The sequence below is a fragment of the Mesoplodon bidens genome (genome assembly GCF_964165515.1).
Source record: "Mesoplodon bidens genome assembly, chromosome: 20".
NCBI classification, from domain to species: domain Eukaryota; kingdom Metazoa; phylum Chordata; class Mammalia; order Artiodactyla; family Ziphiidae; genus Mesoplodon; species Mesoplodon bidens.
Genome location: NC_138181.1, coordinates 15767893 through 16344608, shown reverse-complemented (window position 1 = coordinate 16344608; position 576716 = coordinate 15767893). Strand labels below are relative to the sequence as shown.

General features: G+C 41.2%; 5 protein-coding genes and 2 pseudogenes across 25 annotated transcripts; 3 read left to right on the top strand and 4 right to left on the bottom strand.

Moving 5' to 3' along the window:
• The first annotated feature begins 165806 nt into the window (after positions 1–165806).
• On the top strand, positions 165807–167824 carry LOC308608117 (calpain small subunit 1-like; annotated as a pseudogene). Its single transcript has one exon. The product of its transcript is annotated as a calpain small subunit 1-like (transcript).
• A 2550-nt stretch (positions 167825–170374) lies between these two features.
• FUT10 (fucosyltransferase 10) lies at positions 170375–435389 on the bottom strand. Of its 14 annotated transcripts, none has more exons than XM_081221152.1 (11): positions 427460–427640; positions 423836–424130; positions 378327–379162; positions 367446–367603; positions 336485–336630; positions 259349–259464; positions 200045–200170; positions 189390–189475; positions 184175–185438; positions 171843–171994; positions 170375–170894 (listed from the first exon to the last, which is right to left on the bottom strand). In XM_081221152.1, exons 1-5 carry the CDS (start codon positions 427538–427540, stop codon positions 336627–336629), a joined length of 1374 nt encoding a protein of 457 aa, XP_081077278.1. In that variant the 5' UTR covers positions 427541–427640; the 3' UTR covers positions 170375–170894; positions 171843–171994; positions 184175–185438; positions 189390–189475; positions 200045–200170; positions 259349–259464; positions 336485–336626. The 14 variants fall into 14 exon arrangements, with proteins under 14 accessions (XP_081077278.1, XP_081077279.1, XP_081077275.1 ...); XM_081221153.1 differs by having other exon boundaries at positions 184202–185438; XM_081221149.1 differs by lacking the exons at positions 170375–170894; positions 171843–171994 and having other exon boundaries at positions 183641–184373; positions 185323–185438.
• Positions 418878–421385, top strand: LOC308608101 (nuclear receptor coactivator 6-like; annotated as a pseudogene). The gene has a single exon. The product of its transcript is annotated as a nuclear receptor coactivator 6-like (transcript).
• Positions 435390–450853: 15464 nt separating the features above from the next.
• MAK16 (MAK16 homolog) lies at positions 450854–461980 on the top strand (the record flags this gene model as incomplete). 2 transcript variants are annotated; one of them, XM_081221158.1, is made up of 10 exons in its annotated part: positions 450854–450936; positions 453302–453351; positions 453444–453553; positions 453655–453719; positions 453906–454057; positions 454803–454857; positions 458356–458430; positions 459159–459272; positions 460023–460088; positions 460250–461980. In XM_081221158.1, 10 exons carry the CDS (start codon positions 450922–450924, stop codon positions 460442–460444), a joined length of 897 nt encoding a protein of 298 aa, XP_081077284.1. In that variant the 3' UTR covers positions 460445–461980. The 2 variants fall into 2 exon arrangements, with proteins under 2 accessions (XP_081077284.1, XP_081077283.1); XM_081221157.1 differs by lacking the exon at positions 450854–450936 and having other exon boundaries at positions 453278–453351.
• On the bottom strand, positions 460882–475021 carry TTI2 (TELO2 interacting protein 2). The gene is made up of 7 exons (XM_081221156.1): positions 473985–475021; positions 472503–472689; positions 471896–471988; positions 464091–464278; positions 463855–463998; positions 462013–462175; positions 460882–461095 (listed from the first exon to the last, which is right to left on the bottom strand). Exons 1-7 carry the CDS (start codon positions 474629–474631, stop codon positions 460991–460993), a joined length of 1527 nt encoding a protein of 508 aa, XP_081077282.1. The 5' UTR covers positions 474632–475021; the 3' UTR covers positions 460882–460990.
• Positions 475022–490215: 15194 nt separating this feature from the next.
• On the bottom strand, positions 490216–506306 carry RNF122 (ring finger protein 122). 2 transcript variants are annotated; one of them, XM_081220732.1, is made up of 6 exons: positions 505830–506306; positions 498908–499064; positions 493699–493744; positions 493339–493380; positions 491602–491681; positions 490216–491331 (listed from the first exon to the last, which is right to left on the bottom strand). In XM_081220732.1, the coding sequence occupies exons 1-6, from the start codon at positions 505852–505854 to the stop codon at positions 491217–491219; spliced, it is 465 nt and encodes a 154-aa protein (XP_081076858.1). In that variant the 5' UTR covers positions 505855–506306; the 3' UTR covers positions 490216–491216. The 2 variants fall into 2 exon arrangements, with proteins under 2 accessions (XP_081076858.1, XP_081076857.1); XM_081220731.1 differs by having other exon boundaries at positions 491602–491684; positions 505830–506301.
• A 17869-nt stretch (positions 506307–524175) lies between these two features.
• DUSP26 (dual specificity phosphatase 26) lies at positions 524176–530678 on the bottom strand. 4 transcript variants are annotated; one of them, XM_081220878.1, is made up of 4 exons: positions 530444–530678; positions 527691–527970; positions 525972–526186; positions 524176–525103 (listed from the first exon to the last, which is right to left on the bottom strand). In XM_081220878.1, the coding sequence occupies exons 2-4, from the start codon at positions 527909–527911 to the stop codon at positions 524904–524906; spliced, it is 636 nt and encodes a 211-aa protein (XP_081077004.1). In that variant the 5' UTR covers positions 527912–527970; positions 530444–530678; the 3' UTR covers positions 524176–524903. The 4 variants fall into 4 exon arrangements, with proteins under 4 accessions (XP_081077004.1, XP_081077006.1, XP_081077003.1 ...); XM_081220880.1 differs by having other exon boundaries at positions 527691–527973; positions 530444–530613; XM_081220877.1 differs by lacking the exon at positions 530444–530678 and having other exon boundaries at positions 525972–527126; positions 527691–527781.
• Between the last annotated feature and the right edge of the window lie 46038 nt (positions 530679–576716).

Here is a 576716-nt window from a genome sequence, read left to right as displayed (position 1 = left end):
TGGAATTCTAAGATGGGTCCCAAGATTTCCCCGATTTACATATGTTGTATAATCCCTTTCCCTTGAGGGTGGCAAGACCTCTGAGTATGGTGGGATTTCTCTCCTATGATTAGGTTATACTACACAACAAAGGTGAAGAGATTTTGCAGATGTAATTAAGATCCCAAATCAGATGATTTCAGGTTAATCAAAAGGAAGATTATCTTACATGGACCTGACAACCAGCAGAAGATCTTGGAAAAGGGACTGGGGGCTTCCCTGCTGGCGCAGTGGTTGGGAGTCCGCCTGCCGATGCAGGGGACGTGGGTTCGTGCCCCGATCCGGAAGGACCCCACGTGCCACGGAGCGGCTGGGCCCGTGAGCCATGGCCGCTGAGCCTGCGCGCCCGGAGCCTGTGCTCTGCAACGGGAGAGGCCACGACAGTGAAAAAAACAAACAAACAAAAAAAACCCCAAAACAATTATGAAAATAATAACAAAATAGCTTTCACCCAATAGGACTGCATTTATAAGAACATCTTAGTTCTTTTATTAATGGGGTTAAAACATTCTTCATTCTGTTCTGTATTATCTGGCTTTTCAGATATAGCAAAAACTGCAGAAGAATTCTGAGTCTTAAAGGAAAGGATAAGAACTTACTAGTAGAGTGCCGGTCATGGTTACAGAAGGTATGCCTCTGCTGGGTTTATCCGGAGTCTCTCCCATGTAGCTGATTTCTGTATGAAAATAAAAGTAATCAGCCTCAGCGCGTGAAACTATTAGCCACTGTTTCAAAGTGCTGCATTTCAAAAAGGTCACAGAGGCCTGGCCCAGTAGCAACAGGAATTTTGCAAGTGATGTGTGTCACATTTGAATATGATAATTAGTTTCTCTATAAATACAATTTGTTCTGGAGATTAACATTTTGTGTTAATTTCCATATTAAACCCACAAAGCTGCCAGAGTTGGCTCTGCTTGCATTGCATGAGAGCATTAATACCTCTGTTTATACTGATGCCAATTAGTAGTGCTAAATCTTAGCAGAATAAAAGAGATCACTAGTGCTATTAATATAAATAGTAATAATAATGCAGAGAAGCTTTCGCAAACCTTGTTAACTTCAAAGATCATTAGCAGTAAAGTACCGCTGGGTTGTAATTGGCTGTGTTCTTGGGCACAAAGTATCAACACGTCTAGAACACTTTGCTCTTTATATGGAGGCTGCTCCTGGCTTACTGCAAAGAAGAGCCTGCAATTTAAAAAATTGTTTTCTTTCGCTAAATGCATTTAGCCTAACAAGGATATCGGATGTGCTCCAGCCAGAGAAATATCAATTTGCTGAACTTGTCCAACTCAGGGCAACACAGTTTACACTGTGAAAGATTTCGTATGAAATCTTGGTATGAAAGATCCCTGAGGCTAACTTCTTGAAGGCAGTGAGGTGAGGCATTTTATGGTCCCATGATAGGTTTTTATAAAGCAGCATGCCCCAGCATATGCATGAGAAGATTTAGATTTCATTGGAACAGAGTGAGAAGTTCTCTGTCCAGGGGAGCGTCGAGGGGTGTAGAAGATGCTGACCGACACATGAGATGTGGGACCGTGTTCATTACCTCCCTTGTTTTATTGCCTTGGTAACAAGTGGAGGCTGCTTCAGAGAAATAGCACGTTGAAAATTGCTAGCTTTGAGGCTGAAAGGGCTACACTGATGTGAAGACTTACCTCTAGTTCAGTGACAGGGAATGGATATCCTGTACTGTCCATTGATAAGAACAGTTCCTGCAGAAGTCAACTAACTTCACTTCCCTGCATGAGTTTTTGCTTGATATGCTGTATATACTTAGATTCAGCAATTTTTAAAAAATGCATTGGTTAAGGCAAACATATCTACCTGAAATGTAAATACTATTGAAGTCTGAGCTGTGATTCAAGGAAATGGTACTAAAATGCAGAATTTTATCTCATTAGAGAAGTCAGGCTTAAAAGTTAGGTAAAAGTAGCCTTGTTTCACACCTCTGCCATGACTAGCTGTGCAATTTGGGATAAGATAGCTTCTCTGTCTTAATTTTCTCATCTATAAAATGGGAATAAGAATTGTACCTACCAGACAAGATTATTGTGAGGATTAATGAGTTACCCCAGTGTTAATGCAGTGCCTGCCTCATGAGACAGACTCCATAGATAGAAGCTGTTGTTATCATTATGACTTATAATCATGGTTCCTGGTGCTGGGGGAATAACAGCAATAAAACAGCATCTCTCTTAGCAGATTTACGAGAACTCCAGTGCCCCTCAAGTTCTACCCAGATGTGCCAGATGCAGACTCCTCTCCTCTCAGCTGTCACCCCCAGCCACCATTTCCCCTTCCTACTCTAGCTGTTCCCGAACCATCTCCTGCCACCATGATGCCGCTTCCTCCACCACTTCTCCATCCTCGGTCCTGTATTGCTGTAGAGTTAATGCTGTCTTTTCTCCTCCAATGTGATATGATATTCTCCCCCACTTCTCCACTTAGGTGGTATATAACATCGCCCAAGTTTAAACACTGTGTGTTTCAACCTTGTGTTTTCAAGGTTGACCAAAGATTTTGGGCCTTTGATGCCCAATATTCCCTCTCCCCAAGTTTGGCACTCGTTCTGTTACCCAAAAAACTGGGTTCGCCTCCTGGTGGGCATCAAGCCAAAAGACACACGGGAGAAGGAAGGATTTATTACTTGCAGCAAGTGAGGAGAACACCGGGGATCTTTCTGAAAGCAGCATCTCCCCAACGGCAAAACTGGGGAGGTTTTAAGCTAAGGGTATATGCATATTCATGAAGGGGCTTGGCCAGTGTATGCATATTCATGAAGGGGCTTGAGCAGAGGAGAGTTCAGCCTAGAATTGAGACAAAGGTTGACAGAGTCCAGGCTCTAGTCGACTGAAGTCACCAGGGTCAGAAAATGTCAACATCATCATTCCATCCTCCACCTGGGTGGGGGGCCTTTGTTCCTGCAGAACTCAGAGACGTGTATCAGATTGTTACGTACATCCCTTGAGAGGAACCAGGACTCTAATTTATCACTGAACTATTATTTCTTGACTGCTTTTCCTTTGTTCCTGCATTCCCTCACTTCCCTTAAGATCATTAATTACTGAGACCCGTTCAAGGCAAGCGTTGTGGCCAGGCTTAGATCACAAAATGGCTTGGGCCAAAAATGGCTTCTCTTTTGTCAAGAAAGCCTTGCCTGGTTCTTTCTCTTCGGGGACCCCCTCCCCAGCTGCTTACTGTTGCTGGAGGAAAGAAAGCTGATCCACAGAATGAAGGGAGCCTATGCCCCTAACGTTCCTCCTCCCTCTTGCTGACTGGTGGCTCTGGAAGGATGACTTATTTTTGGTTATGTAGTTACTAATCGGTTTCCTTATGAAACTCTTTACTCCTTCCCGTCAACAGACACCCAGCTGGGCCATTCCTGCTGTTCACATGTGAGTCCTCAAGGTGAAGACATGCCAGACTCCCAAGCTGGCCTGTCTGCTGTATGTTTCTAAGTGTAGAAAGGGAGAAGGGACATTTCACATACAGAAGAGAAAGTTTGGGGGGGACGTGTTACGTGTCTCAAAATACCTGAAGGACTGCCCAGTGGAAAGAAAGATGAATTTGCTTCTGACAACCAAGACAATGGGTGGAGGCTAGAGAAAAAAAAAGAGATATTAGCCAAATTCAGGCAAGAGCATTCTAACAGAGCTTCCCATGGAAGGTGCTCTGGGAGAAGTGAGCTCTCTGTTTCTAGAGGTATTCAAGCAGAGTCTGACGGATAACTGGCAGGGTGGCCAATAACGGGGATCCCTGCATCAGTCAGACAAAATGGCCTTGGACAGTGGTGGCTCTCCATTTCTCTGTAAGACGATCTTTAGGCAAAAATCCAGTTTGAAAGGTGTATTGGAGAGTGAGTGAAGCTTTCATAATTGTCTGGAAGCCATGTTTCGCATCCTGCTTTCCATAAAATTAAGAAGTATCAATGATCCTTATCCAAGTGTTCCTGACCAGGGTTCTTGGACATTTTAATCAATAGAAGTTGATAAGAGACCAGACAAGAAATTCAGGCAAGGCTTTACTGGGGTTCCTGCTGCAGCGGGGGGGAGTGAAAACAAGTAACAGGTGCCCTTGTCTCTCCCTGAGGGGGAGATGAGCTGGTCCCTTAAATGGGGTGAAGGTAGAGGTGGGTCCAGGGGTGGGACGACAGATGGCTTAGGTGGATTGCTTACCCCTTGGTGGTGCTTTGTGCAGGGGGCATGTGCAGTACCCTGCTTCTTCTCCCTGCTCCCTAGAAGTAGCAGTTGGGTTTTTGGTCTTTTTGGATCTTGTTCACAATTTGTCCCAACTGCGCATGCGTGCGGTTATTTTTAGTCCCTTATAGTTTCTTTGTATTCTGTTCCTCAAGGAGGAGGTGACGTTTGTCCAGGTGCAAGCACTGCAGTAAAGGGTCCCAGGTCCCAGCTTGTCTCAGAAATATGAATTGATAGCTGAAGGTGATTATTTATTCATTCTACAAACACTTGTTAAGCACTTATTATGGGGCACGCTCCTTTCTAGGTTTGGGGGTAGGCTGGTGAGCAAGCCAAAATTCCTAGAGCTTGCATTCTAGTTGGAGGCAGGGAAGGACCTGTAGAGATAAGAAAAGGCAGATAAAGTGGATGTGTGTTCAGTCTCTCCATCACCTTCTTTCTGCGACTTCCTCTAGCGTCTTTTCCCCCCCATGAGTTTCCCTGAGACACTATTCTCTGGCACCACGATAACCAGATTAAAGGGGGAACAGTTGATAGATGATAAATCTCTGATCCTAAGAGATGTGACAAGTGGCTTCCTTCCCCTAGCTGTTTTTCTCCCTTCACTCAGTATGGGAAGCATAACAACTCTCTCATTCGTATAGTAGATGCTCAATAAAGACCCAATAAAAGAGCACGGACTAAGTCACCAAGGATCATCCTATAAATCCTCTGCATTACTGAAGAGAAAAGGGATACAAAATCGTCTTTCTGGGTCAGATGTGGCAGAGAAGGCGGGGCTAGTTCCTTTCAATCCCTGTGCCTATGAATGTCTGTCACTTTCCAAGGACCAAGCTTTGAATTTCCCTTGGACTCTCTCAGGGCACTGGATCTTCTGGACCCCCACTGTTTCCATCACAGAATGGATACTTGGAAGTGAAACAGGCCTGTTAAAAAACACTTCTTTATGCAATGAAGGATGTAAGGAAACTGGAGGAAGTTCAAAGAAGAATAACAGGAATGATTAAGGGGCTGAGAGCATGATTTATGCTGAACGGTTAAAAGGATTAAACATGCAGAACTTGGCCAGTGCTACATACTTAGCTATATTAAACAACAAAATTAAGTGCCAAAGCGCTCAGCTCCCATGCAAAATACAAATTTGCATATAATTTGACACCTACTTCTACACGAAGTTCAGCAGAGCCTCACTGAGGCCGCCTCCACACACTGCCAAAACCACCAGTCTTTTGGGTCAGTTAAAAGCACAGCCTGGTCACGTCGGGAAAAACTTGCTATTTGACCTAATCAAATAGACAGTTGAATCACAGGATGCCCACCCAGGGCCACACCCACATGTGCTGCAACCAAAAAGTGTATAAAATCACATAGCTCGTAATCATTTAACCAAGAGTCACAGAATAAAATCCCTACATGGGGCAAACAGGTAGCCAAATGAGAGGAGTGAGCCGAGCTTGGAGAGAGCATGGCCCATTGGAAGGGAGCAGCCCTGATGCGTTCCAGTTCATTGTTGCCAGAGGGAACTGTGGCTAGTTGTGGCTTGCCAGATCTTCTTGTCTCTAAGATGAAGCCAGTCGTTCAGGATGCTTTCACCAGCAAATAATGAAAAAAAATGCTCAAAGAGGAGGAACTGGTGAGGCTAGAACCCCAGAGTTGGGTACCTTCAGCGTAGAAAGAAGGAGTATGGCGCTAGAAGATGGAAGGGGCGTAGGGATGCATGTGAGGAGGAGACCAGGGGGCATCTGTGAGAGTTTAAAAATCCGGATTGGGCTTCCCTGGTGGCACAGTGGTTGAGAGTCCGCCTGCCTATGCAGGGGACACGGGTTCGTGCCCTGGTCCGGGGAGATCCCACGTGCCGCGGAGTGGCTGGGCCCGTGAGCCATGGCTGCTGAGCCTGCGCATCCGGAGCCTGTGCTCCGCAATGGGAGAGGCCACAACAGTGAGAGGCCCGCGTACCGCAAAAAAAAAAAAAAAAAAAAAAAAAAAAATCCGACTTGTTATATTAAAAAATCTACTGACTTAAAAACAAAGGTAAACACCGCTAGAAAAGTCATTCTGTGGAAACTCGTTTGCCACCTCTTACCAGACTAATTTCTCTGTTTCAGACTTAAAGAAACCGAGTTCCAGAGAAAGGGAAAGACACTCTCAGAGGCATAGGAAGTGGACCATCAGAACAAGTCAGACAGAGAAAGACAAATATCATATGACATCGTTTATATGCAGAATCTAAAAAAATGGTACAAATGAACCTATTTACCAAACAGAAATAGAGTCACAGAGGTAAAAAGAAACTTATGGTTACCAAGGGGGAGAGTGCGGGGGAGGGATAAATTGGGAGATTGGGATTGACATACACACACTACTATATATAAAATAGATAACTAATAACAACCTACGGTATAGCACAGAGAACTCTACTCAATACTCTGTAATGACCTAAATGGAAAAAGAATCTAAAATGGATATATGTATATGTATAACTGATTCACCTTGCTGTACGGCAGAGACTAACAAAACATTGTAAATCAACTATACGCCAATACAAATTAATTTAAAAAAAAAGAACAAGAACTGAGTAGGTGCCATGGCCTACGCGAGGATATTTAGGTTCTTTTCTGATTTTGTCGTCAGGGTCAGTTACTTCTGGACTCATAATGTCTAACTTTTCTAGCTCTATCTGTTAAATAAGGAGGCTGGATCACAGGGGTTTATGATAATCTCACAGCTCTCAGCCCTGTATTGTATTAGGCCCCTCATGAGGAAAATGGACCTGAGCATTTTGTAATTATCATCCCAACATATAAAGGCACAGCTGTACATCAACATACATTCATACACAAGCTAAACTTTAATGGGGCATTAATGGATATGAAGGAAGGGTATTTTTTATAGGACTGTGTACATTTGTTGAGGTTGTGCACTGCACAGTTCTAGGGATGCCAGTGTGAACTGCACACTCCACGTGTAGGCACTAAAGGAGATCTCAGCCTGGCACTGTATGCCCTGAAACATCCAGAGGAGCTCTAGTGTTGGAATTCTGAGACATCGCAGCTCAAACAGGCTAAAACTCCTTTTGCCAAATCGCCAAGATTTCTTGTATGTGCTCCCTGCCCCACCTGCAGTCACGATGGCTTCTAGAGAGAGAGATTCAGAGAATTCTGGTGAAAAAAAAAGGAAAATGGTTACAGTTTCAAAAGTGTGACGTGCTCATTCTAACAGGTAGACACAACTTTGAGTGAGCAGTTGTCATTTTCAAAAAAGGAGCATTTGGACTAAACACCCGGAAAAATTATGACAGTAAGAATTATGAGATTGGGAAATATGTAATAAAGGAAGTGGTGGAAACTCCATCCCTGGAGCTGTTGATAGTCAACAAGATAAAGAAAATCTATTCTAGGAAAGAATCCTCCACTGATTCCCCTGGGCCTGAGGGATGATATAATGGGGTTCCTCCATCTCTAATTGCTATGGTTCTTAGACATTATGTATTTTCCAGGATTTTATAATGTTGCTGTAAGACCAACACTTCACCCCCTCCAAAAAAGGGAAAAAACAAACTCCGAACAAACCCTAAACTGGTTGCTCCAAGGAGCATAAAGATTTTCCCAAATGGAAATCGTGCATCATAAAATTCTCCAGTGTGAATTTCATTATTTGCTGAAGATAGTCTACCAACAGGAGAGACCTCATCATCATTTTAATTCACTTATCTGGTTTTCTCTTTCTGGTTTACTTTAATTTCAGGAGAGAAAAAGTAATGGGACTGCAAGTCTCACAGCTCTGTCTGAAAAAGGTCTACATCTTTTTCTCCTTCTGTCTATGGATATTTCGCCAAGAAGCTGGGGGGTCTCTTAGTAATGAGTCAGTAAAAGGGGGACAAGGGCACAGCCACGGGGAAATGGAGACCTCCTCACCTGCCATCTGAACGCAGGGGATGTGGATTTCTCCGAGGTTTAAGAACTGAAGAAATTGTTGGGTTCACTCAGTAAAGCGGGTTTAAGGAGTATGTGGGAATGAGTATTGGGTGTGGTGTGTGGAAGCTTTGGTGATTGTGTTTTTCATCTTTTTTCATAGTTACTATTGTGTTATCTATATTCAGGTATGGACTGAGAGATGGCAGAAGTCTGAGTCTATAACTTAAAGACCCAGGGAATTTAGAGGTTCTTCTTTACGACACACAAAGTCTAAGGAATGCTACAGTGGTCAGATACCCAGTTTCAACAGTCCAGAGTTCTCTCTCCATGGCAGCATCTCCAAGGGTGGCATAATCCAGAATCATGTCTAGAATATGATGAGAGAAACAGACATATTCGTGAAATCTGGATGCAACACTAACTGTAACCTGCCTTCTGGTAAAAAAAAAAAGGAGTTGGCGGTGGGGGTGGTGGAGGGACCTGGTCTAATATTCATCTCAGTTGTCTGTATTGTAGAAAAGGGTCCACAGCCCAGATACCCTTCAATGGTTACCAGCCATGGTAAATGTTGGCCATGTATTAAAAAGCTATAATTAGAAGCCAATACTTTATAAACTTTTACATGTGCTCTATGTGCATGGTAATTTATAAATTCCTGAGTTTTTATTTCTAGGAAATATTCCTTTAGAGACTTCCAGCTTTGTTCCGTTTGATTTGAAGGGGCAACTTGATTCTTGTTGATGATGGCCACAGAGCGCCCCTAGTGGTCAGAAATTCCACAATGAAAGAGGTACTTTTCCCAACTCCGGCGCCAGTGAATCTAGCACTAAAGGGGGTCGGGGTGGCTGTGGAGGGGCGTGGAGAGTGAACTGAGGAGGGACCAAACTTAATTTTTTGTTCGTTGATATTTTACTGCAAATACCTCTCCTTTACTGATTCATTTAGAATCTGAGCTGGTAAAAGATCAGAAACTTTCATGTGTATCTTGCAATTTAAAATGGGAAAAAAGCAAGCACTGCCATGAAGGACTGGTATTTTCAAAACTGGATGATTTTAAACTCAATGTTGCCTAACCCTCAACCCTCTTTGCCCTCCCCACCTTCACTTCCCCTTTGGAAGTGTCTGGATCTTGTTTTTCCTCGGGATAATTTCTCCAGGCAACTTTGGAGGCTTTCCTTTCCAATTTCCAGTTCTGACTCCACTGCCTCCATCAATAAACATGTTTCTTTGCTTCTAGTCTAGGGCCAAAGTCTGTATGTTAAAGTGATGGTGTCACAAAACGCCTGGTGATGTCATGAAGCCCTGGGAGATCCTGGCAAAAGCAGCCGTTCTCATTTTTATGTCCCTGGGAAATTATTGGTACCCAAAGGGCCATCACATCTTCTGTATATGCACCGGCTGTTGTAGAAATCGTGAGGTCCTACTTCACTTTGGGCATTTACATGTTTGGCAAATTTCTATAAAATGCTGTATAGAGAATATAGATATAAAGGGCTGAAGTTATTAAAATGGGGTGGGGTGAGCGAAAAACATGCCAATAAAAACAGACAGCGTGGGTTTTTAATCCTTTCCACAGGAATTCAGGCAAAAGGGAAATAAAATAATTCTATAGGGTCACTTGTAATTCAGCTTAAACTAAGCTCAGGAAACTGAATACTGTTTCTCAGAAGGCTGATTTATGCACTTAAAGTAACTCAGTCCCAGGTGCCATAGGAAGTAATACAACTTGTAGCAATGGCCTAGCCTGCATGCTCAAACGAACTGCCTAAATCAATTTCTAACTTTTGTTTAAAACATTTCAGAGTCACTTCTACTGGGGCTCGAAGCCCTGGCTGGATTCTCTCTTTGCAGGGGCTGCTGCAGGAAGGAGAATCCAGGTTCCCAGGTAGACTCCACATTATAAACAAATCGTGGGCCAAAGTTTGTCTGCGAATCATTCCTTTGGAAACCTAAACACATTTTCTGTAAAGAAACAGAGGTAGACACAGTTCGGCTGCTCCCTGGCTCTCATAACCCTCCGAACTCTATTTAAACCACACGCGGGTCAAACCCCCTCTACTACATAAAAACTAGAGAACAGTCACATAATCACAGAAAACTGGGGTTGAGGGTGTGGTGGGAGGGAATCAGATTTAATAAACTTCTTTTTTTTTTCTTTTACCCCTTTTATCCCCCTCCAGTTACCCCTTAATTTGAAGATGATAAGAGATGGATGGAAATCGGGGGGACCTCCTGATTGAGGTATGTCAACATCTTCAAGGGTTTTAGAGGCTAATGGCTCACTTTATTTATTATAACTAATTTTGCTTCACTATGCATAGTTTATCTTTGCTGACAGAGAAAATAGCAAGAAAATGGCGCAGCAGAGAAAGGAAAAGGAAATCTCCAGCAATTTCTATGGGTCGGAGGCCCTTTTATGGTAGCTTAAATTATTGTTGCTAAGTCAAGATATCTTGGAACTAAGTGTTTTAAGGTCAGATTTACTTGGAATCATCGGGATTCATTTTGGTTTTTGGTTCCAAAGACATCATTCACCCAGCTCTTTATTAGGCATGCTAATAAAAAGTAAAATAAAAACATTTCTGGCAACCTACAATACTTTTCTCTCAAAGTGCCCCGAAGTGGTGGTACAGAGTGGAACTAATACATCCCAAATGTAGGGGGTCAGAGGGAGACAGAAGACAAACAAAGGGCCTGGTTACTTCACACAGTGGATAAGAAGCCCTTGATAACCAACTTGACTGTATTTGGAATTTTCCTGTTTCCTTCTGGAAGCAGGCAGGGAGCTGAATGAAGAGCTTATCTAAGAAGTGTCAGAACTGTTTAACAATGTTATTACAAGGATGTTGGTAAAGCGGATTGAAGATTTTGGCAGGTACAGATGGGATTATGTTTGCTGAATGTATTTTCTTGCTACATGTTAATCTGTACTTTTCTAGTATCAAGCTATTAAGGAGTTTAGATAAAGACCTATCAGAAACTCCATTCACACTTTCTTTCGCATACATTGTAAGGAATTCCACATCCCAACTGGGACATGGATGGAGTGAAATGATTTCAGTTGAACGTTTGGGAGAAATCACTCTAAAGCAGGAATCATAGCAGGAGAAGTCTAGCTAAGAAAGAAGTCTCTGGAATATTCCATGTGGGGCTGCAGGATGGGGTGATGGATTGTTTCTAACGGGTTACACCCAATTTCACATGAGAAATCATTTGAAAGAGTCCCAGCTGGGCTTCACAGGCCCCTAATGAGAGAGAATGATGAGGTCAGAAATACATCCACATGAAAAAGTTTCATTCGGAGGGAGTGGGCTCTAAGAGGGTCTAGATAAAGCAGTTTGGACTTTCAGAAGAAAATATACCATTTCTAGGAGGTCTTAAATCTTGGCACTGACAAAAATGTTAAAATCTCCTCTTTCTTCATTTAAGCCAGAGCAATTTTCTAGTATATAAATAATTTAAACTCCAAAGATAAAAAGAAAACCCTTACATAAGAGTTACTAAAATGGTAATAGAAGGGAAGCAAATTTCTGCTCCGTAAAAATAAAGTGGGTGTAGCATCACAGCACTTGGAAAGCATGTCACACTGTACTTAGCACCAGGGAGGTTGCAGATGAAGTCGGATTTTTAAAGTAGGCAGGTCAAGGGCAGAGCAAAGAGCATGTGGTCAAGAACAACATAAAGGAATGACATGAAATTTGGTAAGAAGAGAATCGAGAGGATGGCTCAGAGGGAGAGAAAAGTTACTGGAAAATGTGACAGCTGGGAATCAGTGATGAACAGATGATAGACAGCAAGGGAAGGGTAGGTATGGTGCACTGAGAATGGATGGCGGAGAGGAGGCTGGGCTGTTCTAATCCCATGGAGTTCGCACTTCTCTAATAAAGACAACTGTCTTCAAACTAGAAAGAATAAAACAAACCTGGTGAAGAAGAAAGTGAAGCCCCAAAGAGGTGAGCTACTTCAAAAGGCTTCTCGTTTTTAAACTACATCTATGCAACTAGAGATGAGCATACTAAGTGAAATAAGTCAGAAAGAGAAAGACAAATTACCATAGGATTATCACTTATATGTGGAATCTAAAATATGACACAAACGAACCTATCTATGAAACAGAAACAGAATCAGGGACATAGAGAACAGACTGGTGGTCGCCAAGGGGGAGGGGTTGGGGGAGGGATGGCGTGGGAGGTTGGGGTTAGCAGATGTAAGCTTTTATATAGAGAATGGATAAACAACAAGGTCCTACTGTATAGCACAGAGAACTATATTCAATATCCTATGATAAACCATAATGGAAAATAATATTTCAAAAGAGAATGTATATGTGTGTATAACTGAATCACTTTGCTGTACAGCAATAATTAACACAACATTGTAAATCAACTATACTTCAATTAAAAAAAATAAAAACTACATCTAAAAGCATTAGGTCCAGATATTTTATATCCCAAGAACTTTGCCGATGGGACTTCTTTAAAAATATTTTTATTTTGAAATAATTATAGATTCATAGGAAGGCACAAAGAAATGCACAGAGAGGTCCTGGGCACAGTTTAGCCAGCCTCCCCTAATGTTTACAGATGGGAATTTAAAACCACGGACCACATTTTTGAGAATTCATGGAGAATGAGAATGGTACCAGAAGACTGACAGGTGGACAAATAATTTTAGAATTGACAAATAATTTCAGAATTGTCAGTGGGAAAGTAATTTCTGACATCTATTATTTGGGGAGCTTGTAATGGATGTCTTGTGAAATTCTAGGAATGATTGATTAATGTTTTGAGTAAATGTGAAGTGGTGATTATAGGAATAATGCTAAGAAAAGGATTGGCTATTTTTTTTTTTTTTTGGAGAGAATTTCTTGACTGACAAACCAAGAGACTTTTTGCCTTCAGTGTATCTGTTTTTCCCCCAGCTATTGAAAAATTCTCTCATTGTATGTCTGTTGACGAATTGGTTTTAACAGTTGTATAGACAGAGGAGCTAATTGCTAGAACTGAGAGGTCAATGAATCGGCATCAGAATGGAAGGTGCTTCTAGCAGCGGCATGTCACAGGGCTTCGGCACAAGCTCCGAGGACAATAAAAACTGAAAATTGACTTTGGCTGTTGGATGATTAGGTGGAAACCACCAAGATGAAGTTTTATATTTTAAGAAGAATCACAGTATAAAAATACAGGATGTGAGGAGCACGTTTCAATAGCAACACTTGTGAAAAGACTTTGGAGCTCTAGTTGGCATCCCAATAGGAATGACAAGCAGGGAAAACCAGAGAAACTTTAAGACATTACATGTCTCACACAAGAGGTGATAGAGCCACACTATGCCTTCCACTGTCAAAAACTACCTGGAATGCTGTGATCAGCTATAGGTCCCACTTTTTTTTTTTTTTTTTTTTTTTTTTTGCGGTACGCGGGCCTCTCACTGTTGTGGCCTCTCCTATTGTGGAGCACAGGCTCCGGACGCGCAGGCTCAGTGGCCATGGCTCACGGGCCCAGCCGCTCCATGGTATGTGGGATCTTCCCGGACCGGGGCATGAACCCGTGTCCCCTGCATCGGCAGGCGGACTCTCAACCACTGAGCCATCAGGGAAGCCCTGTAGGTCCCACTTTTAAGAGGGATATTGACAAGTCATTACTCATTCAGAGAAAGATGAGGGTTCTGAGGGACGCTCATTTTAAGAAGAGAGACTGAAGCAGCTGGATTTGTCATAGCTGTCGTCATATATGGGAAGGGATATTAGTGGAGGAAGGATTAAGTTAATTCCCTGCAGCCTAAGGTATAGAAACAATGCCAAGATATGGAAGATGCAGTAAATAATCTTAATATAAGAAAAATCTTTTACTAATCAAAAACAGGGGTCAAATGCCATATTTTAGTAGGTCAATCCATTTGAGTGTTTGAAGCATAATAGAAAGATCTTAAAGGAAGATATAAGTTTGGGAATCAGCAACCTGTGGTTTGAATGAGATAACTAGGAAGTAGGTCAGAGCAGGCATTCATTTCCTGAGATTCATTTCATCATAGAGCGTTTTCTTTCTGATTTCACGGAAGCCAAATTTTGTTGGTACGTGTAATTCTCAGGAGAGCTGGTCTATAATAGTTCACAGATTACCAAAGATCCCACAACCTTAAAATTCAAGCTTTCTTTGTATACAATCAGAAAATAATTTTGACTAGAAAGAGGACCCTTAAGATGCATGATCTTTTAGGGTGTAGGTAGAGGGATGAAAAGAAACAGACAGAGAGCTATAAGGACAACTGGGAAGCACCCAGTGACAGAATTCAATGGAAGGAAATTTGAAATGGTGGGAGTCAGCAGCAGTTCAAATGCTTTGGAAAGGTTTCATAAAACAGAAATTATAACATGCCTGGAGGAAGTGCAACGTACATATCGAGCAAGGTAAATGATGTGCAGAGCAACAATAGAAGAGCTGTCAGAAAGCCAAGGGGCAGACCAATCTAAAATAAACGGTGCAGAAAAGGGCTGTGAGGTCAAATGAAGGAAAATGCAAGTGGAGAAAGCTAGAGGTTTAAGGAAACCCTTGTGGAGATGACAGGACATAAGCTAGATCTGAGGGTCAAGACACCCTTTCTTTTATTCCAACCAAAGGCATTCTTATGGTTGTTTAAACATTCTTTTTATTATGTTTTCTGAGCAAAAACACATCCTTCACATAAGAAGTACCTAAGTGTTTGAGGATGACTATTTGGTCACCCCTGGACTTTCTTGCCTCCAGCTTCAAGAGTTCCCAATCCTTAGGGAGGAGGCTATTTCTAGTGAAGAGCCTCAGAGAACTTGATTAGGTGTCAGGATTTGACACGAAAGGAAGAAAGAGCCTCTGCCAGGTCCTGAATAAGCCTGTATCATGACCAAAACCAAAAATCTGAAGAAGAACATTTTGAGTCACAACACTGTGTGTGAAAAGATGGGGAAAAGGCCAAGTACAAGTCTCTTATGACCAGTCTTGGGGCAGAGCAGTGGAAATGAGAGGGAGAGGCTGGGTCAGAGAAACACGGGAGAGGAAGAATTACAGAGCTTGGGAATGTGCTTGGTGATGAATGAGTATCAGAGATTGAACTCTCCTTGACTTCATAATGTACTTAGCAGCCCCAGTCCTCAGACAGGTGCAACTTGGAGAAAAAAAAAGAAAAACAAAACAACAGCATTCAATTGTCACATCTTTTTATCACATGAGAAGCACAGATGTGTGATAGCCATGGAAAGGAATATGAAAACCGAGGGTGCACTCCTGATGGAGTACAGAGCAAGGAAGACCAAAAGTATACCTTGAGTAGATTTTGTGTTCTGGTTACTGAAATGATAGAGGAAATGCCCAAACAGACTGGAGTAACTATTACAGAGTTCGATTCTGGAAGTTCTCTAAGGATTAGCCTGTACTTTGAGCAGAGGAAGCCCAAAGTATAGTATGGAATTCCTCTGTCCATGCTCTGTATGGGGAGGGGAGTATAGAGAAGAGGGCACAAGAGAACACTCCTTCTTGGGAAGGAACTAGTTACCAGGGGAGGGTAACTTACATGAAATTGACATTAGTTGAGCTTCTACTGGGTGTCAGGAACTTTAGACACATTTTCTTGTTTAAACCTTACAACAACCCAACAAGGAAGAGTGAGACATGAGGTAAGTACCATGAGGATCAAGTGAGCAGCCTGCTGACTGTCTTAATTGCTAATAGTTCTTGGAAAGTCTCCTTCCCAGAGAGAAGTAAGCACCCTCTCTATGAAGGAAGTGTGTGCCTTCTATGAAACAAGGAGAGCGCTCAGGATAAAGAATAGTGAACTTTTAGGGAAAGTGCTAGTCTCAGAATATAATCTATGCAAAAAGGGTGTTAAGATAACACGTTATGATCAAAGAATATTTGATCACAGAGAGGATAGGTCCAAGAGCTCCTGTAGTCTCCTCCCTCTATGAAGATGACGTATTATTGTCATTAGACCCCCTGATACAAGGCCCCCAGGGCCAGGGAGAAGGAGAACTGGAACTGAGGTGGTGACTTGCTCTAGATTCCTTGATCCTATGGGTCTTCACTAGAGTTTGTGAACCGTGAGGACCAATGGGCATGGTTCTCACTCTGACTTCTACGTCTTGGAGGAATGTTGGATCGATTTCCACTGTAAATGCACAAATCATCAACTTGCATGCACCGATTTATCTGGCGCCTGTTTATTTGACCTTCCCCATCCCAGGTGAGGAGATAGGACATCTACAACCCACACTCCCTCAGGGCCCAGGTGGAGGATTCAGATAACGGCAGGGATCAGGTAAGTGCTCTCAGGGATGTAGCACTTGAAAGGAAAGAGGTTGCTTGCTTCCAGAGCTTGCTAGAAAATAAATGTGGCTCAATCCTTTCATGCTGGGGGGATTTAGCTGCACTCCCCAGGGGACTAATATTTCTTCTCAGGATTCTTTTCTTGAAATCCTTGTAAATGTTCGAGGAGAAGTCCCTATAGAGAAAACTACCTCAGTCACAGGCACAACGGCTTCTGAATTATATCGCAATTTCTAGTGTGAACGCTATGTTAATGCAGTATCATGGGTGACAATGAAAACGCAACCCAGTCAGGACATTCAAATTTATGACTTCAGCTACAGTCTTAACTTCTCCCACACTGGTAAGCTTGGGGTTTTATGTTATTGTACTTCCAGGGAAACTTATGCCTCGATGTGCATCGTGGGTGAGTTATGGTTACTCTGGGAACCTTCATTTTTGCATTTCCTGACTTCTGTGTGTTCAAAGGGACAAACTTTCAAAAATGGCCCACAGAAAAGCACACCAGACTGGCTGATGTTGTGTAATTCCCTGTGCCTGGGAATGGGAGTGAGGAATCTCCAAGGCTGGGGCATCTTTAAGTCTGTTCCTGGGTCCACAGATCACAGAGGCAGAGGGAGATGGTCAAGGTGGAGTGGGGATGATGTGGCCTCAGGTGGATACCCAATCCAGGTGACAAGTGTGAGGTAATGACAAAGAAAGGGAACATGCATTAATTGTTGCTGTTACGATAGTCATCACTGACTGAGCACTTATTCTGTGCCAAGAGTTGTTCTAAGTATTTTCCTTACGTTTTTCACGTTAGCTTGATCTCAAGTCTTTGCAATAGGTTTTATCATCCCAACTGTGCCTACCAGGATGCTGAGTGAAGGAGAAAATGCATACGTTGCCCAAGGTCACCTGAGCAGCAGAGCCAGAACGCAGATCTAGTTCTGTCGACCCCAGTTTCCATGTCCTACCCTGGGTTGCGTCTCCAGCCAGTAAGTCCTGAGAGGTAATTCCAGCTCAGTCCCTGCTAGCTGTGTAATCTCATGAGAACTTTAACCTTGGTTTCCTCTTTGGTGAAATACATAACTAACAGACTACTGTTGACTTGAGGGGGATCAAGGTTATGTACGATTTTGCTGTTATTATTGGTATTCTCTGTCAAAGACTTCCAGATCATGGTGTTGGTCCAGCCAGAAGGAAATGGGCCAAGTCAGAAAGGTCTATCTATATTTATCATTGGTTATAAGCTACATGAGGCCAGAATTTTTGCCCGTTTTGCTCATTACATGTATCCAGTGTCGGATGGAGTGCTTGGCACATAGACACTCAGTCATATTTGTTGACTGAATGAATGATTTGCATTTTGCCATCTCCCGCTCCCTCCTCTCTCCTGTCTCCTGCCACCTTCCACACAGCTGTGTGCATACTTTGGACGCTTTCTGTCTTCTTTCAGAAATTGCCTGTCCTGCCCAATGGCTGCAGCAACTTAACTTTCTGTTTGGAAACTGACATACTACTCTGCAAACAATTTAGTGTGTTTCTACTCTTTGGAATTTGCAAAGCAACAGGGGTTTTCTGCATCCTGTATTTTAAACCCACAGTGATTCCAGTGGTGGACTTCTTAATGCTGTGACAGGATTGCAGGGTGGGGGGGGGGGCTAGATTTTGGAGATCAACATTTGAAACTCCTAAAATTACACTAGGCTGAAATCCACCTACGTCCCTGTCCAAGATCAATTGCGCCAAACCTACCAAATCAGATATAGCCGTCCACAGGAGAGCCAGCTACCTCCACAAGCTGTGGTTTTTAAGAAGCTCTGAAGGCCGTCTATCTTAGCACCACTGTAATTGTTTTAGTTATTTCTTCTGCCTCACAAAGGATTTTTCTTATGTGCCTTACCCTTCTAAAGGAGTTTTTCAGGTTTTTGACACGAGCCTTGTGATTCTAAGCCCTACAGCCAAGAAACAGCCTCAATGCCCTAATAAGGTTTGAATTACCATTCACTAAGTTTGGGGTTCAGTGCTGCTCTGTGTGTCATCTCTCTTTTGCCCTCCTGGAGCACATGATTCTAATATCCGTATCCTTATGGCCACGTATAAAATTCACTCTTTCTAAAATGACTCCTTGGCATTTCCAGAAATGACCCATTACCTCTGGCTCTTGAGGTCTTACTGTCTGCTCTCTTTCCTATTAAGGTGATCTTCCTCCAAGACAGTGTTCTTGCTTCTGATTACTTCTCGACTCCCTCACCTCTCCCCTTCCCAGTTCCCTCCCTCAATTCTCCTCTGAGATTAAAAAAGGCAAGTTTATGAAACTGGCAAAGACATGACTTGCAATGGTGAAACCAAGACCTTAGAGTTTGAGTTACAACCTCGCCAGTTTCACATCTGTGCAACCAAGAGCAAGTTGTCTTAACTCTCTTAGACCCACTTTCTCATCCGCTGAAGGAGATAACAGAACCTTCTTTATAGGAATTGACCTATCACTGGTAAGCACCCGTTAAAAGTTTACTATCCCTAAGGAAGAAGTCATACCGTAGATTTCCTGGAAGAAGTGTTCTATTGATAATAAAAGTTTAAAAGCTATCAGCCAGTTTTTTTTTTTTTTTTTTTTTTTTGAGAGGATAGAGGAGGAAGAGAAGGCAGAAAGAACTACTGTCATAACTGTGGGAATTATTGTGTTTAGTAATTTGATCTTCTTTACAATCAGTGAAGTAAAAGATTATTTTGGTTTTGTACCTTTGGCGTGTGTGTTTCACATGAGCCTAAAATTCCTTTTTCGTGTCAGAACCAGTGAATTCATTCATCCCTTTCAATACAAATTTAGAGAGCACCTATTCTATGCCTGCTGCTCTGTAAAGTGCTGGCTGGTACAGAGTCCCATGCAGGCGAAACAGAAAATCATACAAATGATTATAATACGTTGTGACAAATACCACCATGGTGCCTCATCCAAGAGTTCATTTTTGTGGCCTCCTGTTCCTGTTTCAGGAAATGGAAGCATTTATGGGAGATGTTCTGAAGGGAATTTCCCCTGGCGCTTTTCCATGTCAGAGGGGACATTTCTTTTGAAGTGTCTCTTATTATCGGAAGACAAAGCTCTCCAGAAAGCAGCCTGTGGGAGCCTCGGGCAGTTGCAGGGGAGGGAGGTCAGTCAGGATTATTGTTCTATCATAATTAATTAAAGGATCTTCGTAAGCTTCCCGAAAGCCCGAGAGGTGTGCCATGAATATGAGGCAAGTTTTTTGGGTTCTGGTTTTTGTTTTCTCGGCACATCTGTAGAGATGCAACAGGGGTGATGAAATGTATGATGTCAAATAGTGTATGACAGCAAATGAAAGACCTGTGTCACAGCCGTGTTCTGGTCTGTCCAGCAGTACTCAACAAGTGTTGTTTATTTGTTGGTTGGTTGATTTGGCAGCTGGCAGGTCCCTTTGGAACCTGCCTACACTTCCATGTGTACACACACGGTTTTACAAGGTGTCCCTGTTCCTCAGCTGAAGGCAGTCAAACATTCAGCAGGTGACTTGAAAACAAGACAGTGTGGTATATCAGTACACTTGGGGGACAGTCCCAATTCTAAATATTCTGCTTCATTGTCAGATGTTGTTTCAAACCATGTGTCCTGATTCAGGGCTTACAGATACATGATCTCCACGTGGATAGTAGATTTCAGTATTCTTCTCCTAGCACATGAAACCTTTTCTCAGTGGTGATTCTTTGCCATCCAAGAGCCCTGGTTTTCTTTTCATCCTTGGTGGCCCCCATGTCCCCTTCAGCTTTCCTGTTCAGTCTACCCTTAGGGGTTTCTCTCTCCAGGCTTGGTATTTCTCAACCCACGTCACCACTGGACCCTGGAGATGAGAGTGGTGGTAGGGGATGTGAGGGCAGGGGTGTGACAAGACAGTGCTCTGAGGTCATCTCAGTCATGCAGCCTATCTTCAAGCTCCCACTGCCCCCACCATGAGTGGAAACTGAGTGAACAGTCAAGAAGGCAGAGGCTAGACATTCCTAGCATCCTGTTGCCCACTCCAGCTGTGAATCTTGCTGTGTGCCCTTGAGTATGTCACTTACCTCCTCTGGGACTCAAGTTTCCTCATCTGAAAAGTGGGGATAAAAGCTGTACCAACCTCATGGTGTGGCTGTGAGGATTAGCTACATTAATATATGTGATTAAAATGGTGACTGGAAAATAGTCGACATGATATAAGTATTTGCTGTTAATATTACCGGTGACTATTACTACTACAATCCATTAGTATTAGTATAAGTGCTCAGAAGTTTTTGGTGTAACACACAGAGTAGCACAGGCCACTGGGACAGTTCCTACCAGCAGAGGGAAAGAAAGAGTAAGAAGCAAACTGTGACAAAGACCAGAGCCCTCCTTTTCCCCCCTACCATGTCGTGCGGGTTTCAGGACCCAGCTGGATGGCGTGGGGCTGTTCCAGCTGCTCACATCTGCTCTAGAGTCTGGCCCTCTTTTTCCTTCTGGTTTGCCTCGGCTTTCATGACAGCCCCGCCCGCCCCCACCCCCACCCCATCAAGTTGCTAGCTGTCACTCTCCACTCTGACTCAGCCAGCTGGCATCTTAAAAATCAACACAGGCAAATCCACAGCCAAGCATCACAACTTTATCTATTGTCTTTTCTCCTCACTCTCTGTGACATAAGGCTGCTTCCAGTGAAGCTGTGGGTCTTTATGAGCACGCCCCTCTTATTCCCCTATCAACTCCATGACAAATCATGACATGTGCAGCGCCATTTGGCTTGGAATTTGAGCTCTGACTTTCACCCAAGAAATTATGTATTTCTAAATATTGGCCGTTAGTTCTGCTATCTGAGTCTAGATGATGTGTTCATATATTTCCTGTCTATTCAGATGTAACTTGGAGGACTACTAGTTTATCTGGTTGTTTTATTTTACATAAACTCTAACCTCCTTCTCTAACCCTTGAATTATTTTTTTCAAGGGATCAGCCAATCTGTGTTTGGTTGTCTAGGGAAAAAAAAAAAGGTGTCTTATGGTGATTAGATAGAGGCCAACTTGCTTTCAGAGAATGTAATTTTCTTAAGATATGAGAGCTTGCTGACTTCCTTTCTTTGACACAAATATTACGCCTTATCTGGACCTACTAATGAGATTAACCTAGAAAATGGACCTGCAAAATGGAGGCTTTGTTTTAAACTTTGACATTTACCCCATTTAAAAAAAATTCTGTGAAATCATTAATTAAAAAAAAAAACAGGTGGTGAAGAAACACAACTGAATAATATTCATTAAATTTAGAATTTCAGGCCAAAAATACAGAAAAGGAAAAAAGAGAGAGAAATGCCAGCCAAGGGAAAATCAAGGCAGTTTGCAGTCAACGGTGGCTGCCAAGTGGCAAGCAAAGGTCCCCATTGGCCTTTGATGGCACGTTCTTCTAGAACAGGAAAACAACAGACAACTGTCTGATCACTCTGACTTTTGCCAAGATTTCTGGCCACAGCAGTTCATAAGAAGTATGTATGATGAAAGTGTGCCCGTCAGTATAGAACAGAGGCCACAAGCTAAATGGAAGGTGGACAGAAAGGAAAGCTTTGCTCTTATTCTGTTCCAAGGTGTGTAATTTTTGCTTAATCCTCTGTTCTCCATTTATCGTAGAACCTTCTTCAGTTTTAATACCATCACACGTAGGCCTGCGTTACCTCTTTTTTTTTGTTTTGTTTTTTTGTTTTTTCGGTACGCGGGCCTCTCACTGTTGTGGCCTCTCCCGTTGCAGAGCACAGGCTCCAGACTCACAGGCCCAGCGGCCACGGCTCACGGGCCCAGCCGCTCCGTGGCATGTGGGATCCTCCCGGACCAGGGCACGAACCCACGTCCCCTGCATCGGCAGGCGGACCCTCAACCACTGCGCCACCAGGGAAGCCCTGCGTTACCTCTTAATACACTATATATTATGTCTTGTTTAGCTCATTGATTTTCTGTCCCCCTCCACTAGAATCTAAGCTCAGTGAGGGTAGTCATGTTTTGTCTATTTTATTACTATATTCCCAGTCCCTAAGACAGCAACTAGTAGGTGCTCCATAAATGGAGCATAAATCACCCACTGAGCATAAATCATGTGCTCCATAAATCAAGTGCTGAATAAGCCCGTGATTCCCTCACAGTTCCCCAAAGAAAACACCACTTCCCCTAATCTCCAACAGAATATCTAGATGCCCAGTCCTAGTTACTTTTTCTAGAATCATGGTCTTTGAGGCTACAGAGATTAGGAGGTTACCTAGTCCAACGCTTTAATTTTACTGATGGAGAGGCAGAGGTCCACAGTGTCAGCAAATTGCCCAGACGCAGAGCAGAGTAATAAAATAGCCCGGAGTAGAAATCAGGATTCAGAGCCCACTGCACTTGCCTCGAAATACCCTTTCTCGCTGATTTCACTGTATACTCTTTCCCACCACTGGAATAGCAGTGACCTTTTCCATGGCAACAGCATAATCCTGAGGGTTTCTCCTGGGTTAAGGGCTAAGTGACACTGAGCCAACCCTGGGATCCCTTGGGTGACCTGTCTGTTGGTCACAGTCCAGGAGAATGACTTCCACACTGTTGAAGCCTTTTATGTAGCCTGTGGGTCTTCAAACACAGGAGGTCCCACCCATTTTATGTAGTTTTCCCCTTTGAATCCGGCCCATATGACGTCACATTTCTCTACTTCGCGGAGATAACCTCCAATGCCTATAAAGGCCAATGCAGTAACATAAATGAGGGAAACGGCCCAGAATTTCTAGATCTTCCTATTTTTAAAGATGCTCAAGTTTCAGCTGAAGTTTCCAGAGTTAAGTTTTCCATTGTCACTGGTCCCTTTAACTTTTCACTCCTGCCTTTCAGGACTCAACAGGAAGAGTGATCTCCTGGCAGAGACTGAGTATTTTCGGTGTTAGAGACCATCTCTCCACCTTTGGATGCCTTCCCCGCTACAGCTCATCATACAGACTGTCCATAGATAGGGATCCCATCAGAGTGCTTGTAGGTGAGAGCACAAGCAGTCTCACTTTGAGGTGGGTAGACAGAGGCTTCTCTTACCTTGTTTCTGCCTTTGGTGTATCCTTCCTACAAGAAGTTAGAAATATTACTGAGAGTGGAGGTAAATGCATGTCCTGAAGAGGCCTCGAACCTTCCAGATTTCTCTCTTTGCTTTGTCCATGTCATTGCCTCTGTTTGAATGTCTACACCAATATTTTATGTATCCAAACTCAACCTGTGACTCAGGGTTCAGCTCAGTGTCTAATGTCTGTATGAAATCTTTCTTTCCACATTTTAAAGTTTTCTCTCTGACCGTTGACAACTGTAGCAGTTTATCTATCAGTGTTGAGATGGAACTTAACATTATATAGTTATTTGCATACATTTATAATATTCTTGCACATCGTGATATACTATTTTCCTGAAGGAAGGATTCAAGTTCAGCATTACATCCCCTTGCAAGCACATTGTTGACTCAAATATTAACAGAGTGAATATTTTACTTCTTCTAGCTCCGTGATGCAGTCGTTTAACACTATAATTTTCATTGCAGATAAGTACATTGCTTACTAATGCTCATTTACATCTAGTATTTTTTCTTCAGTTTATTTTTTAATATTAGCAGACATTTAGACATGTTTAGCATGGTAAGGTTATAATCTGACATGGATCTCAATGTGCGCTTGTGTATTTCAAGAGGCTGGAAATGAAAACAATCAAAAGATCTAGAAGCCTATAGGCTCTTAATCATGTATCTTGGCAGTGAAAGTTGCAATATGTTGCCACCTTTTAATTAAATCTGTACTCTGGTGAATTATTAGTCAAGAGAGAGAACATTAAAAAAAAATGAACCAAGAAGGATGAAGAGGATAATAAGCCTAAGAAACCACTTGGGTAATCAGAGGTTTTGGTGTAGCAACACCGGAGCCACTCCATTTTCCCAGCGGCTGTGGAAACACTGTGGAGAGACATGGAGGCCAAGAAAGAATCTTTCCATTTTGGCTGGAAAATCACCGCTAAAATATTACATTGCCTTATAACATATTAATGAATGCTACTGAAGCAAAAGGAAGAGTCGATTATGAGCTTGATTAGACTGGGAGTGTTAGATAACAGATGAAATTTTAGAGGCCATCTAGATTCTAGAATATTACTAGCCATTACTGCAACACAGATCTCTTTGAAAGACTGTTAACAGCTATGGACCTTATCTTAAAATGCACATGTATACAAAATTAGCCTTAGGTTGAGACCTGTTGATTCAGAACACATTTGCTTCCTCATAGGCAAGGAAAATGCACCTTGGGAAGAGGGGGCAATTTGCTCAAGATCGGATAGGAAATTAGTGACAGAGAAGCAGAGTCAGTAGAGAATGCCTCCAGGACTCACACTTCAATCTTGGGTCTTATCCAACACACGTTCTCTCGTGTGTAGTGTCCAACAAATTAAGTAATTAATTTCATTTGAAAAAAACTCACTTATCATTTTGCTCTCTAGGAGGGAAACTGAAAGAAAAGTCTAAGATCTTTTGTGTCCAGCACAGTATGTACCAGGTCCTTTCACATATACTATTCTACGACAACTGTAGATAATAATATTCTTACCCTACATTGAGGAAATGAAGATGAAGGGAGATTAAGTGACTTTCCCAAACTTACACAAATGTAAAATAGGGCTTGGATATGAATCCACAGCTTTTCATAGCCATTTAGAAATAACCTAGGGCAGCAAATATCATCTGCTTCAATAACCTGAACTAGTTCAGGCTTTAACATATTGCAGCTTAGGAATCCCCCCACCCCCCCATCATAGCTATTCCTCCCTTTATGGGCTGCGGATACCGCGTGATGAGTAGTCTCAGAATTGCCAAATCAGCAAACACACTGCCACTTAAGCAGTCTCCTTGGTCAACATGGTGTTCTCTTCCATCACTGCACTTTCATCAGGCTGTTAGCGGCACCTGCCTGGGAGGATGGGAAGTAGGTTTTCCCTTCTCTCCAGTTATTTATCATAAAGCAATTTAGTCTCTGTTTATGTCCCATGTTTAAGGGCCTGCCTCTGAAATCTAGCAAACTGGTCTTGATCAAGTGATTAAGCTATTGTAATTTCTCACAATAGTTCCAGACAAAGGCTTCACTCAAGGTCATTAGCCTCATCTAGACGGGGTTCCAAATTGAGTGACAATACAGCTGAGCGGGCAAGAACACAGAATCTGGAATAGATCGCCTGGGTCCAGAATGGGCTCCACAAATGTAATCATGTTTACTGAGATAATCTTTCTTAGACCCCTTTTCTAAGCTGTAAAATTGAGGGAAAAAAATAGCTTTCTTTCCTCCCTCCCTCCCTTCCTTCCTTCCTTCCTTCATTCTATTTGTTAGTTTCCAAATACCTTTATATTGCTGGGATTGGAAGTGAGAAGATGAATATACAGCTCTTAGCTGAGTGTCTGGCTTGTGGCAGTTTCTTAATACATGCTGTCTACTGTCATGCTCTCCAGTGTGTCTGAGGCCCTGGAGTGCCCTGCCCTCTCATTGCTTTCACTGTTCAAACACATTTTCCTTTTCCACTGAGTAATCCCACACCAGGTCCACGGGGCCACCATTCTGCTCTCCAGAGCAGCTCCTGGCTTTAGCAGCTGTGAGGACGGCACAGACAAAACACCCCATCCTCATGGTTCTTCAGCCTCCGAGTTATCCATGTTTCCGTGATACCTATGCCCAGAGCCACACTCCAGCTTTCATTACCTCTTAAATTGTTCACTGATACTCACTCCCTAATACACGTGTGTCCTTCCTCCTACCTTTCTTAGGCACTTTCACTTCAACAGTACTTGGACCTTGTCAAATCCTCTCCAATCCATGGTCTATATCATTTCCCATCACTGAGCTCCTTCTTTTCTTCTCCTGTCTCTGTATTCAGCCTACGTTTCATGAGCCCTCATTATGGTCCTGCCCTTGTCCGCCTCTTGTTCCATTGCACCTACTTCTAAAATTGCCAGCTGTTGAATAAATCCACCCTCTAGTTCTCGGTGCTCAGAAAACCTTTACAGAAATAAAGAAAGCTGAGATAACTAGAATGAACAAGAGAAAACGAAAATCTCTGCTTACGAGGAGCAGGATTACAGATGATATTGCTACAGGCTTTTCAGGGATATACATGTATCCCTTCAACAATCCAAGTCCTTATTTTTTGCGGAAACCTAAGCAGAAGGGTTGATTTATGCTTGATTGTCTATTTGTTTATTTATGCTCTGATTTATTTTTTTTAATGTGGTCATTAAAAGTAAGCTGCGCAGAAATGTCTTCATTTAGAAAGTTGTGTATATTTTTCTTTTTTTTTTTTTATTTGTTTACAGTTTTTAATGTGAAATTTATATATAGTAAAGGAATAAAAACAATTACATGAAATGAACTACACAGATCTTCATTATGGATTCAGTGAGTTCTGACAAAGGCAAGCACTTGTGTTCAAAAACCCGATCAAGATACAGAACACTACTTTCACCCTAGAAAGTTCCTTCATGATTCTTCCTAGTCAATCTTTGCCCTCCCCACCCCAGAGGCAGTTGCTGTTCTGATTTCTTTCCACCATAGGTTAATTAAACCTGTTCTACAACTTCATATAAATAGAATATACATACTCATATATATATATATATATATATATATACTCTTCTGTATAAGGCTCCTTTCACTTAGAGTATTTCTGAGATTCATCTATGCTGTTATTTGTACTTGCAGTTTGTTACTTTTTATTGCTGGGTACTGTGTATATTTTTCTTGTTTAGAATTATTGTTTTTCATGTTTTGCTTATTATTGTAGGGAATTGGTGCCCTAATATTAGAGCAATATTGAGTATATATATTCTAGTAATCTAACATGACAGCCTTAAGGTTGCTGACTCATAGCACTGCTTGGAAAATGAACTTGAATCTTGGAAAACTGCAGAGTTCAGTTTGTAATTTTCTAAACCTCTTGGGCTAAAATTCAAAATGTCAATTTTGTAAGATTAGACTTCAAAAGACATTACTGCAATAGAGTACTTACCAATTATTGGGGGGGATACTTTATCATGGTTTCCATAATTACATCGTAAGCCCTTATTCCGAGAGCCACTTGAAAATGTGTGTGGTGTAGTATTAGGGAAGAAGTCAGAATACTTATTGTGGGGAAAAAAGAAACAAGAACATAAATACATTCAGAGCAACAGATAATATTGACCGCCCATTGTGTGCCAGGTTCAGGTTTCTCATTGATTTTACAAAGAACTAGATACAGCTTTTTTTTTTTTTTAATAAAGGAGATAAAGCTTTTCACAAAACAGAATTTCATCTGGGCTGGTGCTGTCACTGCCAGTAAAGAGAACAAGAGTGGTGGAGATGAAGGGAGAGAGAAACAGGAGAAGAAATGAGGGTGCGAGAGGGAACAGTTAGCAGGATCTAGCATCTGCCGTGTGCCTAGCATTGTATTCAGAACCTTAAGGGCTGTGGAATAAGTAAAGTAGGACCCTGCCCTGCCTGATAGATGGCATGGTCATCTTCACGCACAGGTAAGCAATGAGGCCGTGCCTCTAATGAGTCATGTGTTTTTTTTTTGCGGTACGTGGGTCTCTCACTGTCGTGGCCTGCCCGTTGCGGAGCACAGGCTCCGGACGCGCAGGCCCAGCGGCCATGGCTCACGGGCCCAGCCGCTCCACGGCATGTGGGATCCTCCCGGACCGGGGCACAAACCCATGTCCCCTGCATTGGCAAGCGGACTCTCAACCACTGCGCCACCAGGGAAGCCCTGTGTGCTAAGTTTTTAAGTGAGCACATGTTCTTTTCCCACTTCAGTACAAATCCCTTGAAATAATCTGAAATTGTGCTTATCACTGAATCCCTCAAAGACCCTCTTAACTTTCTGGAATGAACTACCCACAGCCCTGATTTGTGCACTTATTCAATCTGTCAACAGGTATTTAATGAGGCCCTACTATGTGTGTGGAAGAGTCTGGTTGGGTGTCAATCCAACCGTTTTGCTTTTCCTCCTGTGCACACAGCCAGCCCTCATCTCTCAGTCTGTATCACAGTTACATGCAATCATGCGACTGAGTTCAAGCCAATAATATGTGTGTAGAGTGATGATTAACGTGTTCTCTCTTGGAACATAAAAGTCTCCTGCTGGGACGATCAATTTCCTTCTTTCTTTACTGATTTCTAGGACATACTCAGAAGCAACATGCTTACAATGGCAGAGCCTCGTCCATCAACCTCAGCTCCTAAATGACTGTGTGGAACAGAACCACCATCCCCTCCCACCAATCCACAATTTGGACTTCTGAGAGGATAAAACTTTTCTTATGGTAAGCCATTGAGAGGTAGGGTTTTATCTGTGGTAGCTGCTAACATTATCTTAACAAAGAGATCTGAGAGTAAAGGATTGTCATTTTTAATCAAGGTCGGGGAGTTCTTACTGAGAAGGTAACATTTGAGCAGACTAGGTAAAGGCAGAGGGAGGTAGCCATGTGACTACATGGGTGGAGAAACAAACGTATGGGCACCAAAGGGGACAGGTGGGGGGAGGGATAAACTGGGAGTTTGGGATTGACACGCACACACTGCTATATTTAAAATCGGTAATAGAGAAGTGGAAATAAAAATAAACAAATGGGACAATGAAACTTAACAGCTTTTGCACAGCGAAGGAAACTATAAACAAGACCAAAAGACAACCCTCAGAATGGGAGAAAATATTTGCAAATGAAGCAACTGACAGAGGATTAATCTCCAAAATATACAGGCAGCTCATGCAGCTCAATATCAAAAAGACAAACAACCCAATCCAAAAATGGGCAGAAGCCCTAAATACACATTTCTCCAAAGAAGATACACATTTTGCCAACAAACACATGAAAGGATGCTCAACATCACTAATCATTAGAGAAATGCAAATCAAAACTACAATGAGGTATCACCTCACACCAGTCAGAATGGCCATCATCAAAAAATCTACAAACAATAAATGCTGGAGAGGGTGTGGAGAAAAGGGAACCCTCTTGCACTGTTGGTGGGAATGTAAATTGATACAGCCACTACGGAGAACAGTATGGAGGTTCCTTAAAAAACTAAAAATAGAACTACCATATGACCCAGCAATCCCACTACTGGGCATATACCCTGAGAAAACCATAATTCAAAGAGTCATGTACCACAGTGTTCATTGGCAGCTCTATTTACAATAGCCAGGACATGGAAGCAACCTCAGTGTCCATCGACAGATGAATGGATAAAAAAGATGTGGCACATATATACAATGGAATATTACTCAGCCATAAAAAGAAATGAAATTGAGTTATTTGTAGTGAGGTGGATGGACCTAGAGTCTGTCATACAGAGTGAAGTAAGTCAGAAAGAGAAAAACAATTACTGTATGCTAACACATATATATGGAATCTAAAAAAAAAAAGTTCTGAAGGACATAGGGTCAGGACAGGAATAAAGATGCAGACATAGAGAACGGACTTGAGGACACAGGGAGGGGGAAGGGTAAGCTGGGATGAAGTGAGAGAGTGGCATGGACATATATACACTACCAAATGTAAAATAGATAGCTAGTGGGAAGCAGCCGCATAGCACAGGGAGATCAGCTCAGTGCTTTGTGACCACCTAGAGGGGTGGTATAGGAAGTGTGGGAGGGAGATGCAAGATGGAGGAGATATGGGGATATATGTATATATATAGCTGTTTCACTTTGTTATAAAGCAGAAATTAACACACCATTGTAAATCAATTATACTCCAATAAAGATGTTAAAAAAATAAATTAAATAAATAAAATAAGTAACCAACAAGGACCTACTGTATTAACACACAAGGAACTCTGCTCAATATTCTGTAATAACCTAAATAGGAAAAGAATTTGAAAAGGGATAGTTAAATGTATACGTATAACTGAACCACTTTGCTGGACACCTGAAACTAGCACAACATTGTTAACCAACTATACTCCAATATAAAATTTAAAAAATTTTAAAAATACATACCTGAAATTGGAAAAATAAAATAAAATGCAAAAAAAAAAAAAAAAAGAAGGGTCCAAGCAGAGCGAATAGCATGTGTAAAAGCCCTAAGGCAGAAGCATGCCTGGCATGGTCCCTGGACAGCAGTTAGCTTAGTGTAATAAGAACAAAGAACTGTGGATGAGTTAAGTGAGAGGAGAAGGTATTGCCAGATTTTTCAGGGTTTGAGAGCCTTATAATACTATTTAGGCACTGGACCTCTTCTTGTACCTCCTATGCCCATTTTCTTCTTTTTTCAAGCCCATGCTAAATTGCATAATTGCCTTTGAGTATCTTATACCAAAGTAACTATAATATAAATGAAATGCCCTGGTTATGATCCTCTGTACTGCACTTTTTAAACTGCAAACTCCATCTTAACCTTCTTTGGCAGGTATAGCAAAATTCATGTGCCCCATGTACGTTTGGAGGAAGGAGGTTATACAGCTTGCCAATCCTTATAAATGAGGCCATCAGCACAACTAAATCATGACTTTTCTGCAAGAGGGGAGAAGAACTTCAATTCACCCCATACTGCATACAAACTCAGAGGATGTTAGTGATTGCTGTCAGCTACCAGTGCAGAGTGAGGTCAATCGGAGATGTTGCAGTATTTTATTCTACTCTGGAGTCTGTTCTAACAAGTGTCTTTTCAGGTGAGCTTCGGGTCAAAAAGATAGCTGAATGGCTGTTCATTCATTTCCTAAATATAGTTAAGCCATGAGATTTACTAGATGTGGCTATTAGCATGTTTGTTTTCTGTCATCTTAACATCTGAATAGTGTAAGTTTAAATATTTTCTTTTACGGTAGTTAGAAAATAATCAGTAGTAGAAAAATGAATGAGAAAATGCCACAAAGAAAGCTTTTATATATAGAATGAATAAACAACGAGGTCCCACCATATAGCGCAAAGAACTATATTCAATATCCTATGATAAACCATAATGGAAAAGAATTTTAAAAAGTATATATATGTATAACTGAATCACTTTGCTGTACAGCAATAATTAACACAACATTTAAATCAACTATACTTCAATTAAAAATATATATATTAAGAAAATGCCACAAAGAGAAAATATATGAAAGGAGAAAGTAAAATACCCAGTAAGTATATGGAAAATATTTAATTGGCACAGAAATAAAAATTGCATGGTTATACCATTGTTTTAAAAAAGTACCAAATTGGTAACGTTAAAATAAATCATAGTAATTTTTTTGACAAAGATATGGGAAAATTTGCTCTATCATACATTAATGGCATAATGTAAACTAGACAAAAAATTAGAGGGCAATTTGGCAAAATATTGGAATCTTTAAAAGTATCTATTTCCTAGCTCTTCCCACTCAGAAGGCCTAGGATTAGTAATACCCTAATGGCAAAAAACACACCTGGCACCCAGATCCTGGTTACTAAATACAATTTTCCAGTTAAAGGAATCAAGGCTCCATGGAGAAATGATTGATTACAGGGCTGGGAAAATTAGAATTCTTGTATGGGAAAATATAAGATAGGAAATTTGGAGCATCTTGTGGTGTCAGAAAGTAAGAAAGAATAAAGAAAAGACATAGGAATCAGACAGAAAAAAGACAAATACTGCATGGTATCACATATGTGGAATCTAGGGGAAAAAAGTTGAACACATAGAAACAGAGAGTGGATTGGTGGTTGTCATGAGGATGCAAGAAGATGGAAATGGGGAGTTGGTAAAAGGGTACAAACTTTTAGTTATAAGATGGATAAGTTCTGAGGATTTAATGTACAGCATGGTGACTATAGTTGATTACACTGTATTATATAATTGAAATTTGCTGAGAGTTGCTCTTAAGCATTCTCACTGAAAAAAAAAACAGGTAACTATGTGAGGTGATGGGTCTATTAATTAACTTGATGGTGGGAGTCCTTTCATAATGTATATGCATATCATGAGATGTCATCTTATCACGCTGTACACTTAAAATATATTAAAATTTTATTTGTCCATTATACCTCAGTAAAGCTGGAAAAAATAACTAGGAACCAACCTGAAAGGGTTGGCCAAAGCTAGAACAAAATGAGGAACAAATAAATAAAGATTGTACTGGATTATAACCCAAAGAACAAAATAAATAACCATGAATCCATACTGATAGAAATCAACTGATCTGTCAATCAATGGGGGAGAGGACATCTTTTTTTTTTTTTTTTTTGCGGTAGGCGGGCCTCTCACTGTTGTGGCCTCTCCCCTTGCAGAGCACAGGCTCCGGACGCGCAGGCTCAGCAGCCATGGCTCACGGGCCTAGCCGCTCTGCGGCATGTGGGATCTTCCCAGACCGGGGCACGAACCCGTGTCCCCTGCATCGGCAGGCGGACTCTCAACCACTGCGCCACCAGGGAAGCCCCAAGAGAGGACATCTTTTTAGAGAACAATTCCAAACAATATATGCAGGTACTACCCCCTTTTAGGAGGTGGAGCTTAATGTTCCTCCCCTTGAGTGTTGACTGGACTTTGTGACTTGCTTTCAGAGAAAAGGAAAGACAGTAACTTTGCAGTGGAGAAATCTGACAGATGCTGCTTTAACCAAGTGCTCAAGGTTAACATCACCAGGAATAAATCATGATGATATCATGCACCCTTGGATATGATGCAACGAGAAGAGTACCTTACCTCTCTGATATTCTTCCCCCAAACTCTTAACCCCAATCTAATCATGAGAAAACATGAGACAAACCCTAAATGAGGGACATTCAACAAATACCTCACAAATACCCTTCAAAAATACTGAGGTCTTGGGACTTCCCTGATGGTGCAGTGGTTAAGAATCCGCTTCCCAGTGCAGGGGACGTGGGTTCGATCCCTGGTCAGGGAACTAGATCCCACATGCATGCCACAACTAAGAGTTTGCATGCTGCAACTAAGGAGCCCTCAAGCCGCAACTAAGGAGCACACGTGCCGCATGCAACTAAGAGCCGGCACAACCAAAATAAATAAATAAAATTTAAAAAGTAAAAAATAAAAAATCCAACAGAGCCCATAAAATAAAATTTATAGATGAGATTGTTTAGGAACTAATGGAAAAATTATTGAGAGAAATTAAAGACTGAAAATAGAGTGACATCCTGTGTTCATGGATTAGAAGACCTGACATTGTAAAAATGACAGTTCTTTCTAAAATTATCTGTAGATTTCATGCAATCCCAATAAAAATTTCAACACTTTTAACAAAAATAAAATAAAATAAAATACTGAGGTCTTGTAAAATAGCAAAGCCTAAGAAATTGCCACAGACCTGAGGTGACAAAAGAGATGTGATGACTGAATGTAATATAAGATCATGGACTGGATCCCGGAAGAGAAAGGGATATTAGTGGAAAAACTGGTGCAATCTAAATAAAATCTATGGTTTAGTTAAAAAAAAAAAAAAAAAACTAAAAATACTTCACTGACCAAACAATATTTCTCCTAGGTACTTATCCTGTAAGTATACAATTATGACATGTATGAGTGGTTCTCAAACTTTAGCATACAACTGAATCACCTGGAGTCACTGTGATAACCAGATTGCTAGGCTCCATTCCCAGAATTGAATTCAGTATGTCTGGGGCATCAGGGGAAGAGGGAGAGTTTGCCTTTATAACTAGTTGCTACCGCTGCCCTGATCTGGAAACCACACACTGAGAACACTGACATATGCAGACATTTACTTCAAGGATGCTTATTGTTGAAATTATCTCTTGGATGATATAATTTTTGTTTTATTATCTTTTTCTTATGAATGTTTTCAAATCTTTAAAAATGTTTTCAAATGTTTCTGTAATAGGTGTGTGTTGCTTTTGTAATAAGAGAAGAATATAATTTTAAATTAGAGAGGCAGCTCTTTTTCACATGATATTCTTAACACCGATAGGAGATTTTTGTGTTCTTGAAGGCAGATTGATGCACAAAAAATACTATCGGTGGCTGCTTTTTAAAAATCAATATTCAACTTATTAAAGTGAAAAATTGAAAAACGTAGTTTTCCATTAAGCTTTTAAGTTCAACCTAAAAAAAGTTATTATAGTTATAAGTCTAGTCTAGTCTATTATAGTTATAAGTCTAGTTAAAAATGTTATTTAGTTATAAGTCTAATTATAGTTATAATTCAACAATCACTTCCAAGGGAGCTTTGATTAATACTTTTACATCCTCCTAAATATTCTGTCCCATTTACAAACTTGGCTACACTCTCTTAAAATGTTTTAAACTTCATTTATAAATGTAACATAATAGATTCTATTTTTACATATTTTAAAATAAACATTCAACAAGCAAAACTTTCCCAGAAACTTTGACATTGCATATAAATCTAGTAAATTACACTTTAAAATACAGGGAATCTCAAGTTCTTTAAAACATTCTAATATTATTTACAAACTTAGCCAAAGACTCATACTTTTCAACTTAAAATTCCAAATCTAAAATCAATGACTCAGTTACATGGTTTACATTTTACTCGTAAGGCTAATCTTTCAGAATTTCAAAATGCCAAATTCTTTAAAATATGGTAATCATTTGAAATACCACAAAAATGAAGATTATCCCTAAATTGAACATAAATGATTAGTTCTATGGGCCTAATTGACTTCTTCAGATATGTACTGTTATGGCTTGAATTGTATCACCCCCATATTCATATGTTGATCTCCTAACCCCGTGCCTCAGAATGTGACCTTATTTGGAGATATGGTCTTTATAGAGGTGATGAGTTAAAACAGGTGGGCGGGGGGAGTGATACCATAAGAAGGCAGAGAAAATGCACTTTGAAGACCTTGTTGACTGTTGCACAAGTTGGGGAGAGCTGATGAGCTGAGAGCTGATAATGGAAAGGAAAGCAGAATGCGGAGATGAACATAACTCCCGACCAGGAGGAGTAAATGTGTTAATGAGGAAACACCTTAAGAAGTTAATGGATTCATCCTTTCCCACCATGAAAAACACATTTTGGGGGGGATTGTGACAGTGTCTAGCAGAGTCTACTGCTAGCATATTCATAATCCCCAAGTAACTGGGTGAGACACTGAGCTTCTCTGGTCCTCAGTTGCCATATTTCTGAAATGAGGGTAATAATTGTAGCAAACTCTGTGCATCTTTGTCCACAGCCCTTTTCCTTTTGGAACTCACCATTCCCCAGGACTTCAGACGTCAAGCATCTTCGACCCTTTGCCTGAGGGCCTTCTGTGACCATTCGAGCTAGGGAGTTAAGGCTCCCCAAAACAACCTTCAGCTAATAACTAAAGGGAGTGAGTGGGCAGATACCCCAGCTAGCTCACTCCAACTCTGAGAAGTGCCCTCTGCAGTCTCCCAGAAACCCCCATGGATGGAGCCCCACTTACTTCCCGTAGTAATCCGCTCATCAGTGTGCCCTTTATTGGCTTCCTTGCCTTCTGTTTCACTTCCCCACTTTCCTAAGGGTCCTGCCTGGAAGTACCTCCCAAAGAAATGACATGCACGCAAGTCCTTCATTCAAGGTCTGCGTCTGGGAGAACCCGGTTTAAGACAGTAATATACAACCTACTCATGAAACTGACCGATGGCACTTCTTATATCCAGGGTCTAAAATTAGCCAAGTATCAGCTCGAGGCAGCGTCTCCTACTCTCTGGCTAGTGTTTAGCCATTCCAGGGGTCAACCAGATGCTTGTGCAGCAGTCTCTACATGATGCATGCTCTTGACACTTTCCAGAGTTAGACTAGGTGTTGGGCATGAGAAGATGTGGGTTTTCCTTGTAATTTTCCTGAGGTCTGCCATCTCAATGTACATGCCCTGCTTGTTTTGTTTCCACAAACTCATACCAATCGGAATTTGAAGACAAACCCTGGCTCACTACCTCATCAGAGGTGAAAACTCTAAAGACAAATACATAAGAGTCCACTGAGCAGAATCTCTGCAGTCGAAATGTGTGGGCACAGGCAATTCAGACACCTTTCGGTCCTGCTAGGATGCAAACCACTTAGTAGTCACAAATGACTTAACTGTGATGCAGTCAGCATTCCCAGAGCAACACATTACCATTCCTATCAAGAAAGGTAGTACAAAGGATAACTTAGCCTCTACAAAGGAGAGAATAGAAATAGCTTCTTAAACACTTTCTTAAAAGCCCTTAACCTTGACTGCCTTCATCACAGGCAGCTGTGTTATTCGCCAACTTTGATCCTGATGGTTTTCATACACACAGTAAAGACTCAGAATTACTTTGCAAATATTTCCCTTAAAAGGTACTCTGTTGCTGTGAAATAAATACCTGGTTAATTGTATTTTGTTCATTTTTCTAGGCAGGATCGTGAGCCATTGAGTTAGATTTACCTAGAAAATACAGTTGACCCTTGAACAACATGGGTTTGAACTTATACTAGAATTCACTTATAGTAGGATTTTTTTTCAGTGGTAAATACTTCAGTACTACTCGATCTGCAGTTGGCTGAATCCACATATGCGGAACCATGGATAGGGAGGAATAGTGTATATACCGGGGATCAACTACAAGTTATACTGGAATTTTCCACTGTGCACAGAGGATCAACATCCCTAACCCCCGTGTCATTCGAGGGTCAACTGTACAGCCATTTAATAATATCCAAGGGTGCAAATATGACTGCAAAGTAATGCAGTTCATTTTCTTAACAAACATTCAAGAAATTCAATATTACAAAATCTAAAATACAAATTAAATGTCCTTACTCAAATGCGGCTGCCACTTTCAGAACTGAGATTTGGACAGCCTCAGTGGTGGAAGTGCCGCTTCATCCTTTGGCGTTTTAGAAATAGCCCAAGGACATCCAGAGCCAAGTCCAGTGAATACAGCGGACAGCACCTCTGCCCAACAGAGGTAAGGGTAAAAAAATAAAGCAGTGATCTTTTCAATAAATGCTTTCTAATTTGGCTTTCTGAAAATATCCACATTTCCAAAATTTCTAAAAAATATAGCAGCAGCATTGAGAAAAAGAGTATAGCCTTTCAAGCGATGCATATGTTGTCAGTATTTGAATATGCAGGTTTGGGTATATTTTCTCATAATAAATAGCCTCTTGACTTTTCACTTCTGCCTCACCCTGCCACCACCAATGATTTTCTCCCAATTCTTCCTGCACCCGTGAAAGGATTACTGGCTTTGTATATCCATTTCAGTGCCCCATGCTCTGAAAGATAGTGTACCTTCTGTCTTGCTTAACTACTTATTTCTTACATCAATACTTCTGCATGGCAATCTATTGGGACTCCAGCTAAAGGATGGGCTGCTCAAGCAGATATTTGGGATGCCAGTATCTGCTCGGGAGCAACAAAACTTATGGGGTGATTGAACATTTCTAGAAATGAAAGGAGATTGAGAAAATAGCAATTACCCAAATTCTCTTCCAAATAATAACAAATGCCCTAATAAGAGCAAACACCCATATGCAGTTCAACCTGTTCCAAGCACTGTTCTAAATGCATTAACTATATTAATGTCTTTAAATCTCATAGCAACCCGATGATGTAGGTACTATTATTATTCCCATTTTACAGATGAGGAAACTGAGGCACAGAGAGGTTAAATAACTGTCCAAAGTCACACAGCTAGGAGTCTTCATCTCATATGGAGGAACTGTAGGTGTTAGAATAAGTACTTCAAAAGCTTCTTAGAAAGGTGCTTGAGACCTTAGAATAAGTACTTCAAAAGCTTCTTAGAAAGGTGCTTGAGACCCTCCTGACCCCCAAGGTTATGCTCCAGAAACATAAGATATTCATTTAACTCCTTGCTAAGAAGAGTCGGCCCAGAAATAGTCAGGGTTTTGTGCTTGGCTGAGAATGTGTACAAGTTTAGGGTCAGAACTGACTGAGCAGGACAAGGCAGAGAGTCTGAGCACGGCTGCCTGCTGCCAGGGTCCTGCTCTGACCTTCCCCCAGGAAGCTCTCAACCTCGCCTCCAAATAACGTGAACAAATGATCCAAGGATACTAGTTTGAAGGGGCGAGTGTATTAGCAGGCTCAGCGTGTTAAATTATTAGCCTGCACCAGGATCCTATACATCTTTGTCAGCGGCTGCTCAGATTGAGTGCATTTTAATAGCACTGGGTTCCCAGTGTAATTCAAAAAGAGAAAGAAAAGAAAGATGAACAGGAGGCTCAGAGCAAAAGTGATGCAGTCTGGTGTTCTGATGATATGATGGGACCCATCTCCCAGGGCTGCTGTTGTATTGTCTTACGACACCAGGGTTGTTGCTGGTACCATAGAATCTTTTTCCTCTTCAGTAAAATATAAGTTCTTCCCGTCAAGATTCTCACAGAAGTTTGGATACTTGTAGCTAAGCCATCATTAGGCAAGAGAACACAGACATGGAATTTTCTATTAGGAAGAAAGCTTGCCTTGCCTGTACCAAGGGACTTGACTCATGGAGAGTCTATCAACAGAATTTTATAGATGCACCAATAGAAATGTGCTATATTAGGTTGTCTGCCATCAACAACTGCTTTTTCCAATCTATCCTGCTTTTTGCATAAAGAACTGTTTCTTAAAGTTCTGTTTCCATTTCAGAAATGATCATGAATACCAGTTGACTCCTTACTATATTCTATGGTACATATTTCCAAGCTTCCATCAAATGCACTACCCTTTTCCCTTCATTCCCAACAAGCTTAACTTTGAACCCTAACCAGACAAATGTTTCTTGATCCTATCGGGGCCAACTTATTCATAGATGAGGTTATCAATTAGGTAGCATGATTACAAGTAGGTCAGGTGAGGGGTATAGTCCCCAGATATTTCTCTCATCCACTTGTATGCAGCCTGCTACTTCATTATTAGCATTTCTTCCTTCCTTCAGTTTCACATTTGGTGATTGTTAAAGGGTTGCCCCCTTCCTAAGAGATGTGTATTTCGAACGGTTACCAATTTACAATCCAGTGTTTCAGTGTGAAGGATTTTTCCAAGAGCAGGTGTTATAGATCAAGATCTAGAGAACATGAGGGGCTTGAAGTCAATGAAGAAGCCACCACAACATGCGGGGTGGTGTGTGTGTGTGTGTGTGTGTGTGTGTGTGTATTCATATATATTAAAAAAAAACCAACAAAAAACCCAACCTATTTTCCAATTTACACAAAAATTCAAGGGTAATTTCAGTAACACATTCAGGTAAACTAAGGATCCAGGGGGACAGTCTATAAACCAGACAGCTCTCTTATTTATGTTTATTTGGCCAAGAACTGTGATCTTTTATCTGCATGGGTCTAGTAATCAGACAGCCTGGATTTCCAAGGATTACACTGAATTTCAAATTTTCTGCCACATCTTAGTGCATCAATAGTTGCACTCCTATCTATAGAACTACATGTGTAGATCATTGGTCTAGACTGCCTGGAAAATGCCAACCCTATATTTAGGACAATGTTTTTGGTAAGGTTATCTACTCAGGAAGGCACCCCATCTACCGAGGTTTGTTTGGTGATCCTGGAGTCATATACGGACCAGGATATGGTCCAACTGAGCCCTCCATCATTTGTTTCTTCTATTCTTTCTCTCCTAGAGAAGAGTACCATGAACCTTGTATCATGCTGTTTCTTAAAATAAAATTCTTTTGTCCTGGACCTTTATCTGGGATCATGATTCAGAAAGCTCTGAGAGTCACTCTTATGTTATGATTAACCTTATTTTGATCAAAAACAGTCTCTCTTTCCTGATAGTTTCTCTCTACCTGTAATTTGCAGTGGCTATAACATTTCACATTCACATATGCAAGGTGTCATTTTTTTTTCTTTCTTTCTTTTTTTTTTTTGCGGTACGCGGGCCTCTCACTGTTGTGGCCTCTCCCATCGCGGAGCACAGGCTCCGGACGCGCAGGCTCAGCGGCCATGGCTCACGGGCCCAGCCGCTCCGCGGCATGTGGGATCTTCCCGGACCAGGGCACGAACCCGTGTCCCCTGCATTGGCAGGTGGAGTCTCAACCACTGCGCCACCAGGGAAGCCCAAGATGTGATTTAAAAAAAAAAAAAAAAATGAACTTAATGTAGCTTGTACCCCGTTTCCACCAGGTAGGCAGCAAAAAGTTAATCATGTCAATTCAATCATTAATTTTCTTCTGGATAAAAACTGTATCTTTCTGTGCCTACTGAATCAATCCAGAAGCTTCTCTATTTCACTGCCTTTCTTCCTGGAGGTTATATACATTCCAAGGCAGCTGACTTACTGTGAATTACGGTTCTGGGATGGATGAGGGCTGTCTGGCCCACCTGCTACACTGTGTTCTCTTTGACTCTCACTTATCTCACCTGGTCTTGGGTGTCCATTTCTGGCCCTGCTGCATCTACTGTGGTTGTCAAGACCCCTGCCTGGACCCCAGACTACATTCTGCTCAACAGGAAAGCAGTCCTCCTTGGGGGCTGGGGAATTCTCACCTGCATTTTCCACACCACACTGGGGCACTCACATCCATGCCGTGCCTCTCGGATACCTGCCTCAGCTTCCGTTGACTTGGCACTCTTCTGTGATGCCTGGACTTCCCCAGGCTACATCCTGGTAGTCCAGGAAATGTGCTTTCTCTTCTAGGACCCAGAGTTTCTATCAATGCTTTTGTAATCCATCCTCAACTATGGATTCATTCTAAGGTATCAACCTGGGGATTGACTCAATCAGAGGATTATTACTGATCCCCTGATTCCTCTTACTTTGGATGAACCTTTGTGTCTTAGGGCAGGAAACTGCTCTTGGATCATTACTTATAATTCCCTACTCTGTGTTTCACAACATAAAGGCTCTGCTATGAGTCTTCCATGGCTATCAGCCCTTTGGAGCTTAGTAAATACTTCCTCAATGAAAAATTCCAGCTCATACTGTGGAAAAACCTGCATTAAAGGCTATTATTTCAGATATTTAAAAAATGTCTAATTAGGTGTTGGAACTTCAGTAATAATTTCTTTGTTTCTGGCTCTTTTAGACCTTCCCTAGGAGTGGTCCATATGGAAGATAATTTTGGCTTTCTTGGGGGCTACCAGTGGGCTAAACTTCCTCACCTCACCTTCATATCTTTTTCTGAGGCTCATTTCTATAGTCATCACAAAATATACCATTTTGTCATCTTATTTTTACATGCATTTCTTGCTACATTTATTAATTTGTCGAGGTCACTTAATTTAAGGTTTGTAACCCTGGATGATTAAGGAGATGATTTTATTCAGATTATTGCAAAAGGGGGACCATTCATTAATAAAGGTTCTCAAAGAAGAGGGAGAAAACCTGGGATTTACAGAGGCAGGTAAACAAGAGCCATGAGGAAGGATGGACAGTGAGTTTTTATGGGATTGGAGACGAGGGTGGAGGCCTTTCTTTTTTTGGAATATAAGTGGGCAGGGTGGTCCTTTGTGCTTAGCCATTCCTTAGAACATAAAGGGGTGTAGGATTAAAGTTCAATATTATCAGCCCCTTTTTTGTGTTCAAGAAGAATATCATTCTTCTTCATTCTATCAGATTACCCAGAATGGTAAAGAAATATTTTACAATCTCTTGATAAAACAAATGTAAACACAAGCTCTTTTTAATATAAATAAATATAATTTTTATATTTATAATATAAAATTTATTTTATAATATATAAATATATTTATATAATGATACATATAATATATAATTTTTATATAATTTTATATATAATATATATATAATATATAAAAATTATTTTTATAATATAAAAATATAATTTTTAATATAAATATTACCCATGGTAAATAAAATTCCTTTTCTATGAACTTTCTACAGCCATTCAGATTCTGTCCTGCAAGATTTCCCCTATCAGTCATTTTACTTTAGGAAAAAACCACTCTCTTCTTCTTTAACAGAAACACATCCTGCACACCTTAAACACAAAGTGGTACCTCCTACCACTATTGCTCCTGGTAGAGTCTCACACACACATATTATTTAACTAAAGTGACTTCTGTTTCACAGAGAAAACTAGGAGGCAAATAACCATGAACTGTTTGTCACACACCAATACTTTTCAGCAGACAAGCTGAACTCATGGATACACATCTATAGTCTTACATATACCCATAGCACAACTTCTCAAAGTGGTAAAAACGAACATATTCACTGACAGACTCAAATATATAGTTTCTCTATAACATATAAAATAAGAGGAGAAAAGTATATAAACTTAAAATTATGCTTACATATTAATGTTTCAGTATTCCATCTTACTTTGAAATGATCTAGGTATTCAATTAATATGTATCAACTCAATTGAGTATAAATCTAAAGTTTTAAGTTTCCTAAAGATCTTGGAAATTATCTTCCTGTCCACATATTACAAAACATAATTACTGTTGAAATACAGCTTGTCATTATAATGACTTTATTTGGTTAAACACAAATTTATGTTTTTCATAATTATAAACATTCACAATCTTAAGCATTAGTAATACTAGTTTAATCAATCAGTAAACCTGTATAAGTTTGCACAGAACATTCCCAAGTAGAATAAAAATCTATGTATATATTATGATTAACCCTAATAAATCAGAGAAGATGGAGCTGTTTTTACTAAACCTAAAATATTAAATTAGTCTTGTTTGCCAAAACTGTATCCAAATTATGTAAACTTGAACTCCTAAAACATATCCAAGTTAGTTTCTGTAAAGATATTTTTAAGTCAAGTACATTGAAAGTATTTAAGATTCAATTTCCTTAACTTCTGGGAATTTTAGGAATATTCAGTTTATATAATGCTGATTTATCACTAAGCCATCAGAATAGAGCTCCTTTAAGAAATCTTATAACCTAATTTAGTAGTACCATCTTGAGGTAGAGAAATATTACACACTCACACAATGAGAGGTAAAAGACTTTCTGAACTACATATGCATAATCGTGCAGGCATAGAGATACCTAATAACTTCAATTCTCAAATTTCAGCCATGAGACTTCCCTGTGGCACAGTGGTTAAGAATCCGCCTGCGAATCCAAGGGACATGGGTTCGAGCCCTGGTCCAGGAAGACCGCACATGCTGCAGAGCAACTAAGCCTATGAGCCACAACTACTGAGCCTGAGCTCTAGAGCCCACGAGCCACAACTACGGGGCCCATGTGCCACAACTACTGAAGCCCGCGTGCCTAGAGCCTGTGCTCCGCAACAAGAGAAGCCCCCCACTCGCCGCAACTAGAGTAAGCCCGTGCACAGCAGCGAAGACCCAATGCAGCCATAAATAAATAAATAAATAAATTTATAAAACAAATAATAATAAAATAAAAAAATAAAAAATAAAATTTCACCCATGAGTCAAGCATAAACACATAATTTCAGAACTCACTGATCCATATCAAAGAGCTGTTCTCTTCACAGTGGGTATGAATTTTTAATTAATTTGAGCTCAATATGGACAGGTGCACAAACAGAAAAGACTAACAAACTGGATTATCTGTTGTCTCTTACCCAAGAGAAAGGTCTCTATAAATCATTCATTCATATACAGAGATCACCAAATGGTCAGACCATGAAACCTAAAGAAGCCAGAACCGGAAATCAAGTGACTACTCAGAAGGAAGCAAAGTCAACTTCTTGCCATGCTACCAATGGACAAGCGTGCAGGGCACGGCATGAGGAGACAGACCCTGCTGGGGACACCAGTCAGGAATGGAGCCCAAAGGTTTCCAAGAAGCCTCTTGGCGTGGGTGGAATAAATGGGCAACTGAAAGCAGGGTGCAAGCCTGTTCAAGTTAGGGCACCAAAACTGTGAAAGACAAATGTACTATGAAATGAAGGAGATGATTTTACTCAAGTTGTTGTAATAGGGTGAATTTTTATGAAAGAGAAACAGTTCAAAGAAGATGGAGGAAACCTGAAGTTTTATAGAGACAAGTAAAGGAGGGAGTCGTGAGAAAGGATGGACAGTAAGTCCCATGGGATTCACAGGGAGGACACTCTTATCTTGTCTATGTGAGGGCACTGTTGTCCTTCATGGTTAGCCATTCCCCAAAATATAAAGGACTGGGCAGACTTCTTGACTGTCAAGCCCCAGGGCTCAGATAAAGTTCAGCAATGTCATCCCCTACCTTCTAGCAGATCTCACCTGGTGTGAGGGCTTAGGGTTGGGGGTAGGTATGAAAAAGCAGAGCTGTTTAATTTGGAAAAGTTATTCAAGTGATTCTGATTGTACCACCTCTCAAATGAAAATCTCTTATTCTGTAAGTTCCTTAAAGTCGGCAATAATGTAGTAATATCCCTTTTTGATATATGACATTTGGTATTTAATTTCTCTCAGCATCTCTCTCCTAGCCAGCAAAAGTAAGAGGCTGTAGACAGGTACAATGGCGTTCATTGCATTTCTGTCCATAAAAGGCAAAAGATTGGAAACAACCTAAATGCACATCAGTGGGGGAATGAATATATCAAATTCTTTATATTCACACAATAAGATACAATATGGCAGTTTAAATATATCAATCTGACTTATACACATGATCACAAATAGATCTTAAAGTAAAGTAGAAAATAATACCAACAGTGTATCACCACTTATGTAAATTTAACTCACAATACAGAAACAGTACTGTATGTAGTAAATGCATATATATGTGTGTGTGTGTATATATATATATATATATATATATATATATATATATATATATATATATGTGAAGCCACTTTGAAAATGGATGAGAGCTGGGCTAGTCAATTCCTATCCATTAGCCACATGTGGCTATTGAGCAGATAATTCTAAGTAGGATGTGCTGTAAGTGTAAACTACACACTGGTTTTGAAGACTTAGTATAAAAAAATGAAGAAAAATAGTTCATTAATCCTTTTTTAATGTTGATTACCTGCTGAATGATAGCTTGAGTATATACTACTCAAAATATATTACTAAAATTAATTTTACTGTTTCTTTTTACTTTTTAAAATGTGGCTACTAAACATTTAAAATTACATATATGGCTCCTATTATACTCCTCATGGACAGTGCTAGGCTAGAGGTTTACCTCTTAAACCCAGCTCACTGGTTTACCCTTAGGGAAAGGGGGAGGAAGTAGCACTTGGAATGGTATTTAACAAATTCTTTATTTTAGTAAGGTTTAATTGTATTAAAGAAAATAGACTAGAAGCAAATACAAAGAAATATGTTGACAGTTGCCAATTCTGAAGTATGAGAATAGCGATGATTGTTATATTATGTCATATCTCTTTAATTTCTCAAAAGAGCAAAAATAAGTTTTTGGAGTAAACCATCTCAAAAACGTATATAGCTCCCACTCCCATATTTGAGTAGATAAAATGGACAGTGCCCTGGAGTTTGTTAAAAACTAGCTACACAGCCTTAGAAAAGTTGCCTAATTTTTCTGGACCTCATTTTTTTCTATAAAATGAGTGGCTGAGGAGAATCTTCAAGATCTCTCCAGCTCTCAAAGAAACCTGATTTGTTTCCTTTTGTATCATTTCAGGGGTCTAGTATGGCATATGTGTAATAAATTATTGTGAAAAGCTTGTATTTATTAAAACAATTGTTTCTAGCCATGGCCATGAAATTGATGTACCAAACTGCATGTAAGTAGACTGATGTGTTTGTTTTAGAAATTTCCTATAACTTTCACCATGCAAATACTGAGTTCTTTTAAATTTATTTTTCTTTTTCTATAAAGAAATCTGCCTTTAACTTGCATCAGGAAAATTCAGTAAGACAACAGATTGTTATGTGAATTTGATGATCTACATTGTTGCTCTATATAATGTTGGTGGTAGTACTTGGGAGTAATTATGTGTGCTGTCCCCCCAGAACACTGCCAAGGGCCTTCTCTTGGCTCTTCATAGAGTATTACTGCATAGATAAATGTTTGAAATAAACGTTCCACTCACTTGCATACTGACTAGGAAATAAACAACTAAATAGTATTATTGTCTACTATTGTTTTAAAATTCTCTTTCAAAATGCAAGTAGGCTGTCTTCATATGTAATAATTATTTTTCTTTACTATATGTCTTTCCTGAAGCTACCAGTTATAGCTTCATACCTAAATGGGACAGAGAAGAAATGACTCCTCCTATTTCTGTTGCTTTTTTGGCCTTATATCTCCTAATGCATCATTTTCTCTTGTTTTTATTTCTTCCTTTTTATTTAATGAGTGTTTGGATTAGTGGTACTGGGTCACTATTCAAAGACAGGCAAATATAAAAGCTTAACAAGAGTAGAAAACTTATATAAAGCTCATCTTCTAATAATGTTTTTATCACAATATGTTCAAAGGAGATTATACAATAAGTTATGGAATCTATGCTGTCTGGTCAGATCACACAGAAACTAAAGAATAACCTCTTGTTAAGAGCTCTAAAACTAATTTATCATTGTAACAGGCAGAAAATCAGGTTCTAGTTTTTCATAAACATAACATTTGGCAGCAAAGAATACACAGAAAATTTTTCTTATGGATAAACCCATTAAAACTGAGCCAGCTTTGATAAAAATTTTAGCACATTTTATTGCTTCTTTTCAGACTCAAGCACAATATTATAAACTAAGGGAAATAAAGGTCTCTTTCCTTTCTGCAAACCTTCTACACCTTTCTGTATCCATGCAGGGTTTGTCTTTCACTATCCTCCTCAGGTTTTGCATTCTAGAACAACCAGACATTTTAAGACGTAACTCTTTTAATATTGGTAAACAAAAACACATCCATTACTTTGCTTATATATTCATCCCTCTCTGCCACCACTGTTTTCAGTATAGCCTCAAAACTCATAGCAATGATGACTTCATCAAAGTAACTAACTTCTATTTCACAGAGAAAACGGGGAGGCAGATAATTGAGAACTATCTGCTCTATACAAGCATTTTAGCAGACTAGCAAAGCTCATGAAAACACACAACATAAATTTCTACAGTCACATTCTTACAATGGAAAAACTAGCCACAATTGTTAATGTGACATGAAGATACAGATATTCCACAGCATCGTAAGTATAGACGTAAAGGTATACGCATTTGAAATTATGCTTAATCATCTATGTTTTAAAATGTAGTTATACTTAAAAATTATATGGGTGTCCAATGATTATTCATTATTAACTCAATTTCATATAAGTCTAAAGTTTTAAGTTACCTAAGGGTCTTGGAAATTATGTTCAAGCTGATACACTATAAAATATGATTACTGATGATATTAAAAGTTTTCCAGAATGAAGACTCAAAGTAATTAAACACAAATTAACATTTTCATAGGGAACTATATTCAATATCCGGTAATAAACTATATTGGAAAAGAATCTGAATCATTTTGTCGTACACCAGAAACTAACACAACATTGTAAATCAACTATACTTCAATAAAAACAAAACAAAAAACAAATTAGCATTTTCACAGCCTTAAGTATTATGCAGGAGTAACATTTTTTGATAAATAATCCAATGTAAAATATTTAGAAAGTTCAGATTAATTAGTTTCTTCATGAGAAAATAAACTAATTTTATAATAACCGTGTACTCTTGTATTCCATGTTGATAAAACTTGGGAAAAGAAACACAGCTGATTTCTTTTTCTTTCTTAAACCCAAATTATTAAACCAAGGATTCATCTTAATTGTGTGAACTTGTATTCTTACATAAAAATATTGTTGAGCTGGTGGTGTCCGTAAGAATTTTTTTTCTTAAAGGTCCAGCACATTCAAAATTTTACAAGTTCAATTTCCTCATTTTCTGTGTATTCTGGAAATACTATCTCTACGAATCAATACAAATGGAACTCCTTTAACTTAAGATACATTATAATCATTTATTAAACCCTTTGGAGGTAGGAAAACGTTTCATAATCAACAATAAGCATTAAGGATCTTCCTGAATTACAGACATACACACATACAGAGAGCTTATCATTTTAGCCATAGGTCAAAGTAAACACAGAAACACAAAAATCACTGTCCAGATCTCAGAGTTGTTCTCTTCCTCAGTGGACCTAAAATTCTTCATTGATTTGAGTTCACAGATAGATAAACAAAAAAAACAACTAACAGATCGAGCTTTCTGCTGTTTCTCATCTAACAGCGACAAAATCTATGTCATCCTTCCAACAGACATCACCAAATGGCCAGACCATAAAACCAAATTCTCAGTCATTGCTGCCACCAAATAGTGAATAACTTATGAGTTGTGTGATAGAGAAAAAAAAAACCCAAATTAATAGAAAGTCAACAACTTAAAAAATCTATTGCCACCTGGAAGGAGAATTAAAAAAAAAAATCCAGTTCCTGCACTTAAACAGCCCACTTCTCAAGCAATGCATTTTATTGGGCTCTGTGCAGTGGTTATAACAAAATCCGTGTGCTAAATTTCTTTGTCAATAGACTTTTTAAAAAAGCTTTTTATTGTGGAACTTTTCGAACACATATAATTTAGAAAAGATAGTGTCATGAAATCCATGCACCTATCACTGAGCTTTAAGAATTGTTGCTCATGCCAATTTTCTTTCATCTAAATCCACATCCACTTCCTTTTTCCCCTGATTATTTTGAAGCAAATTTGTATATAATATTTCATTTTTCTTAATATGTCATACCTCAGTGTGTATCTGTGAAAAGTAAGAATTCTCTCCCAGAAAGCTATAATAATGTCACTGAATCCCGCCTCTGCCCCTGTAATTTACCAGAATCCCTTCATGTCATCAAGTATCCAGGCAGGCTTTAAATATCACTAACTGGCCCATAACTATATTCTAGCGATAGTTTTTTTTGCATCAGAATTTATGCTGGATCCACACATTGCATTTGGTTGATACATCTCGGAAGTCTCATTGAATCTATGAATTCATCTTCTATTTCTTATTCTTTTCACTCGCCTGTTATTTGTTGAAGAAACTGGGTCCTCGTCTGCTTAAATTTCTCCATATTCTGGATTTTACTGATTGCACCACCAGGGTTTAGTTTAACATAGTTCTCTGTCCCTATATTTTCTGTAAACTAGTAGTTATATCTAGATATTTGATTAGATTCAGTTTTGATTTATTGGCAAGAATTCTTCATAAATGAAATTGTATCCTTCTGTCAGTATGTACTGTTTGTCTCTCTTCTTACTGATGTTAAAGTTGGCCAGTGGGTTCCAATGTTGTCAGCCTGAAACTTTCATTATTAAGCTCCCTTTCAGCTCTCCATCTAATGATTTTAGGTTGATGATCAATGCCTTAGAGACATTACTTCATTAACGATGGCAAAGTGGTAATACTCTACTATACCTTCATGATTCATTAGCCAGAATGCTTCTTTTAAGAAAAGTGGTTTTTGAACAAGAAGGTGACATAATCAAAGTTATACTTTAGGAGACTAAATCTGATAGGGATATGAAAAATGGGTAGGAAGGTGCGATACTGGGGACAAAGGCAGAATTCAGGATTCCTAGGAGCTCAGCTGTCTCTGTGAGAGGGAATGGGCGACCTGAAAAAAGGTAATGATGGAAAGGAGGAAACTGAACAAAAAATGCAGTGTGCAAACTGGAGCTGGCAGCTGGCTGACCTGAGGGAAGGACATGAAAGCACCTGGTGTCTGGTGAAATGCTGGTGGCACTAACAGTAACAGAGAAGACCAGGGGTTTTGAGGAGGGGAGAGGTGATAGATATTATTGTGTCTGTTTCATCTCTGTGCTAATACAGTCATTCTCTCCCTGATGGATTTTCTATTGCTTTGGGGAGCCCAATTTTTAAGAGCTTCACAGTGCTGCCTGTCAACTTCCTCAGGGACCACCTTCATGATCTAATATTTCTTGCCATGTGGAAGTGGAAAGGTTTTCCCGACGTCTAACCAGAATTTTTCTTCTCTGCATTTTTTCCTCTCTGAGCAGCAAACACAATCATTTCAAGGGTTTATGGTTAGGTGTTTTGATCTTTTTAAGTTTGAGGGAGCACTGTGATGACTCAGCTAACTTGGAATTCAGAAGGTTGTCTCTGAGGGTCTTTTAAATACATAAACAAGGGCATTTTAGTCCATTCCATTGCCCCTACTTAACCTTTTTTTCTACCCCCTTCAAAGATTCTTCTCCCTCCTGCATTCTTCAATTACTGACCTGTCACTTCCACACCTGGCCTCCTGCTTGAGTAACCTATACGGACAGTATTTAGTTCTGTGGGTCTTTGCCCATAAGTCACTCTCCCACTTTCTAATCATATATGTTCCTGCTTTTTTAACTCCCTTGAGTTAATCTATATTGTTCCGGCATCAGTATACCCAGACTTGTTCTAGGATTCCAGAGTAGACTTATCAATGACACTTAAAAAGAGATTTGTCTCTTTTTGCTTCATTTGGTCATCATTCCATTGGCCTCTGTTGCATTGCCTGCTAATCCATTAATTTCTTAATGTTTATCAATGTTCTTCCCTGATAGTGGGAAAATCACACTTAACCTAAGAGCACAGAATTCAGAAGTGAGGAAATACTTTACTTCGGCTTTATTCTGGTTGTACTATTGCTTGATTGAGCCACTGAGTTCAAAGAAATGTCATTCTGGTTAGATCACGGCATAAATAATAGACGTTCTTAAACATTTTATAGAACTTGAATTTTTAAAGTGGAATTTAAAAAAATTAAACCAAAGTTGCTGGATACATAAAATAATCTTTATTAGAGACTTTCTTGAAAAGTAAAGAAACCCTTTTTAACAATCATTTAACAACTCCCAAACTAACCCATTGAACTTTTGCATATTGAATTTTCTTTAAATGGAAGTCTAGGGGACTAGCCTTTCCTTTAAACAAAGAAACCCCATTTCTAATACTCATTGTTCTATTTTGAAAAACCTCAACAGTTGACTAACAGAGCAGCTGTAGCAGCCTCTGGGTTTCTGGTTACATGTTTGCTGACCCCCAAGAGTGTGGATTAAACTAACACTATGCATTTATATACAAATATTTTAGAATAAAGAACAGTTATCAAAATACCCCGTGCCTTAAGAAAACTGAAAGACACCCATATACTGAGAAACTTGGGAAAGAGTGCTTTCTAAGGACAGAAAATCTGAAGAACTATTTGCTAACGGCTTTTTCAGAACATTATAACCATATCAAGCTTCAACAGAAAGGAAGTGAAGATGCTTTTTCCCTGGAAAATTATAAGATTAAGGTAAATCCACACCATTCTAGCAAGAAGTCAAACTACTGGAGAAACCTGGGGGAATAGGGCTTGAATTCTAGTCCTTTCCCTACCTCTTGGCAAGCTCTTTAACTTGCTGAGGTCACTTTATGTTTTTTGAATTTTTGTCTCTTTTGTCGTAGAGTGGTTGAAGACTCTTCTAGCTTTAAAAGGGTCTAAAGTCTGGATTATAATTCTAAGTATTTGAATTTTTCACTTGACGTTTGAAGGAGATAATTAGCTTTTCTTGGGTTTTGCCAGTGTTAAGTAGAAACCTGGCTGACCTCCACACTCCTAGCTCTTCAACTGCTGTCTTTGACTCCATTGGAAATGGTAGATGATTTCTCTGAAGCAGAGCATATAGCAACACACAGTGGTGTTTTGGCGACGCCATGGTCCGCATCTTCAAGGCGTCTAAGTCCTTTTGACTCCAGGGATAGTGAGACTATTTTGGCCACTGAAAGAGCTCCATACAAACGCATTCTGAGTGTGTGTTGACTTCATGTTCAAAGACAATGCCCTAAATAGTCATTCTCTAGGAATGCAGATCTTACAGCTTTGGCATTAAATTTCTCTAGATGGAATTTGCTGTACAGATAAAGCACAAAACCCAGCAAGCTTGGACTCTGAGGACATTTCCTTTGATAAAACACACAGAAAAAGTCTATGGGAATAATAATATTTAGCCCCTTGTTTATGTGAGAACAATGATTTTTACAATTCAAGGTGAAGAAAGCCAGACCAGTTCTCCAGAATGTTTCAGTTGATTTCTCAAACTGATGGGCTGCCTTATTCTGACATCTAAATCAAGTGAGGCTGTACACTTCAGGGCACAAATTAGAAGACTGGCACCAGACTACAGCAGTTAGACTCCTGGAGAATCGATACAGGCCACTTAAGCATCAGGACTGACTATGTTTCATTTTTGACACTCTAGTTTACGCTTCTTGAGTGGGGGAGCTTTAACTCCATAGCAGTCATCAACTCATTAGGAAGTGTCAGCTGGAATTATAGTGCGCGTTAAATAAATATCACCAGCGCTGAGACACAGTCATCATTAACTCTTTAAGCACAGCATCTGGATGTGAAAGCAATCTAAGCAGTTTTAAGTGTTGGGGGACCTTGAGAGCAATTTCTCTCTCCCATAGACTCGTCACAGTGCTTGGATAACAATAGTAGGAAAGAATGTCTGAGTCTAGAAGGCTTTTCTTTTCTCTGGAAACTTCTAATAAAATGATGTGCCAACGACCACCTTTAAGAGGATTTTCTCAATGTGCTCTGAAAGTTAAGACTTGGAATGAAATTTGAATGAAGCATCTGGGAAACCTGCACTGGACAGACAGACATGCCAGGATGTTGTTTTAAAGAAGTGTGATCTCAAAACAATCTAAATTGCCCATCGACAGATGAATGGATAAAGATGTAGTACATATATACAATGGAACAGTACTCAGCCATAAAAAGAACAAAATAATGCCATTTGGAGCAACATGGATGGAACTAGAGATTCTCATACTAAGTGAGGTAAGTCAGACAGAGAAAGACAAATGTCATATGATATCACTTGTATGTGGAATCTGAAATATGACACAAATGAACTTATCTATGAAACAGAAACAGACTCACAGACATAGAGAACAGGCTTGTAGTTGCCAAGGGGGGAGAGGGGTGGGGGAGGGATGGATTGAGAGTCTGGGGCTAGCGGATGCTAACTATTACACTTAGAATGGATTAACAACAAGGTCCTACTGTATAGCCCGATGAACTATGTTCAATATCCTGAGATGAACCATAATGGAAAAGAATATAAAAAATGTATACATATATATAACTGAATCATTTTGTTGTACAGCAGAAATTAACACAACATTGTAAATCAGCATACTTCAATTGAAAAAAAAAGTAGTATGCTCTCCCTGAGAGCACATTCTGCAAAAGCGATGCTTTATAGCAAATTTTAAAGGCAACAGGTAGATAGAAGCCCTGGTAGAGCACTGGGGAATGGAGTCAGAGGAAGTGAAGTGCTAGAGAGCAGGACCTGGAGAAGTGCCTTTATTAACCGTACTCGTGCTCCTCTGATCAGCGGCTCAGATCTGCCCCCCATCCCGAGGGCCCAGTCCCAGTTCTCACTTTCCCTGGTTACATCTTTTTGATCCATAAGTGGAATGGGATCACTGCAGAGGAAAGCAGTTGGTGCCAGAGACGAGCCTTGCCTGATACATTACCTGCTCTAATGTTGCTTATTTTCCCATTCGTTATGTTCCGACAGAGTCAACCCAGAATCCAAGAAAGCTTTGATTTCAACTCCTCTTTCTGGGTCAAAATAAGTAAAACTCCCCCTTCTGAGTTGAAAAGCTTTTAAAATGTTATTGGTTAACTTTTTACCAATTATTTTCTCAAATTTATTGATGTAAAGTTGATTTACAATATTATAGCAGTCTCAAGTATACAACATAGTGATTCAATATTTTTCAATATTTAAAATATTTGACCTTACTTCATTTAAGGTTATTATAACCTAATGGCTATATTTCCCTGTGCTGTACAATATATCCTTGTTATTTATTTTATAAATAGTAGTTTGTATCTCTTAATCCAGTGTCTAAAATGTGACCTAGATTATCTTTCGTGCTGTCTTTACTGACTGGGACTCTGCATCTGCCCTTCCAGCCAGTTATCCTCTCCTGTCTGCTTTCCCAGACTGTTGTTAACTCTATCAAAATATATCTTTCAACAGAAAACCAAAAATTTTAGAGTTGATCTTGTAGACTTTTTTTTTTTTCTTCTTCGGTACGCGGGCCTCTCACTGTTGTGGCCTCTCCCGTTGCGGAGCACAGGCTCCAGACGCGCAGGCTCAGCGGCCATGGCTCACAGGCCCAGCCGCTCCGCGGCATATGGGATCTTCCCGTTCCGGGGCACGAACTCGTGTCCCCTGCATCGGCAGGCGGACTCTCAACCACTGCGCCACCAGGGAAGCCCTAGACTTCTTCATTTAGCTTATGTAATGGGTCTTGGAATTCTGGCAGGATCTACAACTGGGGGTCACTGTATCTGTTTCCTAAGACAAATTAGGAAGCTGGGTCATTAGGATGAACACAAGTTGTTTCATCACCCACACGGTTACCCCTATACAACCAGCTGATTATCCAGAATCCACTAGGTGTACCCAGCTGGTCTGGAGAATGTGTATGCTGGGCTTTGGGCACTAGAAGCACTCTTCTGGTGATGGCGCATCTGAAACCTTTGAAATATTTAACTGTCTCCAGTAATTAATTGACCTGGAACATATCCTTGTTCAATAAAAAAGTACTGGATTTTAATGAAAAAGAATGAAGCCATTTACTGAAATGTTAATACATGTAAAGCACTTGGAAGGGAGCCTGGCCCACAGTAAGTGCTTGTGCAGATCATTCTTCATTTGACCCCCGGCAACCCTCTCTCCTCCCACTATTCATTCTCCCATCTTTTCTCTCCTGCCCACTCCCCAGGAAAGGGGACCTCTGCGGAGGACTACATTACCCAGGTTCCCTTGCCAGCCAGCTTAAGTTTGGGGTCAGCCAATGGGAGGAAGCGGAACCAGAAGGCAGGAGGAAGAGGGGATAGGGAATTTCCTTCCTGCCCCCTCCACTTTCTTCTCTGGCAGCAATCCAGTCCCTGCACTACTAAACTCCACCGGGTGGCCCTTGCTCTGCTGCTGCAGTGTCACTGCTTGTTCCCTTTGTTCCCACAGCCCAGGCAGGTTAATGCCTTCCCTCTGCTGCTGGTCCCTGAGTGCTTCAACCTCCCATTTTTGTTTCCTTAACTCTTCCCGAATCTCTGTAAGTAGTCCCTTCCTTCAAAAATCTATTCACTTAAGTAAGTGACTCTCAACTCTTCCTGCACATCATCATCACCAGGGGAGCTTTTGAAAACCACCAGTGCCTGGGCCTCCATCCCCAGAGATTGATGTAACAGGCCTGGGGTGGGGTCTAGGCACTCGTCTTGTTTACGAGCTTGGAAGGTAATGAAGCCAGAGTTGAGAGCCACTTATTGAAAACATCTGAGTGGATTCTGTCTCCTGCCAAGATGCTGACTAATGCAGTACTCGGTGAATGTTACCTATTGTTAATGCAACTACTATACCACCAGGACGTTTATTTCTACTATGTTAATATTAGTTTAATCTGGATTAATATAATAGTTCTCCCCAATTTTCAGATGAGAAAACTTTTGCACGGAGGTTAAGTAATGTCCTGAAAAGCATGTGATTTCTAAATGGTGGAGCTGGAATTCAATTTATTTGGCTCAAAAGCTCATGTTCCTTATGCTCTTTCCACTAGGATGTGTTGCCCAGATCAGAGTTTCTCAAACTTTAATGTGCATGTGAAGCCCTTGGGGATTCCGTTAAAATGCAGTTTGGGGTGAAAATGTAGTTCTGAGGCCTGAGATTCTGCATTTCTGACAACCTCCCAGCCAATGCTGCTGGTCTGAGGATCTCTCTTTGAGTTTCAAGGACATAAACAACTATTTCCTACCCTCTCCTTTCTTCACACTTGGAAAAATTCCTCCTCTATCCTCATCATTTTCACTCGATGACCTTGCTTCTTACTTCATTGAGAAAACAGAAGCATTCAAAAGACTCACATTGTCACATCTACCCACTTCCCCACATCTGCCTCCACGTACTCAGTCTTCCCACCTATAACCATAGATGGAGTGTCGATGCTCCCATTCAAAACCAGTCCACCCAACCACCACATCCCACCTGCTCTTGTTCACCCAAGGGTGTTGCTTCAGGAATACTCTTTTCTGCATCATTATTTTTTCCCCCTCTGTCCTGTCCTGACAGGTCCTAGCATGTCACACAAACATCATTATTTTCCTTATCTTAAAAAGCAAAAAAAAAAAAACCCTTATTTTGATTCCACTTACCCCACCAGCTTCCACTCCAATTTTTATACTTATTTGCAAAGAAATTACACAAGTTTTCCACATCTGTGGTCACCGTTTTCTTCTCATTCGTAGTTTTTATCGAGGTCAGCAATGAGAATTACGTTGTGAAATCCAGTGGTCAATTCCAGTCCCTACCTTACTTTTCATTGGTTTTCTGTACATTTATTAACTCCTTCCTCCTTGTTGCACGCTAGAACACCACACACTGTTTTTTCTTCTTTGCTGCTTCCTCTTACTGTATCTGGTCTCTTAACTTCGGCATGCTCCAGGGCTCAATCTTTAGCTCTCTATCTACATTTACTCCTTTGGTTATGTCTCCCAGAAGTATGACTTTAAATACCACAGATATTCAAAATTTATACTTCCACTTGATCTTTCATCTGAAATCCACACATCGAGATGCCTAGGTAACATCTCCATTAGGATACCTAATAATTTCAAACATAACATGTTCAAGACTGAAGTTATGATATTCTTCCCCAATCTTATTTCATCCACAGTTTTTCCCATCTCAGTTAATGCATTTCCATCCTTCCAGCTGCTGAGACCAAAAATCTCAAGGTCATCCTTTACTCTTGACATAACGTGAAATCCTATGGACTCTTCAAAATATATTCAGTCCCTCACTTCTCACCGCCTCTACTGCTGCCATCCTTGTCTGAACTTCTTGCTTGGACTATTGCAGAAGACTCCTGAAACAACTCCTTGATTCTACACTTGCTACCCAACAACCACAGTCTCTTTTAACACAGCAGATAGAGTGATCCTTTTAAAATGCGAGTCAGATCACAGGCTTCGTTGCTGGAAAAGGCTTCATTTCACTCCGAGTACGAGCCAAAGATCTCAGTAGAGTCAAAAGAGTTCTGCATAATCCATCCTCCTTCCGGTCCTTCCAACCTTACTTCTCTGACATTATCCTGCTAGAATTCCCTGCTTGATCACTCCTCTCCGGGCATATTGGCTTCCTCGATGCTGCTTGAATTTCCCAGGTGTATTCTTGCTTTCTAGCCCTTGCATGGGCTTTTCCTTCTTTCTAGAATGTTCTTCCTTGAGTATCTGTATGAAGAGTTCTCTCATCTCCATCAAACCTTTGCTCAAATGTTACCTTCTCAATAAGCCTCAATCCTGCTCACTCTTTTTAAAATTACAACTGGTGTCTACTCACTACCTCTCTCTGGGTTCCATCACTTTGTTCATTTTCCCCCAACCCCACAATATGGAATCTCCTTATTTACTATGCTTATTATTTATTGCCTGGAATATAAGTTCCCAGGAGGAGAAGGGTTATTATCTTTTGTTTCCTAGTCTTTTTGTGCCTAAAAGAGTGTCTGGCATATAGCGATACCCAAAATGCTTTGCTGAATAAGTGAGTGAATGAAAGAATCGGGTTTTTTTTTATAGTTTTAAAATGGTATATAATAGACTAAACTTTGTTAATCAAGAACCAAGAGTCTGAGTGTTCTAAGTATGAATAATAAGACTCAGACGTCACACACACACACACACACACACACACACACACTCAAGACAAAAGCCCTATCTCTTTCTAGACCTATTTGCTTATCTAAGTCCAAAGAAATTACTTCTGGCTATTTAGAAGTGGAACTCATTGATACGTGAGAAAGATTATCTTCCCAATATCCTGAGGTCCTCCAATATCTCAATCAAAGTGAACAGCCATTACCTACTTTCTGTGCTCCACAGATTTGCCAACATTTTCTAGTATAAAAAAATGTCTCAGAGCATGGAATTTGGACTAATGACAGACTGTGTAAGGGAATCTAGAGGGTTCGGGGTAATGTTCAATGTTTCACTGCACAGAACCCTTGGGGTAATGTTCTCAAGAAGAATCAATAATTGGAAGCCAACTAAATAGCCTTGTTCCCCTCAAATATGAACCTGGTTACTTTATCAAGAAAACAGATGTTTATTGCTTTCAGGCAGAAGATAAGTCGGGCAGGTTTACAAGCTCCTTTTCCACCTTGAAAGCATTTCTTGTCAGCTTCTTCATCCTCAGAGAAAATTACCCAATCAAGCCCTGAAAGGTAGATGATTAGTGGGAGTCACACTTGCCAGCTTACTTCTTCTTCCCGGTCAGGGATATGGAGATGCTATTGACCTCCCACTTAGGGAAAAACATATTTTGACAGCTAAGTTGTCACAGGGCTTTTGGCCTGGGGCAAATAAACCATGTAACTATATGCTAATGTAGAAAACCAAGGGACCCTGGTATGAAGCTCTCAGAACAGCTCTAATCATGGTTTAGAAACAATGATTCAACAGCTGGCATTTATTATAAGGGAGAGAAGACTCTCATGTCTTCCTCTAACAGGTAATTTAGAACAGGCTGAAGGAGTTACACAGAAAACCGGCTCATTCATTTCAATAATCTAAATGGTAAAGGACCTATTCCTACATCTTCCAGGAAAACTCAGTAAAGAACAATGATGGTTATAAGAAATGGTCAGTGTGTCCAAACGTCTAAACCCCAAGTTCAGAGAGCACTCAATACAGTTCTCCAAACACAGGGGGGTGGGTTCCTTTGAATGCTCTAACTTTCAAGCATTTTAATAATGATTTTAAAAATACATGAGATGACTGCATAAGAAAGAGAAGGTTGCAGGTTTTGTTCATCTTTTGAGGTGGAGGACAGCCAGGACCAAAGGAGCCTGAAGAATCATTATTCGCACTGGGGTAGCTATGTTGGCAACGGGTGGAATGGAAATCCAAGCAATGCTTGCAGATTGAATCCATACGTGTTTGACAGTATGTAACAGTATTTTTCATATGGGTGTATCATTATATAAGGTTCATAAGAACCCTTCAGGCTAATCTCAGAGCTGCTTCAGAGTCAGTTACTAAGAGTCAGACATACCAGAGGACCCACCAGCTTCACTTGACAGTGGAGTAAGGATACTCACCCAGTGTTCCCTTCATGTGCTCTGCTTAATTCTCTGTTATTTCATATGGGTGGGTGATACCTCCCCAAACATTGGTAACTGCTGAAGGCAGGGAAAGCTTGGGATTTGGAGCTAGGCCACCAGGGTGTGGGTCCCACCTCTGTGCTTAGCAGTGATAAAGCAAAGGACCAGTCCCTTAGGATCGCTGAGTCTTAGTGTGTTTACTGCACTTGAAAAATAATCAAAATAATACTTCCAGCATAGGAAGAATGCAAGGATCCAGTGTTCAAGGTGATCTGTAAATTAAATACTATACAAATATTAGGTTTCCAAGGGACATGTAACTCTGTGTGGCTCACAATGAATTACAGTTGTCAATGAATTACAGTTGTTCACCTGACGTTCTTGGTCTTTGCTGAACCATCTCAGTCATTTTGTCTTAAGAAATGGGGTTAGCCAGTGGGGAAGAGGGAGGATATGAGAAAATTAGATTTGCACCTCTGTCACACAGCCATGATTGTGCTTCTGTTGCCTCTGCTTATCTAAATATTTTACATTCATCAGATGGTCCTCCTTGTCATATACACTCTCCAAAATAAACTTATAAAATTCATGGTTTATTTTTAAGGCAATGTCCCCATTTGGGGGTATCTGATATGCAGATTAATTTACAAAATTCTCCAGGGCAACCAGCAGTTCCCCTTCTACACTCTCTCTGGGAAAATTGATGCCTACAGATGGTGTGGAGACCAGACATTTCATTTGGTTATTTCCCTCTAGAGAAATACACTTCTATGGATGTTTTAATGAGCGGCAGAATGATAAGGTGGGCTTAACACCTCAGGCTTCCATTAAATACATCGTTGTTTTTTTATTCTCTTGGTTCTCCGTTCATGCTCTTTATAACCAAAACACTATTTGCCACCCACAGAAGTGATTGTATCAGCAAGAGGAAGTTAGGGACATTTGTGGAATAGCTAAAATGATGGCTTTCAGGAAATTTAAACTCTTTTTATCAGCAGGACATTGCCCCTGGTCACAAAGCAATAGACGAAATGCAAAACAATAGGGAAATGATGTTAAAAATAGATAGGAAAGAAATCAAATAACTTTTCCAACTGTCATTACCATAATATCAACCACAAATTGCCCATGTCTTCGGTGGGGTATTAGATAGAAGGGTAGATGGAGAGAGAGGTTCATGAACAGAAGATAAGTAGTTGGGCTACAGGCCAACATCTTTCTCTCTTTTGAACAAGCTTTTTGTCAAGGTAACACGTTTTAAACATCTGTTCCTCTTTTCACACTAAGTGCTGATTCTTTTAAGGAGGGTAGTCATAGTTCCAAAGTTATAATTATTTGCTGGAGTTTTCTTTAAAAATTGGTCTAGAAGACCATATTGCGGGTTACAACTCTTATCAGTAATAATGAATATATTAACTAATCTTACAAGGCCTTTTTTATCTTGGATAGTCCTGTGGTCAGCCAGAACTTGCCATCAATCAATAACTCATATATTGGTCATCTGCCTCAACACAAAATAAAGGGCATAATTTAAAAATGGAAATTTCCTACAGAATGAGTCAGAATTGACCATATTAAATTTATAAAATAATGCTACTAGTTTATGTAGAATTGTATTTCAGAGAACTATAGAATATTTTACCTAATCCTCAGACCAAAAGGTGGATATAGTTGATATAAATCATTTTTAAAATAATTTTTAAAAATTTATTTATTTTTGGCTGCCTTGGGTCTTCGTTGCTGCACGCGAGCTTTCTCTAGTTGCGGCGAGCGGGGGCTACTCTTCCTTGCAGTACGTGGGCTTCTCATTGCGGTGGCTTCTCTTGTTGCGGAGCAGAGGCTCTAGGCACACGGGTTTCAGTAGTTGTGGCACACAGACTCAGTAGTGGTGGCATGCAGGCTCAGTAGTTGTGGCACATGGGCTTAGCTGCTCCGCAGCATGTGGGATCCTTCCAGACCAAGCCTGGGAAGTGTGTCCCCTGCATTGGCAGGTGGATTCTTAACCACTGCTCCACCAGAAAAGCCCTAAATCTTTTTTTTTTTTTTTTTGTGGTATGCAGGCCTCTCACTGTTGTGGCCTCTCCCGTTGTGGAACACAGGCTCCAGACGCGCAGGCTCAGCAGCCATGGCTCACGGGCCCAGCCGCTCCACGGCACAATGTCACAGAGAATTGAAAACATCGTGGTTCAAATAGGAAAACGAGTTGTCAATAGATCTGTTTTATCCATTGTGCTCTGTATTTTTTTTTTTTTTTTTTTTTTTTTTCTTTTTTTGCGGTATGCGGGCCTCTCACTGTTGTGGCCTCTCCCGTTGCGGAGCACAGGCTCCGGACGCACAGGCCCAGAGGCCATGGCTCACGGGCCCAGCCGCTCCGCGGCATATGGGATCCTCCCAGACCGGGGCACGAACCCGTATCCCCTGCATCGGCAGGCGGACTCTCAACCACTGCGCCACCAGGGAGGCCCTGTGCTCTGTATTTTTTATATTAATCCAGAAGTCTACAAAAGGAAATGTAGGTATCTTTTGTCTCAGTAGTCAACAAAACTTGGTGCTCAACAATCTCTAGCAGAGTATAATTATTCACATTCTTTACATGGAAATTGCTCACTTTGGAAAGCTTTTCCTTATGGCTTCATGTCAGTAGTTAGAGGGCTTGGTGTCCATTCCATAGTGACCACTGGCGACATCGTGGCAGGGGTTTTCCTTCACATCCCTTGCTCTCACAGTGAATGATGACTAGCTCCCAGCTCACTTAGGGATAATTAAACCATAGATGTGCTCAGCACATTTAATAAACAGGTGAACATGCTGTTTGACTCTCTAAGATGGGAACAGGGCATGGCAGACTCTAAAGTTTAACTTATCATAGAATCTTTTCTTCAAGGAGAGCTCCTGTTCTATAAAGTACACTTTGAGGGACCCTAGAAATATTCCGGTTAAAGTTAAGAACAATAGAAGCATGTCAGGTATCTCTATTTTTAACATTATTTCTGAAGTGCCTATACAATACAACAAAATAAGGAGCTTAATGATTCAGAGGTCAAAAAGGAGGAGGTGAGATTTCATTTGGATATTATGCGATTTCCTCCTACAAAATGCAAAAGAAAAGGAATGTGATAGAACACTACCATAACATAGACCCTCTCCTACAAAATGCTACAAAGTAAAATTGAACATTAAAAACAGCTCCTTTTCTGATCCTCAGATTAGTCATATTTTTAAAAGTAAAAATGCAAAAATAAATTAATAAAATCTTGATTTCATAAGGACTGTGGCTAAAATAACTTCATGAAGTGATTTTTCTGGTTTTCATATACTCGTTTGGTGGACTTGATTGTATCATGGATTTAAATCTGCCAAGTTCAATGTTTCACTCTTTATTAAAAATCTCTTTTCTGGCTAAGAATAGGCACTTCTTAGACTTTTTCAGTTTCATCACCATCACTAGCAATGGTTTATTTCTCCCAGAAGAGCAATTTTACACAAATATACTAAGGTTTTATCACTTAAGAACAGCTACTACATCTGAGAGAGGAGAAAAGCAGGGCAAGGTGAACCAGATAGGAAATCCAGCTCACTTTCCTTTCTGCTACTGTGACCGGCCCCATATTTCAGGCTTAGTGAGTACAATTCAAATTCGTGCCACCAAAAAAACTGCAGATTGCTCTGTGATATGAACCTCTGAAGTTGGTTACGAAGAATACAAAGTGTGATATTAAATCCCTGAATGCCAAGGGTCTACCAAACTATAAATAAATACAGTAATATTTATCATCCACCATGAAGGTTAGGTTCATTGTTTTTATAGATCCTTACAGCATCTCACTCTGGGTCACCTAGGATGAACTCTTTTAGCTAAAAATAGCCCACGGCATGTGTCTTACCGCCACCTATTAAAAAGTGTGTGTAATAATCTGATATTTGTGAGAGACTGCATACTCTAATAATGTAAGATAAGTGCATTCAGCAATGAATAATGGATGGAGATCTTCAAAATAATATTGTGTGGCAGATTATAGATCATCTAACGTTAAATAATTCATCTCCTTGGTGCCCTTACATCATCAGGGTTATGAGTCCCATTTAACACATAAGGAAACACAGACACTAAGAGGTTAACTGGCCTTTACAGAGCCTCTTGGGAAATTGCTGGTAGACAGAGAACAAAGGATCAAAAATCCTTAGTGTTAAGCCATTTTCTCTGCTCCTTGGATTTTGTTTTTCTATTATTAAAACAATTTCTTATTTTCTAAGACTCTTGACCTACTCTGAAATACCAAAATGTATCTGTAAGCTTAAGCATATAGCATAAGGAACATACAGACATACATCCAAGAAATAAATGTAGAAAATCATTAGAGCCAGTCTAAGCAACTTGAAGTTATGTGTAATTTTTACATATGAAAAGAGAATCCACCTTAGCCTCGGAAATCTTAACTGAGACCCAAAATACGAAAGTGGTTCTCAAGTTCCAGGGTGTTTAAAACCCATCTGCCCAGGAATCTTTGTTTATTAACAGCTATCACCACATAATCCTAAGGCAATTATTCCGTAGGCCATATTTTATGAGACTTTGCAGGATAGCATAGTGCTTATGAGTTCATGCTTTGGTTTCAGGTAGACCTGAGTTAAAAATCTCATTTTAAATTGGGTTCCCGTAGAAGCAGACCATGAATTGGTTTAGTGCTAGTTTACTTGGGAGGCCATTCCAAAGTGAAAGGCATGAAGGCAATAGAAAGTAAGAATGAGCCAAGCACTCAGAGCAGTTTGTTCTCAGGCCCACTGATGACCTCCGGATGGCAACCATGCCTCAAAGCTGCCGCACACAAAAGCAAGAAAGCTGAGGTATAGGGCTTCCCTGGTGGTGCAGTGGTTGAGAGTCCGCCTGCCGATGCAGGGGAGACGGGTTCGTGCCCTGGTCTAGGAAGATCCCACATGCTGCGGAGCGGCTGGGCCCGTGAGCCATGGCCGCTGGGCCTGCGTGTCCGGAGCCTGTGCTCCGCAATGGGAGAGGCCACAGCACTGAGAGGCCGGCGTACCGCAAAAAAAAAAAAAAAAAAGCTGAGGTATATATCAACGAATTCCTGTTGTCACTTGTTGAAGCTGTTCACAGAGCTTCAACCCCCTGGTCCTGCCAGCCTGTCCTACTTAGGAGTACCATGTTCCGATGGCCAGAAATAGCTCTCAGTCAGAGTGACTTGCGAATAAGAAGCAGAGCTTGATGTACAAACCTACAGGTGTGTATGGGAACAGTGAGCACTGAAACAATATGAATCGGGCAGCAAAGGTATCAGCTCCAATTCACCCTTTGTACTTCTCGGATCCACTCATGTCCATGTTGAATTCACTTTGTCCTGTTAGGAATGCTTCCAAGTTGTGGCCAGACAAAATTTATTTGGGAAAAAAGACACAACAAAATGTAGTGGGACCAGCTACAGTCCCTACTTACTGCCTTAGCTGGTCCGCAGATCATTATTAATATTTTATCATTTTCCTCTGTCATGCTTTCTAGATTCCTCTCAGCTCTAGATTGCCAGCGATATGACCCAGAATCTCATCTCTGAGATTTCTAATCCCCCCATTTTATTTTATTTTTGCTCTACGCGGGCCTCTCACTGCTGTGGCCTCCCCTGCTGCGGAGCACAGGCTCCGGACGCGCAGGACCAGCGGCCATGGCTCACGGGCCCAGCAGCTCCGCGGCATGTGGGATCCTCCTGGACCGGGGCACGAACCTGTGTCCCCTGCATCAGCAGGCGGACTCTCAACTACTGCGCCACCGGGGAAGCCCTAATCCCCCCATTTTAGACTGTTGTCAGGCTCAGTTATTGAAACTACATGGTTATCACTGGGCATTGATTACCAACAGGCATCCCCAGTGAATCCCTGGAGTTTCAGACAAATTTTCCTCATTATATAGCAGCAACAGTATCTCCTCATGGTAGTCAAATACTTCAGTTATTATAGTAATTCCTTTCTTCACCTTATGGTCTACTAGCTTGAGTAGACTCAGATGACTAGATGGTAAGAGTAACTTTAGGTTTAGTGAAACCCTCACTCTGTCCCGTGGTGTAAGCCTTCCATTCCAGGAATAGAACATATAATCCAACAGAACCTGGTGTCGAGACAGAAAGCATATGGTTTTCCAAGTGGGTCACTAAAGTATTGTAAGAATAGTCACTCCTACCTCAATCCTTTTGTTCCCAATCCCATGGTTTCTATCTATAATGAATATAGACCATATAATGGCTTTTCATAAGTGGTCTTTATTATATTAAGGTCATTTCCTTATTCCTAGTTTGCTTTTTTTTTTTTTTGCGGTACGCGGGCCTCTCACTGTTGTGGCCTCTCCCGTTGCAGAGCACAGGCTCTAGACGCGCAGGCTCAGCGGCCATGGCTCACGGGCCCAGCCGCTCCGCGGCATGTGGGATCTTCCCGGACCGGGGCACGAACCCATGTCCCCTGCATCGGCAGGCGGGCTCTCAACCACTGCGCCACCAGGGAAGCCCTAGTTTGCTATTTTTATCATGAAAGAGTGCTGAATTTTGTCATAGTTTTTATGCATCGAATGAAATGATCGTGTGATTTTTCCCCCCTTCATTCTGTTAATGTGGTGTACTACAATGCTTGATTTTTCCATATTGAACCATCCTTGCATCCCAGGATTAAATCCTACTTGGTCATGATGTATATCCTTTTAGCATGCTGTTGAATTCTGTTTGCTAGTATTTTGTTGTGGATTTCTGTATCAATATTCAGTAAGTATATTGGTCTGCAGGGTTTTTTTCTTGTAGAGTTTTTCTTGTAGTGTCTAATTTTGGTAGTAGAAAAGTGCTGGCCTCATAAAATGAGTTTGGAAGTGTTTTCTCCTCTTCAATTTTTTGGAATTGTTTGAGAAGGATTGGTGTTAATTTTTGTTTAAATTTTTGGTAGAATTTGCCAATGAAGCCATCTGGTCCTCAGCTTTTCTTTGTTGCGAAGTTTTTGAACACTGATTTGATCTTCTTACTATTTATAGCTCTGTTTGTATTTCTTATTTCTGCATGATTCAGTCTTGGTTGTTCAAGAGTGTGTTAATTTCCAAATATATGTGAATTTCCCAGTTTTGCTTTTGCTACTGATTTCTAGTTACATTTCATTTTGGTCAGAAAAGATATTTTGAACGATTTCAATTTTCCTGAATTTGTTAAGACTTTTTTGTATCCTAATATGTGATCTATCCTAGACAATGTTCTATGTGCACTTGAGAAGATTATGTAATCTGCTGCTGGTGAATGTGGTTTTCTGTTTATATCTGTTACATCCAATTGGTCTATAATGTTATTAAAATCCTGTTTCCTTATTGATCTTGTGTCTGGTCATTCTGTCTGTTATTGAAAGTGGGGTATTGAAATCCCTCACTATTATTGTTTCTATTTCTTTCTTCAATGCTGTCAATGTTTGCTTCATATATTTGCATACTCTGCTGTTAGGTGTAAATAAATTTATAATTGTTATGTATTCCTGTTGAATTGACCCTTTTATCATTTTATAATGTCCTTCTTTGGCTCTTATGACAGTTTTGGACTTCAAGTCTATTTTTTTCTGATATAAACATGGCCACCTCTGCTCCTTTTGGGTTATCATTTACATGCAATATCTTTCCCCTTCTTTCACTTTCATCCTATGCGTGTCCTTAGATCTCATGTGGGTCTTTTGTAGATAGTATATAGTTGTCTCTAGTTTTTAAAAATCTATTCAGCCATTCTATATCTTTTAAAAATAATTTTTATTGGGGAATAGTTGATTTACAATGTTGTGTTAGTTTCAGGTGTAGAGCAAAATGAATCTGCTATACATATATATATATATCCACTCTCTTTTATGTTCTTTTCCCGTATAGGCCATTACAGAATATCGAGTAGAGTTCCCTGTGCTATATAGTAGGTCCTTATTAGTTATCTATTATATACAGTGTGTATGTGTAAATCCCTATCTTGCAATTTATCCCTCCCCCCCATTCACACCCCAGTAACCATAAGTTTATTTTCTACATCTGTAACTCTATTTCTCTTTTGTAAATAAGTTCATTTGTAGCCTTTTTTTAAAGATTCCACTTATAAGTGATATCATATGATATTTGTCTTTCTCTGTCTGACTTACCTCACTTAGTATGACAGTCTCTAGGTCCATCCATGTTGCTGCAAATGGCATGATTTCATCCTTTTTTATGGCAGAGTAATATTCCATTGTATATATGTACCACATCTTCTCTATCCATTCCTCTGTTGATGGACATTTAGATTGCTTCCATGTCCTGGTTATTGTAAATAGTGCGGCAATGAACATTGGGGTGCATGTATCTTTTCAAATTATGGTTTTCTTCAGATACATGCCCAGGAGTGGGATTGTTGGATCATATGGTAGCTCTATTTTAGTTTTTTGAGGAATCTCCATACTGTTCTCCATAGCAGCCACTCTATATCTTTTGACTGAGGAGTTAATCCATTTACATTTAAAGTAATTCCTGATAGGGAAGACTTACTATTCTGTTACCATTTGTTAATTGTTTTCTGTATGTCTTAGTTATTTTTCCCTCTTTCCTCTCCTACAGCCTTTGTGTTTTGTTGATTTTTTTTCCAGTTACATGCTTTGATTCCTTTCTCATTTTCTTTGGTGTATCTTCTACAGGTATTTTCTTTGTGGTTATCATGGGCATTGTATAACACTTCTTATATTAATAATAATCTATTTTAAAATAACAACATAATTTAAATCATATACAAAAACTTTGTTTTATGTTAAAACCATAAAACCATACTTAATGTTATTGACGTCACAAATTACATCTTTTTTTTTTTTTTTTTTTTTTGCAGTACGTGGGCCTCTCACTGTTGTGGCCTCTCCCGTTGCAGAGCACAGGCTCCGGATGCGCAGGCTCAGCGGCCATGGCTCACAGGCCCAGCCGCTCCGTGGCATGTGGGATCTTCCTGGACCGGGGCACGAACCTGTGTCCCCTGCATTGGCAGGCGGACTCTCAACCACTGCGCCACCAGGGAAGCCCACAAATTACATCTTTTATATTTTGTATCTATTAACATAATTTATAGTTATAGTTATTTTATGGTTTTATCTTTTAAAGTTTGTTCCAGAATTAACAGTGATTTATGTATCACTATTATAGCATCACAGGATACTGTATTTGTCTATATATTTATGTTTACCAGAGAGCTTTTGTTTTATAGGCTTTTATATTCTTAGCATCCATTCATTTCAACCTGAAGGACTCCCTTTAGCATCTGGCAAGGCAGGTCTACTGATGATGAACTCCCTCAGCTTTTTTTTGCCTGGGAAGTTCTTTATTTCTCCTTTATTTTTGAAGGACAATTTTGTTGTATATAGAATTCTTGCTTGGTAGTTTTTTTCTTTCAGTGCTTTGAATATATCATCCCCTTCCTTTCTTGCCTGTAAAGTTTCTCCTAAGATATCCATTGATAATGTTATAGGAGCTCTCTGTGATGAATCACTTGTCTCTTACTGCTTTCTAGATTCTCTTTGACTTTTGACAGGTTGATTATAACATGCCTTGTATAGCCATTGTGTGTAGCATTTTGCTAGCACATAGAAAATGTTCAACAACTCTGTTGAATGAATGAAATGAATGAATGAGTGAATACATAAATGAGTTAACAGATAGATGGAGTTAATTATGAATAGGAAAACATCTAAATAAGAACTCTAAAACATACATGACAAAAGTTCTTCCTTTCATGTTTGATAGGATATTGTTAATACACATAGTTGAAATATGTAATACTAATTTGCATGTGTTAGCTGATATATGATTGCGATACCTTTTACTTCAAACACAGAATTCTCCTCATACTCCTCATCCTTTCACTTGAAAATTGTCATAGGGCTTTTCTGCACATAGTGAAAACTATTAGATAAGCTAAAAAAGCACGCAGGTTCCATCCCACTGATGGTCTGTGTTTCATGTAAATGCATTTCTCATACCTGTCCTGGTGGTCTCTGTAACTCTGCAGTGTGAGATTGGTGGGCAATCAAGCTTTCATTTCATGTTGAGTTTGACTACATTCCAGGCATCCACTGAGTACACATCAAAAGTCCCTTGAAACAACCCACTCTGAAAATACCCTGAACTGTGGTTTTAGCATTTCTTAAAAGCCAAGTAGAATCTGCTTTCTAATTAGCAAAAGTTTCCACAGAAATTCGAAGATGGAAAATGTTCAAAGCTAAACGTGGTTTCTATGCCAAGGAACGGCTTGAATCGGAGTTTCTCTGGGAAGAAAAGAAACTGAGAAATTCAAACACATTTGCAACTTTGGTCTCTAGTTTCTTAATATGTGAGAGGTTTGTGGGAAGACCTTACTCTTCCCAGCTCCATGGATAATTACTGAGTTCTGCTTAAAAGAGCATTAATTCAATTTGTTATTGAAGTGAATTTATTCTAAAAATTTAACTTATTCAATTGTAGATCCCTAAATCGTGATGTAGTCTAATTTCATTTTTATTAGTTTTTCCTTTAGATGTTTTTGGAGATGAGGAAAACAAATATCCAGACATGTTTGAAAATTGTCTACAGTGTTTTTCAAAACCAAAAAAGAGTTAGAAATCTGTTTCAGGCAAATGGAGTCCTAAAGATTATTTGACCTGCTAAAAGAATAAATGCAGGTTTTGATGGCCTAAAATTTTCTTTCAAAAATTTTAAGAGAAGCTACATAACCATTTTGGCCCCTCCATGAACCATTGATCTTCTACATAATTTTTATCTTTCTTTAGCTCTTATTATACTCCACGTGCCATAATTATTTGTTTCCTACCTTTCTACTCATATACCCTAGGGTACAGGACAGTGATAGTCACATTCATTATTTATTCAAAAATAGGTGGGGGTACTTTTCTTTGTTCAAAACAAACTTTCGGACCTTCAAGGCTATTTTTTAATCATATGATCTCTACCCTCCAGAAATTTATAATGTAGGTTACAGCCTAATTGGAAAAGCATAACGGTTAAATGATAAATTAAAATAATCCAGAGAAATCAAAAGCTGAATGTGGGTAGGTGTCGAGCAGTGGCATTGAAAAATAAAACAGGCATATGCTCTTTATGAATTTAAAGGAAACACCAATTTTGAGGACCAAATGAGTAAAGAAAAACATCAGAGAGGAGGCAAGAGGAGGGGAGATTGCTAGCTGGACCTTGGATTATGGGTAGACTTGGTTAGAAAGGGAAGAGAGAATATTTCCTGGAGGTGGAACAGACAGATGAGGCAACACCATGGAAGGGGATGCACTGGGAGGGTAGCCTACCTGCACGGAACATGTCAGACTAGAGAAGACGGGGGAAAACACATTTTCCTTATTTCTGAATGACCTGCTTTGGTCTCCTGTAAATATTTAACTTTATACCTTCCATTTCACGTTTCTGTTTTTTAAGTCTTGGAAAGCACTGTTCGTGGTCATCAAGGCAAGAGGACAAGATTACCCTGAAGAATGTCATTCCTGCCACCATGCTAACCAGCAGGATTGGATATCCTGACTCCTCGAGAGTTTACAAACTGACTTGAAAGCACTGTGATCTGAACGGGTGCACTTAGCAACTGAAGTCTTTTCTAAATGACCAAATTTAGTGAAAACGTGGAGTGAACTTCCCTTTTCCCTCCCTACAGGGAGAGATTTTAAATACTTGTGTCCAAGATTAATTTACTGAAGGCTTTAGAAAATGTTCTGGGATCTCAATTTTAAGGCTTGGTAGACACACTTTCTGAGGGTTTTGTGTACCTGTGGTACTTACAGATGCAACTCTCCTAGTCTGATTTCAAAAAATAGTTTCTAAAGCACACATAAAGATTTCCACCTCCAAGGTTGGGAAGCAGAATTTTTGGTAATATGCAATACAGTGTTATGATTCCATCTACGTGAAAAGGAGTAAGTTAAAGGTGAGTTAGCGTTCTCCTCAACTCTACAACATCACTTGGAAATACAGCAACACAAAGAGGCAGGAAGTATATGAATCACGTGGCTGTGACATCATTGTTAGGCCTGATTCAGTACCCATGGATGAGCATCCCCCCTAAGCCAGGCACAGCGCTGGGAGCTAAAGACACAAAAGTGACTGAGGCAGTTGCGGTCTCTGTCCTCACTTGCTGGATAACGTGAGAGATACACAAGTGAAACTTTACTAAACAGTGCCTCCTGTTTAGGGACAGACAAAAATCATTTTTGGCTTATCCCCCAAACCCTGGGAAATGGCCAAATCAGAGGTAAATCTCTAATACTCAACAGCAAAGCAGGTTCTCGTTTTAAAGCACCGACGATGACCCACAGGTTGAAGATAACAAAAGCATTTTGTTGGTAATTTCATTGACTAGTTTTTATGGTTCTGGTTGACATTTGTAAAATTTCAATTATATATCAGAAAGTTTTACTTAGTTTTTTTTAATGAACTCAAGATGTCAACCCTTCCTTGAGAGAGTTGTAACAAATCAGCAGAGGCACTAAAAGGAGGAAGAAGGGTAAAAGCTGAGTAGAAGAAAGACACGAGTGATGGCTTGGTTGGCCTCTGATGTCACTGCACAGTTTCCAGATTTTAATCAGTCACAATCGCCAGCGAGAAAGACAGGAAGTAAAACTAGATGAGAACAGGCCAGGAAAAGGAGTCCTGAGCTGACACAGATGAAGAAAGTAAACATCTAGAGCTTCAAAAATAAGAATGAAGCAGAGTTTCGGAGGAAAAGACCCTGGCAAGAAACCAGCCCAAAGCGGGAGGATTAGAAGGTTTAAAATGATGAGTGATTTCAGGGCGACGATAAAAGATCACTAGATAGGGGCTTCCCTGGTGGCGGAGTGGTTGAGAGTCCGCCTGCCGATGCAGGGGACGTGGGTTCGTGCCCCGGTCCGGGAAGATCCCACATGCCGTGGAGCGGCTGGGCCCGTGAGCCATGGCCGCTGAGCCTGCGCGTCCGGAGCCTGTGCTCCGCCGCAACGGGAGAGGCCACAACAGTGAGAGGCCCGCATACCGCAAAAAAAAAAATCACTAGATAGAATATAACTTATGAACCTAACTTCATAAGACTTCTACAATGGCAACAAAGATTTCTTTTCTTTTGGAAAAGGTAAATACTGACAATTTCTTTCAGTGCAAAGCCTTACTATCACTATTCACCCAGTTCTCCTGGGCTGTGAGGACCCTGTCTTAGAGGCATATGATGGCTAGAGCATCTGGTTATCAGACATCTTTTTGCCTCATCTTTGCTGTTACATTAACCTCAACAGACTATGGATGCAAAGATGGCAAAGGGGGACAGTGCCATCAGTGGAACAGTTACCCAGAGCAAGACTGTGAGACTCATGAAGGCGCCCTGCTCTCTGCTTTGGAGCCAGTTGAGCCAAGGCAGGTCATGGAGCCTAGGAGCTCTCTGGGTGTTCATCCTCTCCACTTACAGTGGGTTTATACCCTTCCTCCACTCTTTTCCTTTTCTGGGGGAGGGGGACTCGGGGATGGCATTATATACTTAATCATTACCGTTTACTTCTATTTCTTTTTTGCTGTTCATATCACAACCAGAGATAACTGCGTAATTTGCAGGGTCCAGTGCAAAATGAAAAATGTGAGTCCTCTTGTTCAAAAAGCAGGAAAAATTTGCTGTTAAAGGCACTACGTTGTTTTCTCTTTCTTCTGTGTTCTCTCTCTTGGTGTGTCACAGAGCTTTTAATTTGCTTTTCGTGTTCTAAGTAAAACATAATTAATACTTTAAGTTATGAACATGGATGTTACCATTCATCTTTACATTGCACAAATACCAGTTCTGAATGCAATCATAAGAGAATTTAACTCGTACGGGAAATCACCAAATTTACACAATTTGTATCTTGTAGCTTGTACACACATATGTACTTTGTTGTTACCAGAACAGTGAAAATGCTTCAAAGAATTAACTCACAATTTTAAATTTCACTTTTTTTTTTTTTGCAGGATCTTTGTTCCCTGACCAGAGGCTGAACCCGGGACCTCGGCAGTGAAAGCACAGAGTCCTAACCACTGGACCGCCAGCCAAGTCCCTAAATTTCACTTCTTGATTCACACACTCTCTACATTTGGTTTACTAAGAGTAAGAAAAGGTGAAGGAACTCTACCGTTCCTTCTAGGTCATCATTTTCAAAGTCGTTGGCTAACGCAAAGTAGTAACACAAATAAGAAGGGATATAAGAGGGTTCTTTGGTTGTCAGTGTTTCTTAGATGGAATTGCCTTCTGAGTTCAAAGCAAATTCTGGTTCTAATGGAAAGTGTTGCTTCTTGGGGCTGTTAGCACCCTAGCTTACACAGTCACAGACTTAAGAAGATTACTTTGCACTCACTTTGAGTTATCATTGACTTCCCATGCATTGTGGGTCCCCTAGAATTGTGTGCTTATGGTGAACAATGTATACAGATAGGGAGAAAACAATGGTGTTGCGTGTATCTTCTTCTCATGCTCATGCTTCGTTGTCTTATCAAACTTCACTTACAAACCCCAAGCTCAAAGATAAAATTATTAAGAATTTCAAGAAGGCTACAATAGAGCATTGCACCCAGCACAGGGCCCTTCTGAACATGGGGCCCTGTGAGACTGCAGAGATTGCCTGCCCGCGATGCTGTTCCTGACCACAGCCTTACACAGTGTAGTTGTCAAGGGTGGTTACAGAACCAAGTTTAACGGGAGGTCATACAAAACTTTCCCTAAAACCTAACCCACCATGTTCCTAAAAAACCATCGCGTTGCTAAAGAACATCTTTTAGTAAATTAGAAAATTCTTTAGATACTTTCATGTGACTTTTTAAAAGTAATTGCTCTGATTTCAATTCAAATGGCATGAAAGTAATATATTAGTTCATTTTGTTTGTTTATAGATATTTTGTTTCCAGGAGTTTTACCAAACTTCTGGGCTGTAGCCAGATAAAAGCTATACTTGGGCTCACTCCCAGTTCTGAAGACTGTGGACCCAAGCCCAAATTTCAAGGTCAAGGACTAGAGACTGTTCGGCTGCTTGGAACATTAGAATTGAAAAGAGGGCCCCAGTGACCTCAACATTGAAGAGAGAAATTTTTAATTCCATTGATTTGTAGCACCTCATTTCCTACCATTTTGAGCTTTCACAAGAGGAATCCATTAGATTTTTAGGATGAGAAAAAAAAACATCCATTGCATGTAGAAGTTGATCTTTTTAAATCTCTGATTAAATATGAAGGCAATAAAGCCAGGAAGTCAAGGGTAAAGGGAAGATGAAATGATCTAGATCTACTAAGGAAATCTGGCCATAGAACTAAATAGTAGATCATCATGAACTTGTATGTTTTGTAAATGACTATAGAGTTAATGCCAGTTCCATGACTCTGAGAATCATACTGTCTTGTATTTCATGAGTGTTTGTCACAGCAGTAATACCTCTTGAGTTATTGAGTCATCTTCTCTCATTTGGCCTAAGACTTTAGAAAAATGACCATACTATTCCCAGTGTCTCTGAAAGCCAAGAGAAAAATAGCACTCATCTATATGAAAGGTGAGACTAAAAATTCAAATGGATAAGAATGATTACACAGAAGGCACAGATGTGGGCAATGATAAAGCCAAAAGTAAATCCTGAGTTTCCTGCCCACCAAACCTATGCTCTCCATTCAAATACATTTTGGTCTGTACTTAGGTGGTTTTCTCTGCGGTCTTAAATGGATTTTTACAAGGTCTGCGGAGTTCCTACATGCTGTTACATATGTTTTAGTAATGCTGATGTTAAGTTTTGCATGTGTTTTATTTTATTCCCCTAGTAGTCTTAAAAGTAGGACAAGAATTATTTAAAGGGGAAAAGAGATTATTATTTCAGTTTAAGAGTCCCAGTAGAACGGGGAAAACTTGGAAAGTGCAAAGAGTTCTAGATTCCTATTAAGTGTGACTCAAAAGCCACCCTTGGTTTTACACTATCTCTATCTACGATTTTACTTCTTCTTAGCATTTTTTTCAGACTTGCACAGCAGCTAATCCTCATAAAGGAAAAGCCACACATGAAACTTAAACTCCAACACTTTGGCTACAATTCTTATAGGAAAACACCTTCCCCCTCTCCATGACTCTACTAAACTGACTACATGGAACAAAGTTCTCCCATGAATATTCACCTTTGGATAGAATCCAAGCATTAACTAAGAAATATATAGAAAATCAGGTGTGATCAGAAATAGATTATCTAGAATATGCTTTTGTGGTCCTTAGAAGCAACACTTCATGGAAGGAAACATATTATGGGGGGAGGAGGAATCCTAACAACAACACATCTAAATTTAGTTACTTACCTAATTGTAGTAAATATCAAGGTATGCACAACGTGTACATCTATTCTATGAACAGGACTAGATTTTACGTTTCATTTTATGCAAAAAGGGGTCAGATAGTCGAAGGGCTCCTCAAATTTTTCTCCCAAATAGAAATAAAAAATCAGAACTGTATGTATTTTATTTTCTTCCCAAATAAAGATAAAAAACAAGACTCTTATCTTCTACCTGAATAAGAAATAAAGTCAACATTTTCTCCCTAAATTCTAACTAAGAAGAGAAAGACAAAAACTTACAGACAAAAGGCCTACAGAACCCCTTTTGTGGTCTAAGTCATCAAACCCTAAAATGTTCAAGTCTGAAAAAGTCAAGATCAGTGGATTTCACATATATATATATATATATTTTTTTACTTAGAGCCCTAGCATATCTCCAAGGCCATATTGTAGAACAAAGGAAAGACTGTGGTATGCAGCTGCCAGCCCACTGCTCCCATTTCAACTGCGTAAGTTTTCCTTTTTATCAGTGTTTTCTGGGAATCTAAAAAATTATGATAGAAGAAAGAATTTTGCCCCTAAGAAAACTGAAAACCGTTGATACAATAAATTCCCTCCTTTTTTTAGGTGAATACATTGAGACCAAGAGAGGCAAAAATGACTTTTCATTATCGTTTTGCTAGTCAACATGGTACTACAGGTAAGTCTAGAAGCCTCAATGACCCATCAGCGATAGTATTTATACACATAAACTCGTGATGTCTGAAAAGCTACTGTCCAATTTCATGCACTACTTCCTTCCTAATGTTCCATTTGCTTATTTCTCCTTCCGTTTGCTAAAGCAGACTGTTGTCTACCCGGTGTCAAGTATTCCCTCTTCTTTTTTTTTTTTTCCTTGCCGTACGCAGGCCTCTCACTGTTGTGGCCTCTCTCGTCGCAGAGCACAGGCTCCGGACGCGCAGACTCAGCGGCCATGGCTCACGGGCCCAGCCGCTCCGTGGCATGTGGGATCTTCCCGGACCGGGGCACGAACCCGTGTCCCCTGCATCGGCAGGCGGACTCTCAACCACTGTGCCACCAGGGAAGCCCTTCCCTCTTCTTTAATAACAGAACCCTAATATTATTCCAGAACATAATATGCCCAGTTCAGACACTACATTTCACAGCCTCCTTTGCTGTTAGCGGTGACTATGCTACTGAGTTCTGGCCAGGGAGATGAAAGCAGAATGATCGTGTGGACCAGCTGAGAAGTCTCTTTAAAGAGAGTCAGCTCAGCTTAGAGCTGGGTCTTTTTACTCTTCCTCCTCTCTTCCTTTGGGAGGTTTGGGGTACAGAGTCGATAGCTGAAGCCTGTAGTGGCAGGACAGGCACAAAAGGTGCTTTAATTTCAGATGATTTCTCAAGGCCTCTCACCAGCACTCTCTTATTTAGGAAAGTAAACCTTTGCGTGTTGAAGCCACTTTTGATTTCCACACATACCATATGCCTTATCTCTGCTTGTGTTTTCCAGAAAACAACTGGTCTTTTTCTTTGCACTCATTATAAATACAAATGACTTCTCTATTTCATTCCTTCAGAGTCTCAGGCCTTGCAAGATAACCGAGTAATATTTTCAACGACTGACAATTAACATTTCCCCTTCCATCTAGTATTTATCAAGGTCACTCAGCATTTTGATGTAGAACCAGTCTCTTTAGTAGGGTTCAGAATTTTGAACAGAATGTAACTAACTGGCCAGACATTTTTACGGTGGTGGGGGGCATGTTTCCTTTCCCCTTGGACTTCACCTTGCAGATAGCCTTCTGCTGAAAGGTTCTCTGTTTGAAAGCACAGGCTCTGGGAAAACCCAATTGCTTCCCTTTGAAATTGTTAGAAACTTTGAAATTCTACCAAGTGTTCAAGGCGGTTAGTGAAAATGATTTCCTTTCGTGTTTTTAGCACCTACCTAAATTTAGAGAATAACCTGTGCTTTCAAAACTTGAAATATACACACAGAAACTCTTAAAGTCATTGGATCTATCAATAAATATACTATGTACCAAAGACACCTCTGATTTCAGGATCCTTGAGACGCGGAGTGTTAGAGCTGACCATCCTTTGGGGAGCGGGGGGCACCTCTTCATCTCTCTTGTGTGTCAGTGGGCAGAACAAAAGTGGGACCTCAGTGTTCTGCTGACTTCACGCTTCTTTCTCTCTCAGCACAGAGCACCTGCTTTCAAGGGTAAGAAAGACATAATGGGTATGTGCCAATAGAAGATAAAGGAAAAGGAAAAACTAGGGCAAAGTCTACATCCCACACTGGCTTTTGACCTTGGCGAACCTTCTAATTGCAATGACCTTTATTGCTTCACGCCATTCTGGAGGCATATTCATTCCATATAAGAAGGAAGAGAAGGAATGTTCTCAGCTACCAGCAGTTAGTCCTTTCTGAGTCTAATTTCTCAGTGCGTCCATCATCTTATGAAAGAAATAGCTGACCCTTATAAAGGGAAGAATGACTTCCAGTTGCTATTTTGAAGGTCACATTTTCTGGTCATTGGTTGGTGTCTACGTAGCCTAGACATGGTAAGTTTTTCCACAGCAGTGCTTGCAGAACACAAGAGGAGGAGCCTTTCTGTTCATTTCTCCCATCAGCTCTACCACCTTGAGGCATCTGGTTTTTCTCTTCATCCTCTCTCTCTCATTCTTAGTCTTGGATAAATAAACGCCTGTGAGTACATAGGCAAAAAAAAAAAAAAAAAAAGGTAAAGGTAGATACAGATATTAAAGTATCTGCATCATTTATAATAATGTACAATACATATATACAACCATATATAATTTTGTGTAAATGTAGAGGTATTATAATATTTAATATTTGTTTTCCCTTTGTTATTCTAAGCCCCTTCAGGACAGAGAACTGATGAAATTTTTCTTTGTATCTGTTATACGGCACAGTGTCTGACACCTACTTAGAGCAAGTTTCCATCACGAACATTGAGATTTTTTTAATCCCTTAGTAGGTTTTGACACTCACTTTATCAGTTTTGTACTAGAGCTGAGTTCTTGCTGATTTATGCTGCATGTTAAATTTATGTCAGGAAACCAAGAAACACAATCCATTCATCCAAAAGCCAACGATACCTACCGTGTCCCAGGTATGAAAGATTAAGACTTCACCCTTCAATATTCTTACAGGCTGGTAAAATCTGTGCAGCATTTTCCTCACGCATAAAATTCTGGAGGTTCTAAGGACAGCCTCCACAGTCACTAGGCTGTCTCATGAGAAGAAGAGCAAGAGGACCACCTGTAACAGAGGACTCATGTTGGAGCCAGAGCGAGAAATAAGATGGAATCAACAAAGGGGCTTCATTGATGAAAGCCCGTAACTATCTTCATGAGAACTTTGAACCTGTTCTGCTCAGCAACAGGGAAGCATGGAAGATTTTTAAACATGGAAGTGACAGAATGCACATGGTACTTCAGGAACGTGAAACTAGCAATGGGGTACAGGATCAATACACAACAGAAAGTCACTGTGGGCAGAGACCAGTTTGTTGATGATTTCTGGTGTCAGGACCTGTGGTGAATTTGGAGTTGAAAGAAATGCAAATTCATTTCTTCAGACAATATTTATTAAGCACCTTATTGAGGTCAGACTTGGCATTAAGAATTGAGAATACATCTATGCTTCTGCCTTCCAGAGCATACATAGCAGTGGAAAGTACAGCAGGGTGTGAGTGTGGGTGTGAGACAGAGAAAGAGCGAGAGACAGAGACAGAGACAGAGAGACATACATAGAGAGAGGGCAATAGTTAGTGTAAGAAATGGAGAAGGAAATTGGGAAAGCAAATTTAGTATAAAAGATACAAACCTTACCAATAAGATGCTCAATCTCACTAGAAATCAGAGAAATGAGTATTAAAACCATAATAAGATACCATTAGATTGGCCAACATGTTAATGGGTTGACAATAGCAGATATTAGCAAGGATGTGAAAAATAGAAACTCTAATACATTGCCCATCTGAGTATGTATTAGTGTAACCACTTTCAAGAACAACTTGACAATTTCTAACAAATTTAAAAGTATACATTCTTTAACCAAAATGAAAACCATGTATCTATCAACAGGAGAATGAAAACACAAATAAAATTCTAAGCAGAAATGTAAATGAATGGACTGGAACTATATTTATCAAGGTGGATGAATCTTTCAAACATAATGTGGAATAGAAAATGCAAATTACAGAAAAAGATATGCAGAATATGCTTTATATAAAGTTTATAAACATTCGAGTTGATACTGTGCATTAATTTTACAAAGAAATGCTTGAGAATAAGAACATGTGATTTAGGATAGAGACTTCTTTCAGGGGCGTGGGGAGATGATATTGTGGGTAGTATAGACAGGCTTCAAATTTATGAATCATTTTTTATTTCTTATGCTGCATAATGGATCGTGAGAGTTCACTGTGTTACTTTTATATCTTTCTGTGTACCTTAATTTTAAATAAATTTTAACAACTTTACCCATAATATGACATGCACATCACAGACCTCCTGCAACAGTCTAATAGTGAGGAATTGGCTCAGAAAATTCCTGCCCTGCATGACAAATCTCCTTATTATTCAAGAAAAATGGCTTTTTACTGGATATTCTGAAATTTCCAGGGAATTACTAGAACTTCCAAGAACTGCCACTCAGAGAATAGAATGAGGCTTTTTGATGTAAGAATATATTTGGGAAGTGTCTAAGAAATGGTCTACTTCTTGACCACATCTATAATCAGGAGTACCTAGGCAAGATATTGACTTTGATGATGCATGCTGGTGTTCTGTCTATAAACTGGCAAAGATATCATTAAACCTATTTAGGAACTTAACATAGGTGCAAGTATTTTATTTCCTGACAAAATAATGATGACGGATGGATCTGAGGCTCCCCTAGAGTGACTCAGAGTCTCTAGAGATGGGACTTTCACCATCAAAGAATGCTCTTCGTTGCCCCACTCCAAGATCAATACAAAATCCAGCCTTGGATTTCACATTAGGTGGCCCCTTTCAGGCTCCCAGGCTCCCCTTTATGTACAAAATGGCTGTGTGGTCTTCTGGGTGGTATCTCCCTCCAAGGACAGAGTCGGGTTTCATATTAATTTATAAAATAGTCAAACTGTATTCTCAGCTGAAATTCCCAACCCTGGGTGAGTCACACAGAAGATCCTGTTGAAGCCAGTCTGAGCTGCTTTCTCATGTTTACGGCCACAGAAAAATTAAGGGCTTAACATTTGGAATCTGACCCGCACTTTAGATGCATCCAATGGACCTATGGGTCCCTGATCAGCTGAGGGTTTATTGCAGTGCTCTCTTGTTTTAATTAGAAACTATCTGAAATCCACCCAAGAATTACAATTGAAAACAAGTCTGGAGTTAAAATAAAATCAGAATTTCTGTGTTTTTCAGTGCGGGAGGCAAGTCAGGGACATTAGAGCCACTCAGTAAGCACTAAATAAATCATGTTCCCTCCTCTGGTGCAGAGGGACCCAGCACTTCCTCTACTCGGCCCAGCTGATGGGCCTCTATAAAAATCTTCACAGGCACTTAGGTCCCCGCAGGAACTGTGCTAGGATGAAATCATGGAGGGGCTGAGGACAGCAACCCCTCGTCCCATTCCCATGGCAACTGTCAATCTCAAAGGAACAGAAGAGATGTCTAGGGTTTGAGATTTCTCTTAGAATGCCTCCTGGGATGGAAATGCCTTATTAAATTTCAAAGATTCAAGTACTGAGACTCAGGGAGAAGGTCTGCTCTTCGATTGTAGGGAAGTGTGTCATTTCCCCCTTATTGGGCAACAAACCTTGGCCAACTGGTGGAATTTATTGGTTGGCATAGTTTGCTCAAAATAATACAGAATTCTTCACATGAGTAGTGTTTCTCAGTAATGAAGTGGCCTATCGGAAATTCAAGCATTCTCTGACATTGTAATAATTTAAGCAGAGGACAGATGTCTAATAAGCAATGATGATACAGGCAAACAAAACAAAACAAACAAAAACTCCAAACCGACTGAAGTGAGTGAGGTCCCTGACAACCCTGAGATTATATCTAGATTCCCCATAAATTTTGAGTTGAATCTACTAGTATTCACAACCGATGTTAGTATCCATTCAGGCAGACCAATCCTAGAAGAAATAAACTGAATTCATGGAAAGTTCGGAGAACTCAAGAAGTGACACAGGGTATGTAGAAAAGCAGGGGATATGGAACAGGGGTTGTGTGGAATCTGATTTTGTCTTTGTTAGTAGGTGTCTGAGCCACTTTGAACTAGTTATTTGAACTCAAGCCTTGGTTGCTTCATGTTGTGTAAGATGAGGAGACTGGACCAGATGTTTTCAAATACCCCTCCTTACTCTTGGTATCTAGGACTCACATCCTTGACAAGATTGAAAGGAGAGAGCTACAGAGCCATGTTATGAAGAGAAGTTCAGCATTTCTAGTTTCTGAAGATTAGCCTCAACTAAAGAAGGTTTGGGGTAGAGGTAAATGATAACTGAAGTGACGAAATTTTCCTCAAAAAAGAAGAATATGGTGACAACTTCAAAACTTTAACTTTTTGGATTTGGACTTTTCCAAACAAAAAGAAATGGTTCAATGTCAGTCAGTTCTGTCTTCTTGTGTTCTCTCTTTGTGTTCTTGATAGCAACTTAGGATTTTCCGGAGAGGGATGAGGTATAGACACATAAGTGAATAACTGTCAGTTAGTAAAAGTCTTCCCATATTTATTTTAGCCCATATAACATAGAATAGATCAGAATATTCTCAGGAGCATAAACTGCCCATGTCCTCATGCCTTCATAATCCATCATCCAACACGATGGTAAAGAATTGCTGACAGCAGTTAAGTAGGGTCAGGAGACCTGGTGTTGTAGGTAGGTGATCAAACCTTTCTTCTGAGGGTAAGTACCTTTCATATTTTCTCCAAAGACCAAACGACTGTTTCTGAGTCCATAGTTCTAGCAGGGGCACACTCATCGAGTTTAATTACCTCTATAGAAAGAAGCTGTATTAAAAGAATAAAATGTTTCTGCCAATGTTACAATGTCACAAAATCCCAGAAGTCGTTAAAGTTCAGGAAGGGTCACATTCTGGTCACACAGGATAAATATGAAATTGGCTTCATTTCGTATCATTAACACCTACGATAAGAAACTGAAAGATGAAATGTATGAAGCATATTTGACAAATGAAAGTTTTATATTTCCAGTACCTTCAATATATTTTGTCATTATTGAACTTAACACCATATGTCATACCTGAAATGGGAAATTGAGCCAATTCGGTACTGTCATTTTTATTTTGTAATTAGGAATGGCGTATAATATATGGGTGTTTGTGCCTTTTTTTTTAAGATCCTGTAATTTTGAGCCAAACATAACCCCCAATTAGTACAGATTTGAGTTAACTCAGCAGCTTGTGAGTTAAGGAGGAAAAACTCAATGTCAAATGCCATTTCTTAATTTAACAAACATGAAATGTTTCTCCCCTCCCGTGGTGATCTCTGGGATTTCCTGGTACTTACATTTCACCTCAAAGAATTCCCACACCCCACACAAAAATCAGCATTACCTTTAATATGTCCAATATGATAAACCTTCTCTCTGGGAAATCTAGTTAGCTTTAGAAATCTAAATGCCTTCCAATATATTCATCTTTGAAGTAATGGGGAAAGACTTGTAAATCACTAAGCAAACACTATTTTTCATTTGCAATAAGTTTATGAGAGCAAATATTGTAGACAAACTCTTTAAAATAACTCTTAAAAGAATAAGTTTGCTACCATACATTTTTTAAGTTTAGAAAAGACAATACTGTTCAAAATCCTTTTATTTTCCTTTATGTAGCTACATAGCCTCACTGTATGTATTCATCTTTAAGATGCCTTTTGTTCTTTTTCTTCCCTTCCTTCTTAAACGCTTATCCTGGGTAGCAGTGGAGATGTTTCTACTTCCACCTACTCCTCCCACTGAGACTCTTACTCTTCTCGTCATAAGGAAATAAGAGAAATTTCATTCACTGGAGATTGATCTCCAGCAAGAAGGGAGATTAAATTGTGGGTTATTATTCAATAATGGAAGATTCCTTTTATAGGTCATCAGAAGACAAACTAAAACAATGCTGAGTGAGCCAATCTAAGCTCCACAAACTTAGACAGTTTTTGTTTTGTTTTGTTTTAAAAAGCCCCAGCCTCTCCAATCTGCTCACCCTCCAAGCATCCCATTCTCTCACTCTGAAAGCACCTACTGCCCTATGCTCTTTCTTAAGCCTTGATAAAAACCTAAAGTTGTATTTTGGATCCATCTTGGGGTGTACATGATAACAACACAAAGCGTTTATTGTCTGAAAGGCCATTGGTACGTAATGGGTGGCGGGGGAGCTTTATGTTACAGAATATATGAGAATATCTAGTACGGCCACAGGTGGGGTGATTTGCCAGAGAACTGAGCCTTTTCATGCCTCTCTCCTCCAACCATAAGAGCTACCTATGCGTGAGGTCGGCCCAGAATTGGATTTCTTTTCACCATAGAGACAAGGTTCAAGGTCTGACTACTTATTTACTATAATGTATTGGTTTCATCTGAGTAGGAGGGAGGGGGAAGTTGAGAAAAATGAGAGATTTGAGCAGACAGGGAGAAGATCCCTTGGTATGGCGGCATTCAAAGACCCTTCCAGCCAGTACAATAAAGACACCTAGTTTAGGTTGTGGACTACCATTCAGTAGAGCATCTTCTGAACTCCTGGTGTGTGATCGTGTCACTGTCGGTAAAAGCTATCCCAAAGTTAATTTTGGGAGAAAGAGAACAACCTCTCAATCATCTGCTTCTCACATTCTTGTTTCACTTCGAGCTGGAAGCCCGTGAGTGATGGATCAGTCTGGAATATCCTCATATGAATATCCTCATTCATATTAACAATTTCATGGGGTTAGTTAGCGACTGTTACTTTCTGTCCTCTTTGCCATGGACAATCTCCTAATGGCTTTAGTGATGGAGGAACTTAATATGCATGGCCAACAAGTGACAAAGAATGGAAACTTGTTGTGTTTTCTAGAAAGGTAGAGCAGGAAAATCCTTTGATTCTTTGATGGTTCCTGAAGGAAATTCTTTTCCGTACCTCAACCAGTTGTCAAGTTCCAAGCAAATGTAAAGATAAGATCCTTTAGCCCTGTCCTGGTCTCAGCTAATTGGATGTGTAACTGGTCTGAGGTTTAGAGGTAGAGTTGTCCCTGAAACCCTGATCACAGAAGCAGATGACCAATATGCTGACCTTTGTGTCTTCATGTCAGGAGGAGACCTGTACTCCAGAAGTCAGGCCAAGGATGGCTGGTCACTTGGAGTAAATAAGTGGAAAGAAGGAAGGCTTATCATTTTATCCCTCATGGAGAGGAAGCCAAGGACACATGCTTTCTATAACTAAGAGAATTAGGTCCAGAAAAAGACCAGGTTGCTTCGGAGTTGTTAATCTCAGGGAGCAAGAAAATTCTGTAACAGTCCAAGAAAAGAAGATGAACGTGGTGCACTGGAGCTTCCTAACAGGACTGAGGTTTCTTTCAATTTCAGCGGCAGTCCTAAAATCCCCCGGCACTACTTCTTAATTTGACCTTTCATGATTTGAGGCCTTAAAGCCACAAAGCTAAACTAAGATCCCTATAATACTTTGGCACAAGAGGATTTTTATCCTTAAGTCCATAGTTTTCTGGTTTTTGTTGGCTTAGCCTTATGCATAAAATATCTGGAACATATTTTTGATCATTCATAATTTACTCTAAAGGTCCAGGGCTAAAGCAACAGCAATTGCTCTTTGGGGGATCATTTTATGCATTGGAGCTGGAAAATTAAGAATCTCTTTAAACTGAAGTTAGTCAAACAAAGTGTCCAAAAGCAGTGGCTTTTAGGATCTTCTGTGGTCTTATCATTTACAGGCTGATATAAAATCCAAATTACTATTACATATATAAAGTGCAAGCATGAATTTATGAATAAATTTTATCCCAAATTTTCAAAGAATTATCAGAAGTCCATTTATGTTTTCTTCAAGCTGCAGCTTGGCCATCTAGTCCAGAAAAGTTTATAATTCTTGTCCTCACTGCTTGTTTTCCTCTGTGTACTCCTGCATCACTCACTGGTGTATGAATATTTGGGGCTGGAAATGGGAATCATGCCAGCTATTTTAAGTATTGTAGAAAGGGGGTTAATACAGAGTTTGGGGGTGCTCACGGAACTGCTGTAAGAGTTCGCAGAATGGGCTTTAGGCTGAGGATCTAGGAGTCCCTAAAACAAGAATTCCTAACTGGTCCATCAGAGGGAAAATCTACCACCACAACATTCACTGCACAGGACACCAGGGCAATTGCTGGGCTCAATACCTATCTGTAGAGCTGGCATTCAGATCATTGGAAAGCATTACTAGCACCCCTTCAATGCCCTGTCCATACCCACAAAGTTGGTGAGCAGACACTGCCACATGGCTGTAGAAAAACCCATTTTCACAACCTGGCTTGAAGCAAAAATAAGTGTAGCAGCAATAGGAAGGCTCCTATCCCACTTCTGCTTTCCAAATCTCATGGAATGCCTCAATCTGGAAAAATCTAACTTGCATCCAGAACTCTTGTTTTCGAAGAGGCTGGGAGAAGGTGTTTTCCACCTTCTCCACGTTACAGCACAGAAAAGCACACTAGCAGTAATTTAGAAGAGATGATGAGTGTCCACTCACCACAGCAACCATAAACACATATGTTACTATTAACTGCTGTTTTGTTTCCTACTCTCACATTTGTTTTTCTTTTTTCTTTTTTTTTCAGATAAGAGCATGTATCAAACTTCTAAATGCCTTGTAATACATAGAGAAATTCATGCTCAATAAATATGTGTGAACTGACAGCTTCACCAAATAATCTTTTTTCTTTTCTTAAAAACGTGTCTTTGAATGTGTTTGTTAAGAAACTGGAATAACTTTCCTCCCTAAATAAGTAGTATATTTTTAGCATAGTTTATTTAATTGACTTTTTTTCTTGGTGCCTGAAGATTTGCAGTAACTTGAAGGCATCATTCGGAACATTTATAATCATTGTGCAGAAAGAATGACAGAGGAAGCAGTTGAAGGAAGACTACAACCAGGCTAATGCACTGACTTCAAGCCGTGGCTATTTCAAGAAAACGGCATTGATCCAAATCGTCTTGCCATATTTTATCTTCCTACTAAAAGCTGAATGCTGAACAAATCTGGGTGTTTTATATAAATGAGTATAATTCCGGCTAATTTAAACTTAAGTTTAACACCCTAGTACCAACATATTAAACTTCTATTCCAGTATCAATTGTCTGTCTAGCAAAAATTTTCCCCAAATCTTGTCTCACATAAGTGAGTAGGTTGTCTACGGTGGTCACTGGAAGAAGTCCATGAACCAAAAAGTCTGAGTGCTATAAAAAAAGAATCACACTATCAAAGGTTTTTATACTGGAAAGGATTCTTGGAGATTATTCTAACATGAATCCCAGAAAGATACTGTGACTTGCCCTGGGTCACACACCTGGTAAGTGAAAAAACCAGATCATAAACCCATGATTTCCAATTAGCTCAATGCTCTTTCTACCACACAATGGATTATGTATCTGTTCTTTTTTAATAGAATTGAGTTTTCACTCCTGGAAAAAGAAAATGGTTAAAGTCTACATTCATATACTAATCTTTGGAGGATTCAAGAATTGTCAAATCCATTAACATATATTTTTTCTTGGGATATTCCACAAAACACACACACACACACACACACACACACACACATATTCACACTATCATCTGGTTGAAGTGGTGATTTCAATACAGACATTAACGAACGTGATAAAGTTGACAGGAGGAAAACTCTCAAACTCCCTCCAGCTATGAGTTTCTATGAATTATAGTCTATTCATGTAATGATACACACAATAAACTAGTTCTCATATTCCCATACTGTAGTGGATTTCTAACACTCACTTTGACTTAAAAATTGGGATCGTTTTGGTGAATTCAGTTCAGTGTACAGTGATATGAGCCCTTTGGAAAGGTTATCAGCACTGTCCACTCTGATGAGGGAATTGGGGAAATGAGCGTCTTAAACATCATGCATTGGTAGTAAACATTATGCTGGCATGGCAAATTGCTTCTAGGAATTGAAATATCATAGACATAGTTCTTCTGGGAAGAAAGACCACACAGTAGCCTTGGGGAGGGGGATGGATGAAGAAGCCGAAAAGTCAGTTCACGGGAAAATTCCCACGACCAGCAAAATGAGATCTTCTAGTATCATCTTTCTAGTATTTGGTGGGGTTTTTAATCTTATTTTCATTGAATTTTGTAATTGTTCATATCTGCAAAGTTAGAGTCCATACTGATCAATGAAACAGAAAACAATAATCAGATGATCCAATGACCTATAGAAAAGCAATCCCTCCCAAATGCCTTCTTTGCTCTCTCTCAGCATAATGTCTAAAATAATGAATGTTAGCAGCAAAATAAGGTCCTTCCTTCTCTCTCAGGAGAAAATCTGATAGCTAATATGTATCCTAAGGCATTGTGCTTACTTAACAGCATAAGGAAAAGTCACTAAGAAAATGCCAATAACACCATACACAAAAATAAACTCAAAATGGATTTAAGACCTAAATGTAAGGCCAGACACTATAAATCTCTTAGAGGAAAAAATAGGCAGAACAGTCTATGACATAAATCACAGCAAGATCCTTTTTGACCCACCTCCTAGAGAAATGGAAATAAAGACAAAAATAAACAAATGGGACCTAATGAAACTTCAAAGCTTTTGCACAGCAAAGGAAACCATAAACAAGATGAAAAGACAATCCTCTGAATGGGAGAAAATATTTGCAAATGAAGCAACTGACAAAGGATTAATCTCCAAAATTTACAAGCAGCTCATTCAGCTCAATATAAAAAAAAAAAACAATCCAATCCATAAATGGGCAGAAGACCTAAATAGACATTTCTCCAAAGAAGATATACAGATTGCCAACAAACACATGAAAGGATGCACAACATCACTAATCATTAGAGAAATGCAAATCAAAACTACAATGAGGTATCACCTCACACCAGTCCGAATGGCCATTATCAAAAAACTTTTTCATTAGGGTAGCGCTTCCAAAGAATGCTGCACAGAATGTGGATTCCCACTGATGACCTATGGAAAAAGGTTCCTTAGATAAATGTGTCTAAGAAATACTGCAGGGCTTCCCTGGTGGCGCAGTGGTTCCCTGGTGGCGCAGTGGTTGAGAGTCCGCCTGCCGATGCGGCGGACACGGGTTTGTGCCCTGGTCCGGGAAGATCCCACATGCCGCGGAGCGGCTAGGCCCGGGAGCCATGGCCGCTGAGCCTGTGCATCCGGAGCCTGTGCTCCGCAAAGGGAGAGGCCACAACAGTGAGAGGCCCGCGTACCGCGAAAAAAAAAAAAAAAAAAGAAATACTACATAGTGAATCCCCTTTCTTGATATTTTCAATGAACACTTGTATATTAAGGGATCTAAAGAGTTATGCAATAACCCTTTGTACTTTGTTTAATTTGGCATTTCCACACTCTATTACAAAATCTCTCTTTTTCAAGTAACATCTATTAATATTCCTTGAATCTGGTGTTCTATGGAATACGCTCTGGAAAATGTTTTTCTAAGACAGTAATGAAGTTAATAAAGATTATGTCTACAAATTATTTAACTTAATTAAGGGACAGGCAGTTCTGTTGTTTTACATATAATACAGACTAGAAATCTCTATGACTTTTGCAGAGTTGAGATAAGGTCCACAGAATTTGGACTTTTCTTCTGTAAATATTGTAGTGTTTCTGAATGCTATGAAACTCGTTAACAAGGCATAATTACCAGGCTTTATCAGAATAAGAAGTAAAACAAATATTTAATGTTATAGACTCCGAGCATTTTTTAAATAGATTTCAAATGGCAAAGTGGTCCTTTTAAGAAGCATATCAGTCTGCATGTCTTCCCTTACATCTGAAATCATCTGTAGTTATTAATTCTGTATTTCCTGAGATTTTCTGATCCTCTTGGCAAGATCTTTATGTCTGACAATATAATCTTAAATAGAAGCTGGGGCTTTAATTTCTGTGAAATTAGGCGGACAAGTCTTACTAGCCAGAGTTTATTTCTAGCTATTATAAATGTCAAACTTTATCCAGTCAAGAGAATTACTGGACTGTTTCATTGTGGATTCCATGTACAATGATGATCCAACTGTGAAGTCATCCAGGAAATTTCCAGTTTTTAGAAACACAGTACAACAATTCTCTCACCTGATGGTTGATTCTGTTGGTGAAACTTGAACCTCTGAGCACTACTGGGTGGTGCAGACGTTTCTTCTGCCTGGAACTTTTCCCTTGAATATTCCACTTGGTTAAACCCTACTCATCCTTGAGGTTTCCATTTAAATGCTTCTTTCTCAGAAAGAACTTATATGACCTCCCTCCCTTAAGTGATTCAGATCAGAGACTACATCTGCTCTCTCTCACAGCAACCTATTCTTTTATAATTCTATATTTATTTGGGGTTTAAATATCTAATGTCCTTCTTTCCAACTAGACTCTATAAGGGCAGAGATTTTGTCTGCTTTTGTTATCGTTTTTTTACCACAGTATAAACAACGCTAAGAACAGTTCTGACACATAATAGTTACTCAGTAAGTATTTGTTGGTTGAAAGAATGAAGTGTGCATTCAAGCATCCTTCAGTTTCATCATATATTTTAATCCCCACAGAAACACATTTGAACGGCCAGACCTATTCAAGAATATAGCACAGTTCTGTTCAGAGTCATCCTTTGCTTCAAGATAAAATGCAAGCTATTGGATTGACGGTTTGTGATTCCCAACAAGCAAGTTTATTGTCATAAAAAATTTCCACAAAGTAGTAGTTTTAAATACAAAGATTGACCTTAATGTTAAGGTGGTCACATTCAACTGCATACCCCAAAGATTTAAGAAATTCTGGATTTCTCTTGTGCAAGTTTCTTTTAACCAGATCCTTCCTGTGTCATTGAAAAGTATGTTGGTTAACAAGAAAAAGGTCATGGTGAGAGAGACACAATTTGTATTACCTCTGTGCCCTTAATTAGATTGATTGTCACAGGGTGGTCTTTATATATTTAGATAAAACCGTGAGAGCCTTTCCCCATAGGAAAGGATTATGCAGATTTTCAATCAAGGTCATCTTTCCATTTGCCTTATAAGAGTCTGTAAATGATAGACTGAATGCTCGTGGCTGTTCAGTGCAGCATGGCTACAGTGATACCAGATGCTAAAACTTGCCTGGAGTGCTGTAAAAAATAGCATTACTAATCAGAAGAAATGGTAACACAGTTAATTTGTTCCAGCAAGGTAATGGAAAAACATAGAAAGGGAATGACTGCTGAAGAAACGTTTTCCCTAATGTTTTTCCTCCTATTTCTTTCAGATGTCCAAGGTGGGAAGTCGTTTTTTTCATTGATGCTGAAGACTGGGGAGGTATGCAGGACACAGCCAGTATGCCACTGAAGAAATGCTGAAAATAGTGCTGGAATGTTGGAAAAGAGATTCTCTATTTAATCTTCCTTCCTCCTCCCCTTAATAGAACATACTAGATGGAAATACTCAGGACTGGGAAAAATTCAGCCCAAAGATAAGAGAAGGGGTCTGTTCGTGTCTACAAAAAGGGCTATCATGAAAGGAGAAAAAGTTTTACGTCTGTCACTGCCAGCAGAAGGAAGATGGTGCTAAGTAATGGTGAAAGAAGATTCTGAGCCTTCTCTCTTCTGTTTTCTTCTTCTTCTTCTTTTTTTTTTTTTTTGCGGTACGTGGGCCTCTCACTGTTGTGGCCTCTCCCATTGTGGAGCACAGGCTCTGGACGCACAGGCTCAGTGGCCATGGCTTACAGGCCCAGCCGCTCCACGGCATGTGGAATCTTCCCGGACCGGGGCACAAACCCATGTCCCCCGCATTGGCAGGCGGACGTTCAACCACTGCGCCACCAGGGAAGCCCTGTTTTCTTCTTCTTCCCTCTCTCCACACTTCATAACCACAGTTCATATCGGGGAAGCTATCGACTATTCTATAAATTTGAAAATTATCTTCAGGATAAGCTATCCTTATTAAATTATTATTATTATTATTATTATTATTTTGTAGTGCAGCAGGTGTAAAGACAAGATAAAATGCAAAACAAATTTTTTTCTTCATGGCTTAGGTCCACCAGGCTTGAACTGACATAAACTGATTCGTGTGAGATAAATTTAAAGGGCAGACCTCTATAATGAATAATTAGCTGATCAGAATTTTTACAGCTGCAAGTTATCTAATCAAATGTCTTCATTTTACAGATGAGGATCAAGTCCTTGGCTCTTCTCAAAGAACAGCAATAAAAGTTCTTGGCTGCTTTAAGAGACAACTCAAATGGCCTCTCATTACCTCTTGCATTAAATGCAAGCCAATGTTAGTACTGGATAGAGATTTAATAGAAGCCAGAAGTGTTTCTAAAGTGACTTCTTGGACGCTGGCGTGCTTATCTCAGGGGCCGCAGTTCTTACTTCCTGAGTTGGCATTTTCTAAGGATTATTTTATCTGATATTTGCATTTGAGATCAAAGGTGGATAGTGATAAAACGCATTTAGAGCATCCTTATAAATAACACCTTACTCTGTAGCCCCTTTGAGTCCTCAGATAATCCTCATTAATTTTTCTTCATTTTGAATATTTTACTAGGAAGGTTCTTTTTGAAAAGCAGAGGGTAATAGAGAGAAAAAGGAATGCTGAATTGTAAAAAAGGAAATCCATCAACATTTATTTAACACAAATATTCTCTAAAACACTTTAGTGTACACTTTTGTATGTACTAAGTTAACTCATTTGGTTCTTTCAACAACTCCATGATGTAGGTGATATTCCATTTATAGATGAATTAAACTAAGACTAAGTGATGAAATAAGTGATGAAATAATAAGCAGTGACCAAGTGGTTGATAAATTCAGATCTTTTTTCAATTCTCCTTTTATTACATCATCTTTGAAGCCTGGACTATACTGAGTAAAAAAAAGATGTGAAAATAGGAGATGTTACAGATAGAGACAAAAAGAAGCATCCTGAGTAACTGCCTGTGGAAGGGTAAAGATGGAACTTAGAGCAAAATAATAGGACCATGTTGCCTGAATGATGTGCATGCTCCTTTGTTTATATGCTTAGAAAATTCTCCATCCAGTTGGAGAAACAACTGTTTTTTTTTGTTTGTTTTTTTGCGGTACACGGGCCTCTCACTGTTGTGGTCTCTCCCGCTGCGGAGCACAGGCTCCAGACGCGCCGGCTCAGCGGCCATGGCTCACGGGCCCAGCCGCTCCGCGGCATGTGGGATCTTCCCAGACCGGGGCACGAACCTGTGTCCCATGCATCAGCAGGCAGACTCTCAACCACTGCGCCACCAGGGAAGCCCACAACGGTTTTTTACTGTGTGTGTGGCTAGAGTTTGAGAGTTAACATCCACATTTAAGTAGGAGCTCACTAATTAAACCTATTAACTACTGAAGAGCCCAAGTACAGCTCTGGGAAAGGAGCTGATCCTTTGTTAATTAGTCCTCAAATAAAATCTGTTTCCTCAGTGGCTGAGTATTATATAACCTTATAACATCACAAGAAATGCACAATGGACTATTTTCCTCCACCCAGGAAAAATATATCCATCAAATATATTAATTCTTGAATGGTTATTTAGAACAATAGGCATCCAACTAAAATTTAGCAGGCATGTTTAGTTAGGATTATGTTAGTTAAGTATATTATTAGAATTAAGTATAATGTTAGAATTATGTCAAGAGCAGCCATACAAGAGAGAAATGTATTTCTCTCATTTAAAAAGAACTACATAAAGTAACAGGGACCAGATTTACCTTCCCATCTGAAACAACTGAACAACTAGACATGTATTTGAAACAATAGTTTTCAGACACTGACATCGGGCAACACAGGACAGTAAGCCCTAAGGGAGGGGAAACAAACAAGATGTCTCAGTTTACTGACTGGATAGAGTTTCCAGGCTGCAGTGCAGGAGGGAAATCCAGGTGGAAGCCAGAAGTCTGGCCAAATGAAGAAGACAGAGTTAGGCTAAACCAGTGAGAATTCATAGAGCCAAATGTCAGAGAGGAGAGAGGTACACAGAGGAAGAGCTCTGAAGATCTGCAGAGGATCCCCCTCAGATCTTCTGCTGAACACTGCTCACTGCATGTGTGTGAGGGGGAAGAAAGAACCACCTAAGAGAAGAGGGAACAACCTCTGGAACTTACACAGGGCCAGGAATAGTTTGTGTTCCTTCCAGGAAAAAAGGAAAAGTTGCAAATTCATGGGACATTGAGTAAAGTACTCAGAAGGGCCGTATCTCGGCTAGACTATAGGCTGCTCTGGTCCCACTTCACAAATATTAAAAGCAAGCCTCGTGACTTCCCTGGCAGTCCAGCGGTTAAGACTCCGCGTTTCCACTGTAGGGGGCAAGCGTTTGATCCCTGGTTGGGGAACTAAGATGCTGCATGCCATGGAGCATGGCCAAAAAAATAGTAATAATAATATAAATAAATAAATAAATGTCTCAAAAGGATCAAACTATTTCCAAGTAACTTATCTACACTTACGGGAGAAAAGCTCAAAAATATTTGTAAGAATACAAAAGTATCCAGCACAATGTAAAATTCACAATGTCTGGTATCAAATAAAAAATTACAAGGCATACAAAAAGCAGAACAATACAACCCGTAATAAGGGGAAACAGCAATAGAAACAGATTTATAATTACATAGGTGATAAATTAGCAGATGAGAACATAAAAATGGATATTATAACTATATTCTATGTGTCAAGAAAGTAGTGTAATGCTTGAACATATTAAGTAGAGACATGGAAAATATAAAAAAGACCTAAATAAAACTTCTAGAGGTGAAACATACAATATCTAAAATAAAAAAAATACTCTGCATGGAATTAACAGTGGATTTTACACTGAAAAAGTAAAGATTAATGGGCAAAAAGACATGCAATAAAAACCATTAAAAATGATAGAAAAAAGACTGAAAAAATAGACAGCTCTTCAATGACCTGTGTTACAATTTCAAATAGCCTAATATATATGTTATTCTGACTGAGTTTTCTCTGAATTAATTAAATTTTCCACTGCTGGGAAGAATGTGAAAGCTAGACATAAATTAAATTATAGAAAAATAAATAATATGATATCCCTGGGGAGAAAAATTGTAGGCAGTCATCAGGGCTGATATGCTATTCCTTAGTGACAGGAATTCAGCCTCTTTTTATCTTGTATTTCGGCCATGCATGACTTCCGGTCCCCAAGGTCACCTCAAAGTCCAAGATGCCTACTGGAACTCTAACAATTACTTCCACATTCCAGAAATTGGGAAAGAGGATACTTCCTGGAACTTGCACAAACTTCTGTTTATAACCAATTGGTAAGAACCAAGCCAAACATCAGAATGTAGCTACAAGGGATGCTGGGAAATGCAACGTTTATTTTCGTTGGTCACATACACAGTAAAAATCAAGGGTTCTGTTACTATGGTTCAAATGGACAATGGACTTTGGAGGAACAATAAACACTGTCTCCCATACAGTGAAATGGAAAGAAAACTATCAAGCAAAAACTAGCAGGATTGAGATGGAGAGGAATGGATAAGAAATATAAGAGGGAGAGTTTAGTAGAGAAATATATGGGAATAACATATACAGCTCATACAGCATAACAACTCATGGATTAGATTCTTCACAAAAGCAAGCAATATTATTTTTACTGTAAATATCAGGAATACTTTATTAGTGTCTAAACTGATTCTAAAAAAGACTGCTATGTGCTGAGGAAAAGTGAAACTATAAATAATTCCTTCCCATATAGAATTTTTAATTTGGTTTTCTTGTAATAGTCAAGGTAATGCTATTCTCTCCCAGTTATTTAGTCAATCATTCATGTCAGCATGGACTCATGGATATTTATTTTGTACTTTGGATTATAATCCAATTTATCTTGTTCAAATTGTTCCAGCTTTGGCCATTGGGAGCTCTTTCAATTAGTTCCCATGTCCTTTAGACATATTCCCATCATTGTGGCTTGTTTCTTCTTAAACACTTTATTAATTTTCCACACTACAGTCAACTACTTTTTAATACCAGATATAGGTTTTTGCACTTAATGCCTGTTAAATTCTGTTCTCTTGGCATTAGTCTACAATTCTCATATGCTGAAATAATTTGGCTTTTTCTTCTTTCAATTTTCATTTTAATTATCTCTCCACATGTTGGTTCATCAGCAAATTTGATGTCTTTTCTGTGTTCATTTAAACACTCAAGACAAGACTAAGGACAGACCCTGTGGCCTCCTACTAAAGACTACTCTCTCTCTCTCTCTCTCTCTCTCTCTCTCTCTCTCTACACACACACACACACACACACACACACACATATATTTTTTTCCCTCCAGCCTTCCCCTGAAGCCTTAATTAGAACTCTTTTGGTGCCTTATTCATTCAGATAAAAATGAACTTTATAATATTATCTTCCAGCTCAATTTCATCCTCTTATTTACAAGAACAAATAAAAGAACAGGAAGTCTAAGGGGAGAGTTTCATGTGAAGAATAATAATTATGAGATGGTTCACAGGTCAGAAGGAAAAGGAGAGATTCAGTAGGAGGAGAGACTCTGGAATTTTATCTTTCCTAGGAAGGAAATAGTTATCAAGTTTGGAGGACAAAAAGCAAGGAATGAAAGAGAAATTGGAGTCACCTCCACTTCTTCACAGAGACGGTGTGACACTGAACCAGAAGAGAAATGGTACAAAAATGTTTCAAGGTCACATTCGTTTCTATGATGGTAAGGAGTAGAGAAGAAAGGGGTCATGCTAGGAATCAGCAGATAACAAGAAAAGCAACCACAGTAGAGATAAGCATGTATGTGTAGTTTAAAAATAAATGAATATTGCAAGGCTTTAGCATCCAAAAACCTCCAGTTACTTCAGTTTCAGCTTCCACTACTATGTTGCCTGCTTTCTGATGCTTCTGAACTACTTACTGCCTGAAGAGAAAACAGCACTTCTTAAAAGGAAAGCTGTACTCCTGGATTATAGAATCCAGTGAGAACACTATCAAGAAAAAAAAAAGGCAGAGGAGAGGAAGATGGGGGGAAGAGAGAAGTAGGTGGGGGAGATTAAGAGGTACAAAATCTCCACTTACAAAATAAATGAGTCACAGGGATGGATGAAATGTGCATTGCAGGGAATATAGTCAATAATTATGTAATATCTTTGTATGGTGACAAATGGTAACTAGTCTTATGGTGGTGATCATTTTGAAATGTATAGAAATACCAAATCACTGTGCTGTGTATCAGGCACTAACAAACACAGCGTTGAAGGTCAATCATACTTCAGAAACAAACAGACTCATAGAAAAAGAGATCAGATTTGTGGTTACCAGAGCCTGGGGGTGGGGAGAGGGGGAACTGGACAAAGGCAATCAAAAGGTACAAACTTCCAGTTATAAGATAAATAAGTACTAGGGATATAATGCACAATTGATAAATATAATTAACACTGTTGTGTGTTTTATATGAAAGTTAAGTAAATCCAGAGTTCTCATCACAAGGGAAAAATATATTTTTTTATTTCTTTAATTTGTACCTTTATGACATGACGGATGTTCACAAAACTTACTGTGGTCATCATCTCATGATGTACGTAAGTCAGATCACTATGCTGTACACCTTAAACTCATCCAGTGCTGTGTGTCAATTATATTTCAATAAAACTAGAAAAAACTGGGATTGCAAGGACTTCTGAGGTCTTAGAAATGCTTCTCAAAGTGAAGCCAGCAAATCCAATGTAGGACCTGAGACATTCCCCAGAATAAATGTTGAAGTGTAATCACTGTTCAAGTGTGTTCATTCAATGTGCTTAGGGGGTGATAGCCACCATCCACGGAACGCCTCCTACTACACGCAAACTCTTATGTTTTCCCTAAGTCTCATAACAGCCCTCCAGGAGAGGTATATTCTTTCCACTGACAGGTTTGGAACTGAGTGTCAGAATGTTTAAGGAGCTGTGCATGATGGTAAGTGATAGCAGCAAGAACAACACCCAGGTCAATCTGGAAGCAGAGCCCTGTTTGAATCCCCTACATTGTACAGTTTTAATCCCAACCCAGCAACTCTCCAGGGACCTCAAAGATACTGAACAACTGTTAACACAGGATAGGAAACTTTGTGTCCGAAATTGAGGTGTTTAACCCTCTGAATGCCATGGGATATAAAAATGAGATTCTGGGGCTTCCCTGGTGGCGCAGTGGTTGAGAGTCCGCTTGCCGATGCGGGGGACACGGGTTCGTGCCCCGGTCCGGGAAGATCCCACGTGCCGCAGAGCGGCTGGGCCCGTGAGCCATGGCCGCTGAGCCTGCGCATCCGGAGCCTGTGCTCCGCAGCGGGAGAGGCCACAACAGTGAGAGGCCCACGTACCGCAAAAAAAAAAAAAAAAAAAAAATGAGATTCTGAGCCTTGTATCTCAGTGTCCAAATTCAGATACAGTAGGTTTTGACAACGTGGCTTTTTGCTCTTACATGTGAGCTTGACTTCGTCATATGTGTTTATGCAGCTCAGAACTTTTGGATTCATAGCTGGATAAATATGTATTGAGAATCATAATCTCTTATCTGACCTCTCAAAAAAAAGTTTAGGTCAAAAGAAGTGACTTAAGAGAAGACTGATGCAAAGTCATAGAAGCTGAGACTTAAAATTAACTTTTTTGCCAACGGCAAGGAACATTTATTTAATTTTGCAGCAGGCCAGAAAACCCCAAGTTCATTCTCAGGGCGGCATTTTTTTTTTCCTTTTTGCCCATGGCTCCTCTGCAAGCTATACTTGTATCTTCAAAGGTCTAGGTGATATTTCAGTCTTTCATTGATCCCAAGCTAATTTATCGCTATTAAAAAAATTAAGAGCCAGCATATAACATTAGATCTCACTCCTTCTAAATTTGCTCAAGGGGGATTTTGTGTGTTTCTCTTCCTTGCACCTGCTAGAGAATATTTACCTTACCGGTAAGACTTTGAAATCCTGGCTGATTAACATTCTGGAGGAAACTTGACAAAACTGTTGTTCCTGAAAATTTTCACTAGCACATTCTTCTTAGAAGATAGCATTCTTCAGTCTGCAGTCTGAGTTTTCTCCAGTCTCAGCAGTCTCCTGGCTTGGGGCCACTGTAAACTGGGAGGTCTTTTGTTTTCTCAACCTCAGTTAAAGTTGATGGGTTTAATTGTTATTGCTTCACTCAGAGCACAAGTGTCTTTATTGCCATTTGATGCAAGCTGTGTATCTTGCCACTCAGGGTTCCAAGACAGTGATCTCAGGAAATTTCTTTGACTCTGTGCTGGACTGTTCGCTTCATGCTCTTGAATTCTAAGTGATGACAGCTCAACTCACCTTGCAAAGCAAGAGTAGGAAGGTATGCAAAGGAGACACTAGGGGACCTTGGAAATCCCTTGGTTCAAATTAGATTCTTAAAGTATGGGAACAGGTCTCCAGAGCCATTTCAGTTACACGTATGTCCCAGAATCTGAACTCCACTTAGAAATATATAGAGAGAGAAGAGATGCAATCATTGAAGCATCAGAGAATCTGAACTCCACTTAGAAATATATATAGAGAGAAGAGATGCAATCATTGAAGCATCAGACGGAGCCATGCCTGATCTGTAAAGCTGACCACTTGGAAATTCCTTTCCTTGTCCCTGGGCAGATGAAATCTCTTCTCCCTCACAGGCGGTTCCCTTATGACTCACTCACCTCCATCTTCAGAGGACCAACTGGAGGCAGTGATAGCACCACTGGTGATCACCAGATCCTTTCTGGATCAGTGAGCCCAGTGTTGTTTGGTGCCTGTCCCTTGTCATCATCATATTGCAACGTGGCAGCTCAGCTGTTGGTGTTTCCGTGCCGTGCCCTGGCAATCAGATTCAGCGATATGCTGTTCAAACTCAAAGAATTCAAAACCAACTTCTAGAATCTGGCAATATCAATCCTGGTTTATTTTCTTCTGTGATTCATAATAGTCCCCCTTTTAAAATTTGCTCCATTGTCCACAGCCCTAGGAGACTGATACCTTCTCTTTGTTAAGGTCTTTACCAAAACTATCTTCTGCTCATCACTGCTCAAAATTGCACTCTGTGATATCTAACTATTGGGAAGAAATCTAGGATTTTTTCAGCCATTTGGAAAAGAATTGGGATTCCTGTCCCATGGTGAGGGGCATGGCTGGATGGGGACCAGTGTGGGGCTTCTGATGGGAGGGGCCCAGGGCAGGGCTCTTCTTGCCCAGATTGCAGGAAGGAAGATTGTATCTTATCCGGAGGTTAGAGAAAACACTAGCCCTCTGCTGTATCCTCATTAACTATGATATATTTAACTGAGATTTATATAAAACTACTTTGGTATCTCTTCCGTAATCCCTGGACCTGTGTTCCGAGCTGAGTAATTACCATGAACATAAATATTTCTGTCTGCTTTGGTGAGCTCTTACAAGTAGAAAGGAAGGATTGAGTTCTATTAACCTGTAAGTCTGCAGTTGCCCTGGCTAAGAAATATGTTTGAATAGATGCCATGGGGAAGTCTGACCCCCAGTGGCTGTTATCAGCTGCTGCATATCTTCAGAAAGTCAATGTGACAAGAGTTCAAAGCCAACAACTTCAAGAATAGTATCTTGAAGCTGTACAGCAATATATGTTGTTGCTTGGTCTTTTGGAACATGTTTCATTAGGAAAAATTGACATGTAACCATTCGAAGAAAGTGTCAATAGACACAGTGAATCAGGTTTTTGAGCTTCCAGAAACACAAAAATAGATTGTTCATACAAAAGAATCAGTTTACGTTTGGGAATAATTTCTATTTTTATAGCCACCGTCTACCCACATGTTGTCACTCTGGCTTTCTTATCTCCACAAAATAAAGTTGGTCAGCTTTTTCAGACAATGTTTCAAGGGTGGCCCCGTTTTCACGTTATCCTCCATTTTTTCAACTTTTTATTTTAAAAAGGATTAGAGGTTCACAGAAAGTCACAAAAATATTAGAGAGGTCTCATGTACTTTCCACCCAATTTCTCCCTATGGTAACATCTTCCATGAACTACAGTACAATATCAAAACTAGGAAATTGATATTGTTACAATTCACATACCTTTTTCAGATCTCACCAGTTTTACCTGTGTGTGTGTGTGTGTGTGTGTGTGTGTAGTTCTATGCAATTTTACCACAGTCAAGACAGAGAACTGTCCCATCACTACAAAAGATCTCCCTCGTGTTACCCTTTTAAAATCACATTCACTCTCCTCCACCACACCCCATCCCTAACCCCTGGCAATCACTGATGTGTTCTCAATCTCTATAATTTTGTCATTTTGAGAATATTATACAAATGGAATCATACATTATGTGACCTTTTGAGATTGTGATTTTTTTCACTTAGCACAATTCCCTTGCGAGCTGTGGTATATGTTAATCGTTTGTTCCTTTTTATTGCTGAGTAGTATTCCAAGGTATGGATGTGCCATAGTTTGTTCAAACCACTCACCCATTGAAGGACATCTGGACTGTACCCGTTTTTTGCCTATTACCAATAAAGCTGCTATGAACATCTGTATGTAGGTCTTTGCGTAGATGTAAGTTTTCATTTCTCTGAGATAAATACCCAGGAGTGTGATTGCTAAATCATTGGGTTCATGTATGTTTAATTTTTTAAGAAACTGCTAAGCTACTTTCCCCGGTGGCTTTACAATTTTACACTCCCACCAGGAATATACAGGATCTATTTCCTTTACATCCTTGCCAGCATTTGGTATTGTCACTATGTTTCATTTCATTTTAGCGGCTCTAATAGATGTGTAGTTATCCCCATTTTAAAACAAAATAAGGTATCATTTGGTTCTTGCCATCAGAACAGCTGCCCCAAGAGAACAGCACAGGTAAATCTATGAACAATACACATTCAGTTGTCTGGATCATGTCATTACTTCCTTGTGATTCAACAACTTCGCTAAATCCTATGACGATAAAAGTTCGAGGATGAGATGGACTTTCAAAACACAACAACTTTTGAGTAGACTGGTTGGGTTCCTTTTTAAAACCATTTTTCTCTGGCAAAGTCAGAAAACGTGACAATTACTCAATTAATTGTGTTGAGTTAGGAGGTGACTATACTGAAAAATGTTTCTGGCAGTGATCTAGAAATTAAACATGCTATCCTCTTACTTTTGTGTTTGCTTCTTGGGTGTATTAATGTTTCATGAGTCCAACCTATCTTTTTTTCAGTATGTTTGACCACTAAGTATAGAAGGGAGAGTTCTGTCGACTTTCCCCACGGGGACTTAGTTATGCAGACTTCCTATTGGTGTGTATTACCTCATTACTACTCAATGAGTAATTATTACTCAAGTAATAATTACTCATTATTACTTCACTTCCTGGGTCCAGGGCTCAGTGAAGTTTATAAGCCTGGATCCCAACCTCTGTCTTCCCCCAGAATGGAGCTCAGTGGGTCAGCTCCCCTGGTTGTCTAGTGTTGGAGGTGAGAAGCATTATTGCGCTGGGATCTGTTTTTCTGAGAATATGATTTCACATTCTGAGAATATGATTAGCTTTGCATTCTGTGCTCAAAAATTCCCTTCAAATATATGGGGTCCAATGGAAATCCTTTTTGAGCCACATTTTAGCTTTTATGTATTTCAATTATGAGGAAGAGTGATCTGGGTAACATGAATGCAACCCAATCCAGCCAGTTGGAATAGAGTAGCACCATAAATTTACTAAGACACAGAGAAACAGCCTGCTGGGAAGAAAAAAAGGCATACAGATCTCAATCAATTTAAACTATCACCATTAGAAAGGTATTCAAATCAAAGAGAACCCTAAATCATAAGTGCCTACATTTATAGACTCTCATTTGCAAGAAGGAAGAAAAAAAGGCATAGAGTGGAAAAAACAGTTGAAAACAAAACTCCTCCATAATCTCCCTAATTTGTCACATGTCTACTTTCAGGCTATTGAAAAGGCACTATCTTTTGAGGAGGAACATACAGAAACGTGCTTTTTTCCAGAAACTGTTTTGGTGGAAATGTGTTGATGGACACCAATCCTAGGAGATGTTTCCTTCTGCCTTGCCAGCCTGATGGGGATGGTAAACAGGATTTAAAAAAAAAAAATCCTTTGAATCTAAAAAGCTTGCAGTTTATTGATGCCTCTTAGTAGATATTGATGACTAACCATGGAAATATTTTGCCTCCTGGTCAGTTTGAACACTTGTCTTCCCTTTTTTGGCACGGGGAGGGAAGTTTTCCCCAGGACTATCACGAGTCTCAAATCTCAGGTCCACAGTTGTCTGTGGCATGTGTTTTTTGCCCAACTTTTATCAAAGAACAAAGTTCAAAGGACATCGGAATCTACAATTCAAACAGTCTCAGAGGAAGACAAAACAGGGCCAGTTTTAATGAGAGAGAACAATGGGGAAAAATTCCAATGAGTAGTGCTCTTTTTTCTAAGACTCCTTGTGAAATAATGTGAGCATTCTCAGAACGCGTTTTTCTTTCTCTTCTCTCGAGTTATGATCGAGACTTCATTCTGTGTTGCTGTAGGACGTGAAGGTCTCTGCTGTTTTCCCCCATCTTATTGTCACTTCATTTGTTAAGAAAGGTTCACAGTTTTTTTCCTAGGCTCTTACAGAAATCTAGAGTAAACGAGTTTTGTCTTGATGCCTTGTTTATCCTTCGTCTCATTCTGGGGCTTCTATTATTTAAAATCTTATATTATATGCAGATGACTTAAGATCATTCCAATAACTTAATGATAATATAGCCAGGATCCCTAAATTCAATTAACCACATCCTTTCTTTAGAGAAAAGCATTATTCATATCTCTACTTCCAGAGGAAGGATTATCTTAAAATCATACTACTACTACTAATACCCACTGAAATTGAAGATCCCAATTACTTTCTTAGGTGCTAAAAGTTCTTAATTACAAGAAATCTCAGAGTGATACATGAGGAGTAAGAAAAGCCATAAAAATTTTTTTAATTGAGAATTTTCCCCCACTATCTATGCCTTCTGCTCCTCCATACTTTAAGCACTGCTGTAATTACCAATTCTCTATAAACTCTATTTTCTATTTCTTTTATAGTTTTGGTCTAAAATGTTTTAAAAATTATTTTCAGGGGCATGCTACTGAAGGAATGGATTTAGATCAACAGAAAGTTGAAAGGGAATGCTACTTTCTTCATTGCTTCCGGATCAATCAATTGCCCTCTTCCTCTTTCTGCATGTGTTCACCACTCCTTGGCTACTCTATTTTCTCTCAGTCTTTTTAATCACCTCATGCTCTTCATTTTCTCATTGCAGCCTAGACTCTGTAGGCCAGCCCTTCAACCTTTTTCCATTATCCTTCCTCTGAACCTGCCCAGCAAAACTCCAACTCTAGTCAATTCAACCATCTGCCTTCGCTACTTCTACCCAGTTGGTGCAAAAACCCAAAAACAAAGGGATCAGAGCAGAACTTTCTGAACTCTGGCTGTACATTAGAATCACCTAGGAAGCTTTTGAAAAATACTCTGCCCAAAACAATTAAATCAGCATCTCTTGGGTTGGAAACTGGGAATAAGTACTTTTTAAAGTTCTCCAGGTAATTCTATTAGAAGACAGTTGAGAATCTGAAATTACACATCTAGGCAGTTGCCAGTCTTGGCTGGACCTTCTTTTTTTTTTTTTTTTAAATACATTTAAAAAAATAAATTTTATTTATTTATTTATTTATTTATTTATTTATTTTGGCTGCTTTGGTCCTCATTGCTGCACTCGGACTTTTCTCTGGTTGCAGCGAGTGGGGGCTACTCTTTGTTGCAGTGCGCGGGCTTCTCATTGCGGTGGCTTCTCTTGTCGCAGAGCACGGGCTCTAGGTGTGTGGGCTTCAGTAGTTGTGGCACATGGGCTCAGTAGTTGTGGTGCATGGGCTTAGTTGCTCCGCAGCATGTGGGATCCTCCCGGACCAGGGCTCGAACCCATGTCCCCTGCATTGGCAGGCGGATTCTTAACCACTGCACCTCCAGGGAAGACCCTTGGCTGGATCTTCATCTTCATTTTCCTTCTCTTCTGCCCTAGTCCCTTTTATCTTTTGATCTCAACTTTCTCCCTTCACTTCCTTAAAATAACTTATATTAGAAATAGATGCCTTTGATTTTTTTATGGAACTAGAACAAATCATCTTAAAATTTGTATGGAGACACAAAAGACCCCGAATAGCCAAACAGTCGAGGGGAAAATATGGAGCTGGAGGAATCAGACTCCCTGACTTTAGACTATACTACAAAGCTACAGTAATCAAGACAATATGATACTGGCACAAAAACAGAAACATAGATCAATGGAACAAGACAGAAAGCCCAGAGATAAACCCACACACCTATGGTCAACTAATCTATGACAAAGGAGGCAAAGATATACAATGGAGAAAAGACAGTCTCTTCAATAAGTGGTGCTGGGAAAACTGGACAGCTACATGTAAAAGAATGAAATTAGAACACTCCCTAACACCATACACAAAAATAAACTCAAAATGGATTCGAGACCTAAATGTAAGACTGGACACTATAAAACTCTTAGAGGAAAACATAGGAAGAACACCCCTTGACATAAATCACAACAAGATCTTTTTTGATACACCTCCTAGAGTAATGGAAATAAAAATAAAATAAACAAATGGGACCTAATGAAACTTCAAAGCTTTTGCACAGCAAAGGAAACCATAAACAAGACCAAAAGACAACCCTCAGAAGAGGAGAAAATATTTGCAAATGAATCAACGGACAAAGGATTAATCTCCAAAATATATAAACAGCTCATGCAGCTCAATATTAAAGAAACAAACAACCCAATCCAAAAATGGGCAGAAGACCTAAACAGACATTTCTCCAAAGAAGACACACAGATGGCCAAGAAGCACATGAAAGAATGCTCAACATCACTAATCATTAGAGAAATGCAAATCAAAACTACAATGTGTATCACCTCACACCAGTTAGAATGGGCATCATCAGAAAATCTACAAACAACAAATGCTGGAGAGGGTGTGGAGAAAAGGGAACTCTCTTGCACTGTTGGTGGGAATGTAAATTGATACAGCCACTATGGAGAACAGTATGGAGGTTCCTTAAAAAACTAAAAACAGAATTACCATATGATCCAGCAATCCCACTACTGGGCATATACCCAGAGAAAACCATAATTCAAAAGGACACATGCACCCCAATGTTCACTGCAGCACTATTTACAATAGCCAGTTCATGGAATCAACCTAAATGCCCATCGACAGACAAATGGCTGGTACATATATACCACGGAATATTACTCAGCCATAAAAAGGAATGAAATTGAGTCAGTTGTTGAGACGTGGCTGGATCTAGAGACTGTCATACAGAGTGAAGTAAGTCAGAAAGAGAAAAACAAATATCGTATATTAACGCATGTATGTGGAACCTAGAAAAATGGTACAGATGAACCGGTCTGCAGGGCAGAAGTTGAGACACAGATGTAGAGAACAAACGTATGGACACCAAGGGGTGAAAACCACGGGTGGGGTGGGGATGGTGGTGAGCTGAATTGGGCGATTGGGATTGACATGTATACTCTGATGTGTATAAAACTGATGACTAATAAGAACCTGCAGTATAAAAAAAAACCAAACAAAAAAAACAACTAATACTAAACTTTCTTTGGGTTATTTGTATGGAAATATGTTAATATAAATGTTTCAGACATTACATGAAATTTCTAAAAATCTTATAGGTTCTGGTACAATATTGTAAGTCATAATTTTAGTTATTACTTTAAAATGTATATCTCAGAAATGACTCAATTTCCTTGTCAATTGCATTATTATGAACTTTCATCAAATCTTTAGCTGTGGTCATTTTTAAGTCTTTTGTTATTTACAGACAGTTCTGGGTGTACTCTGATGCTTTTGCAAAAATGTTCCTATAAAAGGGCTTCATCTTCAAGGAATTCATGGAAAAGACTGACAAGCACAGGTTTCTGGTAACTGACTATACTGCTGAACTGAATGAATAAGCATTTTCAGAACTCTGATGGAAAACTGATGAATTCATAAAAGTGCTAACAAAAGATCAAGATAAAAAAAATTAATTACATGGGACTGAGTGAACTGATGAGGATGATTATAATTTTTGTGACTTTCTGTTTGAATAATAAAAAAAAAATCCCACAAGGACTCGGAGGCAAAAAATATACAAATCAATTTTCACGGCAAGGTAAAGGAGCTGTTACAGTGGACGATTGCTGGACTGAATGTCAATATTATGACATAGTATGAGTGTGTTTCGTGTTTGGTAATTGCAATCATTGTTGCTTCTGTTGTGGTCATCCATTTACAATGCTTGGTGTCAGTTTATTTATCTCTTGTAAAAATAAAATACAGTGTGTGTCTGTGTGTGTGTAAAAATAAATAAATAAATAAATAAATAAATAAAAAGATATAGGAAGGGCGACACTCCTTCCAAAGCTCTACAAGAAAATCCTTCTTTGCCTCTTCCAACTTTTGGTAGCGCTTGGAGTTCCCTGGCATGTTGCAGCATAAAAACAATCTCTGCCTCCACCTTCACAATACCTTCTTTTTAATGTGTCTCTTTGTCTTCTTTTATGTCTCTTAAAGGATACTTGTTATTGGAGTTAGGGCCTGATCTAAATCCAGGATCATGTCATCTTGAGATCTTTCACTTAATTACATTGGCAAAGACCCTATTTCCAAACAAGTTCACATTCACAGGTACTGGGGGTTAGGACTTGGACCTATCTTTTTGGGGCCACTATTCAACACACTACAGATGAATATACAAAATCCTTTGCTATCTTTTTACTTTTCTTTTGAGTTTCTTAACTCTATTGTTTCCTGACATAAAGGGGGACTGTTTAAAAGCTTGATGACAATTTCATTGTCTTTTCTTTGTGAGTTGATCTTTTTGCCTAGACGCCTAAATGATTCGTTTTCCTTTAAAATATAAATATTTTAGTAAAATATATCTTAGTGTTGAATGTTTTGTATCAGTTTCCCCATATATGTAGAATGCCCTTTCAATATGTAACTTCAAAACTTTAATTAAAGCAGTTTTTCTTGAATTAAATATTGTATTAATTTAAAAAAAAAGAAATAGATGCCTTTGGAAGGAAATTCCAGCTATTCCCTGCTCCCAATCCAGACCCCACCAGCCTACTTGCCTACATCTGTTTTCATCCCTAATCCTTACCTTTCAAATCAAAGCAACAGGGAATATTTTTTTTAATTGAAGTATAGTTGATTAACAGTGTGTGCCTATCTCTGCTGTACAGCAAAGTGACTCAGTTGTACACCTAAATACATTCTTTAATATTCTTTCCCATTATGGTTTATCACAGGATATTGAATATAGTTCCCTGTGCTATATATTAGGACCTTGTTGTTTATCCATTCTAAATGTAATAGTTTGCATCTACCAACCCCAAACTCCCAGTCCATCCTTTTCCCTCCCCACTCTCCCTTGGCAACACAAATCTGTTCTCTATGTCTGTGAGTCTGTTTCTGCTTTGTAGATAGGCTCATTTGTGCCATATTTTAGATTCCACATATAAGTGATATCATATAGTATTTGTCTTTCTCTTTCTAACTTACTTCAGTTAGTATGATAATCTCTAGCTGTATCCATGTTGCTGCAAATGGCATTATTTCATTCTTTTTATGGCCGAGTAGTATTCCACTGTATATATGTACCACATCTTCTTTGTCCATTCATCTGTCAATGGACATTTAGGTTGTTTCCATGTTTTTTTCTATTGTGAATAGTGCTGCTATGACCATAGGGGTGCATGTATCTTTTTGAATTATAGTTTTGTCTGGGTATATGCACAATAGTGGGATTGCTGGATCATATGGTAGTTCTATTTTTAGTTTTCTGAGGACCCTCCATACTGTCTTCCATAGTGGCTGCACCAACTTACATTCCCACCAACAATGTAGAAGGGTTCAACAGGAAGATCTTTTTCAGTCTCAAATAATCTCACTGCCTGTGCTCTGGCTCCCATCCCCACCTACCTCTCAACATCCTTACTCCATCTATTTCTTCCATATTATTCTAAATGTTCCATCTCTCCTTATCTTTGAGTTTTTTCCCATCAACATCTAAACATACTCAAATTATCACCACCTGTAAAATACTGCCTCATCCACGCACTGTCCTCTTCCTGTCCTCTTTTCCTTTTCAGCTGAGCTTACTGAATGACAGTTTCTAAGTTTTCTCCATTTTATCATGCTCTATTCACTTCTCAAGCTATTGCAAACTTAGTTTCCAGCCTTAAATATGATTACATATCCTCTCTGAGGCAATAATTAACTCTTCATTGTTAAATCCGAAAGACATTTTCTATCCTTATCTTTCTTGACCTCTCAGCATTGTTTCAGCTCATTACTTAATTTTTTGATGCTTTCTTTGCCCTTGGCTTCTGCACATTTCCTTAATGGAGTCCTGTTTTGGCCTTTGGTTTCTCCTTTTCTCTCTCAACACATTTTCCTTTTGTAGGTTAATTAAACCCCCTGGCTGCAGTTACTGTTTACATGCCGATGACTCCCAAGTCACCTATGCATCCCACAACTCTCTCCTGAACTCCGGAAAAGCTCTATTCGGAGACCTCAAAAGGACTTCCAATTCTTAGCCAAAGTAGATTCTCTCCTCTTTACCAAAGTCTACTCTTTCACTGTTACCAATCTTAGTGAACAGATGGCCACTATCCAGCTGCAAAAGCCAGAAACAGAGTCTTACAATTCCACTTCCTAGAATCTAATCTTAGTGCTTTATGTCCCTTTGCCATCGTGTAGCCTCTTCTCATTTCTTAGATTACAGGAAGACCATAATGGTGGGCTTCCTACTTCTGGGCTGGCTTCTATCTAATTGTTTTTCCATACTCCTTATTTCCTGTTCCTCTTCTTCTGGACTTGAAGATGTTCATTTGGGTTTTACTGGGAAGAAAAAAAAAGGGGTGAAAAACTAAAGGACACATAAAGAGAGAGTTTGAAGTGATGATCCACAGGCTTTATCTAAATTGCAAAAGAAACAGAAACAAAAGGTCATAGACAGATTAGAAGCACAGGAAGGTCATTGTACTAGAGATTCTGAAGTTGAAGAACTAGTGAAAGAGTGAATGAGCTGGTCAGAAGAGGAATTAAATGAAGTGCTTTCTTTTCACTTTTTAGATAAACTTAATTCCTACTTTCACTAAAGCATCCCTAGGTGGAGTCTAAAACATTTCAACACAAACCTGCAAAGGAAATAGACAATGAAGTCTGTGAAGAATGGTCTTGATAGTAATTGGGTCAATGCTTATGGTATGAGAACCAGGACCAATGGGAGGAAACTGGATCCTTTCTTACTACTCTATGTCAAGCACAGATTAAACACAAAAAGAACACCACATTGTTTTTCCAAAATATAGTCCTCATGTGAATACATTTATAGAGAGACAATCCTTAAACTTCTGGAGAGCATTTGCCTTTCAAAAAATCTTAGGTAGATTAAAAAAAAAGTGATTGGAGTCTTTAATCTTTGTAACTGTGAGTGAAGTGGTAAAAACTCATGACCACTTGAGAAAAAGTTGAAAATCCAAGCATATCTGCAAAATTTCTCCAATTTGAGGTTGGCCTACCTTTGCAGCTTCAACTCTCACCCCAGCTCCCTTTACTGCTGACAGCCCAGTGAGACTGAATTACTTTTAATTCCCCAAACACTATATTGTTTTCTCACTCATTTCAGTGCCTGTGACTTTGCTTTAACTTCCTTCCACCTCAACCTCTGTTGAGCTTGCTGTGCCAGGAAAATGTAAGGAACATAGGAAATTCTGATTGGATGCTTTGGAAATAAAAGACAAGGATTTGGGTAGAAAAACTGCATGTAGAAAGGCACCACTTGTAATCAGTGTTGTGATCTTTTTTGTTTTATCAGAGAACAGATTGAGTTTTAACTAAAATGAAAGAGTGAGACTACCCAGAGGCATTTCCATAGCCTCGGATTTACAGGTGTTAATCTGTTTCTGGGAGAGTCCAGAGCTATGACTGTGTGGACCCTGGGGTGAGTGGGATGCTGTGCTTCTGTGGTGGTTAGGGCCAGCCTGCCAGGCCACACGGTGCTGGCGTGGGGCTGCAGTTCTCCCTTCATACTACCCTTGGTTCACCCTCCTTGATCCCCAGCTCTGTTCAGGATCCCAGGTTCCATCACAGGTTAATGCCCATCAGTCCCACCATCTAAATAGAGATTTGACTGCTTCTTATATTCGGACCTTGCTATTGAATTTCCCACCTTCTCTGAAAATTGCAGATACACATGGAAAATCCCAGATGTACTGTCCTAGGTAAAGAGATGTGGAATTGCCAGGTCGTTGGTTTTATAGATAAGTCTGAACAGTTTTTTTTAAGTTGTATCAACTTACATTGCTACCTGCAGCTTCTGGGTTTCAACTACATCTTCAACACCTGTTATACCTGCCTGAAAAATAACCTTTGGTATTTCCATGAGTGCTCATCTGCTAGTAATGAATTACCTTGTTTTTGTTTAACTAAAAAATACTTTTATTTTCCTTTAAAAGTTCTTTATGAAGGTAAACTTACATACAGATTTTAAAATACATAGGTCTTTAGTGAACAGTTTGATAAGTTTTCACAAGCATGTACACCCATGTAACCAACACCCCAATTAAGATCTACAGCATTGACATCACACTACAAAGTGTCTTCAAGCCTCTTTCCAGTCTACCTTCCCCATCTCCATAATCCAAATGAACTACCATTTGGATTTCAATAACCACAGATACCACTGAAAAAAACAGAATAACAGTACATACTCTTCTGTGTCTGGCTTCTCTTGTTCAGCATGCTATTTTTGAGATTTGTCTATAATGTCACATGTATCCGTAATCTGTTCCTTTTTATCACTGAATACCAGTCCACTGTGTGAATATACCACAATTGATTTATTCATTCTCCTCTTGATGGACATTTGGCTTACTCCCAATTTTTGCTGTTATGCATAAAAATGCAATACATATCTTTGTGCCAGTCTCTGGATGGACACGTGCTTTCATTGCTTTGGGGTAAGTCACTAGAAGTGAAACTGCTGCCATAAGATAAATGTATGTTTAATTCTATAAAAGCAAATGCTAATAACTTTCTCAAGTTGTACTATTTTATATTCCCACCATACTGTATGAGAGCACCAGTTGCTTTGCGTTCTTTTCAACAATTGAAATTTGTAGTCAATTTAAATTCAGAAATTCTAATCAGTATGTACTGGTAATCACTGTAGTTTTAATTTGCATTTCCATAATGACTAAAGATGTTGAGTATGTTCTACGTGTTCACTGACCATTTGTATGTCCTTCTTTTTTTTGAAGGATCTATTTTCATATTTTTCTTACTTTTAATGAGTTGCTTGCTTTTTGTTATTTATTTGTAAAAGTTTTGATTTGTACAATCTCGATATGAGTTCCTTCTGTCATATGTCTATTTTGAATATTTTCTCCCCATCTGTGCCTTGCCTTTTCATTTTCTTAACAATATCTTTTGATGAACAAATGTTTATTAATTTTGATGAAATCCGATCTCTCAAGTGTTTCATTTACTGTTAGTGATGTCTATATTCTAAGTAATCTGTCTGCTTCAATGTAGCAAAGATAATCTCCAGGTAGCAAAGAGCTTTATATTTTAAGCTTTTATATTTAGGTCTATAATCCATCTTCAGTTGAGATTCCTGTATACTGTGAAATACAGGTCAAGGTTCACTTTTTTTCTATAAAGATATCCACTTAAACAATAAGATTGATGATAAGATTTTTCTTTCCACACTAGATAACAATAGCAACTTTGTCAAAAAGTCTATGTGTGGATCTATTACTTGACTTTCCATTAGGTTCCTTTGGTCTACTTATCTATCCTTAAACCAGTACCATACTACCTTGATTATAGTACCTTTATATTAAATCACAAAATAATGTAATGTGAGTATTCAAACATTGTTTCTGTTTTTCAAGATGCTTTGACTATTCTAGGACCTTTAAATTTCCATATAAATGGTATTATCAAGAAGTCATATACTGCAGTTAATTGCATTTACAGTTTCTAAATTTCACATTTAGGTCTATGGTTGCTTTTGAATTAACTTTATGTATGGATCAAAGTTTCTTTTTTCTTTTTTCCTTTTGGGTGATTAATTGTTGCTGCACCTTATGTTGAAAAGACTACACTTTCTCCATTAAATTGCCTTCACATCTTGGTCAAAAATTAATTAATCAAGTGACATTAGCCACGTGATGGACTAGTAAACTACAGGCCCTCCTTCCCCCACAGAGACAAAAAGTTAACAACAATATATGAATCACAATACCTCTCTGAGAACTCTAGAGACCCGTTGAGAAGCTACAGCATCCAGGACACTGTAAACCAAGAATGGATTCCAACACAAGGAGTAGGAAACCTTGTGGCATTTGGCATGGCCATTCGTTCCCCTCTCCCTTATGCAAAATTGCACAAGCAAGTGGGTGGAAACCTTCTGTACCAGGGCTCCTCCTTCAGGATGAGAATAGACGAGTGGATCATCAGTCTAACATTCTGGCTTCACTGGGGGCTTCCCAAGCGACTAGTTTCTGTCTTGTCCAACTCATAGTGCTGAAGGGACCACTGCTAGAGTTTGGGAGCTGCTGAAAACAGATAGGAGCAAGACACTGAAGTTGAGGGAGATGCCAGGGTGAGTAAGAGAGCAGATAAAGTTTGAGAGGTCCTAGAACCTCCAACTGGGGTGATGGTGAAGATCTTTCCCTGTATGAAACCAGTGAGCAAAGACTTGGAGAGGTGGTTGTTTTTTCAAATGCCCCAAACCCAGCAAAAAACTTAAGAGGCATACAAACAGGGAAACATTGGGTCAGTCAAGGAACATAATAAAATTCCAAAAACTGACTCTGAAGAGACACAGATCTGTGAGCTGCCTGACAAAGGTTTAAAATAACTGTAAAGAGGGAAGATGTCACATGCCACAGAGCAACTAAGTCCATGTGCCACAACTACTGGGCCTGCGCTCTAGAGCCCATGAGCCACGACTACGGAGCCCACGTGCCACAACTACTGAAGCCCGCACACCTTGAGCCTGTGCTCCGCAACAAGAGAAGCCACTGCAATGAGAAGCTCATGCACTGCAAGGAAGAGTAGCCTCCACTCACTGCAACTAGAGAAATCCTGTGTGCAGCAACAAAGACCCAGTGCAGCCAAAAATAAATAAATAAATAAATAAATTTATAAAAAGAAATAACTGTAAAGAACATAAAGATGCTCAATGAAAACTATAAAACATTCCTGAAAGAAATTTAAAAACACAAATAAATGGAAAGACATTCCATGTTTATGGACTGGAAGACTTAATATTGTTAAAAATGTCCCTACTATCCAAAGCAATCTATAGAGTCAATTCAATTCCTATCAAAATCCCAATGGCATTTTTTTACAGAAATAAATTTATGCAAAAACTAATATTGAATCTCAAAGGACTCCAAATAGCCGAAACAATTTTGAAAAAGAAGAACAATGTTGGAGGACTCACACTTGCTGATTTCAAAACATATGACAAAGCTACAGTAATCAAAACAGTCTGATACTGGCATAAAGATAGACAAATAGACCTGTGAAACAGAATAAAGAGTTCAGAAATATACCCTCATGTATACGGACAAATGATCTTTAATAAGGGTGCCAAGACCACTCAGTGGGGAAAAGACAGTCTCTTCAACAAATGGTGGTGGAAAAATGAGATATCCACATGCAAAAGTATGAAGATGGACTCTTACATTATACCACATAGAAAAATTATATGAAGGTGGACTCTTACATTATACCACATAGAAAAATTAACTCAAATACATTAAAGAACTGAACATAAGATGTAAAACTATAAATAAAACCCATCAAATAAAACATAAGGGAAAAGCATGGCATTGGACTTGGCAATGATTTCTTAGATATGACACCAAAAGCACAGGTAAAACAATCAAAAATAGACAAATGAGACTAAATCAAACTTTAAAACTTTTATGAAAAGGTTCAGAGTTTGATTTTTGTTGTTGTTGTTTTGTGTGTGGTGTTTGACTATAGTAGAGTGGTTTTTTTCCTAAAGGTTTTCTCTCTTGTTGGGCTGCCCCTTTTCTGGGCCTTTGGTTTTTGTTGTCATTGGTTTCTGTGCTTCCCACTTCCCCCGTGACTGTGGCATTTATTGGTTGCCAGTTTCTTCATCTTCAAGTATGGGGTATATGAGGCAAAAAGAAAAGCAATAAAACTCACTACCATTAATTCTTCATGTTCCAAAATCCTTAGCCAGTGTCTTCTCTCCACCTTTGAGTCATTATATTTTTGTTTCATATATAATGTGCAATTTTAAGCTGTACTTAGAGGAATAGGAAAAAGTATGTCTACCCTGTCTTCACAGAAGTGGAAATACTTATGTTTTGGTCTTACAAAATTTTTTAGTTATTCTTGATCCTTTGAATTTTCATGAAAACTATAGAATCACCTTGTCAACTTCTAGGAAAAAAAAATTCTGGGCTTTCATTGGCTTTACTCTGAATCTATAGATGAATTTGGGGACAACTGCCCTCTTAACAATATTAAGATTTGTTACCCATGATCACCAATAGAGCTCTCTTCATATTTGTGTCATTAGTTTTTCTCATCAATGTTTTGCAGCTTTCAGCATACAAATCTTACAATATTTTGTTAGATTTACACCTAAGTATTCCCTGTTTTATTGACACTGTAAATAGTGCAGTGTTTTTTAATTCCGATTTTTGACTTTGTATATGTCCATTGTATCTTTCAAGTTACTAAATTCATTTACTAGTTTTCACATCTTTTATGCTGATTCCTTAGGTGTTCTACACAGATGATCCTGTTGTCTGTGAATCAAGACAGTTTTATTTTTTCTTTTCCAATCAGGATGTCTTTTACTTTTTTCTTGCCTAACTGCACTGTTTAAAACCTGCAGTACAATGTTGAGTAGAAGACGTAAGAGTGAATATCTATGCCTGGCACCCAACAGTATAGATCAGGCATTCAGTTTTTTACCTTTATGTATGTTATGTAAGATTTTTTGTATGTGCTTATCTGTTTGAGGATACTCTCTTCTGTTCTTCCCTTGTTGAGGATTTTTATCAACACGTTACACTACAATAGATGCTAAATGAAATTCTTCAGGCTTATGAAGAATTATATTAGTTAGAAATTTGGATCCATAAAAAGAATCAACGGGTTTAGGAAATGGTAAATATTTAGGCAACTATATAATACATTGAGGTTTTTTTCCTCTTTCTAAATTATTTGAAACAAAAATTGATTTTTAAAGAAAAATAATATTGTGGCATGTATAAATATGTAGTAGGAAAGTATATGACAACAATAGCACAAAGGATTGGAGGGATGAAATAGGAAGAATGCTATCATACATTTCCTACATTAAAATGAGCTGATACAGTATCAATCTATATAACATCAACATATGGCGAACTGTAATAAATTAATAATAAATTAATACACTCTGCTTAATTAATATTAACTCATACACAGCCTTAACTAATAAATAATTTTTTTCCTTTAACTAATTCATTTCCATAGGCTCAACTTTTTGTCTTTCAAACACACAAACAGCCTTAGTATTTTCTGCCTAGAACATCATTCCTTTCAATCTTGGAGCGTCAGGCTCCTTCTTGTCATTTAGGTCTCAGCAATAAGTTACTCCTCAGTGATGACTTTTTTCACAATTAAGCTACAAGGCTCTCCTTATGTATATTTTATATGTAAGATTATTTTTTTAATGTTTATTTTCTCCCTGGCACCACATTTGTTTAATACCTCCTCACTACTATTCATTGCTCTTTGCACCTCTGGCTCCTGGCACGATGCTTACATAGTTGTCTCCCCTTATGGGGCATACATTCCAAGACTCCCTGTGGATGCCTGAAGCCACTGATAGGATCAAACCCTATATATACTATGTTTTTTTTCTATACATACATACCTATGATAAAGTTTGTTATAAGTTAAGCACAGTAAGAGATTAAAACTGATAACAAAATAGAACAATAATAGTAATATACTGTAATAAAAGTTATGTGAATGTGACCTCTCTCTCTCAAAATATGTGATTGTACAAACCTGATGCCTTTTACATCTTAACTATGCACTTACCACGCATTGTAACCATAACTTTTGTAGTTTGAGGGGAAACAAAACTAGCACAAATTTCTTTTTCCTTCTTCACTATTTCATGGATAAAAGAATTGTTCTTACTATAGATCTTGGCAACCTCAGCATACAACTTTTTTCTGTTCTTATTAAACCAAGAACTTTCACCTTTTCACTTAAAAGGAGCACTTTTCAGCTTCTCTTTGGCATATCTGAATTGCCAGCCTCACTACTCTTGTGCTTTAGGGCTGTTAAGTAAAACAGGGGTTACTTGAACACAAGCACTGTGATAGCGACAGTCCACAGTCAATCTGATAACTGAGAAGGCTAAAGAGATTAATGGGGTACACTGGACAAAGAGATTATTCACATCCTGGGGGAATGGATCTGGACGTCAGGAGATTTCATCACACTGCTCAGAATGGCATCCAATTTAAAAGTTATGAATTGTTTATTTCTGGAATTTTTCATTTAACATTGTTGGACCATGGTTGACCACAGGTAAGTGAAACTGAGGAAAGGGAAACCATGGATAAGGGGAGACAACTGTTCTTTATAAGCCCCAGAAGTCTTCGTTTCATGGCATTGGGCATATGCACCTGGGGCAGAACCAAGTTACAGGCACAGTCTCTAAGGACATCACTGGAATCTAGGTTCAAACTGATGGGGAAGCCGCTGTGACTGTTTTCTCCTTGGCAGCCATTACACTCACCTGGCAAATCAAGACTAGCTGACTTTTCATCTCTTCTCCGTTAAGTACTTTTGGTGAAAATTAGCAAGTAGTCAAATGATCAAACTCTGTGCATCTACAAATGCAAAGAGAAGAAGAAAGAGCCACATTAATTTATGAAACTTTAAGTAATTTACAGTTGGCTCTAGCTCAAAATTATAGCTGAAGGAAAGATGTTAATTTCTCATAGCTTTCAGAAGAATTTTCTCTTTTGTAAATTTAATTCATACTTTTCGTGCAGAGATGGCCTTTCCTGGATTTCCTACGGCAATCCCAATAGCGGTCATCTCTCCCACTCTCAAGCTATGTGTGCTAATTTATTTTTTCAGATAATATGGCCACCATACCTTTTGGCAATTTTCCATATTTCTTATACCTAAATTGCTTCCTGCTACTGTCCACAAAATAAATTGCCCCTTCTTTTCACTTTCTTTCAGACTCTGATTACTGTATTTCTAGATAACTTTAACTGAGATTTATTGCGCACTTAATCTGTACAAGCCTTCATATTTAGCTTGTACACACTTCAAGTCATTGAAAAGTTTCATGAACAACTATGAGATCGGTTTGTTCATCTCTTACTTTAACGAATGAAAAACTTGGGTGAAAGGGTCTTAAGTAATATTCCTAAGGCTACATATCTAATGAATGACCAAGCTGGGACCCAAAGTCAGGTCAGTCTGACTTTAGAATTTGTGATTGTAATCACTAAGCAATGCTATCTCATTAATCTGTACTTAATTTATTTTTTATTTAGCCTTACTCATTTCCCACCCCAAGTCCCATTTGAACTACATTCTATGTGTCTTTTACTCTAAATATTTCCATTGCACGGAGATTTCATTTTCAAACTTCTTTATAGATTCTCCTCCCTTTTTTATTCTTATGTTGCTTAGCTCTTTTTAAAAAAAAAAGAGACTGTGCCTACACTTTTCTCTTTGCCATATGCTATTTTAAAATAAGGCTCAGAACTCCAGGAAGTTCTGTGGGAGTTAGCTGGAAATCAGAGTTTCCACAACACTGCAGATATTCTTTGCAAACCCCAGAATTCTCCAGAATGGTAGCCTTTCTTAGGTGTTCCTCCAGAAAAGATGTCCAGGTTACCTCAGTAAGAAATGAAGCCTTCAGACAAAGCTGTTTGGAATGTGGTAGCAGGCCTTGGTATATCCACAGATTTCTCTAGAATCTAGAGGAACTTTACTCCCCTCACATTCATCTCTTATTAGCGAAAGATACTCAGTGAATTCTTACTTGAGGACATAAATGGCCTGAGGACAATCTGTTCAAAACTTTTCTGGACTGCTTGTCAACTTGTGTGCAATCCAGGGCAAGAGCCATGTCTACCAAAGGTGAATCATTAAGTCTGGAATAGCCAGCAGGAGATCTGAATTCTTGTCTTGGCTACTGTTAAAAATAGCTGACTATACCACAGGCAATTCTCTTCAGCAGCCTGGGATTCAGAACCCTATTTTCCAAAAGCAGATAAATGCTAGCAATTAAATGATTTCACATTATAATGCAATCCGCAGTCTAGTAGAGACAAGTATGCTGGTGTGTCTGTGATGGTTTTTAAAACATCTGTTATCTTTTTAAAAACATTTCCATATAATTGGCCCAATAATCTGCTAATCGTGACACTTGTCAGTCATGGAGAAGCTGCTATGTAGGTGGGTTTAGGCCACCTACAGTTTGAGCCACAGGGCAGCTTTGATTTGTTTTGCTGCAGACGAATTCCTGCAGCCAGCTTTGACATTGGCCAAGGAGGCACAGTCTGCTGCCTGCTGTACACACACAATTCTTGATTTTTTGATGAGAAAGGGAGTATTCTTTATCTTGTTCTCCCCATTGTAGTACTGACAGGGGTTAGAGGGGACAGACAGACAGCTTGTGGGCTGAGCGCTGCAGATGGCTGTCCTCCAACGCAAGCTCCTTCCCTTTCTCTGCCAAGCAGACCTCCGTAGGGATGCTGCTAGGCCATCCAAGGTTTAGCTCTACTGACATGGGACTGGAAACTGGACAAGAAATGGAAATGCACTGTGACTTCCCCTGTCCTCTTCTGCTCCTTGAGCCAAACAGCAAATCAAGCTTTGGTTTCAGAGGGAAAAAATACGAGACTGAAGGAAAGAGAGGGTGTTAGTCTCTTCACCCCATTTCCCCATGCCTGCTCACTTGCGGTCACTACCTTAGTTACATGAAACATCTGTTTCCAGGTAACCCGACAGATTTTGAGAATAGCACCTTGGAATTCTGTCTCTTTTGGGTCCTTCTGAAATGTTCTCACAGAGTAATGTGGTTGCTTTTTTTTTTTTTTCCAACAAAATGTTTCTCCTTTCTAATTCAATTCTCTCTTTAGTTTGCTATTGGAACCAGAGACAACAATAATTTCGTTGGAAATTGAATCAATTGAGAAGCACTGGGAATGACTATGGTTTTAACCTCAGGTTGGGTTTCTTGGAATTCTGGGCCAAGTCCCTTTCCCAGTTGCTCAGAGGAAGTTTCAACGGATGTCATTGGAAATTGTATGTGTGTACGTCTGTGTGTAATTTAGGTCACAGTGGGGCCTTAAGGATCCAGAAGAAACTCTTGTTTTTTCTAGCGACTACCTCACTCTTCATGCCCAGCTAATATTTGGATCCATGTGATGCTGATGAACCAGGAAACCATTCCTATCTTTCTCAGCTTGAGATCACAAAGCTGTTCCCCTTATGGGGGAAATCAGAGAGATTTTTGTTCACACATCAATGTTTTACAGGCATAGACCTTTCCAAAATACTCTTTCACACATTCAGGATGCATATTTAGATCATCAGCTGATATAACTCAGAAGAAATTATTTATTCACACTTTATAATTTTTTTACTTCAAATTTTAAGGGAAAATGATTGGAGTTACCCTCATCTAAAAGGGCAAAAAATTCTTAGTCTACAACAAAAACCACACTTTAATCCATTTCCTTTCATTTAACCAAATTCACAATTTACCTTGCTTCATTCCAACTAAACTCTAGTATTTAATGATGGGAGAATAGATGAAGCTCCATATTTCCCTAACTTCTCCCAAGCCCCTTTTATAACCTGTCCTTTTGTCTTCTTTCAACATAACCATGGTAAATTGTGCAAGTAATATCTTCAAGGATGTGATAAGAAACTAATTTCTCAAGGAGTACAAGTTAATACGTTCTACCTCTATCCTCTACCCTAATTCTTTTTCTCTTCCTCTTATTTGTCTGTCTTCCTTGGACACATTCAATCTATTTTCTTTTCTTCTAGGCTCTCCTTTGAATTCTCATACAATGTTGGCAGGCTCCCTAATGGCTTTCCTAGTCCCGGTAGACAAGATACAGAATAATTTCAAAGCTGTGGCTCTAGTCTCTTCCTCCTCCTTGAAGTGCAGTATGAAGCATAGGATGGACCTGGTAAATTTAACAACTGCTCTTGTTGGATTAAAAGATCCAATCTGACAGTATTGGGTCCCTAGATTTCCATAAATCTTTCTCACTCCCAGTGACCCTTTTTAAATTTCTGAAATATTGATTACCATTTATACTCATCCACTCCCAAAATAAAAGCAAAATTCAAAAATCCTGAGCAACTTCATGGTTCTAAACCAGCCATAAAACCCATCATTCTGACTTCTGTTTCTTTTCAGGCATTACTTGGCTCTTGTTCTAATTTAAAACTCTGGTTTGCATCCAAATCTTAGTGAAAATTAAGCCTTGTTTTTTTTCTTTCTTCCATGTTAGGTTTTTTTTGCAGAGTTATCTTATTCAGTCTGGCAGGTTTTTTTGTTTTGTTTTGTTTTTGAAAAATAATTTCCTTGCTCCTCTGGCCCACAAGCTCCCCTGCTCCCAACACACACAAAATGTAGAACTTGTTCCCTGGGCTCTGTCTCAGCAGAATCTGTCCTCTGGGTTTCCTGTCTCATTTTAGTAGCTCTTGATGCCTCCTCTGTTGTCTCAGTGACTGCTCACTCTAGGTAAGTGGAGGTGAACGAAGAGTGGGAATGTAAAGGAATATCCAGTGTCTAGTCAAGATTCCTTCTCCAGAAATAGTGACCTTCTAGGTATTACCAACTTCATCTCAGAAGGCAGTGGTTCGTCGATTCTGGGTTGTGAAAAAGATACACTCCATGAATGCAGGAATTCCTCCCTGCTTTGTTCATAGCACTTGGAACAGCAGCTGGCACACTAGATTTTCAGTAAGTATTCTGTGAAGGAATGAATTAGATATCCATGAATGAGGCATCCATTTATGAATTGAATTTTGTTTTTAATTCAAAAGAAAGTTCAGCAATTTTAGGTCAAAAGGCATTTTCATGCTGCAATATTTAACATTTTAAGTGTTCTCATTTTCATCACTAACAGAGATTATATAAAAATCAACCAACAATCAAGCAAACAATGGATTGGGCTTAGCCAGGTGAGGAACAGAGAGAGACACTTCTGGAAGAACCATCATGATGGCTGCCCAAAAAGAATCCCAAGTTCTATTTAAAAATGAATCAGTTGGTGATGACAATACTGGTAAACTATATTTTTAAAGTGTCATTTGACTCATGAGTTTGAAATGTAGTCACTTTGATTGTTGAAGTCTATCACCCCATGCTTCATACCAACAATAGACTTTTTAAATTCAATGAATTAGACATACATTTGGTAGCCTGAGAAATGGCTATTTGATCCAAGCCCAGAAAGCCATTATAATGTTTGATGTGACATCAAGAGTTACAAGTGTGCACCTAAGTGGCACAGAGATCTGGTAGGAATATATGAAAACATCCTCATCTTATTGCATGGCAACATAGTGCGTATTAAGGACTGAGAAATTAAGGAAAATTCCATTGTCTTCTAATGAAAGAAGAATCTCCAGTAATATGAGATTTCTGCCAGAAGTAACTACAACTTTGAGAAGCCTGTCCATTGGCTTGCTAGGAAACTAACTGGCGATCCTGACTTGGAGTCTGTTGGCACGGGTGCTCTCACCCCACCAATCATAGTCATGGACTCAGTTTTGGAAGTTCAGTATGAGCACGGCTTAGAGGCTGCTCAGATTACTATTCTCCCAGAGAGAATGATACCCTGGGAGAAAAGGTAGCTGAAGTCCGAGGTCTAGTTTTATAGGCAACTGTCTTGTGATGTCCAGGAAGCAGTGTGTTTGAGACTTTATTACACAGCTAACCAGATATATCCTTCATCCTTATGATGCTAAATGAATGGGATTTGAAATGAATGTGGCAGTATAAAAAAAATACCTTTATATTTTACTTCCATATTTGGCTGTTTGGACTCCAGTTGTTTCTTTCCTGAGTTTCAAATGTAAGACTGCTATGGTCACAGCACACACAGAAACACACAAAAAAATCAGTGGGTTTGGACTTTTCTTCTGGAATTGGACCATATATAGGTAAATAAAATATCACTGGAGAAAAGCCCTAAATTTCCAATAGGTTAATAAATTAGTAAACCATGTAACAACTGATTTAATATTTTACAGTACTCAAAATAGTGATTATTAAAAATTTTAAATAGCACGAGAAAATGCTTATGCTAAGTTGTTAAGTCAGACACAAATTGAATACACATATAGTCACAACTGTAGTTCAAAAATAAATAAGCCTAATGGGAAATACATTTAAAAAGTTAACATGATGAGATTATGGTTAGCTTTTCTCTTTTTCTTTTTCAATATATTTTTAAATCTTGATAATTTATATATGTAATTTTAATGAAGGAGAAAACCTTTTATTTCAATTGACAAAAAAATAAATCATCAAGTGTGTAAAAATACTTTGAAAATTAAAAAAAAAGAAACAATGCAAAATAGCATCTCATCATCAGATTGCTGGGAAATATTTGCAAATGTAAAAAGTTGATTATCATTTATCTACATCATGAAAAGCAATTAACAATTAGATGACAAATGCATTGCTTTGTAATGATTCAACAGCAAAACAAATTCAAAATATACTTTCAGTAATCAAATCAGCATAATTGTGAAAAATTGTTCATGTCCTTTTTTGGTTTGTTTCCCTCATATAAGCCTGTATTCCTGTGCTTTTTGGCCATAGCTGCATAAACTAATTAATATTTCAGTGGGTCTATGTACTACCCTAACCACACACCTCCCCCACCCCCAATAGTTCCCTGGTCTGAATTAAAGTAATTATTTTATTGGAAAAATAGTTCCAATAGCTTAGCTCACTGGCCCTGGCCTGATTATTATGATTATAAGCTATTAACTGAAATCAATGCTATTGGCCACATGCTGGCTTAGTTACACAGTGTCCAAGTTTTTTGCCTTCTATTTGCATCTATTTTTGCAAGGGAAAAGAAAAGAATAAATGATCCTAGTCTATATTTTTAAACGAACCAAATGTATTATTTTCCACAAAGTTTCCTTCATTATACAATATTTTAAAAATCTCTATCCTTGTTTCCTGTTCTTTATTGCTCCTTCCATTCACTCATTTATCCTGCAGGCATTTTTTAAAGTAAATTTTTTTGTATTAGAATAGATTTAGATTTACAGAAAAAAAAAAAAACCTGGGAAGATAATGCAAAGTTCCCACATATATCACAGCCTGTTTTCTTTATTATTTAATATTATTTCTCTATTCTTTAGTATGGTGCATTAGTTACAATTAATGAACTAATACAGATACATTATTATTAACTAGAGTCCATATTTCATTCGCATTTCCTCAGTTTTCACCTAATGCCCTTTCCTGTTCCAGGATCTCATCCAAGATACTACATTACATTGAATTGTAATGTCTCCTTAGATCCCTCTCAGCTATGACAGTTTCTCAGGCTTTTCTTGGTTTTGATGACCTTGAGAGTTTTGAGGAGTACTAACTAATCAAGTATTTTGTAGAATTTTCCTCAATTGAGATTTGTCTGGTGTTTTTCTTACCATCAGACTGGAGTTATGTGTTTTGGGAGGAAGATCACAGAGGTGAAGGGCGATTCTCATCATATCATATCAAGGGCACATATTAACCCCATGACTTATCACCGTTGATTTTGATCACTGTTGATTTTGATCACTGTTGATCACTGATCAAAGTGATCAGTGGCTACAAAGTGATCAAAGGCTACAAGAAGCCTTGTAGGGGTTCTCCTCTGTAAAGTTACTTTCCCCCCTTCCCATTCCATACTGTCCTCTTTGGAAAGAAACTGCTATCCACAGACCACCCTTAAGGAATGGAGAGTTATGCCCCACTTAGTAGAGGGCAGAGCATCTACATAAATTATTATGAATTCTTCGGCATGGGAGATTTGTTGAGTCTCCCTGTTAATTGATTCAACACTTTAGTTATATCAATATGGACTTTTGGGTATTTATTTTATACCTTGAGTTACAATCTACTACTACTTAATTTTGTTGCTGAAATTGTTTCAGTTTGGGCCATTGGGAGATCTTTCCATTGGCTCTGGTGTCCATTTGATATACCCTCATCCTTGTAGAGTTTTGGTTTTTTGGGGGGGTTTGGGGGTTTTGTTTTTTGTTTTTTGCACTTCCTTACTTTTTGATACTAAAAGATGCCTCAGGTTCTTCATCATAGATATTTTCTGCCCCAGTCTTAGAATTAGCCATTTCTCTAAGGAGCCCTGTTTCTTTCTATTGTAGAGTGGTACTAAAAACCAAATCTGGGTGCTAGGTGTGCTCATTGCTCCTAGGGTGTTGTTGCCCCCAGACCCTCCCAGCTGACAGAGCAAGGAAATATGTGTGTTATACTAACCGGTGTGTATGTGTGTATCACACCTCTATGTATCTATTTGCAACCATCTTCATCTATATTAAGCTAAACACGCACTTATACCTGTGATTTCAATTCTAATCCATTACCATATGAATCATTCTAGCCTCCTCTCTTGCTTAGCTCAAACTCCCACCCCAATAGTAAGAAACCTGGATCTTCCCGTCACCATCTGTTTACTTAATTGTTCAATTTCAGCATACATGCACAGTGGTGTCAGAATTGTTACACCATACCCAGGCACTTATTTTTAAGTGGAGTTTTTGGGGTTGCATGAATTTGAGCTGAATTTTTTAAAAAATAATCTTCATTACTTAAATTTCATTATATTTACCTCATAACTTAAATGTCCCTATTAGCATAAGCCTATGATCAAAGATGATATTAGCAATGGAAAACATCATTAATAATTTTAGTTCACTCATCCTCCCCCAATTTGATTGAGATATAAAACTGAGTCTGGAGAGATGCATACTCAAGTTCACAAAGATAAGAAACAGTTATAAGTTAGTATTTGGTACAAAGATGTACGTGTTAAAATTGATGCTTGATACACTATCTTTAAATTTCTTTTGAAAGTTCATAAAGATACACGAAAAGGCAAGAAATTGCAACTCTGCTGGAAAGTAATTATAAGAGAAGAAAGAATACTAATAGAAATTTCAATAATTGTAGCCGCATGGAATTGGACAGAGAAAAATCCTAGAGTTTTCTTTACTTATGAACAGAACAAATGCAGATGGCCCAGAAGATGATAGGAAAATATTTTGGTTCATCTTCTCTGATCATTCTAATTCTATAATAAAGGAGCATCAATGTCTGGAAATATGTCTCCTGCACATATCATTCTGATTATTGGAAATTATTTTTTAAGATATTTGTCCAGCAATAAAGTCATCAATAAAAATATTGGGAGCAATAAAAAACAAACAAAAGCATAAGTAAGGAGATGCTTTCCTGAAGGCAGAGCAAAAGAAGAGGTGATAATTATGAGAAAGAAGTTGTTGATATGGCAACAGAGAATGGATATTTTGCTTATATTGGAAATCAGAAAATCACCTGTTTTTCAAAGTCTGGGCAGTCTAAGTCATAACTGAAGTAAAAATATAATTACTGGGATTATTGTTTACATATAAAATCACTGGCCACCTGGAAATTCAAAATAATCAACTAATAAGCTCCTAGAATTAATAAGAAAGAGCAATAAGGTGACAGGATACAGAACTACAAAGAAATTATGATCTTTATTTGTTTATTACATAATGAAACATAATGTAAAAGTATCTCAGTGCCAGTGGTGTTAGGGAACTGCTCACATAGTAAAGGGGAAAGCACAAACATGAAAGCGAAATGGGCAATAAGCAGTCTTCAGGATCAAAAGGTTAGAAGATGCTGCTTTCAACGGAGGGACAAATTTTGACCATGTTGCACTGCCTTTTGTTTTCTTTGCTACCTTGAGGAAAGGAGAGACTAATTATATTAATGGCTAACATTTATATGGTGCTTATGAGACAGACACTGTTATAAATGCTATATACATATTAACACACTTAATCCTACTGTAGACTTAAATCTACAGGGTCAAGAAGCTGGGAGAACTCAGCCATAAAAAAGAATGAAATATTGTCATTTGCAGCAACATGGATGGACCTAGAGATTCTCATACTCAGTGAAGTAAGTCAGATAGTGAAAGACAAATATCATATGATATCAGTTATAGTGGCATCTAAAAAATGATACAAATGGACTTATTTACAAAAAAGAAACAGACCCACAGACATAGAAAACAAGTTTATGGTTACCAAGGGGGCAGGGGGTGAGGGATAAATTAGGATTAACAGATACACACTACTATATATAAAATAGATAAACAACGAGGATTTAAGGATTTACTGTATACTACAAGGAATGATATTTGACATCTTATATATATATGTGAAACTAAATCACTTTGCTGTACACCTGAAACTAACAGGTGTACATTGTAAATCAACCATAGTTCAATGTTTTTAAAAAAGTTGGGAGAACTCCAATGGGATAAACCAAAAAATCCATACCAAGATACATCATAAACAAACTTCTGAAAACTAAAGACAAAAAAAAAAAATCTGGACAACAACCAGAGAAAATGGACACCTTATTTATAGGGGGGAAATTTTTTAGAATGACAGCAGGTTTCTCTTCAGGTAGTATTCATTTATCTCCATTTTATATGTAAATAAACAGAGGCGCTGAAACATTCAGGAACTTTCTCCTGGTCTCTGAGCTAGAAAGTGGAGATGCCAGGTTCTGTATTCTTACCCTGTGCTTAGCCACAACTAGGCTTCCACTATTTTAAAGGTTCACATACATTCAAGCCCAAATCACCAGAACACCGATTTATCTGGGGTTGTGGAGTCAAAGCCCCAGTTAGTAATAAAATGTGATTCTATCTGGAATGTTTTTCATACATACATGTGTTTCTTGGGACTCTCCTTGTAGTTTCAGAGAAACTGTGAACTGGTGGAGGATTCAAGTGTTCTAGATCCCACAGAGACTCAACTTAGAAATAGTAACAATATACGTATACGATTTATAAACTTAACAAGAACCACGTGGCACCTATAAAATAAAAATAAAACACCAACAAACCAACCGAAAGAAATAAAAGAAGATTTAAGGAATTCCACTTCAGAGAACAGGAAGTAGATGTATTTCTTCCTGTTCCTTCCTCTAATTACAGCTAAAAATCCTAGACATTATGTACAAAGCAAACAGAGGAAGACTCTGAAAGGTAGAAAGAAGGCAGATAGGGTAGGGATCTCAGAACCTGAGGAATGATAGGGTGGTGAGTTACATTAATGGGCTTTTTGAGTTTGTTTGTTGCCTCTTAATCCCACTGTGGAGCTAAAGAAGCCAGCAGTCTGGGACTGCCAAGTACACAGACAAAAAGATCCATCCCCAACAAAAGCCTGTTATCTGTAGGTAAAGGAAGAACATAGAGACAGCCTAGAAAGAGAGAATGTTGAGATCATCTACTGCAGCCAAACACAACAGTAAAGTGGCCCTACCCATGTCATTAAAGATGGAGAGCAAAGTCTAGACTTCCATCCCAAGAGTTTGCAACAAGGTTTCCAAACACCCCTGCAGAAGTAGTATCTGAAAAGGGAGCTGTGCCTTTTGTTTCCCAAAGAGAGGTAAAGGGGCCTTACCAGCAGGTCTAGGGAAGACCACAAGAGGAGCCTGGACTTCAACAACTGCCCAGCATGAGTGAGTCATCTCTTCTTCTCCTTAACTGGTGGTGTCAGAAGAAGCCTAGTGGAGAGTCAGGACTTTTATTTTAATTGAAGTTTCATTTGCTTACAATATGATATTAGTTTCAGATGTACAACCTAGTGATTTGATATTTTTAGAGATTATACACCTCATAAAGTTACTATAAAATATGAGCTATATTCCCTGCACTGTACATTACATCTTTGAATCTTATTTATTTTATACCTATTAATCCCCTTCCCCTATCTTGCCCCTCCCCATAGCCCTCTCCCCACTGGTAACCACTAACGTGCTTTCTGTATTTGCGAATCTGTTTTGTTATATTTGGTCATTTGTTTTATTTTTCAGATTCCATGTATAAGTGAAAACATACACATTTGTCTTTCTCTGTCTGACTTATTTCACTAAGCATAATACCCTCCAGGTCCATCCATGTTGTTGCAAATGGTCTTATTTTTTTTTATTATTATTTAACCTTATTCTTTTTATGGCTGGGTAATAGTCCACTGTGTATATATATGTACCTTATCTTCATTATCCATTCATCTGTTGATGGACACTTAGCTTGCTTCCATATATTGGCTATTGTAAATAATGCTGCTATGAACACTGGGGTGCATATATCTTTTCAAATTACTGGGGTTTTTTTTTCTTTGGATATATACCCAGGAGTGGGATTGCTGGATCATACGGTAGTTCTATTTTTAATTTTTTGAGAAACCTCCATACTGTTCTCCATAGTGGCTGTATCAATTTACATCCCCACCAACAGTGCAGGAGGGTTCACTTTTCTCCACATCCTCGCCAAGACTTGCTATTTGTTGTCTTTTTGATAGTAGCCATTCTAAGTGTGAGGTAGTATCTTATTGTGATTTTGATTTGCATTTCCCTGCTGGTTAGTGATGCTGAGCATCTCTTCATGTGCCTTTTGACCATCTGGACCATCTGTACGTCTTCCTCAAAAAAAGGCTTGTTCAGGTCCTCCACCAATTTTTTAATCAGGTTGTTTGTTTTTCTGATGTTGAGTTGTATGAGTTCTTTGTATATTTTGGATATTAACCCCTTATTACATATATAGTTTGCAAATATCTTCTATCTTCTCCCATTCAGTAGGTTACATTTTTGTTTTTTTGATGGTTTCCTTTGCTATGCAAAAGCTTTTAAGTTTGATTAGGCTCCATTTTGTTTATCTTTGCTTCTGTTTCCCTTGCCTGAGAAGACAGATTCCCAAAAGACATCGCTAAGACCAATGTCAAAGTGTGTACTGCCTATGCTTTCTTCTAGGAGTTTTATGGTGTCAGGTCTTACATTTAGGTCTTTAATCCATTTTTAGTTTATTTTTGTGTATGGTGTTAGGGAGTGCTCTAATTGCATTCTTTTACAAGTAGCTGTCCAGTTTACCCAGCACCACTTTTGGAAGAGCCTGTCTTTTCCCCATTGTATATCGTTGCCTCCTTTGTTGTAGCTTAATTGCAAAGTCAGGATGTTTACTATCACCCTTCAGCAATGAAACCACCCCCACCATGGCTTCAGCCGAGGCGATGTGAACAGGAGGACCCGAAGCCTGCCCAGCAGTGACAAGAACTCCCCGAGCCCAACTCCGCCCACTCAGGTGCAAACAAAGCTGAATGGAGACATTTTACCTCCACCTGGTAGTAGCACCTTCTGCTGCCACATCAGCATTAGACAAAGCAGCTAAAACACAAGGGTCAGATAAAAACCAGTCTCATAATACGAATGTCCAAGATTCAATCAGAAGTTACTTGTCATGCTGCGAATGGGGAAGATCTCAAGCTGAATGAAAATAGACAGTCAATAGACTCCAACACCGAGACGACAGAAATGGCACAATTATCTGACAAACATTTTAAAGTAGACATGGTAAAAGTCCTTCAATAAGCAATTACAAGCATGCTTGACACAAAGGCAGTAACTGAAATGCAAAGCTCAGTGGATGGGCTCAGCAGCAGAACATAAGAGACAGAGGGAAGAGTCAGAGTACAGGACAACAAAGCAACAGAAATTATCCAGTCTGAACAACAGATGGCAAATAGACTGGAAAAAACGAACTTGCTTCTCAAGCATGAGAAGTATAGTTCTCACACTTGTGGAACTATAACAAAAAATCTAACATTCATGTTGTCAGATAGCAATTATAAATGAGTGTGCAGCAAACAGAAGAGTTGGAAAATATGTGAAGCCAAATTGATAGATCTGGAAGGAGACATAGGCAAATCCAAAATCCACTCACACTAGGTGAAGACTTCATCACCCCTCACTCAGCAAGTGACAGAACAACTGGACAGAAAAACCAGTAAGAATATGGAAGAACTCAACAACAACATGAGATAGCAGGATCTGATTGATATTTATAGAACATTCCACCCAATGACAGCAGAATACATGTTCTTTTCAAATACTCACAGAACATATACCAAAATAGACCCTTGGCTATAAAAACAAACCTCAACAAATTTAAAAGAATTGAAATGCTTCAGAACATATTCTCCAACCACTCAAGAACCAAACTAGAAATCAGTAAGAGAAGGCTTATAGGAATATTTCTAAACACTTGGAAACTGAACTATAGGTATTTATATAACCTGTGTGTCAAAGAAGAAGTCTCAAAAGAAATATAAAAAGCACATTAAACTGAGTGAAGGTGAAAACAAAACATATCAAAATTTGAAGGAGACATCTAAAGCAGAAGCAACAGGGACATTTATAGCACTAAGTGCATACACTAGAAAAGAGGAAGGTCTCATGTTAATAATCTAAATTCCTGCCTCGAGAACCAAAAAGAAGGAGAACTAAAACCAAAGCAAGAAAATAAGTAAAGATAAGAGCAGAAATCAGTGAAATTGAAAACAGAAAAATAACAGAGAATGAAACAAAGAATTGGTTCTTTGAAAAATATCAATAAATTGACAAACCTCAAACAAGATGTTCAAAGAAAAAAAAGAAAGACACAACTTACCAATACCAGAAATGAAATATCACTACTAGTAATGCAGACACCAAAAGGATAATAAGAGAATAACTCTACACACATGAATCTGACAATTTAGACAATAAAACCCCCACAAATTACTGTATCTCACCCAATATGAAATAATTTGAATAAATAGCCTTATAAGTAATTTTAAAAATTGAATTCATTATTTAAAAATTCTTAAAAAGAAAATCCCCAAACCCAAAAAGTTTTCCTGAGAATTCTACTAATATGAGAAAATAGGGGAAAAAAACACTTTTCAATTCATTTTATTACCCTGATACCAAAATTTATATTATAAATTGATAAAACGTCAACCTCTAAATATTAAAAAATAAAGAAAAAAGATAAAGAAAAAGTACTTAAATAATTGGGATAAATAACAAGTGTAAAAAAAGAAAACTAGAGACCAATACCTCTCATGAATATAGACACAAAAATCTTTAATGACATATTAGCATATAGAATTCAGATATATATAAGAATTATATACCATATCCAAGTGAGACTTATCCAAGGACCCAAGACTGGTTCAATATTCAAAAATGAATCAAGGTAATCTGCAATATTAACAGCTAAAGAAGAAATATCCCATGATCACCTTAATCAATGTAGAAAAACGATTTGACTAAATTCAACACTCGCCCATGAGAAAAATGCTCAGAAAAACAGAAATAGAGGCAAACTTCCTCAACTTGATAAAGAACACCTACAAAAAACTTACAGCTAACATTATCCTTAACGGTGAAGGAATGAAGTCTTTCCTCCTGAGCTCAGGGAAAAGGCAAATATCAGCTCTCACCACTCTTATTCAGCATAGCGCTAAAATTTCTATCCAGTGCAATAAGGCAAGAAAGGGCAATAATGACATACAGGTAAGAAAGGAAAATGCATGATTGTCTACCCAGAAAATTGAAAAAGAAAAAAACTATTAACACACAGAAGAATTTAAACAAATCTTTAGAAAATTATGCTGCATGAAAAAAGTCAATCCCAAAAGGTACATACTATATAGTTCCATTGATATAACATTCTTGAAGTGGCAGAATGGTAGAAATGAATAACAGCTTAGTGGCTATTGTGGATTAGGGAGCAGGTATGATGGACTGTGGCTATGAAAGGGCAACCCGAGGGATCTTTGTGGTGATGAAAACGTTCTGTATCCTGAGTGTATCAATGTTGATATATTGTCTGTGATACTGATTATAGTTTTACTAGATGTTACCAGTGGCAAAAACTGGGTAAATGGTACACAAGATCTCTCTGTATTATTTGTTACAACTGAATGTGCATCTATAATTATCTCAAAATAAAAATGTTTATTTCAAAAAAGAAAGAAAGAAAGAAAGAAATATAGCTACATAGCACAAGCCTAAATAAAAGACCAAATTTTGCCTAAGGAATACTTTTGTCCTAATTAATGTGCAGACTTTGTACAAGATAAGTCACAATCCCTTACAATTTACATTATAAATTGATAAAATGTAAAACCTTTCTATATTAAAAAATATATAAAATTAAGAGATAAGCAAAAATTATAAAACATGCATTCAAATAAATAAGAAACACTCTAAACACCCCAATATAGCAACAGGCAAAAATATGGACAGTTTACAAAAGGGAAATGCACATGGTCTATAAATAAACATTATGAGATACTGAATATCCTTAGTTATCAAAGAAACATGAAATAAGACAATATTCCGCATACCTTAAGTGTCTAGCAGAGCCCTGACCAAACTGTGAACCTTCCTACTCCACCTGGAATCCAGTTTGCTAGATCATTTTTCCTCAGTAATCTAAATGAATTCCTAGCTACTCTCTGAATACATCCATTAGAATAATTTACAAGACAGTGTACTTCCCTTGACTTCTTGGCCTAGAACTTCCTAATTTGTCTTCTTGGTCTTCCTTAGAATAACACTAGGATATTAGTTGGATATTTTCTAATTCCCAAGTCTCTCCACCTGGGCAGAGCAATGGAGTCTAGGAAAAGGGTTGTAACACAAACCTCAGCGAGGTTGCAGGTGTTTAGAAGAAATAATACCTCCATGGGCCACATCTCACACCCCTCTCAGGACTGGGTATGACACTCTCAGGAGCCTTCTGATGGCTGGTACTCTCCACCTACAGGCCCGTATGTGCCAAGACAGGGTACCTCTTAGGTTTCCAAATTTTGAACGTGCTTCACGGTTTTATTTTTTCCTAAGATGTATCTCCATTTGTCTTCGTCAGTTTAGGCTGCTGTAACAGAGCACCACAGAGTGGGAGGCTTGAACAACAAACATTTATTTCTCACAGTTCTGGAGGCTGGGAAGTACAAGATCAAGGTGCAAGCCAATCAGTTCTGGTGAGGGTCCACTTCCTGGTTCGCACCTTCTTGCTGTATCCTCACACTGCTGCTTATAAGGGCAGCAATGCCATTCAGGAGAGCTCCGCCCTCATGACCTAACTGCCTTCCAAAGATCCCACCTCTAAATACCACCCCAACTGGGGAACAGGAATTCAACAAATATTCAGTCCGTAGCACCATTAGAGGGAGTTGCTACCAGACCACATGGAGTTTCTTCTCTTAGTCCATGACAAATACGGAGAAAATGTTTAAAAAGGTATTAGACCTTTTTGCCTGAGGCTGGGAAGTAAACAGCCTGGCCCTGACATTTGCAGGATGCAGGACAAGAGTATAGATGGAGACACTTATACACCATGAGCTTCTAGGCGCTCAATCCAAGCCAAGCAACCCTGACCCACAAGGAATCCCCTATCTCCCACCTCTACTGACATCACACTTTCTGATCTTCAAGGTTAGAAGATCAGATTCAGATGTAGCATGTTCCCAGATTCCTTAGAATTCTAAGCCAGACTATGGCAGCATTGAGAGGGCCAGTCCCCTTCTGCCCAGGCTCTGGACTGCAGCCTGCATCTCTCCCTCCTCTTCTCATGCTGGTTCCATCCTGTGCTGCAAGGGAACTTATGAACGTGCATGTGGACATGCGAGCCATCCAGCTTTGTACTCATCCCAGAAGTAGTCAATCTTTGGTCATGGTTCTTTGGGTGTAGGGATAGGCATGTCAACTTTGCCATCTGCTCTTTGGAATTAGAATCTGGTGAAGAGCCTGCAGGGGCCCAGGAAGTGTTTGGGCAATGAAATCTGAGGTTCCAGTGCCCAGAGATGTTCTCTGCATGAACAAGTCTTTTTAGCCCCAAGACTCTGCCCTATCAGGAGGAGTTCAACTAGAAAGCAGAGTGGGGCTCTCAGGGGCCCAGGGCCCAGTGCAGGGATACTTCTTGCCAGATCTAGGGGTAATTTTGTAACTCAGGCTGTTGAGTAATGATTCAACAATGTACAAGCAGTCCGATTGGTTTCATTCCCATCCAACCACCCAAAATGCTCTTAATGAATCATTGTGCATACTTATTCTTTATCTTCTCAGTATCTTCAGCATTCACTGGGGAAAGTGAGATAGACCTGGAAGATTTGGTGGGTGCTCCTTTTCTTTCTTTTATGTTTGGAAGGAGGGTGGGGTAGGGGAGGAGATACAGAGGTCAGAGGTTCAGATGTGGAATACAGCTTTTTGCTTTCTGTTGCAACATGATGGAATGTAAGGCACTGCTAAGATAGTAATGAAGGTGTTTCTCGTTCATTTATGCTTCATCGCTATCTGAAAAGTATGAGACTGCATTACAGTTCAATTCATTACAATTCACTTTGCCCTTCTTAACTTTGGCATCATAGTCTTTCACACATGGCATTTTCATTTTAGTATGATAGGTGACATTCAGGAGTAACTATGATTTCTAATACTTGGTTCAATAATAACTTCACATGTTCACTGAATAAACAGATACTGAATACTTTTTATGTATCAGGTACAGTGTTTACAGGCTGGGAATATAATAGTGAACAAGATAGACTGATACTGTCCTAATTAAATTTACAATCTAGTGGGGAAAACAGACCAAGAAAAAGGGGGGAAATTATCCATTTTAACAAGTAGCCTTGAGGAGGGAAATAACACAAAAGACTGAAATGCAGAGTAAATAGCGGGACTGCTGGATCTACTTCAGGTCTTTGCTCAAACTAAGATCCCTTTTTTATAGAGGCCTTTTCTGACCTCTCTAGTAAAAACAGCAATCATTCTATTCCAGCACTTCCTATTTCCTTCTCACCTTTATTTTCTCACACATACATGCACTCACACATGTAATCTGCTTACTTGTTTCTCTCTCTGCTTATATGTAAGTTCTATGAGGTCAGGGACTGTTGCCTTTCTATTATAATGGTTGTTTTTATTTTTTCTTCTGGGACTAGAATCGTGCCTGGCACAGAGTAAGTGTTCAATAAATACTTGTTATACTTGTTGAATGAATGAGGTAGTCAGGAAATGACTTTCTGAGAAAGAAACATTTAAACTGAGACCTAAACATGGGTCCCGCCCTACAGGCGGTGGGAGGGGAGACCTTTCCAAGTAGAGGAAAATAGCAGATGCAGAGACCCTGAGGCAGGAATGAGGTTAGCATATCAGGGACTTAAGGAGGCCCATGTGTTGGAAGCAGGTGTTGTGCAGTGGACAGAGCAGAGGTTGGAGACACGGGCAGGGCAAGGTTGTGCTGTGTTTACAGACGAAGGTAAAGGTTGGGTTTCATTGTAAATACACTGGGAAGAGACTAATATAATAAGAGAAGCAAGATGCTAATATAATAATCTGATTTGGGTTTACACATGATGTTAAACACTCTTGGTTCTGTGTAAGACAACTCCTGGAGGAAGACAAAAGTGTAACCAGAGAGACAAGCTATGAGGCTATTGCAACAACAGTGATAATACAGGCCAATATGTATTGAGCACTGACTCTTTTCTGGCACGGGTCTAAGGGTTTTACAGATTATTACATACTGTATAGGTAAAATTTTAGCTTAATTAATTCATAGATTCTATTTTTCCAATGATTTTTCTTAAGCTCTGCCTTTCCATATTATAACCTACTTAAGTATAAAATCAGATATAGCAAAATTTTTCATAGTTTTAAGGTTACTACGTTAGCATTTAATGGGGTTCCAAAGAGTACACCATGATTTTAACATATTCGTCACCATAAAAAATTTGAGAAATGTTCCCATAGATATTTAAGAACTACAATTGATTCTTAAGCATTTGAAACTGATGCTTGGAGAAGAATAATAATCTAGCCATGTGTGGGAAAATCTGGATTAGGGGATATTCTACAGTGGGTATTCAGCTGGGAAATGAGGAGGGTAATCTAGCTATGAGGATGAGGAAGCCTAGATTATAGCATGACGGCAGTGGGAAATATGCATAAGAAGATAAGGTCAAGAAAAACTGCAAAAAGAAAAGAATTTGACTGAATATGGGGAAAGTAGGATAGAGTGAATTTAATTTTTTTTTAAATTTTATTTATTTTTGGCTGTGTTGGGTCTTCCATGCTGCACTCGGGCGTTCTCTAGCTGTGGCGAGCGGGGTCTGCTCTTCATTGCGGTGCACGGGCTTCTCATTGCGGTGGCTTCTGTTGCTGTGGAGCACGGGCTCTAGACGTGCGGGCTTCAGTAGTTGCAGCCTGTGGGCTCAGCGGTTGCGGCACGCGGGCTTCAGTAGTTGTGGCTCGCGGGCTCTAGAGCGCAGGCTCAGTAGTTGTGGCACACGGGCCTAGGTGTTCCGCGTCATGGGGGGTCTTCCCGGACCAGGGCTCGAACCCGTGTCCCCTGCATTGGCAGGCGGATTCTTAACCACTGCGCCACCAGGGAAATCGAGAGAGAGTGAATTTAAAGACGTCTCCCAAGCTTTGGGAAATACACATTTCATGATATAGAGGGATGTGGTGGACACCGTTAATCCCTGCCCAGATGCCCTTTATGTGCAATTGCATCTATTCCTCAACTGCTGTGGGGGTGACCCTTTAAGACTCACAGTTTTCCTCTTATCTGGAGAAACGCCCTCAAGGATTGTCTGCAGCAGAGAGGCTGAAGCTGCCCCGACCCCAACTCCAGGGATGTTACATCCTCCCTCCCAGGGCAGCTGACAGTAATGACTGACCAATATGGGACCTCAAGGTGGGACAACTCAGAGGAGTCATTTGGGCTTCAGAGCTCCCTGAAGAATCCGGCTGAGGCTGGACGTCAGCTGAAAACACATCTTTGCTTAGCTTCTGCCCCTGCTTTATCTGTTTCCCTCACTTCCTTACAGATTTCTCCTGGGAGCATTTCCTCCATAAATCACTTACACAAGAATCCCCATCTTAGGCTCTGCTTCTATGCTAACTGACCCCTGAGAGAGGAGTGGGGAAATACTGGTGCAGCAGACACAAAAGGGAATGTAAGAGCAGAGTGTGAATTTGGACTGGATAGATCCTACCAATCTCTTCCCAGGACAGTCTGTGTCCTGTTGGAGCACGCTTCACACTAGATGGGCAAAATAACAGCTGGAGGGGAACACTGAGAGATACTGAAGAAGGCAGGTGTGTTTCAAGTACATTTGATCAAAATTGACCTTCTGATATCAATTCTTTAACTAGAGAGCCAGATACCCATTGAACCAGTCCTAAGTGCGTTTTCTTGAGTGACCAAAATTTAAAATCTAAGGACTTTTCAAACAGAGAATGGAGAGCCCGTGAGCACCTGAGGGATCAGCAAAACCTCCCCAACAATTTTTCAAGTGTTTTATTTTTAGCACAACTGGATTTAAGTCATTTTGCAAGCGCTCTTCCCTTCAGTGTTTAAGCCCTTGGGTATTTCAAAGGAAATTTAATCCATATGTTTCTGATTCATTTACATTTTAAGTCATAAAAATGTTATTTTTATAAGAGCTGTTTGATATCCAAGAAACTTTCTGAGCCTTTTTTTGTTTCAGTCTCTTTAAAGTCTTGTTGGTTGGAGCCAGGGAGCAGACATGGTGTGTGATGCATCACCCGAAAATGTGATCCAGACAGACGCAACCATAGGCTGACCTCAGAGCAACGCTTGCCCCATCAGCCAAAAAATAATGGCAACGGGACGATCAACAAAATTGGTCTGGACACCAGAGAATCCTTGAGAAACACACGGGAAGCCAATGGCAAATGATAATAAAGATTAAAGTGGAATTCATTAGTGTGTCACTGATGTGTTTGGTCATAAAATGACCAGACTATCAGACATTACAGCAAGTTATCATTCCTGGCAGCTTCCAGGAAGATCTGCAGACTTACTGGACCAAGTCCCATATCACCACCCAAATACTTTCTGCGAAGAAAATCATGCCTTTTCTCAGCATTGTATATAATAACAAAACATCAAAATAACAACATCCAAAGGGCTTTAGGTCATTTATTGCACGTTTTTACTACAGAGTACCAGGCAGAGATGAAAAGAAGGACACAAATACACATTTCATGGTATAGAATGGTGTTCGTGTTACGTTGTTAAAAAAAGAGAAGTATGGTGACAAACCTGTACATGGTCATTAGGACCACATGTTTTATTAAGAAAAAAGAGACATCAAAAATATGTTTATATATACATACGTTAAAATATTTGATGGTAATTATGTCTGCTTGGTAGAATTGGGATGTCTTCCTTTTGTTTGCTTGTTTTTTTTTTTTAACTTGTCTACTATTTGCATTGTGTGACTTAAAACAACTTTTGTCTGCACTTTAAAAATTGTACGGAATAGTATTCCTATAATATTGTAAGAGAGCAATGCCCTCTTTTTCTCCTCATTTCTGTTCCTTGGGAACAATAGTGCATGGGGTCCAAGCTGGAGCGGGTGCTAAGGCAATCACTGGATGATCGAATCGTCTCAGAGTTGATGGAATGCAATTCTTCATCTGGAATGGCTGAATCTATGGTGACCACGCTTTCTGGACCCCAAACTGGTCACACCGTCTAACATGTAGGGGGTATACAACAGGATAGATTATTTTAAATCAGAACAGTTCTCAAAATTCTAGGACAGATGGTTGTTCTGGCTATAGGGCACGTTGCTTCAGAAAGGAAGAAAAATTCTAAAAGGTAATGTAAGGCATGCTCTAAAGGAAAAAATAATGGCTGATAATTTGTAAAACTGTAGCTGCTGGTCCTCAATGTCCACCAAGAAGTACTCTTTTGATTCTCCCTCGTGTAAATGCAGACAGCATTTTAAATCCAAAGGACTATACCTTTCACATCTGTTGGCATCTAGTCAGGTGCTGTTTAAAGCACTGCCTGCACAAAATGTGCATGGCTGCCAATATTAATCATCTCATAAATTCTCCCGAAACTGGTAAAATGAATGCCTTCTCCTGAAAAGCCAGTCTCGCTAATATCATCAGCACCCCATTTTCTCTCTTCTTTACTACCGTCCCCACCAACCTCAGGGCTGGTTTGGAATCACAAGTCATTTTCTCTTCTGTTCAGCTGAGCTCATAAGACCCTCTTTGATCATAAAGACAGGATAAAGCAAAGCAGACCCATCCTTTTCTGAGGCCCTGTTAGTAGAGAAAAGTTAGATAAATAATCCTTAATGCTTTCATTTTTTTAAAAAAAAAACATGAATCCATAGCCTTCCACTCAAAGGGAATAGGGTAAGTGGAGAATTCAATTAATTATCATAGAAAATCAAGTTATTTCAAAACCCTGGAAAGACTTTCTGCTTTAACATTCTGTGATGATTCTATTTAAATATATTGTATTCTCACCTTCTGGAATGGCTGAATTCATTTTAAACAGGCATTAACTTTGAAGCTCGAAAATGATGAAAAGTTTAACCGATTGGCCTGTCATGGTTCACTATACTCTCCTACCAATCTGCTCAACTCACAGGAATATGAGCTCTCAGTTCCAGGTCCTAGGCGACAGCTCTCCAAGGCTGGCAAATCTCTCCTCCAAAAGACAGCATTTTCTTTAAAAGTTCACTAGGGCCCTGGTTACAGATGGATGTCATGTATGGAGAGATAATGTCCACTAGAAATGAGACCGACATAAATTAACCTCAAAAGTCCCTCATCCCAAAGCAAAGCAATAGGATGCTTTCTTGATCCCCTGATCTGAGAAAAGGGGTGGGGGGGGGGGGAGGGAAGGGGGGAGGGAGAGAGGAAGGGCGGGAAGGAGAAAGAACTTGATTTGGTCTCTGAGGTTCGTGCCCAGTGCTCCACTACCGTCACTGTGCCATGGGGTTTGGATTCAAATATCACCAAGTCAGTGGCAACCAGCATTAGATTTGAAGTGAAATATTGTTACAGGCTGTAGGTGCCTAATAAGTATCTCGTCATAGTAACTAATGATTCACTCATTCATTCAACAGCTAACTCAAGAGCCCACTAAAATGGCAGCCATCAGGCACTGGCCTCCGAGGATAAATACACTAGCAGCTGGACAAACAAGCCAATTAGAAGGAAAATTCAGGCGGGTCGTATAAAACAACGAAAACTGTATTTGGGGGCTTCCCTGGTGGCGCAGTGGTTGAGAGTACGCCTGCCGATGCAGGGGACGCGCGTTCGTGCCCCAGTCCGGGAAGATCCCACATGCCGCGGAGCGGCTGGGCCCATGAGCCATGGCCACTGAGCCTGGGTGTCCGGAGCCTGTGCTCCACAACGGGAGAGGCCACAACAGTGGAGAGGCCTGCGTACTGCAAAAAAAAACAAAAAACAAAAACAAACAAACCTGTATTTGGTACTGTGAGAGGGAAAGTAACATTCCCAGAAAAGCTGGTACTTGAGATGAGTTTTGGGGGGTTTGGAGGGGGGGTTGTTTGTTTGTTTCTGGCCACACCACGCGGCTTGCGGGATCTCAGTGTTCTCTGACCAGGGATTAAACCCAGGCCGTGGCAGTGAAAGCCTGGAATCCTAACCACTAGGCCACCAGGGAACTCCTGAGATGAGTTTTAGAGAAGGATTAGGAGTTAGTCAAGCCAAGGGTGGGCGGCAAAAGAGTCTGTGTACACACTGGAAATTAACGGGTGAATGGATTTTTTGGTGTTTTTTGGTCGGTGGGTATTATATACCTACCAGTTAGAGCTGGTGGGCTTATAGATCCCTCCCCCACCAAAAAAAAATAAAAATAAAACATAAATAAGAACTAAACTGTGATCATACTTGTATTTCAAAATGATTAATTAGAAAAATATATTTTGGTTTATTTACAGAACCAGTGCCCCTAATCTAAGAAGATAATTTTTTTTTCATCAGAAGTCCAAAGACATTTTATTCTATGGCTGCTATGGAATCATCTACAACTAAGCTCAGACTTTACTGGAAAGCAGATGAGAAAGTGCGCCACGTTTGAGGGTACTATACTATTTTTTAACATAGAATAGTATGTGTTTGGAAAAGCATAGACTTAGCTTTAAAACCCAGCTTAACCACATAACAGCTGTGTGACTAAGCAACGTAGCCTTTTTGAGACCTGGTTTCCTCATCGGGTTTATTAGTAGCAAAAATTCCTTTCCGTTAATAAAGCTGTTGGGAGAATTACATTCAACAGTGTATATAAAGGTCCTAGTATCTGGCACTTAGTGCACATTAATTCTGTTTCCTTTCCCTTTTCTTGGGGACAGGGGGTCTGAACAGGGGAAACGAGATAACCCTAGCTCACGATCTTCAAAGCAATGCTCATGTGCAGGCAACACTGATATTTGCTTAGTTGGCCTCATGTAAGTCAGCCAAGCCAGACTCAGTCTGATTATGTTCCTTTTTACCAGCCACAGAAAAAGTAATATTTAGTTATGGATCTTGGATGCCAGGAGAGAGCTGGTGCTCACCATTTCATTTACACAGTGGAGAGACACCTGCAGCGTAGCTTGCAGAAAACAATAGAATTGTTATAAAAAATATCTCCCCCGGCAGCAAAGACACTTACAGTTAATGAGCTAATAAATATTGTCAAGTGACCTTTCTCTTGCCAAGTATTAAGTTGTAAAGAGGGGGAAAGGCAAGGATTAGAACTGCGTGTTTGCTACAGAGTTCAGATTGGGCTTCTTCGGGCCAAATTTTATTACTATCGACCATATTTTAGGCGTATCAGTCCACTCATTCTGACTGTCGGTCCACTCATACTGCCTGACGCTGCAAGTTATCTAGGGCAGATACCTCCTCCTTCTTCTAGGCTGGCGTCTGTGGAGAGTACAGTGTTCCTCTCCATCTCGGTAATGGACCTTTGCAGGATTACTTCTCCTTCTGCTGCCAGTGGAGGATGGGGTTAGGTCCTTGCTGCAAAATCAGCCATTTTCAGTTTCATATCCAAGTCTCATTTTTCTCCAGGGACTGATATGAACACTTGTTCTTAATATTTGCTAAAAAATACATGAATTTACAACTTCCAATCCTGACACTTCATTCTAGATACCTGGACTAGTCCAGTTACCTTTATTTATTCATTCATTCGTTTATCCGTTCATTCATTTATTTGCTTGTTTGTTGTAGCACAACGATTCAGATGGTATCTTCTGATCATTTTGATTATCCCGAGAACAAGATCCGAACTTCTCACCTGGGCTTTAGGAAGCCCTCCCCGATCTGCCTTCTGACCTACACACTGCCTCCCATTCACTCCTTCCAAGCAGGTCGCCTCCCTTCTGTTCCTCAAACATACCAGGCATCTTCTGGCTCAGGGCCTCCGTGCTTGCTGTGCTCTGCGCTTGAATTCTCTCCTTCCTGACCTTTGCACGTCTGGTCCCTTCCCGACTTTCAGTCCAGCCTTCATACAACTTCCTCAGACTGGTCATGCTAACCCGCTCTGCAAGGCGGCCGTTCAGCCTCTTACCACAATTTCACTTTTTTCGTCTAGCTCCATCAAAAGTCTCTCGATCATTTCTTTACTTGCTTATTTTTTTGGGGAATTTGTGTCTTTTTTAACTTTTATATCCCCTTCCCTGGAGCAGTTCCTGGCACAGAGAAAGGGCTCAGTTAATATTCATGAAGTCAGTGAATGAATGATGGCCTGCCTTCCTGATGTGGGGCTCACCAATGTTCCCCTATCCTCCCCACTATCAGTTGTTTGGTGAAATTCTGTGATGTCTTGCAGTCAGCAGTTTGGAAGGGAGCAGGGGTTTCTGTCTGAATGTGGGCCTGGCTGTGCCCTGAGAACAATATAGGGTCTCGTTTCCTGGAGGGCCTGGTGACAGCACTGATCCAGGAGGCTGCCATATGGTACATTGATATGCACCTGCCATGAGAACACGGTCTAGAGCACACACTGGCATCAACAGGAAGACTATGGAAAATGACTGGCAGCAGAGAACCTGACATTCTGCCTCGAATCTCTGAGGGGAAAAACAGCCTGAACTGTTGGAAAAGTCTACATATTAACTGGCACGTCATATACCTCCCGCAAGCAACACTCGTTTGAGAAGAAGGAAAAAAATCTTCCAACATTTTTTAGAGCTGAATACCAAGTACTTTTGCTTTATTACATACAGCGGGCCAAATTGTCACTCTGTGTACACATCCAAAATGCATGTGTGCCATGTGCAGCACACCTGGAGGGGTAAACTAACTGTCACAGCAGAAAAGATAAACAAGCGCATCTCTCATTTATGGTTATGTTTACATTCTAGCTTCCAGGCAACTTAACTATTTGATTTTAATGCATATGTCCTCGTCAGAAGTTATCAGCGCCTGGCAAAACGGACTCAGCCCAATGTCTTGATTGTAAAGTACAGCATGTCAAGCAGAAGAAATGATAGAAATATTTTTGTCCTTTTTTTTTTTTAACACGTGAGAACAAGATTCCAGAGAGGTTACATGGAAGCTCTTTGGGGGAGAAGTAACCTTCTCCCTCAAAGTTCTAGAAGTCCAGAGCTGAGACAAAGTAGAATACATGTTATAGAAATGTAAATGCACATGAATGTACTCATTAACATATCAAAAGTGAAACTCCAAATTCAAGCCATAAGTTTGAAATGGAAACACGCAATTCAGTTAATGGAGGAATTTTACCTACCTCATGTATTATTCTATGACACAGAATTTGGACTTAAACTCACATATCCATAAATCACATATATATTGTATTCTGCCTTTATCCCCTGAACTTGATTTTAAACTTGATAGTTACTAAGTTGCAACGCTAGTCAAGCCATTGCTTTCTTCTATGACTTGGTTTTCAATCTGAGTATTAATGAGTGGCTGTAAAGCACTTAACAGACAGAAGAGCCACACACAGTGTTATCTGAATGTAAAGATTTTCAAAGGACTAGTTGAAAGTTACAAAAAGAAAAATGCTGAAGTGGCATATACCTCCCACCCACTTTTCATGTAGCTCAGTTTTCTAAGAACACTGACATTATTTACAAAAACTAGGAACTGTCAAGAAGATATAAAAAATGCCAAGTTGCTTAAGCAGAGGCATTTTAACTAGACAGATGGCTGGAAAGATCAAAGGCCACATATGAAGTCATTTTTTGAGTACCACTAATACATTAGAGAACTTTAATCACTTAGCCTAATTTTAAAAGTTTTAAATGCTCAATAATAGCTGCTTTGACCATAAGAAAAGAGAAGCAGGGGAGAGGAAGGAGAAGAAAGTAAAAGAAAAAAGTCAAAAAAAGATTAAGTAGCCCTCTTTGCAAACCAAGGCAATTAAAGAGACATCTGAGAAGGAAAAATGAAGGAAAGAGATCAGCTCTTGAAGCTGAAGTAAGTGACTATGATATCTGGCTTCAAGAAGCTGGACACTGATATCACCCACTATGGTGGCAACACCGGAATTTCTATAGGGAAGTGACTTAGGGACAACCATCCTGCTGGAAGTAGCAGCTAGGGGCGCGTCGGGACGGTGCATTCACAAAGAAAGCACATTACTTTTACTGTAAATTATATGTTTATTTGGGTGGCCTTAGGGCATTGATAAAAACTGGAGGGTCAAAAGCGCCTTCACATACATACAACTCGCCCTTCAGGTCTGCCACTGCAGTTTGAATATACAAGTACCCCCTTATATACTGTATATAGTGGAGAAACAACAGTTAGTGCAGGAATTAGTGAAATGAAGAAAAACTCGTATCTTATTAGAGCTGGAAGGGACTCGGACATCATCAGGTCTGTGATCTGAAGGTCACAGGAGGAGGCGAACGAAATGCTGATAGTTACTGAATCTGGGTGACAGGGACATGGGGGTTTTGTTATAGTATCTTCACTAATTTATGCATATTTTTAAATGTTATAATAAAAGTGAATGAAAGAAAGAAGGATGGGGAGAGAAGGAGGGAGGGAAGGAAGGAAGGAAGAAGGGAGGGAGAAGGAGAGAGAAAAAGAAAAAAGGAAGAAAAAGAAAGGAAGAGAGAAGGAAGGAAAGAAAGAAAGAAAGAAAGAAAGAAGACAGAAGAAAAAGAAAGAGAGGGGAAGAAAGAAAGAATGGAAAGAAAGAAAGGAAGAAAGGAAGGAAGACAGGCCTCAAGTCTCATGGAAAAGAAACACTGGTAGCTCCCCCCTAAACCAAGGATGAAAAGTGACCACAGCAAAGGACTCCACACTCGACACTCTGCGCTTACACGTCTATGTAAACCAGGACCCACCGTCTGACCCCACGTTTAACATGCGTCTTTCACTTTCGCAGAAACTGTCGCACCAACTGCCTCAGCTCTTGGGAAGAAGTGACCCCTTTTGAGAGGATCGGCAATGAGGGTCTGGACCTATCCAAAGGTAGAAAATCAGACATGAAATCGAATTGCCCCACGTGTTCAGTCCTCTGTCCATCTTTTCTGTGCCACTCGAAAGGCAAACACATCTGCCGCCCAGCTGCACAGCTTCATCACGGACAACCAGATGGGCTCTTATTTCATGGATTCTAGTTGCAACCCTTGTACAGACTCTATTATTTTTTGAAAACCCTTCACTACTCAGCAGTCCCAGAAATGCATGTCAGCTCTTCATATGCCAAATTACTCACCTGCCATTTCAGAGGCCAAGTTCAGAAAGTGTTTAGATGGGAACTTAGAGGAACTTGACTCGATGAGGAGGGGGAATTGGCTCTTCGTGGCAAACTGAAATGAGCAGACAGACCTCCTCGTATTCCACACCAGGTGTGGTTTTTCTCTGCTGCTGAGTACTTATCTGGCCCTACATAGGCTAAAAAAACCTCTGGGAATGTTGGTGAGGTCCCTTGGAAGTAATTTTATACAAGGCTCAGTCAATTCACTGGAAGATTAGTAAGAGCCTGCTAGGTGCCAAGTACTGTGCTATGAGCTGGAAGTACGGTACAAATGACCTCAAGAAGGTCAACGTCAAGTGGGTAAGATTAAGAAAGAGGTGAGCAATGATAATCCACTGTGACATGTATTACAAGGTGTTTACACAAGCGCAATCACAGGAAGACAGAAAGAAAAGGCTACAAAGAGGACATGGCATTTGAGCTGCGCCTTGAGGGGTGACAAGGCGGGCACCTGCTGACGGTATGGGAAGGCGAGCAGGAGAGCACTGGAGGAGGAAGGGACGGCGAGAAGCGAGGCCCTGGCCCGCACATGGGTGTGAAAGGCACACACCCCATCCATTGGGTGGATCAATCTTCGGGCAAACGTTATTATGTGTCTTCTGTGTTCCTAAGCTGGGTGGGGATGATGCAGACAGGACTCAGAAGTGGTCCCTACACAGGAGGGCTCATGGTAAAGTCTGCTCAGAATTGCTGGTGAGCGTCTCAGCTCGACTCGTACTGGAGGTCAGAAAGGTCTCCGCTCCTGCCCTGGGCAAGAGCATCTCACACAGAAGGAAACTCAAGTCCCCCAGGACTGAGGAGCTGAAGGAACAGCAGGGCCAGGCAAGCCTTAGGGACAGGTTCTGAGTCAGCACAGTACGGCTCTGTCGGCGCTTCCTCACCCCTTTCACTGGATTCTCCTAGATCCTTTCCTGTCTAAAATCTGCTTCTTGACCACCCTCCCCCTGCAAACACACACACTCACCAAAGACCCCACGGCGGACTTTCCCCTGGACTGCCTTTGCCAGCAATGCCTCCGACTCGAAACTGTGTCCCTCCCCCAGAAAGCCCTCCATCCCTTCAACTACGAAGACCTCAGCCCGACGTTCAGAGGAAGATGAGCAAAGTGAGTGGGAAGATGCAAATGATTACAATTCTCTCAACCTCCCTGAGGCCTGATTTTTTTTTTTTTTTTTTTTTTTGCGGTACGCGGGCCTCTCACCACTGTGGCCTCTCCCGTTGCGGAGCACAGGCTCCGGACGCGCAGGCTCAGCGGCCATGGCTCACGGGCCCAGCCACTCCGCGGCATGTGGGATCCTCCCGGACCGGGGCACGAGCCCGTGTCCCCTGCATCGGCAGGCGGTCTCTCAACCACTGTGCCACCAGGGAAGCCCTGACATTATTATTATTATTTTTTAATAGCATCATTTAACTCAAATTATAGGTAGCATTTCAGGCAGTCTGGAAGGGATGTCTTAGTGTGGGGACTTGTTTCAGCCGTCCTTAGATTCCACAACCACACGGGCTCCCGCACCCATGCATAAACTTGGCCCTGGGAACAGAAAGAAGAAACAGTTCTCCCGCCTGAGAGGAGACAGCCTCTGCTGTTCTCTGTTTGGGATCCACCAGTTTATGGTGAGCCCTGGGCTGGCCTGGGCAAATCTGCATCTCTTCCTGAAGGGCTGGAAAGCCGGTTTGAAGGGGGCGGCGGCAGTCAGCTGCCCGCAGCATGGTAAGCACAGCTCTGGACCCGCGTCTGCCCCGACCAGTTCCCAGCCTCGGAGCCCAGCCTGTCCAGCCAGGGGCTCAGAGAAGCCTGGGGCCCTCAGCCAGAGCACCCTCCTGTCCGCCTTTATTCCCACTCCCAACCTCACTCTATCCTCTTGTTCCTTCCCCAGGGGCCCGGCACTCTGTGGATGTTCAGCGAACCCTGGTCCAGACTCTAGCAACCCCTCTGCCGCCCACCAGGCACAGCTCCTGCCCTTTCTCAGGTTCTCATAGGAATCCGATCAGGACTTCCTAGCAGGCTTCCGAATCCCAGGCTCTTATCAGTGGTGAGCCAAATCCCCTGTCTCCTTCTGGGACACAGTTTCGGGAAAACAGACAAAAGTCATCTGGAGGGGGGTGAGGGAAAACTCATCGGCTGAAGAGAACTCAAGGAGACCTCGGCTGCTTTGCAGGCTCATTCGTTTATTTGCCGTCCAGTCACCCTGACAGCCCCTTCCCTTCCCTGTAAACAAGCGGCTCTAATTAAACTCGTTCTGCTGGATAAAGGTATATAACCTTGAAGGGCCCATAAAAAATGGCTTCACTCTGAAGACTTGCAAAAGCGCGTGGTCCCTCTGTCAGGCCCTGGACAAGGTTAATTTATGTCGTCGCTATCTTACCCTGAAGAACTCGAGTTACTGCACGTGTGCTCTCTGCCAATGTTGCAGGAACATTGTGGTGGTCTTGTCAGCTCAAAACACCTAGTGGTCTCTTCACTGTTTCCTGCCCCAGATGTCCAGGCTTTCGGATTTGACTTTCTCTCCGCCTGTGCCCCCGGAAAAGCTTTCCACTGCCTTTCAGACGGTGTCCTGGCTGTTCCGTGTCCCCGGACTCCAGCTCGGGGGGACTCCCGCTCCCCAGACTCACTGACTTCAGGTAGAGACTGGGAAGCCCGGCAGGAGAAGAAAGCAATTATCCCTTCATGTTCAAAATGGAGAGAAAACATGATATGAGAGGGGAAATTATGCAAGAAAATATGGATGTCAGACAATGCTGTTCTTCAGTCTGTGGTTGCAACTAGAATTTTTTTCATTGAACAGAATAAAAATATCAGAGTATATTACATTAGTAAAGGCATTCTTTTGTAGAACCTTTGCTTTAACTGTATGTGTGCGTGCGTGTGTGTGTGTGTGTGTGTGTGTATTTTCTGGGTTATACTTTAAAATTCCTTCCTATGAGTTGCAAAGTAGTTTGAAATTCTGGTGTAGTGCATTTGGAACTATGGCTTTAACATTTCCCATGAATGTGACTGTGACCAAGTCCATTATGGTCTCCGAGTCTATTTTCTCATCTACAAATTGGGAGTGGTAATAATATGCACCATATTAGGGTGATTGAGAGGCCCCAATAAGATAAAATGTGTGTGAGCTTTACTGCAAGGTTCTATGCCAATCGAAATCCACCTCACACCCCAGGAAGGGCTTCACGGAGGACGCCCAAGTTTGGTACCGGAAGAGAGAAAGGGAATCACGGAGGAAGCCTCAGGCTCAGGTGTGGCTTCAGGACCTCACACGTTGCTTCATTTATTTAACAATATTTACTGAATGCCTTCTATGCATCAGTGACTATTTGAGTGACTGGGGATAAACAGACAAACGCTCTGACTTCGTGGAGCTGATGTTCTAGTGGGGGGCAGCCAAATTAAAAGAAAAAAATGATAGTGTGTGACATGATGTTGAATTCTCTGCGGAAAATGGCCTACAAGTAGACCAGTGCATTTGTTACCAATTTTATCTAAGATCCCACGTAATTTTTTTAGCAAGTGTCGGTGGCTGAAAATGTTAGAAAACCACTGTATAACTTTGCTACTTTGGGGTGATGTGGTATGTAAGGTACCCAAAGACCCTTTTTGCAAAGGACACCCTGGGAATGCGTTCCCTTTAAGAGCTCTCTGGGATAATCCACCTTGGGCATCTTTTGATGACATCACCATCAGTTTTAATAAAAAGCAGCTTTAAATCAACAAGAAGGGCTTCTTGTCTAGAAGAGAAGTAAACACATGGAATTTGTTACCTGAACTAGTTGTAGAGCCAAAACATAGACAGGTTCAAGACAGGCTTAGATAAATACATGGATAATAAATGTTTAATGGCATTTGAAATTTTTTAAAGATATCATATGAACTACACGGCGTCCCGAGAGCTCGTGAGTGCTCTTGGCTTCTTTGTACCAAGCCAGTGGCTTACTCACCATCCCCATCATCAACATTATATAACTGCTGTCTGGTGACTTAAGTCCCGGGTCTCCAGCTTTTGTGATAATTTTTAGCAGCCAAGTTCAAAGGCTGGGAAACCAAACCTAAGGTTGGGAATCCTGGACACTCAGCCTCGCTTCCAGTTTTCATTTCTAAGTCAGTTCATATTTCTAAGACTCACACTCTCCTTTACAAAACTAGTCTCGCTGACCTATGAGGCCCCACTGAGTGAAGGAAAAACAAAAAGAGAAAACCGCTGATATAAAACTGTATCATGAGAGGGACTTCCCAGGTGGTCCAGTGGTTAAGACTCCGCACTTCCACTGCAGGGGGGCACGGGTTCGATTCCTGGTCACGGAACTAAGATCCCACATGCTGCATGGTGTGGCCAAAAGAAAAAAATAAAATAAATAAATAAAATTGTATCAGGAGATCCTTTCCATTTTGGAGGAGAAATCAGCACACTGTTGCCATGACGCTTTATGAGGTAACAACGAGCGTGTGAATTAACCGTGCTGGAAGATCTGACCCTAGGTCTTACACACTCAGAATCTTGAATTTGTCAGCACATAGAAGGTGGAACCGTTTCTCAAAGGCAGTGCACATTAACCAAACTGAGATTTACACATAAAAGCGAAATTCAAATTTTTCCTAAAAAGGCAAAAAAAAAAATATATATATATATATATATATATATATATATATATATATATATATATATATATATATATATGTATATTGTCCTATGGTCTAAAACAGGGTCAGCAAACAATGGCTTGCGGGCCAGCTCAGCCTGACGCCTGTTTTTGTAAAGCAAGTCGCACTGGAGCACATCCAGGCCCTAGGCTTACGTATTGTCTGGGGCTGCTTTCCCCCCAGGAGCGGCAGAGCTGCATTATGGCCACAGAGCTGCTGTGGCCTGCAAAGCTGAAAATATCTGCAATCTTGCCCTTTACAAAAAAGTCTGCCAAACTCTGGATGTGAATATTTTTGTTAATACAATTAACACATTCTCTCCTTGAAGGAGTATAAACTAAAGTGGGAAGTTTGTTTAATGAGCATAGGAACAGAACAGGTGGGCTTCCTTGGGTGATATGAAGGGCTAATTCTCAGCTGAGAAAGTATAAGACATAGTTGTCTATTACAGAGGAGCCATCATATTAAAATCCACCAGACAAGCTTCTTTGTCCTTTGGGCTGTGCTTGAATGGACGCTGCCACAATTTTCTTCTCTCTGTCTTTTGTTATTGTGCCTCCGTTGCTAAAGAACCCCCATCAGATTTGTGTAGCAGGCTAACCCTCAGGCTTCATGCAGCATAAACCACACTGGTCCTGTTTCCTCCCTCCACAGAGCCAGCTCATCACAGCGACACAGCTGAACGGAACACAGAAGTGACTCCAAAGCCATGACGTGTAACATAGCTATGGACTCAGGGAGCTCTCAATGGTGGTAAAGGATGGCTACTCCTGGCAACACAGCCAACTTCTGAAAATCATCTTTAGCTCCCTCAGGCATGTTACGCTGCTAAATCTTCTTTCTCCTTCTTCAAAATTCCATTATGCTGTGTATGAGATGTCCTCATCGCACAGGCAGACTGCCTATCTCAGTTTGAGTTGTATTTCTCTAGGTATCTCCATGCCTTTTCTTAGGTACACCAACTTAGTGTCTCCTAGGTCTGTTCTTCACTCCTCACCAAGACGCTATGGCTAGGGAAACAAGAAAAGAAAGAAAGAGAGAAGGGGGGGAGAAAGAGAGAGAGAGAAAGGAAGGAAAGAGGAAGGAAGGAAGAAACAGGGAGGAAGGCAAGAAAAAGGAGAACAGAAACAGAGAAGAAAGCTCCTAATTTGTAAATCTTATTCCTGCCATATTTCAATAAAGTTGTTGCACTTGTGTCCTCCCCCTCCAAAAAAAGATGTTGACGTCCCAACTGCCAGTACCTCAAAATGTGACTTGTCCATTGCTACAGATGTAATAGTTAGGGTCAGGTCATACTCAAGTAGGGTGGGCCCCTGATCCAATATGATTGGTGTCCTCATAAGAAGGCAGCCATGTGAAGAAACAGACACACAGAGAACACCATGCAACAACGGACGCGGAACTGGGGTGATGCAAACCAAGAAACCAAGCAATTGCGGGCAAACACCAGAAGCTAGGAAGAGCCAAGGAAGGAGGTCCCTCTACATTTCAGAGACAGCATGGCCCTGTTGTCATCTTGACTTCAGACTTCCGGCTTCCCGTACTGTGAGGCAATACATGTCTGTTGTTTTAAGTCACCCAGTCGGGGTGTTGCGTTACAGCAGCCGTAACAAACTGATACATAAATACATTGAACCAAGTCTTGTAGCTCAGTGCCAGACTGTGTGCCAGACTATTTTAGGGCATTGGTTTGATAGCTGAACCTATTTCCCTTTTTCCAAATTTTGGGGGGCTCCTCATGTTCGGCCCCACTTACTTTCTGCATGTAGGATGGCAGACATTTTGCTGTAAGAATTATTTCCCGTCTACCTCGATAAATCCTTTTTAGAAACGTTCTGCACTAAGCACTGTGTCTAGTACAAGAACACTTTCCTAAAAAAATGTGTGGAAGTACCTCTTCTTAGACATTTCTAACACACATCAAGTTCTCTCTTCCGTGGGTGTGCAGTGGGTTAAGAAACTAAAACACTCGTCCACCCACTCCAAGGCCTTTCTTTTCTGTGACTGTGATTTACCACACTGCCCATTAACCTCAGCATCTGGAACCAGGCCACACTCCTCGCCCCAAATCAGACACATCCTTTAAGAATGGACCAACATCCTTTAAGAAACGTCGAGACTCAGGCAGATTCTGGCTCAGTCACTGGTAAATAACAGTGATGATGATGACAGGAGTCTTTGGCTTTTTAAGCCATAAACTTAGCTCCAGAGTTTTGATTCATAGCTGGATACGAAACACTGTGGGAACTTTGATTAGCAGGTGGTCCCATCAGGTGGATGAATTGTTTCTACTTTCTCCGTAGTTATTCACAGTTCATTTTCCCTTCAGAATTTTTTAGGTAAGGGCTTGGAACTCTAACATGTTTGGGTTTTAAATTCTGGAAGGCGTGCGGTGGGATGTTTTGGCGCTCGCTTTTGAGTGATTTATGTACTGCTCCCATTGGGTAATCTGTTTTACGCATGTGTGAAGGACTGATGCTCTGGAAACATTTGTTTCAAATTTGCATGTGTTGGCCCTTGTGGACCCTGCACTTTACACTTACATGAAAAAAATCCTTCCCCAAGAGATAGTTACACTACATCCTGAGGGAAAAGATCTTGAGATCCTTTCACCCCCTTTTTTTTTTTCCATTGGCAAGCATCATTAAGAAGCCAAGAGTAGGAACACTGATTTTAAGATCAGCTGGGAAGATACCCAGCTAAAATAACTTGGAAATATGTTGGGAATTTCAAAAACATGATGTGTGGAGAAAGGATAATTAAAACAAGAATCTCTGAGGCCTCCAGAAAGCAGCAAAGCAGCGAACTCTGCTAAGGCATCTGGTAAGAGTTTCTCTTTGATGATAGCAGACGATTAGTGGCTCTTCCACTTCTGAGAATGAACATTGCCCTTGTTAAACAGAAAGAGCACTGTGAACAAGTCATCTCCAAATTACCCTGAAGGTAGCGGTGTTGAAGCATCAGCCCTCTTGGAGTAACTCCTGCCAGAGTCATCCTCTAGGACAGTGACAAACATGATGGCTTCATAAAGAATAGTATCAGTCCCAGAATTTAGAATTTAGAGCTGGAAGATGGCAAAGATATTCCACTGGGTTTTAGACAGGCCGTTGAGTCTATCCATTGGGCACCTGTCAATAAATAAGATTATGCCATCTTGATCTTTCACTATCAGTTGGGAACCCCACGGGGTGTAGGGTCAAGCGCACTGGGCAATAATCAATAACAGTCCCGTGCTAACAGGGGTCACATCTGGCAGTCTGGTTTGTCAACAGGAACCCTGAATTCACACAAAGAACTGAGTCTAGCTTATGAATAATCTTTCTTCATCTAGGATAACAAGTGATTTTCCAGTGGCCCGTCCCCATGCTTGGTGCCATGGGAGACAGCAATGTACCCAGATGCACCCCTATAAAGGCAAAGATTAGTCTGGGTGCTCTTCGAGACAGCATTGTATCAATTAGCATCCATGAGGCAGACAGATGGCACATTAACAAGAGTTTAAGCAAAGGAAGTTGAATGAAGAAGCAGGGTGAATGGAACCACGAGGGATGCTGACATGCTGGGAGGAGCAACAGCAGCAATCTGTCACCACCCTGGAGTCTGAAAGAACACACGGAGGGAGTGGCACTCCCGGAGCCTGAAGCATTAGAGCCATGGGAGAGGGCGCCGGTCCTTCTGCAGCAGATGATGGAGCCACTACTACAACTGCAGTGAAGCAGGAGGGACTAGGAAACGAACAGGGGCCTCCTTTCTCTTCCCAACCTGCAGTCTGCTGGAGCCACTCTCCTTTAGTCCGAACTCAAGGCAGCCTCGTCAGTCAGAGGGCAGGGCTGAGGAAGCCGCAGAATGAATTTGGGGATGAAGGGAAGGGAGACAGAAAGCAACTTTGGGCACAGGCACCTAGAGATGAAAGAAGACTCTTCTACGCATAAGGTTGCAACCATATGTTACCTTGGACGGAATCACTTCTGCTCTGCGTAGTGTCGCTTGTGCGATTCACCATCCCTCCCCCAACACATATGCTTACTCTATCAGCTGTGTAAATGTGGGGGGAATAGGTGTTCCTTGCTGGGAAGAGGGGAGGACAGTAAGGAAGCTTCCTGTTGCCAGATATATAGGAGTTAAGTTGGGGTATGGAAATGTGGTTTCCAGAGAAGAAACATAACTAATTTCCAAAAGGACTGAATGCCTCCCAAAGGGGTGGGCTAACCAAGAGGATAGGAGGTAACTGCGCTAGGGACAAAGGCTGAAAACTAGGGCTTCTCGGAGGTTCCAATAGGAGATCTGATTTCTGTGCCATCACTGGTTAAAATGTGGAGGATATTCCAGATCTAGCTGCTCAGAGCCAGCAACGTGCTTGAGGAACAACGGCTGGGTGTGGGAATGTAAATCAGAAGAAGCGTGACCTTGGCACCTAACACAAGTCACTGCTGGGACCTAGACCGGCATGGATATGCCAGCAATCGTGGACAAACTGGCATAACCCGTCTTCAATGGCGAAGTCAAGCGGCAGCAAGAAATAACAGCAATTGGGACTTCCCTGGTGGCGCAGTGGTTAAGAATCCACCTGCCAATGCAGGGGACACGGGTTCGAGCCCTGGTCCGGGAAGATCCCACATGCCGCAGAGCAACTAAGCCTGTGCGCCGCAACTACTGAGCCTGCGAGCCACAACTACTGAAGCCTGCGCGCCTACAGCCCGTGCTCTGCAACAAGAGAAGCCACCGCAGTAAGAAGCCCGCACACTGCAACGAACACCCAACACAGCCATAAATAGATAAATAAATAAGAATTTTTTTTTTTTAAAGAAAAGAAAGAACAGCAATTGTGAGCTGATCAGAATCTGGTTGTCTCTCCACTGCCTGTGCACCACGGGCTGGAGGAGAGGTCCACTGACACAGCATTGGGAGGCCGGCTGCTCAGATAGGGAGACAAGACTTATACAGAGAAAAACACAGAAAGTGAACAAAATTGGTATCGTGCCAGAGGATTTCCAAGGCCAGAGAGATGGCTGTGGATGGTCCCAGAAGACGTATGAAGGCTGGGACTGGAGCTGAGCCCAACAGGAGGAAGACTGTTTAGCAAGGTAGAGGAAGATGTTAGGAGAAAGCCACATTCCAAGCAAAGCTCCCCGAGCTGGAAATGCATAAGACACACCGGGCAGATGGGGAGGAAGACATCTGTCCAGAGAACAGTGCGCTAAACACGTCTGAGCTGGGAGAGGTGATGGAAGCAGTGTACAAAGAAAGTCATTCTGGCCATGGGGTACCAGATGGACTGCACTGGGGAGCAACTGGAGGTATGAAGACGGGTTAGGAAACTACTCAAGCTAAGAGATAGCTCCGGCATGAAGTGATAAGGGCTCAGACTGCAGTTATGACAGTGGGAGGGGAAGGACAGGGCAGACTCAAGAGACATTGGTGAGGATGACAAACAGGCCTCGGCGACTAATTGAGAGTGTAGGGATTGCTGAGAAGAGGAGGAACCAACGGTGCTCAAGAGGTTTGCAGCCTCACTGACTCGGAAAATGATGGTGCTATAGAGAGATGTGGCGAGTTAGCTGGGGAGGGGGAGGCTAATAATTTACTGAAACAATTATGATGATTTTAAGGTTCTGGTACACCATTTGGGATGATATTTGGGAGGTATTCTTCTTCACACGAATACTTCACCTGGGTTCAAGGCTCATAAATGGCCTGGCTGTCCACCATTTTGCCAAACCCCAAACCTAAGACATTCTCATCAATCCTTTCTCCATTACTCCCACAATTAATCAGTCTCCAAATCCTATTCATTTTACTTTTGTTATCTCTCAAATCTACCCACTTTCCCCAATCCCATACTCTTTGTCTTTGTTTCGACCACAATCATCTTTCACCTAGAATTCAGCGATTCTCTACCAAATGGTGTCCTGCCCCACCCCCATCATTTTCCACAAAGAGGTCAGCCAGGATGGTCTTTCTAAATAAGAAATCAGATTCTGCCATCTGCAGATTATATTCCTTTGGTGGCTCCCTTGGGATAAAGCCTTAACAGAACATGATAATCTTCTCATAGTTGACACCTATTTCATTGTCTGCCCTCATCTCTCATCATTCCGTGTCTCACCTTCTATGTCCCAACCACACTGAGCTATTTACATTTTCTTGAATGTGTCACACTCTCTCTCACTCCCAACCTTGCACGTGACTGCCTTCTCTGTCTGGAATATCTTCCTTCTTTCACATCGCATCATTCTCGACATCAAACACCAAAATATCCCTCCTCCTCCAGGGAGCCTTTGCTGACATCCCAAGGCCATTCTGGGTATCTCTTTTCTGTTTCCTCAATATTTTATTCATCCCTGTATCATTGCTTGTAACACTGTGTAGAATTAACTGCTTATTTGCTTATGTGACTTCCACTCTAGATCTATGTGTCTAACCACAAAAAAGTATTTGTTTAATGAATGAATAAATAAAGCAGGTAGACACGTTGTTCTCTTGTTATTTAAATCAATTCAACAAGCTGGCACTGTATAACTACTATTTGCCGTGCCCTGTGCTGGAGGTTGGGTGTATAATGGTGAGTGCACTCCTGCAGACAAGAAATGTACAATCTAGTATAATAGAGTCAGTGATAAGTCAGCAAATATATTACACAAAGTGTTCAGTAATATGGAAGGGTCAGATGAGTGCAGTGGAAAAGGCCTATACTTAAACTCAGATTGAGGTTCAAATTTATTCTCCAGTTTTTATATGACCTTGAACAAAAGGCTGAACCTCTTAAACCCCAGTCCTTTCATCTATAATGAGGACACAAATCCTATTTTAGATCTTATTATGATTAAATAATAACCGTGGGACATCATAGGGTTCATAGATGTTCAATAAATGCTGTTTTCTTCCTTTATATGTTTTGCTCTTGTGTTTGTGCTGTCATTGTTCGGGACTTAAAACATCTTCGGATACACCTTGTTAAAACGTAACAGCGGGTGAGGTGGGGGGATGAGGCAGAATTTAATCACAGAAAGGGGCTCAGATCTTTCCTGAGAGCTTTTGCTAGGGGAAGAAGGAAAGGTCTCTGGGAAGGGTCCAGAAACTGAGGCAGAGGCTCAGTTTCTCCAGCTTGGGTGGATGTGCAGGGGAAGGGAAACTGGGATCTGATTGGCACGTTGGCCTGTGACTGATACTGGCCTCCTCACTTGAAAATCCTAGGAGTTCTAACGTCCACAGAGCTTTCCGGCCACAGCTAAGACCCATCCACTCACAGCTCTCACACATTTTCTCCTTCTTTCCAACCAGCTCAAAAGGACCTCGATGTGACCAACCCCATCAGCCACAGCAGCAGCAGAGCAAGGCTAAAACTGCAGGCTTGCCTCTAGCTAACTATATTTCTTCACAGTGTCTTTTTTTTGTTTCTTCTTTAATCCATCAGCTATTTTCCTGGCCCTATTCCTGCCTTAGCTTGAGATCTCTGCTAAATTTCCCCCGATCAGGGATCTTAACGTAGCGGTGGCTTATCCTCAGTGAGCAACGAGGGCAAAAATTGAGGGCAAAACAAAATGGGAGTAAGGGGGCTTCCCTGGTGGTGCAGTGGTTGAGAGTCTGCCTGCTAATGCAGGGGACACGGGTTCGTGCCCCGGTCTGGGAAGATCCCACATGCCGTGGAGCAACTGGGCCCGTGAGCCACAACTGCTGAGCCTGCGCGTCTGGAGCTTGTGCTCCGCAACAAGAGAGGCCGTGATAGTGAGAAGCCCGCGTACCGCAATGAAGAGTGGCCCCCGCTTGCCACAACTAGAGAAAGCCCTCGCACAGACATGAAGACCCAACACAGCCAAAAATAAATAAATAAACAAATGTGGGGTTTAAAAAAGAAAAAAGACTTCTTTACCACGGTAAAAGAATCTTCTGATTAAAAAAAAAGAAGAAGAAAAGAAACCAAAATAAATATCAAAAGCAAATAAAGGCAGAAAGGAAGAAGAAACTTGGACTCTATTTACAGATAGCATGAGTACTTGTGCTGAAAACCTCAAGGAAATCTACATGACAGCTACTAGAATTAATATGTAAATTTAGCAAGGTGGGAGAATACAAAGTTAAGCATCCAAAAAGTAATTGTATTCCGTACGCTAGCAGTAAACAATTAGAAAATTAAATAATAAAAATTCTATTTGCAAGAGTGCCTAAAAACAAACAATACTTAAGAATATATTTAACAAAAGATATGTGAGAACTCGTCACTGAAAATTATAAAACATTGCTCAAAGAAATTAAGGGGAAATCACATACATGGAGAAATAATCCATGTTCATAGGTTTATTGGAAGGTTCTGATTCATAGTACATTAAAATTCATAGGTTCATTGAAAGATTCAATTGTTAAGATTTCAATTCTACTCAAGTTGACTGATGGATTCAGAGTAACCCCAGTCAAAATTCCAGCCAGTATCTCACTGAAATTGACAAGCTCATTCTAAATTTTATTTGGAAATGTGACAGCTCTAGAATAGCCAAAACAATTTTGCAAAAGAAGAACAAGATGGACCTTGATAGTGTAAGAAGAACTTATGCTATCTACAAAAATTGAGATAGTGCAGTATTGACAGAAAAATAGACATAAGGAACAATAAAACAGAATAGAGTCCAGAAAGAGATCCACACATATATGTCTAATGGTGCTGAAATGATTGGATATCCATATGCAAAAAAAAAAAGTGTCAACTCAAACTATACACAAAAATTAACTCGAAATGATCATAGACCTAAATGTGAAGCCTAGTACTATAAAATTTCTAGAAGAAAACAATGGAGAAATTTTAGTGACCTTGGGTTTTGTGAAGATTTCTTAAATAGGAGAGAAAAACCATGAGCTATAAAAGAAAATGCCAATAAGTTAGACTTTATCAAAATAAAAATTTGGGTCTTTAGGGCTTCCCTGGTGGTGCAGTGGTTAAGAACCCGCCTGCCAATGCAGGGGACACAGTTTCGAGCCCTGGTCCGGGTAGATCCCACGTGCCAAGGAGCAACTAAGCCTGTGCGCCACAACTACTGAGCCTGAGTGCCACAACTACTGAAGCCCATGCGCCTAGAGCCCATGCTCCACAACAAGAGAAGCCACCGCAATGAGAAGCCTGCTCACCGCAATGAAGAGTAGCCCCCACTTGATGCAACTAAAGAAAGCTGGCATGCAGCAATGAAGACCTAATGCAGCCAAAAATAAATAAATAAATAAATAAATTACTTTTAAAAAATTGGGGTCTTTAAAAGACATTGTCAAGAAAATGAAAAGACAACCAAGAGAATGTAAAAAATGTTTGCAAAGCATACATTTAACAAAGGACTTGTATCCAGACTATTTAAAGAACACTTACGATGCAATAATAAAAAGACAAACAATCCAATTAAAAAATGAGTGAAAGAATTGAACAGACACTTCACTAATGACAGTATACAAGTTGCATGAAAAGATGTAAATGACACTAGTCACCAGGGAAATGGAAATTAAAACTACCGTGAGATTCCACCATGCACCCATTAGAATGGCTATAATTAAAATGATGGACAAAACCAAATTGGAGGTGAGGATGCTGAGCGACTGGAATTCTCATACACCCCTTCTGGGAATATTATATGGCTCAATCACTCAGAAAAACTTTTTGGTAATTTCTGAAAAAGTGAAACATATGACCCAGACGTTCCACTCCCAAGTATATACACAAAAGAAATGAAAACATATGTCCACACAAAGACTTGTACACAAGTATTTATAACTGTTTTGCACACAATAACCCTAAATTGGAAATCATCCATAGCAGCTTTATGCACAACAATCAAACATCGAAACCAATCCAGATGTTCACCGGCAGGTTATGGATAAACAGAAAGTGATACATGCACATGGTGGAATATTATTCAACAATAAAAAGAAACAAACTGCTAAATACACAACAAAATGAACAGATGTCAACATCATTATGTTGCGTGTACGAGGCCAGACATAAGAGTATGATTCCATTTATATAAAAGTCTAGAAAATTCAAAAAAGCTGTGTTTTGATTGGGGCCAAAGTAGAAGAAGGGAGGGACAAAAAAGAAGCAAGAAGCAATGTTGGAGAATGATAGAGATATTCTCCATCTTGATTGTGGCAGTGGTTCCACACGTGTACACACTGAGTTGTGCATTTTGAATGGATGCATGACACTGTACGTAAATGATATCTCAATAAAGTTGATTTTCAAAAAACAGGAAGGCTAGCCCAATACTATGTCTCTCCATATACCTACATCTCTACATATAACCACCAATCTCTGGAATATGAACTTGAACTTTCCAAACAACATCAGTTCCCTCGCAGTCTCACAGAATGAGGAACCCATTCGCTGTCAATTTTCCTTTCCTTCCTGTCACGCATACCTCCACATTTCACTCTGTCTACCACTCCACCCACAAAATAAAAGTGTGAAGTTCCCTTCTGACTAACGCAACAACTTTAGACTCCCCCTGAAACAACAAACACAACAGCACATGTGCATGGTGTATGTGCGTCCATTCCCCCAAATCATCCCTTTATGGGGGGCGCTATACAAGGAAGCAAGTGATGTAATCGTTATACGTGATAACTAAATGGTTAGAGGACAGGAATAAAGAATTGTAGGAGTTAACCATGAATCTGTGATGATACATAAATCGTGTCACTTTGGAGTGGATTATTGAGGAGGAAGGGGACAACCATTTTCAGATCAGCTGCATCAACACGGGTCTGCAGGGACTTCCCTGGCAGTCCAGTGGTCAAGAATCCGCCTTCCAACGCAGGGGACTCGGGTTTGGTCCCTGGTCGGGGAACTAAGATCCCACATGTCGTGGGGCAAGTAAGGCGGCGCGCTGCAACTACTGATTTCTAGCACCTCAATTAGAGAGCCCTCCTGCTGCAAACTACAGAGCCCACGCGCCCTGGAGCCTGCGCGCCACAGCTAGAGAGGAGCCCGTGTGCTGCAACTAACACACCGTGCAGCCAAAAAATAAATACGTAAATAAAATGTTAAAAAAAGAGAGAAAGAAAATCACCGGACTAAAAAACAACAACAACAAAAAAAAAACCACTGGTCTACAAGGTTTCACAGGTGTCCTGCACACCCCCACCTTCAGGTCACCTGCTACACAGAAGGTCAGCTAAATTAGCTTGTGTCCTTCAGTCTAGCCCAGAGGTCCCCAACCTTTTTGGCACCAGGGACCGGTCTCGTGGAAGACAGTTTTTCCACGGACGCGGGGTGGGGGGTGGGGGGCGGGGATCATTCAGGTGGCAATGCGAGCAATGGGGAGCCATGGGGAGCGGCAGATGCAGCTTCGCTCACTCGCCCCCTGCTGTGCGGCCCGGCTCCACGGCCTGGGGGTTGAGGACCCCTGGTCTAGTGAGTATTTTCTGCTGGTGGGGATTCCTTAAAGCTGCAATTAGTTAGCCTGATCCTATAATTTGCTGTGTTCCCAAAGCCAGTCACAATAATTCCTCCTGATTCCAAGAAGGTATGCCCAGCATCTAGAAAATCTTTCTGCTATTGTCCACATACCCAGTCCTATTATTCTGACCAGCTGATGATTGATATTTGTGTAGGGTCTGAGCTCTGCTACTCAAGTGTCAATCATATTTGCTGACTCAGAGAAGCATTACTGTAGTTGAAGTAGAGGTCTTGCTAACCTCTGTCTCTTTCTGAAGGCCAGTTAGTATTGCTTCTGAGTTAGGGCAGTGGAATCATGGAATTTTGCTGAATACGGTCGTAACATTTAATTCCTGCCAGTTACTGGTCAGAAGTATTAGAGGTCTGCAGATGGTCTGGCAAGGTTTCTAGAAGCAGTAGAAACCAGCAGCTGACTGCACAGCTATATAAAATTAAAAGCTGTTTCAAGATATGTACCATATGTACATGTACAAATCCATTAGGTAACGTGGTGAGCTTTTTGCATTATATGGGTATTAAATGCTATGGGAAATAAGGGACAATCAGAGAAATACATTGGCAAGGAAAAGAGAGAAACATGTATCGAAATCTTAACCTAGGATGGTTGCTTCCCAGTCGTTTTTTTTTTTTTTTTTTTTTTTTTGCGGTACGCAGGCCTCTCACTGCCGCGGCCCCTCCCGTCGTGGAGCACAGGCTCCAGACGCGCAGGCTCAGCGGCCATGGCCCACGGGCCCAGCCGCTCCGCGGCATGTGGGATCCTCCCGGACCGGGGCACGAACCCACGTCCGCTGCATTGGCAGGCAGACTCCCAACCACTGCGCCACCAGGGAAGCCCTGCTTCCCAGTTTTAATAGGATATACTTCGGTTAAGAAAACATGGAGAAAACAGATGCAAGACTTAAAACTCAAAGAAGACTGGTCAGGGACAATGAGTGAAAATAGCAATGCCTCTTTTCTAGAATCCTTAAAATATATTAGTGTCTTGTTTTAAATTAGAGAGAGACTAAATTAGTCTTTTTATGACAATTCAAAAGTCTTTATTATGACAGCAAGTCTAGCACTATGGCTTTCATTTTAGGAGTATTATAGATCTGCATAATATTGTAGGAGCAAGGAGTATGATCCTTATACCCGTTGAAGAAATTAGTGATAAGAAGTTAGACTAGCAGAGAAATGAACGTTCAAAGGGAAACTTTGAAAAGATAATGAGATATTTGAATGAATTCAAGGAAACCTGTTTACCAGCTGTTTGGCTAAAAGTTCATGTAAAAAAATTCAGGGATGAGGCCTGCACTATTTGAAACTCTATGTGTCTTCAGGAGACCAACACTGGGATTAAAACTGAAAATCTTTCATCACTTTTCTGAATATTGGGACAATATGGTGTTCAATTGTAATCCATATGTTTAGCATTTTTAAGGTCAGGTTTCCTCCGGGTTCCATGAGCCATCAGGGAAGCTCTTCTTTTAGTTGTGTAAGCCAAGGTGACTCTGTAACGAACCAGGGTACAAGCCTAGTTTTTACACACTTTTCATGATCTCTGTGCCCGATCAGAGAAGGATCTCTCTGGTCTGAGTCAGCCTGACACTGATGGCATGTGTGGGCAGGTCTGCTGTACGCCTACCTGGTCTGCAATTCTAGGTGATGCTGGGGTTTTAGAGGAAGAACGGATCATACCCTGACCCTCTCTGAGTTCAGAAACAAAACAGAAATAGGCACCAGAAGGATCAAGGCGGGGAACACTGAGAGCGGCAAAGAATGGGTCCCCGGCAAAAGGAATTGTCAGCGGAAGTTTTCCTTTAGCTCAGGTTAGATTTCAAAAGACATTTCTCTAAGCGAAAGTTAATATTAAATCGGAGTTGAGAGTAAACTAAAAATTTTAAACATTGTAATCTGAAGCCATCTCTTTAGGGTAGCAAAGCTGAAATCCATATGCTAGCAGATGACCTTTGACTTAAAACAATTTTAAAGGACCGACATCACACTTTTTAATACTCCTTGTTATTATTAGCTCTATTCAAAAACACGTTTCTCACAGGTTCTTTGCACATTGTTAAATGTGCAATAGGGGCTTCCCTGGTGGCGCACTGGTTGAGAATCTGCCTGCTAATGCAGGGGACACGGGTTCGAGCCCTGGGCTGGGAGGATCCCACATGCCGCGGAGCAACTAGGCCCGTGAGCCACAACGACTGAGCCTGCGCGTCTGGAGCCTGTGCTCCGCAACAAGAGAGGCCGCGACAGTGAGAGGCCCGCGCACTGCGATGAAGAGTGGCCCCCCCGCTTGCCACAGCTAGAGAAAGCCCTCGCACAGAAACGAAGACCCAACACAGCCAAAAATAAATAAATTAATAAACTCCTACCCCCAACATCTTCTTTAAAAAAAAAAAAATGTGCAACAGAGGTAGACGCATTTATTTTTAAGTGAGGAGAATTTTCAAGGACCTTGGGCCTCACTGCTCAGTTTGTACAATAAGTGGGTGGGACATTATATGGATGACCCGGCACTCATGGGTCGCGCTGAAGAATAAATCCCTCAGAATTCATTCCTATCTCTTTTCTTGAATTTTGGTACCTGGCTGTCTTTTGCAGTGGCATCTTCCGTCTTTTATCCCAGTTTACAGTTCTATTCTGCCCTATATCCACGTCCGGTATTCACCACAAAGTTGTTAAAGAAGTTATTACTGAACAAATCATTGCTGAATCAACGAACTTTCTACCATAAAGCAGCAAATTAAACACTTACTATGTCTAAGTTATTGGCAAACAGAAAGATGAAAACCCACAGGCCTCGTAAAAGAACCTTTAGGCAGCAAATTTTTTACTGGCTTAATTTTTTTTACCTTTAAATTTTTCCTTTCTTCTTTTTTCTGGAGATAACTGGAATCTGTTGCTTAGTTTTCTTTAGAGTTTTCTCAAGCAGCCTTCCCCCGAAGTCCAACGCTTGGGATGCTGCACAGGTGAGCAGACCGGCGAGCGCGTGAGCGAGGCGGAATCTTGAGTCACAGCCATGGTCCTGGTTCACTCGTTCTTGAAGGAGCGGGAGGGGGAAGGGGGAAGAAGGGGGAACCCTGGTCGGGGTCAGGGGGAGACGGTGGCCGGGGGGGGAGGGTGGTACAGAGGACAGCAGTGCCAAGGGCAGGGGAGCTGGCGGAACGGCCAGGAGCAACGCAGCCCGCCGCATGCCAGCCGGGTTATTAGCGCCGCCCGTGAGGCGCCTGCGCACCACACCCAGAGTCCCGCCCCTCGCACCCGTTACGCCATCATCCGGGCTAATCAGAGGGCGGAGGTCCGGCAGTGCCGGAGAGTCTTTTCCCAGCTGGCTAGAGAGTCAGTGCCACAGAATTCACGAACATTCTCAACCAAGTCGTGACCCGACCTCCTGGTCTGAAGACTGATGGTTTTGGCATTGACTCCTGTTGCATGGTGGTGACCGTGATGGGTAGTGACACGACCAGTAAGCTGGGCTTCGAGGAATTCTAGTGCTTGTGGAGCAACATCAAAATGTGGCCAACAGTTTGACGTTGACCGTTCCGGGACCATGGGCAGCGGTGAACTCCCCAGGAACCTTTGAGGCAGGGTTCCGCCTGAATGAGCATCTCTACGACAGGATCAGCGGACGCTACTCAGATGAGGGAGGGAACATGGGTGTTGACAGCTTCATCAGCTGTCTGGTCAGACTAGTCAGATTTCTGTGCCTTCAAACCTCTTGACAGACGTGGCACCGGACAAATCCAGGTGGCCAGCCGGGAGTGGCTGCGGCTGACCATGTATTCCTGAATGGGAGCCCCAGACCTGCCCCCTCGTCGCCTCGCCGCAGGACTCACCTTGAACTCTTCCGTCTCTCCCAGGGCTGAGGCTGTCTGCAGTCACACCTTCACGGGCCTATCAGTTCTCCCAGCCCTTGGCATCCAGCTTCTCAGTCAACAGCCAGGGTCCAACAAGCTTCACCACGCCCTGCCCGAAGGGTGACCCCAGGCCAGCACACCCAATCTCACACCCGCTGCATGACCCCTCTCCCGCACCTGTGCCATGTCCAACACTTGTGTTGCTTCCACACCCCAAGGGCCCTTCTCTCAGTTCTGGGAGGATCAGTCCAGTCCCTACACACCCTGGCATACCCATTCAGTTACCACCCAGGGAGCCCGAATTCCAGGCCATAACAGGCCCATATGCCCCAGTGCCTTTGTCTGTATTCTGCTCCCAGCCTGCCAGGCCCAAAAGGACATAAATGTACCCCAGTGGCTGCTCTCTCTGGAAAAAAAAAAAAAAAAAAAAGTCCAACAACTTTTTGCAGTCACTATAAACTCATGCATACCTCAAAGCTTTTTTGAAGAACTAACATACAGCTCAAGATTTTAAGACTGCTATTTTGTGCTACAATTCAGATTTACTTAGTTAGGTCAGAAAAGTTCCCTCAGTACAGAAATCCATAGTCTTGCCCCTTTTTATCTTGGGAAGTGATGGAACAGTGTAGAAATTGGAAGGACCTGTAACAAATGGGGTATTTGATCAGGTACTACCTAAGTACTAAGTACCCAGGGTTTTTGTTTTGTTTTTCATGTTGTATCATATCACCCAAAGAAGGAAGAGAACTTTGAACACTCTTCCTGAGAATAATTAATGATTGATTTGCTATGCTTGGAATGTGTAATGCATTGAATTCCAGAGAACATGCCTATCCTTACCAGTGGGCAGGAGAAAATGTACAAATCTTTCTGAAGAAAATATCACTGATTGGATATCCTGCTAATGATCATGAGAGTGCTGTTTTGGATTTAAAGCTTGTTCTGCAACTCAACCCTAAACAGAAATTCTATTTTAATAAACAGGCCAAGACTAAGAAAAAACTACCTTATCAAGCGTGTGTTTGTAAAAACTCCACATCATTTCCTTTGTAGGAATAGTCTTTGGCAGTAATTCTCATTCTGTCTCCGATGTTCATTAGATTGTATAACCTTGGGTGAATCAATAGCCTGTAAAATAACTCAAAAAGTTGTTTTCAAGATTATATAAATGTAAAGATGTCAGACATTTAGCATCATGTCTTGAATAGCAAAGCTATTCATTAAATACTAGTTTTCTTTCTCTTCTCTTTTCTCCATATGTAGCATTTAAAACTTATTTTGTACACCACTTGGAATTTTATGTAAGCTGTGAGAAAATGCGCTTTAATATCTGTGCTTTAGGAGCATTGTGAAAGAATTTACCCCAGTGACAAGCCCCATTTACATGGTGAACAAAAGTATATAACATTGTGTGAAAATCAGGGCCAAACCTCTTTTGCAGGTCTTGAGACTAGTTAAGTATTCCCCACACTGAAACACTGCACGTTGGCCTGCTTCACCGATCGAAGTGATGAGAGGTTAAAATCAGCGTGTGGAGCACTTTAAAAATCTTGGGCAATCTTGAGCATCAAAAGAAAATCATTATCTGTTTTACCTTCCTTCTAATAGCATACTTAAGAATGAAAGTACACTTGGATGAAATCCAACTGAAAGAAAGTCCCCTCTGAAACGAGGATTCTGCCATTTCGAAGATTGTTGTGCATGTACTCAATGGGATATTGTGCCATGTGCTTGGCATGAAAAATTGAAGTGAATAATGGGTAAAAGAAAAAGTATTCTTCAAGTTTAAAAAATATTTTTCTGGGCAAAAAGGAAAGTGATTGTGAAATTTGAAGTTCTAATCATTCTGGCTAAAGGAGAACACATTTAAAGGGCTATGTTGGGACCAACATAAATGTGTCTTTGTTTTGGGTCAGGGTTTAATGCACAAAGGCCTTCAAAAGAACAACACCTAAAACTGTGCGGCATTCCCTGTGCCTTCAGACTGGTCCACCAGGCAAGAATCCGTCAGTGTGTTGGAGTCATTGAAAAGAAAAGGCTTAAAAAAAAGAAGAGGCTTATCCCAGATGTGACGGTTAGGGATGACACTCAGTTGCCTCCACAATATTTATTTCCAAGCATTTCCTTCATTACTTACAGAACCTGCCTCCTACCAGGAAGAGTGAAAACATCTGAAATTTGCATTCCAGCCTCCCTTTGGGCTAGTGCACGGGCATGTGACCCAATTCTGGCCAATGTGTTTGAACGGGAAGTATTCTGGGGATAGAAAACCCTTGGAAATGTTTTCCTTTCCCTTCAGTTAAAAAGGTACATGTATAGAGACTTCCCTGGCAGGCCAGTAGTTAGGACTCCACTTGTTTCCACTGCAGGGGGCATGGGTTTGATCCCTGGTCGGGGAACTAAGGTCCCACAAACCACATGGCACGGCCAAAAAAAAAAATATATATTGTTTTTCCTTTTCCCCTCTAATGTCCTGAAGGTGAAAGCCAACACACCTAGGATGTCCCAGCAGAAAGAAGATGGAAACACCTGGGTCCCTGATGGCTTCATCTCAGCTCCAGACCTCTTGTTAAGTAAATCCATAAATTTCCTTATCGTTTGAACTATTTTAGTTGAGTTATACTTTACTCACAGCCTAAAGCATTCCAATTGATATAGTTCTTGTCAAATGTTGAAAAAGTACTCCAATCAAGGCTGATAAAGCTTGAAAAAAAACAAAAGCAAGAGACTCCCCATGTGGTATGACTGAAAAACTACTGAAACACACATCCCCTACCACTTCCCATTCTTTATCTAAAATTCCCACCAGTAGAGGCTTGATGATGTAAGTTCATCCCACGAACGAACTTTGACTTCCTTCATGTGTCAGGTTGTCAGCTAAATATTTGGGACATACTCATGTTAAAAATGTATTCATCATTTATCTGAAATCCAAATTTAACTGAACATCCTGGGGTTTTATTTGCTAAATCTGGCAACCCTAACTACATGTCATGTCCTGTGGTAAGCTCTGGTTTTAAAACACCATTACCTATTTCAAGGAACTCATCTCTTTTGAAGACTGTAGGTGATTCTTCTGTGCACACTGGGTAGACACACGTGATTCTTCTGTGCACACACGCCTAAGAAACTCTCTGGTTCAACTCTACATTCTATAGACCAGGAAGCTGAAGCGCTAAGAGGTCATATGATTTGCCCAAAGGCACACAGCTGCTCCAGGGCAAAGGTGGAAATGGGTCCCACATTTCAGGGTTCTTTCCAGTGTACCTCTTTCCTGTGGCCCCTTCACTCCTGCTCCTGAAGGCTTTTTGTTTTAGGATGAAATGGGAGGCTAATATTGTTTGATTTGTGGAGAGAGGGAGACTTATAATATAAATAATCTAATTTCCTTTGATGAGGAAGACAACTGCATTTTAGTCACTTTCTTTTTTTCTTCTTCTTCTTTTTTTTGTTGGCCACGTTACGCGGCATGCAGGATCTTAATTCCCTGACTAGGGATCGAACCTGCACCCCCTGCCGTGAAAGCACAGAGTCTTAACCACTGGACTGCCAGGGAAGTCCCCTTGGTCACTTTCTTACACGGAAGAGTATTTTGAATAAGAGGAGAAATACACAATTGTGGAGCAAGAAAATTGTCTCCAAATCTACAGAAATACTTTCTTGAAAAGAAAATTTTCCAAATATTCTTTCATATAGGTAATATACATCTACACATATCTGTCGTGTGCATATGTGTCATATGTACAGTTATATGTCATATATATAGCTAATTACAATAGATCATATAGGTGATATATAACTCAAAGCCACATCAAGACTTGCTGTAATTTGCAAACATCAATAAGGAAGACTTTCCTTTATTTCCCAGGTATCCTTAGCTAATATTTTGGTCGAGATTGCCAAGTACCCAGCCTCTGTAAGTGATAAACATGGTGACTCTCCAGTTGGGAAGTCATTATTCCTTCTGAAAATGGGCAGCATGGAATTTAAAAGCTCTCTGGGTAGGCTGCTGTATTATCACATTTCCTACCCGTAGATCATCAGGGCAGAAGACTCAGAGTTTTTTCTAGAAACATTTTACATCTAATCCAATTCTCTCATTTTGCTCTGTTAGTCCAAATCATGAGATTCTGTCAGTTGAGAAGATGGAGACCACATTAAGTCAGTTCTCTGTAGAAGATCTTAAATCTAGCATAGGTTTCTTGTAAATCTTCTTTTCTCATGTTTCTTATAAGCCAAATCCAATTATCCTAAATGCAAAGAATAAGGCAAATTTCACATTAAGAAACAATCTCAGAACATATACCTAGACTATTGGGCTGTATTAATCAAAACAAAAACAAACAAACAAAGAAAACTGAAATTCCAGAATAAATAGGATAAATTCAGTGGATCCTTGGAATTCCTTATAACAGAACGTGACTCAAAATCTCAGTTCTTTAGATATAGACATCCTCAATTAGTCTATGCAATTATCATGTATTAAGTCTTTTCAAGGTGTATCAAGTTGACTATCCAAGTTGTGCATTCTTTCTCATGGAATGTCCACACATGACCATATCACAAATAACAGCTCTCTGTCTCAAGCTACCTTACCTCAGGCAGGGAAGGTCTTTGTGAAAACCAAAAGAAGCTCCTATTTGAAAAAAAAGATTGCTCACTGCAGCTTCAATCTTCCCTATTATTCAGCTTTTTAAGAGTTCTCCCTTGCACTACCTCCAAGCTACTGACATTTTGGCTGTTTCCAAAATTTAAATCTATTTTCCAAAGACAATAGCCCACATCCATCTGATTGCATACATTCTGTTATGCTTGTTTTTTGTTGTTGTTGTTTGCTTGTTTTGTTTTGTTTTGCGGTACGCGGGCCTCTCACCGCCGCGGCCTCTCCTGTTGCAGAGCACAGGCTCCGGACGCGCAGGCTCAGCGGCCATGGCTCACGGGCCCGGCCGCTCCGGGGCATGTGGGATCTTCCCGGACCGGGGCACAAACCCGTGTCCCCTGCATCGGCAGGCGGACTCTCAACCACTGCGCCACCAGGGAAGCCCCTGCTTGTTGTTTTTGTTAGATGAATCACATTACCTTATAGTCTCACCTTGTGTAGATGAGAACATTATCCCATGATAAGAATTTCTGTAATGGAAATGTTAAAAAATATACCCTTGAGACTTCGACCTCCAGTATAGTGGATTCTGTCTTACCTGCTTGGACATGTTGTATTGAATTGAGGTCACAGTTATGCAAATAACATTCCAGAGATTTTTCTCCCACTGAAATGAAGGGGGCTGTTCAAGCTTCTGTCTCTCCCATTGGTTAGGAACTCTGACTCCTGGACCTAGAGAGCTCTCCAGTCCTAGAATGAAGCTGTTGTTATTCAAGTGACTTCTGTGAGGGCCTCAATCCTCTCTCCCACCTCCCTGCACCATTGCCTCTTAGTCAGCATGACTCAACACTTGACTAAGAATGTTCTACTTGAATTTTGATTGATTTCAGAAGAGTGGCATGTCTTAAATGTTGACCATTTACTGATTCACTGTGAAGAAAGAATTCCTGAAAACCGTGAAATAAAGTTTGAAGCCAAAAATGTGACCCAAGAAAACTGTGTAAATATATTTTCTTAGAATCCTTGACATCTATGGACTTTCCTATCAGATCTCAGCTCTAGATAATGGATTACTATGCACTAGTAATTCTTTGGGAGTATTTCTTCTCCTTCTTTTTCTTCTTTCCTAAAACTCCCTGGCCATTAGAAATTGGTCTCTTCCTTATCAAGCCTGTCTATGTATATAAATTATGAAATAATTGTTGATGAAAAGTCTACTATTTCATAGTTGTAAAGAGATCCCTAATAGGCAATCGTCTCAAACATTCCAAGTAGGACTGAGGACCAGACACAAGCTGTGCTTACAGCCGATGTTATACATGTGTGTATTGGGGACAGTATGACAGGCATGATTCCGGCACCCACAGACCACTGTATTTCACTCTGAGCGGTGTGAGCTGCCAACTTGGAAGTCTTCTTTCTTTCTCAAGAGATTAAAGAGAGAGAGAGGTGTTTCAGTCTTTAAAATACTATGAGAGTGAGTGCAGGTATCCCCCGATTTTCAAAAGTTCTCTCTAAGCCAATTTGCTTTTACAAAAGACCTGCATTAGTACCTATTGTTTCTAACAGAAAGAAATCTGAAGAGGATTTTTGCTTTTACGATAAAAGGTAAAAAAAAAAAAATAGCATTCAGCGTTTGCTTTTTGGGTTTTTTTTTTAATTAATGAATTTTTTTTTTTTTTGGCTGCATTGGGTCTTCCTTGCTGTGCTTTCTCTACTATGGGCTTTCTCTACTTGTGGCAAGCGGGGGCTACTCTTCGTTGTGGGCTGTATTTAAAAAACAAAAACAAACAAACAAACAAAAAACCCTGAAATTCCAGAATAATTTCAGGGCTCTTATTGCGTAGCATGGGCTCTAGGCGCGTGGGCCTCAGTAGTTGTGTCGTACGGGCTCAGTAGTTGTGGTGCATGGGCTTAGTTGCTCTGTGGCACCTGGGATCTTCCTGGGCCAAGGATCAAACCTACATGTCCCCTGCATTGGCAGGCGGATTCTCAACTACTGCGCCACCAGGGAAGACCCCAGCATTTGTTTTGCATTGAGCCTTAGTAGAGGCATCTGTGCACCCAGAATAGGGAGAATGGCCTCATCAAGCTCCTTCCCCAGAACCACACTCAGGATCTCAGCAAGCAGCCGCCATAGCTTTGAACTGTGTCTGTGAGCATCTGTGCTTTATCTCCATTTATTTTGTGCCTCCATTAGCAAGATGTGTCCAAAGGTAACTGCTTCTTTGCTTTACAGCATCGTGGCTTGTGAAAGGGTCCATACGAACTCTACTTTCTGATAGCTGGGGAAACCTGTAGAGGTGTACTGGAGGAAGTGGAGATGCATGGAGGGGATAAATGAGATGACAGGAAAGCAGAAGAATAAACCAGAAAAGCCAGTGTTTGTTTAGCGTGAGTAAATGCTACTATCAGTGTCCCCAACAAAGAAGTCCTAGCTTTAAGTTCAGTTACTTCCTGTCATGATATTTAATATGAATTAAAATAAGAATTAATAATCATTCGAATATTTGTTTTTATTACTACCTAAATTCCAACCATTTAAGTGTTCCGTTGCCAAAAGCAACCCCAAAGAGATGACAGAAGAAGCAGCCCTGTCTGAGTTAAACCTACAATTATTTCCTCATTGTCATCCTACCCACTTCCTTTTTAAGCCAAGTTATCTAAACTCTTTTGGAATTCATTTATCTCACAAAGTGTTTAGGCAATTCAGTTGAGAACAAAAATATGTTTAGTTTTTTTTTTTTGATAGAATTTCTCACTGACTTTTTGTTTCTAAGAGTATATCCTTTCCATTTGCTTTAGTGTAATTATTTTCCTTATGGAGATGATTGTTTTAAAATGAGGGCTAAATAACACTGTCTCTAGATATTATTGCTACCTTTAGCTGATATTCAGACAAGGAGGACAAACAGCTTTCTCAAAGATAGTGCTGTCATTATCACTAACTTCCGTTTACTAATACCTTTCTTTAACTAATTAGTATTTAACTGGTGAATAAATGCCTCATTAAAACAATTCTGATAGGCTCATAATGCCATCTAGTGGTCAACGTTCAAAATATCATCCCACGGGCCATTTTCTTTCTACCCATCAAAATACAGTCTTTATTCTTGAAGAAGTAGCTCCAGCTACTAACCAAGAACTATTGGTCGGTATCCCTGGACCCTCAGACAAAGCCATGATAGCATTTCTAACATTGATGCAGTCTTAGGGAAAATTAACTTATCATCCTGTGTGCCTTGGGCTCCTAACGCATTTGGTGGACGGAGCCAATGCCACTAGAAAAAAGGAGAGTTGCACAAAGTGGTAATTCAATGCACTAGTTCATCCTCATTAATGGCATGCTAGGTAGCTCATGCTTACCATCTGGGGAATACAAGTATAATCACTCAGTTCTCTTGAATACCTGAAGTCATAAATGATATCTGTACAACATTTTTTTCTTTTTTTTTTTTACTATATAAGAATTTTACAATTTCACCTAATCCTAACACCTACTTTGTGACTAGGATGGAAGTACTCATATTGCACTTGAGGGAACTAAAGTTAATGAAAATTAAGTGACTTGATCAGAGTCAGGCACCTACAAAATGCTCAGACTCAATCACGGGTTTTCAAAATCTCAGTGACTCAATGAGCCACCAGCATATGAAAAGGCTGATAATTCAGGACAAAGGAGACCTTTTCTCCGAAGTGCAGAAGACTGAATAGATGCTTGTCTATTAATGTGATTTATTACTTTAGAACGTATCTAAGGGAAAATATATGGTTATCTCAATAGATGCTTAGAAAGCATTTGATACAATTCAACTCCCATTCTTGATAATAGTAGAAGTCTCAACAGATAGTAAAAGGATGCCACCTTAGCTTGGTAAAGATTACATAAAAGAATCCTATCACAATCCTTACATATAATGGTGAAACCTTATAACTGTTTTCTAAATCTTGGCTTTTGAGTTTCGAGGATTTGGTAAAACACAACCAGAGCAATTTTTTTCCCTGAAGTGGGAGAATATAAGCATCAAAGAAATAAGGTAAACGAGTTACATATCCATTAAGACAGAGCCTCTCACCATGTCAGAGAGGAAGGGGAGAGGAGAAGAGAAATAATAGAAGCTCTAGCAACATTTGAGGAATCCAGTGCCAGTGACCCTGGGCTGCTTTCCCATGGACCTTCCCAGGTAAGGGTTCTAAGACAAGGCCCCAGAACTCCCCCTGCTGCAAGAGGATGCAGGAGCACTTGAGTAGGAGTGCTTGGGTGGTGAAGGGCCTTCTGCAGCCCCACCTGGTTTCCTACTGCAGCCCAAGGGGTGTTTGGGAACAGTGGGATCATTTTAAATCTGCTTTTGCAGGATGCAGGAATAGCTAAGAAAGACACAGATCTGGAGGGGCCTCTCTGTCACTAACAGGGATCCTTCTGAATCAGGATCGGATGGAACTATGGATGTCTCAGGATGGAGACCCCCGAGGGTTCCCCATAATGTACTACCTGGCATCCCCTGAAGAACCTACAGACAATCCAGGAAAAAGTGTCAAGAAGATGTGGAATTAAAAAAGAATATGTTTGTGCCATAAGAAAAATTAGCCCAATTAAGTTCAGTTATAGAAAAATTACTTTGTACATGCATAGTTTATGGAGTGAGACTCATACCTGGTACTCATACATGTAAATGAACATGCAAATGAATAGATAAAGCTCTGGAAAGACAAATGACCAGAGAGTCACAGAGGCAGGGCTGTCTCACATAATTGTGCAGGTACCATTCCCAGTTTTATTCCACGTTATCTTATATTAATGAGAAATAGTATAATATAGAGGTTAAGAGTTCTAGCTCTGGAGACATTCTGGGCAAATTACTTCACCTCTGTGTACCCTGCTTTCCTTAAGCAAAATGAAGACAATAACATAAGCTACCTCATAGAATCGTTGCAAGAATTGAAGAAGTACGTGTACATTTTTTTAAATGCCTGACATAGAGTAAGTGCTCAACAACGTTCATCTTTGTTATTTTGCATTTTGATGAAAATATATTTGAACGTTACTTATGTAAATTTTAATATGAAATGATTTTATAATAAAACTGAAAAAAGAAGTAACAACCCAAAGTAGAATATTGAAGATACCAATTCAAATTCAAAGTAATATTTAGATGGTATCAAATAGATAGCCAGCCCTTACATTAAGAAGACAGGAGTATAACAATGATGGTAGTTAGATTTGCAGAGGTTAGAGAGAATTTTAAGATCAGAATTTGGATTGAGTCTTGAAGATTAAAAATGAGCTCTCTGTAAACTCTGCCTGCTTGGGACCCTTGTGTCAGTGTCTGTGGGTGGGTTACTTTGTAAGGGCTCCTGGTGGCTTTCTTCTGTGTCTGTGTTCTTTCTTTCTCTCTCTCCCTCCCTCTCTCTCTCTCTCTCTTTCTCCAGGGGACATGCCTCCTATTTCATTTAACAACCTCCCTAAACTGGACACGTGATAAGTGGGAAGGCCTTCATGAGTTACTTCAAACCTAATGAAATAATGTGGAATTTTGACCTTTTGAAATGATGTTTTAGCATAATAAATCTTTACACCCTGACTCTCATTCCTTTTGATTCTCTGGCTTTCTATGCTGGTTTAGAAGATATTCAGATTCCCAGGACCTTGCTTTCTTTTGCTATTAGAGGTGATAACTTCAAGGTTATTCTGTTGTAATTATTCCAAAGTGTGAAAGCCTGAACAATAACCTCTAGTAAGGAGTGATGCAACAAGCCTCACACAGATGGCAGGGCTCACAAATTAAAATTATGTCCAGAAAGGGAATGTTTGAATATAATTCTCTGTTCCTTGGGAAGAACAACAAGAACTCACATAAAGTTACTCACATGGTTATGTTTGGAAAACATAAACCAAGCCAAGTGGATACTATGCAACTGCTTTAGTATTTAATATTGTATATAATATTATTTTAGTACATTAATAATGCTCGTTTATTGTAAAAAATTTTTGTTTAGAAAATACAACTGAGAAAAAGTAATAGAAACCATAATATGACCACTGTTAATATATATTTTTCCAGACATTTTCTTATGCATAATTTTGCAAAAAAAATGAAATTATATACAATTTATACACATACAATATTATAGTCTCCTTTTTAGGCTGATTTTACTTCAGATATGGTGAAGACCTCTCACACTTTATTATTTTTTAAAACTGAAGTGTATTCTATTAACCCTCTAAATAAATCTCCCATTTCTAATAAATATTCAATTATTTCCAGTTTTGCATCCATATACAAAACACTGCATTACACATCTTTGTTCACACTTGTTAAAATATGTGCTTAAGATAGAGTCTTTAAAATTGGGATTACTGAGTCAATGGGACACACATTTTAAAGACTATTACCTAGAAAGGTTATACCAGTTTAAACTGCTGACAACACCATCTGAGAATAATTTCGTTGCTTTAGGAGCTTCTCTATGTAGAAATTATGTGTACTTCTTTGTGCCGCTTCCAAGATCTTGTCTGCTGAGATTCTGGCAGTGATACCGGAGTGAGTCAGTGATTCTTACTCTTGTGCATAAACCCAACCACCTATGAGTTTCCTCTCTTCCTTTCATTCTAAGAACAGACAACTTGAGCAAACTCCTAGCCTACGGAGAATCTCTAAGTGAAGTAGTGATCTGAGTCCAAAGATGGCCACCAGCAACCCGTCCTCTCATTCTGTGCACTTGCCTCACCTACGATACAAAGGCGGAGTCTCTTTCTCCTGCTCTTGTATCTGGGATAACCTTGTGACTTGCTTTGACCAATAGAATGCAATAGAAGTACCATCATGACAGCTCTGGACCTAGGCTTTCAGACACTTGGCATCTTATACCTACTTTCTTAGAGCCGTTTTCACCACCATGTAGAGAGACCTGGCTCTCCTGATGGAGAAAGAAGGAGATATTGCAGCCTTCTGGACACCCCAGTCTTCCCTACCAAGACCCCAGACACATGGGCAAAGCTGTCTTTTATATTCCAGTGCTGGCCAAGCTCTCCTCTGAAATCAGCCTCATGCGTGATCTCAGCAGACACCATGTAGATTAGGAAAACTGTTCAACTGAGCCTAGCCAAGCACAGAATTATGAGAAATAAGAAAATATTGTTATTTTTTAACCACTATGTTTTGGAGTGGTCGTTACACAGCAATAGGTAATTGAAACACCAGCTATCTGTAGTTTTTAAAAGCTATAGACATGGCTTTCATGCACAGCTGTGGAAAAGACTGCTACCTGCCTCCTACCTTACTATATATTCCTTATTATTTTCTTAGAGACCTCTTGAGTTTTAGCTGGCTAGATGGCCATCCAGAATAAAAAGTATATTTCTGTCTTCCTTGTGTCCAGTGTGGGCAATGTGACTAAGTTCTAGCCAAGAGACATAAGCAGAATTATCAGATGAGACTTCCAAGAAGTTTCTTAGGTGTCTTTAAAGGGAGGGGACATTCTTCTCCCTTCTCCCATTTTTTTTCTTTTTTCTGCTGGCTGGAATGCTGAAATAATGACTGAGGCTCAGGCACCCATGTTAGACCCTAAGGCACCATAAAAATGTTGTAAAACAAAAAATAAAAATAATTTGGCCCTTGATGATGATCCACCTGCCATGAAAGTTCTGGACTGCCTACATTCTGACTCTTTTTATGAGAGAGAAACAAACTTCTACTTTGCTTCAATCCATTGCAATTCAAGGTTCTCTTGCTGGTTTCGACATGTTGTCCAAACGAATTCACAGAATTTTCCAAATTTAATGAAAGAAAACAAACAGATCCAAGTATCCCAGAGAATTAAAAACAAACAAACAAACGCCACCAGAACCAGAACATGTCACAGTAAAAATGCTGAAAATCAAGGATAGAGAGAAAATCTTGAAGGCAGTGAGAGTGAAACATACTCATCAGCAAAATTCCCTTCAGAAACGATGCAAACCAGAAAATGGTAGAGTGACATCTTCAGAGTATTTAAAGAAAAAAATTGTCAACCCAGATTCTCTACCCAATGAATATATCTTTTTAAAATGAATAAAATAAAGACTTCTTCAGACAAACAAAAGCTAAGAGAATTCATTGCCAAAGACTTGCACTGCAAGGGATGTTTAAGGAAGCTTTCTAGTTTGAAGGAATATGATACCAGAAGGAAATGTGGCTCCACACAAAGAAGTAAAGATATCTAGATACGGTAAAAAGGAAGATAAATATAGAAGATGCTTTTCTTTATTTTTAACCATTTTAAAAGATAATTGTCTAAAGCAAAAGTAGTAACAATGTATTATGCACTGTGGAGTTTATAACATATATAGAAGTAACATGTATAACAAAGATAGCACAAAGATTTGAGGGAGGAAAGAAAAAGTATAAGTTGTTACACTGTATGCAAAGTTGCATAATATTTGAAAGCAGCCTCTGATAACTTAAGGATGTATATTGGAAATCCCAGAACAGCCACTAAAAAAATAAAACATGAAGTATAAGTAATATAAGGTTCCACTATTGTAAATGGGATTGTTTTCCTAAGTTCCTTTTCAGATAGTTCGTTGTTAGTGTACAGAAACACAACTGATTTTTGTATGTTGATTTTGGATCCTGTAACTCTACTGAATTCATTTATTACTTATAATAGCTTTTTTCTTATGGAGCCTTTAGGGTTTTCTATATATAAGATGATGCTGTCTACAAACAGGAACAATTTTACTTCTTCCTTTCCAATTTGGATTCCTTTTCTTTCTTTCTTTCTTTTTTTTTTTTTTTTTTTTTTTTGCCTAATTGCTGTGGTACCTGTAGAGTGGATATACTTGCTTTCTTGATCTTAGAGAAAAAACTTTCTGTCTTTTACTGTGGAGTATAATGTTAACTGTGGGCTTTTCATTTATGGTCTTTATTATGTTGAGGTAATTTCTTTGTTGTTTGTTGAGCAGTTTTATCATAAAACAGTGTTGAATTTTGTCAAACATGTTTTCTGCATCTACTGACACAATCATATGATTTGTATGCTTTATTCTGTTAATATGGTACAGCATATTAATTGACTTTCATAGGTTGAAACATCCTTGGATCCCAGGGATAAATCCCTCTTGGTCATGGTGTATGATCTTTTTAATGTGCTGTTAAATTTAGTTTGCTAATATTTTGTTAAGGATTATTGCATATATATATATATATATATATATATATATATATATATATATATATATATATTCATCAAGGATGACCTGTAGTTCTCTTTTCTTGTGGTGTCTTTGTCTGACTTGTGGGTAATGCTAGCCTCATAAAATGAGTTTGGAAGTGTTCCCTCTTCTTCATTTTTCTGAATGAGTTTGAGAAGAATTGGTGTTAGTTCTTCTTTAAATGTTTGGTAGAATTCACCACTGAAACTATCTGGTCCTGGGCTTTTCTTTGTTGGGAGGTTTTTGATTACTGATTCAATCTCCTACTAGTTATAAGTAAGTTCAGTCTTTCTATTTCTTTATGATTTTGTCTTGGTAGGTTGTATGTTTCTAAGAATTTATCCATTTTTTTCTGGGTTATCCAGTTTGTTGGTATACAATTGTTCATAGTAGTCTCTTACACTTTTTCTTTTTGGGTCGGTTGTAATGTCTCTTCTTTTATTACCAATTTTATTTATTTGAGTCTTCTCTTTTTTTCTTAGTCTAACTCAGGGTTTGTCAATTTTGTTTACTTAAAACTCAATTTCATTGTTTTTTTTCCTATTGTTTTTCTATTTTCTATTTTATTTATTTCTGCTCTAATCTTTGTTATTTCTTTCCTTTTACTAACTTTGGACCTAGTTTGTTCTTTTTCTAGTTCCTTGAGTTGTAAAGTTAGGTTGCTTATTTGAGATCATTCCTCTTTTTTAAGGCAGGCATTTTAACTTCCCTCTTAGTACTGCTTTTGCTGCATCACACAAGTTTTGGTATGTTGTGCTTTTGTTTTTGTTTGTCTCAAGGTATTTTCTAATTTCCTTTTGATTTCTTCTTCCACCTAATGGCTGTTCAACAGTGCATTGTTTAATTTCTACATATTTGTGAATTTTCTAGTGTTCCTTCTGTTACTGATTTCTAGTTTCATACCGTTATGGTCAGAAAACATACTTGGTATGATTTCAACCTTTTTAAATTTGTTAAGACTTGTTTTGTGACCTAACATGTGATCTATCCTGGAGAAAGATCCATGTGCACTTAAGAAGAATGTGTACACCCCTGCTGCTGGGTGGGATGTTCTGTACATCTGTACATGTCTGTTAGGTTCATTTGGTCTATAGTGTTATTTGAGTCCTCTGTTTCCTGTTCTGGGTGTTCTGTTCATTATTGAAAGTGGGGTATTGAAGTCTGTTATTATTTTATTGCTCTCTATTTCTCCCTTCAGTTCTGTCAGCATTTGCTTTATATATTTAGATGTTCTTATGTTAGATGCATTTACATTTATAATTGTTATAGCTTCCTGGTGGATTGACACTTTTATCATTATAAAATGTCTTTCTTTGTCTCTTGCAACAGTTTTTAACTTAAAGTTTCCTTTGTCTGATATAAGTATAGCCACCTACACACTCTTTTGGTTACTATTTGCATGGAATATCTTTTTCATGCCTTCACTGTCAGTTAGTGTGTGTCCTTAAATCTAAAGTGATGTTCTTGTAGTCCGCATATTCTTGGGTCTTATTTTTTTAGCCATTCAGCCACTCTATATATTTTGATGGAACATTTAACTCATTTACTTTAAAGTAGTTATTGATAGGAAAGGATATACAATTGCCATTTTGTTAGTTGTTTTCTGTTAGTCTTGTTGTTCTTTTTTTCTGTCTCTCCTCTTGTTGTCTTCTTTTTGGTTTTGTCACTTTTTTGTATTGATATGTTTTGATTCTTTTTTCTTTTCTGCAACTTCTATATAGGTATTTTGTATGTGTATGGGGGGCTTATATAAAATATCTCATAGCTATAGCAGTTTATTTTAAGCTGATAACAACTTAAGTTCAATCACATACAAAACTTCTAAACTTTAATGACTCCTCCCCCCAACACACAAACTTTATGTTATTGTTGTCACAATTTACATTTTCTGATTTTTCACCAAGGAAATCTGTCCATAAGCTATTGCTGAATTGTGTTTATGGGAGAAAAGAGGGTCCAGAGCTTCCTACTCAGCCATGTTGCTGATGTTATTGCAACTCAATTCTCATCTTTATTCAAGTATTTATTATTTATTTTCTCCTAACCTGTATAATATGACTATAGTTTTCTTGGAACATTCTGGTATTTAATATAGCACAATACAATTTTTAAGGCAGCATATTAGCTATTAAATTTGCTGCAAATACATCTAAATGTGTAAACCCAAACAACTGGAAGGAAAGAAAAGTAGTGAAGTAAGACTATCTGTACATGATATAAATTAAGGAGTCTTGATAACAGATGAAGGCTTGTTAAGGTCCTCTTTAGGTTCTTCAGGGTCTTAGACAGTGATGTGTTGATTACTATTTAACGATCAGTGCTCCAGAATTGGTTGAACAAATCCTGATTTGGAATGTTTGCTGAATCCTGTGGTATAAATCCTCCCACCTAGGCAAACTACCAACAGGATGTCATTGAATGAGGAGCTTGGAAGAGGTGTGAAGGTATGTGTACAACTCACTCTAAAGAACTAGCAGAAGCCACCTTCAGCACATTTTAACCCACCGGCCTCTTTTTTTCCCTTTTACTCTCTGATTCAACCAAGTAGAAATATATTTCTTTGTGCAAAAGTCTTGCTCTTAATATGTAATCATTACTTAAGTTTTTGTGTATGCATTTACACTGTATATTTTTCTGCTTATTAACAATAGACAAAACTTTTTGAAGAACACATAATAGTTTGCAAAATTGAATTCATGTATTAATGTGCATCTAACCTATATTTCTCTAGATGTTTATTTGTCTATATAGGTCATGATAAAAGTTTTATGACAAAAATATTTGGGTATAACAGGATATTAATTTTAAAATTCTAAAATTCCTCAGAAAATATTTATTAATGCCTATCAGCATATAGTAATCCATTGGATCGAAGGAGAACAGAAAAGAAGGATTCATCTATGCTCACCTTAGGTGCAATTAGCATGATCTGAAAGGTGAGTCATGGAGAAAATGTTTGTACCATCCTCTGGGCTCCATGTGTATCCTTAATCATATAATGAAAAGTTATTTTAGAATTATCTGTGTCTTTATTCCTCCTCTTCCCCTCCCTATGGTCCTGCTGTAAAACTTAGCAGTATAGCTAAGTAGAGACACATTATTTTTTATTAAAGTTAATTCATAATTTTACTTACAAAAGTAAAGGCAAAATTGAGAAGCTAAAGATTACATATTTGTACATAAAGTATGAGAATATAATCAGCTTATAGATTCAGCTGGTGTTAGAGTAAGAAGGGCTAATAAGGAGGAATGAGACTGGGTCATTTGCAGAGATGCGGATGGACCTAGAGACTGTCCTACGGGGGAAGTAAGCCAGACAGAGGAAGACAAGTACCGTATATTAATGCATATATGTGGAATCTAGAAAAATGCTGCAGATGAACTGGTGTGCAAGGCAGAAACAGAGACAAGACGTAGAGAACAAATGTATGGACACCAAGGGGGGAAAGCGGCAGGGGCAGTGGTGCTGGTGGTGAGATGAACTGGGAGATTGGGATTGACATGTATACACCAATAGGTATAAAACTGATAACTAATAAGAACCTGCTGTATAAAAAATAAATAAATAAAATTAAATTTAAAAAAAAAAGAAAAAAAGAAGGGTTAATACATTCCCATTTCTCTCCTGTTAGAGGCACTACCATGGAAATTTTGGAAAAGGATTGCAGTAGTGAAACACACATTGTTCTATTGCAAATGTTCCATGTTGTATTTAAGAAATATGCCATTGTAGATACCTAGTGTTACCAGTGGATCTCTCTTACTGTTTGCTTTCTTTGAAGTTCGTATTAGTGCTTTTGTTTCATTTCATTTTCTGTAGTTGAAGCCTTTGGTGATGTCTGGAGGATTTCACCTGAAGTCATTTTGTAGAAATAAAACTGTCCTGTAGAAGATCTGCTCTTCCTTTTCCTGTTTTAATATTTCCTATCATCTTTCCTGTATTAGGACAAGAAAACATCAGTTCAATGAGGTCAACGGGTGTGTTCAAGGTCACAGACCCAAATCAGTAGCACAGTGGTGACTATAAGGCAGGACTCTGGATATTCAGAAAGAAAGGGTTTGCCATCATCCTATCACTGAACTTGGGGTGAGGTCCCAGTCTAGGTGGGTGAGTGAGTGACTGTGATGGGGCCAAGTATTTTAACATGTTCGGGCCTCAGTTTCCTCATATATAAAAAGTGGAAAGGACATGGACTACATCATTCATTTTCAAACTTGGGTGGTGTCTCAGTGACCTCCACCAGGAATGAGGGAAGAAGGAGTTCAAAATGCTTTACTCCCAATTCAGTCACAGTGGTTCTACTTTTAACTGTGGTATGTATTGAGGTCATAGATTTTTATTAAAAGAAGAATTGCATATACATAAACATCCATGTATGTGTATGTATATATACTGGACCATTATATATCTTAAATTCCATGATAGTTATTTTTTCTCTATTTATTATTGAAATTATGAAGCTTGCTTGCATTTGCTTTTAGAAGGACTTTAAATCCTCCTAATAGTAATAACTTTGATGACTACAGGAGTATAATGTAATACTTGATGTGAAAGACAAGGAAAAACAATGTTGGCATGTCAGTGGTAGAAAAAAAAGGCATCATTAACCTATATGTATGTATCATTATTAAAACCTGCAACAGAAGTGATAATGGAATTTTGAATAAATGACTCAAGGAAAGTCATCATCAGAATTTTTTCCTTCATTTAAAATAAAGCACCCTCCCCCCAAATAAATAAAATAACATAAAAATAAATAACGTGTGCCAATCACAGCAATCATTGTGTTGCAGCCCTCCTCCATTCCTGTTAAACCCTTTTCAGACCTCATGGCTGTAAGTGGAACATGCAACTGAGGAGAATTTAACTCCCTTTAGAGCTCACCTCTAGCACGATGAAGGAGCAAGGTCCATAGGATTCTTCTTCAAGAGCTAGACAAACCAAGGAACATTCTCCAGGGTTTTAAATTTATTTCATAGGTCATTTTCTCCTTTTCCTCTCTGCAAAGGTTTTTGTGAATTTAAAAAGTTACTGTTTCTCTACTGGATTGTATTCAGTTTTAATCTTTTGAGACCAACTGTCCCTGTACATGAAACAAAAAAATCTTAACAAAAGTTTATATGTCTTTCTATATTTAATTTAGTCTATGACAAATTAAAGTGGGACATTTCTTTCTCTACTTGGAATGTTTTCATCTAATACATAGACTATTCGTAGACCTGTCTCTGGAATCTTTTTTGCCTTCACTAATGACATTTTATATTCCAGCCAATTCACATTAATGTAAACAGCATGAATGAATCCCTATGTCATCCATCTCTTAATTATTTTGTTCTGACTACTTAAATCATTCTGGTTACTTATAATACATGTCAGAAGCAATTTTTTAGATCTAGGAAGAAATTAATGGTTAATATTATTATGAGTATAATCTGTAAACCCTGGACACTATTTTAAAGAAAAGAGCCAACAAACATCTTGCAAAAATGTAAAAGACAAAGGCCGCATAGGGTGTTCATATTACTAAAAACATCATTACTCTTACAAACTATACTCTAGGACAATGACTGGGACATTATGATGTAATTGCATCAATAATACTAGGCCACAACAGTGAGAGGCCCGTGTACCACAAAATAATAATAATAATAATAATAATACTAAAGTACTCTTGCTGAGATACAAAATTAATTTGGAGATGTCTGGAATCATAGATCTCACATCTAGAAATGAGCTTAGAGTCCATTGAACCAACTTCCTGTTATTACAGCTGATTTTACAGCTGAGGACACTAAGGACAAGATAGGCAACTTTCAAGATCATCCAGAAATTTACTGGTAGATCTGGGGCAAGGATCCAGGAATATGTTTTGGCTCAAAAGTACTCATGAAAAGGAGTAAGAATAACCCAGGGTTTGTACTACTTAATAGCTGTGGGAGGAAGGGCAGTTTACTTGACCTTTGTGAGCTTTACTTTCCAATCAGAAGAATGGACATAATTATCACTACCTCCCAGTGTTGATGTGAGGATCATTTGAAGTAATTATGTGAAAGCACTCTACAAATACAGGAGCGTAACTACTGGAACACTCATACATATTTTGGTATCTAAAATGGAGCTGTTGTTAATGAGCCCTGCCAGAAACCAGAATGTAACTGTGCCCCTATTGGGGAGCACTTTACTTCTGACCAAAATTAAAAATGACTGATATGGATATCCCCTCTGTTCCTCGGGATGCCTTAAGAACAGGAGATTGGTTCTTACAAATCAATGCTTACTCTAGCTCTGACTCTAACTTTAACAGCTGTTTCATCTCTCCTAAATAGAACTAGCTGTACCACTGAAATCTGAGTATATTCCCTGGGACTGACAGTTTTTTCCTAAAGCAATAACGGAGCTTATTGGATAAAGGTTAATTGCTAATTATGGAGTGCTAATGATACCATATTGATGAAATTACGGGCTCACTGATAGAAAAAAGGCTCCCAAAGCACTGGAAGCTGGAGGGAAGTTCTAAACAATAGTTATTGATTTGTTTCTCTAAGGGCTGCTAAGTAGCACAAATGACTCAGAAGAATAAAAATGATCCACAGAGTTTCCATTCTTTTATAATTCATTTCTCTGCTTCCAATGTTCTACTTGCCAATAGCCAATTATAATTTTAATAATTATGTGTCTCAAAATCAGCAGTTGATACCTTGGAGAAAGAAATACTACAAAATAATTTATTCCCTTTCATCTCCTCTGTTGAGAGTGTGTTATGAAGCGTAATAATCAGACAACAGATCCTAAACCTCATGGCTTTCAGACAAGTGAAGCACCAAAAGAGTGGTGGATTGAAAGTATTTGAAATTAGTTAACCTTAGAAAATGCCCCACGACCCTTAATTCCCAAGTTAGGCTTTATTCTTGTTTGGATTTGGCCCTAGAATTTGTCTCCACAGTTTGTTCCATCTTCCAGTAGATCAACCCCTACTCACCCTCAACACCATTTTCATTATCATTAGCTTATATTGACTGAGCACCTCGAACCAGGCTCTGTTAAATTCTATATGTGTCATTTAATTATCATATCCACCCTAGGAGCTTAGTATTACTGTCTCCATTTGATAGTTGAGGAAACTGGAAGTCAGGGAGGTTTGTAAGTTCCCTTAAGTTCACAGAGTTGTGATACCAAGCAGGGCCCTGTGGGGCTCCTGGGCACAAAAGCCTTTCTGCCTCCCCCATTTCTTGATTACAGGAGATAAGCTTCGTTCAGCCTCCGCGATCTTCCCTGAGCTCCAATGGGCAGATTCAAGCAGCTGTTAATTAGGAAAGGGAGGGGATGCAGAGACAAGGGAGGAACAGTCAAAAGAAACAATAGTGCAGCCTTGGGGCAGGGTCCTGGTTCCCCCTCAAGGGATACACACAACAATATCTTTGAGCTGATTTGCAGATACTGAAACCCCCCTGCTGGGTGGGAGAAGTTAACTGTGTGCCGCCCACAAGCACGGAGACCCCAGACTGGTTGGAACCAGAAGGTTGATGGTGCTGACTCCCACTTACCTCACCACCAGCCAATCAGAAGAACGTCCATGAGCTGATCACGCCCCCTTTGAACCATTACTATGAAACTTCTCACTACCTTCTCCAAGGGGGGACACACAATTTTGAAGGCATTGGCCTGCTTTGGCCCTCTTGGCCTGGCAAAGCAATAAAGCTATTCTTTTCTACTTCACCCAAAACTCTTCCTCTGAGATTTAATTTGGTGTCAGGGTACAGAGGCCGGATTCGGCTTCAGTTGGTGATGTCAGAGCTGGAACAGGACTTCTGCATCCATGCACGTGACCCAGGGCTGCAGTGTGAAAAACACTCTTCCTTTCCTCTTGCCCAGATCCTTTCTCAGGGACCTAAGGTTTTTCAGACTAAGACTTTCATTTTTCTGTGAAACTTGTTCAGTCCAACAGAGAGATCCTTACCAAGTTCTCTGCACGGTTTTAGTACACATTTTAATCTACCCAATTATTTCAGTGTTTGGTATAAACTTAGATTATATATTAGCTAAGTTTGCTCACTTACACCTAGAAATGCTAAAGGATAAATGAGGAAAGAGCAATGGTTTATAAGATCAAAGAGGGAGGAATAATTAGTTATAATTTGAGGGACACACACAAAGGAGATGAGGTTTAAGCTTCAGATATATATATATTTATATATATATTTAAGCTTATATATATTATATATTTATATATATATATTTAAGCTTCAGATATCTATATATAGATATAGATAGATAGATAGATAGATAGATGTATCTCCAAAGGGGTCCAAATCTATTCTGTAGTCTAACTCCCAAGCTCCAGAATTGAAAGATATCAGCAGTTATCATTCTGCTAATAAAAGGTTTTTTTTTATTATCTGTATATTCCAAATAAACAAGCCAAAAAAGTTTATGATAGATTAATGGAGAAGTCATTGTAAAAGGAGCCAAGCTTCATCAATTTATTTTAGATCTGAGACTTCAACAGTTTAGGGAATCAGGGATGCAATCTGTGGCAATGACTGGATCAGAAAGAATGGAAAACAAAAGGCACAGTTCTTGAGTATATGGCATTTCACACTATAGAGCTCTGCCATCATGAAATTAGGAAAGTACCTAATTAAGTCATATACACCCCCGTCATATGCACAAACTATGTTATGCATTCTTTAGTGAGTGTTCATAAGAGTTCTCCTCCAGTCCCTCATAGCACAGGTGAGAAGGAAACAGTGGCTGCAGTCATGAAAACACAGACTTCCCAAGATAGACAGGACTTTATTTTCAATCTAGTTTAATGCCATTCTCGTTATATGATGAACACAAGATCCAGTGAGGCCCAGTGATGGTACAAGACCTCACAGCCACTCGGTGGTTGAGCCAGTACTGCAGCAACTAATCTTTTGGGTTCTGATTCACTGCCCTTTCAGCCTCACCTTGTTTTTCTCCATCACCTTGTGTCCTCTTGTAGTTCAGGATGGCCATCTGAAACCATGTCATCTCTTTCTCCCCAAGGGGTTGTCTAAGTAGGAGATCACAGAGGAGCACAACTCTGTTTACATCATGCATCCATTTTACTCATGTTCATATTGCTACTTTACATTCACAAAAAAACAAAACAAACAAAAAACCCCACACATCTCTCAAAATGATCTCTGCTTGCAGAGACCAAGAGATCTTTCTAGTGAATTTCCATAGAAACAGTTTCTGAAAGCAAAAAATATGACTCAATTTTGGCTGTGGAGCTACATGGGTCCTCTTACTTCTTACTGGGGTGTTTGGATCTCTAGGGGCTCTTAGACATGCCCTCTTCCTGGAGCTTCGGGTGTCAGTTACTGTCATTCTCTGCTTGCTCCTACTTGGGTCACATAGCAGGTCCTTCAGCATGAAATTAGCAGGGGTGAAATCAGAGGAGATTTGAGACTCCTTTTCTCTGCCCAGCAATGCAGAAGCCCATGTGAGACCCCTCATAACCTTATTTTATTTTGCTGAATTATGAGCTGAACTTCTTTAATTGAATCTTATATTGTTCCCCAATTAAAGAAATCTCTCACTAGCTAAGACTTACTGGTCCCATAGGCTGTGTACTGGCCTTATTGAGCATTTCTGGAGCGTTTCTGGGTACCTTGGGTCACCACTGTACTTCCCCTAAAGCAACATTTCTTAGAAAATGGGACAGCTGAGGTATTTGTTAGAAAAGCAGACTCCTAGAGCCCACCAGGCCTACCAAATCAAACGTTGCATTTTTTCCAAGTTCCTCGGGTAATTCTAATGTGACCTAAATTCTGAGATCCTCTGCTGCAAAGATAGCAAGTGGAGAATTGGGGCAAATTCTGTCAGGAAGCGGATGCTCTAAAAGCTCGCTACTGAACGTGTGGTCCACAGACCGGCATCAGCATCACCTGAGACCTTGTAAGAAACGCAGAAGCTCCATCCCCACCCCAAGCCTAACCGACTAGAATCTGCATTTTAACAAGATCCCTCGTTAAAGTCTGTATTTTAACAAGATCCCTGCACAATAAGAATTGAGAAGCACTGCTCTAAGAGATTTTTGCCTGAAATTCATTTCTCTTGCTGAAATCCCTTGGATAATTGCCACTATCTTCCCTTGCCTTTTATGAGTTACTTAGGGCTTTAGGCAAAAGCTGTCTTTCATAAGAGGATTTCAAGAGATGCCAGGTTCCCCAGGGCAGCCTGAGGAACTTCTGTTTTAAGGCAAATTCTCAGAGTTCTGGCTACAAAGAAGACAGCCTCTGGCCATTGCAGACAGGCCTCCAGGGAAGTGAGTTTGCCTGGGGAAAGGCCAAGCAATAACTTCTTTGCCCAACATCCTTGGATCTGGTTGAAGGTTAAAGAGGTAAAGCTCTTCTCCTGTGTTTATTTCCCTGTTTAACTCACTGAAAATCTTGAGTAGATTTCAAATATTAATCCCAATTAAAAGGGTCATATATAGGTCTAAGATGTCCACAGTGTTGGCAACACAGCTTATCCAGGCCTGATTCTCCTGTTAAATTGCAATTTCACTTTATTCTCCAGTGAGATCAGTTATTAACCAACTTGGCCAACTTCATTTCTTTTTATTATGCCTATTTTCCACGGTGTGGTGGAAATGACTGGTCTTCAGGTCAGAAATTCTTTCTTATTTATTGGTTATAATGTGAGGCCTTGAGCAAATAACTTAAGCTTTCTAGGTTTTTTCCTTTCTTTACTTACAAAATCTGGGTGATAGCGCTTAACGCAAACTGTCCAGTGTTAGGGTTTTATTTATTCTTTTCTTTTTTAGGATGAAGGGAAAATCTTTTTGCAAGTATATTTTACAGCTGTATGGTGTTTCACAAATGTGATTTTTTTTAATGCCAAATTGATGAACTTCAAGTCACAGCTCACAGATTTCTATTCTTTTTCAAATATTCCTGGACCCCCTGCTTTTCTCCCTCTTGTGATCCACTAATATGAAATGTAGATCTACACTGATAACCTGTGATGCCTGCCAGACACCACCTTGCACCCTCCATTTGCTGTCCTTTATCTTTCATCTTCCAACCAGACTTCTGTAATGCAACCCCGTTTATGCCAACCCAGTCACTGACAGTACATTTTGCAAATGAGATCCTTTGGGATGCTAGATCAGATACTCCCCTGAAGTCTAGACACCTTCCAGGGAGCCTACTCCATTCATTATTCATGCACGCGTTTGCCATTTAGTCACCCAAGAGTTTTTAGGATAAAAGCCTTGCCTTTCTACCCCCTTTAGATGGTATAGATTAACAAATCAGAGTAATTCCTGACACTGGCTTAGTGTTTTATATTTTGTACTGGACTATAACAGGCAAGATCTCATTTTGACTTTCATTTTAGAAAATCCATAAGATCTACAGGGTAGGGATGTTTGAACCTATTATAGAACCCAAAAACAACTTGCCTGGAAGTCACTAGCTAGTAAATGGCAGATGTGCGTCAAACCCAAATCTACAAGCTCTGACCATAACCCTGGGTGTCTTACAGCATGAATGAGGGTCAGGGTGAATTTGCAAAGCAGAAAGTAGAGTGGAAATAGGGACCCCCAGCCCTCAATATCAATTCTTTCCAAGTGTTCTCTCTCTCCCCTGGGCTCCCAGAATGCTATTTTTATATTTTCATTTTTGTACTTATCACATTTTGTAATCTCTTTTTATGAACCTTTCTTTACTAGTGTAAGAACTCCTGGAGGGAAGACAACATAGCTTCTTTATATTTGTAGCTCCAGAACCTAGCATAATATCTGGCACTTAGTTTCATGTAGTACATGTTTGTTGGATGAATTTCAAGAGTTTGTGTAGATGCATTGAAAACCAAACCAAAGACACTATGCATTATGTTCACTGTGCTCGAATACAGGAAGCCCAACTTAGAAAATCCATCCAAATCCATCTTGGTCCGCTGTGTAATATTAGACCTGTAGCTTTGACACCAAACACCGCCCTAGTCATTAGAAACGGTATCTAAACATTAAATTACAGAGGCTAAGAACACAGATGAACCCAGACTATCTGGATTTGAACCCTGGCTCCATTAGTTGTGTGTGCTTGTGTAAGTTACCTCGTGTCTCTGTGCTCTGTTTCCTTATGTGTAAAATGAGGGGAAATGATTTTACTTACTTTTTGAGATTGGGAGGATTAAATGATTTCATATCTATAGTGCTATTAAGCATTTATTAGTAAGTATCATTAGAGCCACCGTTTCCCATTTCATTTTGATATTAGGGACAACAACTTCCAAACTGGAATATTAATATTAATATTATATGTTGGATAATATCAACTTTATCTCTGTTCTTATCCCAATGTCATCAAATGATGCCAAATCTGTATGTGTAAGCATAGCTGATTCTCTTTGCTGTACAGTAGAAACTAACACATTGTAAAGCAACTATATTCCCATAAAATTTTTTTTTAAAAAGAGACCAAATCATCAAATAATTTCACTTATCTATCCAAACACTATACAAGTGTCTACTTAGCACCTACTCTTTACCTGGCACTATTCTGGGCTCTAGAATTACATTGTTCAATACAGTGTTTGGCTATATAAATTTACATTTAAATTAATTAAAATTAAATAAAATTAAAAATTCAGTTCTTCAGTTGCACTGGCCACATTTCAAGTATTCAGTCACTACATGTGTTTGTCTGGTGGCTACTGTATTGGACAGTACAGATATAGAAAATTTCCTTTGGGGCAGAAAGTTCTGTTACATAGAATTGTAGTACAAATACAGAGATAGAAGCTGACATTCTACTAAGGAAGATAGATAAGAAGCAAATAAATACATAATAATTAGGAATTAATAATTTTCTATGAAGAAACATTATATTCAGTTACTGAAACATTGTTAGAAAAATTAATTTTGATACATAATTCCTTAATGAGCTATCATATAATTATATTAAAATTATAGTTGATTTACCAATTACAAACGTAAAATATGTTTATTTTAGAAAATTTAGAAAATACAGGAAAGTATAAAAAGGAAAATAAAAATATACTTAACAGTATTTTACAAAACAATCATACATATGTATCCTGACATTTTATTTGATATTTATAGATTATGTATTTTACCATGTCAGTCTTCGAAATACTATTTTCAGTGTCTACTTAATAGTACAATTTGTGAATTTGGTGTTCTTTATTTTATCACTGCCTCATTAGAATTTAGGTTGCTTTAAAATTATTCTAATATCTAAATGAATATCCACATATATAATTCTTTGTCTGCCTTTTATTATTTCTTCATGAAAAATCCTTAGAGTACCATTTATAGTGCAAAGTTATTGAACATTTTTAGACTCTTAACTCATGTTGAGAAAAGACTTTTCAAAAATTTGAACTTATTTGTGCATATATCTATTCACCCTTGGCAACAGTGTATTTGTTTTATCTTTACTGGTGTATAATTGCTTTACAATGTTGTGTTAGTTTCTGCTGTACAACAAAGTGAATCAGCTATATGTATACATATATCCCCATATCCTTTCCTTCTTGAGCCTCCCTCCCACCCTCCCTATCCCACCACTCTAGGTGGTCACAAAGCACCGAGCTGATCTCCCTGTGCTATGCGGCTGCTTCCCACTACCTATCTATTTTACATTTGGTAGTGTATATATGTCCATGCCACTCTCTCACTTCGTCCCAGGTTCCCCTCCCCTGCCACCCATGTCCTCAAGTTCGTTCTCTACGTCTGCGACTTTATTCCTGCCCTGCCACTAGGTTCATCAACACCATTTTTTTTTTGATTCCATATATTTACGTTAGCATATGGTATTTGTTTTTCTCTTTCTGACTTACTTCACTCTGTATGACAGACAGTATATATTTTATTTCCTGTAATAGTGGAAAGTATTTTGTTTAATAGTGAGAATGAGCATCACTTCCAATATTTATTAACAGTTTATATGTCTTCGCTGAACTATCTATTTTAAAAAGTTTTATACCAGTTTTTCAATTGCAAAATCATATGAGCTCTTTGTATTTTAAGGATAGTAACTATTTGTCTTTCCTACTTGGGGCCAACATTTTCCCCAGTTTGTTGAATGTCATAATCATGTTTCCATATTTTTTAGATGTATAAGTTCTGAAACTCATATGTGGCAAATTTCTTTCCTTGCTTTTAAGTTTTGAAAGCCCCTGTGTTTAGAAGAATGCCTGACACACCATGAATACTCAGTAAATATTGGATAAAGGAAAGGGTGAATGAATTAATGAAATATTTGACCCATACTGATGAACAATAGCTTCATTCTTTTTCCTACAGATGCAGGTCAATCCTTCCAATCATTCGAATGTAACTTGGAACTAGAAGAAAAAGTTAGCATTTGTATTGATTTTCTGATGGTAGCGTATTGTCTCCCTGAATGGAACCTCTTACAAGGCCCAAGATCCTGCGTTTGTGTACATCCAGCCCCCGATGGACACTGTAGCTATTTTCTATCCCACAGGATCAATGGTTTTTGGTAGTCGTTGTACTTTTTTTAATGGTAACTTCACTCATTATTTAATAAATGTTTAAAATCCACTTCCACCTTTCCTCAGCATCTACCTGGCTTCTTCTCTCATCTTTCTTCTATTAAAATTTTGAGCATGCATCCATGATAAAAAAGGATAATTAATTGAAGGTCAGTGGCATGAGATGTAAAAAAAGAAAAATGTGTCTTGCTTCTCAATATTTTCTCATGAAATCATAGTGATACAGTCTGTATTGGGGAGGAAAGACATAAGTCAGCATATACATGGGCAAATAAACTTGTGTCCATGGAATGTCTGTGGAGGTGTCAACGTTCATTCATTAGAACTGCCGCTCTCCCACGGGACCGCATAGCCTGTTCATAATGAGCTGCGCGCCCTCCTCCGGATGTTTTCCTCTTTTGGGCACATACAATTCCATAACCCTGAAATGCTCCAGTCAGCTTTTCGCTTTGCTTGACAAACATTTGTCCTGCAAGTTTCAGTGCAAATGTTGCCTCTTCTGCCAAGTTGTCCTGATTTGTTTACATTGAATTAGGCCCTGTGTTTCCTCATTACGACAGCACTAGGTGCATATTTATTTCATAACTTTCAAAACATTGTTCTTGAATAACAATTTTTTAACATTTGATTTGGAAATAATTATACATTCACAGGAATTTGCAAAGACAGTGCAGAGCAGTCACCTGTACCCTTCATCCAGTTTCCCCCAGTGGTTATATCTTACAAAACTATAGGAAATTGACATTGGTACAATGTGTGTTTACAGTTCTATACTGTTTTATGACATCTGTAGACTCATGAAACCACCACCCAGCCAAGTTACATAACTGTTCTATCACCACAATGATCTCCTTCATGTTACCCTTTTGTAGTTACACCCACCCACCCCACCCCCCATCCTGAACCCCTGGCAACTGCTCATTTCTTGTCCATCAGTATAATTTTTCATTTTGAAAATGTTATATAAATGGAATTATACAGTATGCAACTTTTGGAGAAAGGCATTTTTTTTTTCACTCAGCATAATGTCTTTGACATATCACTGATAGGTGAGAGATTGTGTCTGTCATTTTGGTTTTTATTTTCTGTTTGTTTCATCTTTTTGTTTCAGTTTTTTTTTTTTTTTTTTTTTTTTTTTTTTTTTTTTTTTTTGCGGTACGCGGGCCTCTCACTGCTGTGGCCTCTCCCGTTGCGGAGCACAGGCTCCGGACACACAGGCTCCGCGGCCATGGCTCGCGGGCCCAGCCGCTCCGCGGCATGCGGGATCTTCCAGGACCGGGGCACGAACCCGTGTCCCCTGCATCGGCAGGCGGACTCTCAACCACTGCGCCACCAGGGAAGCCCTTGTTTCAGTTTTAATTGATTTTTTCCGGCATTCATGTAGGTTAATTGAACATTTTCTTTTCCATTTTGATTTATCTATAGTGTTTCTAAGTATATCCCATTGTATAACCTTTTTAGTGAAGACTAGGTATTACATTTTATATGCACCCTGTCACAGTCTACCACAAACATTTTGCCAGTGTGAATGAAATCTTACCTCTCTTTACCCTCTCCCATTTATAATATAATTATCTAAAAAGTTTCCCCTGCATACATTGATAACCATATCAGAAATTGTTCTAATTTTGCCACAATCATGAAATATAATTTAGAAGACTAAAGACTAACTAAAGGAAAGCAAATTATTCTAATTCATAGTTTTACTCTCTTGTTCTTCTTTCCTTCCTGATGTTCCATGTTTTCTTCTTTTTTCATTTCCCTTCTGTTTACAGAACTTCCTTAAGCCATTATTTGAGGGTAGATCTGCTGACAACAAATTCTGTTAGCTTTCCTTCTCTTGAGAGTGTCTTGATTTCCCCTTTATTCCTCAAGGTTGTTTTCACTGGCTATAGAATTCTGGGTTGACAGTTCTTTTCTCTCATCACTTGAAAAATATTGTGCCACTTCCTTCTGCCTCCATGTTTTCTGATAAGAAATCTTATTTGAATTGTCAAATGAACTGTTTTTCTCCTACAGGTGAGGTGTCATTTTTCTTTGGCTGCTTTCAAAAGTTTTCTTTGTCTTTAGTGCTCAGAAGTTCGATTATGATTTGTTTTGGTATGTATTTCTTTGGGTTCATCCTGTATGGGGTTTTCTTAGCTTCTTGAATATGTATGTTTATGTCTCTTGCCAAATTTGGGAAATTTTTAGTCATTATTATTTATTTTAGTCCCACTCTTTCTCGGACATGAATGTTACATATTTGTTATAGTCCTACAGGTCCCTTTGGCTGTGTTCTTTCTTTTTCCCCAGTCTATTTTCTCTCTGTTATTCAGATTTGGTAATTTCTATTTTTCTATCTTCAAGTTTGCTGAAACATTTCTCTGTCTTCTCCATTTTGCTTTTGAGCCCATCAACTGAGTTTTTTAATTTCAGCTTTGGTTTTCCTTTCTATATTCAACTTTTTGCTGAACTTTTTTCCCAAATATGTTCATAAATGCTCGTTAAAGCATTTTTATCATAGTTGCTTTAAAACTCTTTGTCAGATAATTATAACATCTAGGTCATCTTGGTGTTGGTATCTACTGATTGTCTTTTCTCATTCAAGTTGAGACTTTCCTGGTTCTTGGTAAGGTGAATGAGTTTTGCTTGAATCCTAGACCTGTTGGACGTTATGTTATGATACTCTGGTCCTTATTTGAATCTTCTGTTTTAGCAGGCCTCCTCTGAAACCACACCAGGAAGAGAATGTGGATGCCACCTGCTTAGTGCCCAGTGGGGTTGAAGTCCACATTCTCCACTTGACCTCCATTGACATCGTCATGGGGATAGAAATGCCCAGTTACTACTCCTTAAGTGACCTCCACTGACAACATGGCAGGGAGAGTCCTTGTTACTGCTAATGGTAAAGTCTCAGCTCCCTGGTTGTCCAACTCTTTTACCACCCTTGTCAGGGGCAGCATGAGGGGTGACTTGCAACAAGCAGTCAGGCAAGGTTGGGTGTCTAGGCTCTGCACTCAGCCTTGGCTGATGGGGGTGGGTTGACGTTTGACTTGAGTAGAGGTTTCTGCGAGTTGTCTGTCTTACAAGGCTGCCCCTTTGCTGAGCCCTTGGCTAGAGGGACTAGGCTTTTCTTGCTGCTTTTATGTCTATGCTTGCTAGCATTTCTGGCATTCAGTCCAGGATACTTGAGGCAAAAAGAAAACGCAGGGAACTCACTGCTATGTTGTTCCTTAGATCCTGAGGTCCATGGCCAATCTGCCTTCTTCTCTTCACCTTTCAGCGTCTTCTTATGCTTGTATATATATAATGTTCAGGGATTTTAGCTGTACTTAGTGGGAGGAATAGGGAAATGAACATCTACTCCATCTTTCCAGAAGTGGACGTCTTAATTTCTTATTTTAATTATACTAACATCACCTAGATTTCAGATCCTTTGATGACAAAGTTTGTGTTTTGTTTTTGTCCCTAGGATGTACAGTCAAATGACTGTGTTTTAAAGTAACTTGAAAAAGTTACTTTATGCCACCAAAAGAACTATTTTATCTCACTTTTGGTTTTTAGGAGCTGCCTTTTAAACTTAATTTTGATTTATAATTATGTAAAATATTTAATGGATCCTCAATCAAGGGTATATCAAAAAGTCTAGCTTTGATATCTGTCCCCACCCTACTTCCCTCTCCTTAGGTGACCATTTTTAAAAAGTATAGACTTTAGCCTCCATTTAAAACAAATAAACAAATATCAATATATGTATTCATATAACCTCCTTCTTAATCAATTGCTTGCCTACTATATACATTTTTCCCTACCTTGCCTTTTCACTTAATATTGATATATTGGATATATTAAGATATACAGATATTCCTCATCCTTTTCTCCAGCTGCAGAGTACTCTATTGAGTAGATATATTATTGTTTAAATTCAACCAGCACAAGAAATAGCCTTGTCTTTTTTTTTTTTAATTAAAAAAATTTTTGCCTGTATAGCTTTGGCCTAGATTACTCAGACAAAGGAAAATTCATATGTAAATTTGCTGGATATTGCCAACAAATACTCCATGGGTGTTATGACAATTTGTATTCCAAGCAGAAATGCAGTAAAGTGCCTATTAAGCCAGAACCTCATCAAATGCATTGTTAAACATTTGGATTTTAGTCAATCTAATGGGTGAGATACTGTATCTCAATGTAGTTTTAATTTGTATATCTTTTAAACTGAGCCAGTTTAAGCCTTTTCTTTAAATATGGCTAAGAGCTATTTCTATTTCTTTTTCAGTGAACTGTCTACGCTCTACTTGCTTTTCTGTCAGGTTGTTGCCTTTTCTAAACTGTTTTTAATATATTTTTACATATTAGTGTTATGCACCCATTTTACGTAAAATAAACTGCAAATTTTTTCATAACAATATTTATTAAACATTTACTGTATCAGGGCTTTTTGTGTTACCAGTGACCAAAACAAAAGTAACACATACCTTTAAAAAAAAAATGTGGGAGCTGTATAACTGAAAAGTCCAAAAGTAAGACGGCTTCAGACAAGACTCAATTCATGGGCTCACACAACAAGCAGCTGATGTCACCAAAGACTTTTCCTCCCCCTCTATTCTCTTTCATGCTCTTGCAAAATGGCTGCAGTAGTTCCAGCCCTCACATCCTCACAGGGCCCCATCTAAGAGAAGTGTAAGTGCACCTACTGGTATTTCCAAAAGGAAATGAAATTTCCTCCTGCCAAATTCCAGCAAATTTCTCCTCGGTTTTCTTTGGCTTGGACTGACTTACATGCCCATTTATGACCATTTACTGTGACAAGGGAAATAGGATACTGAGGAGATGAATCAAATCATTACCATCCACTCCTGTAGCTAGGGGGTGATTAGGAGTCATTCTCACCCAAATACCATGACTGAGAGTGGGTTAGAGATGGTTTCCCAAAGGCCATTTGGAGTCTTACTTTTCAATGGAGAATGGTTATTAGATGGCCAAAAAGTAATTCAGTTTCACCTAGGAGGTGTCACATACTGTACCAAACACTAAGAACACAAAGCTAAAACAGCTCTTCGGAAGGTTCTTTATCTACATTCATTCGACATACTCACTTTACCTGAGGACTCTTCTCCCAATGGATGTCTCCAGCTTGTTTTTATACATCACATACTCTTTCATTTCTTATATTAATATTCTGTCTCAACATCGTCACAAACTACAACTGAAGCAATATGCAATGTTCCTAGAAAAGCATAGAATTTGGAGTGAGAATCCAGCTTTGAGTTTTTAACACGAGTAATTATGTGACCTTGATCAAGAACATGACTTTTCAGAACCTCATGTCTTCATCAGAAAAGAAAATAATGATTATTATCATCATTATGATTATACATAACATTTAAAAGGCCCTTGCTATGTGCCAGGCTCTGTTTTAAGTACTTTATTTATTTATTTATTTATTTATTTTTGGCTGCACTGCACAGCCTGTGGGATCATCGTTCCCCAATCAGGAATTGAACCCGGGCCCTCAGCAGTGAAAGCACAGAGTTCCAACCACAGAACCACCAGGGAATTCCCTGTTGTAAGTACTTTAAATATCTTAAGTCATTGAGGCCTCACAGCAACCCTGTCAATAAGAACTTTTATTAGATCCATCTTATATGTAAGGAAGACCAGAGATACATATTTTTTAATTGGAGTATAGTTGCTCTATAATATTGTGTTAGTTTCTACTGTACAGCAAAGTGGATCAGCTATACATATACATATATCCCCTCTTTTTTGGATTTCCTTCTCATTTAGGTCACCACAGAGCATTGAGTAGAGTTCCCTGTGCTATATGGTAGGTTCTCATTAGTTACTTATCTTATACATAGTATCAATAGTGTATATATGTCAATCCCAATCTCTCAATTCATCCCACCCCTCCCTTTGCCCCCTTGGTATCCATACGTTTGTTCTGTCTGTCTGCATTGCAGCACTATTTATGATAGCCAGGACATGGAAGCAACCTAAATGTCCATCAACAGAGGAATGGATAAAGAAGATGTGGTACATATATATACAATGGAATATTACTCAGCCATAAAAAGGAATTAAATTGGGTCATTTGCAGAGACATGGATGGACCTAGAGACTGTCAGACAGAGTGAAGTAAGTCAGAAAGAGAAAAACAAATATCATATATTAACACATATATGTGTAATCTGAAAAAATGAGTATGGAAGAATAGAGATATTAAATAACTTGCCCAAGGTCTCCTAGCTTATAAGTAGAAGAGCTGATATTTGAATCCAGGTTCTCTGACTCCAATTAAACTGTATAAACAGGTGAAATTTCTTAGCACAAAGAAGCTGCTCAATATATGTTACTACCAGTGAACCTAAATAATAATTATTCTACTTCATAGGGTGGTTGTAAAGTTCACATAAGATAAAGTCTGTAGAAATGTTTCATAAAAAGTAATTTGCTGTACAAATATAATATATTATAGTTCTTATTATGATGTCTCCTCTTTTCCTAAATCTCTCCAGACCTTGGGTTAATATCTTCTATGGGCATTCAGTCAGTCTCACTTTTTATTAATGCTTCTATATTTCCAATTAACGTAGCTTGTCTTTTGTAAACCCCTCCTCATGTTAAACCCTTTAGCATCTCTTTAATTCTTCCTTTCTGCTCATTTCTTCTCTTGCTGTCAACCTTTTCTCTGTGGGGCTCACATTCCCAGACTTTATGATAATGAGCACATCCTGACTACATCTGCTCTGGTCTCTTACTTTCCTAATATAGTACATGGGAGTTTCGGACCTGGATTAATAGTTGCAGTAACGTTTCATTATTTTTTTTCCTTCTGGAAATGGTATAACTTTTCAATGCTTCTAGAAGATCTCTATATAATTATAAGGCTTTAGTTTCCTTTTGTAGGTATGATTTCGTGTGGTTTTGCAATTTTCTTTAGCATGGTTACTAAGAAATGAGTTCAAAAAATATGTATTTAATACATATTTGATAAATATAATACACAAGATAAATGCTCTACAAGATGCTGATAAAATATTAGTTTTACATACTTTCCAGAACTATCAGTAATGAGAGACTTCTAAGGTTGCTACCAAACTGTCAGTCCTTGTAAGAGAAACTTGTCCTCCTAAATCGGTAACTCCCATGCATCTTCTTTCTTTTATTCATTTTGGAGACTCCAGACTCTAAAGAGATTGTGTGTGTGTGTGTGTGTGTGTGTGTGTGTGTGTGTGTATCTGAGATAGAAGAGAGAGAGAGAGAGAGAGGCCTGCAGGGCAATATTACGAACACTTGAAGAATTCTAATGTTAAGAAAGACATTGCAATCAAAAATCAAAATACTCAATATGAAATTCTCTTCATTGAACAGTTTGATGAAAACTTTAAAATAAGTACATTGTGTTTAAGGAAATAAATCAAGGCATAACTGCCATCTTGAAAAGAACATAAAGTTTTGAAACAATGTAAACAGAAATGAAACAAAATCATGTGGATCAATTGATTTCAAGAATCAATTAGACAATTTGAACATCAAACTTATATTAATCCTTGAAATTTTAAAACTGCAGTAGGTGGGATACATTCTAACCTGAAATCTGTAAAAGAGCTAATTAGTGAATTTGGAAATGGTACTGAGATGCTTACGCAGAAGGCAGTCTAGAAAGTAAAAGAGAAAAAAATATTGAGAAGTTAAGAGACCTGAAAGACAGATTGAGAAGCTTAATATCTAATGTTTAATAAAAACCGCAGAAGCAGAGAAAGGAAGGAATGGTGGTAGGCTACCTTTGAGAATTAATTGCTAGGAATATTCCAGAATATTGATTAAAAACTGAATTTTTAGATCAAAAATTTACCTCTAGAATCAAGTAAGAAATAAAAATACAATAAAAATAAATCCATACCTTGGTCACATAGTGAAAATAAAGAATAAAGAGAAAATCATAAAAATTAGCAAAGGAAAGTTATTGATAGACTGGTAGCAAACATCTCATCAACAATGAAGTCCAGAAGGCAGTAGAGTAGTATGTTCCAAGTGTGCGTGAAAATAACTGTCAATCTAGACTATTACATTCAATCACATTATTCTTTAATATTTAGAGCAAAATCTTAGGTGAAGACTAAAAAACTTTATTTTGACGTTCACTAAAAGATATAACAGTGATCTTTTTTCCTCTAACCCTATCATTCTACTTGAGAAACACTTCTTGGACCATGCTGTCTGCCACTATCTAGATCAGGCTTTATAAGAACTTCTGAGCCTGGGAATTCCTTGGCAGTCCAGTGGTTAGGACTCAGCACTTTCACTGATGAGGGCGTGGGTTCAATCCCTGGTTGGGGAACTAAGATCCCTCAAGCCTCACAGTGCAGCCAAAAAACAGAACAAAACAAACTTCTTAACCTTTCTTCCTAGTTCAAATATCTTCTTATTTCAGCTTATTCTACACCTGTCAGACAACTCTTTATAAAATACAGATTTGGTTATATTACTGCCTACCACCCTCCCCCCCCAGACCTCACATAGCTACCTCTTTTTTTTTTTCTAGAAGGATATAACCTGTGAAAAAACAAATTTCAACTGAGTAAATTTTGAAGATCGAATCAACTTTATACAATGATTCATGAATTGGGCAGCATCCCAGCTAGCAAGTAGAAAGGCACTCTGAGGACCTTTACAAAATGGAAGGTTTTTAAAGGCAAAAGGGGAGTGAGACAAGGAAGTCAAAAACAAAAGGAAGTGTGGATCAGGAAATTCCAGGCCAATCGGTTTAAAATGTCAAGCCTGGAAGATACAGAAACTGTAATTAGGTTAGGTATTAAATCTTGGTTTGCTGATGTGGGGCTGAGCACAGGTGACTCTATTCGGGGCCTGTTGTTTCTTTTTTAAAATAAGTCAAAATTTTTAAACCTGAATTTCAAAGTCTCTGCAGATCTTTCTAGTCTCTGTTCCCACTATTTATTTACTCACAGGATCAACTCAAAGGTCGTTGTCAGCCAGGTCTTCTGATTTCAGACCATAAATAGTGACAAAACAAGTCATGTTGACTTTATTTTCTCACTTTCTGGAGAATTCACTCTAAGTGTATTGTCTAAGCCCTTATATTTTACAGAAAGTCCTCCTGTTAGACACAAAATTATGAGAAATCACGGCAGAGATTTCTGATACGTATTATATTACTAAATGGGCCCAAAGCCCATGAAGAAAATTGGTCCTTCCAATAAATATTCTCCCTATATTACTGTACAGAGTTATTTTCCTGAGGTTTTATGGCAGGGAGTCTTTTATTTGATATTTTCAGAGTTATAGGGTGTTAAGATATTATTATGCCATGTTGGCTGTATCCTATGCAGTTTTCAAGTTACCTTTTCTGTCTATCAACTTTTCTTATCTTTATGGCTCCTAATCTTTGTAACCAGTCTCCATCAACAAAATCAAGCTGCAGAAAATAAACTACAGATAAGGCTCCCTGACATGGTAATGGGATTTTCACTACTTCCCTTGAATTTTCTATGTCAATAATTTTTGCTGCCAGAAATTTCCTTTTGATCCTCATATCAGAAAATCCTTTCATGTGAATGGCAACTTACCACATTAAAATATTTAAAAAAGCAACCTGTTAGCAATTCATTTTTCCTTTAGATTTTATTGCCTTTCACATATCTGTCATTTTTTATCTTGTGATTCCCCTTGGCACTTGAGTAGTTAAGGTGTATTCTTTGCTCTATTTTTTTTGTCCTTATCAATAACTTATTTCAGTTAATTGTTTTGAGGGCTTATTAAGGTTCCTTCACCCCAGACCATCATGAACACACTATAAATTGCATCCAAAATGTATGCAGCATGGCACTTCTTGGTCCTCACCACCTCCAGTAGATCTTTTTCAAATTTTATTGTAAAATTTGAATAAACTCACTCTCACTCCTTATGTCACCTCCACTCCCTTCAGTGGCTAGGGATTGAGATAAGTGATGGAATTGCTGAGGCTCTGTGTTTACCGAAGTCTTACGAGGCGGTTCTAGTCTACTGAATTATATTGGAAGTTGCTTGCTGTAAAGGTACAGCCAAGGTACCACACCATGTACCTCTCCTCCAGTGTCCCAGTTCTCAGTTCTCCCTAGCGATCCAACAAGAAGGCTCTTGGCACATCTCAAATCCAATATGTCCCTCCCTGAACTTTCTGTCCTCTATCATTACACATCCACTCCACCTCCTAACCTCTCTATTCTCACTATCACCCCCAATCTTGGCCTCCAGAGTAAAAGCACTGAAACCCATCTTCAGTCTAGTCATACGTACGTTTCCAACCTTATTTACCACTGCCCCCTCCATAAACCACATACTCCAACCAAACCGAACCATGGGTTATGCTCTTATGACATCTATTTCTTAGTTCTAGTCTCATGCTGCACCTTCAGGAAGTAACTCTATTCTCTCTCCTCCATTTGTTTATGTCCAAATCCTATCCATCCTTCAAAGTGGAGTTCAAGTGCCTTGTGCAAAATATTGTGTCTTATAATCCTAGAAGTATTCTCTCTCCTGCAAACTCCTGTGGCATTTTTTTTTTTTCTTTCATACATGCCACCTTCTTCTGTAGCTTTGGGGGATTTATGAACATACCTTATTTTTCTCAGCAGACTGCAACTTCTTGAGGACTTGATCCATTTCCTTACAAAATCATCTCTTTTTACTCTATACAATGACTGACAAGTACTTTTCACAGAAAAGGGAGGCACTGTCATGCATTTTCTTAATGACTTCAAGTAATAACTCTATAAGCTCATATTATTTTTGGCCACTTTATAGGTAAGAAAATGTTTCATGGGAGAAGTAACTTGCCCCTTAGTTGGGTTAAACAGATATTTAATGATATTGAGTAAATAACTGAGCAGATAGATCACTTCGTGTGAGGTTTAAAGGGATTTTATACTAAAGGAAAGATATGCTTCATCTGCCCAAAAAAGTTCACAAGCACAGTGGAGAAAGAGGTCTGTTCTTGTTTTTTTGTTGTTGTTTTTTTTTTTGCGGTACGCAGGCCTCTCACTGTTGTGGCCTCTCCCGTTGCAGAGCACAGCTCCGGATGCGCAGGCTCAGCGGCCATGGCTCACAGCCCAGCTGCTCCGCGGCATGTGGGATCTTCCTGGACCGGGGCACAAACCCGTGTCCCCTGCGTCGGCAGGCGGACTCCCAACCACTGCGCCACCAGGGAAGCCCCTGTTCTTGTTTTATTTTGTTTTTGTGAATTGCTTCCATGGGTTAGTGACATTGCCATGCTTTCCTATCATTTGCTCCTGTGATGATACAAGTATCACAAAAACACTAAGTCAGTAAGGATAAAGAGAGGTGTAAATTTACATATGCAGCCAATTTCCCATAATGGTTAGACATCATCCCTCTCAGCAAGTCTTTTGAGTAAGCACTTTTAGCCAGCTGCCAGTCTAGAAAAGAGGTGAACACTTTCTACTTTCTGGAAAAATGCATGAGTCTTCCAACTGTGACTTAGGTATTTTCCTGATGATTGCAGACGGGTGAAATGACTGATGGCTTGAATGCATCTTGATGAATGGGAAATTGATGTTCACCGTCACACCAGGCTTTCTGAGTGTGGATGCCAAACAGAGAAGTTTCCCCACTTTTACCTTTTAGAGGGGAGAAGTGAGGGGAGCCATTAACTGGCAATGGAAAATGCTCCTAGGTTCTTCATAGGTATCACATTAAGGAGTGTGGCTGAAAGGTTGGCACGTCCTGGTCCTTGGACTGGAGATTTGTCAAAGCTGGTTGAGATCTGTGATTTCCTCTAGTCCAATCTCATCATTTTACTATTGGACAAAGTGAAGTGACTTGCCCAAGATTACAAGAAACACAGTGACCGAGGCTCCAGTGTTGCCTCCAAGAGCAGAAGTAGAGGAAAATTGAAGAAGCTGCTATATTAACTGTAAGAGAAAAAGCTGAAATATCAGTCAAGCTCAAACCCAGTGTCAGGGATCCTTATATCTCTTCTAGGAAAAGAGCATGACCTTTGCACTAAGAAGTACAATAAATTTTCTGGTTCTGCCATTTACTGTATCCTTAAGCAAAGCAGTTTCCTCATTTGTGAAATGTGATTTTTACAGTTATTTCCTTTACAGGGTTGTATGGAGGATTACAAGAGATAAAGTATTGAGACAAGGTCTGGGAAGCAGTAAACCATCAATAAATGTTGGTTCTACCTTTGATGAGTTTAAAGTTGAAATTCAAAAAAAAAAAAAAAGAAAACAAAATTAAGGAATTGAAAGAGAAAAAGAAAGCCAAGAAATGTCTTTTTCAATCAGTAGAGTCTTGTGAAGACAATCTGAATCATATTTTGTCTCTTGGACAAATAACAGAGGATATAAAGGAATTAATATAATATAATTTTTTATTAAGTGTTTAAGACGTATGGACAATGCAAACCTGGCCTTTTTCCCTTTGCCCAGAAAACATTCTAGCCACAATAGAACTTGGAGCATGATCAATCTAATATCTTCAATAGTTTCTGGTGTGTGCATACTTTCACATAACTTTGTCTGAAAGGCTCTCAGTGGAGTCTCTCACCACCTTCATCTAATGGGCAGCAGCTGCATGGAAACAATCCTTCCATATTACTCACCTTATCAGACCACAATAAAACACCTCCCCTCATTCTACCCTGGGAAGACTATCTGTTCTTTTGCTATTTGTAATGTTGACAGTCCCTTTTAGGGTAGATTTTCCTACACCAGATGGTTCTGGCTTTTTAGTGTTTTTCACTAACTAGCTAATTCGTCTCTGAGTTTATTTGAATTTTCGTTTGTTTCTTTATGCACAATTTTCTACTCTCTCCTGGAATCCTACTTGGCAGTGATAATGAAAAGCAGCTGTCTGGCCTGGGCAGTGACACAGAGACACTGGTGTCATCATCATTGTTCAAAGCTTGTCATACCCACCTAGATCAGCCCACTTCTCTTGTTGCTTTTGCAGTCAGATTTCTGATTCAAGCACCATATCAGTTTTTGTACTTTACAGGGACCATTGTTTTTTTCTGCTGTTCTCCCATTAGATACCCTTTATTGGATATGGGGAAAGGGGGGAGGCAAATGATGTGAGTTTGGTCTCTGTATCTTTGTAATTTTTAGAAAGCTCAGCCTTCCACCATATCTATTTACCTATCTATGCCTCGTTCTAACTCCTCAATTGCCAGAGTGATTATGATAAATCCCTGAGTCAAACTGATAAAGAAATATTTAATACTAAAAGAAAAAGAATGGATGAAGTAGCAAAGGAAATTACAAAAAGATCCCAATATTTGACGCCCTAGTGGCTCTAAACCGTAAGATAGTTATCTAGTTATTTACTACTCAGTACTGGAATTTAAAGTAGAGATGATATTAATCAAGAGTATTGACTCATAGACCTTTTTGTCATCTTCTCTATATATTTGATATTGAAGTATAATAAAATGAAACCACTCAGTGGACTCAAAGTTATAAATCCTGGTCTCAAGTTCTGGATCTGGCCTATGTAACCTTGAATTATGCATACACACACATATTTTATATGTATATATGTGTACTATATATATATGTATATATATAGCTTGAAAAAATGTACAGCAAAATTATAATTATAATAGATGTTTCAGAGACAAATTGGAATAATTTTTAAAATTCACATGTGAGAAATCACGAATAATGCAACAAAGGGAAAAGTAATTTTAAAAATTTAAATACTTTGAAAATAGTTGTACAGTTGTATGTGTGTCAGAAACTAGCTATTCATCAAACCCAATTTCTCCTCTTCTTGGGCTCAAAGACAGACTACTTCCCAGTATCTCTTGCAGTTAGATCTGGCCATGTGATTAAGTTGGGGTCAATGGTATATGAGTGGAGGGGAGGTGCACCACTTCTAGGCTTGACCCATAAAAACCTCCGCCATGAATCCTTCATTCTCTTACCTCTTCCAGCAAGGACAGCCAACTTGGAAACCACATGTTGCCAATCTATGAAGCATCACTGCCTAGGAGATGCTGCCTGCCAATTACAACACCTGTTTAGAATGACATGGGCAAGAAATACACTTCTTATTGGCTTAAGCCTGAGATAGGGGGTTTATCAGTTAAAAACAGCAGCAGTGACAGATGGTAAACTCAAGGGGCAGGTTGCCAAGCTGCTGGAAGTGGCATTAGTCTGATATTAATTGGGAAGAGCCCAGTGCTGACAGTTAACTGTGAAAACAGGTCTATATGAGGCTCAGCCAATGACTGGTTGAAACATAATCTGGTCAAATCAGCAGTGCCAGCAGGGATGAATTTTGAGGTCCTTAGAGGAGACTTCTGCCAATTCAACAGGCCAGTAAAGATTCCTGAACCATAAACAAACAATTCAGAGGGTTGTGATGATCCCTTTAAAAGAAAATGTTTGCTTCTGGGTATGTCCATTGTGGAAAATATTCCTGTGAATTCTACATTAGAATTTGAATATCTGGAAATATCAAGAATAGCAGGTCTCAGACTGTCTCCTGCAATTTAGACTCAACTTTTTATATTTCTGTGAAGGCTTAACTGACCATGGAACTAAAATTGTGCACATCTACCAGTCAGCTTTTTTTGTTTTTGTTTTTTATTTACCCCATCAGACTTTTATTACAATAACAATTTTACAACATAACAGATATAGAAAGCAACCAACATCTCTCCATAAATATTTTCCAGTTCTTGTCCATATGCATTTCAATTTTACAAAGATATGGTTCTAGCATAGTGTAATTTCGCACTTTCAATTTTTTACTACATATTACGAGATAAGTACTTTCCGTCTTCCCTTTTAACAGCTGCTTAATGTTTCATGGTTTGTATCTGTGAACTCATTAATGATTCACCCATTGTTGAATGTCTGAGCTACTTTTCTGGTTTAATAATTACAGATAACTGTGAAGTAAAAATATTCATAAATATGAAGTCATCCTTTTTTAAGCAGATTTTCCTTGGATAATCTGGAAATCTTGGATTTCCTTGGATAATCCAAGAATGGAATAGAATAAATGTGTTAAGAGATCTTGAGACACAGTACCAAACTGTCTTCCAAAAGGGTAGTACCTATTCATCCAGGCACAGGCAAAGGATTAGATTTCTGAATGACATGTCAAGATCTCTAAGTTAGGACCTGGCAATCTCTGTTTTTCATCAGGGTTTTTTTTTTTTTTTTTTTGACATTTTAAAACCACTCTATGCCATTAGAAACAGTGGCTATCCTTGGGCGAGGAAATGAGTGGAAGAGGAAGCAAGCAAGGTTCTGTGGCCCTGCTTATGTTCTATTTCTTGATTTGGAAATCGATTAGTCAGATGTGTTCAGTTTGTGAAGATTAGGAGAGCAGGACCCTTCAGATTGGAGCACTTTTCTCTATGTACATCATACATCAATAACTGTCCAAGAAATATGCTGCAGGAATTTCATGAGAATGTCTGTCACATTGCGGAAAGACACATGAACGCTCTGGAACATTTTGCCAGGCACCATTTTGGATTGGATTGGAATTATCTATATACGTCATATGGTTTGCTATGTACCATCAAGGATGTTCCAAAGCACCAAGTCCTGCAGGTGTTAGGAAACTGCCCCAAGTCCCAGATGACCAAACATTCTTTGTTTCCTAAACTTTGACAGCAGTCTGATGGAGGCACCACTAGGAAAACCAGATCTGTCAACCTGGAGCTTACTATTTCTCAAATTAAACTTTGGGGAACTTACCTGGTGACAAGGCCCAGGAAGGTTAGATAACTGTTCTGAGACCTGCAGCTAACTAGTGGTAGAGCTAGAACTAAACCCAGGCCTCCAGTTTCCCAGAATGGGTCTTTTTCCCAACCGTCTCCCCAGCCTGAGACCAGTGTCAGACAAATAGTTGTTGACTGAAGTTCTTCAGTGAACTCCAGCGGGGCCTGGTTTAAGCTCTCAGCCAGTTAGCCTTTTTATTGACAGTCAAAAAATTGAGAAAAATCCCAGACAAAAATTACAAAAATAAACAGTTTCTGAGTTTAACTAGAATTCACATGCCAGCTAGTGGTCATAAGTCTATACAGGAACCTAAGATTAGAAAACATTCCTTCTCCAAAATAAACTCTTCTAGGTCTGGTTCTCTGTGTTGCAAGGCTGTTCCATATTATTTCATATTTTCCACCTCATTAATTCCAAATGTGAGGCCAACAGAAATTTTATTCATTAAATTCCCAGGAATTTGTTTTACAACCAATTCAACAACTGAGGGTGTAGCCCTTTCCCTTCTCATTGTCTAAGCTCTTATATGTTTTAATAACTCACGCATCATTCCCCATACCGGTTATTAGAGATTCAGCTCTTCAGCAGGGGCAAACTCATTAAAAATGAAAGCTAAACCCAGGGGAAAGACTAGGAGCACAACTGGTGCTTCCAGTGTGGCTGTCTGGTTACTCCTGCTATCTGATGTTGCTCAAACATCACACTATCGGGCTTCCCTGGTGGCGCAGTGGTTGAGAGTCCACCTGCCGATGCAGGGGACATGGGTTTGTGCCCCGGTACGGGAGGATCCCACATGCCGTGGAGCGGCTGGGCCTGTGAGCCATGGCCACTGAGCCTGCACGTCTGGAGCCTGTGCTCCACAATGGGAGAGGCCACAGCAGCGAGAGGCCCACGTACCGCAAAAAACAAAAACAAAAACAAAACAAAAACTCTTAGATGTAAGAGTTCTTCATTTTGTTAGATACAAATTGTTTTAAATTCATGTATGATAAAAGACAACAGTGTTTTAAGTCTTATCATCCACCCAAATATTTTCTTATTATTATGGTTTAATGTTAACACAACGTATATTTTTCTACATGTGTTCTGCTTCTGGTTGGGATAGAGAAAGTTGTGAGAGACTTTCACCAATTGCTTCCACCACATACTTCCCTTTGCAGGTCCCTGTTTATCTACAACCTGGAATTCAGGTTGAGGTCCACCAAAAAGAAATTTTGCTGGTCTGTATTAAATGGGATTGCAGTGCGTTCTCTTGCCAAATCTGATTTCACAAATGAGCAAAATGAGAGCCAGGTTCTTTCCACTATGGCATGGTCTATTATTCTTAGACCTGGATCCTGACTTCAACATTGGCATTGTCCTTTTATTCCTGAGTATTGTCTGCCTACTCCCTCTCCTTTTGAGTCCCTTGTCTTAGTGTGGTTTGTTCAACTTCTAGCACAGAGGCCAAGAGAATCAATCAAGACAAAAGTCAGTAAGTATTTGTGCTTTTAAGACCTGCGGACCCCTGACTCAGATGCAGTGCCCTCTGGGCATTTCCTCACCAAATCCTGGTCACTTCTATTAGTAACATCAGCAAGCACCCTGGAGCATTACCAGTCACTGGGCACTGGAGCAGACCTGGTGTTCTCCATTCAGTTCCTCCTGATGCAATGCCTTGAAGTCTATTCTTATACTCAAGAGACATGATCATTATTAGTCTTTTGATAGAAGCATATTTCATCTTTTCAATGAACAGAGTAGCCTTGTTTTGCCAAATGAAAATAGGAAATTGGCATCATGAGAGTAGAGGTGTTAGTTGAACATCCCTTAAAATGATCCCCAATATGATAGGGGGTGTGGAATCTTTTTAATTCAAATCAAAACCTATTCGTTCGAGTCTACAGTGCATGAGGATGGGCTCTGTGACACATACGTGGATAAATAATTTTCCTGAAAGGTATATGATCTGACGGAAAGTGCTTCCCTCAGACCCCATGAAAATGCTATCATTGACTGAAATGGAGTTTTAGATAACTTTAAAAAATTATGTCATTATGTGCCTGAATTAGTTTTCTATTGATGTGTAACAGATTATCACACAGTTAGCAGCTTAAAACAAGACCATTGGGCTTCCCTGGTGGCGCAGTGGTTGAGAGTCCGCCTGCCGATGCAGGGGACACGGGTTCGTGCCCCGGTCTGGGAGGACCCCACATGCTTGGGAGCGGCTAGGCCCATGAGCCATGGCCGCTGAGCCTGCACGTCCGGAGCCTGTGCTCCACAACAGGAGAGGCCACAAGAGTGAGAGGCCTGCGTACCGCAAACAACCAAACCAAACCAAAACCAAAACAAAACAAACAAACAAAAAAAACAAGACCATTTATTAAGTCATAGTTCTGAAGGTCAAAAGTCAAGGCACAGTAAGACTGGGCTTTCTGCCTAGGATTTTATGAAGCTGAAATCAAGATGTTGACTATGCTCTCATCTGGAACTATGGGTGCTCTTCAAGCTCATTCACATTGTTGGCAGAGTACAGTTCTTTGTGGTTGTAGGACTGAAGTCCTTATTTCTTTGCTGGCTACCAGCTGGGGCCCACTCTTAACTCTTGGAGACTGCCCACAATTTTACAACAGACAGTGGAGATCTTCAGAGCTAGCAGTGGAAAATCCCCCTGGTGTCAAATTTCTCTCATTCTTTGAATCACTTCTGCTAGCAAGAACCCCATCCTTTTTAAGGGCTCACCTGATTACCTGTCAGGTAATAACCTGTCAGGCCCATAAAATCTCCTATTTTCAGGTCAACAATTATGGGACCTCAATTAATCTGCACTTTTGCAGCAGCACTCAGAGTTGTGTTTGATTGAATAACTGGGAAAATCGTGTATATACCAGGAATCTTGGAGGCTATCTTAGAATTCTGCCTATGACAGTGCCAGAATACAAGTGTGTTAAATCATTTTTTACTAGAGGAGGTTGTTTAATCCAAATATTTTCTATCCTACCTTCTTGCATACTTATTTATAGAATTAGATTTTTATTGCTGCCATTATAAATTCTCCCAAACTGATGACTCAAACTTTACAAATATATTATCTTGCAGTTCTATAGGTCAGAAGTCTGACACAGTTCTTACTGGGATAAAATTGAGATATCAACAGGGCTGTATTCCTTTCCAGAGGCCTTTTCCAGCTTCTAGAGGCTGCCACATTCTATAGCTCATGGTTCCCTTCCCCCACCTTCTAAGTTAACAATGGTCCTTCTCATGCTACCATCTCTCTGGTTGTCTTGCACCAGAGAAACGTTCTCTACTTTTAAGGACTCAGGTGATTGATCAGGTTAAGGCCACCTAAATAATCCAAAATAACTTCTCCATCTCTAGATTCTTCTCCTAATCACATCTGTAAAGTCCCTTTTGCCATGTAAAGTCACATTCACAGATTCCAAGGATCAAGGCATGAACTTTTTTGGAGGCCATGATTCTACCTACCTGTCTTTCAAAATAGAGGCCTGGGGACCTCTCAGCCCATTTCACTTTTTCTTTTATTTAAACAATATCTTCAAAGACCAAAGAACCATGGCTTAGAAAGCATGTGATACATATATCTACTGGACAGTATTTCCTGGAATAGTGGATATTGAGCATTATATAATGACATGCTTCACAACTGATACAGCATGATAATCCAGCCAAAGATAAGAAAATTTGTCAAAAGATACAAACTTCTGATTATAAGATAAATAAGTTCTGCGGAGCTAATATTCAGCATGATGATTATAGTTAATTATACTGCGTTATATACTTGAAAGCTCCTGAGAGACTAGATCTCAAATGTTCTTATTGCAAAAAAGAAATAGTAATTATGTAATGTAATGGAAATGTTAGCTAACACTATGGTGGTGATCTTTATTGCAATATATAAGTGTATCAAATTAACTGATTGTATACCTTCAACTTACACAATGTTACATGTCAATTATGTCTCAATGAAGCTGGAAAAAAAAGAGAAGTTGTGCTTAAGAGGAAGAAAATAAAATTCAATAATACATGCAATTGAAATTGTGAGCTCCAGTTTTTCCTGAAGTGTCCTCCACGGGAATTAAATTTCTATGGCATTAATAGTTGTTTCACAAGGAGCCATGTGCATACCATGAACATACGTTTGGGAAATGTCGAGTTAAACAAGTTAAACTGATTCCCTCTCCAAGCCCTTTATGTGCTAATGTGCATTGTGAATCTATAAGAGAGTAACATGTGCTCTTATTGGGTCAAAAAAAATTGCCTTTAAAGGGTAAATCAGAATTTGGGAACTGGAGGTGTCTATTTTGCTGCGCTTCCTTCTGCTATTGTTTTCAATTGACACTTCCTTCCTTGTTTCTCTTCTTTTTATTCTTCCCTTCCTTCCTTATTTGTTTCTTATCCTCCTTTCTTATTTCCCACCTTCATTCCTTCCCTTATTTTTTAAAAAAAATTATTTATTTTATTTATTTATTTTTGGCTGCGCTTGGTTTTCATTGCTATGCACAGGCTTTCTCTAGTTGCGACAAGCGGGGACTACTCTTCATTGTGGTGCGTGGGCTTCTCATTGTGGTGGCTTCTCTTGTGGAGCACAGGCTCTACGTGCGCGGGCTTCAGTACTTGTGGCACGTGGGCTCAGTAGATGTGGCTCACAGGCTCTAGAGCACAGGCTCAGTAGTTGTGGCGCACGGGCTTAGTTGCTCCGCGGCACGTGGGGTCTTCCTGGACCAGGGCTTAAACCCATGTCCCCTGCATTGGCAGGTGGATTCTTAACCACTGTGCCACCAGGGAAGCCCCTTCCCTTATTTTTTAACCTAGAGTCATCCCCTAATATAGACTTAAAATGCATGCAGTTGCAAAAAGGCTTGGTCTGGTTAAAATCAGAAATACAAAGAACGTTGTTAAGAAAGAAAATGGGAGAAAAAGTTACAGAGAGGATGATGCTTATTGAATCCTGACATTTTGATTCTGTTTCCCTGATTTATTGGACACAATAAGACTAAACATTTCCTGAACAAAGGATTAAGGATTTATTTCTTTTGCTTTATCTCCTTTTCCTTTTAACTTCATAATCTTTCCAAGTTTGTCATCCATTCAGTCTCAGTTACTCTTCAGAGGGGCCTTAACAACCTGAATAAATTTACCACTAAGCTATAACAAAAGTTCCTTTATATACTATCACCAGGCAAGGATTGATTCTGATTTATTGAATATTCTAGATAGCTTAATCCAAACCATAACACTAACATTTGCTTTTCAGTTTAATCGTTTTTGGCACACCATAAAATTTATAACACAATTCCTTCATTACTAAGAAGAATATGTTAACTCTAATGATATCATTTTGAAAAAAATATAATATGATGAAAATCAAATATATGTTTATGGGATGTGGACAAGTGTAGGCTACTTGACACTATGCTAAATGGCTCCAAAATATTGTTTTCCCATTTGGTTCAAGTGTCTCCTTCCTCAACCCATTTTCTGCTCTGTCACACTGTCTGCTTTTGAGACTATCCAATCTGCTTTGATCACTCTTTTTTTTTTAACATCTTTATTGGAGTATAATTGCTTTACAATGTTGTGTTCGTTTCTGCTATATAACAAAGTGAATCAGCTGTATGTATACATATATCCCCATATCCTTTCCCTCTTGCGTCTCCCTCCCACCCTCCCTATCCCACCCCTCTAGGTGATCACAAAGCACAAAGCTGATCTCCCTGTGCTATGCAACTGCTTCCCACTAGCTATCTATTTTACATTTGGTAATGTAAATATGTCCATGCCACTCTCTCACTTCATCCCAGCTTACCCTTCCCCCTCCCTGTGTCCTCAGGTCCATTCTCTACATCTGCGTCTTTATTCCTGTCCTGCCCCTAGGTTATTCAGAACCTTTTTTTTGTTTGTTTTTAGATTCCATATATATGCATTAGCATATGGTATTCGTTTTTCTCTTTCTGACTTACTCAGCTCTGTATGACAGACTCTAGGTCCATCCACCTCACTACAAATAACTCAATTTCATTTCTTTTATGGCTCAGGAATATTCCATTGTATATATGTGCCACATCTCTTTTATCCATTCATCTGTTGATAGACACTTAGGTTGCTTCCATGTCCTGGCTATTGTAAATAGTGCTGCAATGAACATTGTGGTACATGACTCTCTTTGAATTATGGTTTTCCTCAGGGTATATGCCCAGTAGTGGGATTGCTGGGTCATATGGTAGTTCTATTTTTAGTTTTTTAAGGAACCCCCATACTGTTTTCCATAGTGACTGTATCAACTTACATTCCCACCAACAGTGCAAGAGGGTTCCCTTTTCTCCACACCCTCTCCAGCATTTATTGTTTCTAGATTTTTTGATGATGGCCATTCTGATCGGTGTGAGGTGATACCTCACTGTAGTTTTGATTTGTGTTTCTCTAATGATTAGGGATGTTGAGCATCCTTTCATGTGTTTGTTGGCAATCTGTATACCTTTTTTGGAGAAATGTCTGTTTAGGTCTTCTGCCCATTTTTGGATTGGATTGTTTGGTTTTTGATATTGAGCTGCATGAGCTGCTTGTATATTTTGGAGATTAATCCTTTGTCTGTTCCTTCTTTTGCAAATATTTTCTCCCATTCTGAGGGCTGTCTTTTTGTCTTGTTTATGGTTCGCTTTGCTATGCAAAAGCTTTTAAGTTTCATTAGGTCCCATTTGTTTATTTCTATTTCCATTTCTCTAGGAGGTGGGTCAAAAAGGATCTTGCTGTGATTTATGTCAAAGAGTGTTCTTCCTATGTTTTCCTCTAAGAGTTTTATAGTGTCTGGCCTTACATTTAGGTCATTAATCCATTTTGAGTTTATTTTTGTGTATGGTGTTAGGAAGTGTTCTAATTTCATTCTTTTCCATGTAGCTGTCCAGTTTTCCCAGCACCACTTATTGAAGAGGCTGTCTTTTCTCCATTGTATATTCTTGCCTCCTTTATCAAAGACAAGGTGACCATATGTATGTGGGTTTATCTCTGGGCTCTCTATCCTGTTCCATTTGATCACTCTTATTTGATCAGCCTTATTTTAAATAAGGTCTTCCAGGTCTATTTATTGACTAGAATTTTCCCCTTTTCCTATCCACAGATTTAACTCTTTGGTGGTCTAAGAAAACTCCTATTTTCCATTCAAATATTCTTTTAATCTGCTGTCATATTTTCCTCTTCTTTTCACAGCTTATTAGCTGGGAAATATTACATGCTTTACACATTTTGACCCATGTAACCCACACAATAATCCTGTGGTGAAGACTTTATCACTTTACTCAGTGGAGTACTTCAACTCATATAGCTTAATGACAGGTGGCTCTGGAATTCAAATGTACATATATCTGAGCCAATATATAGTCTCTTAAGTGATACCAGTGTCTTTCTAATTGTCAAATACACAGCTATTTCTTCATCATTATCCTTCAGGAGCAGTTTGAATTGTTGATCACACTCTCTTTGAAGCAATATTCTCTTGTTTCATTATACAATATAATGTTCTATTTCCATAAAACTAAATAGATAGATATCCCAACAAAGTAAAAACAACAAAAATAAAGGACTAAGTCTAAAAATGTCTATGAAGAAAATGATAACACAATATTAAAACTCCTAAAAGAAGATCCAAATAAATGAATAGCTATGTAACTTTCATGAACTGGATGATTTCGTGTTAAAAAGATGTCACTTCTTCAAATTAATCTGTAAACTCTGTTAAGTTTGGACCAAAGCTCCAACAGATTTTTGTGTGTGTGGTAAACTAGAGAAATCTACTAAGGTTCGTATGGAAGAGCAAAGAACCAAGAATAGTCAAGTTGATTTTGAGGCAGAATGTGATGAGGAGACTTTTCCTATCAGCTAGGACCACTTTAAATATTTAGTAATTAGCACTGTGAGGCAAGTATAGACAAACCGGCTACTGGATTAGAATAAAGAACCCAGAAACAGACCCATGTATTGCCCACCAGGCAGAGGTGGGCAATACAAATCAAAGGGGGAAAAACAGACTGCTCAAAAAACAGGTTGGAAAATTTGATTACCCATATAGGAAAAAATATATATATGTATATATATTAGATTTCTACCTCACACCGTATACAAAAATCAATTCTAAGTCGATTCAACTCTTAAATGTGAAGATGAAACTTTAAGAATTTTAGAAGAATATATATGAGAATATAGTTGTAATGTTGAAGAGGGAAAGTTTTCACTGATAACACACACAAAAAGGACCAATTAAAAGGAAAAAAATGGAGGATTAACCATATTAAAATCTAAGTCTTATGAAGAATGATAAAGTGAAGAAAGAAGAGAACGGGATCCAGAATGGCCCTTGTATACCCTGCTTATGGACATCTGCGAATTAAGAATTTTCTTGTGAAATAGAGATGGATATTATCACTGGGTCATAATATTTTGGATGATCTTTATTTTCTAATTTATAATATTTTAATGGTGGTAATGGTGATATGTATGTGTACATGTACATGTATGTGTTTTATACTGAGTATGTATAATATTCATACTAAGATGAAGCAAATAAACCATTTGTATAATATTTACTTATTTGAAAGAATAATATTTGTGGAGAATTATATCAAGTTACTTAGTCTATTCTTCCCTCTAGTAGTCTGATAAGTAGTCTTGAATTAGACAGATGAAAAGCCCCTTAAACTATATTTTAATGGACCCCTGCAGAGGTACTCTGTGCTTCGCTGGAATTCTTACCATATTTGTCAAAACATGTTATAAAAAATAGCTCCATAAAGTTCAATAAACAGGTGGGATTGTTTCAATGCAAATAACAAAAATCCTTATGCAATCTGGTTTAAGAAAAAGAATTCACTGGCTCTTTTGCTGAAATGTTTGGAATAACTCTGGATTGAGTAAGAGTCTTCCTGCATTGAGGAGACAGAAGTGGGCGCCTGAGGAGGGTAAGGCATCTAGAGTTCACATGGCAAAGTACCAGAAAGGAGAGGGCTGCAGAGACAGAGATTTGAAGAGTAACAGAGGGCTTTCCTCAAGTCCTCAGCTGAACACTCAACACAAACTATGAGGAAACTACTTAAGTTCAAGGAAAGAGCCACTCTAATGGAGCAGATTAATCCCTAGTACCTATATATTGTACTTTGTGTAAATTTTACTGCAAAGTATACAGAAAGTACACATGACTAAACAAATGATGCATAGGGAACATTCTCTTTTGACCTCTAACAAATTAGTATGAAGTTATTGTGTCAATATTTATCAAAGGTAATCAAACTTGAATATTAGTCATTAGTCCTTAAATGTCTACAATCATAGACATGTATTGCTTTCACCAAGTAAATCTAATAAGAAAGTGTATTTTGGTGATTTCCATAATTTATGAAGCATTCTTACAAATCGATTGAGGAATAAACCAAAAAATTAATAGAAATAGGAGCAAAACATGCATTTTATAGAAAAAAGATAGTTTAAAATTTTTTGAACTTTTTCAGTTTTATTTGAAATCAATAGAATAAAAAGTAAAACAACATTTTATTTTCACCTAGAAGATTAACAAAGATCAGTTTTACCATGTTGATGAAGACTCACTGTTTTTCATTTTGGATAGAAGTATAATTAGCAAAAATTTCTTTGGAGGGTAATTTGACATGATCAAAATTAAATATGCAGATATCCTTTAGCTGAGCAATTCCACTTCTAAAAATGTACCTAACAAGTATATTTGAACATTACCAAAGACATATATACAGGCATACTCACTGCAGCAAAACAATAGCAAAGATCTCAAAGAACTCTAATTGTCTGTCAATAGGGGACTGGTTAAATAAATAACATTACGCCTGCATAAAAGAATAGTATACAGCAGTTAGAAAGAATAAAGTAGATATATATACATGTTGCTATGAAGGTATCACTAAGATATTCTATTTAGTAATACATATGTGAATATTACAGAACATATATAGTGGAATAGTAAGTATTCAATAGAAATACTCTCATTATGTAAATACATATGTATATACGTGAACAATTGAAAGTTTTTACTAAAGACAGAGAAACTGTTGATGACAATCACCTTCCTAAGTCTAGGTCGAAAGGGAGGCTTAATTACTGTGTACTTTTTAGTATTGTTTGACTTTTCATTATGTGCTGCAGTATTTTAAAAATAATGACACTAATGATAAGTTACCTTCACTAATAAGATTTTTTTGTATCCTTAAAATGACCAAAACAGAGGGCGGGGGGACACTTAAATTCACACACACAGCTCTCAAAAAGAGGGTCCAATTCAAAGGAAACTGGTCGTGTTTTATGTCTTTTAGTTTTTTTAAAACAATGATTGCTCTAAAACATTCTCTGCTCAGCAGCTTCAAAGTGCTGAAGTCCTAACATATAGTTTTTTCTTTTAATCTTAGAAAAAATATAATATGGGATACTGTCTGAGAGTCTATGGATGCTATAATGTGACAGAGTTTAATAATTTTTACAATATTTCCTTTCCTAGTCTCCTTCTGTAGTTCTTTGGAAAACTGACAGCAATTATCAGTCCTTTGCCAAAAATACCAATGAATTCAAGCCACTTCTGTTGTGTAGTCCAACAGTTTATATTCCAGATTTCCTTATATTCTAAACTACGCCAGATTTTTATCTACTTAGTAGGTTCAAAAGACATAAATTTGCTAATCTAAGTTGTGATGATATACATAATAATTCCTAAAACAAATTATATTTTCTGCACTGAACTTTTCTGATTGAACTTTTTGAAATCACCTTTTCAAACCACACTATATTCATAGATTACAACCAATTCTATTTCCTTAGCATACAATTCCATCTAAAGTGACTCTACCTGAAAGTGAGAATTGTATGTGTGTTTCTTTGATTAGAAATATTCATCTTTCTGAGAAGAATTCAGTTCTCCTTCCTGGCAGTAAAATACCACTTACAATGCCTTTAATTTGAAATCTATTAGCTAAAAACATGTTTGTTGTCAGCTAACAGTTTCTCAAAAAGAGGACAGTCTCTTATTTAATTACTAGGAAATTGGTTATTCAGAAGCTTTCTAACTGGAATTTTAATAGCGGTTAACTGACAACTCACCCAAGAAAAACAAATCCAATTTTAGTAATAATTATCCAAAAATAAAAAACATTGAAAACAGGTTTTGAGTTCAATATACACCCGGAGATTCATCTTTTTTTAGGTGTCCTGATTAACTTAGGTGGAAGAAATATTGATCAACGGCAGGTAACCAGGGGAAGAAAAGGGGTATAAATTGGTGGTCAGATGAACTTGAACTGGGGCTTGAATCCCAGCTCTGATACATACTAATAATTTGACCTTGGGCTATAATCTGTAAAATTGTATTAGTAATAATAATATATTTTTCTACAAGACTGTTGGGGAGACGCTATAATATGTGGGCTTAGTTCACAGTAAGGACTCAACCATAGCTACCTATTATTATTGATAAGAATAAAGAAGCTATTTTAGTTTGTAAGAAAAAACACAAATATATGACCTTTGGTAATAGTAATTTACTGTGAAAGAAAACAGAAAAATCATCTTGGCAACTGTATAGTCACTCTGCACTGTGGTTTCCTTAAGACTGGGATATATATCAGGCTTCGTGTTAAATGAAAATAATGGCTCAGTCTTTAGAGACACAACGTGAGTTCTTGGTGCCCTCTTTTTTTTTTGGCATTTATGCTCTCCAAGAGAGAAGATCTGAGTGGCTCAATTAATTACTATCCAATACGGAGCAAGATATTGGGTTAAAGTTCTTGCCAAGCAACACCTTTATTTTCCACCTAAGCACGAACATTGATCCCTGGCCCCATCAGTCAAAACCAGAGGATGAGGGATATGGTCACTGATTGATCATTGCACAAGCTATGCCATGGCAACTTAAATCAGAAAGAAGGGGAGAGTGCAATTTTCTCCAGAAGAAGGCTGTGGACATGGCCAGAGCATAAACCTTCATGGAAATATCTCTAGTACAAAGGTCCAGCTGGAAAATTTACAAACGTAATTACACAGTATCTAGGAATTGACTAGAATCAGTTCACTTGGGTCCCCCTTCCTGTACAGTGGCCTAAAACTCTCTCTAGGAAGTAAGCTGGAGCAATCATAGGGCTCAGCTTATCAGTTTACCCTCTCTTAGGGACCAGTGCCTTGTGCTGCCTGAGGTCCAGTTTCTGAATATCATTGTTTTCTTATATACGGCCTTTTTTTTTTTAGTTGTTTCAGTCAAGAGGATAAATCTGTCCCTGTTACTCCATGTTGTCCAAAAGCAGAAGTCAGCCAGTCTATTTGATCAAAATGTTTTGAAAAGATAAAATCTCAAAAGTATGGGAGGAATAAAGGATGCCTGAGTGGATGTAGAAATTCTCAGAGGAGGTTAAATTTTAGATAAAAACCATCTGTTTCTAAGTTTTCATTTAAGCTATCATTTTTTCTATCTGAATATGATAGTAGCATCCCAGGAAACAGTCAAGGGCTAACTAGAACTTCAGTCAGACCATGAAAAATAACAGCTCATCCCCATGGTCGACTGAAGGCTGCATTTTTCCAAGTCTCTCTCACACAGGGCCCAAGAGAGATGAATTGCAGGTGTCAGTATGATGGCAAGCCTCTTAGAATCTTTCATTTACCAACCATGTAAAATAGACTGCAGTACAAAAAGGAGAGTGTACGGATAATCCAAAGAAATTAAATGAAGTGACCGAATTCCATACAAGTAAAAGCTTCTATAAACTTTAACTGTAATTAAGACATAAATCTAGACTATTTCTATCTCTACAGAAGAGCCTAAGGAAGGTTAAGGGTCTTTAACCCTCAGAAGAATGCAAACAAAATGTCCATAGGTTAGAGTCTCTGCTTTGTTTGCTTCCTGGACAAACAGCTCTGCACAAGAGTCATAGCATTCACTCTGTCATTATTACCGCAGTCATGTGTTCAGCAACTGCTCTGTCAGACCCTGTGTTATATCCTGGAGATACAGTTACAACAAAGACATTTCTCACATATTTTTCTCTTCTTCCCAAATCCATGGGGAGAATAGGCTTGCCAAGCCTGCCTGATAAGACTAATTCCTAGAGCTTATTGAGAAGAAATTAAGTCCCATGTCATTCAGGTATTTTTTGAGAGTCCTGTTTAAAAATAATAAAAAAGCTACTGAGAGTAGAGGTATTACTCCACTCCCTCCCCAGCCAGTGTTTAACAATCAACTCAGAAACGTTCAGCACCTCTCCTTGGACAGCTGCCCTCTCCCCATACTTCATCCACACTGCACAGGGGTGAGGGTACTGCTTCAAAGGTGGTTTGCTGAACTCTCTAGTCTAACGTCTTCCTCCCCAACATCCTTTTTTCCCCCCACTCTCAAGGAAACTATGCACATCTTGGGTCCCTCTATTTCTTGTCTCTCTCACCCTAAATAGAAAACTGTCACATTTATTTATTTTTTTTTAATGTGGACCATTTTTAAAGTCTTTATTGAATTTGTTACAATATTGATTCTGTTTTATGTTTTCAGGGTTTTTTTGGCCCTGAGGCATGTGGGATCTTAGCTCCCCGACCAGGGATAGAACCTGCACCCCCTGCGTTGGAAGGCGAAGTCTTAACCACTGGACTGCCAGGAAAGTCCCTGTCACATTTATTTTATTTATGGTTTTGTATTTGTATTAGAATTGCAACTTTATCATTTTTGAGGATTTTGTAAAGCAAATATAACTTCACTTACATTTTGGGTTAAATGAGTTGAGTATATTGCTCATGTAACCTAAGTCAGTGGGAAAATCTATCCTAAGTTTCAAAACCATAATTCACAAATGAACCTTTGCAAGCCAGCCTCTTGCAAGCTGAGGATGTTCAGTGTCTATATATACAACCCTCTTTATACAATTCCTATGTGCTTGCCCTTGTATGTCTCATGAATATGGGGAAGGATGCTGTGTGGTCAGGTCAAGAAGGGAATGAATAAGCATCCTTGAAGGGACACGTTGGAAAGCAGCTTTGCGCATTTGAGCAAAATAATTCAGAGACAGCCTATAAATGAATGGCTTCCTTCAATGAAACAAATTATAAAATTTCGAAGCTTTTAAAAGTGAAGAGCTCTAGAAATATCTCTAGATGAAAGGAATTATAATTAAATAAGTCCTGAATATCTCACCTGAGTTTATTTTCCTCCTTGAGCTTAGCTGTTTCACAGTTTAGCCACTAGACACCTGTGGTCATTTAAATTAAAATTTAATACAATTTAGAATTTCATTTCTCAGTCACCCTAGTCACATTTCAAAAACTCAGTGGTTAGCCAGTGGTTAGTGCCTACCACACTGGACAGCATAAGTATAGAACATTTCTATCGTCAGAGAATGTTCCATTGGACAGCACTGCTCTAGGATTCTTGTCTGATTCCCAACTTTCTCAAGTTCACCAGTTGCTTAAACATGGACAAAAATACTTCATTTAACAGAGACAAGAAAATGATGTCAAGAGAAGGTCATTCAATACTAAAGGAAAGAGGAAGAGAACTTAATTCTAGACAGTAACAAAGCAATAAAGATAGTCACGTTCAAGGTAGAGGTTTCTGATGTTCCAAGTTTAAAAAAAAGTTGGTACAACTTCACAGATTCTGGCTTCCTTTCCTACCCTGAAGAGTGAGTTCCATCTTCCTAGGCCCCTCAGAGCTAATTTATACCAAAACTTTTGTTATGACCCCTACATAAGGACAAAAAAGTTAATTTCTTATGGTCTCTGCATTTTCCCTCAATTACCACAGGTAACTGACAAAAAGGCCAGTTTCAAGTTTATCTATCTGTAGTATATGACCTCAGCCCTACTTTTACCTGAATCTTATCATGTGAGGTTATTAAAGCTCTAACCGAGTAATTCATACTCCTGTTTCAGCTTTAGCACAACTAACGAACAGCACATTCTTTATGGTAAAATGGAATCATTGCAAAGACGACTCTCAACCCACAGGGGTGAGATCCCTACAGTCTTTATAAGCTGTTATACATTGTCAAAAATGCATTCAAGTTATTCTGGAAGGAAGAACACACATCTTTATTAAGAATGACTATTATAAAGTTTCTCACAACAAAACTCTAGCAAGTTCTATTCCCATCATTCCCAGATTATCAGTTTTTCTCTGGAGCGTTCTGTAAGCATACTCATATAAAAGTTCTGCACTAGCTTACAGGGAATTAGTCTTACACATGGATAGCCCCGTGTGTAATAAAATCACCATATAATTAGTATAACTAGTTTTTTAATAAAAATCATTTCAGTACTCACATATGGACAAATAATGAAACAGCTCTCATATGCCTCTTGTCTCTCTGAATCCCCTACCTGCACTGTATTTGCAACCTTCAGCACTTAGACTCTACATTGAATGCCAGGTAGAAGTCAGTGGACAGCAAAGGGCCAAATGAGATAAAGAAAAACCACAAAGACTAGAAGACCCACTAGTGGTAAATGTGTGTATCTTGGTTAACCCAAGGAGCATTATGTGACATTGTTATTTCTACTAAATCGAGCCACCTATGATGAGAGCAGTCCCTTATCAAAGAAGACATGCGTTGGTACCAAAATGAAAAAAGAGAGGTGGTACTTTAGGTTGTAAAGAAATATTAACAAAGTGTCCATTGTGTTTTTTTATTTAACTGAAGGAACACACACAGACCTATTCATATCCTTTGAGGTTGCTATCAACAAAGAAGGTAATAAACCTTGACATCACCTTTTTTCCCACCTTTTTATTAATTAATGGAAATTTGAGAAGGATGCCATGCCAAGGAATTTAATATGGTCCAAAGTAAAAAAAAAGAAAAAAATTGGCATTTAGCTAACTAAAGGTGGCAACAGGAGTACATGCATATGTGTCTGGCAGATCAGTGAAATGGAGCTCTGAGACCCCATATCTAGCCATCATCTGCAAACAGGAGATTGGTGTCAGAGAAGAGATTATTTTGCATGATAATAGAAAACACTGTTTACAGAGTGGAGACAATGGGTAAAAGAATCTATACAGAATATGATGTGTTTAGAAAGTGTTTCTCAAAGAAAAAAGAAAAGAAAGCATTTCTCTTCCTTATTTTGGAGTAAAGCTGAATTGCTTCTAAGAATTATTGTTTATTTTTAGGAGATGAGTATGCATACTGCATGATTCCATTTATACAATACTCTCGAAATAACAAAATCGTGATGGGGAATGGATCCATGGTTGTGTGACTGCCAAGTGCAAGCAAAGGGAGCTTATTTGGGGTGATGGAAGTTTTGTGTCCTGATCGTGATGGTGGTTGCACAAATCTATACATGGGATAAAATCTTGAGGAACTATGTACATCTCTTTTAAGTGCATATAAGAACTGGTGGTGAAGTCCAAATAAAGTCTGTAGTTTAACTAGTAATTTGTTATCAACCTCCCGGTTTTGATAGTTATGCGATGGTTTTGTAAGTTATTATCATTGGGAGAAGCTGGATGAAGGATATATAGAAACTCTATGTTCTGCTTTTGCAAATTCATGCAAGTCTGAGATTATTTCCCCCAATAAAATTTTTTTAAGGAAGATTAAAAAAAAAACCCTAAACCAAAAGTATATAGGAATTTCTTGTAGATTCTTGCCAATTTTCTGTCAGTTTTAAATTATATCAAAATTTAAAAGTTAACATAAAGGATGTTGGGTTGCTTATATAATCTCTAGAGAGCCAGGCTCTGCGGCCATGCAGCCAGGCATAAAGCCCAAATAATGCCACAGATGGTCCAAGACAAGGTTGCTACCGTCACTGTACACAACACTGCCGCTTCCAAGATTGGCACCACTGGACATGCACCACTGCCACAGTTACCTCTAGGAGCTGCCCCCACAGATCCCCAGAAGAGCTTCTGAATAGTATTTAACCTCTGCACAAAAGTAGCTCCTGATTCATTTGTATATGTGATGGTTGATGCCTAGGGCCCATCATGCAGCTCTAGCTGCAAAAGATGATGGGAATGTGATTATCTAGCATACATTCATAGTGAGAAGCAGGCTCTGCCTTAAAATGTGGGTGCTTCTCCAAATATAGTAAGGAGGTTCCAAGGCTCAGTCATCAAAAAGAATGACAAACGTGTATTACAAATAATAAATGGGGGACTTCCCTGGCGGTCCAGTGGTTAAGACTTCACCTTCCAATGCAGGGGGTGTGGGTTTGATCCCTGGTTGGGGAACTAATATCCCACATGCCTTGCGGCCAAAAAACCAAAACAGAAGCAATATTGTATCAATTTCAATAGACTTTAAAAATGGTCCACATCAAAAAAGAAAAAATCTTAAAAAAATAAAATAAACCCAACAAATGATTAAGCCTCAAATAAATATTTCTTAAAAAAAACCAAATAATAAATGGAAGCATGGCCTTTCTCACACCATTCTGCTAAGACCAAATGATCCATATTCTTAGCCCTATTGCAAAAGTGGTCCTGGAGTTCAGGGTAACCAATGATGCCAGGAGCCTAGTGTATAGCAGTAGGCAATGCCCTCTCAACTCAGGGATGTGAGTTGAACAGACTCAGGGTTGGATGTGGAACAAATCTCTTTTCTTTCCTAAATATATTTTGAGGAGGCAGTTGATTCTTAAGGGAACACAAACACTTGTGTGTTTAATGAATATGTATCAAATATGCTGAATAGGAAAAGTTATTTTCTCACCCTTAAATAATTACAAATAATTTTCAGATCTCTAGCACAGAAAGTCAGACTTAATTCAACATTTTTTCTTTTGCTACTTAGATAACTGGTAACAGGTTTACTCAGGAAATTGTAAGAAATGAGATCGCCAGAAATTAAGATATGAGAGAAAAAGAAGAAGAAACAGCTTACATAAGAGGCTAAGACTTAAAGGGGCAATAAATAGTATCCGTAACGGTAGAACTAAGACAAAATCATTGAAGGGATAGTGTTTGTTTTGCAAATACAAATGGCCCATATGAAAAATTATTCAGGCTTAATAGCATAGAAATATGAATATAGAAGTCTAAGTCCCATTGAGTTTCATGAGAATCATGGCAACTATTGGTCCCTGATACAAATAAGACCTCACTTAGTGCAAATCCCCAGTATTGGAGTATTCAGCAATGAATATATTGTCATTGATCTTTCTAAAATAAATAACTTGAAGAGTTGCTGGTCTTAATTATTTTAGGCAAATACGTGAACTTCACCAAAATGGTGATAAATCATTACTGCCAGGCACTGTCAAATAACTAATATTTAATAATAAATATTGTGTCTCAATTTGTCTTCTCCTTCTGAGACTAAAGATAGTACCCCATTGAAAAACTAAGGGGAATTTTGACATTCTAAGTGTTTCTATCCTCAGAACGTACTTAAATAATACAGAAGCCACCTTCAATTCATTTAATGTTATCGTGCTAACTAGATATATTTTGTCTTTTGCTTTAAAATTTCCCAAGAATATTTGCTATAGGTATTTGATTCTTCAAATTCTTTTAAAGTTAAGTTCTGTTATGGTCAGTGGATCCCAAGGAGAAATAAATCATTATTTAAATGTTAGAACTATCAGGCAGCACATAAATCATAGGACTTGGAAGATATTTTGATTACTTTTTATTTAATGGCCTAAATGAGGATAATTCATCACTTCCTAAAAAGAATATTAGAGTCACACAACCTCGTAATTATTTAATTTAACTTTTGGGAAAAAAATGTTTGCCAATTGTCATAAATATCAAGTTTCTGTGCAGCCTGAATATAAAATCAGGGGTTTAACTGAGAAGCTTGAGGTGTTGCTGAGGGAAAGCTCATGGCTAAATACAGGACCGGTGGATGGCCAACGAAAGAAGTTGGAATGGGAGTTTATGATAAACCATACTCTGCAAGGCATTCTGGGGTCTTCCAACTAGCCAGCAGAAGAGAAGCGATGATGTCAGGTGATAGAATTAAAGAACTAATTCAGTGAGTTAGCTGCTTTCCCTGGAGGGCAGGTGGGAACCTAAAAGTCCAAATCTCCAAGTCTAGAAGCAAGAACTCACTTGATTCTAATGCGGGAGGTGAAAGAACATGACAACAGGATGCTCTAAAAACTCTCTAGATCCTAAGCCCTAAAGAATTTCTCCGGTATTCCTAGAGATGTAACCAGGAATATTCAACTGGAAGTTTGGGGTCCTGGGAACCTAGTTTCCTTCTTGGGCAGAGGTAAGAGGGAGGGCAAGCTCATTAGCCAACAGAGCTTAAGTTCAAGGTTGAACTCCGCTCTCACTGATAAACTGTATTGAAAACCAATAATGATAATTGGGTCCAAACACCAGCAGCTCAGACACACAAACGCAGTAAAAGGAAGCAGAAGTGAGTGAGAAAGAGACTATCTGGATTTCAGATGGATACACAGAGGCTTGCCCCAAAGTGTACTGCGTGTAAAATTCTAGATTTTTATATGCCACCAGGCCTGGTTCTTGTTGACTCATGAACTGACTGATTTTCATTGCTAGTAAAAAAGGCAGGAATTCATGATATAGTTTTATTATTCTAGTAATTCCTACTAATTATAGGAGGATTTGAAAAATATAGAAAAATGTTAAAAAGAATATAAATATCCTGCAGTTCTACAATACAAAGATGAAACAAACACCATTAAACTCTGGTATATATTCTTTTAGTGTATTTAATATTCTACATGCACACATACACAGATATCATTATTGCAAAAATTGGAGAATCTATTTTATAGTCTTCATCAAATGATCACATTCTTGTGATTGCTTCTTTAGTTGTCTCTCCTGCCAGGAAGGCAGGAATAATATCTCGCTTACCATCCACCACTCTCCTACTACCTAGCATAATACCTAGCACAGGAAGACAGATATATGATAATGCATACATCTAGGATTTTTAATAAAGATGCCAAATTGCCCTTGTGGCAGTTGTACCAATTTTAAAACCCACAAGCATTACGAGAAGTTCATTTCCCTTCATTCTTCGCAAAACGTCATCTTATGACTTTTTAAGAATCTTTGCCATTTGATGGGATTAATTTGTCTCTCATTTTTCTATATTTGCATTTCTAAGCTATTAAGCTTGAATAATTTTCACATGGGTCATTTGAATTTGCTAAACAAACATTACTCCTTCAATGATTTTCCTCAATTCTGCCTTTGCTAATATTGCTTATTGCCCCTTTAAAAGCTGAGTTAATAGTTTTATTTGTCCCTCGGTCAGCCCCTCCTAAAAACAATGACACTTTTCAGGTAGCACCACTTTTTCTGTTCATTTCAGTCCAGTGCTCATGCTGGGCATTGTGTATGTTGGGCATCTGATCTGTGTACTGTGCAGGGGAATCCTTCTTATCCCTGGGTAAATAATAACAGAGTTTAAGGCAACATTCTGGATAGGAAATTCATGGGTACTGGTGACAGAGATAAGGATTCAAATCCTGGCTTCTTTACTGATTCACTGAGTGACCTTAAACAAGGCAACTTGGGACTTCCCTGGCGGTCCAGTGGTTAAGACTTTGTGCTTCCACTGTAGGGGACACAGGTTTGATCCCTGGTTGGGGAACTAAGATCCTGCATGCCGCGTGGTGCAAACAAACAAAAAAAACCCCAAAAAACAAAAAACATCTCCCGTGACCCTCAAGTTCTCATTTAGGAGAAATAATGCCAATTTGTCTTGCACTGGTTGCTACAAGTATCAAATGATATAAAATATGTATAAGCATTGTATAAATGTAGGTTATTGTTATTCTTGCTGTGCTTTTGTTTGAGGATAAATATTACATCCATCACCTGTTTTGAGGCAAATTGCAAAGACAGCTTTCTTGTCAAGACTAAAAATAAAACACAGGAGAGACTTGGTGTTGCCCAGGAGAACATATATGGCTATTGAAGTTTGCACTTTCCAAGGAAGCCAATAAAAGGAAATAAGGAGTTATTCCACTGACACCATAATGTCATTCTCAGTCGTAACCCAATTTGCTCCACTTGTCTTCCTACAGAAGTGGAAATCTGTGCTGCAAAGAGAAGCGCATTCAACTTCCTCTCAAGGGTTATTCGAACATGAGGGGCATTGACTGACAGGGAAAAGAAGCCTAGGGTGAGGGAAGTACTGGAAAAGAATCCTAAATGAGCTAGAACAATTGGGAGTCTGGCTTTCCTGTTTAAAATTTTAGAGAGCAGGACTTCCCTGGTGGTTCAGCGATGAAGACTCCGCGCTTCCACTGTAGTGGGCACGGGTTTGATCCCTGGTTGGGGAAGATCCCACATCCCGCCATGCGGTGTGGGAAAAAATTAAAAAAGAAAAAAATAATAAATAAAATTTTAGAGAGCAAAAAAAGAAACTTTAAAAAACATGTCTTGTATCCAGTCTTCCTCTGCAGGCTGACACAATTCAGACACATGCCCTTAACAAAGATTCTTACCCTTGGCTTCCTAACCATTCAGGGACATTGTAACTGAGCAGGACCCTATGGGGCCTTCCCAGGACAGGCCTTCCTCCAGATCCTCTGCTTTAGCTCCTCTCTGAAGTACCTAGATAACAGTGTTTGATGCACATTTCTGAGTCGTTCTACAGATGTGAAAGCCCCCCACTAAATGGAAGATGCTAACTGCTGGATGACCCAAGCACATAGCTCCAGGAGGCCTGGGGCCTAAGGACTGATCACCCTGTGACCCCGCTCTGCTACCTCACCAGCAGCCAATCAGAGAGCTGTACATGAGCTGATCACATACCCTGTGACCCCGCCTCCCTCACCTGGCTTTTAAAGATGCTTTGCTGAAACCCTTCAGGGAGCTCGGGGCTTTTTTAGGTCATGAGCCACCCCTCTCCTTGCAGGGCCCTGCAATCAATCTTTCTCTGCTCCAAACTCCAACGTTTTGCTGTGTTTGGCCTCACTGTGTGTCGGGCACACAAACTTACACTAACAACATCTCTGATTTTCTCAAACAGTAGTGTATAGTTTCTGAAAATGCTTACAAGCAGATTATGATTATGTCACATTCACTTTAAAATACGTAAATATATGTCTTACATAGAGGAAATAAGATTATTCTGAAATCATTCAGTGGTATGCATTTCTCCTTATTCAAGATGGGGGAATCACTCCAGAAAAATATCAGACCGGTGCCAGCAGGGACCATCCAGCTGAGAGTTCCCAAATTACTGTCCTCAGACTCCTAGAGTCCGATCGGCTATTTTAAACATTTCCAAAAAGCATAACGAAGATGTTATACACCATTAGATCACCCCCAATGATCTTAGCAGGACCTTTAAATCCACTGAGTGTCACTCACTCCATTGCATCAGAGACTCTGTTTGGCAGGCATAGTTAGTGTAAAAATGAAGAGTCACTATTTTATAAACAAAATTTTTTAAATGGGTGAGCAAATGATGCAAAATGAGTCCATGTTGGCTAAAAGGCTGAAAAACAATCTAGAACAATCTACAACATTGACCTAATTTTATAGACGGGGAGATTTAGACTCGGTATCACACGCTCAGTTAGTGGCCAGCCTGGATTGGGACTTGGCTCTCCTGGCTCCTGGTCCAACGCTCTCCCTCCAACCAAAACTCTCTATTTGCATGGAGTTGAAAAGGGGCTGTCTAAACAATAACAGGAAAACAAGACCCTCAGTCTTTATTTATACATTCAACACACAGTTATTGGGCCCCTACTGTGTGCATGCTGTGGCCAGGCCTGCCTTTGTTGGGGACACAAAGGTGAGACAAGACCCTTAAAGAATTTAGAGCCCCAGGGAGATCACTGATTTACATAAAAAAGAATGAAAATTGTAGGTGCTGTCAAAGAGATAAAGGTGATGCCCTACAAAAGTATAAGGCATAGACTGTTTTGGTTTTAGGCCAAAAAAATGTGTTAGCATATTAAATAGCATTTCCTATCAAAGTGCCCAGCTACACCCAATACTGGTCACTTTTCACCCATGAAGGCAAATTCCTTTCCTTCCATCCTTTTCCTTTCATTTCTGATATAAAAATCTTATATATCCTTAGATTAAGGCTCAGTTCAAATATCGGTTACTCTCATGTGTTTTTCCTAATCATCTAAGTCATAAACAACTTCCAGAAACTCCTGGAGCATTGAGCATTCCCGCTACACACGTGACGCTTTATTACAGAAAGCCTGATATTGTAGTTATGCGTATATAGGTGTTTTGGTCTTGGCCACCTTTCTGACTTCATATCTTAAAATCCTACCATATTCTCTTTACCTTCAATCCAAAATAAATAAATGACTTGAGATTCCCAAGCATCTTATTTACCTCCCATTTTCTTGCCTTTATCCCTACTGTTCTTTCTTTCTGGAATGCTTTTCCTCCTTTTCATCTTCTCAGCATTATTTCCCCCAGCAAACCCTTCCTAAGACCCTACCCAATTCCCTAATTCCCTTACACTGCTGGCATGGGGTCTGACAGGTGACAGAGCTGTCTGGTAGGTTACATAAGGGCCAGGAGCCCTGAGACAGAGTTCCTCTTACCATTGTCACCCCACAGGAGGTGATGCCCCAGAGGGAAATCCAGAGGTCAAAACCAAAATAAGCGGAAAACGGGGCAATCATTACACAGGAGCAGACAGAAAGGAGGAACCAAGAAAAGAGCTGAAGTGGGTGGTATAGAAACCTTGTAAACCCAAAAGGAAAAATAGAGTGAGAAAATGGTAAGTACCATGAGGTAAGAGCTTGAAGATTCCCTAGAGATGGTTCTCCAGTTTTCAGTCTGAACAGTGTGCTTGAGTTGGAGAACTAAATGGTATGTGCCCTTTTTATGTCCTTCCTCCGGGATCTACATTAGGATGACATAATCCTATAACAATCTTGTGAATTTAGAGTTTCCCCAGAGATTCTTGGACTATAACTTTCTTCTCAGTTTTGGCTAATTTCTGTGGCATGAGAGAGGCAAGCAGGTATAGGGAAATAGCTGGAAGGAAGTTCCTTCTGCTGTGAACAGAAGCGATTGGGGGTGTTCATGCAGTAAATGGGAATAGGCAAAAATTGTGGTATTGAAGTAGGTGACCAGTGGAGTTTGGGTGAGAAACCGAGGTGCTTCACAAAAAAAATGCATTTACGCTATTAAATTAGAAAGATTAGGTTTCTATGGTGTAGATTAAATTTCTAAAATGTAGAGGGGTTTGGGGGAGCCTGTCTCTATCTAAACAGTTGGATCACCTGGCATTGCTCTCACAGGATTAACTAAAGGGGAATTCTGCCCCATTCAGTCAACTCGGGAAGGATCAAAATGTTCATGACTTGGAAAAACAACCATCACTGGTCACTGAAGGGCATGTTCAGTTCAAAGCAGAACTCAACTAGTAGTCGTGCCTCTGAAAGACACAGCCCTCCAGCTCAATTCATGTCTCACACTGACAGCTCCACTCACTTTCCCAACTTGTCTGCAATTCCCTCAAGTAAATCTACTGCCAGGCTGTTGATCTGCACTATTTTGATAAAGCCGACTGATTGGGTGCAGACATGCAAAACCTCAAAGGGATTCCCTCTAAAATCAAACTAGGTGCCACTAATGGAAACCAGGGGGCTGAGTAGTCCATGAAGGTAGAAGATCTCTTGGGTGAGCTGTCACAGCTATGAGCTGGAGAGATTTTGATCTGGCACTCACGTCTACGCCCTGTGCCTTGTGTTGACAGACTAGAGTGAGGTTTCTAATGGATTGCATGTATACCTATATCAAAAGCCAGGAGTGGGTGGGAATATAAGAGACCTTCTACACAAGCCAAGCACAATAAAAATAGAAGCTCTCTAGGGACGCAAGCATCAGTATATTTTACAATAATTCCCTAGGTAATTCTGCGGCACAAGCAAGGTCGAAGACCACTGGCTTTTCATTTAGTGTATGGAGCTGTGGGGCAGGGCGCTGTGACCTGGAGGAGATGTGAAGGTCAAAGCTAGAAAGCAAAGTCTATGTTTGCTGGTCAATCCAGGGTGCCTGTTCCAAGAGTGTCTGGAAAAGAGTAAGCCCAGTAGGAGGTGTTGCAGAGAGGACAAAAGCAATGCAGCCTGACATTTTCCCAAGACAGAGTGCATTTCCATGTGCTGTCTTTGTACACAGCTGTCACGAGAGCATGTGCCAGTAGAGGACACCGCCAGGCAGTTAGTCTCTCCTTGCTCTGTCTTCCCAGCACATTTCATGCTTGCTCCTCTATCCTGAGACCCATCATACTGGATTCTAATTATTTACACGTCTGTCTTTCCTACTAGACTAGAAGTTTCTGTCTTAAATCAGAGGCTATATCTATTTTTTCAATATCTCTGCCTACCTACAATGTTTCCCAGCTTAATAAATCTTTGTTGAATAAATGAAATTTATTTGTGTGTGTATTACTCTCAGAGCTTTTGCATGCAGCGTTAGGTACGCTCTTTCTCTCCTGCCATTTATAAAACAAGGAATTTGAAACGTTTAGATCAAAGGCACAGAAGAAATGACACATGCATTTCTTACTGAGAGGTCTAGAAAATCAGGTAAAAGCCTTCCCTTTAAATACCTCAGCTCATAAAAGTAAACACATGCCTTGTATCAGAACAGGGACACATTAAGTTCAGACTAGACATCCTTTGATGCTATGCAGACCCAAAAGTTAAAGAGCAGGCAGGAAGAGATTTTAATTCCCGTCTATGATTTATAATTAATTTATAAGGAAAAAGTTGCATTATTAAAAATGTCTCTAAAAAATTATCTGCTTCAAGAAGGTGGCTACATGATGTAAATGAAAGTGAACAGAGAAATTATTCTAGGTTCAAATATTTCCCAAGGCTGCCTCAGCCATTTTTCAGTTGTATTGCTGTTCTGTCAAATAAAACTAATGTGTGTTCATAAAAAGAATGACCTGCTTACCTGGTTACTGCTATTAAATTCAAGTGCTTTAATAAAAGAGATTGTGGTACTTCCCTGGTGGCGCAGTGGTTAAGAATCTGCCTGCCAATGCAGGGGACACGGGTTCGATCCCTGGTCCAGGAAGATCCCACATGCCGCGGAGCAACTAAGCCCATGCACCACAACTACTGAAGCCCGCATGCCTAGAGCCCGTGCTCCACGACAAGAGAGGCCACCGCAATGAGAAGCCCGCGCACCGCAACAGGGGGGTGGCTCCTGCTTGCCGCAACTAGGGGGAGCCCGCACGCAGCAATGAAGACCCAACACAGCCAAAAATGAATGAATAAATAAATAAATAAAAAACCTCTATGGAGCTAAAATATAATTAAAAACAAAAAAGAATACAAGCAGGTCTGACCCTTGCTTGCATGGAGTTTACACTTGGAGGTGGGGAAGGAGGGAGAAAGAAATTAAGTGAAACAACAAAGAGACCAACAGATGCAAGCTGTAACAAAAGCAACGAAGGGAAAAAAACAAGTCCATGAAACAGGAAGAGGCGCAACTAGTTCAGGAGAATTTGCTGTATAGAGGAACCACTTAAACAGAATGCAGAATAAAAGGAAGCATGTGGGAGGGATGCTGCTGATAGGGCGAGAATGATTACTTCTAGGGGGTAGAAAGGCAGCCAGTCACTATGTCCCTGCAGGGTGAACAGAGAAAGAGGTCTTGAGATTTATCATGAACAGGGATTGAGATCAGGAGTCCAGGCCAATTCAGGGCTGGGTTATCAGACAGAAATCAGGCCAGAGAAGCTCTGAGGCAGAGGGGAAGAGCAGCTCCAGTTAGAGAGTCAGTGAGCTTTTGCTGGATCAGAAACTTGAAATCATGACAAGTCTTCATCCAAAGACACCATCTCGGGATAAACCTTCCTGGACCTTAAAGAGACCAAATCTATTACGACCTTGATACCTGCATCCAAAGCCCTGTCCTCATCCACGCAGAGTCCCTCAGAGCCCGAGCTGGCCAAGACTGTCACATTTCCTCTGCAGATGTGGAGCTCAGCTGAGGAATTCAAGTTCCCTGTTGGCTGGGAAGCGCCAGTCTTGCAGTTCCGTGGACGCTTTCCCATCGTCTTTCTTTGGGGCCCACCATTAACCTTCTTCTTTGGCCCTCCAGCATCCTGTACAGGGGTTCTGACATCAGGGCACTCGATACAGTCTTGTCAAACTAAAGGGAAAGAAGCTCCTAGCACTGAACTTGCAAGAACTCCCCAAACAACACAAATACGGCAACCCACAGAATGACGTATCAAGTGCCTGCGTATTTCAATGAGGGTTATTTTAAAGCATTCTGTACAGACAAATGGGTGACATTGGATGTGCTTGTATGAGGAGACGGAGAGGTTTCATGTATTTAAACACACACTTTTGGCTTTCCTAAACACCAGAGCACATTTTCTCGGGCCACATTTAGGCAGTGGGTTTCCATGTTTAAGGAATTAGGGATTATTGAAAAGCACTTTGCAACAACTTGGCAGCAAATCCAGAGCCACAGTCTGAATCGGATTTTTAAACTTCTAATATTTCTTCAGTGTAACCCTCTATGAAAGGAGTGCTCAAGAAAGATCAGAATGCTAAATGCAGTGAGGATTTTGTAATTAAGTAACCAAACCCAGTGAGATGGCAAAATCTAGAAGGAGGAATATTAGAATAGCAGTGAGAAGACCGCCGTTCTGATTCTGGTTTTACCACTTTAAAACCCTAAGGCGGGGGCTTCCCTGGTGGCGCAGTGGTTGAGAGTCCGCCTGCTGATGCAGGGGACACGGGTTCGTGCCCCGGTCTGGGAGGACCCCACATGCTTGGGAGCGGCTAGGCCCGTGAGCCATGGCCGCTGAGCCTGCGCGTCCGGAGCCTGTGCTCCGCAACGGGAGAGGCCACAACAGTGAGAGGCCCGCGTACTGTAAAACAAACAAACAAACAAACAAAAAAACCCTAAGGCATTGGGTAGCAATTAGTCCCTCTGAGTCTCATTTTTCCCATTTATAAAGTGGAGAGAATAATGCCCACTCTTCCTGGACTACTAGCTGGAATAATTATAAGAAATGAATGTGAGTGTGCGTGTGTGTGTGTGTGTGTGTGTGTATACATCAAAAAGTATAAAGGATAATAATAATGGGAATGCTATAAAGAGAACATTGAAGACATTAAAACTTCCTTATGTTAACATTTTCAACTTCAGAGATAAGCAACCCCCTCATACCTGCTCTCCAGGTGATTTTCAGGTGCCCTCTGAGCATGACAGATGCCTAAAGCTAATTGTTTCTCTTGTAAACCCTTTCCTGAATTCTACAAAAGTTTGCTTTTCCGGCAATCTCTCTTCAGCGTTCCTTTCTTGACCTGTACAAAGTCATTTTCGTTCTAGATTGTGACTTAAAGCGTTTTCTGCTGCACCTAAGAATCCCACATTTACTTCCAAACTTCTTGGCACAGAGGGCTTTTATCCCTGTAGGTGTCCCTCTAGGTTTCTGGACAAATTCTGGGAAGCAAGTAATCCCTTCCAAAGTTACAGCTTCCTCCTGGTTCTACCACGATGGAAATCTGCCATTCATCTCTGGCCTCTGTATTTCCTGAGTTGGAAGTTAGATCCACCCCACTGCCTCTCAACTATCTGGATGGATGGGGTGGGGTGTCACACCTGCAGCCCTTGGATGGCTGCCCTCGAGTCTTCTTCACCAGGTAAGGGATGCGCTTTACAGCCTATCACTCTTTACAGACGTCCTCTCATTCAAAAACCTTCCCTCGCCATTGTGTATTCCCAAACTAAGTGAATAAGGTACAGTTGTCAAAGAACTGCTACTCACAATTTGCTTTGCTAAATACCACATATGTGTGTTTGTCATCCATTCTCTTTTGTACCTGATTTTATCATACTGACATCTCATTCCAATATCCTATTGCAGATGGAAAGGCCCATCCCACATTGACCTCTACATTAGACAAGGATATCACACCACGAGCACTGTGCCATTCAGATTTAAACTCTTGTTCCGTAGGCATCTTTTTCTTTCTCGAATGAGCCCGCAAATTATGCTATTGAATTGTCAGTGTGAACTTGACTTTAAAGACAAGAAGTTGTGACTGGTCCAAGGTCATCACATTCTCAAATCCATCACAGAGGCAACTGTGCCCTTGATGATATCTCCCTGTCATGTCTTGAATAGAAAAATATCTGATCAATTTGAAAGATGTTAAATAGGAACTATTCTAAGGCCATAATTTTAAATAAAATAGATTTTAAAAATAAATTTATTTGTTTATTTTTGGCTGCCTCGGGTCTTCTTTGCTGCGTGTGGGCTTTCTCTAGTTGCGACGAGCAGGGGCTACTCTTCGTTGCAGTGCGCGGGCTTCTCATTGCTGTGGCTTCTCTTGTTGTGGAGCACGGGCTCTAGGTGCGCAGGCTTCAGTAGCTGTGGCACGTGGGGTCAGTAATTGTGGCTCTAGAGCGCAGGCTCAGTAGTTGTGGTGCATGGGCTTAGTTGCTCCACGACATGTGGGATCTTCTCAGACCAGGGATTGAACCCGTGTCTCCTGCATTGGCAGGCAGATTCTTAACCACTGCGCCACCAGGGAAGTTTTTAAATAAAACTCCCCTTTCCCTCACCACTCAACTCTCTTCACTTTTGCATACACTGATTTCATCAATATTGCTTTTAAAAACAACCAAATCTTGCCCAGAAATGAAATAATGAATTAAATCTGAATCTGATTATGCCTCTATATCCACCTTCCAAATTAAGTAAATACAGGGGACTGGAGAACATGTTAAAGGAAACTACAGAAATGTGATCAACAAAATCCACATATGGGAGACTTCACAGGACAAAAGACCTGTTTTCTGGAAAAACAAAAACAAATAGCAAGAATAAAAAGAAAGAGATTGAGGTGAACCGCATGAAACCTCATTGAGGTGAACAGCATGAAAGAGATTTTAAGTGATATATCAACCAATTGCAAGATATGGACTTTATTTATACCCCAATTCAAACACACCCTGGGAAACAAATGTGAATCAGAGAAATTTGAACACTGCTTCATATTTGATAATATTAACAAAATACTATTATTTGAAGGGTGATAATGCTTTCTGGTGATTATGTTTTTTTAAAAAGCATCCTTATCCTTTAAAGATTCATACTGACACGTTTATGGGTAGAATTACACAATGTTTGATATTTGCTTCATAATAACACAGTGGTAGGGTTAGAGAGAAAACAGGATTGGCCATTGTAAGACAACAGAATATATATGTATTGGTCTCTGCTCCTGGTTCCTGGCACAGAGTTCCTAAAACCCTTGTGATAATACTAGGAGCATCTCTTGTTCTAATATTTGTCTTTGATCCCCATCCTGACACAGGGCTCCTTGATCCCTTGTAAACTTCTAAGCGATGAGAGCACTAGGAGTGTCTCTATTTTTTTAATGAGGTGACCCTGGGCGAGCTCTTGAATGGTTCCTGGATGAGGTCTGGTCACCAGAAAGACCAAGCCATGATAAGAAGCTTGGAGTTTTCAGCCCTACCCCTAATCCTCCAGAGAGGGGAGAGGGGCTGGAAATGGAGTTAATAATTGATCATACTTACGTGAGGAAGCCTCCATAAAATCCCAACAGTACAGGGTTCTGGGAGCTTCCAGGCTGACAAACACACGCACACCTGGAGGGTAACATACCCCAACTCCACAGGGACAGAAGCTCCTATGCTTAGCACTCTCCCAAACCTCGCCTTATATATCGCTTCATCTGGCTGTTTATCTGTATCCTTTATCATACCCTTCAATAAACTGGCAAATGTAACTGTTTCCTTGAGTTCTGTGAGCTGCTCTAGCAAATTAATCAAGTCCCAGGAAGGAGTCTTGGAAGCTCTGATCTACAGCCGGTTGGTAGAAGCATAGGTGATAAGCTGGGCTTGCCACAGGCGTATGAAGTGAATGGGGCAGTCTTGTGGGACTGAGCCCTCAATCTGTGGGACCTAACACTATCTCCAGGCAGGTAGGGTTTGAATTGAGTTAAATTGTAGGACAGCCAGCTGTCACAGAGAAATGCTTGGTATGGGGAAAATCCTCCACATATTTGGCAACCAGAAGTGTCAGAAGTGAAGTGTTCTGGGTGAGTCGTCAGGGAGAAACACAGAAGAAACACACAGTAGGGAAGATCTAGAGTTCTTTCCCACTCAGGAAGAAAAAATCTGAGTTTTTCCATGATTGCCATGATTTGATCATTGTTGAAGCTGGATGATGGTACAAGAGGGTTTATTATACTAGTCCTTATATTTGCATACTTTTGAGATTTTCCATGATAAAGTGTTTTTGAAAGCCAGCTGAATAATGTGCTAACCAGATGATTGAATAAACATTCAGCCTTTCAACTGGCTGTGTTGATGTAATGTGGACCTGCTCAGAGTAAGGTGTTCGATTTATGCTTTCCCTTATTTACCAACAGCATAAAAACAAAAAGGTGCAGATGTGTAATGCTAATGGAAGTATTGCAATGTCTTATACCACAGAAGTGACTTGCTTAATGCTTTACTACAAGGTGAGTGGAGAGAATGCATACCACCATCCTTTATTTGGGACAGGGAAGGTTCCTTTCTTCTCTGTAAGAGAGACTAAGAAAAATGCAACGTAACAATCCACTCTGGCTTTGAAGTATGGTGACTTTGCTGTTGTTATTAAGGTCCTTTTGAGAGTGTGTTGGATTCTACACACTATGGGGAAGATAAAGTACAGCTAGAATTCATTAAAATGCCATCCAAGCAATGGAAATAGAGCTGAGACTGGGAAGAGATATGAGAAGAACTTCAACAGTTTCTGTAACACTTTATGTCTTTTCAAGTCTGATAGGAAGAAATTTTAGCATTGCTGTTCTCAGTACCAGGTATACAGGTATTTGTTACATCTGTCTCCATTTTTCTTTTATGTTTAAATATTTTATTATAAAACATACATAAAGTTTTCCTGAATTTGCTTTTTTTTAAGTGATCTTTAAAATTAATTTACTTATTTATTTTTATTTTTGGCTGCATTGGGTCTTCATTGCTGGGTGCGGGCTTTCTCTAGTTGTGGCGTGCAGGGGCTACTCTTTATTGCAGTGCCTGGGCTTCTCATTGCGGTGGCTTCCCTTGTTGTGGAGCATGGGCTCTAGGCACAATAGTTGTGGCACACGGGCTTAGTTGCTCCGTGGCATGTGGGATCTTCCTGGACCAGGGCTCGAACCCATGTCCCCTGCGTTGGCAGGCGGATTCCTAACCACTGCACCACCAGGGAAGTCTCCTGAATTTGCTTTTACATGAAGCTTGAGACGTGGAACAGTAAATATAATCAGTACAATTTTGCACTCTGGAAGCCAGGATAGACTTTTACATGTATTGTGATTGACAATATCATGCAGAAGCCTCTTTCACTCATCTCACCCCACCCCACAGTGTTAGCTGCATTGCCTCAAAAGAAACCAAAGATGTAATCAGACGAATAAATTGCCATGTCTTAAAATGTAAACGCTGTAAAGATATTAACTGCCACTCAACTCTTTGTGTAATAACATGCATCCTTCCCGTGGTCCAGCTCATTCATTCCAAACATGAGGACTTGACTCTAAAGAAGCCACAGAGCCCATGTTCTATAGCTCCTCATATACACTGGGCATTGCATGTAGGCTGAATAAATAGCATGTCTCACAAATACATGTGCTATCATATTTCAAATATAGAGAGAAAATATTGGGATTAATAAAATATGAATTTGTTTAAAACCTAATGGAATCCAAAATGTCTTTCAGTCATCATATATTATCTCAATCAATGTGTTAATAAAGGTATGAAACCCACCATGAAGGAAATCAAAATCTGGAAATCCATCCAAATCATCTGGAAAGACAGTACTTCATTCTTTTTGTTGGTCACATAGTATTCCATGATGTGGATGTACTGTAATTTAGTCAGCCATTCCTATATCCATAAGCTTTCTCTTTGGCCACTTGGCTGAAGTTCCTTTGGCCGCTACAAACCATGGTACAGTATACATCCTCTGACATATGACCATACAAATATGCACTTGTGTTTCTGTGAGGTAGATTCCCAAGAGTGGGATTTCTCAGTTGAAGGGGAAGTGTATTTTAGGTTTTAATAGATGTTGCTATGTTGCCTTCTAGAAAAGCTGCAGAGCTTTGCAACTCCACGGACAACGTACAAGAGAACCCTAGTCCCTGTATCTTCACTAGCAATGGGTTTTATAGCTTTTATATTTTTAAACTGAATTATAGTTTATTTACAATATTATGTTTAAGGTATACATCACAGTAATTCATTACTTTTGCACACTGTATTCCATTATAGGTTATTACAAGATAATGGGTATAATTCCCTCTGTTTTACAGTATATCCATGTTGCTTATCTATTTTTTATATATAGTAGTTTGTATCTGCTAATCCCATACCCCTAATTTGCCCCTCCCCCTTACCCTGTCCCCTGTGGTAACCACAAGTTTGTTACAGCTCTTTTTAATGTCGCCAATTCAATGGATATAAGGTGATATTTCAGTTGAATTTCTCTTACTACCCATGTACTTGAGCATCTTTTCAAATGTTTGTTGATCACTGGGTTTGTTTTTCTGTGAATTTAAAAATATTTTTTATTTGAACCTTCTCTACATTTTTCTATTATATTGTGGGTCTTTTTCTTGTCACACTATAGGAAATCTCTCTATTACAGAAATTGCCCCATTCCCATCTCTTAGGTCACCCTCTATCACATCATAAAATCTTATTTTCTCCATAGTAATTACCACTATTTGAAATTATTTTGTTTGGGAATTCCCTGGTGGCCCAGTGGTTAGGACTCTGTGCTTTCACTGCTAAGGGCACGGGTTCAATCCCTGGTTGAGGAACTAAGAACCCACAAGCTGTGTGGTGCATCCAAAAAGAAAAAAATTATTTTGTTAGTTGTTTCTTCACTGTCTCTTTGAACAGAATGTAATTCTATGAAAGCACAAATTTCTCCTTTCCTCTTATATCTCCCTCACCTATGACAGCGTATAACACAAGATAGGCCCTTAACTATATTTATTGAATAAATAAATAAATGAGAAATGGGCAAGAAATTATTGACAGATTCATGCAGACCCAAGTAATAAATGTCATAATTATAGCAACTACATACCCCAAATTTTCTGGAACCGTTTTGATTATTTGTTCCCTTAATTATACTTGTGCTTGTCAGACCATGTGCCCTAAGGTTTGATTCATACACTTATGTATAAATTATGCGTGAACATAGATGAGAAAACAATGAATCATCCTTGAGGGATCGTTAGGAATGGGAAAAACAAGAGGGATATTAAGAGTTTGCCATGAGACAAGAAGTAAAGGCATGAAGGCAGATAAAACAGATTGTCAAGGACACAGCCATGGGAAATCAACAGACATTTGTGGGTGAACAATTAAAGAATTAAAGAATGCAATGTGTATTTGCATTTGGAACTGAGAAGAATTGTGAATAGAAAGATACGTGATGATCAGGTTGTAGAAAACACACACGAAGCTAAGGAATTTACACATTTTCTTATAGGAAATGTGGAGTCATCAAAAGTTTTTCGGGGGGGTGACATAATCATATTTATGATACAGGAAGAACACTCTGGTGGCAATGCCATGAATTAATTAGAAGGGGAAGAGAGGTTTTTATTAATCATGGTCCTTCCCACCGTCCTAAAATAACTTGTGCCAACTAGTCTAAGTGTATTTTATGGACAGCATTTTTAATAGAACTAGCAGGGTCAGCACTTATTTCCCAAATCAGATGACAAGACACTCTAAATTTTAGCCATTAGCTTTTGCTGACCAAATTTTTTATGCTTAAGAATAAAAACCATAGGAGTTGCATTAATTTCCTCAATGAAGTGGATGCTTACAGTGACTGAGAGTGATGTTCATTTTCTGCCAAACTATATCACCCTCCCCTTCTAATCCAAGATTTCTGAAATGCTTCTGAGGAATTTTGTGTGCCAGGTACTGTTGTTTGACCTACACCTAGAAATAAGTTTAATTGGTTAGATTAATATTAGGAAATAGCATCATCTAGTCTTAGCCTGTCACCTTTCTGAGTTAGGGTAAACGTATCTGCATGGTAAAGTTATGTCTATTTAGACCAAGATAAAGGGAGATATCTGTCTTCTTCTTTTGTTAGTTTAATAAATCTCAAATCTTTGGCATGAACTTTCCAATCTGGATTAGATATTGATCAACTAAAGTGGTGAATTGGCACGTCTCCCTTTGGATGGGTGGTAGTTCTGTTTGCAAGCATCATTTGACCCTCCTTGAATGACTGAAGAATGGCTCTTCTGACAAGGTAAACCATACTTTATTGAGAGAGTGCAGTAGAGTTAAAAGGACGTGACTTTGGGGTCAGATATTCCTAAATTTAAATCCCTTCTGTGTTACTTACTAGTTGAGTAATATTCATTCAATACATGGTCGAGAACTATTTTATGTCAATTACTGGTCTAGACATTAGGGGTTGAAAACTGCCTGTAAGGAGTTAGAAGTCTAGTAAGAGAGAAGGACAAGGAAATCAACCTTGTACATAGAATAGAGAAATGAACTGGGAGCAATGGTGACACAAACAAGAAGGTAATCAGAGAAGGCTGCTAAGCAAAACGGCACACCAGACCAAAGGAACATAAAGAACAAAAGTGTAAAGGCATGCCTAGGAATGGTGTGTTTGGTGACCCCCAAAACCGTGAAGCTTGCCTTATTTATATACAAACAACTTGTCTGTTTTCACCACTGTAATGGCCGGCACCTAAGACAGGTTCTGATACACAGTTGGAGTGCAATAAATATTTGGTGAAATAATATGAGAAGTAAAAGATGTGCTGAAAATAGTGAGAAATAAAGCTAGAAAAACAGGCAGAGGACAGATTATGGTTGGGTTTCAATTTCAAGATGAGACAATTTGATTTCTATTCTGTATCTGAATACTTTCCAACCTTAGCTGAGGATTCGATTTGTCTGAATTCTGGATCACCTGTTAAAAATACAGACTCCAGAATTCTCCTCAGAACTGAACCCAAATCTCTAGAAAAGAAGCATGGATGTCTGTATTTTACCAGATTTTCATGGGATATAAGTATTCTAATGATCTGAATGTTCGAAGAAACTGGATGAGGCAAAAGAGTCTGAGGGCCTGAACCAAAGATAATAGTAGATCAATAGAGGAAATGAGAAAATAAATATGTATAGTCTATACTAATTAGGTTGATCTGTCAAGACCCAGTGATCATCGGAGAATGATAACCAGAGAGGCATCTACGATTCTGATTTGAGTCCCTAGGTTACGTTGTTATTTCTGAAGAAAAACTAGCTTGGAAGAGAAGATAATGAATTTTAGACAAATTTAAAGTGCTTATTGTAAAACCACAGGTAAGGTCCAGAAGGTAAGAGAAAAATGTAACTGGATCTTAAGAGAAAAGTCTAAGCTTGACTTATACAATGGGATAATATTTAAAAGATGTCAATCTGTTCAGATTGTCCCAGTAATTCATGCTATGAAATCTGTCATATGACATAGCTCCAATGGCGTACTGGCAAATGTTTATCAACTGGCTCTCAGGGGGTGAGAGTGGGGGAGCCCTGATTTGTTGAATTCACTATGGCAGATTTCAAGCTACTAAACACATCACTGAACATGAGATTAGGGAGAAAAGTGCACAATTGGTTCTCCCCACCAGTAGAAGCTGGCCCCAGCACACCATGATTGCATAGTCCCCCTCTGCCCCCCAGAAATTCGCTTATAACTTCCTTTGGGTCACTTTCCCTAATGAGTCCTTACTCCAGCAAAAAAAATTTTCCATCCTAGCACTAAATACAATACCGTTTTTAAAAAGTCAACTCAGTACATTCAGATAAAGACATTTCTTCCCCAAACATCCCATCTGTTCTTCACAACCCTCCCTAGGTTGCCACACTCTGCTCCAAGCCAGCTGGCACTTCTGAACAGCTGGGTAAAATCATTACCCACTGTCCAGATGTATCATAATTCCATCAGAGCTGGTTCCTCTTTAACTCTTTGGCCTCTCCAACCACCATCAAAGGAACTAAGTGGCCACTGTAGATCCTCTGATTTAGGGACCAAGTTCTAGGATTGTTGGATTCTGATGGCCAGCTACTAGCCAGGCTTACAATTCCTAGGTTCCTCTCATCTGCTTCAGTCACATTTGCATCTTTATTCTGCTGAAAACATTCCACATCCTTCATTTCCCTCCTACTATGCAGTCTGGCAAAGAAGCTTTTGTAATCGCTTCCTGAAGGGTGGGGGAGGAGATTGGGATCCAACAAGAATTCAATAACCATCTCCGCTTGTAACTAGTTCATGCTTATAAGGAGACTGCAACTCTCTCTGGCGTTATCTGGCAGAATAGTCAGAATAAGTCTGAGGTGTACCAAAATCTCAGAGCACACTATCTCCACACTGTTTGTCTTTAGGACACAGGTGACAGATTACGGTGTGACCTCCCCAGTTGCTTTATCTTGAGTGCTTGTTGTGTGATAGACTGTAATTTTCTTTCAGCGTTGTAAAGATGGCATTTCTTTTAATTTTTAATCTAACTTGCATCATTTCTTTTAAGACACCAGCCAACAGACTATTGATTCTTTTAGAAGTGTCATTTTTCTTGTCTAGCTATTTTTGAGATTTTCTCTTTGTCATGGTTTCAGCCGCTTTATTTTGAGGCACCTCTGTGTGTTTTTCTTAGTATTTATCCCGCTGGTGGTTCTAAGTACTTCTTGAATCTATTGCTTAATTTCTTCCATCAGTTTTGGGAAATACTCAGCATTAGCCAGCCCTTTGACCACTGCTTCTGTCCCGTTAGCTTCCTCTGCCCCATATGTGACTCTATCCTTATGTCAGACTCTTTTACTCTCCCATGGATCGCTTATGCGTTTTTTGGAACTCTCAATGTCTTTCTTTCTCTATTCTTTGTTCTTGAGATTTTCCTTCTGGCCTTTCTTCCAATTTATTAACTCATTCTTCTATCATATCTAATCTGATATTAAACTTACCTATTAAGAACTTAGCTTAATAGGAACTTTAGTTTTCAATTTTATAATATCAGTTGATTTAATTTTAAAAATTGATTCCTATTCTCTGCAGATATCCTCCAGCTTGTCATCTATCTTCTTGAACATATTCATCATAGTTATTTTAGCATCTACATCTGATAAGTTTGATAACTGGATCAACTGTAGGTCTGTATGCATTATGTGTATTGATTTTTGTCATCTCTGATTTTGATAATTTATCATTTTTACTGATGCACATTATTGGCTACATTTTATTAAATGACATTGTGTCATGAAAAAATGTAGAGATTGTGGACGGTATTATCATCTACCTGAGAGGATTTATGTTAACTTTGGGCAAAAATTTGAGTAGGAGCAGCTGATCTTACTCTGTCTGATCAGAAATAACTTATTCAAGACTGGATTTCAGTCTCTGAAAAGCCTATTTTGGGTTCTCCATTACTCCTAGGATGTAGACCTTCAGGAGTTTTAACTGAAAGCTTGATAAGTTTACAGGGACCCTGAACTCTAAATATTGTCTCCCTAGCACTATGAAGCTGAAAAATACATCTGCTTAGCTTCACGGCCTCTCAGCCCGTAACCTCTTATGAAGAGACATATGCTTTGGTGGGAAAAAGTAGTACAGAATATCAGACTCACTCTTCTGCGTTTTTCTTCACTCGGGGATCTTGGGTCACCAAATCCTTGTAATCTCTCAGCTCCGATGTCCCCTCTGCTTCATGAGGCCGAGGGAAGTTCTAATTAGCTTCTTTGCCTTTGACCACCTAACTCCTTGATGAGCTGCTGAGCTTTTTACATCATGCAGTTTATGAATCAACACATAAGAGGAATAATGACATAAAATTTTCCCCTTGCCTCAGTAAATTATCTTCTCTCTGAGATCTCAGTAAAGCAAGTCGTGGATGCATTGACAGCTCTCAGATGCCTTCGAGTTGATTTTCTTCTGTGTTTTATCCAGGTTTTCTAGTCGTTCTCTGAAGAAGGTTGTTTGGATATAAACTATTTCATCATAGCCAGAAGCAGAAGTCCAAGACAGTGAAAGGGAGTTGTAGTCTAGATATACATTGAAGGTCAAAACAAAGGACTTGCTCTTTCACATAAACTGAAGTATGAGAGGTGAATTAAGGGCTATATGAAGGCCGTTGGCCTCAGCTACTGGAAGGGCTGAGTTGTAATTTATGGATATGGGAAAAGCACATGAGAAGAAGGCTTGTCAGGGGAGTATCAGGAGTAAATTTTGTGATGGCTGCTAAAAAAATAAAGAGAAGATTCCAGAAGGCATTTTGGTATATGAGTCTGGAATTCAGAGAAGAGGTACAGTGTGGGGATATAAATCTAGAAATTGTGAGCATATGTTTGGCATTTAAAACCAAGAGAGTAGGTGAGGTCACCAAACATATGAGTATAGATAGAAAAGAAAAAAAGATGTAAGGAGTAAGTCTGGGGACTTTACATTTACATTTATGTAAATGTCAGGGAGATGAGGAGAGACCAGCAAAGGAAAGTAAGAACTTAAAATGAGAGACCAAAGAAAACCCAGGTGAGTGAGATGTCCTGGAATCCAAATGGAGCAGCTATTCCAAGGAAACCATAGTAAATCATGTGTCAAGTACTACTGAAGGACAAAATAAGACTGAAAAACAACCACTGGGTAAGCAACATGGAGTCCTTAGTGATATTTATGAGAGTCATTTTAGGGGAGAGGTGTAAAAGTCTGATTGCAATGAGTTCAAGATACAATGGGAGGAGAATTTTTTCCCAAGTAAGTTACATCAGGGAATTAGTTCTTGCTGTTTATCTTATTGGAGTTTACAGAAAAATATCTCATCTAAAATTCATCTGATTTCCTAGAACAGATTGACATGATTCATGTAATCTCATCAATGATTCTTTTTTTAAAATTTTTATTGGAGTATAGTTGATGTACAATGTTGTGTTAGTTTCAGGTGTACAGCGAAGTGAACCAGTTATATAAATATATATATATATATTTATATACATATATATATATGTATATATACATATATATCCATTCTTTTTCAGATTCTTTTCCCATATAGGTTATTACAGAATGTTGTGTAGGGTTCCCTGTGCGCTATACAGTAGGTCCTTGTTGTTTATTTTATATCCAGTAGTGTGTATCTGTTACTCAGCCATAAAAAAGAACGAAATAATGCCATTTGCGGCAACATAGATGAACCTAGAGGTTATCTTACTAAGTGAAGTAAGTCAGACAGAGAAAGACAAATATCAGTATTACATAACTTATCACTGATTCTTTAAGCATACCTCCTTTAATGCTATCTTCAGGATCTGTTCATGGCTGAAGATCTTTTTTGCCCTAAAATAGTTAATAATCAAATGTCTGATGTAAAGATTTCATATCATCTCCACACCCCCCAAACTATTATCTGGGCCCTTAGGCAATATTGTGCAGTGATGAAAGAAAGGAACTTCTAGAACATGTACTACAATAAATACTTGCTCTGGAGGCTCCTTAACAGTTACTTCTGCTTTCCCAATTCTGGACTTGTAATATTTTCATGGACTATTCCAGCCAAAATTCAAAGATATCCCTGCAATGAGACTAGCACACCCTGAGGAAACACACACACACACACACACACACAACTTCTAGTGGTCACTTCTCAACTATAATATTCACCCTAAACAAACTTCAGAGCTCAGGCCCACACAAAAGGAGCTCTTGTGAACCTTGGAAAGAGTGGGGTATCCTTGAAGCTAACACTCTGGCAGATGGATCATACTCTTCCCTTCCTTCTCTAAACAATATTTATTTTCTCAAAAATACTGAGTTAGGGGTGGCAAACTCATTGATTTATTTTCATGCCCACCCTTCTTCCGATATCTCTCTTGAAATCCCAGAGGACTCCACCACTAAAAGAACCTCCCAGACCACCACCAGCATTATCCTCCTTGTAAATATCTGACTCAGTATTTTGAATCCCTTCCGGGTTAGAGGTCATGCTGGAGATCGGAGTAAGAAATTGCGTTAATTCCGTCTCTAACAATGATGTCATTTTAAGTGATTACTCTCCATCCTCACAATGTATGATGTGGTGTATTATTCAGGATATGCTGCCCGCTGAAAAAAACACCCGCAAAATCGCAGTGACTGAACATGATCAAGGTATTTTCTTGCTGATATAAATTCCAAAGTGAACATTCCTGGCCAGGTGATTCTCCAAGCAGCACCTCAGGAACCAGGCTACTTCCATCCTGTGGCTTCAAGGTAGCCCTGACAGATAAAAGGAGGGGATGAGGAGTTGCACAAAGGGTTCTGTGGCCAGTCCTGGAAGTGGCATGCATCACTTCTACAACATACAATTGATCAACAGTGGCCCGCACTATTTTAATCTAACTTCAAGAGAAATAGGGAAATGCAATCTTTTTTGTGCTCAGGAAGAGAGATATGATTGCTGAGCATCTAGTCAGTCTCTGCCAGACTTCCTCTGGCCACCAAATTCTCAGCTCACTCTTGACCCTACATACAAAGCACACTCACCCTCTCACCAACGAAGACCCCAAAGTCACACCCAATCACTACATCTAGGTGAGTTTGGATCTCCAGGTGATGCACAGTTCTTCCCATAGGGCTATTTATGGCTCCGTGTGTTCTGATGGTCTATGAATTAAAAGATAAGTTATCTGCCCACCACCACACACACAGCCAGTACACAATGGTGTAACAGAGCCAAGATAACAGTAATAAACAGCCCCATTTACAAAGGGAACACATGGAAAAACCTAGAAGTCAATGGTGTACAGCAATACTGAAATCATTCTGGGTAGAAAATGTGAAGGATTCCAAAATGGTGATAGGAAAAGCTGTTTGATAAGGTTTTTCTTGTTTCTCCAAGAGAAATACCACTGTCCATCCTTGTTGTGGCCCTGCTTCTTTCCTCTGTGACCTTCACCTTGTCCGCTATCCTCTTTGGCCACATGTGAAGTGGGAGAGAGGGGGCATGTCTTTGGGAATGCTGGAAGTTAGCCTCCCTCATGCTTACAGAAGTGTGGAGTTCCAGTGGTTGTTTGAAGTCTAAAGCGGTCAAAACAGGTTTGTTTTTTTTAAATTTGTTTAATGTGTGGCTTATTTGGAGATAAAAATTCCTCAAAAACTTAATAGGCTTCCTCTTTTTCCATTACACATATTTTCTTTGCCCTAAACAGCACCTTTTCTGATCACAGTTTTTGTCTTGTATGGAAATCCAATCTCTTATTCCTCAAGAGATATTAAAGTCCTTGAAATTTTTCAAAAACAAAAAAAACAAAAAACTTAATAGGCTTCTGACCAATTTGCTTCCCAGCAGTTTTAAGTGCCAGAAACCACATTCAAAGATCTTCCCTAGATATAATTCCCAAATACGTTTTATCTCTCTGCTTCTTTACCACTGTAAGAATCTCTCTCAATTTAATAATAGCTACTTGAGGCTATAACTTTTAAGAAGAATATCCTGTCCTTAAACTGGAATCACTTTTGTGAATCACCTTATTCACCTGAAAAGATTTACTGGACTGCTAGTGCTTAAAGTTTTTTTTTTTTTAATTTCATTTTTCACGGTTTAGAGTCTACAAACAGCTGACTTTTCAACTCTGCAAAACTGAATTTCCAGACTCTCTCTATTCCCTTTCATTTATGCTTGCAAACTAGCCATCTATTTTTCAAGCATTTTCTTGGCCAAACGCAGCCAATAAAAACCACACTCCACTAGAGTTATATTTCTCAATTCTTCACCTGGAGTTCAATTTCAATAGGCACGTGTTACCTTCCAAGTGTTCACAGGAAAATGTTTTACCAAATGTCTTGCCACCGCATAACAAGGTTACCATTTTTCCAGCTGCCAGTTTCAGTTTCTTTACTGACCACAGCCAATCACTAAGCTAATAACATAGATTTCATATTTTTGTTATGAAAGGACTCCACTGCAACATATAAATATTTGTACTTGAATAGATTAACTGCTGTAGCAGACAATCTAAAATCTTACTGGCTTAATGCAATTAAAACTTTTTTTAAAATTCAAGTTCAGTACAAATATTCCTGGTTTGGTGGGTCTCTTGAGTCGTTCTCTTGCAAGTTGTGCCTTAGTAACACAAGTGCTTCTATCTTACGGCTTTGCCATTTTACAAATTCAAGTTAATTCTGGAATAATCCAGTCCTCAGATGGGGTAAGAGAGAGGAGTGTAACTCAGAGGATTTATGACCATGCCTAAAAGTTATACACATAAATTCTGTACACATTTCTTTTTCCAGCCCCAGCCTAACAGCAAAGAAAGCTTGGAAATAAAGTCTACCCATGTTCCCAGGAAGAGGAGATAGAACTGGTGAGCGTCTAGCCATCTTTGGAGTAAATTCAGCTAGAACCAGAGATTATCCTAATATTGGAAAGTAAAAATTATCCGATTCTAAAATATGCAACAGAGACGTATAGAAAAACCCAACCTGAATCCTGAAAATGTACCTATTTTACTTTATTTTATCATTTTTCAAAAGATTTTTGGCCACACCATACAGCTTATAGGATCTTGGTTCCCCAACCAAGGATTGAACCTGGGCCATGGCACTGAAAGCACTGAGTTCTAACCACTGGACTGCCAGGGAATTAATTCCCTGTACCTCATTCATATATTAGCTAAAATGCATTGAGAATTTACTATTTCTCAGGCATTCTTCCAACTGTTTTATAATTATTAAATCATTAGTCTTTAAGATAAGCCTATGAGGTAGATGCTATTATAATGCCCATTGTCTAGATGAGGAAACTGAGGCACAAATGGATTGGGAAACTTACCCAAAGTCTCACAGGTTGTAAGTGGGAGGAACAGAATTTGATCCCAGGCAGCCTGGTTCTAGAGCACAGACTCACCCATTACACTGCTTGGCCCTTTCTGATTTATTCAAGAACTTCTCAGTTTAATACACTACTGCTTAAGGGCATATTCTCTCTTCCCCTCCTCCACCCAGGATGCCATTCCCAGTCTTGTTTGTACACTTGTCCCCACTGATTCTGTAGGGCCTACTCATAATGTATACTTGTACCGTCCTATAACTGTGTTAGTGGAAATTTTTGGAACAGAGGTCATCATCCAGTCTATGGAGTGATAAGAGAAGAGGACAAAGGGCAAATTCCAGAATTTGCACATAGATTTAGAGGGTAGTAAGAAGAAAAAGCCAGCCCACACCTGACATTTGCCAGGTCTGGGGCCAAAGTCCAAACAAACGCCCACATTCTATACATTTAAGACTTAAAAGTTATCCATAGAGTGAACACAGTGTTAAATAAAATACATTGATTCTCCTACCTTGAAAAATATATTATCATAACATTCCAGAATGCTAGATTGAATTTAGAATCCTTGGACTGGAAATTCCATGCCAGAATGTGGTGCTTGGGGAGAAGCTGGCCCCTGATGCTCCACCTCCCTTCTTTTCCCACCCTGGATCCATCTTATACCACAAGGGGCCTCTGAGGCATATAGGTGGATATTTGGGCTTTGACCACATCATCCCAGCAAATAGCCCCTCCTAGGTCCTCCATCAAGAGAATGGCTCAGGGAAAGGCCAGGCTAGAAGCCAGCTTGTGCTGTCCAAATAGGAAACTCCTGGGTTCTGATTATCAAGAATATGGTCTAGATGGAAGGAGAACACAGGTTTTGCGTGGGAATATCCTTTTTGCCTCACAGAATCCTCACACTGTAGGGAAGGACACTGCCATAGACGGGCCAGAGCAGGACTACTCTCTGCAGAGTAGGACTGAAATCCTTGATTTTGCCTCTGACCATGAAGGAGTGACAGGGGTTGAATTTATTCTCCAGCCTCCAGCAGGACACTTGGATTACAAATAATGTTAAAGGAAGTCCTTCAGGCATAAGAAAAATACCAGTTAATGATTTAAACTACACAAGGAATGAAGAATGCCAGAAATGATAAATATGTGGGGAAATATAAAATATATTTTTCTCATTTTTAATCCTTTGAAATGTAATCGACTAACTAAAGATATGAAAACACTAATCTACAAAAAGCTGGAGTGGCTATATTAATTTCAGAAAAAGGTTTCAAAACAAAAATATATTGTCAGGAATAAAGAGAAACATTTCATAATAATAAAGGCACTAATACATTCAGAGGACATAACAATCCTAAACTTTTATGTACCATTATTAATAACAGAGCTTCAAAATACATAAAACAAAATTGGTAGGACTAAAAGGGGAAACAAACAAATCCACAGTAATTGAACTGGAAAGAGAAATAAAATCATAATTATATTAGCAGATCACAACATTTCTCTATTAGCAATTGATGGACAAGTAGATGAAAAATCAGCAAGAATATGAAACACCTGAATTATCACTTCAACCAACTTTACCTAATTGACATTTATGAAACACTCCACATAGCATCAGAATACACATTCTTTTCTAGTGAACATGGAACGTTCACCAAAATAAACCATATTCTAGATCACAAAACAAGCCTCAAAAAATTTAAAGGGATTAAAATCACACAAAAGTATCTTCTCTGACCATAACCAAGTTAAACTAAAAATCTCTAACAAAAAGATATCTGGAAAATCCCCTAAATAATGCGGAAATCAAATAACACACCTCTAAATAACACATCAAGAAAAAAAATCACAAGAGAAATTTAAGTTTAAACTGAATGAAAATGAAAAGATGTATGAGATGCAGCTAAAGCAACATTTAGAGGATTTTTAACATTAAATGGTTATATTAGAAAAGAATGTCAAATCAACGATTTAAGATTCCACTTTGAAAAACTAGACAAGATAGATCAATGCAACAGAAGAGAGGCCAGAAATAGATGCACATATTTTTGGTCAACTGTTTTTTCACAAAGGTACCCAAGTAATTCAATTCAGAAAGAACAGGCTTTTCATCTGATGGAGCTGGAACTATTGGATATCCATACATTAAAAAAAAAAAAATTAACCTTGATTCCTAACTCTCACTCTATATACAACTTAATTTAAAATGAATCATAGACCTAAATATTGGACCTAAAACTCTAAAACTTCTAGAAGAAAATGTAGGAAAATACCTTGTATCTAGAATACTTAAAAACTCTTACAAATCAACAAAACAAAGAGAACAACCCAACTTAAGAAATGAGCAAAAGATTTAAGCAGGCGTATCACAGAAGAAAGACAAATATGCACATGAAAGGGTGCTTGGCTTCATTAGCCATCAGGGAAAGGCAAATTAAAAACCAGAAAGAGTTACCACGACACATCCACTAGCACAGCTTAAATTTTAAAAGACTAAGTGCTGGCAACAATGTGGAGCTATAGGGACTTCCCTGGTGGTCCAGTGGTTAAGACTCTGTGCTCCCAATGCAGGAGGCATGGGTTCAATCCCTGGTCAAGGAACCAAGATCCCACATGCCAAAAAAAAAAGAAGAAGAAAAAGAAAAGGAGTTAAAGAATGTAGAGCTATGTCTTGTTTATGGTTTCCTTTGCTGTGCAAAAGCTTTTAAGTTTAATTAAGTCCCATTTTTAAATTTTTGTTTTAATTTCCGTTACTCTAGGAAGTGGGTCAAAAAAGATCTTGTGGTTTATGTCAAAGAGTGTTTTTCCTGTGTTTTCCTCTAAGAGTTTCATAGTGTCTGGCCTTACATTTAAGTCTTTAATCCATTTGGAGTTTATTTTTGTGTATGGTGTTAAGGAGTGTTCTAATTTCATTCTTTCACATGTAGCTGTCCAGTTTTCCCAGCACCATTTATTGAAGAGGCTGTCTTTTCTCCATTGTATGTTCTTATCTCCTTTGTCATAAATTAGGTGCATGGGTTTATCTGTGGGCATTCTGTACCATTGATCAGAGTGAAGTAAGCCAGAAAGAGAAAAACAAATACCATATGTTAACGCATACATAAGGAATTAAAAAAAAATGGTACTGATGAACCTAGTTGCAGGGCAGGAATAAAGATGTAGACACAGAGAATGGACTTGAAGACACAGGGTGCGAGGAGGAAGCTGGGGCAAAGTGAGAGTAGCATCGACATGTATACACTACCGAATGTAAAATACTTGCATGGTGGGAAGCAGCTGTGTAGCACAGTGAGATCGGCTCGGTGCTTTGAGATGACCTAGACGGGTTGGGTAGGGAGGATGGGAGGGAGGCTCAAGGAGGGGATATGGGGACATATGTATGCATATGGCTGACTCACTTTGTTGTACAACAGAAACTAAAACAGTATTGTGAAGCAATTATACTCCAATAAAAATTATTTTTTTAAAAAAAGAATGTGGAAGTATGGAAACTGTCATAGATTGCTCAGGAATGCAAAAGGGTGTAACCACTTTGGAAAACGGTTTGGCATTTTCTTATAAAGCTAAACATCTGCTTACCATAAGATCCAAATACCTCACTTTGAGATATTTACTCCATAGAAAATTATTTTTAATTTTTACTGGAATATAGTTGATTTTTTGTACAATGTTGTGTAGTGTCAGGTGTACAGCAAAGTGAATCTTATACTCTATTTTTTTAGATTGTTTTCCCATATAGGTCATTCCAGAGTACTGAGTAGAGTGCCCTGTGCTATACAGTAAGTTCTTATTAGTTACCTATTTTATATATAGTAGTGTGGATATGTCAATCCCAGTCTGCCAATTCATCCCTCCCCTCCCTTATCCCCAGGTAAACCCCATAGAAACTAAGACGTATATCCACACGAGGACTTGTATTCAAATGTTTATAGCAGTTTTATTCCTAACAGCTCAAAACTAGAAACAACACAAATGTCCATTGCCTGGTGTTTGCATAATAATCATATACTTCTCAGCTATAAAAAAGAACAAATTACTGCTATGGAACAACATGCATGAATCTCAAAACAGTGATGCTACATGAAAGAATCCAGACACCAAAGACTAAATACTGTAGTTTCCATTTATACACAATTTTAGAGAAGACAAAACTATAATGACAGAAAGATTAACTGTTGCCAAAGACCAAGAATAGGGGGAGAAGATTGATTCAAAGGGGGCAGGAGGCATTTTGGGGTGAGGGAAATGTTTATGATTATGGTGGAAGTTATAGGACTCTACTTATCCGTCAAAACTTAAATAGTTAACTACATTCGTAGCATGTGATATCCGAAGCATACAAGAGAACATATAAAGATAGTCTAGTTAATACATATTGAGATATAAATAAAATGAACACTGGTGAAACTGCCACTTGAGATCTAGAGCGTTACAGATATTGTTTCTCCTTATGCCAACGGATTGTTTTTTCTAAAAAAAAATGAAAAACTACCTAATCTTATTATAGTTAAAAAACGATAATCAATGAAAGTTATTGTACCTGTATTACATCTCAATATAACTGATTTTTTTAATGTGAAGGTGAAGCCTGGAGCAAGGACCCCTCTTGACTGAGTCTAAGGGCAGTAAAGAAAACAGAAACTAGTAAAAGAAACTAAAAATGTACAATTTGTAAGGTGGATAGAGACCCCGATCATTGCGCTAATAGAAGCCTAGGAGTACCAACCGCTGCCACACATCAACAGCAGCTAACAGTGAGGGTTTCTGTTGGCTTTTCTTATGAGATGGTCAGTCATTGGGGCCACAAGAGGAGGCAAAGGAGTGATTCAGGAAAACAAATGTATTATACTCACCTAGAAACAGAAGACATAGTACAGCACCCAGTGCCACTTGGAAAAACACCAGGGGAGTCAGGAGGCAGAAGACAGGAAGCAGGGGAGCACTTAGACCATGGCCTTTATTGGGGTTTCTGCAGGAGAGACAAAGCAGGGCAAGTAAACAGTTTAGGGCTGGCTGGTGTGAATCATTTCAGCGAGCTTTGGGCTATAAGGATGGTCTCTAGTTGCCTGGTACCTGGCCTTAGGATAATTAAGGCAAAGGAATATCATCTCCTGGGGTGCAGGGGCCAGATAGAGGAAGCCAGGCTCTGGACTGCTTACTTTGCATAACAAGGCCATGCTCCCAGCTGAGCCCTAGCTTGCCTCTAGGAATTGGTGAGCCCCGGAGGAGCAGTCTCTCCCCAGCCAGAAAAGAATATTTTTAAGATGTTAAAACAGCATAACATGCAGGAGGAAAAAAAAAAAAAAAAAAAATATATATATATATATATATATATATATATAAAATATATATAATACACATATATAATATATAATACAAACAATGCCATTTCCTATGTGCCATGAACACTTCTGAATTTCTTGAATTAACTCTTTTAATCTGGTTAACAACCCTGCTAGTGAGTCAAACATAGTCAGCACTGAATGTTGCATGCCAGGTGAGGACCAGAGTGGACGATGCTTTTGTGCTAATGCCCGTGCTTAATTATTAGAAGGTTGAAGTTGAAGCCAGATTGTTTCTGGTTAAGATGTGAAGGAGCAAAAACAAAGAACATAGACAGCTCCCTCCAGATGTTGGCTGTGAAGGAAACAAATGCTACAGAGTTACAGTCAAAGGAAGATTTGGTTTTTTAGGTTCTGAGATTGTTCACATGTTATATAATAAGGGAAAGGATCTGGGAAAGATAAAGATATTGAAAATATAAATGGTTTGGGGGATACTTGATGAAAAAGGAGAACTTGAGTGAATTACTTTACCTCTTGGAGCCTTACCTATTTCTTAATCTGTAAAAATAGTAATCATAATCCCAACTGCCAAAATTTTGGTGAGGATTAAATGAAAGAAGATATAGCACATTTAGCACATATTCTGGCATAAAGTATTGCTCAATAAATGACCATTTTATTCCTTCCACCTTTTTTTTCTTTTAATATCACAACACAACTTGCTCTATGATGTGCAAACCAGCTGCAGAATGTAAACTTGCTATAATTCCATCTTCTCAGGTTTTTTATGAATCCTTTTAAAAATACCAGGGGCAAGGGGAGCTGGAGAACTTTCACATAAGTTATTGAGAGCCTGATAGATGTCAATGGCTGTATCCAAATGCTGAAAAGGAAACGAAGCATAGGAATAAATGTGATGCTTTTTGGAAATGAAGACAAAGCGTGAAGGAAAACTGAAATAAGAGAACACATTAACCCCAAGAAAAAAATTTATTGAGCTTGTTATTGGAACATAATAACTGGTACTTTTATCTCAGACGACTGTTGCATTAAACTAAACAGACCAAAATGTTGTAAGCATCCTGATTGCCTTCCTTAAGTGGCATTAGCAATGTAAATCAACAGAGCAGATGAACTATGTGAGATTAACTGCCTATAAAACTGGGGGTTAGAGTGAATATGGGATTTTTATTTTGAAAAGTTAAACTACAAAAATAGCCCCAGGGACATATAAAGGCAGTCAGGAAATGTCAAAGATAAAAATGTTAATTAGAACATTTGGTTTCTTCTTAAAGCAGGCTGTGGTGTTGTCCTTTCTTTGACATTTGGAAACCTGAAATTCTTCTTCACCAGTTCACCCTGGACTAACATACAGCTTTATTAAAAAAATCAGTGAATGTGATATTTATTTTTTAAGAGTTCAAAGATTGTGCCCTCCTCACTGGTGGTAGGTATCATGGAGTCAAGCTCTGTAATTCACCCAAAGGTAAAATCTGTAAAAAAAAATATTTGCTTAGGGCTTCCCTGGTGGCGCAGTGGTTGAGAGTCCGCCTGCCCATGCAGGGGACATGGGTTTGTGCCCCGGTCCGGGAAGATCCCACATGCCGCAGAGCGGCTGGGCCCGTGAGTCATGGCCGCTGAGCCTGCGCGTCCGGAGCCTGTGCTCCGCAACGGGAGAGGCCACAACAGTAAGAGGCCCGCGTACCGCAAAAAAAAAAAAAAATTTGCTTAAAATCCCCTGGAGAATATTCTGTATCCCTTAGAGTAATAAGCAGGGAGGCACTTTATTGCTGTCTCTATTCTCTGTATTAGCATTTATGTAAGAAAGGGAGCTAGAGTTGCTAGAATGAAAATGGGTTCCAGTGAAGCACAGAGAGGGCACACTTCAGAGCATGTGGGTCTGGACATGAATCCTGTGCATCAACAGCAGACTTACATACTTCTCGCACACAGGAAGCACGTGTGTATGTCTATGTATAGTGTGTGCATGAGAGTCTTTTGAAGATCTAGTTAAAATACAGATTCCAGCTCCACCCAACTCAGCTCCCCACTCTAGTCAACTGTACTAATAGGTCTAGTGTGGACCCCAGGAGTATGCATTTTGAACTATCAACCCCATGTGACTTTAATGCAGGGGCTCTGACGACCATACTTATAAAAGCACAGTTATAGGGCCATTTTTAAGTTACTCACAATAATGAAAAGAGTGATACTGATTTAATTAGTACCTTTAGCTAAGCTGCTTTTTAAGCAGAGTAAGGTAAGTGATCTGATTTCTGAGGCTCTGAGTTCCTTGAAGTAACAAAGACATTCTGTCATTAGAGCTCACTCTGGATAGGTTCTTCCTTTACAGAAGTGATGCACTGATTTAAATGCACATTCAGACAAAAATAATACATGCGTAATTTGGCCCTTTCTAGTGTGCTAGAAAGGTAAAGCTCTTGGAGAAAACCCACCAAAGAAAGGCCTTGGCGTCTACCTTCCTTGACCTCTTTCATCTCTAGTGACCTTTGCCTCCACTCTACATTATTATTCCACTCCCATGACCACTACCTACACAGTTTAGCTTCGCCCAAAACAACAGAAGTGGAAATCTTTCCATCAGGAATTCCCCCCAGTGGCCACAAAGCTCTGTCCATCCATGCAGGGTTCCTCTGAGACCTCTGCTCCTTGTCCCATCTCCCTTTGTCTCATTAGAGTCCTGTCTTTAACTTCTCTTGTTCATTTTGGATTTCATCATCTCAACAATTTTGTTGGGACTAAATGCAATTCCTTTCTGCATTATCTTTCTATTTTTCATACTTGACAAAACACAAACCCTAGATCAATCCAGCTCACCATTTCCTCAGTGCTCACACTGGGATACTGGACTCAGAGATAAGTGAAAAACACTGCAGACAATTGCCACTATAAATTCATAATTTATAAACCTCATCTCGGCTCTCAAACTTCTCAGAAATCCCTCTTTATTTTACTCGTACACAATTTCCCATTCTCCATGCTACGTATTTCCAATCTTTGCCACTCTCTTCAAACTTCTTGACCCCTCATTCTCAAGGGAAAATGCACCCCCTATTTCATTCATAGAGAAAACAGAACACACCAGACAAGAACTACTAAACTTTCTATCTCCAGACAACACACGTGCCGACACCTGCTCCTGTTATAATGGATGAAACATCTCTTTTTCCGTCCCCAGAGAATCCCACCATGGTGCTTTCCATCCTTTTTTCTTCTCTTGTTTCTCTAAGTATCATCTGTGAAATACCAGCCTCATTATCACCTAGGCATGGAAGGCTTGACAAGGTACAGAAGTCTCAGTCCAAACCTTCAAAATCAGAATCTCTAGATTCAGCATCAAAGAACTGTGCATGTTTTAAGTTTTCTAGGTGATGTTTGTTCTCCCTCAAGTACGACAGTGACTGACCTTTAGCCTCATCAGAGACCTACAGCATTTACTTCCCCTCATCCCTGGGTCTTCAATACCTTCCAACAGTATTTTAACTTGCATAATTCTCTCATCAATATTGACTGTCTGTCCCCCCACCCACTTAGACTTTTTATTTTTCTTTGCTGATTCACAAATTTCCTGAGACCGTTGCTACTTACTTTCTACACTTTCTAAACTGGCATTCCCTCTTCAGTCAACTGTCCCTACCATCACCACTCCCACCTACTTGACTGACGGTGGTAGTCACTAACTCACGCCATGGCTGAACCCAGGAGGCATGTCTCTGTCCTCATCTTACTTGAATTGTTGACAACATCTGCCTCAGCCGACCTCCTTCCCTGGCCTTCTCTGACACTCTGCAAGCTGCTCCCTCTCTGTCATAGCTCACTCTTATTCTCTGCCCACTTCTTAAGAGTTCTCTACAGACTTCTTCTCTAGGATTCCTTCTCTTTTAATGGACATATATGTTCCTGGGGAAGTACCATCTGCTTCCATGCCCATTTTTTGTTTTTTGTTTTGCTTTGTTTGTTTGTTTTTTGGCCATGCTGTGGGATCTTAGTTCCCCAACCAGGGATTGAACCTGGACCATGGCAGTGAAAGGGCTGAATGCTAACCACTGGACTACAGGGAACTACAGGGAATTCCCTCCATGTCGTTAAATATTATATATAATCTCATGAACACCAAATCGATACTGGAAGCCACATTTCTCTCTCAAGCTGCATTTCCACCACGTCCATCCCACTCCCACACATTCCACAGACCTGTTTCTGTTCTCTACCTGAATCATCCCTGAGCATCACCTGTGACTCCTGCTTCTCCTCCACCTCCACATCTGATTAGTCATCAAGTCCTATTTATTGTCTCCTAAGTCTCTGCCACACCTGTTCATTCCTTTCTCTACATCTCCCCCTGTTCTTCCCTCCCCTTCTTCTTTCTTTTTTATTTTTTTTGCGGTACGCGGGCCTCTCACTGTTGTGGCCTCTCCCGTTGCGGAGCACAGGCTCCAGACGCGCAGGCTCAGCAGCCATGGCTCACGGGCATAGCCGCTTCATGGCATGTGGGATCTTCCTGGACCGGAGCATGAACCCGTGTCCCCTGCATCAGCAGGCGGACTCTCAACCACTGCGCCACCAGGGAAGCCCTTCCCTCCCCTTCTTTTCCTGAGTATTCAGTACCAAAACCATTAGGTGGGACCAAGGAAGGCAGGCATCAACATCAATGTACGGGTGACAGGGAGCTGCAGTGGCCCAGGGTATCAGAGCCAGGGTGGGAGGAGAACAGCAGGGAGTGCTAGAATGGAAAGGGAGAAAACTAGATTGAACCCTGTTGTGTTGGACTAGGAATTGGAGGTTCAGGTGTGAATTTAAGATTTTTAATATAGATATATAGATAGACATAAATAGAGATAGAGATATATAGAGGTATATAAATAAATAAATATAGATGTAATGTATACACCTACAGGCATATGTGTATGTATATCCATTAGCACTGTTGACTGAGATGGCCTGAGAGGCTGCTGTATATGGTTGCATTGGGTTAATGTTGGAAAATGTCCTTGTTTGTAGGAAATACACCCTAAAGTGTACAAAGATGGTGGAACATTAGATAAGTAACTTATTCTCAAGTAATTCAGGAGAGGAAAAAAATCTTTGTACTGTACTTGGAAATTTTCTGAAAGTTTGAGATTGTTTTGAGATGAAACAATAAATAAAAACAACAATGAGATATCGCTACACACTTGTTAGAATGGCTAAAATCCAAATGACATGTATTTTTTAAAACCTATCTTCTTTCTGTCAGTAATTACAAGATCCCACAGACAGAAAATCAGTAAGTATACAGTTGAACTGAATAGCACATCAATCAACTGAATCTAATTGACATTTTTAGAATACTTCATCTAACAACAGTAGAATACACATTCTTCTCAGGGTCACATGGAACATCCACCAAAGTAGACCACGTTCCTGGCCACAAAATATGCCTTAACAATTTTGAAAGAGCAGAAATCATACAAATTATGTTCTCAGACCATATTGGGATTAATTTAGAAATCAGTAACAGAAAGGTGGCTGGAAAATCCCCAAATATTTGGAAATTAAACAACACAATTTTAAATAACACATGGGTCAAAGAAAAAGTTTCAAGAGAAACTTTAAAATATTTTGAACTAATTGAAAATCAAAGTAAAACATAAAAGCTTGTGGAATGTAGCAAAAGCCGTACTTAGAAGGAAATTAAAGCATATATCAGAAAAGAAGACAGATCTAAACTTAGTAATCTAAGCTTCTACTTTGGGGAACTAGAAAAAAAAAGCAAATTAAATTCAAATTAAACAGAATTAAAGAAAGGATAAAAATGGAACAAAAATCAATAAAATTGAAAATAGGACATTAATAGAGGACATCAGTAAAACCAAAAGCTTTTCTTGAAAAGATCAATAAAATTGATGAACCTCTAGCTAGGCTAACTAAGAATAAAAAATAGAAGACACAAATTACTATTATCACAAATGAAAGAATACTGATTCCATGGACATTAAAATGATAATAAAAGGGAAAAAAGAATACTAAAGTATTATACACAACTCTATTCCCACAAATTTGATAACCTAGATGAAATAGGCCAAGCTCTTGAAAGGTACAGTGTACCAGAACCCACATAAGGAGAAATAGATACACTCAATAGGCCTATATCTATTAGAGAAATTGAATCAATAATTAATAATCTCCCAAAGCAGAACACACCAGGCCCAGATGGTCTCACTGTTGAATTCTACGAAACACTTAAAGGAAAAATTAATACCAATTCTTGGCAACATGTTCCAGAAAATGGAAGCAGAGAGAATACTTCCTAATCAATTTTATGAGGCTGACATTGTTCTAATAGCAAAACCAGACAAACAAGTTACAGAAAAAGAAAATTACAGCCCAATATCTCTCATTAACATGGATGAAAAAATCCTCAAGAAAGTATTAGCAATTGAATACAAAACTGTGTAAAAAGATCATACACCATGACCAAATAAGATTTATCCCAGGTACACATTCAAAAATCAACTAATGTAATCCATCAATCAGGCTAAAGAAGAAAAATCATATGATGGTATCAATAGATACAGAAAAAATCCTCTATCTCATTTGATAAAATCTAACACTCATTCATGATAAAAAAAACTTTCAGCACACTATGAATAGAGTAGAATTTTCTCAACTTGATAGGAAAAATTTATGAAAACACTATAGCTAACATCTACTTAATGGTTAACATACAAAAGTGAATTGTTTTCCTATATAACAGTAATGAACGACTGGAATTTGAAATTAAAAACACAACACCATTTACATTAGCACCCTCCAAAAGTAAAACATTTAGGCATAAATCTAACAATATATATATAATTCTATGTGAAGATAACTATAAAATTCTGATCAAGGATTCACAGAAGATCTAAGTGAATGAAGAGATATTCCATGTTCATGCACAGGAAAACTCAATATTATTAAGATGTCAGTTCCTCTCAGCCTGATCTATAGATTTAATGAAATTTCAATCAAAATACCAATGAGTTATTTTGTGGAGATTAACAAATTGACTCTAAAGTTTGCATGGGAAGGTAATAGACCCAGAGTAGTCAACACAATATTGAAGGAGAAGAACAAAGTCAGAGGATGACATTACCTAACTTACTATAAAGCTACAATAATCAAGACAGTATGATATTGGTGAAAGAACAGGTAAAAAGACCCGTGAAACAGAATCGAGAGCACAGATATAGGCCCACACAAATATAGTCAACTGATCTTTGACCAAAAAGCAAATGCAATTCAATGAAGAAAGGATTGTTCTTTGAACAAATAGTGTTGGTACAACAAATAGTGCTGTCCAGTGCTGGAACAACTGGACATCCACATGCAAGAAAATGAATCTAAACAACACCTTACATCTTTCACAAAAGTATCAATATTAACTAAAAGTGGATCATAGACCTGAATGTAAACCACAAAACTATGCAACTTCTGCAAGACAGCAAAGAAGAAAATCTAGATGACTTTGGGTTTGGGGATGACTTTTTAGATACAGCAAAAACATGATCTATTAAGGAAAAAATTGATAAGCTGGACTTCTTTAAAATTAAAATGTGCTCTGCAAAGGGCACTGTTAAGAGAATAAAAATATAATCCACAGTCTGGGAGAAAATTTTTGTAAAACATATACCTAATGAAGTACTAGAATCTAAAATAAAAAGAACTTTAAAAACTCACAGTAAGGCCCAGCTTCCTTGCGGAGGAGTCCGAAGCACTGCGTCCAGCAGCAGTTCCCCATTGCATGCCGCCCAGTCTCCCGTTTCTGGGTCTCGAGCGTCTCCGGTGTCACACTATCAAGGCTCAGTTTTCGAGCTTTGTACCAAAGCCTTGTGAGCAGCTTACCTAGAGCCCCGGGCCAGGAGTCATCAGGTGTGAAGGGGGCACTTCTCTGTGAGGTGCTGCAATCCCTCGCCTGGAATCCTTGGCTCTGTGAAGGTTAACCTTCCCTAGCTACCAAGAGGAGCCAGCCTCAATAACCCAAGCCCATGGAAATCATAACTGGGAAGCCGGGTGGATGAAAGGCTCTTGGTGCTGCAGCAAGGAGTCAGTGCTGTGCCTCTGAAGTGGGAGAGCCAACTTCAGGACACGGGTCCACAAGAGACCTCCCAGCTCCACATAATATCAAGCAGCGAAAATCTCCCAGAGATCTCCATCTCAACACCAGCACCCAGCTTCAGTCAACGACCAGCAAGCTACAGTGCTGGTCACCCTATGCCAAGCAACTAGCAAGGCAGGAACACAACCCCACCCATTAGCAGAGAGGCTACCTAAAAACATAATAAGGCCATAGGCACCCCAAAACACACCACCAGACGTGGACCTGTCCACCAGAAAGACAAGATCGAGCCTCAACCACCAGAACACAGGCATTAGTCCCCCCCACCAGGAAGCCTACACAACCTACTGAAACAACCTTAGCCACTGGGGACAGACACCAAAAACAACGGGAACTACGAATCTGCAGCCTGCAAAAAGGAGACCCCAAACACAGTAACATAAGAAAATGAGAAGGCAGAAAAACACACAGCAGGTGAAGGAGCAAGATAAAAACCTACCAGACCTAACAAATGAAGAGGTAATAGGCAGTCTACCTGAAAAAGAATTCAGAATGATAGTAAAGCTGATCCAAGATTCTATTTCCAAGATCCATAATCTTGGAAATAGAATAGACAAAATGCAAGAAACAGTTAACAAGGACCTAGAAGAACTAAAGATGAATCAAGCATCGATTAAAAACACAGTAAGTGAAATGAAAAATACTCTAGATGGGATCAATAGCAGAATAACTGAGGCAGAAGAATGGATAAGTGAGGTGGAAGATAAAATAGTGGAAATAACTGATGCAGAGCAAAATAAAGAAAAAAGAATGAAAAGAACAGAGGACAGTCTCAGAGACCTCTGGGACAACATTAAACGCACCAACATTCGAATTATAGGGGTTCCAGAAGAAGAAGAGAAAAAGAAAGGGACTGAGAAAATATTTGAAGAGATTATAGTTGAAAACTTCCCTAATATGGGAAAGGAAATAGTTAATCAAGTCCAGGAGGCACAGAGAGTCCCATACAGAATAAATCCAAGGAGAAATACGCCAAGACACATATTAATCAAACGGTCAAAAATTAAACACAAAGAAATCATATTAAAAGCAGCAAGGGAAAAACAACAAATAACACACAAGGGAATCCTCATCAGGTTAACAGCTGATCTCTCAGCAGAAACTCTACAAGCCAGAAGGGAGTGGCAGGACATAATTAAAGTGATGAAGGAGAGAAACCTGCAACCAAGATTACTCTACCCAGCAAGGATCTCATTCAGATTTGATGGAGAAATTAAAGCCTTTACAGACAAGCAAAAGCTGAGAGAGTTCAGCACCAACAAACCAGCTTTACAACAAATGCTAAAGGAACTTCTCTAGGCAAGAAACACAACAGAAGGAATATACCTACAATAACGAACCCAAAGCAATTAAGGAAATGGGAATAGGAACATACATATCAATAATTACCTTAAATGTAAATGGACTAAATGCTCCCACCAAAAGACACAGAGTGGCTGAATGGATACAAAAACAAGACCCATATACATGCTGTCTACAAGAGACCCACTTCAGACCTAGAGACACATACAGATTGAAAGTAAGGGGATGGAAAAAGATATTCCATGCAAATGGAAATCAAAAGAAAGCTGGAGTAGCAATTCTTATATCAGACAAAATAGACTTTAAAATAAAGACTATTAGAAGAGACAAAGAAGGACACTACATAACGATCAAGGGATCGATCCCAGAAGAAGATATAACAATTGTAAATATTTATGCACCCAACATAGGAGCACCTCAATACATAAGGCAAATACTAACAGCCATAAAAGGGGAAATCGACAGTAACACAATCATAGTAGGGGACTTTTACACCCCACTTTCACCAATGGACAGATCATCCAAAATGAAAATAAATAAGGAAACACAAGCTTTAAATGATACATTAAACAAGATGGACTTAGTTGATATTTATAGGACATTCCATCCAAAAACAACAGAATACACATTTTTCTCAAGTGCTCATGGAACATTCTCCAGGATAGATCATATCTTGGGTCACAAATCAAGCCTTGGTAAATTTAAGAAAATTGAAATTGTATCAAGTATCTTTTCCGACCACAATGCTATGAGACTAGACATCAATTACAGGAAAAGATCTGTAAAAAATACAAACACATGGAGGCTAAACAATACACTACTCAATAACGAAGTGATCACTGAAGAAATCAAAGAGGAAATTAAAAAATACCTAGAAACAAATGACAATGGAGACACCACGACCCAAAACCTATGGGACGCAGCAAAAGCAGTTCTAAGGGGGAAGTTTATAGCAATACAATCCCACCTTAAGAAACATGAAACATTTCGAGTAAACAACCTGACCCTGCACCTAAAGCAATTAGAGAAAGAAGAACAAAAAACCCCCAAAGTTAGCAGAAGGAAAGAAATCATAAAGATCAGATCAGGAATAAATGAAAAAGAAATGAAGGAAACGATAGCAAAGATCAACCAAACTAAAAGCTGGTTCTTTGAGAAGATAAACAAAATTGACAAACCATTAGCCAGACTCATCAAGAAAAGAAGGGAGAAGACTCAAATCAATAGAATTAGAAATGAAAAAGGAGAAGTAACAACTGACACTGCAGAAATACAAAAGATCATGAGAGATTACTATAAGCAACTCTATGCCAATAAAATGGACAACCTGGAAGAAATGGACAAATTCTTAGAAATGCACAACCTGCCAAGACTGACTCAGGAAGAAATAGAAAATATGAATAGACCAATCACAAGCACTGAAATTGAAACTGTGATTAAAAATCTTCCATCAAACAAAAGCCCAGGACCAGATGGCTTCACAGGCGAATTCTATCAAACATTTAGAGAAGAGCTAACACCCATCCTTCTCAAACTCTTCCAAACAATATCAGAGGAAGGAACGCTCCCAAACTCATTCTACGAGGCCACCATCACCTTGATACCAAAACCAGGCAAGGATGTCACAAAGAAAGAAAACTACAGGCCAATATCACTGATGAACATAGATGCAAAAATCCTCAACAAAATACTAGCAAACAGAATCCAACAACACATTAGAAGGATCATACACCATGATCAAGTGGGGTTTATTCCAGGAATGCAAGGATTCTTCAATATACGCAAATCAATCAATGTGATACACCATATTAACAAGTTGAAGGAGAAAAACCATATGATCATCTCAATAGATGCAGAGAAAGCTTTCGACAAAATTCAACACCCATTTATGATAAAAACCCTGCAGAAAGTAGGCATAGAGGGAACTTTCCTCAACATAATAAAGGCCATACATGACAAACCCACAGCCAGCATCGTCCTCAATGGTGAAAAACTGAAACCATTTCCACTAAGATCAGGAATAAGACAAAAAGTTGCCCACTCTCACCACTCTTATTCAACATAGTTTTGGAAGTTTTAGCCACAGCAATCAGAGAAGAAAAGGAAATAAAAGGAATCCAAATTGGAAAAGAAGAAGTAAAGCTGTCACTGTTTGCAGATGACATGATACTATACATAGAGAATCCTAAAGATGCTACCAGAAAACTACTAGAGCTAATCAATGAATTTGGTAAAGTAGCAGGATACAAAATTAATGCACAGAAATCTCTGGCATTCCTGTACACTAATGATGAAAAATCTGAAAATGAAATCAAGAAAACACTCCCATTTACCACTGCAACAAAAAGAATAAAATATCTAGGAATAAACCTACCTAAGGAGACAAAAGACCTGTATGCAGAAAATTATAAGACACTGATGAAAGAAATTAAAGATAATACAAATAGATGGAGAGATATACCATGTTCTTGGATTGGAAGAATCAACATTGTGAAAATGACTCTACTACCCAAAGCAATCTATAGATTCAATGCAATCCCTATCAAACTACCACTGGCATTTTTCACAGAACTAGAACAAAAAATTTCAAAATTTGTTTGGAAAAACAAAAGACCCCGAATAGCCAAAGCAATCTTGAGAACAAAAAACGGAGCTGGAGGAATCAGGCTCCCTGACTTCAGACTATACTACAAAGCTACAGTAATTAAGACAGTGTGGTACTGGCATAAAAACAGAAAGATAGATCAGTGGATCAGGATAGAAAGCCCAGAGATAAACCCACGCACATATGGCCAACTTATCTTTGATAAAGGAGGCAGGAATGTACAGTGGAGAAAGGACAGCCTCTTCAATAAGTGGTGCTGGGAAAACTGGACAGGGACATGTAAAAGTTTGAGATTAGATCAATCCCTAACACCATACACAAAAATAAGCTCAAAATGGATTAAAGACTTAAATGTAAGACCAGAAACTATCAAACTCTTAGAGGAAAACATAGGTAGAACACTCTATGACATAAATCACAGCAAGATCCTTTTGGACCCACCTCCTAGAGAAATGGAAATAAAAACAAAGATAAACAAATGGGACCTAATGAAACTTCAAAGCTTTTGCACAGCAAAGGAAACCATAAACAAGACCAAAAGACAACCCTCAGAATGGGAGAAAATATTTGCAAATGAAGCAACTGAGAAGGGATTAATCTCCAAAATTTATGAACAGCTCATGCAGCTTAATAGCAAAAAAACAAACAACCCAATCCAAAAATGGGCAGAAGACTTAAATAGGCATTTCTCCAAAGAAGATATACAGACTGCCAACAAACACATGAAAGAATGCTCAACATCATTAATCATTAGAGAAATGCAAATCAAAACTACAATGAGATATCATCTCACACCAGTCAGAATGGCCATCATCAAGAAATCTAGAAACAATAAATGCTGGAGAGGGTGTGGAGAAAAGGGAACACTCTTGCACTGCTGGTGGGAATGTAAATTGGTACAGCCACTATGGAGAACAGTATGGAGGTTCCTTAAAAAACTAGAATAGAACTACCATATGACCCAGCAATCCCACTACTAGGCATATACCCTGAGAAAACCATAATTCCAAAAGAGACATGTACCAAAATGTTCATTGCAGCTCTATTCAGAATAGCCCGGAGCTGGAAACAACCTAAGTGTCCATCATCGGATGAATGGATAAAGAAGATGTGGCACATATATACAATGGAATATTACTCAGCCATAAAAAGAAACGAAACTGAGTTATTTGTAATGAGGTGGATAGACCTAGAGTCTGTCATACAGAGTGAAGTAAGTCAGAAAGAGAAAGACAAATACCGTATGCTAACACATATATACGGAATTTAAAAAAAATGTCATGAAGAACCTAGGGGTAAAACGGGAATAAAGACATAGACCTACTTGAGAATGGACTTGAGGATATGGGGAGGGGGAAGGGTAAGCTGTGACAAAGCGAAAGAGAGGCATGGACATATATACACTACCAAACGTAAGGTAGATAGCTAGTGGGAAGCAGCCGCAGAGCACAGGGAGATCAGCTCGGTGCTTTGTGACCGCCTGGAGGGGTGGGATGGGGAGGGTGGGAGGGAGGGAGATGCATGAGGGAAGGGATGTGGGAACAGATGTATATGTATGACTGATTCACTTTGTTATAAAGCAGAAACTAAAAAAAAAAAAAAAAAAAAAAAAAAACCTCACAGTAAGAAAACACCCAATTTAAAACTGAGCAAAATATCTGAAAAGATACCTCACCAAAGAAGATATACAGATGGCAAATAAGCATATGAAAAGATGTTCAACACCATATGTCATTAGAGAATTGCAAATTGATACGATGAGATACCAGTACACACCTAGTAAAATGGCTAAAATCCAAAACACTGATAACACCAAATGCTGGCAAGGATTTGGAGCAACTGGAACTCTCATTCATTACTGGTGGAAAAGCAAAATGGTATATCCACTTTGGAAGACCTTTTGCTAGATTATTAGAAGGCTAAACACAGGCTTACCATATGACCTGGGCATTCTACTCCTAGGTATTTATCCAAGTGAGTTAAAAACATAGTCACACAAAACTTGCACATGAATATTTATAGTAGCTTTGATCATAATTGCCAAAAGTTAAAAGCAACCAAGATGTCCTTCAATAGGTCAATGTATAAACAAACAGTGATACATACATACAATGGAATATTACTCAGTGATTAAAAAAAAAAAGAGTGATCAAGCCACAAAAAGACATGAGGGAACCTTGCTAAGTGAAAGAAGCCAGCTCGAAAAAAATGTATGTAACAAAATGTAGTATGTAATGTATGATGCCAACTATATTACATTCTAGAAAGTTGAAACTGTAGGACAGTGCAAAGATCATTGGTTTCCAGGGATTTCAGGTAGGGAGAAAGGGATAACTAGGTGGAGCACAGCAAATTTTTAGGGCAGTGAAACTATTCTGTAGGATAGTGTAATGGTAAATAGACGACATTATGCATTTGTCAAAACCTATAGACCTGTACCAGACAAAGAGTAAGCCCTAATGGGAACTATGGACCTTAGGTAATAATCATTTGTCAGTAATGGTGTATCAGTATTTTTTTTTTTTTCCGGTACACGGGCTTCTCACTGTTGTGGCCTCTCCCGTTGCGGAGCACAGGCTCCAGACACGCAGGCTCAGCGGCCATGGCTCACGGGCCCAGCTGCTCCGCGGCATGTGGGATCTTCCTGGACCGGGGCACGAACCCGTGTCCCCTGCATCGGCAGGCAGACTCTCAACCACTGCGCCACCAGGGAAGCCCTGGTGTATCAGTTTTAACAAATGTACCACACTCATGGCAAGATAGTAGTAGGAGAAACTGTGTGCAGGCACAGGGGGAGGGGTTAGTATGTGGACCTCTGCATAATTTTTCTGTAAACTTAAAACTGCTCTAAGAAATAAAGTCTATTAAAAATGATAAATAAGATAAAAAATAAAGTCTACTAAAATATCTATCCACTTTTCTGCACTGCAATTTTTATACTTCTGTTCAAGCTACATCCTTCGTTTGTCCCTATGCTATTATAACCTCCCACCCACCTTCAAATGTCCCCTCTCTGGTCCCCTCTGCAGCAAGAGTGATATTTTTAAAATATAAAAATTGTCGTGCTCTCTCTAACTGTAAATACTTCCATTGTTTGCCATTGCCTTCAGAATACAATTCTGAATCCTTCACGTGGATCATCCAGCCCTCAAGGGCTGGTCCCGGCCGTCTCCTCTAGACTCTTCCTCACGAATCCTGCCCCACCGTCAGACGCCAACTCTGCCGAGCTCCTTGCCATTTCTCCAGTGTGCTGTTTTCTTTCCTCTGTACTGTGTTCCCTCCCCAACTATCCTTCACTCAGATGAAACCTGTTCCTCCTCTGGTCTCATCTGAAACATCTTTTCCCCTAGGAAACAGTCCCAGTTTGGTTGAAAAGGGACCCTAATAACCTTCAAGTTTAAAAACAGAATTTTATGGATTTTCAATTTACACATCTGGTAACCCACCTTATTATATTTTAGGAAGAGCCTGAGAAATGCATCCCAGCCTAGTCTGTGGCTTTAAGGGATGGAACAAAAGCATCTGAGGGAAAAAAATGAAAAAAACAAAACAAAACAGAACAACCAACCCCCACTCAGCCATACGTGTGGGATTGGCTTTCCAAGTACAAATGTATCTGGGCTGGATAGCAGCCTGGACCCCAGTGAGGACTCCCAGACCCTGATCCCATGTCACAACCAAAACAAAGTTAAAGTGACCCCTGGGAAAGTTGACAGGTCATCACAGCTGTTCTGGTGTGGATGCAGGCAGATTCCTCCAGGTGATAGTGACTGTTAATATAGGAATAGCTCTTGCGTATTAAAGAGGTATTAAAAAATAGTCCAGCTGTTCATGAAGAGTCACTTGGGCCTGGGAGGGAGAGGTGAAGGGTCAAAGCCAAGGTTAAGGTTTTAACTGAGAACATGCTTGCCCCTCAAGGGTCTAAGACAGGAGGAGAGGCGAACACTTTATGAACGCTAGAGCCCAAAGGATAAATATGTATTCCTCCTTGTTTCAAATAAAATTTAATGAAGAGGCAAGCATCTCTGCTAAAGATGGTGGTAACTGCATCCATCATCTATAAGCAGCTGAGCCTGTTTATGTCAAAGATGCGTAGATGGCAGGCTCCGATTTTAAAAAAAAATTTTTAACATCTTTATTGGAGTATAATTGCTTTACAATGGTGTGTTAGTTTCTGCTTTATACAAAGTGAATCAGTTATACATATACATATGTCCCCATATCTCTTCCCTCTTGCATCTCCCTACCTCCCACCCTCCCTATCCCACCCTGCTAGGTGGTCACAAAGCACTGAGCTGATCTCCCTGTGCTATGCAGCTGCTTCCCACTAGCTATCTACCTTACGTTTGGTAGTGTACATATGTCCATGCCACTCTCTCACTTTGTCCCAGCTTACCATTCCCCCTCCCCTTATTCTCAAGTCCATTCTCTAGTAGTTCTGCGTCTTTATTCTTGTCTTGCCCCTACATTCTTCATGACCATTTTTTTGTTTTTAGATTCCATATATATGTGTTAGCATATGGTATTTGTTTTTCTCTTTCTGACTTACTTCACTCTGTATGACAGACTCTAGGTCCATCCACCTCACTACAAATAACTAAATTTCATTTCCTTTTATGGCTGAGTAATATTACATTGTATATAGGTGCCACATCTTCTTTATCCATTCATCTGTCGATGGACACTTAGGCTGCTTCCATGTCCTGGCTATTGTAAATAGAGCTGCAATGAACATTTTGGTACATGACTCTTTTTGAACTATGGTTTTCTCAGGGTATATGCCCAGTAGTGGGATTGCTGGGTCGTATGGCAGTTCTATTTTTAGTTTTTTAAGGAACCTCCATACTGTTCTCCATAGTGGCTGTATCAATTTACATTCCCACCAACAGTGCAAGAGGGTTCCCTTTTCTCCACACCCTCTCCAGCATTTACTGCTTGTAGATTTTCTGATGATGGCCATTCTGACTGGTGTGAGATGATATCTCATTGTAGTTTTGATTTGCATTTCTCTAATGACTAGTGATGTTGAGCATCTTTTCATGTGTTTGTTTGGCAATCTGTATATCTTCTTGGGAGGAATGTCTATTAAGGTCTTCTGCTCATTTTTGGATTGGGTTTTTTGTTTTTTTGATATTGAGCTGCAGGAGCTGCTTGTACGTTTTGGAGATTAATCCTTTGTCAGTTGCTTCATTTGAAAATATTTTCTCCCATTCTGAGGGTTGTCTTTTCGTCTTGTTTATGGTTTCCTTTGCTGTGCAAAAGCTTTTAAGTTTCATTAGGTCCCATTGTTTTTTTTTGTTTTTATTTCCATTTCTCTAGGAGGTGGGTCAAAAAGGATCTTGCTGTGATTTATGTCATAGAGTGTTCTGCCTATGTTTTCTTCTAAGAGTTTGATAGTGTCTGGCCCTACATTTAAGTCTTTAATCCATTTTGAGTTTATTTTTGTGTATGGTGTTAGGGAGTGTTCTAATTTCATTCTTTTACATGTAGCTGTCCAGTTTTCCCAGCACCACTTATTGAAGAGGCTGTCTTTTCTCCATTGTATATTCTTGCCTCCTTTATGAAAGATAAGGTGACCGTATGTGCGTGGGTTTATCTCTGGGCTTTCTATCCTGTTCCACTGATCTATATTTCTGTTTCTGTGCCAGTACCATACTGCCTTGATTACAGTAGCTTTGTAGTATAGTCTGAAGTCAGGGAGCCTAATTCCTCCAGCTCCGTTTTTCTTTCTCAAGATTGCTTTGGCTATTTGGGGTCTTTTGTGTTTCCATACAAATTGTGAAATTTTTTGATCTAGTCTGTGAAAAATACCAGTGGTAGTTTGATAGGGGTTGCATTGAATCTGTAGATTGCTTTGGGTAGTAGAGTCATTTTCACAATGTTGATTCTTCCAATCCAAGAACATGGTATACCTCTCCATCTATTTGTATCATCTTTAATTTCTTTCATCAGTGTCTTATAATTTGTCTCCTTAGGTAGGTTTATTCCTAGATATTTTATTCTTTTTGTTGCAGTGGTAAATGGGAGTGTTTTCTTAATTTCACTTTCAGATTTTTCATCATTAGTGTATACGAATGCAAGAGATTTCTGTGCATTAATTTTGTATCCTGCTACTTTACCAAATCCATTGATTAGCTCTAGTAGTTTTCTGGTAGCATCTTTAGGATTCTCTATGTATAGTATCATGTCATCTTCAAAGAGTGACAGCTTTACTTCTTCTTTTCTGGTTTGGATTCCTTTTATTTCTTTTTCTACTCTGATTGCTGTGGCTAAAACTTCCAAAACTATGTTGAATAAGAGTGGTGAGAGTGGGCAACTTTTTGTCTTGTTCCTGATCTTAGTGGAAATGGTTTCAGTTTTTCACCATTGAGGACAATGTTGGCTGTGGGTTTGTCATGTATGGCCTTTATTATGTTGAGGAAAGTTCCCCCTATGCGTACTTTCTGGAGGGTTTTTATCATAAATGGGTGTTGAATTTTGTCGAAAGCTTTCTCTGCCTCTATGGAGATGATCATATGGTTTTTCTCCTTCAATTTGTTAATATGGTGCATCACATTGATTGATTTGTGTATATTGAAGAATCCTTGCATTCCTAGGATAAAGCCCACTTGATCCCTTTTAATGTGTTATCAGATTCTGTTTGCTAGTATTTTGTTGAGGATTTTTGCATCTATGTTCATCAGTGATATTGGGCAGGCTCAGATTTTAATTCTTTGAAACCCAAGCTGAGAGGCAGAGATCCAGACAAGGGATGCAAAGGGGAAAGTGTAAACTGAAGAATGTCAGGCAATGCAGGCAACAAGAGAAGGTGATAATTGTCCTTCTCCTCAGCCTCCCAAAACACCCAAGGTGGCCTTAAGCTAGGTTGAGTCTGGGAGGGCAGAGGATGCTGAACCGCTGAACTTGCTGTATAAGGGACCACAGCCACCAGTCACTTCTATCTCTGTCTGGACACTTAGTTATCTGCCCTCTGCTTTGGCCTCCAATACTATTACTGCATCTTCCTTGGAACAGTGGTTCACTCATTCATTTATTCATCCATTCATTGTTCATTCAATAAATATTCATTGGGACCAGGCACTGTGGACACAGTGATGATTAGGACAGACATCTTTGTTCTCACTGAGCCTACATTCCAGTTGGGGGGATAGACAATAAATAGACAAATACATCTACAAAATAATGTCAGGAAGTGAAAAGTACTATGAAGGAGAAAACTTAGGATAAAAGAAGAGAAGGGCTAAAGATGGTGGTTTACATAGAGTGGTCAGAAAGATCTCCTTAGAGGAATATGAGTCTACAACATTTTCACATGGTAATTTTACGTTTAATTTTTTGAGGAACCGCCATACCATTTTCCATAGTGGCTACACCATTTTACGTGATTGGATTTGTATTTTCAAAGGATCACTCTGGATGCCGAGTGGAAAACAGATAGTAGGGGGACAGGAACGGAATCAGGGAACCCAGTAAGGGGGCTATTGCAGTGTTACAGGCAGTCAGTGAAAAACTGAGTACAACGCCCTCGGTGGGCAGTGAGGACAGGGGACTTGTGGGCGGGAAAGAAGAAAACTAATGATGGCACCAATCATGGAGAAGTTGGGCTTGGTACAGACCACCAGGCTCACAACCACAGGGGCACAGCAAGCTCTGGGGATAACTAGATGATTCAATTCACACTCTGCTCAGTCAACGGTCTCCATGGGAACACTGCTGAATTTGGCTGGAGGTTGAGGTATGACTGATACTACAAACGACGTCTCTCACACACAAACATCCAGCTAAAGAAAGTGAGATGCAAAGCAGGCACCTCTTTTGGAAACCAAGTCCCAAGGGAAGACAGGAAACTAAGAGCCCCAGAGAGACATCACTATTCACAGATTTGGCTATTCCTTTCGTCACGAAGTATGACTTTGGGGCCAGACTAAGGAATGCAGTTTGTTCTATTTATGAGAAATATGCCACTTCTTATTTGTGTTTAGGCACAAGGATCAGGAAAGATTTGGAGATACAGGGAGCTGTGATTTGTCAACCTCGCAATTGTTTCTAACCCTGTTCAGTTATTTATATCTGAGGAAATCCAGCAAACCTTTTCTCAATCAATCTAAGTACTCGTGAAAATTGTTTTGTTAATAATGACATGTAATAAATGGCTTCTGTTTCACCTTTTCAGAATAGGATCCACAAATCCTTCCCAGGACCTGAAGAGTTCCTGAACTTTTAAAATGACAAGGATTTCACCTAAAATTATTGGGCTAAAACACTTCAGATAAAAAGAGGAGTGTGTTTAATTTACCACAGTGATCAATTTCAGACTAAGGGTATAATACCGGCAGCTAGGGGAGTTAAGCCTTGATAAAACCTAAGACCAGTCCAATTCCCTGCTAGCCAATTAGCAGCTTTTCATTTGCAGAAGAATTTCACCCCATAGAAGAGCCTTTGAACCAAAACCACAAAATCTTATTGTTGATTGTCTACTGAAATTCACTCTCCAGTTGGATTATACACAATCCCACAGGCTCAGATGAAAGACGGTGGACAGGGAACTCTCAACAACAACAGCAACAACAAAAAGCTAGCAATGTGTAAATAAGTAGATAAAGCAACTGGACCAAAAAAACCCATGAGAGGACCTGTAAGGTTTTTGGAAGTATTTCTTCACCCAAATGCTTGTTTTTCATCATCAAATTTTTCATCAGAAGTTTATATGTTTCCAGGTTTGTCCACATAGCAAAAACAATAATCATTTGCATTGAAGTGTTTAGTTTAAGAAGTGATTTCATTATACAACATTTCATTTAAAATGGAAAAGACTCCATTTTGTAGATGTGAAAAGCTTAGGTGCCTTACTCAAATCCTGAGTCTTTGTGGTAGACACTTTGGGCAGGAAGGACCTCAGAAGACAGTCGTGTAAATGATTTTGATTTGGTTTTAGAGACATGGAAAGGAGGATTTTAAAACAAAGACAATACTTTTATAAAAAAAGAATAGGGTGTTCATACTGTAACTTGAGGGCTTTGTGGACCTAAGAAAAAGCAGTGTATACCAAACGTAAAATAGATAGCTAGTGGGAAGCAGCCACATAGCACGGGGAGATCAGCTTGGTGCTTTTTGACCACCTAGAGGGGTGGGATAGGGAGGGTGGGAGGGAGGGAAACGCAAGAGGGAGGGGATATGAGGACATATGTATATGTATAACTGATTCACTTTGTTATGAAGCAGAAACTAGCACACCATTGTAAAGCAATTATACTCCCATAAAGATGTAAAAAAAAAAAAAGCAGTGTACATAACCGTTTATGCTCAAGGTCAGGTATTAATGGCCCTGACTTCTTAAACCTGATATATCCCTATTTACCATGTAACCTCAGGGAAGCTCAGTAAACTGAGCCTCAGTTTTACCAATATGCAACATGGGAAAAGTGTTAGTGCTTCCCTCTCCGGGAGGCCAAGAAAACTGAATGTAATACTGCACGTAAAGTGGTTCACCCAGTGCCTGGCCCACACCTGGTACCCTCATGAGAGGTGACCATTGGGATGACTCCTGTTCATACACCCAGAATTCCTAGAAGCCTGTGGGGTGAGAGGTCACACAGTCCAGATGGAGCTGCCAAGTTTGAGCCTAAGGGATCTACTTATTGCTGCTTGGTAAGTGTAAGGGGCTTAGAAATCAGAACAGGGCCACAGCAAGGAAAACAGCTAGGACAGATTGGGGAAATACAAAAAGAAGTTTCTTCTCTTCCTGGCTCCTAAAGACTGCTGTTGGCGAACATCCTCTTGGGCTCTTAGAGGATGCTCCACTTGATTGTCCTCCGTGACCCACCATTAGTGAAACAATCTCTAGGAACGAAGTATTTATTTTTAAGTCACTTGGTTGCCCAACCTATTTTTAGAACTCAAGCACTCTTTTAGATTTTTTTGGTCAAATTTTATTGCATCAATTTTTTTAATCACCTCTTCTAATCTAAAGGTGTTATATAACCCATAATTTATCTTTAAATCTCATAATTTCTAATTTATTTTATTTAGAAACTTTGATATCCTTTGACTGTTTTGAATCTACTAGTTGCACTGGAATAGATGCTGTTTCATGATAAAATTTTATCAATCTTTTCCATCACCTCTCCTATTCCAAAAGTATTCTATCAGCCATAGTTCATTTTAATTCTAACAATTTCAGATTCATTTTATTTTGAAACTTTGATATCCTTTGACTATTTATAAATACTAGTTGCATTAGAAGAAAAGCTGTTTCATGAACCCAATCAATGTTGATTCAATGAATGAATGTGAAGTATATAAAGGCATAGGAAATTTGGAATTTAAAATTACTAGCTAAAGAATACATGCTGACCCGTGCAACTGAAATGTCTATCTGTGGATTGTTGAGAATGATAAAGAAGTGTCCCTATGAGGACAGTGAATGTGGTGTCACGGTGAGTGTAACCTCATGACTTTTATATAGACTCCACTGCACAGAAATACTTTCTACCTCTCTTTTTCTTAAACTTTCCCCAACCCTCCTCCTCCACTCCAACAAATATCGCTGAGAAAGTATACTCATATCATTAATACTGGCTCACTGCCAAAATAATTTCTGTTGGAGTCTTTGTAGAGATTCTCAAATAGTACACTTCTTGGCAAAAATTCTGAACCAGTTGAGAAATAAGACAAAGAAGAAAGGCAGATGGGAGGCCAAAATGTCTCAGGTATTACTAACTGTACAGATATCATTAATGGCCCCCAAATCTGTTCTGTCTTTGGGAATCACATTTTTCAGGACCCCCTGAAGTTGGGAGGCTCTGTTTTCTACAGTGGGATGAGAGCGGGTGTCATATCTCCACTTGCAGACCAGGTCTATACAACCTCCCATTCATATTCCTTCATTCTCTTTTGCCCTTCTTGTGGGCAGGATGAAGATATTCAGAGATCCTAGAGGTCACATGTTGAAGAGAGCAAAGTGACCACATGAAGGAGAGCCATCCACTGACCTGAACACCAGCCTTGTATCTTTAGGAGACAAAGATGTGGACTACTTGTCCTTGGTCACTAGACGTTTGATGGCTCCTATTACCGTACCTCAGCCTAACTTCCCTAATGAAAAAGCTGATTGTAAAGACCATGTCTCTTATCTGTGAGAAGGTAAACTCCAGCAGAAGCAATCTTATCCACTTGGTACTTCTGCCCGGGATTTCCCTGCGCTCTCCCCACTCCTCACCCCCATGCTGGCAGGAGCCCAGCAGAAAGTCTGCCCCGTTGACCCTCCCTGGAATTACAAATGACCTCTGGAGAGCCGCTTCTGGAAAACACTTTGGAATGGTTATTTATGGAAGAGTGAGAGAAACAGGATTGCAGAGTAGAGATAAAAGGGAATAAAGAAATAAAACAAGAAGGAGTGGGAAAATAAGTTCCTTCTCTATTAGCCTGAAATCTAATGCTGATTCGCTCCCAACCCCACTTCTGCTCCGTGGACTAAATTTTGGCATCCTGTCCACATGCTCCCCAGCATCAAATCTTGGCTTGCCCTGGATTCATCTTTTCCATCTCAGCCCACACAGCTGGGAGTTCTGCAGAAGCAGAAGCCTGCCAAAAATAATAGTTTTCCTAAATGTCCAACAGCAAGGGAATTGGTTTATATATTATGAAGCATCTGGTCAATGGAGTATTATTCAATCATTAAACATGATCAACCTGAAGCCTTTGTTAACAACATGGAAAATGTCCCTGAAATAATGTTGCTGATTTTTTCCTTTCCTAAAAGCAAATCATAAAAATTCCTTATGCAATAGGGCAACAACATAAAAAAAAATGTACATGTGGGAATCAAGCTATGGATTAAATCTGGAGACAGAAAAGCAATTATTGGGTTAGAGTAATGGGATTCAACCAACGTTGTATCGTTTCATTAAAGCTATTCTATGTTTAAATGATAAAAGAAACAGCTTTGCCATCCCTACTCCACAAAACTACAAGGGAGAGGACTCCCATCCCTCCTTGCCTTTAGAGGAATCACCCCCGTGGACAGCAGAGGGAGCCTGACAGAGCTGGGAGACGCTCCAGACGCCCCGTGGTCTGCACTGATTCCCAGTCTGAGCATAAGACCTGCTGTTGCTTCCATATGTCCTTCCTTTATTTTTAAGTCTTTTAAGATTCTAAGCATTTTGCATTCTGAAGGTGGTATTGTCTGCCTTAGTAACTCAGACACCCAAATACAAATACTCCTAGACTCCCTTTCTTCTGATGCTCCCAGTTAATGTAACATTATTTAAAAGGGCTAATGGAAAATCTAGATCATTTGAAAAGATTAATATAACTCTGTTGACAAAGCTTGTGAAGGTGGGCTTTGCATTCCTGTCACTGTCCAAGAAGGTATTTGAAATGAAGTCCACTTGTAGCTGTTTCTGTCACCTTCTTGTCATGTACCTGGAGAACGCATACATGAAAAGTATCCAGTGTAAGTAGGATGAAAGTTAATCCACATTGTATATATTTCCTATCTCAGAACACTTCAAATACCAAAAAGCTTAGTTTATCACCACCCTCCCCATCCCTATTCCAGCAGCTCTGTCCTCTAGGATAAAGGGAAGTGGCAGTGTGCTGTTGCCATTTGCGTTCCAAGCCCTTGGCTTGGCTTCCCTAACATGAGATCTGTGAGGGGAACTTTCCTCAGACTGGAACCCCTGGCTCCAGGCTTTGCAGATGCTCATGGAGCTAAACGCAACTTCAGACAAGGCCCTGAGATAAAAGAGAGAGAGGCTCTCGCGAGGAGCATGTTAGACAGAAGAATCCAGAGTGACAGCTGAACAAACTGTAGGTATTCTTGCTCAGGGGGAGGAAGACTGAAAAAAATATAAGCAGCCACTGGATGAGATTAATGAACTTTTGACTGGGGAATTTGGCCCCCAAACTCATTTCTCAGCTCAGTGGGGGTGGGAGCACATCACGGGCAGCTGACAGATGCGGGCAAGGTCCCGGGAGACAGCGGCGGCAGGAGCAAGTCCTGCCCAGGGCGGAGTCTTCCCCGTGGCCCCGCTCTCCGCTCTGTTCACAGCTGGCCAGAGTTGGTCTGGGCCCCAGAAAGCCACTTCACCCCTTTTCCAACCTCCTTTCCCACAGCCAGCCCTCTTTTCTGATCTTGCTCTGTGTCAAAAAGAATTGTCCAAATCACTACTCCCTTCTCCATCTTCTGCAACACTCTCTTCTTCCCCTATATGAACACTTATCACACTTTCTAGTAAGTATCTATTATGCTGGTTCTCACCAGTATACCTTTTTTTTTTTTTTTTTTGCGGTACGCGGGCCTCTCACTGTTGTGGCCTCTCCCGTTGCGGAGCACAGGCTCCGGACGCGCAGGCTCAGCGGCCATGGCTCACGGGCCCAGCCGCTCCGCGGCATGTGAGATCTTCCCAGACCAGGGCACGAACCCGCGTCCCCTGCATCGGCAGGCGGACTCTCAACCACTGCGCCGCCAGGGAAGCCCTCACCAGTATACTTTAAGTATTCCTTGAGGACAATGACCCTTGCATACGTACTTCTATATCTGCAATGCCTAGTACGGTGCTTGGTACCTCGCAGGAGTTCACTGATCCTTTGCTGTATGAGTGTTGACTTTCTAGCACAGAGACAAGCAGAGGGCTTGCTCTCTAGTTTGGAAGGCCCATGAGGGACGAGAGGAGCTGCACTGGTCACCACTCTAACCCAGTCCCCAGCAAAAACAAGCACCCAGTAACAGTGTATTGCAAATGGAATGTGTCTTTAAGATCATCTCTCCAGAGATGCCTGACTTCTGCACGCTCTTCATGGATGTTTCTCCGGCACCACTGGGTGAGAGAGATGAGGAGCTATAAAGTCGTGGACCACAAGAAATAATCCTTTTAATCACCCTCTGCTATCATTCTGATTCTCTTTGGCCTGCCGTGGAATCTGTACAGCACACACGGGACATCACAGCGCTCTGCAGGTAGAAACACAACTAGGAGACTCCACATCACACTGATACTGAATCAAAAAGCAACTGGTGTTACTAAATCTGAACATCTCTAGGCCAAACAAGGACGGAGACGATTTCTATCAGCTAGAATTGGTTGAGAAGACTTAACATGAACGTTTAGCCGTATCCTCCACATGACAATCACACCCCCAAGAGTTTTTTTTGTGTGTGTGGTAAGCAGGCCTCTCACTGTTGTGGCCTCTCCTGTTGTGGAGCACAGGCTCCGGACGCACAGGCTCAGTGGCCAAGGCTCACGGGCCCAGCCGCTCCGTGGCATGTGGGATCTTCCCGGACCGGGGCACGAACCCCTGTCCCCTGCATCAGCAGGTGGACTCTCAACCACTGCGCACCAGGGAAGCCCCCCAAAGAGTTAAAAAAAAATTTTATTGACATATAGTTGATCATAAGACTTTTCACATTGAAATGGAAAATTCTTATTTTATACATGGAAAGGCATCATTTTCTTCTGAGTTCATGAAAATTTTGTAGTGGTAATTCTAGTTTATGATTTAAGAATCTAACAAGGAAAGGCTGAGTTAATGAACTGTGAAAAGATCAAAATCCACACTGAAGAATCAAAAAAATCCTGTAGCTGACATTGGTTACCACACATAGTTACAGAGCTGTTTTTCCTTGTGATGAGAACTTTTAGGATCACCTCTCTTAGCAACTTTCAAATATGCTCTACAGTATTATTAACTTCAACAACCATGCTCTAGGTTATATTGCTATGACTTACTTATTTAAATAACTTAAAAAATTCTCTAATCAAACTACTAAAAGAAACGTTAGAAACACTTGAAAAATTTGTAATGAGAATTAACACCACGATTTTTGCCTCTTTCTAGGATGCTGTGTTTATGAGTTAAATTCAACAGGCTCTTACCAAGAAAGCAAGTTTTCATCAGTATAAGGCCACTCATATTAAAGGGGATATTTTAGGGATATTAAGTGTTTTGACTCAGCAGGAAGTTAGACAAAGAAGAAGGTAGTAAGTTATGAAAAAGTCCTGGTACGTCAAAGGTGAATGGTCTTAAAATTCACTGGTAGACCACAAAGGAACTAAAAAGATAATCACTGTTTTATAGGAATATTGAAGTGTTTCATAGGAATATTGCAGAGCTCAGGAGAAGCAAAATAGGTTGGCAGTTAAAGGAAAAGAAAACATGGGCTTCAGAAGTTTATTGTGGGGTCACTTGTAGCATGACCACTTATCCTGGTTTGCATGGAACTGAGGGTTTCTCAGGGCATGGGATTTTGAGTGCTAAATCCTGGAAAATCTCAGTCTAACTGAAATGGCTAATCACCCTACTTTCTAGGTCTAGAAGTTCCTAGCTGGGGGACCTCATTCCAATTACCTCCCCAAACTTCAGTTTCCTCCCCTCTAAAATGGAAAGAAGGGACCACTATGAAATTTTTAAATGTAAGTCTAGTTCCTGGGATATTCAAATTGTATTTGATAATCAGTTTTACTGATAAAAATATTCGGCAAGAAGACCAAAATCTCACCCAAACTCTATATTTGATATTGCATCCATCAAAGAAGGAACTTCTATTATCTGACTATATTCTTTTTCCCATGGACAAGTATACACTTCACATTTCAAAATGTTTATCAATTCAATGTTGTGAAAAACTGTAAATCCTGTCACATGTCTAGAACCTGAATATAGTCATTGATTTCTTTTAAACTCTTTTAGAAAAAAATGATTTTATGTTGATTCCAAAGGAGAGTAAAGTTTCCCTCCTTCTGAAGCTCCATGCATTGAGAACTCTTCAATGAGTCGGAAGCACCCTATCATCGGAATATTCACTTTCTTTGATAATAGTGAACTACAGACAAATCTAGACTGATGTCAAGACACAAAGACGGAGATGCGGCAGGGACAGGACTGTGGGCCACTGGCCGTTCCATCAGCTGCATGCCTGAGTTGTAAACAAAGCACATCCTTTGGGTCGATATGAAAGATGTTGTAAGGTGGGGCAGCTCAGAAAGGGTATTTCAGAAATTACGTGCGGAGCATCATGGTTCCAGGGACTGCCTGGGATCAGGGACTGGCTTTAGTTCCAATAAAGCACTGAAATCGGAAACAGGAAAAAAAAATCCTAGGGACAGAGTTGTCAGGCAGTTAGTACTGCTGGCAGCAAAGCAGGGTTGGGGTTAGGCAGGGCCTAACGTCGTGGATGGAACCAGGTGGTTTCTGAAATCTGAGGTTTTCAAACGCTTTTCCTTAAAACTGTATTGAAATGCCATTAGTTATTTTTTAATCAACTAATGAATTTCTGGGAGGATTTTAAAGCCCCATTTCTAGTAATTTTTCATTCTTTGTGTGGAAGGATATGTGCTTCTTAACCTCATTTCAAATGCACTTGAGAAAACAAGCTGGATGCAGAAGAAAACCCCAAGCACCTCCCTCCGCCTTACGTCATGCCTGATGTGACGAACGTGAAGATGATTCATGAGAGGGGACAAATTTTTAAAAATTGTATCTTGACAATAAAATTGCAAATGATCTCCATAAGAAACAAAGAGAAGGCATAGCTAAAGAGAATAATGCCCTTGAACAGGCATAGCTAAAGAGAATAACATCCCTGAACAATGAAGTCTCTAGAAACTCGAATTCCAGGAGGTATACGCAAAAGGGAGTGCGGGTGGGTGGGTGGGGTGGGTGTGCGGGGCAGGGGGGAGATCACATGCAAAGAAAAGAGAACGAACTGGCTTGAATCTCTAAGAATGAAATTAAAGTATTTGAAACTCTCAAATAGCTGAGAAATGTCAACCATGCTAAGAGCACAAACACACCTTTTTTTTGTTGGTGTTATATTGAAAGTAAATCAAATAACAAGAAATACATTTATCAGCCACCTGGGCTACTGATGTAGTATTGACAGATGACAGCAAGGAGAAAAGAACTCAGCTTGGATTTTGCATTAGAATGCTTTGTCAGCAAGCATGATGTTTATTCTGAAAAGGGTAGAATAAATCTTGATAAATGGGTAAGGTCTAATAAAGCAGCCCCTGGCATCGCTGAAGTGGTTTGGTTCCCTGACTGTAACGAAGTGAGAGAGTGGCATGGACTTATATATGCTACCAAATGTAAAATAGATAGCTAGTGGGAAGCAGCTGCATAGCACAGGGAGATCAGCTCGGTGTTTTGTGACCACCTAGAGGGATGGGATGGGGAGGGTGGGAGGGATATATTATATTTAATGTGCCTCACCAAGAGGGAGAGGATATGGGGATATATGTATACGTATAGCTGACTCACTTTGTTGTACAGCAGAAACTAACATACCATTGTAAAGCAATTATACTCCAATAAAGATATTAAAAAGAAACCCCACATATTGTGGCGTAGTATTCCTCAAGAATGTACAGTATTTTGTGGAATTATGGAGACTAGATAAATGTGTTCCCACTTATCTAAAAAAGATGCAGATGGAGCTTGTCATTTAAGAACTCGTGAGCTTGATATCAAATCCACACAAGCTTCTGCAATGGAATATTAATAGGTTGAATTGTGAGCACATATAAGGGGACGTGGAGAACACTAGGAGAAACCATGGGCCCCATGAAGAGCAAACCATACCCAAGTGATTTCACACACACACACTCTCTCTCTCTCTCCCCCCACCCTATCAGATGATGAAATAAATGTTTCAGATGAATCTGAATTGCAGGAAAGCCTTTGACAAGGGCTCTCACTATATCCTTAGAGAAGAAATAGAAATGTCTAGAGAGAGAGAGACAAAGGGTAAACTCCCATTCAGTGAACGACCTCACCAAAGAGAATAAATTAATGCATTTCGTCTGCATCAGGGAGATCTTTTCAGCAATTTAATCAATAACAGATGGTACCACTTTGATCAGATGCATGAACTATATGTTGGAGGTGGTGGTGGGGAAATACCTAATACATTGAATAGCAGGTTCTTAATGTTGTTTTAGGGGGAAAGTACCTGGAAGTCATGTTGCTTTTTGGGAAGAAGAAAAAAAAAAGCTAATTTAACTATTTTACTTGGTCAGTTGAGCACTATTAAATAGGTGGCCTCAGATGTAAATGTGTTAGGAAAAAATATGAGTTAAATCCTGAGAAAATCCTATCAACTTAATTTATTCAGTGGATTAAAAAGAATTCAAAGGGATTAATTTTAGAAGTGTAGTCAGGAGAACTCCAGGTTCAAATGAAACATAGTCTGAAAAGCACTGTATTGTACTGTTAAAAACAAAACAACAGGCCCAAAATGGAGTCACTTGTGCTAAGCCCTATATCATCAAAACAAAGTTTAATTAAAGTTTCAACTCTTCCAGAAATGGAATCTTAAACCAGTCAATCAGGAACCATCTTATCAGCACTAGTTAAGTAACCTGCCTGTTAGACTCCCTTCCATCCCCTAAAGGAAAGTAAACTTGTAATAACCAACCTACTTTTTCACATAGTATAACTTCCTTGTTCCCGCTCCCTTCTGTCTATAAAAGTCTTTCATTTCGCACAGCTCCTCAGAGCTTTTTTTCTATCTGGTAGATTGGATGCTGCCGGGTTTGAGTTGATTTTTGCTCAAGTAAACTCCTAAAAATTTTTAATATGACTCAGTTTATATTTTAATATGCCTCAGTTTATCTTTTAACAATACTTGGTATCAAGTTTTTTTTTTTTTTTAGGAGGAAGATTTTAAAGGACTTCAAAGAACCAGAAGTGTCCAATTATAGAAAGGATGGGTTTTGTCTGCACAGCAGTAGAGAAAGGCTTATGGATTTTGACTAACTAAGTGTTAAACATTAGTGTTAGTGCTGTGAGAGGGATGCTAGAATTTTGAATATGAACTTAGGCTCTGTTAAATAAATATATGAGTATGGAACAAAGGACATGATGGTACCCTTGATGCTACGCTGATTTGTTCTGTTCTGGGACCCACACACCATGAAAGGTATGGACAAACTAGAGTGTATCCAGTCGAGAAGGATCAGGTGGTGAAGAGACTCAATGATGAGGTCATATGAGGAATGGATGAAGGAACTGGGATTGGTTAGCAGGAGAAGAGCAGTCGCAGGGAGATTGTTGCCTTCAGTGACTTGAAAGCTGAACTTAGAGAAAAGGCATCGGCACTAATTTATTGTCAAAGTGGACTGATGTACATGGGGCCGGGGGGCTGGGAAAGACTAGTGCTGAGTGAGGCCCAGAGCCAAGGTAGAAGAACCTCAAGGATGATCACTCTCAGAGCTGGCACAGGTTTTTTTTTTTTGGACTTTATGGAAAGTCCAAGGTTACAATTTTTTTAAAGGAAGAAGATGGTGGAGCCAAGGCACAAAGTCAAAATAATCAGAGAGAACTAGGAAGCCAATGACACAGGAGACAGAAAATGGGCATGATGAGGAGAGTGGGGCAAGTCAGAGGAATTTTAGAGCCACAAGGTGGCAGTGACTTTCCTTATGATTCCCCTGGCCGTACTCATGGACACGCCCTGCGCGTTTTAAGGGGCTAAAAATAAAAACACCAGTCACCCCAACCTGCCTACACTTGAGTGAGAAAGGAGTTTCATATCCATAGTCTCAGCATGTGAAAGAGATGAGCAGTGTTTGAAGTCTTGTCCCAAAGGGGATCAATTTCTAATTCAGAATATTATGGCAAAACCACCACCACAACAAAACAACATCAACAAACAGAACGAAAATCTAGTAGCCAAAAGAAAAGTGAAAACTAAGATTCAGAGTCAAAATGGGAGGAGGAGCTGGGGGAGGCAATGAGCAAAGAGGATGCCAGTGAGCAGACAGAGAGAAGGAAGAGAAGCCCAGAAGAAAGGAATCACTGTCCCAATAGCCACGGTGAGTTTTGACATAGTTTCCCCATCACTTGGAGGGAAGTGCCATGTGCATTTAAAGGGCCCAAAGTCCTCAGGGTAGAAATTTTCCTTTCATACTTTCATATCTGAATTTGAAAAGATGCTTGTTAACCCACATATACCTCTAATTGGTAAAATTTGGGGCACTGTAATAAAGTGAAGGAGGAATTGGTTAATTTTTAGGCATAGTAGTCTTTTGGGCAGAGGTTGATCATTATTTTGAATGTTTGCACACACGTATATACTTACACCCATGCACACACTTATATATATGTATCCACACCAAGCTTGTAAAGGGTATACAGAATGGTGTCTCTATCCTGCCCTTTTCCCAGGTAGGCAGGTTTTTAGTAACCAGAGGAAGGACCTGATTCTTAGCCTTGGAGACAATGGGGAAGTGCCTTGGCAAAAGACACATGAAGAAAAAAGCTTTTGTTTTTCTAGATCAGCTGTTGTCAAACAAGTATACAACAGAATCACCAGGGAAGCATAATAAACACACAGATCCCAGAGCCCCATCCCCACATATTTCTGATTCAACAGCTGATTTGTGTCATTACAGGCCCATAGAGAACTCTCTAGTCCAGTGGTTCCCGAACGTTAGCAAATACATCAGAATCACTTGGAGGGTTTGCTAAGCACAGCTTGCTAGGCCCAATGCCCAGTTTCTGATCAGTAGGTCTAAAGTAGGACTCAAGAATTTGTATTTCTAACAAGCTCCCTGGGGATGCTCATACTGTTGGTCTGAGGACTACATGTTGAGAACCACAGCTCCCTTTAAATCGTGAACCAGCTCTCCTGATTTCTGCCTGTAATGCTAAGGGATTGCATCCCTGATTCAACGAGTGCCACTCAGAGATCTGAACTTGTAACAAATCTCCCAGGTGTTTCCTATACAAGTGCTATGCTGAGAATGCCAATTTAGGCCCTGTATTCCTTCACTACATTTACAGTATTAACTTTCTGGTATAACTTGCACATACGTGTGATGCCAAAAATGGGTGTAATAACAGAGGCCTGTCCCAGACCATCCTTACTGTCTGAAGCCCCACGGAGCTCTGACTTCCTCCCTGCCCCTGCTTGCTTGCAATTGCATAGTCCACGCGTAGACTGACCAATGAGTTTGAGTGAGAGTCCCCTAGTTCCACAGTTACTGTAAAATAACTAAATCTAACTAAAGAAACCAGTAGGAATCTCTGCTGGCATAGTCCCAACATTGATTTCAAGATTGCTCCTTGAAGGCTGGCTGGCAAGCCAGCGATCGCTGGATACCACAGAGGTGACGGCAGTGCCCAGGAAAGGACAGTCTACTAAGCTGTAGACTGACCTTCAACTGACCTAGAAGGTATCTCTTTAAAAGTCGTGGGGTCCTTTCTTGTTTACATATCAGGTGGCTGGCACATATTTCCCCATTCCTCCCCTTCAAGGAATTACCCATCCAGCTGTGTGGTCCATGGTTGGGCACATGCACATCTTCCACGGCTCATTTGTGGGAAGAAAGCAGAAATCTGGTACGTTTTGGGAACTCTGTTGGGGATGCAGAGACACCAGTAATGGCAGAAGCAGCAGCTCTGGCACTAAGCAGGCACAGCTTTGGGCAATGAGCTCACTGGTGGAGAGTTGGGCCACAGGGGTGACAGCCATTAAATCAATTGGTCATCTCTAGGTATAGGCCTTCCTATACTGTCTCCTGAAGGAAAAAAGATGCTATTCCTTTTCCCTGCATAATCTGGTTTAATCCCAGCCCGTCAACGTTCTTACCATCTGATCCCCTTTTGGCCAATGCACATTTTCAGAATGGTGGGCTTCAAGCAAGGCATTTTATCTGAGATTGTGCCACAGTCAACACCGTGGTATCACCAAGTTAACCAACCATCCTCTTTCAACCTAAAATCACACGTTAAAGAACATTTAATAAATTCACAAGCCCATTCAATGGTTTCATAAACTTATCTGCTCTCTCCTCCGAGAAGGATCCCAGCTCTGCCCCTTATTAGTCTTGGCTTTGGGCAAGCTGAGCTCCTTTGAGGCTTAATCTCCTTGCCTAACAAAAAATAATGTTAGTACCTACCTCACATCATGGTATGAGGATTAAATGAATTAACACATATAAAACCCCTAGAACAGTATCTGGCGTTTAGTAGCCACTCGGTAAATATAAGATATTTATTAACTTGGATTTTTCTATAAATGGCACTTCTTTCTAGAAAACTTTTCCTAAATTATTACCAATGGGGGCTTCCCTGGTGGCGCAGTGGTTGAGAATCCGCCTGCCAATGCAGGGGACACGGGTTTGAGCCCTGGTCTGGGAAGATCCCACATGCTGTGGAGCAACTAGGCCCGTGAGCCACAACTACTGAGCCTGCGCCGTCTGGAGCTTGTGCTCTGCAACAAGAGAGGCTGCGACAGTGAGAGGCCTGCACATTGCAATGAAGAGTGGCCCCCGCTCGCCGCAACTAGAGAAAGCCCTCGCACAGAAACGAAGACCCAACACAGCCAAAAATAAATAAATAAATAAATTTATTTATTTAAAAAGAAAAGTAAAATAAAATAATTTTTAAAAAATTATTACCAATGGTATCCAGGAAGTAGAGTTCTTGGGTGACTCAGTAAATGGCTGGCATTGATGTGGAACACAGTTTCAGGCAACTCACTGACATATCAAGCAATGCAAAGGGGAAACATTTAGGCTGCCACATTTAGTCACTTAAATACAAATAGAGTCATCTGTGCCTCCTCTCTCTCAGAGTTCTAGAAAACTGGAAAACCCCAGTGACCACACACAGTAAAAGGTAGAAGTGACTCAACTAAAGTCTGGGAATGCTCAAACTGAAGTCTTCTGGGAAGACCTGGATATTCCCAGCTTTCCATACTGAGGGGTTTTCCTCACACCCCTGACCTATTTGTAGAAACTCAACTGCAGCTTTGCCCTTTCATCTACTAGCAATGTATCCTCTTGAAATTTCCACTCAGGGTCTGACATCAATCATTTACCAAGTTCCCGAGTGACACTATGATGTCATCACCAGGTATATCTAAACATGATCACGGGCATCGTGATTACAGGCAGTGACTGTGCCCAGAAATGGATGCCCCCTTTCTGGTCAATACTAAGGGTAATGACTTTTTTCTCATTTAAAATTACCAGTGAGTTTCACTGAATTCTAATTGCTCAATTCCACTCTGGATCATTCTGAGAAGCTTTATTCACATAAACATAAGTGTGAAATATCTTGGTAGAGCATTCTTGCTACATGACCTTCAAATGACTTAGCTCAAAGGACAATAGGGTGTTTACTAATAAGCCACATGGATTGCAAATTCTTGGAGAGTTAAGTTGGATGAGAGCAATAGCAGCTTGTCTCCTCCTGGAAAATTCCTGGTGAAGTGACATCATCTGAATTTGCCCAGCCAGCTGTCTGTGGATAACTCATAGACCCTAAAGCACTGTGGGTAGTAAGCTCGTATTAAGTAGTTATCTGGAACTCAGCCTATTTGAAATAGTATTTGCATTGCCACTTTCATCCATACATTTCTGTTGACGAGCATTTTCGGTTTCATTCTTTATTTTTGCACTTCATATACACATTGGAGTGGATGGCTCTGGGGGCATTAGTTATATCGTGGGCTCAAACAAATGCTCATCCCATATCATCTACTTGCTCATTTTGGTAGCGTAAAGCCTTGCTCGTTAAATCGTTTCCCTAGCAAGTGCCTAATTTCGAGGACTAGTCACTGACTCGTGAACAATACTGCCACCCTCAGGGAGTCCTGGGAAATGCCTTTCAACGTGAAAAGTCATTGACATTGGTATGAGGCTGGGGAACCCGCAAGAAATAAATGAAACAATATTTGTTTGAGTTGCAAGCTGGGAAAGAAAGGACTATGTTGTTGAGATGTCCCAACAATTATGAGAAGGGTATTTTAGTTGTTTTAACAAAAGCTAAATGAAAGCAGGCATTTTATGAGAGCTTTTGGGGGTTTCCAGGAGAGTGGGATCAATGCATCCTCTCCAAATACTTGAGCAACGACTCACAGATGAAATGTCAGCTGGTCACAGTTCCCTCATTGTGTGATACCCTCGTCTGAGATACATGCTTCACTGAGGAAGTTCCTTTTGTCACCAAGGTCACTTTGAGATTCCTCCCTCCCTCCCCGGTCTCCCTTTGTGGTTGAATGCCACCAGTGTTCTGATGACCACATGTTGTTATGTGATCAAAAGACATTTTTAACCCACTCAGTTGGGTTGCAAATTAATAGCAGCCCAGAGAAGCCCAGAAGAAAAATCTCTTTAGAGAAAAATCTTGATATTCAAATTCTGGAGGAAGGGCTCTTCTGTTTGATCTCTGAGAGCTCAATCCTCCAAACACCCAAAGAAGGCTCTGGAGCTATAGAATGGACAAGCTTTGGGGTCAGCTCTCAGCAGGATGACTGACATCCTTTAAGCACATTGGGTCGGTTTCCACGTTGGCAGGGCCAGGCACGGCATCCGGGAAAGCAAGTCATTAACAATCCCCCTTGCCACACTCAGTTTGCTCCCCGCTCTTTCTACTGCAATGGAAAATACGAAATGTTTAGGCAAGACCAGCACTACCTATAAACGGCAGTAGGAACCTGCTTACCAGGGACCAGGGAACCCTCACATCCACCTTCAGTTCTGTGCCAGAAATTTCATGAAGGAGATGAGCTTTTACCTTGACCACTTGGTTATATTGTTTGCAAAGATTTTGTTTATCAAACTGTAGTTGAGTAATAATAGTTCTTCCTTTTATACATCAAAGACTGATAGAAATTCCCAGCAAGTCCCTGTTTTGTTTAGCTCATGCAGTATTAGCAGAGGTAAGCACATGCTCTTTTATTTTTCAATGGAAAAACTGCCTTTATTGTGCCCAAAAAATCCAGGAACTACCAGATTCAGTTTTAGCTTGTCATGAACTCTCTTATCAGAACTATTCATGAAAGCAAGTTTTATGTCAGCATCAAGAGGACAGGACTCCAGAGTCCTAATGCGCTGGGAAGGGAATTTCTGAAAAGTAGAGAAGTGAGTTTTGGAAGGACTGAGGCCAAGAATAAAGGGACAGAGGGCTAAAGACAAGTGTCACCTAGTGACATTTTCATTAAAGGACATTTTACACAGAGACCCTCTTAATTTCAGCTGAAATGGGTATTTAGAAACTCACAAAAATATCAGTGTCTCGAACAGTGCCTGACACATAGCAAGTAGTCAGTAAATATTTGCAGTTTGAATTAATGGTGGTGGGAAGGGAGGAGTGTGGCTTTTTCATTTTTATATTTACTGTGTGATGTTCTCTAAATCTGTCATAATCGAAAAATAATAAACTTGGTTTTTAAAAAGTAAGAAAGAAAATAACATGACAACATAATTAGGAGAACCAGCATCCGTGCAGCAGGGCATAAGAAGATTTGCCCAAAGCAGAGCTTCAGTTCCGCACAGCAATAAGCCCGGGTAACACAGCCTGATAATCGTTGTCTTATTTTTTCTTTACTATTTTTAAAAATTTATTTATTTTTGGCTGCGTTGGGTCTTCGTTGCTTCACGCGGGCTTTCTCTAGTTGGCGAGCGGGCGCTACTCTTCGTTGCGGGGTGCGGGCTTCTCATTGTGGTGGCTTCTCTTGTTGCGGAGCACGGGCTCTAGGTGCGCGAGCTTCAGTAGTTGTGGCATGGGGGCTCAGTAGTTGTGGCTCGCGGGCTTAGTTGCTCCGCAGCATGTGGGATCTTCCCGGACCAGGGATTGAACCCGTGTCCCCTGCATTGGCAGGCAGATTCTTAACAACTGAGCCACCAGGGAAGTCCCTAATCGTTGTCTTTTATCATATTTTTTAATCTTTGGAAATCACTGAGGCTCTCTATGTTGCAAAGCTATTAGAGAGCAGAATATAATCTTATAACGCCAAATAATTAGTTTGAAATATGTCTGATACAGCGTTTTAGCTAAAGAATTAAGTGTTATTCTGGAGAACTGGAGCATGCAGTAACGCTTAGAGTTGCAAAACAAAATGACAGAGTGGAGGGGAAAAAAGTCTCTTTCTTCCTTTATTACATTTGGCTCAGCATATATATTGAAGGCCTGCTGTGTTTGCTTATCCTAATGATTACACTGAATTCCATCAGAAGGCATAATTCAAAGCCTTGCTTTTTAAACGCAACTGGCCGAGGTCTCTGTATTCAGTTATCAACGTTCAAAACATGACAACTTTTCCTCTGTCTTTTGAGTGCTGAGCAGAATCGCCATCACACAGGTGTCCCACTCACAGAGGGGTGAAGGTAGCGATTACTTGTTGACTGACACCTGGGTCAACATGAGCACATGCAAATCACCCAAGAAAACTGAGGCCAGAGGCTCACTTAAAATAAGGCGTGGGGCTTCCCTGGTGGCGTAGTGGTTGAGAATCTGCCTGCCAATGCAGGGGACACGGGTTTGAGCCCTGGTTCGGGAAGATCCCACATGCCGCGGAGCAACTAAGCCCATGCGCCACAACTACTGAGCCTGCGCTCTAGAGCCCGTGAGCCACAACTACTGAGCCCTCGTGCCACAACTACTGTAGCCCGCGCGCCTAGAGCCCGTGCTCCACAAGAGAAGCCACCACAATGAGAAGCCCGCCCGCCGCAACGAAGAGTAGCACCGGCTCACCGCAACTAGAGAAAGCCCGCGTGCAACAACAAAGACCCAATGCAGCCAAAAAATAAATAAATTTTAAAAATAAAAATAAAAATAAAATAAAATAAGGCATGGAAAGTGCTGCGTAAGTGCTAGTGGTTGTGTTTATTATAAAGCCACTTGACAGATGATCATTGTAGAAGTGGGAAATGGTATCAGAAAGAGAGGAGAGGAGGGACTTGGGGCCAGCGTTACCTGAGCTTTCTTTGACAGCCCACTTTCATCCATTCATTCCATCAGTCAGCCAACAGCATTCATTTATAAATTCTGCAAATATTTATGGCACATTACTGTGAGCTGGGTTCTGGGGGCAGACTGATGATCATGTAGTTAGAAGGCTTTGATTATCTTTCTTCTCAGAGGTAAAGATTCCAGCTGCTATTAAAGAACCAGATATGCAGGGAGGTGAGGGGGCCGGGGGAGGGATTCATTTCTGTAAATGAATTGGGGCCAGATAGTCTTTCATAAACTCCCAACCTCGGACCTGTGTAGCTTTCCTGTGTGAAAATTAGTACTAATTTTGTTTTATTCCCCAAAAGATATTATACTTAAGCTATTTTGTGTGTGTGTGTGTGTGGTATGCGGGCCTCTCACTGTTGTGGCTTCTCCCGTTGCAGAGCACAGGCTCCGGACGCACAGGCTCAGCGGCCATGGCTCACGGGCCCAGCCGCTCCGCGGCATGTGGGATCTTCCCGGACCGGGGCACGAACCTGTGTCTCCTGCACCGGCAGGTGGACTCTCAACCACTGCGCCACCAGGGAAGCCCTACTTAAGCTATTTCTAAAACTACTTCTTAGATTGAAAGATGAAAATGGCTACGAGCCCTGCAAGACTTCCTTAGGCGCTGACGCTGCCCATCTCAACTCTTCCCTGACTCACCTGCACAAGCTCCTATTGACGCTCCACCTGACCACGTGATAAGGAAAGAGGAAGCTGAGGCCACCTTTTGAGTAAAATGCCTTAGGACTCTTTCCAGGTTGGCAAACTTGTCTTTCCCTTCTTAGGTTCACAGATGCCATTGGGAACCCATGGGGAACCCAGAAGCACTGCTCACCACTCAGCTTGTAGCCCTGGTAAATTTAGCTGCACTGTGAATGTGCCCATGACAGTGTTTGAGTTCTCCAACTCCCAGAGTTTTTTGTTTGTTTGTTTGTTTGACAGTTTATCAGCTCAAACCAAACACTTAACAGAACTACAAACTCATCTTACTTGACTTTCTGTTACCTATCTTTTTGATCTTATGCTGTTCTAAGCTGCCATTATTTCTTGTATTTATTCTTTATCCTGAAAATAGAATGAATACCTGTTCTCCTATCCTCTCTTTTCGTGTATGGTGAAACTGTATTTGATCATGTGCAGTGGTCCACTCACCTAATATCTACAATACTGAGGAAAGTTGGAAAGCTTTTCAGATTTATAGGTGTTAGAGCGATATGATCACAGAATTTCAGAAATAGCCTCTTCCCACTTACGGGGCTCGAGATGGAATAAGCTTTCAGAGTTGTGACAGAGATCGACTTTTATGAGAAGACATCCCATGCTTTATGGTCTTGAAGAAGAAATGTTGCCTGAGGTGAAGACAAGGTCAGTATATACACCAAAGAAATATGCCTGAGGGTAAATATCTCTGTGGTATTTTCTCCATTCAAGAGTGTGACTATAAAACGGTAATTGTGGGTTTAGTTTCCTTTTAGCCGTATTAAGCCCAAGGACTGAGGCACAAGGAGGGACAGGAGAGGGAAGAGAGAGGAAGGATGAGTCTCCACAAGTTCTATATATTGAAGGGAGTGGTTCATCATTGAAGGCAGTGAATTGCCCATTGACTCAATAAGTATTTATAGCATGGACTCTGGCTCAGGGCCTGGGCTGGGTTCTAGAGATAAAACAGGGAATGAAGTAGAAATAGCTTCTTTTTCTCCTGAAGCCCTTGGCATAGTAAGGCAGAAAAGACATTGAAAATCATTGTAAATGGAAGGTTTATTATGAAAAAGAAAGTTGAGGTGGCCACTATGGGAACATAGGATAATGGATCCTGACCTAATTGGAGGGGGGAGCAGACATATGGCAGGGGGTGGGGTGGGGAGTAGAAACATCCTCCTATGGAACTGAAGTTGTAACAGTGTAGCCAGGCAAAGGGTAGGTAGAGTCTGGAAGTGATAGAGAAAGAGAAGTTGAAACAGAGAACAGCATGCTGTTCTAGTTCTTTAGAGGGGTTGGTATACTGTTTTCCACAGGCCAAATGGGGCCACAGCCTGTTTTTGTAAATAAAGTTTTATTGGAACCCAGCCATGCCTATTCACTTACGTATGACCTAAGGCCATTGTCACACTGCAACGCCGGAGTTGAGTTGTTACAAAAGAGACTGTGTGGTCTGGGAAACCTAAAATATTTACTACCCGGCCTTGTACCAAAAACAAGTTTACCAACCTCTAGTCTAGAGCAAGTGATTTAGTTACATTAGTAATACTAGATGCTGTAACAAACCACTCCAAAATCTCAGCCAGTTATCCGATAAAAGTTTCTCTCTCATATCACAGCTCTTTGAGCAGCTGACCTGGGTGGCTCTTGTCCAAGTAGTGAAGCAGGAGCTCAACTTGAGATTCTACAATCCAGCTGTGCAGATGGGGAGCAGAAAACAGAGTCAAAAATGTGAAATGCTTTAGGGGCCAGGTCTGGGAATGTTGCACATCACTTCCACTCCCATCCTGTTGGTCATATGGTCCCACTGAAATCCCAGGGGAGGCTGAGAAAGGAAGTTTTCTGTGTGCTTGGGAAGAAAAGGAAATGTTTTGGGGAATACATAGCAAGCAATGCCTCTGCCACAGCAAACAAGACATATTTAAGGAACTGGAGAGACTTCCTTGGTGGCAGAGTGGTTAAGACTCCACACTCTCAATGCAGGGGGCCAGGGTGTGACCCCTGGTCAGGGAACTAGATCCCACATGCATGCTGTAACTAAGAGTTCACATGCCACAACTTAGGAGCCTGTGAACCGCACCTAAGGAGCCCACCTGCCACAACTAAGACCTGGCACAACCAAATTAATTAATTAATTATTTTTAAAAAGGAACTGGAAAAAAATCCTGTGTGGTTGAATTTAGGTGGCACAAGATGAGGCTGATATTTAAGCAAAGGCCAAATTGTGGAGGCCTTGTAAACCACAAAGACTTTAGATTTTAACCCAGGTCTGAATTACCAGTTGTAATACTCTGATGAGTTATGTCACCCAGCTAATCTGGTTCTCTGCTTCTTCATCTGTGAAAAGAAAATGGCACTACCTACTTTACAGAATTGGGTGGACACAAAGACATAAGGTATGTAGAGCTCTTAGACTGTCATATAGCTAGCATATAGTAAGCATGCAACAAATTGTAGTTATTACCATCAAAACAGAAGAAACACCCACCTCCCTTCCCCCAAACCAATCTTTACCACCCACACTCCCCAAACTGCAAGAAGACTCTGCTGAGTATTACCAAGCCTTATCCCATAAGAAAGATAATTGAGGGACTTCCCTGGTGATGCAGTGGTTAAGAATCCGCCTGCCAATGCAGGGGACACGGGTTCGATCCCTGGTCCAGGAAGATCCCACATGCCGTGGAGCAACTAAGCCCACATGCCACAACTACTGAGCCCACGAGCCACAACCACTGAGCCCGTGCACCTAGAACCTGTGCTCCACAACAAGAGAAGCCACTGTGATGAGAAGCCCACGCACCACAACAAAGAGTAGCCCCCCACTCGCTGCAACTAGAGAAAGCTTGGGCGCAGCAACGAAGACCCAACGCAGCCAAAAAGAAATAAATAAATATTTTTTTTTAAAAAAGAAAGATAATTGAAACACTCGGAATCATTTTTCTACCATTTCATTGGCCTCTTCATATTTGCTACCATCTTTTCAAGGACATATTAGCCTAGAGAACAGTCAGGTTCCCTCGACCCAGAGTAACTATTTTGTGAACTAAAATAATTGCTTTCAAAAATCCTTCCTCCTTCCTGGATTCAGAGAAGATGTCAAATGAAGCCCAGAAAATACATGTGTGTGTACACACACACACACACACACACACACACACACACATAACTGAATAGGGCAAGGTTGGAGTGATAAGACCCCAGCTCATCACATACACCTAACACCCCACACCTCTATTCCCATCCAAAGGTTATCGGCCTCAGAGTCCATCTTGGTCTCCTGAATCATTTTAAAGAAATGCTCCTGGCCCAAGGTCTCCATACTCTGGAGGAAGAAGAGTTTTTCCTGAGTCAACAAAATACACTGAAAACAACGAAGGAAAGAAAGAATAATGTGGAGAAATAGCAAAAATTTTTTGAAAAATAAGAGAAATGAGAAGGGATGGTACAAGCAAATATTAAAATATTTTATGGAGCTATGGCATGGTACTTACACAAGAAGAGACAGACATCAATGGAATAAAATACAAAAGTAAGAGTTTAATATTTGCAACATAATTCAATGAGGAAAAAGGAAGCTCATAAATTAAATTATAGTAGTATGTTATTATAAATTTGGAGGAAAATATATCCTCACACACACACATGCACACACGCACACGTACAGGAAGCTGGAATGTGTAGTGATTAAGGTAGCAGCATCTATAGTCAGCATGCCTGGGATTAAATCCTAGATCAACAATTTATTTAGTTGTGTTATTTAATCTTGCAAATTACACAGTCTCTTTGTGCTGAGTTTTCTTTGTATATTCAGTGGGGGTGATAATATTCACCTATTAATGATGAGGACTACTGAGTTAAAACATGTGAAGCACTTAGAAGAGATTCTGACACACAGTAAGCACTCAGTGTATTGATATGTTAGTCATTGTGATGGGGGAAATCATAATAAAAAATTCACTTTCATTTCCTCATATTCTACTCTACATTTATTTCATTGTGTGATATGAATACGGTTCTGAGTGATTAAATAAATGAACAAGACACGGACTTGTCTTTGGAGAGGGGAGCTTGCACTCTAATATCAGTTAGAAATGTGTCTGCTCATTCTCCTCCTTCAAAGGTGAGTTTTTGGGCACAACTGGAGTTGCCCAGCACAGCTCAAACATATTGCAGACCTAATTTCTTGTTCACGTCACTGGAAATGCATTCTGCAGTAAATTCGTTTTGTTCTATATATATGTTGTCATTCATCATTGCAATACTGTTCTTGTGGGAAAACAGATTATGAATAGTGTAATAACTATGACTAATAATAAACAAGGCTATTTGTGTCTTGCTCTAATGGAAATAAATCAGCCAGAAGTTGCATTCCCGGCTCCACCCCCAACCCCCAAAGAGAGTTATCTATTACTGGAAAGTATCCGAAATTTTAAAAATTTGACTGCCTCTCCCCAAATCAAGACAAATTACAGCAACACTGCAGAAGATTTCCAAATATTTCAGTATCTTTGCAGAGAACACAGGATACGTCCCAACGCCTAGCTCCGTGATTCATCAAGAGTGTCTGTAGCAAGTAACACATTGAGATATCCTCCTTCTGGCTTTGACTCTCTTTCACTTTACTTTAGTACCCTTTACGCTGTTACTTGACCAGAACAATTGTTCCCTTGGCATTAGAGAAACAACTCTTCCCCATCCTCTGAATTTTGATGGGAGATGAGTTTCTGAACCACACCACCTGTCTTTCCATCAGGTTTATGCTCTTTCTCTTGAGGACTCCAAGGTGGGATTCAGGGTAGTGGAGAAAGCAGTAAGCTAGGTTAGTGGGCTAGCGGGGGAGACCCTGCCTCTCACCCAGCTCATAATTCTCTGGGCCTCGGCATCCTTGTGCTGAAAGGAGAGGGTATGTTAGAACTCTCTTTTAAATCATTCCCAAATCTGGCACCCTGTGAAATGAACTTTCTGCACTTTTTCATCCTTAGCCTGAACCTGGGTCAATCATTTGTCAAGCTATCTATCAATACTTTGGAAGACTAACCCTCACCCCAGTCCATGTAGTCCTCTCTGAGTGAAAGTCTACCCAAGAATTTACCTCTCCCAGCTTCAACATGGTCCTAACATCACGTTGCCTTGAGTCCCAATCTGCATGTCTTCATATCTCTCAATTCACTCTGGAACTGCTGCAAGAAGATAACTGGTAACTTTCAGCTAGTCACTCAGCAACTCTTCTAGGAGTCTGTTTCCCATTTAAAAATAAAGATAATATCATCTATTCTCAATTCACAGGATTATTATGACTTGGGGAGAAAAACTGAATGAATTGTGAAAGGTGCTATATGTTCAAGTGAAAATGAAATGGGAACCATTATTAGAATTACTTTCTCTAAAAGCTGAAAGGCACCTATCAGCCACATAAGGATGTATTTAATATTATTATTATTATCACAGAGTTAATAACATTAAATTCTTGTTGCTCTTAGGGTTTGAAAACTTATTTTATGCTTTGACTGAGTATTTGGAAGTCTACAAATGCTATGGCCTGACACTGACTAAATGTGTCCTATTGTTTTCCTATACCAATCCTCTGAGTGGCTGGCCATACTTGAAGAAAATTGCCTTTGCCTTTTAATGGAATTACGCTGAAATTACAAAGTGCATGTAATATTGCTAAGGCTGACCTTGTAAATTAAACCTATCCGTTTCTCATTGCAGAAAAAAAAACTAACCAAACAAAACATACCAAAAACATGGCATGATTCTGAGCCTAATGAAACGTTGATGGAAATCCCACCTCTCACATTTTTAGTGGTCACCTTTCACCATGCCACAAACATTTATCACTCTCTCTTTGTTTATATGCTCTTGGTTTTGTTCACAAACTTATCACACTCTTTTCACATTATAGGATTAATTTTCCTCCTTCCTTCAACCTAGGAAGGAGTGAATGGATGCAAGGTTATCAATAAAATAATATCTGCAAATGAATGTATATGCATCATTGAATTGCAATTGATTTAACTCTTCCTATCTCTCTCCTCTTTGCTACCACACTCCTTCAAAAAGTATTCTGCAAGTGCTCCCCAAGTGCTTCTTGGAAAGGTGACCCGAAGGTCATCAACGACCACATAACTGACAGATTTAATGATCTCTTTATCATACCTATCCTACTTGATCTGCAATTTTTGATATGAATGACCACTCCTTCATTCTGAAATTCTCTCCTCCCTTGGTTTTCTTAACAGGCATCCACTTGCCTAATACCCATGCCACCTCACCTTCTTTGGTTTCAGCAGGCTTGCACTTTGTGGGACAAAAAAGGAATCAATGAGCCTCCACTTACAGAGGGTCAGCCCAATCTCTATATTCTATGCTAGTGATCAGTTCAGAAACCCAAGCATAATGCAACCAGGATATGGAATTCCACTGGCCAGAGAGATTGGCTCAAGAATAGGTATGTCAATCCAATGAAAGGTAACTGCAAGACTGATGGGAAATAAAGAAGTTTCCTCCCTTTTGAGATAGAACTGGAAGAAAGTCCTTGGTTGTACATGGATGGGAAATCTGAAACTGCCACAGCCATCTTCCTGGCAGTTCAGTGATGAACCCACCACCCAGAGGAGGACATTTCTGAGACAGTCAGAAAGAAATGAAGCTGGATTTGTGACTAAAACACCTGCTCTCTGTTCTACTTACCTCCGGAGTTTGGGGATGTTATTGTCGTTAACTGAGCAGATAAGTCTACTTGATCATAATAGTCATTTTGAGTTTGTTTGTTAATAGCAGCTGAAAGCTTCATGACTAACACGATTTCCACAACACTGTTCCCTTCATTGTCTTCCTACCACACAAATAATTCTTTCTAACCACGTCTTAGACTAGCTCCTCTCTTCCAGCCATCCCCCAGAGTTCTGTTCTTAAGACTTTTCTTTCTTTATTCTCTTTACTCAACTCTCACCTTCTTTAGTGACTCCAAAATCAATAACACCAGCCCAGACTTTTCTTCTGAGCTTAAGACACAGATTTTCAATTACTTCCTGTGTATCTTCTCTTTAAATGTTCCGTCACGGGTAAGCTGAACATCTCTAACACCGCATACAAGCTTTTCCCCTACTCCCCTTTTCATGTATGTCATAACCTGGTTATACAGCATCACCATGACTCTAACCTTCAAAACCAGAAGCTTCATTTTCCTCCTTGGTTGCCCCCTGTTTGTTATCCTTCACAATCATCATAAGGTCCTGCCAATTCTAAGCTCACAAATACCTCGTCTTTCTTTGTAGGGCACACCCCCCTACTGGCCAAGTTCATTACCTCATCATTTTCATCTGAACTTGACTTTAGCTGTCCTTTCTCCTCCAGTCCATCCTCTACAGTGCTACCAGTTATTCCTCTTAAATGCAGACCCATGTGAAAGCGTAAAGTGTCATTTCCTTGCCTAACATTATGCAATAGATTCCCATTACCTGCAGAATAAAGCTTAGAGAACTCAGCTGACTCTACAAAGCCTTCCCCAACGACGTCAGAGCTGACCTATTCAATCTGACCCTCAATCACTCCCTACAGATTAAGCCAGTCCTTGGTATCCCCCAAATAAGCACAAACCTATCCTATGCCTCTCATTTCCTTCTGCCTTGAATACTCTTCCCTTGTTTCTGAAGCAGGTGTATTCCTGCTTATCTTTCAAGGCCCAGATAAAACGTCATCCATTCTAGAAAAGTTTCCTGAATTCCCAGGCAAATTTCACTACTCCTTCATCTTTTATAACTCTAGGAATATAACATTAACAATGCAACATATGCTATAATAGACTAATGTTCATTAACACATGCTAAACTTCCCCTGGTTTCTTATTTCTTAAACCTCCCCTGGTTTCTTATGAACCAAGGTTTTTGGTTTTTAAATCTTTAGGAGGCACTGCATCATCTGACACATAACAGGTGCTCAAAAATTATTTTTCAAATGAAAGAATGAAGGGGAAAGAAGGAAAATCATGGGATTAGTGGGTTAGACATAGTGTAACCTCCCTAGATTCAGTTTCCTCATCTGTAAAATGAGACAGGTTTAGATGAACCTGTGTGCTTCCTCCTGCTTTAAAACATTCCCGGACTTCATGAAAATATTACTCAGAGCAACCCAGTGATTCTTTCATGATAGAATAACCTAATATTAAATTTCACAAACTATACTCTGGTCAGTCAAGTATGAATTCAAAGATGGAAATATTTTTTTTCTTTTTCTTAAAATGTGTTCTCCAGTTGCTGGATGAAATGTGTTCATTCTGGAAAGAAGCCAATTCTAGGCTTGGGGAAGAGTTAAGAGCCAATAGAGACATTACTTTTAATTATATTAAAAGCATCTTGTAAATTTCCCATCAGTTATAACATAATTTGTCTCCATTAATCATTGAAGGACAAGTGTTGGTAGTTTGGCCTATTGGGGCTAAAATGTGGATATAGAATATTATCCGAATCTCTTCAAGTCTTATCAGTCTAAGAGACACAAATACACAAACACACAAGTACACACACACACACACACATATACACACAAACACATATACACACAAACACACACTCATCCAAACAAAGATAGGGTTTGAAATGTAAAAGTAGTTTGATGTAAGGAGAGGGCAAGTGGGTGAGTATACATCGATAGGACATTTGGGATAAGGGATTCAAGTCAATAATGGATGCTGATCATAGAAACTGAAGTCAGCTACACATTTCTTCTTTGGGGCCAGGCAGGGGGATAGGTAGCATGGTCAGGCTGAAAAATCAAGTCACAAGGTCTAATTCCGGCTCTGCCATTAACATCTTCTGTGACCTCAGTTAAGTCAATTCTCCTCCAGGATCTATTCTTGGACCAGGTTAGCCACGCAAAAATCTACCTATTTATTGCAGTGTGGTTCCTCCCAGAATTAACCTTCACTGACGTTCACTCTCAATGATATGCTCTTGGCTTTTATGAAAGGCCATTACAAAAAAAAACAAATAATGTAAATTATTCTGAGTATTCTAATAATATGAATTACTTTACTTCTAATATAAGTATAAATCTATACACAGGCACTGGAGATGATATTTATTTTCTCTTTATGAAATTTCCACATGAAAAAAATTCTCATAGAATTTAATTGGAGGAAAACTGCCTCTTCTTCCTGAAACTTACCACAGCAGTTATATGTTAGTATGTTTCACATTTTTCCTGCTACCAGAATGCCCAAAGCCTCTTTTTTCTTTCTCTTTTGACTTAAACTCTAATAACAAAAATAATATAGTCTTATTATTTATATATAATTCTGCAATCCAAAGTTAATCATATTAACCTTTTAATACACGCCCATTAAGTTTTCTTGTGGGTAATTTTGAGATCACTCTACACATGCAATTTTGTGTGCCTCTTTTTTTGCACAATATCATGTTAGCATTTTCCCATATCGATAGCAAAATTGCTTCATGGGGTTTTTGTTTTTTCATTTTTAATAATTTATTCTATGCTTATTTTAGTTTTGTTTCCAGGACAGTATCAGTAAATTTGGTTGAATAATTCTTTTGGCTATAGCATTTTTTCCCCATGTCCTTGTTAAATTTGTTATGTTCTGGGGTTTTTTAATTAAAGTATAGTTGATTTCCAATGTTGTGTTAGTTTCTGGTGTACAGCAACAGCAGTATATATGTTCTTTCTCATATTCTTTTCCAGTATAGGTTATTACAAAATATTGAAATATAGTTCCCTGTGCTATCCAGTAAGACTTTTTGTTTATCTCTTTCACATACAGTAGTTTGTGTCTGCTAATCCCAAACTCCTGGGTGTGGACCTGCGTCTCAGCTGTACTCTTTGGCAGTCCACCTCTAGCTATCTTAGAATCAGCCTTCTCAAGTGATCTCCATTGTGTGTTGCCCCAGGCATGGACATGGATTCAGCCATGAATTCCAAAACAGAGCTGAGTCCAGGCTGTCACATACCATACAATAACCTTTGGCTGAAAGCTGGGTGAAGACATAAGGGGGTTATAACACACACATGTGTACAAACACACACACACCCCTTACAGAACCACCTTCCCTTTTTGCCCCCACCTCCCAAGATGCCAGCACTAGGCAACCAGCACGTCCTCTTGGGAAATCTGGGAACCACGGGCCCCTCCTTCCAACTCAGAGACCCCAGGACCAGCTGAGCAGTGGCCCCTCCTCAGAGGTCTGACTTCCATCTCCATGGGGCTCCTCCTTTAACGATTTAAATTCTAACTATTCCAACCTCTTCTCTTTGTGGCCTCAGCCCTAGAGGTGATAGCTACTTCTTTTGGTTGCTACCCCCGTGAAACCCTTTAGGTCACTAGTTAACAACTTTCGGCCTAACTGATAATTCTTTCTGTGAAATTCTCTCGGTCAAGGAACTGTTCTGGTTCTGCCTCCTGGCTGGGCCCTGACTGAAGAACGGCAGAGCTGAGATTCAAACCCACGCAGGTAGGTGTCAGAGGCTCTGGCCCACCACCCGGTAGGGAAAAACACAAACAAAAAGTAAAGCAAGTATTTTCCTTCCGCTGTCATCACTGGCCAGCCTCTCCTCACCCGGAATCTCAGAGATGCTATTTCACCCATGAGAGAGGCAACTTTTGACCAAACTGTGGAGACTAATTCAGCGCCTCCTTGCTTCCAGTCCAACACAGGATGTGGGCCTTAACTTTGCAGAACCTAAAGGGTGTTTTTCCAGAACAAAAGAAGTGTCAGCCCCCAAAGTGCAATCAAGGCTCCAGCTCTAACAACACAAGGCAACAGTGACATTTTGAAAAGAAAGCTGTTGTTTTTCTTAGGTTTCACATACCTGGGCCCTAATTCCTTAGGGGAGCGCAAGGTCAGTGGCTGTGCTTCTCAAGAGCCTCTTCAAGGGGAAACACACTTCGAAGCACAAGATGTGATAAGTGGGACAGCCTGAAACGGGGAGGCAGAGACCTAGACCCACCACACCACACCCTCACTCCCCCCCGAAGCAAACACTCGTGGTCATGGCGGTTTTTCCTGGAATATTTACTCAATTCATTAAAGCTGCTTTAGCAGCAAATAACTGAAATGAAATGAATAATTCAAGCTAGCTTAAGCACGAACTTGGTTATTTGAACTCAGTGGTGTATCACAAAACCTCAGGGCAGATTTGAACGCTGCCGGACTTAGAAAGGGATGAGAACCAGGAACTAAGAAGGTGGCTGGACTCTTTTCTCCCTCATTTTCCCTCCTGATGCTCTGATTTTTTAGGTCCATGTCATTCTCTCTCTTCTCACCAGCTTTTCCAGCACACCTCTGCTCTTACATGAGTAAGCCCGCTTATGGGTAAGTCCCTAGAGGGACTAAACCTCTCTCTGGGTCCTAGGTCAGGGGTCCACTCCTGTTCCAATCTACTGCTTAGGGGGTCAAGTTGATGTTTTACAAAATAGGGAGCTAAGTTCTTTATTTGGGGAGGCAGTGGGCAGGAAAGGAGCGATCGGTAATTCAGCTAGGCTCTCCCTCTGACCATGAGGTTTCCACTGCTCCTATCATGAATATCTAGTGCTTATCTATTATTCAATTCCGTGGCAGATATTAATTTTCAGGAAAAAGAATCATTCACTAACTGTCATCAGCTGTAGTCTTCCAAATGCTTAAAAAGATTAAATTTCTAACTAATACTGGAGTCCGTGATACAGCCACCTTGCTTCAAAAATTAGGGAAGGACAAAACAGAAAGTATAACAGAAGAGGAAAGGTTTACCAAGGAATTAGGTACCCTGTGGGCATAATAAACGTTAAGCCAGATTTATTGTTATTATAATAGGTACGATAGCATAGTCTCACTAGTAAAATACTTAATATGATTATAATGTATACAGCACATAATATGGCAAAGACCTTTGGGTAAGGCGTGAGGGAGGGGGGTAATGGTGATCGTGTCCTTGCTGAAAACCCCCCTAGGGGCTCGCATCGCTGAGCAAGAAGAGACCTATCCCCTGGGGGTTGTTCCCGAGGCCCAGACGAGGGCACAGGCCATTCTGAATGACTGAGTCTCCCAGCCCTGGGAGCGTGTTCTTCAGGCCAACTTCATTCATTTCCAACCTAGGCCTCCCCAGCCGCCTCTTCTGCCTCTTAGACCTACACACCCCAGCGGACACAGTCGGCACCCTTGGGACGCTGTTTCGTCACCAGGTGGGACCTGGTCTGTTCAGGTGAATCCGCCTTCCTTACCATATAACCCATCTCAGTGAGGGAACCTGGCGGCTGGCTACCCCTCTGGGTACACGGGCACAGTTTGGAGCCATCAACCCATGCCATTCCAGCCCAAGTAGCATCCTCTCAGATCCTCACTCGGTTTTGTCATATGACTCACCTGCTTCACCCTGAATGAACACCTGCACGGCTCCCTTCATCTCGGCTTCTCTCATCAGGGGCGGGAGAGGTGACAGCTGTCAGGATAAAGATGAGGTGACAGGGCCTCCCTGGTGGCGCAGTGGTTGAGAGCCCGCCTGCAGATGCAGGGGATGCGGGTTCGTGCCCCAGTCCGGGAGGATCCCGCATGCCGCGGAGTGGCTGGGCCCGGGAGCCATGGAGGCTGAGCCTGCGCGTCCGGAGCCTGTGCTCCGCAACGGGAGAGGCCACAACAGTGAGAGGCCCGCGTACCGCAAAAAAAAAAAAAAAAAAAAAAAGATGAGGTGACAAGTTAGACTGTGAGGGGCCTCCCAGTGCCCGAACTCAAGTCCCAGCCCAGTGGTCCATCCTTGTTCAGTTGGGGAGGAAGAAGGTTTCCTCCACCCTTCTTGGTGCTTCTGGCCTGTCTAAGGATTAAATTGACGTGAGACAGATGAAAGGTTGAATGACATGGATCCACGGGAGAGACCCAGGAAAACAGAGTAACTCACCAAAATGGCTGAAGCCCTCACCTGAAATACCATCTTCAGCTAAAGGCAAAAGAGGATGTTGCTGGTAGTGGTTTGGTACTTGGAAGGGGAGGGAGGCAATTCACATGGAGATGGAAAAGCAAATGTTTGGTGAATGTTTGCAGTGGGACCCAGCGTGGACTCTGATCCTTAGGCATTTCGCCCGCCACACGGAGCCCATACTCTCTGCTGATGTCTCTGGTGACAGCTCTATTCCGGGAACAGGCCCGCTACGCAAATTCTTTCAGGCAGTTAGGGAGAAGGTCAAAGTTTCTTCTGGAGTCTTTTGGCCCTTAATTGTTCCCACCCTCCTCGAAATAATCTGCATAACAAAGGGGCATTTTGGGGTGGCTACAGTTTCAAATCAGCATCTTTCCAAGTTTACAGTTAAAGAGACCAAGCTCAGACATTTTACTAGTAAGGAAAATATAGATGAAAGAAGAAAGAAAGGAAGGAAGGAAGAAAGAAAGAAAGAAAGGAAGGAAGGAAGGAAGGAAGAAAATTAAATTATATGATATATATGTATCATATATATTTATATATCATATATTATATATATATAATATACAAATATGTATATAATATATGTGTCATATATTAAGTATATATATGATGTACATACATACACATACACATATATTTGTGTGTGGGGAGGTGTGAGTGCTGTTTAAGAGGTCTGTAAAATTCTGTTGTTATGAACTACATTGTCCCCAAGGAAAGAGCCACGTCTACCCACTTTCAAGTCAACATCACAGGATTACATGAGTGAAAGCCTAGGGCCTCACACCAAAAGAAGCAAAAAAAGAATGGTCAACTTCCATAATAATAATAACAGTAATTACTTCCATTTGTGAAGTTTTACTGAACACCAGACACTCTGCTCAGGGTCTTATTCAACTCTTTCCTTTACTCCTCACTAGAATCCTAGGAGTTAATTCTACTAGTATCTGCATTTTATAAAGGAGGAAATGAAAATTTAAAGATCAAATTACTTGCAGGGCCACAGAGCTAGTAGGAGGGAGGCTTCCAACTTCTCCCTTGCTGTGAGTAAGATGCCTGTCTTCTTCCTCCCTTTATACCAAGTTTGACCCACCAATCGGGGGCGTCCTGAATAAGCCCGGCACCTAGCATCCCCTTCACAGACGTCGTGTCCCTGACATCTTGAAAGGGTGAGCAGATGTAGCAGGACGCCTGTTGTGCCTCTAGCATCCCATCCACTAGTGACATGTCAACGGAAAGAAAAAGGCACAATGTAAAAATTGTGAGTTAAACTTTACTCAGGGACCTTACTGAGGACTACAGCCCAGAAGACAGTCTCTGATAGCTCTGAGGAACAGCTTCAAAGACGTAAAGGAGCCAGGAGATATATGAACTGTTTTGCTAGGGAAAACACGTAGTCAAGCATCAATAGATTACTGCTATTACTATTTCCCATTCTATATATGGAAAGATGCAAGAATCTGGGGTCATAGGAAAATTTTCCTTAGATATGCATCTTAGCTATCTAAGGGCATGTCCAAAGCACAGAATATTTCCTGGTTTTCGCCTTCCTGAATTCCCCTCAGGGTGCACTGTCAGTGAGCAACTGCAGTGGCTAATGGCTTGGTCCCTGAAGAACTGGAATAGCAGGCAACATTTTTTCTTTATAGACAGATGTGTCCTCACTCTCTGTCTGTGACCTTCATCATCCATTTGTACCATGTTAGGGAGAGAAAAGCACATGAGCGAGAGGGTAAGATGGAGCAAAACACCCCTCTGTAATAACCCCCCACAAAACTGAGGTATTGCAGTGAATCCAGTGGCTGTTCAAACTCCAAAGCACTCTACCTGACACGCTTTCAGTGTCCTCATTTTACAAAGAGCTGAACAATTCTATTAATGAGATTAGCTTTGTCTAAACATTAATTAACCTCCAAGAATAGGAACACAGGATAAAAGTGAATCCTCTTAAACCTTTGAGAACCAGATTCCTATCACTCCATTAAAAAGAGATTTATGCCAACATTGACACTGGCCTTGTGAGAAATGCACAGACGCAGTCTCAGAATCCTCAACTGATAAGGCAGCTCACTTCCCTTTGGGGAGCATCCAAGGTCACACTTTTAAAATTTATTTTTTATTGAAATACCATCAGTTTAGAACATTATATAAGCTTCAGGTGCACAACATTTTATTTCTACTTCTGTGTACACTACAGCATGCTCCCCACCAAAAGTTTCATTTCCATCTGTTGGTTACAATTTTAAATATTTTCCCAGCATCGTTTTTTTCCTGCTTTTCTGTCTTATTACCTTTGAGTCACTGCAGGGGAATAAATCCATAACTTAGTAAGTAGATCTTTTAAAATTTCATTTAGAAACTCCTTAGTTTGGCTTTCTTGGAATTTTTACTAAATTCAAGTATATTTGAGTTCATTAGTACTTGTTTTATTATTGTTTAATTGTATCTATATTTATCCACATTCAAGTTTTTAGAATTCTAAGAAGTGGCCTCATGTTAATTAAGAGGATACAAAATAAAATTATAAAAATCTTCAGCATTTTTAAACATTTTACCACCAAGGATATGATAGAAGAATCTCGATTTCCTAGACTGTGTGAGGAATGGCCCTTCTGTTCATTTCCTTTGAGACTTAAATGACACAATGTGTTACTTCACCCTGGAAAATTGTGACTGATGCATGGCAAAGTGTGTGATGAGTGTGCTTTCTCAACCTATATTGTCCTGTGAGGTTCTTTGCTCAAAAAATTGCACTGAATGGGATGCATTCTTCTGTGAAGGACTCATAAACAGAACGATTTCCCAACAATATTGAATCGCCAAAGGGTGAAAACCTGATTATATTCTGATCACAGAAAATAAGTAATGGTTCCTTTTCTGTAAGTGAATGGAGATAAAATGGTTAAAATGTCATCAAACAGCCCTGATCTTTCTCCTTTTATGAAAGCAAAGTAAGAAAGATCAGAGGATAACTTAGAATTTTCCAGAAAGTGAGGAAAGGATGACGGGTTAAAGAAGAAAGAACCCCCAGAAAAAATTATTATAATAATGGGAGAGGCCATGAAAACATCACATGGACATATACAAACACAAAATAATTTGTTTATATCATAGAACAATCAATATTACTGCCCGGAAAATTGATGGTAACCAGATCTTGAAGAAATATCATAGAATATTTGGAAAAAAGAGAGAAAACGTGTTAGGCACCAGTTGGAGGAAGAGACATCCTAGGAGGGAGGAAGAGCAATAAACTGAAACTTTACTGTTTCAAAATCATTTCCTTATTATCTCTTTTATGCTCCAAAAGAGTTATGATACAGAGAGATGATTTATTCACTCATCTTGTTGAAGAATGGATTCCAGAGGCTTCGTATGGTGTGTAACGTATGACAAGCCTAATGAGGAAAAAGGGAGATAAAAGAAGAAATAAAGCCAGGGCAGATGCTACGTGAAGCTAGGAATAATAAAGCTATTATGATTATTGCTCTGTGACCTCGGAGAGGGTCAAAGGCGTCCTACGTCAACGGTAAAAAGTGGTAGATCCTAGATTAGGTCATTTAACTAGTGTTCTTTCTCTTAAAAGAATCGACAATTACCAACGAGGGAGACCCTAACAGTAACAGATAAAATAGTCTGCTTCCTAAAGTTCTCTTAAAGGAATTTAGATTTTTGCAGATTTACTTCTGTATGCTTTTCCTACCACCACCTGAATTACGGTCATTGCACAAAAGTCACTCTACGTCCATGTAAAGTTGTCTTATGAAAGAACCTTGTGAAACCAGATTGGTCTAACGGGCTCTCACCTCTGCCTCCATTCTTCTGTGTGTTTCTCCCAGCCCATAGAGTATTTTCATGCCCTCTCATGAACACAGATGACTCTGTGTAATACTCTTTGGTGATCTGGTAGCTTTGAGAGCTGTTGCTACTGGGCAAGTCTGGGAAGTAAGCTGGGTGTGGGGTTTGTGATCAGGACAAGGAGAGGTGGTAATAATGATACATAAGGAGGCGGCCTGCTAGAGGGGTTAAGAGTGAAGGGCGTGGAATCAGAAGGCTGTATACAAGCCCTGCTTTGCCGTTTAGCGTATGATCCTGGGCAAGTTACTTTTCCCCTCTGCTAGTCTCCTCTTCTCGTGCAAAACTGAAAAAATAGCAATAGCTGCCTCATTCAGCAGATGTGAGCATTAAAAGAGATAATACAGGAAAGCATTTGGAAGAGGGCTTGCTACATGGTGAGCACTGAAAAGAAGACTCTATTATTATCGTATAAGTGCTGGAAGTGACTTTCTCTGAAAAAGGGAATTTAAATTGCTTCCCTGGTCCCCTCATCTGATAATTTACAGTAACAATATGGAGCCTTTGGAGGAGATCCCTGTGTTGGAGAGGTGTCTGCCGCTCAGCCAGCCCTTCCCGGTGACTAGCAAAGCGGGCGGGCAGCATTTCTCAGAGAATACTGGCAAGAAAAAAAACTTCCTAAAGAAATCGATTGGTTAAAACTTAGCACTCAAAGGCTCCACTTTGAACACAGGTAAAAGCAAAAGCCAAAAGGATCGCGTTTAAAGGACTGACTACAACAGATAAAGAGGCGCAAAGAGCTTTTTTAAAGAGACTACTCGGCCTGCCCAATATAATTTCTTCAAAGGAGAAGGCTCACTCAGGACCCGCAAGCTCTTCACACAGGGCCCTCTGCTGAAGCCACAAGCACGGGATTCACCTTCCAGAAAGGACCACAGAGAGTGGACAGGCAAGAGATGGAGGAGGAGGGTGCCAGTGATTCCTCTTCCAACTATAATCCACCTCCCTTCTCTTAGCTACGCACCTTCTCAGAAGTCATCTCTGTGTGAAAGCTAAATTATAATGTATTGTACAGTATTATTATTATTATTTTAAGAGCTATTTTATTACTGTTTTAAGCTCTTTGACATTACCCTATCTAGAGTTCTTTATTTACCTGTATATTTGAATATATAGAAATAATGGGAATTCCCTGGCGGTCCAGTGGTTAGGACTCCGAGCTTTCACTGCAGAGGGGACGGGTTCAATCCCTCGTTGGGAAACTAAGGTCCTGCAAGCCCCACGGTGTGGCAAAAAAAAAATAAAAAGAATATACAGTAATAAGGACTTTGGAAAATGCACTTGCCTCCAAGAGAATTTTCAGTCCCCTAATCGTTTTGCTGTAGATTTTTCAACCATGGATTATCCAAAGACAAGTTTTAAAATTCTGACTCTGATGGTTGAGGAGGAATTTATGTGGTTTAAATGTATTTCTTTTATTTTTATGTGCATTCTTATTTTTTATTTTATTTTTTTATTATTTATTTTTTTAACATCTTTATTGGAGTATAATTGCTTTACAATGGTGTGTTAGTTTCTGCTATATAACAAAGTGAATCAGCTATATGTATACATACATCCCCATATCTCCCCCCTCTTGCATCGCCCTCCCACCCTCCCTATCCCACCTCTCCAGGTGGACACAAAGCACCGAGCTGATCTCCCTGTGCTCTGCGGCTGCTTCCCACTAGCTATCTATTTTACATTTGGTAGTGTATATATGTCCATGCCACTCTCTCACTTCGTCCTAGCTTACCCTTCCTCCTCCCCTCATCCTCAAGTCCATTCTCTACATCTGTGTCTTTATTCCTGTCCTGCCCCTAGGTTCTTCAGAACCATTTTTTTTCTTAGATTCCATATATATGTGTTAGCATACGGTATTTGTTTTTCTCTTTCTGACTTACTTCACTCTGTATGACAGACTCTATGTCCATCCACCTCACTACAAATAACTCAGTTTCGTTTCTTTTTATGGCTGAGTAATGTTCCATTGTATATATGTGTCACATCTTCTTTATCCATTCATCTGCTGATGGACACTTAGGTTGCTTCCATGTCCTGGCTATTGTAAATAGAGCTGCAATGAACATTTTGGTACATGACTCTTTTTGAATTATGGTTTTCTCAGGGTATATGCCCAGTAGTGGGATTGCTGGGTCATATGGCAGTTCTATTTTTAGTTTTTTAAGGAACCTCCATACTGTTCTCCATAGTGGTGGGAATGTACATTCCCACCAACAGTGCAAGAGGGTTCCCTTTTCTCCACACCCTCTCCAGCATTTATTGTTTGTAGATTTTTTGATGATGGCCGCGGCATGTGGGATCTTCCCAGACCGGGGCACGAATCCGTGTCCCCTGCATCGGCAGGTGGACTCTCAACCACTGCGCCACCAGGGAAGCCAATACCAGCCCATTTTAATCACTGATGCCCAGCTCTGGCTCAGCTTTTGAAAAACCATCTCCTTCCTTCTCCTTTGCCAACAGCCCCACCCGACCAGCATTTGACTCATTTCAAACAAATAGATAGCAAATTTCATTCCATTAAGAAAATTAAAAAAGGAAACAGTCACTTATTGTCCTTAAAGCTTCTGGTTTTGCTGCCTATGAAATCCCATCACTGTCTAGAATCCATTTGCTTTCCATGCTCCTAGATTATTCCAAATCTTCTCTTATCTACTGAAATCCACAACTCTGCCACCATCCTTACTCCCAGCTGAGGACATCACTTCCTGCTTCACTCAGAAGTGACCTTCACAGACTCTCACAGCACATCTCCTGCCTTCCCACCTGTTAGTGGATCAACTTGTCATGTTCCTATCTAAAGACACGCCCTCCACATGGGTACCAGGTCCCATGCCCTCCATCTGCTCCAGAACCTCACTCCTGAATTCTCCTTTCTCTTCTATGTCATCTAATTTTAGTCTCTACTGGATTATTCCCATCAACATACTAACATGCAAGTCCTTCTCTCATCTTGGAAAAGAAGAGGAAAAGGAAGGTTGACTCCACTTACCCCACCAACTTATACCTAATTCCTTTGCTCCCCTTGGTAGCAAATCTCTCTGAAAGAGTTACCTATACTTTCTGTCTCTCATTCCTCTCTTCTTATTACCTCTTAAACCCACTCCAGCCAGCTCTGTACGAGATGCTGAAGCAGTTCTCAACTCAACACCAAGAGGTAGGGCAATGGGGTGAAAGAATGTAAGCTCTGGAGCCAGCCTGGCTGAGTTCGAATCCCCACTCTGCCACAGTCCATTCGTGTGAATTCTGAGAAGTTACTTAATTCCTCCGTCCTTTGGTTTCTTTATTTGTAAAAAGGGAACTATTTTAGTATGCACCCCTAAATTTGTTGTGAAGATTAAAATTAGAAGTTGCATGTAACCTGCTTAGAACAGTGTCTGGAACACACTGCGTCCTCAGTAAGTGCCGGTTACTATTATAATCTAGAGCAGTGCTATCCAAAAGGAACATAATGAGAGCTACATATATCATTTAAAATTTGTAGTTGTCATGCTTAAAAATGGTAAATGGGAATCGGTGAAGTTAATTTTAATAATTTCTTTTATCCCAATACCCAAAATATCATTTCAACATATAATCTATATAAAAATCATTAACAAGATATTTTAAGTTCTTGTTTTTGCATCAAGTCATCAAATCCAGTGAGTATTTTACACTGACAGTATATCTCAAATCCAGACTGTGCATATTATGAAGTGCTTAGGAACCACATGTAACCAGTTGATACAACAGAAGAAACCCATGGGGAAGTGCCCCCTCTTTGCCTTGCTAGAACCTAAATTCTAGGTTATAATGCCTTCTTACAATACATGTCATTTGCCTTAAAGCTAAGGTAGAAGTCCCAAGGTTCAGTCCACCATCAGTGTCAGAACCAGAAAACTAATGGGGACTTTAGTTTATAAGAACCTACACCTAATCTCTCCAAGTGGACCAGGTTAATCCATCCTTTTCCTAAGACATCATCCATTTCCTCTTTGAATGGGTGCATTGATGCTGGCATTCTGCCATCTGCCATTTTTCCAAAACATTTCTTTCCTTTCATTTGATTCATGTTCTAATTCATGTATTGATTTGTACTTTGTCTCTTTCTCTTGCTTTTCTCATCATCATCATTTTCTGGAAATGAGACATGGAATCAGATGACAGCTAGGTAAGGGAGAGGTCGGAAGGAGAGCGAAAGGAATGATTTCCATGATACCAAAGTCAGGAGCTAGATGAAACATCAGTATTGGAAGTATTGCGAGTGGATGTGTGGGGTGCCAGAGGGTGAGAGGAGGGATGTAAAAGCCTCCCATTTCTCTCCATCTTCACTGACACTGTTTCATCAGGTCACCCCACATACACACTGGACCAGAGCAATAGCCTCCTGACCAGAGAGTTGGAAACACCAGGGTTAAATTTCTATCTCTTTTGTTTAGCTCAGCAACGGAAGTCCTAACCGCTGGAGGCAATGGAATTCCCCATTTCTCATTTCTTAGGGGTCACTGTCCTTCACTACCTGATGTCCAATGCCTTAAAAACCATTGTTTTATATATATTGTCTGGGTGGTTGTTGTTGTTGTTTCTGGTAGGAGGATACATTTTGTTCCTGTTACTCCATCTTGGCTCAAGGCAGAAGTCTGGGATGGTAGAAGTGTAATCTTAGTGAATTTGGAGGCTTCCCCCTGCTCTAGGATTCTATCCAGGATCAGGACACCTCCTATAGTGCGGAGACATGGGCTGATGTGAACCTGTCGGGTCCTCAACCACTGGTCCTTGCAGGTGCTGCTGAGACAGCCTTTGTCTCCGTGACCCTTCAGCTCTGGCAGCTCGTTACTGCTTCTGGGCTGTGTTGGACGTCTAGGAGCCTTTGTGAGTCTCTTTAGCCCCATTACCCCCTAGACGCAGCACCATGTAGCCATGCTCTATCTTTCTGTGATCTGTTCATCTCTCCAGGCCTTTGTTGGAGAGGATGTGAAGGTTTCTCTCCCAGGATCATACTGATTTCTTCGCTCTTAACACCCCCCTCCCCTTACACCTTCCTTAGCCTTGGAGGAATTGTTTTCTTATCTTGGATGGCAGTGGATTTTGGACACTGGTCTATAAGTGAATCCTTAAATTCCCCCAAGGGCTGGGGCTTTGGGAACGCAGAACACAGCCTCTCAAGACTTTCATGCTTTCTGCCTGTCACATCCTTCCCCATAGGCCACATAGAGGAAGCTGATTATTTGCCTGAAGAGAGGAGGTAGGAAAAGAGAAAATACCATAATAAAAAAATTATGGGGCTTCCCTGGTGGCGCAGTGGTTGAGAGTCCGCCTGCCGATGCAGGGGACACGGGTTCGTGCCCCGGTTCGGGAAGATCCCACGTGCCGCGGAGCGGCTGGGCCCGTGAGCCATGGCCGCTGAGCCTGCGCCTCCGGAGCCTGTGCTCTGCAACGGGAGAGGCCACAACAGTGAGAGGCCCGCGTACCGTAAAAAAAAAAAAAAAAAAAAAAATTATGCCCAAGTGATAAGAAATACTCTTTATTTTGTTGGGGCATTTACCTTTTGAACTTACTCCATTTATAGCTATTTTAAAAGTAGCAAAGTAGTTTTGAGAGAGAGTGCACTGAGCAGAGGCTTAACTTAAAAATTCTTTTTAGTACCACTATATTTGTATGGCAGGTGTAAGCTAGATTGAGGATATATAATAACTTGGCTGTGTTCGACAGTAACGTTCAACATGGCGTACAAAGTTGTTATTTTTAGCACCCTGAATAAAGATGTTTTCCCTTCTTAGACTCCAGTCTTCCCTGCCACATCCACCCAAGTTAACCTTGATACATTATTGATGTATCCTCAATATTGTTTCTAGACATAATTTTTAACCAATAAATTTTTTTTTTTTTTTTTTTTTTTTTTTTTTTTGCGGTACGTGGGCCTCTCACTGTTGTGGCCTCTCCCGTTGTGGAGCGCAGGCTCAGAGGCCATGGCTCACGGGCCCAGCCGCTATGCGGCATGTGGGATCCCCCAGGACTGGGGCACGAACCCGTGTCCCCTGCATCGGCAGGCGGACTCCCAACCACTGCGCCACCAGGGAAGCCCAACCAATAAAAAATTTTAAAATATTTAAGATGCATAATTTCACCCCTGAATTCTGATGTATTCAGCATGGTCTGGCTTCCAGCCTCTGTAATCCTTATTTCCTATATGGCTATGGCCACAGGACCCCAAAACAGCCAGATGCTGGTCTCTAGGATGAATTCTGTCCTCAAAGTAGGTGAAATTATGATTTTTGTGCCCACATTGTGAGATGAATTTCCAAGTGGCTTCTAGGTTGCCCCTAGCCTTTGTTTTTTTTGATATTGAGCTATATAAGCTCAATATCAAAATTTGTATACTTTGGAAATTAATACCTTGTTGGTCTCATCATTTGCAAATGTAATGCTCTTGAAAAAATGAGTTATGATAATTTTTGTTTTTGTTATGTCCCTAAGAGGCAAATATTTAGTGACTGAATATGAGGGTGGTAATATCTCTTCATTACCTCCCTGTTAGAATATCCAGGTGATGTCTTATTCTATGATTCAGTGGTTTCTCCTCTAAGCAGATTCCTTGTTATCCTTAAAGACACAATTCTCTCTGAACAATGTCTGTTTGGTCTTCGAGGTGCCCTGTTTTGGGGATTGAGTCCTGCTACTGGAAATTTTCCCCACAGCCAGTGAAACATCACACCAGAGTCAGACTACGGCCTGCTGAACCATCTGGCAGGAGGTATTCCAACAGTGGTACTCCTCCTGGGCAAGTAGGATATCCAGATGCCACCTCTTTAGCATATGCTCCACATTTTCAGAAGGGTTCACACTGAAAGTTAAAGGAAATGATAAAGTAAGCTAGTTCAGAGAAGGAATATATAAGCCAGGGAACGGTCTCATACATCCAGCTCTTCTGGGTTGAGAATTTAATATGTACCAGACACTGTATTGGGTGTTGGGTGTACAGAGATGAAATAGACGTGACTGAAACAGACGTGGTGCCTACACTTTGTGGAGCTCACTCTGGGGTGGGTGTGGGGAACAGGGGCAGGTGAGCTCATAAGTAGGTAAACAAATGCATAAATCCATAATTATAAAATGAGAACATCCAACAAAAGGAAACAAACAGCCAGCGATCCTAAAGAACAATGAGTAAGGCTCAGAGAAGGCCTGCTTTAATCAGTAATATTTAAGATGCAACTTCAAGGAGAAGATAGATACTAAAATTCATTCCCAACAGAGAACATGACAGAACAATGGCTCTAAGGCAGTGATAATCACAGCAATGGGTTCAATCCCTGGTCGGGAAACTAAGATCCTGCATGTTGTGTGGCGTGGCCAAATAAATAAATAAAAGAAGTGAGAAACATTAAGAGATGAGCCCTAAGGTTGTCCCAGCTGACTGCCTTGAGAGCGCTTCCAGGATGCAGCTTGAGGAGGGGGGACCCAGGAGAAGCCCAGTCAATTCCCTGAGTTGAAGAGACAAATCTGAGTGACTGGAGTGACCAAGACAGCTAGAGTTTGTCAACCTACAATTTAAATCTAGCAGAAATATCTTGCACAAAATGAAGGGGAAAGAAAGACTTTTTCTGACTTATAAAAGCTGAACAGTGTATCACCAAAGGGAAATGATACCAGATAGAAACAAGGATCTACAGCAAGTGAGGAAGAGCACAGGACATGGTAAGCACTTGAGTGAATACGTAAGTCTTTTCTCTTCTTAATTATTCTCTTTAAAATATACTTGGGCTTCCCTGGTGGCGCAGTGGTTGAGAGTCCGCCTGCCGATGCAGGGGACGCGGGTTCATGCCCCGGTCTGGGAAGATCCCACATGCCTTGGAGCAGCTGGGCCCGTGAGCCATGGCCACTGAGCCTGCGCGTCCGGAGCCTGTGCTCCACAATGGGAGAGGCCACAGCAGTGAGAGGCCCGCTTACCACAAAAAATAATAATAATAATAAAAAATAAAATAAAATAAAATATACTTGATTATTCAAACGAAAATAATAGCAATATATTTTGGGGTTCATAGCATCTGTGTAAGTACAATGCATGGCAACAATAGCATAAAGGCTAGGAAGAGAGAAAAGAAAGGCTCTTATGCGATTTGTGAAGTCGTGGTATAATATCGCTTGAACATAGACTGTGAAGAGATAAAGATGCAAACTATAAACCTTAAATAAATGACTAAATAAATAACAAAACAAAACAAAGTTATAGCTAATAAGCCAACAAAGGAGACAAATGGAATCATAAGGATTACTCAGTGCAAAAGAAGTCAGGAAAGAGAGGGCTAAGTTCCACCAGGAGACCTGGGTTCCAGCCCCAGCTCTGTCTCTGGCTAATGGTAGAAACTTAGTTTCTCTCTGGATCCCAGTTTTCCTCTCTGTAGAGTGAGGTGTTTGGACTAGAGTCTAGTCTAGTCACTAGGTGATCTACAAGGCTCCATCGAGCCTAACATTCTAGAGCATATGATCTTTTTGTCAGAATGTCACCTGAGATCTTAGAGATGAGGGCTGGTTGAAGAGCCAAGAGAAACTCTAGCAAAACTTCCTTCTGGAAGGATGACTGGACTGGGAGTCAGGAGACCTGAAATCAGTTCTACTCTTCTGCTGCCCATTCAACACCTGCAGTGCAGACCTCTAGATTTCAGAATCCTCCTCGGTGAAGTGAGGTGACTGATGAATTCTCAGGTCCTGTCTCCTCCAACATTTCAATTTCTGATTCTAAGTATCATCCTCTATTGTGCCCAGGCTCTTAGTCAGTACCCAGGAGAAATAAAAATATGTCTCATGAACTCTGATCACAGTTTGAAATTAGACAGTAAGTCCGCTACACATGAACCTTCAAATTGAGAACTTTCAAAGATGCAAATGTGCGTTCGCATGTCCAATCACGCAAGTTAGTTCACGTGTCTGGCGTACACTGTCACACGTGTGCATCCTATACAAGTGGTTATGCTTTTGTGTACTTTACTGTACAGTACTGTATAGAGTACAGTAGCACAGTATCTTTATTTCAAGCCCAGGATGTCCGGAAGCAAGCGTAAAAGCAGCAGTGATGTAGCTGGTACTGCTAAGAAGCACCAGGAGTTGGAGGCTCAGAGAAAGGAGGAAGAGAGACAAGAGGAAGAAGTAACTGAAGAACTGAAGAGATTCACGATGCAGGAAATGGCAAGGGGATTCTCTTTATTTGAGGAGGCACTGTTAGATTTTGAGGCACAGGACCTGAACGTAGAACGGTACACAAAGGTTGCAGCAGCCGTTCAGAATACAATCCAGTGCTACCGTGTCATCTATGATGAGAAAAAAAAAGCTACTACCCTGACATCACTGGATTGTTTTTTCAAGAGGGTAGATAGGCTTGAATCTAGCAAGGAACCAGAACTTGTGCCATCAACGTCAGGCATGAGGGAAATGGCAGCTTGCCCTCCGTCTCCTACTGCCGACGACCCTTCACCTCTACCATCTCCCACCTCCTCTCCCTCCTCCAGTCAGGAACTCTTCTTGCCTGTCCACTTGATGCCAGCCCCTGTGTGCCAGCTGTTGTACTGGACCACTGTACTTCTCAAGGTACTGTAAGATTAAAGATGTTTTCTTTATTTTTTCTGTTTGTTTTTTATGTATTATTTGTGTGAAAAGTATTATAAACCTATTACAGTACATATAGCCAACTGTGTTAGTTGGGTACCTAGGCTAACGTTGTTGGACTTAACGAACACGCTCTCAGAACAGAACTCATTCGTACAGAGGGGATTTACTGTATTATCCTTTAGATGATTATGGATAAAAAAAAATTTTCAGCCAAGTCCTGGTTACAAATAAAGCCAACCAGCTACTTGGCAGAGGAAAACTGAAGTACATGGTCATCCAAGGCAATGCTTCCTTCTTTAAGTCACCATGGTTTCAAGAAATTCTACTATTGAGGGAAGTCTTCAAGACCCAATTCTCCTGCTTAATTACCAATCCCCACTCTGCATATGATTTATCCTTTTATCTTTAATGCCTTTTCTATGCCTGAGTGGATTAAAAATAGGAAGGGATGGGAGGGTTTTATTCCAAAACTATAATTCTGTGACCACTTAAGAAACACTGCTTTCATGTGGATCTGTTGACTGGGTTCATGACTTGAACTGAGTTCTATTTCTGACAAATAGAGCCATAGAATTCTAGAGTTTGGTGGCCCCTAATAGATCCCTGATGTATTGCTAACATGTAGAGAAAAAAAATCACAATCTGCAGCACTGTTTGGGTCCCCGTAGAAGACTGGTCATGTGGCCAATCACAAGATACCTGTTATGGGTTGAATTGTGTCCCCCCCGAAAAGAGATTGATATCTAACCCCCAGAACCTGTGAATGTGCCTGTATTTGGAAATAGGGTCTCTGCAGATGACCAAGTAAAGATGAGGTCATTAGGCTGAACCCAAATCCAATGTAATTGATGTCCTTACAAAAAGAGGAAATTTGGACAGACGTGCACCCAGGGAGAGCACCACGTGAAGATGAAGGCAGAGATTAGGGTGACATATTACAAGCCAAAGAACAACAAAGATTTCCAGCAAAGCTTGCAGGAGCAGGGAGAGAGTCATGGGACAGATTCTCCTGTTCCATGAGGAAATCAACCCTGCAACATCTTGATCTTAAGCTTCTAGCCTCCAGAACTGTGGAACAATAAATTTTTGTTATTTAAGCCACCCAGTTTATGGTACTTTGTTACTGCAGTCCTAGCAAACTAATGGAATAGCCAAATGTTTTAAGAAAGCATTTTGGTAAAAGAAGACATAGGATGAAATCTGGAAGAAAAACAACAAAATCTGAAGCAAGAATAAAAAGCAAGAAAACACTGGAGGAAACACAAAGAATAAAGATTTGAAAAAGAATAAACAAATACATAAATAAAAGCAGCCTCCCCCCAACCCCCGTCATTTCTTTCTTTGTTACAATAATCAAGGCTGTTGAGACTTTACTGAGTTTGAAGGTAACTGAAAAGGTTTACTATAAGGGAAGGGTGGGGGGGCTTCCCTGGTGGCGCAGTGGTTGAGAGTCCACCTGCCGATGCAGGGGACGTGGGTTTGTGCCCCGGTCCGGGAAGATCCCACGTGCCGCGGAGCAGCTGGGCCCGTGAGCCATGGCCACTGAGCCTGCGCGTCCAGAGCCTGTGCTCCCCAACAGGAGAGGCCACAACAGTGAGTGGCCTGCGCACTGAAAAAAAAAAAGAGAAGGGGGAGGTTTTAAACTGTGTGCTCTATAGAAAAAGCTCCCCAAAGACAAGCGTGTGAGCTGTGGTCCCCTTGAAAACACAACTTAGTTCCTAGCCTTGCTTTCCTGTCCACCGATGTGCTCTCCTTTCACCAAATGTCTCCTGTTTCAAAACACAATTAAAATCTCCTACGACAACCCACAGTAAAAACAGAACATTTTTAAGCAGAGCAGGGCCACAACGCTCTATTCTGTGGCTCTCAGGCTGTGCAGAACTTAAGAAAAGCAAAAGAGATGATGCCTGTATGAGATGCTTTAGCATGCAAGAAGTGGAAACTCAGCCCAAACCCAACGCAACATTTATTTTTAGAACTCATTTTTTTCATAATACAGAATGCCCTGATAGAAGGTTTGGTCGGTTCAGTTACTCAACCATATCATCAGAGACTCAAGCTCTTTCCCTTCCCCTGCTCTGCTGAACAAAGCATCAGCTTTATCTTAGGGCTGCTTCCCTCATAATTAGCATCTGTGACAGCGACAGATCCTTGTTCACATCCGGTGGGAGAGGGACCCTGGCTTTTCTTTGCAGAAACCTCAAACAAGCCTATTCTCTTCCTTGCCTTATATGCTATTATATATAGCCTCAGCGCCATCAGAGTAACCGTGAAGACCTGAGTGCCAAGTGAAAGTTATCTGCAAATTCTCATTTTCTGGACAAACTTCCATTTTCCTCCATGATCTTTTAGACATCTTTGTAACTTTGATCTTTAAAAGTCAATAATTCACAGAGGTCACAATCTTATGCACAGAGGATTTTTAGCCACATTTTCAGCCACATTTTCAAGGTACCTGGCAAGTAGGTATTTGTTGTATGAATGAATAATAAATAAATCATATCGGTCCAGATTGGCTTGAGCCAATCGCTGGCAAGGGAGAGGGAAACATCATCAGTTTCTCATCTAAGGGGAAGCAACCATAATATTAACTACAATCTCATTACAGAGAAATCTGCCCCTTGAGAGCCTTACCTTGGCTATGCAAAGACCCAAGCAAAGACTTTGAAATGAAATGGTTTTCTTTTATGTTTTACTTTTCCTACAACGTCAAAGTTTGGGAGGGTGAACTCTCCTGCAATTTTTGAACATGGAAGGGAGATAGCAGGAGGGTCCCTATTCCTGCTACACACACAATCCCCAAAAGTCCGGGTGGGAGGCAGGGTCTGACCTTCCAAGAGAAACTGATCGATTCCAGGGCTCAGATGCCCAGTCGGGTGTTTCTGATATGTTCTTGTAGTGAATATAATTGTTTCTCCCCCAAAAAACCTGTTCATGTCCTAACTCCCAGAACCTGTGAATGTGACTTGGTTTGGAAGTGAGGCCTTTGCAGATATAATCAGGTAAACAGTAGAGCACGTGGGGCCCTGATCCAATATCTGGCGTCCTTGTTAGAAGTGGGAAGTTTTAACACAGGCAGAAGACAAACAAGGAGAATGCCATGTGACAACAGAGGCAGAGACTTGAATGATCCGTCTACAAGCCAAGGAGCGCCAAGGATTGCCGGCAACCACTAGAAGCTAGGAAGAGAAAGGATTTTCCCCTAGAGTACTGAGAAAGGCCACCAGCCTCATCCTGGTCACGTCACCTGCCTTTCTGTACCGTAGACCTTCAGCTGTGACACATTAGTTCTACTAACGGCTTCATGGGTTTTTCTATTCCAATAAAGTTTTTCAAAAATCTCTCCTGGTGCCAAAGACCACCCAAACTAAGAAAGCTCGTGACAGCTCCTTTTCCACCCTGATTGTTAGCTCCTCCGCAACGGAAAACCTTTATGTTTCATCTTAGACTTCATTTTGTTCAGTTTGCGGCAACAGCTCAGAGCCATACCTTACATCAAATCCTCAGAAAGCAATTTCTATCCTTTCTCTTCATCTCCCTGAAGTTTCATAAAATTACTGGTCTAGAGATGATCATCTGATACAACCGCCACCTGATGAGACATTCACACTCTCCCATGGTCAGAGTCATCTGTGCTTCTAGCATCCAGGCAGTGAACACCCTCCTCCATATCCCACTATTGCTGCTGCTGGTGTCTCTTCATTCATTCATTCATTCATTCATTCATTCATCCATTAACATCTGCTGTTAATTAATATCTACTGAGAACCTACTCTGTGTCAGGTACAATTCTAGGCTCTGGGAATACAGTGGGAGGAAAAGGCACAATGAACACCCTTGTGAGTGTAATTTCTAATAGGTGAAGATCATAAATAAATAAAGGAATAAAGCATGCCCGGTGTTGATAAAGACTATCGAGGAGATTTAATTAGGGAGATGGGATGGAGAAAGGGGCCAGGTGGAAGTGCAATTTTTTTTTTTCAGTACGCGGGCCTCTCACTGTTGTGGCCTCTCCCATTGCGGAGCACAGGCTCCGGACGCACAGGCTCAGTGGCCTTGGCTCACGGGCCCAGCCGCTCCACGGCATGTGGGATCTTCCCGGACCGGGGCACGAACCCGTGTCCCCTGCATCGGCAGGCGGACTCTCAACCACTGCGCCACCAGGGAAGCCCAGGGAGTGCAATTTTAAAAGCGTAGTCAGGGAAAACCAACTTCTGGTTATAAGAGCAAAATGTAACTACCAAGAGTACTTGATTGTACACACTTTGTGTGTTGCTCTGAATGGCAGTAGGTTTTTCCCTCTGATTTTCTAGGAAAGTGTCATCCCGCCAGTGCCCGAGATCCATACCTTTTCTGTCACCTCTTCGGGAAAGCTTCTTTTCCAACCTTAGCCCCTCCCCAGTCATACTCCTCCCTTCTTTTGGGGGCTAATAGGTGTGAGTATTCTGGTGGCTCTGCCCCAGCTGTACTCTCTCTGAATATGGTGCCTAGAACTGATACCCTATTCTGGGTGGGCTCTGACCAACCCAGAATAAAACGGGACCATCACCTCTGACATTCTTTATTTTTATTCTTTATCTGTGTACTTTATATCTGATGGTGCAAACACAACTGTGCCCACTTCTTTGGGAGGGAGACGCAAGAGGGAAGAGATATGGGAACCTACGTATATGTATAGCTGATTCACTTTGTTATAAAGCAGAAACTAACACACCATTGTAAAGCAATTATACTGCAATAAAGATGTTAAAAATAAATAAATAAATAACCATATTGCACAGTTGATTCATACAGAACCTAGAATCAGTAAGACTGTGCTTAGAAATTATGTCTTCTAACTCTTAAGCCCCACTCCACTCTGTGGAGTCTCCTCCCTCTCGATTTATTGGCTTTGGGGAAAATTAAGCTAGTTAGGGCAGTAGTTGTGGCAGTCAGAACACACAGCATGTCATGACCTCTAGGTATCCTCTTCTGCTCATCTAACTCTGCCTATCTTATCCTAGAGATTTGATTAACACCATCACAATCTGCAAAGCTTTAAAGTGCTGAGTTATCATCTGCCTACTTTCCCCCCTCTAATGTTTAAAAAGAAATCAATTGATGGCGGCTTATGTTTCTGTCCTTTGCCTCCCTTGCCAGAGCTGAATCCCACTGTTTCCGCGTGAGAATGGGCTGTGTGCCTGCTCTGCAGCCTCTCCAGCTGGGACCACAAAGAAAATCCGTGTTCTCTTCTCACTGCCATGCTCCCTTCTCACTGCCATGTTCCCTTCTCACTGCCATGCTCCCCCTTGTGATGATTAAGCCATGTGGTGTGGAGGCGAAACTTTTTTCACATCCAATCTTTTATTGGTTTTACTGGTGTTCTTTTTCACTCTTTTTTTTTTTTTTTTTCCCCAGTACGCGGGCCTCTCACTGTTGTGGCCTCTCCCATTGCGGAGCACAGGCTCCGGACGCGCAGGCTCAGCGGCCATGGCTCACGGGCCTAGCCGCTCCGCGGCACGTGGGATCTTCCCGGACCAGGGCACGAACCTGTGTCCCCTGCATCGGCAGGCGGACTCTCAACCACTGCACCACCAGGGAAGCCCCCTTTTTCACTCTTTACGTTCCAAAATCAACAGAGAAAAATCATCAAAAGAGGCACTAAGATACAGTTGATTATCGATATCATGAGGGTTGAAATCCAATTACTGGCTGTAGAATCTTGGATAAGCCACTCAACTGTTCTGTGACTCTTTCCCATCTGAAAAATGGGCTTAATAATAGTAGCTGTGACTAAAGAATGGACTTGAGGATATGGGAAGGGGGAAGGGTAAGCTGTGACAAAGCGAGAGAGTGGCATGGACATATATACACTACCAAACGTAAAATAGATAGCTGGTGGGAAGCAGCCGCATAGCACAGGGAGATCAGCTCGGTGCTTTGTGACCACCTAGAGGGGTGGGATAGGGAGGGTGGGAGGGAGGGAGACACAAGAGGGAAGAGATATGGGAACATATGTATATGTATAACTGATTCATTTTGTTATAAAGCAGCAACTAACACACCATTGTAAAGCAATTATACTCCAATAAAGATGTAAAAAAAAAAGATAATAATAGTAGCTGTGTCCAAGGTACATTGTAAGCATTAAATGAGGTCACATGTGGAAAGCGCTGGGGCACATAGTGTAAGGGTTAGCGGCCATTTGGAGTTAACATTAAATACATAAATTCATAGTTCACTCCCAATTATTTGGAAGCAGATTACCTGCTCTGTGTTTTACCTGGGAGGGGAGAAACAGCATGATATAACAGGTCCTGGAATCAGACAGACAAAATAATAGTATCTGACCTCAATTGCATGACCTTGGGAACATTAGTTATCCTAGGTAAGCCTTAACTTTCTCATCTGCCAAATGGCGATAATCACACCTCCTGTACAGAGGTGAGGGGGTGGATCCCAGTGATTCAAGTGGTCACAGTGCCCCATACAATGCCTGTGGAATTTACAGCTTCAAATGCACAAATGCACAGAACGCACATCCTTGGTTGCAGAAGTTTGTTCTTTGAGGAAGAGAAATTAATCCCACAAAGAGACCCTAACTCCTGACTTGCCTTTTCTAACAAGGGCCCTTTCTTTTGTCCTGGCCTTCCAGGTATCACTGTAACTAGGCACAAAGGCCTCAGTGCCCTATCTTTCCCTTCCAGCCCCTGTGAACTTCCCGAAGGCTTCTTTGCCAATAGCCCATCCGTTATTCAGACCCTTCTTCCAAATCTGGCATCCATGAAATAAACCCTTCCCAATAACTGTGAGCTTATTGGTTATCCTTTCTGATTTGTTCGTAGGAAGGGCTTTCTATGGACAAGACCAGGAAGAGCAGCAAGAGGGCGGGCACGTCAGGCACTGAGACAGGGCTGGCAAGAGTGGGAAGCGTGGTATCTCACGGGCAACTCACTCAGTCATGAAAACAGGTTGCCAAGTAGCCCATGTGACTGGGGTGTGCAGAATTCTTTGACTGCCTCAGAAAAAGAATAGCATTACACCAGTACAACATCATAGTTCTGACTGCATCAGATTTTCTCTAGATGACTTGATGATAATAGTCTGAAGCTATACTTGCAAAATGACAGAGCTGGGATTGCCTTTGGGATCACTGCTTCCACGTCTCATTTTACACACAAATAAACTTAGAAGTGAAGTGGCTTGTCCATGGTCACAAAGGTAAGAAATGACACATCTGGTCTAGTGCCCTGGTCTCAACTTATTATTATTATTTTTTTTGCGGTACACGGGCCTCTCACTGTTGTGGCCTCTCTCGTTGCGCAGCACAGGCTCCGGATGCGCAGGCTCAGCGGCCATGGCTCACAGGCCCAGCCGCTCTGCGGCATGTGGGATCTTCCCGGACCGGGACACGAACCCGTGTCCCCTGCATCGGCAGGCGGACTCTCAACCACTGCGCCACCAGGGAAGCCCCGCCCCGCCAGCCTCAACTTTTGATCTACTATACTTTCCACTGCATCACACAATTTCATATTCCTGCTGAACTTTAAATATCTCAACAACAGAGATACAGATATTTTGCTCATTTCTTGACTTTAGCCCTTTATGATACACTTAAAAGAATGTTTACGGAGCGCTTTTCTGTGTGTAAAACCAAGGGCAAAATGCTTCAATGAGCTAACCCGGAAGCTAGTCTTGCCCAAGAAATGCTTTCACTGTACTGTCATCCTTGAATCCCTCAAAATGAATCTGTGCCCTTGTTTATCTAATTTTCCAAGTAAATATCATCAGTCACCTTGAAGCAGGTCATTTCCTGCTGAGAAAAACAGTCTTTGTCAAGGCTGTAAGCAGTCAGGTTTTACCACCTGGTCATTAATCCCTAGAAATGCCCTATGCCCAAATTCTTAATTGCTTAAACAAATGGTTTCCACGGGTGATTAAACATCAGAGCAAACCTGCAGCACTTGCACAGTAGTTCTTTGGGCGACTACTCCCACACTCCTCCCCTCAGTGCCAGGGAACTCGGAATGAGAAGTTGAGAGAACAGTGATGGTCAGAAAGAGGATGTCTGAAGGTGAGGGGGGACTGTGTTCTCACACCCTCCTCAGATGTCACTCTGAGAGCAGGTAAAACTATGAAATATGGGCATGTAAGACAGAAAGGTCTGGTGGGGAAACACTGGAGTCTCAGCCATGATTTAACAAACTTCTGTTGGGAAGCTTTAAATAAAAGGATACTTAAATAGGATTGAGGGTCACAGTTCTTGGAGAAACGGTCTCATAGCTGTCATGTTATGCCCATATCACACCTCTATATTGGCTACATTGGCATCTCACTCAACCTCTAAGATATCTTCACATGACTTTGGTTTCTCATAGCAGGGTGGTCTCAGGATAGCTGGACTTCTTACCTGGTCACTGGATTTCCCCAAAGATATTGACCCAGAACATCACTTCTGCTGCATTATATTGTCAAACCAAGTCACTAATACCAGCCCAAAGTCAGGGAGAAGAAATAGACTCCACTTCTCAATGGGGGAATGGCATACCTGTGCACAAGGAAAAAAGCTAATGGTGGCCACATTGAAGACAAGCTACTGAGTATTCCTTATTACCTACCAAGAACTCAGAGCTCTCCTAGGGAAATAGCTCTTCTACCACTCTGCCACACCTCAGCCCAAATGGCACTTCCTCCAGGCAGTCTTCCTTGATTCCCCAAGAATATGTTAGAAGCCCCTTCTGAATGTTCACATGCTAAGTGCACATATCATAGCAATTGCTAGTACTCTTTACAAAGATTACTTGTTCTCATACTAAGGGCATATATCATAGCAATTGCTAGCACTCTTTACAAAGATTACTTGTTCAACTCTACACCCCCTTGCCTAGCTGCTGCTGAGAACACCAGTCATGTTCACCACTGCGCCTCCCCACTACCTAACATAGTCCATCGTGCATGGTGGACCCTCAGCAAATGTTTAGCCAATCATGGAAGCCTACTGGAGTTATCCTTCGGCTTCAAGAGTCAGGACTGAATCCTCGGTCTTTGTGTCTCTCTTCGCTTGTTTCCCCTTAACTTTTCTTCAGCCATACAAGAGCATCTGTTTTCACGTTAATAGCACCATCAAAACCTGTCCTGAACTAGTATTTTTTTTTCTGCTGCAGCTCCTGTGGGCTGTAGTGGTGATTGTCATGCACAAGAAAGATGCAGGGTCGGGGCGTAAGCTGCTCTAGAAAATGAGTCTGCCATGATGCACCAGCCAGGAGCTTAATAGGGAGCATGATCTCCAATTTGCTGAGCGTAGCTCGACAAGGAGCCCTGAGGTGGGCTTGTGACATGCCATTCCTCAAAGGGTTCCAGCTGCTGCTGTGCTACAGAGAAGGACTGATGACTCTAAGAGATTTGAACACAGTCCTCTTAAAAAACAGAAGGGCTGGGGTTACTGGGCTAATTGGAGTTGCAGGCGTATGTATGTGCACACCGTACATAATCATGCATGTATCTTATATACGTAAAATAGAAGGGTAGAATATTTGAGGGTAAAGCAAAAGCCAAAAGGACAAAGGCAACAGGCAATCTAATCCACTTAATGGGTCAAGGAGCTCGGAGCTGAGCCGCAAATGCATCATTTGATAACGGTAATGAAAAAGACAGCAATCTATATCTACAAATAGCATTACGGCAGATTTGGTTTAGAGGCCAAACTAAGTTGATGTGAAATTTACGAGACTGCATGTCTCTCGGATATGATTGAGGAGGGAAGGCACATTCAGTTCCTTCTTTCTTCCTTTGGTGCTCAGTGCAAATTAGATCTTATTTCCAAGGTAGGCTTTCCTGTTATGTGGGACTTTGTTCTCTTCAAATGACAGTTAAGCATTTTGCCACCCAAGTTTATCTTAATACGGAGGATGCCAATTTTACAAGTGGGTGAGGTCTCTGTCCAGCCTCTGTAGGTCTCTTGCACACACACGCCACATACACATGTCCTCGCGTGCGCGTGCACACACACACACACACACGGTTCAAAGTTGCAGGTGGCTTGAGCTGGAATTTGCAGGAAAGCCTGTGTCTGCATCATGACTTAGCAGCTGGTCCTAGAAAATGTCTGAAACGTGTCCTGATGATTTGGACAGTATGTTTTGTGTCTGCAAAACTCATTACAACATTCCTGTGCAAAATGCTGTTGGAAAGGTGCTTCATTTTCAACCAAAGTTCTAATACATCCTCCACGGTAATCACAATACATTGCACTGCAAAATATGCAGGATGCATTAAGCATTTTTCTCCTTACGATGCCTCAGTCAATATCAGGTAGCACTTACAGAGGGTAAGGAAGTCTTCTTTCAACACAGCAATGTTCCTACAATTATGCACTGATTGACCTTAACTTTGTGCTGTGCTTGCAAAGAAAGGGTACCCTGACAGATTGTACATGCAAAGAGCAGAGCATGTACAAGTCAAATGGTTGAAAGGAAGCAATAAGCTTGTTCCTGCTGCGTGTGAAGTGAGTTTCACCCTAGACTTGCTCCTACTTCAACAGTGACAGCAGATGCAATCAGAAGTTTGGGGAGGGGTTTTGAGAAAACAGTTTTTAAAAAAAGTCACCCGTGGATTTAGGTCTTCACCTGTTTTGTGAGAAATTTTATAATAAGGGAAGTCACTTGACTGACTGATTTCGCACATCAAACCTAAGCACATTCTCCCTTGTGAAGGAAATATGAATTCTGCATAAGATGCAACTACAGAGATAAATTCTCTTCCCTCTTTAATTTTCTTAATGACTTTTGCAGGTCTCTTTCCTTTGGTCGGGGTAGGTAACTACTGTAAAGTAGACTCAGAAATACATAATGATTCAAGAACAATAGACAATGTATTTTTTGCTCACCTAACAGCCCAGTGCAGTTTCAAGTCATCGTGGTTGGTGGTGAGGATGTGGAATGCTTTGCTTTACGCATCACTTAGAGACCCAGGCTGATGGAGGATTCATCAACTACATATGATGGTCTCCCTGGAGGTCTCCATCCCAGTCAGCTGGAAGGGAAAGGGACATGGAAAAGCCCACATGAAAGGTTGCATGGAGTATGGCCACATCACTTCTGCTCACACATTCTTCTGGGTAGAAATCCACCACACCAAGCTGCAAGGGAGGCTGGGTAATGTGCCCAGGAAGAAGAGGACGTGGATTTTGGTGAGAGCTAGCTGTCCCTGCCACACTCCTCTCTTCCCTGTTCTTTCAATGGCAGAGTTCCTAGTTTCCCAGGGTCTCTCTCAGTCTTATAATAGGACATGCTCCCCCCAGACACTTTCAGGATGCAACGATTACTATCTATAGAAAACTCTCAAGGGTCCAGCCAAAACACACCTCCTAAATTCAAGACTGAAATTTCCAAAACCCTATTGTACATCTATCTGATGAGCAACTGAGCACCTAAAAAAAAAAAAATTCGACACACATGATACCAAATTTGTTATCTAACCTCATCTGTAAGATGGAGATGATAACAGTATCTACTCATAAAGTTGTGATGAGGATAAGATGAATTAATATGTGTAAACCACACAGAAAAGTGATGGTACACAGCGGGGGCTTAATAAATGTTGGTCATTATTTTTTTCCCTCCCTCCTTCTTCTCTGGCAAATCTGTTCCCCTTCCCGTGGTTCATAGCCTTCATCACCTACTTATTAGACGAAGCTAGAAGCCCTGCTGGACTCCTTTTCAGCTCTTACCACCATCCAGTGACTCTCACTAACTCTCAGAGCTGCTGCCTCATCTTCATTCTCATTGTCATGCTCTGACTCAGACACTCGTTACTTCTCAACTGAACCGTTGCAAAATCCTGCTCAGTGCCCATCTGTTCTCTACTGTCTTCTTCCTCTGGCTCTCGTTTGCCAGAGTAATATCTTTAAAATGTTCTAAACTGTGTTCTCAAATACTCCAATGGCGTTTTATTGTCAATACATATAAAGTCCACAATCCTTAGAGCTGGAAAAGCGAGTTAAGCCAAGTTGGAACAGCCTTGAATTCTATCCTGGTTTTTCCTCCCTCTATTAACTTCAGGACAAATCATAACTGGTAAGTGATAGAGGTATGAATAAAATGTTGGCAGGGGGTAGAGGCAGACTAGATGGATTCTGATTGGAGGTGGATGGCTGCTCTGAAGACATGACATCTGAGCTGGAAATGAGAAATTTGAAAGAAGGAAAAAAGGGTGGGCTTTTTTCCAAATGTGGTTTCATGTGTGTCACATTTGAGGTGCTCATTTGATCATCAGAGAGATGTACAGTAGGGTTTTGGAAATTTCAGTCTTGAATTTAGGAGGTGTGTTTCGGCTGGACACTTGAGAGTATTCCATAGATAGTAATCATTGCATCCTGAAAGTGTCTGTGGGGAGCATGTCCTCCCTTCCCCTGTTCCAATCATAGCAGATTATTTACACTCTGCTCTCTGTGCCTTTTTGATTCTGATCCTTGTACCGTTGAGAGCCCACCCTTTGTTCCTTCTTTCAAATTTCTCATTTCCAGCTCAGATGTCACGTCTTCAGAGCAACAGTCCACCTCCAATCAGAATCCATTTAGTCTGCCTCCATCCCCCCCAGCATTTTATTCATACCTCTATCACTTATCAATTACGATTTGCCCTAATGTTAATGGAGCCTGTCTCCTCTACTCAACTGAGTCCTTGAGTGTCCCCAAGCAGAGTTAGTCTCGCCACCATGATACTTTAACTTAATGTTCAAATTTTCTTGGCTTACTGGTGTATAAATATGGAACAGGAACTACCTGCAATTGGGCTATGTGGATTCCCTCTTCCTCACTGGGCAGTAGCTCCCTTAACAACGTGGAGCAGACTCCGTTAATTTCCAGTACCTGTGAGATACCAGAAGGTCTCGTGATCTGGTTTAGACCCTTCCTCCTTCTCCTTTCCTAGCCTAACGTCCCTCAAGTGTTGAAAAGAGAGAGGAGGCATGGTGGACCAGAATCTCCTTGCGTGGTAAGGGGCTCTCCCCAAAGTCACTTTGATACAGTCTAGTTCCACCCGCGGCTGGTGGCTGCCAAGTAGGTGGGGTGATGATGTTCTTAGAAAAAGATTAGCTTTAACCGAGCACCTTCCACAACTGAGGGCCTCTCCCAGAAGGGTGCCACCATCTCTTGTGCTCACTAGGCAGGCTCACTGCTACTTCTTGGTTAAACCTGGTATTCTTCACAGAGAGCAGCCAGGACTGCTGGAGTCCTCTCCGACACCCTCTAAGGCCGATGAAGAACTTGAATGAGGTGCAAGCTGTCCCATCTTCTCCCCAAACACCTTATATTACAACCCATCAAGCCTGCTAGCCTGGCCTCCTGCAATGGGTCCTTCATCCTCAGAAATCTCTAGATTTGAACTCCGTTGGTCCAAGGATGTCCCCAAACTTCAGGGAACTTGTGAGATTCTGAGACCCAAAAGGACAATGTAAGCTCTGCCCTAGAATTCCAGCATGCTCCACCAATAACCCTGAAAGCATTCACAGCGCACGGGAGGCCGACAGCTCAGCACGCGGCTAGTCAAGGAGCAAGCTGCCAATCTCCACAGACTGAAGTTCCCTCCAGTCTTTAAGAAAAATTCTATTAGAAGCCCTCTTGTTTGGCTTTAGGAATGGGAGGCAATGGTCTCTCACCTGGGGCACTGCGCTGTAAGACGCCCCTGCCCTCCCAACACGCTCGCCTGACAGCGGATGGTGGGGCTGGGGCCAGCACGACTCTGGTCCCTCCCAATGAGCCCTAAGGAGGCAGCACTGGCTTGTGTGCTCAGGGGTGTCTTTGGAATGTGGCATACGTGGGATCTTTCTCCAGCTACAATTCTGGGGCAGAGAAAAACCCATTTTGAGGGCTTCCCTGGTGGCGCAGTGGTTAAGAATCCACCTGCCAATGCAGGGGACATGGGTTCGAGCCCTGGTCCGGGAAGATCCCACATGCCGTGGAGCAGCTAAGCCCATGCGTCACAACTACTGAGCCTGTGCTCTAGAGCCCACGAGCCACAACTACTGAGCCTGCACTCTAGAGCCCAGGAGCCACAGCTACTGAGCCTGTGAGCCACAACTACTGAGCCCGTGAGCCACAACTACTGAGCCCACGTGCCTAGAGCCCGTGCTCCGCAACAAGAGAAGCCACTGCAGTGAGAAGCCCGCGCACTGCAACAAAGAGTAGCCCCCACTCGCCACAACAATAAAAAGCCTGCGCCCAGCAACGAAGACCCAACGCAGCCAAAAAACAAATAAATAAAATTAAAAATTTTTAAAAAGCTTTATTAAAAAAACCCATTTTGACACACTGTTAAATGGCTTCTAAGTACATACAGTCCTGTTGGCCTTATCACTGTTTTTTTATAACACATTATCTAAATGCACATCTCCCCGGAGACGCTGGAAACTCTTGAAAAGACTTTATCGTCAACATTTAGTTTCACCAAATGAGCACTTCACAGGTGGGCAATAAATGTCCAATACATTATTTTCTAATCTCCAAAAAAGTTAAAGTACCAGGATCATGAGATGCCAACCTCCTTATTTTTCAGAAGGTGAAACTCAGGTCCCAAAAGATGAGGTCGCTTATCCAAAGGCACACAGCTAGTTGGGATTGCATTTCACATACAAATTTCTACACTTAATGGTATAGCAGAAGCAGAAACCAGCCAAGCAGATTTGATGACTGGCCTTTGGAGAAAAGAAAGTGGGTAATGGAAAACACTGTACAAATTCCAAAAGGTAATTTTTGCAGATGAGGCACATTTTTCATTCCCTGGTCTGGTAAGGTTTTCCAGTGTGTACCGTGACTAATTCCTGTTGGCCCAGCCTAGGATTCTTGTTTGCAGGGCAGCATGACAGATTTGTTGGTATAAGCTGGCTTTAATTCATTTCAGGCCAATCCTGGAAACCAGAGGCTCTGTCATGTCTTCATTGCAACATTAACTCCATTTTTCTTTCTTCACTCCTTCTATTAATAAGCAGAGGCCACTCAATAGGGCAATCTTAACTGCCCGCTGAAGGCGGCAGCCAGAAGTCTAAATAATTTTTCTCATGGACCCTTTTCTTCTTTTCCGGGAAGAGTAGTGGTTTTGTTATCTTAAAGTCTCAAGGAGCTCCAAAGTGGATAAACTCATTCAAGACAGCTTAAAGGTTTCCCGGAGAAATAGAAATTCCAGGGCAGGCTTCCCAAGAAGGCGCAAGTCCTCCAGTGCCATCTGATGAACTCCCCGGGATTTGGAGTGGCTATAAGAATTCCCTCTAAGCCCCAGTTGTGTCCACACTTAGCTCCATCTAGGAAAGCGTGGAGTGATTGGAATCTGAGATATTACCCAGGGAGGTTTTTCCCCTACTTTGTCTACAAACACAAGAAAGCAGCTGACTTATTAAGAAGTCTCAGATAGGGGTGGAGAGGAAGAAAGATGAAAAGCGAAGCCTGCAGCTGTGGCCAGAGTCCTCCACATGTGGGTGGATCCATAGGGACACTTGGGACAGTCTGCGAGGGAGGGCGGTCTCTGGGCACAGACCCTTCGGAGGCATCAGTGCAGGAGTCAACAGTCCCCAGCAGAGGCACCTGTCTGTCTTGTTCATCTTCATGCACTGGGAAAGGCCTCATCTAAATCTGCCCAAGTCCAAAGCCATCCTTGGCAGAGAAATAGAAGCCAAACACTTTGTTCACTGGTGCGTCCTTTGCCTCACCATGAACTAATCAGCTCAGCCAGGGCAACGTGGAGCACTAGCTGGGCACTGTGTACCGTGTGCCCACACCCAACTCTGTGAAGGGAAAAGAGCACCCAGTGAATAGCAGAGGGGCACCCATGAGACATGGGGAGCAAGGCAGAGGGTATTCCACTGAGGAAAAGTGCTGGGCAGACATCTATACATCAGCACAAACCCCTATACATTTTTCAATTTATATTCTTAAACTCCCTCATGAATGCATTACCTAAGATAACTGTGATGTTTCCCTTAATATTTAGGTATTTATGTAAGGCCTAGTGAATCTAGTGGACATAATATTAAAATGTATTGTACTCTTCCAGAGACTGTTAGGCTGTGTACACAACACCCAGGAACTGTATAGCCTGCCTACATTCTGTGCTTTTCCAGCAATGCACCGTATGTCAAAGTTCTGTGTCAGCTGTCCTATCATTCCCAATCAAATTCTTTCCTTTCCCACCTCTAAGAATCACATGGAACATTTTTAGAGATACACAAGTATTTCAGAATGGAAAAGATGGGGAAGGCATATTGCTATCGATCCGTCATATCTATCTATGGGAAAAGTTGAAATATAGAACATCTAGAGGGTCTAAGAATAGTAACTTATTATGTTCAAGTATGTTTTCAGAAAGCAAAGCAACAGTAGAATTTTCTTAGACAAAACCTAATTCTCACAGACTCACAACTCAGAGAAGGAACTTATGGTTACCAGTGGGGAGGGGTGGGGGGAGGGATAGATTGGGAATATGGGACTGACATGTACACACTGCTATACTTAAAACATATAACCAACAAGGACCTACTGTAGAGCACAGGGAACTCTGCTCAACACTCTGTAATAACCTAAATGGGAAAAGAATTTGAAAAAGAACAGATACATGTATATGCCTAACTGAATCACTTTGCTGTACGCCTCAAACTAACACAACACTGTTAACTCTACATTTTATATTTATTAAAAAAATAATCAAACAACTTCCCATGAGCACTACTTCCCAGGAGGCCCTTAATAAAAGCTTCATAATGATGGCAAAAAAAACCCCAAACAAACTAATTCTCACAGGGTCTATTAAAAGAGAGGCTGATATCTCTACGTAGGATCTGGAAGGTTGGGAGTTCCCTTTTCCTTAATACTTTTCCTTTTTCTCAGTCTGCTGCTGGACCCGTGACCATTACTTCCATGACACAACTTATTGATACTGCAAAGGTAACACTAGGCTGATTGCCCCACTCATCACATGATGTGACCAGGAGTCCCCAAGTGCTACAAACAATACCACAGACAAGCAAGTGCCAGTTCCCGTCATTTTCATTCACTCTAAAGTAAATGCGGGCAGCCAAGAATTGTGAGTGTCCATCATGGGGTGTTCTTGCAAGGTTTCATATGTTTCTCGTCTGCCATCAGCATAACCTAGACTTTGGGTATTTCTTATAAATGGGTCTTTCCTCTTCAAAGAACATCTTAACTGCTCTCTGTCCAAAGATTCACTTAAGAAAAAGCATGACCTAAGGGAAAATAAAAGAATGACAATCCCTTTTACCTTCTAAATCTTCTCACCAGCAAATACTTAGCACTAAAGGGAAGAGATGAGAAGATGCTGGGGTTATTGATTAGAGGACACTCTAATCCTTAGGTAGAAGGGCACTGCTCTAAGCCAGGCAGGGATGGAAAAAGGGAGAAGGAATGATAATTCCTTATAATGGTTGCTTCACTCCAAGCGTTCCCTTAGTTATGAGGTTGACAAAGACAAACAGAAAAAGATTTCCATCCCTCAGAGAAATCAAACTCATAGGGAAGACAGACATGCATATTAACTAGAAAAGTGTTTCATGCATAGATGGGGTCCATTCAATGCTTGTTGGCCTGATGATTTACCTATAACAAAATTCAACTTCTCATACTGCACCATACCTGGGTCAAACTCTGGCTCTACCACCAACAAGCTGTGTGGTATTACACAGGTTACTCAACACCTCTGTGTTATTGTGAACTACTTTGCTCAGTGCCTGGCAAGTAAATGTAGTAGTAGTTAATATTAATATTATTATTGTCACTGCCTGCCTCATCCTTCATCTCTCACTACGCTCCGCCATCATCCCTTCCTTATACCCTACACTCCGGTCATACCAAGCCAGGGGCTGCCTTCTGGACACACCACGATACTTCACGTTTCTGAGCTTGAGATTTTTGTTCTGTCTTGTCCATAGAGAGTGGGCTTCTCAAACTGGCTGTGAACGCTTAGCGGGAGGCACTATGCTTTTTCACATTCATCATTCCAGCACCTGGCACGTTTCCTGGAACGGGGTAGGCACTTAACAAATATTTGTTGAATTAACTATGTGTTAAACTAAATCATGTGAATAAAACTATACACATCAAGGTAGGGAAAAAGTGAGGAATTCTTCATAGGGAATAAATCAGAGAAAGGTTTCCCATAGGAACAGACAGTTTAACTTGCAAGGCTTTGAAGGATAAATTCATCAGGGGCTGGAGGTTTGGTGTGTGTAAGTGTTCCAGTCAGCGTAAGAAAACGCAAGACGTTGCATAGAGTGGGTGCTCTCTAAGCAGGGAGCTGAATGAAGGAAAGAATGGAGACACACGTTTGTTCTCAAAACAACAACTTTTTTTTTCACGCTAAGAAAAAGCCCAACTTGGATTGTTTGGCTTCATTTTAGTCTCTTCCCTGCATCAATAATATTATTTTTGTAAACTTCTGAGTAATGAGGAAGGAAAAGGTCTTAGACATTGCTCAGACTTTAATAGATAAACCAAATAACAATAAACAATCCTCACTATTATTCAGTCCCCTCATCTTCCAAGTCTCCTTTGCCCCAGCTCTTTACTCCCCAAAGGCAACGACAACCTCTTCTCCATTCTCTTCTACATCATCTTCATCTGAGCCTGTGGAGAAGCAGACCTCAGCAACCGGATGTTCATGGGGAAAGGGAATTTTGCTCAGAGTCACACCTTTATAAAATGTGTACAGTACAGACCAGCTATTTCGTGTTTATCTGTGGACAACAAGCAATCCAACAAAAGGCAAATGTGCTACAAGACCTAAACCAAGGCATATCACCACACCTCCCATGAAGTCTGCCTCTAGATATCCTGCTAGGGTTGGGTGGAAAGACATAAAAAGCTAAAGAAAATGAGGAAGGGGCCACACAGAAGATCAGCAAGGACCAAGACCTGTGGCAAGAGGTACTGGTATGTTTGGGGAACAGCAGGGAGAACAAGGGAAGTGGGGAGGCAAGTGTGGCAGGAGGTGGTGAAAGCAGAGAGATCAAGGACCAGACAGGTAAGGTCTGGACGGCCATGGTAGACTCTTTGGATGCACAAGACAGACATACTCCCATCCTTTATACACAGATGGTCCACCAGGGAAAAGATACATCTAAGAAACAGTCGTCACACACATGATAAGCACTACGAAATGAAAATGCAAGGATTAGAGGATCATCGGATGAAGGACACTCATGCACCCAAGGGATTTACAAAAGGCTTCCCAAGTTCTTTAAAGAAAGTATCAGTCAAGCAATAGATGAGTTGGGGTAACAGGTAGAGCATTCCAGGGAGAGGAAACAGAATGGACCAAGTCTCAGGATAGAGAGAGAGAGAGAGAGAGAGAGGGAGAGAGAGCACTTGAGGCTAAACAGTGAGTCTAAGGAGGAGAGAGGCGCTGAGGAGGGAGAGCACAAAGTGTGACAGGGCTGGATCTTAGGACCCTTGTAAAACATGGCAGAGATTTTCGTCTCTATCCTAAGAGCTACAGGAAGCCGCCTTAAGCGTGGAGAAATGTATCAGATGGGAGTTTTAAGAAGGTCACATTGGCAAGTAATTAAGTGTGGTAGAAATACAGAGTGTGGAAGGGAGGTGGCGAGAGATAACACTGGGGAAGTTAGCCGAGGCCAGGTTGTGCAGAAAAAACTCCGGAAAGGTCCTTCTGTCCAAAACTTTTTTAGAAAGAAACAAAAAGGATAGGCAATCTAACACGCACGAAGGAAAATATCAGACATCTCTCTTGGGAAATATTGCTCTCTTGCCCACTAACTTTATTTTCCTGACCAATGAAGCTGAAAGTTATGTTTCCACCTTGTTCTTAGCTTCACAGTAACTGTCAACGTATGGGTCATTTACACTAGTGCTTCTCACTCACTTGAATGTGCATTAGGATCCCTGGTGACATTAATAAAATGCAGATTCTTGTTCAGTTGGTCTGGGGCAGGGCCTGAGACGCTGCATTTCTAACATGCTCCCAGGTAATGCTTGGGATGCTGGTCCGTGAACCACACTTTGAACAGCAAGCCATATACAGCTCTAGAGCTAAACAAACAGAAGGTATTTGGGGCTTTCTGAACATATATGTAATAGCAGTGTTAAAAATGCAAAACAAGCAAGCAAACAGAACCAGCAGATTATGCCTCAGTTACTGTGCTGCCTGCTTTCAGAGAACCTGGGTGTGACATGTCTTTCTATAAAGACTTGAGGAGGTGTTCAGTGTGTAACTTAATTGGAAGCAGCTCAACTCCAACCATACTTCTCTAGGAAGCTCAAAACTGGAGTCCTTCTGACTGTGACCCTACACCACAGTGACACCTGCTGGTGGATTGGTGGATTACATGTTAAGGCTTTGAGAATAATTGAGTCAAGTGAGCAAACTTTTTCACGCATAGCTTTAACGGAAGTGCAACTTCTGGTTGTGAAAGCACCCGTTAAAATAAAATAAAATCCTTACCTTGATAAGGATTAGGTCTGCACCGTAGTATTCTGATAAAAGTTCAACAACTGGCTCTCCAGGAAAAAAATACGTGAGTAAACACATATATTATAAATTTTACTCATATAAAGGATATGCGGCACATGATTTATCAATAACAATAACAGGTTTTGTTGTCAATTCTGAGTAGAAATTTATTCTCACAGAATACTTTCTCTTATTTTGCCAAACTCGTATCGGTTGCTAATCCATAATTGCAATTCGACAATGTTTTGACAAAAATAGTCTCCGAAAAAATGCTTGTTTAGTATGCAATTTAGCAAAACTCCATTCATGTCATTGATGGCATGAATGTAGTTCTGACATGAACGTTGGTTGGTATTTTTGTTTACGTTAATGAATAAAACAATGAAACAACACAAACATACGTTAGGACACCGCTCATTACTCAAGGACATGTGAACGACCTCTTTGTGAAACTGGACGACAGCTTTGAATACTGGAAGACTACTTCTTCAATTTGGGGACTATTTATAATGTAACAGGTAACGACATGACACAATTTTAAGTTTAATCTGCATTAATAGCACTTCTCCATCATTTTCTTAAGTCTAGTTGATCAATAAAACAATAAATCTAGACCTGATCTGTGGCATTTTCCAGCTTCCATGTTATAAATACTCCCACCAAGACCAGTTTCAAGCTCCTGAGGAGGCATCACTGACTGTGAAGTTGGGAAGACGTGCAGGAGTGCACAATTCTATAGTATTTCTACCACGCAGGTAAAATAGAAGTAAATAACTTCAAGGGTATAGGTAATAGAAATCTGTAGTAAAATAATCAAGAAGCAATGAAGTTTTGAGTGTTTTTAACCTTTGTTTGTTAACAGTTTATCTAATTGTAATATTGTATAATTTAATTTTTAATAGTGACTTTTTTTTTTTTTTTTGTGGTACACAGGCCTCTCACTGTTGTGGCCTCTCCCATTGAGGAGCACAGGCTCCGGACGCGCAGGCTCAGCGGCCATGGCTCTCGGGCCCAGCCGCTCCGCGGCATGTGGGATCTTCCTGGACTGGGGTACGAACCCGTGTCCCCTGCATCGGCAGGTGGACTCTCAACCACTGCGCCACCAGGGAAGCCCAATAGTGACTGTTTTTAACAACCAGCTCACAACATTCCTAAAAATTTGACAGCTGGTTCTCATGAGCCAGTAAGAGCCAGCTCTAGCAACACCACTGGGCCTTCGAGATGGGGAGGTTTGAGGATAACATAGAAAAGGATTCAGGGAGCTTGGAGGCTACTCTAGGACTTGAGATCTAAGAAAGGTCTATGCCAGCTCTTGACCAGGTCAAAACAAAATGGCAAATGAAGTCATGGAAATCACAGTGGAATATAGAACTACTCCTGATGTGGGGAAAGAACTAAGACAAGTTGCTCTACTCAACAGTAGACTTTAGCAGGGACATGGAAGGGACAAGGCAGGGGGCTGAGGCAACGACAAGGTTGCCAAAAGGGAAAGAACGGGGAGCGGGCAGACTCCCGGGGCATAATCTCTTCCAGCAAATAGAAGAGGAGGAAACACTCCCTGATTCATTTTATGAAACAGGTATTACTCTGATACCAAACCAGACAAAGTACAAAAGAAAAAATTACAACTACCGCCAATATCCCTCATGAATGTAAACACAAAATCCCTTAATGAAATATTAGTATAGAGAATTCATAAATATATTTTTTAAATTATATGTTATGACCAAGTGGAGTATAATCCAGGGATGCAAGAATAGTTCAATATTTTTAAAAAATCAATGTAATCCACCATACTAGCAGGCTAAAAAATATGACATGATCATATCAATCAATGCAGAAAAAGCATTTGATAAATTTCAATACCCATTCATGACTTTTAAATTTTTTTTAAATTCGAAAAAATAGGAAATAAGGTGAACTTCCTCAACTTGATAAAGTGCACCTACAAAAAACCTACAGCTAATATTATACTTAATGGTTAAATATTGAATGTTTTCTCCCTGAGATCAGGAACAAACAAGAATATCCACTCTCATAGCTCTTATTCAACATAGTGCTAGAAGTTCTAATCAATGCAATCAGGCATGAAAAGGAAAAAAAAGACATAGAGATCAGAAAGGAAGAGATAAAATTGTCTCTGTTTACAGATGACATAATGATTGTCTACACAGAAAATCCCAAGGAACCCAAAATAAATTCTGGGAACTAATAAGTGAGTTCAGCAAGATAAATATACAAAAATCAATTGTATTTCTCTATAGTAGCAGTGAACATATGGACACCAAAAATTAAAAATACGATACCTTATAAACAATACATAGGGGTAAATATAACAAAACATGTTCCAGACTTATATGCTATAAACTACACAAAACTGAAGAAAGAAGTCAAACATCTTAATAAATGGAGAGAAATGCCATATTGATGGATTAGAAGACTGAACACAATAAAAATGTCAATTTTCTCCAAATTGATATGGTTTTAATGCAATTCCTAGCAAACTGTCAGCAAGTTTTTTAAAAAAATAGACAATATTATTCTAAAATTTATATGAAAATGCAAAGGAACTAGAAATAAAACAATTTTGAAAAAGAGGAATAAAATGGGAAGAATCATGCTACTCATTTCAGGACTTACTATATAGCTACAGTACTAAAGACTGTATGGTACTAGTGGAGGAATAAACACATAGATCAATAAAACAGAATACAGAATACAGAAATAAACTCACACAAATATGCCCAACTGGTTTTTGACAAAGGTGCAAAGGAGGAAAGATAGCCTTTTTAACAAATGGCACTGGAGCAACAGGATATCCACAGGCAAAAAAAAAAAAAGAATCTCGAGCTAAGTCTTATACCTTATATAAAAATTAACTTAAAATAGATCACAAACTTAAATATCAAATGTAAAACTTAAAAACTGTTAGGAAAAAATGAGAAAATCTTTGAGATCTAGGGTCTAGGCAGAGTTCTCAGACTTAACATCAAAACATAGATCCTAAAAGGAATTAATTATAATTAAAATTAAAGTCATAAAATGATAAATTCAAATTCAAAAACGTTTGCTTTGCAAAAGATCCTGTTAAAAGGGTGAAAAGACAAGCTACAGAGTGGGATAAAATGTTTGCAAACTACCCAACAAAGGACTAGTATCTAGAATATATTTTAAAACTCTCAAAACTCAGCAATAACAAAGGAAGCAATTCAATTAGAATATGGGCTAAAGACACGAAGAGACATTTCATAGAAAAAGATATAGAGGTGGCAAAGAAAGCCCATGAAAAGATGTTCAACATTATTAGCTATTAGGGGAATGCATATTAAGACCACCATGAGATATCACCACACCCCTATCAAGATGGTAAAAATTAAAAATAGTGAGAACACTAAATGCTGGTGAAGATGCAGAAAAACTGGATCACTCGTATGTATTTGATGGGAATGTTACAGCCACTCTGAAAAACAGTTTGCCAATTTCTTTAAAAACTAAATATGCAATTACCATATGACCCAAAAATTGCACTTCTGGGCATTTATCCCAGGGAAATAAAAACTTATTTTCACACAAAAACCTATATCAAATTTAATTTTAAAATATTTAATTGTCTTCTCAAGAGTTACACAGATGTATAAAAGCAGACACAGGACAAAATCTCTGTCCAGTCCCCTGCCTTGTCACCACCTCTCTGTTCATTATATCTGGAATGGCATGTAAGTTTTGTCTTCATCTGATGGATTATGGATGCTTGCAATTCTGTGATGAAAAGGATTCTAAGGCCTTGGAATTCCAAGGTTGGCAGGAAAAGTTTTCACAATTAATTAGTGTTGTCTGCCATGAATATAACCAGTAAGAATGGCAATATACAAGCTTAATATTTGCCAGTTGTAAACTGAAATATGTTGCCTCACCAATCATAGAATACTAAAACCAGAATAGGTATTAGCAATAACCAAGTAGATAACTCTTTTATTTTACTGATGTGGAAACCAAAGAAGTAAAATAAGAGAGAGCCAGACCCCAAGTTTATTATCTGACCTCTCCATTTTACCAAGTCCAGCCTTGCTTCCAGTAGTAACTGAGTAGATATTTCAAGTCCATGAGTTTTCTCTTTGTGTGGAAGGGATTTTACTTCTGGGGTTATTTCTCACAAACAGCTTCTTGATGCTGGAATTGTTCTAGGAAAAAGGGGAGAGCATTACAGAAAAGAAAATATCCAACTCCAAAAATTTGAAACAGAATCTCTTTCATATTCATCATCTTGCTAGTCAGGCTAAAGTTTTCAGAGACTATCTGGCCTTATTTTAAGAAGTACAAGTGTTCTTCTCTCATATTTTGGGAAGTGGTAGAGTAGAGAGATGTAAAAATGGGATGCTGGTACCTTCAAGCCCTTTGCCTATGAAAACCATCACCACATCATGCTGGGAATTTACAGAGGTCTTTTCAGGCTTCCAGAAATAGCAGGTTCCATCTTCCCTGTTAGTTCCTTTGCCCTGCTAATATCGAAGAGATCACTAAACTCCATGAATAAATGGAATCAAGTTAAGATTTTCAGATTTTGACTTTTATGTTTTAAAAGAGGGAAAGAAGACAGCTACTTAAACCCTTTGCCCCTGAGAACAAGCTGTGCTAAGAGATCTGAACTCATTACTGGCTGCTTTGGTTCCATGTGCCTTGAGACTTACAGAAACTCTGTCTGAAGCCTCGCTACAACCTCCCCAAGTAACTACGTAGTGATGGTTAATGAATAAGCAAGAATTTGAGGATCAGGCTGGGGTGAGCAGGCCTGACATTTGATCTTTTTGAGTGAAACTCAGGATAACAGCTCTGAGTGTGCTTTCTGAATGCCTCCCATGGCCCTTATGGCTGCCAGCCTCCCACCTTATCTGCAGGCACCGAAAGCTTCAAATTACAGCAGCTAATCAGATAAAAGCAGAAATGCATCCTTCTAATGGAGGGAGAGGTTAATGCCCTGACCTTTTTCCTTCACCGGCAGAGGCAAAACAAAAACACAGATGAAGGTTGTGTTGCAGAAAAGCAGATGAGCTCTGCTTCAGAGCCCCGAGAGTGGATGTTCCAGCTAAAATCTAAGATGTTTTCGAGACTACAGACACACATCAAAAGGACAGAAAACAACCCACGATAGCAGTTACCAAATTATCCCGGAGACAATATGCAAATCCCTTACTCAGTAAAAGTGATCAGTAGAATTTACTTCCATACATAGGTAAGTTACTTTGCACCTAAAATTAATTTCATTTATGGCCTGGTTTTATGATATTTTTATATCTTTGACACCCTATATGGGCCCCAGGAATAAACAGAGCTGAAAAATAAGAAGCATCGAAATAAAGATTTAATGTGAAATGTGAAATTGTCTAATGCAATAGGGGCTCATAATTTAGCCAAAAGAGTATCATTTTCTTGAGTATTCTGTTGCATCAACAGATTTCTTCTGGACTAATACAGTTTGTATTAAAAACATATTTGCCATTGATTCAGGAAAGAATACTCTTCTGACATCAACCTATTTTATCAAAAGAGGTGCCGTTAAAAAAGTATGTGGAGTAATTTCATCTTTTTATTAAATTACTCTGGAGAGCAACGTTACCATAGGGTGATTGAGACACTAAAATTCAAAGAAACTTGAGAGTGAGATAAATTGGATTTATGTCATTTGAAAGATAAGTCTGAGATCAAGGTTCTGGGTGATTTTCTTCTGACAATCACCATGTGTGGTATATTTTAATGTGTTTTTATACTCCATTTTTGAGGGATGAAATATGTGAGTGCCTGAAGGAAGTGTCATCCTGATGGCAGGGGGAACAGTGGGGAGTGAAAAGAGGAAAGATGATAGTAATCAGGCCATTGCAGAACTTGGTATTTAATACATTTTTAAATAATAGCCTACCACTCAGTGCGAGGGAAAGAAAAAGAGAAAACTCTGTGAGAGGCACTCAAAATGCCTAATAGTGAGCTAAATTTCCTCTCTGGAGTACTCACCTTATTGTTTTGGATAAACTTCTAGATCAACAGAGGCCCATCATGTTCTGTCATCTGAGAGTTTGGTTCACAGTGTCAAACCAACAAACCCATCTCTCCTAATCACCAATTAAAAGCGGAGCCTTGGATTATACACTGCACAAATGACCAACATGGAACAGACATAACATTCAGATGACATGAAGGATATACCAATTCCATGACCAAAAAAGTGCTGCTTGCCCGTTTTATTTTGTCAGCTAAGGGATCTCTAAGTACATGCTTTGGAATAATTCTGTTTCTTTAAAAAGTATATTGCAGAATGGTCATGAACTTGGATCTATACCTGGACTCAGCTATTTACTTGCTGTAAATTTGGATAAGTTACTTGACACACTGAATCTGTTTTCCCATCTGCAAAAATCAGAGTAATACTACTTTCACTTTACAAAGTTGTTTTGGGACTCGAATCACATGATAGCCACAGGTAAAAATGTTTGGCACGTAGTAGATTTATATTGAGCTATAGCGAATGCAAAGACATGAATGAACCCCTAGGACAAGATAATCTAGTAGATGAGCTACAACTTGGGAATATCCTAAGGCAACATACAGACATACATTATATAAACACAAAGAATATAGACAGCCCACATGAATGTTACAGTTACTCGAAGCAAGCAAAGGTCATCTTGAGGGAGCTTAGTCAGAGAAAACTTCCAAGAGATTTTAGCCCCAGGCAGGGGAGTATGATCTCTCCATAAAATCTGAAACCACAGTACATCGTTGGCATTTCCAGCGCATACATGTTTCCAAAGACTTCTTGAATGCTTTACCCAACTTTCTGACACTTAGCAATACAACCTATTCTTCAACAAACATGTATCAAAAGCCAGCTGATTTCCAGGCGTTCCTTCTCCTGGGCCTGTCACCAACTGTAGAGAAACAAGAGAACCCATCCAGGCTTTTCCACCCCCTGAGGAAAACAAGGAGCCCCACCTTGATGTCTGCAATCAGCACTCTGAACTGGCACTTAGCTTCCTCTTTTAGACGTGGTAAAGAAAAATGTGTATGCTATTTGGTTGCATTTTCTCTGATTGGTTACTGTCTTCTCTTTTAATATACGCTTGATTCTCCAAATATAGCTTATTTCTATATATTATATCTACATGTTTACCACCGGCAGTAAGACTTGGCAGATTAATTATCCAAATTAATTACCTAGGCTTGGCTTTAATTTCTATTTTAAAGGATAATGTCTTGAATTAGAAGTACCAGCACATGAAAATACTGCCTAGGTTTATGGCGAATTTTAAACAGAAAATGTTTTAAATTAAAACATATTTGTAGAGGTCCATATTTTATTTAACTCACTCATGAACAAGTTTTCAATTAAGGTAGAACACGCTACTTATAAATCATTAACTTGGATAATTGTGTATAGGTAGGATTCAAATTCATAAATGAGATTCATTCATTCATCGATTTTGCTGGGCACTAGGGATATATACAAAAACAGAAACAAAAAACACCATCTGGGGCTTCCCTGGTGGCGCAGTGGTTGAGAGTCCACCTGCCGATGCGAGGGACACGGGTTCGTGCCCCAGTCCGGGAGGATCCCACATGCCGTGGAGCGGCTGGGCCCGTGAGCCATGGCCACTGAGCCTGCGCGTCCGGAGCCTGTGTTCCGCAACGGGAGAGGCCACAACAGTGAGAGGCCCACGTACCGCAAAAAAAAAAAAAAAAAAAAAAAAAAAAAACCACCATCTGACGTTCAAGATACTTAGTCTGCAGGAGACAAACATGTAAACAGATCATTACAGTGGCTATACAGTAAGTCCTCTTAGAGACATTGCAGGCTCAGTTTTTCCCATCTCACTTTTCTCCTCCTGATCTCAGGTGCACGCAAGACAAGGATGAGAAGAGGGAACAGGAGACAGATGGTATTTTAGCAGGACAATCCACAGGACATGCCTATGGGATTGCAGATGCTACATCTTCCAGAATATCGGGGAAGCCTCCTTCCCTCCACCTGGGGCGGCATCCAGCAGAGGGCTTAGCAGTGCGAGGAGACTCACCTGCAGAGAGAAGCAGACCGAGTGGGCAACAAAAAGTAAATGTGCCAAGTCTCAGACCAGTTGAGACAGACCAGAGAAGGAGAAGTTAATGAACTGTGTCAGGAGAGACTCCCAAAGCCTACCTCCTCATTGAAACTCTTAAACGAGCTAGAAGGTAGACCCCCAAATCAAAAACTCTTCAATGTGTTCTTCCTCGTTCCCTGTGGGTATGGGGCTGTGCACACATGTAAGCATGTACACGTGAACTTACCCTGTCAAGACCATTTGGGAAATGGGTTGTCCTGTTCCCTTCTTCTCTACACTGGAGTATAATCTTGGTGATTACAAAAGAGAAATATGCAACGTGTAATGAAGGAAAAGAAGAGAAAATAATAATAGTCTTTGAGGGCACTAGGGAAGGCTTCACTGAGGAAATCATTTGAGCTGAGTCTTGAAGCATAAATAGAAATTCATCAAACTGATATTCCGAGCAGAGGAAATAAAAGTGTATACAAAGATGCAGAGGTCTGAAGAAAGCATGGAGTGTTCAGGCAACATACAGTTAGTTTGGTACAGCAGAGCACAGGGGCATGCTAATAAATGGGGAAGATGTAAGAGGTGAGCTTAGAAAGTCAGGGAAGGTCTGTTTCAGAAGAGTCTTTATCCCAGAGGGAATGTGTGGCTATTAAAGGATATTAAGCTAGGGAGTGTCTGATTTAAAAGAGGAAGGTTTTTGTTGAAAGAAAGGTCCCAAAGTGAGCAGACTACAAAGTCGACACCATGTAAATAAATTGGGGAAAGCCTATGCAAAGGTCATTGAGCTGCGAGGTCGAAGGATGTGGGGCGTGACCTTGGAAGAGACCCACGGAGCTCCTGAACTTGGTGGGACTAGACTGTGGTTGGTGAGGTCCTACACAAAACAGTGGCAGAAGAAAGGAACTGATATGAATATGTTAAAAGAGGAGATTGCTAAATGGGACGGGTTAACATGGAGAGAGAAGGCAAGGAAGGAACAGAGAGAATGCTCGGATGCATAGTTGTAGAGATTTGACAGACGGATCTATGGGGAAAGATCTCGATTTCCATCTCGTTAAGGTCAAGGGGCCTGGGTTGAATCTCACTCAAGTTTCCCAGTGGGTAGTTGAACATACACGTTGATCATGATTAGAAGTGTGGCTTTGAGGAGAAAAAAATGTTTGGTGTCAGAAGACAGATCCGTGATTGTCTAGGGCCAGGAATGGGGGAGTATTGACTAGAAAGGGGAACAAGGGGTCTTACTGGGGTGATATACATGTTCTACATCTTGACTGTGGTGGAGGATACACAGCTATATACATTTGAAAAGAACTTATTGAACTTGACATGGGTACACTGTAGTTTATGTGATTATAATGCAGTAACAGTTCATTTTTTAAGATGTTTTGTCTTAAGTATACGAATGATAGTTGAAAATGCGAAGTGGACAAGAGAGATGAGAAAAGTTATAGAGTGAGATAAGAAGAGGATGGAGGCGAGAACTGTGTCACAGGGGTAGGAGAGGGAAACTCGCAAAATCACCAGCTAGCGTTCAGTGTTTAGCCGTGAAACAGAATAGTACCATCTTACAGCTCTTTGCGGGGGACTTCCCTGGTGGCCTGGTGGCTAAGACTCCATGCTCCCAACGCAGGGAGCCCGAGTTCAATCCCTGGTCAGGGAACTAGATCCCACGTGCCGCAACTGAAGATCATACACGCAGCAACAAAGATCCCGCATGCCACAACTAAGACCTGGCGCAGCCAAATAAATATCCAAAAATAAAAAATAAAAAAGCTCTTTGGGGGCTTATATGTCATCTAGTTCTACTTCATTTTACATATGAAGGAACTGGGATTCATACTGAGGTAAAATGCTTTGCTCAAGGCCACAGAGGTAGTTAACAGCAAAGGCAACACTAGTTCCAAGCCAGGACCCCTGAGCCTGGGATGGCTCTGCCCTGGACTGCTTCATCAGTGGGACTCAAATGTAAAAGCACACCCTACACCACAAAAAAGAGGTCCCACTGTCCCACTGGAGTCGAGCCATATATTTCCTCCTCTTAGTTACTGCTTTCTTGTGCAGGGCTCATCAAAGAGCCACGTGACCCTAAGAGCTTGCAGAAAGCTTTAGAAGACAAACCCACCTCCCACTATCTGAGGTTTTGGAAGTGAAAGGAATACGGTTAGATCTAGATGTGCACCACCATGACTGAAAACAGAGGAGGCATTTTTTTCATCACACAGATATCTACCTACAAAGCAGGGGTTTGGGTTTTGTTTTGTTTTCCTGGGATGACACATCTCTGCACATTGCACAGGCACTTTCTGACAAATCAAATAAACGAACATGTCACGAGTCAGCGAAAATTAAGACCGAGGAGGTGTAGAGAAGGTACTGAACAATTTATCAAGCCACACACAACCTTTCCATTTTTATTTTCTTTTATGTTTCTTAAAAAAATGAACTCACATAAGTGTACTTTTGTTTATAAGAAAAGAGACAAAAGGCTGCCTCCATTGGTGAGTATTGAACAGATGGAGCCAGAAGCATCGAGGGGAGAGGAAACAGAGACAAATACAGTTGTCATGGTTTCTTTGAGATGCAGTAAACGAAGGGACCCAAATGGACAATGAAAGCCCCCACTGGGTAAAACCACGTCACTCCTTTCTTTTTAGGTAATTGCCAAGCTCACTTGGAAGGTCTGAAGTCCATGGGAGATGAGAAAACAGCAATGCTATCACTCACCCCTGGCTATTCTCAAACTATATTGACCCTGGAACCATCCTATCCTCCCATATAACAGACAGCCAACAATTAATGACTACCTCAGATTAATCTGTTATCCCAGTGGGCAGTGCCCTGCAGAAATATGTGACACATGTAAACACAAGACATGAGGGAAGCTGGGCACTGCCCGAGACCAAGTTCTCTGTTTCGTTGGGAAGCAGCAAGCACATATGCGAAGAACAGCACTGTGAAAGATCTGTAAATCCTGCTGACACATTCAAGGTCCCTGTCTCGGTGTCACTTTCCAGTCCTCTCCGAATTAACCCCAGTCCACCTCCACTGTATTCCAGGTAATATGTAGATCGGACGAGAGCTTGATATACCTGTATTGCCCAATCATGTCCCCATCATTTGTTTATGGGAGTGTTGGAAAAGGAGAGAATGGGATAGAGAGGGATCCCTTCTCAACAGCTTTTTTGGGGGTCAAATCGAAGTCCAGCGCATTGAAGACTGTCTCTATGTGATGGAGAACAGGCGAACGTCGGAAACATTCAAATGTTTGGCTGAACTCACGTGTTTTGTCTGGAGGTTCTGATCAGGTTGATACAAGGTCTTTTCTAAGGTCATCGCAGAGGCTGCCAGCGCTGAGATCAGACTGTTTCACCCCGAGCTCTACAGCAGTCCCCGTCCGGTGCCTGCCAAAACAGATTCTTCCCAGTCCACACAAGATGAGGGGTTGTTTTCTCCTCGTTCTCCATGCCCTTCGTGAATGACCCTCTAGTTTGTTCCAGACTGGTGCAACGTGAGCAGAGGTCCTGTGTCGAGGGGAGGAAGGTGGCTGTGTTTAGGAAACACTGGTTCTGGGGTGATGGGTGGAAACACGCTGGGCACCCGAGCCAGCTGCAGACAGAAGGAGGAAGGGGGGTTCACCTTGGCTCGGCTGCATGTCCTCAGAAGCCAAGAAGAGCAATTCTTAGGCTGTTGAAATGTATCTCTCTCGTGAGTCTGTCCCCAAAGCCCAAAGCCTGCAACATCTCATTTCCTGTTTGGGGATTTCCTGAAATCAAAACGGAGATGTTGGCCTCTGTAAAGAAACCTGTAGAAAGACTTTTCTCTGGAACTAGGACCATGTGTCTCAGCTTCAGCGTTCAATTTGGCCTCACCAGCTTGATGCTCTTTTTCCATCTCCTCGGAAAGTGCATGTACCACACCTCTCCTTCATTGCCCATACCCTCTGTTCCTGGTCATTGGCACTCCCCCTCAGTTTTTGAAAATGTGAAAGCCTCTTATTATGAAGTTTATTTGGAGGTATTGCTTTTCCAAAAGAGGGGGGCAGAATATGAATTTGGGGGAACCACGTTATCCCCTATAATTGAAAAACTGAAGGAAATTTTGGATAAGCATCAAATTAGAAAGAACACAGCCTTGATGAATGGTATCTTTGTTTCTTAGATCTGGGACTTGTGTGGGGAGGGTGGAAATGGGCATAATAAGTAGGCCATAGGAAATGACATCATACACTCTTTTCTTTCACCCTTAAAGCTGGTTTTCCCTAACCATCATCATGGTTTACTAGAGTGTCACTTCCAAGATCCAAACATTATTTTTGTCTAAATTCTTGTTGTTCACACAAATATATCACCATTACTTCACAAGTCCTTTGTGAGCTTTGCTCTGCCAGCTCTCACAATGGGGAAGAAGAAGGACCTGTGTCTACAGAATTGCATGAGCCTCTGCAAACAAATAGGCGCAATACCAGCAAACTGAGACCTTCCCAAAGATGGGAGTATGTTTAAGGCCAATGTATGGGCTTTCCCAAGTGTTTCACTTCCGCATATATACAAACCAAATTACTTATAATTCCAATATCACGAGAAAGCTTCTGAAGAAGAAACAGACTGACTTATAAGCATGACACAAACTCCCCTCCACTAGTAAAGAATTTCATACCTATTTTAAAGGCTATAAGGGTAGAACTAGATTTTTCCATATCAGTGGGGAAGGGGACTTTTTTTTCCCAGAGGCACTGTAAAGAATTGCAGCCACCTCTTTCTCTCCCCATGGGAGAAAACAGAGTATGGCGGAAAGAATGTGAACAAACAAAACAATCTTGGGTTTGAAATTTGGATCTGTCATTTATTAGTGATATGGTATTGCATAAGCTATGTATATAATTACCGTGTCCTGCTTCACCATCTTAGGTGAAGTAAAATACATTTCTTTTAATATGAGCTTCCACATTCCCTATCTCAAAACGATTTTTTCTCAAGGGAACCCTCCTACACTGGTGGTGCAGCCACTATGGAAAACAGTATGAGGGTTCCTCAAAAAACTAAAAACAGAGCTACCATATGATCCAGCACTCCCACTCCTGGGCATATATCTAGAGAAAACCATAATTCGAAAAGATATGTGCACCCTAATATTCACAGCAGCACTACTCACGATAGCCAAGACATGGAAGCAACCTAAATGTCAATCGACAGATGAATGGATAAAGAAGTGGTACATATATACAATGGAATACTACTCAGTCATAAAAAAAGAATGAAATAATGCCATTTGCAGCAACATGGATGGACCTAGAGATTATCACACTAAGCAAAGTAAATCATACAGAGAAAGACAAATACCATATGATACCACTTATATGTGGAATCTCAAATATGACACAAACGAACCTATCTACAAAACAGAAACAGACTCACAGACGTACAGAACAGACTTGTGGTTGCCAAGGAGGAGGGGGTGGGGGAGAGATGGATTGGGAGTTTGGGATAAGCAGATGCAAACTATTATATATAGAATGGATAAACAAAAAGGTCCTACTGTAGAGCACAGGGAACTATATTCAATATCCTGTGATAAACCATAATGGAAAAGAATATGAAAAAGAATATATATATGTATAACTTAATCACTTTGCTGTACAGCAGAAATCAACACAACATTGCAAACCAACTGTACTTCAATTTAAAAAAAAGATTATAAAAATGTATTTTCAATGGCATCCCTAGAGTTACTGCAAAAATAAACAAATTATGGAGGGGGCGTCACAGCAGATGTGTTTCATTTTCTTATTTCTGCTTCATCACCTCCAGGCTAAAGACATACGCTGAAGTTGGGATGTTAGACCATGAAAACAGGAAGTAGAAGACATCTGGGATTATACTTTACTACCTAAAGATGTTCATCTAAGTGACCTGCATTCTCTCAGACTAGCAGATAATATTATTTCACTGGTGAAATGAGTCTTCTTATTAATGGTGTGTGAACTATATACACGATGACTGAATGCGGCTTGTAAGATACAACTTTTTCAGGTGCTGCAACTAAGTGAATATTGACTCGCCCCAGCCCCTGTACTGAAGGTGAACAGATGGAGTTTAGCCACACAGCAGGACGCTTGCCCGGTGAGCGCACCACTGTTATTGCCATTCCCAAGTCAGTTCTTATTCTTGCCGGAAATCACATGACGCTGACAGGAGAAATGTCTCCTCTTCTGGGGAACAGGAATAAAACAATGGAGTAAAAAATGAAAAGAACAGAGAAAGGATTTGCTTTCAGACTTGCCAACTCACTCCGAAACTGAACTTTCAGTACTTTTAACCATCTTGTCAGTATAGCACATTTAATACACTCTATCAATATAATCCACTTATATCATATCTCATGCTTCAAATAGAGTAGTAGAAATTCAGGAAGTAAATTCTATCTCAAGGGGCTCTTACAGAATAAAGAAACAAAACCTTCCTGGAAGTGGTTTGTATTTTGCTAAGGCGTTTCCATTTTCATTCCCCTACTAGAATTAACATGGAAGCTCTATGGTGGCAGGGGTTTTGTCAGTTTCACTCACTGCTATAGCCTCTTGGCCCAGAATAATTCCTGGCACATATTAAGTGCTCAATAAAAAATTATTGAGTAAATCAATAAATTCCAGGCAGCCTGACATTCTGAGTGACCCAAATAATGATAATTTCCTTGATAATATTTTAAAAATAATTTTCTTGTTCTTTAATACTTTTTTTCTTGTTTCCCTAGTGAAAAAAACCAAAGGCTTCTTTTCCTTCATGGAAAGTTCTGATTACCTTTTACCTTACCCCAATTTTCAAGTGATCAATAATTTTAAAAATATCCACTAGAAACTCCATTTTCCCTTATGGAACACTTCAACCAAAAAAACTAATCTAAAACAAATTCTCTCTCTCTCTCTAGTACATAACACTATTTCTTCCTTCCTTCAAATTATAAAAACAAACTAATGAACTAAAAACTCCTGGCCTTTCTCACCTTCTGAGATGGCCCACACTCTATATGCGGAGTGTGTTTCTTTCTAAATAAATCCACTTCTTACCTAAAAAAATAAAAATAAAAATTCCTTTACACGTCATCACCTCTGTTTCCACTCAATGTCAAAAGTAACATTTGTTAGTCTCATCAGGAAAGTCTCAAGAATCAGGAAGTTGTCAAGTTAGAAGTGGTGGAAATTAGTTTTCCAAAATTTTAATCTTCATTTGAAAGCTGAAATTTTAACATTGGCAACAATGTCTATTGGTTCTCTTAAACTGACAGGCTCACTATATTTCCATGAAGATAACTGACAAAAACCCATCACTGAACAACCCACAGTTTGCCAGACACTCTTTTGAGCAAAAATGGTTTTCCAGGGAAAAGTTTAGCTCACAACTCAAACAATCACACAGTGCTTTTCTTTGAGATTCCCATTGTGCTTTGGTGTGCAGCAGACATGCTTTATATATATACACCAAATTCTGTCACATAGAATATTAAAAAGACATGTACTCAAAGGTCAAGTTTTTATAAAATTAGTCATTTTTATTACTTCATCAAGGACATCATTAAGTAAACTGGCTTTATTTTTCTGGGAGTGTGACTCATCAGATGAGTCTACATCAGTCACGTTTACTCTGTATACATAAGAAGCAATCTATGTGAGGCTCATTCCAAAGGCTCCTGGGATACTGCCCTTGCCTTAAAACCATTAACGGCACCTGCTACCTACATTGATAGTCCCTAAAATCTTTAATTACCTACTCAATCAGGTTTTTTTTAATTAAGGAGTTAGTGATAGTAAAATTCCAAGTATTCCTAATGGCCTATTGGGGCTGGTTGTATAACCTCTGGTGAGCGAAGTTGGAAGATGAAGTCATGGTTTGCAATGGGAAATAAAATAGGGAACAAATTTTTGACTTAATGTTCACAATTCTCCTCGAGACATTGATCAACGTTCAGTCCTGATTCATTTCAGAAGCTTCCAGAGACAAAGAGCTGAACGGCTCATGTCACTGGCTCCAGGGGGATACCACAGAGCAAGGGTAGTTATCAGGGAAGAAGCCCAGGAAGGTGAAAGGAGGTCTCTGTTGATCATGATAGGTCATACCCTCCTGGGGATACAGTCCACCTCTGACTGACCCCAGGCTTGGCTGTTAAGCCCAATGAGTTGAGAGGACAAAAATCATGGAGGGTCACTCCTGCCCCTTCTCACACCTTGCATCCTGCCCAAGTCCTTAATAATCCCCCTTCCACCAGCACCAACGGGTCACTAATTTAATGGGTTGGGCCCAGGATATTGATGAGGTCACATTTACTAGTCAGAGAGGTTACTATGACTTAAAAGGGAGCTCTCATGCAACGCACCCCATATTCTTGCATCCGTAGCAAGTGGAGAGCAAAGAGGGCTTGTCTCCTAAGAGGTTTCCCCCTCTTTTATTCCTGCTTTGATCCTTGGTTAATGAGTAAGCAGGGTGAGGACCTACAGACTTTCTCTCCTTTCTCTTGGCACATTGAACAGGCTGGTCCTAAGACTGAGAATTGAGAAACAGAAAGGCCATAAAAGATGCTCCTTAGGCTTCAAATCTAAATTATATGTTCAAATCCAGCTTTTACTGGAGTTCACTGCACTGGGTTTATTTGGGTTTGCACAGCTACTATAAAGAGGTTGCTGAGTTTCATTATGCTCTTGGGAACTTTGTGTAAAACTCCATCAGAAGTCCCATGGAAGGGAGAGACAGTTATAGTACAATTCAAGCTTTCCTCTGTCCCTGGTTTTAATACCATCCGCGTATCACAATGCCCCTCACACCTTTCTCCATTGTCCTGCTTGTATCTGCTACAGTGCCTACCACAATGCCCATCTCATAACAATAAATATGTTTGAAACAACTAAATGAAGAACAAAAGGGTACCATCCCTGGTCCAATCATTAGTCATTCCCTTTTCCTGAACCAACCTCAACCCAGGTCTTCACAAACAAAAGGGTGATGGCCACAGATAGCTGGAACAACTACAGCTCGCATTTACTGAGAGAAGTATGAACACAAGCTTACTTAATCATCACAACAACCTCACAGGGAGCAAACATGACACATGAACAAGATACAGCTTTAAAAGGTCGAATAACTTGACCAAGGTAATAAAGGTGGTACATCAAAGAGTAGGGACTAAAATCAGGTCTTTCTCATTCCAGTCATAGCTCATAATTCTATATTCCCTCTGAGTTCCTAAAGCATTTTCATTTCTGTAATCAGAAGGAAATAAAGATATACATTGACATTAGAATTATGCGGTAAAGATATTATTCTCTAAGATATTACCTAGCGACAACAACAACAAAAATGGAAATAAAGGAAAGAAATTTCCGAAAGAAGGGCGAAGAAATTCTTTGTAAACTATTCAAGATTGCAAAGGTACTTGAAACATAAACTGACTACCTTTATTTGTGGCCTGTGGACTTCTATACTGTTTACTTTGAAGATTCTAAGAAAGACATATGTCATTTATGCAGAGTTATACACTCCTGGCTTTAGATAATCAACATTATTCATTGAAAATTAACTTTACACTGGATTCCCCTAAGGAATTGTTGTCTTTAGCAGGAATTATGTGCTACTAATAATTTTTAATGCACAATATTACAATGGGTATTTCAAATTTCAAGTTCAGGTCTGTATTGTGCTTAGATCCTTAAGGTGTTCTATTGATACTGAGCCATTCTCTTATGTGTAATACATGTTTGACCCTGAAAGAATGATGCTCATTTTTGCCCATGTCTTTATTTCTGAGAAGTGCATAGAACACTGTATGCATTCAATCTGTTACTAATAACGATAATGACCTCAACTGATATTTTAGTTGCTAGAATCCAGTCCTTAAGAGCAACAAAGAAGCCAGTCAGCATTCAGATTCTGAAATATTATATTTGCTATGTGACCAAAGGTCAAAGTTGCCTCCATTTTCAGGTGAAGAAGTAAAGACTATTAACTAACATTAGTAATCATTTTCTTCAATATTTCTGAAAAGGTTTCTGCCCACCTCGTCATACTGCTTTGAAAATCAGTCTTTGAGAATAATCCAAGTAAAGCGTACTGAAGCACTAAGCAGAAAGCTGCATTGCAGGAAGTCCTTCACAGCCATGAGCCGTTCCACACAACAGCCTGTGAGGTAGGACACTTGTTGAATCATATTTCAAAAATGGAGTCACTGAGGTAAAGAGAAAGGTGTCCTATGATGGGGTCAACAGAGATAAAATACACAGAGGGCCTTCCATGGAACTCCAAAAGCAGAGCTCCCGTTTTGCAGATAAGAATCACTCCATGACAGCAATTATCACAGACAAGAAGGCATTATCTTATTAATGAAAACTCTATTGCAAAAGACACATATGTCAAGCAAAAAATAATAATAAAGTCTCAAATCTATGGGTACTCAAAGAGTTCCAAAGAATCCTTGGTTTATTTTCCTGAAATATGCCTCACTTTTATTTTTATTTTTTAATTTTTTACAATTTCTTTATTTTATTTATTTTTGGCTGCCTTGGGTCTTTGTTGCTGTGCACGGGCTTTCTCTAGTTGCGGTGAGCAGGGGCTACTCTTCATTGCAGTGAGCGGGCTTCTCATTGCGGTGGCTTCTCTTGTTGCAGAACACGGGCTCTAGGCACGCGGGCTTCAGTAGTTGTGGCATGCAGGCACAGTAGTTGTGGTTCGTGGGCTCTAGAGCACAGGCTCAGTAGTTGCGGCCCAAGGGCTTAGTTGCTCCGCGGCACGTGGGACCTTCCCAGACCAGGGCTCGAACCCGTGTCCCCTGGATTGGCAAGTGGATTCTTAATTACTGTGCCACCAGGGAAGGCCCTACACCTCATTTTTAATCCCATGAAATTCCCTCTCCTTTATCCTCTTCCTCCACAAAATTTTTATACCACATTAAATGAGCAATGATTTTATTTCACTAAATTTGCTCAGGGCTACATACTGCATACAAGTTTAGGGTGAATTTGATCAATGGACTCATGAAGAAGAACCAAGCAGAACCAAAAAATCACATGAAATGTTGGGGTTTAAGACCTACATGCAGGGACTTCCCTGGTGGCACAGTGGTTAAGAATCCGCCTTCCAATGCAGGGGACACGGGTTCGAGCCCTGGTCCAGGAAGATCCCACATGCCGCAGAGCAACTGAACCCATGCACCACAACTACTGAGCCCTCGTGCCACAACTACTGAAGCCCATGCTCCACAACAAGGGAAGCCACCGCGATGAGAAGCCCATGCACCACGATGAAGAGTAGCCCCTGCTCGCCACAACTAGAGAAAGCCCACACGCAGCAATGAAGACCCAACACACCCAAACATAAATTAATTAATTAAATAAGTTTAAAAAAAAAAGACCTACATGCAGCACATAAGCACTGGGGGTATCTGCTTAAGGCATTTGTGACGGAGAACTGAATCTACTCGATAATGTCTCATCAGAGGCACAAATCATATCCTGGGCTTTTTTTAAGAGTGGGGAAAAAAAGAAAGAGAAGAAAAGAAACAAACAAATAAACCCATTTAAAATACAACTTAAAATCTGGCCTTTCCAATCCTTTCCCTTTTGATATTATCAGATAAAAGAGCCGAGAGATAAATAAATTCCTTTCCATCCCCAACACTACCCAGTAAGTATGCTTCCTCCTTTAAAGAAGAGTGTGCTTCCCTTGAAAAACACACAGTGGCTCTAACCTAGTTTGTTACTGTCCTAGTAAAAACACCTACAAAATGAAGCTTCTTAAATTTCGATAATTAAAGAATGTTACACAGAAAAGAACTTCTAAGACCAGCCCAATCACTTCTTTTTAGGTACAAAAACTAAGGCCCGGGGAGGTTAAGAGATTTGTTCAAAATCATAGTTAGTTAATGGCAGAGCTGGGATAGAGAAGAACTTAGTCAGAGGGGAGAAACAATGTGACCCCTCTTGCTGCTAAAACAATGTACTGGTTTCAGTCCTTATTTCTCTGACACAGCCAGAAAGACAGCTACGTAAGGAAAAGATCGCCCTTGGCAGGAACAGAAAGGCGCTGGCCTGCGATACAAAGGCAGCTGGTGCCGAGAGGGTGCTTTCCTCAGTCTTCCCCTGGTGCCACATCAGGGACATGAGCACGCAGGACTCTTCCTGTCCTCTGGAGCTTACGTCTTTCCACAATAAAGAATATCAAAGCCGTCACACGTTGGGTGGCAGCAGGTTTTAGTGTGATCTAGAAGCCGCCCCACGCTCACAAGGAAAGGGAACGAGAGGCAGTGTTTTCTCCTTGTCTTTCGAGAAGCTCCAATAGAAGCTCCAGAGAAGACAGGTGAAACTCCTCTGTGACAGGATCAGAAATGACAGGGAATGCTCCCAAACTGGCAGGGCTGCCCACCACTGCAGGCTGCGCATCACCCTAAGACAAGACAAATCCGCTTCCACACCACTGGAGTTCCCCAGGGCACTCACCTTCATGCTCACAGCGATCAAAACGCGCAGCCTGTCCAGCCTGAACCACAGGACTCTCTGTACTATTCTGCTCTGTGGAATAAGGGAACATAGGGAACTACTCACCACCCAAAACACACAAGGAAGAGGCACGTCTTCCCAAGACGTTTGTTCCAGGGAGGAACGGGGGAGGATGCAGGGCAAGGTGGTAATAAGAAAGGCGGGAGAGGTGGTTGAAAGTATGGAAGAGGCAGAGACGTGCTATGTTCTTTAGATCTGGGGAGACGGCGGATCAACCCCACGCAGCCTTCACTACTCACTCACATCCCTGGAAACCAACAGATGGCATCTCTCATTGCCAGGTTCTAACGCATCACATGATCCTGCTCAGCGTCGGGACACTGGGCTTGCCAAACACCAATAAATACAGCCAGTGAGGTGAGTGTAAGAATCCACAGCTACACCCTCTGCCTTCCTTGCAAGGACTCTTTCCTTGCAGCAAGGAACACACTCATTCTACAGTAGGTGTATTTCCACACAAGGCGGCAGGGATGCAGGTCCAGACATGTACACTGAAGGTGACCAGTGTTCATAAGAAATATTTCTTTTTTACTATAGAAAACAGAGAAGTGACCCCTAGGGTAACTCATATCTATTATTCAATAGAGCTCACTATGAGTACTGCACACATTAATTCTCATCCTAGTGGGTTTTCCACAGAGCAGCTATTATATTCAGATATTAAGGCAACCTAGAAAATAAAACTCTGACACTTTTTGATATTAGTCCTTGAATACTAGGGCCCAAAACTCTTGAGTTGAAAAGTTTTGATTCCTATCAACCAGCCACCTTAGTGCTTGGGCTTCTTTCTTGGATTGTTGGAAGCTTGGTATCCACATCTCTCGCAAAGAGCTCCGACGTGGGGCGAGGGGTGAGAAAGCAAACGCTGTAGGCTCTGGACAGCTCAGGTGGGTAATGTCTGCCTTCCATCGTTTGAGTGGTAAGCCCTGCATTGAGAGAAGGGGCGGTGGGGGGGGGGAGAATTAAAAACATAAGATAAGTTAACACAAGCCTCACGTTCCCTGAAGCAAGTACCTTCACTCCATAGAGTCCACAAAGTTACACGTTGAACAGCTGAAGGAGAAAGAATCTAACATTGAGAGTATTCTGTGCACTAGATAGTTTGCTAGGCGTGTTACATAGCTTGTCTCATTCAGTCCTTCAATCCATTCAACATAAACAGTCTCGTGCCAAAGTACATACTTATGGAATTTTATTTATTTATTCGGCTGCGCTGGTTCTTAGTTGCGGCATACGGGCTCTTAGTTGCAGCATGTGGGATCTAGTCCCCTAACTAGGGATCAAACCCAGGCCCCCTGCATTGAGAATGAGGAGTCTTGGCCGCTGGGCCACCAGGGAAGTCCCATTTATGGAATTTTAGAACACAGGGAAAAAGGAAGAGATTCTACAACATTCCTAAGAGGAAAAGACCAATTCTGAGGGTCAGAAGTTAGGATGGTTTTGGATTTCTGGACAGGAACACTGGAAGTTAAAAAGCAGTGGTGAAATTCATTGATGAACATTAACATTAGTACGTACAACTTTAAGGAGAAGGGTATTTGCATAGCCTCAAAACACCTCCCCCCAGATATTTACTGATTATTGTGGTGGTTTTAACATATGTCCACAAATTATTTTATATTCCTCCCTCAAGGAGGTGAAGCTTAATTCTCCTCCCTTTGAGTGTGGGCTGGACTTAGTAACTCGCTTAGTGGAAAGAGAAAATTAGCAACTTCACAGAGGAAAAATCTAGCAGACACCACCTTAACCAAGTGATCAAAGTTAGCATCACCAGTAAAATGTCATGTTGATAGAATTTATCCTCTGATATGATACGATGTGAAGACCTTTTTCACCTCTGTGGTATTATTCTCCCAAATCCAAAACCCACGTCTTAACATGTCAGATAAACCCTACGGAGGGACATCCTACAAAGTACTGACCAGTCCTCTTCAAAAATGTCAAAGTTATTAAAAATAAGGAAAGACTGCACAACTGTCACAGACTTAAGGAGTCTAAGGTGACGTGAGGAGTGATTACAATCTGGTATCCTGGATCTGATCCTGGAACAAAGGATATGCGTGGAGAAGCTGGTGAAATAGGACTGACGTCTGTAGTTCAGTTCCTAGTACTTTAACAGTCAATATTAGTTTCTCAGTGTTGACCAATGTGCCATGGTTATGTAAAATGTTAACATTAGAGGAAGCCAGGTGAAGAGAATTCAGGAACTCTGTACTATCTTTGTAACTCTTCTGTCAATCTAAAATCATTTCAAAATTAAAAGTTTTTTTTAAGCCAATAACAAAATGCCTTCAAAATTCTGAGAAAAACTGATGACCATTGTAATAGTTTGCATTCAGCTAAACTATAGCTTAAATGTTGAAATAAAATGAAGACATTTCAGGCAACCCCCATACACCAGGAAGCTATATGAGGATACAATCAACCCACAGAAGAGGGAAAGCTAAGAAAAAAGGAAGAAAACATGCAGGAAGCAGAAGTGTCAACACAACAGAAAAAGACAAAGAGATTCCCAAAATGCTGGGGAAGGGAGATCTCAGGCTGATGTTCTACACAGTGTAGAGGGCAGCCAGACCTATTGATGTATGTCAGAAGGCTCCGGGAGAGATTTACTCAGCAAGATGAAATGAACTGGATGCCTGGTATACGTGAATGTCTTCAAAGGAGATTTAAACAATCAACAAGGATTGAATTAGTGATTAAAATGTTTAAATAAACAAGTAAGAAATAAGACAAGTATTAACTAGAAGGAAACCAAAAGCTGTACAAAGGGAAACAAATCATAGTATACTACATTGCTTGTATCTATAATCAGAGAAACACTGAATATCAAAAAATTAGTGTATAAGAGCATGTTATTTAGAAACATTGAGTAATAACCAAAAGAATTAGCTAACTATGGTGATGAGTGGCTGCTTCTAGGGAAGGAGAAAAGGGAAACGAAGTAGAAGACTGTTTTTTTAAACGAACTTTGCAGAACTATTTGATACTTTAACCTACGCACATGTACATCTTTTTCTAAAAAAAATTTTTTTTTAATGTGAAGATAGTAGGGTTTCCGGGGTGGAGTCAAGATTGCGGACTAGGAGGACGCGGAATTCACATCCTCGCACAACCAGGGCACTTTCCAGGCACCAGTGGGCGACCACGGACACCTAAGGGGACGGGAGGAACCCCCAGCGACCGGGTAGTACGTGGAGTGTTGGGGGGAATGAGGGGGGAAGAGAAGTGGAGGCGGGACGGGACTGGAGCCCCTGAGGGGTGGCTGGGGGAAGGGAAGGGATTCCACACCTGAAGGGGTAAATTGGGGGACCATTGGGAGGGCAGAGGATCAAAAGGGAGCGTGGCCAGGTCTCCCCCGCCCACTTGGGCCCCCAGGAGCCTGCTGAGATCCTGGGCCTGATCTTCTGCCCACCGAGGCCTCCCCCAGCCGCGTGGGTCCTGAGGGAGTGGGAGGGAGGGAAGGGGGAGCAAAAGTAAAGGCCGGACCTCGGGGACCTGGCACCCCTGGGGGGCGGCTGGGGGATGGGAAGAGTTCCTACATCCAGCAGGACCCACCCACAGTTAGGGGTCGAGTGGGGACAGGGGAGACGCTGGCGGAGACCCTTGAGGTGTGGCGCGGAGGAACAGAAGGGAACGTGGCCAGCGCTTTCCCTGTCCACTTAGGCACCGGGGAGCCTCTTGGGCTGCTGGGCCTAATCCTCTGCCCACAGAGCCTTCCTGCTGCCTGCAGAGCCCAAGCCCCGCCACTACCCCCCCACCCAGGGCCTTACCTCCAAACTCCAGAACTCCACACTTCCGAGGTCCCGCTTTGGATCTGCTGCGTCTCCCCTTCCGCGCGCGCAGGTCCTAGGCAGGGGCCCCACCCTATGCTTGAACGTTGCCCCACCCAGGCCCTGCCCCCAATGCCTTTTCCAGTTACATGGGTCCTGAGCCCAGGCCCTGCCCCATGCTCAAATGTCACCACCCCAGACTTTATTTTAAATACAAATAGGAAATCTCTAAATTGTCTTGCCTTTTAGAAGCAAGGCATACTGCATATTTCCTTTTTCTTAGAAATCCTCTCCATTTTCATACCTTATTTATAATTCTAACTTCAGAAGATCATCCAAGCTACTTACAACATCATATTTAATCTTTAAGAAGAAAAATTTTGACCTGAGGTATGCCTATTGGATGACTTTTTTTTTTTTTTTTTTTTTTGCGGTACGCAGGCCTCTCACTGCTGTGGCCTCTCCCGTTGTGGAGCACAGGCTCCGGACTCGCAGGCTCAGCGGCCATGGCTCACGGGCCCAGCCACTCCGCGGCATGTGGGATCTTCCTGGACCGGGTCATGAACCCGTGTCCCCTAAATCGGCAGGCGGACTCTCAACCACTGCGCCACCAGGGAAGCCCTATTGGATGACTTTTAAGAGATGACATTTATGATACAGGAAGAATAGGTCTTATACTTAGTAGGTATTAGATAAAAGTGTGTTCAAAGAAAAAAATGCAAAGCAGCTCTTTTTCTCCTGGCAGCTGTTCATTTGATAACTTAGGATTATTATTCCTGGTGGTGATTTAGTACCATCACTAAAATGACAGGGAGGAGTTTTTTATTAAGGCATAAATTCACAAGGACAAACAAAATAATGGAGACAACAGCAACAAATTTTTGGAAGTTGCCATTTGGTGGCAAATGACTTAGTTGACCTGAGAAAGCTGAGTTCTAAAAAGCAGCGGGAAAGCAGTAAAGCAACTCGGTCTACAATGCAGAGTTCTCAAGATATTAGGAATTTGGTGGCATAAAGAATCTCTGAAAATGGGTAAAAAGATGGGACTAAAACCAGAGAGCTGCTTGTCATTTTTGGTAAGGAGCAATTAAAACCCCAGATCATCACTCTGCACAAACAGGAAACGGGTGTTCCCCACCCCAGAAAAATCAGAAGTGTATCCTCCAATGAAAGTTAAACAGTGGGTCTCTAGACTGGGGGAGAGTGGACACAGATGAGGGTTAGGGCGCTGTACTCTAGCTGACACCTCTTCTGTACCTGAACCTCTTATCCTCACCTGTCTCTTGTTCCAGCTGTGTAGGGCTCTAACCAACTGGGCACCTCACCTACTCCCATGTGACTCAACGTCCTTTCCTGACATTTAACCATTGAAATCATTGTGAAACTCTTCTCAGCACCCATATCGCACCCATATCACACATGTACAACCTGAAAGTGAGGAGGAGCTAAGCCCAGTGGGGCAAACTTTTTTTTTTTTTCTTTGCGGTACGCGGGCCTCTCACTGTTGTGGCCTCTCCCGTTGCGGAGCACAGGCTCCGGACACACAGGCTCAGCAGCCATGGCTCACGGGCCCAGCCGCTCCGCGGCATGTGGGATCTTCCCGGACCGGGGCACGAACCCGTGTCCCCCGCATCGGCAGGCGGACTCTCAACCACTGCACCACCAGGGAAGCCCCCAGTGGGGCAAACTTTTGATCAAAGGGAAACTGGAGCAATGGATACATTCTCTCCCCTTCTTTACCTTAAAGGAATGGTCCTGAGATACAGTAAATGCTCCTCGGGATGGGGCCCCAAGGATTAACCAATGCATCCCACTTAGAGGCACTCAGTTCAGTACATTCTCAAACTGGCTCTCGTTCCTTCACTGCTTCACTCACCCATTCCTCACTCCCCCTTTCTAGGACTGTACCCCCAGTCAAACCAAAGCACAAATGCCTCTGCTTCCATTTCCATTTTCTGTGTTTAAATAGTTGGTACCAGAAGTGGTCCTAGAGAGCATTATTCACCTGATGGCAATAAGGTCCCACTGCCAATAGTAAATGACCAATAAAATTAATAAGGCTGTAAACTGTTCATCATCAGCACTCAGCACATAAGTGAGAAAGGAGTCCCTGCTCAGAGAGGAAATAGCTTATATGCCAAAAGGACCTGAAGGACCTGGTTAGGATGTATGGGCAAGAATTGGGGCATGTGTAAGAGTGTATCTTGAGGTAGTGTATCTTGAGGGTGGGAGGAATATAAGGCTAAACAGGGCATTATGGACCTGGAGGGACTCACTTATGACATGGAACTCAGTGCTCTGGCAATGTTCTGAAGCTGGTCCTAATAGCTTGTTGAATGGTTCTTTAAAACTTAGACATGATGACAGTCTACTATAAATGAGATAGAGATGCTTGTGGATGGGCATTAACATAAAAAGTTGACTGGAACAGCTCTGATCTGCTATACAGATACCAAATTCAGCAAGGCAGCTGCAGTTGGGTCTACTGTCAAGTTAAGTAAATGGTCATGCCCCACCGTTTTCCATGATTTATCTTGTTTCTGTCAGTGGTCAGAAACGTAAATTAAATGTGGGGGGCAGATATGATGGGCCCCTCATAAATCCCATCATAGAGTATGCCTAGTCAGTGCAGTAGAGGAAAAAGGAAGAAATAAAGGACAGATTGAGGGGGACAGGGGAAGAGTAAAATTGTCTTTATTTGTAAATGACATGATCATTTACACAGAAAAATCCTAGGAATTCAAAAAAAAAAAAAAAGATACCAGAACTAATCAGTGAGTTTAACAAGGTTGCAGTATACGAGGTCAAACATACAAAATCAATTTTATTTCTATATACTAGCAACGAACAATTGGAAAATAAAGGTTTTTAAAAAAAAAAAATACCACTTACTGTGGTATCCAAAAATGTGAACTTCTTAGGGATAAATTTGACCAAAGGGTTATAAAACTTGTACACCAGAAACTACAAAATACTGTTTAAAGAAATTAAAGAAGACCTAAATAAATGAACAGATATATCATGCTTATTGATTAAATGTCTCTATATTGTTGTCAATTCTCCCCAAATTGACATATAGATTCAACAAAATCCCAATGAAAATCCCATCAAGCATTTTTGTAGAAACTGACAAAATGAATCTAAAATTTATGCGTAAAAGCAAAAGACCAAAAATAGTGAAAATAATTTTTAAAAAGAACAAAGTTGGAAGATTAACACTACCTCATTTCAAGACTTATTATAAAGCAACAGTACTCAAATATAGATATACTGATCAGCACAGAAACTGACCCATGCATATATGGCCAACTGATTTTTTTTAAAAAGAAGCCAAGGTAATTCAATCAGGAAAGAATAATCTTTCCAGCAAATGAGGCTGATACAATTGGATATCCAAATAAACAAACCTCAACTCTTACATTATACCACAACACAAAAATTAACTCTAAGTGGATCATAGACCTAAATGTAAAAGTTAAAACAACCAAACTTCTAGAAGAAAACAGAAGCAAATCTTAGAGACCTTGGGTTAGACAAAGGTTTTTTTAAACAAGCCACAAAAAGCACAAGATATAAAAGAAAAAATTATGAGCTGGACTTCATCAAAATTAAAAACTTTACACTTCTATAGACACTATTAAGAAAATGAAAAGACAACCCACAGACTGGAAGAAAACATTTGTTAATTTTATAATTGACAAATGACTTGTATTCACAGTATATAAAGAATTCTTACAAGTCAAGAATAACAAGTCAAACAACCCAGTTTTTTAAAAATGAGCAAAAGACTTAAAGAGATATATCACAAAAGAAGATATTGACAGCAAATAAGTCATTAAAAGATATTCAACATCATTAGTTATTAAGAAAATGTAAATTAAACCGCAGTGAGATACACTATACACCCAATAGAAAGGCAAAAATTAGAAGACTGACCACACACCAACTGTTAATGAATGAACTCTCATACAATGCTGGCAGGAATGAAAGATGGAGAAACTCTAGAAAATAAATTAGTCGTTTCTCTAAATGTTAAACGTACATCTACCATATGACCTAGCCAATCCACTCCTAGGTATTTACGGAAGAGAAGTGAAAGCGTATATCCATACAAAGACCTGTACATGAATGTTCACATCAGCTTTATTTGTAATAGGCAAAAACTGGAAACAGGCACGTGGATAAGCAAATTTTGGTATATCCAAACTTCAGCAATATAGAGAAATGGACTCTTGATACACACAGAATTGTGGATAAACATCAACATTATCATACAGGATGAAAGAAGCCAGACACAAAAGAATACACACTACATGATTCCATGTATACAAAATTCTAGAAAACTGCCTTGGCTTCTTTGTCAAAAGTGACAAAAAGCAGATGAGTGGTTGCCTGAAGAAGCGGGTGGAAAAGGGATAGGTTACAAACACACATGAGGAAACGTTTAGGGGAGAATAGAAATGTCTGTCATCTTGACTGAGGTGATGGTTTCACAGGTGTTTGCACATGTAATAACTAATCCAACTGTAAACTTTAAATATATGCAGTTTATTGTACATCAGTTATACCTCAATAAAGCTAATTTTTTAAAGTTTATCCCAATTCTGTAAAGTTATATTCCTGGTTATTCCATGTTGTCTCCCCTATTATAGCCTCTTTGAGGACAGGATAATGTATCAATAAATGTTCTTTAACTAACATTAACTCCTGGGTTGGTCTCTTCAATACTGAAAGACATTCCCCTGCATAAATCAAGCAAACGACACCGAGAATAAGCCCACTCAGATTCGCTAGGTGTGAGGAACAGATTCAAGATGGCCCCATGATATCCACACCTCCTGGTATTCATGCCCTTGTGTTATCCCCTCCCCTCGAGTGTGGGTGTTACTGGTCACTTGCCTCTAACCAATAGAATATGACAAAGGTGAGAGGATGTATGTGATTACATGTATGTGGTTACACTCATGAGACTGTAGCACTGGTCTTGGCATCTCTCCCTCCCTTGCTGGCTTTGAGGAAGCAAGCAGCCATGTGGGGGAAGCACGGGACAGGGAACTGTGGGTGGCCTCTAGGAGCTGAGGGCAACCTACAGCCTACAGCCAGCAGGAAACTGAAGCCCTCAGTCCTACAACCTCAGGAAACTGAATCTGCCAACAAGCATGTGAGTTTGAAAGCAGACCTGTCCCCAGTTAAGCCTCTAGATGAGAACCCAGCCCTGACTGACACTTTGATTGCAGCCTTCCAGAAAACCCAGGTAAGCCATGACCAGAATCCTAACCCACAGAGACTGTGAAATAACAAAAGTTTGTTGTTTTAAGCCACTAAGTTTGTGGCACTACTGTTTAAACAGCAGTAGATAACTAATACACTAGCTTTGTACATTTATGAGAGGAGGAAGCAGAATAGAGGGAGGGGAAATGCACTGAATATTCTAATAGTGTTTTCTACATCTAAATACCATGATTTAAACTAGTATCAATTCTAAGATAAAAAATAATCAGAGTTGAGGAGATCAAAGTATTTCTTTCAGCTTTTATTTGTCTGAAAGAGAAAAAGTGAAGAAACATTTACATAGCTTACTTTAAGGCATACCATATATATAAGCTGTAACAAATCTTATAAACACATATGAAAACAGCTGGCCTAATACCCTTTAATTTATTTTCATGGTATGTTTTGTTCTGCTTTTCAATAATGAGCACATTTGCATTTGAGAATTGTACCAAGTTCTCTGAAATGCAAGCAGAGCCTTCCAGTCACCTCCATGGACCACCTCTCTGGGAGAAATAAGAGCATGCTGGAGGACAGCTTACTCTGTTTCTCCTCGAAGACTCCAGAGAGAAGGGCATTTAACTACACCACCTTCAGGCACTCTGAAATACCACAACCAGACAGCTGGTTCCGTGGGAAATGCACGAATGTATGTAGCCTCCTATATCTTTGAAAAAGCTATTGCCCAATGTCACTATACCCTATTTTCCAGTCCCCAGTAATCACCCCAATAGGGTTTCTGTGAGATGCGGGAGCAGCTAGGGTTTGTGTGCTTCTTTCAGTTTTCTGTGAATATAATCTCCAACATCGAAAAGAATGGTGAAAATGAGCCCAGGCAAACCATCATCCTCAGAAGTACTGTTTTCTGCCTTGATATATTTTCAGAATCAATCATTGGTATAGCATGGGCAATTAATGTGGTCTCTACTTTCTCATGTGTTTTTTGCAGTGGCATGTGTATGTGTGTGTGTGTGTGTGTGTGTATTTTGGTTTTTGCTGTAAGGTGGCCCTATAAATTAGGTCATAAAGGAAGTCACTGGAAATCAGGATGCATTCCCTGAGAAGAATGATGTAATATTTAGTGTTCCTGTTGCTGACCAAGACGCTCAGCTTAAAATAAAGATTTTTATGAATAAAACTTTGTTATAAGAAACCAGATAAAATAATTTAAATTCTCATACTTATTAAAATTAGGAAAAAAATGTTTCACATATTTTAAATTTGTCTAAGCATATACATATTTAGCACATGAAAGCCTCATACAGTATGTGTTCAATACATTAAAATAATTCCACACACTATTTAGGTTTATGTTTGGCCTGAAATTTCTATGTTAGCTAAAATAAACTTTTAAGTATTTAACAAAATTGTCTGCCTTCAGAGAATTTAGATAAAACGTTATGTGTATATGGGAGTCAAGGAAGTGATGGGTGACAGCCAAGTAGGGCCATCTCATTTTATTTTTAGATTTCAAAGATAGAAGAAAGTAATCTTTTTCTTTCAACAAGTTTCATTTTAATGAATTTGCTTCTCTATAAAGTGGAACCATTCCTGTCATAAATAATAAAGTAAGCAAATAAACATTAAGAACATCTAGAGGGCTTCCCTGGTGGTGCAGTGGTTAAGAATCCGCCTGCCAACGCAGGGGACACGCGTTCGAGCCCTGGTCCGGGAAGATCCCACATGCCGTGGAGCAACTAAGCCCGTGCGCCACAACTACCAAGGCTGCGCTCTAGAGCCCGCGAGCCACAACTACTGAGCCCGCATGCCACAACTACTGAGCCCATGTGTCTAGAGCCCGTGCTCCGTAACAAGAAAAGCCACCACAATGAGAAGCCCACGCACCGCCATGAAGAGTAGCCCCCGCTCCCCGCAACTAGAGGAAGCCCGCGCGCAGCAATGAAGACCCAACGCAGCCAAAAAATAAAAATTAATTAATTAATTTTAAAAAAAGAGCATCTAGAATTTGAAGATGTTACTAAGAACTTTAATTTTAATAATTTAAGAAAAAGAAGTCTTTTAAGGGTTATCCCCAACATTATTTGAATATTCTCTTTATATTAATAAGCATGTGTGTGTACCACACACAGAAAGAGCAACAATCAGGGAGTGAGAGGAAGTGAGAGAGAGACAGAGAGAGACAGAGAGAGAGGTTAACTGAGTGTGTATATGAAATGAAAATAAGTTTCAAAACGGCAGTCCATGGGGCATGAGCACAAGGGGTCTGGCATAAACCACAGCCTTGATGGAGAGGTTAAAGGACTGACCATGTGGATGAGATTCAGAACTTTCCATATTTTAAATTTTTTGGCCTTCTCCTTCCCCTGCAGCTTCCTTGTATTACTGCCCAGCACCTGCAATACATTATCCTCCAGAAGAAACAATAAAGGAGAACTTAAGGCCTTCAGGAAGAGGGACAGGACTAGTCAACTTCATGACAGTCCTCAAAGAATAGAAATGAAATAGTCGCCCTTGCCTCAGAGCCTGGCCTCTCTGACAGAAGTGAGGACCAGTGATGGGGCAGCTGGAACAGAACAATGCAGAGCAGCAGAGAACATCCAGACGGGCACCCCAGCACCTCTCTGCCAAACCTGGATTCGCTTACCTTTTCCTGGAGCCTAATGTTATCCCACACCTTGGAGCACACCATACACTCAAATGCGTCGATGTAGTTGTCCTGCTTGATGTCCTGCACCCCCCATTTCCGTTCCCTGAGAGCAGTGAGAAGTCGCTGATTCGAGATCTCACCCTTCAGCTTCCATTCTATGTAGGCCTGGTACAGTCTGTCGTCGTGATCCAGCTGTCGGATGTAACTTGCCAGTTCTCTAGGGTGAGAAAATTCTGACACCAGGATAGCACTTCTATTACTTGGAAGCCAGTCTGCGATGCTGGGTGATCCGTAATACACAGGGACGACCCCCAGTTTCAGAGGTCTCCAGAACTTCTCAGTGATGTAGTCATCGCAAACCGCATTCTCGAAAGCAAGGATAAACTTATACTGGGCAAGGATCCTATAAAAGTCACCAGCGTCCATAGAGGCTGGACCGTTCAGCTGCTGAGGGAGAGCTTTGTTTCGCAAACACTCGCCGTAAGAATCGACCTCAATGTACGTCATCAGCTCTCGAACGTAGCTGTCTCTGTCTGAGGGTGGGTCACAGTCGGACTGTACGTACACCAGAGGAGCGAGGCTTTTTCGAAGGTTGTTTTTGGACTGCAAGGGGACCAGGTATCGGAGTGACTTCAGGACTTCTGTGCCCTCCAGGTACTGGGTAGTTAGTGGCAGGTGGGAATGCCGGCTGAAGGTGGCCGTGTAGTTGAACAAGGTGATGACTGGCTGGTGAAAGAGCTTATAATTGTTTTTCGGAGACTCTTCATGAAAAAGGGCCCAGTCATGATGGGCTTTCCGAGGCAGAGGTAAGCTATCTATGTTAAAGTCAGTACCTAGGAGAAGAAGAGACAATGTAGTGTGTCCAAAGAACTCTGGGGTTTAAGTTTGAGCCCACCTGGTTAAGATTAGTATACAGAGGAGTCTGAGGCTATAAATAAGTAGCATATTACAGTGTCTGCAAAATGCCTGGCAGTCAATCATGAAGCTTTCACCCTAGAAACTGCTCAGGGAGAGAATGACCAAGGAAAGGGACCCCCTCTCTCATTTTATGAAAAGGGAAATGGGAGAAGTGTCTATCCTGATTCTAAAGAATTTATTCCACTGCCTCCTGGCTTTTCTTCCAGAGGCATTGCCTAAGAGAGGGAAGGAGAAAGGAAGAGATAGACAGTTCTTAAAAAACAAAAAGCAAGAGAAAGGAAGCCAAAAAGGGAAAAGCAACCAGCTTGGCAGATTGATTAACTGAAAAAAAGTGAAATCATGCAAAAGTAGCCAGAACAAATATACAGGAAAATATTTTTTTTAATCCAAAATGATCAATTTCAACAAAGCGCAGCGAATCAACCTTAGTAAAAATGGTAGACAAGAGGCTTTTAAAGACTTAAGAGCTGATAATAGCACTATGTTACAGACCGCTACAGGATGGACATGAATTAACAAGCACATCAAGAAATAAAGAAGGCATAACAGGATTATAGTTATGAGTGATTCCAGCTTCCACAGGATTAATTGGGGAAATCTTTGAAACATGATAATGTGCAGACAGAAATGATGGATATGGTAAGCCACTGTTTCCTGACTGTGTGCGTGGAGACCCAATCAGGCAGAAGTTATCTCTATAACTGAGAAAGAAGAATTAAGACAATTATCACAATACGTAATACAGAATTTCTAAGGTGTTCCAGACACTGATGATTTTTGGGCCCTGTGATTTGATTTTTTAAATATAAGAAAATGGCACACATACAAAAATCCATCTTCTAGCATCCACTGGGGAAAAACACACCAAATAAATTCTTCCAGCATAATAAAGCATATTCTCTGGTAGAATTCATAAAAATTAATTATTTAATGCCAGCGCACACTCTCTCAAATAAATTTATACTCTTGAGTGCCAACAGCACATCAGTGAGGAATCAGTTAATCAAGAAAGGTTTGAAGAACAGTATGGAGGTTCCTTAAAAAACTAAAAATAGAACTACCATATGACCCAGCAATGCCACTACTGGGCATATACCCTGAGAAAACCATAATTCAAAAAGAGTCATGTACCAAAATGTTCATTGCAGCTCTATTTACAATAGCCAGGACATGGAAGCAACCTAAGTGTCCATCAACAGATGAATAGGTAAAGAAGATGTGGCACATATATACAATGGAATATTACTAAGCCATAAAAAGAAATGAAATTGAGATATTTGTAATGAGGTGGATGGACCTAGAGTCTGTCATACAGAGTGAAGTAAGTCAGAAAGAGAAAAACAAATACCGTATGCTAAGACATATATATGGAATCTAAGAAAGAAAAAAAAAAGGTCATGAAGAACCTAGGGGTAAGACGGGAATAAAGACACAAACCTACTAGAGAATGGACTTGAGGATATGGGGAGGGGGAAGGGTAAGCTGGGACAAAGCGAGAGAGTGGCATGGACATATATACACTACCAAATGTAAAATAGATAGCTAGTGGGAAGCAGCCGCATAGCACAGGGAGATCAGCTCGGTGCTTTGTGACCACCTAGAGGGGTGGGATAGGGAGGATGGGAGGGAGGGAGAAGGAAGAGGGAGAAGATATGGGAGCATCTGTATATGTATAGCTGATTCACTTTGTTGTAAAGCAGAAACTAACACACCATTGTAAAGCAATTACACTCCAATAAAGATGTTAAAAAGAAACCAAATAAAATTATGCTGGAAGACATATACTGAGCCCATAGAAACTGCTGAAGAAAGTACATACTACTGTCTTGATAACAGGCTTTCATTTCTCAATGATCAGGAATGAAAGACTAACATCTAAAAATGGTCATATATTTGTTTACTTGGCATTTGCTACGTTGGACCTTTAGCATCAAAAAAGAATTTCATCCACACACCTGAAATGTAATGGCATGCAGAGCTGGATGGTCAGTAATGGTTAATAGCCAAACATGAAGACATGAAAGAGAACTTGAGAGGAAAAGCAATTTATCATATTGAACTAGCTGCTGCTCATAAAGGTTCTAGGCTGGTCAAGTGGCCAACAATGGGAACTGAACCCATAAATTTGAGTTAGAACATAAAGCTTCCACCAAAGGCAGAGCAGAGAATCAAGGCCATCTGCCTGGGACAGGAAGAACCAGAGTCCAACCCATAGGAGTCAGAGGCAGGGATCCAGATGTAAGATTAGAGACTGCAGGGAATACGGTTAAAACTAATGTGGGTCTAGAATTAACTGGGGGATCCGGCACAGGTGCCTTGAGACGGCCACACGAGTGGCTGTCTGCCACTGTTATCTGGCACATGGGTGATTCTTAATCTGCTTTACCCTGTGGTTGCCACGGCAAAGATCCAAAATGCAGAGCAGAAAGACACAAAGCCTACCTCCAGTGCTGCAGAGAATGGAGAGGGCCTGCCTTTCATCAGTGTGTGGCTACATCAGTGAAGTATTATAAGAGGAACTAAAAATGGCTGTCGAGACCTTTTCAGGGCCAATATCTAGGTCTGTGTGTTGGTAATAGGAATGAGACTTGAAACTGGTACCAGTTATAATGAGCTTTTCATTCATTATAACTAGAGGCAAGGCTTCCAGGCCCATTCAGCCAAGTTGCTGCTGGAACTTTGATGTTGGGAAGGAGAGAAGAGCGTAAGGTCCCTCAGATGTGCAATCTGTAGTAGAAAAGAAGCCTGCAGAATCTGAGCAAGAAACATTTATTTATATTCGTGCCCTAAAAACAAACACAGTTTTTTAAAAATGAGAGCTTGAGGTTCTCATACATCTGACTTCTGTTTCATTTGTAGGAGTGGGACTATCTTTAATAGTGGGGGAATGCCTCTTTAATAGAGAGGAAAGTTTAAGGGACCCAACTTTCCAGAAACATTTCCCATTATTTGCTACTTTAAAAAGTATTTCCTAGTTACTTCCCTAAGATACATACACACACACACACACACACACACACACACACACGATCACATTAAAACAGGTTTTTCTTCCAAACTAAAATTCTCTGAGGAAGATGAAAAAACATATGTCATTTTGCCCAGCAAGCTCTTCTCCTAAACTTAGAGCTTCAGATGGTAAACACTTAAGAATTCTAAAATCAGAACCATAACAGACCTAAAATACTTCTTTGAGGATATCACGACCTAGAATGTGAGTGGTGATATTGAGCAGTTTCTGAAAGGTATCAGATGTGGCTCAGGAACCAGCTGAGTTATCTAGCTCTGACTCCAGGGCAATGCCCACTATAACAAGAGTTGGAAGTGGGGTCTTTAAAGAAATGAAAATCAGTTAAACTATGATAAATCCATAAAAATGTGACTAACTTGCATATGATTGGTTCAGTAGTTTTATACAGCCATCTTCACTGGCTCTTACATTTAACAACTTCAGATTTAAACTTTCGTTTCTCTGGGTTATTTTGTGTTTACTGAACACTGACAAATTCATTCGTTCCTTTAACAGCTGACAGATAGATCTTAAGCACTAAAGTGCAGTGTAAAGGGAATTGCAACTTGGAGCACAAATGGAATAAAATTAATGCTAGCGAACGGTGTCAGATTGCTGACAATGGGGACTGAATCTGAAATGGCAGAGAAGCAGAGGTGTGACCATCCTTTATGATATGTTTATGTGCTCCCTTTCTTCTGCAGGGGCATATACTCTTCTTTTATGGTTCCCACACAAACTGGTAGAAGCAGAAGGCAACACATATTATTAACCCCACTCTATGAAGAAAATTTAGTTTGAGTCATGTACCTGGAGTTAAAGATCCCTGGTGGGGGCCAGAATTTTCAGACTGGCTAATGGTAAAGGACCAGAGAGATCACTGGCCCTGCTACAAGGCTGATTCTGTCGAATAACTTACTCTTGGCACTCCCAAGACACTGACGGAAATATTACCCAGCTTAAACCCAGCCCACCTGGGAAGAGGCACACCTTCACTCAGAAAAAAGAAATGCTCCCACACAGTGTCCCCCAGAGGTCACCTGTTTCTAAAAAGAACCTCTACGGTAAAACAGTGTTTTCCCATAAAATGTGATTCCGCAAAAATACCCCGATAGAGGAATCTAAAACTTTGGAGGAAAAACAATCTAGGCCAAGGGGCTGCCTCATGATATTATCATTTGCATAGTTCATTGCTATTTTTAAAGCCATTTCACGTGACTTTTCTTAACCTACCCACACAGCCCCATCAGGTCATCTATGTTCTCTAAGGTTCTGAGGGTTAACTGAAAATGCCACACAGGTACCTCTGCAGACAGCCTGGCTCTAGCCAATTCAGAGGGGCTGTGGCAGGAGTCCTAACTTCTAGACCCATATTTTTCCCTCTTCTCCCATCTTCTCTGTTCCGGAGTCCTTTTACTTGCCGCTTAATCAATTCTAGGTCATGTAGTCCTCTCTCAAGTATACATGTTCAACTAGGCATCTGACCATTCTACCCCTGGGCGTGGAAAGTTCTCAAGCCCCCTTACTGAGCCCATGCTGAGGGCCAGTCAGTAACTCTGTGGTCCCCTTCCTAACAGTGCAGGGCAGAGGCAGGAGTGCAGAGCGTCCCGCCCACCATAGGCCTGAACGTTTAAAGGCTATCGATCGATCTAACACGCTGCTAAATGTTTCACCCTTCTACCTTTACACACATATAGATTCATGACGTTTTTCAATGTGCAAAGCAATGGTTCACACCAAATATGGATAACATCTATTCAAAATTAACATCATTCTCTGCCACAAACCATGCTTCCCTTTGGGGCCTGGCGAGGGGTGAGAAGAGGAGGGAGAGGATTCTTCCTCACTTGTTGGCTCACCCTCACCTAATCCCTCAAACCTTCCCCTCCATTCGCTCAGGACCCCACAGGGGAAACACCCACTTGCTCTCCCTCCTCGGGGTCTTGCCCTGTCTGTCCCCACTGTCCAGCTGCCTCCTGAAGCTCCTGGGTGTGTTGTCTCTAAGGTTTCTCCACCACTGAAAGAGTCCCCACCAGACAACCTCCGCCCCACTTTTCGAGGCCCTCAAAGGAACCTGCAGCTGAAGGGCAGGTTCCATTCAGAACTCTCAGACCCCTCCAGGTTCCACGCTAGAATGCAGGTGTGCTTGTCCCCCATTCCTTCCACCCCTGGCTCTCTCCTACACCGTGCAGACCCTGTGCACATGGACGCGGACACCTCGTTCTGCGAGTCCAAGTTCTCTCCTGCGCCCTCTGCTCACTATGCCTCAAGCTCAGCTGGCCGCCTCCCTGGCCTGCAGAGCCCAGTTTCAGCAGGGAATCCGGCTATGTTGGTCTAGCGAGAATGCCCCACCTTGACCTCTGACCAAGTTCCTCACCCCCGACACTCGACGGCTCAGTCCCCCGGCTGCCTTTAGCAAGAATCCTGTGGCCTTCCCCGGTGGCGCAGTGGTTAAGAATCCGCCTGCCAACACAGGAGACGCGGGTTCAAGCCCGGGTCCGGGAAGATTCCCACATGCTGCAGAGCAGCTGAGCCCGTGGGCTACAACTACTGAGCCTGTGCTCTAGAGCCCGCGAGCCACAACTACTGAAGCCCGCGCGCCTAGAGCCTGTGCTCCACAACAAGAGAAGCCACCGCAATGAGAAGCCCGCACAGCACAACAAAGAGTAACCCCCACCCGCCACAACTAGAGAAAGCCCGCGCGCGGCAACGAAGAACCAACGCAGCCAAAACCAAGTAAATAAAATAAATTTATTTTTTAAAAAAGAAAAGAAAAAAGACGGCTAGCAATACAGCAGTGCTTAAAAGAGTGCTCCACTATCATCTCTGAGATTTTTCTCCCAAACCACTGACACCCATTCCCAAGTTTTGATGCTGATGCTTTCTTGGCATGACCAGAAGATGTCAAAGAAAGGTTTCCGACACCAGCTTGACTCACATTTTCCTCAAATGGCCCTTCACTGGTTTGTGGATGGAAACATCCAAGGGCTGCAGTGGTCCCATCGTGCCAAGTGGAAGGACAGCCCAGTTCGTGCCCACACAGGCAATCACAACTACATTACTGCCGATGCTCAGGGGAAGGCTAGAAATGCAAAATACATGCTGACTTCAGAGATATTAAATTTGAAAAAGAACAATGCCTTTTAGAATTAAGGAAATTTTGTTTACCTAAATGAATACAGGCTATCCACACTGTTGTGAACCTGGCATTGTCCAGGAAACTACCATGGAGATATGTCCACGTCAGGGCAGAGACGGCTGCCCTAGTCTTTTTTTTTTTTTTAAGAACATGTTGGGGGTAGGAGCTTAGTAACTTTATTTATTTATTTTGCTGTGTTGGGTCTTCGTTTCTGTGCGACGGCTTTCTCTAGTTGTGGCAAGCGGGGGCCACTCTTCATCGCGGTGCGTGGGCCTCTCACTATCGCGGCCTCTCTTGTTGCGGAGCACAGGCTCCAGACGCGCAGGCTCAGTAGTTGTGGTTCACGGGCCTAGTTGCTCCGCGGCATGTGGGATCCTCCCAGACCAGGGCTCGAACCCATGTCCCCTGCATTAGCAGGCAGATTCTCAACCACTGTGCCACCAGGGAAGCCCTGTGCCCTAGTCTTTTTAACAGTCATGTAGTATTATTCCATTGAGAATACACAGTCATTTCAATATTTATTCTCCCAAGTTTTCCACTTTGTGGGACAAAAATCTAAACTCTGAACTAGCAACTAGAATTTCAGAGCAGGCCATCCATGCATCTGCCTTAGACGCCTGGCTGGAGGCACATTTTACAGAAGTCAATCCCGAATATAGCAAACCACTCCAAGCTAATGACATCCTCTGAAACCAAGGATCAAGACAACAACTGAGGGACTTCCCAGGGGGCACAGTGGTTAAGACTCCACGCTCCCAACGCAGACGGTCCGGGTTCAATCCCTGGTCAGGGAACTAGATCCCACACATGCCGCAACTAAAAGGCCTGCCAACCACAACTAAGGAGCACATGTGCTGCAACTAAGGAGCCGGCAAGACACAACTAAGGAGCACGCCTGCTGCAACTAATACCTGGTGCAACCAAATAAATAAATAAATAAGACAACAACTGAGTGCTTTTTCCAAAGCAAGTCTACCCACCAGGTAGATACAGAACTGCCAAATCATTCCATCCCACTTAGCCTTTGAGCCACTTTTTGACCCTAGTTGGAAGCTATGACCTGGAAAAATAAACTTTCCTTAGAGTCTCTCTCTGCCCAAGAGAGAACAGTGCAGAATAAAGCACTGTCCTCCAGGGGATTCCCTGGCGGTCCAGTGGTTAGGACTTGGTGCTTTCACTGCCAGGGCCCGGGTTCGATCTCTGGTTGGGGAACTAAGATCCTGCAAGCCATGCAATGAGGAAGGAAGGAAGGAAGGGAGGGAGGAAGGAAGGAAGGAAGGAGGAAGGGAGAGAGGGAGGGAGGGAGGAAGAAAGAAAGAAAGAAAAAGAAAGAAAGAAAGAAAGAAAAAACTGTCCTCCAAAGTTAATCATGTCTAGGATACTCTCAGCTTGATTTTCTAATATACACAGAAAATCTAATCTTGACCAAGGATTTTAGGTCCACATTAAGAATCCTTAGTAACATAATGAATAAATTATATTTTATAGGCCCAAGTTTAATACCACAAACAAATAAAAGGCACCCCTCCTATGGCAGTCAAAAAGAGACAGTAAACGCATAAAGCAAAGAACATAAATACTTTCCTATAATTGTTATTTTATTTAAATTTTTTCATCCAATTCCTCGTATAATAAATGCTCGATACAAGAAATTTATTGCACTAAAAAACCATAAAATAACCACCAGAGGGTAGAGGGGAATGGGAGGAGAAGAAAGATCATCCATATTCCCAAAGGAAAGCAATGTTTCACATCGGGGTGTACGAGTGTCTGAGTGTGCATGAGTGTGCCAGTGTGTCAGTATGTGAGCATGTGTAGGTAAGATTCAAATAAGAACATATTTACTACAACTCTTCAGTAGAGTCACAGCTAATATGGCTTGAAAAAAATTCACAGTGATAATAGTTCATGCTGTAATTGTTCATACTCAAAGAAAGATAAAAGTTGTCCCAAAACACACCCTATCCCATAGAGACCGTGGGCTCCAAAATCAGAAATGAAAATCCCCTCATACACTCTCATCCTGACGCGGGAAGCCTAACAGGTGAGATGCCTTGCCTCGTGGCTCAGTATATCCCCACCTGCCCTCCAAAGCTGCAGTGCCAACAAGTGAGCAGGTGTTTGGGAGCAAAAGTACAAGACATGGAGTGAGAAAATGAGGCTGCTCGGAGAGGGAGGTCATCACACAAAGTCTGGGGGTTGATGGACATGCTCAGGTAGGTGAGGTCACAGAGGTTTCAGCAGCCACAGCCGTCAGATGACCATGTGCAGAAATGGCAGAGGAGGAGGATGCTTCTATGACATGGTGAACTGCTGAACAAACAGGGTAGCCTACCCCAGATTTCTGGCTGATTTAAGAAATAAATGCTTTGATTGCTAAGCCACTTTCTTATAAATAAATAAATAAATAAATTTATTTTTGGCTGCGTTGGGTCTTCGTTGCAGTGCATGGGCTTCTCATTGCGGTGGCTTCTCTTGTTGCAGAGCACAGGCTCTACGCACGGGCTCAGTAGCTGTGGCTCACGGGCTCTAGAGCTCAGGCTCAGTAGTTGTGGTGCACAGGCTTAGGTGCTCCATGGCATGTGGGATCTTCCCGGGCCAGGGCTTGAACCCGTGTCCCCTGCATTGGCAGGTGGCTTCTTAACCACTGTGCCACCAGGAAGTCCCTAAGCCACCTTTGGTCACGTTCTCCATACTTGCAGCCTGATCCATCTGAATGACGATGGTATTAGTCTGTGGCCTAATGTTTGGGAAGTCTGCGTGTTGCTGTACTGAGAAGCGATCTTATAGATGAGACCCCGCTGCTCTTCTTCTAAAACAGGCTAAATTGCTACTGCCAGTGGACCTGGAGGAGGTGAATTCTTCTACAGGAAGAGATTTCCAAGTTGCCCAACTTGGAAACTCGTTGTTCCCTATCCGATTATCTCGTGGTCTATTGAATAGGCCTGAACTATAGCATTTATCATACTCAACTGTAATTATGTGAGTACCTATCCAGCCCTCCAGCAGACAGGGAGGTTTTCAAGGACCCATGTCTTGTTTCATCTTTGCCTGAAGATCCTAACATAGTGCCTGGGATGTAGCAGGTACTCAAAGATATTTGGAAAATAAATATAGATGTATTTTTTGGTCTTATTCTGCAAACGCCAGGCCTAAGCTTATTTGGGCAAGAAGAGGTAGAGAAAGAGCAAGAAGTAAAAGTAGAAATTGGGTGTTAATGGCAAGTATTTGTCAAGGGGATGTGGAACCACTGGGAATTCTAAAAACAGAAATCTTAAAATTAAGTCAAAGCATTGAAAACCCTTCATACAAGTGTCATCTGCAAATTATATCAGTCCCATCACAAGCAAACAGGAATTTCAGTTCACAGTCCTAGCTGTTTGATTTCATGACCTGCATCTCCACCCGATGAGGTCAACAGGTTTCTGTAAACATAAAAGGATAGGGCTTCCCTGGTGGCGCAGTGGTTAAGAATCCGCCTGCCAATGCAGGGGACACGGGTTCAAGCTCGGGTCTGGGAAGATCCCACATGCCGCGGAGCAACTAAGCCCGTGTGCCACAACTACTGAGCCTGTGCTCTAGAACCCACGAGCCACAACTACTGAAGCCCGCGTGCCTAAAGTCTGTGCTCTGCAACAAGAGAAGCCACTGCAATGAGAAGCCCACGCACCGCAACGAACAGTAGTCCCCGCTCAGTGCAACTAAAGAAAGCCCGTGCGTAGCAATGAAGACCCAACACAGCCAAAAACAAAAGCAAGTAAAATAAATAAATTTATTTTTAAAAAAACATAAAAGGATATATATTAAGTTAGGGAGAAAGAGGTAAAATGAATTGATGATAAAATCACTACATCATCTTAGGACCTTTCTCCTGCCTCATTTACTCTGACAAATATAGCAATTTTATTTTAATTACTTATGATAGTACTTAATGGTAGACTAGTGATACTACCATCCCATAAAAAAAATAATGAAGTCTTAGCAACACTTTGACATCCAGTTATTAATTCTTTGCAAAAAAAAATTTGACAGAGTCAATGATTTGAGAAAGAAGTAGTGAGTTACAAGAATTAAAAAATGGGATAGTAAGGAAAAGCTAAAGAACTAGACTCTTAGCTGATCTTTGGTATGGAAGATTTCTAGGCGGAGGTCATTTCTGGACTATTCTATGCTGACCACAGTTTCATTAGTGTTTATTCTATGGAAACATCTTAGCAGTCAGTCACGGAAAATCATTAAAATTCATTCTAATCCTGAGCTCATGCGAAGTCCATGAAATTATAACTGGCAAGTTAAATAAATAAGCCAAGTGTCTTGTCTTTTTTGAGCTTTATAGGAATCAAATGTATAAGTAAGCAATAAGTAAGATTTTATTAAAAGCAGAGCAAATTCCCAATTTGCTGTTTGAGCTTGCAAAATTTAATTATCCATTTTCATTTTTTTAACATCTTTATTGGAGTATAATTGCTTCACAATGGTGTGTTAGTTTCTGCTATATAACAAACTGAATCAGCTATACATATACATACATTTTCATTTTGTTTCAAATTTTTCACATGTTAAAAGAATTCAAACTTTGAGGGGAAATTGGTACAGCCTTGTCGAGGCCCACCTGGCAGTATGTACCAAAGTTTAACTTAATTTATCCATTAACCCAGCAACTCTATTCTCAAATATCTAGAGAAATAAGAGTATATATGGGCAAAGACATAGAAGTACGTTCATGGTAATGTAACAGAAAAACAGCAACCTAAATAACCATTGACAGGGGAATGGTTAACTAAACTTAGGTACCTCTATACCAATAAATCAACATAACTTTAAAAATAATGAAGTAAATTGATATAGACTAACACGACAAAAATCTTTAAAACATATGTTTAAATGGAAACACCAATATATATCTACGGTATGATTCAGTTTAAGAAAAAAACAGACAAAACTACAGGCTGAATTCAATTATACACAAAAATTCTGAAGGATAACCAATAATCTAACTGGGATGGGGATTAAGAAAGTAAGGTTGAACTTTCCTTCTTTGCTTGGTAGATTTCTTTGTGGTCTAAATTGCGTTAGTGATATATTTATGCCTTAATTGTGTAAATTTTAAACATCCAAAAATTAGAGGAAAAAATGAGACACCTCTCTGAAGAGAAGCATTAAAAAAGTCTCACAAACTTTGTATAACACGCAAAGGCTCACAGATACAGCCCAAAACTGCCATATCACCCCAGTGCTACTTAGGAAAGATTGTCCTTGGAGTCTTGCATGCTTATAAGAGTATCATACTTCAGAATTTATGTGGAAAATTATGTGGCACAGTTAACTGCCAGGAATTTCATCCGCCCCCAGAAGGAGAGCAGGCAGATTACAACTTCCTTGAACATCAGCAGGTGAATGTGTTCGGCTAACATCCAGTGAATGAATTATTTCAGATATAAACGAGAGATTAGCACACATCCTCAGAGAAACCACGTTAGGGCAACGCCTTGTAATTCAGTTGAAAAAGTGGTTGGAGTTTTAAGATTAAACATATCAAAATAATCAAGCTGGAGCCCATCAAACCAAGCACCTTGAAATAATAATTATTATTTTAATTTGTTAATCTTGGTGCTTTCAATATGTACTTCACAATTTTTTTTGATCACAAAAGTATTAAATGTTGGCAATGTCAGAGCTCTTAAAATAGTATTCTGGAAAGCAGAAAAGTAATGAAGCATAGTATGTCCTTAATAAAATAGGGAACCAAACTATATAAAATATTTTTTTAAAAAATCAGTTGAAATCAGGTAAGTGATAAAAACCCAGTCCTCCAGCTGCATGGCTTATAGCTGCATGGCTTCCAGAGGGATTCTCCCAGAGTTGGGTCCCTCGTAGCTGAGCCTTAAGGTGAAGAAACATAAAATGTCCATTTTTCTTGCCTTTCCTCTATTGTTCAGATGCTCATTCCCCTGGTGCCCTAATGTTCTTTACGGTATCTAGTAGAGGAGGCTAGGGCGACCAACTCATCCCAACTTGCCTGGGACTTCTCCAGTTTTATCAGTGAGAATCCTGTATCCGAGGAACCACGTGAGTCCTGGGCAACTCCAGACAGTTAGTCAGCCCCAGGCCACACTCCCATGAAAGAAAAAATCATCCAGGCAGAAGGGGCATGAGTCTTATTGCCTGTCAGCGTAGGCTACAAATCAGAGTTTCATCTCTTTTTGACTGGAAAATAGAGTAATCTCAAATATATGCTGCGAGACAGAAGCCAGACAAAAGAGAGTCCACAGTGTGCAATTCAATTTATACAAAGTCTCTAAACGAGCAAAACTAACCTATAGTGATAGAAATCAGATCAAAGGGATAGCAGAGAGCAGGGAGTAGGGGCAGACTGGCTTCCAGAGGGGCACAGGGGAAATGTCTTAACTGATAAATTGTCACCAACTGCTGACTTAGAATGTGTGCATTTGTTATATGCAAACTTCACCTTTCAAGAGTTGACTTCTAAAAGAAGAGTGAGATCTTCCATCACCCAAAAGATTCAGGACAGACTGGGGCAACATCTTTTAGGGATCCTGCCGGAGGGATCCCTGAGGCTTGGGGAAAGTCAAAGATCTATGGTCACTCTCAGCTCTACGGGAGCATCACATTACCCTGGTCCCTATATAAAATAAATTCAAAATTCACTCAGAGCTTGTGCAGTCCCTGATTACAGGAAATTGTACAGATTCCTTCTCTGGAAATATCGAAAGAAAAGCATAGCTACTGTTCTCCCATTCTACGTTGTTTTGTTGTTGTTATAACTATAAGCACATCGAAAGACTAAAGACCAGAGGTACAATAGAAAGGGAGGTGGGGTAGATTTCAGTGCCTCTAATAATGCACAGCCCAACACAAACAGCTTTTAGTACAGAGATAATCCCAGCTGTGGGAACCTAATCTAATAAAAATGTGTGAAGTGGCTTTTGTTCAGGAGGTGGTCTCCATTCTGACCTTGAGGCCCTATTTACTTACTTCGAGGAAACATCTGAGAGTTGGCTAGATACTAGGGGATGGAGGAAAAATCTTCCAGGATGAAAGGATGGGGTACCTGAGAGGGGAATAGAGGATTCAAACCGATGCCTTCAGTGAATCGTTAAGTGACCCTACCCTTCAAGGGAAACAGAGCTTGAGTATTTGATTTTTTAGAATGTTAACCTTACCCTGACCCAAGGAAACCATCACTTTTCAGTTCTCTGCCTCTTCCTTGATTCTAATACTGCCCAGGGAGCTGGTAGGCACTGAAAATTATTGGCATCTGAGGCTGGAACGGATGGAATCTGCTTTGTTGCTAGGCAGTTGGGCGATAGCTGTGATCCTGCAGCACCCACAGGAGGGAGGTTCTGCATGCTGGTGGTGACTGTGGGAGAAGAAAGAAGGCCAGCCTTTAAAAGGCCTGTGGGGAAGCTTCCATGGACTTGCACTGGAAATTTCTCAAGTGAAAAGCCAGAAGTCTCCCACTTGTTACATATCTGGTGAGCGCTAAGACTCGTGAGCCTCGGGCGTGTAAATTTCCATGTGCCAAATGTCTGCGGGTTCCTGTTAGCCAGGAAAGCGGCTCTTTGCACTGCACCAACAGAGCCAAACATCTTCCCAGAATTATTTCCCGACTGGGAAATGGAAAGTTATTGGGTTGACTCTCCCATCGGCTGGTACGTAATGAAGTCCAGTCCATAGCTGAGATCCTGGCCCAGGGAAACATCAGAGCCAATTCCCTCCTCTGCAACTGTCGAGCTGAGCTGGCATGCAGGGGCCCCAGAGCAGTGCCATCTGCCCAGCCAGACCCTTCAGGCCAGCCACCTGTTACTGATGAACAGCCATTTCACTCAGGTGTCCTGCCATATTGTCAGGTCCCCTCCATCTAATAACGAGCAGTGGATAGCGGCTGGGTGTTATGGTCCAGGCCATTCAGATACCAAGCCTTGAAAATAAATCCTCCCCCAGTAACTTGGAGCTAGTGCTCAGGAAAAATAATGGCACCACAGAGATATCTTTGAGCTTGCATAAAAGGAGTTGGAGGATTAGAACTGGTGAGTGACGTTATGAGAAAAATATCACATTCACTGATCCAAGGTACATAAGAAAATTAAGACAGAATAACACAAAATCAGGATGAAGGAGACAGACAGGGAAACGCTGAAGTAGTTTTAATCTACAGCTCAGCTGGAATGAGGCCAACATGAACCACGGAGCAGTATTTCTATTAATCTGCTCCCTAGCAGCTATGCTGAAGAGGAGGTGCTGGTTTCCACTTTACTGAATGGCTCCATCTTGAATGAAAAACTGCCTGGTACCATTAGTTAATTAGAAAAGGAATCTTTAGAAAAATCTTCACTTGGGGTTTAAAACAACAACATGCCAAACTAAGAGGGGATAATCTGGAAGACCATTTCAGGACCAGCTCTAAACAAAGCACATGTGAATCTCACTCAGCAGCATCAGAGAGTTTTGAAACTCAAAACTCTTAATTGGGCTTCCCTGGTGGCGCAGTGGTTGAGAGTCTGCCTGCTGATGCAGGGGACACGGGTTCGTGCCCCGGTCCGGGAAGATCCCACATGCCACGGAATGGCTAGGCCCCTGAGCCATGGCCGCTGAGCCTGCGCATCCGGAGCCTGTGCTCCACAACGGGAGAGGCCACAACAGTGAGAGGCCCGCGTACCGCGCCCCCCCCAAAAAAAAAGACCTCTTAACTGTACTTGCCAAGCATTCACCATTCACAGCTCAGGACAGGCATCTGACCACTACCAGCCACTTCTGGTTGAACATTGAGTCACACCTCCTCGTGAACATTATACAGGCCACTCAAACCACTTTGACAGAGTTAACATATGAGCAATGATTAAATTACAATGCACCATATTTAAAACCCGTCCTTACTAACTACACGTTTTCATTGTCTTTAAGTCTAAAGACCTGGGACAGTGAAGCCCTCAATAGCAGTGAAACTCTCGACCTTCGAAATCAACATTACCAAGCTACTTTTTTGAAGAAGCCCTCAAAATATCTTCAAAGACATAAATACAGAGCCAAGGAAAGCAAAAACGAAGCCCTGGGAATAAATAGTGAACCAGTGAGAAGCTAAAAAGGCCTCAGAAACACTCAGCAATGACTATACCATTGGAACTGCAATTCGATCCAGTCAATTCACTCTTCAACCTCAGAGCCATGCAAGGCAAGACAGAAAATACTGGCCATGTCATTCACAGGCCTAAGTGTCCATTGCAATGGGGAAAAAAGACCCACACCAAGCCACAACACCATGAATTTTTAGAAAACTGGTTATTTACAAAGGAATGGGAAGCAAAATACTACCAGATACAAAGAGGTATATATACAAAGAGGTATATATAAAGGTGAACCCAATTCCAGCTACCGGTATTCTTAGTTAGTACTTATGGTACCTTTCCTTCAAAGACAGAAAGCTGTACCAAAATCAGAAATCTAACACCCCTTAATTAAATTAGCCTGTGTGACTGACTGGTCACAAAGTTCACTTACAAAGGAAAAAGAATCAGAATGACATCAAACTTCTGGAACCCAACGGAGCAAATCTTTCAAAATTCTGAAGGAGGATAAACTTGCCTTATACTCTTCTTAGGAAACAGTTAGAAGGGGCTGCAGCCACTCAAGGAAGTAAGTCAAGAAAGTGGGAAATAGACCTAGGAAATAAGAAGTCCATCACAAAGCAGCAAAGAAAAAATAAAAAAACCCTCAGGGGCTTCCCTGGTGGCGCAGTAGTTGGGAGTCCGCCTGCCGATGCAGGGGACATGGGTTCGTGCCCCGGTCTGGGAAGATCCCACATGCCACGGAGCGGCTGGGCCCGTGAGCCATGGCCGCTGAGCCTGCGCGTCCGGAGCCTGTGCTCCACGACGGGAGAGGCAGCAGAATTAGCAAGTAACAAGTCTAAACTGAGCGGGAGAGGTGTGCAGAACAAATGTTCCCTGGAGGAGAAATAAAATGAATAGATTATCTAATACGTCAGACCATTTATTTTTTAAACTTTATGTACCTAAAATTTATTTGTTTTATATACACAAAAATTCTACCTACATAGATAGGCATTTCATATATCGGATGGAAAACTGTTAAAATAAAATTAATGATCATGAATTAATAAAAACTACACAATTTTTTAAAGACGATTATTAGCTCTAGGTTAAAAAGTATCAAAAAAGGAAATGTAAGATGATATAACGTTTAGAAATTGTTTAAAATAATTAAGAGGGCAAGGAGGAATGTAGGGATAATCAAACACAAATAAGAGAAGATTGATGATTTTTGAAGCTGGGTAAAAAGTACCAAGATGAAAACTTAAAATTCTAACAATTATATAGTAAACAATGATTTCTGATGTCATTAAAAATAAACCAAATAACTGTCTCAAGAAATACAAGTATGCACATATTATTTAGATATATGAACACAAATTCCAGGAAAGCTACAGGAAACAGAGGATAGGAGAGAGGGAAAGAGAACTTTTTTCCATTTAAGAAAAAACCTTTTAGAAGATGTGGTACATATATACAATGGAATATTACACAGCCATAGAAAAAGAATGAAATAATGCCATTTGCAGCAACATGGATGGACCTAGAGATTGTCATACTGAGTGCAGTAAGTCAGACAGAGAAAGACAAATATGATATCACTTATATGTGGAACCTAAAAAGAAGGTACAAATGAACTTATCTACAAAACAGAAATAGAGTTACAGATGTAGAAAACAAACTTATGGTTACCAGGGGGTCGGGTGGGGTAATATATTGGGTGATTGGGATTGACACATACACACTACTATATATAAAATAGAAAACTAATAAGGACTTACTGTGTGGCACAGGGAACTCTACTCAATACTCTGCAATGGCTAAATAGGAAAAGAATCTAAAAAAGAGTGGATATATGTATATGTATAACTAATTCACTTTGTTGTCCACCTGAAACTAACACAACATTGTAAATCAAATATACTCCAATAAAAATTTTTTTAAAAACCTTTTAATACTATTTCATTTTTTAAATTGTGTATGCATTACTTTGGTAAAAATTAACAAAATTCTTTATCCTCATAAGATATTTCTTGTTATGGCCGTATATAATTTCAATGTCTTTTTCCCTTTATTTATTTAATGAAATGAAAAGAATTAAGGGGTGACATTTGAACATAAAAAAGCATGACTGGAAATGATAAGAATTCAAGAGCCAGTTCCATTACGAGGTTTGACTGTATACACTGCCCTCTAGTGTCATGTCAAGGGAAAGCATCTCAAATTTTATAAACTATAAATTTACTTAAATCTTCAAATGTCACATGCTCTCTTTCTCTTGGATCTTCTCTCCTCTCCATGTAGTAAGTCTCCTACTTCTAGGACCCCAAAATCAGGTTTGGACTATTAGTTTTATGGTCTGGCTTCATTATGGATTCAAAAGGTTTTGATGGGAGGGTCTTGGAACCGCATCATGATTAATGGGGAAGTGTTCTGAGTTCTTAATAACTGTTTATTCAGTTGGGGAAAAGAATGCATTTATTTGCCATTTCTTCAATCCTTTGAAGGTATATTCCTACAGAATCAAATACAGTGCTGGACAGAAGTCCAACATGTAGATGCTCCAATAAGACTGAGTGAGTCTGGCAAGTGACTGATTTCAGAACTCATTTTGCTATTTGTGGGCAGTCAGGAGGGATGAAGCGTCACAAAGGAAAGTGCTCATTGTTGTCAGTAATAACTGCTTAAACCAAATATTTAAGGAATATGGACAAGGCAACACGGACAATATAATCTAAATCATTCCTGGGGAGAAAGTGGAGAGAGTAAATGACGGAAGGGTCCCCTTGACACCCTCCATCTCCTCCCAAGAGAAAAAACAAAACCAAAAAGCACCCGCTTTTCACCACACTTCTGCAATGAAAAGAATGCATTTTCTTCCTAAGCTTTATTAACTATTAGATAAAATCACACATCTCTCCCTGCCAAAAGGCTGACACACATTCAGTTCCAAGGTGTGTTCCACTGCTCTTAGATAAGGGGGGAGCCTGTGCTGTCCCCTGCCCACCACCCCAACTTCAACCATTTTCCTTTCCCAGAATGGTTGCTCCTCCTCCCGTCCCACCCTTGCTTTGCTGATCACAAAGAGATGCATTTGGACCTGTGTGTTCAAATCATGCTGTGTCAATGGCTACAACAACAGCGTGGGCTGAGTTCTCTGGAGAAGTATTCTCTTGCAGGGCTTCACACAAATCTTCCTCCTCCAACAGTTCTAGTCAAGGTCGGAAATTCTGTAACTAGCTCAAGGTCATTCTAATGTTGGCTCTTGATCTATGAGCAGAGATCCTATTTCCCACATCCGTATCCCCTTGATTAACACTTTGGCCAAGAAAACAGTACAGTGAGTTTGTATCGATCCATATAAAACCAGGATGATAATTCCTGCAACGTTTGACCCTCATAAACATGCACACAGACCTTGGACATTTCAGATCCTGAGTCTCTGTTCAGAGATTATAAACTGTCAGTTACACAGATGTAGAGAATGGACATGAGGATGTAGGAAACAGGAGGGGATATGGGGATATGTGTATACATGTAGCTGATTCACTCTGTTATAAAGCAGAAACTAACACACTTTTGTAAGGCAATTATACTCCAATAAAGATGTTAAAAATAATTAATTAATTAACTAATTAAATAAAAACTCTCAGGGACTTCCTTGGTGGCGCAGTGGTTAAGAATCCGCCTGCCAGTGCAGGGTACACGGGTTTGAGCCCTGGTCCGGGAAGATGCCACGTACCACAGAGCAACTAAGCCTGTGCACAACTACTGAGCCTGTGCTCTAGAGCCCATGTGCCACAACTACTGAAGCCCACGCGCCTAGAGCCCGTGCTCCGCAACAAGAGAAGCCACTGCCATGAGAAGCCCACGCACCACAAAGAACAGTAGCCCCTGCTCACCACAACTAGAGAAAGCCCACGCACAGCAATGAAGACTCAACGTAGCCAAAAATAAATTTATAATAATAATAATAATAAAACAAATTGTCAGTTAAATTGCAATTTGGGGGGGGGGTTCTTTTTTCTTTTTCTTCTTCTAGCTTTAATGAGACACAATTGACATGCCGCACTGTATAAGTTTACAGCATAATGATTTGACTTACATACATCATGAAATAATTACCACTAGTTTAGTGAACCTCCATCATCTCATAGAGGTTAAATTGCAGTATTTTATATTTATGGTACACTTGCTTTCCCAAGAGCCAACAAGTCCGTAAACAGGGATAATAATTTCTCGTGTAAATGTTGAATCTACCAACATGGGACAAAACTGAATAGGGCCTGTTTCTCTTTAGGCATAGTAAGTTAAAAAAGGCCATTGCCAAAATCTTTAAGGAGTTACCAGAATATCTAAGAAAGAGCATGGGTTTTTGAGCCAAGGGAGTCAGGGCTGAAAGCTCAGTTTAGCCACACGAATATGACTTGGAGCATATCATCATACACTCTGAGTCACAGCACCCTCTCATCATTCAAATGAGGATAATACTGACCTTCCAGGACTACTTTGTGCCTGTAACGCAGAGGGTACCTGAGAAATACTAGTTTCCTCCCCTTCCTCTTCTCCTGTTCCAGCACCCCGAACTCCCCCCACCCTCCCACCCCCTCATCAGTCTCGTCCCCCATGCAAGGAGTAGAACTACCACCATGTGTCATAAGCTCCCAAACAAAGCTGTGGCTGGCAAGAAGAGACCGGCTCCTTCCCTTTCTTTACACCTCCATCTGCATCTGCATCATATGGCTTCTCGGTTTATTGGGGCAGGAATCTTTCCAACCCTAGAGAGGCCTCCTGAGAAGCAATAAGCCACTAACTTGCCCACCTCACATCTGAGCAGCCCCCTTCACTTCTGCCACCCCGGGCTCCTCTACCGAACTCCAGCTACTAGTTTCTCCCTCTGGTTCCATTTCTCTTCTGGATAATCTATTCTTTTGCTTCTCAGTTTTCAACTCGTGGGTCCTCCCCTCCCTTTCCCCTTACTCCTGATTAAACAGCCTGACAAACTGCATTTTCTAACCTAAAAGACAAACCAGAGGCCTCTCCTCTGGCAGCTCTCTGCTGCCCCCTCTTGTCACAAAATGGAACTGGTCGCCACTCCGGCCGCAAAAATCTCATTTCAAGCTTCAGGAACACTCAGCATTTATGGAGGGCCTACTGTGTGCCAGGCACTATGGCAAGTATTGGAAATACAATAGTGAGCAAAACCAGAAATGCCCCTGTTCTCATGGAGCTTACAGTATACAGTGGAAAAGGCAGGCATTAATCAGCTGATCACATAAGTAAACGTAAGGCCAGAACTCAAACTTGTTATGAAATGCTAAGAGAGCCTATTAATAGAGAGGTCAGAGAGGTCAAGGAGGGCTTCCTGGAGGCAGTGACCCAGGCTGAGACTGAAAGATGAGTGGAATAAACAAATGAAGAGGGAGGAGGAACATCCCGGGGGGAGGCAGCACGTGTTCTAAGGTCTATGGTAGGAGGGAACAGTAGGAACTAGAAGGGACCACAGGAAATCAGTGCATCCAGAGGAAGCGGGAGAGTGCAGCTGGGTGAGCTGGAAGCCACAGTGGTGGCCCAGTTATGGTGGATTAGAGTAAAGCTGTAAAGGTAGAGCCTGAGAAAATGAAGAGATTAGAAAAAACATTTAGAAAGTATATGCTGTATTTAGGAAATACAATCAAAAGAATTTTATGATGGACTGGATACCCATGGAGGGTAAGGGGGAGGAGGGCTCCAAGGATGACCACTACTTTCCTGACCTGCATAAATGGATGCACACTGCAGCCATTATCTGAGTTTCGAGGTGACTTTGTGACCCATAAAATGCACACAAGCAGACAATCAGTTATTCAGATACAGAAGGCAGAAGAGAGGTCTGGAGTGAAGACTTAAGTGTGGGTGTTATCTGCTTTTGGGCTGCAGCCCCTGCCCAGGAGGAGACGGCCCAGGGCAGTAGTTCTAAACTACTGCGCAGGACCCCCGGGGGAATGCAAATTTTCCGGGGGTGGGGAGATGGGGGCGGCTATCTCACAGTGACTGAGGAGTGCTACTGCCAATTCACAGGAGGGGACCCAGGATGCCAGACACTTTGCAAAACGCAGTGCAGTTCACAGAGAAGAAATGTCTCATGCCCCACATGCCATGGAGGTTAAAAACCTGTTTTTAATTATCTGAGCCTGGAATCTAACTTTATCTACCATATAAACACCAAAGCTTGTATTTCTTACCTCGTTTCAAGTTACACTGAATTTTCCAGGAATGTAGAAACCATGTAAGTTAAGGGAAAAGCGGACTACTGTTTGGTATTTGCCCAGACCTACTCACCATTTCAGAAAATCCCATCACGTGGTCCGAGGTAACTGAGTGCCAGTTCAACACCTCTCTGTCTGTCTACAAGGTAGAGTTTCCGTAAACAACACCCACATTCACAACCAATGATTCTACACAGGGGCACAGTACTTGGCTACATCATTAAGCCTTCATATGGTCAAGCACACACATACTGAAATGCCTATTACATATAAACTACTTTTCCTTATATTACAGAGAAAGCATGATATTTTTAAAATTACATATTGTTATAAGAAGCAGGCATTTAGGCTGATGGGATTGGGGACCACCAGCCAAGGGAGAAAGTCTAGAGTAAGAAACAGAGAGGGCCTTGGATGAGTCTTGATGGATTCCAACATTCCATGGCCAGCTACAAAAGGGTCTCGCGAGGGCAGACAAAGAAGAATAAAACCCAGAAATGCTGGGTTGGAAAAGCATAAGGCAAGAGGATATTTCAGGAAGGAAGACCTAGATACCAATGTCAAATATTGCTGAGAAGTCAAGTACGTTGAGGACTAGAAAATGCCTCCGTCTCAGTTAGCAATCTGGAGGATCTGAAAACAGGGATGTCCCTGATAATTTAGCAAGAACTGTTTCAGTGGAAAGGTGGGGCTGGAGCAGAGAATTGAGAAGCAAGTAAGAGGTGGAGTGAGAACATGGAGATGATTAGGATATGCTTCTTGGAGAATTTAGGTTGTACAGGGAGAAGGATACAAGGTGATAAAAGGTGAGTAGGGGATTGTGTTTTTGTTTACGGGAATGATTTGCCTACATGTATTTGCTAACATGACCTCTGTTTCCCTAGTGGAAAATGATGACGTGGGCTCCCTCTACTCAGGGGAGCTTAGGTTGGTTGGAGTGGGCAAGAGAGGAAGGGGGAAGAAGGTGGGACCGTGGGCTGCACCTGGAGCCGGGGCCTGAGTTCAGACTGGCCCCTCTCTCACAATATGCAACATTTTAAAGAGCCCATAAAATTCACCTATTGGAGTTTATGAAATTAAGTCCAACTCTGTAAGTTTCGAATTAATCCTTCACATTCAAGCTTCCTATAAGCAGGAGAACAGGTAAGGAAAGAGCAGGTAAGAAAGGAGGTCATTAATAATGAAATTCACTGACTCATTAAACTAATCAATAATCTTAAGCATGTGGTTTAAGATTTCATGAAATTTAGGAACGCTATGTCTCAGTTTAAAAGTTTGGGGCTTCCCTGGTGGCGCAGTGGTTGAGAGTCCGCCTGCCGATGCAAGGGACACGGGTTCGTGCCCGGGTCCAGGAAGATCCCACATGCCGCGGAGCGGCTGGGCCCGTGAGCCATGGCCGCTGAGCCTGTGCGTCCAGAGCCTGTGCTCCACAACGGGAGAGGCCACAGCAGTGAGAGGCCCGCCTACCGCAAAAAAAAAGAAAAAAAAAAGCTAGTGGAAAGCAGCTGCATCGCACAGGGAGATCAGCTCGGTGCTTTGTGACCACCTAGTGGGGTGGGATAGGGAGGGTGGGAGGGAGACGCAAGAGGGAGGGGGGATGGGGACATATGTATAGCTGATTCACTTTGCTATACAGCAGAAACTAACAGAACATTGTAAAGCAATTATACTCCAATAAAGATGTCCAAAAACATAATAAATAAATAAATAAATAAATATCATGTTTAAAAAAAAGGAGCATGATGGGGTGTTACAAAGAGAAACTTTCTATAGTTAATGACAGAAATGCATGAGGCAACTGGGGAGGAAGAGGAGACAAGGGCAAAAATCCTGGTCAGTAAATAAGGCAGATGAGGTATGAGTGCAGGGGAAAAGGAGGAGAAACACTTGATCTTAACTAAAACAAAAAGAAATAATCTAGGGACTTCCCTGGCAGTCCAGCGGTTAAGACTCTGCACTTCCACTGCAGGGGGCGTGAGTTCCAACCCTAGTTGGGTAACTGAAACCCCGCATGCCGCGAGGCCAAAAAAACAACAAAAAAGAAAGAATCTAGTTCATATTTAAGCCTAGCAAACCTTTCCCATGTGCTGAAACTCACCACCCCTACACCACCAACACCATTACCCACCACCATCTCATATGCCGAAACTGGGACTGAGAAAATCAACTACTTGTATGAGCACAATGGTGTCCGGGTACCAAACGTCAATTAAGACAGAGCATTGGCTAAGGGGATCAAAGTTATAGGATAAGCAAAAACCAAGCAGTCACTTGGTTGCCATGAAAAGCAAAGATGCTCATTTCTTCTTTATGCTTTCAACTCCTCTCCAGATACTGGCAACCCAACCAGGGAGTGTTTGGAAAACTAGAGGCTGAAAGTAGGCAACTTGAGAAACTGGAGTGAGTACTCGCCTTCACTTCAAATTACGCGACAACTTAACTAGGAAGGTTGCAAGCTCCTTGATGTCAGATATGAAAATAAAAACTAGAGTTAAAAAAAAAAACAAAAAAACTAGAGTTTAGTTGCCTGGAGAATAAAGAAAAAAAAGGGCCACGCTAGTCGATCATGTAGCAAAGACTCGAATCTCTGAAATTAGGAGCTTTACAGTCACTGATCAATGGGGAATGTAAAGGGATTGTTTTGCAGGAATCTATGAACGTGTGCACTGCAACAGACAGCTAAGTCAAATGACCTTGAACCCCTGGCCCCCTTCCCCAGCCAGCCTCACTCAATAATTTTACAGTTTTACAGCAACACACAGAATCCTCTCCGTCCTCCCCAAAGGATGTGCATTCTGGGTCTGTGCACCACTGGGTGGAGACAATCAAGAAAAACTTGTATCTCATCCCTCCTGGATCCATGCTTTTGCTCAGCATCAGCTCAATAATAAGAATTGATTCTAAGCAGAGGCCCCTGGTTCTGATGTTTTCAGGCATCATCAGATGCTGCACTGGTCCAATAACTAAGTGCTCCCGAAAGACTAAATTGTGCCCAGGTGGCTAAAAGAATACCCTAATTGCATAATTCCTTTGAAAGAATCATCAAAATCCACATTTTCAATTACAAAGTTTTCCAGTCTCGACATAAAACATTCTTGGAAACTTTGTCACAAGGCAGATGTCTTTAAAGGGGATTTTATTTTCCCAAAGGCATGAAGTCATAATTGGATATTCTGTTACCAAACACTAAGCATCAAATAAATCACAGGCATACAGAAGTGACAACAGGATATGAAAGCAAAAACTCATCTACAAATTCCCATGATGGAACTTAGAGATTTTATATTAACTCATAAAATATTAGTGGTGGAAGCCACCTAAGAGATCGTCTAAAAGCTGGTCCCAATACCCCCACCAGACTGGCCTCAACGTGACTTCCTGGGGAGCCTGGTAAAGGGTACAGATTCCCAGACCTCATCTCCAGAGATGCTGATTTGATATGAAGTGGAAAACAAAATGCTGTATTTTCCTCTTAATTTTTCCAGGTGATTCAAGACTCTTGGAAGGGGGGGCATGACCCATATAGATGACACTGCATGTTTTTCTCCTAACTTACTAATTAAATGCTAATGGCTTCATCAGTAAATGAATGAGCCTGATGAATTTGTATTTATATTTCTAGACGTTAAAGTTTTTGGTGGTGAATTATACGACTACCCTTGCACACACAGATTTTAATCACTGCTCCTCATATGCAGCTGAAATATATAGTCACCAATGATTTGGATGTCAAATTTAGATGTACTCAGGAAAGTAAAATATGCAGATGTCAATAACCTTAAGGACTAAATATTTACATACCTATGAAAGCAAAATATTAGGGATCAATAATTTACTGACTTATTTTCACCTGTCAGGAAGGAAATGAATAGCATTTTTTTATCCATCACAGTTGTGGTAAGTTGGTAACACAAGGTGGAACTAAGTATCTGAGAGGCCAAGGCGTTAAATGAATATGCATAGTGAATTTTTCTCCATGGACACCTGCATAAATGAAAATAGATACCACTAAGACAGCAGGACACCAATTCTATCTTGAAATCACATCTCAAATCTACCCATTTCGGGCTTCCCTGGTGGCGCAGTGGTTGAGAGTCCTCCTGCCGGTGCAGGGGACACGGGTTCATGCCCTAGTCCGGGAGGACCCCAAGTGCCGTGGAGTGGCTGGGCCCGTGAGCCATGGCCGCTGAGCCTGCGCGTCCGGAGCCTGTGCTCCGCAACGGGAGAGGTCACAGCAGTGAGAGGCCCGCGTACCGCAAAAAAAAAAAAAAAAATCTACCCATTTCTTTCTCCACTACATCCCACCCTAGTCCAGAGCAACATCACTTCCACTTATTTAATAGGAACTGTGTCTTGCTTCCACTTTCACATTCCAATCCATTCTCCGAGAAGCCACAGGGACCTTTTTACAGCATAAATGAGAACAGAGCAAAACAGAAATCAGAGCATAGCACCCCTGCTTAAAACCTTCTGCTATTTCTCCATCGCCCTTAGAACACAGCCAACTCTCTCACCCTGGCTTGGGGAGCCCTTTATCACCTGGCCCCTGTCTCCCATTTGAACCTCATCTCGTTCTACCCTCCTTCACACCCAGTCTGTGCCCAGCACAGTGACCTTCTTTCTGACCCTCCATCACATCAAACTCCTTTCCACTCTCATTTGCATCTGCAGTTCCCTATACCTGAAATTAATTCCCTCCATCTTCACAGGACTGTCTCCTCCCACCTTTCAAGACTCAGCCTCAAATGTTACATCCTCAGAGAGGCCTCCCTGATCACTCCATCTCAAGCCAAAATGCTTATCCCTGCCTGGTAGCATCCTTTTTACCTATTTCATAAGCTCCATGAGGGCAGAGCCTGTTGTAGACAGGCTTATAGAACCAGGTAATAGAACCACTATAACCCCAGCACCTAACACAGGGCCACACATATAATAAATGTTTCTTCCATGTCCGTTGTACTAATGAATGAAGAACAGATCTCCAACATCAGGAAGGGATACATCCTGAGACATTCTCAAACTCTCCCAAATCATGAACACCGGTAGCATGTGATTTCCTCAAAAAATGGAGTTACGTGGTCTATTTCATACAGATCCAAACCTTAAGTTAGTCCAATATTCTACTCTTTAATCTATTTAAATAGCTAACTTCTGCCTGATAACCACTGTTTCTTAAGATACTTCTCTTGGTCCTCATTTCCATTATCAGCATTAGTAGTTTACTTTCTTCAAAGAGGTTATTTTTTCACTAATAAAGAAAGTATTTAATATTTCAGGAGATTTCCAGCATACACAACATTATAAAAGTATCTCAAAGCCAGTTGAGAGATGGACAGATGCTGGCTGTTCCTTTTTCTTCTTCTTCTCTTTTCTTTTTAATTTTTATTTTATATTGGAGTATAGTTGATTTACAATGTTGTGTTAGTTTCAGGTGTACAGCAAAGTGATTCAGTTTTACATATACATACGTCCATTCTTTTTCAGATACTTTTCCCATATAGGTTACTACAGAGTGCTGAGCAGAGTTCCCTGTGCTGTACAGTAGGTCCTTGTTGATTATCTATTTTATATACAGTAGTGGCACGTGAGTCTCCAAGTATCCCCCCTCCAAGGTCAGGAGACTTGAATCTGTGCCCCAGAACTTATTGAGGTGGTGTGGGTCAAACTGTGAATGTAAACTCTGCAAAAAAGAAAGTTTCTGCTGTACTTACTCTTTAGTTGAAGTTGTTTTAGGTTTGTTTTGTTTTTTAATTTTTAAGAGCAAGAAAACGTATTCATTAAAGCTGGCTGGTTTTTTTGTTTTTTGTTTTTTTTTGAAAGGAAGCAAGCTCTCTTGCCCCTCTTTTTTTAAAAAATTTATTTATTTATTTATTTATTTATTTTTGGCTGCATTGGGTCTTCGTTGCTGCATGCAGGCTTTCTCTAGTTGCCGCGAGCAGGGGCTACTCTTCGTTGCGGTGTGCAGGCTTCTCATTGCAGGGGCTTCTCTTGTTGCAGAGGATGGGCTCTAGGCATGCAGGCTTCAGTACTTGTGGCTCGTGGGCTCTAGAGCGCAGGCTCAGTAGTTTTGGCGCACGGGCTTCATTGCTCCGCGGCATGTGGGAACTTACCGGACAAGGGCTCAAACCTGTGTCCCCTGCATTGGCAGGCGGATTCTTAACCACTGCACCACCAGGGAAGCCCAAGCTGGCTGGTTTTATTTTGAGCGCCTGTGAGAGATGGGCACCAATGAGAGATGTGCGCCTATGTTGTTTGCTCTGAAGAACAAGCTGGCAGCTGGTCTCAGAGGATCTCTGTGTGTCAGAGAATCTGCCTAGAACTGGATGGGTGCCAGCATATCCATTGGCCCAAATGGCTGAAACTGCAGTAATGAAATCTGTCCGCTGGCTCCAGCAGGAGAGCGCCTGACTCTTGGTCCTTGTCACTAGTGTGCTTCCTTTCAGATTTTTTTTTTTCTTTTGCGGTACACGGGCCTCTCACTGCTGTGGCCTCTCCCGTTGCAGAGCACAGGCTCCGGACGCGCAGGCTCAGTGGCCATGGGTCACGGGCCCAGCCGCTCCGCGGCATGTGGGATCCTCCCGGACCGGGGCACGAACCCATGTCCCCTGCATCGGCAGGCGGACTCTCAACCACTGCGCCACCAGGGAAGCCCATTCCTTTCAGATTTTTAAGCCCAACCTGAAAAACGCTTTCCGATTTTCAGTCACTTCTGCTCTTCCTTTGATCTCTACACTATCACAGGCTCTGGAAGACCAGAGAGGGTCAAAAAGGCTGACTCAGAAACAAGGGGAAGAGAACTCCCAGTCCTGACCAGAAAACCCTTAAAACTAAACATTATGAGACTCACTACAGCCTGTCCTTATATCAAACTAAATCTAGCAAAACTCAGCTGATTTATTTTTTTAGCTGGAAAGATTAAAAATCAGATAATATTAATGGGCAATTTTTTCATGGAAGGAAATGAGTACCATAGCTGTAAAATATTAATGTCTTTGCATAACGAACACTCTTCCTAAAATGTATCGATAAGCAAAAAAGCCTAGGAATTGGATAATTTATTAATAACTGTTCTTACTGTCTTTGTGCTTAACTATCTCCTAGGACAAAATGTCTCTGTTAATTCACTTTTTATTTATATCAAATTAATACCTGTATATAGCTTTAAATGCAAAACAGTTTTATCAAGACGATAACACAAGACAGCAGGGTGCTGCCCCACTCCACTCCTTATTTCTACATGCCAGAGGTCACCATCCCAATTTTTTCAGGCATTTCTTCTGTATTTGCACTTCAAAAATATCTAAGTAACAGGGTTAACGTGGTATTTCTTGATTTTTCGGTTTTAGATAATACCTATTGTCTTGTTGCTATGGAAGGTATAGATTTAATTCTCCCTTCCCCCCACACACCTGTCTTCCCTCCTCATCCCTCTTTGATTCAGGGTATATCCAGTACTTTCACTATTACAAGTATTAAATATTGTTTACAGCTGCACCAAACCAGTACATTACCTTTGTTTTCTTTCTTGAAAATTTGTTTTGTTTTGTTTTGATTTGATTTGGTTTCAAATCTCTGGCCAACACTTCCCACACCTTTCAAAAGCCCTGTGAAATGCTTCTCAAGCCAATGTCCCACGTGGGCAAACTGACATATATCTGACAGATTATGAGTCTTCAACACTAGAGATTCTGAGTAAGTTTGGAGTGCGGCCCAGAGCCTTGGGGGTTGGTTTGTATGTTCATCTATGATCTTGGCATGAGCTTGGTTTGGGAACCACTCACCCACAGCTAAACAAGTAAGATCAAAAACTCTCAAGTTTTAGAAATTTAAGTGGCAGAGAATTTTGGTTCAGCTCTCCACCATTCTTGCATCACTTGCAGAAACTTTCTAGAGGTGGAAATGAATGTGAAAGAATGACCCACACCTTCTATTTCATGAATGATCAACAAAACTATCACAACTCCTATCAAAAGGGTCAAAGTTTAGCCAAGGTTTTGGTTTTCCCACTTTCCGACCATGGACCTTGACACCAGAACACTGAGCATTTTACAGTAAGACTGATAATCTATCATCTCCGACTGAGATAATAAAAGTTACAACACAACTGTCCCCATGTGGCCATGGTGGCCATGCTGACTTTCGGCAGCCCAGCGCCGGGTGTGTGGCGTCAGTGCGGAGGGTTTGGATCAGTGGGCAACCGGAGTGAACTCCCTTCCTCCTTTTCCAAGTCATAGAGGGTCCATTCATATTTTCTTGGCTCTCTTTTTGTCAGACAAATCATGAATAAACCTTGGTTCGGAGTTACAGACAACAATAAAAAATTTTTAACAATTAAAAAAGATAAAAATAATAGTCAAGAGGTACTTTTTTAGGGCATAATTTCAAAGAGGCAAAGAGAGATAATTAAATAGCAATCATGATGGAAAGCAGAGTGAAGAGAGTCACTGACTTAGACTCCAGAAGAATGAATCTAAAGCCCACAGGGGAAGGCCAATGAACCACCTAATTTACCCATAAGCCCACAGAATGCTCAAGAATTTGACAGCATTAGGTGCAGCTTGTAAACAAAGAAAAACAAAGAGAGTTTCTCACCACCCAGTTCTAGAAGGATTAAGTCATAATCCACTGCAGTTGCTGACCGACAGAACATTCTTTTTTTTTTATTTTATAAATTTATTTATTTATTTTTGGCTGTGTTGGGTCTTCGTTTCTGTGCAAGGGCTTTCTCCAGTTGCCGCGAGCGGCGGCCACTCTTCATCGCGGTGCGTGGGCCTCTCACTGTCATGGCCTCTCCTGTTGCGGAGCACAGGCTCCAGACGCGCAGGCTCAGTAGTTGTGGCGCACGGGCTTAGTTGCTCCACGACATGTGGGATCTTCCCAGACCAGGGCTCAAACCCGTGTCCCCTGCATTGGCAGGAAGATTCTTAACCACTGCGCCACCAGGGAAGCCCCCGACAGAACATTCTGAGAGGAAATTAAGATGATAACAGGACACTCTGTGCTTTGGACAAGCAGGTCCTTGGATAGTTAGATGCGTATCTCAGGAAGAATTTCAATGCACCAGATTCCTCCATCCTCCTGAACATCGACAAGCACTAAAATCATTAACGTGAAATATCCGTTCCTTGTGACTAGCAGTAATCTTTCACCAAGACGTGTGCTGGACCACGCGTATCCCCAGCCAAAAATCACGTATAACTGTCTCCTCCCTGACCTCTATGGAGCAGTTTTCTCAGAGCTAGCTGAGAGGCTGTCTCCTGGGTTACAGTCCCCAGTAAGACCCTGAATACAACTTAAACTCACAGCTCTTATGTTGTGTGTTTTTCTTTAAGTCAACAATCCAAAAGTAGAGGTGAAGATGGGACTAAGCACAGAGGACTGTTTAAAAGTCAGCTTAAGGGACAGTTAAAAGCCCAGATCCCTTTATTCTGTGCAACTGAGCAACTGTCCCTTCCCCACCTTGAGAGAGTCCTGGAGGTTTCTAGTCTCAGGAGTTCAAAAGAAAGGGTCTTCGGGCAGGGGGTACAGGGTCTAGTTGAGGTCAGGGGTATCACACTGAAAAAAGAATTAAGTGATAGTTTACAGACTGAGCAGTAAGAAGCTCCCAGAAGATGACCACCCCTGTTATACCCTCCAGGTAGAGAACTGAAAGAATCCTCTCTGGGAAATGTGACCAGCCCAAGAGAAAATGCCTAAAAATACTGACACGAAGGGTAATCATACTACATAGCTGAGCTGTGAATTGCAATTATGTGAGTTATAATAACGTAAACGCTGAATAACAATCTAACTGAAATCCCCATGTTCTCTTAAGGGAAGTCAATGGATAATGCCTCAAATTACAAATTACAAAATTGCAAAATTAGGAAGTAAAAATATAAGCATGTTATTAAGAAAACAGAGAGCTGAAAGAGCAGAAAGCGATTGCTTCCAGGGACCGGAAAAGGAGGGCAGATTCTGCTGTTTCTTTGAAATAAGCCTTGTACCAGAGTGTTTAATTCAACTAGGTGCACAAATAAATTTGATAAAATGTAATTTAAATAAACCAGAGTTTTAATCATAGGGTCTAATGCACTCATTCAAGAAGAATGCCAGGCACAACCTGGGTAAATTATATAACATCTTAAGACCCAGTGAAGATGATAATACCAATGTTCTCATTTCCTCCCCGACCCCATGTGAGGATCAGGCCGGCTTCACTTACTGAGTCGTCCATTCGACAATGTTGCCTGAAGCCTGGCTACGTGCAGGCACTGTTCCAAGCAGTGGGGTAACAGCAGTGAACCCAACGAAGCCGCCGTTCTCCTGACTTAGATTCCAACATGGGACACAGTCCCAAAATAGTAAGAGAACTTCTTGGGGGGGGTAATAAATGCTATGAAAAGAAATAAAGCCGGGCAAGGGTCCATGCCATCAGAGAGCCATGTGGGAGGAGAGCTCTATTTTGGAAAGAAGGTGAGGAAACAGGTCTCTCTGAGAAAACATCACTCCTGCAGAGACCCAATCGGTGGGGAGGAATAACCTGGGGCAGCACATCCCAGGTGGAGGAAGAGCAAACGAAAGATTCTGAGGCTAGAATGGGCTTTCCCTGTTTGAGAGACAGCAAGCGGCCCGGAGGAGAGAGGAGCGAGCCAGGGAGACAGATCGAGAGTAAGAGACAGACCGGGAGTGGGGCAGAACCTGCAGAGTCGGAGGCCACGGTGAGGACCTGGAATTTTAACGAGATGGGCGGTCACTGCGGAGTCTGAGCAGAGCTCTGAGAATGGCTTTACCTTCTGTAAAGTATTATGCGATAATTATTTGCTTAAACAGAAATAAAGTGTTTTTTTTGCATTTTTTAAATTGAGATATAGTTGGTTGACAATATTATATTAGTTTCAGGTACACAACATAGCGATTCACAAATTTATAGATTATATTCCATTTGTAGTTATTATAAAATATTGGCTATATTCTCTGTGCCGTACAATATAGCCTTGTAGCTTATTTATTTTATACATAGCAGTTTGTACCTCTTATTTAAAGTAAGGGGTTTGATTACAGCAAAGATGTATATATGTAGATAGATAAATACACATTTACATTTCTATACATTTATTGTATATCATATATGATCTATCACTTAGTTACAACCTTCTTTTTCACGTTCAACTTTGCTGCTGTCCACACAGTTCAAGTAAGTCCATTTTCTTGCTATCTCCCAAGTAAGTCTTAACCTGGCAAAAGCAATTACCTACTATCTGCATTCAATGCACAGGGCCCAGGAAAGTCAACCTCCAGAAAAAAACTACTAGTAAGAATCAACTCATAATGGGTGAGATTGGCAGAAATTACCCCGAGAACAGTCCACAGATGTGTTACTCATGAAGTGTCAGGGACACTCAGTACAGTCAAGATGACCAGGGACAGCCATATAAGGAAGTCTATCAAGGTTGTTGCCGTATCAACTGTGATACAATCTTACCAAACTGTACTTGTTTGTTTTCTGTGCTTCTCCAACACGTGGCAAGGGACCTGGCAAACTGTGACTCTTCAGAGACATTGTATCACTGAATGTTGGGATGCAACTGACAGGACAGATATCAAGATTCAAAGTAATTGTGAGACAGAAGTCCCCACTTGCAGAATTCACAGAAGGAATGAAGGAGAGCTTGTCCTACGACTCTTGAATTCCTCAGCAAGGTCAAGAATACAGAAAGGGCTGAGAGAGAGTGGGGAGTCTTGGGTCCTCCTAATACAAAGAGCCCTAGGTGGACATAGAGAGCTCAGCAGAAAGAAGCTGGATGTGTTGCGGGTACCAGGAGCTGGGAAGCGGTCCCACGTGACTATCTGGAACAGAGAGGTGGCTCTCTGGGAAAGGACACTGGAAAAGCCAGGGTTCCAGCAGGGAAACTCCAAATGCCGTGAAAATGCCCCAGAATAGAAAAAGTATACTTTAATCATCCACCAGACCCACTCAAGGCCATCAGATCGAACCATCTGCTGAGTTCACAGGACATAAAGCCACACGGGCCAAGTAAGAAATGTCCAGTCTCCTTAATTCTCCTCCCTTTCCTCATAGCAACTCTGCTAGTCTCCAGAAAGCAGCAGATGAGGAGGAAGAAGGAGGCAAGCAGAGTGTAGAGAGAGGAAAGACCTGCACTGCAGAAGAAGGACCGCAGGCCTGCAGTGGCGTGAGAGAGGTCCAAGCTGGGGATGCAAAAATATGTAACCCTAGGCATGGCATGGGGCTGAACGCTCCACTTACTAAATTTGAAAGTGTGTTTGCAACTGAAAGTGACCATAAAACTGTCCATTCCCTGAGAGTGAGCACAAAAGCTGGGGCTCAGCCAAAGCTTCCAGTTAGAGGATGGTGAAAATTAACCCCCTGAGTGAGGTCTTAAAGGGACAGTAAGAAACATAAATAAAGAATATGTGTTTAGAAAAACAAACTCAAAGTGGCTTAAAGACTTAAATATAAGACATGACACCATAAAACTCCTAGAAGAGAACACAGGCAAAACATTCTCTGACATAAATCGTAGCACTGTTTTCTTAGGTCAGTCTCCCAAGGCAATAGAAATAAAAGCAAAGATAAACAAATGGGACCTAACCAAATTTATAAGCTTTTGCACAGCAAAGGAAACCATAAACAAAATGAAAAGACAACCTATGGAATGGGAGAAAATATTTGCAAGTGATGTGCCTGACAAGGGCTTAATTTCCAAAACATACAAACAGCTTATACAACTCAGTGACAAAAAAACAAACAACCCAATCAAAAAATGGGCAAAAGACCTAAATAGACATTTCTCCAAAGAAGACATAAAGATGGCCAACAGGCACATGAAAAGATGCTCAACTTCGCTAATTATTAGAGAAATGCAAATCAAAACTACAATGAGGTACCACCTCACACCAGTGAGAATGGCCATCATTAAAAAGTCTACAGGGCTTCCCTGGTGGCACAGTGGTTGAGAGTCTGCCTGCTGATGCAGGGGACACAGGTTCATGCCCCGGTCTGGGAAGATCCCACATGCCGCAGAGCGGCTGGGCCCGTGAGCCATGGCCGCTGAGCCTGCGCGTCCGGAGCCTGTGCTCCGCAATGGGAGAGGCCACAACAGTGAGAGGCCCGCGTACTGCAAAAACAAACAAACAAAAAGTCTACAAATAATAAATGCTGGAGAGGGTGTGGAGAAAAGGGAACCCTCCTACACTGTGGGTAGGAATGTAAATTGGTGCAGCCACTGTGGAAAACAGTACAGAGGTTCCTTAAAAAACTAAAAATAGAGCTACCATATGATCCTGCAATCCCACTCCTGGGCATATATCCAGAGAAAACTCTAATTTGAAAAGATACATGCACCCCAATGTTCACAGCGGCACTATTTACAATAGCCAGGTCATGGAAGGAACCTGAATGTCCATCTACAGAGGAATGGATAAGGAAGAGGTAATACATATATACAGTGGAATACTACTCAGCCATTAAATGTCATTTGCAGCAACACGGATGGACCTAGAGATTATCATACTATCGATAAGTGAAGTAAGATCAGAAAAAGACAAATATCATATGATATCACTTATATGTGGAATCTGAAATATGATACAAATGAACTTATTTACAAAACAGAAACAGACTCACAGACACAGAAACAAACTTATGATTACCAGAGGGGAAAGGGTTGGGGAAGGGATAAATTAGAAGTTTGAGATTAGCAGATACACACTACTATATACAAAATACATAAACAACAAGGTCCCACTGTCTAGCACAGGGAACTATTATATTCAATATCCTATAATATACCATAATGGAAAAGAATACAAAAAAGAATAGATATAAATATTTTGAAATCTGTGGATGGGGGAGCAAGAAGCCTGCACCTGGAATGAAGGTCCTAGGGCCCCACCAGTCACTCAGGATCCAGTCCTGGAGAGATGGATTGTAGTCTTCCTTTGAGGAAGACCAGTCCCACATTCTTCCTGTTTGTAACCTCCAGACTTCAACAAGGTGTGCTAATATCCACTTTCCTGAGGAAATTAAACATTTCAGTAGCCTACTTTTCTCTTTCTGTCCATGTACCTGTATTTACTAAAAGTTCTATTTAGGAACTCACCCAAAACAAAAGCAGTTCCCGACCCTAACTACCCTCATTCTCATCAAAGGCAGTCTAACCCCTCTCTCATGACAGACAGGTTTCAAGAGAACTGTTTTAAAATGCAGAGTTGTGTTTTGAAATCACTACAGTGATGGTTTCTAAGACTAAATTCTCTAACTCTAAGGACTTTTGGTTTTAAAAAAATTATTCACTTGTGACTGCTTAATTTTTGTTTCAGAGAATTGCTGATGTAGCTGAAGCCTCACATGTCTCAAATGACTCAAACCAGACACAGAATTCACTGTATTTCACCGTGAAAGTCTCTATTACTTCCAGAAATGTGTTTATATTAAGTAAATGAACCATCTCTAGAAAGAAAAAAAAAAGAAAGGAAGCAAACAAAGTCAAAAATATTCCTGGTTCTGGATAAACAACAAGGTACTACTCTATAGCACAGGGAACTGTATTCAACAGCCTCTAACAAACCATAACGGAAAATAATATGAAAAGAATATATATATAACTGAGTCACTTTGATGTACAGAAGAAAATAACACAAGGTTGTAAATCCACTATACTTCAATAAAATCTAAAAAAAATAAATTCTGGTTCACAAAAGCCTCAAGGTCACATAATCCTTTGAGTTTCCATTTCTGTTAATTAGGTCAGCCTTTGACACCTGAATCATTTTCCTGTCTTTTTTTTTTCAATCCTGCTGTACCAGAGTCCCATTTGCAGTTGTAAGTGACCTACTTAATTAGTATATGGAACCCTCAGACAGAAAAGTGTATTGTATCCACTCTATTTCGCTCAATAGACCTAATTAAAGAACTGAATTTCTAATTTGGTTTGCTACAAACCATACACTGTAAGCAATTCCAAAATCCAAATATCCAGGTTTTATTATAGTCAGGAGTGTACATTCAAATACAGTTTGGGAGAAGGAGCACAGGATCAGGTGTCAGTGCATCCTGGTTCTCCGTCCAGCTCTGCCGCTAACCCCTGTGTAATCGGGGCACATCCTTAACCTTCCTGAGCCTCAGACTCCTCACCTCGACAAAGAGGAGGTTAGATTCCCAGGTCCTTTAGGGCTCTAAGTATCTGTGAATATTTCCTGAGTGCCTAGCATGTACAAGGCACTATGCTCGTTATAGGGGAGAGGGGAAGTACAAAGATGAGGTGTTGTTGCCCTGTCATCAAGACCTTTGCACTCTAATATGGAAGAGAAGATGATATAGGACAAAACCAAATGCCATAGTTACCTTATTTATCTTCTTCATTCCTCATCATTGGCATTGTGCCTGGCATATTGTATTAATAGATGCTCAATTAAATGACATAAAATGCCTCTGGACATTTAGAGAAGAGAGGCTACATCCACTGGAGGCGAATCAGAAAGCATTCATAGGTGTTATATTTGAGTTGGTTTTTGAAAGTCATTCAACTTTCACTTGCTCCCTCACACCATCCTCTAATTTGATGCAAAATCTTAAGCCAAAGTTCAAGACTCTCCATACTCTGGTTCCAATGCATCCTTCGATCTTAATCTCTCTCTTAACATAAAATTATGCTGTAGCCAACCAGTCTCCTTGTTGCAACCTCAGATATTACCCGTAATTTTCTACCTCCATGCCCCCATTCATGCTGTTCTTCATACCGAAATGTCCTCCAATCCCAACAGAATCCAATTCCATTATCCTTCAAGGCCTACTTCAGATTTCCCCTACTTGATGAAGGAGATCTTATGAAGCCTTTCCTGACCCCTCCAATCATATGTGCTCTCTCGCTTCTCTGAAATCCCACAAAACTTGTCGACATTTCTCTTATGGTATATACACCCTTCAGCACTGCATGACAGTTCGGTAATATCTGTGTCTCAAGATTATAATATTTGACATCAAAAACTGTATTATTCCTCCAAGTTGCCAAACAAACAGGAGCGTTCAGTAGATTATTTTGACAGGAAAAATTTAAAAAATGCTCCAGGACACAGAAATTGAACGAACAATGGTGCTAAGTCAGGAACATCTGTGGCATATGCCTAAAATGCTGACTATTCCAGTTTGATTTTTCAACATAAGTTTAGCTGATATAATCACAGGAGTTAAGCTCAGAAGGCAGGCCTGAGTCTTTACACAGAGCCTTAAGTGGCAGGGCAATAAAAATGGCATCTATTCAGTTCTCAGTGGAGTCACTGAGAGTTTTGGGAGCTGGACAGTGACAAAACCCAAGATATGAAAAGCACACCAGAAGCATCCTGGTTGACACATCAGTCTCCTGGGACTTTGGTTGGAGGTAAGTCCATCCCTGAGAGAAGAATCGGGTCTTAAGTGTGCAGATAAAATTAAGTGCATGCTCTGCAGGTCTGTGAGTCCTAAAAAACTCACTGAGTAAATACTGCTTTGTAGGCTTCCCGGCAACCAGATATTTGAGTGCGCATCTCAGTAGAAGGAAATAGACAAACACGAAAGCGATCTTTACTGAATTTCCAAACTGGTGAAAAAGCGAAGGTTCTATATTTTTCCGCAGAAGGGAGAAGGGAACAAAAAAGCACACCACACACAAAGGACAGGAAATCAATATAGCTCTGAATTCCTTAGCAATAACACTAGAAGCTAGAATACTGTGGGAAAATGTCTTAAAAATTCAGAAAGAAAAGAATTTCCAACTTAGAATTCTATGCTGAGCCAAACCATCTGTGAAAGTAAAGGTAAAATAAGCACATGTTCGCACATACAAAGTTTCTGAAAACTTACCTTCCATGAACCTTTCTCAGGACACACTGAAATAAAGACACAAACCGGGACTTCCCTGGCGGTCCAGTGGTTAAGACTCTGCACTTCCACTGCAGGGGGCGCAGGTTCTATTCCTGGTCAGGGAACTAAGATCCCGCATAGCCAAAACAAGAAAAAAACAAAGACACAAACCAAGAAAGAGGAAGATAAGGCATAACAGAAACAGAAAATCCAACACACAAGTGAAGTACAAGGAATCCCCAGACTGATGGGCAGCCAGGACAGCACCTGGGCACCAGGAAGAAAGGATGACGGGGCTTCCCTGGTGGCGCAGTCGTTGAGAGTCTGCCTGCCGATGCAGGGGACACGGGTTTGTGCCCTGGTCCGGGAGGATCCCACGTGCCGCGGAGCGGCTGGGCCCGTGAGCCATGGCCGCTAAGCCTGCGCGTCCGGAGCCTGTGCTCTGCAACGGGAGAGGCCACAACAGTGAGAGGCCTGCGTAGCAAAAAAAAAAAAGAAAAAGAAAAAAGAAAGGATGGCAGCTCTAACTGGACATGTCAGGAATCTCTGGGAGACATTTCTTTAAGAATATCTGGGGGCTTCCCTGGTGGCGCAGTGGTTAATAATCCATCTGCCAATGCAGGGGACACGGGTTTGAGCCCTGGTCCGTAAAGATCCCACATGCCACAGAGCAACTAAGCCCGTGCGCCACAACTACTGAGCCTGCGCTCTAGAGCCTGTGAACCACGACTACTGAGCCCGCGAGCCACAACTACTAGAAGCCCGTGAACCTAGAGTCCGTGCCCTGCAACAAGAGAAGCCACCGCAATGAGAAGCCTGCGCACTACGACGAAGAGTAGCCCCCGCTCGCCACAACTAGAGAAAACCTACACATAGCAATGAAGACCCAACGCAGCCAAAAAAAAATTAATTATATAAATAAATTAAAAAAAAAAAAGAATATCTGGTGCCACTACAGGGAAACCAATTTGTGCAGGAAAAGAAATCTTAGTATCTTAAATCGTGGCTCACTGTGACTACATGATGATGTAAAAACTGGATGTTAATCTATCTAAAATGATGATATAACTTCTGGGGAAGAATATGGGGCTGAGAAATGAGTGGGGGGAGCAAGGGTGAGGGAGGAGAGTTAAATACTCATCTTCCGTAGTAAGAATCAATATATAATGCCTAAAAGTGAAAAACCAAGAAGTCACAATCAAAGTGTTACTTGAAAACACAGGAGCTCTACGTGCATGTATAACATGTTAAAAAGTTTTAAATGTTTAGCCCCGGCCCGGTCCGACCCATCCCCCTCCCAGCCGGGTCCTTGAGGCCCAGCCTGGTCGGGCTGCTGGCGGCTGGGCGCCGACGGCCGGACTGACCGGACAGACAGGCGCACGTGAGGACGGATGGAGGGATACACGGAGGGCCGTGGGGACGCTCGGCCTGGGCCGGTGCGACGAGGGCCACCCGGGAGGGCTGGGGCAGCACTCAGAATTTTTATTTGGCTGCTACCTTAAAATACAGGCCCTAAAAATGCCAGCTTGTTTGGACTTAGAAGATGACCTGGATAAATGATAAAAATTAAGAAAGACATTTTGGTTTTTTTATTGTCCACTTGGCATATGCTTCTGGAACAATATTCACCATGGTTTTGGATGACCTTCCAAACTTAGAAGCCATCTATACTCCCCTGTGTTCATCAACAGTGGAGGACTCAGAGATGGATTTTGACTCTGGACTAGAAGGTGATGACTCAAAAAGTGACAGTATTTTGGAGGATTCCACAATCTTTGTGGCCTTCAAAGGAAATACAGATGATAAAGACTTCAAATGGAAATTGGACACAATATTGAAGAAAGTGCCCGATTTGTTACACATGGAATCCAGCAAGCTGAAGGTACAGAAGGTAGAGGCCTGGAACAGTGTGAATGTGACATTCAACATCTCCTGGGAAGCAGCGGAGCGGCTACGGATCCTGGCTCAGAGCAACAACCAGCAGCTTTGGGATCTGGGAATTCTCTCCATTCAGACTGAAGGGGAAGGTGCTATCAACCTGGCTTTGGCTCAGAACCAAAGCCGAGATGTGAGAATGAATGGACCCATGGGAGCTGGAAATTCAGTTAGGATGGAGGCGGGATTTCCCATGGCAGGTGGTCCAGGAATGCCTAAACGCCTCCCACCTGGCTTCGCAACAGAACAGGCCAAACCGAACTTTATGCAAGGTCAGGTGCCTTCGACCACAGCAACTACCCCTGGAAATTCAGGAGCCCCTCAGCTGCAAGCAAATCAAAATGTGCAGCATGCAGGTGGTCAAGGAGCTGGTCCTCCTCAAAACCAGATGCAGGTGTCCCACGGGCCACCAAATATGATGCAGCCCAGCCTCATGGCAATTCATGGCAACATGAACAGCCAGCAGACTGGTAGTTCTGGGGCTCCTCAGGTGAACCTGGGCAACATGCAAGGCCAGCCCCAGCAGGGCCCACCATCTCAGCTGATGAGCATGCACCAGCAGATCTTGCCCTCCCAGGGCCAGAAGGCCCAGCAACAAGGTACCTTGAACCCTCAGAACCCTATGATCCTTTCAAGGGCCCAGCTTATTATGCAGCAGGGTCAGATGACAGTGGATCCTCAGAGCCAAAATCTTGGGCCCTCGCCCCAGAGGATGACCCACCCAAGCAGATGCTTCTTCACCAGGGCCCACAAATGATGGCGCCACGTAACCAGATGATGGGGCCTCAGGGGCAAGTTTTGCTTCAACAGAACCCAATGACAGAGCAGATTATGACCAATCAGATGCAGGGGAATAAGCAACAGTTTAACACTCAGAACCAATCTAATGTCATGTAGGGACTAGCACAGATAACGAGGAGATCAACTCCAAACATGCAAGGAAACATGGTACAGTTTACGGGACAGATGTCAGGACAGATGCTGCCCCAGCAAGGGTCCATGAACTACAGTCCATCTCAGGCTCAGGGGCAGGTCTTGAGGCCACCAGGGCCCAGCCCACATATGGCCCAGCAGCATGGCAATCCTGCTACTACAGCAAATAATGATGTCAGCTTGTCTCAGATGATGCTTGACGTTAGCATGCAACAAAGCAACGTGGTCCCCCCCCCACCGCCGCCGATGTGCAGGCCATGCTGGGAAACAGTGCCTCGGGAAACCACTTCTCAGGCCATGGGATGCCTTTCAATGCACCTTTCAGTGGAGCACCCAATGGAAATCAAATGTCCTGTGGTCAGAATGAGGCTTCCCGGTCAGTAAGGAGGTCACGCTAACAAGCCCATTGTTGGGCAACTTACTGCAGAGTGATATCTCTGCAGGCCATTTTTGGGGTAAACAATAAGCAAAATAATACCAATGCAAATAAACTGAAGAAGAAGAAACCCCCTCGGAAGAAGAAAAATAGTCAGCAGGATCTAAACACCCCAGGTACTCGCCCACCTGGTCTGGAGGAGGCTGATGAGCAGCCATTGCCTAGAGAACAAGGAATTAACCTGGACAACTCAGGCCCTAAACTGCCAGAATTTTCAAAGCGACCAACAGCCCCTTCACAGAGTTTAGTCCCAAAGGAAACTCCAGCCACAGCACTGCAGGGGTCTGTTCCCAGACCAGAACTCGAGGCAAATGCTACCATAGTCTCTAGACAAAGCAGTGAGCCTAAAGAGATAACTGAAAAGCCCAAAACTCCAAGCCAAAGAAACTCCCGAACTGAAAAGCCAGCTGTGGCTTCTGAAAGTGTGGAAAATGGACATCATAAGCCATCCTCTTGACCTGCTTCAGCCTTCAGCCCGACTGAAGACATAACCAGTGCAGTGCAATCCAAGTGAAGAAAATCCAAGTAAACAAGCTGGACGATGACTTGATATTTGTAAATGTGTGTGAAGTTTACAAAAAGCAATTTTGAGCTGTGACTTTTTAAAATCCATTTCTGTACAGTTATTTTAATAATGTGGGCCTTTTCCTGGTCCCTGCAACCTGTTTCATAAAGTGCAGTGGGGAAAGCAGAGTTGTTGAACCCTTTTGGTATTGCAAGATGAAGTTCAAGGTTTCTATGCTGTTGCCATGTATTGAGAGGAGCTAATGCGATTATGTTATTAGTTTTCACATTTCCTAAGCAGCCTAGAGTACAGGGTGAGCATTTTTAGATCTTCTAATAATGTATGGTGCTGTGGAAGTACTGTGTCTGAATAGCAGTAGTGGGGCAAAAGGAATCTTCTCATTTGGAAATGTTGTAAATAATTTTATTATATAGTGTTTTGGATGTATTTGTTGTAGAAATGGACCAGTGAATAAAGAGAATCTAAGGGTTTGTACAATGTGAAAAAAAAAAGTTTTAAACATTTAAAAGATAGTGACTGTGATACAACCACTCTGGATATTGGTCTGGAAATTCATAAATGTAAATTCATACCAAATAATTCCACTGCTAGGTATGAATCTCATGAAATCTCACACATGTACATGGATTGTTTATTGTAACATTTTTTGTCATAAGAAAGTTTTTTAAAACAACCTAAATGTCCAACAACAGGAAAATGGTTAAATGAAGTATGATATATAAATACAATGGAATTCTATACAACAGTAAAATGGGTGAACTGGAGCTATAAGGATCCAACATTAACAAACCTCAAAAACCATGTAAGAGAAAAAGTAAGTTACAGAGAAAGTTAACATATCATACTATTTACATAATTTTTAAAACATACAAAAAAACACTATATGTTGTTTAAACACACACACAGACACACACACACACCAACGTCAGGATCATGATTCCCTCCAGGTAGGAGGAAGGAAACAGGATGGGGTCAGTGAGGGGCTCATAGAGGCTTTCAATTTTACTTGTAATATTTTATTTCTTAAGCTATGTAGTAAGTATGTAAGTACCCATTACATTACCTATATATTTTTGTGTGTAACTGAAGTATGTCTAGGGGCTCCTGGTAAAATTTGGGAAATTAAACTCATATATTTAATGTTGCTTCATCTCAAAACACCCCTAGAGGATTATAGTGCCTTATCCAAATGCTCAGAGATTTATGTGTTTCAGAATTCAGAATTCTTTGGATTTTAGAAAAAGGTATCAGGATGCAATCCCATATGTTACATTACACCTTCAGTGGGACCTGAAATCAAGTGATGCTCAAAATAAGCATCTGACGCTATTCAGATGGTTGTTCGTCCCTCAGAAAAAATCAGCCACCAGCCTGGCCCTGTACAAACAGCCCTCACTCCTCAGACCTACACTGATTCCCCTCTAAGAGCAGAGAAGGAAAGCAAGTGCATGGGGACACCTGCAGGCCTTTGGAGGCTCTGGACTCCACCACACCTGGATGCGTAAGTGCCTGGAATTCCCTGCCTCCTCACCTCTACCAGGCATGAGTGCCCATTGCTCTGCAGCCCTGACCAACTGTGGGGCACATACACCACCTGATTCCTGCCGAGCCCATTTTCCGCTTTATTTAAGCTGTTGTTGGACAGATCACTGAGGATGACTCAGCCCTACAGCCCAGTCTCAGTCCTGCCCCTCCAAAGCCAGCACTACACACACACACACACACACACACACACACACACACACATTCACACCACGCTCTAAAGCAGATGTCCCTTCACTGACTTCCTAACTTTAGTGATTAACCTTGCCTATCTTTGGTCGAGCTTGCTAATCTGTATCCCCCTGCGCCCCTATCACTTAGCACCCAGGAGCTCCATATTTCTAACAGCTGTTGGCATCTTGCTACCTCCAACTGGCTGGGTCTGGCTGCCCCTCAATGCCAGCATGACATATAATCAGCCTCGGGAAGTGATGAATACCAACTTGCTCTTGAAAGCTGATGTTGAACAATCTTTTTATTTTTATTTCTGAGTAATGAAATCATACTGTGCTGAGCTTACGTCCAATTAAACATCTGTTATGGTCATCAAAATCTCCTGGCCATTATCACAGATGACATTCTGAATGGATATCAGCAGTATAATCAACAGCCAATTCCTAAATAACAAATTCAGTAAGCACAATACCCAACTGTGAAAAGGTGAAAGGAACTAGGTCTTCTCCCCCATAAATACCAAGTGGCCCAGCCAACCACCCCTCTGTTGGTCCAGCTCACTGATTTATTGTATTTGCTCAGTGCTCAGGCCTTCCACAGAGCAAGTGCAGAGGAAATCGGGTGTGCCAAGTGCTTTCAAGGGGAGCCCACCATCTCTTCCTTGGGAGAAAGGCAGTAACTCAGCATTGAAGTAGGATGTCAGCAAGCTAAGGGAGAAAGACAAAAGCCCTACTTACCATAGAAGAGGAAGGCTTTGGTCCTGTGATGATGGAGGTAGGTCCGGTTGATGGTGAAGAAACAAGTGTCTGCCCCGCACTGGCCTAGCCTTCCAGTTTCCCCAGTCAGTGGGGACCACCAGAGCATGATGGGGTAGCTATCAGCTGCCAATGTTTTTTTCCTATTCAGGATCAGTCCTTCTCTCTTAAGGAATGGATGGAGATGTATAGGCTCTTCTTCCATTTGTGCATGTCCATCTTTCAAATTAGAATTTTTAAACTTCTTCCTTTCAAATTTTCCCAGCTCAACCACTACCTAAAAGAGACGACAATTATTACCAGTGTCAGACTTTAATTTCCTTCTGTACATCTCCCATTCATCTTGATGATTTAGCTTCTTATTAGTTTTCTATTGCTACCATACCAAATTATCACAAATTGAGCAACTTAAAATGATGCAAATTTATTATCATATGATTCTGGAGGTCAGAAGTCTGAAATGGTCTCACTGGGCTAAAATCAAGGTGTTGGCAGGGCTACGCCATTTTTCAGGAAACTCTGGTGGGGAATTCGTTTTCTTGCTTTTCTTTTAGAGGCACCCACAGTTCTTGGCTCATGGTCCCCTTCCTCCATCTTCAAAACCAGCAACGTTGCATGTCTCTGACCCTTCTCCTGTTATTGTATCTCTCTCTGACCACAGCCAGGGAAGAGTCTTCTCTTTTAAGGACTCATGTGATTACACTGGGCCTGCACAGATAATTCAGGGTTATCTCCTCACCTCAAGGTGTGTCACTATAATCCCATCTATTTACAAAGTCCCTTTTGCCAAGTAAAGTAACATATCACAGTTTCCAGGGATTAGAGTAGGGACACAGCCTCCAAAATATCTACCAACAAGGATGCTTCATTCCACCAAACACATAACAGATACATCTCTCCTCCATTTCATAGGCAAATATAGAATCCAGAAGTGGTTGTGTCTCTTAATGAAACCTGTGAGAGTCAGGGTTATTATCTGGCTATTGCTGGAGATTACACTCTGGGGAAAATAAGTTATAAATTACCAATTGGTTTCTTTTTAGTACAATTAAAGGAGTCATAACATGGATTTTATATTTCTAATAATATCCACTATGGCATAGAGATGGCATAGGTACTGGGCTCCTTCTCACTTAAAACCTTGTTTTTTAATTTATTTCAAGAGAGCCTGGGTCCTGGACAGCTACGTCATCAATCACAGTAATCTGACGGGCAGGGTGGACTGAGTGAAATCAGAGGGGCAGTAGTTCTCCAAAAGTGCTGCCTTTTCATCAAACTTTAAGGTTTGATATTGACACGGCATTACAAAAATATGTTAGAGAGAGCAGTATAAAGGAGGGGCTGCTCTGTTTCATATATAACAAAACATTAGTCGTCACACTGTACAATAAATAAAGCCGGTAAAAGAAGGCATATTTTCACGTATTAACTGGCCCACTTGTCAACAGAGGACACTAGCTGTGTGACCCGCAGACCCCACTCTCAGCAGCCAGTGGTGGTGCCTTCTTTATGTATTTGCTACCTTTGGTGTCAGAAAAGGGCCCTTGCTCCCTGAGGTGATACGGTCTCTAACTCCCTGGGGAGGGTCTATAATGTTCACTGGATTCTCTGAGGGATTCAAGGCCAAAAAAGCTATTAAGAGCCACTTAGCAACGTCACATAGTATTCCAAATGGAAGAAAGAATTCTATTATTTTTTTTAAAAAACCACAGATCACTTGTGACAACAAAGTCATCATTAGAACAGTAAGACCATCACTGAAAACTAAAAGCCCTTGCCAATAGCTTTCTAAGCCTCTTTATGATTACATAATAATGTGGCTATTCCCCAGTAGCTTGATGGAATAGAGTTGACTTGTAGCTACAAACACTCTTTTTCACCCAACCTTTCCCTGCACCTTGAAAGAAACACGTTTAGAAAGCCATGTTTATAACTTCAAAGACAAATTTTGCTCCACATTTCTGATCAAAGTCTAATCTACTATGTGAGGTATAAGGTCATATCCAAATAATAGGGACTGGGACTTCCCTGGTAGCCCAGTGGTTAAGACTCCATGCTCCCAATGCAGGGGGCACGGGTTTGTTCCCTGGTCTGGGAACTAAGATCCTATACGCTGCAGGGCGTGGTCTAAAAATTTTTTTTTAATTAAAAAAAAACAACGAATAATAGGGATTGCTTTAAGGAGAGAGACTTCTGAAGCAGAATACTCCAGCCCTTCCAGTTCAAGCAGATCCTGGATACCCACCTCCAAGACAGACAAGCAGGGAGCCAGGGGTTTCCTCTGACCAGAATCCCAACCTGGCAGTGGAAGGTGGTGGAAGTACAGTGCAGTACTACCTGCCAAAGTCCTTTTATAAGCATAAGCTCATTCAGTCCTAAGCGAGGAGAAGGGAAGCCCTCCAGGATAACGCACCCAGAGAACACTTCTGTCTCCATCAGCTCCACATCTGAACTACTCACATCCACAAATGATCTTTAAAAGTCCTTTTGGATTTTGAAATGGACAGCTGGTCCTTGAGTGGGTACTAAAAATACCTCAACTCGTATTTCTACTTTTAATATCACTGTGAAACTTTTATTTTACTTTGAAATCAGCAAATGAAGTTGAGAATAACCAACTAAATGAAATAAACGGGGGGACTGAAGAAACATTTCAGGTCACTCACCCCACTACAGACAAATTTATTAATGCAGATGTGTGTGTTCTGCAGAACGACTAGCTTGTCCTCAGAATAGTCACTACTTCTTCAAGAATGGCATCTTTCTGGGACCTCCCTGGTGCCGCAGTGGTTAAAAATCCACCTTCCAACGCAGGGGACACGGGTTCGATCCCTGGTCCGGGAAGATCCCACACGCTGCAGAGCAGCTAAGCCCGCATAACACAACTACTGAGCCCACGCACCACAACTGCTGAGCCCGCGTGCTGCAACTACTGAAGCCCGTGCGCCTAGAGCCCATGCTCCACAAAGAGAGAAGCCACAGCAATGAGAAGCCCGTGCACCTCAGTGAAGAGCAGCCCCCACTCGCCGCAACTAGAGAGAAAAGCCCGCGTGCAGCAACGAAGACCCAACGCAGCCAAAATAATTAATTAATTAAAATTATTTTCAAAAAAAACAGAAGGGAGTTTCCTGGCGGTCCAGTGTTTAGGACTCTGTGTTTTTGCTGCCGAGGGCGGGTGTTCAATCCCTGGTCAGAAAACTAAGATCCTGCAAGCCACACAGCAGGGCCAAAATAAGAAAACAAAACAAAACAAAAAAAGAATGGCATCTTTCAGAAGGGATGATGACTTGGAGGAAGCCATCCATTTCTGACCCAGTAAGACAGACAGAGCTCCACCTTCTGTTACTCCAAAACCAGTACCCTGCAAGAGTCGCAAACTGATCCACTAACTCACTGATTTTCTTTCTGCCTGACACATCCGCTCACTAAACCTGACACATCCACTCACTGAACCTCAGTTTCGTCTGTTAAAAAAGAAAGTATTTTCCTTGCTTTACACAGAAAATCCTGACCCTGAGAGATGATGCAAAAAGTAAAGTACTTGGAGAGAATGGGGTGGTGGCAAAGGCCCAGGAGTCAACACTGCACAACCCAAATTCTTGGTACCTGGAGTGTGACGAGCAGAAAGACAGTAGCTGTGATGCACAGGCAAGATGCCAGAAGCCTCCTCCTCTGAATCCGCACCATGCTGCCCTGCCCTGGGTGACTGACAGAGGGCTAGCCTGGTTACCAGGTGCTCTCGAGTCGGCCTGCAGCCCAAGACAGCTTCACGTGGAGGAACCATCTGGGTGCCAATTTCCTCCACTGCCATTCCTGCTGGGACCTGGTCTCCATGGAGGACTGAGAACTGAGGTTCTGAGTGGGCCTGGCTTGGCATTGAAAGGGGACAGCATGCAGTCTTCTTAAGCGATCATCAGAGCAGCCGGAGTTTCTTTAAACCAGAAGGCATCAAAAAAAATCTGTAACAAATGAACAATATTTTAGCCATAGTGCAGAAGATTTCATAAATGTAGTCTTGCAGGGTTACTGTGTAGAAACCCAAAGCTTTAAAACTAAAAGGAGCCTTTGAGATCATTTAGACCTAATACCTCACTCACAGACGAGGAAACCAGGACCAGAGAGATGAAGTGACTTGCCCAAGGTCAGAAAGTCCATTACAGGAGAGTGAGAGATCGACAATCAGGTCCCAAGACTAAAATGATGCTTCCACTTAATTTTCCCCGCCATCAGACTTAAATTCCAAAAGTCATTGACATGTAGTCATTTCCTTCTATCTAAGTTTCAAAAGAGCAGAGAAGTGGAGCAGAAATAACCAGGACTGTCCACCCACTCCTGTAAAAATTAGGGAAAAAACAGATCAAAGTTTCAGGCATTGATTAGAAATGGAAAATGATCAACTGACCCCAGTTCCCCCCAAGGAAAACAACTTCAGCTACAACATAAGGAATTCAGATTACTGATTTATTTGTTTAGTCTTTTATGGCAAGTGCACTAAAGCAGTGGGTTATATGGGCAGTACGGTTCTCTGGACATCTTGAAATAAGATTTCCATCCATCTGAAATGGATGATCTTTTCCAAAAGTTTTTTAAATGCACTAAATAGTCCCATAGAATGCCTCTTATTCCCGGGGTTCTCTGAAGTCAAATGTCTTGAGCAAATGACCCTGTGGAGTTCAGAGGAAAGCAAGGATCAACATTCCAGAGGAAGGGAGTGCTCCAAGGGCTGATCCTAAGATCTGACTGTACACCTCTCAGATACAGAATTGAAGATACAGTGAGAAATATAAAAATGATGTAGAATTCTGGTTAAATGCCTTGGTCTTAAAGGTATGCTCCCCTCTCATGCATCTACCTTAATTAACTTTTAAGTCTAGGCTATTTCTTCTCCTCAGAAACAAAATAACTCTTGGTCTCAGAAACAGCCAAAACCGCAGTTTTCTTCTTTCATCCACGGAAGTCTCACAATCCACAGCGCCTAAGAGAATGGGCTCTAGAGTCAGCCTGCCAGGATTCAAATCTCAACTCCCCAGCCTGTCCTTGATTCAATTCCCAAAATGTAGAAAATAAGGTGCTTAATCAGAGAGTTACTGTGAGAATTCTATGAGATAAAACTGGCAAAACACTTATTTCAGAGCCTGACACATAATAAATATCCAAGAAAGGTTTGCTGTCCTCATGTTTAAATATTATTATAATTTTTATCATAGCTTTAAGTGGAAAATGAAGTTGAATTCATATAAAGGATGATACTGACAGATCAACTGGAACTTCACAAGGAGGAAATACTTTGCCAAAGAAAAAGAGATCACGAATATTTGTTGAGTGACCTATTACGTCCTTTCTTAAGTACTCAGCATGCATGAGCTCATTCAGTCCTCCCAACAATTCATGAAGCAGCAATTTTTAGCCTCATTTTTAAGGGTAAGAAAACTGAATTTGAAGGAAGTAAAGTAACCTGCCCAAGACTGTAACGTTGATGAGTAATACAACCAGAAACTAGTCAGACTCCGAAGTTCACACATTCTTTTTATATTTTGTTAACACAAAGGCTATAAAATTCCCACCAGATAATACTAACACTCACAGCTTATCTGCCTAAATCACAGAGAAAAACCTGTGTACAATAGCTCTCTGTCAGATGATGTACCAGGGAAAAAAGTATCAAAAGTCCAAAAGAACCTGAAAAGCGCCTTTCCTTCTACTCAGTAGATGCTAGTAGCTATTAATCACATAAAATGGGGAGTTGGCACATCTGGGCACCAATCCTAGCTGTCATTTATATGTAATATACATTTGGACAAGTTGCTAAATCTTTCTAAGCCCCAGTTTCTTCACAGTAAAGAATAAATGTTAACTCTCATTATTTCTTTCCCTTTTATAATAGAAAGGTTATCTATTTTTTGTTTTATATGCAACAGCAATTTATTATAACTACAATTAATGTAACCCAGATTAGGTAATGAAATAATATTACCACTTTAAGTGGATATAAAGCTAAATCATTTTCAAAAGATTTTTCAATGTATCACTCCACTCAGTCTTATCCATTAACCACTTTGTAATGTAGGTTCGGCCATTATTATTATTATTGGTTCCCACAAATAAGGAAACCGATCCTTGGTAAGTTTAAGTGATTTACCCACGATCATAGTTTTTAAAGATGACGTGGGTCTAGAAATCAGGTCACCTGACTCCAAGATCAGTGGAAAAGAAAGAGAAGGGGAAAATAGTGACAGCTTGTTAAGAGGACAAAAGAGTCAGGAATAAATGAAAACAGAAGATGGAGAGAGTGTGTAAGGACACAGTTTGGAATATTTTTACAGCTAGTACACGGCTCAGACCTGTCCTCAGGCCTTTTTAAGTCTTTACATGGCTGTACAAATTATGACAGAAGAATTTAAGGTTACAAATTCCCTTCCATCCAAAGAATCTCAATTTAGGTTATATTCCCCAAACCAGAAGTACATAGTATGGTCTCAAGGACTGAGCTGTGGGTAAATACCCACCACTAAAGAGTAGAATCAGCTAGTGTAGATGGTATTATGAATTAGAGCAGGCAGCAATCAACCAGACCTTGGGGCACATCAATCTAATATACGTATGGCATTAATTACCTGGGAGTTTTTCATCAAGTAAGCAGTTCCCCGGCTGGTGGGACAGATGGGCTTGCAGAGAGCACCGTGAAGGCCAACAAACTCCAATACAATGGGACTCCAATGGGTCCCCAAGAAGAAAGCTCCCTTCTGTTTCATCGTTGCCCCCAGGGTGAATCTCAGAGTCCTCCAAGAGAGTGCCCCAGAACACTCCTTCCCAGGCTGGAGTAGTGTGTGTTTGTTCAGACAACCATGTAGATAACATCTGAAATGGACTTACTAACCGACCCTCTTGACCCAAGCACTGAGCTCTGAAATGCATCGTACGGCTGTGTGCATGGCCTGGGGCTGGCCATCTGCTGCCCAGAGAGGGGTCTGGAGCTGAGCATGACCACCTCACACTCCTGCAAGTGCTACCCCATCAAAACCAGCAGCACTTTCACTCCAAAGTAATTTCAGCGTTGTCCGCTTTAATTTGAATTAAAATGGACAGAAGAGAGACTGAACATCTTAAAGTGAATTAGCAGCCTGAGGATGCCAGCTTCAAATGTCAGCCACACAGGACCGGTCCAAGGTGCAGCTTAAGGGTCTCAGAAATGGGACTAAGAAGACTTCTGCCCTGTGTCTCTGAGTGTAAAATGAGAAGCCAACCCTAGGTGACACACACCGGGGAGCTCTGGTAAGCCTCCTTGGATCATCTCTCCTCTAGTGATTGGTGAGTCATTTGGGTTAATGAGCAACTGTCTTAACTGAGTTTAAGGGTATATCAGGGAGAGCCTTTCAAAGGAATGTATCTAATAACCAAACTTAAATTATTCACACCAAAGTGCCATTTTCAAATAAGTTGACTGTCCCAACCTGTTTTCATTTTAGGATGGGTAAACCCTCAGAGCATCCCTTTAAGTGGGGTGCTGTCCTGGGAAAGGCTGATGACAAGGCAGGCAGATGGGAAGGTCTAAGGGCCTCCGGACAACTCTCCAGGCAATTTTTAACTCACTCTCTTCAACCCTACTTGTCCTCACCGACACTCCTCATCCATTCCTACTTGGTGACTTCAAAAGCTTGATAACTGGGATTTCTACCAGTCTGACCCACTAGCATCCTCCATTCGGCTGTAGAGATGTTGCTGGAATGTAGATTGGATATCTCTCCTCTGATTAAAATCCATCAATGGCTTCCCAAAGAGTTCAAGATAAAGACCAAATTCATCAGTTTAGAAAATAAGACTCCCTGGACCCCGCCCTACTTCTCTAGCTTCTACCACACATACCCTTTGTTCTGGCTGTTCCTGGAATAGAGCTTCCTGTTCTGTGCTCTGGTCCCTACCTACAACACCCATACCTCTTTCACTACCATAGCCATTCTCCTGGACGTTCAAGGCTACCTGCTTTGGGAAGGGTTACTCTTCCCCAGTACCAAGTCAGGAGATCTAGATCCATACCTTGTGCTTATTTCTATCACAGCAGTGGAGAGAATGCTGGGGGGTTTTAGGAAACTCTTTAAAGCTGCTTTATTGGGTCCATATAAAACAACCGTCGAACATTAAAAAGTTGACTAACGTAAACAAACAAAAAAGTTGACCAACGTTGTTAATGATCAGAAGACTGTCCCTTGGTCTGACGAGCATGGTGTGATGGTTCCACAGTTTCCACTTTCATCCAGTTTTCTTTATTAACATTTATTTGTGTTAGTGTGTTCCTCACCCTTTTTTTAAATAGACTTCATATTTTTTTTTTTTTTTTTTGCGGTACGCGGGCCTCTCACTGTTGTGGCCTCTCCCCCTGCAGAGCACAGGCTCCGGACGCGCAGGCCCAGCAGCCACGGCTCACGGGCCCAGGCGCTCCACGGCATGTGGGATCCTCCCAGACCGGGGCACGAACCCGTGTCCCCTGCATCGGCAGGCGGACTCTCAACCACTGCGCCACCAGGGAAGCCCTAGACTTCATATTTTGCTGAGTATTTATTTTTAAGTAAAGAGTGCTCTGGCTTGCAGATTTGTATCTGGGAAGGTGATCCTCTTGGACTAATCACACATTGCAGGAGAAACAAATAGAGAATAATGAGAGAGAAAGGGATACTGACAGCCTCGTGAATCAAGACTGGTGATTAACGGGGGTGATTAACGGGGGGAAGGAAGTTGTTGCACGAGCACCTTTACTTTTCTATTGCAGAACTGAAGGTGATGCCATTCTTAAATTCCAGACACACACTGAAGCACTCAAATTATACAGTATTTATACAATCTCACTTAGTGGGTCTACTTAATGTAGAAACTAGATAAAAACAAACGCAGACAGACAACTAAATAAAAAGACTGATATAAAGACCCAAATAGGGCTTCCCTGGTGGCGCAGTGGTTGAGAGTCCGCCTGCCGATGCAGGGGACACGGGTTCGTGCCCCGGTCCGGGAAGATCCCACACGCTGCGGAGCGGGTGGGCCCGTGGCCATGGCCACTGAGCCTGCATGTCCAGAGCCTGTGCTCCTCAACGGGAGAGGCCACAACAGTGAGAGGCCTGCGTACCGCAAAATAAATAAATAAATAAAATAAAGACCCAAATAAAAGCATTCCAAAAAAATAGGTTTTTTAAATGGAGGAGAGGGTCCAAGACTGGGAAAACTCTGTGTCACACTAAGAGCTGAACCAGCGCCTCGAGAATAGAACTCTTTCTTTCTCGTCTTTTTCCTTGGAAGGTGTTCTTTGTAACTGTTCTTTCTCCAACAAGGGCTTACTGGTTACTCAGTAACAATTTTCCTTCCTGGCAAAAAGTTGTGAATTAAAGGCCCTCAACCGCTTTGATCATTCATGTAGTCATGAGTGAGGAACCGATTAACAATGACAAAATCTGGCTGATACTTCAGATGCCTAAAGACGAAGGGCTGGACCAGATGATCTTCTGAGGTCGTATCCCAAAATTAAGCTCTCTGATCCCATGAATAGTGTCCAAGAGCACCACATAGAAGACAAATTAATCAAGTAAAGAGACAGTGATCAAGACAATCTGAGTCATCACAAACTAAAGCTTTCTGGAAATATATAAAACAAGCAATACTTCTATATGACAAGTTTTAGGATTACTTGATCTTTATTCTCCTTTTGAGTAATTCAACATTAACTTCTGAAAACTCCAATTTTATTCTCAAGTAAATAAATATCTGAAAAATACCGTAAATAAAGATAAACTTATTTCTTTTTAATTTTTAAAAACTCATGGTCAAGAACCCTATTACAAATGTTTATTGTAGAATGCTGGCAATTGAATTAGGTACTAGATTTCTTACTGAAATCAACCCTTTACAATCCAAATTTAGAGAGCATTTAAATATGGGTTGGAAACGTCTGCAAACTGAGCAATAATTACACATATATGAATCACATCATTGTTTGTCCAAACAATACGTTCATTTTCTTTATTTCCTAACTTTAACCCTAGTGTGATTTTTTTTCAAAAATGTTGTTTTAAGATAAAACTTGAAAATTACTTTTTTTTTTTAGTTGAAGAATTTAAGATGAGCCATAGAACAGTAACAGCTGAGACTGTATATTTAAATTCACTGTTACACACTGCCATCTAGCAGGAAGGCAGCAAATGAAGAGTCAGGACAGCAATTTCAAAAATGGGGCAGACCTAAATGATCCTCGGATGCTAGGACATTGCCTCTGGCTTACCGGCAGGAGAGGGGGGAAGTTCTAACATTGAGGCTAGATTGGTGGCTCTGCCGCTCTATTGTGCAAATACCTGTGCTGCTTATTCAATGCAGATAGTAGCCAGGACCCACTTAAGAGTCCCCCTTGGGAGACCACGTGGACCAGGCAGGAGAAACAATGCCCTAGTTGTAGAGTGACATCACTAACAAGCCCACCAGTGGTCATGAGCTTCTAGGGTGTCTCATCTTCAGAGAAGGAAGGATGTATAAGGAGATTGAGGTCCTGAAGACCAACTTGCCAGATTCAAAATTACAAGCAGCCCTCAAATGACATGAGCAATCCAAGTCACAACGTGCATACTACTCTGCCCGACTATCGCAGGGCGCTGTGACAGTTGGGGCCTGCTGGAGCCAAACAGTCATTTTGCGTGGCATTTGCTTGTATATTAAAGAAGCGTTAAAAGGTCTCCCCAAAATGTCTTTAAATCACACCAATGTTCTTTTTATACATTACACTAGCTGAGTTCTGAGGGCGCTAATCAGGTGCAAAAATACATGAGAAATGGCTTGCATGTGATAAGCAAAGCCTGCAGTGCCGGGGACTCTCGAGGAGCATCTTCTCCGTTAAATACGCAATGCTCTCTACAGCTCGACAGCCAGAATCGCTCCTACTTCAGCACACAAATTTAGCAACAAGTGATTCTCAGTCAAGACACGGGGAAGAAGGAAGCCGTTCACAAAGCACAGAGGCGGAGTTAGGTTCTGGAATTGGTGGAGCTGGGAAGATCGTGGCAGACGGGGAGGTACGCGAAAACCTTCCTTGGAAGCGGGGTAGGGGTGGAGGCGACAGGAACCCGCGCGCTTCCCGGGGCTCCCGCCGAGGCCCCTGCTCATCACCTGCCTCCCACCCGTGCTTTTCAGCAGCCAGATGGGTTTGCATCTCAGGCAGTGTCCCTGGAAAGCACTGCCCAAGGTTTCCCAAAGCAGACTTGGATTCTTTCTCAGCATACTACTCCGCCTTCCTCGACACACACTCCCGTCTGGGCACAAAGAGGTTTCCTACGGCTGTGAGTCCGGTGGGCAGCGTCCGAGCTCCCGCGCGCGTCAGCCAAGTCTCTCTTCGTTTCTCGGCACCGAGACTCTGCTCCCACCAAGCCACTGCTCAAGCCACGCAAGACCCAGAGGTTCACACTCACCTCGTCACGGAGAAGTAGGCTCCCACGGCCGGCTGTAGCCCCGCGGTTTTTCACTTTCAGTTTGCGCCCGGCCGGAGCTCAGGCGAAGACTCGGAGAGGAGATTTGGGAAAGGGGATAACCCTCGGCGCGTCCAGGCCCAGCGATCCTGGATCCGGGTTTTCATGGATGCCCCGTTTAAAAGCCTGCGGCACCTCGGTTCTGGGGAAACACACGCCCGCCCCTCACTTGCCAGCCCGGGGCGCGCAACCCTCTCAAGTTCCTGGGAGGCTCCTGAGACCCTCTTTCTTCTGCTTCTCAAACTCTAAGAGTGGATGGAGCTCCTTCAAAGTCACCTATTCAGGAAAATTGAGAAACTTTTAAGCAAAGCAGGGGCCTGGGTACCTTTAATCAGCTGCCAGTGTTTGGTAGACTGAGCAGGATGGTCATTTAGCTCTGTTTTACTGGAGAAGGAAAACTGACTTTTAGCTACTGAATTCCGAACTCAGAGAACCCAGTTAAAATTATTTTGGGGCTTCACTGGTGGCTCAGTGGTCGAGAGTCCGCCTGCCGATGCAGGGGACACGGATTCGTGCCCCGGTCTGGGAAGATCCCACATGCCGCGGAGCGGCTGGGCCCGAGAGCCATGGCCGCTGAGCCTGCGCGTCCGGAGCCTGTGCTCCGCAACGGGAGAGGCCACAGCAGTGAGAGGCCCGCGTACCGCAAAAAAAAAAAAAAAAAAAAAAAAAAAAAAAAAAAAAAATTATTTTGGCCTAGTCTAGACAGGAAGTGATAAACCTAGGGAGGCCTTTCAAGACCTTGGGAGGGCCAGGACTGAGGTGAGGCGTCTAGGGATCAAAATTTGAGGAGGGATTGACCCTCAGAGTCATGCACATGCTGGGCACGCTTGCAGGAACCTGACAGTGATTGCTGCCAGAGGCCTGCCTCACTCTCCTCCAGGTCCTGAGAGCTCCAATGCCAAGCACCTCAATTAACTTCTCTGTAAAAGCAGGCTGATAATAACGATATCAACTTCTAGAAAACACAAAGGGAAAGACTGATAAACTGGATGTCATTAAAAGTAAGAAATACTGTTCATCAAAAGACACTATTAGGGCTTCCCTGGTGGCGCAGTGGTTGAGAGTCCGTCTGCCGATGCAGGGGACGCGGGTTCGTGCCCCGGTCCGGGAGGATCCCACGTGCCGCGGAGCAGCTGGGCCCGTGAGCCATGGCCGCTGGGCCTGCGCGTCTGGGGCCTGTGCTCGGCAATGGGAGAGGCCGCAACGGTGAGAGGCCCGCGTACCACAAGAAAAAAGAAAAAAAAAAAAGACACTATTAAAAGAATTGGAAACAATCCAAGGAGTAGGTGAAGAAATCTGCACTCGATTTATCAAACAAAGAATTCATATTCAGAATAAAGCAAGAACATCTACAGTGCAATAAGGAAAACACAATCCAATAGAAAGGGGGAGGGAAGGGACCAAAGACACACAGCACTTCACCAAAGAGGAATCCAAATAGCCAATGAGTACGTGAAAAGATGCTTAACTTCGTTAACCATTCAGGGAAATGCAACTTAACACAACAATGATATACTACTACACACCCACCAAAATGGCTACAGAGTTTAAAACTGATAATACAGAGCAAAGGCAAAGCTATGGAACACATGGAACTCTTGTGCACTCTTAGTGGGGGTGTAATTGTTACAGCCACTTTGGAAAACTTGTCTATCAGTACTTACTAGAGTCAAATAATTTTACTCCAAGGTACATGCCTAGAAAACATGCATACATATGTACATCAAAAGACAGGTATAACGGGGCCACAAAACACACCTTAACATATTTCAAAGAATAGACATCATACAAAATATAGTCTCAGACCACAGTAGAATTAAACCAATTAAATCAGTAACAGAAATATTCTAAAATACTTGGCAATATTTTGGAACATCCCCAGATATTTGAAGATTAAACGACACACTTCTAAATAACACATGGGTCAAAGAAAAATTCTCCAGAGAAATCAAAATATTTCGAACCAAAGGAAAATGAAAATATAACCTATCAAAATTTGTGGGATGCAGCGGAAGCAGAGATTAGAGGGAAAATTGTAACACTGAATTATATCATTGAATGTTAGGAAAGAAAACATCTAAAATCAATATGCTAAGCTTCCACTGTAGGAAACTAAAGAAAGAGGACCAAATTAAATTCAAAGTATGCAGAAGAGAAGAAATAATAAAAATTAGAGCAGAAATCAATGAAATTGAAAGCAGGGAATTGACAGAAAATCAATGAAACCAAAAGTTGGTTCTTTGAAAAGATCAATAAAATTGACAAACCCTTACCTAGGCTAACCAGTAAAAAAGCGAGAAGACACAAATTACTAATATCAGAAATAAAAGAGGGGCCATCACTACCGGCCCCATGGACATGAAAGATAATAAAGGTCAAGAGAATGAGACAAGTCCAGACTAGGAGAAAATATGTGCAAAAGTTATATATGATAGAGTCCGGTTATCCAAACTATACAAAGAACTCTTAACACTCAACAATAAGAAAGCAAACAACGCAATTTAAAAATGGGCAAAAGACCTGGACACATCACCAAGGAAAATATATAGGTGGCAGATCAGCATATGAAAAGTTGGTCAACATCATGTCATCTTGATTACTATACCTTCCCAACAGCTCCCTGCTTTCACACTTGCCTCCACATGGCAGCCAGAGTGATCCTTTCAAATCACAAATCAGATCATGTCCATATTCCACTCAGAAACAGCCATGTAAAATAAAGTCATGAACTATAAGGTCGTATACGATCTGGCTTTTGCTACTTCTCCAATTTTCTTTCCCAGTATTCTCCAGCTCACTCACTGCTTTCCACCCACACTGCCCCCTTGCTGTTTCTCAGACACACCAAGCATGCCCAAACTCAGCCCCTTTGGATTTGCTTGTTCGTATGCTTAGAATTGTCGTTCCCCAGTCATTTGCATGGCTCACTTTTTACTGTTTCATATTCAGGAAATCGTGGTAGTTTGTGTTTTTCAATGGATTGTTTCTTTTCATCACAATTGTCAGATGTATGTGTGTAAGTCTGTTCATAGTATTCCATTATCCATTTGATATTTTTAGTGATATCCCCTATTCCATTCCTGATATTGGAAATTTATGTCTTTTCTCTTTTTGTCAGTCTCTACAAGTCTGTCAATCTTTTCAAAGCACCAGCTCTTTGTTTCACTGATTTTCTCTATTGTTTTCCCGTTTTCAATTTCAATGATTTCTGTCCCTATCTTTATTATTCCTCCCTTCTGCTTGCTTGCGGTTGATTTTGCTCTTCTTTCTCTTGGTTCTTGAGTCAGGAGCTTAGATTATTGGTACTTTTCCTCCTTCCTAATGTATTTGTATTTAATGCCATAAATTTTTCTCTCAGCACTGCATTAGCTGTGTCCCACAAATTTTGGGATGTTGTATTTTTAATTTTCATTCAGTTCAATGTATGCATTGATTTCCCTTGGGACTACATTGATTATTTATAAATATATTATTTACTTTCCACATGTTTGGAAATTTTCCTGTTATTCTTCCAGTTATTAATTTCTAGTCTGATTCCATTGTAGGCAGATAACATACTCTGTATGATTTCAATTCTTTTTAAATTTGTTGAGGTTTGTTTTATGGCTCAGGATATGGTCTATCTTGGTATATGTTCCATGTACACTTGAAAAGAATGCATTCTATTGTTGAATGGAGTAATTTATAAATGTTGATTAGATCCCATTGATTCATGGTGTTATTGAGGTCTTCTATATGCTTGCTGCTTTTCTGTCTAGTTGTTCTATCAATTGTTGAAGTGTTCAGCTAAAATTGTGCATTTGTCTATTTCTTCTTTCAGTTCTATCAGTTTTTGCTTTATATATTGAGCAGCTCTTTTGTTTGGTGCATACACATTTAGGTTTGCTTTATTTCCCTTTACATTTCTTTACCCTTCACCATTTATAACATAATTGTCTTAATTACTTCCTCTACATACATTTAGAACCACATTAAACAATGTTATAACTTTTGCTTTAACTGTCAAACATAATTTAGAACATTCAAGAAGAGAAGCAAAACCAACTGTATTTATCCATAATTTTTCTTACCACATTCTTTCTTCCCTCCTGATACTCCAATGTTGATCATTTCTGTTTAGAGAACTTCCTTTACCCATTCTTTTAGGATACATTTACCAGCGACAAATTCTCTTAGTTTTTCATCTGAGCATGTCTTGGATTTCTCCTTCATTCCATATTTTCACTAGTTATAGGATTCTAGGTTGGGATTCTGTCCCATTTCAGAGTTGGGACCAAAATCTTAGGGGCGTTTTCCTCTTTTGTCATCTCTGTCATAGTATCTGACCCAGACCTTGTGGATTCACAGACACATCTAACTCAAATGTAGTCCTGCTTGGGAGATGTCCAGAGCTTTAATCTGTTTTACTAGTATTTTTTATGTTTTTAAAGGTGGCTTACTGCTCTGACCCCCAGTTGCACACATGTCCTTTTTTTTTTTTTAACCAGGTGGCATAAGGGTTGGAGGCATTGTGGCAAGAGGGGAATAAAAGTTCTCTAAAACCCCCAATCCCCTACAAAGGCTTATATTCTTTTACATTTTTAGGAGTTGTATAGTCTTGTATTTTACCAAAATCCGTGTTGGGGATAACTTGCATCTTATCTGACCAAATGACTTTCAGAACCTTATATGGTGTCTGGAGCTTTAATTTTCCCTGGGTTCACTGTCCATCTTTTGTTTTTTCTTTTTTTCCCATATGTCTCAGCAAAACCTACAAAGTGTCCTGCAACAGAGGCAAGTCTTCACATGTTAATATTATATCATTAATGTAACCAGCCCATTTTACTAATGTGAGGAAGGAGACCAGGGGCAGGTCTTGGGTTACCATCCCATGACGTATGGGTAACCTGTGTAGGTAACCTGGGGGAAGCACTTGAAAGGTTTATTATTGTCTTTCTAGTGTACATGGAACATATACCAAGATAGACCATAGATCAACAACTAAGTTGATCTTAGTTATCAGAAATGTGTACTTGTTGGAGCTTTTTTTTTTTTTAATAAATCTCTTTGAAGGTGAAGCACCTTTGTAGAAACACCTTTGTAAAAGCATCACAGTAAAACAATAACTGTCTGTAAATGATAAAAGACTTTAAAATAGCCATGGTTAAAGAGCTGATAAAAATTTTTTAAACACAAAATCTTTGTATTCTAGGCAGACTATATTAAAGGTAAAGAAAAACCTTTGTTCACAATTTTTTAAAAAGCAGAGTAATAATCTAAGAAAAATTTATTCTTTTAACAGAGAGAAAACCAAATTTTAATTTTGTACCATGCACTTTTGACATTAATTTTTCTTAAATTTAAATAATTTAGTTTAATCTTAGCTTGACCGCAAATAAATTTTTTAAAGGTTTTTCCTTCACAAATCTTTTGATTTTTACAAAACTTGTGATTTTACAAATCTTTTGTGATTTCCATAAACGTTTTGTAATTTTTTATATCTCATTAGGTTTTGTCTTTTTTAAATTTTGAAATAATAATTTTATTTTAGGACAAAATTATTATCTTTTTAATTTAAAACATGTCCTTTATATCTGTGGACAAAAAGATGCCTGACATTCCAGTAAACCACAAATGTTCCCCACCATCAGTCCATCAGCTACCACAGTCACCCCTGATGGTGCACCCTGAGGGGAATTCAGAATGGAAAAAAACAGGATACTGGCCCTAGATAGTTAAGTGCGTATCAGTGGAAAAATTTCAGTGAACCCAGACGCTTGCATCTTCCCATACATAGAAAAGCACTAAAATCATTAACTTGAGATGTCTGTTTTTGTGATTAGCAGTAATCTTTTGAGGTTTGACTACATAGTTTTTGTGTGTTTGTTTTGGTTTGTTTGTTTGTTGCAAAAACTCCTATATTTAGGCTCCTCCCTTACCTCTTTGCAACAGTTCCTCACTAATGTCCTCCAATAAAGCATAATTCTCAGATTTTACGTTGTGCAACTTTTTTTTATCTAAAAACAAAACAAAACACATTTTATTTTCTTTGCCAGAAGTGCATCTACTTTTACCAGAAACACATTCTACTTTTTATATACACTGATTTTTTTCATCCTTATTATTTCTACTAGCTTTGTGAAACAAAGCAAAACAAAACCTTAGTTCTTTTACAAATCGATTTTGGCAAGAGAACTTTTATGAAAAAGCCCTCCATCCACTCACCCACCCCCTTTTTTTTAGTATCTATGGGCAATGTTTTGTTTAACTCCTGGGGTGTTTACATTTTAAAAACACAGTAAGATTTACAACCACAAGGGACAGAGAACAAATGTAAGTTTTCTCCTAGGCTTTGGGGTAATTGTTATTTAAAGTTTCCTTTTGTATTAGGAGTCAGATGGCAAGAGGCTTTTTGTTCTTTTCCCATCCATCACTTCAACATCCTCCTCTTTGTTTTCTTCTTCTTCCTAGAAACTCCACCTCTTGGTATCCTAACCAGGTTTTGTCACAAGCTCAGGTCTCTAAACTTACCAACCTGCTCTGCCACCCTGTGTGTCAGCCCAGAGCTAGGAGAGCAGTGGATACTGCACATCCTTCCGTACCTCAGCTCTCCTTTAACGTTTTAATTTTCATTTCAGCCTCTCGTTGGGCATCGATGTCCAGCCCGAATTGCCCCCAGTAGAGGCCAGCCCCGCCGTGGCAGCCACAAGTTTCCCTTCTTTGTCACAGGGCGCTCTGCACAGTTCCTTAAATAGCGCATGGCAGCAGCCGGCGTTCTCAGGGCGCCCCCGTACTCATGCATTGGCCCACAGGCATCCCACACATCGGCCACGCCTGCCCACGGAGAGGTGGAGTGTCCACGTGGGATCTCCCCTGTGGATCCCTCTTTCCTACAGCCCATTTCTTTGGTCTCCTGGCTCACTCTTCCGCTGTTGGTTCGCAGCCTCCCAGGGAGCTTCCTGGGTGAAACGTGAAATCACCACCCCACCCCAGCACCACCGCCACCATAAGCAGGGAAGGGAGAAACCAAAGAGGCAGACCGCTCCAGACTGGTGGGTAGCAGGTTCAATAAGCAAAGGAACTTACATCGGAGGCTGTAAGACAAGTAGATTTCCGTACCCACCCACCAAATCTTACAAGTTTACGCAGAAGTTTAACTGGGCTTGGTCATGTACACAGTTCATGTGGTCTCAACATTGCATGACTGTCTCCAGGCTGTGTCCCTGGGCAGCTTCTAGATTGGGGAAGGCAAGCAGAGGGCACATTTCAAGGACAGGGGAGTGAGTGAGCAGCCGCTGAATGCCCGGGTCCAGCTTGAAGGCCAAACCTGGGGTCACATCTTTCTGATGACCTTTCCCAACACATGGCTATGATGTCATCCAACATATTCCTACGTCCCTCCTATTTCACGCAAAATGATATTTAAATCATGAAACTTAATCAGATTCAAAATCAGATTGGTTTTTGGTGAGGACACTTCATAAGTGGAGTTGTGTATATTGTATATATCATATCAGAATAAGAATTTTGGTTTATCCTCTCCATCTGTGATTTTCTGATTGATGGGGTGTACTTTGGACATTCTGCTGATGTAAAATGGTATCTAGTTATATTTGTAATTCACGTTTCACAATTATAAATTAGAATATGCACATCGTTTCCTGTGTTTATTGACCATCTGTGTTTCTTTTTCTGTGATGTACCTATTCACATATTTTGCCCACTTTCTATTGATGTTTCTCTTTTTTATTGATTAGTAGAAATTCATCATGTGTTCAGGATTCTAATTCTTCTTCAATAATATACATTTCAAATTGCTTATAGTCCCTGTTTTTTCTTTTCATTTTATTATGACTTTTTAAAAATTAATTAATTAATTAATTTTTATTTTTGGCTGTGTTGGGTCTTTGTTGCTGCACGTGGGCTTTCTCTAGTTGCGGTGAGCGAGCGCTACTCTTTGGTGTGGTGCGCAGGCTTCTCATTGCAGTGGCTTCTCTTGTTGCAGAGCATGGGCTATAGGTGCGCAGGCTTCAGTAGTTGTGGCACATGGGCTCAGTGGTTGTGTTGCTCAGTCTCAGTAGTTGTGGCGCACGGGCTTAGTTGCTCCACAGCATGTGGGATCTTCCCGGACCAGGGATCAAACCCGTGTCCCCTGCATTGGCAGGCAGATTCTTAACCACTGCGCCACCAGGGAAGTCCCTTTATTATGACTTTTAATGCCCACAAGCCTTTCATTTTTGTGAAAGGTCATAATTACTAATCTTTTCCTTTATGGTCTGTGCTATTTGTATTCTAATTAAGAAATCTTTTTCTACTTTGAGATCATAATGATATCCTCCTCTATTTTCTTTTTAATATTTTGTTTTCACATTTAGGTCTTTATTCTTCTATGAAATAAATTTTTATATTTATAATACAATATCCAATTTTATCTTTTTTCCACATGAATAACCCATTGTCCCAACACAACTTATTCATGATTCATCCAGTCTGCACTAATCAGCAATGCAACCTCTGTTATATATTGGCTTTCCTTCTATGAGTAGAAATGTTTCTTGTTCTCTGTTCTGTTCCATTATTCTCTTTCTAAAACTTGGTGCCATTGCACATTGCTGCAACTACTATATCTTTAAAATAAATTTTTTTTAGATGTTGGGGGTAGGAGTTTATTAATTAATTTATTTATTTTTGCTGCGTTGGATCTTCGGTTCAGTGCGAGGGCTTTCTCTAGTTGTGGCAAGCGGGGGCCACTCTTCATCACAGTGCACGGGCCTCTCACTGTCGCAGCCTCTCTTGTTGTGGAGCACAGGCTCCAGACGTGCAGGCTCAGTAGTTGTGGCTCACGGGCCTAGTTGCTCCGCAGCATGTGGGATCCTCCCAGACCAGGGCTCGAACCCGTGTCTCCTGCATTAGCAGGCAGATTCTCAACCACTGCGCTACCAGGGAAGCCCTAAAATAAATTTTAATATCTTGTCAGGAAATGGTATTCACCTTGTTCATCCGTTCCGTGCCTCACAATTAGGTGTTTTGTAGCAGGACAGCTATCTCCCTTGAAGGTGGTTGATATTACCATTGTTAAAAATTATCAAGAAAGGCTCCAAAGTAGTCTAACTTATTTCTGACATGCCCTACTACCAAGAACAATTATTAAAGCTGACAGAATATGATGAAAAGATGACAAAATATGAACACTTGCCAGGCTTACATCCTGAAGGGAAGGGAAAGCCAGAGCGGTGAGCCCACTTACACCCTCAAGGAACCTACATTTTTTTTTTTTTTTCTTTTTGCGGTATGTGGGCCTCTCACTGCTGTGGCCTCTCCCGTTGTGGAGCACAGGCTCCGGACGCGCAGGCCCAGCGGCCACGGCTCACGGGCCCAGCCGCTCCGCGGCATATGGGATCCTCCCAGACCGGGGCACGAACCCGTATCCCCTGCATCGGCAGGCGGACTCCCAACCACTGCGCCACCAGGGAGGCCCAAGGAACCTACATTTTGAAGGTGGCAGCCCAAAGGCCCAGAAGGTGAACAGAAATATGTAGCTGAAAGGATGTTGAGATGCTGAGCAAAGCTTTCAACAGTTTCACAGGGCTGTGGGGAGGAAAAATGGTCTAGGAACCATTAAAAAGGCGGACAATATATAACTGACTATAATAAAATTTAAGAGACATATGAGACATGTTGAAAAGTTCTAACAGAAGTGTCTTAGTCAATTTTCTACTGATAATAATCTCAACGATAACTCATTCCATAACATTTTTTTCTTAATACATAGAGCTTTAAGATTACAGGATATTTTTTAAAAACTATTTCAATTTATAACAATATTTCTGGTAGGGAATATGATAGGATAATCAATAAAGCACTTCTCAAGATTAAAAATATATTACATTAGGATAAAATTCTCTTGAGAAAATAGAATATATTTTTGTTCAAGAAGAAGGGGAACTATATAATATTTCTGACTGTTAGGGTTTATTCCATTTTTTTTAATTAAAGATTTTGGTTCTCAAATCTCTATGATATTTAGGTTCCAAGAATCTAAATGTAATCTTCTAAAATGTCCATGTTTATAATATACCATAAATTACATAATTTTAACTATTTAAATTTACAATGAAAATTCCTAGGTATCAGTTTAATAATGTGTGATGGAGCACACAGTTTTCCAAAATTATTTTAGGGAGGACCCCAGAAAAAAATGTCAACATTACAGCTCTAAGGTGATCTCACCAGGTTCATGGTTTTAATGAGCTCCAAATGTATATCTATAGTGCTAGTTCTCCCCTGAATCCAGAGGTGTATACTAACTGCCTTTTCAGCATTTTCACTTGGATATCTAATTTGACATTTTGAACTTAACAAGTCCAAAACTGACCACCCACCAAATTTGCACACTTCCCAGCGCACTCTGGTCACCTAGCTAGCTGCTCAGACCCCAAATGGCAGAGTCATCATTGACTCTTTGCTTTCTCTCACATTCCACATCCAATCTATCTGCAAATCTTGTGAACCATACCTTAAAAATATATCCTACTACCTTCTAACTACCTAAATTCAACCACTGTTAACATTTGGTGCCATTTGCTTGGCCATTCTTTCTCTGTTGGTCTATGTGTGTGTTTGTGCGTATGTCTGTATACACACACACACACACACACACACACACCCCTACACATACATATTTTTTTCTCTTTATTTTAGATCCTTTGCATTTCCATATACACTTCACGATCAGCTTGTCAAATTCCATAAGCATCTTACTGGGATTATGATTTAGAAGGCACCAGATCTATAGATCAAACAGTGGAGAACAGATTTCTTAATGATAGTGAAACATTCAAGTCTTGAACATGATATATCTCTCCACTAAAAAAATCATCTCGACAAAGTTTTTGAAGTAGAAATCTGGTGTCAGGATTTTTGAAAGCCTCCAGTGTGTTTTACTGTGAAGGCGAGGCTGACTACACTTGTGCCTAATTTGGCCCCAGTCTGCTCCCCAGTCTCATGTCCTTTCTCTCTCCCCTTTTCTCACCACCCTCTGGCCCACACGTTCCCCTTGCTACTCCTTGATCACTCCAAGCATCTTATCTCTGGGACTTTGCATTTGCTCTTTATTTGCCTTAACAGATATTCATATGTTTTCATATGACTTATTCCCTCACTTCACTGAGGTTCCCTAGATATCATTTCCTCTGAATCCTTCTCTGATTACCCATCCTAAAAGAGCATCACCCTTTCCATCTCTGTTCACTGACCTAGCTTCATTATTTTTTTATAACATTACCACTGCCTGACATCACATCATATAATTTGTTTATTTGCTTACTATCTGTCTCCTCGCTACCAAGTAAGCTCCATGAGGGCATAGATCCTTTTTTTTTTTCACTGCTGCATCTCCAGCACCTAGAACTGTATCTGGCACATAGCAGGTACTCCAAATTATTTGATGAATTAACTAAAGGCTTTTGGAAGGAGAGAAGTGAAAGAAAACATTTACTTCTCACTTAATAGGCCTTAGAAAATAAACTAGCCTGCATTCTTGTATTACTTGTAATTATTTTTTAAAAAATATTTCTCACTTTGAGGATGTTTCTACATTCTGCATTTCCATTTGAAGTCCTCACTCTTTAGGAGGAAAACTTGTTAAGAGCCATTTCTAAGGTTGGTTGCAAGTCAAGATTATTTACAAAACCGTTACAACTAAAAAACAAACTCAGTAAGTTGCAGAATACAAAATCAATATACAAAAACCTATTGCATTTCTATACACTAATAATGAACTATCAAAAAGAGAAATTAAGAAAACAATCCCATCTACAATTGCATCAAAAAGAATAAAATACCTAGGAATAAATTTAACCAAGGAAGTGAAAGATCAGTACACTAAAACTGTAAGACATTAATGAAAGAAACTGAAGAAAATGCAAATAAATGCAAAGATATTCTGTGCTTATGTATTAGAATTAATGTTGTTTAAGTGTCCATACTACCCAAAGCAATCTACAAATTCAGTGCAATCCCTATCAAAATTCCAATGGCATTTTTCAGAGAAATAGAACAATCCTAAAATTTGTATGGAACCACAAAGACCCCAAATAGCCAAAACAATCTTGAGAAAGAAGAACAATGCTGGAGGCATCATGCTCCCCGATTTCAAACTATATTATGAAGTTATAGTAAGAAAAAGACAGTATGTTATTGGCATGAAAACAAACACACAGATCATTGGAACAGAATACAAAGCCCAGAAATAATCCATGCTTATACGGTCAATTAACTTACAACAAAGAGCAAAGAACATACAATGAAAAAAGGACTATCTCTTCAATAAATAGTGCTGGGAAAAACAGGACAGCCACATTCAAAAGAGTAAAACTGGATGACTATCTTACCCCATACACAAAAATCAACCCAAAATGGATTAAAGGCTTGAATGTAAGACCTAAAACCAAAAAGCTCCAAGAAGAAAACGTAGGTGGTAAGCTCCTTGTCATCAGTCTTGGCGATGATTTTTCAGATCTGACACCAAAAGGAAAGGTAACAGGAGCAAAAACAAACAAGTGAGACTACACTAAACTAAAAAGCTTCTGCACAGCAAAGGAAACCATCAACAAAATGAAAAGGCGGCCTACTAAATGGGAAAACATACTTGCAAATCATGTTTGATAGGGGGTTAAAATCCAAAATATATTTTAAAAAACTCATACAACTCAATAGCAAATAAAACCCACAAACAATCTGATTAAAAAATGGGCAGAAGATCTGAATAGACATTTTTCCAAAGAAGACACACAAGATGGCCAACAGGTACATGAAAAGATGCTCAACATCACTAATCATCAGGAAAATGGAAATCAAAGCCACAATGAAATACCCTCTCACCCACACAAGTGTTGGTGAAAATGTGGAGAAAAGGGAACCCTCTTGCACTGTTGGTGGGAATGTAAATTGGTGCAGCCACTGTGGAGAACAATATGGAAGTTCCTCCAAAAATTAAAAATAGAACCACCATGTGATCCAGTAATTCCATTTCTGGGTATTTATCCAAAGAAAATGAATACACTAACTCAAAAAGATGTATGCACTCCCATATTCATTGCAGTATTGTTTACAATACCCAAGATATGGAAACAACCAAAGTGTCTATCGATGGATGAATTTGAAAAGAAAATGTAGTATATATGTACAATGGAGTATTACTCAGCCATAAAAAATGAAACCCTACCATTTGCAACAACATGGATGGACCTTGAGAGCATTACGCTAAGTTAAATAAGTCAGAGAAAGACAAATACCCTACGATCTCACTTACATATGGAACCTCAAAACAAAACAACAGAGCCCATACAGAGAACAGATTGGTGGTGGCCAGAGGGGAGGGGTGGGATGGGGGCAAAATGCTCCAAGGGGGACAAAAGGCACAAACTTTCAGTTATAAAATAACTAAGTCATGGGGAGATTATATATATACATATGTCATGGGGATATATATATATATATATATATAACATATAATCAGCATGGTGACTGTAGTTAATCATACTGTTGCAAACTTGAAAGTTGCTGAGAGTAGTTTTTTTTAAAAAAATCAGAATTAGTCTGTATTCTAAAACACACACACACAATCTGTACCAATTAAATACAATAAAGTTGAAAGGGGATATAAGTTAGGTTTTCTTTTTTTAAACAGACAATAGTAAAATACTACAGCCAACTCACTATACACAAAAATCATGAACGGCAGCTTTGCATTAAAATCTCCAATATCTTACTCATAACATTTCATGTAATGTTATATGTCAATTACACCTCAATTTAAAAACATTATTTACGGGACTCACCTGTTGGTGGTGAGCAGGGACGGAGTGTTATGAAAATCATACTGAAAACATACACTATTTCCCCTACTTAATTTGGGGAGTGTGCTGTAGTCCAGGTGGTGAGTCTCGTCCAGCTTTTGAGTTCTTCCACATTTTCCAAACTTCCAATCAAGTTTTAAACTTGATTTTACTAACATAAAAGGGTACGGGGTATTTATACTATGACTTTCCTCTGGTCTCTAAACCAGCCTTGCATAAGGCAGTAGGCTAGTGAGAACCATCACACTGGTTTTGTATGAAGCAATGTAAACTATGCTTTTAACATACTGTTACCAAGTCCAAGCTCCTACTGCCCGCTGCATGGCAGGCCAATGAATCAAAAGCTGAGTTACTGAAGCAAGGAAGAGCAATTTTATTCGGAAAGCCAGCAGGTGGAGAAGATAGTGGCTTTCTTTACACTAAAAGGGGAAGGGGTGTGGCTGACTGCTGCAAACTTCTTGGGGCCAGAATTCTTCGTCCTTGCAGCCGTCCACTAGGTCAGGTCAGGATGCTCCTATTAGCCTCCAATAAGGCAAACGTTATTCTCTGCTCTGCAACTTTTTATCTCTGTATGAATGGGAAAGGGTTACACCTTTAAAGGTCAGAGCCTTGAGGATGGGCTCCCCCGCATATTTCAGGCTACAGGCAACATTCTTTTAGTTATTAAGGTGCAGCAAAAGCAAGAGAATTCAAAGGTGAACGTAAAAGAAGCAGATCCAATATGGAGTCACATTTATGCTTCTCTGTTACAATAATACCTGTAGTCCTTGCATGCACCCATTTTTCTAATGGGAAACAGCTTTGCTGAAGGTTGACTGACGTGCCCCAAAACATCTAGTAAACTGAAGTTGGTTTTTATAACCTAAATTTGGCTCCCCAAACCAGTGCTAAATCAATGCTTTCTAACAGGGTGGTTCTAATGCCTAGTTTTCATCTGCATGCAACAAAATTATACTATTTATGGTATACTAAATTATTTTATAATGTGATACGCAAACTAAGGGCCATCCTTATTCTGGGATTGTGCCTTTCTTACTCTACTGGTATTGAAGTGGCTTTTCTTTTGAAAAACGGTATGAGCTAGTAAAGATTTTCTTCTTCCCCTGTCAAAAGAAAAAAGCGGGGGGGGGGGAATCTATTGTTTTTGAAATATCTGACCCAGGAATTTCAAAAGTCAGGACCCAATACCACACCAAACAAGGGGTGGGGGGAGTAAGTGCGGAAGCGAGGGTCTTAAGTCTAAAAAGCCCGCGTTTGAGGTCCACAGACTCGGCGAAGGAGCGAGAACACTGCAGCCCCGACGGCCCGGAGCTGAGGCCCCGCCGGCGGCGGTGCGCGCCCAGCAGAGGGAAGGCCCAGCGGGCGGGGCCGGCGGCTAACACTCAGGGACCGTCAAACCGCTCGCTGGACAGGGGCGCTCCCGGCACTCTCGGCCTCCGCCCTTCGAAATGCCGCCGGCTCCTGCGCGGGCTCCCACGGGTCCTTAGCCGGGTTTACAGTCCCAAGGGGAGCCGGGGACAAAACCTAAGCGGTCCGAGCGCATGGTGACAGTCCAGTGGCGGCGGCGACCTGCCGACGGGTGCGGAAGTTTGACCATAAAGGAGCGCCGCATAACACCCCTTGCAGAACTCAGAACTCTCGCGATAGGCGAGACTGGGCTTCCCGGAAGTGATTCTCCGGAAGCAGTTTTGTTGCTTCCCTGCCCTGGCCAGGCTCAGCTCGCTGAACCGCTGACAAGATGCAGTCAGATGATGTGAGTCCTCTTGCGCTGTCACCCGGGTTTTATGAAGTGTGTCTCGCTCGCTTTAGGAGACTCAGAGGCCACCTACTCAGCTGGCCCATTAGCGTCGGGTGGCTCCGGAAGCGAGGCTTCCAGAGCCCTGATTTCCGAGCGTGGGGCTCTCACGTGTCTACCCGGGCCCTTCGGGGTTAAGGGGTCAGGACGCCGCCACCTCAACCCCCAGGGTCGGTGTATCCAGTCCTTGGTGCCTAGCAAGGAAGGACTTTGCGTATGGTCCCCTGGGGACTCAGGAGGCGGCGGGGGCGGAGGTGGGGGGCAGCCTGGGGGACGGTACGGTGAAGTTTAAACACCAAATTTAAGCATCCTTTTCAACCATGTGCGCGGTACTTTTCAACCTGCTTTTCCTGTGTTAGGTGTTTTTTTTACGTTTGCTCCACTCTCTGCCCGCGTCAAAATTTTGGAAGCATCCTAGATTTATTCGTTTAGTTATTCGTATGAGATATATTCAAGCGCCTACCGTGTGCCAAGAGTAATTACTGGAGATTTGGTTGTTATTTAAGCCAGGCAAAAGACCTCTATTTTACTGGAGCTCTGGCGGGGGAGACAGTAAACACGTGAACAAATTAAATACAGTTGAACCGTGTAATACTACTATGAAAGAAACATCGGGTTGATGAAGTAGAGAGTGATGAGGAGAGACCACTTCGGATAGGACTGATTAGGGAAGGTTTCTCTGAATAGAAGGTATCTGAGGCGAGATCTAAAAGATGAGAAGGAACCGCCACTGAGGAAAAACCGCCACAGGGGCTGAGGGAAAAGCAATCAATCTGGGCAGTAAGAACAGTAAAGTACAAAGATCTGGAGGTAAGAGAGAAGGAATGTGGTAAAGGACATTAGTGTGACCGTGTTATAGAAATCAAGGGAAGAAAAGTAGGAAGTGAAGTGGGGTATCTTTGCAGGACAAGATCATGTAGAGTCTTGGAGGAGGTGTCTTAAGGCTTTTTAAAATGAGAAGTGACATCTGATTTACGTTTGTGAAAATGTCTCTAGTTGTGTGAAAGGCTTTCGAAGGAGAGAAAGAATGAAAGCAAGGAGACTAGAGCATGATGAAAGTAGCTTCAACTAAGGTGGGAGTGGTCATGAAAAGACATGGATGAATTAGAGAGCTGTTTTATCATTGTAACCAGCAAGACTTGGTTATGGATGAAATGAAGAAGGGAAAAATCAAGGGATTTTTGGATTTGAACAAACCGTTCAGTGGTGGTTTTATTTATGGAGGTGGGGAAGACTAGGGAAGGAACCCAGTATTCTTTTGAGAGGTGTGGAACTGAGAGCTCCATTTGGACCTGTGAATGTGTTTGATGCCTTTTAGACATTCAAGTGGAGATGTCAAGTAAGCAGCTGCATGTATATACAAATCTGGTGCTCTGAAGAGAAGTCTGACCAGGAGATGACAGTTTGGGAGTCATCAACCTGGAGATGATATTTAAAGCCACAAGCCAGAATTAGCTCCTACTTCTCCAGTTGCATTTCCTCTTACCTGTTCCCCACCATCCCCTGCCAAACACACATCCTGTAAAATTCCAAAAATGTTGTTCCATTCTTTAACGCTTCTTTGTGTTTTTCCCTTTAACTACTTTAGAGCCTTTCCCAATTCCTCAAGGCAGCTCACTCAAAGGCTCTCATGCTGTTACACACCTCCACTGTGGCATTTAGATTGCTGCTTTGTGATGCTTTGTTTACATCTCTTTTTCTGTAGCTAGAAAGAAAAAACTTTTTAAGGATTGTACCTTCCTTCATTCAGCACGTGCCTGAGTGCCTCCTGTGTGTCAGGACTTTGAAATGTCAGTGTCTCACATAAGTATTAAGTGTACAATAAATGCTGAATGAATATAGAGCATATGAGTTAGTGGAGGATAGCAACAGAGGATCTTCCTTGTCAATGAGATAAAATCATGGTATGTGTGGTACGTATATCCAAAAATCTAGTAGTGTGTGACAACGATGCATAATGAACACATTAAGTAAAAAAAAAAAAAAAAGTCAACTACTATATATATAATCTCATATTGTTTAAAATAGACATGTAGGCATGCTAGTTGGTAGAATATACAAATTGAAATACTACGAAATTGTATCTCTGGGCAGTAAGGTTATGGTCATCGCTAATTTGTATTTACTTTTCCTACAAGAATCTGTTATTTGTGTAAAAACAAATAAATCAGACTATTTTACAAAGCATTTCTTTGTCCTCTCATTCTTCAAAGACTCGTTTCCTCAGTAAAGCAGGGTGCTGCCCTAGCGCATGGTTCTCTTGGATTAATATGGCACCTGTTAGGTAAGAGCAGTTGAAATGGGTTTCTACTTTGTCTTGCAGGTTATCTGGGATACACTAGGAAACAAGCAATTTTGTTCCTTCAAAATAAGGTGAGCCTAGATTTTCAACTTGGATATAGATTCCGTCAGTTGCCCTCTTGGCATCCCATCTTATACTCTTTGCTCTTTTCCTCTCATCCCAGAACCAAGACTCAGAGTTTTTGCAGAAATGAATACAGCCTGACTGGACTGTGTAATCGGTCGTCCTGTCCCCTGGCAAACAGTCAGTACGCCACTATCAAAGAAGAGAAAGGTAACTCCTTGGTTTTAACTTGCAAGAGAAGTACTCAACAGCTTTTAAAAGGATATTCTTTAGTCTCTCCGTAAATAATAATGAAACTATTTATCCTGCAGGACAGTGCTACTTGTATATGAAGGTTATAGAGCGAGCAGCTTTCCCTAGGCGTCTCTGGGAACGGGTAAGACTTAGGACATAAAATCATGACGACCATTGATCAAGAGCAAAAAGGCCACATGCTTTTCTCACTTCCTTGACCACATCTACCTTAAATTCTTGGAGCCATCCTTATTAGGCCCCATGAGTGTCGTTAACAGTGAAGACTTAATATTACCCTTGCCCTTCAAGCTTCCTTTCTGTTTAACAGGTCCGGCTGCATAAAAACTATGAGAAAGCACTGGAGCAAATAGATGAAAATCTAATTTACTGGCCCCGTTTCATTCGACACAAATGTAAGCAGAGATTCACCAAGATCACCCAGTACCTAATTCGAATTAGAAAACTTACACTAAAGCGACAGTAAGTATTGATCGTTCATTTATTTGTTTTTAAATTACCTTTCCATGCATCTTATTATGAAGCTGAGATATTGTGAAACCTCTAGTAATGTTTTCTGTTAAGTTCAGCTTTGGGTAATTTTTTATGACATGCTAAGCAGAAGTAGCTTTACCACAGATTAAAGTTGTGCCCTTTAATTTTGCGGGATTTTAAAAACAGTAGAGTACAACTTGATTATCAGCTTCAGAAAATTGTCTTTTTAACCCTGAGGGAATCCTAAAATTAGGGAGTTGAAAATGATCTAAAAAATGTGAAATGGAGTGTAAGAACTTTACTCTGGGTTCACTGAAAACTTATTTTTTTAAGTGATATGAAATCCACAGAACTAATTGCATGCCATCTTTAAGGAGTGATAGGCCCCAATTCATTGTGACCTGTAGAGAAAGCTAGAGATGTCAATCTTCTGTAGAAAATTATTTTTTCCTAGCTTGCGGAAGCATTAATCTTTAACACTGTAAACACCCTCAGAAGTTTCAGGATGCCTAAAGAAACAAAAACAGCCACATATATGAACAATGTCAAATATATGTAAAAATGCCTGACTTCTTATAGCGTTAACTATCTAGAAAATTTTATGTAATCTTGCTATATTTAGCTGAGCCCTACAAAATCAGTTCCAATCCTTTTTTTTCTTCTATCTTTTATTTTAAAGGGACGTGTAGAACATGTACTTGGGGTTTCTGATCATGTGTTTTATTTCCCATAGGAGGAAACTTGTTCCTTTGAGTAAGAAGGTGGAACGGAGGGAAAAAAGAAGAGAGGTAACTTATTCTGATAATCGTAGGTTCTGTATTTTCATTGAGGGTAGGGCTGTGTAGTCAGGGCTCATGAGAACGATTCAGTCACTGCTGTCTGTGAACTGTTCGGGCCCTAGATTATGGACAACAGTATTAGTTGCATATGCTATCTGATATTCCGTATCGGAAGATTTTGACTTTCAGGGCAGGTTAAAATGTGGGTAACTTTGGGGGTATGTGTAACGGAGAACAGAAAAAATACCTTAAATAGAGATCCACAACTCCTTGTCTGAAATTCTTGAGGTCAGATTTAGAATTCTGGTATGTTGCCAATCTTATGTTTTACATATTACCCTCAGCCAGCTTTGAACATTCTCATTAAACACACTAGTAGTTGTGCAGTGAAATATAACAATGTTTCACTAGATGAATCCACACTAGATGGAATTTAAAAAATGTTTTTTTAAGGCACCTCATGTCGGTTCAGGTCATATTAGGCATCTAAACTGGGTTTTTGGCGTTCTGAAATTGCTGGTAAGGGATTAATTGGGATAATTTGTTTCTTTGAAGTAAACTTGTCAGCTCTGTTACTGAAGTAGTGAACAGTGATGATAATATTTTGCTATCCATGGAAAATCTAGTCAGGAAATTCCAGCCTTTGTCATAGAGAGCAGTCTGCCAGTCCACCTCATGAGACCTCACTCAGGCTGAGTATTCTTATGCTTTTAAGACCCAGGAATTAGCTTTTCCTGACGAGTTCACATTTTCAGTCATTCTAGCTATTTGCTTTGCTTACCATCCTTCCACCAACAGACATTTACCTCATCATTTGTCATATCCTATCAAGGAACAGCTTTAATAATCTTGATGCTTTTGTTTCCATTAATCACATAGAGTTTTCTGTATCTCAAACCTGTTATATCATTGGTCTCCAAACTTACTGTTTTGGTGCCGAAACCCGGGATTGAATCTCCAAACTTTTTTGATCGTTCACCCCATCAATAAAATTTTTGAACCTATGCTCCCCAATATATTACTTGTAAATGTTATTATACATGTATATTTGCACTAATAGGTGTATTATAAGTAAAAGTTAGTGATGTAGTGAAGTGAAGGTTTGGTTCTCAGCAGTGTAAATTTGCCTTTAAGGGCTGTCGTAAGTGATAGAGCGCTCAGAGACAGAGAGAAAGGAGGGCATTTTTGAGTGCCTGCGTTGAGTACTTGCTGTTCATTTTTCATTCTCCACCACCAATCATGCAGACGTTTTTGTTTAAATCTGGCCAGTGAGTTTTCATCCTCCCTGAGTCAAAACAGGCATTCTTGCAAACCTTTCAGAAGAAATTAAAATTTTCTATTTTTACCAAATAAGTTTGAAGCCCTCTGAAATAGATTTGGAAGATTTTTTAATGGGTTAGAAAATTCCGTTTCCAAATTTTTTAAGGGTGTGATTGCACTTTTTATGGAAGACACACGTTTTCAGCAATGTCACATACAGATGTAATCACTTTTTAAAATGTTCTAGTCACAGAACAAGTTTTTTTTGGAAAAACAATTCTTTCAAACTCACTGTTAGAGTTTGAAAGAACAGAGTGTATTTATTTTTTAAAACTTCTGCTACAGGGGCTTCCCTGGTGGTGCAGTGGTTAAGAATCTGCCTGCCAATGCAGGGGACACAGGTTCGAACCCTGGTCTGGGAAGATCCCACATGTGGTGGAGGAACTAAGCCCGTGCGCCACAACTACTGAGCCTGTGCTCTAGAGCCTGCGAGCCACAACTACTAAGCCGGTGCGCCTAGAGCCCGTGCTCTGCAACAAGAGAAGCCACTGCAGTGAGAAGCCCGCGCACTGCAATGAACAGTAGCCCCCACTCACCACAACTAGAGAAAGCCCACGTGCAGCAACGAAGACCCAACGCAGCCACAAAAAAAAATACTTCTGCTACATTACATACTGCTGACAGCCATCTGTCATCTTAGAAAAGGTTGACAAATCTGGAACATTTTTCTTTTTGTGAAAAATGCATGGTTCTTTAAGTTCTACAACTCTTTTTAAAGTACTAAATCATTAAATAACCAGCATACATCTTTAAAACTACTCCCTATCTTATTGCAAAGTATTCAATATCATCTATAAATCCACTTAACCAAGCAAATAGCTATAGGCTGCAATAATCTGAATAAAGGAGTGAGACCACCACTTTCAGACTCGTTGTGCAGTATTTTTTCCCTTGGCATATCTTGCTCACTGTAATGTGACACACAACTATTTCCTTTATGGACAGAGTCAAGGCACCTATGTGAGTGTGCATAAAAATGTGTCATAGTTAATATCTTAAAATATATATATACAAAAAGTTATGAATATTTGCTTGCTACATCTCAGTGGATCACCCCTGAGGTGTAAGCACCCCCTTTAGAGAAAAATGTAGATCACGGTAACCTTCTAACTGCTCTGTGTGCTCCCAGTCTCCCTGCATTGTAATTGGTCCTGTGTATTGTTCATCCTAACATAGCTTCAGTGTGTAACACTAACATTCTCTATGATTTTTACTCTCAAATTAATGCACAGTCTTCGGCAAGAAAGGCAGATTGAGGTTAACATTTTTATGTTTTGTGTAAAGGTTGATACCATGTATCATTTCCTACAAAAGACCACTGAAGAGATTTTTTGATCTACTTTCTATCTATCACATGGAATCTAACACGGTTTTAGAAAACGTAAATGGGTGAAGGTCTCTGTTTCCTTTTCGCAGCTTTTATGGAGTCTGCTTCAGGACTTCTAATTTTCTGAGACACTTAAATGTATGTAGACCTACTTGCTTTGTGTATCTGTCAAAGACTTTGTAGAATTTAATTTAGAAATCTGTTCGTAAGGGACCTCCCTGGTGGCGCAGTGGGTAAGACTCCGTGCTCCCAATGCAGGGGGCCCAGGTTTGATCCCTGGTCCAGGAATTAGATCCCACACGCGTGCCACAACTATGGAGCCCACGAGCTGCAACTAAGACCTGGTGCAACCAAATAAATAAATTTTTAAAAAATAAAAATAAATGATCAAACTATTTTAAAAAGTCTATTCATAAAACCATAGGAGTTTATTTATTTATTTATTTTTGGCTGTGTTGGGTCTTCGTTCCTGTGCGTGGGCTTTCTCTAGTTGTAGCGAGCAGGGGCCACTCTTCATTGCGGTGCGCGGGCCTCTCACTGTCGCGGACTCTCATTGCGGATCACAGGCTCAGTAGTTGTGGCTCACGGGCCTAGTTGCTCCGCGGCATGTGGGATCTTCCCAGACCAGGGCTCGAACCCGTGTCCCCTGCATTGGCAGGCAGATTCTCAACCACTGCGCCACCAGGGAAGCCCCAATTTTTTAAAAGATATATATATCTGGTTGGACAGGCAGAAGTTCCTATTACAGTAAGAGGGAAAAGGGGATTATATCTTTCACATAAAAACTTGATTTCTCCCACTTCTTCAGGCTGAAAAATGAGTCTAATGAAGTAAATGGCTTTGCTCTTTTTCTCTTACAGGAAAAGGCATTAATAGCTGCTCAGCTGGACAACGCCATCGAAAAGGAATTGCTGGAGAGACTGAAACAAGATACGGTGAGAAAGCTGGGAACTTTGGGGTACAGATTTTATTTTTTAGGTGGTAATATGCTAGGAAATGTAGGAATAGTGGGAAATGTGTTTTATTTTTAAAGATGCTAGAAAGATCTTCACCTTGATTTTATTATTGGAATAAAATAAATATCATATAGGCCCTGGCTTCCTCATTTTAGTTCCTTGATCAAGCCCATAAAATACTTTAGTTACTCTTGATACTTCAGTAGAGAGACCTTTCCTTTTTTTCCATTATTCCCAACTCCCTGTCCCAAACACAACAACTCCAGATCTCTCTATAAAAGCCGTACAGTTTCGATCCTCCTGCCTATTCATCCTAGTCTTTTAAGGTTCTTTAAAATGAATTATTGTCTTTTGAAAAATTGTCATTTACAGAAACAACATGATAAAATTGACTTTTTCCTTACTATTTCCCCTTTATCAGCAAAATTACATTTGTTCCAATCCATGGGTTTTATATACTACTAAGTTTTAAGTGATCTGGTATCCATCCTTCATAGAAGGTGCCTGTTTGGTATTAATCACTGATTATTTAAATGTCAAATATGGGTTTTTGAAAGACACTGCTGGCTCTAGGCCTGAAAATAATATAGTAATATTACTAATTATTCTTGTTTAATCACTGAGGAAAATAATATACTTGTTGGACAGTGGACTTCAAGCATAAGATCCAAATGTGGTTAAAGGTGACCCATGTTTATGTTTTTTAGTATGGCGACATCTACAACTTCCCCATCCATGCCTTCGACAAGGCCCTGGAACAGCAGGAGGCAGACAGTGGCTCTTCAGATGCTGAGGAAAAAGATGATGAAGAAGATAAAGAAGTAAGCTTTATGTTTTTGCTTTGTCAAGCAGTAATCTATGGGATGAGATCCATTTTTATATAATTGAGAGAGAATATCATTTTCATTTCCCTAACCAAAATAGGTATTTGGTTATTTTTTCCTATCATTTTTGATTAATTTGGTTCAGTAGTGGCTGCTTTGTTCTCCAGGTTCAGCCAACAAACTATTTATGCATTGACAATTTGATCTTATTTATTAGCATTCTAAAATTTTTCCTGCAAGATGACAAATGAAGAGTCCTTATTAGCTGAGGGAATGTAACATTAAGGAACCTACTGAAATTTACAAAGGGCTTAATTTTACTGTTAATATAGGGGAAGTATTTAAATGATAGTATTTTTAGTTAAAGGGCAAATTTAACAAGTAGGTTCACAATAGACTCACACAGGTACACAGGTGTAACTTTTCCTAGTAAACTATTTTTTAATATTTGAAATTAATAGTTTTCGTTGAATGTGCAAAGAATTGTTCTTGTACTGTAAATTGATTTTAACCATTTAAAATGAGGATGTTTTATCTCTAATGATTTAAATCAGGCATGAGAATTGATATCCCTGAAGTGTTTTAAATTCAGAAGTATTAAACTTGGAAATAAGTTGATTTTGGTTGCCTAGTAAGTAGACTCTCATTCTGTTTATGTTACTGATGCACTTATCAAAGAATAAAACCAGATGTCTAAGCTGAATTTTCATTATGTATCTTGAACATAACAACTACATTTTATTTTAGGATATGGGAAAAAGAGAGTTTGTGGAAGATGATGAAGTTGATGAGAGTGACATAAGTGATTTTGAGGTGAGGTTCATGGGTAAAAATCTGTCCTTTGGCTTCAGACAAAAAAGGGGGAGGGGAGTTCTGGTCACACAGAGCAGATAAATTCTCTGGTTTTAGTTCTAAATAGGCAGTTTGGGGAATGAATCTAGTGTCTTTCCTATTTTTTTCCCTCCCCATATTAGGACATGGATAAATTGGACGCCAGCAGTGATGAAGATCAGGATGATAAATCCTCCAGTGAGGAAGAAGAAAAGGCCGTTGACACTAAACATAAAGGCAAAGCACCCTTGAAAGGACCTTTGAGGAGGAAAAAAGCATATGTAGAGATAGAGTATGAGCTGGAGACAGAGCCCGAGGCCAAGGCCAAAACCACGTGATTTCCCTTCAGACGTTTATAAACGGGACTGGGCATTTTGAACTTCTTCCCTTTTTTAATCTTAAACACATACACACTTCTGGGTTTTGCTCTTTATCTTGTTTTTAACACAATATTTGTGTTTTTAATATTTATGCTACTTCTGTGGGGCAAAAAATCGGGGGGCGGGGAGTGGAGAAAAGCCTAAATTGTGAACAGAGTATTTTTATAGCATTGTTACATGTGCTGAAGTAACAGCTTGAGCCCAAGAAACGTAACAGATGAGTTTGTGGGTGTAAATATTTCTAAATTTTAAATGCTACCCACCCGTTTCCTTGGTATCCTCCCCCTGCATTCCTCCCCCTCCCCCCTTTATTTAGAAATGTCCAGACTTCAATTTTTTCATGTTCTCTTTTCCCTACTTCTATGGGAGTAAAAAGGAAAGAAGGAAAAAGAAGATCTAAGTTATAATGTTTAATATAAATATACCTTTTTCCTGAAATAATTCCATTTAAAACAATTGGAACAGAAAGAAAATCTTTTCCTCTTCAGGAAAGTAATACAAGTCTTAAGTTGCATCGTAGGGAGCTCCTTCAGAAACCTGCTGCACTCTTCGGATATAGTTCCCCACCTTACTGTCTTCACAGCTTTGGGGGATTTTAGCCAGGAGACCCTGAAACAGCAAACCAAACGGTGTTTGTTTTTTGTTTGTTTGTTTGTTTGATATGTGTTCTCCTTTTACCTTGGTTGTTCTTTCTTGGTACCATACTCAAAGAAGGGAAGGACGGATGACACTAGGGCACAGTTCACAGAACAGGTGTAACTTTAGAAACGGAAATGTCCTACTGGAGCACAAAGAAGTAGCTTACTACCAGTCAGGGTGAATCAGATTAAATCTAGGGCTTGAAAAATGCCCAAGATTAAAAAGCCGAGATGAAATAATTTGAATAAACCATGCTACCCCTAAATACTTTTAGGATATTTTTCATGCTGCCTTATAACTTTCAACTGAAGATTTCTAAATGGGGTAAGAAATAAGACAATAATTTATAAATTATGTATACGTGGACACACAGCTATTATATGCTATGGCTTTGAGAAGTTAACTTCTGTGGAATATGAGACCAAAGGAAGAATTCCCACGTGGATAAATAAGCATGTGGAAAACACAGTTGCCTCTGAAAAACTGGAAACATTTCTGGTAACTGAATTGCTTACTCTACCTAAATTATTGCTCCTTGGTGGTTTATAGCCCATTATTTCAACCTCTTTTTTTTTCATTCAGACCACTAGAACAGAACTTAAATTTTACAAATTCTTGATCGTGATCCTTTTGCCCATTCTCTGTCCTGGTTCCAGAAACATTCACTGATCCTCTTGCCTTTTGGTCTAAATAGTTCTAAATAGCTTTAAAGGAAGAATAAGGTATTAATCAAACTCCATTGAAGGCTAGAAGGCTCAGAGGTAGAGACTCGAACCCCCCACGTTCATTTACAGACTTGGTCAGGCACGTAAATGTAAATTAGAATCACAGGAATTACCTGAGGAGGAAGAAGCCTGTCAGAAACCAAGTCGCAGACTGTCCCTTACCTTCACCTGTCCTTGAGAGCAGCGGTCCAGGAGAATCAGGCAGTCTGTGGCCTCTTCTAACAAGGCGCTCTTAACAGAGTCAGGTGTGAGGCTTGAATCCCTTGCTACATCACATATCAGTTTCAAGAGAGCCTTCAGTAAGACCACAAGTCTACAGGGAACTCTGGAATCAAGAAGAAAAATGATGTTCAGACTCCGAATCAGGATATTAAAACTGAAAGAGACTTCAAAGGCCATCTAGTAGAAAACCCTCATTTCATAAATGAAGGAACTGAAGTCGAAATTTAAGACCACAGAGCTGGAAGCAGAACCAGAGACCAGACTCCAGATTTCTGAACTTTAAGGCCCTTGTTTTTTCTACAGCACGCTGCCCATACTAACATTCTGGCCTGCCGAGGAATACCTAGTTTCCCTCCAGAAGCATGGTCCTACCGTAAGGAAACAGCCCCTCCTGAAAAGGGAGAACTGGGACCTCCCTTACCAGGAGCCTATACTTTTGACCACAGAACAGGAAATGGCCCATAGTTCTTTAGCTTTGATGCGGTCTTAGGCCTGGAGATTAAAAATACAGTGAGGGAAGTAAGCTTGGCTTTTGAGACTTAACGTGTCAATTTGAGTTTTCTGTCACTATATTTCTGGATCCTAGATTACCACCAGTTAGGCCCAGTCTATTTACTTCTGCTTAGTGTTTCTAAAACTTTTTATGTTGATGATTACACAAAATTGTAAATGCACTTAATGCCACTGAATTGTACACTTTAAAATGGTAAATTTTATGTATTTTTTAACCACAATAAAAAAAAACTAAAAAGCCTTAAGGAAGCTGAAAAATAATTTAACTTGTAGTGTGAAAATATAAATATATTTCTGGGCAGAAATGTGACTGGGAGAAAAGTTTGCATCCCTCATCTTGATCTAAAAAACATTAAGTGTTTTCCTGTAACTTGTGTGCTGCTCAGCCCTCCACCTGTCATCACTCAACACACAATTTGCTGTTTCCCACTCCCCAGGCCCCGCCCCCTCCATAATTGACATTCATTTTCTGACGTCTACGTTTGCTTGCTGACCTCTTCTACTTGGACAGTATTAGTCTGATTCAATTTCATTCATGCATCTATTCCAGTCACTTTAAAAATATCTGTGTACTTAATACCAGGTTCTGAGTAAGTTCTGGAGTTCTTAGTGTACTAAAGTGGTCAGTCTTCCATCCTCCTGAAGCTTCTAGTTCAGTAGAGGAGAAAGACAGTAAGCAAATAAATGCAACCTCGTTACAAATGTGACTGTGGGGTACATTATGAGGAGATGAGAGAATACGGCTCAGAACAGAGACGTGTTGCTGAGGCACTGGACTCGCCGAATTAAACATTGTTATTTCATGCAAGAGAGCCTTCTGCAGACCCGACATGTTTGGGTTCCAGCTTGCTGTTCGGGACAGCTACCTCGAGCCAGAGTTGGAATGCTAAGCAAATATATCCCAGATCAGTATTCTGATTACCACAGATGTTCAGTGATGTGCTATGAGTGCTCCATTCTCAATCAGATTTAAGAAACATTAGGGTGAACAAAGTTAAATATGTCTACTGTAGCACTGCTAAATGGCCTTTAAAATTCTAATATGCATTATAAATCCAGAGAAATGTACACCTGAAGGAACTGACTATATTATATCTTTTCAATGCCATTTTCACAGTTCAAAATCCAATTGGTATGGAAAAACAGGAGGTATTCAAATATATGGCACGTCCTTAATACTTTGTACTGAATGTACATCTGGGCAAGTTCTGAAGGGAGTATCGGCTGAGTTTTGCCCCTCTTAGCACACCTATCTGCTGGCTGTCATACCTGGGCCAAGTATACTGCATGAGAAGTTTTAGGGCCTCCAATATCTTCAATCTAGCCTCCTCCTCGGGTCCATCATAAACCTCCAGATAACCAATGATGACTCGCTCCAGCCTCTTCAAGTGCCGGACAGTTAAGATCCCCAACCTAAAAATGACAGAGAAAACGTGACCCCAAAGAGTGAAGTTGAGTATGGCCACGCCCAGCTGCCCCGGGACTCACCTCTTCACAGGACTCACCTCTTCACAAAAGCCGGTAGGTTTCTTGCATAAGTCCTGCGTAAGAGAAGGCGGTGCTCTGGCTCCATGTGAATCAGGATCAGCTGCAGGACCTCGTCACAGTGTGTGGTGGGTCGGGCTGCATCTCCCTTCCAGTGCAGGGCTTTCTCCAGGATGGGGAATAAATCCAGCAGACACAGGAGCACAGCCTAGGAGGAAGTAATAGGAACTGTAGTAAACTAATTTGTATTCACAACACTCAGATTTTTCTAGCAACTTCCACTAACCTACCATCCTTGGGGTCCATGTCATAGAATTCTAAAACAGTCTAGTAATAAGTTTAATGTATATTACTTGACATTTTCAAACTTTTTTTACATTCTTTTATCTCCATCGGACCGTCTCAAGTTAATACCTTCTCCTCAGGATGATTCTTTGCTAATCTATAAAATTGGAAGAATAGCAGAGCTAAGACTTTAATCCAAAACTTAGGAGTCTAAGTCTACTGTCAGTAAACTCCTGAGCCTAAGTGATATTTACAAGTATTTACAATAAAACCACTCCCAAACGAAATCTCAGATGATCCTATTTGTATCCACTTTGACAACCCTATCTGAAATTTCAGTGTCTAAGCACTCCCTTTTAGCTCTCCTGGGATCTTTGTTTTTTCTTTTATGTCTTTTTTCCTTTTTTTTTTTTTTTTTTAAATCACCATCTCAAGAGCCCTAACGCCTTTCTGGCTGTTAGCACAGCCTGGGTTCTCAAAACCAAAAATAGTATTTAAAAAGGAAAGGTGACAGACTGAGGTGGGAGGAGGGAGACTAGGCACAAAATAAGAAACAAGGTAATTTCGACCTCTGATTTTATATAACTTGTTTCTTCTGTCTTCAGAATGTTCTCTGCACACCCCCCATGGCTGAAACTTTTTTTTTAACATCTTTACTGCAGTATAATTGCTTTATATTGTTGTGTTAGTTGCTGCTGTATAATAAAGTGAATCAGCTATACGTATAAATATATCCCCATATCCCCTCCCTCTTGCATCTCCCTCCCATCCTCCCTATCCCACCCCTCTAGGTGGTCACAAAGCACCAAGCTGATCTCCCTGTGCTATGCGCCCGCTTCCCATTAGCTATCTATTTTACATTTGGTAGTGTATATATGTCCATGCCAGTCTCTCACTTCATCCCATCTTACCCTTACCCCGCCCCGTGTCCTCAAGTCCATTCTATACGTCTGCGTCTTTACTGCTGTCCTGCCCCTAGGTTCTTCAGAACCTTTTTCTTTTTTTTAAGATTCCATATATATGTGTTAGCATATGGTATTTCTTTCACTCTGTATGACTTACTTCACTCTGTATGACAGACTCTGGGTCCATCCACCTCACTACAAAAAACTCAATCTCGTTTCTTTTTATGGCTGAGTAATATTCCATTGTATATATGTGCCACATCTTCTTTATCCATTCATCCTATGATGGACACTTAGGTTGCTTCCATGTCCTGGCTATTGTAAATAGAGCTGCAATTAAATTGTGGTACATGACTCTTTTTGAATTATGGTTTTCTCAGGGTATATGCCCAGTAGTGGGATTGCTGGGTCGTATGGTAGTTCTATTATTAGTTTATTAAGGAACCTCCACACTGTTCTCCATAGTGGCTGTATCAATTTACATTCCCACCAACAGTGCAAGAGGGTTCCCTTTTCTCCACACCCTCTCCAGCATTTATTGTTTGTAGATTTTTTGATAATGGCCATTCTGACTGGTGTGAGGTGATACCTCATTGTAGTTTTGATTTGCATTTCTCTAATGATTAGTGATGTTGAGTACCCTTTCATGTGTTTGTTGGCAATCTGTATATCTTCTTTGGAGAAATGTCTATTTAGGTCTTCTGCCCATTTTGGATTGGGTTGTTTTTTGCATATTGAGCTGCACGAGCTGCTTGTATATTTTAGAGATTAATCCTTTGTCAGTTGCTTCATTTGCAAATATTTTTTCCCATCCTGAGGGTTGTCTTTTCATCTTCTTTATGGTTTCCTTTGCTCTGCAAAAGCTTTTAAGTTTCATTAGGTCCCATTTGTTTGTTTTTGTTTTTATTTCTATTTCACTAGGAGGTGGGTCAAAAAGGATATTGCTGTGATTTATGTCATATACAGTGTTCTGCCTACGGTTTCCTCTAAGAGTTTTATAGTGTCTGGCCTTACCTTTAGGTGTTTAATCCATTTTGAGTTTATTTTTGTGTATGGTGTTTGGAAGTGTTCTAATTTCATTCATTTACATGTAGCTATCCAGTTTTCCCAGCACCACTTACTGAAGAGGCTGTCTTTTCTCCATTGTATATTCTTGCTTCCTTTATCAAACATAAGGTGACCATATGTGTGTGGGTTTATCTCTGGGCTTTCTATCCTGTTCCATTGATCTATATTTCTGTTTTTGTGCCAGTACCATACTGTCTTGATTACTGCAGCTTTGTAGTATAGTCTGAAGTCTGGGAGCCTGATTCCTCCAGCTCCGTTTTTCTTTCTCAAGATTGCTTTGGCTATTCGGGGGCTTTTGTATTTCCATACAAATTGTGAAATTTTTTGTTCTGTGAAAAATGCCATTGGTAGTTTAATACAGATTGCATTGAATCTGTAGATTGCTTTGGGTGGTATAGTCATTTTCACAATGTTGATTCTTCCAATTCAAGAACATGATATATCTCTTCATCTGTTTGTACCATCTTTAATTTCTTTCATCAGTGTCTTATAGTTTTCTGCATACAGGTCTTTTGTCTCCTTAGGTAGGTTTATTCCTAGGTATTTTATTCTTTTCGTTGCAATGGTAAATGGGAGTGTTTCCTTAATTTCTTTTTCAAATTTTTCATCATTAGTGTTTTCTTAAATTTCTTAAATTTTCTTAAATTTACCAAGGCTTGATTTGTGACCCAAAATATGATCTATCCTGGAGAATGTTCCATGAGCACCTGAGAAGACAATGTATTCTGTTGTTTTTGGATGGAATGTCCTATAAATATCAATTAAATCAATCTTGCTTAATGTATCATTTAAAGCTTGTGTTTCCTTATTTATTTTCACTTTGGATGATCTGTCCATTGGTGAAAGTGAGGTGTTAAAGTCCCCTACTATTATTGTGTTACTGTCGATTTCCCCTTTTATGGCTATTAGCATTTGCCTTATGTATCGAGGCCCTCCTATGTTGGGTGCATAAATATTTACAATTGTTATATCTTCTTCTTGGGTTGATCCCTTGATCATTATGTAGTGTCCTTCTTTGTCTCTTGTAATAATCTTTATTTTAAAGTCTATTTTGTCTGATATGAGAATTGCTACTCCAGCTTTCTTTTGATTTCCATTTGCATGGAATATCTTTTTCCATCCCCTCACTTTCAGTCTGTATGTGTCCCTAGGTCTGAAGTGGGTCTCTTGTAGACAGCATATATATGGGTCTTGTTTTTGTATCCATTCAGCCAGTCTATGTCTTTTGGTTGGAGCATTTAATCCATATACATTTAAGGTAGTTATCAATATGTATGTTCCTATTACCATTTTCTTAACTGTTTTGGGTTTGTTATTGTAGGTCTTTTCCTTCTCTTGTGTTTCCTGTCTAGAGAAGTTTCTTTAGCATTTGTTGTAAAGCTGGTTTGGTGGTGCTGAATTCTCTTAGCTTTTGCTTGTCTGTAAAAGTTTTAATTTCTCCATTGAATCTGAATGAGATCCTTGCTGGGTAGAGTAATCTTGGTTGTAGGTTTTTCCCTTTCATCAGTTTAAATATGTCCTGCCAGTCCCTTCTGGCTTGCAGTTTCTGCTGAAAGATCAGCTGTTAACCTTATGGGGATTCCCTTTTATGTTACTTGTTGTTTTTCCCTTGCTGCTTTTCATATTTTTTCTTTGCATTTAATTTTTGATAGTTTGATTAATATGTGTCTTGGCATGTTTCTCCTTGGATTTATCCTGTATGGGACTCTCTGCACTTCCTGGACTTGACTATTTCCTTTCCCATATTAGGGAAGTTTTCAACTATAATCTCTTCAAATATTTTCTCAGTCCTTTTTTTTCTCTTCTTCTGGGACCCCTATAATTCGAACATTGGTGCATTTAATATTGTCCCAGAGGCCTCTGAGACTGTCCTCAATTCTTTTCATTCTGTTTTTTTTATTCTGCTCTGCGGTAGTTATTTCCACTATTTTATTTTCCAGGTCACTTATCCTTTCTTCTGCCTCAGTTATTCTGCTATTGATTCCTTCTAGAGAATTTTTCATTTCATTTATTGTGTTGTTCATCATTGTTTGTTTGCTCTTCAGTTCTTCTAGTTCCTTGTTAAATGTTTCTTTTATTTTCTCCATTCTATTTCCAAGATTTTGGATCATCTTTACTCTGAATTCTTTTCAGGTAGACCGCCTATTTCCTCTTCATTTGTTTGATCTGGTGGGTTTTTACCTTGCTCCTTCATCTGCTATGTATTTCTCTGTCTTCTCATTTTGCTTAACTTACTGTGTTTGGCATCTCCTTTTTGCAGACTGCAGGTTCATAGTTCCCGTTGTTTTTGGTGTCTGCCCCCAGTGGCTAAGGTTGGTTCAGTGGGTTGTGTAGGCTTTCTGGTGGAGGGGACTGGTGCCTGTGTTCTGGTGGATGAGGCTGGATCTTGTCTTTCTGGTGGGCAGGACCGCATCCGGTGGTGTGTTTTGGGGTGTCTGTGAACTTAGTATGATTTTAGTCAGCCTCTCTGCTAATGGGTGCGGCTGTGTTCCTGTCTTTCTAGTTGTTTGGCATGGGATGTCCAGCACTGTAGCTTGCTGGTTGTTGAGCGGAGCTTGGTCTTAGCATTGAGATGGAGATCTCTGGGAGAGCTCTCCCCGATTGATATTACATGGGGCCAGGACGTCTCTGGTGGTCCAATGTCCTAAACTCAGCTCTCCCACCTCAGAGGCACACCCAGCCGGAGCACCAAGACCCTGTCAGCCACATGGCTCAGAAGAAAAGGGAGAAAAAAAATAAAGAAGGAAAAATAAAATAAAATAAAGTTATTAAAATAAATTTTTTTTTTAATTTTTAAAAGTAAAAGAAAGAAAGAAAGAAAGAAGAGAGCAACCAAACCAAAAAACAAATCCATCAATGATAATAAGCATTAAAAACTATACAAAAGGGCTTCCCTGGTGGCGCAGTGTTTGAGAGTCCACCTGCCGATGCAGGGGACACGGGTTTGTGCCCCGGTCTGGGAAGATCCCACATGCCGCAGAGCAGCTGGGCCCGTGCGCCATGGCCACTGAGCCTGCGCGTCCGGAGCCTGTGCTCTGCAACGGTAGAGGCCACAACAGTGAGAGGCCCACGTACAGCAAAAGAAAAAAAATAAATAAACTATACCAAAAAAAAAAAAGAAAAGAAAAAACAGACAGACAGAACCCTAGGATAAATGGTAAAAGCAAAGTTATACAGACAAAATCACACAGAGAAGCATACACATACACACTCAGAAAAAGAGAAAAAGGAAAAAAGTATACATATATGTATATATTTAAAAAAAAGGAAGAGAGTAACCAAATCAATAAACAAATCTACCAATGATAATAAACTCTAAATACTAAACTAAGATAAACATAAAACCAGAGACAAATTAGATGCAGAAAGCAAACCCCAAGTCTACAGTTGCTCCCAAAGTCCACCACTTCAATTTTGGGATGATTTGTTGTCTATTCAGTTATTCCACAGATGCAGGGTACTTTGAGTTGATTGTGGAGATTTAATCCGCTGCTCCTGAGGCTGCTGGGAGAGATTTCCCTTTCTCTTCTTTGTTCGCACAGCTCCCAGGGTTCAAGTTTGGATTTGGCCCCGCCTCTGCGTGTAGGTCGCCTGAGGGCGTCTGTTCTTCGCTCAGACAGGACGGGGTTAAAGGAACAGCTGATTCGGGGGCTCTGGCTCACTCAGGCCAGGGGGAGGGAGGGGTACGGATGCAGGGCGAACCTGCGGCAGTAGAGGCCGGCGTGATGTTGCAACAGCCTGGGGTGCGCTGTGTGCTCTCCCAGGGAAGTTGTCCCTGGATCACGGGACCCTGGCAGTGGCAGGCTGCACAGGCTCCTGGGAGGGGAGGTGTGGATAGTGACCTGTGCTCGCACACTGGCTTCTTGGTGGCTGCAGCAGCAGCGTTAGCATCTCATGCCGTGTCTGGGGTCCGCACTGATAGCCGCGGCTTGCACCCGTCCCTGGAGCTCGTTTAGGCAGTGCTCTGAATCCCTTCTCCTCGCGCACCCCAAACCAATGGTCTCTTGCCTCTTAGGCAGGTCCAGACTTTCCCGGACTCCCTCCCGGCTAGCTGTGGCACACTAGCCCCTTCAGGCTGTGTTCACGCAGCCAACCCCAGTCCTCTCCCCGGGATCCGACCGAAGCCCAAGCCTCAGCTCCCCGCCCCCGCCCGCCCTGGCGGGTGAGCAGACAAGCCTCTCAGGCTGGTGAGTGCTGGTCAGCACCGATCCTCTGTTCAGGAATCTCTCTGCTTTGCCCTCCGCACCCCTGTTGCTGCGCTCTCCTCCGTGGCTCCGAAGCTTCCCCCCTCCACCACCCGCAGTCTCTGCCCGTGAAGGGGCTTCCTAGTGTGTGGAAACCTTTCCGCCTTCACAGCTCCCTCCCACTGGTGCAGGTCCCATCCCTATTCTTTTGTCTCTTGTTCTTCTTTTTTCTTTTGCCCTACCCAGGTACGTGGGGAGCTTCTTGCCTTTTGGGAGGTCTGAGGTCTTCTGCCAGTGTTCAGTAGGTGTTCTGTAGGAGTTGTTCCACATGTAGATGTATTTCTGATGTATTTGTGGGGAGGAAAGTGACCTCCACGTCTTACTCTTCCGCCAGCTTGAAGGTCTCTTCACAGCAGATGCTGTGCACTGCAGCCTGCCCAGGACCCTATCGTTTACGTCTGTCCTGGTGTGATTCCAAACACCATTCCTGAAACTCTTATTCATCCTTTATAAGCAAATATCACCTCCTTACCCGATCCTCTTAAAACAACCCCAATACCACCAAACCTTGTTAGCTACCTACTGTTCAATACCCACTGCACTTCACAGAAAACTTTTAATAGATTTATTACTCTGTACTGTATTTACATATACAGTATATATATTTGCATAAATGTCTCTCCAAAGGATTTCTTAAAGTCAGAAACCCTGTCCGACTCATTCATTCTTGAAACCTACAATGGTTACTGGCACACAGTAGATACTCAATGTCTACTGGATGAAAGAATAAAAGACACAAAAAACCCAACATAAAAGGAGTTCCCAGAGTGTGTGTTGATGTAAAAGCAGCCCAGAAGGAAGGACACCTAAATTAATAAAAATGGAACTTTTTTGGGAGTTCCCGGACATCCCAGTGGTTAGGGACTCGGTGCTTCCACCGCAGGGGGCTCGGGTTCAATCCCTGGTTGCGGAACTAATATCCTGAAAGCTGTGTGTCCAAAAAGAGAAAAAAAAGAAAAAGGAAAGAAAAAAAAGAACCCATCTCTCTTTTGCTCATAAATAGGTGAGACTAAAAAAAATTGTTTAATTAAAAATAGAACTTTTTCAGACATAAAGCTGACCCCAAGTGATATATAATTGACCCAGATGAAGACAAAACACTGGCTTTTCTGTGGAGACTCAAGAATGTGGACGCCTCTTGGTATTGAGACATTTTCACTAGTCATTTGCTACCCCCATATTTTCAACTTGTCAATGGCTCTCAGTTATCACCTTTACCTTCCAAGAAGAGAAAAATGTGTACCAGCTATTCTTATTCACATAGTGCCACCTACTCAAATTTGAGAGCTCAGACTCAGAGTTATGAACAAATCTTACCATTACCTGAATGAGGTGGTGCTCCCGTGTGTACAGGTGGTTGAAGAGGGCATGGTATAGGACTTGGGCCCTGTTGTACTGCAGCAAATCAGCAGCTGGCTGCAATCAAACAAATTACCCAATTAAAAGCTTCCCAAGGTTGGCAAAATGTTGACAATTTTTGAGATTGAACATGGTACATGGGATTCATTATACCACTCTCTCTACTTCTGTGTATATTTTAAAAGCTCCATAATACACAGTTTAAAAAAAAAAGCAGTTTCCTTGACTAATAGCTTGCACATTTGGGTATAATCCCTTTCAGCTTCTGAATTTTTTGTTCCTTGAAAGTCAGTTGTTAATGACTCAAAGTCTGGTTCTTCAGTCTGACGATGGTCTATGTTTCTTATATACGTCACCTATGAGATACAACCTACTAGGTTGGCAGAGGAAAATACAGAGAGAAAAATATAAATTAGTGAATTGAGAGTCACATGACAGCATTAAAAGAAAGCCTGTTAATAAAAGATATAAACATAGGCAGCAGCAGAGCAGTGATGTCATGAACGAGGCATGGCCATGATGACTCAGCCTGCACCATTGGTACAGATGACAGAGAACGGAGGCCACTTACCACATTTAGCACAATGTGATGGAGGCAGTGGACACCCAGGATTTTGTTCTCTGTTTGATAGTCATCTGAGATGAGCAATGATGGGGGAAGTACCCTTTCCAGATGTTGGCTCAGCCAGGGTCGAGTGACCTTTTGCAGAGTCCATGAGAAAACATGTTTGGTGGCTGGGTTATTCTTCCAGGAGTCCCTAAATGGAAATATGAAACCACATTAATTAAGTGACATGGTGTCCAGTTCAAGCTAAATATATTTTCTTATACTTGAAAAAAAAATACATCCCACATAAGATAACTCTTGATGTTAACAACATACATTTTTAAGATTTAGATCAAAATAACTTACAGAACTTACACTAAATACATTTATCACCCAGGGCTCTGGGTCTAAAGAATATCCGATGAAAAGTAGCCAGTTATAACCACAGCTATGTAAAGAATCTGTGGTGATGGTGGTGGTTACAGCGAGAAAGTGTTGAGAAGGGAGAGAGGAGGAAAGGAAATGTCTTCAGTATCACTATTATTATTATTATTACCACATGGGAGCAAATGAATCAATATTCAAACAGCAATTTATAGCTTATAAAGTGAGTTTACACACATTACTCAACCAATCTTCAAATACGGTGTAACAGGTAATGTTATCTTTATATTGCAAATAATGAAACTGGTCCTATTCAGAAGCAATAAAAAGAAGCACCAGACATCCTCAAAACTAAGCCTTTTAGGGCTTCCCTGGTGGTGCAGTGGTTGAGAGTCCGCCTGCCGATGCAGGGGACACGGGTTCATGCCCCGGTCCGGGAGGATCCCACATGCCGTGGAGCGGCTGGGTCCGTGAGCCATGGCCATTGAGCCTGTGCGTCTGGAGCCTGTGCTCCGCAACGGGAGAGGCCGCGACAGTGAGAGGCCCGCGTACTGCAAAAAAAAAAAAAACTAAGCCTTTTACCTCCACGTTCCTGGTAAAAAGACAGTTATGTACTCACTTTTTTCTCATCGCTCCAGGGTCACAAACACAAATGTACAAAGTAGCAAGTAGAATCTCACAGAAAATACTTTAGCTAACAGCAATCTAAAGGACTTTTATTTTTTCATCCCAAACATGCTTCCATATCTAATAACTAGCGATGAGCTTCAAGATCCCTAAGTTTAAATTCAAATCGTAAGTTTAAATCTTCCCGAAGTTTAAATCTTCTCCGAATCCCCAACCCCACCTAACTGAAGAAAGTTAAGTCTAAATAAATGGGACAGAACTTCCAATTTCAGGGCAGTTGTCAGGACTGGAGAAAGCACTAGAAAATCAAGTCAGAAAACCTGGGTTCTAATGTAGAACTTGCCACTACCGAGTTAATGTCATCACAATCACAACCGTTCTGGGCTTATAACACCTTTTTGTCGCTGATGCAGAAACAAGACTCCTTTGAGCTCTAACCTTCTAAAACATTAGTCTGAAGCTTAAGTCGGTGGCCCTTACGGCAGAAGTACTCACTTATTCAAATCGGGTTTGAGAAGCCCCATGACCGCAGTAAATCTCCCTTTCTCATCTTCATTTTCTCCGTGGAGGAATCCAGCCACAGAACCACACTCAGTAACCTGAAGCAGTAAGGCGAGCACCTGTCCAGCGATGCCCTGAGATTTGGGGCTGGTCCATGGTTGCTCCAAGTTGTGTGTGACAGCAAAAATATAGATGGGTCCTGCCAAGTGACGGAGGCCTGCCTTCCATGCAGGGCAAACCAAGGAATTCTTAGCGGTCTCAACTTTCCTCAACAGCTTAAGGAAGAGTAACCCAACTGCTGCCGCTTTCTCGGCCACTTCGGAGTGACGATCACCTCCCCCTTCCGGCCCCTCGGGAGGAGCTGCATACTCCCCCAGGGCTTTTGCCACCTGCCCCAGCATCTCGGGCATTCCACGGAGCGAGGTGTCACTCCCCTCAAATAACTGATCACATTCTTTGGTTTCTAGTACAGCACTGAGGTCCCGAAGAGCAGCATTTCTGGCCTTGTCCCGTCGGGATTCCTGGCCGGCAAACTGGTGCAAGATCTGGGAGAAGGCCTGTCCGAGGGCGGAGGAAGGCCACCGTCCAGGAAAGGAAGAGCCCTCCTGGGGTGGGGATTCCCGAGAGCCGTCAGGCTCCATGCCTCAGACCGAGGACGAGGATGGAGGCGGGCGGGGATCCGCTAAAGAGGGAAGGAAAGATAACTCCGGGGCTGGGATTCTTTCAAAGGACAGAACTAAAATCAAATAAAACGGCGAGACGTCTTGGAGGACCGATGGAGAGTCTAGCCCGCAGAAGAGTAAAGGTATAAAGGAAAAGATGCGCGAAAGGGGGTTCTCTGGGAGTAACAGAATCTCAGATTCCCAACAGTGGAAGGGAGAAATTACTCTTGCCTCTCTGAAGACTCAAAAAAAGAGAAAAAAACAAAAAAAACAAAAAAATCCTAAAGAGCCTGAGAAATAAATCTCTAAGGCGTGACACTAACACTGCCACCGTTACCTTCAGCCCTTCCGGCACGCCTGCGCCTATCAGGATCCGACTTAGCAAATGTCGTTGCCGCAAAGCACAAGGCTAGCTTCCGCCATTACCGCGGCTACGCTCCGTCATTTCACGACGTACTACCGTAAAGCAATAGCGACCCGGGTTCAAGAGAGGGTGGAGCTATGGAGAGTATATTTGCATGGATAATAGACGCATCTCTATTTTGTTTCTGTTTTCACTTACTGAGGTAGAAACAAAAGAAATATCAGGCAATATCGGTGATCGTGATAAAATATACAGGACTTTTAATATCAAGTATAAGTAAATATGCACTATATCTGTCACCCTTACTGTAAAGTCAGTGGGTCGTACCCGGGGCTCCTTAGCCGAGCAGGCATGTTGATCCTTTTGTAGTTCATAAATATGATGATTGGGTGTTCACGCGCTTGTGTGACATGTGCCTCCTTCTAACCTTGTTACGCCTATGGCACATTACCCGTCTGACGTGAACTGTGAAGGATCATTTTAATCTTGCGACCTTTTGGTTACCGGCTGGTTGCTCCTAGTTGTTATCTTTTTGTGTCTAGTACGTGATTGTAAAGCGTGTTTGACGTCGAGTTCTGCGTTAGCTTTGGTTTTTCTCTTTCTGCAGTTAAGTTTTTAATGTTGATTGCCGTGGGTTTTTAAAAAAGAAAAAAGACGGAAGTCGCTGGTAAGCAAGGAGTTTGAAAATGGTCTGTGGCGACGGGGGTTTCGCTAGAAACGCGGCTGATACGGGTGTGGCTCGGGCTCGCCCGCGGGTGTCCGGGCGGCTCCCGGGGTTGGGGTTGGCACCTCTAAGTGGCAGGGGTGGGGGCAGCGGGAGGAGCCACGGCCCCGTGCAACTTTTTGTCCGGGTCGGTCTCTTGCTGCGGGTTCCCGGACGATGGAGTTGAGAACGTTAGAACTTGGGTTCTCCGGGGGCCGCTGACAGTCCCCGGCTTTGCCTGGGCGGTTGCAGGTGACTTATGATAACTTCCGTTGTGTGGTAGGTGCCCGGGGAAGCACACCGTATTTGCGCCAAGGCGTGGGCGGGAGCGCCGAGCAATGGGCGGTGGACACAGGGAGGAGTTGGAGAACGGGCGACGCCGCTGCTCGCGGAGGCGTCCGCGGCGTGCGGCCCCGCACCGCGGCTCAAACCCACCCTGCCCCGTCCACCGGCTTGGTTTCCACCCACCGTCCCGCAGGTTACCTCTGGGGTTTGGGATTTTTCTGGCCCCCGAGCCCCAAGGCGCCAAGAGCATGACTTGCGGGGTTTTCAGATCTGGGGGTGGAGGGGCCGCGCCAGGGGGCGTGTTAAGAGTAGGCTCTGGTCCCCAGGGGGCTGTGAGAGTAAAGGGAGACTTAAGGGCTTTCGTCCCGCCTTGGAGACGGCACCGCTTACAGATAGCCGATCTGCGGATCTTGACGGCGAGGGCTTCCTCGCTCCCAACCCCCCTCGCCCGTTCTGTGGCCTTGATGGAAAGTTCGGCGACCTCTCCGTGCCTTAATTTTTTTCGAAGGTAAAATGTGGGTAGTAATAGTCCCTACTTCTTAGAATTGTTAAAGTTAAATATACTTAAACGGCTTAGAGCAATTTCTGGTCCGTGGTAAATTTTATACAGGTGTTAGTTTTTATTGTTAAACCACAGCTCCTGTGTTAACTTACATTTTCTCTTTTCAGGGGAATGTTATGGTTAGGACCCTTCCTTTCTACGTCTTTCCCTTGGTCTTTCTTTCTCCGGCCAATTGGTGGCACTCATCATTTTCTAAGCAATTTCAAACATTGATTTAAAAGTCCTCCCTAGGGAATTCTCCCCTATCAAGATCTCCCAGATATTGACCCCTATGGGAGCAAGATGGCAATCCACAGACAGTTACTGTATCCTTCCTGTGTGGGACACTGTCTTCCCTGTTCCACGTGCCCTTTGTGCTAAGTGGATCCAAGATCTCACTCCCTTAGGCAAGTACTTGTATTGCAAGCGTTCACCCTCTCTACACTCTAAGTTTCCTGAGGCCAGACACCATGCCTTGCTCTCCAGTGCCTGGCACAATTTAGTTATGCAGTAAATGTTTGTTGAACCCACATGTCCATCCACAGAGGACTGGTTGAATAAAGCACGGTACATAAACACAATGCAGTTCTGTGCAGCCGTACAAAGGAATGAAGACCATGTCTGTGGAGGCTGTGGGACGCTAGGATATATTGTTTAAGTGAAAAAAGCAAGGCTGAGGCCATGTATATGTTGCTTCTCTCCTAAGAAAGGTGTGGTGCATTTGCTCACATTTTAAAGAAGCAGCAATGGCAGACTAAATTACAAACTAATAAAAAAGGGTTATATGTAAGAAAAGAACAAGGTGAAAAAAATGGGTGTGGAAGCTAGACTTCGTTTCATATACTCTGTCTTATAGTTTTGACTTTGGCATCACTTTACATAATTATTTTTTAAAAGCAAATGCAAAGTATTTCCTAAAAGAAAAAGTAAATCATGAATCAAAGTATATATTTCAAGTTACTGGCATAACCGCATGGAAAAATAAGAAACTGACTTTAAAACTCATGATTTTGACTGTATATCCTTAGTGGGACTTATCCTAAGAACAGAAAGGAATGGCAAAGAAATCAAACTGCATTTAGTAATAGTAACTCTTAGTAATAATACCGGTATTGTTAATTAGATGCTGTCCCATGTATATTTTACACATATGTGTGTATATAAAATAGCAGGTAAGTATCTTAGTGTTGTTAGAAACCAAGGTCTGCGGTGAAAGATAAAGAGATAACAGGTATCAAATCAATGAAGTTAGATGTAACTTCTATAAGCAAAAATTTGAATTGGCAATGGTAGTATGAATTCATGATTAATTTTTCTCTATTTACAAAATACATATACCCTAGCTGTGTCCACTGAAAAGGCCAAGAAGCAATGATAATCCAATGCCTATGAGCAGCCTTAGTGTCCAAATTCATAATCTAAATGCCATTGCCCACTAAGAAGAACCAGGACTCCTTTAGGAAATGACTGATTTTAGAACAGGGGCAAGCAAGGATGGTGTAAGATGAGCTTGTGACATTTTATTATGACAGGAAGCAAAGTAGCTATCAAATACTCCTGAGTTTATGTCAAAAGAACCCAAGAGCAAGGCTGAAGGGGCACCCTTTGGCCAAAGTGGAACAGTTTGGGCTTAAAAAAAGAATAATGACTAATGGATTGAAACATAATCTAATATATACAAATCCATTAATTCATTCATAGTAATACTAAAAAAAATCATCATTCATGCTTGGATCACCTAAGGAACCAACTCTTTTTTTTTTGAAAATTGGTAAAAGGAAAAAAATCAAGCATTTATTCTGCTATATATTTCAGGATATCCAAATAGTTTGTAAGGGCAACAAATGACACAGAACTAGTAGAATTAGAAAGTTACTGTTCACAGGTCCTAATGAAGCCCTTGGACTAGGCAACAAACATTCATGGCTATTAGAATTATGAAGTGGAACATTGATGGGAATCTTATAATAGCTGGATCAAGCTAACAAAACCTGAACCCACCAATTTATCTTAACATCACTAAAAGTGAGATAACCGGATACCACGTGCCCCTTGATGCAAGGCAACAGTATATACACACCATCTATGAAATACTGTTGCACAAAAATTGACCCTAAACCTAATCAAACTTCTAGATCTAACTACAAAATGGCAAGAAATAGGAAGGACACAGAGACAGATTAAGACACCAAGACAATATGATCAGCCAAGCTAAGGATACAGGAAATCCCACAAATTACCCAGTTTCTTCAATAAATAACTAGCATGAAAGAAATGGAGTGGAAGAGAGAATTGATACAGTTTTTAAAGACACCTCAATCAAATGCAATGTTGGATATTGTTTTCAATAAACATATTGTAAAGAGATATATTTAAGACAATTGGGGAAATCTGAACATAGTTCTGTTACAGGGTGTTCATATAATTTGTCATCTAAACAGGGCATATTGAGAGTTAAAGGAGACACTTTTAATAGTTATGCTGGTACAAAGGTGTAAATTGGGTGTGTCCTAGGCAAGCTTGATTACCCCGGTATCACAAAACTTTGTGAAATTATTGTTAATTCGATAGTGTTATTATGTTTATTTTTTAACATATTAGTTTCAGCTGTATGACGTAATGATTCAATATATGTATATATTGTGAAATGATCACCACAAGAAGTCTAGTTAACGTCCATCACCACACAATTAAATGTTTTTTCTTGTAATAAAAACTTTTAAGATCTACTCTCTTAGCAAATTTCAAATATACAATGCAGCGTTTATTAATTATAGTCACCATGCTGTACATTACATCCCCAGTACATATCTATTTTATAACTGGAAGTTTGTACCGTTTGACCACCTTCACCCATTTTGCCTGCATCCTTCCCCACCTCGGGCAACCACTAATCTGTCCTCTGTTTCTGTGAACTTGTTATTTACAAAAAGTGCTTTCATGTTTTTTTAAAGTTATTTGTTAGAAAAACAATTCTCAAACATTTTAGCCTCAGAACCCCTTATACGCTTTAGAAATTATTGAGTCCTACAAAGATGACCAGGATCAAAAACACTGAAAATAAATTTTGGTAAGGATGTTGAGATAGTGAGACACTCATATACTGGTGGTTGAAATGTATAATGGTGCAGCTGCTGTGGAAAACAGTTTGATGGTTTCCCAAAAAGTTGAGTCTAGAGTAACATAGAGTTAATCGTATGACCCAGCAATTCTATTCTTAGGTATGTAGCCAAGAGAACTAAAAACGTATTCATACAAAACCTTAGACACTAATGTTCCTAGCAGCATTATTCATAATAGCCAAAAGTGAGAACAACCTAAAAGTCCACCAACTGATGCATGGATAAACAAAATGTGGTATATAGGCACAATGGAATATTATTCAACCATAAAAAAGTATGAGGTTTTGATATCTGCTGCAATATAGGTGAACTTTAAAGGCACTATGTTAAGTGAAATAAGCCAGACACAAAATACTTCATTTATATGAAATGTCCAGGATAGACAAATCAGTGGAGTCAGAAAGGGGCTGAGGAGTGGGAAGAATTTACAGTGACTATTAACAGGTATGGGGCTTCTTTTTAGGGTGGTAAGAATGTTCAGGAATTAGCTAGTGGGAATGGTTGCCCAACCTGTAAATGTACTAAAGCCTACCGAATTATACTGTAAAGTGGTGAATCCTATGTTATGTGAAGAATTAAATATCAGTTTAAAAACTAATTTAAAAAAGTATTGAGGATCCCAAAGAGCTTTCTTTACATTAGATAAATATTTTGATAGATATATTTTTTCTACATTAGAAAATAAAACTGACAAATTTTTAATATATCCACTTAATTATTTTAAATATAGCAATAATGAACCCATTACCTGTTAACTAAAAACTTATTTTTATGAAAAGTGATTATATTTTTCAAGACAAAACAAAAATAGAGAAGAGTAGCATTATTTTACATTTTTGTAAACAGATTGGTAAAAATTTGCAACTCTCATATCTGGTTTAAATAGGAGAAAGCTGGATTCTCGGATCTGTTGCTGCATTCAGTCTGTGTTGGAAAACACCATACATTCATGAGAGAATGAGAATGAAAAAGACAAACAATATATTAATATTATTATAAAAATAATTTTGACCTGGAGACCTCCTGATAGGGTGTTGAAAACCCTCAGGGTTCTCCGAATCACACTTTGAGAACTGCAACTGAAAATTTACACAAATATTTAACAATTGATATAATGTGATATCTGGGATTCACTTTAAAATACTCCATAAAGAGGGGTGGTGGGAAGGAGTGACCAAGGGATGAATGAAAAAATCTGGTCAGGATTTCCCTGGTGGTCCAGTGGTTAGAATTCCCTGCTTTCATTGCTGAGGGCCTGGGTTTGATCCCTGGTTGGGGAACTAAGATCCCACAAGCCACAAGGCAGAGCCAAAAAAAAAAGCAAAAAAAAACAAAAGGTTATCCACGTGTTGACAATGTTGAATGTGGGAGTGGGTCATGGGTGTTCTTTATATTAGTCTCTCTATCACCGTGGAAGTCTGATATTTTCCATAATAAAAGAATTGTTGTTCTTCCTCTCATTTTTAATCAATGCTGGTTTAACTGAGCAAAAGACCTTAAGGTAGTTGGTAGAAGGGAAAACCAAGTGAGGATATATATATCCATCTGGATATATAAAGATGCAGCGAGGGGACTTCCCTGGTGGTCCAGTAGTAAAGATTCTGAGCTTGCACTGCAGGGGTCGTGGGTTCCATCCCTGGTTGGGGAACTAAGATCATGCCACGCAGCTGGGGGTGGGGGAAAATGCAGCGATGAATTCGATGCAGTTCCTGCCTTCAACAAGTTTTCATCTGCTGGGGGAAGAGAGATAATGAAGGCATCTGAGAAAAAGTGGCACCTGTAAGGAGCACCAGGCACTCTGCTCAGGGCCTCAAGTCCGTTGCTTCCTCTTCACAGCCACCCTAGGAGGCTGGCATCATTATCTCCATCCTGCAGATGAGGAAACTGAAGCTCTGAGAAGTTGAGAAACTTGCCCAAGATCTCACAGTGGAAAGTGGTAAAGATGCAATTAAAGCTGAGTCCGTTGGACTTCCAAGGCTTTTTTTTTTTTTTTTTTTTTTTTTTTGCGGTACCTGGGCCTCTCACTGTTGCGGCCTCTCCAGGCTCCAGACGCGCAGGCTCAGCGGCCATGGCTCACGGGCCCAGCCGCTCCGCGGCATGTGGGATCTTCCCGGACCGGGGCATGAACCCGTGTCCCCTGCATCGGCAGGCGGACTCTCAACCACTGCGCCACCAGGGAAGCCCTCAATGGGCACTTTGATATCCCTCTTACCTGGTCTCATCTGGCTCTTGACCTTCCTGTCCTTAACACTGTCTCTTCTGCTTGTGGTCAGCCCACCCCTCCTGGTTGTCCTTCCATCTCTCTGTCACTCCTCCTCTCCTGTATCCTCTGCTTTCTCCTGGTCTTGAAAGCTTCTAGTTCCTCAGATCTTGTCAGGGATCTTTCTTTCATTGCCAACCCTCTCTCCTGAGGTGAACTCATGCTTCCCACGGCCTTCAACACCACTGATGTGTCCAAACCCCACTGTGGACGTCTAGCCCATACCCATCACTGAGCTTCAGAATCACATTCAAATCTCTACCTCTATCTCCTTTTGTAGTTCTCATGGGTAAATTTCACATTTCTTGTTTTTTCTTTTTTCTTCTTTTGTTTTTTTTGGCCATGCTGTGCTGCATGCAGGATCTTAGTTCCCCAACCAGGGATCGAACTCATGCCCCCTGCAGTGGAAGTACAGAGTCCTAACCACTGGACCACCAAGGAATTCCCTAAATTTAACATTTCTAAACTGAAATTTGAACCTTCGCCTCCAAAGCTTTTCTTTCTATAATCTCGTTCCTATTGAATAACTCTTCCATCCACCAAGTCACTTAGCCAAAAACCTGACTGTCACCCTGGTTATTCTCTCCCTTCCAGCTGGCCTGTGGCTTTCACTCTTATCCACCACCCCATCTCCATTAAACAACTAACTCAAACAATGTCACTTCTGTTCTTAAATCCCATTATCATAAATTAAAACTCCTCACCGTGGCCCTTACATGATCTGACCCCTGTGTCCCTTCAACCTCATTTTGTACTGCCTTCCCCCCCCTCATTAAGCTCCAACCAAATGGAATTTGTTCTCCAATAAGCCAAGCTCTATTTTGCCTCAAAGTTCTCACATATGCTCTTCTGGCTGGTCTTTCCCCAACTCTTGCCATTCTTCTGGTCTCAGCTTAAATGCTTCTTGCTCAGAAAGGCCTTTCCTGGACTCACCTCCACACCCCCTCCCAGTTTAATTCAGGAAGGCACTGCATACTTTTTCATGGTTGGCACATGTATATGTTAACGTTTGTTTAGTCTCTGTCTCTCCTGTAACACCATACATGTCTTAGAAATAAGGACCATGTTGGTTTTTGTGTGTTGGCACAGGGAACAGTGGCTGGCACATAGTAGGCATTCAATTAATAGGCGCTGGCAGTTGAATAAATAGGAAAAATTTGAAATATATACTTTTCAACATTTGACTCTAAGTACAGTTATCCGTATCAGACTTCTCTACAAACGGCATGTTCAGTAGGTATCAGCTATGCCCAGTGAAGTAAAGCAAATCCTTTTTATGCAAAATGAATGCAGCACCTGCAACATAGTATATGCTCCATAAAGGATGCTGTATTCATTAGGACGACTAGGGGAAATACACAGGCTTTCTTATTTCTGATAGACCTACCATTTAGTCCCCTTATTTTTGGAGACTTGACTTTAGAAACAAAAAGAGCTTATATTTGAGAATGACTGAGGCTTTATTACACATTCTTTTTTTTGAATTTTATTTAATTAATTTTTTATACAGCAGGTTCTTATTATTATCTATTTTATACATATTAGTGTATATATTGTCAATCCCAATCTCCCAATTTATGCATTCTTTTATGTACTCTTCCTGACCACACTCTGAGGCAGTTACTATGATCTCCATTTTACAGAGAAGAAAAGCGAGGCTTAAAGAGAGTAAGAAACAAAGCCAGGGCCTCCCAGCTAATTAGAGGTAGAGCTGGGCTTAAAACCCATTCTTTGGATTCCAATGCTGGCTTTGTTTATTCCACTCTACAAACGAGCCTCATAATGAGGAACAGAAGGGAGAGGACCCCTGATTTCCTAAAACACAGCCCCAGTTCATCACTGACTCTTACCAGTGAATCTTTTGTTTCTCAACTACCGAGCCCTTACCCCTTTTAGAATGAATAACTATGGACAAAAGTTGTTCATTCACAATGGCTCTTTCTTGATCCGTGCTAGCTACATGCATTGCTCTTTGTAAACCAGACGTTAAAGAAATTCCTTTGAATTTATTTTATTCTACAGGCACGGCTCACTTAAAAAAAAAAACAGATTTTATATGAAGATTTTCGTGTTTCAAAGTATATAAATGAAAAAGTGAGAGTCCTTAGATCTCATTTTAAAGACTTTTTTAGTCATTAAAAACTCAGAATTCCTTTTATAATGAAATCCACCTGGCAGAGTTAAGGCAATTATTCAATTCAGTGTGCACCGTGGCCAGAACACACAAAGCCTGGAATGCATGGCCTGTTTCTCAATCTGAATGTATAAGTTTTTAATCGCACACACCTGTAATGAATTTGCTGGGGCACTGTCTTTGCTCTATCCTCAGCATACAATAGAGGAGTCTGCTTCTTTGCAGAATTAAATGGAGGCCATTGCATCCTAACCACAAGGAAATGCAGATTGCCCCCTCCTCAGCATCTTCCTTTCGAAAAAGTTGCTTCAAGTGGCGTTTAAAAGATAATTCTAGCTTGCTAAATTTAGGGTGTGGAAAGAGTCCAAAATGAGAATATTCCATGGGTAACTGTGCAAGAAATGTTAATATGTGCAGTAGGAGGAGGATGTCTTACACTTTTGATGCACTTCTCTGTCTCTCTCACCCTCTCTCTCTTTTTGCCTTGACACCCAACATATAATTTAGCAAGGTTAGACGTTACCTGAGGCAGTGAAGGATGCTTTTCCACCGCGACCGCATTGTCAGTATAAAATGATTTCATATCTGAGTTATTTCTCAAACCAGCCTGAGTCAGAGCCACTCATCAAAATTTATCCACAAGTTATCAGAAAATGCTTATCTTCTTCATATTCGAGGTAGATTTCTAGTTATACTCAGTTCACTTGTTTAAAAAAATAGTTAGCTGTACAATTTAAGTTACCTGTACAAGAAATGTACTGGTATCTGAAGCTTGCTTTGAAATGCATTGAAAAGTACCTGGATTAAGGCTAGATGGATAGACAGGGGATAAAACAAATATAGCAAAACGTTCATTTTAGAATTCAGGTGTTCACTCTACAACTAACACTTCAATCTGAAAAGGATAAAGGTGGGCGGTCCCCATGGATTCTGCTAAACATCCTACAAGGCAGCCCGACAAGAAAGAACCAGTCCCAAATGTCACTTGTTCTGATGTTGAAAAAGCCCTGAACTAGAAAATCTTAACATAGATTAATAGTAAGACTTTTAATTAGCCAGTAACTGGAGAGAACAGGCATGAATAAATGGAAAGCTAAGAATGAAAATAAAATGTTGTCGGTCTAAGATTTATATGGGATTCCCTGAAATCACTCTAGATGATTAAATTCATATCTACTAGCAAATAATAATTTGACTTGGAATTTTGTCACTGTGATTTGAGACTTTCTGCCTTTCAATCTGTAAACATATTTTCAATACTGTGAATAATATATCTGAATACATTCTTGGAAAAAAAAATTTAAAAGGTGGCCGGTCCCAAGGTTAGTGGGAATCTGCATCTTATCTCCTAGGTAGCACCCAGGAGATTGTGCCGGTGGAGGCAGCTGTGTGGGACAGGGACAAACTGGGCCCTTGACATCACAGCAAGCTTCCCATACTGCAAACTGGGCATGAAACCAGTGATAGAGGCAGGGTCTCTGGGGACCAGCAAACAGACCTCTCCATGGTTAAATAGTGTTTTCAGAAGGATGGAGGGAGAGGGTTGATCTGTGTAGGACTCTGACTCATGAATAATTTGGGGAGGAAGGCAAGCACTGCAGATGGGGAGAAAGTCTGTGACTCAGGGTCAAAGACAACTTAAAGAAAACTATACATTTCTGGAAGGTCTGAGTTTGTGATGGAGATGCATGCTTATAGCATAATGTTGAAGGTCACCACTAAGTTCTTGCCCCTTGGTCTTTATCCATCCACACTTAAAATACTCCAGCTTCTTTCTCATGGTACTTTTTATAGCTTCTGTTTTCTTGCAGACATAAAATCTGAGCAAAATAATCCCATAGAGATCTGCTCAATACTGAAGAAGGCCAGGAGGATGACTCCCTGGCTGGGTATAGTCGTACTATTGCATTTTGGATTTGTTTGGATTTTTTTCTGACTTATGTCCAACTTGACAGCCACGGTGCTTCCAGATCCATTTCTCCCACTCATGCAAACCTGGTTTTTCCTTCTTTGGGGTTTGGATTTTTTAGCCTCTCTCACATTGATTGCCTTGTGTCCTTAATGTATCAGCATCACCATGGATTCTATTTCTGCCTTTGAGGATATCAGCCGCCTGCTTGAGACTTAATGAACATATATAATATTAAATATATAGAAACTCAGAGGTGGTCCCTGGGGTTACTTACACAATCATTTGGGTTTACACCCTTTGGAACTGGTGTTTCTTTTGAACCATTCATGACAATGATGGCCTGTCAGGAGGACTCTGCAATGGCTTTGGGGCTCTCCTTCGTATCAGAGAATAGGCTGGGATGAAGCAAAAGAGGGGAAAGAGAGGAAGAGGGAGAAAAAAGGAATGAGAGAAGAGAGAGGATGGATAAGAAAAATGTGCTGGGACTTCCCTGGCGGTCCAGTGGTTAGGACTCCACACTTTCACTGATGAGAGCCCGGGTTTGATCCCTGGTCAGGGAACTAAGATCCTGCAAGCCGAGAGGTGTGGCCAAAAAAAGAAAAAAGAGAAAGAAAAATGTGCTGAGTTGCAGCACCAGTGGAGAGGTGATAGATTGTGATGAACAGTCAGAAGCTGTCAAACACGTTTTCTTGGGCTTCCTGGTGCTGTTAGCTTCCCCTTTGTCTGCAGAGCACAGGCCCTAGTTTACAGCTGAGCCTGTCACATGGAGACAGGATCCAGGGCCATGACAAAGCACGAAGGTGACATCGGTGACGTCCTCCCTGTCCACAGAGTCTGCCAGTTTATCAGGGAAGGAGCTAAATGCCCATGATGCCTTTTAGACTCGGATCAGTAGGAATCCAATGCCATTGTTGGCCTGGGGCATGGTAAACAGCTAGTCTCTTTTCCCATGAATGGCTTTGTTGCACAAGCTTGCATGACGGGTCATCAGTTTGTCCTTCTTGACTCCAGTTTGGTCACATCTGGCCCTCTGGATCTGTGTGTATGGCTTTAACAGAAGATTCACCTGTGAGTGATAAGGTCAAGGGCACTCCAGATGTTATTCCGATGCCCAGGGAGATAGAAGAGGGTGGTAGAATGGAAGTCAGAGGATGGGTTAGACTTATGGGGAGAACATGGCACAACTGGGGAGGCATGAAAGGCCCTAGTGAGAAGGGGGAAAAGCCCCAGTGGGGATGGAAGAATTGATGGGAGAAAGGGGGCATGGGAGGGCACAATTCTTCAACATCAGTTGTCCCATTCTCTCCAAGTCAGTGATTTTCAAATTCTGCTCTGAGTTCTCACCCCACTTTAATTAACCATGCTGTCAATGGTAGATCCACATAAGGTTTCTTTAAAAGAAGCAACCCACTGCAGAGTTTTAAAAAATCTGTAATCGTGCATAATGGCAAGCACAAATCCTTTGAGTTACCTGGGTTTCCTGTCCTCCACGACGGCATCAGCCCAGGAACTAAAAGCACCTGCTACTTTGAGTATCTTCATAGTGAGCAATCTGCTGCCAGAGCTATGTGGGGCATGGAAGCCCATGATGCTTAGATCTGCACAATCGGAGTTTGTGCCTTGGTTCTGATGCTTATGTCTGTGTAATTATGAGTAAGCCATTTATTTGCTTTCCAACACTCTTTTCCTGATCCCAGACTCAGAGGGATATACATAGAAAGGAAAGCAAAATGTATTTTGTGAAAGAACTTGGTAGGCAAGTGCTTATCTTTTGATTGATTCATGGTGTTTGCCTGCCATAGATAAGCTCATTGAAGTCGGAATCCTGGTCTGTATGATTATCACTCAGCTTCTTTCCGTTTTTTACCCTTTGAAACATGTCTAGAGTCAAATTTTTCAGTAACGGGAATAGTACTAAGCACAGTAGTTGCCCATGAATATTGTGTGCACGGATAAGATCATTGGCTTTGCTCCCAACTGATGTGCAGGGGGTTTTTTTTGTTTGTTTTTTTTGTTTTTTGTTTTTGCAGTACGCGGGCCTCTCACTGCTGTGGCCTCTCCCGTTGCTGAGCACAGGCTCCGGACGCGCAGGCTCCGCGGCCATGGCTCACGGGCCCAGCCGCTCCGCGGCATGTGGGATCTTCCCGGACCGGGGCACGAACCCGTGTCCCCTGCATCGGCAGGCGGACTCTCAACCACTGCGCCCCCAGGGAAGCCCTGATGTGCAGGTTTTAAAGAAACTTTAGGATTCTCACCCTGTCAAGTCCCAGGTTCCTTGCACTATGCAGAACTCTCTAACCCCCAGCCTTCCACGCTCCCACTTCACATGAAGTCTTTGCCCTCTCTGGCACCCCCGGCGGTTGATCCTTGTGCCTTTTTCTCCATGTTACTCTCTCGAGCTCCAGCTCTCGCGATGTTTCCTTGTAGGCACCCCTGCTGACACTTCCACGCCAGCTGAGCTAAGAGTCTCTCTACCGTATGAGCTTCTCACCCAAATTAGTGTGCTGATGCCCTTTCCCAAGGCAAGGGCTGTCCTGTCTTCCAGCACGTGGCACAGTGCCTGGCCCAGGCAGCAGATGCTCTAGAAACTCTGAACTGAGTAACAAGACCACACTGATGACTATAAAATTGGGACGTGCGACTATTTAACTTGTGATCAGCTGTTGATCAAATTCCACCTGATCAGCCAAAAAAATGCCCAGTGTTCCTGTCTCTGTGTGCTGTAACACCATTCTACCAAGCTGGGTTGAAGCCTCAAAGGTAACACAAGGCATTCTTACTATCGTTTGGACGTCAGGACAGTGCTATTCAAATTTGCAACACAGACATTCTGGTGCCAACATTTTACTCAGAATACACCAACACTGATGAGTTTTCCTTGAGATGGAGGGAAGTGGTGAGGGAGGAGCTGGAAAGGTTGAGGGCCCACCTGGAGACCACCTGTTTCCCACCTCATTCCCGTGATGCATCCACCAGGAGGCCGCGGCAGGAGCTAGAGGGAGGGCTCTTTGTTTTGCCTGGGAAATGCATTGCATTCCCTGCACTGAAGCAAGCAGGCCCGCCTGGAGAGGAGGAACTGGTGCTCTCGGGGAAGAGACCCGACCCTGCAGGGTTGGCAGCGACGAGCAGGGGGTAGAGGCTGCGAGGAGCAGCAGTTACTTCTCAGCGTGTGAAGAGGTGGCAAGAACAGGCGCACCGTGGGGCAAAGGACGCCACCAAGACAGGTAGCGACAACCTCACCAGGACTGTCAGACGCCCAAGTGGCATCTCGGGTCTGCCCTGCCATGAGCACCAACTGTGCCGACAGGCTCCATGGCTCAACTGCAGGGCTGGGAGGGCATCAGACCTAACCTGTAGGTCTGGCTCCTCTGGAAGCATAGGCATCTCTTGTATGTCTGTGACCCACCACTACACTAGACTTTGCTCAAGACATGCCGGGAAGTGGAAGGTGTGTTCCCTAAGCAGCATAGTTGGGGAAACACGGGAGTTTGTGTTTTACTGCAGCATTGATTTTTTTTTTTTTTTCTGTTAAAGACAAACAATAATGCATTCTGCTTCTGAGATATTGTCTCAAATGACTTTTTAAAAAAGAAAATAAAATCTTGGAAGTATGAGGAAAAAAAAAAAAGAGATGCTGGGATGACCATTGGCCCTGCCCTGTTCCACTGAGTGGGGGCCAACCACAGCCCAGCTGCTCCCTGCTTGTGATGGCCACGAAAATTGTTCCTGGCTCTCTCCATCCATTTTGGAGACCCACGATCAACTCAGCACCCCTTTAAGACGTTGACAGAGCACAGCTGGAGGGCATGGGTGCCAGATCTGAGTGCAGCTGGGAGCATAAAAAGTTAACAATACTTCTAGATGTAGTACACAGGGTAGGATGAGTCAGTGATTGTCAGCTAGTGGGTAAGAAAAAAAGTCTAATCAGAGAAAGAAATCAAGCCTCCATGGTAGCAATGTGGACCTTTCCTGTGTTAAGAGCTCAGTGGCTTGAATTACAAGGAGAATTCTATGAATGACAAGTCTTGGTAGCTGGAATGCTGTGGTGCCATACATCAGCTTTCTTTAAAAATATTCTAGAAATCATGTGAATGAGCCTGGCTCAGTCAGGTCTTCAAGCATATTGATGTGAGTCCTAACCTATGCTGAACAGGTAATAATTAATACGAAGACACAGTTCGAGAACCTTGTTCCCTCTGTTGGCAGAAAAGGGCCAACAGACACAAGCCACAACCACAGGCAAAAGGTTAGAGAAACTTGTTATTAAATTTAATTTGCTTTAAATACATACCTTTTTCCCACCCTCACCCACTTGGGGGAGGAACAGAAAACCCCTACCCCTCCCATTTGGGGGATTCCATGTATAAAGCCTGAGATGGTAAGGATGAAGTATAAAAATACTATTTACAAAGGGGAAGAGGGTGTCCACCACAACCTTAAGATCCAGACACCCCCATCCCCAGGCCCCCTTTTTGCTCCTTTAGAAAAAACCCCTGGGAATCCATTTGGGTGTAGACCAAGCCCTTCTTCTGGGGCAGTGGATACTCAAACCCCAACACGGAATAGGAAGCTCTGAGATCAACCGAGGAACACGGAACGGATAGCACCTCAGATCTAGGCGGGGCCGGGGGCTGCCCTCCACCCCTCTGTAGTCAGCAGGCCGGCCGGCCAGCCTTTGTTTCCATAGGTCCCATGTAAACATTGACATTTCTTCTGTGCATCCCTGCTCTTCCCCATTTCCTACAGAGCCTCCCTCGCTTCCACTGGAGGCACTTGGCTCCTCCATCTTTCCTTCCTTCCCTTCTAACCTTCCTCTGGAAGGAGTGGGGAGGGGGCGGGGAGGTCACAGGTGAGGCACAGCCCATCTCATCCCTTCTTCTAGGTCAGGGCAGCTTGTCCTCCTCAGGGGAACCCTCAAGGGGGTGTGCTCCAAGTTCTTGGCCAAATAGGAACGGATTTCTTTTCCCAGAGCAGGGACAAGGCGGGCAGATAGTCCAGTACCAGGATACAGTGGTCCTGATGGGCAAGACCATCAGAACTGAGTAGCAGGGAAGCAGGCTTCAGGAAGCAGAGAGGTGGGCAAGTCTAGTCTCACCCTGAGGCTGGAAGACCAGCCCGGCACCCCCGTCCCTCCAGGTGAGCATGCCCATCACCACCCAACAGTCTTGTTCACTGCGGCTTCGCGGAAGGACCAGGCACCCGTGAGGCTAGGTCTTCTCCAGGCCTTGGTATGGAGGCAGCGCTCACACCAGCTCATCCAATAGGATCCCGATGCTCTGGGTGGCCTCTGAGGGACCAGCAATGGGCTTGTTACACATGGGGCAGACACAGCGCACTTCCAGCCACTTCACCAGACACCTGTGGACAAGAGACAACCCGTTTTTCCCTAAGAAGATACCAATCTGCTCCACCTGTCTTTTCATGGAGCCCAGCTGCTTCTCAGGACAAGAACCTCTCTATCCTCACCCCGGTCTAACCCCTCTGGCTTGCTTGGTGTCCAGACAGGATGAAGGGCATATCGGCAAAGGGTAGATGGGAGGGGTCGGGATTGGAGGCTCTGGAAGATGCTCCCTGCTTATTTCTTTCAAAGCCACCCCGGGGACCCACATCCCCACGGTGGACACTTACTTGCGGTGAAAGGCGTGTTGGCATGAGAGCACACCCAGCTCATCCTTCCCCTTGAAGTCTTCCAGACAGACTGCACAGGTCTGCTGTGGGAAGAAAGGGGCCACGTGAGAGGAGATGGGGGAGAGCCTCACTCCTCCAGCCTGAACACCCAGCACTTCACCCTCACCCAAGAGAGAACTCACCCTGACAGGGCGGTAGCCAGGAACCACAGGGGACTGCTTTAGATTTAAGTCGACCCGAATAAGATGAAATTCAACATTTAGATCCTCAGTCACACTAGCCACATTGCAAGTGCTCAACAGCTGAGAAGTGGCAAGTGGTCCCCACACCGGATGGTCAGATAGAGAGCATTTTCTACCCTCAGATTTCCACTGGGCAGTGATGTTATAGAGGAATCTTTTTTTTTTTTAACTGAAGTATAGTTGAATTACAATGTTGTGTTAATTTCTGCTGTACAGCAAAGTGACTCAGTTATACATATATGTTTTTTCATATTCTTTTCCATTATGGTTTATTATAGGATATTGAATAGTTCCCTGTGCTATACAGTAGGACCTTGTTGTTTATCCATTCTATATATCATAGTTTGCACCTGCTAATCCCAAACTCCCTATCCATCCCTCCCCCCCTCCCCCTTCCCCTTGGCAAGCACAGGTCTGTTCTTTATGTCTGTGAATCTGTTTCTGTTTTGTAGATAGGTTCATTTGTGTCATATTTTAGATTCCACATATAAGTGATATCACATGGTGTTTCTCTTTCTGACTTACTTCATTTAGGAGGATAATCTCTAGGTCCACCCACGTTGCTGTAAAGAGCATTATTTCATTCTTTTTTATGGCTGGGTAGTTATGATTTTTAAGCCTTTCTAGCTTAGGACCTTTGGTGAGGGGGCACTTATCAATAACTAAAGGAGGGGGGTCTGGTGTACGGTTTACATTCTTTAAGTCCAGCTTTACATCCCAATATATTATAACCCCTCAATCCCAGCTGAATTACTCTTCTGGAGGAGAGCTAAAGAAACATGGGAACTTGTGGACATCATGACAGTGGACCCCAAAAAGAGGGATGAAATGAGGCCATGTCCAGGTAGAGTCGTGTGTAGTGAGACCTGTGGATCCCCCCCGCTCAGACAACCACACACACGCTCTCTGCAGGAGTGTCCATGGTTATGAAGGAAGTCTTGGGAAATGAGTTAGGGGACCCCAAAGGCATAGGTGGGAAAGGAAGAGGAAATGGTGTAGTCCTCAACGAGTCAAGAGTTGAGGGGCCCCAGGGAGTGGGTGTGATGCGGGAGGGGAGGGGAATGGAGGGAAACAGGGAAGAACCTCAGGGCTGGACACACGCATCAGATCCACAGTCACTAGGACAGAGCATACACAAAGGTGACCTCTTTCAGACCAAGACCTGGGGTCTGAGCAGGGGAAAGTTACTGAAATCTGGCATGGAGTGGTCTTACCATCTTCCCCATTAGGATTATGCCTAGTGGGCTTCCTGGGGCTATGGGTCACACCATGTATCCAAACCCTTTTGTGATCCTTTTGTTTTCTGCCTGCGCTGGTTCAGTTCCAGACATTATGGATTCTGCATATTGATCACCTCCTGGGATTGAGTTTTATTTGGCCCAAGGAAATAGGAAGGCAGAGACTAAAAAGGTTCCTGAAAAGGTCAGGCTGAGATTGCTGGAGAAGGTCTGCCTTACCCGCTGGGCACTCCCGCGACCTGTCCCAATGCACTCACCCCATATAACTGTAACTTCTTGGCATCACCTTTCAGCACCACCTGGGGAAAAAAGTGGAGGCCTGGTATCAGGAGCAACCAAACACAGGGGCCAGGTGGTATCAGCTGCCAAGGAAGGGAGTGAGTCTTTGGCCCCCCACAGGAGTGCCCCCGTGACCCTCCCGTGAAGGAGGAGGGCTTTGGGCCCTCCCTGGGCTCAGCCAGACTTGAGGACGGGGAAAGGAGTTAGCCTCAGAGGGGGCCGGAGGTGAGGCCAAGGAGGAGGCCAGGCCAGCTTAAACCTGCTCTCTCCCCACACCCCCTCCCCAAGCAGGGCTAATAGTGGATGGAGTCTCGGGGCAACACGTAGACTTTATTTACCTCTTTATACCCGTATCGTTCGCTCTGTGCCTGGTTCCGGAGTTTGCTGGGGAAGCAAGAAAGAGGGGAGAGAAGAGGTCATTATGTCTTTGCACAAACAGCCATTCAGAGCAGGAGAGGCCGGCCGGCTGCTTGGGGCGTCCTTCTGGGGGTGGGGAGGTGTGCTTCCCATAGACACATGGAGTAGGCACGGGACCCTCTGCAGGTCACCAGAGTGGGTTAAGGACTCAAGACTCTTACTCAGGTTCAACTGCCTCAAAACCCACTGCCAGCTCCCCCAGATTGGGGGCGTCTCTGCAGAGTACCCTAATCCCGAGCTGGCCAAAAAGTTCGTTCGGGGCTTTCGGAAAACCCGAACGAACTTTTGGGCCAACCCATAGTTCATTCACCCTCCCTATTGTCTCTGGTAGGTCACTTCCTTCAGGCTCCCCAAATATACAGATCGACCATCTGCTTGCTGACTGTACAGAAGTCAGATTTTTTTTTTTTTTTTTTTTGGCCATGCCACGCAGCTTGCAGGATCTCAGTTCCCTGATCAGGGACTGAACCCACGTCCTCGGCAGTGAAAGCACGGCGTCCTAATCACTGGACCATGAGGGAATTCCCAGAAGTTAGATATTCTTAAGAGGGGACATTTCCACCAAGCCAGGGCAGCAGGATAAAGTCTGCTGAGCCTGGGGAATTTTCCACTCAGAGAACACAAGTATTCTGGAACCAGAGCACACGCCTGTCCCACTTCACAGCGCCAGGCCAACACAGGCAGTCCCTTCTTTGTTTTCCTCTTTTTGTTTCAAGCTGGTGGCCCGTATACAACTGGACCCTCAATGGCCAAAACACAATGGCCAGAACACGCCGTTACTAATGGCAGGAACATAACTGTGCTGGAGGATTTGCTACGCCTGACGTCTGCACCAATTCCAAACAACTTCCAGAGGGAGAGATGTCCCTTTTTGCAGATGAGGAACACGGCGTCCAAAGAAGTTAAGTAACTTGCCTAAATGCCAGAGCTGGCTGGCAGCAGAGTCTGGATTTGAATCAAAGTTGATCTGATGACAGAGGCCAAGCTCTTCAACACACACTGTGGCCTGCTTCACCAATTAGGTGGCACATACCACGGTCCTGAGAATATGAGATGGTTTTGGGAAACGCCCTTTCATCAACAAGCCTCCGACTCTGAATGGCTTACCATGCAGATGGCTGGGACCATGATCACACATGGATCATAATTATTATTTTTTTTGTTTTATTTTCAGTGAGGGAAACCTTCTGAATTACGCAGGGAGCTCTATGTCCTCCTGTACTTGGGAACTAGATGGGGCTTTCTCTCCCACGGATCATTTCTACCAAAGAGCTGCGTTATTGGAAGGAAACATCAGAAAACCACCAGGTTAGGCAAGATAGGGGTAGCAAACCACGGCCTCCTGAGAGCCAAATCCAGCGGACTGCTTGTTTCATAGGGCCTAGAAGCTAAGAACGGTACTTATTCTTAAATGGCTGAAAGCAGGAATCAAAAGCATATTTCATGCCATGTTAAACTTATATGAAACTCAAGTTCAATGCCTATAAAATTTTACTGGGGCAGAGCCACGTTATATTGGGTTGGCCCAAAAGTTCATCCGGGGGTTTCCACAACATCTTATGGAAAAACCCGAACGATCTTTTCTTGGCCAACCCAATAGCTTATGTACCGTCTATGGCTGCTTCTGCACAGTAGGGCTGGGTGGTTCAGACAGAGATCATATGACCTGCAAAACCTATAAGATCTGGCCTTTTGCAGAAAAAGATTGCTGGCCTGAGTTAGAGGAAGAGAATCTCCATTCGCGAGCCTCCGTCAAAGGGAGCGAGGCAAGATGCCCCAAGAGCAACACCGAGATGCTGGAACCAGAGTGGAGGGGGTTGCAGAAGGTCTGGAAGAGCCGTGCCTGATGCACAGCCAGGGCACAGATTAAGATCGGGCTGCCGCCACCTCCATGGCTCCTAATAGGAGGTCAGGGGACAGGTGGGGCAGGTGTCCCCCTGCCTTGGTCTGAGGGTGGCGTCGGACAGTTTCTGGTCATTGGAGGGTTGGGCTGAGGGCCTAACCAGGGCTTGCACTGTTCCACCCTTACCTTTGTACTACTTTCATATATACACTGTGTCCCCGCTTCCAAAAGAGAGGGGCGGGGAAGGATGTACCCAAAGCTTAAAGGATCAAGTGCGACCTGCCTGATACTGGGTTAATCTGGGGAAGAAAGAAAGTGATCTCATCGCCAGGGTGCTCACAGCCGCCTTCTGAGGGAGACGCTGTTGCTCTGTTAGCAGGTATGTACAGAGTAAATAAGGAAGTGCTGAGGAGTCTGCTTCATGACTCAGAACAAGGGGTTGTCCATCTCTTAAGCCTCGCCTGCCTCGCCTGCAACATGGCTACACTTACAGAGTACGTGCAGGGCCTTTCTGCGTGCTGTGTCGTAGGGTACCTGGAGTGCCCTCCTCCTCCACCCTCGGCCCTTCCATCTGCCTGGCTCCCTTTAATGGTCTCACCTGAGGATCCTCCAAAAGCCTGACTCTTAGAGCAGTCAAGGCTTCAGAGCCACATTCTATATTCACTCTGCATGTAGATTGCCATATCAGGAAGGTATAGCTTGTGATGAAATGGGGCCAAAAGGGTTGCAAGGGAAACAAAGCAAAAAGCAGAGATCCTGGGCCATCCCAGCAGGGGACGGAGTGCCAACAACTCTGGACAGGTGGCCTTCTCAGCTGTTGGGTGAGCAAAGCAACTAAAAATACCCTGAATTCAATGAGACCATTTCTAGCCGCTGCCAGTGGGCTCTCCCCAGCTTTTCCCTTTTGCAACAAACAATGCAGCCAGGTCCTGAAAATAATGGTTCCTTTCCTGCCCAGTTGTACTTCACGGGCCCCTCCATCCTGTGTAGGGCAGAGATCAGCTCCTGCGGTCGGGGGGTGGGAGTCAGGGAGACAGAGATGGGGGGAGCAAAGGCTGGCCTTGGCCGATGAGCTCACCAGGTCAGGAGGGGGGTCACGGGCCTATTTTGGCTGAGGAGGAAACCGAGAAGCAGGGAGAGGAAGTGGCTTCTGTGCTTGTGTGTCTTTCTATATATAGAACTCCCAGGCTGCCACATGCCAGCAAGCCAGGGTCAAACTGGCTTCGGGCAGGCTGCAGGACAGAGGGCAGGGTGGCAAAGGGGCAGATTACTGCAGGAGGAACAGGTGGCGCCGAGCAGCCCCGCAGTGGGGAAAGCTTCTGGTATCATGTGGTTGCAGCTCTGTTCTTTAACTCCAGCCAAACAAAAAATAAATCAGCCATACCCAGAGCTCCCAGCCCGTCCTTCTGCAGGACCACAATCTCTAGCTGCAAGGGGGTGGCCATGGATGCCACAGCTGTTTCCACTCAAGGAAGAGGAATCGGAGAAGACCAACATCTAGAATCTGAAAGACTCTCCCTAATCGTCATCAGACTAGCCCACCTCTCCATCTTCCTGGATATAGGACCTTCGGCAGATCTTTTACTGTCTGAGCATGCATTTCCTCATTTATGAAGCAGAAGCAGGCCGATACCGGAACTGGAGGCAAGTTCTGAGGACTAAGTAAGCTAAATGTTTTACAAAATGCTGACCATGATGCCTGGCCCACAGAAGGTACCTGGTAAAGAGCAGCTAAAACCCTAAGATCACACCTATTAGTGGCAGCGTCAGGAAATGAAGCCCGGTCACCCACATACTGGCTCAGAGTGATTTTGTAGATTTTCTTCTCTTGACCACGTTTGCAGCCTGGCATGGGTGTGCCTCTGTGTGTGTGTGTGCAGGGGCCAAACAGAGTTGGTTTTACAGCCTCCTGCCAGCGTCACACAAAAATCTTTGCTATGTCTCCATCTTCCGTCTCTGGGGAGTTGCAGAAATTGCTTCATACGGGGAGAGCGCAGTGGTTGGTGGTCAGGAAGACGAAAGGGTTTGCAGAAGAAAACTTAGGCTTGGGGGAAGGGGAGGGGTGGTGAGATATGGGAAACCTACCCTCACTTACTAATTAGATGCAAATTTTAGACTTTACCTCTTCTGCAAAGACCTGTAAGTGGAAAATTCCAGTGCTGGGGACTTTTTAAAGTCCTGAGAAAGAAGGAGCCCGAGCTAGTGGATGGCGAGCACAAGAGAGCAGGGCCCACGGGCACCTCCCCTTCTTAAGAGGGAGCTCCTCCAGCCCTAAGAATCCGGACAAGTATCTACTTTCCCTCTAGCCTCCTGCCAGGTGAAGCACTCAAACCCACTGGGACGTCTCAGTGGGGAACAGGAACTCCTTCTTCCTTCATCTTAATTGAATCTTCTTAGGTGATTTGATCAGACACCAGCCTAGACCCCAGCTGACATCCGTCTACCCAGGCGTTGGGTGATCACGTGTTTGTGTATGGGGGGTTGTGTGGCTTGGTTATCACAATGGCTCTCAGGACCATTAGCACATTCTAATGGTCAGGGGTGTCCAGTGTTCCCCAAAGCACAAGACAGTCCCATACAATGAGGAATTGTTAATACCAATAGGGCACCCTAGTCAGAAACACTACTGTATTTTCCACTCTGAATACCAGGCATGCCCCACATTTTTTTTTTTTCCTGCCCCACATTTTTGATAGAAAACAGTCACCAGTTCCCTTGTCTGCAAGTGAAGAAAACAGTTCCCGGAGCTTGGCTAGCACTGCCACGCTCAAGAAGTGATGGTTTCCAGTTTTTTCTCTCTCAAACATAAGAGCTTACAAGGCAGAACCAATAAGCAGCTCTGCAGACACCAGCTTGCTAATATTAGCATCTGGAGGGATGGCAGCAGGATTTCCCAGGAGGGCGGAGGATCATGACGTTGGTGTAATGATGCCCCCCATCCCTGGCCATCCAGAGAGTGTGAATGGGCGGAGAGAGACAGCTAGGGACCACTGATGATATTACTTGGACAGTCATTCTAGGCAACCCGAGAATAACTGGCCAAAGGGTGGGAATGCAGCCTGGCCCATGCTGACCTTATAGGCTCTCCAACAACTTGACAGGCTGATGTAAATAGAAACACCAGGCCTCAGGGGCCCAGCCAAGGGCAGGACTAAGTCCTGTCCTCAAAGCAGCGGCCCCGGCTGGAGGCTGGTGACTCTGTGACTGGAGCCTCCCTCAGCTCACCCTACCCATGGCCGCCGCCTCCTGGACTCCCCCAACCCCAGGTCAGCCAGCAAGCCACCCACCTGATAAAATAGCAGCAGAAGATGAGGCTGAGCATGAAGACGAAGATGCCTGTGCCGAAGATGACCATGTAGATGTTGAGGGGAAGGTCCTGGAAACTGATGGGTGGCATCGAGCAGGACTTGTTGGTGCTCACCAGTCCCAGGCCGCAGAAACACCCTGCAAAGAATCAGGAGGGAAAGTATTACGATAGTGGGAAATTTACCATTGGGGCCACTCTGTGTGAGCAAGGATGCAGGGAGAAATGGCAAACCTCTCTGACTCGGGGGCTTACTTATTTATTTATTTTCTTTTTAAATTGGAGTATAGTTGATTTACAATGTTGTGTTAGTTGCTGGTGTACAGCAAAGTGATTCAGTTATACATATACATAGATATATTCTTTTTCATATTCTTGTCTGTGATGGTTTATTACAGAATATTGAATATAGTTCCCTGTGCTATACAGTAGGTGCTTGTTGTTTATTATTTTATATACAGTAGTTTGTATCTGTTAATCCCAAACTCCTAATTTACCCTTCCCTGATTGCGTTTCCCCTTTGGTAACCATAAGTTTGTTTTCTATGTCTGTGAGTCTGTTTCTGTTTTGTAAATAAGTTCACTTGTATCATAGTTTAGATTCCACATACAGGTGATATCATATGATATTTGTCTTTCTCTGACTTACTTCACTTAGTATGATAATCTCTAGGTCCATCCATGTTGCTGAAAATAGTGTTATTTCATTCTTTTTTATGGCTGAGTAATATCCACTATGTATATATATATACCACATCTTCTTGATATCCATTCATCTGTGGATGGACACTTGGGTTGCTTCCATGCCTTGGCTATTGTAAGTACTGCTGCTATGAACATTAGGGTGCATGTATCTTTTCGAGTTAGAGTTTTCTCCAGATATATGTCCAGGAGTGGGATTGCTGGATCATATGGCTATTTTTAGTTTTTTAAGGAACCTCCATACTGTTTTCCGTAGTGGCTGCACCAATTTACACTCCAGGGGCTTATATCTGTACCCTAGTTCCAACACTTACTAGCTACATGAGCTTGGGTAAATTATTTAACCAATCTACGAAATGGGATCCTACACACAGTACTTAAACCAGCATCCCCATCTAGCGGATCAAGGATTCAGGCAATGGGCGGAAAATGGAAAACTCACTTCCATCAGGGAGAAGCCTATACAGTGCAGTAGCAAAATGAAGAGCCTTAGATGAGGAAAGGTACACTTGGGCTCCAATCCTACCTCTCCCTAGCTATGTGACCTTTAGGAAATTACCTCGCTAAGCTCCACTTTGTCACAGGAAAACAAGCAATGTGCAGAGAAGACCGAAAATGATGGTGTAAGAAATACGCTTTGTAAATTGCAAAGTGCAGTTGCAAAGGTCATTTGTCATTATTAAGCTACCTGCTCCAGAAGCCAAACTGCACCAGGACCAGAATAGAAATTGCTCACTCTGAGGCTGGGCCAGCATTCCAGAAAGGGGCGGGGGGTGAGGGCAGGGAGCTACAGCTAACTTTTACTGGCCACCTTCCCCCTTTCTACTCAAAGCCTTGCTGTGCAGTCCCCTAATGGCAGTGGCATCCCCAGAGCTCATCAGAAATGCAGACTCTCGGGCCCACCCCCACTGAAAGGAATCAGAATCTATTACAGTTTAACAAGGTCCCTTCAGCTTGGGTAGCACCGGTGGCCACTGGATGCTTCCCTTTCTCACATGACTCAGGGGTAAATTCTGATTGGTCCAAAGGTGGTAATCACCTTGCCCTTGCCAGGGGTTTGGTTTTGGGGTAGGTATGTGACAGAGTTCTGGCTGAAGAATCAAAGAGCAGATCTGTTGGAAAAGACAAGATTTTCTTTTTTTGGGGGGGTGTCACATCTCCCCAAAACACCTGGAAGGGTGGCAGCCAAGTTATAGCTGGAAAGAGAGAAGTTCAATATCAAGCTGGTGGCAGAGAGGACAAGGAAAGAAGAAAGATGTTGTCAGTTGAGCTGCTGGATTAAGCAATCCTAGAGCCACTATCTTGGGACTACTGGTTCTGAGAATTAGTAAATTTTCTATCATGTTTATAAAGAAAAAAAAAAGATAGGATTTAACCACAAGCCAGTTGAGTGTTTTTTCCTGTTTGCAGGCAAAAAATATCAATGATCTGAAAGGTAAGCCTGAAACTCTTGGATTTCAGAAAGTGCTGGGACAAGAAGGCTAGACTTTACCATACACCTGCTATCACCCAAGCACACTCTCAAGGATAACTTAGCCTTTGTAATAAGGCCACTGTGAAATGTTACTCCCCACGCCGCCATGGGGAAAAAAAGACTCAATCATCATTAAACAATGTGTCTACAGTCAAACAGCTAAGAAGGCCTGGCTTCAAAGCCCTCTGGGGAATTCCCTGGTGGTTCAGTGGTTAGGACTCCATGCTTTCACTGCCGAGGGCACGGGTTCCATACCTGGTCAAGGAACTGAGATCCTGCAAGGTGTGCGGGGGTGGGTGAACCTCTCTAGACTCAAGCCCTCAATGTGGGTTTTAAGTACTTTCCTGACATCGTGGTTAGGAGCCAGATCACCATTAATACACTTTGGAATCCTACACCATAATTAGTGAAGCAACCCCACCTCAGCAGAAGACTGGCTTGAAAGACTGGAGTCATCTTTGACCTCATACATCTCAGCCCTCTTCATCCCCGAGATCAATCTAGTGATCGATATAATGAACCTCCCTCCAAACCTCTTTCAGATTGTGTGCCAACTGTACTGCCAAGTCTCTATTCCAGACAGACTTGGAGCCCAATTCTACCCCAAGTGCCTATTAATTGATGTCTAGTCCCTCCTCTAATTTAGCCCACATGTCTGACATTTCCTTCCACTTGGTTTCTAGCATGTATTTCCCACACTCATGACTGGCTTCAAGTCCTCCTAAACACGTGTGCGTTGGGTCCCCTCTTTACCTCCCCGACTCAGTATCCTCCTGCATCACCCCATCTCTAATTCTTGCCCATCTGTCTTCACCTGCCTCCACACCTTTTTTCATGAAGCTTTCTCTGCCTGAAATTCCCTCTCCTTCTCCAAAGTCCCCCAAACCTGGTCTTTGTGATATTCCAGGGACTCCCCACCCCGAAATCTATAGTGCTCACAGCTTGTATCACGTGTTCCGGCTCTGGCACACTCCGTAACTGTCTTATGTTGCCCCACTCTTTCTAGAATCAACTTCATTTAACTTGAACAGGCATTAAGCAGTGATTACATGACAAGTACCACAACAGACACTGAAGATAAAAAAGCAAAGAAGAAAGACAAGATGATTTTATCGTCTAGGGAAGAAGACAGACACAAAGGTTTTCACCATACAAAGTGAGGCCCTAGTAGAGGTGTGATTATATACAATCCTGAGATCAGAGATGAGGAGTTCTAACAAGCCTGAGTGCTCCTAGGTCTGAGGACAGCGACGTGGACTTTTGTACATTCTCCAGTGCCTACCCTCATGTTTGGCTTGTTTTCAATAACGGGTTAACATAAATAACTCCTGATTTTTCTCAAGACGATCTGGTCATCTTGGCAAAAGCTCCCACTTCAGGGAGACTGAAGTTTGGGAAAATTGCCCAGAAACTGCCCTCAGCTAACAGATGACCAGTCAACCAACAAGTACTACTGCTGGCTTGATTTATACACTGACCTAGACACTGTGGGGAAACAAAAAGTAAAAGTAGTTCTTATCCTGAAAAGACTTTTTGGTTAAGGTTGGAAAAAAATTAATTAGCTACTAAACTTTGTTCAGCCCTTGCTTCTGAGCCTCCAGCTTGGGTTAGAAAGTTTTCACCACTCCTTCACCCTCCACTTAAATATTTGATCTCTGTGGGCCAAAAGAGATCAATTTTCCATGAAGACATCATGGTGGACTGGCCAGGGAGGGACAGTTTTCTGTCTACTCTGGAAAGGGGCCTTTGGGCTTCTCTTCCATGGAACTCTGTCGTCAACGCCAAGAGGGCTTCTTCCCCACCAGGCACATCTCCCTAACCCTGTCTCATCACTTGTTGATGCTGTAAGAGGGTCTCACCCTCAACCTGCCTTTGCTCTCCATGCACCTTTTATGAGCTGGATCCTGGCATCTCTAGGGTCCCAAAGAACTTCACTGGGTTCCCTGTTCTGAGAACTTGCACAGCAATGGCCATAGCGAATGCAGAGGGTTTACATGTATTCACTCTGGAGGCACTCTGGCCTCAGCACTTTATCAGTTTATCCTTTTTTTTTTTTTTTTTTTTTTTGCAGTGCGCGGACCTCTCACTGCTGTGGCCTCTCCCGTTGCAGAGCACAGGCTCTGGACGCGCAGGCTCAGCGGCCACGGCTCACGGGCCCAGCTGCTCTGCGGTATGTGGAATCTTTCTGGACTGGGGCACGAACCCGTGTCCCCTGCATCGGCAGGTGGACTCTCAACCACTGCGCCACCAGGGAAGCCCTATCAGTTTATCTTGACCATGTTATCTTGCTGAGAGAAGCTTCCCCTGGGGCTCCAGGATTGAGTCAGTGAGTTTGGGACTTTCTGTGATAAAGAAGTATGGGGGAGAAGAGCTTCATAGCTGAGAAGAGATGGTCCATTTGCTTGCATTCTGATTAAAAAGAAGTGAGAAAAGTATACCTTGGGCTAAAACCTGACAGTGGAGTCGTTTTTCCTCTAAACTTATAAGGACACAATACCAACCCCAGGAAAGAGGGGCTTTAGATATTTTTCACGAAGGTGTGGGGAGAAGGATTGCTTCTTCACTGGAGATCAGAACAGTCATCTCTCTGTCACTTTAAGAAGTGACAAGAGGGACTTCCCTGGTGGCGCAGTGGTTAAGAATCCGCCTGCCAGGGAACACGGGTTTGAGCCCTGGTCCGGGAGGATCCCACATGCCGCAGAGCAACTAAGCCCGTGCCCCACAACTACTGAGGCTGAGCTCTAGAGCCTGTGAGCCACAACTGCTGAGCCTGCGCTGTAGAGCCTGCGTGCTTAGAGCCCGTGCTCTACAACAAGAGAAGCCACCGCAATGAGAAGCCCGGGCACCGCAACTAGAGAAAGCCTGCACGCGGCAACGAAGAACCAATGCAGCCAAAAATAAATTAATTAATTAAAGAAAAAAACTATTAAAAAAAAAGAAATGACAAGAACAGGGAACTATATTCAGTATCCTGTGATAAACCGTAATGGCAAAGAATATAAAAAAAGAATGTCTATATGCGTCATAACTGAGTCACTTTGCTGTAGAGCAGAGATGGACACAGCATTGTAAATCAGCTACACTTCAGTAAACAAAAACAATTGAAAAAAAGAAGTGAAAAGAAACACAACACTGTAAATCAACTATACTTCAATAAAAATTAAATAAAAAGAAAAGAAGTGAAAAGATAAAGCAGCAAGTCCTCTGCTGGTCTAATCCCTCACAGGAAAGGGGGCTGCCCAGAAGAAAGGCTAGTGTTAGTGACAGCCACCTTGGTTCTTCTCCTGAAGTCTGTTCCATTGTTTCCCCCGACCTATGAAAGCCTTGACATCAGAATGTTTCATATCTGAGCAGCGGGCTGGAGTGACGTCAAGAGAAGGGCTGGCCGAGAAAGACCAGTGGATCTGGGAAACGCTTCTCCTTCCCAGCCAACAGGAATCTTTCCCAGATGCTGGGATGCACCGTCCCCCCTCACCCCACCCCCTCGTCCTCACTCAGGCAATGCTGCCTATCACACACACAGCTGGGTTCATTTTCAGGAAATTAGATCCTACCAGCAAGAGGAAGAGGGGGATGGGGGCCCCCTTATACACATGCTGCCCAAACCCTGCCTTAAAACAAAAGCCTCTTGAAATAATTAATGCAAGATCTGGCAAGAGTCTGCTCTCAAGAATGGATTCCCCCCCCCTAACTAGCCAGCCTACCCTACTGAGACATAAGGCCAGCTGCTTTGGTCCCCCCGGTCCCCTTCCCCCTTTCACCAGAAGTGCCTCCGCCGCGCTCCCCCCTTTCACCAAAAACTCTCCAAGCTTTAGAACAACGCAGTCAAGATCCTAGGGCCACTGGAAGGTATTAGGAGCCAAAGTTTTGAACTGACCCGCCCAGAAGAGCCCTCTCTTCAGGTAGCCTGGGCGAGGAACCCGACCCAAGCCCAACCTCTGTGCATCACCTGAACCGCTAAAAGCCTCAGGTGGGATGAATTTAGCATCACCCAGGCCGGGGTGGGAGGGGTGATCGGGTCTGGAGGCGCGGCCACCGCCGAGGCACAGAAGCTAGTACCGTGGTCTGGCCTTGGGGGCCCGTGAGCATAGCTCTCCAGGCAAGCCCTGCTCTCAAGGGTAGCGGGGCGCCGAAAACTCTGCAAGGCTTTATCAATCCAATAAAGCCACGCTCATTAGTCCGACGTCTTCCACCGTAACAAAGCCCCCTCCGCCGCCGGTGCGAAGCCAACAAAGGCGCAGAGGAAGCCGCCCCGGCGCGCCGCCCCGCACGCCGCACTGTATACATATTTAAAATAGCCTGAAAAGTTTCAGGCCAGGAACTTGAGCTCCCTCTAGGAGATCCGAGCCCGAGCGCGGATTTAATGCTCCTCCGACAACCACAACAAAGAGCAGAGTTTGAGCGCACAAAGGCAAGGGAAGGGGGTAGGAGTGCGAAGCCGCCACACAAAGGCCGGGAACCCCTCGGCTCCCACGCCCCCCCCGCCCCGCCCGCCCGCCGCCCGCTCAAGAGATCCTTCCCAGCCCTAGAGTTAAACCTGAATTCCGCCCCCCCCCAAATTCCGCGGTGTGCAGAGCAGAGTCGGGCGCCAGGATGCCTCCCCGCCGGTCCCGTTTCAGGAAAAACTTGGCTCGAGAGGGAGAACGAGCCCTCGGATCTGAAGCCTGGCGCCCCGCTCTCCGTGTCTCCGGCCCGCTCCGCGCCCCTCGCCCTCCCGGCCAGGGACTCACCGTTACACCACTGGAATGGGTGCATCAATGAACTCTCGGCTGGCTTCCTCGGGCGAACGAACGCAGGCGGCGGGTCTGGCAGGCGGGGTGGGCGCGCAGGCTGGCGGGGTCGCAGGAGGGGCGGATGCGGTGCGCGGCAGCCGCCTTCCACTGCAAGTCGAACTCCCTCCGCAGCGGGGGGCTTCGGCGAGGTGGGTTTTAGAGCAACAAAGAGGAAAGAAGAGAAAACAAACAGAAGGGCCCCCGGATCAAAGCACCGCGGAGGAAAAGCAGGAAGGGCCCCGGGGCTGGTGGGGGGCGGGGAGCTGCGGGGCGCCGCAGGGCCGGGTGGAGGCGCCCGCTGGGCAGAGGAGGGAAAAGCCTTATCCTGAGGCGCGATCCAGTTGCCTGGGCGCAGAGGGTAGAAGCCAGGGACTTCGAAACTGACACGGTGCTCGCACGCCCCCCTCCCTTATACTCCCCCGCCCACTGCCCCGGGAAACTCCGCCCCCTTGCCGTCACCCGCCCTCTGGCCAATGGGAGCCTTCCTCTGGTCCCCGGGCATTATTTGCAGGTCTGTCCGGATCGGAGGGTGGGGAGCATCTTTGCTCCTCGGGCGCTTCCCCCCTTCACCTTCCCAGTCCTGGGATACTTGAGTCGAGAAAGAAGCGCGCGGCGCAGTGGGATGGCTGGAGCAGCCAGGGCCAGCCTCCCCCACTAGGAAAGCGGAGGAAACGGAACAATTAGTGCCACATTGTTTTCTGCCTCCAGATCTGTTACTGTTTAGCATTTCTATAGCTCTTTGAGAAGCCAGCTCCGGGGAGTGGTTACATTTCTGCCCAGAGGGCAAGAACTTGGTCCTAGGTGGCGGCTCGCACGTTCCTTTGCTCGCTTCCAAAGAGGGAACTTTGCAGCAACAAGGTTGGACCAAGAGATTATCATGCTAAGTAAAGTAAGTCAGATAGAGAAAGACAAATATCGTATGATAAACCTTATATGTGGAATCTAAAAATAACTGTACAAATGAACTTATTTACAAAACAGAAATAGACTCACAGACAGAAAACAAAGTTATGGTTGGTTACCAAAGGGGAGAGGGAGGGATAAATTAAAAGTTTGGAATTAACAGATACACACTACTATAGATAAAATAGATAAACAACAAGGACCTACTGTACAGCACGGGGAACTATATTCAACATCTTGTAATAACCTATAATGGAAAAGAATCTGAAAATGAATATCTGAATCACTTTGCTGTACACCTGAAAGTAACAACATTGTAAATCAACTACACTTCAATAAAATAAGTAAATAAATTAATAATAAAATGAAATAAATATAATTGCTAAACAGAATTCCATTGTATGACTATAACAAAACTTCTTTGTTCACCAGTTGTTGGATATTTGAGTTATTTCCAGTTTTATTAAAAATAAAGGTTTTCAGAACAAAACAAACAAACAAAAAAGAGGGAACTGAAGCCAGGATTTGAAGCAGATGAATTAGGAAGGTGAGATCTGGAAAGTGCTTTAGCTGTCTTCTTATTTTTGGAGAGCCGTCACCCCACCACCCACCCCCAGTTTTATAAACAAGGACCTAAGACCTGAAGCTTAAGCTTAAGGTAGACTTATCAGGGCTCTAAGCTCCCGAGCAGCAGAATCAAACCCAGACATCCACATTGGCAATACCATAAGGGCAGCATCTTCAGCATCTAGCACCACACAGGTGTTGAAGAAATAGTAGTTGGAAGAAAGGCTGAATCGCTTAATTTCCTGTCCAATGTGATGATTTCTTTTACCTGACATTGCATTGTTTCTTTCTGTCTCTCTTTCTTTCCTTTTCTTCCTGCCTTTCTTTCTTTTTTTTTTTTTAATTCTGTCTCAATTATCCTTTATTTGTAGTTTACCTTGAATTACTCTGGTAACCTATTGAGGTTTTTTTTTTTTTCTCTCTCCAATTCGCGCTGTCTCGGCGCACGTACGTGTCACCAGCTCTTTTTTTTTTTTTTTTTTTTTTTAATTTATGGCTGTGTTGGGTCTTCGTTTCTGTGAGAGGGCTTTCTCTAGTTGTGGCAAGTGGGGGCCACTCCTCATCGCGGTGCGTGGGCCTCTCACTATCGCGGCCTCTCTTGTTGCGGAGCACAGGCTCCAGACGCGCAGGCTCAGTAATTGTGGCTCACGGGGCCAGCTGCTCCATGGCATGTGGGATCCTCCCAGACCAGGGCTCGAACCCGTGTGTCCGGCATTGGCAGGCGGACGCTCAACCACTGCGCCACCAGGGAAGCCCCTGCCTTTCTTTCTTTATCCCCCTTCCTCCCTCCTTTCTCTTCCTTCCTTCCTTCCTCTTTCTTTCTTCCTTCCTTCCTTTCTTTTCTTTCTTTCTCTCTCCCTTCCTTCCTTCCTTTCTTTTCTTTCTTTCTCTCTCCTATTTCTATCTTCCTTTCCTTCTCCCTTCCTCCCTCCTTTCTCTTCCTTCCTTCCTTCCTCTTTCTTTCTTTCTTTCATTCTTTCTTCTTTCTTTCTTTCTTTTCTTTCTCCCTTCCTTCCTTCCTTTCTTTTCTTTCTCTCTCTCTCCCTTCCTTCCTTCCTTTCTTTCTCTCTCTCTCCCTTCCTTCCTTCCTCTTCCTCTTTCTTTCTTTCTTTCTCTCTCTCTCTCCCTTCCTTCCTTCCTTTCTTTCTTTCTCTCTCTCTCCCTTCCTTCCTTCCTCTTCCTCTTTCTTTCTTTCTTTCTCTCTCTCTCTCTCCCTTCCTTCCTTCCTTTCTTTCCTTTCTTTCTCTTTCCTTTTTCTATCTTCCTTTCCTTCTCCCTCCCTCCCTCTGTCCCTTCATTTGTCTCTTCCTCTGCCTCCTTTTTCCTTACTTTGTCTTTCTGTCTTTAATTTTTTCAGAACATTTTCACTGCGAGCCTCCTTTATGCCAAGAACTGTTTCACTGGAGACCCATCAATGTCCTCAAGCCTGCTCTCCTGGGATTTACATTGCATGAGGAGGTAAACAGAAAGCAAGCAAGAAAACAAATAAGAATGACTCAATCTAATCTTCCTATTAGACTTAATGTCTTAATTGAAGGTAAGTACTTTCCCTGACTCTTGAGAGTTTGTAATACTCAGATAAGACTATGAGAATCAGTACTTTGTCATTTAAAAGCATGATGGTTAACGTATCAAATGACTTGGCCAAGATCACTTAGCAATCTGCAAAAATAGTTTAGCACTTACGTAATTGTCTGAAAACAATTGTTTTTCTTTATGAGCTACTCTGGAAGGGCATCATGGACAGATCCAACTAATTTCATCTCCTAATTGGACAATTACAAAAGCTTCCTAATTGGTCTCTCTGTCTCTAGTCTATGTCTTAGACTTTAGAGCCTGCAAGAATCACCGTTATGTGAGAGATGTTACATATGCAGCCTCCCGGGTCTCAAGCGTGGAGATTCTGATTCAGTAGTTAAAGATGGTCCCCAGAAGTGTTCATTTACCATGCCTTCCCTGCTCCACCACCAAATTCTCATGCAGTTATACTGAAAGAAATAATACTCTGATCTTACTCTCAAATCCATCCTCTCTGCTGGCCCTAGAGTTATCTTTCTAAAACGTAAGTCTCATCATTTCTTTCCCTTGCTTAACAACGTCTATTGGTTCCTGGTGTTTACAGGACAAAGTTAAACTCTAGAGTGTGCCATTCAAATCATTTATTTATTTATTTTTTCTGCACCGTGTGGCTTGCGGGGATCTTATAGTTCCCCGACCAGGGATTGAACCCGCCTGCTTGGCAATGAAAGTGTGGAGTCCTAACCACTGGACCACCAGGGAATTCCCTCAAATCATTTCAGTCTGGCCTTTGCTTGTCACCCTAATGCCAAATGCACCCTCTCCCTCTCCATACACTTAATCAGCCACGAAGCTTCTACTGTTGTTCCTTGAATATATTCTTTCTTGACTGCGATTTTGTCCATGGTAGTGCTTATGTTTGGAATGCTCTTTTTCTTTCTGTGCCTGACATTTTGTAAGATTCGCTAAAAATTCACCTCTTCTGTGGCCCACCATTGTCAGCTTTCCCCTCTCTACGTCTCTTTGAACACTTTTCATGTACAATGTAGTATGTAGTGGGATTATCAAAATAATTATATGATTTCCTGAATTTGATCCCTTCATGAGCTCTCCTCATAAGAGATTTTTCAAGGGCATGAATCATTTTTGTGGTGGTTCCAGTGTCTGGTTCAATAACTTTTTTTGGAATGTATGTGCGTGTGAGTATCTAAATTACCATACAATTTGAGCCATATTCTCAGCACACTATAGAGGATTAAAACAACCACAACAGTAGAGTTGTTACTCATTCAATAGTTCTATTTATTGGCTCAGGGGAAAGGTGTTGAGAGGTGAGTCAGATGGTATTAAGGAATTCCTGCTAGGTGCCTCTAGGGCACACCTGTGAAAGAGGGCAAGCCTTTGAAGCGAAAATTGACAGGAAGTGAGGAATACCTCTTCCCTGCCTTAGGCTAAGGAACCCAGGTGGGAAGACACTCTAAAGGTAAGAATAGTGGAAATTCTCATGGAGACACAGCTGGTCAATTAGGGCAGTGGACATGGGCCATGAGTACAGCCATCAGAAAGTTCTTTAACAATTCATGTGTTAAGCCTGACATTTTAAGCATTCACTACGGTCTTCTGAGGCATTCAAGGACTCTAATTTAGAAAACCCAATGCATCCCTTCCCAATCTCCCACCCTCATCCCTCCTGGCCATTGTGGCCTTAGGGCAGTGCCCCAAATAATGGCTTAGATTGGGAGATATAGGTTGAAGGAAGGGCTTTGGTCTTGAGCATCCTTGGTCCAGTGGTTAGGGCTCCAGGCATCCACTGCTGGGGGGGGCATGGGTTCAACCCCTGGTTGGGGAACTTAAGTTCCCACATGCTGTGTGGTATGGCCAAAAAACAAACAAACAAACAAAAGGTTGGTTCAGTCCAGCATTTTCTTGGACTAAAGGGCTGTATCAAAAAGAAGTTGATTTCTCACATCATGTCAATACAATTTAGATAACTCACCTTCCCCCCAACCTCAACCAATGATGCTTCATATGCCCAGCTTCTTGCAAATCAGGAAGACAAGTCTGGTTGTTTTGTGAGGAAGAAACGGAAACAGTAAAGAAGATGATGGATTCTACATCCAAAGCCAAAGCCACTTGAGAAGTCTGAAGTAGAATTATGTTTCTAAATCTAACGTGGCAAGAGAGAAAAGTAATACTAAACCTCCAGAAAAACTTCTAAGGAGTCAGGAACTCTCTTCATTTTCAAGGCCGCACCTCAACATCCTCTTATACACCCCAAAGCCCCCTCATTTTAAGGGCTCGTTAGCACTAGAGAAACATATTTCGGAGAGTTAATTCTGTGGAAGAGCGTTGAGACCAGAAACCTTAATCCCATCATTTTACCTTTACTAAGAAACTCTCTATTCCATGGGCCTCCAAAAGCAGCCCTAAAATATGGAAGAGAATACTATCCCTGGTTGGTTGTAAAAAGTGATAATTAACCCCAAATAATCATGTCATACTTCAAAATTAGACAAATTGTCACATTTCCCCAAGCTTTTTCATTTCTTAAGAGAACAATTTTCAGAGGAACATGCAATTCTGCAATTCTTTAAAGGGGTTTAGAGTTGTTCATTTTATATTTGGGCAAATGAGGCCCTTCACTCACTTTTCTTTTTTAATTTTATTTATTTATTTTTGGCTGCTTTGGGTCTTTGTTGCTGTTCATGAGCTTTCTCTAGTTGTGACGAGTGGGAGTTACTCTTCGTTGTGGTGCATGGGCTTCTCATTGCGGTGGCTTCTCTTGTTGTGGGGCACGGGCTCTAGGCACACGGGCTTCAGTAGTTGTGGCACATGGGCTCAGTAGTTGTGGCGCATGGACTTTGTTCCTCTGTGGCATGTGGGATCTTACCGGACCAGGGCTCGAACCCATGTCCCCTGCATTGGCAGGCGGATTCTTAACCACTGTGCCACCAGGGAAATCCCACCTTTCACTCATTTTATTCTTAAAAGATCTGGCCTTTCTCTGTCCAGATACCCTGGAGGTCTCAGTACCAGGATGATTGTAGGGGGTGATTGATGCAACTCTTTTTTTTGTTTGTTTTATATTGGAGTATAGTTGATTAACAATGTTGTATTAGTTTCAGGTATACAGCAAAGTGATTCAGTTATACATATACATATATTCATTCTTTTTCAGATTCTTTTCTCATATAGGTTATCAGAGAATATTGAGCAGAGTTCCCTGTGCTATACAGTAGGTCCTTATTGGTTATCTATTTTAAATATAGCAGTGTGTACATGTCAATCCCAAACTCCCACTCTATCCCTCTCCTGCACCCTTCCCCCCTGGTAACCATAAGTTCATTACCTAAGTCTGTGCGTCTGTTTCTGTTTTGCAAATAAATTCATTTGTATGATGAATTTGGCCCAAGGTGTTCATAATTTTCCCAGCAAAGCCCAGGTCCTGTCTGTGGTTCTCTAGGGAAGTGAAACAGCAATTTCCCCACCCCCGCCCCCAGCTCCCGACCCACCTGGGAAATCCAATAGGAGAATAAGGCTTTCATGTGACCCTGGAGGCAAATCTTCCTTTCTCTCTCCCAGAGGCTCATCAGTTCTGGGGTGATGGCCCAGGCTTTCCCCCAGGTATCTCTTAAGCATCCCTGATGACCATCCTAAGTACCAGGGGAGTCCAGAAGGAAACAGAAGCTATGGGGTTCAAGCTAACCTGGTTTCCCAGGAATCCTGCATGTCTTTGGATTTCTGGAATGAAGACAATACTCTAGGCCAGAGCTGAGCCATCATCCCATGTGTGAGAGTGGAGATTGGAGAATAAAGCAGAGGAGGAGAGAAAAACGCCTTTGATTGACCATCTTCTGCATGCCAAGCCCTGTGTTCAGTGCTTCACATATTTTCATGGATTCCTCACCAGAACCCTCGGGGTATGATTATTTTCTACTTTCTTATGAGATAAAATAGAAGCCCAAGAAGGTTAGGTTTCCCCCCTAATCACATAAGTGTTGTTGACAGAATTCCAACTGAACTTGTTCTCCATGAAACATGCTCTTTCCCTAAACACTTAACTGTAATGAAAGCTCTGGAATCTGGCGTGGTATTAACTTATTTTCTCCCCTGGAAGATTAGGGCTTGTCCTAACTCCACCACAGAGGGTCATATGAGAAAAAAAATGTTTGATGAGAGGGTCATACGAGAAGCAACATGTTTGAAAAATGCTTCACATGTACCTGGTCCATAAAAAGCCCCCAATAAATGTTCATTATTATTATCATCGAACTATATCATGAAGCATCATGGCTCAGAAGTCGCACTGGGCCAGGAGCCAGTACCTGTAGTGTATTAATTAGGATGCAGGCTAAGCTACTGTGGTGGGTTTGAAAATATGTCCACACATTTTTAGATACTCCTCCCTTCAAAATGGGGAGCCTACTTCCCATTCTCTTTAATGAGAAGAGATTGGGCTGGACTTGCGGACCCTTCTAACAAGCTGAGTGAAGTGGAGGTGGCAGTGGTTGATTTTGGAGACTGGGTCATTAAAAATGCATTGTGGTTTCCTTCTCTCTCTCTCCCTCCCTGCCCCCACCCCTCAATCAGTCACTTGCTCTGGGGAAGCCAGGAGCCATGTCACAAGGACACTCACCTGTGAAGTCACATAGCAGGGAACTGAGGTCTCTGCTAGCAGCCGTGTGAGTGGAAGTGGATATTCTGGCTTTAGTCAAGCCTGGAATGGCGGCATCCTCTTGAGAGACCCTGAGGCAAAACCACACAGTTCAGCTGCTTGAATTCTTGACCCACAGGAGCTAGGAGACAACCAGTGTTTGCTGTTCTAAGCCACTGAGTCTGCGGGTAATTTGCTATTGAGCCATAGATAAACACTATAGTCACTGTCACAAAGAGACAGAGAAGTACAGAGATGAGACTCCCCTGGTGGTCCAGTGGTTAAGACTCTGCACTTCCAATGCAGGGGGCGCGGGTTCGATCCCTGGTGGGGGAACTAAGATCTTACATGCCGTGCAGTGTGGGAAAAATAAAAAAAAGGACAGGGGCTCCAACCATCTAGTTTATTTCTGTCTCATGAATATTCCAAAGAAAGGAGGTAGGTTCTGCTTCACGAGGCCACCAGAGACCCGGGTTCCTTTCTCTTGCTGTTTGGCCACGTCCTAAGATATGTTCCTTGTTCATATGGGGAAGCTGACTTACCAGTTACACAGCTGATGTTTTAACCCCAAGGGAGGGGATGAAAGAGTGGAAAGACAGCATTTTCCTCGTAGGAATTCAAGTTTTAACTTTTGTTCCCATTCCATTGGTGAGAGCTTAGTCACAGGGTCACACCTATTTGCAAAGAAGCCTGAAGAATGGAGGCTCCCGCTGGACAGTCAGTCGGGCTGAAGCTCGGGCAGGTCTGTGATAACAGGAGGAAGTGGAGGATGGAATGCGGTGGATGGAGGCCTAGCAACATCCCCATCCCCAGTCCCAGTGTTGGCACCTTCTCTGTGGCTTGCAGTGACACTTTTCCAAGGCTCAGTTTTCTCCTTTATAAAATGAAGGATTGGGGACTTCCCTGGCTGTCCAGTGGTTCAGACTCCACGCTTCCATTGTGGAGGGCTCAGGTTCAGTCCCTGTTTGGGGAATTAAGATCCTGCGGGTTTCCCTGGTGGCGCAGTGGTTGCGAGTCCACCTGCCAATGCAGGGGACACGAGTTTGTGCCCCGGTTCGGGAGGATCCCACATGCCGCGGAGTGGCTGGGCCCGTGAACCATGGCCGCTGAGCCTGCGCGTCCGGAGCCTGTGCTCTGCAACGGGAGAGGCCACAACAGTGAGAGGCCCGTGTACCGAAAAAAAAAAAAAAAAGGTCCTGCATGGTGCCGCCAACATAAATAAATTAAAAAAAAAAAGATTACTACACATGATGTTTCTAACCTACTTTATTATTATTATTTTACTTTTCATTTTATGTTGGAGCATAGTTGATTAACAATGTTGTGTTAGTTTCAGGTGTACAACAAAGTGATTCAGGTACCCATAGACAGGTATCTATTCGTTTTCAAATTCTTTTCCCAATTAGCTAACCTACTTTAAAAAATTTTTAAATACAATGAAGGATTGGATAAGCTTGGTGGTTTTCAATTTTGTGTGTGTGTGGCAGAATGTTGTTTATTAAATAATATTTAAAAACAGACACTGCATGGATTAGAGATATAAAAGCAGAGCTGATCTGTTTGAATCATGTGGGGTTTCTCGACTCCCCTCACCCCATCAGTGGCCCCATGGAAAGCTATTTCAAGCACTAGAGCTCTGTGAGGCAAGACCAGGCTCACCAAGTGAGAAGTTCTCCTGGCTTCCTTCCAGTTCTGGTATTTTTGAGACTCTGAGCACTCACCTGTGTTCCCTGCCCTGGGCTGGTGCACAGCCCTGTCTTGCTTGGCAGCTGGGGGCTTGTACCCGGCATGTATTGGCGGAGGAAGACGGAATGAGCCCTTACCCTGGGTCTCCAGCCTCACCTCATTTCCTTTCATCCCTTTTCGGATCTTGCAACATATCTCTCCTTTCTCCTACGGCAAGTGAGGGTCCCCTGTCCCTGGACCAGGGGTCTAGGTGCCCGCCGTGGAGCTCAGAAGGCGTTCCGAGGTGCCGGTACACCACCGTAGGTGGCCTCGTGCTCCACCCCTTGGATGGGGACGTGGAAATTCTCAGAGCACACGGGCTCCCTCCTCAGGCTAATACTTTTGCTAACCCTCGCGTCTCTTCTGGGCTGCCATTGGCCTCACCTGGATTAGGAGCTCAGGCTCTGTCAAGGTTATAGACCGAGAATGTGAACTTGCTCAGCCCTGACCAAGTTTGTGAGTGACCCCCAGGGACCAAAAGGGGACACGCCTCCCCCCTCTCATTTTTCCCTACCTCAGTTATCCTCAGAATTCTCAAGAATACAGACTGCCATAGGGAAAGTTACCTAGGGGGACGAGAGTTCTTTTTTTTTTTTTTGCGGTACGTGGGCCTCTCACTGTTGTGGCCTCTCCCGTTGCGGAGCACAGGCTCCGGACGCGCAGGCTCAGCGGCCATGGCTCACGGGCCCAGCCGCTCCGCGGCATGTGGGATCTTCCCAGACCGGGGCACGAACCTGTGTTCCCTGCATCGGCAGGCGGACTCTCAACCACTGCGGCACCAGGGAAGCCCGAGAGTTCCTTTCTTTTAGTTCATGACCATCAGCAGCTGGCTCCTCCACAGATAAACATTTCCCTCCCTGCTTCCTGAGGTTCCTTCCAGAGAGTCAGCCACCTGCTCCCAGGCTGGCTCCAGATGCTAAAGGGGAATTTGATAGAGGCCTTAAGGAACAATCCCAGGCTGTTCAGAAGACCAGTAACCACTGCCCACAAACAACATTCTAAGAATGGCTGGGCCAATCCCACTCCTGGGCATATATCCGGAGGAAACCACAGTCTGAAAAGATACATGCACCCCAGTGTTCATTGCAGCACTATTTACAATAGCCAGGACATGGACGCAACCTAAATGTCCATAGATGGGTGAGGATAAAGAAGATGTGGTACATATATACCATGGTCTATTACTCAGCCATAGAAAAGAATGAAGTAATGACATTTGCAACAACATGTATTGCCTAGAGATTATCAAACTGAGTGAAGTAAGTCATACAGAAAGACAAATATATGATATCACTCATGTGGAATCTAATTTAAAAAAATACAAATGAACTTATTTGCAAAACAGAAAAACTTACAAATATCGAAAACAAACTTATGGTTACCAAAGGGGAAACGTGGCAGGGAGGGATAAATCAGGAGCTTGGGATGAACACACACACACTACTATATAAGATAGACAACCAACAAGGACCTACTGTATAGCATAGGAAACTCTACTCAGTATTCTGTGACAACCTATATGAGAAAAGAATCCAAAAACGAATGAGTATATGTATATGTATAATGGAATCACTTTGCTTTATACCTGAAACTAACACAACATTGTAAATCAACTATACTCCAATAAAATTAAAAAAATTTTTATCTTAAAAAAAAAAAGAAGAATGGCTTGGGGCGGGGTGGGGACTGGGAGAAGATGAGGGCCAGTGGACCACCCCAGGCTTCTTAGGCTTCTTACATTTCTGGGTAAGACATTGGGACACAGTGGTGGAAGGTAGATTTACCCCAGGTTTGGAGGCAAACGATCTTCAAGAGTGAAGCAGGTACAGTGTGAGAACAGAGTTATGGGCAGTGATGACTGGAGGGCAGGCATGTCCTTGTCCCAGTGGGACAGCCCCTGCTCAGACTGTTGTCACATGCAAACGTGGGCTCACTGTCCCCCTCAACATTTTTTATTTTATTTTATTATTATTATTATTTTTTTGCGGTACATGGGCCTCTCACGGTTGTGGCCTCTCCCGTTGCAGAGCACAGGCTCCGGACGCGCAGGCTCAGCGGCCATGGCTCACGGGCCCAGCCGCTCTGCAGCATGTGGGATCTTCCTGGACCAGGGCACGAACCCGTGTCCCCTGCATCGGCAGGCGGACTCTCAACCACTGCGCCACCAGGGAAGCCCCCCCTCAACATTTTTAAAAATTTTTATTTATTTAATTTATTTATTTTTGGCTGTGTTGGGTCTTCGTTGCTGCGTGCAGGCTTTCTCTAGTTGCAGCGAGTGGGGGCTACTCTTCGTTGAGGTGCGTAGGCTGTGGCTTCCCTTATTGCAGAGCACAGGCTCTAGGTGCACGGGCTTCAGCAGTTGCGGCACGTGGGTTCAGTAGTTATGGCTCATGGGCTCTAGAGCACAGGCTCTGTACTTGTGGCACACGGGCCCAGTTGCTCCGCGGCATGTGGGATCTTCCCGGACCAGTGCTCGAACCCGTGTCCCCTGCACTGGCAGGCGGATTCCTAACCACTGCCCCACCAGGGAAACCCTCCCTCTCAACATTTTAAGAGAAACTGGAAATCCAAATGTTGCCTAACATTTCCCAGTTATTGAGAGGTTGCAGAGAAAACAAAACACCCTCTGCTGGTGGGTTTTGCTCTGTGATGTAGGGCCCTTGCCAAATGCATCTTCCTCCCTGTAGCGTGTGCCACTAGTTCTCAATTTTTAAAACGAAGGTAGAGATTAGTCCTGACATTTTTAACCAGTGTTCATGGCATGTCAAGGGGCTTTGATCAGTCTCCCATTGCTGATGTAACAAATCACCACGAACTTAATGGCTTGAACAATGGAAATTTATTATCTTACACTTTTGTTAGATCAGAAGTCTGACATCCGTTTGGCTGAGCTAAAATCAAGCTCTGTCAGCGAGGCTGCCTTCCTCTCTGGAGGGTCTAGGAGAGAATCCATTTCCTTGCCTTTTCCAGCTTCTAGAAGTGCCCACATTGCTTACCTCATGGCTCTTATCCTTGTCTTCAAAGGCAGCAGTGGGTACCAGTCCTCACATCAAATCTCTCACCCCAGTTTGTATATGTTCTCTGCTTTTAAGGACTTATGTGACTGGGCCCACTGGATAATCCAGTGAAATCTCCTCACTGAGAGGTTTTTAATCACATCTGCAAAATCCCCTTTGTCACATGAGGTAACATGTCCACAGGTTCTGGGGTTTAGGGAATGAACAGGGCTCTTCCCTAAACTTTTCGATCTTTTGTTCCTTCCTTTTTCCGCCACAAAAGTTCTGAGGACAGAAACCTACGACAAACAGGGTTTATCTTTCCTCATAACCTGGTCCACTCTTTCTCTGTTCAGGCTTCCTTTTCCTTAAGGGATATTTCTTTTTTTCTTTTTTCCCTGTATTTTCTTTTTTTTAAATTGATTTACCATATTATATAAGTTTCAGTTGTACAACGTAGGGATTCATACTTTTTAAAGGTTATATTCCATTTATAGTTATAATAAAATATTGGCTATATTCCCTGTTCTATACAATATATCCTTGTAGCTTATTTATTTTATATATAGTAGTTTGTACCTCTTAATCACCTACCCTTATCATGTCCCTCCCCGTTCCCTCTCCCCACTGGTAACCATTAATTTGTTCTCTATATATGTGAACGTTTCTGTTTTGTTCTATTCACTAGTTTGTTTCATTTTATATTTATTTTATTTATTTATTTTTTATGTTTCATTTTTTAGATTCCACATATAAGTGATATCACACAGTATTTGTCTTTCTCTGTCTGACTTATTTCACTTAGCAGAATACCTTCCAAGTCCATCTATGCTGTTGCAAATGGCAAAGTTTCATTCTTTTTCAATGGCTGAGTAGTATTCCATTGTATATATGTGCCACATCTTCTTTATCCATTCATCTGTGGATGGACACTTAGGTTGCTTCTATATCCTGACTATTGTAAATAATGCTGCTATGAACATTGGGGTGCACGTGTCTTTTTGAATTACTTTTTTCGTATTTTCGGGTAAATACCCAGGATTGGGATTGCTGGATCATGTGTAGTTCTATTTTTAGTTTTTTGAGGAACCTCCATACTGTTTTCCATGGTGGCGGTACCACTTAACATTCCCACCCACAGTGCACCAGGGTTCCCTTTTCTAAGGGATCTGTTTGGAGCTATGGCCCTTGGGTGCGTGTGGAGCCCCCTCCAGCCAGCGATATTCATAGCTGTCTGTCTGCCTTCTGGCTCCATCTGCTACCTTGGGGCCCAGGAGCAGCAGTTTTCTCTTTGCTGTCACTCCCTGTGGAACTTCTCAGCTGGGATGAGTTACAGGGTGAAGGACTGGGCTAACATTCCTCCCTCTCCCTGGAGTTGTCAAAGGCCCTGGGGCCTGCCCGGAGGGTTTGAGTCAACATCAGAAGACCAGGGCAGGCAGGCAGACTTGAGTTGCAGCTCCCCAGGAGCATGAGGCTTAGCCGGCTGGAAGCACAGGCTGCAGCTAACAAGAGAATATTTATTCTTGTTCATTTTCAAGTCCTTGGCTTGGGTCCAACTGGTCCACTGCCCAAGAACCAGCTGCAGGAGGAAGGCTTTTTTTTTTTTTAAGCATCTTTTTAAAAAAAATTATTTATTTATTTGGTTGCACTGAGTCTTAGTTGTGGCAGCGGCTCCTTAGTTGTGGCATGCGAACTCTTAGTTGCGGCATGCATGTAGGATCTAGTTCCCTGACCAGGGATCGAACCCGAGCCCCCTGCATTGGGAGCATGGAGTCCTATCCACTGTGCCACCAGGGAAGTCCCTGGAGTCTGGACTTTTAATGCCGGTTTTGGAAGGTGGGAGCGACACCCACCTGTGACAGGTGTCACCCTCATTCCCCTTGGAGGGGAGGAGAACTGGTTCCATCTGTGTGATCACCAGGCTGTGCTCTTTCCTTCTCCCCCTTGACCCCCAAGACACACCCACAACCTTAAATGGTGGAGGTGGAGGGATGCACAGCAGTGTGATGGCTACACACACAGGTTCTGGAGCCACAGCTCCCATGTTTGAATCTGAGCTCCTCTGCTTACTAGTTGTGTGTCTTTGGGAACATTTCTTCACCTCAGTTTCCCTGTTTCTAAGCAATGACAGTGACACCACTTCACAGGGTTTTAAATGAGGATTAAATGACTTAATATCTGTAAAAACAGAAGAGTGCCTGGGCAGAGCCATAATATGGCTTTGTTAAATAATAATAATAATATATATATGAATGATCTGCTCTATGAGGATAATCTGGAAAGCTGTTCTTTGGTCAAATAGACTTTGGTAGCTATACATCTGTACTAGAAGTTAGAATTAAGTTCTCAAGTTATTCAGTTTGCAAGAAGTCTGAGGGGTTTAGCCGAGGCACATTCAGACTACAAAAATAGGTCTGTGGCTGTGGGTTATATTAGAAGTGATATACTTACTAGGAAAAAGTAGGTGACAGCTCTATCGTAGCCTACATTGGTCAGATCATAGCTTTAGTCAGTCCTTCTAAGAGCCTGAGTTATTTCTGGGTTCTTTTTAGTTATACATAAGTTGCCCATGGTTCTGACAGGAAATCAATGCAATCTAACTCTCAGGTTGGCCAAAAGGTTCGCTCAGTTTTTTTCCATAAGATGGCTCTAATAGCACTTAGTTGTCTTTAACTTCATTCAAAACAATTTTGTTAGATTGTATCGTGACAGTTGTCACATCAGTGTGCATTTAATAAAAGACATCAAAATTGGTGAATTTTTGTGTAGCCATTTTAATATTGAAGATGGAAGAAAAAAGGCAACATTTTTGGCACATTATGCTTTATTATTTCAAGAAAGCTAAAAACGCAACCGAAAGTGCAAAAAAAGATTTGTGTGGTGTATGGAGAAGGTGCTGTGATTGATCGAATGTATCGAAAGTGGTTTGTGAAGTTTCGTGCTGGAGATTTCTCGCTGGATGATGCTCCACGGTCAGGTAGACCAGCTGAAGTTGATAGCGATCAAATCGAGAACTTCATTGAGAACGATCAACGTTATACCACGCAGGAGATGGCCCACATACTCATAATATTCAAATCAAGCATTGAAAATCAGTTACACCAGCTTGGTTATGTGAATTGCTTTGATGTTTGGGTTCCACGTAAGTTAAGCGGGAAAAAAACCTTCTTGACCCTATTTCCGCATGCGATTCTCTACTGAAACGTAATGAAACATTCCGTTTTTAAAACAAATTGTGACGGGCGATGAAAAGTGGATACTGTACAATAATGTGGAATGGAAGAGATCATCGGGGCAAGCGAAATGAACCACCACCAACCACACCAAAGTCTGGTCTTCATCCAAAAAAGGTGATGTTGCGTCTATGGTGGGATTGGAAGGGAGTCCCCTATTATGAGCTCCTTCCGGAAAACCAAACGATTTACTCCAACAAGTACTGCTCCCAATTAGACCAACTGAAAGCGGCACTTGATGAAAAGCGTCCAGAATTAGTCAACAGAAAACACATAATCTTCCATCAGGATAATGCAAGACTGCGTGTTTCTTTGATGACCAGGCAAAAACTGTTACAGTTTGGCTGGGAAGTTCTGATTCATCTGCTGTACTGACCAAACATTGCACCTTCGCATTTCCATTTATTTCGGTCTTTACAAAAATCTCTTAATGGAAAAAATTTCCATTCCCTGGAAGACTGTAAAAGGCACTTAGAATAGTTATTTGCGCAAAAAGATAAAAAGTTTTGGGAAGATGGAATTATGAAGTTGCCTGAAAAATAGCAGAAGGTAGTGAAACTAAAGCGTGAATACGTTGTTCAGTAAAGTTCTTGGTAAAAATGAAAAATGGGTCTTTTATTTTTAGTTAAAAACCGAAGACACTTTTGGCCAGCCCAATAGAATCAACATTCATAGCGAAGCCCTCACCCTTTCCCTTAGATAAAATTGTCTCTCGATGATAATAAAAATGTGACGCCCCAGCCAACAGGTCTTGCTGGCCTCTCATCCCACAAGTCTTGCCTGAAACAATGAGACCAGTTCTAATTTTGGTTGCCACAATTAGAAAGGGGTACCAATACTGGCAAGGGTGGGGAGGAAACTTGAAATATGACAAATTCGGACTCGTGGAGACAAGCATAGCTGTTAGGCTGAAAGTGAGGGGACACAGGAGAGTCACAAGAGCTGGCTTCAAACCATGGGAAGGGCTGCCATGAGAGATGGAGCAAGATAAAGAGCACATTACGTACTGAGCGTGCTCAGAGCTTTCCATAGCATATCCAATTAAACGCCCACAGCAACCCTGCGGAAGTAGACTATTGTGTGTAACCAGGGGGAGAGAGGTAAAGGGACCGTCGCCAGTGCCCTGATGGATATGTGCCAGGGCCAGGGATCCTAGGCCGTCAGATCTTTCGGCCTCATCTCACCACCACTGTAACGTGATCGCAGGATGCAAGTGTAATATTAGAGCTTTCTAATACTGTGTGTGGGAGTTACGCAGTGATTCCCAACCATCAAAGATGGCCAAGCAGGGACTTCCCTGGTGGTGTAGTGGTTAAGAATCCACCTGCCAATGCAGGGGACATGGGTTCGAGCCCTGGTCCGGGATGATCCCACATGCTGCAGAGCAGCTGAGCCCATGTGCCACAGCTACTGAAAAATGGAAATTTTTTTTTATTTTAAAAAGGAAATGTTTATTTTCATGTTATAAGGTGATTACAAACTCCTCTAAAAAAAAAAGCAAAGATGAATTTAAAATATAGGTATACGTATTTATCTAAAAAGCCAAAGAGGAAAAGAAAACCCCTGCAAAATACAGGGATTCATATCAGAAAACACACCTGGAGCCCGTGCTCCGCAACAAGAGAAGCCACCACAATGAGAAGCCCGTGCACCACAACGAAGAGCAGCCCCCGCTCACCACAACTAGAGAAAGCCCGCACGCAGCAACGAAGACCCAATACAGCCAAAAATAAATAAATAAATATATTTTTAAAAAAAAGGTGGCCAAGCAAATTAATGCTTGATAACTATCGTCAAGTGATTTATTGAAAAGGCGATTTATTTATGCCCTGTTGGAGAGTGGAAATCGTTAATCTGTGAAGGTGACTTCTGGCTTTGAGATTCTGAGTTTCTGTACTTTGGGGTAGAATATACACTTTAGATATATTAAGTGAGTTTTCCCCCCTGTATTTTTCACTTCCTCTTACATCCCATCCCGTTCTCCCACTCATGCGGATATTCTGTTCTGGGAACATACCTCTTTTGTTTCATTTACTTTACTTTATTTATTTGGCTGCACCGCGCGGCATGCAGGATCTTTGTTCCTGGGCGGGGGATCGAACCTGTGCCCCCTGCAGTGGAAGTGGGGAGTCTTAACTACTGGACCGCCAGGGAAGTCCAACACACTCTTTTCAAAAAGAGGGATGTGGTGGCTGACAGTTTGACAGTTGGGATATAAGATCATACTATTCTCTCTGGTGGTTGAGTTTATTTTTTTTTTTACTAAATTTACTAAGGAGATTATGTTACACTCCTCAGAGGAAAACTTGGAAAGATTAGAAGAGGAAGCAATTACATCACCTCTCGTCTCCTCCCCTCCAGTTTCTTGGTACCAGGCAAAACCCAAACCCATGAATGTGGGATTTAGGGCTGGGATTGATTTAAGATTAATATTCTGCTCTCCTACTAGCATGGGGGACTTGATATAGAAATCAGGTTGACTTTTTGAAAATGAGTTCTATTTCTTACACACCTGAGCTTGTGAACAGACCTATTTTAAGCTTGGGAGATGCAGGCTGTGCTCTGAGTCCTAACACAGTTTGCAAATCTGAATTTTTCGGTCCTCTGCTTCCCCCGTGTGGACATAAATGGAAATAAGTTCAAGATACCCCTTGCCCCAGGAGTGTGAAATTGGACTGGGGAGAAACCTCCCCTAGGAACTGGTGGAGGTGGGAAGGCCGGTGAGGGCTTATGACCCTAGAAGGGAGTCAGGCACTGTTCTCAGGGGACAGGTTCCAACCTCGTACAAGCTGTCAGTGATTCAAGAGGCTTGCTTCGTATTCACCATTTTTATTTTTCCTGGAGACACTTGGATCCAGTAAGCGAGGGATTATCTGTAGGCTCCCAGTCATGCACCTCTGCAGTTCTGGGCCACGACCAGCACCCATGGGCGCCATGCCAAGCCTCCCACGCCTCTTCTTCCCGGGTTTGGAGTAACAAGTCTGTGGGTTTCTCCCTTAGCTTTTCACACCCTCTCTTCACCGTCTGTCCCTGAGCTACCACCTCCACACAACTCGACACCATCACGTCTGTGTTTGCTGCATCCCTGATTCCTGGCAGAGGTACAGGACAGAGCTGGTCCTTTTGTTCTGATATGCGGGGAAGGGGGGCACTTGAATACAAAGAGGGGCTGTGAATCGCCGGGACCACCCTGGCTGGGATCCAGGACTGTCTACCTGCAGCCTACCTGCCTCCTTCCCTGGCCACCTCCCTCCTGGCTGACTGTCACACTGCCCCATCCCCCCTCGATAGACAGCGGCTGTGGCCTGGGTCCACGTCCCAGCCCTCTAAGGAGAGAATGGGTTCGCTGGGCCGCCTCCAACCTGCCCCCTGGGCCTCCAGCTGGGATCCGGGGACCCACAGGCCTGGCCTGACCTCCCTCCCTCCCTCGGCCCCCTCACGCCTCCAGACGCTTCCGCAGCCTGCGGTCCAGGGCCAGGAGCTGCCTCAAGAAGCCCCTATTGGGGATGATGCCTCGGTGGTCCTTGACTTTTTTGATGGCCTCCACGAGGGTGAGGCTGTGGTACAGCATGAGGTAGGCCAGCACCAGAGTGGCCGAGCGGCTCACGCCCACGGCACAGTGCACCAGGATCCTCCCTGCGAACAGAGACATGAGAGATGGCTGGGGACCTCGCAGCGGGCTGGAGGAGGCTGGGGAGAGGGCCCCACGGACAGGTGGGGAGGAAGACAGGTAAGCAGAGGTGCATGGACGCACAGACTGGTGACGGTAAGAACCCAGGTCCTGGCCAAGGGGGGAGCCTGGACGGGATGAGATGGAGAGCCTGCAGCAGCAGCGCAGCATCCATAAGCCCAAAAGGGGCTCGAAGGGAGAGGCTCATCACTAACGCAAAACCGAGCTCTGCACCGAGCTGGGCTTCCTTCTGTACGTGCTGAGTGCGTCCATGGAAAACCCTTTATGTCTAACTGGGTCCTTCCTCAATCTCCCAGTCACTTTGGGGTGGATGATTAATATATTTTTTTCCTTTTAAAAATTAAAAAACATTTTTTTTGGCCACACTCTTTGGCATGTGGGATCTTAGTTCCCTGACAAGGGATCAAACCCACACCCCCTGCATTGGAAGCATGGAGTCTTAACCACTGGACTGCCAGGGAAATCCCAATATATTATATATATATATATATATTTTTTTTTTCCTGATCACTAAAGGAAGACAGGTTCAAGGTAGAAATCATTAGAAAGTATAGAAATATATAAAGAAGCCAACAAGTGAAAAATCTATCGCCCATAATCTCACCACCCAGGTGCAACTTTCCACTTTCTCAACGTTTGGGATTATTTCCTTCTTTGTATGGACTGCCTTGAAAAGATGGTTGAGAGAATAGCTTCCTTTCCTGAGCCTTTTATCACATCATTCAAGTCTCTCTCTCTCTCCACACCCAGACCCCTGGGCTGTTCTCTAACCCATTGTCTGTTGGTCCTTCCCTCCTCCGTGCTCCCCCCTACCTCCCGGCTGGCTCAGTGCCCGGTGGATGAAGTCGGCGGCTGCCTGGAAGTGGACACTCATATCGAAGGCTGGCGAGTCGTGGGCCTCGACCCCCAGGTAGCGGATGCCCAGCCCCACGTAGGCCTCGGGTGTCCCTCGCCACCTGCTGTGAGAGGCGTTGAGGACGTGGCTGATGCCCAGGCGACGGAGCTCCCGGTGGTCGTTGGCTATTTCCCTGCATTGAGGAGTGGAGGTTAGGGGGGCGCGGAAGTGGGCGGGGGGGCCAGACGTCCTTGTCGGTACCCCGACCACTGCCCGGCCAACGTCGTGGGCTCCAGGCCTCCACCTCACTTCCTGAGGACCCGAGATAGGCAATGAGCCGGAGTCTCGTCCTGGAGCAAAGGTGGGGAGTCCTGGGGAGATTATGCCTGGAGGAGAGGAGACTGAGAGGTGGGCAAACAACAGCCATGATAACATATTGAAAGAATGCTCTGAGGCAGAAAGACTTTACTTGATCCGTGAAAAGGATTGACAGGGTTTGTGCTTCATGTAAGGAGGTACCTACCAATGGTGGAATCGAGCTGGAGAAAGATTGGGGCGCCTTGGGAGAGAGGGACTTTTCTTTACACCAGGGTATTCAAGTAGAGAGTCAATGGATAGGGTCTGGAAGCGGCAGAGCGAATCTGAACATTGGATGGGTTGTTGGACCAGCTCACATTTAATGTCCTGCTAACCTTTTCTTTTCTTTTAATTTAATTTAATTTTAATCTTAATTTTTTGGCCACGCTGCGCTGCATATGGGATCTTAGCTCCTTCACCAGGGGCTGAACACGAGCCCCCTGCAGTGGAAGCGCGCAGAGTCTTAACTACTGGACCCCCAGGGAAGTCCCCCCCCCGTTACTTTAGACTCTCTCTGACACCCAGAATCTTCTTGTGTTTTGCCAATTACTCCACGCTCATGGTTACCCTGTGGTGGAGGTCACCTTCAGATGTTCCTGTGGCCCGTACCCCTCAGCTCAGCCAACATGATCATATCAAACGCCCTGTCCAGCGCCAACTCCTCGAGCAGAAAGAGCCCTGAACTTGAACCTCCAAGTCCTGGCTCTGCTACTTACGACCCGTGTGACCTTGGGCCAGTCCCAACTTCTCTGAGCTTCCGATGCCTCCTCTGTAACCTGGGGATAGTGGTACCTACCTCACAAGGCTGTCGTGAAGATTAAGAGAGAAAAGGCATGTGAAAAACTCCTTGTAGCCTCTAAAGCCCTTGGGAGAGACAAGTGGGGCCTCCTCTTCCTTTGACGCCCTCCTCTCCATCGACCCCACGCACCTGCGTGAGCCTCTGTGCACTCTGCGGCTTGGCTTGGTCAACCTTTCGCCTCACTAACCACTGTTCCCGGCCCCAGGGATGGCCTTTTCTCAGGGCACAATAGGTGGAAGGTCAGAGAAGTCATCTAAATGTCCAGCCCTTAGTACTGGCACACAATCATACATTTTGCCAGACGAACGACATGATGACTTGAACAGAGTCTGTCTGTCCAGAGTTGGGTCTATCAATAAACCTGTCCAAACTCCCCCAAACCCTCCTCCACTCTGCCCATGGACCCCGTCCCCTCCATCCTCCACGTGGAGCCAACAGCACAACTCAGCGCCTCTCTGCCACTCTTCTGCTTTCTTCTTGCACACACACACACACACACACACACACACTCAGCTGTGGTCCCAGTCTGCTGGGTACATACTGGTCTCCTAGGTAGAGGCCTGGCCAGACCTCGTCGGCGTGGTTACAGGCCGTCTTGCCCGTGTAGAGAAGCCTCTCCAACTCAAAGACGTTGAGCAAGGGATGCTGGACAGCTGGTATCTCTTCCAGGGCCCCTCTCGTGCGAACAGGAGACCTCGAGCCACTCCGGGAGAAGCGGGCCATAAATGTCACCGAGGCCCAGAGCCAGTTACCGGGGCACATCTTAGAGGCGGCAGGAGCCGTGGCAGCCACAGACTGAGGGGTCAGTCTCCAGGTAGCTGCTGCTGGGAGAGGCAGGGATGTGAGACACACCGGAGTGAGTCTGGAGCAGCTGCTTCCCTACCTGCCAGCTGCGCTGGCCCCTGGGGAGAGGATTCTCCAGGGACGAAGGTGAAGTCCGGCCCTCTGGTGCGGGAAGTGCTCCGGATGATATTCTTCTTTGAGCTGCGGCAGCTCCTTTTCCCTGCTCTTTGGCTCTTCCGGGCAAGGAGGTGGGAGAGTCACATGTTCTTGTTTACGGGAGAGGGAGCTGCCGGCTCCTGGGTGTCTGCCCCGCACTCCACCCCAACCCCCAGCGCAGATGTAAACACAGACACAAACATTTGGTATTTGGGTGGCCCGCTGCCGGAGCCCTTGCCAGCCAGGATCTGGGTCTCGTCTGCCTGAGGCTACAGGCGGAGAGGCTGGAGGGCTGGCAGGGGGCTTGGGGGTGGCTTTGGACCCATCCAGAGGGAATTAGCATAAAGGCAGAGCAGCAGGGGCTGTGACACAGCACGCCCGCCTCCTCAGTGCCAGAGGGATGGGCTGCTTTAACCCGTTCCTGCCCTCCCTCTGCCTCAGCGATGAGCCTGCTGTGGGAAGTCTATGGTGGGGATGGGAGGAGTGGGGAAGTAATAAAGACGAAGTGTCGGTGTTTGAAAACTACTTGCTGAAGGCCCTTGCTGATGGAGGGAAGCGCCAACCTATGTGCGCAACAGGCAAAGCATCCTCCTTTGATCAGCCTACAGATATCATTGATTAAACGTCATCTCTCTGGGTCCAGGCAGGGCTGGAGCATTGTGTGTGTGTGTGTGTGTGTGTGTGTGTGTGTCTGTGTCTGTGTCTGTGTGTATGGGTGGGTGGGGAGAGGAGGAGGGAGGAAAGGGAAGAAATGAGGGATCCTGCCAGGCCCAGGGGCTCAGAGTCTGGAATTAGCATCTGTGTTGCTGGTGGAGTTCAAGTGGCCCTACTTAGCACATGGGGTCCTCAATGAAGGGCCTTAGCGGATGCGCCTCTGACTCTCTGTGGACAGCTGGGCCTCCTGAACCTGGGACCATGCGTTGAGCTGCAGAGCTGGGAAGGGCCAGCCTTTGAGACTTGCCCCGGGGAACTCCAGGGCAAGAGCCACGCCCACTCCCCCCTTCCTCTTCCCCCTCCTCCTCCTCCACTTCCTCCTCCTCTTCCCCCTCCTCTTCCTCCTCCTCCTCTTCCACTTCCTCCTCCTCCTCTTCCTCCTCCTCCTCTTCCACTTCCTCCTCCTCTTCCACTTCCTCCTCCCCTTCCACTTCCTCCTCCTCCTCCTCTTCCTCCTCCTCCTCTTCCTCCTCCTCTTCCTCCTCCTCCTCTTCCACTTCCTCCTCCTCTTCCACTTCCTCCTCCCCTTCCACTTCCTCCTCCTCCTCCTCCTCTTCCTCCTCCTCCTCTTCCACTTCCTCTTCCTCCTCCTCCTCCTCCTCTTCCTCCTCCTCCTCTTCCACTTCCTCCTCCTCTTCCACTTCCTCCTCCCCTTCCACTTCCTCCTCCTCCTCCTCCTCTTCCTCCTCCTCCTCTTCCTCCTCCTCCTCCTCCTCTTCCTCCTCCTCCTCCACTTCCTCCTCCTCCTCCTCCTTTTCCTCTTCCTCCCCCTCCTCTTCCTACCCCCCTCCTTTCCCCCCTCCCCCTCCCCCCTTCTCCTCTCACACTGTGATCCTGACCCTCTGAAAAGGTGGGCTGGTCTGAAGGATCCCCCTTCCACTCCCTGTCCAGTCTTCTGCCCCAGGGACGCAAGGGAAAGTCCACAGTGAGAGGCCATCTTTGTCCTGCCCCCAGCCTGCTTCCCCACCCAGGCTCTCAGCCAGGGCCCAGCTGTCCCCATCCCCCCATCCCCCAGGGCCAGAAGAGATCTATAACGCTCACAGGGCAAAAGGAGTGGAGGTCTTAGGATCAGGACTGGTGAGGGGAGATGGGATCGTGGGGGTGTTTAGGGAGAGAGGTGGTTGTCCCTGGCGGGTCAGAAGGAGCACAGAAACAGAGCAAGAGAGCCGTCACCACCGCCACAGCTCTCAGCTTCAACACCATCACCACCGTCACCTACTTTCCCTCCGCAGGCCTGAAGGCCCCACCCTCTGGTTCCCAAACAACCTTTCCTGGAAACAGATGCTGCCGCCTGTGGGAAGCTGAACGGTGCAGAGAGCGGGAAGCAGACCAGGTGTGGCGGGAGCTCCGTGTGACTCTACTTCTCCCCATTCCGTCACGGGGTGCCCCCCTGGGCACCCTCCGACCCCATCCGCAGGCTTCTGGGGGCCCTGGTCCGCCGCCCCCCTCCCTCCCTCTGCTGTCGCGGTTGTAACAGGTTCATGGCTGTCGCGCAGCCCTCGCCAGCCCAGACAGCCTGGCGCGGAGGGCGGAGGGAGGGAGCCCAGGCGCGCCCCGCAGGTTCGCTCCCAGGCCCCTTCCCCCCGCCTCGGCCCCCAGCCCCGGTCCCCGCACCTCGCCCACCCGACCCGGCCCCGCTACCTCGGGAGGCGGAGCGGGTCTCAGTCCCGGAGGCAGATCGCCGGCTCACACAGCCCCACGGCCATGACTCTGCCGCCACCGCCGCCTCGGCTGCCAGCGCCAGACCGGTTGACGGATTAGCATCTATTTTTAAGCCATGACACGCACGTCGAAGCAGGGCTGGTATCAGTGTGCGTGTGTGTCAGCGACACGCAGGGACACAGCCTCACACCCGGTGGCCCGAGTGGACACGCGGAGTGGGCCACGCAGCCCGCACCCCCTGCGGCCCCGCCTCGCAGGCATGCTCGTGTGTATGTGTATTTTCGGAGCTGCGCCAATGACAGGCACTTTGCCTAAAGCTGACATTATGTAAGTCGTCCCAGACTGTGTCTTGAGCACACACGCTGCTCCCCAGGCAGCATTAATTAATTACACAGACACGAGGATGATTCCCACTTACTTGTACATTTCTCCTTCTCCGAGAACACCGTGGTACAGAGAACTATTGTTCGTAACCCTGATCAGTATTTACTATATACCATGTGCTTCACATATCTTAGCTCATCTTACCCTCACCACAAGTCTGTGAAGGAGGTGATATTGTTATTGTACCCATTTTAGGGAGGAGGAGACCAGGCACAGAGAGGCTAAGTGATCTGCCCAGGGCACGCTAGGCATCGCCAGAGCTGAGCTTTGCACGCTGCCTGCCCGGCTGGGAAGTTCAAGTCCTTAAGGGCTTTCTGAACAAGTGTCCCCCGCACAATGGAGAAGGCACAGTGGATTTCTATCTGGAAAGCCATTTTGGGCAGCTCAGCTCCTAGTGAATTTCCCTTTCCTCCACTCCTGAAGAAATTCATGTGCTGCTTTTTGGGGATATTTAGCTTCATTTGCTTTGCTACCGTAAGCACCTTGTAGGCTCCAGTATTGTAAACACTTGGAAGGCAAGGACAGTGTTGTGGTCCCTGGTGCCCAGCTCACTGTGTGATGGGGAGGTGGGGGCAGTAATGAATGTTATCAGGTGACACTTTGAGAACCAGGAAGACTCGGACTCCAGGAGAGCTGCCTGACAGGAGGAAGGCAGGAAGAAGATAAGGTCATGCTGGACCTGGCTTAGGATGGGTAGGCGGTATCTACAGTAGCTGAAATCAGGATGGACTACATTCCCAGAGGGATGGTAGATCAGGCTTTGAAATCTGAGTCAGAGAAAGTGACATAACCCCCAGTTCAGTTCCATCACAGGGTGTCATCGCAGAGTAATTCTCCCCTCCATCCAACCTTTTCCTCTCTAGAGAAGCAAACACAATTCCTCTCTAGTTTCCTTGTGCCTTCTTGGTATGGCAATTTACCTGAAGACATGAAATCCTCATCATTTAAAACAAAAAACCCTTCAGGGGTTCCCTGGTGGCACAGTGGCTAAGAATCCGCCTGCCAAGGTTGGGGACATGGGTTCAAGCCCTGGTTCAGGAAGATCCCACATGCTGCTGAGCAACTTAGCCTGTGTGCCACAACTACTGAGCCTGTGCCCTAGAGCCCACGGGCCACAACTACTGAGCCTGTGTGCCACAACTATTGAAGCCCGCACGCCTGGAGCCCGTGCTCCGCAACAAGAGAAGCCACTGCAATGAGAAGCCTGCGCACTGCAACGAAGAGTAGCCCCCCACTCGCCAAAACTAGAGAAAGCCCGTGCGCAGTAACAAAGACCCAATGCAGCCAAAAATAAATAAAATAAATTAATAAACAAACAAACAAACTAAAACCCTCCTGGGAAATTTGAAATGTGAATTTGTCGATCCAGGAAAGCCCAGGTGAAAAATGGTCACAAATCAAACTGTCAAAGAGCATATATCACACACTAACCTCATCTGAAGTGACGGGGTCTTTAGGGTTGGTAGGTTGTGAAGATGTTGTAGACGATGAACTTCATCCCAATGTTTAGCAAGACTTCTGTTTCAACCCGGCATTGCACTTTTCTCAAAAAGCTGGGAAAATATGCTTTAAAGCATACAATAGAAAATATGGGCAGATGTTTATGGGTAACCAGAGAAACTGTCCACGGATTAACATCTTCATGAGGATGGGGTCAACCTACAACTCAAGTGGCTTCATACTTTTCTTTGTAACTAGAAGGCTTATTATGCTTCCAGGTGACACCAACCTAAACTAAGGATGGAGTGGGGGAGAGAATGGAGGAAAGAGTTAGCAAGGAGAAGGTGATGGAGAAGGTGGGACAGGTAACGGGCAGAAGGAAAGAGAAGAAGCATGTAATGATAATTTATTCTCGTCAATTCCTTGAACTTTCACATTTATCAACTCATTTAATCCCACCCTCCTTTTACGTGGGTGTTACTTTCCTCATTGAATACTTGAGGAGACTGATACTTGGCCAAATTAGTTAACTCGCCCACAGCTAGTTAGTGGCAGAACAGTGGTCAAAACCCAGGGCTATCTGATTCCAAAATTTTATATTCCAAGACGAGGCTGAAGTGTCACTTCCTCTACAAAGCCTTTCTGGATCTACTTGTATTTGTCCATTTCCTTCTTTGTGCCTGTGAGGACTTCTAGCCAAGGACTTCTGAGCTAATTGGACTTCATGAGTTTCTACATTTATTTAAATCTCTGTCCCCATTACTAGAAGTCATGAATGGATGTACCACACTGGGATAAACAGAACAGAGATGGAAAAATAAGGCTACTGAGAACTAGGAATAGATTTCCAAGTGGTTTCTAAAGAAATACACTCTCTTCTAAAAATAATTACATAGAGAGAGAGAGAGGGCAAAGAAGTTCAGTATGAGTAGAGAGGGGGAAACACACACACAAGAAAGACTAACAAATATATGTTAACTGGTAATTCTAACTGCTATTGTTGAACTATGGACTCTGTGGTACTGGGTTAAATGCTAATTTAATCCCATAAATAGGTACTATTAATTTCATTTTACCGTTGAGAAAACAGGTTTGGTGGTGGTAAACCCATTCCGCAGCAGCCAAATAACTAATCATTGGGATTGGGGCATGGATTGAAACCTAGAACTGCTTAAAACCAAAACCTGGGCCTCAAAGCACTGTAGTATACCTGAAGAAAAATCATAGTTAATAATTAAAGTGTATCAAACCCTACCTACTGTGTGCCAGGCATGTAGCAGCACTTACAGGAATTTCTCGCAAGAATCGGGAGCAAGGCTGTTCTCAAGCACCCCCGCACGCCCTCCTTGTCCCTTAGGGGGCGTGGCTCCCCGGTGGCAGGATCTGCGGGTGCTGGAGGTTGGGAGCAGGGGCCTTTAGTCCCCGGGGAGTGTCAGCTGCTGCTCTGCAATCCTTTCCCCTAAGTAGAGAAGTGTAGATCGAGAGGGACCTGGCTTCCTTTCAACCCCTCCCTCGGCATTGCCACTCCAGCCTGTCCTGGGCTGGTGCACCCGGACCTCACCTCGGCTGCAGGTTTAAAGAGCCCTTTCATCTACAGGTTCAAACCGCAGAGGACCCATAGGTGTGACTTTATTTAGCGATGGGAGTATGGTGAGGGCAGGCGGGGCAGAGAAAGACTCCACGGCTTTCCTTTGAGGATGTCCTGTATGGATGCTGACTTATTCTTCCAAATCTCCATCCTCCCAGCCCCTGCCCTTCTCTGGCTTCTTCCTCCTCCCCTATTTAGCACCTCCTCTTCCCCAGGTCCCTGCATGTGATTTGTGTGTCTGTCCTCCCAGGTGTCAGCCAGGGATTAACGGGCTGGTTTCCCCACCCAGGCTCCTGCCAGCTCTGCGTAGGTGAGGAGGGCTAGTGGGTCCTCTCGATAGAGTGAGAATCTGGGTTTTGCCTCAACTCTACAATCTTCCTTCCCTGTCTCTCCACCAAAGCGTTCTGTAGCCACTTTCTCTCAGATTTAACTAGGGGAGGACACATCTTACCACTATGAATATTCATTTCTTCTAAGAACCACACATTTATCACAAGGAGCAGATATTCTTTCCATTAGCCTGGTATTGTAATGAAAATAAACTCTGGGGAGACGCGGTCCTAGAGTGGAAATATACGAGGATCATTATTTGCAAACAAAACAGAATATAGAAGGAATATACAGTAAATATCACTATTACAAAAAAAGAAGAAAAAAGAAATCATGTAGGAATACACATTTTGAAAAAGATTGAAAAAGAAATATGCCAAATATTAAAAGAGGTAAACTCAGAGTGAGATTACAGATAACTTTTATCTTGTGCTTTAAACTGTCTACATTTCCCGCATTTTCTACAATCAGTATGAATTAATTTAAAATGTCAGTTCTATGAAACTGGTTGAGACTTCCTTAGTGGAAGTAACTGTCCCACCAGTGCTTGGAGAGAATATTCAATCTGTTTTGGGATACAAATTTCTATCTTTATTTCCCTTCTGTATAAGATTTTTTTTTTTTTTTTTTTTTTTGCGGTAGGCGGGCCTCTCACTGCTGTGGCCTCTCCCGTTGCGGAGCACAGGCTCCGGACGCGCAGGCTCAGCGGCCATGGCTCACGGGCCTAGCTGCTCCATGGCATGTGGCATCTTCCCGGACCAGGGCACGAACCCGTGTCCCCTGCATCGGCAGGCGGACTCTCAACCACTGCGCCACCAGGGAAGCCCTCTGTATAAGATTTTAAATATTCTAAATTCTTAATTTCTGATCTTGTTTTACCAGCTTTTGAGGGAGGGATTAAACACCCCCCACATGTTTGTGGGTTTGTTAATTTCTTCTTCTAATTCTGTCAATTTTGGGGGGTGGGAGACAGTACCCGTCTGTATTATTAGATACACAAAGTTCATAGGTGTTTTTCTCTTTAATTAATTAATTAATTAATTAATTGTATTCTGGGCTGCACTGGGTCTTCGTTGCTGCACCCGGGCTTTCTCTAGTTGTGGCAAGCGGGGGCTACTCTTCGTTGCAGTGTGTGGGCTTCTCATTGCGGTGGCTTCTCTTGTTGTGGAGCATGGGCTGTAGGCCCGCAGGCCTCAGTAGTTGTGGCACCCGTGTCCCCTGCATTGGCAGGCAGATTCTTAACCACTGCACCACCAGGGAAGCCCCAGTTCATAGGGTTTTAAAAAATGTATTTTTGTTATTAAAAAATGTTTTTTAGTCAATAGGCAGTTTCTCTAAGACTTAAAAAAATCTATCTTTGTTGGAATAATATATCTTTACATATAATTCTATTTTAAGTGTAACTCATAAACTGTTTATAGCCAGATTAAAAATTAATCTATATTTTAATCAGTGACTCTCTTTTTATATTTATTGTGTTTACTAGTATTTAAAAAGATGATTTCCACCATCTTATTTTGTGTTTTCTACCTGTTATGCTTTCTCTTTCTTCTTTTGTCCTTTTCTTTCTTTGGGTGAATTTATCTAGTGTTCTTTATCCATGTTACTGAGCTCTGTTGATTTGAAAGTTAACGTCTACATTTAATTGGTACTTTTATGCTCTCCCTGAATAAGAAAAGGATTTTTATTTTAATTTCCCTCAGAAACACTTTCTTTCCCATTTTCTTTATTATTATTATCCACTACTTTGAAACCAGCTTTAAAAAAATGTCTTTGTTTTAGTCATCAATCACATAAGGCACGTAATTTAAAGAATCAACACATTCTGCAATACTTATACAAAAATAGAGACCTTCTACTTATTGTCTTCCATCCATATCCCAAGGAAACATATTGAACAATTTCAGGTATTAAAATTTTTGTACCTCTCAATATGTTTATGTTGGTATTTCTTAATTTTTCAGTTTTAAGCATTATCTGTTAATTTCTCACTATGAAAGCTGAGGGTTTATTTCTCTTCTATTTCATACCTCCAAGATATATATAAACATTCCCTCTTTATGCATTTTTTATATGTACAGCTATATCATAATTTTGTTATATAAGTATTCAGTATTTAAGATATTACAACTATATAATCGTTATTCACAGTTGAATCGTGTTGTTTGTTATGATTACTTTTTTTTCTTATGTGACTTTGTTTTCCCTTCAGTTAATAATTATTTTTTTGTGTGTTTCATTGCTTAATTTTCAATGGATGTCTCACTAATTCAGCCCTACACTTTTCCCCAATTGCCTAAATTTCCTGTCAGTAAACATGTCAGTTATTTTCTCAGTATCGTTTCTTTCCATAAGTCTTCTCTGGAGCCTTCTGACTTATCCCCATCTGGATAGGTTGCTCTCAACACTAGTGGAGAGCTGTTACCTTGGGATGGATCTCCTTTTACTCTCATGCTGGGAATTCCCTTTGCTTCTGGAAGCCCTGTTTCCTGGGCATCCTCTGTTCTTCGTATGATACCACCATACTCAAATATCCCTGATATCGCTCCAGTCAAGAAAGGCTCTGTTTTACTTCTTTAGAGAATAAGGTTTATTTCTACAGGGAAGGAGCAGTTGCCTGATTGCAGTGATTGCAGGTCTGTGGAGTTTAATTTAAACGGACTTCCAATCCAGTCTACGTTTTTATTTATTTTTATTTTTTTAACATCTTTATTGGAGTATAATTGCTTAACAATGGTGTGTTAGTTTCTGCTTTATAACAAAGTGAATCAGCTATACATATACATATATCCCCATATACCCTCCCTCTTGCATCTCCCTCCCACCCTCCCTATCCCACCCCTCTAGGTGGATACAAAGCACGGGGCTGATCTCCCTGTGCTATGCGGCTGCTTCCCACTCGCTATTTTACATTTGGTAGTGTATATATGTCCATGCCACTCTCTCACTTCGTCCCAGCTTACCCTTCCCCCTCCCCGTGTCGTCAAGTCCATTCTCTACGTCCTAGTCTTTATTCCTGTCCTGTCCCTAGGTTCTTCAGAACTAGTGGTTTTTTTTTCCTTTTTTTTTAGATTCCATATATATGTGTTAGCATACGGTATTTGTTTTTCTCTTTCTGACTTACTTCACTCTGTATGACACACTCTAGGTCCATCCACCTCACTATAAATAACTCAATTTCGTTTCTTTTTATGGCTGAGTAATATTCCATTGTATATATGTGCCACATCTTCTTTATCCATTCATCTGTCGATGGATACTTAGGTTGCTTTCATGTCCTGGCTATTGTAAATAGAGCTGCAGTGAATATTGTGGTACATGACTCTTTTTGAATTATGGTTTTCTCTGGGTATATGCCCAGTAGTGGGATTGCTGGGTCATATGGAAGTTCTATTTTTAGTTTTTTAAGGACCCTCCATACTGTTCTGCATAGTGGCTCTATCAATTTACATTCCCACCAACAGTGCAAGAGGGTTCCCTTTTCTCCACACCCTCTCCAGCATTTATTGTTTGTAGATTTTTTGTTGATGGCCATTCTGACTGGTGTGAGGTGATACCTCACTGTAGTTTTGATTTGCATTTCTCTAATGATTAGTGATGTTGAGCATCCTTTCATGTGTTTGTTGGCAATCTGTATATCTTCTTTGGAGAAATGTCTATTTTGGTCTTCTGCCCATTTTGGATTAGGCTGTTTGTTTTTTTGATATTGAGCTACATGAGCTGCTTATAAATTTTGGAGATTAATCCTTTGTCAGTTGCTTCATTTGCAAATATTTTCTCCCATTCTGAGGGTTGTCTTTTTGTCTTGTTTATGGTTTCCTTTGTTGCATAAAAGCTTTCAAATTTCATTAGGTCCCATTTGTTTATTTTTGTTTTTATTTCCATTTCTCTAGGAAGTGGGTCAAAAAGGATCTTGCTGTGATATATGTCATGGAGTGTTCTGCCTGTGTTTTCCTCTAAGAGTTTTATAGTGTCTGGCCTTACATTTAGGTCTCTAATCCATTTTGAGTTTATTTTTGCGTATGGTGTTAGGGAGTGTTCTAATTTCATTCTTTTACATGTAGCTGTCCCATTTTCCCAGCACCACTTATTGAAGAGGCTGTCTTTTCTCCATTGTATATTCTTGCCTCCTTTATCAAAAATAAGGTGACCATATGTGCAGTCTATGTTTTTAATTCATCTTCCAGAGATACCTAGAGTTGCCAGTTCCTTGGCCTTTTGGTTGCTCTGATGTGTAAATCAGATTGATCACCAATGTTCCCCAACTGACTTGCCTTCTGCTCTTCAGCATCCAATATTTTGTTGTAACTGAAATAGTTCCTGTTCTTTTCATTCTGGTGGGTTTTATGTTTTTTAAAAAAGTCTTTCAACTGTCTTTTTTGTGGGGTTTCAGGAAGAAGCAGAATTAAATTTTTTTTTAATATGCTATCTTTCACCAGGAATGACAGCTGGCTTTTGAAAACACACACAAAAAAGATTGATATTCTAATTGTTTTCACATGCCATATTTATCTAGCTTTACCAGCATGTTTTAACAATTCTTTTGCCTACTCTTGCTTCTTTATCCTGTTCATCCCTTCTAGGTCCTTTTTTTTCTTATTTTATAGTTCTTTTTGTTAAGGGCTGTTAATAGTAAATTTCTAAGTGCTTGAATGTCAAAAAAATTCTAATTTGCCTCAACTTGTAAATGATATTTTGCCTGACTTTAGAAAATTAGTTTCCCAATTATGTTTCCTCAGAGCATCAAAGACATTACTTCGTTTCTTCCAGCAGTTATTTTTGCTGATGAGAAGTCTTTTTTCTTTTTTTTTCAGTGTTCTCATCATTAGTTTATTGTAATCTGCCTTTTCTCTTCGTTGGCTTTAGGTTTTTCTCTTTATCCTTGTAGAATGCTGGCTTCCCAATTAGTACCCAAAAAGCCTCTTGATAACACAAAACTGAGTTTATTGCTTATTAGAGTAAGGGAGAATTCTAACTTGACAGATAGCATATCCTAGAAGGAACTATAAGACCTGATCTATTGAGACTTTCAAGTCTGGTTTGAGGCGGGTCTTTCATTGCAGGGACTTGATTGGATTATCATGACATAGGAGTTTAGGATTTGTGGAAACAGCAAAGTGAACATTTTTGTTGTTATTTTTGTAAAGGCAAGTACAACATTTATTGCAAGTGTCAAGCAAGGAGAATGGGCAACTCGTGCTGCAAGATGAAGATTTTGACATGAAGCATTTAAAGGGTCTTGGAATGTAAAATGTGTGTTGATCCTTTCTGGAGTTGCTGGGCCTTTTGACAAATTTCTATGGTGAACTATAAAGTTATTTGCAACTTTCATCTACTTGGAAAAGAGTCACCTGGGATAGCAAAATGATGTTAATTAAGACAGCAAAATAGTAAAGTCATGTCAGTGCAGACAACAAACTGTGTGTGGGGTCCATCGCTTTGGTTTTCATTGTACTACCTTGTAGCCATTTTTCAGCCTGAGCTGAAGCCATTAGTATCTGGGCATGTAATCAATCTAGATGTCTCTGCTATTGGAGGATTCACAATCATGTATCAAATTTCTGGGAATGGTTGGTTCATTTGCAACTTTTGTGTTTTTGACAAGAGTCACCTGGGAGAGCAAAGTTATGCCAATGAAGAAAATGGAAAGGAAAGTCACCTTATTAATATAGAGTTAATTTGTGTGGAACAGATGGTTTAGGTTTTCAGTGGCCAAGTTATATGGAAGTAGATTATTTTATTTCTCATTCTTAATGTTCTGTAGTTTTATGAAAAGTATTGAAATGTGATTTGATACAGGCTTGGGTGTCCTCAACATGTGGTTTCCTGTAGAGGAACTGGTGAGAGAGAGAGAGAAAGAGACCCCCAAATGGAAGCCATAGTCTTTTCATAACCTAATATTGGAAGAGATATCCCCTTACTTCTGGGGTATTCTATTTATTTTGAAGAGCGTCACTAAATCCAGTCTACACTGAATGGGAGGGGAATTAATTTCCACCCCATGGAGGGAGGAGCATCAAAGAATTTGTGGACCTATTTTCAAAACCTCCACATTCAGGGAAGAAGCCTGGCTTCTATCCTCATTTCCCCCTCCATTTTGCTTTCTTCCCATTGTGTGTAATGATGTTAAAAATTATGCTTTATTTTTCATTGTTTAGTATAAGAAAAAAATGATCTTGCCCATCTTTTCCTTTGATGGCTTACTGGTAGCTTACGGTTTATACTTTTCTCCAAAATATTTCTTCTTAACCTTAACAATGTATTTTGAAGATCATTTATTTGCAGTATAAAAAATACTCCTCATTCTACTGTGTAGTGATACCATAGGATATTCAACCAATACTCCACTGATGGGCACATGCTTTGGTTTCAATCTCTTTTTACCATAAATAGTGTTGCAAGGAATATTCTTTTGATATTATTAAAAATTCTGGATAGTGGGTTTCAGCCCATTGAATTGTGGAATGGTAGCTTAGTTTAGTTTAGCCAAAACCCTGTCTCAGGATTTTGTTCTCAAGAGACAGTTCACATCTGAGTCCAGGACCAAGGTGTTATAAAAACTCAGGGTTCTTGTTTTGTGTGGATACTCCTTTTTTAAAAAAATTCTTGGCCCCTACATTTTATTTTTATTTATATTTATTTATTTTGGTCGCACCACACGGCATGTGAAAGTTCCCCAACCAGGGATCAAACCCATGCTCCTGCAGTGGAAGCACAGAGTCTTAACCACTGGACCGCCAAGGAAGTCCCAATATAGCTTATCTTTTTAACCAGTGACCCAATCAAGGTTCACAGATTACATCTGGTTGCTTTGGCTTTTGAACACCATGTTTCCCTCCCATTACATTGGCTTATGAGACATCCCTGGCCAGTTGTCTTAAAGGATGTCCTGCATACTGGACTTGTTTTATCATAGTGTCATTTGAATTTTTCCTTTATTCCTGTATTTTCTGTAAGCTTAGAGTTCTGTCAAAAGCTGTGGGTCTTTAAACATTTTGACAAGAACCCTCATACATGGCGGTGTGTACTTCACAACACATTAGAAATGGCACTGTACTTTTCAAGTATAATTTTTTTTTTTGCGGTACGCGTGCCTCTCACTGCTGTGGCCTCTCCCGTTGCGGAGCACAGGCTCCGGACGCGCAGGCTCAGTGGCCATGGCTCACGGGCCCAGCCGCTCCGCGGCATATGGGGTCTTCCCGGACCGGGGCACGAACCCATGTCCCCTGCATCGGCAGGCGGACTCTCAACCACTGCGCCACCAGGGAAGCCCTCAAGTATAATTTTATATTCCTATTTTATTAAACATTTTTATGTGTTTTCAGCTGGGACAAAGCACAACAATAGTGTTTTATTTTCTTTCAGTTTAATTTTTAAAACTTTTTTGCAGATTATATTCCATTATAGGTTATTACAAGATATTGGATATAATTTCCTGTGCTATATAGTAAATCCTTGTTGCTTATCTATTTTAGGTATAGTAGTTTGTATCTGTTAATCCCATACTCCTAAAATAGCCTGGCAATCCAAATATTGAATGAATGAATGAATGAATACAAATTTAAAAGTTATGCCCAATGCTGGTTTGCATGAAGGGGAGTGTGGTTGAGAGACACCATGAGGAAGATCATCTTGACATTTTTGTCATAACGGTCAACACCCACCCCCCACCCCCACCCCCCAGTGTTTAATTCAGCATTAATTTAAATCGGCCTGGTGTTTAATTCAGCATTAGCTTAAGCACTGGAAGTCTATTGTGTGCAGGGCACAATGCTTACCCGTCAATCTTCTTTATTCATTTTAACAACACAGATTCCAGAGATGAGAAAATACAATCACTGAAGAAAAAAGCTTAAATGATCTGTAATTTGGCTGCAGAAGGGAAGATTGAAGAGAAATTCAGAGATATTTTTTTCAGTTTATCGACGTATCCTCCATCCTTTATGAGGTCCGATGTGCTTCCATATTAGAGCATAAAAGTAGAGAAAAAGGACTTCTAACCATGTGTGTCTGTTACAAAATGTTGCCAGCAATAAATACTTGTAATGAATAAATAAATAGTATAGCTTTAAGCCAGGATTAATTTCTTCAACCTGAAATGGTTTAAGTTAACTTCTATAGTACATCAGGTTGAGGCTCTCAGTGATATTTTTAGGGCTTTTCTGTACTTCTGATTGCAGGTTCAGAATAAGTAATAAAAATTAATTTAGCTGAATCTTAATTATCCATGGGGTGAGGAAAGTTGGGAGCTTAAATGTATGACTGACTAAACACCTATAATGGCCACAATCTTTACCAGTGATCCTGAGAAATTATAACCAGTGAATTCACTGGGAATTCCAGCTAGAGTTAGTGAAACCTTGGTGAAGTGTATATAAAAATTCTGTGTACTATTCTTGCAAGTTTTCTATAAATTTGAAATTATTTCCACAAAAAATGTTAAAAATAAGGACTCTGGTGCCTAAGATGAATGAAATAGATATATTGAGTATATTTTTATCTAGGTACCACACATGCATTATTGCTGATATATTTTACTTTTATGCCCTTATCAAGCATATTTACCTTTCTCTGGATATAATTCCAACACGACTGGTGTATACTTCTAAATCAGTAGGAAATTAAAGGAAGCAACTCAGAAATCCAGAGTGGTGATATTTAATAACTTAAAAGCAATGGAGGTACAGGAAAAGGGAAAAATCCAAGAACTAAAAAACATAGAGGCAAATAGTCCCTCATATTTCAATAGCCCCTTGGGCATTGCTGTTTTGCAGCATTGCCAAATAATTGAGGGAATGAGTTGACACTGATGTATGAATTCATGTATATAAAGCAATTAGGACAGTTCTGGCACATGGCAAGCTTTGAATAAATATTAGCTCTTGTTAGATGGATCACGATATTCTTGTGTTGTCACACAAAGGGTAAATTCAGCTCTATTATTTCTAGGAAGGTAAGACACTTTGCAATAGATTGTGTTGGATGAATGGGTGAAGGAAGTAATGAAACCTCAGGGCCTCCCTTGTGCTGTTTTTTTTTTTTTTTTTTTTGGCTGCTCCACGTAGCATGTGGGATTTTAGTTCCCCGCCCAGGGATCAAACCTGCGCCCCCTGCATTGGGAGCACAGAGTCTTAACCACTGGACCACCAGGGAAGTCTTCCCTTGTGCTGTTGAGAAGTGTTAACCCAGTTTTTCCCTTCTCCCTGCACCCAGGTTGGTATAACTCATGTACATAGTATGTTCTTCTTGGGAACTTGCCCCAGTGGCTATAGCAGCATTGTGGACGTTGGAAGGCAGCTGTGTATGGACTGTGCCAAACGGTTTAAAAGCAATTGAGGGGGACAGAGGAGAGGAAGGGGGATAAAGGAAAGAGGAAGGTGTGAAAATTGGTGATAGGGCTGCCAGCAAGTGCTTGGCTCTCTAGGAAGCTCAGCTGTTCACAATGAGTCATTTCCTTCACGTTCAGCTGGCATCAAGGACTTCTTTTTAATGATGGAATGAAAGGTTTTGTGTCTAGGAAGGGATTTTCAGAGCATAGGAGAGCAGGAGTAAATAAAGGGATGCAGTGTTTGAAGGTTGCTTCTAGGCCTTTTTGCCTGTGGCAAATCATTAATCCCATTGAGCTTTAGTTCCTCGCCTGTAGTTTGGGGTAAATAGCTCCATCAGGCCCTGTTGACCTCATAGGGCTATCGTGGGGCTCATAGACGCCACACACACACACACACACACACACACACACACAGAGTGTGATGCAAATTGAAGGGGTTATTTTCAAGTTGAATAGTGGGGCTCAGGAAGCCTTTCCCAGACCTCTCCACAATCACCCCACCAGGGCCGAGGGCATATTTACTAAGGAAGACCACGGGCTTTGACCTCAGATACCTGGTGCGAATCCTGGCTTTCTGCCTGAGTGATGTGGACAAGTTACTTGAAAGTTTCTAAATCTCAGTTTGTGGCTTGTTTGGTTGTGAGGATTGAATGAGATAAAGCACATAAAACACTTCACTTACTCAGCACCGGTTTGTAGTAAGCACTCAGCAAATAGCTATTATTATTATTCCTGTGTAAATCATGTGCTAACTTCTTGCCCATAGAGAATTTATTGGTTCATTAATTCCTTTATTTATGTTTCACATATGTGTGTGTGTGTGTGTGTGTCTTCTCTCATTTAAGTGGGCACAAAGAAGCAAGAACAAGTTTAGGGATCATTTAAGGAGGTCATCCATGGGGACCACATTTTTGGAACCAAGAATCAGCATGCATGATCAGGCAAAGTCTGAGTAACATTAGGGCATCATGGGACAGGATACCTGTAATTGGGTTGCCTCGGAAAATCTGGAATTTGTTGGAGGGGGTAAATGAACTGGGACTAAAAATACCAAAAAGCAGGGATTTGGGGTTGGGAGAAGGAAAAGAGACCTGGGAGGAATTCACCTCTCCAGCCACTGGAGGCTGCTCTGGCTGTTCTTATAAGTAGCTCCATGCAGCCAACAGACTTTACCAGCCAAGGAATCTCACACTGAGCAGGGAAGAGTCAAGATGGGAAGGAACTATGATCAAAGGGGAACACCATGGACACAGAACTATTCATCTCTGTCAGGAGAGGGACAAGTCATGAAAACGGGTCTTCTTTGAGGACAAAACAGCATTATTTATGAAAGTCTGGTGGGGAGGTAGGTCAGCTAAGCCACAGGACATCTGAACTTTATAGAACTCAAGATTTCCTCCTAATTAGAGAACATAATGGGAACGTAAATACCTCTGAGGGAGAAGTGTCAAATTCACACTGACCAACATCCAATTCTTTCCTGACAGCAAGGTTTTGTGAGACACAGGAAGGAAATAGAACTGTTTCCTCTTAAAACCTGTTTCTAATTGTAAACTTTTCCATCATGGGAAAAAAAATGCAAAAAACTGTAAAGAAAATATGTTACGCTTATTCCCACAATCCAAAGATAACTTCTGCTGATTAAGTAAATTTGTTTTCAGTTTTAAGATTTGCCACTGTAGGTATAGAATAAATTTATAAGACCAAACATTTGGGAAACAATATTAATTTTTAAACTCTAGTATATTAAATATTCATCATTTTGAATTTGGCAAATGCCTGAAGTCACAATAAGAAAATAAAAAAGTCATTCCAAAATCCCAACACTCAGAGATAGACTGAATAATATTTGGCTCTTTTGCCTTCCATTTTTTACCCTGTGTATAGATACACAGATATTTTTATGAAAATCAGAATCATATTGTACATACTATTTTGTAAATGGCTGTCCACTTGGGGGTATTTTCATAATTATTTCCCCTTCATTAAATATTTTTAATATAAACCATTTTAAATGGTTGCACCATATTTTCCTGTGTGAATGCCATCACTGTGTAACCAATTAGAAAGAGACATTTTAAGAAACATGCAGGAAAAGAAGTTCTCTCGCACCTTTAAACATTTTGGAAATAACCATTTCAATCCAAACAATTCTAAAATTCTTACATGTTTATAAAAGAAGATTCAATAAGGCAGGTCAAATAGGAGATAGTCAAAATAAAAACAAAATAAAAAATCATCATAAGAAAATAAAGCAAAACAAAATGAAAACACAATCATAACTTTTCACATAATGTCTATAATTTAGTTTTCTATTAACTCAAATTAGTCTCTGCCCAGTGAGCCCAAACTAATGAGGGGCTTTTTCAATTAGTGTTTATCTTAGAAGCACTCAAACCTGATATACTCCAAACTAAACTGATTTTTTCCTTTTCGCCTCTCCTTCTGCTCTATTTCTTGTCTTATTAGGGTGCGGCTCCTTTTTGGTCCCTAATCCTCAAATCTAAACTCCTCAGGCTCCCTTGGTTCCTTCCCCACCCCTACCTGACTCAACAGGTCACCAAATTATGCCACTTCCGCAGCGTTAATCTTTCAAAGCACCCCTCCTCTCTGCCATCGCTGTCACTCCGTGGGTGGGTCCTCCTCAGTTCTTAGTTGGACCACACTAAGAGCCTCCAGACGGCTCTAACGCTCTCTACTTTACCCTGTTGGGGAGGAAGACATTTCCTTCTACCCTTCTAGGTGCTCTGGCTGGTCTAAGAATTAAATGGACATGAGACAGTTAAACAGGAGAAAGTCAAGCAAAAGTTGAATAACATGTATCCATGGAAGAGATCCAGGAAAACTGAGTAACTCATCAAAATGGCCCAAGCCCTCTGCTTAAATACCATCTTCAGCTAAAGACAAAAGAGGATGTTGGGGAGTAGTGGTTTGGGACTTCAGAAGGGAGGAAGGCAATTCACATGGAGATGGAAAGGAAATGTTTGGTAAATAAATGTTTGCTGAGCCCTGCAGAGACAGTGGGACCCAGAGTGGACTCTGATCTCTCAGAGTTTCCCCCATCACACCTGGTCCGTATTCTTTTTTTTTTTTAATATCTTTATTGGAGTATAATTACTTTACAATGGTGTGTTAGTTTCTGCTTTATAACAAAGTGAATCAGTTATACATATACATATGTTCCCATATCTCTTCCCCATATTCTTTGCAGATGTCTCTGGTGACAGCTTTATTCCAAGAACAGTCCCTCTATTTAAATTCTTTAAGCAGCTAAGGGGGGAGGTCAAAGTTTATTCCTGAGTCTTTTGGGCTGCAGAAATAAAATGCGTATTTTGTGGCAAGACAAGGAAAATGTAAACATAAAAATTTTCTCTGCCTGTTGGAGCCTCCTCCCTGCATTAACCAGACCTCCTTAGGAGATAACATTCCTCCTTAATCTTGTAAGGGTCATAATGACCCACTCTTGCTTTGTACATGCAAATATGGATGGTGTAAACTGTCATTGTATCCTTTGATGTATAACCCTTTGTCTCAAGAACATATATAACTGTGCTTTGACCTCTAATGGATGAAACAGTCCTCAGAGCTTTCTGAAGACTGTCTCCCTGGTTATAATCCTCAGGTTGGCTTGAATAAAATTTCCCATTTCTTTCTTTGATCGACTATTGATTAACTTCTTTTGTCAACAGGGCCTTGCTTGTTTTTGGCTCAAAATAATCTGCATGCCAAAGAGACATGTTAGGGTGACAAACTTTGATCCCCTACAACCTCAGATATATTTCTACATTGCTAACTGAGTAGCAATTTTTGTTTTTTGTGTTTTGGCCACACCGCAAACCATACAGGGTCTTAGTTTCCTGACCAGGGATCAAACCTGTGCCCCCAGCAGTGGGAGCATGAAGTCTTAACTACTGGACCTCCAGGGAAGTCCCTGTAGTAACTTTTTGAAGTGCACATTTCATTTTGTCCCTGTTGCTTAAAGTGGTTCATCGTTCCCCACTGGCTTTAGAGAAAAATCCAAACTCTTCAGCAGGAGAGCCCTTGTCTAACCTCATTTCCTATTTCCCACTCTATTGCACACCAGTTCCAAGGAACCATGTGCAAGTTCCAAAATATTCCATGTTCTTGCTCATCTTCATACCTTTGTAGGAGCCTGGGATCTCTTAGCCTGTTTTCCTTCCTTTTTTACTTGGCTCTATGTACCCATCATTTTTTTTTTAAATTTATTTGCGGCCAGTGGGTGCTACTCTTCATTGGTGCGTGGGCTTCTCATTGCGGTGGCTTCTCTTGTTGTGGATCATGGGCTCTAGGTGCGCGCACGGGCTTCAGGAGTTGTGGCACGTGGGCCCATAGTTGTAGCTCATGGGCTCTAGAGCGCAGGCAGGCTCAGTAGTTGTGGCGCACGGGCTTATTTGCTCCGAGGTATATGGGATCTTCCCGGACCAGGGCTTGAACCCATGTCCCCTGCATTGGCAGGCAGATTCTTAACCACTGTGCCACCAGGGAAGTCCTTTCTATCTACCCATCATTTAAAACTCAACTCCAAGGTGATCTCACCCAGTGAGTACTTCTCTCTCTCTTCTTACTATCCTATCTGGAATAGTTATCTGTTTTATGTGCTTTTGTAGCCTCCAGAAGCACAATTCTATCATAGTGCTTATCACACTGCATTGTCATACTGGTTACTTATTTCTCACTTACACTCAACTTGGGGCCATCTGAGCCCGGGACACTGTCTTTTATCTCTGCATTTCCCTCTAGCTGAGAAAGGGCTTATACCAATCTTAAATGTTAAAGTCAAGCATAACTGATGTGTGGGAACTTCTCAGGGCCTGGAACCACTTGGGGCACTTCACTGAGAAAGGTAAGATCCTCACCAAGGGGAAGGAATAGGTTTGTGTTTTTTAAATTAATTCTTTCTTAAGTTGATAGGTATGATGGTATTAAAATAAAACCATGTTTTTTTTAGGTATCCATACATTTTCTTGATAGTTTTCCCTTTAAAAAGTGGAGCCTAATCTCTTCTCCTTGAATGTGGTCTATACTTACTGATTTTTAAGAAAAGAATGTGATGAAAGTGATGGTGTATGACTTCTGAGACTAGGTCATAAAAGGAATTGCAGGTTTTCTGCCTTGCTCTTTCTCAGATAACTTGTTTTCGGGAAACCAGTTGCCATCCCCAAATCTGTTCTTGAGTTTGAATGTTAAATTGGTCTAAGTTCACCCAATTATTATTTTATTTTATTTTATTATTTTTTTTTGTGGTATGCGGGCCTCTCACTGTTGTGGCCTCTCCCGTTGCAGAGCACAGGCCCCAGACACACAGGCTCAGCGGCCATGGCTCACAGGCCCAGCCGCTCTGCGGCATGTGGGATCTTCCCAGAACGGGGCACAAACCCGTGTCCCCTGCATCGGCAGGTGGACTCTCAACCACTGCGCCACCAGGGAAGCCCCCAATTATTATTTTAAAAATTTCTTTATTGTTGTAAATATATATATTTATATTTACCATTTTAACCATTTTTAAGTGTAAAATTCAGTGGCATTAATTACATGCACCATGTTGTACAACCATCACCAGTATCTATTTCCAAAACTTTTCCATTACCCCAAACAGAAACTCTATAACCATCAAGCAATAATTTCACATTTCTCCTTCCTCATCCTCTGGCAACCTCTAATCTATTACACCTTCTGTGTCTATGAATTTGCTAATTCGAGGCATCTCATATAATGGAACCATACAATATTTGTCCTTTTGTGTCTGCCTGGCTTGTTTCACTTGTCATAATATTTTCTTTTTTTTTCCCCGTGGCATATGAGATCTTAGTTCCCTGACCACGGATTGAACCCGTGCCCCCTGAAGTAGAAGTGCAGAGTCCCAACCACTGGACCACCAGGGAAGTCTGTGGCATAATGTTTTCAAAGTTCACTTCTGTTGTAACATGTGTCCAAACTTTATTCCTTTTTAATGGCTGAATAATATTCCATTGTATGGGCAAAATTAATCGTCAGAATAATTCTTATCTCTGCGTGGGAGGGTATTGTTTGGGAAGGGCCATGAGGAGGGCTTCTGGGATTTTGGAAATGTTCTGTATCTTTTTTGTTTTTTTTTCTCATTTTTTCCAGTTTTTTTGAGATATAATTGACATATAAGGAAATGTTCTGTATCTTGAACATTTGTGTTCTATTCTGCTGTGCACATAAGATTAATGCACCTTACTATATGTATATTATACTTCAGTTAAAAACAAAAGACCTGCCTTCTCACTTTAGAGCTCCCCAGGTTCCCTGGCTAGCTTTCTTAGGGACCATGCCAGTCCTTAAGCCTCAGAAGAATGATACTTCCACAGGAGGGAGTACTTCTCTCTTCAGAAATTCTCTCTAACAGAAGTGGCAGCTAGTGAGGGTGGCAGGGACGGCCTCATGGGGAGGGGGGCTGGTGGTGACCATTTGGGTGCTTGGTGTGTTAAATCTTCTGGGTATTAGGGTGAGGTGATAATTCTGAACAATTACTTAATAACTGTCCTGAACTGAGCCATCTCTTTTTTTTATTTATTAAAAAAAATTCCATTGTATGAATTTACCACATTTTGTTTATCCATTCACCTGCTGATGGACACTTGTGTTGCCTCCACCTTTTGGCTATTGTGAATAATGCTGGGATGAACATTGGTGTGCAACTGTCTGTTTGAATTCCTGCTTTCAATTCCTTTGAGGAGTGGAATTGCTGGATCATATGATAATTCTATGTTTAGCTTTTTGAGGAACTGCCAGAGTGTTTTCCACAAAAGTCACACAATGCTATGCTACCACCAGTAAGGCACACAGATTCAAATTTCTCTCTATTCTCACTGACTTTTGTTATTTCTTGTTTTTTGGATAATAGCCATCCTAATGGGTGTCGAGCAGTATCTTACTGTGATTTTCGTTGGTATTTCCCTAATGGTTAGTGAAGTTGAACATCTCAGGTTTTGTGGGTTTCACAAACATTTTCTCACTTGTTTCCCCAAACCATGATTAGTATCATCATTTTGTAGATATTGAAACTGAGTCTTTTATACCTTGTGACTTGACGAAGTTTCACAGTTTTAAGAGTCCAAACCAGAAGAGATATTGAGAACTTCTGACTCCAACATGCCTTCTTGTTTTGTAAATTCTAAAACATCTTACAGTGCAAGGCAATCTTAACACTCTTTTTACATGGCAAGGTATAAGTCAAGGCTCTGGGCAAGCCTTTCTCTTTCAAGCATGAATATTTTGGGCACATGAAAAGCAATACCCTTTTATCTCTTAAGAGTGGACCGTAGTTCCTGCTACCCACACTTAAGGTCATGGAAAACACAGGTGACTTATCGGTGAAAAATGTAACCATTTATTTATTTTATTATTTTTTTTGCGGTACGCGGGCCTCTCACTGTCGCAGCCTCTCCCGTTGCTGAGCACAGGCTCCAGACGTGCAGGCTCAGCGGCCATGGCTCACGGGCCCAGCCGCTCCGCGGCATGTGGGATCTTCCAGGACCGGGACACGAACCCGTGTCCCCTGCATTGGCAGGTGGACTCTCAACCACTGCGCCACCAGGGAAGCCCTGTAACCATTTATTGATCAGGAAGGATCAGGGAGAATCTCTGCTTCCCATTCAATATTGACAGTTCCAGGGAGAAAACAGAAGGCAGAAGTCTGGCCCAAAAAAACCCGAAAAACAAAAAATGCTTCCATAATCTTGGACCTGAATTCAGATTCTTTTTTTCCTGGGCTTAGTCTCACATTCCTAGAAAGTTCCTATTTGTACTTGGAAGGAAATACAAGTCGCTTACGCAAAATGTTTGGTATTTTGTTTTTTCACAGTCTCAGCAAGCGCCACCTGGTGGAAAGATTCTGAAAATACAAGACTGCGTTTTTCCTCCCTTTAGGATGACGTTTGCTCCAAGTCCCTTGGTTACCGTCTTCCTGCACGTGAAGTACCAGAAGGTGGCAAGAGTCCGTGTTTTCTTTCTGCTGATTGTTTATTCATTTGTTAATCTTTTTCAATTTTATGTTCATGACATTGGATTTGGGGAATGGAAGAAGTCACGAGTATATGGAATTGGGATATCCTTTCGTCTTCCAAATGGAATTGAGATCAAGGTTCCAATTGCCCTGAAGTTCTGGATCTGGTTCTGAGGCATCAGAAGTTCACCACTACTGCTGGGGGCGGAGGTGTGTATTGGAAATGGGCGTGGAGATGACCACGGAGGGCTCAGTGTTCAGAGCACCCGTGGCAGATCCTGAGGTCCTCAGTGTAGATCACTTTCAGGGGAGCAGTCAGTGTGCAGCCCGGGTCCTGATCAGACTTCAAAGACCAGGATGATGCAAGAATCCGGCTACAGCGACATCCCCCAGAACAGCCCCTGCAGCCACTGGGCACACACTCCGTGATCCTGCAGGTTTCCCGCTGGCTTTGGAGAACCCGGGAGATGCCACTGCTTCCAAAGTCGGCATCCTAGCATCCGAATACATCGCAGGCAACACACATTCTCAGGACTATGTGTTTTCCACCTGGCAATCAGGCTCGGATCTGCGTGGCCTTCTTTCAGGCAGTTTTCATCCAGTTTTCGGCGGATGGCTTTGCTCTTATGAAACAGTTTGAGGCTGTAGCAGCGTTTCTGATGCTGAAGATGGGCCCGAGAGATTCTGCTTGCTTCTTTCCTTTGTGAGGTTCTCTCTCAGCTTCCTTCATTTTCTGATCCAACTCACCCGTGTTGGCTCAATCAGCTTCCAGCCATCAAGGCACTATTCCGCTTCTTTTCATTTCCCACGTGGAGGCTGCTTGAATTGATCTGAGCGTCGGGACATGTAGAACTCCTTTTCCCCGTCCTTTCCCCGCTGCTGCCTGCAGTCCTGAGCTTCTGTGAACGTCCGTGGGCTGTTTAACGTGCTCTCACTGGATTTAGTCATGATGAACCCACGGATTTGGGACTTTGTTTACATCTGCCAATCCCTTCAGAGCTGCATCTCAACTAAGGTTTGGCTGGTTAACTGGGAGACAGGATGCTATGGACCATCCAGGGAATAATAATTATAACCCAGCCCAGTTAATCACAGAGCTGTAACTGAAACAATTCACAAATCCAGAGTATAAATAATATGTTTATGAATTTAACTAAACGACAGACTGGAAATATTTTCACAGGCTTGGCTCTTGCTAGTTTAATTGCCTCTTTATATGGCAAGACTGATGCCATATTTTTTTTTTTTTTTTTGCGGTACGCGGGCCTCTCACAGTTGCGGCCTCTCCCGTTGCGGAGCACAGGCTCCGGACGCGCAGGCTCAGCGGCCACGGCTCACGGGCCCAGCCGTTCCGCGGCATGTGGGATCTTCCCGGACCGGGGCACAAACCCGCGTCCCCTGCAAAGGCAGGCAGACTCTCAACCACTGCGCCACCAGGGAAGCCCAATGCCATATTTTCTATAGCATGGATAGAAAAGTAATTCAGCCTCTCCTCCAGCACAGGTGATCCCAGTGTGTGTTCTATGGCTGATCATTTAGAAAAGCTCCTTTCAGCTTCTCAAGCCCACCCTGGCTGGTCCCCTTTTTGGGTTTCCCCACAGTTTCTGGTCCAGCAGGTGCCACCTGCCAGGGGATCCTCTGGCAGCCCTCTCTCCCAGTTATGGAGAAGAACTTATGTATGTGAGGGCCCTAGGGTAGGCTGAAAATGGTCTCTCCAAAGATAGTCGTATCTATTCCATGGAACCTGTTACCTTGTATGGAAAAAGGATTTTGAGAAGGGGAGATTATTCTAGATTATCTGAGTGGGCCTTAAAAGCAATCACATGTATCTTCTTCTTTTTCTTCTTTTAATATTTATTTATTTACTTGGCTGCACTGGGTCTTAGTTGCAGCATGTGGGATCTTCGTGGCCATGTGCGGGATCTTCAGTTGCAGCATGCGAGCTCTTCGTTGCGGCATGCAGGATCTAGTTCCCTGACCAGGGATCGAACCTGGGCCCCCTGCTTTGGGAACACGGAGTCTTAATTACTGGACCACCAGAGAAGTCCCCACATGTATCTTCATAAGAGGGAGGCAAAGGGAAATTGGACCCAGGATAAGGCAATGTGACCATGGGGGGGCAGAGATTGGAGGGATGTGGTCACAAGTCAGGGAGGGCTGAGAGCCACCAGAAACTGGGAGGTGCAAGAACAGATGTCCCCTAGAGCCTCTTTGGGGAGCATGGTCCTGCCGACACCGTAATTGGGGCCAGGGATACTGATTTCAGACTTGTGGCCTCCAGAATGGTGAGAGAATAAATATGTGCTGCTTTAAGTTTCCAAGTTTGTGGTAATTTGTCCCAGCAGCACAGGAAAGTAATACAACCCCGAGGCTTAAGTTTGATTAGCTTCACACCAAACCCAACTGTTTTGATGTTTTAGGCTTTGGGACAAAAGATTGAAGGCGGGTGGGGTGTGTGTGTGGAGAATCCATCTTCAGAAAGGTGTTTTGGAGATTCCATGCATCTGCTAAGAAGGGTAGTCAGGTTATCGCTGTGGGACTCTGGGGGGCTCTTTGAGATTTCTCATTTCCCTGATGTTGGCTCTTTCTGTCACTGCTCTGCTTATTTTCATGATTAGCAAGAATAGAAGGGCTTGTGTTGTTTTGGTAGAGACTGTAACGGGGGCGCTGGATGGGAACAATGAATTCTTTTACATAGGAAGTCTTGGGAGAACTAGGAATAGAATCCTATGAAATAAAATCAAGGTGGCAGTTTTGAAGAGGGACTGGAAAAGAATATGTCAGGCTCAACACAAGAAAATGGGAAATCTGGGATTAGGAGTATGGGATAAGCAGAGGCAAACTATCATATAAAGAGTGGATAAAAAACAAGGTCTTACTGTATAGCACAGGGAACTATATTCAATATCCTGTGACAAACCATAATCGAAAAGAATATGAGGGCTTCCCTGGTGGCACAGTGGTTGAGAGTCTGCCTGCCGATGCAGGGGACACGGGTTCGTGCCCCAGTCTGGGAGGATCCCACATGCCGCGGAGCTGCTGGGCCCGTGAGCCATGGTCGCTGAGCCTGCGCATCCGGAGCCTGTGCTCCACAACAGGAGAGGCCGTGACAGTGAGAGGCCCGCGTACCGCAAAAAAAAAAAAAAAAAAAAAAGAAGAAAAGGAATATATACATGTATAACTGAGTCACTTTGCCATACAGAAGAGATTAACACAACATTGTAAACCAACTCTACTTCAATAAAATTAAAAAAAAAAAAAAAGAAAATGGGAAATCTGAAGCTACTGCTTACCCAGAGGTGGGCGTCCATGGGTTCTGCCCCATTAGCACCGCATAACCATACACAGACTTAACTCCTACTAGTGAAGATGCAAGAAGAAAGCTATTGGTCTGTAGCAGATTGCATTATTGTTCTCGATTATTTTCTCTTCCCATCCATGTAAGAGGAGCCTGCATCTCTGCCTGTTGTCAAGAGATTTACTGTGTGTGACTTTGGGAGGAGGATGCTTTTCCACCTCACCTGTATCAGGCTTAGCATATGATTTCATTTGGCTAATATGATTGGAAAGAGCAGTGTGCCAGTTCCCTGGAGAAGCTTTAGGAACCATCAGGATGTTTCTCCTGTTTTCCTTCTTCTCTCCTTCTCCCAAGGGATAAGTAAGTCCCAGGTGGGGACTGTTCCTTTGGCCCAGACCCCCAAAGACAAGGAGGGAAGCCACGGTTGACCCTCCACGGAGAAGTAGTAAGAACAGTCTCTGTGGTTTTCAGCCTTTGAGAGTCTGGGGTTGGTTTCCTCACATAAACCCATAATTAAGTGGAGGTTGGGGGGATTTGAGAAAGGAGGCACCCCTTACCACATCTCCGTTACCTTAAGTGTGAACGCAAGAGCTATAGTGGTGTTGGGAATGCATTTTCAGAAAAGGAAGCATGAGTGGGTGGAGGAGAGAGTCCTTTTGACCAGGGAGGTTCCTGGTAAGAGTGAACTTTGAACTTTTAGAAGGATATGAAGGTGTTAGCTAAGTGGAAAAATAGGGAAAACACTCCAACAGAGAGTGGGGGACACATCCCAGGAAAAGTAGAGAACTGCACGAGAGAATGGTGCCTGCAGAAAGCCTGGGTGGGGACTTCCCTGGCGGCGCAGTGGATAAGAATCCGCCTGCCAGTGCAGGGGACACGGGTTCGAGCCCTGGTCCGGGAAGATCCCACATGTTGCGGAGCAACTAAGCCCGTGTGCCACAACTACTGAGCCTGCGTGCCACAACTACTGAAGCCCGCGTGTCTGGAGCCTGTGCACTGCAACAAAGAGTAGCCCCTGCTCTCTGCAACTAGAGAAAACCCACGCGCAGCAACGAAGACTCAACGCAGCCATTAAAAAAAAAAAAAAAAAAAAAGCCTGGGTGGGCAGCCACGCTTTGGTTGTGTGTGTGGGGTGTGGTGAATTTCTTGCAAAGGGATTTGAACTTCATTTCCAAATCTCTGGAGAGATAACAAAAGATTTCAAGCAGGAACAATAATATCACATTTAGGTTTTATAACGGATGGAATGGATGATCTCTTAGGTAACGGGTTGTTCTCAAAACAAGTATTGAAGGGCTGAAAAGAACCAGTGAGCTCTACCACGTCCTAAGTGTTCCAGGTGCTTGGTTTGCAAAGGTGTTCTCCAGCGACCACCTCACTAAAGGCAGCAGTAGCGGGTTTCAACTTCTATGAGCAAATACATGTAATTGTACTGGAGCATTCTTGGCCCTTTAAAAAGGGAACAACATGAGATCTCGTGAGTGTGTTAAGTGAGTGCCTTGTGTTTCTCCCACTTGGCAGATGGGCTACTCCTCAGCTGAATGCCCATGGCTATTTCACTCTCAATTATTGTTTACTCTGTTCCTAGAATGTGCCATTGGTTGAAGAAAGGACGTGTAAGGAACACAGATTTTAAAACATTACAAGTTAGGAGTAGAGATTGAAAATATTTCTGTAAATTCCCTTCAAGTAGATCTTTATCATCCGTTTGAGTTATCTCCCATTGATCAAATGTTTTAGAGACACATTAAATGCCTCTGGCCTAAAACATAGGTTAAAAAGAGAAAATAGAGTGGTGGATATATAGCAGTTCTCCTTTTCATTAAATGGGAGTAAATGCTGTTCGTACCAAAAATATGTTATTTGCAGAGAAGTACAGTTGACCCTTGAGCAGCATGCATTTGAATTGTGTGGAGCAACGTATACGCGGGCTTTTTAAAGTAGAAAATACTACAGTACTACTCGATCCTCGGTTGGTTAAATCTGAGGGTGCAGAAAGTCGGATATGAAGGAACTATGAATATAGAGGAACCACAGATGCAGAGGGCTGACTATAAATTATACACGGATTTTTGACCATGAGTAGGGTCAGGGCTCCTAACCCACAAGCTGTTCAAGGACCAAGAGTACTTGTAAATATCATGTTCTCTCATCTTGTCAATTAGGAATAAAACATACAAATATTAAACCCCTTCACATTTTAATGCAAAATAAATGAATTCAGACATTTAGGGAGTGCAGGCAGTTTCTGCCTGGATTTGATGGCTTAACATAGGGTTGATTTGAATACATATTTTGATAGAAATTCAGTCTTCAATGTAATTTGATGCCAGTTTAGAATTTTTGACAACAAAACTATTTTCTTTAACTTAAAAAAAATTATTTATTTATTTTATTGAAGTATAGTTGATTCACAATGCTGTGTTAATTTCTGTTGTACAACAAAGTTATTTAGGTATACATACATATATATATATATATATATATACACATACATACATATACACACATTGTTTTTATATTCCTTTCCATTATGGTTTATCACAGGATATTGAATATAGTTCCCTGTGCTATACAGTAGGACCTTGTTGTTTATCCAGGACATACTTTTTATTTTTTTATTTTAATTTTATTGGAGTATATTGATTTACAATTTGCGTTAGTTTCAGGTGTACAGTGAAGTGATTCAGTTATACATAGACATATACATATGTTCATTCTTTTTTAGATTCTTTTCTCATATAGGTTACCACAGAATATTGACTATAGTTCCCTGTGCTATACAGTAGGTCCTTGTTGGTTATCTATCTTACATACAGTAATCTGTGTATGTTCATTGCCAAAATATTTCTTCTATATAAAAAATTTAAGGGAAATTAAATGACATATCATTTACTAAATGAGAATCAGTTAACATATGTCTATATGAATTAGCACAGTACCTGGCACACATCAGGGCCTCAAGCCATATTTATTGAATAAATGAATATATATTGTTAAGATTATATTAAAATAAATTTCGTAATACAATCTTTCAAGGCATATAGATCTAAAATATTTTTTCTACATAAAATTGCTTCCATATCGTAGATTAAGTAAAAGGGTGAAATAATTTTAGAAAATCTTAAGAAAGTTTGAGGTTCTGCATTACTGTTTAAGGGGCAGGACCACGGAGTGGCTGTCTCTAGGGGGCGCTATTCACACGGACCATAATGTGAAAGGCACTAGAAGTGAATTCAGAAATCAAGGAGATTGGGAACTTCCCTGGCGGTTCAGTGGTTAAGACTTTGTGGTCTCAATTCAGGGGACACGGTTTGATCCCTGGTAGGGTAACTAAGATACCACAGCCCCCCCCCCCAAAAAAAAAGAAATCAAGGAGAATGACAAATATCTCTCTACATAGAAGGTTTCATCACATCCTCCCACCATCTTGCAAAGATGGTATTATATCCTATTTCAGACGCAGGGAAACTAAGCCTAACAAGCTTATTGTCTTGTTCCAGGCCACATGGCAGGTTAGTGGAAGGCTTCAGGTCTAAGCACAGGTCTCCCTGATCAGAATGCCTGTCTGTCTGCCTCAGATCCTGCTTTGAGGGGTTATTACCGAGATCTTAAAGGGCAACGAGGAAGACCTGAAAAGAGGAGGACCTGAAAAGGTGGCGGGTCAGAGAAAGGGACGAACAGTCCGGAGCATTTAGGAGGTGGTCCGGGGCGGAGCTTGCCGCTGGGTGGGCGGAAGCAGGTGGGAATTGTTGGGGGCTGGGCTTCGGTTTGGGACACGGTGTTTGTGAGTCGCTGGGACACTGACACGCACAGGCCAGGTTGGTAGTTGTCCATGTTTGCCTGGAGCTTCGGAGTGTTGTCTGCGCCCCGGAGATGCTTTTGGGCAAAAGCTATAGAGGAAACTACCAAAGATAATGTTGACTTTCTTCTAGATTTTGTCAGGGGATGGCGCTGGTCGGGAACCTTGACTCAGGGTTTACCTGGAAGTGGATGCAGCTGGGGCCCTAGGAGTGCAGGCGGGCCCTTCATAGTCTCACTTCCCTCCCCAGCCCCCGTGGTATCTTTATTTTATACTTATTTTTTTTTAATTTATTTTTTTCTATGCTTTTTCATCCCCCTCCACTCTTCCCTCCGGGTAACCATAAGTTCATTCTCTAATGAGAATACTATGGCGGGGGGGGGCGGGGGAGGGGATTAGGTCAGGCCCTCAGCCTTGGGTGCTGCAGGCACCGTCCAGACTTTACTGTCTGTACAACCCAGTATTGCTCTAGGTCATGGACACCGAAGGATAAACATCGCTGGACCAGGAGCTTCACTCTGCTGCCACGAGCCTGAATAGCCCGCCCTTTCCCTGCAGACCTGGCCTGAGCCTCTCTCCCTGTGCCTGTGGCTGAGTCGGGGGGCCTGTGATGCAGAGAAAAGGTGTGACGGGAGAAGGTGTGTGTGCTTCAGCTCGGCCTCAAAGCGGGGCTTGGAATGTTACCACGGGGTCTATTATAATACAGTCAGTTTCTGACTTTCAGTGGGAACACAAAAGCTGTTGGCAGCTACGGCTCGGTCGGTGTGTGTGTGTGTGTGTATGTGTGTGTGTGTGTGTGTGTGTGTGTGTGTGTAGGATGGGGGTGGGCACAGGGAAAGGGCACGAGTTCATAAAGAAAATGAAAAGAGGGGCTTCCCTGGTGGCGCAGCGGTTGAGAGTCCGCCTGCCGATGCGGGGGACGCGGGTTCGTGCCCCGGTCTGGGAAGATCCCACATGCCGCCGAGCGGCTGGGCTCAGAGCCATGGCCGCTGAGCCTGCGCGTCCGGAGCCTGTGCTCCGCAACGGGAGAGGCCACAACAGTGAGAGGCCCGCGTACCGCACAAAAAAAGAAAGAAAGAAAAAAAAAAGAAATACTTCCTAACCTTCTCTTTTACCTAGTTTAGGCTAATTTCTATCCCTCTGAGCTGCCCTGACAGCCTGTACAGACTTGTAAACTAAAGGGCAGTATGCACACTATTTTGTAATTGTCTATTTCTCTGTCCATTTTCTCCCGTAGTGTCCAAACTCCTTGAAGGAATGGACCATGTCTTAATTATCTTTGCATCTCTAGGACCTCAGAGAGCTCGGCTCTCAGTAAATGTTGAATTACTGAACGTGTGTCCAGAATAAAGCAGATTCTAAATACATACCTATTTCTCTATGATTAAATCATGTACATCAACATTTCTAAAATTTTAAAAAGGTAGTAGAAAACGGGCATAATGTCAGGGCTTTGTCATAAAACAAATGTAACACTGAGGTTTCTGGTACACTTGAGTGGAAAGAAGCGGTCTTACTTGGCATTGGAGGGGTATGGACTTTGGATAGAAGTGTGTTTTAATTCTGGCTCTGACACTTATAAGTCTTACAACCTCGGGGAAATTGTTTCACCTCTTTGAATTTTGGAATCCTTTTCAGTAAAAATACAGTTAATAACGGCGACCTTTCGGATTCTTGTAAGGAGTAACAAAATATAACGTGAGCGGTCTGGTTTAATGCTTGCCACGTGGAAGAAAACCAGCAAATAATTCTATGCTTAATTCTTTCTCCCCAACTTCTCTTTCTATCTCTTTGCTTGATTCCTCTTTTCTTGCCCCCCTTTTTTCCCCAGACAGATATCATGTCAATGGAATAAAGAACTCGGGGTACAAAGATGGGAGTTTGAATCTCAGTCTTGCCACTGACTGTATTTGTAATGTTTCTACACTGCGTAACCTGTTTTTATTTTATTCCTTGAGTTACATTTCTTTGTTTCACGCCCAGCCCCTACCATAGTGCTATGTACAGAGTTTATTCAGTCATATTTATTCATTAGGAAATATCCACTGGGCCCCTATGGTTTCTAGTTAAAGAGCCGCTCCTGGGGGAAGGATTTTCATGGCAGGGGAGGGTGGACCAGTTCCGGGATGAAGCGGCAGCTGCTGACCTGGCCCATCATGACCGGCTGGCAGCCATCTGCTTGGTCAGCACTTGATTGATGGGCCATAGAAAGGAATGAAAGCCAATCAAGAAAGATGACCTTTCGTGGAATTAAGCAATTTGCAAGTAGCTGCAGAGATCCTGGGAACCCACGCCCTGCCCCGCCTGGTAAGAGCAGGCAGCTTTGCCGGGCTTTTCTGTTGGACTCACATCAAACTTGTTAATGTCAATAAGAAAGAAATTGAGCTAGTCTTTGTTGTGAGCCTAAGGAAGCCTTTGCTGGTGCACGGAATTTCTCCCTTTGATTTTCCTCTCTTTGCCTTTTTCTGTTTCACTTGATTTAATATCCTTCTTGGCAGTGGCTCTTTCACTTTTTATTTTCGAACAATAGAGCGGGGGGTGGAGAAGGGGGAGAGAAGTTTAAAAACCAAGGAAAACGTTGAAGTGAGTGTTTACACTTTCTCCAACGTGAGGCACTTAGATCCTCCCCAAACCAGGTCTAGGAACACTTCGCCTTAGACTGATGAGTGGTGAGGGAAAGGTGGGGTCCCGTCATGTTGTGGGTTAGAATTCACACCAAGGGACAGCTGAGTCCCTCCCTCTCTGCTGAACCACGTCTCAGTGTGCTGTTTCTCAGCTGGCAAGATTGGTAAGTTATGCCCTAACTTACTTCTAAGTGGTAAGTTAGGTTGTAGATCACACGAAATCCATCTCAAACTGACTTCATCCAAAGGGACACTTTTAGCTCATCTAGCTGAAAACTCCCAGGTGAAGTTGGCTTTAGGTAATGTCATCAGAAATTAGTTCCTCTCCATCTCTTGGTCTTATAGTCAGATTTATTGGCAGGCTTCATGCGGTGGTTTCTGGAAACTGCAGGATAATATGTACCCAAGGTTAAGTTCAACAGAAGAAGAGAGAGAAAAAGAGAGAGACAGAGGGGGAGAGAGAGAGAGGGAGAATGAATATCTTTCCTGTAGTTCCTGCATAAGTCCTGGGGTTAACTGTGATTGGACCAATTTGAGATGACTGGACCAATCACTGTGGCAAGGGAATGAAATTTGCCAATAGGCCAGACCTGGGCCATATATTCTCACTGACCAATCACTGGACTAGGGAATTTGGGGACCATGACTGTCAAGCCTTAGTGGGGTGGATCCCACCCAGACCATATGGCCTGAGAACAGAGAAGGTTTGTGTTCCTGCAATTAGAAAAGGAAATGTGACATACTATTGCCATTAAAATAACAACAAAGAAAGGAATGACTTCAAGGCAACCAAACCAAACCAAACAATTATCCATAAAAACTGGGTGGTGGGTAGAGAGATGAAATTTCTCTTAAGTAGAATAATGCCATTCATAGCCACAGTTAGGCAATCATGATGAAGACTCTGGCTTACTGCTTTGTTCTCCTATTCCAATAATTATCATAGTCATAATCAGCATTTTAGTAATTACCATAATGATATGGAATAGATAATCTTATGATACATTGTCTCATTCTATGTATATTAGTCTTGACAATTCCTTTTTACTTTAAACTTTGTCGTACACTACTTCTTGGTCTCCCACAAAGGCTGACAATCATATTCTTCTTTCCTTTAAAATATTTATTTTTTGTGCTCACTAATTAGGAGAAAAAAAAATGCAGATCCCTTCTCACACCATAATCAAAAGTGTATTTTGGAGTATTTAAAACCTAACTATGACAATAAAACTATATGTCCGAGGAAGATATATGGCAGAATATTTGGGGGTGAGAAGGACTTTTAAACAAAACTTTTTCTATAACAACAAAAAGAGGATTTATTTTCAATAAAGTACGTCATAGGCAAAGGTTGCCGAGAGAGGAAAGATTCGAAGAAGATATTTGCAATATCTAAAACTGACAAGGGCGTGTTTTCTAGGATATACAAAGCACGTCCACAATTCAACCAGAAAACATCATAAACTCCAATAAAAGAAATGGGCAAAAGATATGAAAAGGCAATTTGCAGAAGAGGAAACTCTGAAAGGCCAACAAGTGTATGAAGAGACATTAATAATCAGAGACATACAATTTAGAAAAATAATGTACCAATATGCTATCATTAGACAAAGAAAAACTTGAGAGCTGAATTATCGAATATTGGTGGTCGGGTGGGGCTCAAGTACCGGTGTACCTGCTAGTGAAGGTATAGACAGGTGCAGCTTTTAAATGAGCAGTCAGGAAGCACCTAGTTAAATTAAATGTCTACCTATGATCTAACACGTCTTTTAGGGGGTAAATATGCCCAAATAAAATTTCAAGTCCATTGGGGGTCATGTATGAGGATGTTTTTTGTAGTAATGTTTGGGGAGGTGATGTATCAGTCCGGGTCCAATCAGGAGAGAGAAATCACACAATAATTTGAGCAGGAATATTGAATATAAAGAATGATTGGTTTTGATAGGGTATTGGAGTAATATGGTATTGGTTAGTGAGAAGTAAAGAGAACGCTAAAGAATACAGGAGTAGCAGATATAAGGAGTAGCCATGCCCACTGCCCTGAAATCAGGTGCCCAACGAACGGTCTTGTCCTCTTCCAGGGTTACGGTCTAGACCTTGTTGGAGAGGGCTTGTCTGTGGCTCATTGCATGGCAGAGAAGTCACTGGGGTGCCTCGACAGTATAACTGGCTGGAAATCCATCCTCTAGAGTTTGCCAGAAATTCACCCTCCGGGGTGCTGGGCAAAGCTGTTGGTGGGGAGGGGGGTCACTGCCAATGCTCTGATGCAGAACTGCATGGAGGAGGTTGCTAGTGGGACCTGCTGGGGGCCGGAGGCACGCTGCTGCAGAACTGCCTGATTGAAGCAGGGGGGACAGTCCTAGGGAAAACTGGTGGCCTCGGGGTGCTGCACGGCAGGTGCCCCGCACTCGAGACCTGCTTGTACTCAGACCCCTGATGAGAGGGCAGAGCCAGGAAAGAAACCCCTTCCTCCTGAAATGTTTCTTTTTTTTTTCTTTTATTTCTTTCTTTATTTCTTTTGGCTGCATTGGGTCTTTGTTTCTGCGCACGGGCTTTCTCTAGTTGCGGCGAGCGGGGGCTAATCTTCCTTGCGGTGCATGGGCTTCTCACTGTGCCGTGGCTTCTCTTTTTGTGGAGCACGTGCTCTAGGCGTGCGGGCTTCAGTAGTTGTGGCACGTGGGCTCAGTAGTTGTGGCGCACGGGCTTAGTTGTTCTGCGGCACGTGGGATCTTCCCGGACCAGGGCTCGAACCCATGTCCCCTGCCTTGGCAGGTGGATTCTTAACCACTGTGCCACCAGGGAAGTCCTCCTGAAATGTTTCTCCATCTTCTTGCCTCTACTGAGGAAGCTTACCATTGTGTCAGCTGACAAAAGAAAAACATTAAAAGGGGCCATATTCATATTTGCAGGGCAGGCAATACACTGATAACAGGCACAGGTCAGGAGTGGAAGGTAATCTGAGTTATCACGGGGGAAGAAGATTAAAAGCCACCCCTATAAAGCCGAGAGATGGAGAGGAACTAACTTGTTTGCTATGTGGAGGATGGAAATAAAAGTAAATATAAAGTAAAAAAGGAAAGCTTTTACACATAATTATGACAGTGTACCATGAACTGAAGAGTATGATTAAATTAACTCTTGCCCCATGAGTCTAAAATTTTTTTAAAAACACATTTTTTTTTTTTACCATGACAAATGTTCAGACAATATATTCTTAGTGTTCAACAAATACTTGAGTTACCTAGTCTTTTGGGATGAGGGACATCTTTTCATTAGTTTGAGGACTAAAGGAAATATTACCAAAGCAGTGGTATAGGCTATGATGAAAACAAACAAAAAAAATAGAAATTAAAAAATATAAATAATTTAAAAACTGTTGTAGATATAAAACTTTTAGAATACAAAAGATTTGTTTAAAAGGGGGAAAAGCCTAAAAAAAGATGATTTTCTTTGAGTCACAAGGCATGCTGTTTCACCTATATATAACTGAAGTAACAAAACAGTGAAGTCATGGAAACTCAGTAAACTGTCACAAGGTAGCTGGTTAAAATAAGCCTTCTGTGACCAAAATAGTTTACAATCGTTCTAACAGTTTACTGTAGCAAATAGTTTAACAAATGTAGTTTCCTATAACAAATATTTATAGTATCAGGATTGTCAGTCAACAGCGCTTGGGACTATTAAAACAAACCTTTCAATATTACAGGAAAGTTCTTTGCTATTCTCAGTAAACAGTCTCAAACAGAAACTCAACTTTATGCCGACAGGACACAGAACAAGTCTACATTTAACATGAATTTTATGATTTGTTGCCTGTGAACGTTCACTAAGCTTTTCCTTGAGTCTAACCAGATGGAATATCTAGTAGAACACTTTGTCTTTTCAAAGTTCCCATTCCACAGTCTTCCAATTCTTTTCAAGCGTTCTCATTATCCTGCTAATTAGGTTTTGTAGCCTTTGGCTTCAGTTACATTTTCTAGTCAAGGTTGAATTTTAAAATCTGGGGCAACTCTGAAGGAGAAATGTTATCAGCAGGCTGTGATTTCTCTGGTGGGCACTAGGAGCCCATCACTTACCATGACTGTGAGGTGTGATTCTGGAATTTTACATTTTAGCCTGATGGGGACTGGAGAAATAGGTTACCACACCAAGGCTAAGTGTTTTGAAGTCAAGCATTCTGTTCCTGTTTCTTTGTGTTCCCCGCATAAAATGCAGATGTATAATAAATGCCATGTACGTATTGAAATGGATTCTCCTGCTCTTTTGAATTCAGCAGCAAAACCAAAGAGAATATAAATAGCAAGTAAATAATGTTACAGATTATGGCCCAGATCCACACCTTGGACTTTATGTTTTTCGGGTTCATGCTGCTGTGGTCTGAAATATTTCTGTATGCAGAGTGATGTTTTCCTCTGGGGCCCTAGAGACTCCTTGGCTAAAGCTCAGAGCACACGATTTTATTTTAACTGCATAACCGATCTTATAGGAATCCTATCTCATCAATTCCAAGTTGGTGAGCAAATGGTTATCCACCAGGGCCAAATAATGAGTGGTAATATGCCAATAATATCTATCTCCCAGCTTAGGAAAGAAAATTCTGAAATTACTCACTGCAGTATGAATTTGATAAGAGATGCCATTTACAGAATACTCTATGACATAAATCAAAGCAAGATCCTTTCTGACTCACCTCCTAGAGAAATGGAAATAAAAACAAAAATAAACAAATGGGACCTAATGAAACTTAAAAGCTGTTGCACAACAAAGAAAATTATAAACAAAACGAAAAGACAACCCTCAGAATGGGAGAAAGTATTTGCAAATGGAGCAACTGAAAAAAGATTAATCTCCAAAATTTACAAGCAGCTCATTCAGCTCAATATCAAAGAAACAAACAACCCAATCCAAAAATGGGGAGAAGACCTAAATAGACATTTCTCCAAAGAAGATATACAGATTGCCAACAAACACATGAAAGGATGCTCAACATCACTAATCATTAGAGAAATGCAAATCAAAACTGCAATGAGGTATCACCTCACACCGGTCAGAATGGCCATTATCAAAAAATCTACAAACAATAAATGCTGGAGAGGGTGTGGAGAAAAGGGAACCCTCTTGCACTGTTGGTGGGAATGTAAATTGATAGCCACTATGGAGAAGAGTATGGAGGTTCCTTAAAAAAATTAAAAATAGAACTACCATACGACCCAGCAATCCCACTACTGGGCATATACCCTGAGAAAACCATAATTCAAAAAGAGTCATGTGCCACAATGTTCACTGCAGCTCTATTTACAATAGCCAGGACATGGAAGCAACCTAAGTGTCCATCGACAGATGAATGGATAAAGAAGATGTGGCACATATATACAATGGAATATTGCTCAGCCATAGAAAGAAACGAGATTGAGTTGTTTGTAGTGAGGTGGATGGACCTAGAGTGTGTCATACAGAGTGAAGTAAGTCAGAGAGAGAAAAGGAAATACCGTATGCTAACACATATATATGGAATCTAAAAAAAAAAAAAACCAAAAAAACCCAACCCCCCCCCACTATTTCTGAAGAACCTAGGGACAGGACAGGAATAAAGACTAGGACGTAGAGAATGGACTTGAGGACACAGGGAGGGGGAAGGGTAAGCTGTGACGAAGTGAGAGAGTGGCATGGACATATATACACTACCAAATGTAAAATAGATAGCGAGTGGGAAGCAGCCGCATAGCACAGGGAGATCAGCTCCGTGCTTTGTATCCACCTAGAGGGGTGGGATAGGGAGGGTGGGAGGGAGATGCAAGAGGGAGGGTATATGGGGATATATGTATATGTATAGCTGATTCACTTTGTTATAAAGCAGAAACTAACACACCATTGTAAAGCAATTATACTCCAATAAAGATGTTAAAAAAGAAAGATGCCATTTAATTTAGTCTTTGCTAGAGCTGTAAGGAAAACTCATCTGGCAAAGGGTCCTTCTACATAGTTTTCCTATTAAAGTTTAGATTTCTCTTTTTTGTTTATTTGTGGGTTTTTTTTGGCCACACCACACAGCATGTGGGATCTTAGTTCCCTGACCAGGGATCAAACCCACGCCCCCTGCAGTGGAAGCACAGAGTCTTAACCACTGGACCACCAGGAAGTCCCAACATGCAAATATTTGAGGGTAGTTAATATATTAAGTAATTAGGCATGGTAACTTGGCTTTCAGTTTATGTGATTTGCCAGAAACAATTAACCAGATCATTCAGGAGTGGAAACTGGGGTAGTAAGTTTCCGTGGGGGGTATGGTCAGTGGTGCCTGAGGGGGAATCAGGAAAGGTCCGAGTCTGGGAGGTCCCAGATTTTACAATACGCTTCGTTGAGTATCTCAGAAAGATATTGGACAACTAAAGCTCACCAAAAGTTGTGGGCATGGAAAGCAAGAGAAATGGGAAAATACATCTCCAAAAGGTGAGTAGAATGCTGAACATTAACTTGGCTTATGTCATAAGTTTTCTGAAATCTGGCTCCATCTCTGTTTTGCTTAATTGTACTGAGGTCAGTGTGTGTACATTTCAGGTGCAGTAGAGGGTCTGAACATTCTATGTTTAACCAAATATTCTTTTAATGCCTACATATTAAACAAAGTCTCCCACTCAGTATACCTGGGTATATACATATATAAAACTTAAGAGGAGAAATATGGGTGTGCACTTATTATCTGTCTCCCTTGTACTTAGGCTATTTTTTTTTAATTGGAGGATAGTTGATTTACAATGTTGTGTTCTTTTCAGCGGTACAGCAAAGCGACTCAGTTATACATAGGTGATTGTATATCTATTCTTTTTCAGATTCTTTTCCCTTATAGGTTATTACAAAATACTGAGTAGAGTTCCCTGCGCTGTGTAGTAGGTCCTTGTTGGTTATCTATTTTATATATAGTAGTGGTACACAGGCTATTTTTGAGACACGAGGAGATGGTCTCATAATGGTCTTATAATGGCGGGGCTCATCATAAATTCTGACACTACAAACAGTGTTTCAACATTAAGTAATCCATCTTGAGCAAACGAAATGAAAGAAAACAGAAAGCCTAGTTGCTGCATAAGGGGCGAAGTTTGTAAAACAATGTAGGTAAAAGGGTAGGTTAGCAAAACAGCCAGATGAGTGTAGGTAAGTGGAAGGGTAACCTACCTCAATAATGTGCTGAGCTACTGGGATAACAGAATATTTACCTAAGACAAGGAGCACACATTTGCCATGGCATCAATGATCTTTTCATTCTTTCCATCCGAGGAAAGCGATTTCACTTCCATACAGCAGGTGGCAGCATTGTGGGCCACAAGCCCTGCTCAGCCATGGTTGGCTGACTTTGATGAATCCGACAAGGCAGAAATGCTTGTTTGCATTACAAGAGACTGTAGCTTTTTAGAATTTCATTAGGAAGAGAAAGACCACACTTATTGCTTTACAATCATTTAACATTTTCAATATGTCCTTAGAGCAGGCAAATAAGGTAGCTGTGTTACAAGCTCCTGGGTGGCTATTTCAAAATCAGAGATAAGATTTTGTTAAATTCTTGTCCTCAGTGAAAATAGATCTGCTTTTAATTATATTTACAAAATAATATTAGTGGCTACATCTTGGTGAGGTTACAGTCTGAAAATAATCATTGTGTTGCTAAAGCCAGACTATTAGTTTTCAGCTGGAGAAGTTATTCTTTTACATATTTTATTTTCTTGATTCTGTTCATAGTTTGAAGAATGCCTTCTTTAACAATAATAACTGGCAAGTTTCTACCATTTGCTGAGTTTTGTTCAGAACATTTAAATTCTTAGATTATGAGCTCCTCCAGAGTAGCCATTGTGTCTTAATTATGGGGTATTATCAACACTTTTTTTTTCCTTTTTCTTTTTGGGCTGCACCACGATGTGGCATGCAGGATCTTAGTTCCCCGGGCCAGGGATCGAACCTGTCCCCCACCTGCAGTAGAATTGCGGAGTCTTAACCACTGGACCACCAGGGAAGTCCCTGTGGTGTATTAATTATCAATACTGATAGAATACATGTAAAAATAATGATATTTAATATTTATTGAGGGCCTACTCTGTGCCAGTCACTGTTCCAAATGCTTTACATGTATTAATACATTTAATTCTCATCACAAGGCTCTAAGGAAGATACTAATATTATCTCTGTTTTATAGATGGGGAAAGGAGGCACAGAGAGATTAAGCAGCCTCTAGAGAATTTCCGGGATATGATAACCTTGGTTATTTTCTGGTTTCTGAATGGTTTTTTGGTTTGGTATCCCTCAGAATGCTAAACTTGTGAGTTCCTTAAAAGTTGATGCAAAGCAACGTTTCATATATTTTATAAATTGTATTTTGCCATGTATGGAAATGCTGTGTGATTCCACTTATAGGAGGTCCCTAGAGTAGTGAAATTCATGGAAATAGGAAGTAGAATGGTGGTTACCAGGCCCTGGGGAAAAGGAGAAATGAGGACTTCTTTAATGGATATAGGATTTTACTTTTGAGAGATGAAAACATTTCTGGAGATCTGTCAACACATCAGTGTGAATATACTTAACACTACTGAACTGTACACTCAAAAATTGTTAAGATGGTAAATTTTGTGTTATGTTTTTATCATAATTAAAAATGAAAAAAAAAGAAACTTGTCCAAGAGGGACAAACTAAACATCATATTTTGTCATTATGTAGTAGATTGTTTGTAGTTAATTAAAATTTCATTTGAGGCTCTTAACACATTAAAATCATATTTGTTGGACCAGGAAGCAAAGTAGCATGCTTGCTTCTATTCTTTTAATGTTCCTAACAATGAACTCTTAAAGAAAATCCATTTGAAATGCCAAAGCCCATGATAAGGAGCTTTAATGGTATGCAAATGTTTTTGTGTGTGTATGTGGTAAAAAACACAATACAATTTACCATTTTAACCATTTTTAAGTGGATATTCAGTTCTGTTAAGTGTATTCACATTGTAGTGCAACAGATATGTACAACCTTTTCATCTTGCAACACTGAAAGTCTATACCCACTAAACCCTAATTTGTTACCCCTCCACCCCAGCCTTTTCTGCTTTCTGTTTCTATGACTTTGACTACTTTAGATGCTTCATATGCGTGCAATTGTACAGGATTTGTCCTTTTGTGACTGGTTTATTTTGCTTAGCATAATGTCCCTGAAGTTCATTCATGTTAATGCATGTGACAGGATTTTTCTTCTTTTTTAAGGCTGTGTAACATTCCATTATATGTATATACCACATTTTCTTTATCCATTCATCTGTTGATCAACATTTGGGTTGCTTCCACCTCTTGGCTATTGTGAATGAGACTGAGATGAACTTGGGTGTGTAGATATCTCTTCAAGATCCTGCTTTGAATTCTTTTGGATACATCCCCAAAAGTGGGATTGCTGGATCATGTGGTAATTTTATTTTTAATTTTTTGAGAGAGCTCATACTGTTTTCCATAATGGTTGAACCATTTTATATTCTCACCAACAAGATTTCCAATTTTTTCACATCTTTGCCAACACTCGTTATTTTCTGTTCTTTTGATAGTGACCATCCTAATGGGTGTGAGGTGATATCTCATTGTGGTTTTGATTTGTATTTCTCTTGTGATTAGTGATGTTGAACAGTTTTATATGGTTATTCACATATCTTCTTTGGAGAATCGTCTACTCAAATCCTTTGACCATTTTTAAATTGGGTTATTTATTTTCTTGTTTTTGAGTTGTGGAAATTCCTTATATCTTCTGGATATTAACTCCATCAGATATATGATTTGCAAATATTTTCTTCCATTCCTTAGGCTGCCTTTTCACTCTGTTGATAGTTTCCTTTGATGTGCAGAAGTTTCCAGGTTTGATGTAATACTATTTGTCTCTTTTAGCTTTTGTTGCCTGTGCTTTTGGTGTCATATCCAAGAAACCATCGCCAAATCCAATGTCCCAAAGTTCCCCCTCCAATGTTTTCTTCCAGTTTTATAGTTTTAGGTCTTACATTTAAATATTTAATTCATTTGGAATTAATTTTTGTATATGGTATAAGGTAAGGGTCCAACTTCATTCATTTGCATGTGGATATCCAGTTTTCTCAGCACAATTTGTTGAAGGAGCTTTTTCCCATTGTGTAGTCTTGGCACCCTTGTTGAAAATCATTTACCATATATGCAGGGGTTTATTTCTGGGCTCTCTGTTCTATTCCATTGGTCTATGTATCTGTCTTTATGCCAGTACCACACTGTCTTAATTAATGTCACTTTGTAGTAGGTTTTGAAATCAGAAAGTGTGAGGCCTCCAAGTTTATCCTTCTTTTTCAAGATTGTTTTGGCTATTCAGGGTTTCTTGAGATTCCTTATTAATTTTAGGATGGCTCTAATTTTGAAAAAGTGCCATTGGGATTTTGATAGGGATTGCATTGAATCTATAGATTGCTCTGGGTAGTATGGTTATTCCATAAACATTTTTTAAATGGAGATGAAAAGTGTCAATAAAGGCACAATGTGTTAATGTACTAATTACTCCTAGTTTGTAAATATTACCATAAATATGGTACAGTGGGAAGAATCCTAGACTTTGAAACAGAAGATTTGGATTTAAATAATTACTTTGCTCTGACCTCATGCAAATTACTCCATATCTCTGAGCCATAGTTTTTCCATCTTTAATGAGGATAATAATCCTTTGTGTCTCCTCGAATTACTGAATGGATTGAATGAGTTAATGGCAAAAGAGCACTTAGGAATATTAATGATTATAATTATAAAATTATGATCATCCTAGTAATGCTTTACATTTACATGACAAATTATATAGGAAGTCTATGCTTTATGTCAGAGTAGACTATCTTAGCTTGTGAAATGATAGAAGACAAAGAGTAGTGCTTGTTTACTTTTTGTATGTGTCACGTAGAAACAAAAACAACAAATTTCTGGGCAAGCTTTCTGGTGATGCTGCCAATGATAGTTAAGATGGTCATTGATGGTATTCCCAAACATCAAAAGAGAGTTTTACTTAGGAAAGAGATATATCTGTAGTTTGACTCTCTTAAGAGAGCCCACTTAAGATTACCCCTTATTATAAGTGTGGACTTTTTAGAAAGTGGAATTTCTTTTTTTTTTTTTTCTTTTTGTTTTGTTCATCCTACCACCTAGAGATCTAGCACCCACTGCTGTTAACATTCTGGGACAAATTTCCTTCCTGTTTTTCTATACATATTTTTGCATAGCTGAGCTCAAACTCTAGATGTAATTTTGCATCCTACTTTTCATATTTAAAAACATACTGTAGTGATTTTCCTATGTCTTTAACGCTCCATAAAATCATATTGATGGCTGCATAATATGATGCATTTAACCAATTGCCTACTGTTGGACTTTAAACATTATTCAACTTTTAACATTAATACTAGGATTTTGTTGCTTCAACTAAGGAAGAACTGATCCAGACCTGACTTTGTTCCTTTCTTAGGAGAACGAGCCAGACTCTCTGGGCCTAAGAACTATGGTTCCTATGAGAATTTTCCATCAAGGAGGATGTGGAGGTCTCTCTGAGATTTAATGGGGTCTTCAAGGACTCTCTGAAATCTGTACCCATGTTGGTCCCCCAACCTTTTCTTTTGTGAAGATGGGAACAGCACGTGGTTTTGCCATTTCCTCTTTTTAAATCATCACCAGGCTGTCATTTCAGCAACATCTTAACAAATGAAAATCGTCCTCTGAGTCAATAGTAATTATAGGAATTTATCACAATTGCCAATCAAGGTGTTCTGAAGACACTCATCTTTCTTGTTAAATTATCTTTCACTGCATGCAAACAGTGAGTTATCTTTAGGAAATCAATTGCAGGGAAATTACAGCTTTCATGGACTGATATAACCTTGCCAACTGTCTTGTTATACATAATTCCTCTACCAAGAAATTCAGCTGGGCTCATATGACTTAATTTTTGGATTCATATTTCAATGCAGAGAAAGTGGACAAGTCAACTTCTAAAAGCCCAGGAAGGAGGTGGAGGCAAGGACCAAGACACTTGCAGCTACTTAAATCATCACCCCAGTAGAGGTCAGTAGGCTGGAGCTTGTCATCACAAGGGACTTCGATCCAATGGATTTGGGGGGAACATTTGGTTACAGGTGGTAGATGTTTTTGGCTACTCTTTTTTTTTTTTTAAACATCCTTATTGAAGTATAATTGCTTTACAATGGTGTGTTAGTTTCTGCTGTATAACAACGTGAATCAGCTATACATATACATACATCCCCATATCTCCTCCCTCCCTATCCTCACCTCTAGGTGGTCACAAAGCACTGAGCTGATCTCCCTGTGCTATGCGGCTGCTTCCCACTAGCTAACTGACTACTCTTTACATACCTACACTGGAAGAAACTCTAGTTGGAGGATACTTTAGGCAATTAGTGAACTCTTAAAAAAAACAGTAACATAGGAGGTTTTTCTGAAAAGCCATGGCGATATGGAGTGATCAGTGATCATTTCATGCAGCAGTCAGAGAAAGTTCATTTTAGCATTTAACCTCTGCTGCAGGTTCCCACATCAAATGTATGGCTCATTGATGCCATAACAAGATGGTAATTAACATGTTATTAACCCAGAATTACTAGGGATTTACCATGTGGTTTTTAAATGAACTTGATTTAGCAATTTTTATATATATTGGCTGTGCCCAGTGCATGTTTTCTTCTTGGAACATGTGTGAATATACTACGTGATGCCAGTGGTCACGAAAATCAGACAAAATCTTAGACTCTCACATTAGCATGATCTCCCTTGGCTTGGCATGTGTATAAAATAGATATGCTATTATACACTTTGGGATGGGGAGGTTATTAGCAGAAGGCAGAAGGACTTCTTTTAAGTTACGTGTCAGTACCATGTTAATCACTTCTTCTGTGAGTTATCTCATTTAATGCTCACCTTAACACTATGGGATCAGACTATTACTATTCCCATTTTACAGATCAGGAAACTGAAGCACTTGCCCAAGGTCACAAAGCTAGGAAATGGCAGAGGAGGGGTTTGAACCCGACCAGTGGACTCTGAAGTCCATGTTCAATGGCTCTTTCCTTCCTGTGTTCTCTAACAAGGACCCCTGGGGGCCCTGCACTAACAGTCATGGATGAAAGCACAACACCTTCATTATCTCAGTCTGTTGGGTATTGCCTTTCTTGAGAATATCAGAGACCATTTCCCTGTATAGAAGCTTGGTCTCTCCTTGGTAGATGGATAAATGCAGCTTCTGGGGAAGGACAGATTGCAAGGGCTGCACTCAACAAACACTTGTCTGATTTAGGGTAAGTCACTTAATATTTCTAGCCTCAGTTGCTTCATTTTCTTTTTTTTTAATATACAATTTTTAAAGGTTACTTTCCATTTAAAGTTACTAAAAAATATTAGCTGTATTCCCCACGCTGTACAATACATCCTTGAGCCTATCTTGCTTCCATATTTGGCAATTGTAAATAAGTCTGCTCTGAACATTAGGATGAATGTATCTTTTTGAATTAGTGTTTTTGGTCTTTTTTGGATATACACCCATGAGTGGAACTGCTGGATCACGCTTCATTTTCTTTTTAAAAGATAAAATTGCATCAGTTGAAGGCTTCAACCCCCTTCAGAAACTGGATTTTTAATTCTATGGAACTAATTGTTTTAGACACCTTCCTGAATTCTCATATAGTTTCAGGGCTCTGTAACATAGTTCTAAAATCGTGAATTCAGACAGAAGGCCTGGTTAGGAACATGATGACATTATTCTCAAAGGGCCACTAACGCTGGAAGAAGGGAGGTGAGAGGCAAGGAAGACAAGGCTCTGAGGGAGGGTGGCCAATGCAAGAGGATCCGATGGGGACAGTCAAGGAGAAGGGAGTAGGGCTGGCATTGTCAGGGGTCAAGCACAGTGGAACTTGCAAGGGAAAATGACTGAACATAAGAACTGTTGATGGTGGGACCTAAAAGGGAAATCTGATTTGAAAGTTAAATGAAGCCTAGGGGGTAGTTTGTCGGTGTCTAAAGAATTTTTAAAATAGAGTGGAATGGAATGGAATAGAATTGAATAGAATAAAGTAAAACAAAATAAAACAAAATAAAGTAAAATAAGATAAAATAAAATAAAATGCTAGGCTTCTTTGTCTGGACAGTCGATGCCCAGTTTTTAGGCAGATTTCTGTGCTATTTGGATATGGGACACAGACACGTGTTGGATGGCTTTCTGGTTTTGCACAGGTAGGGCTGTTGTTGTTATATTTGGTGCTTTGTGTGGAAAAGGTCCCCCAGGGCAGGCATAGCCCCTTAAGAATGTGGCTTGGGAGCCAATCATGTGTTTGTGAGAAAGGTGCTCCTTCTCGCAGGCAGCTCTCCATGTGCCAGGGACGTGACCAGGTGCGGGGGCAAGATGCTGGAGGTCACCCTGCTTTCCTGCTTAGCCAGGCACCTTTGGGTGTATTCAGCTTGCACACCGACCCGCAGCGCCTCCACCTTGGAAACAGGGGTCCTGATGCTGGAAGAATCAGAGGCTTAGCCCATGTCTCTACAGGGTTAAATGTTCTCTGTCTATGTGACTGGCCTTCTGTCTGCAGAGTGAAATTGAGATGTCTCCCTGATTCTGTTCCTCCTGTTTATAGGCTGTGGCTTCTGATGGATGTCAGGGGTGCTAATACTCGTTGGTTCTACAGGTTGATAGACTGGGGAGATAACACAAGGGCATAAAATCAACCTGCCAGTCCTAGTTTCTCTCTTTGATCTAGTTATGAGCTTAGCAGCCAAAATAGTTTATGACCCTCTCCTGTCTGGAGAGGATGTTGGGGGCAACCCTGCTGTGAGAAATAATGTCCTTGCACTAATTCAGCCAGCAACTGAGCAAATCAAAACAAGGGTCGCAAGCATCTTTTCTTTCAGAGTGGGAAGGGTGAGGGCCTTGGAAACAGCAGCCTTTGAATCAAAGCCCAAGGCTAAACACAGTTTGATGGCCCTTCCCATGCCCTCAGCATCCTCTGGAGCCCTGACTCACAAATCTATAGAAGGTGGCAGCTCTTTACCCCGAAGGGGCCTTGGAGCATCCTCCAGTTCTGTGCAAGCTTCTGTCATTGCTAGAAGCAAATGCTACTCTCTGAGCCTCCAGGGCTTAATGGTACAGGGCCTCCGAGTATCTTGGAAGCTGGTGGGGGCAGGGATTGTGGGTTAGTAGTCAGCAGAGAAACCAGCTGATAAACGTTTACGAAAGGAATGTACTACTTTTTCTCTTATCCTCATTTGTTATGGCAAAAACAATAAAACAACATAAAATGAAATTTTAAAAAAATGTAGCCCACGGCCCCCCATCTCTACACAACTGTTTTCCCTTTTGCACATTGTTCTTGTATCGGTATAGTTACACAGTTCTACATCAGCGATGCAATTTGTAATATATTAGGTGAAGGTAGTCAAATACTAAATGCCTTC

What these genes read in the sequence shown, in the direction of transcription:
- DUSP26 (XM_081220877.1), bottom strand. Translation starts at nt 526,428, where the DNA reads ATGTTATCATGGCTGTTGTTTGCCCACCTCTCAGTCTCCTCTCCTCCA. An exon ending in GGCACTGAGCCAGCCGGGAG is followed by an intron (nt 525,104 to 525,971) that starts GTAGGGGGGAGC and finishes CTCTGTTCGCAG; the next exon opens with GGAGGATCCTGGTGCACTGT.
- RNF122 (XM_081220731.1), bottom strand. Translation starts at nt 505,854, where the DNA reads ATGCACCCATTCCAGTGGTGTAACG. An exon ending in AGAAGTTACAGTTATATGGG is followed by an intron (nt 491,685 to 493,338) that starts GTGAGTGCATTG and finishes TTCTTCCCACAG; the next exon opens with CAGACCTGTGCAGTCTGTCT. An exon ending in CAACACGCCTTTCACCGCAA is followed by an intron (nt 491,332 to 491,601) that starts GTAAGTGTCCAC and finishes TCTTGTCCACAG; the next exon opens with GTGTCTGGTGAAGTGGCTGG.
- FUT10 (XM_081221140.1), bottom strand. Translation starts at nt 427,540, where the DNA reads ATGGTGCGGATTCAGAGGAGGAGGCTTCTGGCATCTTGCCTGTGCATC. An exon ending in CAAAGCCTTCCTCTTCTATG is followed by an intron (nt 379,163 to 423,835) that starts GTAAGTAGGGCT and finishes TTCTTCTCCTAG; the next exon opens with GTACTGACTTTAACATAGAT. An exon ending in AAAGAAGCCCAAGCACTAAG is followed by an intron (nt 357,752 to 367,445) that starts GTGGCTGGTTGA and finishes TTCTGTCTGCAG; the next exon opens with CTGGCTCGGGTGCCCAGCGT.
- TTI2 (XM_081221156.1), bottom strand. Translation starts at nt 474,631, where the DNA reads ATGGAGCCTGACGGCTCTCGGGAATCCCCACCCCAGGAGGGCTCTTCC. An exon ending in CTCAAACCCGATTTGAATAA is followed by an intron (nt 472,690 to 473,984) that starts GTGAGTACTTCT and finishes ATTTCCATTTAG; the next exon opens with GGACTCCTGGAAGAATAACC. An exon ending in GCTCTCAAGGACAGGTGAAG is followed by an intron (nt 461,096 to 462,012) that starts GTAAGGGACAGT and finishes TTGCTGTTTCAG; the next exon opens with GGTCTCCTGGCTAAAATCCC.